The 576,716-nt window shown below is 41.8% G+C and overlaps 9 protein-coding genes and 2 long non-coding RNA genes across 28 annotated transcripts; 4 read left to right on the top strand and 7 right to left on the bottom strand.

The window, feature by feature from the left end:
* The first annotated feature begins 2,970 nt into the window (after positions 1–2,970).
* On the top strand, positions 2,971–38,701 carry TRABD (TraB domain containing). Of its 2 annotated transcripts, none has more exons than XM_080393971.1 (10): positions 2,971–3,110; positions 14,483–14,545; positions 16,833–16,911; positions 19,550–19,716; positions 20,677–20,817; positions 25,353–25,463; positions 26,875–27,014; positions 29,140–29,312; positions 31,142–31,253; positions 34,166–38,701. In XM_080393971.1, exons 2-10 carry the CDS (start codon positions 14,522–14,524, stop codon positions 34,341–34,343), a joined length of 1,125 nt encoding a protein of 374 aa, XP_080250097.1. In that variant the 5' UTR covers positions 2,971–3,110; positions 14,483–14,521; the 3' UTR covers positions 34,344–38,701. The 2 variants fall into 2 exon arrangements, with proteins under 2 accessions (XP_080250097.1, XP_080250098.1); XM_080393972.1 differs by having other exon boundaries at positions 2,978–3,114.
* A 1,109-nt stretch (positions 38,702–39,810) lies between these two features.
* Positions 39,811–46,872, bottom strand: LOC308066529 (uncharacterized protein). Of its 3 annotated transcripts, none has more exons than XM_080393958.1 (2): positions 43,409–46,872; positions 39,811–43,019 (listed from the first exon to the last, which is right to left on the bottom strand). In XM_080393958.1, exon 1 carries the CDS (start codon positions 46,718–46,720, stop codon positions 45,293–45,295), a length of 1,428 nt encoding a protein of 475 aa, XP_080250084.1. In that variant the 5' UTR covers positions 46,721–46,872; the 3' UTR covers positions 39,811–43,019; positions 43,409–45,292. The 3 variants fall into 3 exon arrangements, with proteins under 3 accessions (XP_080250084.1, XP_080250083.1, XP_080250085.1); XM_080393957.1 differs by having other exon boundaries at positions 40,535–40,919; positions 41,605–46,872; XM_080393959.1 differs by having other exon boundaries at positions 40,535–40,919; positions 41,655–46,872.
* Positions 46,873–47,137: 265 nt separating this feature from the next.
* On the top strand, positions 47,138–63,392 carry SELENOO (selenoprotein O). The gene is made up of 9 exons (XM_080393938.1): positions 47,138–47,764; positions 49,203–49,406; positions 50,378–50,558; positions 54,317–54,447; positions 54,855–55,135; positions 55,467–55,617; positions 57,771–57,956; positions 59,042–59,198; positions 59,861–63,392. Exons 1-9 carry the CDS (start codon positions 47,187–47,189, stop codon positions 60,044–60,046), a joined length of 2,055 nt encoding a protein of 684 aa, XP_080250064.1. The 5' UTR covers positions 47,138–47,186; the 3' UTR covers positions 60,047–63,392.
* Positions 63,393–70,163: 6,771 nt separating this feature from the next.
* Positions 70,164–94,130, bottom strand: TUBGCP6 (tubulin gamma complex component 6). 4 transcript variants are annotated; one of them, XM_080393898.1, is made up of 26 exons: positions 94,018–94,130; positions 92,516–93,323; positions 90,867–91,030; positions 89,209–89,419; positions 88,532–88,705; positions 87,381–87,502; positions 86,974–87,049; positions 86,380–86,489; positions 84,500–84,591; positions 84,263–84,402; positions 82,419–82,568; positions 81,687–81,768; positions 81,520–81,608; positions 81,231–81,346; positions 80,424–80,562; positions 80,218–80,334; positions 78,657–79,971; positions 78,186–78,247; positions 77,745–77,937; positions 77,305–77,473; positions 75,819–75,960; positions 74,505–74,699; positions 74,098–74,230; positions 73,655–73,868; positions 72,439–72,638; positions 70,164–70,644 (listed from the first exon to the last, which is right to left on the bottom strand). In XM_080393898.1, the coding sequence occupies exons 2-26, from the start codon at positions 93,260–93,262 to the stop codon at positions 70,553–70,555; spliced, it is 5,244 nt and encodes a 1,747-aa protein (XP_080250024.1). In that variant the 5' UTR covers positions 93,263–93,323; positions 94,018–94,130; the 3' UTR covers positions 70,164–70,552. The 4 variants fall into 4 exon arrangements, with proteins under 4 accessions (XP_080250024.1, XP_080250025.1, XP_080250026.1 ...); XM_080393899.1 differs by having other exon boundaries at positions 78,186–78,241; XM_080393900.1 differs by lacking the exons at positions 92,516–93,323; positions 94,018–94,130 and having other exon boundaries at positions 90,819–90,951.
* A 281-nt stretch (positions 94,131–94,411) lies between these two features.
* On the top strand, positions 94,412–94,721 carry LOC308066548. Its single transcript, XR_013929191.1, has 2 exons — positions 94,412–94,549; positions 94,641–94,721. It is a non-coding gene; the product is annotated as an uncharacterized lncRNA (long non-coding RNA).
* On the bottom strand, positions 94,512–116,999 carry HDAC10 (histone deacetylase 10). Of its 6 annotated transcripts, none has more exons than XM_080393932.1 (21): positions 116,897–116,999; positions 115,577–115,643; positions 114,783–114,917; positions 109,442–109,538; positions 108,663–108,760; positions 108,480–108,584; positions 108,201–108,269; positions 107,411–107,537; positions 106,857–106,922; positions 106,408–106,467; positions 105,950–106,039; positions 104,558–104,664; positions 102,870–102,937; positions 102,110–102,380; positions 101,398–101,488; positions 99,691–99,776; positions 99,142–99,195; positions 98,434–98,518; positions 97,814–97,999; positions 95,836–95,995; positions 94,512–95,133 (listed from the first exon to the last, which is right to left on the bottom strand). In XM_080393932.1, the coding sequence occupies exons 2-21, from the start codon at positions 115,639–115,641 to the stop codon at positions 95,108–95,110; spliced, it is 2,046 nt and encodes a 681-aa protein (XP_080250058.1). In that variant the 5' UTR covers positions 115,642–115,643; positions 116,897–116,999; the 3' UTR covers positions 94,512–95,107. The 6 variants fall into 6 exon arrangements, with proteins under 6 accessions (XP_080250058.1, XP_080250059.1, XP_080250055.1 ...); XM_080393933.1 differs by lacking the exon at positions 116,897–116,999 and adding an exon at positions 116,062–116,521 and having other exon boundaries at positions 114,783–114,897; XM_080393929.1 differs by lacking the exon at positions 116,897–116,999 and adding an exon at positions 115,744–116,034.
* Positions 117,000–117,132: 133 nt separating this feature from the next.
* LOC308066539 (secreted frizzled-related protein 2-like) lies at positions 117,133–122,987 on the bottom strand. Its single transcript, XM_080393976.1, has 4 exons — positions 120,921–122,987; positions 120,452–120,621; positions 119,450–119,542; positions 117,133–118,352 (listed from the first exon to the last, which is right to left on the bottom strand). The coding sequence occupies exons 1-4, from the start codon at positions 121,205–121,207 to the stop codon at positions 118,042–118,044; spliced, it is 861 nt and encodes a 286-aa protein (XP_080250102.1). The 5' UTR covers positions 121,208–122,987; the 3' UTR covers positions 117,133–118,041.
* Positions 122,988–122,997: 10 nt separating this feature from the next.
* Positions 122,998–183,838, bottom strand: MAPK12 (mitogen-activated protein kinase 12). Of its 3 annotated transcripts, XR_013929182.1 has the most exons (14): positions 178,567–183,838; positions 177,597–177,726; positions 167,903–167,961; positions 163,008–163,119; positions 151,930–151,959; positions 150,216–150,263; positions 145,385–145,499; positions 144,651–144,722; positions 142,423–142,502; positions 141,560–141,638; positions 139,854–140,027; positions 133,013–139,074; positions 128,416–128,482; positions 122,998–124,907 (listed from the first exon to the last, which is right to left on the bottom strand). XR_013929182.1 is itself a non-coding variant. In XM_080393973.1 (12 exons), exons 1-12 carry the CDS (start codon positions 178,680–178,682, stop codon positions 139,004–139,006), a joined length of 1,086 nt encoding a protein of 361 aa, XP_080250099.1. In that variant the 5' UTR covers positions 178,683–183,838; the 3' UTR covers positions 122,998–139,003. The 3 variants fall into 3 exon arrangements, 1 of the variants encoding a protein (XP_080250099.1); XR_013929181.1 differs by having other exon boundaries at positions 128,416–139,074; XM_080393973.1 differs by having other exon boundaries at positions 122,998–139,074.
* Positions 183,839–186,910: 3,072 nt separating this feature from the next.
* On the bottom strand, positions 186,911–243,668 carry MAPK11 (mitogen-activated protein kinase 11). Of its 2 annotated transcripts, XM_080393963.1 has the most exons (12): positions 219,986–220,120; positions 206,255–206,384; positions 205,259–205,317; positions 204,050–204,161; positions 201,579–201,608; positions 201,406–201,453; positions 198,890–199,004; positions 198,701–198,772; positions 195,985–196,064; positions 192,365–192,443; positions 190,833–191,006; positions 186,911–187,586 (listed from the first exon to the last, which is right to left on the bottom strand). In XM_080393963.1, the coding sequence occupies exons 1-12, from the start codon at positions 220,096–220,098 to the stop codon at positions 187,513–187,515; spliced, it is 1,086 nt and encodes a 361-aa protein (XP_080250089.1). In that variant the 5' UTR covers positions 220,099–220,120; the 3' UTR covers positions 186,911–187,512. The 2 variants fall into 2 exon arrangements, with proteins under 2 accessions (XP_080250089.1, XP_080250088.1); XM_080393962.1 differs by lacking the exons at positions 204,050–204,161; positions 205,259–205,317; positions 206,255–206,384 and having other exon boundaries at positions 219,986–243,668.
* Positions 243,669–277,857: 34,189 nt separating this feature from the next.
* On the bottom strand, positions 277,858–545,716 carry PLXNB2 (plexin B2). Of its 4 annotated transcripts, none has more exons than XM_080393894.1 (38): positions 545,589–545,716; positions 535,237–535,339; positions 463,284–463,470; positions 359,334–360,444; positions 357,410–357,592; positions 354,650–354,772; positions 350,800–350,900; positions 348,490–348,616; positions 346,573–346,723; positions 344,174–344,288; positions 343,326–343,428; positions 342,753–342,854; positions 336,785–336,877; positions 335,516–335,597; positions 330,195–330,367; positions 327,771–327,919; positions 324,723–324,831; positions 312,020–312,156; positions 311,212–311,379; positions 309,479–309,587; positions 308,035–308,262; positions 307,344–307,520; positions 306,752–306,891; positions 305,645–305,745; positions 302,230–302,459; positions 301,058–301,239; positions 300,233–300,299; positions 299,981–300,127; positions 296,545–296,701; positions 295,374–295,474; positions 294,391–294,475; positions 288,655–288,809; positions 286,841–287,001; positions 286,091–286,238; positions 285,523–285,587; positions 284,722–284,797; positions 282,662–282,736; positions 277,858–279,731 (listed from the first exon to the last, which is right to left on the bottom strand). In XM_080393894.1, the coding sequence occupies exons 4-38, from the start codon at positions 360,429–360,431 to the stop codon at positions 279,627–279,629; spliced, it is 5,523 nt and encodes a 1,840-aa protein (XP_080250020.1). In that variant the 5' UTR covers positions 360,432–360,444; positions 463,284–463,470; positions 535,237–535,339; positions 545,589–545,716; the 3' UTR covers positions 277,858–279,626. The 4 variants fall into 4 exon arrangements, with proteins under 4 accessions (XP_080250020.1, XP_080250022.1, XP_080250021.1 ...); XM_080393896.1 differs by having other exon boundaries at positions 535,237–535,336; positions 545,589–545,709; XM_080393895.1 differs by lacking the exon at positions 545,589–545,716 and adding an exon at positions 545,196–545,557.
* Positions 545,717–545,771: 55 nt separating this feature from the next.
* Positions 545,772–576,389, top strand: LOC308066551. The gene is made up of 2 exons (XR_013929194.1): positions 545,772–546,466; positions 546,539–576,389. It is a non-coding gene; the product is annotated as an uncharacterized lncRNA (long non-coding RNA).
* Positions 576,390–576,716: the final 327 nt, after the last annotated feature.

Raw genomic sequence — 576,716 nt, 5'->3', positions numbered from 1 at the left:
AGCATTTTAAATAGAGTTGAAATGCTGAAGGAATCTGTGAACCACCTGCCAAGCCCTCTCTTCACTACTGGCATCTGGCATCTACCGTTGACCTGAAAACAATCCCATGTCAGTGGTGACATTTAAAGAAGAAGATACACAAAGTATTAAAGAAAAATGTTAAGAACTGGATTTATGTTACACTAGACCACTTAGCAGACACCAGTGACCCATCTTGCAATTGCTAATTAATAGGGCACTCAATTACCACAACCCTCTCCAAACACTGGAACACAATTTGCAGTTACACGCACTCCTGCAGTGAACCACAGCTGTCAGTAGGATCACTGGCACAGTCCTGGCAAGAGAGCACCTCTAGTGATACCAGCATATCTGCCCCCAGCAGAGCTGCAGAGCCCTGCGCCCCTGGGATCACCGGACACGGAAATGCCAAGGTCTTTGCAGTTTGATAAATTTCCTCCCATTTCAGTGCTTTCTCTCCGCTTTCAGAAGCATTGTGCACCACAGACCAGGCTGAAACAGTGCAGGCAGAACCTGCAGCCACACTGTTTCATGTCAGTAGAGTACCTGCATCTTACTTTGGTCCTTGTAAAGGTATGTTCAATCACTGCAGCTCTCGCTAAGCCAGCAAAGGAAACACTGCCTGAAGGTAACCATACACGAAAGCATCAACACTATTGACATAATCAGGGTGCAGCATCATGAGCTAAAGGAAAAACAGGCTAGCAAGATTCACAGTATTCCCGTAAGCAGAGCAGTGGGCTTGCCAATCTGATCAGGTCAGGTGAGCTTTCCTGCAAGCTAAGGCAGTGCTTCCCAGTTCTAACCCAAAACTATTGCACCATTGCAGCTGCAGCAGTGGGAAGCTTGGGGCCACGTCTGTAGTCTATCAAGGAGCTTACAAAGTTTGCACAAAGCACCAGCACTGGTGTAGCAGGAGATGCTGCAGCTCAAAAAATTCTGGACTGTCACTCAGGATCTACAGCTTGAACCCAGTGCATTACACTGCACGTAACAGGTGCTTGAGTGTGAGCCTGGCACATGCTGGTAGTCGAGCAAATCTGAGTAAGAGAAGATAAAATGTATGAGACTGGCTGTGTAAGGAACACTACTGTGGCTTAAGATTCAGGTTGCTGAGCAGTGGGACCTTTGTCACATGCTGCTTAGCCAATGCTACACAGTGTTACATTCGCTACCTGCCACGCTACAGCCCCATGGTGGATCCAGTGCCATGGAAAGCTCGTGGCTGGGCAAGGCCAATCCCTAGAAGAGGTGGGATTAGAAACAGACTCAGAAGCAAGCAGGTGTGGTCAACAAGGAGCGGCTGCATCTGGAAACAGCAGTACTCAGAAGGGGGATGTCCTTGGATGCCAAGAAAACCATATGGTGCAATCCCCAAAAGCAGCAATCAATTTGCTCTTGCCCACTACAGTGTCCCATCTCTCTCAGTGACCTTCACCCACCAGTTGTGGGAAAAAAAAGGCAGGGGGGGGAAGGTACTTGAAATCAGTGTACAGTACTAGATAAAAATGCCCAAAGTGGATTTTTCTTCTGTATCTGTCAGACCCTGGATGGTTTGGTTTTTTTTTTCCCAGAAGTGAAGGTCTGTATAGCTTATACCTTTACTTGATTACATGTATTTTCAATGTTCACGTACGAAATGCCTGCTCTGTGCTTTTATAGAAAGTTGAAGCTATTATGGCATGAAACGGGAAGTGAGATTCCCAACTGTCTCAACATGCCTGTACTTGATTTCTACATACCACGTACTTCCAAAGCTCAGCCCAATCCTAAACTAATCCTGGCCATGGCATAAAATATTTAAGAAAAGATCAGAAAATGTACCCTCAAGTCAGTTCTAATGAAACTGTATTTATATAATAAATGTGCTCAGACTAAACAGATGTTTTAGCCTTACTATTGCTGAATCTATTGGAAACAGAACAGAGAAGCAGGAAAAGGGACAGAGAAGCAGGAAAAGGGACAGAGATGGTTTCAAAAAATAATCGGTAGCTATAATTGATTCTTGACACATTTTCTTGAAACAAAGTTTTCTTGACCAATAAAATACTTGTATGTGTCAGCTGAGTAATCTAAAGCATCATTGAATGCCGCTTCTGCTTGAGCAGGTTGTACGGATTTTTCAGGTTTCGTTGGTAAAACATTAACTATTCTCCAGTAGAAGAGGAAATGTCCACGGAAAGAGAGAAAGCAAATGCCGGAACAGCAGTGGTGAGCAGCAGGGCTGCACAGAGAGCAAGTACGTTCACAAGCAGGTTTGGAGATGGCGGAGCTTGATCTCCCTGCGTCTTCCATCTCCACTAGACCCACGACCCACACCCCGTGCAGTCCCAGGCCCGAGGGTGCTCTCCTGCCCCCGAAGCCTCTACACACGCCCACCGCGCCTGCGGCGGCCACCACCCAAAGTAGCCGCCCGGGCCGCGCTTGGGAGGTCGGTACCGAACCGTCCCCCCGGCGCCGAGCTCGGCGGGCCCGGCTCGGGTGCGAGAGGCTCCGCAGCGCGGCTACAGCTGCCCTGGCAGCCGCCGCCTCAAAGCGGCCGCAGTTCAGTTCCCCGCCCGAAGGCCGCCAGCTCCCCAGGGCGGCTGAAGGAACTCGGGCACCCGCTGCCGGCGCCGCCGCACGCTCCCCGCTCCGCCGAGCCTTTCCCCGCGCCGGGGATCCCGCAGAGACGCCAGTACCCCCGGGCGGCCCCTTCACCGGCACAGACCCAAGCGGCCTCTACGAGCCGGCACACAAACCGGGCCGCAGAGCCGCCGGCCCGGGACGCGGCGCGGCCAGGAGGCGGGCGAGCGCCCGCGGCTGCCGGGCCCCGCGGCCCGTGCGCCCGCCCGTGCCCCTGGGAGCTGTAGTCCGCTGCCGCCCGCCGCCGCCCGCCGCCCCTCGCCGCCGCGGGGCCCGGAAGCAGCGGCGGACTACAAGGCCCAGGCTGCCCAGCGGCGCCGGGCCCGCCTCCCTTTATGAATGACTAATGCAGCATGTTGTCCGGCTGGCGTGCCCCTGGCGCCGGAGCTCCGCGGCGCCGCTGACGCCTCCTCCCGCAGCGTCCCGGCCAGCGGCGGGACCCGCCGACCCCGCCGCCGAGCACGGCAAGTGAGCGAGGCGAGGGCGGGGGGCGGCCGCGGTGCCCCGCTTCCCGCCGGGCCGGGGGGCGGCGGCGGGGCCATGTTGGGGCCGAGCCCCGGGGCGGCCGTGTGTGAGGGGGAGCGGCGGCGGCGGCGGAGGGGGGGGGTTGGGGTGTTGTCGCGTTTCTCCCCGAGCCCGGGGCCCCGCGGGAGGGGGAGGCGGCTGTGAGCGGCGGGGCCGCCTGCCCTCGCCGCCCGTCCCCTCACGTACGCCCGGCCCGGCCCTGCCCTTCCCGGTGGCCGGCGCGGAGGCGCCGTCGGGCAGCGCCCCGTGCGGGCGGGCAGGCGGCCGCTCGCGCCGCTGGGAGCGGTCCCCGGGCCTCGCGCCCGCGGCGGGCGGGACCCCAGCGCTGCCGGCGGCGGGGAAGGGCGGCCGCGGGGAAGGGCGGCCGGGGCCGGCTCGGTGCTGCCCCGCCGGTGACCCTGCGGGCTGCGGGGGGCCTCTCCGGGCGGGGGCGGCTTCCCGCCGGGCGGGACCGCCGCTCCTCAGCCGCGCAGCGGGGAGGCTCGTGTAAATCCCCGCTGAGGGGGAGGCTGGGAGACCGCTGCCCGCCCCCTCCCCGCCGGAGCCCTCCGAGGAGGCCCGGGGCAAGCGGGCACGGAAGCGGGGGAAACGCTTTTTTTGGGGGCCGTGTTTAAGGTCGCGGACCCGTGCGTGGATTCCCCAGCGGCCGCACCTTTCCGCTCGCCTCGTTGTGGCCGTGTCCTGGTGCGGGGCTGCGCGGGGGTGGCAGCGCGCCGCCGGCCGTGTGCGCCCGCGGGGGCCTCCGTGGTGAGGGCGTGGGGTCGGCGGTGGGCTTGGTTGTGAGGGTGAGCTGGAGAAGAGAAAAGCGAAGACCTGCAGTTTTTGTCTTCTTTCTTTTTCTGGTCTCTCTGAACAGTTGTGACTTTTTCAGACTGTCCATATTAGGCATCACACGCAGTAAACTGAAATAAGGATTTTGAATTCACCTCTAAAAATAGTTCCCGTTAACCAAGCTCTCGAAAATAACTCGTGACCCAGGTGTAGCCTGAGCTTTCCTCTTGAGGAAGATACACGTACTGATGATCCTGTGCTCGGGTATCCATACAACAAAGGTTTATTTTTTGCTGGCTTTCAGAAGAAAGTGTTTTTGTTTGCTAAAACTTTGCAGAAAGTTGCGACAGCAACAGAGTGGTTGCTGCTGAGTTGTAAAAGCAAGGAGATGTGCTTTAGATGCTGCCTTGCATGTGTGGTGGTGTCAGTAGTAGTCCCAAAAAATACCAAAGGTGCCTGGAATGGCTTCACTTCTCCATTTTGTAGAGATGTGTATCAGCGCACCTACTGTTGAGCTCGTTAATGCACATATTCCTTCTTGGAAGGGTAACAGAGTAAAGCAAAAAAAAAAAAATATTAAAAATACCAACCCAAAACAAAAAGCCACAAAACCAAACAGATTTCAGGTGTTTTCCTGCTGTACTTTAGCAGGGAGTAGACCTTAGAGTAGGGGAAAAACACATGTATCTCTAATTATCCTAAGCTATATGAGTTTATTAATTGAAAATACTGGGTTATGGCTGTGGTATTGGTTTGTGCCCTGCTGTTTGTGGCTTTCAGTAGACTTTCAAGTTTCAGTGACTTGAGTTGCTGATTATAAATTTGTCAGCTGTCGCAGTGTCTGGCACTCTTTGTTTTCTTAGCTGTAGACTCAGATATTCTTTAATTCAGTGTTAGGAGAGTTAGATTTATTTTTCAGTGCATTCTTTCTTCCATATGGTGAATATGATGCAACATTGCTGCTGCCAGCACCACAGCTGTGAATAAAACAGTGGTATTGGCATCTTATTTGTGGAAGAGTCATGTGATTTTTATTTTTTTTTTTTTTTAAATAGTACTTCCCTGAAAGCATCTTCTTTTTCCTATTTGCTACTTGGGAAAAGGGAAGAAAGAGATTTGGGGTGGTCTTAGAAAATGAAAAAATGAGAGCAGGCCAGAGATAAGTGTGCTCCAGATTTAATGGGAGTGGTGTGTAGCTACAGCTGTCTGAAATAATATCGCAGCATGTGCTTTGCCAGCCAGTGCCAGTAGGTAGGAAGGATTCTGCAGCTCTCCTTGTCCTGTCAGGGACAGTCCATGCTGGTTAGCGGCACCAGTTGTCTGTCATAAGACGATTTAGTACAAGATCTCACCAATATGTTCTGTCAGTCATGGTTCTTGTTAGATGGGTTTTTGCAAATAGGTTTCCCATGTGAATAATTCCTGAGGTCACACCTTCGGTTATGAAGGTTTTTGTAAAGGGCCACTCAAATGTGAAATGCTAATACTAAACACAGCTAATGCTGTGCTTCTGCATTTGAACTTTTAAACTCTGTAAGTGGGACTGAGTTTTTTCTGCCTGCGAAGTGACTCGGGGGCATATAACTTCAATAATAACTGCAGTTTATAGATTTGTATGAAAACATGCATGCGCTTGGTGACAAGCTGTCTTCCTTTCCACTTCTTTTTCTCCTTCTGTCTCCTTCCTTTCCCCCTCTCACGTCTAGTTGACATGCTGTGCAGTTTGATTGAAATCACTGAGGAATGCAGGGACTTAGCATGTCCACATACAAGAGTTTAAGTGTCCTGATGACACCACATATCAGGCTGCAGAAGAGACTACACTGGCGCTCCAGGAGTTCATATTTTCCAGTGGTTAAGCCCTGCAGGCTGTCTGCAAAATAACCTTGTCTGTACGGACAGTGCAAAGTCACGCACATGTGTAGAGAGGTGCGTCTGTGCAGGAAGGGTGTGCATGCTTGTGAGAGGGAGCAAGAGCACAGCAACATGAATGCTGATGAAGTTGAAAACTCTAGTTACCTGTTCGGTACATCTGGAGATCCTGATCTTACCTTGGTAGGCTGTGTTATCCTATCAAGTGTTGTGCAACTGGGAGCCGTTTTTTCAAAAGGACGGGTAAGGCAGCTAGTTACAGGGTAACCAGTGAAGAAGGCCTGTGTGTGAGGAACCAGGATCAGGAGTTGCCGAGGGCTTTTCTCATTTCTTTGGAGGGTAGCGGATAGCAATGGAAACAGAGATAATCTTTTGAGGGAAGATCTGGTTTTAACTACTGAGCTGCTCAGGTGCTTTACGCATTAAATGAGTGGTGCAGCAGCTGGATGGAGTTGCAGGCAAGTTGACTTTCCTGGTTAGTGTGAATGTGTCTGTAGACTGAACAGTTAGTGCTAAATAGGGTTCCTGTGTCTGCAGCCCTCCAGGCTGGAATCAGCTTGCTTTCCTGCAGCTTTGTCTCTCAGGTCTGTCTCGAAACCTGACCCTCTTTCTTCAGTTCCCTGCTACAGTAGAGCTGTGTGTCTTTGCTTGTGGCCAGCACGTAGGCCCGTGTCATGTAACAAATGTTTTCAGCTTTTTGATCAGGTAATGATTTAGATCGTTATAGGTAATGATCATCATAGGTAATGAAGTAGATCATCTTGCTCCCAGCTACTGTTTGGAGTCTAGGATGGAAGGGGCAGGCAGAAGAGCACTGATAAATAATGTGTTTGGCAGTTGATCAAAATTATCATGTCCTGCAAAGTCCCAATTCTATCATCGTAAGGACTGCATCTGAAAGTGTTCATAATGAGTGAAGGTGAGTGTTTGCCAGTACTCAACACCCAGCTTCTGCGTATCTCAGCAGACAGCCATTGACATATGAAATAAACGTGGGGTTTAAGAAGAGTTCTGCCACAGTCAGGTATCTTCCAAGCCACTAGTTAGTTGTCCATGACAAAACTTCTGTACGCATCTCATTTGCTGGCTGCTTGTAGGTTATGAACAGAGAGTGGAGAATGTGCTTCTGGTAGGACTCCATAGACACTTTGTGTGCAGCAGCTATGCTCTTTTACTGTTACTCTGCTTTGCAGAAGGGTTCCCCAGAATCAGAACTATGACTTGGTTCATAGTTTTGAATGGCCTGGAGGGAGATGTGTGGAGTGGATATCTCACCCCAATCTGCTGATTGCAGGAGAGTCTAATAAAATTATTTCGGTTCCTAATCACCACTAAATTCCCGTGACTCTTGTTAGAATAAAATAGGAAGATGACTTGGACAGGTGTGTAGGTTGTAAACCAGCATGAGTTTCTGAGTGGCTGGCCAGACTTGGGGCCCATGTCTCTTTGGTCTTTCTGCCCCGTGTTCTAAATTTAGCAACCACTTCACAGTCTCAAAACAGTAGGGATTTGACCAATTGTAAAACAGTAGGGATTTGACCTATCGTTTGTTTCCAGTTGTGCTCTGCATTAGCATCCTGATTCACCTGTACTTACTCATTTCATCTAGTAGCCCTAGTCAATGTAATAGCAATGATTTCTAAAAACACAAAACATGTATAAGAATACCCTTTTTTCTTTCACTGATAAACATATTTGCAGTGCATCAGTGTCCCAGGCCAGATATTCTAGTGTTCCAACACTTCCTTTCAAATAAAGTTAATTTAGTTGCCTGTGACTTTTAGCTTTCAAAGTATGCAAATGGATGTTGGCTCCAATGTGAAGGTACCTGTATTTAGGCTGCATATATCAGCACAGTTTGTATTGCAGGAACACCTCATTGATGCTCAGAGGGTAAAAATGTGTTTTGAAATTTATGAACTTCTGAGTCATGAGAAACCAGAGCCATGATCTACAACCATCTGTGATCACAGAACCAGTTACTCAGTTAAGTTTCAAAGGCGTGGGTTGTGTCAAAGAGATACATGCAATACGTGCAGTAGGCCACCTTGGTGATGGTTTTGAAATACATTCCAATTTCTGAATTTTGCATTAATTGGCAGTCAGGTTTCAGCTGATGCATCCTTCTGAGTATGAACTGTCTATAAACAGAGAAGAGACACTATTTGGAGCTGATGATTGTTTGTGAATGTTTATAAGATTCCTGTGCATAAGTGTGGAAGAAGCCCAGTCAATGTTAAAATACTCTGCTTCCATTGCAGAGGATGGTGCTGAGACATAAATGAATATCCGTTGGTTTGGTTTTGCCTTCTTAGTAGGTTAAACATTAGGCATGGAAGATACTTTAAGTATTCCAGATAGTGAGTAATGAGTGCAGTGGTCAGTGGGAGAAAAGATGTGTGTGTATTTTCTGAAGTATTGATGTGCCTCTTCTGCTTACATAAAATAAGTGGTCCTGTTAATTGGTAGCAGCATTCAAATGACATGAGCTTATGTAGCGCATAAGATGAATCTGAAGCGCACAGGCTGTACCAGCTAAACCAAATACCCATTGCTGGTGAAACTGCAGGTTTAGAGGATAAAAGGAACACAGCACGCTTAGTGCATGTAGATGTAAGTAAACTTTTATTGCTGCATCTCCTGCTGGAGAGGCTAGAGGCTGTGTTATAGCTAGGGATACTGGTATTAGAGAGCTGGGTCAGGAGGCTGTTGATGAAATAGTCACTTGCATGTGCCTTGGCTTACGCCCAAGTGCAGGTCAGTTCTGGCTCAGTCACAGCATTACCTTTGTGAGGTGTGCTGTATTCTCACTGGAGAACACTCACTTGATTGTTTGACAGCTTGCTCTTGAATCAAATCTAGTCCTTAGCCTACCTCTTCTCTTTCCCACAGTGACTCTAGGGTAACAAGGATGATGTGACTGAGGAAGTGCTGTCTTGGGGAGATACAGGGAGATCTTCTGAAGGGCCAGTGATTAAAAACAAAAGGAAGATTCACATTGCAGAACTGAAATGCTTTGAAAGGTCCAGCAGCCTCCAAACCACTTTGTTTAGATACCAAACAACAGGTTCATACACGTTAGTTCCTTATTTGTAAAAAGGGAAGTACATACAATCCCATCTCGGAGGCTTAGTACTCCCAAGTACTGAGAGATGATACCTTCTGCAATGGTAGTGAGTATTGTAACTGTTGAAAGCAGTAATACATGCATTTTGATTTGGGGGGGGGTGGGGGGGTGTCAAACATAAAAATCATACACTTTCCATTTCAATAAAAGGTGAAAGAAGTTGTGGTAGTTTTGGTGGCTCCTAATTTCCTACTAGTTATTCTGATGTGCATGCTGCAGCGTGTAAAAAATACAGAGCAATTATAAGACTATAGAGAACTTTTTTTTTCCTCTTGCGATGTCAGTGTGTTGAGGAAAGCAAATGCTGCTTCTGAGTTTCTGTATAGCTCAGACAGAAGAAAACAACAAAAGTATTTTTAAAGAGTAGCTGACTAGGTTGTTTTGTAGGTAGGAGCAATGAGAGTTTTTAAAAAAGCTTTTTTATTGATTCAGTTAAATCACTGTCTGAAGGAAGCAAATTTAGATAAGACAATAAAGGAAGAAATTCAGCCTTACCATAGGAGGACACTTTAATGAACTGCCCATCCATCCATCCTCTGAGTTGTGGTTGAATTTACTCACTAACCTACCTAGTTGAAATAAAATGAGAAAGAGCATTTGTTCTTTAATGGTAGCTCATGTTTTAGTGCCTGTAACTTGCCTTATTAGAACACCTGACCTGTGATGTGAGTGTACCTCTTGTTGCCTTGAGACTGTGAGCTAAGGGAGTTTCAGATGCCTCGGTATGCAGCTAGGACCGAAACACTTTGGTCAGCTAAGATTACCCAGTGTTAAACGAGCCAGTAGTTCACAAGCAGATTTCACACAAAGAGGAAGCTCTGCTGAAGCTGTTGCACATCGGGAAAGCTGGAGGACTGATGCCAAAAGCACGGCAGGGAGGTCTTTCTCACTCTGCTTTTGTCAGCCACTGTGCAGGATAAGTATTGCTAAGATCATGTGCTTACCTGTGTGTTCCTTTCTGAAGTTGTGTTGCGGGGAAGAGAATAATCCCCAGAGTGTAGGTGAAAAGTATTGCCCCTGTTTCACTGCTGTTGTCGGTGTGGATGGCTGTCCGGCTGGTGCTGTCAGGACAAGATGACCTTGAAAGGAAATAAGTGCCTATCAGCGAGATGAGTAATGGCTTAATTTTAGGCTTGCAGTTCATTGCGTGGTCTCAAAAATTGCTGTTTGGTTGCCTACCGATCTTAAGAGTCCGGGAAAGGGCTTCACTTGTTCACGTGTGTACACATGAACAATTTTTAATCACCCAGTGAATGGCAGGCCCCCTAGGACTAGTGAAGATGAAAGAAGCGCAAGAATTGCACTTGCTGGGGAAAAAAGGTGATTGAATTGGGGCTTCAGTCATCAAGGAGTCCTTTCAAGAAAATTCCAGGGGAAAACCCCAGTCTTGGTGGATCATAAGGAGCCAGATCAGACCTCCTCCTTGTTTCTTCTGGCTCCCAGAAGTTTCTTGGTGGCACTCCTAGCAGGAAGAATGAATCCCAGATTAAGACAGTCTCCTGGCAGATAAGAGAACAGAAATACTTTATAGTCTCTCATCTTCTCATCTAGAAGCTGTATCCCCCAGTTTGTCTGAAAGAAATGCACTGTCATATCTGAGACTTTCATTATGTGACTTATCTCATGAGGGCCTCTTAACAGGCCTTTGAAGTAGCTGGGAGAGGGATCTGATTGGTTTCACATGTTTGTGCCAGATCCCATGGTAAGTAGAACTTGAGGTTATGAGATGTTGTGGTGTACGTATTATGGAACACAGTAATTGTCTGAACAGCTTCTTTTGCCTGTGGCTTTACAACTTGGGGTTTAATTTCCTTCTGTTCCCTGTCAGGTTCTGCCAACATCCTCTTTCACACACACCACCCCCTGTAATCTTCAGTAGTCTTTTTTTTTTTTTTTTTTTTTTTTTCCTGGAGGAGCAGTGCTGTGCTTTGCACCTCTGGATGACTGTGAGACTCACCTCCCTGCCAGGTTTGTTTAAAATTCATTATGGGTTAGCAAGCACAGACAAATAAGCTCTGCCTTGTTACCTTGTCTCACTTCTTTAGGAAGTTTACCTTTATTTAAAAAAAAAAAAAAAAAGAACAACAAAAAAACCCCAACCAACAACCCAAACCCATAAGATTGAAAAATCAAGCTCTAAGAAATCTGCAAACGCTTGGATTTAAGTTGCCCAGGTGCTTGCCAGGATTTGTTCCGAATTAGCACCTCTTCTGGCTGTTGGATGCGGTGGGAGGAGGTGCGTACAGATTCATGTGCTTCAGTTCCTTGTCTGTGTGACAGCAAGGTATGCTCAGTCCTCTCTCAGAGGATTCAGGATTGGTGTTACAAGTATTGTGGGATGTCGATGTCTGCTGTGAATACACTGATGTACAGGGACGGCAGCTTTTCCATGTGGATGAGCTAGGTCAGGCCTTGAGTCCAAGGTATTTGACTAGTTCTCAGAATATGTATACTTTCTCCACTGTTGTCGATGAGGATGCTGAGTAGCCAGTCTCGTCTGTACTCTGGTGTTGACGTGCTTTGTGCCTATTGTTACTCACACTAAGCAAGGACTTGAACACATGGATTTTCATGGCAGTTGTTTGTTGACAAGCAGTTTAAGAACATTCTTAATATTGATTGAACAATTAGAATTCCCAGTCATGTTCTAAGTTAAAAATAAAATCCAGGTCTTCTGCATGGAACATTTCACCTTCAGTGGATCTGGAGCAGATCTCAGCATCTGAGAGCAAGATCTCCTAGAAGAGAAAGCACTGGCAGACTTGCCTATTAATGTGCTGTGCAGTCTCTCATCTGACCATTGTGGTATTGTGCTGTGGGTTCCCTGAAGAGGCTGGAACCCCGATACAGTGAATCTGGGAACCACACTGAACAAACAGCTTTACTTTCTCCAAAGGTGTTGTAGAGGTCAGATAAAAAGCAGTGCTAGTTCATGTGAATAAACATTTCTCTCCGATGTCAGACACAACATTTGCCCCGTAGTGAGAACGGGATGAGGTTTTCTAAAATGTCATTTGGTGGAAAAATCACTCTGTGCTTCTGTAGAAGTCTATTCTTTAACTGAAACTTGCAGTTTACTATTTTTAAGAGCACTCCCATAGATAAAGAGACATGTTTTCAAACACTGGCAGGCTTAACCAAGCTTAGAACTTTAGTTTGCATTTAGGGCAAGATGATTCACTGGCAGAAAAACACCAGTATTTTGCACATGAACCAATTGAGAGCCAAGCCCAGAGCTGAGCATCAGAATATTGGCGCACCCCTGACTGATGCTGGAGTTGGACAAATATTTTCTCAGAGGGCAGTGTTGGTTTCAGCATCTCCACTTTATATAGTCTCTTCAGTTTTGCCACCACAGTTGTTCCTGCAGCTGTTTGGTCATCTGAGCTTAAAATGCCTTGGTAGGGTGGGGAGAAAAAAGGTTGTTTTTTAACCTGAATCTGCTCTCTAGTCTGGTTTATTGCACAAGTCAACAAATAGTTAAACCAGTCTATCAGAGACACAGGACTGGATAAAAACAGGCGCTGGGTTCACTTAAGCCCACAAGGCCACCAGATAGCTCTGGCCAGGCTGTCTGGGATGAGGTGTCAGTGGGCTGCTCTGTCCCCACTGAGGTCGCAGGTCTTGGGGCTGTGCTTCTGCTGTGCTTATTTAGAGCTGTCCACACCACATGTAAATTGGGGAAACAGTGAAGCAGAAAAGAGAAGTTCGGTTCGCCTGCTCTTTCAGTTTACCCTGACATCCAAGTTTCTTTGACTTCTTGGAAGGAGGGAAGGCATGGTCCTGGTTTTAAATGTATATTATGCATTGTAGCAAAAACAACGGAGTACTTACGTTGCCTGTGCAGACTTCTTGCACGTTTTTGAATAAACAGTTTGTTACTGAACCTCTTGGACTGTTCGAAGTGTGTAATTTCTGTTTTAACGAGGTATTTACCTCGCAGCTCAGGAGCTGTGTCTGTAGCTGGTGCCTGCTCGAGGCATGGGGCTCCTGGGCTTTGTGGGAATTTTGCTCCAAGGAGCACAGAGAAGCCGGGCTCTCGGCCACTCTGCATTTTGCTTGCCCAGCCTGCAGTTGTGATCTCTGGTTCGCTGGCCAACCACTAGCAGCGGACAACGCGAAGGCATGAATTGCTGAAATCCTGCTGTATCTGTGCAGGGGGAGGTATGCCAACTGTCTGAATTACACTTGCATGCTTCACGCTGCTCAGGCAAATGCTTTTTATAGAAAAGTATTTTAAGCAAAGCTAGAAAGCAGAACAACTAACTTGAAAACAAAGAAACCAGGATGCAGAGTACTAATCAGACTCGAGGAGATTGTTGCATTTGGGGAAGTGGAGGAGGGGAGCCTTTTTTTCATGACATTCATGTGCTGGAATATGCTGTCACCTAGGCACCAGCCAGCTTGCTTTCCTTCAGCCTCACCTGGGTGGAGGGCAGGAGCTGAACCTGTCCCTCTGTTCTTCAGAGCAAGGCTGCAAACTTGGACGAATACATTTGTCAGGACTGCTCTCCAGCCTAATAAAATACAACAGTGTTCACACGTACTGTGAAACGGGTCAGTGGGAGGCAACCTAAAATGCCGTGGTGAAAGAGCAGCGCTTTCAAGTGCTTCAGTTTTAGTGGGATAGCAGTAAGAATAAGCAGAATGTGCACAAGTCACGTGCTCGGTGTCTTGTGCAAGCCTCTTAGCATCAAACTCGAGTCATAGCATGCTGTCAGCTTCAGGGAGGAGTTTTGGACTTGGAAAATACGGATGGAAGAAGGAATCTTAAAACTAGACAGGAAACCATTTATTAAGGGTTTGAAAACCCAGTTCCCAGGGTTTTTCACACAGGCACGATCTTACTGATGTTCTGACCCTGACATATTTGAAAACATACGTGCATGATAACATGGTGCAGATCAGATAATAATGTGTGTGGTGCTCTAGTTGGATATTAAGACCACAACTGCTTTCCCGTTCTTTGTAGCAGTGAAGTCCTAGAAATACAGATAATCTCTAAAATTCACCTAAAAATTGTCTTGATGTAGTTTGTTCGGACAAAACAGAACTACTGATCTAGTCGAGCAAGATTTTTGCTATTGCTGAAACCATTTTGACAGCGATCCTGTATCAGTTACTTACAAGTGATCTGGAGGAAAAAGGCATTTTGCAGAATCTAAGACAGCAAAAGAGGAAAAAAAACATTTCTGAGTTCCTGTGAAGTCCACCCTTGTTTACCAAGATATTCTCAGTGTGTGCGAAAACAGGACTATGCTCTGTACTTAGAGCCAAGCAAAGAACCGGATTAAAACAGGGTAGTTCTACCCTACTGATGCGGGGGGTGGGGGTTGTTTGGTTTGGTTTGTTCTTTTTTTTTTAACAGAAGCAGAGTTGAAAAGGTGGCAATTGTGCATCTTTAGTTTGCCACTTTTATTCAGTTTTTATTAGAGATTGTAGAGACACGTGATTTCTGCTCGCCTCCCCCAGTTCCTGAACAAATATCCTGGGTTATGCCGTTAATTTTTAATTCTCTTCCATTCCTTTTACTTCTTGCAGTTCTTGTGTGGTTGGTGAAAATAAGCCTACACTGCAGGGATGCAAGAGGAGCAACAGCCTGAGGTAGGGCTTGGATCTGAAGTTTGTTTCTCAGTAGAATTGCAGGGAAGGTCAAGACTGAATCAGCCATGTACTTCCACTCATCCTCAGGGAAGATCTACTGAATCAGAGGGTTGAGACTACCAGTGTGGGACCCCTTTTAAAACTTGGGGTGGGCGGGCTGAATGCTTTTTTTTTTTTTTTTTTTTTTTTTTTGCCACATTTAGGTTCTTCTTTTCAGGGTCCTTTCCCTCCAATTACAAAAGCTAAAAAAGGTCTTTTGTGTTAACCTACTTGCCAGTGAGGAATTATAGAAAATAATCTAACCTATGAACTTAAACCTTTAGGAGGAAAAACTGTTTTGTGAGTAAATGACACAAATTGATTGTATACAAATGATCTCACAGTACACAGGTTTCCTTGCCAAATTAAGCTGAGGTGCATTTTTCTGCATTTGCTGTTCCTTTTCTTCTCCTTTCATATCCATGTATCTCAAAACTTTTTTCTGGTGTAGTAAGTGAAGAAGCTCAGGAGATTTTTTTTCATCTGAGATAGAAGAATGTAGGTTTGTGTGTCCTGTTAGTTAATTTGAGGCGGGGGCGGGGTGCAGAAGAGGAATGGCAGATACTTGATGCGGTGCTTAGTGCTTTTCCCACTGCAATGTTGTAATGTTACGGTGACAAAGCCAGCATAAGTGACAGGATTAATTCCATATGTTACAGATGGATACATTTTTCCAAAATATTTTTGTGACTAGAGTTATGTGTGCAAGCAGTAGAGTCAAGCCATATGTTGTGATCAAAAGCTGCGCTGGTGCTAAATTAGATTTGTGAATGTAATTGCAATTTGCGGTGTAATTGCAGTTTGCAGTTGTCAATGAACAGACTTTTGCTTTGTAGTGAAAGGATGATATGTTGCTGTGAATGTTTTAAACTGCACTGTAAAGCTGGTGTACTTTTTGGTCTTACTCCCATGAAATGTATTCCAAATTTTGCCTTACTTTCAGTGGGGCCAAGGTAAGACACCCAGGATTTACTATCTGAAAATTGCAGCTTGGAACGCAAGAAAAAATTAATTAATCTTGAAATCTCTTAACGATTAGATGGGCTTTGTACAGTCCTGTTTTAAATCTTACCAGGTAAAGTACAAAGTAAACCAGTCATTCCAGCTAAAAAGCTGACATCCTTCAGGAGAGCTCGGCTGTCTGCTCTGCTTGCTGACTCACTAATACTTTTGTTTGGATTTACAAAAATTTAGTTTGAAGGTACTTGAATGTAGTACCTACATTCAGAATGTACTTGAATTACAGAAGGTAAAACAAGAATTTAGTTTGGAAAGTACTTGAATGGTGATAGATTCACTTGTCTCTAACTTTTTGACTTAACGTTGTTCAAGAATTCCGAATTCTCCCGGTAATAATCCTGATTCAACTTGGAATTACTGTAGTTGCCTGAAAATAGGTTATAGTTGAGCTTTCCCTGGTTCTTAAGTCTTTCTTTTCTGCACTAACTCTGTCTCTCCAGCTTGGATGACACAGGCTGGATGACAGGGATTGTTTGAATTCTATGCACAGGTTTTAAAACTTGCCTGCTAGTTAAAAATAAGGTTTTGTTAGCCAAAGACCTGCCTCATATACTTCTAGTGACAATATTTAAAAGTCAGTCTTTGGGAATCTTTTCAATTACCTTCAGATATTTTAGAGAAAAAAAACTATGCAGATGCTATGCATCCTTTTGATTTTGATTTGATGTATATGAAGTCAACATACACATAAACTTTATAAGATTGGATGTCCATATTGTGTAATTCCCTTACACTTATTCCGACAGAATAATCCTCTTGAGCAGACTGTTCTAGAATGGATGTGTGTATTCTTGTGAGTGCTGATTAATTTTTTCAGACTAATGGTGACTGCTAGTTGAGGCAAATTTGTCACCTTATAAATGGCAATGGTATAATAATCAGTGCACATTCTAGTTTCAACACAGAAAATGCTATGGTAGCATTAGAGGTAAATTTTTTTCTTTTTATTCCAAAATCAGACAATTTTTTTAAAACTCCATGTCAGGTATATATATTGCCTTTTAAAATAGGCATGAAATAGTTTTTAATGTGCACTTTCTCGTACTTATCCAGCTAGGAGAAAAACAGTTGTAAAACTGCAGATGTTTTGAACTGTTGACACTTGCTTAAATTATTTACTTGCTTGAATATTTTATGTAGGTTCAAATCGAGCAAACTCACAAGGGGAAAGATGTATTAAAGCATTTCATTGTAATTTCCAGCCTCTTTTTGAATTTGTTTCATACAGGCTGCTGCAGATCCAATGTCCTCCTCTGATGCACCAGAAGATGGCCCAAAGGAAACGTCAAGTGTATCGCAGAATATCTGTATGTTTCTGGTTTGACTGGGGAGGGTGTATCACATTGGAAGTGTGTTAAGCTAAACAACCATGCCTTTTCCTTACCTAATGAGGATGTGGGTGTTAGCACAGAAGGGAGATGCAAGTGAGGTCGTATCTGACTTCAGCTGTTCATGATTTGTAGAAAGGCCCAGTTGTGTAAACCAAATTTGGAAGGAGCAATGACATATCGATTGTCAATTTGTTGCTCCCACACTTTCAGAAGAAAGTAAATGTTTTTTTGATTTAATAGATATACTCAGCTATTGTCTTAAGCTTAGTCATGCTCTCTAAGCCAGAGATGCATGAATACATGTTTGCTTCAGCATCTGGCATGTAGCATTATGATGTTGAATCAGCTGTCCCAAGTGGAATACTTTGCCCATGCTAGCGTGATAGTGTTTTGATATGAAGGCCAAGACTGCAGGATGTTAGAATAGAAATGTACCAGGCAAAACTGTCTTACTGAAGCCCAGGAAGAGTATCAGTCCTTACCTTTTAGTGGTAAGGATCCGATAATGACAGACATTTCTTTCTCTGGAGGAGAAAACAAAGGCTTCTTAGGATTTGCTTTGTGTTTGTCTTATACCATTGTAATGTTAATATATACAATGCTCATTTTGAATAACAGGAACGTTCAGATTGTGTTTTCTGGCAAATGATAGGTTCTGAACCACCTTTGGGCAAATTAGCTCTTAACAACATTACTATAATGCTGGAGTTGCTGAATAATCCCTAGGGATAGCAACTTTCAGAACTAACAGTCATGGGAGCAAACAGAGCCTTGACCAAAGCTATGGGAAAAGCATTCAGACCTAAAGAAGCAGATTAATTTTTTATGTTGCTTTTTTCCTCTGGATATAGAAGTTGGTTTAATAAAAACCATAACTGCTCCTGAGAATGTTTTCCTTGATTATGTCCCTAAATTATAACATCTGGTACTGCACTGTTAGCAGTTTTTCTTCATGTGATACAACATTCAGTCCAGTTCTGAATATACATATGAGGTGAAAGCTTGATAAATTGAAACCTTTTAAGGGTTACTGAATATGTGGAAACCACTTTCAACTGGGGGAAATCTGAGCCATAAATGGTGGTATAGCTTTAGGCTAGGAGAGTATTTGGGGAAGGTATCATGCACGCTTCCCCTTTTCTGATATTATTCCTTAGATATCCACATTTGACCATTGTGGGAGGCAGGATATTTGCTGTTTTGCAAGTAGATTTTGGTTGATCTACTATGGCTACTTTTACGATTATGTGACTGAGAGTGCTACAAATGCAATAGCCCTACCTCTTCTTCCTTTTACAGTCATGTTTTCCCCACCCCCTCGTTAGCATCACCATCTGTTTTGGAAGACACATGGTCTTAGATCAGACTGTACTGATGGCAACACACCATGTTCTTGGGTATTAACTGTGAAGTTAAGCTGCTAAAATGCTGAGAAGGATGTTGGAGGGTGGCTTTTGGTTTGGGTTTTGTTTTTTTTTTGACAAAATTCTTGTGAGATAAGTATTTGTGGGACAGATCTGGGGCCAGAGCCACACAGTCAAACCAGATTAATGGAACGAATGAATGAATGTATGGTAGGAGGCTGTAATTTATCTGCATCTTTGACATCCTGCCTGAAAACTGTTCACTAACCTTTTTTTTTTCCCCTGGGATTATGATCCTATTCCAGGCTTCTGGACCACTTGAGACCTCTGCTAACTTGTGCAGCAGCTTGCCAGAGAAAGAGAGTTGGTTGGAAACAAAACTCTGCTTTCCTACTTGATGCCATTTTTTTTTCTCCCCCCCCCGCCCCCCCCCCCCCGCCCTAAGATGCATTGCAGCTTAAAGATGAGTCATTTAAAGTTACTATTATTTCCCATTGATGTAAAACTGAAGCTTCTCTATCTCAGTTAATGAGGCTTTCTGGCATTTAACAAGCAGCTGCGATGGAACTGATAGATCTTCCTATTTTCCATGGCAAGCTGGACATAGATGGGCTGAACTCATGTTGTACCATTTTGGTCTTAAATGTTTGTTATTGAAACTAGGAAAGAATGGTTGGTTTCCTGACCTGAATACCTCTTAAAGTTTAATTTTCAGTTATATCTTGATCCTTGGTGTGTTAATCACAGAAAAGGCTAAGATTGGTACTGTAGGTATCCTATATGTGCCAGTATGTGCAAGTGACTTTACCAGCATACACCGGTGTACATGTGTTGCTATCATTAATACAGATAAAATCCCAAGAGGGAACACTTTGATTCTAGAACTAAAGAAATGCTCTTTTTTTTTTTTTTTAAAATATATTTAGTGTATACTTTTTCTAAGTATTCTTTGCTTCTCTATCCACCTCACCTGCCACACAGCTTCTCTCTTTCCCTTACTGAACTGCGTGGACAACCTGTCCCAGTGTCCACAGGGTAGGAAACCTGGACTGAGACCCATGCTTGGAGGCAGCCTCTCCAGTGGTGGCACTCTCAATGATGTAGCCTCAGAACTGAATGTAAGATTACAGTGGTAAATCAATGGCCTTTTAGCTCTGCTCTGCTGTTTAGTGGTGACATTTTTATTTTCTGTTTTACATATCTGCACTTTATAGTCACATGTACTTTTCTGTTTTTATTTATATTTATAGCTGATGCAGATGCATTTAAAATTCTCCTGGAGATGAAGATGAAGAAGAGGCAGAAAAAACCTACTTTACCAAGCACTGTGACTGAGCTTGACACAGAGGATGGTTCTAAAGTATATGTGGTTGGAACAGCCCACTTCAGTGACAGCAGCAAAAAAGATGTAGTGAAGGTAAATAGTAAGTGGGAACCCTTCAGCAGCATGTTTATAATGTTGTCAACTTTGCAGGATGAAGTCCAGCTCTCAGACTTGGTTCTGTGCTGTAACCTCCAGACTTTGATATTTTTTTTTTGTGTGTTAGTTGTTGAAGGGCCAGCAGTGCTGTGGGGAGAAATAAGAGGCAGATACATTATCTCAATTTTTTGAGCAATACATTGCTTTCCCATCTTATTTTTATTTGTCCTTAAAGAAAAACACAGATACAGTGCCAGCGTTAAAAGTGGAAGTCTCACTAGTGAAGCTTACCTTGCCTGTCATGGTACAGCATCACATCACACTGACAGTGTGTACTTGTGGTTCTTGCATACTCACTGTGATGGGGATGTGCTGGGAAGATGCAAAGCCTAGAGCCGAAACTGCAGTTTACAGGTTTCCTGTGCCCTGGCTGTATAATACTGAGCTGTAAAACCATGCCACCCCAAACTTGGGTTCCGTTTCCAAGATGCAAATAGGTCTGAACATCTAGTGAAAGCAGGAACTATTTCATACTTTGCCTCATGCAAAGCATTCAGTTTGGAGCGGCTTTATTCTCCAGGCATTAGAGGGGGAGGAATCTTGTGCCAGAATCATCAACCCTGGTTCTTACAAAGCTTATTCTAACTCATATTGGAAATAATCGGAGTACGGTCAAATAAACTTTGTGAATCTGAGAAGTGTAACATTAAGTTTTTATTCCCCCCCTCCCCAGCACAATGTGTTCTCCACCTTCCCATCCCAAAGCATCCAGTAACTAAAGCATTTAGCTGTCATGTTCCTTCCTGTTTTTCTCAATATGTAGCTATTTAGAGCAGTCTTTTTCACTGGAGGATGATTGCTGGAATGTACTTTTATTAAGTCCCTTTTCTGATAAAAGTATTGATACTGGTTGTTGATTGCTTCCTAAACTGGTGTAAATAAAATCATCTTTTTCAGACAATACAAGAAGTGCAGCCTGATGTAGTTGTAGTGGAACTATGCCAGTACAGAGTTTCTATGTTAAAGATGGATGAAAAGACATTACTAAAAGAAGCCAAAGAAATAAATCTGGAAAAACTTCAACAAGCTATAAAGCAGGTATGATTTCCACAGTCAGAATTAAAGGTTTACGTTAAGAGCAATTTGTCAAGTTGCAGCCAAACCCAGTGTTCTCACCAGCTGGGAACCTCATACTGTTGATCTAGGTGAGAGTACTATTAGGCAGTTAGGTTTGGGGTTTTTTTGTCAGCTGGAGTATTGAGGGCTTCAGTTCCACAATGTTTGGGCAGTTGTTGACATCATCAGGAATCCTTCTGGTTTAACAGTTGCTGCATTTGCAGGACACAAGTCTAACTTCGTAATGCTGTGCTAATATATTTAAATAATAATATTATTATTGTTACTGTTGTTGTTTTTATTATTATTCTTCCTGTGATCTGCATCTGTATCACAGCTATTTAGGGAGCACTCGTTTTTGATATTGACTGTGTGATCTGTTTAGCTGCATTCCTTCATCCTAGTGTGTTGGTCTTTCTTTTTAGTTCTCATCCACTTTTCTTTTGAGTAGTTTCTAACTGACAGGCCTTGAGGGAGGTTTTTGAAAAATCTGGGCTGAAAAGTTTCATCTTTTCCTGTTTGATGCAGCAGTCTGGGATGCGTGTGCAAAACAAGTGTTGTCCTGGATTTTTTCAGTTTCACCCAGTTAAGTAATTTTAAGCTAGGCACAGTGAAACAGCACAAAAATGACTTTAAAATGGCAGGACATTTAACTAGAATGGCAGTATGTTGTCAATAGTAAAAAGTGTTTCCAGTGTCCAGTTGAATGAACAAATCCATAGACTGTTATCTTGGTTGTGTGGTAATTGTGTATTGGAATTGTTTTATTGATGTCATGGGGAATTTGTGGGCTTGCACCCCCTGTAAGAATACAATCTGCATCCATGCAGGGACACATGCAGTGGCTAGGGGCTAGTCTGCTTGTGTGTGTGTGCACAGTGTCTTAGTGCAGGCTTCCTGACTCCTAGAGTTGGGCAATAATGTGTCTTTCCTGTTTTCTCTATGTCCTATCAAAGGAAAGAACGTTGCAAAACACTTGCATATTGCATGAGTTACTGCATCTATCTATTTATGTTAGGTACTGTGGATTGTTCCAATGCGTGTAGCCAAAAAAATACATGTTCACAACAACCAGAGCAGCACAGCTGGGGGTCTTCTGACCTCATAAACAAGCACAGAAGCCTTTTTTTAATATCAGAGCTAAACGCAACAGCTGTTGCTGTGCTTCTCTGTTAAAAGGAAAAGGACAACGAAAATAAAAGAGCACTTTTTTTTTTTATCTGTGATGTAAATTCATGTTGGCAGCTTTGTAATTAGCACTTCCTACCAGGGCTTGAAGTGATCTTGTATGCAGACAGTAGGAAACATAAACTCTGTAGGCTCCAAAGCCAGAGTATAATATAAAGATCCTTCGCATTGTTACAGTCCAGTCTTAGTCTCCTTTGGCACCGGGGATAATGCAAATAATGAAATTTGGACGTTGTGCCTTTTAAATAATGTGTTTCTCCATCTATAGTCTCAACCAAAAAAACACCCCAGCCTTTCCTCTTTGATTCAGTAGCAGCATGGGTTATATAGGGAAGATCAGGGAAAACAGTCCAACTGTCTCATGCTCCTTTATAGTGCGTTTTTCTCTGGTAAAAGTCAAACCAGCTGGTAAGTTGCTCAGTTATACTTCAGTTGTCCTCTCGCACTGAAATGTGCATTTGGGCTCAAAAGTTAAACCAAAAGTCAAAACTGCCTGCAACTTTCATCCTTGAATATCAAATGAGGAAAAGAAAACTGTGTCTTCATGTAATTACTTGTGTAAATCTTAAATGTAAAATTGCATTTCATTGCTCTTAATTAAAGTTGGACTGAGCAATGTTAACATGAAACTTACACAGTTGCAAGGGGTGACTGGTATTCAGAGCTTATCAAGCAGTTGTTGCAGGTTAAAAACAAGCCTTCCTCCAGCCCCTCCTTGAGTTTCAAAACCCTTGCAATTGTTTGCAGAGACCTGTTTACTTTCCATTAAGCAAAGCAACACAGTGCAGACTGATACCTGGCTCAAACACGGATTACCTGAAGATGCACAGCAACAACTGGCTTAAACCAAACTAGTAACAATAGTTTTGTTTAGCTTCTCCCCCAGCTTCCTGTTTCTGCTGTCCCTTCTGTGTCCATACCATGGCCCCGTGCTAGTCTGAGCAGGGCTTGCTTTTTAGCTGCATCGTGTCCCTACGCAGATGTATGATTGCTAGTCCTGCCACAGGAAAAGTTGACAAACATTGTTACGGGGCAGAAGAGAAGGTGGGTTGGTGGCAGCGAAATCTTAGCTCAACCTCATGTTTTTCACCTACCTCTTTAGGCTGAAGTTACCTGTGCAGGAATATTGTGTAATGTTGGGGTTTTTAACGTTTCTGAGAGTGAAAAAGCTCTTGTTTTGCACTGCGTAATACAGCCTTTCATGTTTTGGTTACCTACAGGATTGTCCTGTCAAATAAAATGGATATAATGTGAATTGGTAGGTGATCCCTATGGACAGGAACAGCCTGCTGTCAGTTGCTGCCTTCACCTGTGCTTTAAAGTCTAACCTCCAGTGTGCTTGGAGCAGTAGTAAAACCAGTTCCAGGCTCCAGCTGGGCAAGGCTGTGTTTGCACAGGGTTGTGTCCGTGGGAATTAGGGGTTTTAAAAGAAGAAATCCAGAGGACTAAAATACAAATGGTTTGTTTCTGCCTGCAGTTCAGCAGTTAGTGCTGGATCTGTATACCGTTGGAGAGTAGCCCCCAGGCTGCCTCCTTAGGCTGTGTTCTGACTGCTGTTGAATGTTGGGCTGATAAAATTAGTATTTTGCTTTCTCCTGTGTGCTAATAGCTCTGCATCCCTCTGCCTGTGCAGTTAAGTTTCTTTCTACTTGTGCATTGCTTTGTGTTTATGGCTGTTGCATCTAACCTGTGAAACTATTGCCAGCCACTCGGGATTTAATGTTCTTTTGTGGTCAGCTTTCCTTTATCTAACATTGAATAATCTGGTACTGATAATAAAACTCGTATTGTTTTGCTCCCATCGTTTTATGTACATTTTGCTCTTTATCCCCTGACAGTATTTGGCTGGCCAGTTGTTGCTGGTTGCTGCTACGTATGGCTGCGGGCCACCTTTGATCTCCTTGATGCTGAGCAAACAGAGCAGGCACGGAGTTTCGTGCAGGTTAAGAGCACAGATGACTCGGGCACACTTGAAAGATGCATCCCTCTCTTAGCCAGCAGGATGAATCTTTCTATCACAGTGTAGAAATGCAACTTCAGACACATCAGTCCTGAAGGGGAGATCAGCCAGCAGATAACCTCAGGCAGCATTATCCTAGTTTTCTTTTCTTTATGGGCATCCTTTCTGAACTTCTGGAAAGCCTCGTCCCCCAGGCTTTTGAACTGATTCCCAAGGATGCTGAATTTTCTTTCTCTCGCAGCCCTCTTTCTTCCTCATCTCCCTCCAGGAGCCCAGCCCCCTGTCTTTCTGCCATGCTTGCTAGTTTGTAGCATGGTAAAGCAGATAATCAGCTGGCTTTGAAAATAGTGCCTCTCTTTTGTCAGCTCTGGGCCTCAGTGACTCTTCAGTCCACTTAACTGCAGAAACGGTCTGCAGCCCTTGGAGAGGTCACACAAGCGTCAGATCTGGCACAGGATGGGTCACTTGAGCATGACCCTGGGAGCAAGGAATGGAGGCCAGGACCTGTGGTAACTTCAGTCCGTTGCATTAACTCAAGCTATGCTGTGTCACCTCATCTTCATCCTTTTTGTAAAAGGATAGGGAAGGAAAAATTTTTACAAGTAATATAGAGGAGATTTTTTTTTTTTTCTTCTTAAAAAATCTTGATTTTAGGTTTCTGTTCAAAAAATAATAGGCTGTGTGAGGAAGGGCATTCCATCTGCTTGTGGGAGTGAGCCATACTCAGGACTGAGGTCTTTTCTGAGGTCTTAGGTGCTGAAGTCACGCCCTGCAATTTCTTGCACAGCACTAGATTCTCTGTGGTATTTTTCTGCATCTGTTAACCTAACCAGTCCTCAGCTTAGTGTTTCCCAGGATCGTGGAAGTGTGGATGATTATACCGCTAGCCGTTTCCCTTTCAGTATCTCTGTAACGTGGTGTTGATCGTACATTCAATGCAATATATTCTTGTGGTGCCTTATTTTCTTGTAACCGGATAGGCCAAGAAAAATCAAATGCACAATATGAGCTGTTTCGCCATTCGGCTATTCAGACACTCTTCAAGCTTCAAGGTGAAGTAAATACAGACTGAAGTGAGTCTGGCTGCCCGCCGTTCTTTTCTTACCTCTGCCATACATTTTTGTTCAAAGGGAGAATACTTTGGCCGCACACTGAAGTGAAAAGCTACTTCACAACTGATAGAAACTGAAATAAAAGATCTATATTGATCAGCGAATTGGCTCCATAAAGTAGCTTCAGTGCTGCTTCTTCACTAAGATAATTAATGTTTTTTTCATGAATGTGAACAGTGCATTCTTCTTAGAAATCCACACAGTTTGTTGATGTTTTGAGTTGTTTTTTTTTAATGTTTTTCTCCCTCTTCCACCAGAATGGAGTCATGTCTGGATTGATGCAAATGCTGCTTCTGAAGGTTTCTGCTCACATCACAGAACAGCTGGGAATGGCCCCAGGAGGAGAATTCAGGGAGGCTTTCAAAGAGGTGTGAACTTGAAATCATTTTTCTGAGGTCAAATTACTGGCCTTCTGCTTCTAGAGTCAAATTAAATAAAACTGTTTGCTAGTGACTAGAAGAGAGCACTCTGGCCATACTTGTGCTGAAGCCTGTGAAGTAGTAAGAATAACCTTCAGCTTCAAAGTACAGAGGTTTGTAGCCCTAAGTGGCATGTAAGCAATTCCAAAAAGGCTTCAAATTATAAGGGTTTCTCCTGATGGTATTTCTGATGGCATATGTTTTCATTCCATTAATAATTTATTTATCTTGTTCCTGTTAAATAATTGGGTTGGTTTGAATTCTGGATGTGGATCCTGGTCCCACTGTTAGCGGTTTCAGGCTGTGGAAACCAACTGCAAAGCATTAGTAAGATCTAACACATTCATCTAGAAGGATTGGTTGGGGAAGTGAAATATCTGGTTGGTTTGTAAGTCATATCTGGTCTTTTGACATTCCCTTTTGTACTACTGCCAGTTGTGATACTGGGAAGTAATAGCTGGACTTGTACTGTGTATCCAAACTAGTTTTTTTTTTTTTTTTTTGGTCTGGGAATACTGAGACACTATTTTCACTGTTATGTATCCACCTTGCAGAATATATCTTGCTATTTTTATGTAAATTAGGCACTAGTAAGGACATCAGAGATAACAAAACTGTTAAAGAATCTGGCATAATTTTGTGTATTTATCCTTAAGCCTTGAAACAGTTTTCTCTTTAATGTTTTTCTGAGCATTCCAGACCAGAGTGAAACACAATTTTAAGTGTTTCCCATTTTGAAAGAAAAAAAATAAATAGCTCTGTCCTGTTTTAAAGTGATTGTTTGAAATTTTTAAGCAAGTATGCATAGGAAAGAGTTTTCTAGAAATTCTGTACTGTGCTAAGATTTGTCAGTCTGAGCTACAACAAAGTCTCACTTTGCCTTATCATGTGGTATCTGGCATCGGTTCTTGTTTCATAAGCTCCTTCTTGAATGTATTTTGCCATGACAAATGGATAGGTTAGTGATCCTGACAAAACCTAGGTAAAAGCAAAATGACCACAGTTGTTTCACCTTAGACTTTATTGAGACCCACATAGATACTGAGCGCCCCATCTCTTCACCTTAGGTAATCTTAAGCAGAAGCTTTCTGTTTAGGTAAAAGTAGCCTGAAGAGCGTGGCATTACAACTTAATTTTTTTACTGTAATACTTACTGCATCTTGTAGCTGATGTATTCCTTTATGAAGCAGTATTTTGGAAATTGTATTTACTGCCAAGCCAAAATATTTTTTGATATATGTCAGTATGTTGTGATGTATGACACTACTTGCTCTTTTGTAAGATACCTTGTATAACAGTAAAAAAAAAATGTTCTCTTAATAAGGATGAAATGTTGACTAGTGATTTCTATCTTCTTCAGGCCAGTAAAGTACCTTTCTGTAAATTCCATCTTGGAGACCGGCCCATCCCTGTTACGTTTAAGAGAGCAATTGCTGCGCTTTCTTTCTGGCAAAAAGTCAAGCTTGCCTGGGGCCTTTGCTTCTTATCTGACCCAATCAGGTATGAATAAGCATCCCATGCCTTATCAGAGTGAATTGTTCAGTTCTTCAGTGTGACTTTAGTACTAGCTGGAAGTCCTTGGTACCCAGCCTGATGCAGTGAAACTTGAAGTTAGTGAGATGGATAAATACGCAAACTACCCTGCAATAATCCATATTTTTTAAAAGAAAGCTGGCTTTCTCATCTTGCTCCAGTTCTTTTTTTAATTACCTTTTGAATCATTACTTCCAGATGAAGCAAAAGATTTGGTGCTGGAGAATTCCTAGGGTACTTAAGAATAAACTTTTTTAAATTACTTTTTTATTTTTACGCTGAAAATAAAATATTCCCCACTACTCTGTGTGGATATCGTTAAGTAGAGGAGACTAGGGCCTCAGTATACTAATTCATTCCTCCTTAGGATTTCCAGAGGACTTGGGCCTGCTGTGCTAATTCACATCTGGATCAGGGCAGCTCGAGAACTGAATCTGCTGTCTGAGCAGATTTTTGGAACAGGAAAAAATGTTTATAAAGTCTGTGGACAACATGTAGACTCTTAATGATTATTGCCTTTATAAAGGCATGTTGTTCAGAAGTTTTGCCTTGGGCTAATACTTCTCAGACAGCTATTCTCTAGCTCACTGTGGCTTCCCCTGCCCTTTGGAGACATCCCTGTGCCAGGTTTACTTTCACAAGCAGGTGTGTGATAACTTGCTTGAATTGGGCGAGAACACATGCTCAGCTGTACTCCTGAATTCAGTCTGCTTCTAGACTCGTGTTCTTGGGAGGCTGGGCAGAAACGGATTCGCTGTACGTGGTCCCTGAATCTCAGTGCCTCTTTCATACCCTGTGGCCAGACCTCTGCACAGCTCATGGAGTGATCTATGGTGGTTTTTACAAGGTTTTGAAATTGGGTCAGGTTTCAAACTGTAGTTTTGTCAATCAAACTTCCTGTTTTCAAGTCTTAGCATTTACTTAATTGTTATTTCTTGTATAAATACTTGCTGTTACATTAATTTGTAAAATGAGTTTGACCTTCTTTCAAGCCATTAACTGCAGTTTATGCACAAAGTAAGTTTTCTTACTTGCTATTCTAATACCAGCATAAAAATATTTGCAGGCTTTGGGGGGGGGCAGTTGTTCAATTGACTAATCTGCTATATTGATTTTTAAAAATAATACGTGGTAGAGGTTGAAAAGGATTTATAATTGGGAAGTTGGGGGCTGGGGGAAGGGTATTGTGCACCCAGCCATCACATGAGATTCTGTGGAAAATGGAGTAATAATTCAACATCAAATTCTTGTCAGTCTGATGTTTCTATGATCTGTTGAAAGCTAGCAATACATTTCTCCTTTTCGTTGCTCTGTTAACATTTGTAGTGTCCTTTTGATCTTAGAAACTAAAGAAAGCATGTTTGGCATCATTCTCCAGTAGACAGTGATGCAAAACCAGATGGTTCTGTTGCCACAAACTGACTGTTCCACAGTTGTGGGTGTAAACAGAAGGTTAGCGGCACCTGTGAAAAATACAAAAGCTCATGACATTTACTCCTGCGGTTTTTATTTGTTTACTTCCTATTCATTTCCTATTCTTCTGCTCAGGGAATTGATTTATAATTTTGACTTCCCAGCTGAAAACCTGTGGTTGACACTGGGAACCTGCAGAATTCTTCCCATCCCCTCAGACTGTGCCTTATGATGGGCTTTTTTTTTGTTCCTTAAGCAGAGCCTCTGTGTGCTCAGAGATCAGCTCTGCTTCCTCGGGAGTGCCCCGTGTTGGTTCTTCTAAGCTTATTCATACACACTGAAAGTGGGGCACCATAACTATTTCCTTTGAAGCCCTAGTGCTTTTGCTCAGTTTGAGTTGTCAGCTTTTAAACTGGGAAGGGTAAAAATCCAGTTGAACTGCCTAAGGCAAGTGACCTCTCTTCTTCCCCTCACGGTAGAGGCGCATTGTTAGGTATCCAGTTTTACAGGTTTACAGAGGTGGTTTTGCTTTTGGAGAGGAGGACTAGGGGAAGAGAAATGCAGAGCATGGGTTTAGGTGAATAACGTGTGTAATACCCAATTGTTTTTATTCGTTGGTTTGCCTGTGTTGGGCTTTAAAAGCATAACACATACTGAGAAAACTTAACCTTTCTTTCAGTAAAGATGATGTGGAGAAGTGCAAACAGAAGGATTTACTGGAGCAGATGATGGCAGAAATGATTGGAGAATTCCCTGATCTTCATCGAACGATTGTCTCTGAACGAGATATTTACTTGACCTACATGCTGAAGCAAGCAGCAAAGCAGATAGAACTACCTCGAGCTTCAGAAGGTGATTGTTTTAAAGCAGATACCATAACCAGCAAGGTGGTATTTGTGTATTAGTCCAAAGTTCGGTTCTCAGGAAATCTGGCATGTTCTGTTCATGTGTGCCACATGTCACCTAAGTTTACAGTGCTTAAAAACCTAAAAAGGGCTATTACTTTTATGTTGCAACCACCTAGAGCGGTAGACTCCCAAGTTATGATTCCTTTCTCATTGTGCTATTTAAAACTGGAAAATACTAATTAGCCTGACAACTTTTTCAAGAGGCAGGCATCTGATATTACAGCACAGCATGGGGCAGTCTAGGCTTTTGTTGTCTTATCTCACTTCCACTCTGTTACCTCACCAAATCCGTTGCCATCACTAGCTGCTCAGGAACATGTTTCTTGCTAAGTTAATTACCTCTAATTTTAGTGTTCTTCATAGTTTGCTTATTATAAATCGGGCTGCTGGAAGCCCTGGTGATGTGGCAATGATAATGGAACGTGTGACGCTGCATATTTCAGCAAGGTATAGGCATACAGCATAATTGCGTTTCTCTAGCCCTTGGAAGTATTTTTCTGCCATATGTGATCTGCGTGCCCTTCCTATATATAAGCATACTGAGGTATGGTTTACATCTTGTTTAATATCTTAAGAAGATACTGGTTGTAATCACTTCGTTGCAGACCTCTGGCACTGTCTTTGGAAAAAATAGCAAGAGGATTACACTTGTGTTCTCGCATCTCACTTGCTTAATGTGCCTCAATGCTGCCTTCATAGAGCTTGTCCAAACACAGTTATTTCCTGTTAGCTCAGTCGATCAGGCTGAAAGAGGTACAGATGCATTCAGATACTTGCTCCAAACAGCATCTGGAAAATGTGTAATTTTTCAAAGAACTTCTTGAAAACGTGTGTAATAGTTCTAGTGTTTTCATTTTTCATTTTATTTTGAGGGGGGCTACTTTTCAGGGTTTTTTTCATTTCTATTTTTTACTTTTTCCTGGAAAAACCAAGGGTGGGTATTTAAAGCAAGACAGTAAAACTTACTCACATTTTATATTTATGTATAATATTCCCCATAGGAAAGCAGCCTGATTGCTATTACTTAAATTTTTTTCTGTGAGTTATTTTTATTGTGGTGTGGACCATTTTTTCATTGGGGGAGAGGTAATCCCAAAACTTTCAGGAACATTTTAACTTCCACTGGGTGTTGTAGAATTTGGATGGTAGGTAGGAGGTGAGGTGAGAGCTGGCATGTGTTGCAGTGGTCTTAATGGTGACTGGCCAGCTGCTGCACATGAATGGTGTGGGATTTGCTTTTACTTGCTGAGGCCCGGTCTGTAGCAGTAAATTTAACAGGGGCAGGTGTGGTCTCAAGTGCTGTTCTCCAGTTTTTCATTTTGCTTGTTAGCTCAGGTCTTGTGTGCCAGCTGCTGCTGTCCAAAGTGGTGGAGAATGCTCTCTGTTCAGGAGACAGCAAAACCAGGGCTGTTCCTGATAAGCAGTACGGAGGCATGACTCACACAGAGAAGGAAAAAAATTAATTTAGCTTGCATCTGCTGAGCCTCTCACCCAGAGCATGGAGTATGAGCCGTGGCCAGGCCTATTTACTGAAACAAACAATCCAGAAACGGTGCTGGCTTTTTTTGGGTTTTTTTTCAGACTTGCAGTGTAAGAGGCAGTAGGTGACATGAGTATTAATTTTTAGTACATAGCAAAGTTTTATTATCTAGTAGTAAGAGTCCCTGCCTCTTGGAAAATTCAGTTTTATAATCTCACACATTACCTATTTTATTTATAGCCTGAAATTAATTCTTATACTGATGTGTTCCTTTCTCTCCATCTCTTTCTCAGCTGAACCTAGAAAATACATCCCAGCTGTTGTAGTTGGTGTTGTTGGGATGGGCCATGTACCTGGAATTGAAAAGAACTGGAACTCTGACTTAAACATCCAGGAAATAATGAGGTAACAGTTATCCTTTCCTATGCATTGACATAATGGTTTCTCTTGCTAAAAGACACCAGTAATTGGTTGGTTTGGGGTTTTTTTCGTTGTTTGTCACAGCTTGAGGAAACATCACTGCTGTCATCCCTGCCCTGTCAGCTCACTGACTTGCTGTGCTGTGCTGTGCTTGCAATTTGTGCTTACAGCAAAGGAAAAGAAAATATCAAAGGAAAAAATAAATAGTTCAATATCAAGGGAAGTAGACATGAGAAGATGCCCTTGTCTAGAAAGAAAATTCATTGATCCACATTTGAGGCTTTTAAAATGAGAATTCAAATGAGGGCTGTAGAAGATGGTGAAAACAAAAGCAGGGTTCCAGTCTAGCTTAGGTAAATATAAACTGCTGGATTCAAAGATTTTGTTGCGTCAGGACAGTGCTGGCTTTGGCAAGCTTAGTATCACAGTTGCTCATAGCCTGTTTTTAACTGTATATATAAGCAGGAACATTTTTGAATGTATATACCTGAATATAGGCTGATGTAAGCCACCTATCTGGTGAAGTCTCGCTCCAAAGTACCTATTAAAATCGATGCGCTATGTGAAAGAAGGAATTGAACCAAAATGTTCAGACTATGTGTAACCTATAAAGCCAGAAAGGTCAGGACTTCAGAAATGTAGGAGGGGTTCTGGTAGTACTGGTTCTACAGTGGTTTAGGATAATAGAGCCTTTCAACTATTGGCAGTGTAGTTCACTGTGTTTGTGTAAGCACCTCACCCATCTGTTCAGAGGCTCTGAAAAACAGAAAAGACTGTGACCCACCTAAGTGGTGTATTTAGGCATCTAAAATATGATTTAGAGAGACTTTTGGTGTCTGGATCCGGGAATGCAATGTAGAGAAGCCCTGCCTAGCCATTTGTAAGTCTTTTTCAAGGCTAAGCCTCTCCTAGATTCAACTCTAGTCACAAACTAGATGTCCATATTCCTCTGCACCCTCGCAAATAACATGTAAAATGAGGTTGCCCAAATCCATATAATTGTGTGGTTAATGTTGGTTGCATTATGGACATCACAGAACTGAATAGCCCAAAGCCTGATTGTGTGCCTTCAAGTTTACATGAAGGGTCTTTTTCATAAAAGTTCAGGCTGTCTTGATTGCCTTTACTGTGCTAGTGCCGGAACTAAGTGGAAGAGTTACCTTTCATAAGAGTTATCTTTCGTAAGACATTAATATTGCATTAACTTGACTTTCTAAAATAGTATGAAGCAAATTACATTCGTAAGATTAACTATATCTCAGACTCATTTCTCTTTAAACTTTTCTACACATCCTGCTGTTGCACTGCAGTTGTGGAGCAGATACGTGGGGTTTTGTGTGTTAGTGGTTGCTGCCTCTCAAGTGAAAAGTTTTTAAGACTTCTACAGGTATTTAGTTAGGTTTTACAAGTTGCAAAGTGATCTTGGAAATTGTCTGGATAGAAACATACGTTTTTCAGACGTTCAGGTTTTATGTTCGTGCATTGAGCCTGACTGAGCGGGCCTTACTGTTTGCTTCAGCTTCTTGTGAATTGATTTATTTTTTTTTTAAATTGCCCTGAGAGGCTGGAATTGCAAAAGAATAGCGTGTAAGAGGGTATAAAGGGATGCCTTTACCCCATCTTTTTTTCAGTGTGTTTGCTTTTTTAAAACACTTTCTGTATATTCCTTTAATATGCAAAATGTTACCAGTAATAACCTTGCCCTAGTTTGAGCACGTGGGTATACTCGGTTTAGTTGTACCCTAATGTCAGCACATCTGACCCGGTTTGAGTGTTTTTGCACTACTGTAGCTGATTGCTTCTGAATACCTTGGGAACGTTTTCTAGATAGAAATAAATGAGAACTTGTGGCTTCTTTGAAATGGCATGTAGAGACCTCTGCCACCTGTGAGAGAATTATCTGAGTTGCAGTGTGGGTGCAGGGCCAGCTGAGCTACTACAGAGCCTGTTAGTCAAGGTGCAGGGCTACGTGTGCACGTAGCATTATTTTGAAGGTAATACTAACTGTTTGCTTCGTACACCAAGTTAGTAAGACTGCTCGAAGGCAGGGGTGACCTGGTGTGCCTGTGCCCGTTGTCCTCTGCCCTCCTGGTTCCCGGTGGCTCTCTGCAGAGACTTCCAGATGGCTCTCTGAAGATCTTAAAGCCCAGCGATACCTGCCATACTAGAGACGGCTTCATGCCAAGTCTCTCTGATTTGTCCACGCTGTCCTCTGCAGAGCTCCGGGGGCCGAGGGCACTACAGGGGCTTGGCCGCCACACACTTAACCCTGGGAGCTGTAGCCTAGGCTGGTAAGGCTGTCTGGCATCCAGGGGTACACCTTGCTGAAACACCCCTCCGAATCTGTGCAGGGGCCAGCCTGGCTTCAGGCTTACCCCTTCTGGCCGCACAAACCTGACCGGGTCCTGACACATGTTATGGAGAATATCCGAGCTCTGTTTTCCTCCACTACCCTGAATGACAGTGAGTTGACTGTACAGCTGTTGGACTTAAGCTGTGTCCTGTGTTTCTTCTGACTTCTGTCTTTGTGCAGAGATAGGCATAGTAATATTAGAAACAGTTTGACAAACAGTATTAACTGCCAGTGTTCTTCAGGAAGTCTTGATGATGTTTAGTTATTTTGATGGAGTGATGAGCAAGTTAAGGTCCACAGCTGTTAAGAGTGGCATTGTACATAGGTGGAGAAGGCTTTATTATTATTTTTGTGGTTGTTACTTAATTTAGATGTAGCCCTTGAACATAAAAAAGAATGTGTTGCTCATTCATGACACGTCTGTTACCTGAAAGTTCCCTGCACTGTAAGGGGGAAAGGGAGAAAAGATCCTCATTTTGATTGGAAAATATCTGTTGTTTCAGCTCTGTGGATATTAACATTGTTTCATATTTTTTTGCTTCAGCGTGCCTCCTCCATCAGCTTCAAGTAAGATTTTCAAATTTGTCATAAAAGCAACGGTTTTTGGACTGATGGGATATGGCTGCTACCGAATAGGTCAAAGGACAGTTCAGTTTATTCTCTCGATGCCAGCAGCACAGAGCTATCTTCAGAAGCTGACAGAAATAAGGTCTCAGCATTGAACATCAAGTGGAGGCACTATGTGAACAAGGTGGCTGAAAAAGGGTGACGGAGGCAACAAATGTGAACTGGACTGAAAGAAGAGTGAGATGAGGATTCTAGTCTGAGATGATTGATGCTGAGCAATGCTGAATTGCTGTATAATAAAAATTTGATACTAAAGTTACACCAGCTATGATCTAATGAATAGATTTGATTCCTGGTAAGCGTGTTGCATGAAACCACATGATTCCAGATTGAGGTAAAAGAAATATGTCCACAAGTGTATATATATTATATATATGCATACTGTATATATAATATATATTACTGATGATGTAGTACAGACAGCTTGAAGAGTGTATGTTCATGACTTCTTTTCCAGAGGAACAGAAGAACACAAAGTAACCTAATTGGCTGCCTCTGCTCCGAAGTTCAGGGACACTTGTCTTGAATGATTCTTTGTGGTTTTTTTCCTTGGGTATAATGATACCTAGTGGTCGTTTCTGGTGCCAGACACTTTTACACATAATTTAAAGGACATCTTCTCAATGTGTGTTTTATACTCAAAACATCTAGGCTTTTTTTAAACTTAAGAGCTTTCCAGAAATTTCAGAATTGTACAGGCTGTCATACATACACTGCTCAAATTTTTTACAAGCCTTACTGAAGAACAGGAACGTTGCCTTTAGAATGCATCCCTTGTTACCACCACCAGTTGAATTGTCTTTCTCCTGCATAGAGAAGGTATAGCCACGCCATCAGAATGCGATGTGATTTGTGTCAGATGTTTACAGGACACTCTGTTCCTTTAGATTAGCTTATTTAAACTGTATTATTTAGCCAAATCCTGCTGGATTCAGTATTGTAAATTTAAGAGACTAGAACTACTGTACAACTGACTTTTGTTTCTCGGACCTTTCATTATTGGGACAAGAAGTCTGGAATTGATAGTACCTGCCCCTCATTTTTGATACATGAAAATATTTTATTTATCAATGTAATTTCTGAGTGGATGAATATTTTAATGTATTTAATAGAAAAGCAATGTTCAATTTAGTTTTTCAAACTAGCTGTAGCATTTTATTTGGATTACCTGCTATTTATACCTGGAATTGTGGGTACTTCAGACTGCTGTGATTTTCTTTCTTAATTATCCAGGACAGCCATCCATCATCAATCTATTTCTTTAGTATTATTTTTTAATCTGATGTTCATATTTGATAGGAATTTTTTGGTACCATTTATATAGGATTGTCAATGATTTTAAAGTGCCCTCTGCAATCAGCTAGTCCCAGTTCAACAATACAAATAACTGTAATTGTCATATCAACGTTTTAACCTGATGTATTAGAATGGAAGAGTCCCATTTGCTCCTCAGGCTTATATGCAGTTGCTCATTGTTTGAAGTGAGGTTTGTGTCTGTATTAATTTCTTTTAAGGAACCAGTGTGTGAGGCAGGAGGAGGAAAAGGTGATGTTAGCTTTGTGTTTCTTTGGGTTTTTTCAGTTGGTTCAATAAAATCAACCAGCCGCTTTTTAGTACGGTGTATTTCCAAAACCTTGTGTTGGAAATCATCCCGTACAGTCTGTTTGCTGAAAGTATGTATATGTATCTTCTGTGCAGTGTTGTCTTTTTCAATCTTTTTAAATGAAATTAAGGGTCTGATGCTCCTCTGTGGGATTGCATTGACTTTGCTGGGAGCTGGTCTGTCCATGCAACCTCATGCTTTTCTGCCTTGCACTTTGAAAATTTTATGAGTTCCGGTGCAGCAAATCATTTAAGTGCATGTTTATCTTTAAACTTGTTAGATCTAACCCGATCCTGCAGAGCTCTTAAGACGATGCTAGGTGCTTTTCTGGATCTGGGCCTTACACTTGTGCAGGAAAAAAACCTTAGCGAATGAGAATGGCAGCAATTCACGCTTCTTGGATACAAAGTGTAAATGATAATAGAGAATACAGTGGAGGTGGATCCTTTTTATTTTCCATCTATCAGTGCTTAAGAAACCACCAGCCATCTCTAGAAAGAGAAAAAGCAGCATTTGTAAACAATTTCTAGAAGACCAGAGTGACTGCCTGAATTTTGATTCCTGATTTTTTTTAAAAAAGGTTTAATGTATTGTTTACACTTCAGCAGTCCTATTTGCATAATTCTATTACATTGTATGTACATTTTTAAAAGATGAAAGGAAAAGCTTAAGCTCATTCTTCTCCTGGCTTTACTGATGTACCAAAATACTGTTTTGTTGGTTGTTTTTTTGAGAATTCTTAGCTGGTAGAATTCAATATATTGATGTTTTGCTTTAAGTTATCTACAGATTTTTAAGGTATCTGCAGATATTTTAAAAGCTCTGTAGATCTTTGATATCTGTGCTCAGGTAATTTTACACAGAGGAAAACAAATCTAAGGTAAATTTTAGATATGAGCCTTAAACTTGGGTGGGACTAATGCTAAATGATTGTCATGGAGCATTCTTGCAGAATTAATGTTTTATGCTTTTTAGCCACAATTTATTCCAGTGTAAGTCACCCATTCATTAAATTTTTCTCTCCAGTTAATACCGTAAGTCTGTTGTTTCACTCCTTTTTACAAAGCATATTAGCAGATTCTTCAAGGAGCCTGTTTGTGGATGGAGAATTTGCAATTTATCTTCCCACTGTTGCAAACTGGCAGATCATATACATGCACTGTTTGCTCAGTGGCACTGGAAAGCCTGATGAATTTGCAGAACTAATAATCCTATAAATCCATACATGAATGCTCAATGTTGTATATTCAATGTGTTGTACTGTTTATGTAACATAATCAGTGTTTTAGGTCCATTCTTTTCTGTTCTAGTCAGTCCTTTCAGTGTTAACGGCATCCTGTAAAATTTAAATATTTGTGGAATTGTCCCAGCCCCACCTCAACCTTATGAAGCCATATTGTATTTTTTTGGTGACATGTACATCTGTTTTATGCATTTGTACATGTGATGTAAAATTGAAGTATTTTTAACAATGTGTGCCTTTACTCTAAAGTGATTTAAAGTAAACAGCAGTATGTTCTATGATAAAAAAAATAAAATATTTTAACCACCACTTCTGTTGAAGGCATTTATTTTCCTTATCAGTATTTTTACTGAGAACAAACGCTGGTTAGCTAGATCTAGTACATGATAATTTCACCATCTAACACATCTTTCTGAACAAGACGATCAGTTGGAGTAAATACCTCCCACTGAGGGGCATGTGAGTGTAATGCTGAAGTAGGGAAACTGGTTTCTCTACCTATCATATGTAATGGGTTACGAGAGGAACGGATGAGTTTCCGTGCCCTAATGAACGTGCAGGGAGACTGACTACCTAACGCCAGTACCTAAATTCAGAGTCCAGTTAGACATGATGAGTTGACACTTTTTGTTGTTGCTTTTCTTTTGTCTCTCCAGTGCTCAGTCATGCAAGGAGCTGATGGCCTTAGTCCCAGTCCAGCAAAGTGCTCAAACACTGGCCTAACAGTGAGCACAGTCACTTGTGCTTAAAGTGCTGTCCTCTGCATGGGAATTAAAGACCCTTTAAGTGGAAAAAGTGTTGAATTAGTGGCAAAAAGAGTTTATCTTTCAAATTGAGCCAGGTAAATCAGCATGACCATTACTTTTTTTTTAAAAAAAAAAGGCAAGCTAGCTATTAATAAAAAAAAACCTGTATTCGTACCAAGAGTAAGTATATCTAGCAAACTGTATTCTGTACAGATAAGGTACCAGCTGAATAGCCTGCTGATTGTACACTTGGTCAATCATTGGTCCATGCTTCTTGATTATACCTATGTGAAGCGAAGTGCAGTCCTGTCTTCCTTGATTGGGCAGAGTTCCCTTCGGTTGCGCTTGGAGCTAAGTCTGCAAAGAAGTGCTGGGCAAGCCATTTAGGTGGAAGAAAAAAAAAATATTTTAAATGTAGTCGAGTACTGTCCGTGGGACAGGCAGTTGACATGCTGCACAGTACATGAGCTATCAAGCCCTGCTCCGTCGGGCAGCCTCAGCTGGCTCCTGCACACGTGGGAGGCAGCTGCCTGCTTTCACCAGCATTGTGCACGTACTGCTGGCCCAGGTCAAGGTTATGATGTGTCTTTTCTATACCAAATACTGAATCAAAGTAAGAAAAAATATTTTTGAGGTGGATTAGTACTGCCCAGATTTCCACTGGGAGCTGTTTCTCTCTGTGTGTGTATTGTAAAACATCTAAAAGGCACTGAGAAATATATCCAGTTATCTCAAAGTGCCAGGCAGTAGTGGGAACTACACGTGGAAAAGAAACAACATGCTGTTGCTTCTGTAACTGAGATACTTATGTACATATTTTCCTGTTCCTTTCTAAAACTGAAATAAACTTTAATTTTTAGACTTGAGTGTTTTGAGACCAATTTTATTGCAAGATTTGTTTTTTTTTGTTTACGTATTTGCAGAAGGGTCGCTTTTCCAGCTCTGACTGATGGACAGACTTCAGTGTGATGCGTTCAGCTGGCTGTGGAAATGTGCGTGAAAGACATTGACTCACAGGACACAAGTAGCTCCAAAGATACAAAGTTGAAATCAGTCTGCTGACCTTTCAGGTGAAAAAAATACAGCTGCTGTGCACGTCACCCCCTCAGCAGCGGGCCTTTCACGTCCATTTGTGTGTGAAGGAGGACAGGTTCTGCAGGTCCGAGCTGAAGAGGCTGGCCCAGGGGTTGCCTAATTATCCCCCCCATGCTGTTTACCTCTGCCTTACCAACAGGTAGCAAATGAAGCTTTCTGTACTCCAGGGAGGTGACGGCAGCAAGGATGGGGCTAGCCTTAGCCTCGCTCCCAGTGGGGAGGAGGGGGGCAGCTGGGGGTGCATGTGCTTTTTCCTGCTGCAACACCTTGCCCTGGGTCCTGCCACCTGGGTCCTGCCACCTGGCTCCGCAGGTAGCTCATGCTGGGGGTGGCTGTTGTCCCAACGTGAGGAAATGCTTCTGCTTCTTTGACGGTTTATCTGTTGGTTCATTTAGTACTGTACCAGAATTCACCTCAAAAAAATCTAGTGGCCTTAGTTTGAGCGGGGCAGGGGGGGGAAAGATGCACACTACCACTTTCACATTTGCTTCTCTAAGAGAATTGGTTTTCCCTTCTGACTCAGATGGAAAATAGCATTAATAGCAATATTTTAGTGCCATCCACCGCCCGCAGGTAGTTTACCAGGTACAGCTGTTCTCAAGTGAAGGTGTCTACCAGCCCCTAAGGCTACTCTTCAAAGAAGGTACGTGTGCATACCCGAGAGGTTTGGGCTTTACTCACCAATGTGGTACTTGGTACTAACTGAAATGACAAAACGGGAGCATGCTGAATAATTACTGACTTGTAGTACACACCCGTTTATCTTTCTTCTTGTGGTTGTACTGATAGTTGAGAGGCAGATGCCTGATGAATCAGCAAGAACATATTAACATTCACTAAAAAAAAAAAAAAAAAATCATCGCTAAAAAGCACAATTATGTTACTTCTAGGGTACTTTATGGAAAATACAGAATTACGTTGCTAGGGAAAAATGTCCTTATTACACCTTAATTTTACTTTTTTGTAAGAATCATCATTTCAAAACAATTGAAATTATCATGGATCACTTCATTTGTAACATTTTGAGGACAGACTTAATTGGCCCATCATACAATACCCAGTCCCAGCACACCTTTACTCTCCTAAAAGTTAAAATTTTTGTTTGTTGTGTTGAGGGACCGCTGCTCTTCTAAGGCAGCTGGAGCCTCTGTGGGCTTCTCACTCAAAACCACATTTATCATGAATGCATCGGCAGGCTCTTGGTGCCGCTCTAACGTGAGGGAGAGCAGGAGGGCTTGTGGAACCTGCAGTAGCCTTGATGGCTCATTGCCGTTATCAGCAATTTCTGCCTGGCCGCTGCGTACGTGGATTTCTCCCTCTCCAACCATGCATAAGCAGGCCAATAACGGCATTCCAGGGCACACGGCGGTCAGGCTTGTCCTAAGCTTGCTCTCCGTGATACCCAGGCCTGTCAGAGGAAGGCTTATGGCAGGCAGCACTCCCATGGTACGAGCCACAGCCCTGCGGCTGTGCCAGGGTATGGCTCCCCTCCTCAGACCAGCTACCCAAGACAGAACTGAGGCACACTATTGCCTGGTGAACAGACTATATGGAAATGAGCAAAACAAAAAAATAATAACTTAAGTACCATACCACTGATCAAGCTACATATTTATGGAATCTATAAGTCACAGCTATGAAGTTACAAACTTATTCATTAGATTAGAGAGATTAGATCTCTGGTCCAAGATCTAACAGATCTCACACACAGCCAACCCTCAATGACAGTTTTGTAAGTCCCGAGGTGCATGTTTGTTCCCCCACGCCGTAACATACAGCCAGAGACCTGATGGAACAAGTCCAACGGGTTATCCCAGGCGACACCTTCCAGCCTCCCAGGGCTTGAGTCTGCAGGTCAGTGTTGCTACCAGCCGTCAGCATCCACACTCCTACCATCAAGCAGAGCCATCTGGTCTTCAGCAGACTTCATACCTCATCCTTCACTCTTCAGCATCAGGGCCCACTGTTTTTGCCACCTCCTCTCCTGTAACCAAACGCCTCCCAAATAAACAACCTGCCCCTGATGAATTAGTCTCCATTGGCCCCACAGCCATTTTGCTACAGCCATACCCAGCTGTGACAGTTCTGATGCCATTACACTGGCACTCGCAGCCTGACACTGTGTTACTGGCAGGGATACCCACTGCGGGCAGCCTGGCTCCCCACGACTCCCCCATAGCTGTCCCATTAGGTTTAGTTTACCTGCTGCAATACGCAACTATTCCACCTTAGCCTTGATTCCCATGCAAGCTAAGTGGTAGCAGGACCTTATCTGCCAGTTCACATACAGGAGAGCATCAGCAGAGGCATCTGTCACCCATCTGCCAGCACTGCTGGGGCCTCAGCTCTGTGGGGTTGCATGGTCCAGTGGGACCTCTTGCTCACAAGCCACCCCCTGGTCTGCCTGACCTCCTCCAAGGATGTTCAGACCACTCCAGGTGCTCATAAGCTCAACCCTTTCCAGCTGGAAGCCACCGCAACTGTTAGGCTAGCAACGCGTGCAAGATGTTCAGGTAGGCACATGAGCACATCCTTTCCTTTTGAAACAAGCAAAGCATATACAGAAAAATAAAGAACATGACTTCTATTAAAACCAGCAACAAGTACAGGATTAACTGCATTAAGTGCTGCATAGCAGTACTTTTGGAAACAAACCCACAGACACATACCAACAATGTACAGTTCACAATTTCAGTCTCTGGTTCTGACAGGTCCTTACTTGCCTGAGGTGGTCCTCAGGCTTGCAACTTGTTGTCTGCTCTCCGATTTCACGGCTCCCTTCTGTATGCTGTCATGCCAGCTGAACACCTCATCCCAGCGAGGCCTCTCAGCTCCCAGACAGACGTCCTTAGTCCCTCGATCTGGAACAAAACCCTGTTTTGAGAACAGGCAAATAAATGTACACCACTGACAGATGTAGTGCCACATCTTTGGTCTTCTCCTGGAGCCACAGAGGTCATGTTATCCTCCTGCTCTCCCGTTACAGGTGAGGTGACGCATACGCAGCCTGCACTGTTACCAAACACCACCAGCGTTCCCACACTGACTTCTCCACTGACATGTGACAATATCCTCCGGTGGTCCACAACCAACAGTACAGAACTAGTATGTACATTTCTTTTAGTTGTCCATTTGCAACAGCAGTTGGTGAAACTTCCCTTGTAATAAGGGATCTCGTTGTAATAACCATGAGAACAGAGCTAACCCATCTGAAAAAATTGTTTTAACAGCTAACAACTGAGCATGAGTACAATAGAGATATTATTGAATTTAATCGCTTCTAGTTTGTTGGTTTGTCTTTTTAATTTGGCAGTTGCTTTTACCATGTGCCATATTTGGTTATCCCAGGTAGTTATCATTGCTGTTGCATCAAACAAACAACAGTCTGAAGTTTGTTATCCATTTACCTTGTATACGATCCAAAATTGCTGCCATTTTCATAAAATGAATTGCAGAATGGCCAAGGTTAGAAGGGACCTCTTCAAGCTGTTTGGTCCAACCCCCTGCTCAAGCAGGGTCACCTAGAGCCAGCTGCCCAGGATAGTCTCCAGATAGCTTTTTAGTACCTCCAAGGTTGCAGACTTTGCAATCATAGGAGAGGCACAACCCACATACGTACAGGTCACACTCTGGATGCGTTCTGGAATAGTTCATGCCTCACACTTCAATTCCCCATTTCTTTCCCCATCTTACAGAATTAACATTGATACTGTCCTACAGGGTTTGTAGATACTTGCAGATGGTGTGATTTTAGTTTTGGATAGGCTCAGTGGCCAAAACTAAATCTGCATCATTTGAACAATTTTGAGCGTATCAGGTGATGCAACTGCATCCCCTTATTGTTACACTGCTTGCAGAGGTACCAATTGTATCCCATGCAACTTCTGTGGCTGACCCGTGTGGGGACCCAAGCTGAATATCTAATTTATTAGTTCCATCTTTTTGTCCAGTCTTCGCTCTCTTACAGGTAAAGACACTTAATTGTGGAAGCACTATTAACAAACGCTTATTACTGGGAAACCAAACAGCTGAGGTCATCCCCATCATCTCCAGGTCTTGTATTAAAATTCCTTTGACATCTTTCCTGAAAGAAATAAAGTTATTAACAGCAGTGGTAATGTTTCACATCCAAACTATTGCTCTTACACCTAGAAGCCAGCAGAACACACTGAAACAGGGCCTGCAATGCTTTAACAATATTCCTGATGCTGACTTAACACAACACTAAGCACTTTGAAGAACATAGTTTTCAGTGAGGGTCTCTGTGGTCCACACCTGTGATAGGTCCCACAGCCACATTTGATCCCAAAGAGCAATCTCACTTACACGTTAGAAACATTCTCTCCGATTTCCTGGCAGCGAGCCCCATCTACCAATGAAAACCCCCCTTCTCCGTTTCCATTTAGGTCTCTTGTTTCCCAACCAACAAGCCACAATCACGCCTAAATTTTCTCTGGGCCTTCCTCTTCGTACCTGGGATGTGCATAGGACCACATTTCCCACCAGGGGTTGATTTCCATGTTGCTTTATACTGGCATGCCAGTCCTCAGCTGTGAGACACCGGAGTGCGGCATGGGCCTGTGCTCCCTGCTCCAGGATCAAATCAGCATCGTGGGCACACAGCCGCTTACTGGCATCACCACAGAGGATGTCTGTCTGTGGGGCAGGGCCACAGACCAGCTCTTAAGGGCTGCAGCAGTACCTGGTGAGCACTTTGTTCCCATGGCCCAGCACACAGACAGAACTGCTCCAGCTTAGTCTTCTTTCTTCATCAATCAGCTTCCGTCTCTCCTTGATGGACCTATTAGCTCTTTCCATCACTCTGAAGGACTGTGCATGGTAGGAAATGTGAGTTAACTGACATACCTCTACTCATTCCAGCAACTTCTGGACTGCTGCATCTGGTAAGTGGTTTCCTTTCTCTCAATCAGTTATGACTGCAGGACATTCGCTCAATACTTCATATACACACCAAACCACGGTGTTAGCAGCGGCCTCACCCACTGCTGTTGCCTCTGTCCATCTTGCTGTTCCATCAACAGCACATAATACAAACCCTCCTTCAACCTCTTGAATGGGTCCACATAATCAATTTGTCACTTGTCCTGGTTTTGGCTGGGACAGAGTTAATTTTCTTATTGGTGGCTAGTGCAGTACCATGTTTTGCATTTGGTGTGGGAACGGTTTGGTCAGAGACTTCTTGGTTTTTCAGGCAATGCCAGAAGGCTGGAGTGGCACAGGCACTGGGAAATTGGGAGGGGACACAGCCAGGACAGCTGACCTGAACTAGCCAAAGAGGTATTCCATACCATGGGACATCATGCTCAGTATATAAACTTGTGGGGGGGGATGCCCAGGCCTGCTTATCATCGCTCAGGGACTGGCTGGGCATCAGTCAGCAAAAGGTAAGCAGTTGTGCATTACCAGTTTTCTTTTCTCCCTTCCCTTTGAATTTCATTCCTTTCCCAGTCTCAGTCCTTTTCATTATAACTGTCATTATTATTATTGTTCTTTTGGTTCTATTTTATCTCAATTGTTAAACTGTTCTCATCTCAACCCTTGAGTTTTACATTCTTTTCTGATTCTCCTCTCCACCTCCCTGGGTGAGGAGGGAGTGAGCCAACGGCTGCGCGGCACCCGGTTACCAGCTGGTGTTAAACCACACCACTGTTCAAGTGCTGCCCACTCCCAGGGGCCAAAGGCATAATCCAGTGTGGATTTACAATTCACAGAATGGTTTGGGTTGGAAGGGACCTTTAAAAATCAGCCAGGTCCAACCCCCAAGCTTACAAGGGGTTTCCACCGACCACATATTGCACATCCACAGGCTTCCACAGTAATTGTGAAAAAAGGGATTTTAAATCCCAGTCTATTCAGCCTTCATTGCACCCCTCAGCCTCCTCACAACCCTTCTGTGCTTTACTACCACATATATATATATATATATATATATATATGGGTACTAGGAGGGGAAGAAGCCTCCAGCACAATTTTCCTCTGGGCAGATCTACCTTGAACCGAGACAGGAAACTCTTTCTGAAAATGTTTCCCCTCTCCCTTTTACCAGAATTATCTACCTATCCAGTTTATCCTCCTCTCCCCACAACTGGGCTTCTACTTCTTTCCCCCTTCCTTTTTCGCCTCCCACTCCCAATATCCAGATGGATTTAGCCAGAAGTGGAGGACCCCGATTATCAAATAACATAGTCTTTGATCCCATAGCAATTAAGAAACTTCCCACCACCTCCCTTCAACAGCTGTCGTACCTCCACGCAGCCTCTCCTCCTGCACACCAGGTCAGTGCGGTGGAGGATAACTAGTGGAGGTTAATCGCACTGACAACAGGGGTTGGGGCTGCTAATTGTGAAGGTCCCCTGAGGGTGGGTGTAGCTTTTTCTTCGGGATAGGGGGAGGAGCTGAAGAATTCATCCGAGTCAGTTTTTCCCAAATCTCCTCTTGCTTCATCCCCTTTTCCTGAAGGATTTTCTTCATTTTGGCAATTAAAAGGCCTGTGGGCTGACTATCCAGCTCTCTTTCACTCACCCCCTGGCTTATCAAGTACCTCCAAATTGTCCCTCTGGGAATGTATTTCCTCCCCTTCTCCTCCGTGCCATGCTTCTCTGCCATCCCTTTCCCCCCTCCCTCGGCTCCCATCAGGGTCCCCATGTTCTCCAAGGTAGCCATGCATTCACTAAGGGGGCGGCCGATTAAAGTAGACCCCAGGCTGATGAAAAGCTCCTTCTGCGGCTCGGGAGCGCGGCAGGCCAGCACCCCCACGTCCCCCTGCTCCACGTTCACCCCAAAGACGTCAAAGTCGGGGGTCACCGGTTTCTTCCTTTGCTTCAACACCCGGAGTAAGACGTTCCCACACACGTGGGCTGATGCCTCCTGGCCATCTCTCCAGGGCTCCCCCGCCGTATTGTCTTTGAGGGGCTCGTACTCGCCCAGGTTTCTGATCACCAGCCTCAAGACCTCCCCGCCCAGCGTCTCGGCGGCCGGCAGGGCCCTGGTGATGGCCCTCACCTTGGGCCACGGCAGCCCGATGGCGGCCACCACCCGCCTGGCCGCCTCGCGTGTGAAGGGCGCGCAGTGCTCCGAGGCCCACAGCCGGCTCACCCACACGGGCCACCCCTCCTCCTGCTTCCTCCACGCCTTCTCCTTCCCGGCCACATCCTCCGCTCCGCGCCCTCTCCCCGCCTCCGCCGGCTGCGCTTCCCCGGCACCCGCGGCGCCCGCTGCCGGCGCCGCCGCGCTCCAGCCGTCCCCACCCAGCGCCTCGGGCTCCCCGTCCGCCTTGCCGAGCGCCGCCGCCTTCCCGTGATCCACGCCCTGCCCCAGCGACAGCAGCGTGCCCAGGCACTGCACCTTCCTCCTCAGCCGGGCGTTCTCGGCCGCCTCGGCCCCCAGCGCCTCCCTCAGCTGCCGCAGCTGCTCGGCCTGCCGGCTCAGCGCCAGGGCGTCCCCGCGAGCCGCCCGCAGGTCGCCCCGCAGGCCCTGGATGCAGCGCTCCTTCTCCTCCACCGCCGCCTGCAGCACCCGGGCCAGGTCGAACAGCAGCCACTGCAGGGCCGCGCACTTCTTCTCCCCCTTGGGGTGGCTGGCGGCCACGTAATTCAGCCACAGCCTCTCCGCCGCTTTCAGGGTGGGCTCCTGCCCGACCTCCTTATAGTCCCACGGGTCTCCCCCGTGCTCCAGCATGGCCTCAACCAGCAGGCCCCCCTCCTCCGGGCTCAGGGAGCTTTCCGCCTCCTCCTTCTCCTTCCCTCCTCTCGTTAGCCAGGACATGCTAACCCCGCCGGGCTAGCCCCGGGCGAGCCCACGGCCGCCGCCACCCCTCCCCCGCGGCTACCCCCTTCCGAGCCGGCGCCCGAGGCGCAGCGGAGGCGGACCGGCTGCCCGAGGCACCAGGGCGCAGGCAGGGCGCAGGCAGAGCGGCAGCACTGACCCAGCAGCGCTGCCCCCGCCGCGCTCCCTCCCCCGCGCCACCCACCCCGCAACCTGCTGGTAGCTCCTGGCGGTCTCTCCGGCCGGGTTAAGGCCGCCGTTCCGCAGGGCCGGCATTTATAGCCGCCGCCCCCGCCCCGCTCCGGTGCCCACCCCGCCGTGAGCCACCCCCTCCCGCCTGCCCCGCCTCCCGCCCAGCCCCGCGGGCGCGGCCCCGCTGCCTCTCGGCCCCGCTGGCGGCCGTCCCCCCGTGGGCGGGGCTCCCCGCGCCACTGCCCGCCCCCGGGCCCACCCCGCCGGCAGCCGGATGGCCGCGGCGCTGCGCGGCTGCCGCCGTTTTCCCCGGGCGCTGCTGCTGCCGCCGGCGGGCGCGGGCCGGCCGGGCTCCCCGGGCGCCGCCATGCAGCAGCCCGCCGCTCTCCCGGCGCGGCCGGGCGGCCCCGAGGGCGGCGCGCAGGCGGGCGGCGGGGGCTGGCTGGGCGCCCTGCGCTTCGACAACCTGGCGCTGCGCTCGCTGCCGGTGGACGCCTCGGAGGACGGCGGGCCGCGGGCCGTCCCCGGCGCCTGCTTCTCCCGGGTGCGGCCCAGCCCGCTGGAGAACCCGCGGCTGGTGGCCATGTCGCTGCCGGCGCTGGCGCTGCTGGGGCTGGAGGCGCCGGCGGCCGACCGGGAGGCGGCGGAGGCCGAGGCGGCGCTGTACTTCAGCGGGAACCGGCTGCTGGCGGGCTCGGAGCCGGCGGCGCACTGCTACTGCGGCCACCAGTTCGGCAGCTTCGCGGGGCAGCTGGGCGACGGCGCCGCCATGTACCTGGGCGAGGTGCTGGGCCCGCGGGGCGAGCGCTGGGAGATCCAGCTCAAGGGCGCCGGCCTCACCCCCTTCTCCCGGTAAGGCCCCGCGGGGCAGCCCGGCGTGGGGGGGAGCGGGGCGGCGGCGGCCCGGCCCGGTGAGGGAGGGAGCGGCACCCCGGTGCCCCCCGCGAAGCCCCGGCGTGGCGTGGCGAGCTGGCGGTGCGGGGGGGGCCGGGGACCGGCTTCCCAATGGCCTTAGCCAGGTGCTTTTCCAGCTGGCTCAGTGCTGAGGGTCGTTGCCCGAGGCAGAGGTCGTCTCTTAGGCCCTCCTGGGTTTTGTTCGGTTTTCTTGCGGTTTTTTCTTGTTGGTTTTTTTGTAATCTTGGCTGCAGCAAGTGCAATGCTTAAATGCCAAAGCAGAAGGTGGCAAAATTTTCCTCTGGAAAATAAGACTGTAATTGCATCTCCTTCAGGTCTGTGCCTGGTTATCCCCAGCTGAGGCTGTGCCGCCTTCGGGAGGGCGCAGGCTGCGATGAATGCGGGGACAGCGGTGTGTAACAGCCACCTGACAGCTTGCTGCCGTGTGGTCCTGTGGCCCACGCAAACGGTATTTAAAATGCAGGTGTTTGGTTTGTTTGTGCTGCTGGCCCCGCTGCCAGCAGCGCGTTTGCTCCATCCTTCCTGGCTCTGGGAGGGATGGGTGGAAGAGCCCCCAAGATGGCATACTGACCAAATCCCTGCAGAGGATGGATGTCTTCGTTAGCTGGTTTAGCCTGCACGGCTTTAAATCTCTCAGGTCGTTTGTCCCACTTGCAGTTCCTGTACTTTTTGTTCCAGCTGTGCAGGCTCAGTGACACCTTATTTCAGACATGTGGTGCTCTGAGGGCCACCTTCAGGGCTGTGAAAGTTCAGGAAATCACTGAAAATCCCAGACACGGTGGTAGCCTTGCAGGTCTGCCTGGGGCTGCTCTCCTGTGGCTCCTGAAGTGCTGGGAGTGTGACCTGAGAACCACCTGCACCTGTTCTGTTTGCTTGAGGTCTGTTAAATAAGCTACTTTGCTGTCTGTTCAGGTTGGTGTTTTTTTTTTTTTTTTTTTTTTTCTTAAATAGGACTGCTATGCAGATTACTTACCCGGGAAGATCCAAAATGATACAGGTTTTCAAGAGGTGTAACAGTAGCCATTTTATTAAGAGGAAGCCAGTGACTTATATAATAAAATAGCTATACTTGTTGAAATTTTTTTTAATTCTTTTGAAATACTATTGCATGACTAAAACAAAATTTATGGTTAGAAGGTATATGTGTAACTGGAAAGTTTGTTTTCTTCTGTTCTGTGTGGTCTTCGTTGCAAGTGTGTTAAGTCTGTCTAACTGAAATTGAGCTTTAACAGAAGTTTGAAGGTCCAGATTTTGTTCTCAGATCTGCCATTACTTTATCGTGTGACTGTGGGCAGAGCATGGCACTTCTAGTCTTTTGTTTCTCTACTGCTAAGGTACCTGCCTTTATAGCCTGACAACTGTCCATGTCTTGCAGGCAAGCTGATGGTCGGAAAGTCCTGCGGTCAAGCATACGGGAATTCCTGTGCAGCGAGGCTATGTTTCACCTAGGAATACCGACAACAAGGGCTGGAACGTGTGTGACATCTGACTCGAAAGTTGTCCGTGATATATTTTATGATGGGAATCCAAAAAGTGAAAGGTGTACAGTTGTTCTGAGAATAGCTTCTACATTTATAAGGTAGGAGCCAATTTTGTTGGGTTTTTTTTACTCTTTAGAACCAAGCACAGCAGTCTTTAAAATACCACTTTAAGTGTATTTCTATAACAGCACCATTTGCATGTTTCTAGTTCTGGAGGTTTGGAACTCATTATGCCGGGCTGTAGGAAGCTGCTGCTCTTGTCCAGTGGGTGGGATGAGCTGGTGTCTGCACAGAGACAGATCAAACTAAGGTTGCTAACCTGGTAGAAAGAACAGCCAAGTTCTGCAGACCTCTGAAGAGATTTTTCATGTTTATGCCTGCATGGAATACATGGGGGTTTTGGTGTTGATAGTAGTGACGGATTAGCTCCACCCTGAACTCCAAAGCTATTCTGATGTAGTACTGTCAAAGTGCGGGTGCACTTTCTCTGCCTGAGAAGTGTATGAGGTTCCTGCTCCAACACAAAACGTTAGGAGTTTCAGGAAGTTGCATTGCTTCTTGTAAGGTAACAGAATATTAGAGGAAGGCGAGGCATAAGGAATATATGCATGTGTATATATTGTATGTGTGCGCGTATATACATATGTGGAAAAATCTATCTTGTATGCTTGATGTATGGTCCAGTAATTTAAATGTCCTATTCCTGTATATTTACTCAGGATAAATTACTCAGAATTTTGCTGTAGAAGTCGTTGTAGAAGCATTGTACATCGTAATGTAGAAGCATTTAACAAGCTGGTTTTTGGTACCAGGTAGGGTCTCGCTTGATCTGTCAGTTTGGCTACAGGTGGATGTAAGTGCTTCCTTGTGTTGAGTCGCTGAGCCTCGCTAGGTTCAGCGTAGGGATCTTGCAGGTTTTTTCTCTCAGTTGAAGGATTGGTGTTAAACTCAAGAGATAATGGGGTGTTGTTGCAACAACCGTAGGTGTTACAAGTTACTTACATGTACCGTCGGATTAAGTTAATAGTATCAGATAATAGGAAAACATGTTTTTATTATTTTAAAACAGATTTGGTTCTTTCGAAATTTTTAAACCTACTGATGAATACACAGGACGCAAGGGTCCCAGTGTTAACCGAAATGATATTCGAATACAGATGCTTGATTATGTGATCAGCACTTTCTATCCAGAAATCCAGGAGGCTTATTCAGACAACAGTATTCAGAGGAATGCTGCTTTCTTCAAAGAGGTAAGAAAGATCAGATTCTCTTCACAAATCCATAGTCATCTTTAGGAACTCCATCGGCAAGTATAGATGACTGGAATCTGTTAATACCTTGTATCATTCACTTATTTGAACTATTCTTTTCTTTGTTTTCACTGACAAGTAGTTCTATTAAGAGTCTTCTTCAATGTTGCTATTGATCAAACCAATGAAAGTGGTTTAATGTTTTTAATAGTGGTTCATGGTTTTTCTGCTCTGGGGGAGCTTCCCAAGAATTGTCTCCGTTTGTTGAGAGTGTTTCAGGCTGTGAGGGGAAGTTCTGACCCTGACTATCCAATGATGAGTTGACAGGTACCTAAGACTTGCAAGACATGGTCTTGTAAAATACTGATAACGTGGAGTCATTTCCTGTCTCTCATTTTCCAAATTACAAACAAGAACGTTCGTTGACTGCAAATCACTAAACATTTCAATTCTAAAGATCAAAAGGCAATCAAGGGCTTGCCTGAGGAAATTGCAAAACCTCCTGTTTTGGTAATGGTAAGATCAGGTGAGATTAATTGTGTAGTGTCAGGTCATCCTGCAGTGGTGCAGAGGAGAGGCTGGGTGATTTCTGAGACACCTATTTCAACCTGTTTTCAATTACTGTACAAATTTATATCTTAACAATGACTGGAGATCCGTAGTAAAATCTGAACCGTAACATTAATGAATGTAGAATTGCTGTATTTCTCTCTAAAGTAAAACATAGCTAAATTAATTGTTATCTATGCTTTATCCTCCGAGTATAACTTTTTTTTCTCACTGTTGGTACTGTATTGCTGTTCTTGACATTGAAGTTCTGTTACTATATTCCTGTGTCTCAGTGAGCAAAGAAGGGATTTGGGATAAGAGAGTAAGATGCTTCTCTTTGCGTTGTAGCGATTAGTATATAGTAATGCTACCCTTGCAGAAGGGATTCAGTTTGAAATTGCTGGAGAACTGTAATAAAGGCTCTGACTTGGATCACCTGAAGTTCAAGTAATATTACAAACCAAATAGGAATGCTGTAACTAGACAGTAAACGGAATAATTAAAAAAATACCAGTCTAATACAATTGACTAGTCTACATAAAAGCAGTTGTGGTGCTTTGAAATCTGAAGTGATCTGGTAGGGACTAAGGGGATGTCTGCAACATGATGCATGTTTGTAACAGACCAATAAGAGGTCAAAAGGCAGGCTTGGAATCTGATATTCTCTAAATTTTATGGGCTTTGAATTTGTGGGTGTTCTGTTTCTGTTTTGGAGGTGGGGTTTTGGACGTATTTTGGTTTTGTGGGGTTTTTGTTTATTTTTTTGCTTTAACACAACCTGTGCATACTAGCATTAGTTCTTCAGAAGCAAGCTGTGGCTTGGCCTACCACTGGGTGCCGAAGAGTTTAACTTCACTGGCCAGGCATTTTGTGTTTGATTGGAGTTGATGAGACCTGTGGCTTGTCACCCACTATGTGCATGTCCAGCACTGTAGTTGATGGCACGTTTACTTTCTGATGCCGGAAAAGTCATGGGAATTGGGGTTCTTTGCAAACATGTGTGCCCAGTCCTGCTTCTTCCTGCTTTTGGCTGCTTTTCTTGGCCCAGTTACTACTGGTCTCTTCCCCACCACCCTGGCATTCTTTCCTTATTGCCCCCATCTCAACATTTTTTGGTTTGTTTCCATGTTCCACACCTGTGTGCACATTGCCTCTTCATGATTTCTCTCCTCCTTGGTGAAGACTTCCCATATATTCTCCACATGAAAAAAAGCACCCCAGTCCCTCACCTAACCTGACAAACACATCCATCTTTTTTTTTTTTTTTTTTTTTTTTAAAAATAATGGGAAAGTGCTGTCAGCTCAACTCCAACATGCTTTTTCTTTCTTTTTGCACTGTGTAAGAAATGGAAGGAAAAAAAAGTACAAGTGATTGCATTTGACACCACTGTCTAGGAAGCAAACACCGTTATCGGTACTTATTCGAAAAATTTGTGGGTGTTGTTTAAATTTAAATGAGCATGTCCTTGGGATAGTGCTCTTATTTATATATATGCCATACTTGTTTTTTGGTATGGCTAGCAGTAGAAAAATGTGATCAAAAAGAATAGAGGTAAAAGTCGGTGCAAAGCTGTCTTTCTAATCAATATATCCATCTTTGAGTGGCACCCAGGCTTTCAGGTGCTCTCATTAGAGGGATTCCTTTTTTTACCAGAACACTGACAGCACGTGATGCTTCCCTACAAAGACATCCAGCAGTGATGAATTGCCTTACTGCTGGAGCGCTTTCATCCCAACCCTGGTGGTCAGTGGTTTTTTTATTTTGAAGTTTTACCATCTTTCTGGCACAGAGCCATCTGCAGGGTGTGTCTCCCTTACTGGTTTATGGCATACCAGTAATCACTTTGGGACACACGCAGCTGATTGCCAACTGCCCTGTGAGGCAGCATTTAGAAAAAATGGATGGGGAACCTAACACAAGAATATTGTAAAAAGTGAGATCTTGTGGATGAACGGAAAGCTTCTGTTCCAAGCATCATTTGTGGGTTTTACTACTTGTCAGATTATCGCTGGGCAAGCTTTTTTTTTTAATTTTTCTTTCCTATCTAACTGCACATGTTTAAAAAAAAAAGAAAAATGGAAAAATTCTGGGTTTGAGGACTGAGGCATAAAACTAATATTTCCTCTGTTAACTAGATTGTTTTTTAAACCTCAGTAAAGTACACTTACACTGCAGCCTGGAGAGAATAGTTGCTTTAAACTTCTGTACATTGATAGCTGTTTGGGAAGATAGGTGATCTTTAGCTATGAAAACAGTTTGATTTAAAAATTTTAGCTAATGGTTACATACAATTTTTATTTACAGCAATTCAGTGAAGTATTCGGAAATACTTAGGTTTATTTAAAAGCCAGGTTAGCTTCCTGAATTTTAGATTTTGTAAGGCATATCTAGTTGGTAGTTGACAGGTGGGCTAATTTAATTAAATAACTAGAACTATTTTAAAATGTTACATTATTTGAAGAATGGGGCAAATGCAGTGATTGCAGTCAAGGATTCCATAACAATAACTCTTAGTTAAGCGATGGAAAAACTCTGGTGAAGCATGCGTTCAGTGAAGAATTGCCTTTAAATAAAATTGTCATTCTTGGAATAGTTTTACTTAACCTTGTAGGTTTTTTTCCACTCTCATCAAATTGGGAGAAGCGCTTATCAGTGCTAGAACTTGTTAGCAGGGAATAATCTTTTGTGTAAACCACTTGCCTTCCTGTAAATCACTCCTATGTACCAGGTAAACCAAAAGACTAATTTTACATTGAGCTTTGTTGCATATAGTTAATTTTATTTCTTAGTCTTTGCTTGTGTTTTCTTCTGCCTGTAGTTAAAGGGTCTTTAAAATGAGTAGTAAGCCAAAGATTGTATTTATATAGTGACTGAAATAGTATACAAGTCTGGTGTCAAACGGTTTACCTTCCTTCAGCGTTCTGTCTCCAGTATGATTTACAGCTGTCCAATTGACTTGCAAGTCAGGCATGGAAGGAAAGAAGGCAAACAGAAATGGGAGACTGAGAAAATGGGCAGTTACTAACAGGAGGAGAGAAGCAAGGTGTCCTTGGGACACATATGTATATTTGTGTGTATGGTATACTGTCAGAGTCTGCTTCCATCGGAGCTGTAGAAACATCAGTTCAGACTAGGAAATGCTTGGAAATACATAAATGTATTTGAAATACGTTGTGTTGAAAAATGAAAAAAATAAATTCTCTTTTAGATAACAAAACGGACAGCAAGATTGGTTGCTGAATGGCAATGTGTTGGGTTTTGCCATGGTGTGCTGAATACAGATAATATGAGCATAGTTGGACTAACCATTGACTATGGCCCTTTTGGATTTATGGACAGGTCAGTGTGGCATAATTGTTGTAAGTGTGGGTATGTATTTACTATGTGTAACAATCCTAATGTTCGTGATTGCTTTAACATTTTGACTCTAAAGTAGGTTTATGAGCCCTCTTTATAGCAAAGGCGATTAAGTTAGTTCTAGTTGTCCTGTAATTCTTATTTTCCACTTCTTTTTAACTGTATTCACAGCATCTCTACCTGTTAGACTGTTCTTATGGCCTGTGGGGTTTCTCAGTGTTTGAAAGGTCAGGAAAGTATCTAATGAGGTAACTTTGGGTAAAGAATCAAGAAGGAGTGTTCCCTTTTGAATTTTTTAGTTTCCTAGAGAAGGCTGAAATACTAAAAATAGTACTTATTGCAGTATTTGTGTCCAGATAATTAGAAGAATGCTGTTTCTTCATTTGCAGATATGACCCTGAGCACATCTGCAATGGTTCTGATAATACAGGGCGCTATGCTTACAACAAGCAGCCAGAGATTTGCAAGTGGAACCTGGGGAAGCTTGCTGAAGCTCTAGTTCCAGAGCTGCCCTTGGAAATAAGTGAACTCATCCTGGAAGAGGAATATGACGCAGAATTTGAGAAACATTATTTGCAGAAGATGAGGAAGAAACTAGGTCTAATCCAGCTGGAATTAGAAGAAGATGGTAAATTGGTGTCTGAGCTCCTTGAAACTATGCATCTCACAGGTTGGTGAAGAGCACAGAAGATTATTATTTAATTAGTCATCAGTGTCTGTAATCAAATCAAAATGTAGTTTAGAAAGCAGCCTCATGCAACTGCATTGTTATCTGAGAAAAGAACAAAAGACTGAAAAATAATTAACTTCTTGCGATGTGTGGGGCAGTTGTTGCCTTGTACAGGGCTCGTGCTGTCTCACGTTTGCACCCTCACTAAGGGAGCAGTTTGCCTCTTCAGGGTGGTGACCTGTGCTGCGGTGGGGGGAGTTCGGAAGGAGATATGGGACCTGTTTTCCTGCCGATTTATTAGTTGCATTACTCACAAAATTAACTTTTTCAGGTGGGGACTTCACAAATATTTTCTACTTGCTGAGTTCATTCTCAGTAGACTCTGATTCTTCAGAATTGGAAAATTTCATAGAAGAGCTTACGAATCAGTGTGCTTCTGTGGAAGAACTGAAAGTTGTTTTCAAGCCACAGATGGATCCAAGGTAATATTCATGCTTTTAATTTCATTATAACTGTAATGAATTCTGCATGCTATGTAATATTTCTCAGTTAAGTAGATGCATCATAATCTACAGCAGTGCGAATTCTTGTGTGCTTTGTGACTGGTGAATGCTCAGCAGTGGCTTCCAGCAGCTGGCTCATGGGCTAAAGTTGTCCGAGCTTTCATATGGCATTTTTTTTTTTTTCCCCTCTACTGTCTCTGCTGGCTAAGGCAGTGAGCGTGCCAGATAGTGAAGTGATACAGAAATGTTTTGTAGAAGGAATGGATTTGAACAATAATGCTACTGTGTTCTGCCAGTGTATTGTCAGCGAACAATCACTCTCAGCCACCAATGGTCTGGCCTAAATATAACCTACGTGCACACTTCAGGCTCTGAAAATTGTGTGGGTGCTCTCCATGTCCCGTTTGATGGGCCGCATTCTGTAGTCTAGTTACTCTGTGGAAAGTTAGTAAGTTTTGTTCAACTGCTGCTTATAATGGTGATTGTAGCAGCAGTTTTTCACTTTTTTTGGAGCAGTGGATAACAAGGAATGAGTGTGACCCATTAATCTGTCATTTTTTTTCTAGCATCTTCTCGGGGCGGGGGTGGGGGGAATTAAAGTGGGGATATTTTGGGTGCTGTTTTCCTCCCCCCCCCCCCCCCCCGCCCCGGTTAATACGTGTTACGTGAAGGTAGTGAACCCACCAAATTCTTCAGCTTTTTCTGTGTGTTGATATCACGGTTAACAACTTGCAGAAAGCAGGGAGTTGAGAAAATGGACTGGGGTGAGACTTGTTCATACAAGTTTGGTGCTGTGCCAAGATAGCTGGCTGTAGCCATTTATAATTTTGGAGGTATTGCTGGTTATTTAAGTTTTTTGTGATGATACGCTAAAATGAAAGGGACGTAAATTAAAGTGGAGGATACTGCTTAATTATGTTCCGGGTTTCAGCTGCTTTGAAATTGCAAGCAGCTTATCGTACAATATGAAGATAGCTGGTGTGATAGAGGTGAGACAATATTTTTTTTTTAAACGCTGCATTCAGGCTTAGAGGAACATGAAAAGTAGCTATAAATCATCATGATATATATGTAAGACTTTAGAGGGGAATAGTACTGTGTTAAAGTAAGTGCATAAGTGATTTTTTTAATCATAGCACTTGGATATTGTAGAGATGGGCATGTCAGATGGTAAATCGTATTTGGATAGTACTTTATATAAACTCAGAAATCAAAGCACATAGCTTATCTCTGCTTACTACAAGTAGGAAAATACAATCTGATATAATGAGTTGTCTGTTTTGAGGCCAGGGAATAACATTTCTCCTTTGTTTATAAATGCATTCATAGAAGGAAATAAAAAACTTAATTTATCTTGATAAGCTGCAGCTTATACTATTATTTTTTTTTCCCCCCACTTTATGCTGTAGTGCAGTTATTAATCCAGGAAAAAAACTGTTAGCTAGCATGGTATTGAAAAATAAGGTGAAGCTATGGTACAGCACCAGCTAACACAGTCGAATGTAAAATGATAGAATCCTAGTCAAACCTGCAGCAAAATAGCCTGGATATTATTAAGAATTTATTACCACAAAGTAGTTCTCGTTCTGTGATTTAGACTGGCTAATTAAAAAAATTAAATAAACTGTTGTCTCATACGACTTAAATGAGGTACCTTTCCCCTTACTATTTGGGGTTTTATTAGTACTGGTAAAATCAGTAGGTGTTAAATCTTTATTCACGTGCTGTTACAGTATTAATGTTAGGAAAAGAAATTTTCAGGAGCACAAACCCTATGGATTCTGTATTATCTTTGCACCTAAGTAAGATCAAATTCCTTATTCCAAATTTCTGTCAGAGTTACAAGGGTATTTTGATAAGAATTGTACATTTAAACCCAACTGGTAATTCTGAAAATGCACCTTATGCGCCACAGGAGTGTGAATTAAACACACTGAAGAGGGGGAAGGAACAGTAAAAGTAGCATTATTTGTGATAAAAAAAATTGTTCTATTAATTATGAAGTACTGTTACTTAACCTCTCTAGTGAAATCATGGGTTATTGTGAATGTTTTTGTATCTACTTTATGGTTGCAAAAAGATGGTTCTTGATGAGCAGCTCAACTTTATGTGTTTGTTCCTTTTGTTCCCAGACAACTGTCAATGATGCTAATGTTGGCACAGTCTAATCCTCAGCTGTTTGCATTAATTGGAACAAAAGCTAATATAAATAAAGAATTAGAACGCATTGAACAATTCTCTAAACTGCAGCAGTTAACAGCAGCTGATTTACTCAGCAGAAATAAAAGACACTGGAAAGAGTGGTTGGAGAAATACAGGTAAGGTTTCTCGTTATTCACAGCAGTGTATTTTAGTAGTTCATTTTATTTGAGAACAGTGTGTCTGTCTCATGAAGCACACACCCTGCCTTGACATATATAGATTGGGAGGGATGTGGAGGGCATGCGACTCAGAATATTAAGTACTTCCAAGATCGGTGTCTGTGTTGCTGTGAAAGTTCAAGGGTATCTCTGTATTTAGTCTGCTAGATTTTGGGGAGGAACAGGGGCACAGAAATCACTTAGCATCAAATCTAGCATTAAAAGTGCTTCAAGAGTGTAGGTGTCGGTTCTGGCAGAGGTTACTTTTGAGTTGTGAGCTTTCGAGTGCTCAGTAACTACAATTAACTGGCCTCCAAGAATTTTATCCTTTTAAAATGTTTTTCTGAAAGAAAAATCTATGTATTAATGTAGAAAGCAAGTGGAGGTATTTTTAATCAGAGTAACTGTAAAAGAAATCATGGCCAGGAAAAAAATGTCCAGAGTATTCCAATAGGATAACTTAAAAGCCTAAAAACTTAGTGTTAGCAGAAAAACTTTGAATAAAGATAACATCTTACTAGAGCATTAGTTGTTTCTGCTGTGTGGATTGGGTCAGGACTCCTTTTGTCACCTGGCTGCCTGTGATCTTGTTCTCCAGTGAGGCTGAGAGTTCTGGCAAGCATTGCTGCTAAAAGGTAGAACAAACTGCCTCAGCTGTATGCATCCCTGTACTTTTATCAGAACATCAAAAACTTTAACTAATAAACAAGCATAGAAGTACTTAAAAGACGATCTGAATGTGGTGGGGTTTGTGGAGCAGTGCAGAACAGACCATGCGCCAGTGTCTCAATCTGACTTTTTCAGAGAATATGCACCATGTGCCCACTTTCTTGAGCCCTGTCAGGAGCTCCTGATGGTTTATAATGCTGCTTTTAAATGAAGTGATGTTTTGTATTCTAATGTCGCGCTGCATTTTATAAACTGAGGGGATTATAGGTGATGTACTAAGAACTGCAAACTAAGGATCTCAAGGCAAGGGAATGTGTCAACTTTTACATATGATTCTTGATCCAAACCAGTTGTTTTCACTCGCTTGATTTCAGAGTCCGTTTGCAAAAAGAAGTAGAAAATGTTAGTGATGCTGATGCCTGGAACGCTGATCGTGTGAAGGTTATGAATTCAAACAATCCAAAATATATCTTGAGAAATTATATTGCCCAGAATGCCATAGAAGCAGCAGAAAATGGGGATTTCTCAGAGGTAACATTTCTCTAGGCTTGTATGGATGTGTAGTGGTGCTGTTGATGACTGACATTATGCTGGCTGAGATTCATTCTGGCATCTTGGGCAGCAAGGGGATTCGGAGTGGGAATTTACTGTTTGGAAGGTCTTTATTATTTTTGAGGGAGCTGTAACTTTAATGACTGCAGAACAAAGAAAGGAATTGAAAATCTAAATCTGAACTTGACCAGCTTTTGTAGCACAAGACACTTAACCCTGCTTTTACAGTCTTCAGGATGGTGTTTACCTTGGGAGGCAGCTGGGGATTAATTTATACTTGTTCCTTGCTGTGCTGTTATCTTTCAAAACTTACGGCTTTCACCTGTGGAGTCCAGCACCTGGATTGTTACCTGCAGCATATGGGAAAATTAATTTGTTTTGAGAAATGAATGACACGAACTTGTATTCAATACTTGAATTTCAAGTTATTTGAGCTTGAGTTCCATACAGATACAAACTCAGCCAGTTACAATCTTAGTTTCAGCTTATTTGATATGTGTAGTGTTCATCTATTTAATATTTGGCTTGTCTGGAGTTGGTGCATTAAATACAATATACCGGATCATTATTTGGTGTGAGGTTCTTCTCTACATAGTTTTGCCTTTCTAAATTCTCATACCTATGCTGTGTTTTCTCTCTAGGTAAGAAATGTGCTGAAACTCTTGGAGAATCCGTTCCAAGAAGCAGAAGGTTTCAGGGAGGTAAAGGAAGAGGCAGAAGAGGAGGGAGCAACTGCTACAGCAGCTGCTTGTGCTCAAGAGACCAGAAGCAGGCTACCATATTGCAGTAAACCTCCGCTGTGGGCTTCAGAGCTCTGTGTTACATGATCTTCCTAACTGCCTTGTTTGGTTTTTTGCTGTAAACTGAAGACTCTGATTCTCCTTCAGCAGTGAAGAATTCAGCAAGGCAAACATCAAAGTGCTATTAAGTTATTGAAACAACCCTACATTTGGATGCATCTGCAACAGTCTCCAACTGTGCTTAATCTGAAGCAATCATGGATCATTGGAACAAACCAATAACAAACGACAGTCCATATACATCAGTAATGTAAACATTTTGGGACTGAAAGTCTTTCCTTTATTCATGCCGCATTGCAAGTAGAAAGCAGTATTTTATGTTGAGGCAAACTGAATTTCAAACATCCAAATGGAGTTGTTATGTGAAGACAAAAATAGCAAGTCAGGAATCTGATCTGTTTTTGTCTGATGTCTTAACTAATAGTACTTCTAACATTTATTTGCTGCTTTCTCTATGCAGGGACTTTTAGTCCTCTTTTAATGGAGAAATAGATTGTGTTGCTTGTTTGAAGCTATGTTTCATTTAAGTAGTTCATTTCTTGTGAACCTTCAGACTGATATTTAAACATTATCTATTATCAGAGAATTTGTGCAGGCTAGGGTTTGGGGGGAGCAATTGAATTTTTTAAAAAATACCTTAAGAGCAGGATTAAGGGAGACTATACATTTGCACTTGAAAATCTTGGTGGTAAAGTTTATTCAGGTTCAGTATGTTTGCATACAACACATGTAAATATTTACTAAAATCACGAGTGCAGTTTGTAAGCCAGTTGACTCGGGCAAGGTCAGTTAGCCAGATCAGCGTGAACTTTAAACTATTCCAGTCCTCAGATCCAGGTTCATTGTCTGTTTATTTGCGTGCTCTTACAGAGTCTCCTTGTATGAGAAGCATGCAGGCGGGGTACCTGTTCGTTCACCCTGGTCAGTGGGATTCTTCTGGTCTTGCACCATTTAGTTTGTTTCCACGATCTTTGAAAATCTCTATGCTGAAAGTTTTCATTCAGGAACGTGCTGTTTGAGCCTGTATAAAAGATTATAGAGGATATGGGAAGAGGATGGGAGTTGACTTACTTGCAAGTTACTTGTCAATAGTGTTTCAGTTGAGATTTCAGGAGAAAGTTGGTTGCCATTATTGCCACATCATCAAAAAAATGTTGTTCCATAGTTAGTTATACTTAGCTTTTTGAACTTCTTTCTAAAGAACTCTATTACTGGTTCAGATACCTGAAATCTTCGAAAAATTTTAGTTTAATGCAAAGGTTTCTCTTTTCCAAAGAGACCACTGTCTTACACTGTGAGTTTAATGTACTCTAGTAAATTCTTCCTCCACCCCTGTGCAAGCTTGGTGTTAGCTCAGGTTGAATTGTGCTCTTAAGTCTTCCTCAAAATACAAGCTATTGAAGAACAGAGAACAGTTGGGCTGCTGCTTATCCACCTGTACTAATAATCAGTTTGTCCTCCTTGCTGCCACAGTAAATAGGTGATGCTTTGAATGTAAACATTCATTCTGTCTTGCCTTTGACCCGGAGAAGCTGATGCCGAGTGATGATTTGTGACAAACTAGAATCTCTGACAAACACGGTGCTTACTGTGACATTTTGGAGTCCATACAAAGAAGGACAAACCTGAAGGTGTATTTACCTTTCCATGATGTACTTTAAAGAGGAAGTACCTTGATGAAGTGGACAACAAGTAATGCTAGCTGGTGCGGCTGGCCAGCTTTTAGAAATAATCCATTTGGAGGAGTTTGAGACTTTCCTCAGGGGTTATCCTTCCTCTGAACTTGGGGGTACTGGAACCAAGCCATTTAACGGAAACTTTTAACAGAAAGTCAGTGCCTGGTAAAAAGGACTGCACTGGGGAAGTGTGCTGGCAGTTTGAAAGATGCTTCAGACATACCCCTGACACGTTTGCAGAACCAGTGGTCCCTCGTGGTGTGCCTGGTCCAGAAGGGAGCGATGGGGGCAAAGTTGCTGCAAGTGAATCAACGTAACTCTGTGCTGATTTTGTTCCTCAATTTATGTCTTTCCTTTTGGGAGGCAGAGGAGAACAGTATTTTGGAGGAGCTCTGCCCAAGCTTTTGGCTTAACAGAATGGTCTAAAAATTAATAATTTTACACCGTGCCCAAGGGATCAAGTCTTCCTAATGACATTCTGATAATAATTTGGGGGTTTTGAGTAGATCTCTATTAATAATGGTACAGAGAAGGAGGATGATATTATAACTCTGTGTTTGTACACAGGAGAATTTGAATTAACTACCAAATTGTTTTCTACGTAAAGATACAAATTATTGCACATCTATAATGCCAAAATCATGGAGAGAGATGCTTTGAAATAATTTGCTAGCAGTTTTATCCTTAGGAAAATCGAATGTAACGGTGGAGAATGAAAGTGTGGTGGTGCTTCCTGCTAAATCCATTCATTGCTTACATATAGATCAAGTGCAAGAGGTCTTGAAGCGATGAATGCAGACACTTGATGTGGCTGCTTTGGCATGCCACTCGGTATTTGTAATTGACGCCATATGTTCACTGATGGGTGGAAATGCCAAGAAGGTGTTCGCACAGTCTAACTGCACTGACATTCAACTGCTTGGCTTCTCAATGCATGCAATAATATCGATGCTTTGTATCCGAAGAAGTGTGATAATCTGGAGCCAAGTGGAATGCTTGTGCTCTTCCAGCACACTCATATCAAAAGGCAGGTAGCAATTTCAGCTCTGATAGTGAGTTTCTTCTGTTCTTGTTTCTGGAGCAGCGTGGAAGCAGGAGGTTGTTTAGGACAGTTAGACCATATTTTGTCCAGGGAAGAACCTTATCTCTTAGCTCAGTTCTTCAGAGAGAAGGGAATACAGCTTATAACATTTCTGAGTCTAAATACTTGAACCATAAATTGCTTCGTGATTTTTACAGCTTGTATTCGCAATAGGTAAACCTGAAAATAATATTTCTTATTGGTCAGATATTCTGCTTGTATAAAAGCCATGGACATGTGCTCAAAATGAATTGGTGACTCTTCACATCAACAGCTTTTCAGTGGAAACACTTGTTTACACTTAGTCTGTGTCTGTACAGCCTGAACTACCCTTGCATGAAAGCAAGTGGTACCCAAAATACGAAACGGAAATGAGAAGCTCTTGGAGAGATGTCTCTGGATAGTCTCACGTGGTAGTGGGACTCCTCTCATGACTTCGTAAGATTTCACCCTAATTCTGCTTCATGAGCTTGTAGATCTACACTTGCCCAATGTTTTACTGTCAGCTCTCACTTTGAAATGTGTTGTGGGTGGGATTTTTCTTTTCTCCAATAAGTGCTATGGCTTTCTTTGATTCTTTTATTTAAAAAAAAAATTAAAAAACATTCAGTTTTAATATTCTTGTTCATGCCTGTTTTCTGAAAGAGTTTTGTTGTTAACTATACTGTTTGCAGACTTAATTTCTTTAGAAGTATTCACTTTGTGTTATCAGATGGCCAGGTTGTATCACAGAAACCTCACTTTGTATTTTTGCGGTGTTTTCTGAGAGTGGATTATCACAGGGATGGTTTCCTGACCTGTCAGCGAACTTGGTGGTATGTCTGGAGCAAGGTAAGAACCCTCACCGCTTTCAAAGAGAAACCTCCCTCCAAGTTACTTGGCCATGAGACCTGCGCTGCCGCCTTTTTTATTCTTCCTTGCATCACTGGAATTAAACTCACTACCTGATGTCAGCAGGTACAGGATGTGATTTTAAACTCTGCTCACAGAAATAGGTCTTTGGGTAGAAAATGACGCATTTTTGTTGTGGTTTAACCACAGCCAGCAGCTAAGTACCATGCAGCTGCTTGCTCACCGCTCCTCTGCCCGGCCCTCAGCAGGATGGGGAGGAGAATCAGGAAAAAGGTGAAACTCGGGGGTTGAGGTAAGAACAATTCAATAGTTGAAATAAAATAAAAATAATAACAGTTGTGATGTGAAGGAGAGAGAAAGGGGAGAGGAATAAAATCCAAAGGGAAGAAGGGGATAAAACCCCCACCAAGTGATGCACGATACGGTTGCTTACCACCCACTGACCAGTGCCCAGCCAGTCCCCCAGCAGTGATCGGCTCACCCTGGCCAACCCCTCGAGTTTATACACTCAGCGTGATGCCGTACGGTATGGAATATCTTTGGGCAGTTCAGGCCAGCTGTCCTGGCTCTGTCCCCTCCCAATGTCCCGTGCCCCTCCACCCCTCTCGCCGGCAGGGCCTGAGAAACTGAGAAGTTCTTGACTTAGTACAAACATCACCCAGCAACAATCAAAGCCATCAGAGTGCTGTCAGCACCGCTCTCACACCGGAGCCAAAACACAGCCCTGCACCAGCTACTAAGAGGAAAATTAACTCAATCCCAGCGGAAACCAGGGAAATTTTGTTTTAAGTTTATTTAAACTAGGTTGAGTAGTTTATGCAGATATTTTTGTTTTTCAAAGATGTTCTCTGTGATACCACGACTCTTCAGAGCGGAGAGCATCTAGTACAGAGCGTGTTGGATGAGACGGATGCCCTGGCATGTGGCCCTGTTACCGTTTCCTCACGTGGATCAGGATCTCGCAATCTGTAAACCGTTCTGCTGCATTCGGAGCCTCTTACTCCTTCAGTCTGAGTACAGGGGACCTCCCGGTGAGCTGTGGGGCCCAGAGGCTCAGGAAGCAATTCGATGGTGAGGATCACTTTCTACTTACTCCAAAGCTAGTTATTAGCAGAGCCAAGGGTTTTACATAGTCCACCATGTGGCTTTACACCAAAACCTCATTAATGTTACATTCGCGTTTTAACAGATTACTTCGGTTGTTCATGGCTTTCTTGAGCAAAGCATATGCCTCTTCCGTGGTGGTGAGGGGTGGGGAGGGGGCAGAGAAAGGGAAAATGTGGGTTTGAAGGGGAGAAATATTTGCACTGGCAGCCAGACGAGCGGTGGCATGTGCTTGTTCTGAGCCGTGACGGTGGTGTAGTCAAAAACTGGCTCTGGGCAGAGTAGCACAGACTCTGTGGTGTGCATAGGACAGACGGAGAGGACTGGGTTTCTTCAGCCTCAGGAGAAGGCTAAGGAGAAATGCTGTGCTGGGGGAGTGCAGAGAAGGTAGAGCAGACTCTTCTCAAGGGAGCACAGTAATAGGATGAGAGACGATGAACAGAGTTGCAAGATGGGAAATTGAGTAGATATAATTATTTTTTTTTTTCTACCATAAGGGCAGTGAAACTTGAAACAAGCTGCCCAGAGGTGGTAGGATCTCAATCCTTGGTGATTCTCAGAATGTCACTAGAACAGGCTGCTCAGGGCCTTGGCCAGGTGGACCTGTGCTAAGCAGGGATAGAACTAGATGACTTCCCGAGATCCTGGCCAGCCTGTGTTGCTCTGGGAACGTTCTGGGGCTGACTAGCCTAGTGCAGTTCAGTGCAGGGTTTCTTACCTTTGGGAAGATCTCATCTGGGGACACTGGCAGCAGCTAGTTGCTGTCTGGGGCCTCTAATGATACAGCAGGTTCAGAGGGGTTTTAACTGGAGTTCTGCATGGCTCTTCGTCTGTACTGTGCTTGGCCACCCAGATCCTCACGCAGTGGGATCCGCTTGCTCGCAGGCTAGGCCTGCTCAGGAAGGGGAGAGTGAGCAGTCTTTGCAAGTGAATTGGAGAAGGGGATAGAAAAGTCGTTTTTAGGTGTTAGTAAAAGTATCGAGTAACTTGTTCTGCTGATCAGTTGGGAATGTGGAGAACCATCTTGAGGTAGTGCTGGGCCATCACCCAGCTCTGACACAGCTTGCTTTCCCACCTGAATATACGTGTGGCTCCTCAGCGTGCTTCAGCTGGGGTAAATCTCTGCACTTCAAAGTACGCGTTGAACAGGGTCATTTCTGGTATTCTGCATTTCGGTTTGCCTGTGATGGAAATGGGTTTAGGCCAAACCTGCTGCTTCTCCCTTTGCATGGAGTGCATCCAAGCAAAGGGTTGAAAATTTAGGCCTTGATTATCCTGGATTTACTTGGACAGATCCATGCTTCACACACTTGGGTGTGTATTTCCACACAGCACCCTTCGTTGGATCACGTACCACCACACACAGTCTGCTGGGTTACACTAGATCGTGCCCAAGCAGCCACGATGCCCTTCCTTAGCCGACCCTTCAGCTCTGTTACACGGGTGGACGGGACGCAGGCAGCCTGACTTCTGACCAGAGCCAGTATGAGATGGGCAGAGGCAACAAACTGCACTTACCCCTCCAGAGCCAGGTGATACGTGAAGGTAATGGGTGTAAACCCAGCAGGAGGGTTTCACCGTGCTGTCACATCCAGTGTAAGGTCACACAGCTGAGGCTATATTTTAAATAATGCATCCAATATATATGTTACATCTTCTTTTCATTTGGCTTTATGCTTCATGCATTTAGAGTGGGAGGTTTTTCTGCGTGCAGTGGCAGTTCTCGGTTGCTCTCAACTGTATAAAAATGTTGCGTTTGGTCCCTCTGCCCTGCCTCTTAGCACCCCGATTCTCTCCCACCCCAAATCAGCCTTGCAACTGATGGGTGCAGCTACCCTGCGATGTGGGACAGGTGCCGTGGGTATAAATCAAAGGACATGAGGGATAGCGAGAAACTTTCAGACAGACCTGAGTATTGATTGCCTCTTCTTCTGTGCATAATAAATAAGCAGTCATGCAGGTTTTACAGCTACTGCTTAATTAACAGGGGAATAGAAACCCAAGGGAAAAAGTCGTGCTTATCTGTTTCTGTAGCCAAGGCATGCAAAAAATCTGAAGGTCTGTACTGTTCCTTTCCTCCCCTGCTGCTGTTTTGGTTTTGCAAGGACAGTGCCGCAGCACTGCAGAGCTCTTGCTAAGCTTGTGTTAGGCAGGTAAACTCAGCGGTGAGATTTAATGACACTTTGTGCAAGCATAAGGAGAAACATTTTTGGTAGGGTAAGCTGACCTACAAAGCTTATTTCATGTGTTTTCTATTCTGGAGTTGATTTTTTTTTTAAAAAAAAGTCATTGTAATACTGTAGAACAATAGATACATTGATATATAAATAACTTTTGCTTCCATTTTTCTTTGGGGGGAAAAAAAAAGGTTGCACAAATACAAAACTATTGCCACTTTTAAGGTAGAGAATCTAAATCACTAAGCAATTAAGTGCTTTGCTGGCGATGGCAAAGCTCTGCTGGCTCCCAGGCCCGGCTGGTGACTGAGGTTTTCCATCCCCTAAGCAGCAACCCGTTGTGGTGCGTGAGCTGAGCACAGAAATGGAAAGGACCCCCGAGCTGACGCTGTGGGCAGCGGGTGGGGGTCAGTCACAGGCAGCTTCTACCTCTTCCGTCAGGGTCGTCCAAGCAGCAGTGCAGGGACACTTGCTGGCTGCATGGGGGCTTCTGCCTGGCCTCTGCCTTTCCATGGTTGCTGTCGGACAGGAAACTCTTCCCTGAAATACTCCGTTTGTGAATTAATGAACTTGGCACCAGCACTGGCATTACCACACCCCTGTTCTGTAAACTGGCTTCTGCCCTCTGTTCTTTCCAGTCACAGGGAAAAAACAAAAGGTGATCCATCCACGTGCAGCTCTTCCCCAGAAGTGGAGATGGCAAATCCACCTTCAATGGCTATGAAGCCAGGGCAAAAGGAGGCCAAGGAGGGAGCGCCCTTCGGCTGCCTCTGACAGCCCCGTACACTGGGAGCTGAGCTGGCTGCGCGTCCTTCACCTTTCCACCTCTAATTAGGAGGTACTAGTGCCAAGGTGTGGATCAAAGCTGTGACTTGTAGATGCTTCTGGATGACTTTCAGTCCACTGCGCTTAGAAGTTCTATTGTGCAGAAAAGCACAGAGCTACTGCAACCATTTCTATACTGAAGTGTTCAGGTAACACCACAAAGTTGAAAATACACTTTAGTTTTTCTAGTCTGAGGTGGGGTTTGGTATTTCCTAACTGTCCTTTCTAAGCAAGCAATTATTTCCTGCACCAAATTGATTTTACTTTGTGCAGTGTCTGGACAGGATGGAGTTAACTTTCTTCATACCCACCTGTATGGGCCTGTGTTTTACATTCGCAGCTACACCAGGGCTGGTAACAGGGCAGTGTCTTGGCTGCTGCTGGTGCTTGCACAAGGTCAAGGCTGTGTCTTGCTCTGCTCTGCCGCTGCCCGGGAGGTAGGTGAGAAGTTGGAAGGGGATGGAGCTAACCTGAACTGCCCGAAGGGCTATTCCCTGCCCTATAGTGTCTTGCTTATCAATAAAAAGGGGGGAGTGGGAGGGTGATGTTTCTTACTTTCCATATTTTCTGCCTTTTTTTTTTTTTTTCTAAAAGCTTGGCTGTGAAGGAAGCAGGTCATCACTGTAGGACTGCACCTAACACTAGGTGCATCAAAGTGGGTGGATTTGGTAAAATGATCAGCATTACAGAGCTCAGCGTGAGGACAGGGAGGGTGATGCAAACAAATTCACGTAGCAGCATTTAAGCTGAATCAAAAATATCACAGAATAGTTTAGGTTGGAACAGGTCTCTGGAGATAGCCTAATACAACTCCCCCCCTGCAAAAATCACTATCTCTATGCATGTCTGAAAATTGGAAGTAGGAAGATGGCAAGAGTATAGGGGATTAAGATAAAGCACTTCAAATGGTTAAAGAGAAACTATTTGTTATCTTTGACTAAGGGGATGGTGGTGGCGTGTGCAGGCTCCTTGCACAGCACCTTGGAGGGGAATCTTGCATCAGTGTGCAGTGGGGTGATGATGAGCAGTACTCACGGCTTGCATTTGAGAAGTCTCTTGCTTTTTACCTGTTGCTAATCCTGCTTTCCTTCACCATAGAGGACTCCTTTAGGAGGCAACAGAGAGAAGGCTGCTCCTCATGTGTAATGTACCCAGAGGTTAATTTAGGTACTCTGAATCACTTTTTCTCACTTCCCTCTTTCTGCTCCCTCTTTGCTGCCTGTCAATGGCCAGCTAAGGCACTGAGTGCATTTCAGAGAGCTGACTGCAGGTAGGCAGCGTGGTCTTCCTCCAGGAGCTACACTGGGTTCGTGGGAAAGGTAAAACTTTGTCTTTCTACAGTTACACAGTCGCGTCAAGCTCCAAGGTCCCAAACATCTGCTATTTGCTTGCTGCAGAAGCTGTGTGGCTGCTCTCTAGTGGGGAGTCGGGCATCAGGACAAGGCACCAGTCTGCAACGGAAGGCAAGCTTGCGCGTACACACCTGGCCATGTAAGTTCCTGAAGAGCAAGTCAGGTAGACAAACAGCTCTGTGCCTGCCCAGGCGACAAAAATAGCTCACCTGCAAGCCACTTGCTCTTTCAGACTCCTGCTCTTTAGAACAGAAGGAAGCTAGTTAATTAAATACAGCACAGATAAAGAAACAGCATAAAGATGTATGTTATAGCTATGCATTACCACATTTTTATACCACCTTTGGTACGAGAGCAGGAGCAGTTGGTTTACAGTTGGTATATTGACTCTAATGCTAACTTTATTTTCTGATTATGTGTAAGGAGTTTTATGATTTTTTTCTTCTGAAATAGAATCTGATGATTATTTTTTATGATGATTATTATATATATTATATTCTAGAGTACTGGCAATGTGCTAACTGTGCCTGTACTTATTTAAATAAGTGGCCACTAATCAGACAATAAGCTCTTGATGAATATATCCACATTTTAAGCAGCAACTGTAATTGCAGAATCTCAGTATCGACATATTTCAAAGCAGACTGCCTCTCAAAGAAATAAGGAAAATTATTAGCAAATTGAAAATGTGACCCTGCAGTTGAAAGCATTAGTTGGAATACATTTGGAATTAGAGCTTTGTTTTACTTTAGTGATGCCGAATTTCTGGTTTAGGTGTTTTTAAATAATCTCCACAAAAATAAGATGTGTAGCTTAAATCAGGGAAGGATAAGGAAACGAAGTTTCGCACAAGCGATCCAACAATTACCAAGTGCTTGAATAGTCAAATACTGTATCTCCTAGCAGGTCACCTTAGCACAGGGTGGTTTTTATGATGCCCTCTTCCACAGCGACTAACAGCCTTGCAGAAATTAGTTATCGTGTTTAGATTGAGAATTAATACAAATTTGAAAACAAACCACAGACAGGTACTTATGTCTGTCTGAACATTTGTACCTCATACTCGTCTCTCAACAGTTTTAGAAAGTATCTGTTAATTTATTTAACATACATGTATTTACATTGGAGGAAATTCACATCACTGAAAATACAACATTTACACATTCACAGATATACAGTTTTGCACTCGCCCTCCCCTGCGAAGACCAGGCACTCAGCTCTTCTATCTTTGCAATAATGACAACATCAACGCTCAACAGATCAAGCAACTGGTAGCTGTGGTGGATTTTAGGAAGTGTCATTTTCTGTATGTGGTGGTTATATTCTTCAAGCTATTAGATGGCAGGTTATTTCACTGAAGAAAAATGCCTCTTGCATGGCATTTGCATAAGCTGCTATAAATCATAAGCATATAGTTTTATCTGTTTCCGTTTTATCATGCTATCAGTGGTCCCTATCTATAGAGATCAGTTATCCTTGTAGTAAATATTAAAGTTGATTCGCAGCAGAAAGTCCTCCAAATGTGGTTGGTATCCTCTATTTACAAGCTTTGTTACCACTGGAAGAAAAACAAAAAATAAGTTTTAACTAAGATTAATATTCTAAAGTCAGCCTTGAAAATATCTGTGCGTTTTAATTTTTTTTTAAAAAAGCCTAACGCAGAAATCTGAAGACCAATAGAAACAAATGTATATTTTTGCATAAGAAAGGTCCAGTATCTCTTTCTGGAATTACAAAGTATTTCAAATAAGATGCAAACAAAAGATCACATGTCAGCTCTAGAGTGAAACTGTATTATTCTAATAATGAAAAGCTTTCTCAAGTTGCTTTCACAGTAAGACAGTGTGTTCTTATCATAATTTCTATTGACCAGGAAGTATGTTTAGATCCTCTAGTGACCTCTGTGAAAGAAGCAGCTCCGCAGTTTTCTTGAGCAAAGTCCGTTGTGAGAGAGAAAACCAAAGAGAAATTCCTGGGCCAAACCCCTCAAGCTCTACAAATGAACAAACTGACTGCTCTAACCATCCTTAGTAACAAAGGTAAAAAGGCAACGGAAACTCCCTAAGCTCAGGAACATCCCATGCACTAATATAAAGGCAATCAGCAAGCAGCAGTAACATGCAAGGAAGAAGGGAAAGTGTATAGTTAGAAGTTCGGGCCTGAGCCAAAGCCATTGAAGTCCAGACTGCTTTGTATTGGCTTTCAATGGATTCTGGATCAACCCATTGTGAAAGAGAGCATTTTACAATACACGGTGACTGAAGTGTAGATGAACAAGCACACATTTGTTTTGTAGTGCTTAATAAAGAGGGTGTAAAGAGCTAGGTCACTCATCAGATTTCCTTACAGAGTGGTCTATTAATCTCTGTCCATGAAGCAACCACAGATCTCGTAGTATGGGCTTAGGTGGCTCCCAGAGGTGTTCTGACTTCCTGTAGAATTTGGAAGCAGCCATTCTAACTCATCCTGAAATAGCTGGGTTTGGTCCTTTGACACCATTTTTGGATATCCTTAAAGAATAAAAAGGGCAGCTCATTTCCTGAAGAATATAGGCTGGCTAGGAAATAGTTTAGAAAAATAGATCTAAGGATGACAGTCACACTTCCTTCAGGAATTAAGGGTTTTCTAAAAAAAAAAAACAACCCAACAACCCAACCCAAATCCCGTGAACCATCTTTGTACTGGGGGGAAGTGTAAGTAACTTGTACTAAAAACACAAGCAAGATCTGAAAGAGAAATGGAGAGGAAAGAGAGATGACCATTTCTTCACGTTGTAGGCTAAGATGTCAGCGAGAAGAAATTTTACCATGTTAAAGGGAAGAACATTTGGTAAATGGATCTGTGCAGTTGAAAAACACTTGCCTGGAGCACTGGATATAAGCTCCAACTAGTGCTAGGAGGTTCTCTGAGCCTTAGTGCAACATGGGAATCAGAATTTTCCAATCTCCTGACAACAGTAACGCTCGACTAATGCAGATATATCTAAAATTACTTCTAAGCGGTATTGATCTCTTATTGCTGCCAATAAAAAGTTTCAGAACTCAATTCCAGAGGAAAGAAAAAAGTAAGCACATACATAAAGCTAAATACCAAATACTTATTTTGCAAATTAGCAAAAACTTACACTCAGTTTTGGGATACCTGTTAGATTTGTGTGGACATTTTCCAACTGATGGATATGCAGATCTTTGCAAACGACAATAATGCCGTTTTCATTTGGGAACCGCATTTTCTAACACATGCTAAGTATAATATCAAAGTAGGAAGACGTGTATACTTCAAAAATGTCTTTGTAATTTTTTCAGTTGTCAGTTGACTTTTTCTCCTATCTGGAACTTACACAGTTTCTTACCTTTGAATAAGAAGTGGGAGTAATACTTGAAGGTGTTATATGACTGCTGCATCAGACCAAAGTTGGGATGAACAGCCATTTGCTTCCCTGCATCAAAGCTCCACGACTGAGAGATCAGCTGACTGCGGAACTTCAAAATCAGGCTGAAGATGCTATGTATAACATTCATCACGGGGGCTGCCTTCTCTGTCAAGAGACCCCTAACAGAACAAAACCAGCTTTAGAAATGCAGTTGACATAATCTGTTGGTTGTAGGACTAAAAATACAAAGGGGTGACCAATCCTTTAGGTCCCCTCTTTAATTGCTTTAAAAAAAATAATCCACAAGACTGTAGCTAACAGTAATGGTGACTTTAAAAAAGGTACCTAAACCTAACAGAGTTTGCTTGCTCTTCCAAGAAACTGGTATTTGTGCTGCTGTATCTGATTTCTAGAATGACATCTGCATTTGCAAAAGAGATGACATTTAAAAACATTATCGTGCTCTGGGTCTCCTTAAACTTTAATCCCATCTCAACCTAGCACCTGGTATCCAAACAGCAGCTTTAGGCAAATATTTTCTAATTAAAACTTAAAGACAGACATAAAAGGATAGGGTTTTGTTTATAATTTGTGTTATCATCTCCCTCCGTCTCCCCTCTTTATCGTACCAGTGTATACTCTTTAAGAAGAAACCAAACAAATCCTAGCTCCTCTCCTCTTTATTCACACCACGCTTCTGCTTCACAGTAAACCGAAGGGCTAAAAGCCTGTGATGCCTAGAAGACAGATGTCTCTTGCACCGCTCATAAAGCTGGACAGAGGCATCACATCACATTTATGCCTTCAAAGTCCAGTCCTGGTCACTGCACACACATTTAAGGCATATATAACATAGAGAAGCATTTTACAATCGTTCAGCTACTACGTTCATTTACAAAGGAAAACAGAACTGTGGCAAGTCTGTCCTTAGTCTTCAGGCTAGAGCTGTCCTGAGTAGATTTAAAGCTTGCAGAGGCAGAGTGAACAGGAGCTGGGGAAATGAAGAGGATGGGTAGCTGAGGAAAAGCATCAAAGTACGACCTCATAATGCACCATGAAGTTGGATTCCATTACGTAAGGACACTTCTGTATAAAGACTGCTTGGGCAGAAGTCAGTTTTGCACAAATGCCTTAGGCTAGACTGGCCGCTCCAATAACTTAAATATATAAAGTAAAAGTAAGTATGGTAGCTTGCCTGAAGACTGCTTTGTTGAGGTATTCAGCATGTGTTCTGTGAATTTCTTCCAGGTTGCCTACAGAAGACAGTTTGTTTCCAAATTCACACCACGTAACATGTAGAATCTGATTAGCAATGTAACCTTGAATTACTTTCACAAAATGCTGCATTTCATGTTTATACAGCTGGAGCTGTCGAAACTGAACGGAATTTGAGGCACCACTCACTAAAGCTGAAAATAAACACAGAAATGTATCATCACCCCACAGAGACCATCTAAAATCAGAATTTTTCAGGGAATGAAGGTTTCTGTTAGTAGAGCCTATTTAAAATGTCAAGCAAGTTTCTTAAAAAAATTGTGGGTTTTGAAGCTTGACGTGACTGTTTGTAAGCAACTGCCTAGAGCAGGGTGCTAAAAGAATTTTAAACAGTACAGTCTCTAGTTCACTCAGTATACTTACCAGTGCGTTTTAAGTGAAACCAAACATCCTTGAGAGTCCACACCATGTGCTTCAGCTGAAGCAAAAAGGAGAAGATCTTGTTGTATTTACTCATGCAGCTCTCAGTAATAACGATGTTCAGAGGCCAGTCAACCTAAAAGAAGCAACAGTGCTGATCACGCTACATTTTTGTGTTGTTAGAAATTATAAGAGTATTTCAGACACAAGTATTTCAGGGACATAGAAATTAATGTATGTATTTTAATAATGCAATGCCCAGGCTAAGTAAATCCTGTAATTTCCATTACACAATTTTTTACTCCATTCTTAAAAACATATTAACTTTACGTATTCTTACATAATCTATTCACGGTTCTTACGTACCATGGTATAATTGCAGCATTCTACCTTTCTCCATGCTTTCTTACCTTGTACCTTAGCTCTAAGCAACTCAGAGCATCAGGTGCATTGGGCTTGAACACTTCTGGAAGATACTTGAGGGCAAAAGAAAGATTGGAAGCAAGCTGGGTGTCACCATGAAGACTGTACTGTAATGCTTTATTTAGGATAGAATTAAGAACCAGTGGATTCAGCAATTCACCAGGTGTTTGTCCTGATCCAAGCTAGGGACAAAAAAATAAAATAAAATAAAATCCTAATTACGTTGTATTAATAAACAGTAACATGGCTCCTGAACGCAGGTGAATTAAAGCAGCATGGTAAAGTGGTGACTATCCTGTCCTGCTCCACCATTGTGACTAGAAGTTTCTACTTCTGCTGTAGGGATGCATAAACAGCATAAGAAGCAACTTCTGAACTATTTTCTGTTCACAGCACGAAGGTAGTTTCATACCTGTGCTGGTTTATTTTGGTATATTGGACTGCAGTTTGCTGCAGTTCAGGAGCTGCTACACTTTCCTGCTGCAGGGAATACAGCCTTCAGGCTTCAGTGGGGCAGAAAGCCAGCGAGGTAACTCCAATCTGCCTATCTCACCAACTCTGCGCTCCCACAGGTTTACAAATAAAGCTATTCATCAAGTCTGCATCCCCAAATGCTTTCCCTGCTTGGGTCTAAAGCATTCTTAGGATTTAGAGAAATGCATTAACCATCCCACAGCTACACATCTCCCCTGGCAACCAGTTATATTAACCCAGGCTGCCCCTCCGACCTTGCACAGGGGTAAGTCGCAAAAATACTGTCTCATCAGAGGGGCCAGCACTCTCTTCAGGTGCCCCCCCCTCTGCTTTATAGGATATTTGAGATAAAAGTAGGAATTCTCCAACACAGGCCTTTCCACTGGGCTTTAGCAAATGGCAACATGCTCTTCCAGCATTGCTGCCAGCAGATGGGAGGGGACAGAGCAGCAGTGCAGCTTTTTTTGCAGGAAAGAGTGAAATACCCTTCCATGACTGCTTATCTGTCAAAGTTTGAAATTATTATTCTCGATATGCCAAATCCTTGTACTCTGTTGCTGGGATTAGCAGTAGGAAATTTTACTCTCTTCCTTGGGACTTCCTTGGATATGGGCATTACTTCCAAGCAAAGACCTTCCTTTGCCTCAGTCCTTACAACGTTAACAGAGTTCCTTGCTACAAGACTTCTCAACACAGCACAAAGCGGAAAATGGCACAAACCAGGGTTCTAATTCACACCATTCCCTCATTCCCATCCAAACTAATCCAGAGGTGTCACACTAAAGCAGACAACCCAAACCCAAGGGTTAAGACAATAAAACAAATACCTTCTCAAACAACAGGTCACTGAGTGACTGAGCAAACTCCCCGTCTTCCATTAACAAGAAGTGTCTCAGTGCTTCAAAATGCTTCTCTACATTCAGTTCCACAAAGTAGTAATCAACTATTGCTTTGTTCACAAGAGAAACACTAAGAATAAAAACACAGAAAAGGTATTATTCTTACAAGTAACTCCTTCCTTACTGTTAACATTCAGCTGTGGCTACATCAGATTAATGCTCCAGTACTTAACTCTGATGTCCAAGACAGGATGATATTCACATAAGCCAAAGAAATGAGACCAAAAAAAAAACAACCTTCATCCAAAATACACCAGAATTAAAACCTACCACTTCAGATAACTGGGTTTTGAACAGTACCGGGGAAGCATTTTAAGACTGGCTACATTAATGATCTTTAGAAAATGCTGCTGGGTGTGGAGCAACACTTTATCAATAGCTTTCTGTTTTATTTCTGTCATCTACACAAACAGATTAAGAAAGATTACTAAATCCCTGAGAAGAATACCCTAATTGGTAGAGATCTGACACTAGATACTGAGGGCAGGTCTATGCTACAGTTGTCAGTACAGTGTAGGTATTCAAGCTAGCTTTAAATAATTTAACTTGCATATCAGGGATAGGCTAATTCTGCCAGCACACAACTCAGGCTCACTTACTTTGCTTTCCTGAATACATGAATCTGTACATAGATCATTCTGGTAGCCAATCCAGATGTTTAAAACCAAGGTAGATAACGATGTCTTTCTACACTGCACCAAACTTTGAGCACAGCATACTCTGAGCTAGCAAATGGGAAGCCAAACATACAAGAGGTTCCAAAATGGGAAGCATTTCAACACATTTGTAAGTAACTGTGTTCATGACAGAAGCTAATCTTGTATACAGTAACAAAAACTTTTGTTTAAAATACCATTAGATATACTAATGAAATGGTCCAACATGGAACATGTAGGGAAACCTCATACAATAGTAACAATAACAGCTTCCATTGAACTTCAGGACAGCCTTGAAGCTGGAGTTCCCACAGAAACATAAAATATATCTTGATCAATATGCATGAGCTTTAATACAATCAAAAGATTTTTCTTTTTTTCCCCCTCATCTTTCATTTGCCAAATAAAAAACTAGCACAAACATTAAATAAATCTTGTTAAAACAACGAGGAAGCCAATGGTGTGGAAACCTCACAGACTTGCATAATCCACAAGTCTGAGACCAAAAACTTCCCTCCAAGCCCTTGTATTTCAAATAGATGTTCAAATTTTTAATTAACACATTAAAATATAAGTTTATGTTAGTATTTATAATGTAAATCTGAACTTTTTGGGTAGTAACGAACCATCCACTGGACCACTTCTGGGGGCAAAGTGAAAATTTAAGAGAACAGATCTATGTGAAACTCGTCTCAAAAAAGAACTAAGAAACACGACATTGCTAAATTATCGATTCACTATTTCTAACAAATACTCACTGAGATACAAGTGGAGCAGTAATAGAACGCTTCATCAGCACTGGCAGAGATAAGAGCTCACTCAGCTGTACAGCTGTTTCATCTGTTGCTGACTGTACCATAGGATCCACAGGAAAAGTGTACGATCTTGGTATCACATGATGCAAGAGATGAGAAACTGGCAGTTCTGCTAAATTCAAAAATACATAAACATCTTAAGTTACTACATTTAAGCAATTTGATATTCTGTTCCTATTAAACTCTACAAACTTCTCTAGGTTATATCATCATAATGCGTCAAAATTTATTTCTCATCTTTGTGCCTAGAAGAACTGCCTGGCTACTGGAGGTCATAATACTGGCAATCTACTAGTAATTCAATTATTTTGTTCGGCACTCAGCTTTCTTGCTGAAGTTTACCACATCTTCTATTGATCTAATGTTCCAACAGTTCTACTCACACATCAAATCATAACTATCCTGATATTTTTCAATACAATACTGATCCGATAAGGCTTTCAAATAAGCTTGTTCTTTCTTCCACGTATCTTCCTCTCCCCCTTCCTCCTCCTCAGTCTTTGGAGTATTAGCTTCAGAAAACAAAGTTTCCTGAGGCGCAGCATCTTGTGGAATTGCTTTTTCAGGTTCTTCTGCCTAAAACAAAAAAAAGGACAAGTTGTATGAGAAATGCTGGCTTTGTCTACTCACACTTAATGTGTTCTTACAGGTAATTGACTAGTTGCTCCAACCGAAAATAAAAGAGCTTACTCACCTGTACTTTTCTGACATACAACACGGTATTACAGTGATTACCAGATTAGGACAGAAATGCATTACCTTAACTACCAGGGTGTTTAATCCGTCGAAAGGAAAGGAAGTCTTCTCGACAATTAGTTTCTTACCTGTAAGCTCTGTGAGGAATCTGGAGAAGGGTCCTTGTTGATCACATTTGCAATTACTGTAATTACAAGTAAATTAAAGACAACATTTACTCAGACTTGCTTGCTTGCTTCTAATACTTAGTTCATACCTCAGATCTGCTCACAAAGTTTGTCAGAATTTCTCTATAGGACATCACGGACCCCCTCCTGGAACAGGCCCTCCCCGCAGTCCCACCCAGGCAGTTTCATGTCTATTCTCTACTCCAGATCCCACAAGGTCCTGTTCCACGAAGTTTCAGACTAGAGTTTTTTTAATACTCTGTTTCATTTATGTAAGAGGCAAGACTAAGCTCAAATTCTTTCCTCTAAATTCTGTGTCTGAAAAGCTATGCAAGGAATTAAGTAATAAGTACCCATTTTGAACACAAACATTTACAGTTATTTTCAAGACCCCTTAAACAAATACTGACTGAATAAACAATGCTACTTTACCTTCTTGTTTCTCTCCTGTTGTATTTTCATTTTTGTCATCTTTAATATTAGCATGAAGAAAGACTGGAACACTATCAGATGACTGTGACTGCGGTAAAGTCTTTTCCTTAACTTCTGACGTTTTTGCTTCCTTTCTGCTGCCTTCAGCAGGAGACCGCTCTTCACTATACAGAAGCGTCTGAACTGTGGAGTCAGATGAAGGACCCAAAATGGTGTTACGATGAGGTATTGGATCGTTTTCTGTAGACGGGGCCCACTTCCCTACTTGGATGCTTGACTGGGATGCGTGACCAAATGGGCTCCAACGAGATTTCAAAGGCTCTGTGTCTGAAACCAGTTCTCCAATTTTGATGTGCGACTGTGAAGCATGGCCATGGATGTTCCAACGAGGTCTAGCCGAGACCACCTCTGACACATTTTCACCAATCTTGATATTGGCATCAGATGCATGACCATGGATGTTCCATCGAGGCCTTGTAGGAGCTACATTTGACACATACTCTCCAATCTTAATATTGGCTTCTGAAGCATGTCCATGAATGTTCCACCTTGGCCTTGAGGGCTCTACCTCTGAAGCATATTCCCCAATTTTAATATGAGCTTCAGAAACATGCCCATGAATATTCCATCGGGGTTGGCTAGATTCAACTTCAGCAATATAGCCGCTGATTTGTATATGGGAGTCTGAAGAATGCCCATAAGGACTTGAATGTGGCTGGTAAGTGTCCACATGAGGTACGTATTCTCCAACTCTGATGTTGGCATCAGATGTATGTCCACGAATATTCCACCTAGGCCTTCTGTACTCCCCATCAAATACATTTTCTCCAACTCTAACATGTCCCTGCCAAGCTGCAAATGGTCTGAGAACTGTATTAAAATCATACTCATTTTGCTGATGCAGTGGTGTATTGTCTTCTCCTTCCAGTGCTCCTCCCAAGACAGGCTGATTTGTACTTACTTGAGAAGTCCCAGAAAGATCCGAGTTAATATTTTGGAATGCTTCATCCAGCAAAGATCCTTGTATGCTAATGGCAGCAGGTTGTTCATCCTGTGGCTTTGATAAGAAATCTTCTATATTCACACTGGCTTCAGGCAAGGAATCAGCACTGTGTGGAGGACTGCATGCTTTCTCCGAACTCTGGAGACTGCTTTCAGACCCTGCTGCTTTAGGCTGAAAATGCTGATCAGCGTTATTATCTGTCAGCTCTGGCATGGGCAGTGCTTTGTCAGCAGAAGCAGCATATTCCAGCCCAGGCTCGGATTCTTTTCTGCCAACATTCTCATTAGAATTCAGAGGTTTCACAGAAGACACCTAAAAAAGAAATAATTATTACGCTGTATGGCTAGTTACATAATCAAGCTACTTATCAGGATGCCACTTTATTAGAAGATGTAAAATCTTCCAATTTTTCAGAGGTACTACAAATAACATGACAACTGCTCACCCTGCTGTTATAGTGAACCTTGTGTTTACTGAACTGCAATGGACCATGAGAAGGATTCCCTTGAGGGAAACTTGGAACAACAACCTGGAGTTTATGTAAGAAAGTAAACTCACCTGTGAATGTGGATCTTTCACAAGAGGGTTTTTATCTAAGGCCAGCTGGCACTGTTTATAAGGAATAACATCCAATTTTCTCCTGTAGTTTCCATCTGGAAGTTTTTCAAGCATTTCCTGTAAGTAAAAAAGACAAAACCAAAAGTCTTTGAGCACCAAGTACCAAATTTTCTTTTTTACTTATCTTATATCTTTTCAGAAGATACCTCAATGCGTTTTTGATCTTCTAATAGAAACTTCAGACGGGCTGTTTCCAATTTGTGTCGCTGGATTTTCCATAACGCTCTTTGTTCCCTACGGGCTGCATCGTCAGAGAGTTTGCTATAATGGTCAATTAATTCCTGCCTAAACGAAGGTAAAAATAAAGCTAAGTTACAGATTTTCACATAGTCATTTTCATTTTCCCTTCTAAAGAACAAGACCTTTTAGCACTTCAGAAACGAGAAGCAATTTTTAAAAAGTAGAAAACAGAGGCTTCAATCACAAACAATAAACAGGTGAAGAAAACAGGACTGTGTTCTCAGTCTGTATTTCTGTAACTATTCTTAGCAGGTCACTCATCTCAAGTATTTTTAGATGTAACAGAAGAAAGTAAAATACAACTAGATGCATAACAAGAGAAATTCAAATAATTATCAATCTAATTCCTCCCTCCGATTTTTTGTTTCTGCTTTGAAATACACATGACCATTTTTGCTGTGGGCTCAGCTTTTAATTGTAAGATGCATTTAATTTTTTTACTGGAATTATGATCACAACAAAAACCAATCTGGATAGGGTTGGTATAAATCAGCAGGTTCCAGATTTTTGGGTCACTAACCACTCCTAAATCACAAAATTGCTTATAAATTACCAAAAATCCTTACATTCATCTTTTAACTGCAAACATTACCCTTGGAGAGCAATGTCTGGGAACTGCTAGTGCCGTAGATTTAATATACAATAGTTTTTCCTGAGGTCTTTAGGAGGTTTTGGATTATCTAAGCTTTGGGAGACTACTCTGATACATTTACCTTGCCTTTTTTTCCAGTTCTTCTTCTAAAGCTTTCAGTCTTTTTTCTCTCTCTCTGAGCTCTCGGGCATAGCTGAAATCATCATCAATTTCTTCTTGCTTTATTGCAAGGCGACGCTGCATAATATTTAACACTATTAAAAGCCACTCTCAATACCAGCTGTAACACACACTTCTGCAAGAAAAGTTCTTATTTGTACCCCATGAGCTATTCATTCAATAAATCAATATGCCCTTTCAATTATTTGTCTAAGAAATACAGTTGGCCTCTAGAACACACAGAGAAATACCTCTTGGTCTTTTGCAAATTGCTCTTTCAGCTTCTGAAACTGTTCCCGCTTCTTTGCATCCAAAGCCATGCGTTCCGATATTTGTCGATCTGTATTAAAAATAAAGGTACCGATAGTTTACATTAACAAACCCACTAGAAAACACATGAAGCACTACTGCAACTTACCATTAATGGCTTTTAATACTTTGCTAGCAGTTTCTCGAGCATGAACAATTAATTCTTGTTTGGCTATTTCCATTCGTAAATCCTAAAAAAAAACCCAAACCAAAATACAGGTAGGCATTTTTTCTATTATTTTAGACTTGACAATACACTGTTGCAAAGACAGGTGCACACTTTATAATGGTCATTAATCTATGATTACAGTACAGAAATATGAATAAAACAATTAATTAAATGTAAAGTCTATAAACTAATATTGAAAGTTAATACTCTAGACCTTAAAACAAATCCATCTGATACATGCACTATAGTGATGGCACCTGAATGGCAGAAGTCTCTTTATAACTAAAAGAGTTCTGAAAAAACAATTAGCTATGCAAATCACAAAAAGAGTCTTATCTGGTTACTAATCAGCTTGTCACATTTATTAAATTAGAACCTCACAATCTTTTCAGAACTTTTCAGTAGGAGAGCAAATCTGCTGCTGCATAGAACTAAGATGGAACTCTAAAACCCATTTAATATATGAAAATGCCAACAAATGACAACACACCAGCTATACTTTTAAAAGCTATATTAAGTAAGTTTATATGCTGTGATAACAATTCAAACAGCAATTGACCAATGAAAAAATACTAACCACAAATACAAATTCTTTCAGGAATAACAAAAATGAGAAATTAGTATTAAAAAAAATATCTTAACGATAAGGTCTTTATTCTTTTATTCATTTACCTTTTCCTCCTTGCTTATAGAACTGTATCGGGCAATTCTTTCCATTCGACCTACATACACTGCACAATCTCTCTCTATTTCTTTCAGCTCCTCAAGCGAAAAAATAACTGAAATCCGGGGAACAGGTATATCTGACCAACATATATAATGCTGAAAAATGAGAAATTTCTTTTTAAATACATCTTTTAAATTGTAAAATGTTCCATTATAAACTCACATTATGTTTGTTTTTTTAACTTAGAAATGCTTCAAAATACTCAAAAAAGCCTCCACACAGGATATAATTTTTTTATTAAAATAATTTGCTTTAATATTTATATCATTTGAGGCAGGAGACAGAAGTATAATGTTCCAGAACTTGGATCACAGGTCAAATTCTCAGTCCCCTCTTTCCCACTGAATCAGATAGGAATCTAAAATCTGATACAGAATTTTATACTAGTCATTCTAAATGCCTAACATCTTGCTTTTCTGAACACCCAAATTAACTGCACCTGAGTAACTCAGCACTGAATGCATCTCTCCTATCAGAAGTTAGGTTTTGTTCACTTACATCCCCCACAGATCCCCACTTAATAGGAACTGTCTGGAACATAACTAACATACACCAACAGGACAGAGCTCTGCACCAGACATAACTATCAAAAATACGGCCAGTGCACCCCACAGAGTACCTGTTCTCTAGGATAAGTATCTTGGGTTTTTCTGGTCCACCTCAATATCCCTAAATCTCTGAAGCTGTACTACTCAGTGCAGAAAACAGGTAAGTGAGCTTTATGGGGGTGGGGGAGGGGAAAAAAAGAGCGCACAAGCATGCTCACAGTGGATTCCTCAGTCTACTGGTAAGAGCCACAAGATGGGATCCCTAGAGCTGTGTTCCTGGGACTGTGTCAGCCTAAGCAAAAATGAAGAGCCGCTGTTGAGGGCGTTATCACTGAAAGGGATGAAACACGACTGGCACTCTCAGACACGAAAGATGATTGAACCTGGTGCCAGACATCCTGGGGGAATGTTCTGTCTATTAAGATACTGTGTTAGTGTTTGAAAAAGCTGTAGTTTAGTTTATAATGGAAACGATGGCGGACACTGCTTTATAAAAAGCCCAGTACTACTGGCACACCTAAGTCAGTTTTAGAATAGTAGGAGGAACTAGCAGAGGGTCATCTCACTTGAGATATTAGGTTTATGCCTGGTATCTGATATCAAACAGCTGATACTGGGCTGCTCAGCTCTGTCAAGACTGGGGAGCTCTGATCTTAAAAAAAACCCCACAAACTAGTTACTTGGGAAATAGTGCATATAGACTTCTGACACCTCTGTGGTTGTTTCATTGTTAAACATATATAGAGAAGAGGGAAGATGCAAGGTAGTTTAACATGTTTTTCTTATTAAGGACAAAACTTGTTCTCCAAAACATGAACAAACAGAACTATTTAAGCACTTATGGAATTGTAGCAATAGAGATGAAATAAAAGAGCTACGCAGAACTGAGTCAAGGCATCTTGAAATCAAAAAATAGCAGTGTGAGTGTGAAAAATGGAAGGCACTTGCTTGGAAGCCCAAAACATTTGCTTTCAATATAAAGAAGACATAATAGCACATGCATTGGATATGATAAATTTGATGCTGTTAAAAATTTGTATTTCTGCAGTGAGGTGTTAGCAAGTAGAGTGGACAGTCAGCTCACAAGTACCTGAGAGCAAGTAATCGCCTTTCATGAACGCACATCCTACTCAGCAATACCAGTTTTCAATAAAGGGGCAAACTTGCTAAAAAACTAGAAACTTGCTCTAAAGAGACATGGTTTTCTCAATGTAACAGGAAGGAAACAACCCAAAACTTACCCTAGGACAGCACAGTTTCAGCAAGTTTATGGTTTTCCCACATATGTATACATCATTAGCAATATGTTTAAGAAATACAGGGACACAATCTTCCACTTCTTTTGAAATCAAAACATAACCATGAGTCCAGTAATGTTTATCTACATATCAAACAAAAAGATGAGAGTATATATTTTTAATTATTTCATTAACAGCACATACTACATAAATTAGAATTTAATCATATACATACAGTACCTCTGAAACAAAGATAATCCTCATTCACTTGGATCATAAATTCTCCATAAACATCTCTGAATACACCACTGTATACCCAATCATAGATAAATCTAAAAAATATAATTGTACAATATTGAAAATCAATCCTCTTGCCTTTTCAACTTTATTATAACCAAACAGTAGGTGTACTCTTTAAAACATCAAAACACACAAGATATAGGCAAGATAAAAACCAGCAATTATGTGCTGTCACACTGATATTTAAAGATACACACAGAATTGTGTGTATAAGAACACTGTCTTAATTAAAACAACCTTTTTATTTCTCTGTATTAATTTACTATATCTATCAAAAATTTCTAGAAATCTTTGCAGCACATCAGAAGCATAGGGAGAGATAAGCAGAAAGGGTTTATTTTAAAGAGAGGTAACTCTTTAAAAACAGCATGGAGAAACTGAAAGGGTATAAAACAAAGATGCAATACTTTTCCTCCGGACCTAATACACATGCAATAATGAGAACTACTATGTTGGAATATCTATTTATGTTTTTTCGTATTTCCTCTGTGTGAAACCAGACTTGAAGAAATAAAAACATAGTTATCTGGAGATATAGATAAGAAGGCTTAGAGCACTTTGAAGATAATCTTTTCTTTTCTTAGGAGTTGCAATACTAACATTGTTTCTAGAGGTTGGTTCAGTGTAACAAACAGGAAGCATGTAGCACAGGAACCACCATTCAACTTTAAGGTTGTAAGTAAAAAGTTAGTAACTTTTAAAGTGTTAAAAATCTCATGTTTCTATGATTTATTTGACCAACGACTTCTATTATTTAATTTTTTTTCAGGGTAATGAATGATTAGGGTAACACTTTGTGCAGATCATGGAGGTCTCCTTCCACAGCAGCCCTGACTGTATATCATTCATGCTTCAGTAGAAATCTGCAACAAATTTAGGAGTCAATGCAGTTAAGTATCACCTACTAGTAAGCATATTTTCATATTTTTACGTTCCTTGTGATGCCATGATATCCTACCCTTGGTATTTCAGAAATCTGACTATCTTCTATAAATTGCAGAGCAGGAGCTGTGAAGATATTTCTAAGAGTCTTCTGGTAAATCTGAAATTAAATTTCTCTGAAGGACATTCAATGTAGAAGGAATTAAAAACAAGATGGGTGGCCATGGGAGGAGTCTTAGATTTAGAGCATTTTGCCAGACTTTTATTTTATATTTCTAGTATCATTACACCTACTAAGTATCACTGTAAACTGATAATGGACCACAGCTATAATCCATATAAATAGCTATTAAAAAAAAAGTAGTATCTCTTCAGAAAGTCTATAAACTAACAATTTCTAAATTGATGTGCACTGCTTAACAAAACTGTTGCAATCCAAGGAACTCTACTTCCTATTGTTAATTACATCTACTGAATGAACAACAGCTTTTTATTTTTTTTTATCTCTGCTTACTGAAAAGCCCACAAAACAGTGGAAATAAGCATGAAGTTTCCCAGTTTGTGCAACTCCAAGAGAAACCTGTTAGTTGCCAGTTTCAGGATATTACTACAGGTATGAAAAGAAAAAAGTTTATCTGAAATTTATATTCCAGTATGAAATTCCAGGACCAGCAACAAGAAAAAAAGTCTTATTTACATGTATTTATTTACTAATCTAGTCACATACAAACCCCTTATATTATAACTGAGCAGGAAAAGAGAGAGAAAGAAGGATTCAGAAAAATGAATTAATTTCAGTAGGTACTTTGCAGATACAGCCACATCTTATATTTTCTCTGAAAATGTTAACAGCCATTGTTAAATTAGCAATTACCCTCCAGATTGCTAATTCAGAATTGCTCTTAAACACAATTATGTAGAGAATGGTATGGACGCACCTTGTGTACGGTTCACAGCTTGTCTTCAACAAAGACAGAAGAACTGGATAATGCTCATTGCTACAGTTGTTGAGAGCCTCTTTGTACAGATATGAAAGCAATTTAACACCCTAAACAACCGAAAAATATTAGAATATTAGGCAACAAACTTCAATACAACTTTAATAATAGAAGACTCAGAAATACACAGCTTTACATGTTTCACTAGACACAGAAGGCAGGATCCACCTCAATTCCTCTAGCTATCTATAATTAAGATCTGAGCTAGTTACCTCAAGCTCACTTTATAGTCACTGGAGAGAAACAGATATGTTTAGAGAGTGAGATTCACTCACCTTGCTACAAATACCTCCTTTTGAATGAATTTTAATGTGCTCTGAGGCTTATTTTGGGTCTTTTGTTTACTTCAGGTATTGAATACACAACACAAAATTCCAAATTTTAAAGTATCTGGAGAAAGGATCATGGCATTCTAACTAGAGGTCCAAGGTCATACCTTTGGTAGCAGAAACACCACTAAATATTTTATGTAAAATTCTACCCAATTTTCAAGAATCTTAACTCAAATCAAACATAAAAACATCAAATTATCACCGTAGGAAACGAAGCACCAGGTCCACCACTGATTGCCAGCGCAGTTGTTCCTATGCCACAAAGTTCAGCTAAATACCTAAAAAACAGTATTAAAACAATGTAACAATTTCTGCCAGAAGTCTCCGAGATCACAGTGATGCACCTTGCTAAAGCTGAATATCATACAACACCCCTACTGTATCAGTTGAATGGTAACAGAGACAACAAAGAAACTGAATATAAAGACCTTACACATTTTTCCCTACAATCTTCTGTATTTATGGAAATCCTTCTGTTACAATAACAGGAAAAATACTGAAAGACTATGTAAAAATGCACATGTAATATTGTCTCTTTTAGTGTATATGAAGAAATAGATTGCATATTTTATGCTATGAAAACCTTAAATATTAATGTTATTCTCTTACCTCAACTGACGACCTAATTTTCTGAAGAGAAAGCTGATTGTTAGAAGACTTAAAGTAGGAGGTGTTGACAAAACACAGGCTCGGTAATATTGAAGATACTTTCTCAGCCCACTTGTGAATGCCTAGTATCAACAGAAAATATTTAAAGTCTTACTGTTACAGCTGTTTATAGTCTATCTATGTCTCACATCAATTGTATCAGCATGAAAACAAACGTTTCACTAAAATAATTTGTATATGCGGAGACTTGTATACCAAAGTAAGGGGAAAGTAAGGGTACACGCAACTTCAGACATTCAAATTAGCCAGATGACTCCTCTATACACTTTATACATCAGTGCACAGAGCCTGTACTCACACACAGTGTAATAAAGCATCTTGGTTCAGCTTCTTTGAATTCCCCCTAGAGGAGCTCCTTGTCCTCTTAACAGCCATAACATAAACCTAGGGAAACCTGTTTCCTTACTTTCATCCTAAATTGGATACTGCAAAAAACTTGTCTAGAACTTTTTCTAACAAGACAAGGAGAGACATTCTTATTCAATTTCCATTAACATTGCTGTAAATAAAATATCCAGAAAGAATACATTTTCATAACGAATTCTAATTCTACACATTAGAAAGAGATTAAATCACCTGCTATTACACGGTCTACATACAGTTCAGCATAATACAGAGGAATGACAGGCAAAATATGCACTTAATAGAAAATAACTAAAGGTATTAAATATCATATTTCTCTACTTCCATTTTTATTTTTTTAGAGATCTATACTATATATATACACATACCGTATTAAGAAAGTTCTTGTATTTTAATTTTATAGATCTTAATGTATAAATATACAATGTTTTTAAAACATCTAACAATTATATTCCTTTAGTCCTCAACAGAACAATATGACTAAACAAATCACACTTCAGGTAATGAAAACCTTTTATCATGCATTTTGGTGCAAGCAAGCCCTAAGCAGACAGAGCTGTGATTTAAACACAGTGGCACTGTTCATTGCCAACCTGGGATGAGCAGTACCCTTAAAATGCTTTGCAGAATGCAGAAATTCCAGCTTTACACGAAATCAAAGTTACCTTCTCTACCTAATTAGGACAACTAGCCCATTAAATCTCGATGACTTAACACAACTATTTTACCTGAAACACAAGTCCTTTGCTGTATGAAGAGTCTAAAACTGGCTGAAGAGAAAAATGACTTAGTCGTGTGTAATAGGTTCCATACTCTGCAACTTCTGAGAGTAGGTTGTGCATTGTCTCTGGTGAAGTTCCAGATACATATACTCCCTCCTTTATCACAAATGTCTGAGCCGCCTAAAAGGATATAGGGAGGGGGAAAAAAAGTCAGATTCAATTGTCACATAGCTGTATTTTGATTTAAAATTGCAAACATTTACACATAAAAATAAAGCAGACATTTTCAGTTTAGATAATCTGGTGACTGATACTATATAGCTAGAACAGTGTGATAAACATTAAATTGTAGCAAAATTTCAAGAGTATGAACGGTATTTTTCAAATAGAGTAAGACTCATATCTAATTCTTTAAAGAAAATCCTATCTACAACTATTTACACCTCTATTTTCAAGTGTTCATAAACCTATTTTCACTTAGAGGACTACAAATACTCTTAGCCTATTGCAGGAACACCATTATTGCAATAAATAAATACTGCCTTATTTGCCATTAGGTCGCATTCATCATTTTAACAGTATCCACAGCTGCAAGATCTCAGAAGAAATAAATGTGCTGCAGAGGAAACCTCTACAAACAAGAAAAGTTGTGACTAAGAAGCACAGTTAAAAATCTTCCACACCTGATTGAGTGAAAACGTAGTGGATACCACACCAATGAGGACATTCAAGACATCCTTAACCAGTTCAGGTTCTTTCATTAGCACAAGCTGTGGAAGCTGAAGTACAGTATTACTAAACAGTTGCAATTCCCCTTCTCGAAGTTTGTAAAATTTGTCAAAAGCTTCTCTCCCAGCTTCAGTAAGATATGGTTCCTCTTTTTTACCAGGCGGGCTGCGTCAGAGTAAACACAACATTACAAGGTAATGATATGAAAAGAAGGAAATACATCTCCTAAAGAAAAGAAGGCATTTCAGAATTTTACACAGCCAGTATTGACCACAGAAAAAGCTACTAGAAATATAGTACATTTTCAAGGGAATGCACATTCAAGTCAATGAAACTGTAGCCCACATCAGTACAGTGAAGAAAGAGGTAATTTGAACACGAGTTCAGAGACGGAAACCTTGGAAGAGAAATACTAGCTTCTTTTGCAGCCTTCCCCGATTGCAGTCTTCACATTAGGAAAATGAGGTCTATAGTACACCAGGTTTCCAGGGTCCATGTAATACTAATATTCAAATACAGAGCAAGATGCTCAAAATGCTATAACTACTTGTATTAACTCATTTTAGCTCTTCCCAGCGAGGATTACTATCCCCTCAAAAACAGCTTCTCCTTCTGATTCTTCCAAGAATTCTGAATTCTAGTACCACGTATTACATGAAAGCTGTCAGGCTATATATATATAAATATATAGTCTATATTTGACTCTAAGGTCCTTACAGTCTAAACGTTAGCAAGAAAAACTGCCTTGTACTAGGAACAAAGCTAGTGTGCTACAGCAGCTTTTAAAAATCACATCAGGGAACTTTTAAGTTTCTGAGCATCTCAGGATCAGGAGTTGAAAAAACACACTGTGTAATACTGCAACAGACACATGACTAGCTTATTCCCTAAAATTACAGAAAACACACAGAGCAAAGTTTCTCCAGGAATCTCTGGATTTCTGTCCAAGAATTTGGACACAGCACCGTCCATCAGGAATGAAAGGAAGATACCCGTTATACCTGCTTTTTTTTCTGTCCTTCTATTTTAGGGAAGCCAGGAAGCTTTAACAGGGCTATACAGAGCCTTGTCTCAGAAGATGCATCTTCTGCTCAACAGCCAACAGAACTACAAGTCTAACTACACCATCAAGAAACCTGTTAATTTCTGTTTTGGTTACAGACAGGGAAAAGGAATACAATATCTTACAATACTGGGAGATGTGTGTTTAATTATTCTAGTGCTCTGTAACTACCACTTTCTCTTTTGAAACTGAAAATATGGAATCATTTTAGACTGAGATAAATTGCATAGTGCACAAGAAGTCAGATTAGTTAGAAAAATGTTACATTTCACACAAATAGAAAGTGTTTCCATAATGTCTTCAGTGTTTTTGACAAAGAAGATTTTGTTTTATCTCTTCCTATGGAACAGCTGCAACCTAAGAACTAGTTTGTTGAAACTGCATGATCTTTAATCCTTTCTCAATCATGAAGGCAGTATACTGAATTATGTGAATTAAATATGCTCGTTTCACTATTTATACTGAGGTAATTTGTAACTAAGATGAAATGCACCTTCATACATTTTCATACGATGCATAGTAAGTTTGCCAGTAACATCAGACACGTACTATCCAATTCTTTCCCAACATCTTCGTTTGCTGGGTCCGTATGTAAGCACTGCATCCCACAAGTCTATGTCTGGAGTCATGCTCGGCTCTGACTGAGAATCAGGAGTCAGATTGGATGCTGACTGGAATCCCTCATCTTCTGACTGGTCTATACTTTGGGGAACCTGTCAGGGAGAGTTCAAATGTTACACATAAAAACATTTTACTGAAGAAACATATGCTAACACAGAAGATGCTCTGCTGTCATTCATGATCAAGTGCCTCTATATGACAACCTGTCACCCGACCTCCCTTTGTATCTATTTTAGGTTTTTCCTGTAAGCACTCTTTTCACTTGATAAGTCTCTATAAGTATTAATGCCTACATAAAAACCAACAATCACCATCAAAACAATATACTGTTTGTCAGTATATTATTGACACTTATTCCTTCGGTAAGCATATAGTTCTACAAACTGAGAATCCAAGGTCTACACATTCAACAATATGTAACACTAATAAAACCATACTGCTCAGTATTTCAGTAAAAATCCCAGACCCTAATTCTTCAAATTTGTAAACATTTCATTAACTATGATAAACATAGTTTGCTCCCTTATGCTTATTCATATGCAGAAAATCTGCAGGCATCTAAACAATGTATATGCCACATCCTCAACTCCCACTCAACAGAACTTGTATATCAGAATAGTACTAATTTTAGAAAAAGACAATCACGCCCACATAAAAAGCAGCGTGCTGCTCTTCAATAAATCACAAATTTTCCAGTCTGATGGAAAGAATACAGTACTTACGCAAAAAGGTTCTGCCTCTCCCAAGTTAGAACTTACATCCATATGTGCACATTGAAAAGCAGGGGTTTTCTTTTTCAATGTGTCTGCCTTTTAAGTTTCAATAAAGACCCTGAGTTAAGGGAACTACAAGAGCTATCCACATGTTAAGCAGTGGGAACAAATTAACGATTAAAAGTACAGAAGTACAAAAAACGTACCTACACAAGTAAAAATTGAAAGAATGAAAAAACCCTGACAAGTACCTCTATGAGAATAAAACATAACAAAAATAAACAGAACGGACAACAAAAGGGGGAAAAAATACAGTAGAAACTGTACACACAGAAGAGTTAAAAGGACAGTGGGAATGAGGAGGTTCAATGAAATATAATAACCAAAACAAATGTTTTAAGATACAATAAGCCAAGAAGAAAATACAAGTTAGTTAACATACTCTGAAGAGCAAAACACGTACATTCAGACAGAAATGCTTACGCAGGCAAGCTGAACAGTAACATGTAAGCAACAACGCAAAAGAGTTCAATATACAAGGCAGGCAAAAATGCAACCAAAAGACTACTAGGGTGGGGAAGGCACAGATATAGCTGATGGCTTAACTTCATAAAGCCTATGGCCAAATCATGGGGTTTTTACACAGCTACAGGACAAGACCGAGGTTTTTGTTATCATACATCTCTGAATGCAAAAAGCTTATCTGGTTGTCAGCAAAGAAAAGGATCCCTGCCCCATCTTACGTTCCAACACTGTATGCTTCTATTACAAATGTAACCACTAATTGTATCTTAAATTACAGTATCCAAGTGGCATATTGAAAGCATGCATACACTCTTAAGTCCAAAACAAATGATACCATACTTTAATTGCAAGTCCAGACAAATCTGCATTGTCAGGCACTGGTGGTAAATCCAACTTGATGTCCATATCATACGTACGGCTGTGGACAAGAGCACCGAAGAGCGAGACCCGCGTTTCTTTCTCAAACTTGTCACCAGCAGGATAGTTCTGTGAGAACAACCCTATGGCAGGGAGTCCAGTGCCAGGTGCAGCCTCCATTATCTGAAGCGTCTTTTGAATTGTGTCATTGAACTGACATTCTTCATTTGTTATTAGAGATTGTATATCAGCTTCAAATACACTTACATCGTAATAATCGTAACCCTGATATTTGACATTTCTCCCAACGTATTTGTTGTTCAAAAAATAGTCCTTTTTTTGGGGTACAAGCTGAGGAGGACCTGTTCCAGCAAGCTGTACTAAGAGATCCAAGACAGAATTAACTTCAGTAAATGGTAAGCATTCAGCTGTTTCCAGTTCCTCCACAAGATTCTCCAGTCTATCCGCTTGAGCGCCTAGGCCACCAACTCTCAAGTTGAAAGACAGCATCAAAATTTTGTTTTTCACAGGAAGCCTGGAAACATTTGATTGCAGCTTACGAGCCTCATCTTGAAAAAGGTTTATGAACAGGGCATTATAAGCAACCCTTTTCAGATTTTGCTTAGCCCTTCTCTTGCTGATCTTGAGTCTGCCCAGGTGGACCTTCCACGGCAAACCTGTCAAGTGTGCTTCACACAAATCATTGAACAACTGTGTAATGCTCTCCATTTCAAATCAAGTCGTCAAGTTACAGCAGTTACAGTCTGGGTCTCTGTTTTCATGTGAAGACCTGAAAAATATCAGGAAAAGGAAGAAACGCTCGTAATGTGTATGAGAAATTGATGAATATGCTTTAACTTAAACTGAAACTGCCCAAAACGAGAGAGAAGAAAACCAACCTAGCACATATTTAGGACACAAGCTATAAAAATAACACCGTGACTCTGATCACAAGCTAGGTGCTGCTGCTGCAAGCTTAATTCCAGACACCTCATTTTGCTCAACAGACTGAGACAGAAGATTGTCCCGATCTAATACAGGATTCACGTGGGAACACCTCCAAAAGCTCTACCGCTCCAGCTTTCCCCTGGAGACACCCGCCACCTGCCCCCCCCCCAAGCAGTGCCCTCAGCAGAAGCCACGCACAGAGCGGCGAGAAGCGGCGGGCTGCTGCCGGTGACCGCGGCGCGGGGCTGGCCTGCGCGGCGCCCTCCGTCCCTGCGGCGGCTCCGGAGCACCCATCGGAAAGGTGCGGGGGGTGCCGGTGCCAGCACCACCCCGGAGGAGCTCCCGGCGGCGGGGGCGCATCCTACGGATCAAGCTGGGCCCAGCTCCTCCACCCCCGAGAGCCGCCTGCCGGCCCTCGCCCTCAGCATCAGCACCGTGCCCGCAGAGCCGCGCACCGCGCGGGGCCGCCCCGCCACCGCCTTCCACCTCTCCCCCGCCCGGGGGACCCCGCGGCCGCGCTCCCCACCCCGCCGTACCTGGGGCGGCCTCCCCGGCACGGGCGGCAGCTGGACGCCACGGCCGCCTCCTCCCCCGGCGCGGGCTGCCGCGCACGGCGGCGCTGACGTCACGGGAGCGCGACGGGGCGGGGCCCGGCCCCAGGCGGGGCGTCAGGCGGCGCGGGCCCGCGCGTCGGCAGCGGCGGGAGGCGGGGAGGCCCCCGCAGCCCCGCTGAGGTAACGGCGCCTGCCGGGCCCCCGGTACCACAGCGCGGGTTAAAGGCCGACGCGTAAGCCCCGGTTCAGGCAGTGCACCATTCGTAACCGTCGCTGCGATACTCGCCGTTAGCGTCGTTACTCCATCCGCAAGGAACAACGCGCTACTGCCAGAGCGCCATAAACCACGCGTGTGCTGCAAAACCTCACTGTAGCCTTCTGACGGTATTTGCAAACTCTCTACCAAGAGCACATTTTTTTCCTCTTAATTCATTTTTTAATACATTTTTGATCAAGATCTTAGAAAAATACATATCAAAATACAACATTTGTATCATTCAATGTGGAAATTCAGGTGAACAAAGGCAGGCAAAAGGGAACGAGATACTTCTGAGTAAATGTTTTTTCCTTGAAAATGCTGAATTGTCAAAAAAATTTTTTCTCAGGGCAGAGTCTGGGGGAGAGAAGAAGAAACCAACAAATCCCCCATCCTGAAGAGTTCTGAAGCCAAAATCTGGCCGCTGCCCAGTTTCCAACCTGAAGTAATACTTCCTGGGAATATTAAGTTTAAAGAAATTCTGAACTGCAACAGAACATGTCCGTGTTCCTCCGCTTTTGTCTGTGAAAATGTTAGACATTGGGTTTGGTTTCTTTTAAAATAAATTTTCATTTCAAAATGTTCCAAGGATTGGGTATCATTTCCCATCCAGCCAAAAACCAGCATGAACAAGAAGCAGCACAATTCTCTAGCTGAAAATACTGATTTTGAGTTTTTTAAAAACAGGAGACAATTGTGAATGGCTCTTACTCTGTTTAGAGATTGATGATCTCTTGTTCTGATGATTTAAAAGGCAACATGCACGGCAACACATTGTCTTTTGCTTCTGCTATGTAAAATGATTCCGAAGTGAATTCAATTTCTTGAAATCCCATCCTTCACTGAAAAGAAAAGCAATAAGAAAAAGTTATTAATCAAGCTCATACTACAATTCCCAACCTCATAAGAACACTTTTCTTGGAGTGAGACCACTGCTCTTGGCAATTTCTTCTGAAAGAGAGCAGGGCATTTTCAGAGAGAAATGCCCACCTTTATCATTCATTGCTTTTTCTGTTGAAAAACTGAAGTTACTCAGTACAGAAATGTTTCTAGACAAGCATGCTTGAAAACAGACATACCTGCCTAATCTGATGTACCCAATCCTCAGCTATTTGTGAATGTACTTGAAGCATGACTAATCACTATCGAGTTAAGCCAAGTTCTTTGTGGACAATTTAAAGGGATAAAAATGTCACCTGTTTTGGCACTATATTCAGAAAACACATTAGCCATCACAGCCAGTGCACATCTTATTAACCATTTTTTAAGCACATAATATTTTGGCAGTTTCAGTTCAAGCTTCTGGAGTAAGAGTATTCAAAGTTCTCAAGGATAGATACAGTTGTTAATGCTGTGAAATTCAGTGCTTTCTGCTTCAAGTGGTAGAACTAAAAGCATTCAGAATTTCATCCTTTTGACATCAGATCAATGTGTTCCCACTGACTTTAATATCCCACTGACTTACAGGATCCAGCTGTATTTTATTATCTTTTCAGAAATTGAAATATATTAATAAGATCTAAAGATAAAAATAGACAACTTACCTGAACACTGAAGCATTTTCCATTCCTCCTGAAACTGGTCTCTCAATAATTTTATTTTATTTACTTTTTCTTGGGTAGGAGGTACATAAACTCCAAAGTGAGGTGTAGAAGCACCCACTAACACTTTGGCTACACTTTGCATTAAAGTTATCTCTGTGTCCTATTTAAGAAGAAGGAAAAAAAATGCTCCTGGGTACCAAACTTTCTTTGTTTCAGTAATACATGAAATATTGTAAAACAAGCTTTAGTAATTAAGTCGCTAGCATTAGTAGCAAGAATGAGCAACTTTCCATTTTCAAATAAAAATGTGTCAAAATGGAGAAGCTTTTTCTGACAAAGGTTAATTTTTATCTCCTCTAAAACTTGTTTCTTTCAAATAGAGAAAGAATCTCGGTTTTCCTTTTGTGATTTAAAAGAAATAATGCTGGGTCAAAGGTAGAAAATGTTAGCATGGAGCTTGTTTACTTCATGCATCATTTACTTTATTGGTAGAAAATAGTTATCTATTTTGCTTCAGCAAGAAGTGACTTTTTTGACTCATAACAGTCTAAATATCATTTGCTTGCAGAAACTGTATTATGAAATCTCAATTGTATATGAAGAATATTAACATTTATTTGGAAGACTTTAACCTTATTTTTTTTAAGAGAGAGAAATATTTATTCAGTTGTTCTAAAAAGCCAAGCACATGCAATACAAAATCCTCACATGTTACATAATCCCATTACGGAGCTACCTGCAGAGTACCAATATAAATGTATCAGTAATTTGTTGAAGATGTATGCCTAGCTTCCTTTTTATCCTTGAGTTTACCCTCCCGAATGTCAATAATTCTTTCAATTCCATACTCCTAATTAGTAATGTGCAAATACACTCTTTATGTATACTGCGTATCAAAGTAAAAATTATTTTAGTTTAGACAATTTTAGAATCAGCACTATAAATTAAAGCAAATGACATTTGAGAAGACTACAGAATAAAGTATGTCGAAATCCACTTAATTGGCAGCTTAATGAATAGCGTAACTTTAATTGGATGCTTGCTGGGGAACAGATTAGAATAAGCGTATGTGAACAATTATTCATTGTTTCTCATTAAAGAAGAACTAGAAGGCACAAAAGCAAACAGAAGTTAACTGTTTCACAGAACACACAGAATTGTGTTACAGCCACAGGATACTGCAGAGGCAAAGAGTGTAAGTTGAGTTCTTTAAGAGATTAAACAATTCATGGAAGATAACGCTCACTGGTACTTAGCACACACAGGTCTGGATACAGCCTCTGACTTCCTAAATCTAGAAATCCTTAATGTGGTAGTGCATGGAAAAACTAGACTAGGGAAAGATCCATATATTTTTTATCTCCTTTCCCATGCTCTCTACCAGAAACAGAAAGGTGGGGCAAATTAGTCCCCAGTTATGTATTATGGCAATTAAGTTCACTTAAAGGATATATGCCATTCTGATTTGTCTTCTGTATGATTGAAGTCATGTGTGATAAAGTACAGCCCGGGGGAAAGAAGGGAGAGGATATTTAGTGTTTTCTGATAAACAGAACAATGCGCTGCTTTCAATCACATTTGATGGAAAGAGGACATACAATTAACAGACAAGTGTCTCTTTTGAGGTGACAACTCTGAGCTGTGAATCCCAGGTGGAAAGGGAAGTTGTAGCAAATTGTCAGAACATCTGCTGTCTTTAGACATAACCATGGGCTTGCATTCATGCCTCAGTTTCTCAATCATGCAGGCTGCCTACAGCTCAGTATGCATCTGTGTCTTGCTCAGGACAGAAAGAAGCTTGAGCTATTTGCTTCACAAACGTGGGGCAGGGCGGGGCTGGGTACCAAAGACAGTATAGATACAGCCAATATTTTCTACTGGGCAGCTTGGAGCAGTTCATACCTAGCATGCTGCTGCTGCTTGATGTGAGTTCTGTTCTGGGCACTTTGAAATACCACGGCTTAGCACCACTTCTTACCTCAATCACAGCAAAAATTCGAGATTCAGCTAATCCTTGTAGTAAAGCAAAAAGCAGAGAAATCCCACTGATTCCAAGGCTCCTATTTGGTCCAACAGCGATTACTGTCAAGTCAGGCTGATAACTATATGCTATAGGAAGAATGAATCCAAGTACAGCAGCAAAGAAGTCATTTCCTTCAGCATCCTTTAACAACGAGAAACTGTTTAGCACAAATGTAAAGCTCCAAATCCCAAGATATAAAACAAAACACTAAGGTGAATCTCAAAAAGCTTTTGATTGACCTAGGAAACAGGATACTGTTTTCACAGCAATTTTTATATTAAACATGCAGTTTATTAATCTTTTCCTTAGTGTCTTCACACTGTAACTCTGCCCTCTTGAAGATGAACTACAATAGCTACTGAAGGTTTCCTCAGACCTATGCATTCTAATATACTTTAAAGATATGTGAAGGAGTAGTACCCTGGCAAGGGCAAGAAAAGGAAATACTTTCAAAGGTTCCAATTGCAGTGAGGTGTGTAATTCTCTGTGTCATTTTATGAGTTTGTAAATACATTCTGTTATTTCTGTTCAAAACGTTTTTTCTCTTAACATTGTTTCCAGAAAGTGAATCTCACCTCTTTCCAGTTTAGAGAAATATAGTGTTTGGAGCTGGTCTTTTCAGACTGTTCTTTCTCACAAATATGTATCATGAGTATTTTTCTGTAAATAAAAAGCACATCTGAGTATCTAACCAACAACTTCCAATGAGATAAAAAGATCTTTTCTTTCATCATTCTTTAGAACTAATTCATAACACAGGAACAAATAAATATTTGCATTACTACATGCCATAACATAAACACCAATTAAAACTTAAATCCTTTTAAAGGTATTTTTAAAAAGAGTATTAAAGACCACGACCAAATTACTTCTAAGAAAAAGGGGAAGTGGCAAAAAAAGTTACAGATAAGTAAAGATGACTTTCAATAAGGATCTCAGCATCAGCAGTATATGCCCCCTGCAGTTATAGGGGGTACACCCTATATAATTAATAATTGCCTTCTTTATTACTTTACATTTTCAATGTTCTATTTTCAATAACAATCTAAATTTCAGTTAATATAGCACTATTATACTTTAAACCTACCACTAAACTCATAAAGTGACATTTAGAGATAGCAGTTTGTCTTTAGAGGTGTATTTGGGGATATTTTGTATTTTGTCTCAAATTAAACATAGCTCATGACCGATTCCTTAGCGCAGATTTCATCACGCATATGGACACTTATGAACACTTATAAAGCCTTTGGGATTTGACTCCCTGAAGTAAAGAGAAACCTCACCCATCTTCTGTGTTCGGTATGATTTGCATGTCTCCCACAAATATACAAAGCACTCTGCAGAAAACAAAGAAAAATATATACACACTTACATCTACAAGTCATTTTTTTCAGTTAATGCAATTTGTTTAAACGAGTTTGCATGTAGATTAGATGCATAAAGAAGAATGTATATTGTTTCTGAATCTGGCCCATTAAAAGTATAAAGAAAACACATTGATGACAGCTCAAGGAAACTCCTTTTCTCCAACCAGGTACTGGGGAGAAAAAACCAAGAAAATGTCCTCAGACCAAAACCAACTGAAATCTGGCAAAGAAAATGTAGGCTAGCACAGCACTCATCCTAACAAATGTTTTGCCTTCAGTAAGGCAAAAGGTTTTTGCTGGCATATATAGTATTTGTCTGTACTACATATTGAAAATGCTATGCATATGTAGGTGCTTTTTTTTTTTAAATCAAGGTTCCAAAGACAATTTGCCATATTTCACATACTTAGTATCTTATTTTTACATTTTGTCCAAGGGCCCCAAAAGCCAAAGATACAAATTCACCTTTGAAATCCAAAACGAACAGAATGTCTTAATGCAACAGCAACAGAAACAGCAGCTGTGGGTGATGCTGCAATTCCATTGCATACCTGCAAAATATATTTTTCATTCAGAAGCAATTAAAGCTGCACAAGATCATGTCATTTTTTATTTGTAACAACTGTATTTTTACTTATTTATATGCATCATTCAAACAAAGCTACAGCTGTATGAAAGGGATCTTAATGATCTGTCATAACAGGGTTAAGAAAATGTTACTAATTCATTTTCTACAGAAAGGCCATATTCGATTATTATGCCAAGAGCTGTTCTATTACTTCAAAAGTATGTTGCTATGCTGAAAGGCAACTGTAAAAATAGCTTTTGCAGGGGAAGGTCATCTTCACTGTTTCTCTAGATAGTCTGCAGATTGGATATGCTCAGTGTGCCAGTAGGCAAATTGTACCAGAAAAAATACACCCTATGAAAAGGAAGTCATCCCTGAATTCTAATTCTGACTCTTCCTTTAACCTAGGCGAGCTATTCCTTTCTGGAAAACACAATTACAGTATTATTCAGTCAGCCTTTCAGTGTTCATTTGTATTGTGTAGTGCTTTGAACTGTATGTGAAAGCTAAGCAAAAATATAATGCATGCTCCCCCTCCTCAATCCTCTTGGCATTTGTCAACACAAAAAGCTCAGCTTAGCATCTGCAACTCATGAAAAGTTCAATTCCTTTTTGCCAGTTACTATTTCTTTTGTTCTATTTAGAGGCTCTCCTAGAGGTACGTGCAGTCTATAATGTTAGAAATTTGTCCCCGAGATCTACATATGTGACCTCCAACAGCAGGAAGATGGCTTACAAGAAAGAGGTCCTTCTGGCAGTTACTCTTCCTTGCAGGCCTGGTACTTTAAGGAGAGATTTTTATTCAAAGAGAGAGACTGATTTATTACGATATAATATTCTTAACTTGTTTGCAGTTCTTCCTCTTTCCTTCTCCAGGCTTTTATAGAGAAATACAAATGTGCATCCTCTAAGCCTGCCTTCTTTTCATTCCTGACCTTGCAAGAATCAAAATGCTAAACTAGAATTACTCTGCTCAGAATCACAGTATGCAGCAGCGTTTTCAACAGCTCCACTAAAGGAGGGGTTTGTGTGTGGTGTGCATGTGTGCGTTCATGTGTAAATCAGAATTTACTCTGAGTAAAGTGTTGCACCAAAAATGGAAAATGGGTACAGCTGCACATAGCATGGCATCTTGTAATGTAAGGTAATGCAGAAGTAAACTCTCTCCTAGACAGAAGGCAAAATTCCGTGCACTGAGACAGGAAAATTTTGGATATTTCCTGTTCAGATTTCGTGCTGCGGCTCACTGGTGCTTGCTATACCAACTTCTGCCCCCCTCAACTGCAAGAGTGAATGCCTGGCTCACCTGTATGTCTGAGAGTGATGAGAAGGTTCCTACTGACTCACATGCTATGACTGCAGAAAAGCTGGACAACATCTCGCCCAAAGATCATTAGAAAAATGTCTTGGGGTTAACAACTATCCCCAACTAGTTATTTTCTCATCTTGCATACTCACTCTCATAGCTAAACACATTCTAGCTGAGATTAGTGGGGTTGTGAACTACACAGTAACTAACATCTGGACAACAATATAGTAGAAACAAAAATCAGAGGAATCCAGCTCTCACCCCACCCTCCAAGATCAAAGCAGTTTATTGTTACCTCCTTTTTAAGTATTTTATCTAGGATGACCAACATATTGCCAAGAGACAGCAAACTTTTGTCCTCTTCCACAAGGTCTGCATAAAAGCCACTGTAAAATAAATTATATGAAGAAAAAACTAGGTTAGAGGCAATAATGCTCCTGAAGAGGACACTGATATGGTACTTTGCAGTCAGCGTTGACGGGGTACGTATTGGATAGATGCTACACATTGATTCTCAAAAACCTAGCTCTAGCAGGAAGATGAAAACACTGTTGCCTGACAGTCTTGAGCTCTCTAAGTGGGTGTCTGTTTTGCACTGGAGAGAAAACAAAAATATTTGATGATATTCAGGAAATAGAGTTCTGTCAAAATTAGACAAAAAGCTGAGCTTCTTAAATCAGACCAGATTGGTATTTTTTTCAGCTAAAAGTGAACACAGAGCTTTAAGGCACCTTCCTAGCAAAATCTCTTTCTAAATGAACACGCTTGTACTCTTCTATCTCCATTGAAACAGTTTTTTTCTAAAAGTATTCTGATTAGTTCTTTAAAGGACTTCAAGGCTGTAAGTGATAACCAACACCAAAGTCTTAATTTTTCAAAGGAAGAAACTCTGGCTATCATTGATTAGACTAAGGCCAAAAACATGACCATGGCAGAGACAGAGCTAGATGACAGTCTGTACAGAGACCTCTCATACTCATGTTGAAAATTAAACAGATAGGACCAACCTGAGAAGAGCTTTTATTTCAGATTTGTCCATTTCCTTCACCAAATGAACAGGTACAGGGAGTAAATGTGCCGAACCTTTAGAGTCAGTTGTTGCTGTTTTGATGGGAGGCACTGGAAACAGAATATTTTTCATGTGCAGTTCCAAAAACCTTTCTACTTTGACAATTTCATTGACATTAATTATCTTAGATTCATATTCTGTGGAGGGATCTAGATCAGGCTTCTTTAGTACATGTGATTTGGTGCTCAAATTTTGTAAAAATGATGTATCTGTAGAAGAAAAAAAAAAAAAAAAAGAAGGGTTTCACATGTATTATCCCGAGCAGTGTGTTAATATTTGGTTACATTTATTTACAAAACAGATTACATCTGTATTCATAGTAGCATATTTATTTCCATGCACTAGCTACAATGTTTCTTGCCACAGATGTTACTTTTCAGTGCTGCTACATTTGTTTTAATCTAGTGAAAGGTCATATATGATAACAAAACTTAAGCCCATAGTTTTGCCACTGAAAACAGCACCCTAAACCAAAGGTATCAAAGTGCTACTTTTTGGTGTGATGTTGGCCAGCTTCAGAAGTTCTGTTCAGACCAGCTGAAGATGTAACCTTGAATGAAGCCTCACACCACTTCATCAGTCACTTGATGAATAACTGGTAGTTCAATTACTTTAATCCACTGGTATTAATAATTTTGAATGTCTACATGAATCCATCTGCCAATTGCATTTGCTTGAAGAAATCAAATAGTAATTACCTTCATACATCAACCATTTCCAGTAGGGTTTATGTGCTGCTCTCACATTTTGAATAGATTCAACAGCACTACAAAAGAAACAGGATTAACAATATCAGCATTAACGAAAATACAGGAAACATGACTTACCTCAACAAAAAACCAAAACTTAAAAAACACAACTGAAAATGAGCAAGTTCTGGTCTTTTGCAAGAATGCAGAACAGAAAGATAAAGAGAATGAGAGTCAACGGGCAGACTGCTCGGAAAGATTAGATTCAAGAGTCAAAAGTGAAGAACACATGCAGTATGTACACGTTTATACACACTGAGTGAAATCCTGACCCTGCTGTTGGAGGAAGCATACATGTCCCCAACTCCAGGAAAGGCAAGATTTTACCTTTCTGTCTTTGCTCTGTCTGAAATTTTATCTCTGAAATTATATCAATGTAGATATAATTAGATTCACACAAAAGTAAGGCTATCTGTTCAGGAACCAAGTAAATCACATTGCCTGCTATTCTTTGTGATGAAATCTCTTTTTCGTTATCACTGGTATTTGCAGCACTACAGGCAAATGGTCCTATTACATTAGATATCATAGAAACATACATGTTAAAATCAGAAGAAATTCTGTGTACTTGGAGATTATTTGTAAGGTGTTCAGGAGCTGGACTGATATAATGGATAAATATGTAATCAGCCCTCCATATACCTAGGATGATAGCAACCTGAGATACTACATTTTGTAGAGAAGAAAAAGAGGTGATATAGGGGCTACAGGATGTGTCGCAAGCAAAATAACCAGCTTTGCTCCATCAGAGCCTACCAAATCCAACTCTGCCCATAGCCTGCATACATCAACACTGCCTGACTGATCTGAGCTCTGAGTTTTAACTAACATAGCCAACTGGTAGGTGCTGCCACCAAAATGCATGAGGAGCATTACTGCTGAAAAAACTACAGAACAACTACTGAGGTGGGAGAGAGACTGAGGAAGGAACAGAGATGTGGAAGAGATGGTACAGATAGGTAGAGAGAAAGATGCTGTTTAGATGCGGAGCTGATTCAAGCCCAAGTTCCAGAATGCTTTGCTAGGTCAGATTCACCACTGTGCACACACAATCTTACTGTCTCCAAAAAGAAGCTAGACTTGGAAGTTTAATTATCTTGGTACAGCTCCACACAGTCGAGTGCTTCAGCACCCCTGGCCTTGACTATCCAAATTCCAGAAACACAAGGAGTCATCAAGACAGCTCTGCACAGCCTTAGCTCTCACTGATGAGAGGAAGGTTAGCTCCAGCTATTGCTGTACTACAGCAACTGAAGTTACTCTGGAGTCTGAATAACTGATCCTTGCAATTACATACTTCCTCAGATACTGGCTGTTATTAACTGGCATTGCCTTGATTACAGTATGGTTGTCTCAGCCTTGAGTGAGATGGATCTCTACAGGATAAAAAGGCCCAAGGATAAACAGCATAAAATTATAAGCTATTAAGTTCTCACAACTTGAAATAATTTCAGAAACAAAAGTATACAAAACTCTACCGTGGATAACTTTTTTGGAAAGCAAGTTATCCAAAGCAGAAAATAATATATTACAAAACATCATATTAAAACCTTGCTTCTGCAAAATGTTCAAAGCATGCGTGTCTTCAGCCTCTTTGATAAATACATGGGTTGTTCTAAAATTCTTCATGTGCTTACCTCAGGCAAGGTGCCATTTCTCCAGTTATTTGAGGTACAGGATCTCCAAGCAAAGTTTTTACAGTCATGCAGACTGATTCAGACAATGATTTTAAGTGGTACCCACCCTAGAAAAAAATATTTTGTTTCACCTAAGGAACAAGTACTTGTAACATCTATCTGTATATCATCATGGAAATTAAACTTTTGAAATAGATCTGAATTTATAGAAACAGAAGATGGTATGATGTACATCTAAGTCAATGATTTTCAATATGAAAGCACAAGTTAGAGGCTACTTGCTGAACTTCACTGGCATCCCACGATTCAACTCATTTTATTGGCTATCAGTCATGACTTTGCCATGAAAACTTTGGAAATATACACTTTCTCCGTTCCTATCCATAACACGCCATCTTCAACAGTTCTTGTGAAGATTTCTTAGAAGGCAAATACTATCACCGTCTTCTAAAATGCATGTACAAAGGAGATCTCCCACAGGCTGACACTTTTAAGATATGGTTGCGCTAATGGTTTAGCAGAATTTGGAGAACTGAAGACAGCTTTAAGACTGCTAGATTGCAGATGGTAGATGGCTTCCTGCTTACCACCTGTGGAGCAGCCACATTGTCTGTATTAGGAGGGGATGCTTATTTGCACTTCAGCTAGTAGACAAAAAATTCTATAATATTATAGAGAAGAGGAGGACGGAAGAAGGGTTACACAAAAGAGGTCAAGTAAATAAATTAATAAACAGTTCACTCTCTGATACCTTGTTGGCAGTAGTATTTCCACACACATTTATCTGAAAAGCCACTGTTTTTCTAACGTGCAGCAGAAATAGGTAATTGAAAACTAGATTTCAAAAGGAGGAAACATTTTAAATTGTTTAAAAACAGAAAAAATAGCCCAAAAGAAGAGCTTGCATAGATGCTTTTAATCAAAAACAAGGCAATTTTGTAAGGGCTCTGTTACTAAGCAAGAGTGTATTTAGGTTAAAGGTTCTTTAAACTCTCCTGGAGTAAGACACACTTGTGAAAACACTGGTAATGCAGCTCACTCACTAAATAAGTTTTCATGAGTTTGGGACCGTCCAGAGCAGCAGACTAGTCACTGTCCACAAGAACTGAAAATACCTATGGAGGATGTTTTTTTGAACATATCCTCTACAGACAAAAGATGCTTCTCTGTTGCAAAATTTTAAGTCAAACCCCCCAGTTTTTAAGACACACATTTCTTTTCATGTATAAAAGCACTGTCAAATCTTACCCATTTTTGCGCTCCTGATTCTCAAAATAAAGATATAAAGAATAAATTATTTTGTTAAGAAGCTTCACTTCCTAGCTTCTAGTTTGCCCTACATGGCTCTATACAAAGACCCTGCCCCTGGGAGTACATTTCAAAAGTCTTTACCTCTAGGATGACACACAGCCTTCCATTAGCCAACTGCATCAGGAAATGAGTAAGGTGGGCAAAAACTTCAGGAGTGGCATTCATCTGACCCTAAATAAAAAAAAAAAAGTATAATTTTAAGAGATGAAACACAATCAAAAACATTGGTACAAAAACCCACACACAATCTGAAATACACAAGTCTGAGTTGGAATACTGGAACCCTTGCCTCTCATATCTAACAAAATGCTGAACTAACTGCTTTAAAGGAAGCTACAAAAAACAACACAGTCATTACGAGATAATCTGTCTTTACATGTCTCATAGTATTTAATGAGCTGGGGTCAGCTTAAACACTAGACATGTATTTTTACCTTGGTCAAAGTGAATTTCACCTAGCAATCACAGGACATTCAAGAGGTAGGAATATTTTGTGAACAGATTCATGACTGACAACACAAAGGCCGCAAGTTACTTACTTCAGGGTCTCCAATTCCAGAATCATATCCAGAAGAGACAATAACCAGTTCAGGATCAAACTGTTATAAAACAGAGAGAGTTGTAACACATTTTTGTGTCCTATTTTCTATTTTGTACTGGTTTTCAACTACACAATGTTCAGCTGTTATTTCAGCTAGACTATCAACACAAATAAAGACTCTTCTTGAATAAAAACTAAGATTACCCTTTCACACTGTTTTCATTCCTGGTGGAGAAGTTGCATATCATTATATTTATTATTTACAAGCTAACACTCCATAAATACTACTCAATTGATCAGGACATCAGTCATATCAGCAAAAATAATGTGTTAACTATGCTACTGGCAACTGCTGCATTTCTACAAAATATTCAATGGTACCTGCTTAAGTACTTAGGAAGCAGTGTCTGGTTTTGCTATTCAAATAGCACAGCAGTAAAAAATTACCTCAAAAGCCATTGGAAGCAACACATGGAAAAATGCAGCAAGATAATCTGAATTTTCCATCCCGACCTGCAAAATACAAGAAATATAAATCATATTTTACTATTGGAATTACAAATTTTCTACAGTTCTTCAAGACTTTAGGGAATGATAGTAGCAAAAGTTAAAGATAAGGGAACCTTAGGAGCTCAAACTTCAAGTACACTCTAAGTAAAGTGCATAAATATCCACCATTTTTAGTCTTAAGAATGAGCTTCAGTTCCCTGCTGAACAAGGATGGATGTAATCATCTCCTGAAACAGGTTCTGATTTGATGGCTGGGCAAGACATTAAAGAAAAAAAGAGTATGTGTATGTTTTTCTCTCCCTCTTCTTTTTTTAACCATTATCACATTCTGAGCCATATTTTTCAGCTGACATTCCACTGACAGAAAGGATGTGCACTGTGCTAAGACACCTGCCAATCAAGTGAAGCAGTGCACTTCTCAGAAAGCATTACATAAAGCATGACATACAAAGCTACTGCACTTGCTTTGTTGTACTGTAAACAACACTTACCTTATTCCAAGGCAAATTTACATTAAAACCTTTCCCTCTTCCCAGTCCCACAGCATCATAATCAGATTCTTTGAGTGAAGGCCAGAATTCCTGATGTTCATAGCGATGCCAGGAAAAATACAGAACACTGAAAGATACAAAGAACAAAATGAACTTGACGAAAAGATTCTGGAACTGACTTTACATCCTGCATTGGGTGACTGTACTGACTGAAAGCAAGAAAATAGAATTGTCCTTTCTCCTTAGTTCTCTTAAAGGCCTTGGACTGTGAAACTTGGTACAGTATGTCCTATGCCAAAATTAACCTAAAAATTAACCTACTAAAAATTACTTGTATGTACGCACTCTGTTCAGATCAAAGACAGGGCATTTTCAGAACAGCAGACTTGTTTCTATAACATACTTCTGTGGCTTTTCCAAAAACAATATAAAACTCATGTATTTTATCCAAATACTACTCAAATACTTTAACTGATAGATTTGTGAATACAGAGAATAGATGCATTACCTGAATACAGCCATGAAGAGATCTTAGTACTGGCAAACCAAGGTAACCATATTGCTTATTTGTTATTCTTCAGAGTAGAACAGATTTACATATTTCTTTTTTTTTGTTAGATTTTTGCCCTCTATTTTATAGCAAGCAAAAAACAACAGAGCGACTAAAATAGCAAGGAGAGTGTTTTGTAAGATTCTAGTTTTAGAAATTTTAGAAACCTTATCTTCTGCAGAGGCAAGCAATCTTTAACCAGCTAACATTAAAATAAAAAAAAAATACAATCCTTCAAACCTTGGATCCTCTTCAAATATATATTGAGTTCCTTGCCCGTGGTGCACATCCCAGTCAACAATCAGGATTCTGTACAGATCAGTAAAAGAAAACATTCAGCAGAAGAACCACAGCATCTTGATCTAAAGGAGGTACAGATAAATAATGTTTTTCTGACCCAAAAGATACAGAACACCCAAAAAGCTTTAGACATTAATCTAAACCAGTACAAAGTCAAACTGTTACCTAAATACCATACCTGGGCATGAAAAGTTTCTCTAAAGTCAACCATGCACTCACCTCTGCAGACTGTATTTCAGTTTTGCATATTCTGCTGCAATAGCAACATTGTTGAACAAACAGAACCCATTAGCTGCATTTTTCTGGCTGTGGTGACCTGGAGGTCTAAGACAGTTTTATATGGTTACTCACAACAAAATAAATTTTGGTAAGAAGTGAAAACTTTCTTACATATTTTCTTACCTTACTAATGCCATTCCGTTGCACACTTTTCCCAACATCACAGCATCCACCAGCTGCAAAGTTGCTCCTACTGCTAGTCTGGCACAGCAGTAAGTGTTCTGAAAAAGAGAAACTCAGCTGTCATCAATCACTCATCAGCTTGTTTTAAACTGGTCACACATGAACATGCTTTTGCACTCCAACAGTAAATTGCCTTGACATAATTCTACTCAACTGAGATTGTATGCAGATAGTTGAAAGCTGAATTTTACAACACAGACTCCAATATGCTTTCTACTAGGTTTACCTGTTATCATCATATCCTTTATACGGATGTTCTCCATGGAGCAGTTAAGAAACATGAGATGGACATACTGAACTGACTAATGGAGTAACATGGCATCTTTGAAAATAAGGAATAAACCTTACAGAAACAAAACACAGAAGACTTCACCTCCATTATGCTGTGACATGTAAGAGCAACTGTTACCAAAATGTGATTTGCAGTCACTAATGGTCTATTATACATTAAACGACAAAAATAGAGATAAATTTGAGTAGTGCACTATACTTGTAACTGCATGATACAGTTACAGAATAGATGACAGGACACTTAACCAATTTAAATGACAGCATTATACTAAACTTGAACCAGATAATAGTATCATAAGTAAATGCAAATTTACTTAAAATAGCAGAAGATGTATTGCCAATTTTTGCCTACTTAGAAAAGTGCCACTCAGATGCAGTAACACAAATATTTCTAAAACCCAGTAGAGGAAGCAGCTTAACTCACACACCGGATGAAAGAAAAAAGCATCATAATTTCCAGAGACTCTTTTCAGTTCCTCTTCATTCATTGTCTGGGTGCTTTTCGCCATTTCCAAGTGTTCTGAACTGCAGAGGAGAAAGAGATTAACACAACATTTAATACATCTTGGTTTTGGCTGGGATAGAGCTAATTTTCTCCCTAGTAGCTGATACAGTGCTGCGTTTTTGGATTTAGTATCACAATAGTGTTGGTAACACACTGATATTTTAGTTGTTGCTAAGCAGTGCTTACTTTAAGTCACACACTTTTCAGTTTCCCATGCTCTGCCAATGAGGAGGTCCACAAGCAGCTGGGAGAAAGCAGAGACAGGACAGCTGAGCCAAACTAGCTAAAGGGATATTCCATACCATAGAACGTCATGCTTGGTATATAAACTGGGGGGGAGTTGGTAGCTCAGGGACTGGCTGGGCATCGGTCAGTGGGTGGTCAACAACTGTACTGTGCACTTGTCTTTCTTGTGTTTTACTTGTATTGTTTTTTTTGTTGTCACCCTTTTCACTACAATTATTATTATTCTATGATATTTTATGTCAATTATTAAATTGTTCTTATCTCAGCCCATGCGTTTTACATTTTTTCTGATTCTCCTCCCTATCCCACCAGGATAAATGAGCAGCTACATGGTACTTAGTGGATGGTTGGTGTTACATCATGACAGTCCTTTTGAGGAACCCAGCAAGTTGAGATAACAACAAATCTGACTAGAATGTGTTAGAACAAATGTTTTATAAGTATTCATTATATTAATTTAATAGTCACTGGGCACAATGTTGATTTCTTTGCTCTCAGAGTTGGTACACTTGTTCTCAGAGTTGTGGTATATGACACCTTAATTACTGTATGTGTTCCCTGTTGTGCTGTTTATCCCCTCTGGGGGCTGGGTTATGGTTATATTTTTTTGTACTTTGTAACAACACTTGTTGTACTTTAACACTGGCTTATGCTACGATAAAATTGCTGGTCATGAGACTAATCTGGCCTGTGTACTCAGCATTGCCATCACTCTCTGTACTCTGAGAGCCATCTGTTAGAAGCTATCAATAATTACACCTTTTAACTTTTCTCAGGAGAGCCAACCTACGGAGGAGACATCTTCCCACACCTTCCCCTTCCTTGCCAGGCTAATCAAAGAGGCATTGGAGAATTCTGAAAATTTTTAATATCCTCAGAACGTTGAAACTGGTAAGGTGTGTGAAGATAATATGGGCAAGTAGCTAGGACAGTGGACACCTCCAGTGTTTTGGAACTTCACCCCTGAACAAGTGCAGAATCTGGAAAAACCAGTAAAATAGTTGGAAAAAGTATGCTGTAATCACTGTGACACACTGGGGCCTGGCCCATGCCCTGCTCAAGACTATTCAGTACCCTCCAGGGGAAAAGGCTACTCCAACACTGGTGACAGGCACTGCGGCTGCTCCAACGCCTGTGACAGGCACCGCAGCTGAACCAGAAAACCAAGCCCTGTTGGTATCAGTTGCCCCTATGCACAAGAAGAAATGGACACGAAAGTCAGCTTGTTTAGTAAAGGATGACAAAGCAGGGCCATCACACGAACAGGAGGAAGAGGCAGAACAAAAGGGAACCATTGCCATATACCAACTCATTGCCCATAATGACTCAGAGAGACAAAGAGGCACTGACAGTGGATGAAGTGGCTTGGCAGCTCTGGCAATGTGAAGAAAATCTTTCTTCCTCCCTACAGACTAGCATCTCAGCTGTGGAAAAAAACTGTCCAAAAAGTGGGAAAAAACTGTCCCACGAGTACCAGCAAGCAGGACAGCATAGGTCCTACTCCCCACCTCTACAGACCAGTTTCTCAGCTATTAACAGTAAGCATTCTTTTGCTGGAGAGAGAGAATATAGAGGGTACGCACCATGGGGTACCCTGTGGTTTTGCCTGTGGGACCACGGAGAAGACAAGAGGCAGTAGGATGGAGAAGTCTGTCTTGACCCAAGTGACACAAGTTGCAAGGGAAAACAATCACAAATGGGGGTTCTTCCAGGAAAACTGCTGCTCCAGTCTCCAGCAGGCTGTTCTTCAGACAGCATGGAAGAGCTGATCTTACTTTTGATCCTATGGAAAGGAATTCTAATCTGTTTTTACAAAAAGTTGTTACTGAAAGATTGGTCACAGAAACTTTCTAAGACTTGTTTTGAAGTTTAGAAAGCAGGCATTCTTTATTACAGCGCACAGGGCTATCTCCTCCTAATGTGCTTTCTAAAACTGCAAAACAAGTCTTAGAAAGTTTCTTCAACCGATCTTTAGGTAACAAAGTGAGCAGAGACTTCTATGACCAGTACTAGAGGGGCCCCGCCTCCAGCCAGGTGGAGGAGAGGGACAACTTGGTTTACTGGGCTGTGTGGATCTGATGGCCTGGCACGTCAGACCCACAGGAGTATAAGGCCCTAGCAGACATCGACACGCAGCGTACCCTAATGCCATCAAACTACTCATAGGCAGAACCCATTTGTATTTCTGGAGTGACAGGGGGATCCCAGCAGCTACCTGTATCGGAGGCTGAATAAGCCTGACTGGGAACGAGTGGCAAAAGCACCCCATTGTGACTGGCCCAGAGGCTCTGTGCATCCTTGGCAGAGACGATCTCAGGAGAGGGTATTTCAAGGATTTCAAGGACCCAAAAGGGTACCGGAGGGCTTTCAGCATAGCTGCCTTGGAGACGGAAGAAATTAAGCAGCTGTCTAGAGGACGGACAATTCAGTTGTGGGGTGGCTGAAGGTTGAAGAACAGGCTCTGATTGCTACCACAAGGGTGCACTGGTTATCACACCAACCGAGACTCCCTCATAACCATCCACAAGCTGCCTCATCAACTGGAGAGCCAAGGAGTGATCAGCAGGATCCGCTCACACTTTAACAGCCCCACACGGCCAGTGTGAAAGTCTAACAGAGAATGGAGACTAACAGTAGATTACCATGGCCTGAATGAAGCCACGCCTCTGCTGAGTACTGCTGTACTGGACACGCTAGAACTTTAATACGAACTGGAGTCAAAGGCAGCCAAGTGGTACACCACACCTGAGATCAGTAATGCATTTTTCTCAATCCCTTTGGCAGCAGAGTGCAGGCTACAGTTTGCTTTCACTTGGAGGGGCATCCAGTACACCTGGAATCAACTGCCCCAGGGGCGGAAACACAGCCCTACTGTTTGCCATGGACTGATCCAGGCTGTGCTGAACAGGGTGAGGCTCCGAAACACCTGCAATACATTGATGGTATCAGCATAAGCAGAAGGTGTTTTTGAGAAAGGGAAGAAAATAGTCCAAATCCTTCTGAAAGCTGGTTTTTCTGTAAACAAAGTAAGGTCAAACGACCTGCACAAGAAATCCAGTTTTTAGGAATACAATGGAAAGATAGACATGGTCAGATCCCAGCAGATGTGATCAACTAATAACAGCTATGTCTCCACCAGCTACTAAAAAGGAAACACAAGCTTTTTTAGGTGTTGTAAGGTTTTGGAGAATGCACATTCCGACTTACAATCTGATCGTAAGCTCTGTCTACCAAGTGACCCAGAAGAAGGATGATTTCCAATGGGGCCCTGAGCAATGACAAACCTTTGAACAAATCAAGCAGGAGGTAGCTCATGCAGTAGCCCCTGGGCCAATCTGGGCACAAGATGTAAAAGATGTGCTTTACACTGCAGCCAGGGAGAATGGCCCTGCCTGGAGCCTCTGGCAGAAAGCACCAGGGGAGACTCAAGGTCAGCCCCTAGGATTTTAGAGTCAGGAATACAGAGGACCTGAGGCCTGCTGTACTCTGACTAAAAAAAAGAGATTCTGGCAGCTTATGAAGGGGTTTGAGCTGCTTCAGAAGTGACTGGTACTGAGAAACAGCCCTTCACTGCACCCTGGTTTCTGGTGCTGGGCTGGACGTTCAAAGGGAGAGTCTCCTCTACACATCATGCAACATGCTACATGGAGTAAGTGGGTCGCACTGATCACACAACAAGCTTGAACAGGAAGTCCCAGTCATCTGAGGATCTTGGAAGTGATCATGGATTGGCTAGAAGGCAAAGATTTCAGGATGTCACCAGAGGAGGAGGTGGCATGTGCTGAAGAAGCCCCACTATACAACAAATTACCGAAAAGTGAGAAGCAACATGCCTTGTTTACCGATACGTCCTGCCATATTGTAGGAAAGCATCAGAGGTGGAAGGCAGCTCTATGGAGTCCCCTATGACAAGTCACAGAAACTGTGATGGAGAAGTTGAATTGACTCAGCAGAGGTGAAAGCCATCCAGCTGGCTTTAGACATGATGAACAAGAAAAATGGCCAATACTTTATACTGACCCACGGACGGTCGTAAATGTCCTGTGCAGGTGCTTGCAGCAATGGAAGCAGAGCAACTAGCAGTGCAGAAGTAAACCCATCTGGGCTGCTGTATCATGGCAAGGTATCGCTGCTCAGGTGGAGAACCTGGTTGTGAAGGCACATCACACAGATGCTCACATACCCAACAGTCAGGCCACTGAAGAACATCAAAACAACAGGTGGATCAGGCTGCTAAGACTGAAGTGGCTCAGGTGGATCTGGACTGGCAACTTATGGGTGAATCATTTTTATCACCTGGGCCCATGACACCTCAGTACTTCAAGGAAGAGATGCAACCTCAGACCTACCATGTCACTATGGCCTTGTCAGGCAGTCTAAACTCATGGCTGAATCCAATTGCGATCGCTGGACCCGTGCTGCTCACCTCACTTGGGTATTGTGGGATTGAGCCCTTGCCCATGAAGTCACTGCTTTGCCATCAAGCTCTCCCGACTACCCTTGCCTTTCAGAGAAGGCTGCCCTTGCCACTCCCTGACAAAGGCAAATGAGTGCACAAGCAACATCCAGAACCATCTGCAGTTTGCTGCAAAATCATCACACCGAGGTGACAAATGCCAGAGCAGATTCCGTTGCCATAACTTCAGAATGGGCAGGCTGCTGTTCCTTTGAACTCCCCCCTCCCCAGAACTAGCTGCAAAGTTTTTCTGTTTGGTTCATTATCTCAAAGATGCTTGGAGGTTTACTTCTAATCCTATGTGTAAATCAGCATTCATTGCTTAAGAACCCAAAGAGTGAGAATGGGGATTTAGCATAACAGCAGATTCATACTTCAGCACCTACACCATACTCAACATTATTCATCTAACTTTTAAGTGTGACACATTTTCCATTGAAATTACTGGAAGCCATTGAGTTTTGGAGCAGACATTTTCAAATGGAGGAAAATATGACTTGGGGGTATAAGATCTGTTATTTCATTGACTTAATCTGAAAGGTGATGGAAGTAAGTTTCAGACCTGTGAACCAACAGGATCTCCTCTTCGCTTCCTTCTCTGGCAGGCACCTGGACGCATCTTTCCACAAGATGGTAACATTTAAGCTGCTCATAGGAGGATGACAGTCTTTCTGGCACTTCAATATCACAAATAGGACTAAAATTAAGCAATAATCATATTACTGTAACACCATATCAGCACAGGTAACATAGACTTCATAATGCCCAGCTTTTAACTTCCTATCATAAGATTCACTACCCTCACAGAGCACTTGTGAGAGTAAAAGAAACAGAAAATCTTTTAAATACTTTTTGTTTTGTAATGGAACCAAAAATTTGTTCTAAAATATGTAAGCAGAAAAATATATACCGTTCTTAAATAAAAAAGAAACACAATAGCATCACTTTTTGTTTCCTCTCTCACCACTGAAAGTAGCCATGCTTAACTACAGACACAGAAATGCTGAAATGAAAAGCTGTAGACTACAGCCAAGGTGAACAGAAAAGTGAGTTTGGGAGAGAAGACAATAGTGGACTGTTGCTCTGAGCACTGCAAAAGTACTGGTCTTGTTAAGGCCTACCCACAGTGGAGGCCTATAGGTTCTCAAATCCAGCTTCAGATTATCATTACAACATCTGGATACAAACTGGGAATAACATAGAAAATTTCCTCCAAAAGGAATGACTTCCTATTTACTAGGAAAATGACAAGGTATATACTGCTAGGTATTTCGCATTACATTTACTAAAATTACATTTACTTCTCTCAGAAATCCTAAAAATAATCTATTCATAAAAATGATGGCAGTGACTTACTCGCTCCAAAGCAGTTTGTGAGTGGTCATTTCCTCATCATAAATCAGCGCTGTTCCCGAAGCCATTGCTACAGACAGAACAAAACAAAGATCCCAAGACACCTATTTCAGGCAAGAGGTAAACGTCTCTTAAAATAAACTTAGTATTGCATTAGCGAGTGACTACACATGTACACAGCATATCTGCTTGCATGGCGGTTTTGCACTTTAGGCTTTGTGCTTACAGAATGAAATCACAGATCATTCAGCACTCCCGAGGGGCAGGGCAGCAGTGTGAAGCCAACGGCACGGATCTTCAAACCGGGCCCACGCCAGCGGGATTCACAATTGCCTGAAGTTTCAAAACCTGGGTGCAGGTATTTCTGGTGCAGGTGAAGGGGCTGCACCGCCTCTCCACACCCCTCTAGCCCATGCTCAGGGCCTTACAAAGACTGTTGAGGCCTGAGCACAGGCCTCCTTACCCCACCAGAACACACTGGCACGTACCTGTCATGGCCGACGTGAGAGGGATCAGCTACTTGTGAAAAGTCATAAAGCCACAAAGTACGAAAAATAAGATTATACGCACGACGGACAGAGCAGTTACAGGGATCCCTTGTGTTTTAAACTTTACCGGCCTTTGAAAAACCCAAGAGAGACAGTTAAGAGAACGAAGCCAGAGCGAAGAAAGGGGATGGACGCGCGCAGCTGGCCGCCAGCCCGCCTCACGGCCTCACCGAGGGCCCGGCGCCGCCCTCAGGGCGCGGTAACGCGCCGCGCCCTCGCCTCCCGCCGGCCGGGGAAGCTGGCAGCCCCGGCGCCCTCACACAGCGCCGCCCAGGCTCCGGTTCCGGCTCCCGCAGGCGGCGAGGGCGGGGGCCCGGCCCCAGCTCCGGCCCAGCCGCCGGGACCGCCTCAGCCCGGCCGCGGCGGCGGCTCTGTGCGCGCCGAGCGGGGCCCCCGCCCCCGGCGGCCCCGGTGAGCGCTCGCCCCCGCGCGGCTGGCGGGTGTGCGGCCTGTCCCGGCAGCGCGCCCCGGGAACGGCCGCGCCCGCGGCCCCGGGCCTGGCGGCCCGAGCTGTGTTTCCATGCCCAGGGCAGCTCAGCCACAGGTGGTGGTCAGTTTTCACTATGTAACAAATCCAACAGAACCCCCCACCACCACCACCAAGAAACAAAACCCACCCGACCCCGGCCTGTACGGTATCTACTAAAAGAAAGGGAAATAAAATAAAAACTAGAACTGAAGCAGCGACAGGCTTCCTTAAATATTCACCGCTTCTCCTGCAGGAGCCAGCACAGACTCAGCAGGACCAAATGGGCCAAGCTTTTGAACAACCTACTTTTTCCTAAGCAGTAACTTCATTATACAACATAAACGGAATATAGGTTGATTCAACTTTTTGCCCTCGGTTTCTGCTCGTTTTCTCCTTCAGAGCAGGAAGCAATGGCACAGGCGTCACCGTGAGCGTGCGTACAGACCTGCGCTGATGGGGCGCGTCGTGGGAACCCAGGTCATTACAGATGGGACTTTTAGAAAGCTACAGACCATTATTTCCCCCCATATTTATTTCAAGATAATATGACCATAATAGACACTGTATTACTGAAACAGCTCTAATTTATGTATTATTAATTACCCGTTCTTGTGTCTATTACACATATTTATAAAACCAAACTTAAGTTCTGCCCATCTTCATGTAGTCTTTAACATCAGTGTATTGCACGGACAGTGAGGATGCTAATCATGCGGCCACTCTAATATTTCATATTTACTGAATGTTACCACTCCATTAGTTCCTGGCACACAACTTAGCTGGTAAAGTTTATGCAGTGACTTCTGCAATGTGTCTGAAAATGAAAAGGGATCTTTCAGTAGTGGGGACCTGGTTTATATTTCAGTTGAACCATGTTACGTTCAAGGTGGTCACACAAGAATAAAGTTTCAAAAACTGTGTTTAGCCTGTGTTCTCAGGCATTATCACTGAGATGCTGTCAGCTCTCTCATTGCAAAAATACACCCAGTAACCAAATCTCCTTGCATCTGGGATCAGCCATATCATGTTTGCAGTTACTCCTTTGTATTTATTCCGCTTTGATTCCAGCAAAAGCGACCAGCAGAGGGCTGCCTGCTTTTAAAATACTCTAATGGGAGAAAACGAGGTGGATTAATGAAACATTAAGCAAGGGAAAGTTTAGGTAACTGGAGAAAATGGCAGACTGGATGATATAGAAAAATACATTAGTCAGCTGGATTAAAACGCTTTTATGCCATTTTTTGCACATATTACATTTTTTTTTTTTGCAGTAACTCAAACGTTTATATATTGTTGGTCAAGTTCAAATGATGTGGATAGCTGTAACACTACAGGAAGGAGGCCTGATAACACTGAGGTTTAAGTTCAATTTATAATATAATTTAAAAGGAAATTAAAACTTTACATTCCGCTTATAATACATTTCTATTTACAAATAATATGATAAATATTTAGAAGCATTTATGGTATCTCCACTTCTGAGTGGCCAAAGTCAGCTGGGAGTCCCTTCTCTGCCAACGATAAACCTGGTTTACTAAAATGATGCCCTCTTCAATATTCCCCACAAGGAGATACACCATGGGATGATGGGTCGGAGTCATCCTCTGTGTACAGTTTTCATTGATAAGCAGCCACTGTTGTATCATGCTCTGAGTTTCATAAGGCAAGAGTGAGCCCTGGGTAATGAATTCCACTTGGCATTCAATGTTGTACTCTTGGTCACCAAATACTGTTCTCTTCTTGGACAGCTTTACTTTCACTGCTAAGGAAAAGAAAAGGAAATACGTAAGTTACTCCATTTACTCAAATGCAGAAAGAAACACTACCAATGAAAGCAAGATGATTCCTTAAAAATACTACCATAATTTATGCTGATAAGAGTATGGTGAGGCCTTCTCCAGCAGCAGTATAGATTTTAAGATATTTTTAAAAAATAAAAGTTATATAGTCAATAATTTTTTTCATGGAATTAGGCGACTAGGAAAAAAACACTTTCACAAGAAAGAGTACTGTATTTTTACCATCACCACATATGTCAGACTTTTTGGATAATTAGATATCATAAACTGTTGGAGGTGTTCTGGTACCATGAGGCTGCCCAGATTGCCCAGGCAATTCTGAAATTCACTTTGTCCACGTTAGGAACGCTGCAGCAAAAATAGCTGGTCATGCTTGCTGATACCACCCTTTCAGATATTCCCTTTTCATTATAGGCATCTACCTAGCCCACTTGACTACACCAACACTTTCTAGTGTGAAACTTCTCTGTACTGCTTGATCTAAAGTCAGCCAAAGCTGCTGAGTCTCTGCACTGACGTCAAAGGGCTTTGCAGAAGTTTCTAGGGCAAATTCAAAAGTATTGCATGTCATTCCAATAACATGACATAAGGTAAGAATTTCTTTTACTGATATGATTTTCTGAGTCTTCTTTTCAGCAAGCTAAATACCATGAAAAACTCATGCACACAAGTAACAAAGACATGCCGTTCACCGGTCAACCACCAAAGCTTCACTTTGGATTTAATCACTAATAAAAGGCAAACTTGCTTATTTGGCTGCTTTTGCCAGAAATATTTTCCATAAATCATGTTGTACTACTATGTAGCCAGCTAGACAAGAACAGAAGAGCTTTTTGTTTGTAAACTAGATCATTAATAAATCCTTCATGCAAAATAAATCCTCTTTATATTTTGATTAGAATAATATATTCTGAAAAACAACCTAGTTAAATCAGCAGCCAAACTCTTAATCCTTTGAAATCCCAGAAGAAACTGTCACCTATTGTAATCCTAATTTTAAAGCATTTTAGAAGGAAGGTTGTTAGTCTCTTTAATAGCAGCTGTATTAACAAGGACTTACCAAAGTTACTGTCACAGAAAACTTCGAGAACTCTTTTGTGCGTAAAGAATTCCTCCACTGCTGGGCAGGTCTGACAGGTAGGCTTTGGTAGGACTGGTAAGAAATTACAAAGTCTCATAATTATCTTTTAGAATATTTTACCTTAATTTCCTGCTGTCAAAGCTGAGAGCTCACTGTTTAACCACAGGGATTACACAGAAAATACACAATTGGTCAGTGATAATGTAGAAAGTCTACACGCTCCTTTGAAAACACAGCTAGGGATGAAAAGGAGTTTTATTTTCCATGCGCAGTCAGTCCTTGTTCAGACTGACAAGCTCAATTATCAGCATCAAATATAGTAACAAATACGGTATTATTTTTAGTACAGCTACAGTGGGTGGGAAAGAGGTTAGGTGGCTGATTCTATCAATAAGTCTAGGCGCAGCTCCGCGAGGATTGTGAATATAAGAATTTGGGTGTGCTAGCAGCAACTGATGCCTACTGTTTTCTGCAGAAATTAATAAACATGAGTGCATTTGAAGATTTGAACATTAATGTCGCGATAAATCAGGTTTCCATAAGGAAAATCAGATAATAAGTCATCCCAACTTTTCTAAGCTGATCAGAGAGTTCATTGTATATATAAATTTATCTGTGATAAGGGCCATTGATAAGTCTATAAAGAGACCTCAAAATAAACGACAGTGTGCCTGTCATAGGTATGATACTGCCCATAGCTGTGCAAGGTGATAATTGCCTTCCTCCACTATCTAAGCGTAGATGATATATGCTTTATTTTTTTGAAACCATGCTGATTTACACCATCTGAGGTCTGCTGCAGCTTACACTGCAAATACTAACACTTCCCCCTGCCATGTGCATGAACAGGGTGAGGCAATACAGATAGACATGATGCCATTTACAAAATCACAGACTGTCTGGGAATGGTGTTCCTTGCACCTCCTTGATTCCCAGGAGCACAGAGTACCGCCACCCTCCCCTCTGCCATCTTCCAGCTACCTTTGTGCAAGTATTTATATTCCTTTGAAAGAGATGCCAGGCACATGTCCTCGTCCGCAGGGAATCGATTGCAGTCCAGATTGTCTGGCCAGGGGTGTCCGTGGCAGGCAAGCACAGGGGTGCAGCTGTCACGGACAGCAACACACATACTCCTACAAGGATGGATAAACCTGTCGCCAGAGGAAACACCAGGCTGAATCAGTTAAACTCCCTCAGTGATAACAGAAACTATCGCAACAGTGATTTCTGTGCACAGTACATCATTGTCACTGGTATTTATAGCATCATTTAATTATACAAGTAAAGTTGTAGTAGTTAAGTTTTCAGTGCTTTTCTTTCTGGTGAGTACAAAAAAGGTAACAATTATTTCAGAAAAAGTGAAGATCGCCTTTAGATTATGATAAACATGCATTTCATTTGATCCCTGATCTGGCAAATAAAGGCTGGAGTTTTGTGGTGTGGTACTTACGTATCTAAACAGATGGGTGCAAACAGGGAGCACAGGAATGTCCTCACGTGAGGGTGACAGTCCGTGTGCACAAGGTGTTGCCAGGTGGTGGACTTTAGGATAACCTCTGCCATGCTTGTGTGTCCCATCAGGTTGGGAAGCCTCATTTCAGAGTATCCAATCTTGTGGCACATGTCCATCTCCTTGGGTATCACTACACATTTTGTGGATAATCCAATGTCAAAGCCTGTTGCCACTCTTAGGAAACTGCTCACAGCAAAAACAAGTATTTTTGCAGTCGAGAACATCTTCCAGTGACTCCTCAGCTGCTGAGCAGGGAGATGTCAAACCCCCCAAGTGCAGGGCACACTGAAAACCTTGTGGTTTATATGCCAAGAGCTTAGCGAACTGTTGTTTATCAACTGTTTATCAAATCACTCGAGACAAGACAGGTCTTATTGCCTATTCAAGGGATTGCTGTGATAACCGGGGAGGTGGAGACAAAGTATAGAAGTGTGTTCCCTAAAGACACTTTTATTTGGTATAGCCTTTCATTATCCCAGAGCGTCAGTCGCTGCAGCATTCGTTCTATGTGGCATATTAAATTTTGACACCTAGAAGGTTTGCTATGTGCTTGCTAAAACAAATTAAGAGATCCCCCAGAAAAACGGTGGGGCAGACAAGCTGTCTCCTGGGGCTGCTGTGTCTCCTTTGTTTTCAGACACTGCTGATGTGGGCAGAAAGAACAGCCCAGATTGACTTATCAAGTGAAAATGTTTTGCTTGTGCTAATTGCCCATGTCTCTTCCACTGTTTTACAATGTAGAAGAGGTACTTTCTTTGGTCAAGTGCTGTAAAAGAGACAGCCTCCTGCTATTAACCAAGGATTTTGTCTGGAAATTTGGATCCCTATCCTGTCCCATGCTAAAGGTGCCAACTTCTGTTAATTTTAACAGACACCTGAAAATACAGTATTGTTTCACTGATTGGAGTATGTGCCTATCAGATGGTTACAGAACTCGCATTTTTCATTTATAAGTTCAGTGGTGGATCTAACATTGCAGGACTGTTGCAGCTATCAGTATTTATACAGAGTGAAAAGGCAGTTACACATATGGAGAAACATTATTATTATTTCAAACAAACCTGGCTACATTTAAAATTGCTCAGATAATGTAGTGTTTCTCTTATTTATTAATAAATTGTAATTACATTAAGCTGTATGAAAGCAAATGATACCAGATGCATACTTTTTCTGTTTGTAGCACAAAAATAGTATTAAATTTCTTAAGTTAAAAGTTCACAAAATTACTGAGTACTTCATTACTGTTTTTAGTATAATACTGATAAGCAGCTCTTTGCTACAGAGAAGCTGGGGAATCAGTTAAGATGACAGAGGGTCTGGAGTAATGTGTGTCTTACCTATTATGAATAGAAAAGTCAGATTCTTAGTTAAAAGAGTTGAAGTTCTAAACAAAACATTTTGTGGAAATTTTTAACTTGACAAAAAGATTTTTACGATTGGTTACGGGTGTTAATTTTTATTTGCATTTCTTATTACATGTTTTATTAGCTGAAATGTTTAGATATTAATACATAGGTGGAAATACTGTAAAATATCTGGTCTGATTATTCGGCTAAAATAAGTACATTCATGATAGCGTATCATCTAGTATTACTGATGCTTGATTGAAATACAGTTTTCAGAAACAGCAGCTCTTTGTGCTTATACCTCGATGATGCACATTTAGACAATGTGCTACATATCATTTACATGTTTATACCTAAATGTTAGATTATTAATCCTAGCATCTTTGAAACAAATGACAACCCCCTGCTGATTCTTCCTTAGCTGTCTTCTTTAAGCTACTGGGGAATTTACAGTATCTGTTTAAGTCAGAAAAAAATGACAGCATGCAAGGTTCCAGGAACTAAAGATGTATTTAAAGGAATTGTCAGATTTTCTTCTTATGTTTTGTTGCCAGCTCTGTGGCTTTTCCGGTAAATACAGTTTCTCTGTATCCGTTATCTCACTCTGAAGCAGAGGAACTGAATACCTAACCGGACTGATTTAGGCCTGACAGTAGCATCCCTTCCATAGGAAGCTGAGGACCCTTACTAAAACTCAGTATCAGTCCCGTTCTTGCTAGATCTGCACGGAGCACAGCTCACGCAGGCTCCAGAGGTCTTGCAGGCGCCGTGATGCCCCTTGTCTGGGCCTCCCTCTGGCATTCAGCAGCTGGACTGAAACTGGGCTCCATATATGAACGTCTCCCTTATTCAGCAGGTTCCTGCATCCGTCCATGTTGCTAACAGCTTTACCAAGTCACGCTGTAATTTTATGAAATTTATCAAATTCCCCTCTGGCCCTTACAGCATTTTTCTGTAATACTTCCCTCATCTGATTGCTCTCTGAAAGTAGGTGGCAAGGTCTGCGGTGAAGGAAGCCCTGCCACTGCATGTGGGGCATGCCATTACATGCACGTTTCTAAGCAATATAAAATATATATTAAGAAAGAGTATTTGGTCTCTTGATTATTTAGATGCTTTTCTCTGTGACTGTCTCACAACACAGAAGAAAACGTGATTGATCCTAAAACTGGAGTCGACCCTGTTACTGCAGACAGCGAGGGGCTGTTGAGTTGCATACTGGAGTTGCATACGCCTGTTGAGACAGGCATAACGAGACTGTGAGGTGAAGATGCTCTAATGAGAGCTAATACCTCTCCTAACAAACTTAGCGTCCATAGGAACTGTCTTAGAAATCAATAATTGTGTATCTCTGTGTCTGCCGGGGCTTTGCAGGGGGTGGGTCATTTATGAGCCACCACCACCACCTTAGAGTTTCTTTCAGCCTCAGCTGTATCTCGAAGGAGGCCAGCTATATTTTGGTGCTTTGCTTTTGGCCAGCTGCCTTTCACTGGGCCATCGTTCTGTAACGCTGAAGAGAAGAGTTTTTCTCTGTGTGGGTACAGCGGCACCTCTGGAGGTGGTGGAGGCCTCAGCGGGCCAGGAAGGAGCTGCGTGCTCCCGCTGCGCCACGTCTGGCACCGTGCTTCGGCGGGGAGCCTGGAGCATTCCAGGGTGTGGAAGAAACTCCGTGGTCTTGCCATCAGAAGAATGGCAAGCAATCTGCTTCGCTCCCGTTTCTCCTTGTTTTCTTGCTGTTCTGACCAAAGTAGCCATTCACACAGGGAACAGCAAGTCCTTACGCGTTTGTCAGGAATGACGCAGCTCACCTGAGGGCTGGAGAATTGCCACCAGCTCTGAGAGCAAAATATGCACAGACGCCTTTGCTGAACACCTGTGACTGTGTTGGGTTTAAGGCTGGATCTGCAGCCAGAGCGTTACCCGTAATTCAGTCATTTTTGTTAGCTGTCTTCTGTCAGGAAAGAGCGTCATTTATGGGAACTTCCGATTCCTCTCTCTTCTGACAGTCACTGGGTTCAAGATGTCAGCTGGGTCAAATTCCTTACCCTGTGCTGTTTTTAGTGTCATCATTTACTAAGGAATTTACCAATCTGATACTTATTTTTGCTATGCTCACAAACCGCTTTTAAGCAAGGCAATTTGGCTGTGCTTCTGTTTAGGCTTAATTATTTTAGTATTCTCCATGAGCAGATGCTACCTTGAAACTTGGTTTGACAGCAAGTCATTACAATTTATCATTTTTAGCAGGAGTCTTGCAGAACAGTTATTAAAAATGAACATGCAAATTAGATGGCCATTGCTTGGAGAGTGCTTCAGGTCAGTCACATGTTGGCTCCTTGGCAGACGCGTGAGCTGCAGCACCCACGTTGCTCTGCCATAGATCCTCCATTTCTGCAAATGCTCAGCTGCTCCTTGACGTAGCGTGGAAGAAAACACAGCTTGCTTTTGGGTACACGGTGAACTGTGATTTACTGTTGCCACACCAGCTAAACATTCAAATTGCAGAAAAGCTGGTGGGGGCACGCAATTTCTAATCATAGTGATATATGTGTGTACAGGTTGCTTGAATAAAGACTGCCTAAAATGAAAAAAAAAAATTATTAGTTTAACAAGCTATCATGAGAATTACAATTTCTGCATATAATTTGAGAGAGCAGCATAAAATACAAGACCTGAAGATTCAGAGAAACTTCTGCCTTGAAATCTGGAGTCCAGCTAATGTTCTTTGAGACTTCTGAAGAAAGCTGTGTGGTTATTCCCTTAGCAAAGGGTCGCATTTATCATTCCTGGATGGTTACCTGCTGATGGACCCTGATAACAGGAACAGCAGCTGGAGGCTCACTCCCTGCCCACCTCTGTGTTGACTGCTTTGACTGTTACCAGGGAGGCAGACAGAGATTAACCAGGTGCCACCCATCAGACCCCACTAAGAAATGGGACTGAATTTTTCTTCAAAGAACATAGGGGGCTGAGAGCAAACTAGTGGATGTAGGGATTTTTGGTTTTAATCTAAACATTTGCTGTAATATTTGGCTGGAGTCCTTTTTATCTGGAGTCTAATGGCAGAGATGCAAGGCTCTGAGACAAGGATCAAAACTTGTAACTGTCCACCCCAAGTCGCAAAAGGAGGCTGCAGAGAGGCAATCCTCTGATGTCAGCTTTGCTGGACCAACATCCTTACTCTGTGGGGCAGGATTTACTACATAACATTACCTTTGCTTAGGAAAAAATCAATTAGGCCACATAAGGTATCTGTAAAACAAGGGAGGAAGAGTCACAGGTGGTTTTGAAAAGCCCTTGTTAATGTATTTGTCACAATGGCTTTAGCATTGCTTTAATTTTTCAAGGTCAGAAATACTGTATTTCCTTATAAATCTGTAATGCAAACTGTTAAAGGCTGACTGCTCTGGCACACTGAGCTTTGTCCTTATTACTGTCAATTGATTATCTCGGAGGAAAGCTTATTTTAACAGTGAAAGTCAATGCTTTGGGTGACCCAGACTTAGTTTCTGGCTCTGACGCAAGATTCCTGCTGAAGCTTTAACCCCACTGTGTTGACTCCGCACATAGACTGTCCTGCTTAACAGTGCTGGGGATGTTGGAAGTTAAATGCATTCAAATATGCAGCATTCAGATGCTACAAGAGTGAAGAAAAGGCATGTAAATACCCACAGAGATTCCAACAGTATCGCCGAAAGGCACAAGGGTGCTGAATACTATACAAAAATGGGGTAAATAGCATTTCCTAAGTAGGCCAAGTAAATTGGGATGGAAAAGGCATAGGAAGACGAGATGACTTGCTAATCAGCTAGCAGCTAAAGCAGGCACACAGCTCTGAGCTTTGCCATCGCAATGTTCATTGACGCATTCAGCTTTCGGATCTCCTGCTCAGCAACATTTTCATCACTCCAGAGCAGGACAAATCGTGTAATGTGATTTAGGGGAAAACCTGAAATCCCATACTGAGTTACTAGGGACACACTCATGAAACTGCATTCAGGCCCTATCCTGTGTGCTGCACAGCAAGGCCTTTACAGTGAACACTGTATTGGTTAAATGCTGTGTGAAGCTGTTTGCTTTCAAGGTGGCTGAAAAGAGGAGAGAAGCGCCAACATGATTATCGTTAAGTGGAATTTTGCTCTTCAATCATAAGCAGTGGGGCAGGCTCAGTAGTTGGTTTTGCTCCCCGGGGTAAGCAATTTCCAAATGATGACTTTCAGGTGGGAGCAAAACACAGTCTGTCTGAATGTAGGGGTTTACATTATTGATCATGTACCAGATGAGCACCTTTGACAGAGAGACAGTAGTAACAGCCACTGTTCTCTGTTTCCCTCCAGGTAAAAAACTTAGGTGTTGTTTTGTGGCTTGTTTTGTTTTGGGTTTTTTTTGGTGAGTTTGGTGGTGGGTTTTTTTGTATTGGTTTGCTGGTTTGGCTAATACTGTCTATTTTTCCTTTTAGTTTTAGGCCCATTTTACTGGGTTTCAACTTAGTTTTGATCTGATTTAATTTTGTGGAAGAAGGACCAATTTAACAAATGGAGTCTCATGTATTTCAGCACAATTCCTGTTCTGCAGAAAACCTCCCGTTTCTTTCAGACCTGATCAGTTTTTGCAGTCTTTCAGCGACTGGCGTGATGCTGGCTTTCCCTTTATCAAATTTCGATCGTAACTGAGTCCCTTCTCATGCGCTGTCCATCACAAGCAGCTCCAAATGAAATAAAAAGCAAGGGTAAGCAGAGAACACTCTGAATCATTTCCAAACCTCTGTTCACAAAAGGGGGTACAAGTAGACTCAGGACTGTTTCATAAGGAGGCAGGGCAGCAGCTGTTTGGGCTACAAGTAAACAGCAAGTACATACCAACTGTTTGTAGTACATTGAGAAAGTAAACAGGGTCATCTTGTCTAGCCCCCCCCCCCGCCCCCCCCTTGTCTGTGGCCTGTAGCCAGCTACTGATCATCAAGATAAAATGGAAACACATTAAGTCTTGAAAATTATGTCTGGCTTCTGGCTGCCACTGGAGATAGCTCTATCAGTTAAACAAGTAAAACTGTGGGTGAGTGCTCCGCTGACTCCAGCATGCCTGGAGCCCGTCCCTTTTAAGTCACTTGGTATTTTGCACCTAACTTCTGTGCATCCCAGCCGCCCGAGGAAAGGCTCTCAGCATCTGGCATTGTAACAGTACATGGCAGGCCAGGCTCACTTTGGTTTAACGTCGTGGGAACCTGTGGACTGGAAGCCTCTGTTTAAAAGTCAAACTCCAGCCTAAATACTTTGCTGAATAAGCAAAATTAAATAATGTCTATTTCACAAGTAAATAAACATGCTTCAAATATTTGAATTAGATATTATGGCCAAATCTCTAAGCAAAATTCCCTCTGGCATTAGCATGATTTTTTTCTTGAATAATGACGGCAAAATGTAATCTCTTTCCGGGCACTGAAAATGTATGTAAATCTAAATAACCAAAACAAATGTTCCTGTTGCAAATGTTTTTGGTGAACTGAGATTAAAACAAAGATTTGTCAGGAAAGAGTCAAGAGTTACACCCTCAGCATGAATTTCAGATTCTGGTCATTAGAATCCTGGCAGATTTTTTTTTTGTTATAAATTTCTCTCCATGCCAAGACCCATATCATTTTTCAGGGTGTAGATTTTAAACTGTCAAAAAGAAAAGATATTTTCTGGATAAATCCTAGCCTTTATTTATAAGTTTCTGTGTCAGTGTAGTTTTGCAAAGAGGTGTGGGTTTTTTTAAAGCTTTTACAAACTTTTTCATTCAGGTACACATGCACATACTAAACTTTGGGTGGCTTAATTAAAACAAACACCTGTGTCCTGAACTCAAGTGTGTGTATAGTCAATATTCAAAAACTATTTTGGGATTCACAGAAAAGAAAAAATATTTCTAATTGTTGCAATTACTAACTAATTACTTATGAAAGTAACTGCTTCACAAATGAGTGTGCCCATTCATAGGCACATGGTATATAATTTTTACTTGACTGCTATGCAAATATTTGATGGGAATAGTTTTTTTCTGTTCTGTTACGTGAGCTCTGTACCTGAAGGGTAAAGGATACTCACCGAAGGTGTGAATATTCTTTATTTATTTTCACTCTCCCTATTTTGGATATGGCCTTACACACACCTTCTGGAAAAAGATGACCACAAAAGTCAGCCTCTTGGAGCCTTTAATGCTCCTTCTTACCCCACCAAAAGACACTTTGTATTGCAGCTGTCACTAATTTACTTTTATTCAGTATTTCTCGTATATTAAGGAACTCAAAACATTTTTCCAGGTTTAGTGAATGAAGCCACCAGCCTTTTGTGTAACCCACTTCAATTACAAATGCATAGCCAAATCACACCTCTGTGTGAGGAGTGAAGAAGGCAAGAGACAGCAGGAGCCCAGCACTGCGGCAGGTGATCAGCAGGACCATGCCAGGCATTAGCTGGATCATCGTGGGCAGCTCTAGACATCAAATGTGATAATGGCGCTTTTTTTTTTTTTTTTTAATCAAATGTTTTTGATTTTCTCTGTGTTGTCATACAGGGATGGTATCCCTGCAGATAATCTGTGAGGCTTCTTGTCCATCCAAGAAGACATCTAGTAGAACAATTATTTAAAAGTGAGTAGATTTTGCATCTTGTATACTTACTAAATCTTTCTAAATACACCCTAATGGGGTCACATAGTGCCGCCTCATAACCCTGCGATGCTGGGCCCTCAAAGTCTGCAAAACCTCAGCAACTGTTTCTATAGAGAGCATTTATGTTGCCATAATCACCCCCACAGCAGGCCTGAGAGTCACATCAACCGCTTCACCCCCACCCCTCCAGTTTGTGGGACAGCCCCGCTGGTGTTCATGACAGACTTTAAATACTCTGCAAAGGGGGAGAATTCAACTTAAAAAAACAACAACACAGTGTTCAAACAGAAAGCACCGGCACAGTATGCTTTAAAAAAGATTAAGAAGAACATAAGTTTTCTATTTATTTGGGCCTTCTGTCCCTTAGCGTTCAGAGGGCAGATGGCAGCTTCTTCCCTTTCACCATGGCTTGTGTTGCATACATCACCTCTGTTGACATCAAAGACATTTGGTTTCTATTACCCTATCTTGAAGAGAAGTTCACCGATAAAGAAGTCTCCACCCTAATGATTAAACTCTATTTGGACTGAAATATCTGGGCGAGAGTCCTTCAGCCCACAGGCCAGGATTAGAGGGTCTGTGACTCCAGCGCCCACTTGCTAATCTGGGTGCAGACCATGCCTCGTGGCCTTCCTGTGAAACGTTACGTCATTTGGCTTTCACAGCCCTTTACCATCACCCCAGGGCAATCATTTTCTTCCACTGATACTACCAGGAAATGGAACGGAGATGAATCCATCCTAATTAGCTACTCAACAGCAAGAGCTGAATAAATAAGGAAAAATTATAGAGCTATCATTTAGAAATGGCTCAAAATCCAACAGTACTTACATGATCTTTAAAACTGTGGTTTGCTCCTAATTAGTTTACGAAGATCAGTGAGGGAGGGAGAACCAGAGAAATAATTGAGTTTAAGGTTAATCAGGAGACGCTGATTTTTTTTGGTCTTAAGAACCATTTTCATTCTCTAAATAGCATTAAGGGTTTCATGCTGGTTGCAGTGACCCAAGATTGATAACTGTATCCACAGGAGGCTCTTTTCATTATGGAAACCACAGAGAAGCAAATAGTTTAGAAGGGAAGGTATTTTGAAATTAGACTCAGGAGCATCAAGACAAAAGATTTGTGATTGCAGCTCTAGTTTCAGACCTTACAAGAAGCATGTTTGCCTGACAGCTTCTTTAGCTTTTTTCCCCTGCTTATGTCTGATGAATGTTATTACCACCCCCCTATGGGAGCCTTGCCTTGTTATATCTACATCTCTACTACAGCATTACTACTGTTAAATGTACTAGGGCAGAAGAGCTTTTTTTGTTTTGTGAGAGAGAGAAAAATATTTTTAGAAAACACATCCAAAGAGTGTAACCGGAGCAGTTGGTTGTGTGGGTAAAAGCTCTCTTCTCCCCACCCCCACCCCTTTTTTTTTTTAATAATTGGATCAAATTTTGATATCCTTGCTTATGCTAAGTAGTATTTTTCTTCCTGATACCCAATGGAAATTAAACAGAAGTACGGGAGTTATTGACAGGCTGACCCTGTACCCCAGGAAGGCAATGACAGTTTCCATAACCCATGATTGCATACTGAAAACCAAGTATTCTGCCTGTTTTGCTTATGCTGCCTGTTACAACGCATCCTATTAATGTCAGTGAAGTTCTCGTGGCATCCCTTGATGTGAGCAAGATTGACAAAGGTGGCAAATATAAACAGGCCACCCATTCCACTCTTTTTGGTGACTTACGTTTCAGGAGGTTATATAAAAATGTTTTGCTAGGGAACATGGTATTAAACAAAGATCCAGTATGGAAGGCACTTTGCCCCACCATATGGTTGATGGAGTAAAACATCCTAATATCTTGGCTCCAGCAAGGGATGCTGCAGGTTCATATGCCAAGCTTTAAAGGGAATAAACAACTTTTCTCCCTGTGCTTACTGGAGTCCTTACACAGTCGTTCCCTCCCTGCATGCCAGTGGGAGAAGCCACCTTGGGGCCATGCCCACACATGTGAGAACATTCACTTGGCTATTTCTTTTTTTGAGGATTAGTGGCATTTGACCTACTCAGTAAGAACACTGCTTGAGTAGATAAAGCTTACACAGAAAAATGAGGGGAAACAGTGCTTCAAATTCTGCCTACTTCCAAGTTTTAATCTTTCTCCTTTCCAAGAGGAAAGGACTATTTGTGGCACAGGCTCTTCCTAACCAGCCTACTGACACACCCATGTTTTTCAAGGCCCAGCATGCCTGGATGAGAAGACATTTAGTCTTCTTGAAACCTACTAATTGATCACAAAGGATGCATGAACCAGCTCATGATGGTTCACATCCCCATATTAGAGAAGATTTTATTAACCCTAAGGGAGCCCTCAGGCATCCTCTGGTATGAATTTGGCACATTAAGACAAGATCTTTGGGGCACAGCAACGCTCTCTGCTTGCTCAGCTCAGCTCTTCAGCTTTTCCTGAGCAGTTTCACATGGGTGGTCATGCTTACCCCACTGCTAGAGATCTGAGACTACAGCACAAAGTGAATTTTCCCTTTACATAAATAATTTATACTTCAAAGTATGTTAACAGTGCCAAACATCAGCTATGGAAAGCAATTCAAAAGTTGGAAGATACAGCAAGTTCATAACATTAATCATATCAAATCCAGGTGATCAAAACCACTAATCCAGCCATAAAGCATAAAAGGTTATAAAATCCATTGGGAAACCTAAGGAAAAGTAGTTCATGTTCTGCTTTAGAGACTTCAAATGGCAACACTGAGTAGCTATAGAAATTGTAGTTATAGTGAGGTGTTTGTGAAGAGAACCCCACTCATTTTACAGAGTCTCCAAATACTCACTTGTTAATGTATGGCCATAGTTTCACACCTGTTCTGATAATTCAGCAGCCTTAATGTAAAACATTACCAGAGCATTTGGAAGCCATAAGGGAAATCATGTTTAAAGCCTGTAACATGGCATGGAACCTGGAGTTTATTTTTATCTCTGGTGACAGCCCTCCTGCTCTGCTAGCAGGTAGGACTTGATCTCAGCATTCACAGCATTCTCACTGCTTGTGGTTTCACCTCTCTGGCAAGTCCAACTGCTTATTTAAGATACTAGCAATGCCTTCAAAAAAATCCTCCTGCACTGTTTTTTCTTTGTTTAAAGGAAATCTGTACTCTCTTGCAGTTATTTTGCTTCCTACCTCATCATTAACTTTTGCACAAATTTGTCAGGTATGAAAAACTTTATTAGGGCAAATGATGTCGTCATGACACTTACTTAGTCCAAATTGTGTTAACAACAAATGAGACACTCTCAGTGACTTACAGTAGATTTGCCAAATGGCAGGGAAAATATGTATTATTTTCATTTTGTTTTGGAGCACAGCCAATAAATCTCTTCAACTGGACCGAACTGAATGCAAACCACCATATCTAGTCAGGGCAGAAGGCGAGGGCAGCCCCAGGTTGGAGCACCTCCCTGGGGATGGGGACAGGCCAGGCTGGGACATCAGCCTGTGGGTGGTAGTGGCTCGCTGGGACCCATGGCCAGGCACATGGCCGCAGGGTGGTGGGGAGCTGCAGTTCAGGCAGGGCCAAGGCCAGAGCCTCAGCTGGAAGCAGCTCCCCTGGCCAGGGTTTGGCTTCGCAGCGTCTGGGAGCCTGTCCCCAGGGTCACCGTGGCGAAGGGGCTGCCCTCGGCTGCACTGGCTTTGAGCTGGCCCCCAGCCCTGGCAGCCAAACCTCTAGAAGCCCCCAGGGATGTCCTCACAACCTTACAACAGAGCTCACCATCACTCTTTCCTAAACGACTACTTTGCCCAGGCTGCATTTTTATTATTTTATGGCTAGAGGACAACAGCACAAAGAGATTACAGCCATAGGCACCCATTATTTTGGGGTAAGCACAATTTTCCTGGCACCCTTGCTCTGTGATCATGTCTGTGCTAGTAAATTAACCACGTCTGGAATAGTTTGCTGGATCTAAGAAGTCCAACTGGCAAGACACTGCCCAACTCCATGCTCTGAAATCCTCTTACCTTCCAAAGCTGGCTGATGGCATTCCACTGCCTGTTAGGAGCACCACCTGGCCACCACCGGCTCCTCAGCTGTGCTGGGGGAGTCACAGCAAGACCGCAGCTGCCCCAGGCCAAAACTGTGTTAGTGATTTAACAGAGCATGCAGCTAAAGGTCAGCACCTAGAAAACACTCCCAGCCCTGGTGAGTTTGTTAGTGCAGAGCCCACGTGTCCAACACACAGCCCACCAGCTTGCACGTGCAAGCCCAGGGACCTCCCTGCTGCAGCAGGTGCTGAGGTCTCCAGCCAGCCAAAACACAAGGCAGAGTCAAAGGCAGCTTTAGCGGACATGGGGAGAGGAATCTATATATTCTACAGGCAATCGTTTCTGATAGCCCAACCCTGAGAGAATGCTTTCATGTCCTGCATTCTGCCTTGTCTTAAGTTATCACATAGTCGCCACCTTTTGCAAGAGCTAGGGGGCAGGAGCTATAAATTCCTCCGGTAAAAACTTCCTAACACTTTCCTGGAGAAGACTTAGTCATTGCCTTCAATGAAAGAGATACCACATGAAGAAAAATAATATAAATCTGTGTGATAAAACACATAGACAAGGAACTCACCATCACTGAGGTAAACTGTGTTGATGGTAGTAATGATATGGACAGATTGAGACTGCTGGAACTATGAAGAACCCCTGAGATGAATCTCCCTGTGGCTACATTTTAGTCTGGAAATCCAAAATTAAGAACCCTAGCAAACAACTGGAGATGCCTTACATTAAATGTAATCATTTAAATGGAATCAAACATTTGCCTGATTTGATCATCTCGTTCCAGCTAGATGAACCTACACTTCTGAAGGATGCTTTCTGGGAAGCGCCTTGCAGTGTTGTGCTTCCCTCATCAAGATGCAAAGCTGTTCTTAAAAAGGTGCCCTGCTTCAGGGCCAGCAGATACTTCACGTGCACCAGTCATGCTTCCTTGTTATTCAAAGTTTATACTATGCTAATTTTGTGCATTATATAAAAAGTATTCTTGGGATTCTTTTAAGAGTTCACACTCCAACCAAATATACTTGGTTACTCCAGTCATGGCTCAGGATTCTTCCCAAGCAGCAATTTTGTTTCCTTATAACTGACCTTTAATTTATAATGTATCCTAGACCTTGAGAGGGGTTTGCTTTAGAAAACTTTATCTAGTGTTTTTCTGATTACACTTCTCAGCCATATTTTCTCTCCTCACAGTAGCACACTATCATTTCTATGAGAAGTAAATTCAAAATTGACTCAAACCCAAAAATGTCAGGAGTTTTCTAGGAACAGCAAAATGGCTGGACACATGCCAAAGTCGTACTACTTGGCAGCAGGAACTCTGTCATGTACAAATGGGGCTTTTAAAATGCCTCAAAAAAAGCCGCCTTGGCCTAGACCCCCAGTAGATTCAATGCCTGTGTTTTTCTGAGCAATATAATTTTACTGTTACAACCTGCGATAATATTACTGCAGTAATAATAATAATAATAATGATAATGATGAATTTCCTATTAATATCAGACTGAATTGGATTAGGGGGCAGCCTTTGGTTGTGCTGGCACCACGAGTGTCACTCGGATGACAGCCTTTGGCTGCAGGCACCACGGAAACACAGCAAGAGGCATGTCCTGCTCCCTGTGAGGATGAGCCCCCAGGACATGGCAAGGCAAAACTGCAAACACTCTCAAATGGGACCCAAGCAATTTCTTTCACTAGATTTCATTTGGTTGCTTCACCAGTTGCCTCATTTTGCCTCTTAAAGATAACAGCACATTCAAAATACTTCAATAAAAGGGGTAAGAGTTGCACGTCTGGATTACTCAAACTTAGCTGGGAAATGCACCTCGTCATTTATTGATGAGGCAGACCTTGGAGTCAACTAGAAAACTCCAGCATGGAAATGAAACAAAGCTAAGCATAAAGGAGCTCTGTTTGCAGAGCAGGATAGCAGCAGATAAAAATAATGAATCCTTCAATTACTTTCCTTGTCCCCACTTACCTCCTTGCAGAGGGATGCTGTTCCTGGTAGCTAAAAACCATTCATCATTCACATGCCTGAGAGCAGCATGTGGTTGCTAGGTGGCAATGGAGTTTCTACATCATTATGTTACTCTCCCAGAGGTCTGCAAGTCATCTGTGCACAACAGCTGCTTATTAACTGGTAGTCCATGAAGATTCAAGATTGTCTGTATGGTGGAAGTCTTCCTCGCTTGATCTTTCTTCAGCTCATGCTTTTGAATTCTTAAAAATACTTGGGAGAGGTGTTTAAGTACTGTAGTTCAGGAATTGCTTCTGGTACAACCAGTCGCCCTACAGTGTATTCAGGAGATGGAGAATTAATTAGCAGAGACAGCAGGTGTTATGAGCCTCTAATTCTGTCCCTGATACCTGCCCAGACCATCTAAAGCTCTACAGCATTTCATACCAAGATCCAGTGAATGACAGCACCTACTAGCACGCTTCATTCTCTGACAACCTTATCTGAAGCAGACCAGAAGCATCTGATGTTTGTACTTGAACAGCAGGTCAGAGAGTAGGAAGCTCAAACAATCCCACCCAGCTCATATGCCTGGCAGTTCCGAATCAAGAACAAAGTCGACCTTCTGAACACAGTCTGCAGGGCACATATTAGCACTCATGTCAGTGTTATCCTGTAAAAAACCCAGAAAATAATCAAGAAGTGAAATTGTGAGCCACATCTGGCCCACAACACCACATTATTAAAATTCAGCATGAGTGATGTGTGTTCCATGCAACGAAGGTTAATACTTAAAGGGACAATCTTGCTCTAAAACAGTCAGAAGGCATGTGGGTTTTCAGGGCAAAGGTCCCATATATCCTACTAGAACTCTGTTAACTCAAAGATGTATATGCTTGATGACAGTCAATCTGACTTGCGCTTTTACAGTCAGGCTGAGGAATGCAACCACATTTAAGGACTGAAACCATGTCTGGTAAAATCCAAGATGCTGTAAGAAATAATTAAGTGGCAGTAGTACAATCAGATCAGCTCTGTGGCTGATTCAAAGTTTGGAAAATGGGAGAAAGGTTAGCATCTCTGGTCTGACTGACTTCCAGAATAAACTACATCAGCAGCTCATATTACATTAAATGTACCTACAATATTAGGTTTCATACAGTTCCCTTACACTGAAAAAAATATTTTTCAGGAGTTGATTATACACTTGGGAACACATTTGGGGAAAATAAGACAATTTTTGTGTAAAAAACAAAGTCGCAACCTTTATTTGTCACCACACATTTCAAGTACATGCAGAACATATTTACATTTCTTTTTAAGGCAAACAGAAATTGGGTTCTTATTCCTGAGTTGCTTAGCACCAGTAGAAATAGCAAATAAAAACTTACGAAACATTGTCTCTCCCTTTGAAGCAGCAGCTGCCTACCATGCAAAATATTTCTGCTTTCACATTGCATTTCTTTTAATGAGCTACTTATACTAATAATCTCTATTGCTGTTTGGAACCATTTCTGTAGATTTCAATCTCTTCGCAGGAACATCTTGCCAAGATGTGACAAACTTTGCACGTTTGCTATTTTACCTTACAGACTGTTTGCTGGCTAGGTAGCACAGCAGTACTTCAGCCTTTGCTGGCACATGCATCAAGGTGTTCTCTTCAGAGTATTTTAAGAGTTCTGTATTCCTCCAGTATCTAGAAACACTAACGTTACCTTCTTACGTCTTTCTCACGTGGGCTATCTGCTTCTCCAATACTAAGTTAAGAGAGGGAAAAGTTCACCTCGGCCAATGGAGGGTTTTAGGGCTTGACTTCACTAAAGCTAACGGGGGGGGGGGGGTGGGGGGGTGGGGGGGGGGGGTGGGGGGGGAAGTGAAAATGCCCATTGAAGTGTTGGCATTTACAAAGAAAATGCAAAGTAGTATTATTTCAATGGAAAAAAAAAGCTCCCTCAAAGTCTGACTAACATTTGAGCCATCCACATTGTCTCAAGACTTTAGATTCTTGTTTAAATTTAGGATGTTGTAATTCCATTTAAATTACAGTGGGAGCATTTACAAGGTTTTTGACACTTTCTATTTCCCACTGACTGGCTCTATTGAGCCCACTAATTCCAATAGACACTTTTCTCCCATGACTTTTAAGACTATCACAGAACACGATCCTATAAGAAAATGCCTATTCTGTAAAAATTAAAGTTCCTATTTAATGTAAAAGTTTAGTCCAAGCAGAAAGTCAATAGTGCAAAATGGGGTATGACTCTTAAGTGTGCCTTCCTCAGTGACCTGTAGTGTGGAAAAAGCTTTTGTTTTAAATTACATTCTCTGCTCTTTTTGTGCATTCCTGAAACTGTAGTTTTTGATGACTTGTCAAATACATCAATAACTCAAGGTTTCTATCACCATTTAGTCTCTCTAGGTGTCCGTCTCAAGCTAATCAACGCTTATCACAATTTTTAAACAAATGCTAATATTTACAGGTGTTTAATTTAAAAACTCATTGAAAGAAATAGACAACCGTGCCTTGATTAAAACTTTTGGTTTAAATTAGTAAAGCAAAAAACTCCAACTAATTTCTTACTACTTAAGTTATTAGCTGCTGAGATCAAATGCCTTCCTTCACAACTCTTTCACCTAGTAGCAACACACAACAGCATATTGCACTGGGAATAATCCACATCTGAACATCAAATGTGAAGACATTATCTTTAACAAGGACAAGCAATCTCACAAAGAAACTCTTCACCAAAGGTTTGCCTTTCTCCTACCTCTGAGTGATTATTATGAACTAAGCACCTACGAAAACACAGTAAGAGGGCAGTAAGAGGAACTTGTGAAGCGTGTAACCAATCTATCCCATCAGAAAGCTGACTCCTGGTAAGGCACCTCTGAACAGAAAGTCTGAGGGCTTTTTGAAGTGAGATAAGTTCAAAAGACTAAAAAAAGGCATGGGGGCTGTTCTGCACCTGGCAACGCCTCTGTACACCATGAACAAAACAGCTTGCTGCAGGTATTCCCAATGAGCAGCTGCAGCATAGCCTTTTTATCCTCATTTTGTTTTCTATCATGTGACCTACGTGCAGCTTTATTTCTAAAATCAGCCCTGCTGATTCTATAACCAGTACATCATTTGAGAAGTACTTTCTCAGTGATCATTTCAATACTAAGATGCTAGAGAGCTTACGAAATTTTAGAAAGTCTTAAGAATTTCTCCCTTGAAATCCTTGATCTCTAGTCTATTATGCAAAGAGACTGCACCGTATTCAGAGTAAAATATTGTACCCCTTGACAGTGATTGTTTATCCAGTGACTGTTCACCTAGTGCGTTTGTGAAATCTTGTCCTGCCATGCTGGTTACTTTGAAAAAAAAAAAATCTAGGACATCAACACTTCTCTACTTCTTGCCTCTTGTCCAGATGTGTCAGAACTGGCTGGAGCTCAGGTTCTCCTCCACTCAGGTAGGACAGGGGACACATTGGCATTCGTTCAGGCTGTGTCTCCACTACCCATTCTACTAGCAGTGGTAGCAGAAGCTGATTAGCCTCCCCAGGCACCTTACCAAGGTGTAATATTCCAGAGGAAGTTGCATGAATACTTCTTGCATTCAAGACAGTTCAGTGGCCTTGGAGAGTCACGGTACATTTCTGACATACTCTGTGTGTCTCAGCTTGCTTGGGGTGGTACATCACACTCTTGTGATCTCCGAGTTGAAGAATTGGTCCTGCTGCCTCTTTTGAGGATGTCACCACGTTAGCACAGTCTGAATCCTTTCATGCAGAAGGAAGAATTTGTAGGCAGGAGTAAGTTTCTGGATAGTTTTGGAATGCTACTCCCAAAGGCACCAACTTCCACACGCAGAGTAAAAGACACTGCTCTTTCTTACAGTGCAGATGAAACAATTACATCCAGTTTATTTATAAAAGTTGTATACACCTGAAATGTCACAAACATTTACAACTTTCCTGCTTTCTTCCGAGTTCTAAAAAGGCCGAGTCATACAATTACACTGCTGTCTCCTTTGACTCCAATGCCTGTGGTGGTTTGAAGTTCAGTATCTCTTTATATGTAATGCCTGGAAAACAACAGAATAAACACAGCACTGCTGGTCTAATCAGAAAAGGAACCAGACAGACACAGCAAGGTGCAACCCCCAGCACGGTTAGGCTCTGATCTAGTCAGGGAGAGACCTCTTCAGGTAAAAGAGAGAAAGAGTACAAAAAGTAAGGGAATTAAGGATCATTTTTTCACCATGTCAGATCTGAAGAAGCAGCCCAATACTGAAATACTGTATAGGTGCTTTCAAAGGGATGCGAGCATTAACTTTACAGTACAGTGGACAATGTCCTCAGAAAGAGTTACTGAGCAGATCAGCTTTAAAAGTCACATCCTCACTTATAAGCCAAAATACAAACCTCTGATGTTAGATGAAAAATAGATTCAGATTTAAATCTCTGCTGAGATAGGTACATTTTCTCTCCCTGAGAGAATCTTACCTAAAATTAAGGCTAGCAAATGTTGCACAGCCAACAGTTGAGGAATCCATTTGCCTGTTCTATCCAGTGGAAGAAACATGTTACAGAAACGGTTTCTTTCCTACATTGCAGAAGATGGGAGGACAGACACTTGAAGAAGGACCTCCATTACAACACAAAGAAGAAACCTTTAGGCACCATTCCAGGAGGACTTAATAAGAGGAACATTGGCTTATCAGTAGCATTTCTCTATCTTAATGCTGTCTATTTACTCTGTTCAATCAAAAACAGGGAAAGTAATTTGTGAAGGAGAACATTCCTATTTCTGGATGACCTTTGTATCTAGTTATTTTTTAAAAGATCACAAAACTGAACTCACGCTTCCATTCATCTAGTGGAAGATCCATATTATCAAATGTGTCATCATATTTCTCAGCTTCAATTTCTTCCTCAGGATCATGAATTGGTTCAAAGTACGGATGCATCAAAGCCTCAGCTGCTGTGACTCGCTTCTCTGCATCCAGCACCAGCATCTTCTCCAAAAGGTTTACAGCTATTGCACAGAAAACACAGTGTATTCAAATCAAGCCATTGATTCCAGCTTGTACACAATAATGTTGCCCTGGAGATATTTCAAATAAATACACAGTTAAAAAGCAGAATCGTTGGGTGTTCATTCTATAGCCAGTGGGGCCCATGTGTGTGACAAAACAGGGCTGTGAGCAAGCAGATATGCTCCCTTGCTTCTGGATGCAATTACAGCCACATCACCTCAGCTAATGACTTCTCATCTTCTGGCTCCAGGACCACTGAGCTTGGGGCTTTCCCAGGTGTCTTTCATCATTGCCACTGTGTTGTGGTTCTAAGGTGCATCATAACCTGACAGCAGCAGAGTGAACAGGTGGGCATAGAGCTAATCAGAATTGCTCTGTATGTGATCAAATCCAAGCCCAAGTACACTTTGAAGCTCACTAAGAGAAGTTAGTTGTTCACGCGCAGAATCCCAGCACTGACTTTATCTGCTGTGTGCTTTCAACCTTAGCCAAAACAATCCATGAAAATCTTGTATGTTCCTCTCCAGTGGATTTTGGATCAGGTCCACTGTTAGACTGTCAAAATGGGCTAGTGTAAACAGATATGAAGAAAGAACGTTCCTGGATTGGGTGGAGCAGCTGAAAAGAAGGGGCAGCAGTGTGGACAGGATACTGCAACCCCTGCTTGCCATGTCATGGGTTCTCTCCAGCCTTCTCTCCCAGACCATGAGCAGTTGTTCTCTATGTAAGGAGTAGCCAGATGGCCACAGAGGTGACAGGAAGAAATGTCCTAAAAACTAAATGGAAATCTGTAGTTTGCTGTAGCCAAGAAGGTCAATGAGCTAACCATGCAGTCAGGGTGCTTATTAATCATGTTTATTTCTTCTGCATCTGAACATACAATTTTAACTTCTTAAACTGAGAAACTTCAATTATCCTTATTTATATTCTAATAAAACTGGCTTTGTGAGTGTTCAGGTCATTGGGGAACGGATAAGGTTTGGGCAAAGCCATCTCAGAGCTCTGGCTGCTTTGGGTCATGTCACAGTTATGCACACTTGGTATGCTCTTTTGGCTGTTTATATCTGTCAAATCCAAGCCAGTGCTTCTCAGGAATGCACAGATGTTTCTCAGGATGTATTAAGTCCATGACTAAAATGTCCGCTTTCTATTTGCTTGCATTTCAACTGTAGATCAGACTGAGCTTTCAGAATTATATTTCAGATAGAATACAGAGAAAAAAAATATTACATATATTTAATCTCCCAGGGCTCTTGAGAAAGCTGCTCCAGTAAAACCATTAAGCAGATGCTGGATCAAAGCCTAAAATGCAAAATACTTTTTTTGATGCTTCTAAGAAACATCTGATTTCTGGCAGTGTCTAAACTTGGCAAAGTTCAGCCACTACAATCAAAATTACGAATTATGGAAAGCAAGAGATAGAAAAGCACAAGAACTATCACATAACCTATCACATGACCGATACTGCTGCTGCTTCCAATGCAAACACAAGAACAAGACAAATTGTACACATCCACAGAAACTGTCTTACCCAAAGGATTCGCATACTTCAAGATGGATGCAAAATCTTTTTTCTGGACTTTTGGAAGGCTTTTGATATAGTTTTTTGCCTTAAAAGAAACATGGATATTAAATTAGATCTTTGCCACCTTTGTACTGTGACATTAACAATATGCTGAATAGGCAATTCAACAACGCTCTGATAGCACATTGTACAAATTAATTTTTGGGGGGGGTCATAAACCCTGATTATATTTCACCTTCTTGTTGAAAGAAACTTTTTTTTTAAACCAAGCCTTAAAAGTGTGGTTGAGAAATAACAATGTAAAGCTTTAATTATTAGTGCTCCATATTTAATATATTAATTAGAATAAATATGTATGCATCATTTGAAAGAATGTCATGATGAGTTTACAGGAATCTCTAGAAATGAACCTTATACAGTAATTCATTAATATTTAAATTATATAGTTAGTGTAATGAATAATTTTAGGTTCTTTATAGCAGGGGCTTATGGATTCTAGAAGGACATCCACGTAAGAATAGGAAGAAAGTCAAGAGACATCTGCAAACAGCTGCATTTCTGAACACGTTCATGTTTTCAGTACATTTCCAATAAAAGCAGTATTGCACCAGATCAACTGTTTGTATGGTACATACTGGAAACTTTGAAGTATTTAAACATATGGATTTTTCAAGTGTTCTGATCCTTTTCTGCCCCCTCCCCCCCAATCTCCAGTAGGATTCTGGGTGTGTAAAGCACTTCAAGGCAGATATGTACCACCAGGGGCCATTTCAGTAGTCAACCCATATTACCTCAGCCAGTCTAAGAACTGAGCATGGCTTAAGTAAAATTAAGACATGTAAAACCAATTGACAAAGCAGAATACTCACATCTTGACTGTGCAGTTTTTGAACAAAATCTTGAGTAGGTGTACCCGTTATTTTCATTATTTCTGTGAGTTGGTCCAGATCTGAATACCAGAAATAAGGAACGAAGTCTGTCACCACAAGAAAACTAAGCACCCTGCAAAACCCGTGCATTTCTTTGCTATGGGAGAAAAAAAGCAAAAATCACAGTGCAATGACTGAACGGAAGATTTATAAAAGGTGAGATTAAAGTTCTCCATTTTTCTTGCAAAAGGCAAAGATACTGAAAGCACCTGAAATAAAAGATCCTATTTCTGATATCCTATAACTTGTGAACACATAATCGAATCATTTGCAAACTCCTTTAATATATATCATCAGGCCTCCTCCATATTTTTGGTCAAAATCAGTCCAAAAGTATTGAAGTATCTGAACAATCAACACACGTATTGCATGCATTGCCCTGGTCTATCCAATACTTAGGTGACATAGAGGCAGAAGTCACAGGGAACATCAGGTGGTATGATAACCAGAACAAAAATCAGAGGAAACCAGTCTGTGTTAGTTCTTCTCCACACTGAGAAACTTCAAGAGGAATAAAATTAATCCTTCTCCTCCTCATTTCCTGCATGCTTAGCTTGATTCCAGATGCCGAGATGCTAAGAGTGGGTGAGACATCAAAACACTCCCTAACCTCCTGTGTCCTAAACCAGCACAGATTAATCAGGAACAATGTTAGCTGTTTCAGAGAAGAAACACCATATTTACAGGAGGCTAATGCTGCAGAGAACAGCTTATGACTCGTTTGCTTCTCTGGCAAGAGCAGCAGATGAGAAGCTAGAGCAGAGCTTAGGGCACACAAGAATTCCACCAGCCTCTGCAGAAAAAGGCAATGGTGGGTAATGCTGATGAAATAAATAAACAAAATCCCATACCAAGTTTGCGGGATAACCTATTCATAACAGCAAACGAAAAACCCCTTAAATTAGTTATTTTCTTATTTACCTACCCACAGCTGAACCCACAGCTGCATTTCCCTGACAATAGATAATACTGGCTCATATGCTCAAAGGCCAGCAAGAAGTAGCATGCTGGGGTAATTTCCTTTGTAACACATGGTTGTAGAACTTCAGCCAATAGTTCTGAAAACTCTGAAACTCCAATTAACTAGTTTTTCCACTCTTACGTTTACAGTGCAACTTGAAAATGATGACTCATTCATTTTCTTATTTATGTACCAGAATGCTCAAGGTTAGCATTGGTTGAGAAATGCTACGTGTTAATCAACGGCTGTTCTTTGGCAGATATTTTAGTATTTTCTTGTTAAGAACTAATGTGCACTTAAAATCTGTACAGCTGAAGTAATTTGATGTATTCTACTTTTTCATAGTCCCTGGCATTTTTTTGGTGAATGCCATCTTCCCCTTTTATGTTTTTCCTCACAAAACAAGACTAATATGATTCTGTGCAATGAGGTCCTAGTCCGACATGTAAGTACTTAAATACAAATATAACTAAAATTAAACAACTGTGATTCTGTGACTCTGTAAACAAGTACTTGCAGGTAAGTGATTTATTGACTGGAACTCCACAAGGGGAAAAGCAGTGCAAAATGATTAGGCTGAGCTGTCAGACATGCAAAGCTGGAAAACTAAAAAAAAAAGATAAAATCTTGCTGTCTTCTGTTAACACCATCCTCTATTAACTAGCACAACTACTACTGCCAATGAAGTATCACTTGGGGCTGACTTATGGCTTAATCTGAACTATTTTCTTAATTCTTCAGCAAAGAAATGATAAGCCTAGATGTTTTCTGTAAATGTAAAACATTTCACTAGATGTTACTTACACAGCATGTTTTGGTACAAGTATCAAAAAGCATAAAATGGACTAGCATGTGCACATAAGTCCATATACTACAACAGAATCTTCTGTACATGTTCTGGAATTGTGAAATCTATTACTAAAAAAATAAAAATATGCCTTTTCTATCATCACAGAATCTTTTACCTGATGATCTAAGATGTGATTCGAAGATCACCTCTTTTTCTTTATTGAAAAAAATCAGTAATACAAGTTTTAATTTGCAGATGTGCAAAAGTGGTACAGATAATAACCAATTAATGAGAAAGGTGCAAGCATTTTACTTTCATTTCAATTTATGCTCATCAGTTTTTGAACAGACCTACTGTGTCACATAAGAACCTCTCATCATTTTCTTACATGATTGTCATAAATTCACTGAAGGATACGATCATTTCCTTTGAACAGAGGCCTCCCTGTTATCATCTCAGCCATTATACAGCCCACAGACCAGATGTCAACTGAAAAAAAGACCAACAGTCACATTAAATTGCTGAATACTTGTCCTTTTAAATGTACATAAAGTTTAATTTAAAACATACTTTAAATAAGTGTAGAATTTACATTTATGGCCTGTTACAAAATAAATTAGAGCCTTGACATGTATGATGACAGTTTAGGTAAAACTACCAGCCCTTCTAATTAACAAACTGGCTGATAATAAGCAGTATCAGTTTCTCAGTAACAGGCAGATACATGTGGGAAGTAAATTTTCAGTTCTTCCAAAAACCTCTGTAGTTATCCTAGTGTTACTTGAATTCCCTCCTTCTGCCATTTTCCCCTGCCTGTTCTGAGTTACAATCAGCACATCTTTGCAGGAAGATGACAGTCAGTGCAGAACACAAGAACATGGACCAGACTGTCACATCCATATACATTTATATCACTTTTTTCCAACCACGTTAGTACTTTCTGCTACTCAGAAAATATACCAAAAAAAAATATCCAAACTCACAACCAGCAAGCGATTACCTGCAGTTTATCTACAAGGAAGCTTTGCATAATTATACTGTCATTTCCACCTCTGATTTCTCATTCACTTCAGAAACAAATACTTGCTTACAGGTTGCCTGATTCAGTGAATGCTTTAGCTCTATTAAGACGTTTCTGAAGAGATGCTGACCTGTTTGTGTGTAATGCATCCAGTTAAGTATGACTTCTGGGGCTCTGTACCACCTTGTAACCACATAACCGGTCATCTCACTGTCTGTATGTCTTGCCAATCCGAAATCCAGAATCTGTAGTGGAAGCACAAAAAACATCCTGGTCAGACAGCTAGTTATTTATTTCATACAGACTTTACAAATGTGAAAAATAAAAGAACTGGAGAAATCTGCAGATACTGGTTTATTTTTGCATCTTTTTCTCACTGAAGTGTCTTGTTCTCAATTTAAAAATCAAGACAGAAGCAGCAAGGAGCTTTACAAATATTTTTTTCTCCAAGTTAGATACTCCTATAGCAACATTAAAACCTGTAAAACCAGCAAAGAAATTAATAAATTATTCAATTATTAATTAAAAATATACTGGACACACTCAATGCAAAAAAATCCCTGGCCATGTAACCACTATCATATCATCTTAGGGCTAAAAGAACAGCACGTGTCTTAGTGTTCATTGCTCTCATATCCCAGGTGGCACAATCAAGAGTGTGTTCCAATAATATTCTTGAGTAAGGAGCTATCTATCTATCTATAGTATATATAGAGTGACAGGGCAGAAGTTTTTAGTAGGAGCACCTGCACATTACTATACCAACAGTGATGTTTTTGTAATACTCTCTGTAATTAAACATTTTTAAATATTTCAGGATAGTTTCATCACTCCCTGGCAAACATTTCAAAATATTGCCAGACAGAGTCACCTTTCCCTGGCACTCACAGAAAGGAAAATTATATTTTCATTCATAGATCAAGTGTATAAAATGTTATGGCCTATCTTTATTGCCACACTTCAAACATAATTTCCTTGTTTTCCCTATAACTGCTGATTACCTACCAATTTAAAAACAGGAATAGGCTGCAGAGATTTTTATTCTTACGAATAAAATGCACTTGATTACAGCCGATCCTTTAGGTACCGAAAATTTACTGGACTCAAAATATTTGCAATAGCAAAATACCCTTTTATATGCAGCTTTCACATTTATTCTAGGTATACAGTACACATTATGTTTTCTCAGTAACACCAGAGACAGGGTGGAGGAAAAAAAGGGTGTTTTACTTAACAGGTCAAAAGCCACATGTGGTACCATCTATTCTGTCACAGCTTTTTAGGCATTTTCCATACTAAGGCTTGTGACACTTGGAGCTGGAAACAGCTAAAATATAAATTGGGTTTGTATTTTTGTAAAAGCAGAAAATGACAGCAAGAATTTTTGTGCATTACGTATTAACTTCAGGATTGCTTTTCATTTACGTATTCATTAGGCTCAGGAACAAGTGTATCCTGTTAGTACTTAGTATTAACATGGTACCGCTTCAACAACAGTCTTTGCATGAAACTGTTATTCTTATACTGCCATCTTCAACTTTTCAGCTGGAACTTTCAAAGACATTTTCAGAGCAAGTTTGAAAATCCTTTTTATAATGCAGGAATTATAATAGAGAGAGCAAATTTTCCTCAGCTCCTCAAGGATAAGCTCCCTTCTCTTCAGCAAACTTAATTTTCCTCACTTGCTTCAGTAACAAAAATAACTTGAAACATTGAGACTGGAGGAAGGGCAGTGATTTCCCCTCATGCATCCTTTACTGTCACTTTTCTGATTCCTATAATAGCAGTTGAGAACATCAGATAAGGGAGCCAGAAAGCTCATTGTGAAAAATAAAACTGATTACTTATTAATCGCCAATTCAAGGAACTGTTCCAGCTTGCCTACAGTCTCATCGCCATTGGAGCTGATGCAAGGGAAGCTGCTGAATGCACAGACATGGGGGAAGAGGGTTGGACTATCTCTGGCAGCATTGTCCTGTGCCTGCATAAACTGGCTTGGAAAGCACACCGAGAGCAGGGTCACATCCTGCTCGCTGCACCCAAATGCATGCACACAGGGGAAGTCAGTTCAACTCCTTCAGTGTAAAAGGGATCCCAGTTAAATCCTCACCTTGGTATTTTTTATGCACACTTCTCAACATACTATAGTTTGGGTTTTTTTATAGACCAGAGTTGCCTTTTGACAATCAGTATCTCCTAACTGCAAATTTGCTCTTTCCTTCTGCACATGGTATCACAGTTTATTGTAAAACCAGGGACACAGTAATTTTGCTCTGAGAGTCAAGAAACGGAAACTAAAGGTTAATGCTGTATTTTCTCCTTGTCATTTCAGAAAACTGTATTCTGATATAGAATTGTTTGACTCAGTATCTAAAAGCTCAAAAATGTCCAATGTAACACAAAAATAATTTGTGCTAAGTAAGGAGATACAGTGACCATATCATGAAGAATGTCTTAGACCTGGGCTGCACCTCAAAATGTGATTGCACAGCTTGAGGTGGTGGTGGCGGTGGCAAGAGACAGACAACTGTTTTTTCTAGATTCTCTTTTTTCCCTATCACCCTGGGACCCACTCACCATTTGACCACCTATGAGCCAGTAGAAGACATTGGCTTTTTGTCTTAGGGAAATTCTGAAATTACAGGACCGTCAACATTCAGGTCAGTCTCCAAAGAGAGAAAAATTGTATTACAACAGCTACATGCAAGTATATAGTTTGTATATATGTATGCTAAAAAACTTCTTTGCAGTGTTGCATCAACTTTCATTTTATGCTTCATCACCTTCGATCATCTTCTGTATCTTCTCCCAGCCTGCAGAGTTACATTTTTTTAATATTTAATCAAACCTGGAATTACCACATATCTGAACTACTCCCAGAAAGTCTTACACCTCTTTTAGGGAGGAAACCTTGGCCACTAGATCTAAATGTAGTTACATATCAGGACACTGAAGCCCCCATTCAAATTTACTGTTGCTTTTTGAGGCTGTATAGGCCAGTCATGATTCAAGCACAGGACAGGAGATGAGGCTTGATTTTGTATTTAACTATAAAACCCTGACTAGCCTTTCAGATTGCTAGAGCTAAGAGAGGATAGGTGACAAAAACAATTCTAAAAATTAATAAAAAAATTTAAACACAAGAATAAACTGGGGATGGGAAGCAGTCTGGGGCTACCATCTCCACATTCAAGAGAATAAACTATATTCCTAAAAGAAGCAGTGTTGAGTACTACATAATTCTACTTCATAATAAATAATGGCTTTCTTTATAAGGTCATTCTGCACAACTACATAGATGCATTTTTGCTAGGTCAGGGTACATTGCACAATTATTTCTGAAGTACAAATGTTATCCGCTAACAGGAACAGGCTTCAGGAGATTTCCAATACATGTAAGAAACTGCAGTCAAAACTGGTCAGATTCAGTATTTCAGTTCAATGATTTAGAAGGAGGCTTGAGGTGCTAAATGTGCAGGAGAGAAGAATTACTACTCAGATGGACTCTACTGAGAACATTTCCAAGGAAGTGGCAATACCTACACTTCAGAACAGACAACTTTCCACAGTGGGTGTTACAGCCGTGGTCTCCAAGGGTGCATGCCACCTAAGCTGTCTGCATACTGGGAAGGGGTGGGAGTATGCACCGTCCTCCTCCCATCTTTGGAGGGAAGCCCCAGTGGGTAGGGCAAAGGAAGTCATGGTACACATCAGTACTCACCCCACTCCACATAAGTAACAACCAGATAATACAAAAAATGCCATCAAATGCACCTGTCCTGCAGTGTAGTTGTAGAAATGGCTAACAGCTGAACTATAGGAGGCTGAATTAGGAATTGTCTCCCCTTTAATGAATTTGGTTTTCTTACTACTTCAACTGAGAAAAAATGTGAAGCAGAACTAATATACTCCTGCTACGAAAAACACTGCAATCTACATGCAACTGATACTACTGATAGTTGTAACAGTGCAGAAGGTATCACTTTCAAAGAAATAATATGTTCTTGTTTGTGGTGAGCAGTACATGGTTCTTCTGTTGCTTCTCTGAAGTGATTAACTGCAACATACCATGATAGCAGTTCTACGTTACAGCTCTTACCCGACTGTAACCATGACACGTTTTTTTTCTTGAAAAGTATTTTCAGTTGAGTGACTATATATATAAGTGTACCAGTATTAATTACAACATCCACATCACACAGGAAAAGGGTGAGTTACTGTCATGCACACGTCTTTGCTATGGGCACACAGCTGTAGCGTGGACTGCTCCATCAATGCCAGACCCACAGAAGCAGTTTCAGTTCCTGTACTGCCCTGCACCCAGCTGGAAGGACCAAGTCAGCAACCACTCCAATGATGCCATGAATGTAATAACCTGTGGCACTGATGTCCTCACCAGAAATCCTCCTCTACATCTTGGCATCAACACCCATCTCTCTGCTGTTCACTCTGGGTACCAGCTTCCTGGAGTGTTCTGTGCTGACTGGATGTTTTCAGCTGGGACATCCTGGGCAGCATTTCTAGCTTGAGGCACAGCCATTTCTTGTGCTTGGCTCCAGAATGATCTCTGAAATCAATCACTGCCTCTGCCATTCTTATGTAATGCACGTTTATGTCAGTCAAGGACATAAAAATAGGAGGTGAGTAGATTCTCAGTATCCAGGGCTTTATTTCTTACATAAATATTTAATTATTCTTGTGGTGACTGAAGTGTGGTGACGGGAAAATATTTATAAGGAGCAGTCTCTCTTAACTTTTTTCAAGCTTGTTACCACTGCCCATCTGATCCTTTTCCCTTTCATTTTCCACCATTCTCCTGTTTCTCCATGACCCCTCAAAGCCCATGGGCTGAAAGCCTGGCCCATCACTGAAACCAGCCAGCATGTTTACAGCTGTTGCACCTGTTGCCTACTGTGGTGTATTTCTAATACCTCTGTTTTTTTCAAATAAACACATCTTACCTTCAATTCACAGTCTTCATTTACTGCCAAGTTTCCAGGCTTTAGATCCTGTAATCAGATTTGAAACGGATGTTATTTACTTATTTTACAGCAAGCACAATGAAGCACACTTTCTTTCTTTCAGGTTTAATGGTTTTCATACAACTACTTAGAACAGCAACAGGTAAAATGATGTAATAAATCTAAATTAGAAAATATAACAAATAACAGAAACAAAAGATAGAAACTTCCATATATTTGGGTTTTTTTCCAGTACATTTTCCACCCAGACAAATCATCTTTTCTTCTGCTACAAGTCAGGAAAATACTTGCCAGCGAAGGAACTCACTCATCTTACTGTTGGTGGGGTTTGGACAAAAATTTGTTGCATTTAATACTAACGCCACAAAGTTAAGGATTCACATATGTATTTCTGGACTGTACCTACTGCATATCAAAACATACTTTAAAAAGGTTCCACACCCTAGTAGACTTAGAAAGAGTACTGAAGTAATCAAACAAGATTTTACATAAAAGCCTATGTTCTCTTCTGTGGGAAAATCAATTTCCTAATGAAATCAATTGAATGGAGACTGCAACATGAAGAAAAATATTCCCTTAAGCCTCCTTAGCTGCTGTAGAGACTTCTAATGATCTTCAAAAGTTGCACTTCTAAGTTTAGCAGCAAAGGGAAGAGTACTGGCAATGACTAAGAAGATTCTGCAACATCAGTGATCTTAGACATTCACAGTTAAAAAGAGAAAGAAAAAATCAGAAATAAATTTTTCTTCAGCTTTGTCAAACCTTTGTTTGACACACTTTAGCACATTAGGTTTAATCTTCTCTTTGAACTTTTTCACAGGCATCCACCTGTTATATGCAAAGATGTTTTAAGATCAGAGGGGCTCTGAAGAGAAACAAATTGGTGCAAAGAACTGTAATGAAACCAAAAAAGCTCAAGAGCCATGAAGAGGGAGCTTAGAAAAAGTCTAAGAAACTGTAAATTTAGACTATGATCACAGCAGTTGTAGAAATAAAAATATCAGTTTGTTACATGATTTTGGTAGTTTGCATAGTTTCGATGTCCAGCTTAAAGCTACTACACAATGTGCACTTTCTCTGGTGCTCCTGATATTTTACTACAAATTGCCAATTTCTACTGTCTGATGCAATTTTGGGGGAAATTATACTGCTTGGTACCATGAAGGCATCATTCAGAACTCCTCCTTCATAGTGCAAAAGCAATTTTAAGTAGACTTTAGATACAGCAGAGATCCGAAAAGAATCAGGTCTTAATTTCTCTCAGAAAAAAATGAGGTTTTGAAGGCTCTAAATTTTCAGATTATTATTTCAGTTTCTATGTTCTCACTCCTCCAGCTTTGAACATTAACATGATGTTTAAACAACTTAAACACTGTTTTTAAAAATAAGCCAGAAAAACAACATTTATCTATCTCAATTTAGACACTATTTGCTCTTTTGGGAACCTACAACTCAACTTCACATAGTAATTTAAGAAATCTAAGTAATTAAGAAATTTAAGCTGTATTCAGTGCAATCTGAGCACCCAACTTACACTGATGTATCGATACCACCTTTTGTTCCTAGTTGAAAAAGAAACCAAAGGCATCATCAAACTGAGATGCTACAATTTCAGGCATTTATGAGCATACTTATACATAAACATTACTCACATTATCAAAATATAAACACTTTTTATATTGTCTCCACTTACCCTGTGAATTATGCCTGATGAGTGAATATACTGTAAAAAGAGAAAGTAAGTTTTCATTAATGAGGTTCTGACTTTAAGAAGTTGCCTAAGGTGAGGGAGAAAGTGCTTTTTCATGGTGCTAAAGTAATCAAAATTGGATATTGTTTATTTATTGCATAGAAGATCATCTTAGCTATGTTTTTAACATGCATATAATTAAATTAACATTTTGCCCTTCCCCTCCCCCAATAATGAGAAACCACCAAATCAGTTTGAGTACTGCAACAGATCATACATTTTTTTTCTAAATCTTGCCATACATAAAATCCCATTTCCAGTTAGTTTTTGGCATTGCTAGTTACACTTATACTAAAATAAATGTTGTTATTTTATATATCAGAAATGCTTTCTTGCAATAGACGTCTGTGGTGTGCTGCCATGACAGTTTAGGTTCCTATGCTCCAGCAACACTCAGTTTTAAGAGAACATTTAAGACCAGGATGCAGGCCAGTCAAGGTCCTAGCTGAGAAGCCTCACTACATGCTGCAGTACTCAGTGCAGCATGGACAGGTCATGTTAAAAGACGTTCTCCTTTACCTGAACATTTTCACCACCCTTCCAGGGACCTATTTAAAGGTTCACAAAAGTCCAACCAACCAACTGCACACCTAGCACTAGCTCTTTTGTGAAGACACTTGACCAAATACATATAAATGTATGTCTGCAAATAGATGCCTGCACCTATGACTGCCACCATGGACAACAAAAAGAGCCTCTAGTAACTAGTTCAGACATAGGCATCTATTTTGCAAGGACTGAAATGCAGAAAGTTGTCCTGAACTAAAGACATGCTTTCCAAGAGCAGCCAGGGATGTGCTGGTACTGTTCACTTCACTACTGATGCTAAACCACACAAGAACAACAAAGACTTTTTTAAAAAGTCCCCAGAAAAGGTGGATGAGATGCAAATCTTCACCAGCTTCATCTGGTGAGTTTTCATTTTATTTTACCCTAAAGAATGGAACAGTAACTGGGAAAACACTTACTGGGAACCAGATGTCAGAGCCAGGAAAGACCAACCGGGGACAGTCAGCATGGCATCACAGAGATGCACAGAAGCACTGATCTTTGCAGGGTAACTGCCAACCAGCCCCAGCCCCAGCAACCATTGTCTTCTTCCCAGCAGCCATGAAGATGAAGAATGAACCTTGTAAATGCAACAGTCCCTCTGCAAAGGGATCCTCATAGTCCACCTGATGAGGGCACCAGGGAAAAGAGCGCAAATCTACAGACCAAAGCCAACTTCCTCATACAGATCCAATGTGCTTCAGACTTAGGCTTCCGAACTTAAAAAAATCCACACAACCTAAGCAGCGCAAGATCTGGATTTAAGGCACTGAGTTTTTAACGCAGCGACTGAACAAAAATAAAATCTCTGAGATGTACTTTTTCCTCTCTTAGACCTGACACATCGCTCCAGATGTGGTCTTGAAGGTTCTGAAAAGAAGGAAAAATATCATTTCCCTTGACCCTGTGCCTACAGTTTCCCCAATCCAGCCCAGACTGCGGCACGGCTCCTCTGCCACACGGGCACACTGCTGACTGCTGTGCCCAAGTCCATGCAGGTCTTGGCATTTGTGGTAGGACCAGTTCCCGCTACACATTACTGCAGGAGAGGCCAGGTGTAACATCACCTGTAGGAAATGCCAAAGCACTTCACAGGATTTTCCTGGGGCAGACACAAGGGGCCGAGGGTGCAGGGCTGTTTCCCAGAATGTAGGCTGTAAAAGCACTACAGCAAATGAAGAACTACAAATGTTGTCTCCGTCATGGATGTGCATGAAGTGGATTGGGATGGGAGGAACCAGACAAAGAAAAAGGAAGTTTGTCATTTGTATGAGAAGACCAGAGAGGATACAGAGGCTTTTTTTTTTTATTTATTGTTAAAGAAATGCATCTGTTAGACTCCCAATAAATGAAGAAAAAGATGATGTCTTCTGCCAATAGCCATCTTGATCAAGGGTGACACAGTGACTACTTGCACTCTAAACCATTTCAGTGTCTTCTTACTGAAGGCTCTTGATTTTCCAGAGCAGATGCTTAAAATACTCTAGAGGATATTTTTGCTGGTATGACTGTACACAGTAAGGAAATAACTGGCAGACCCCAGAATTTCTGCACCTAAGAATGTGGCATGTAGAAACTGGAATTAAAAGGACTGCACCCTTAAGAGTGTTAGTTAAACTCACCATCTCGGGGGAAAGAGGGTGGTTTTGCTGGTGTTCTCACCCCACTGGAGGTTTCCTGACTGTTCACAGCATCAAAATAATGTTAACAGTTTGGGGAGAACTAAATTTTCTAAACACTCCTCTTAATACAACACTACTGAGATCACATGAAATAGCACTTATTCCTGGTGCTAATGTACACATCAGTCTTTCTGTAAGCTGAAATACTGGTGCTGTGCTGCAGTGTTTCTTTAACACTAGCAGTATTTTTTTAACTCCATTTTATTATCTCCTGGCAGGTAGCGGCACTGGAGCAACACCAAACCTTGTTCAGAATTTTCCATTTCAGTTCAAAAACCTTCTGAAACTGGATCCTATTCTTACTGATTTTCCTCATTAAATTATTCATTTATTGACAGACTTTTCACTCTTAACATAGCAAAAACATCTAGATCAGAGCAAACTTATCCTTCACAATGTTATTACCACTTCACCTGAAAAATACTTGATTCAAGAAGCCAGTTAACATGAGCAAAATGCTTTGGAGCACAGGAGGAGCTCTTTGCATTACCCTAAAGACAATTTCTGGTAGCATGCATAAGTCCTTGAATGCAAGCTTCAGATTGTGCTAGGAAGTTATCCAGCAGTTGTCTAAATTCTAAGCATTCTTGTCTGTATATGCAATCTCTACACAAAATAAAAAGCTAATCAAAAGGGAATTAGAAAAGACTCAGGAAAAAGTACTCTAGGCAGCATGCAAAATGAAAATGAGCGATTTGGCACGAAAAGAAATACTGAAGAGGAAATGGGTAAGAGGGGGAAGGGAAAGCAAAGCAGAAAATACAATATAAATGTGAACAAAAGACAGTAAATAGAGATGACAACAGGAGAGAACTACAGCAGGTAAATACTACCATAAGGATGGTAAACGAAGCTTGAACAGGTGTTTGTATGGCCCAAGAGCTATCCACCCATTCCCAAATACAGCCACCCATCTCCCCAGACCTCTATATGAACAGGAACCCAACTGGCACTCCTGCAGAAGAGGGACCCAAGGCTGAAAGTGCTGGAAACTCCAGCCCCCTTCCACCTACACAAAGACATTTATGTTCAGCTTGTCTTCTGTACTCTTTGACAATACACAGCTTTCCTGTCAAATAAAAAAATGATGAAAGCCCTTCCAAGTTGCAAGTTCATACTTAAATAAAATGTAATGCCAGGCTAAGGCCCAACTAAGAAACAGACAAAGGGGAGGCAGGTCAGTCAAACTGCATTTTTTTTTTCCTACTGCAGATGAAGTTAAATTCTGATAAATTCAAGGCTCCTGAAAGAAAGGAAATGAGTATTTCATTCTCTACAGAAAGACAACAGTAAAATGATAAGAACAGAAAATAATGACAAACAAGGACTGTTTAGACTTAAAGAGCAAAGACCTGCGGGCTTGATACAAATCTTCCTGAACTCAGTATGAACTTTCTATTGACCTGAATTTATATACAAAAAAATCAAGCCTGTTGAGCATTTCAGTATACAACCAATCCAGAACCAGTCTACAGCTAGAATGTAGAAACGATGCCTCTAAGGAACTGACCTGGGGGCTTTGCAAAAATATCTCTTACCCCTTCACAATGCATTAATCATGCAGTTTTTTCCACATGCATTTAACTGCCACATGTAAACAGGTTGTTACAACAGACGTATGCAATGTGACAAAAATGATGAACAGCTTTCTTGCTTTTGACCAGATGTAAATACAGATACCATAAAGCACTTACGTACTTTACAAAAAGGACAAAAGCATATTGCAGGTAACATCTTTAACACCAACCCCCATCCCAGAAACAGAGTCTATCAAAGTTAAAAGATGGAAAAAAATATGTAATATGCATTATAAAAATGAGGGCCTAAGCTTGGGAAGTTGAAAGTGTTTTACAACTAAGATCTACAGAGTGGCATATTCCTCCTTCCCAGGTGTTGCAAGTATTTTTTGCTTATAATGACTCAACTGAGCACTAGCTAAGTGTATGCTTCCCCCCCCGCCCCCCAACAACAACAACAAAAAAAAGCAATCTAAGTAAACACAGATGGGCTGTCTTTAATCCAGATACAGCAGACCTTACAAAGCACAAGATTTTCACAAAAAACTTGGCAGACCCTTTCTTAAACAGCTAACTTACTGATATCTGTAAAAGACGACACAAATTACTGACCTATTTTTTTTTTCTCTGCATGCTAGAAATACTGGTTTCAGTTTAACTCACTTCCTACCACAGAGAGTACTGCAAGAATGTCCCTCAAGCACTGGACAACTACTATTTCTTAAAGATATATCCAACTAGGTGTATTATTGTGCCTGGATGAATTGGTTATAAAGAAGAAACCAAAATTAAATGGAACAGATACAGTAAAGTCTGTTCTCAAATGTCCACTATGCAATAGGAAATGACAAAACATCAGAGTCTAGCAGCTGAATAATGTCTCATTTCTTGCTGGTGATTTTGAGGTAAGTACAGTTGTGCTCTCAAGAATGTGGGAGAAGAGACAAAACATTCAGCTGAAACAGGTGGTCTTTAATTCTTACAGAAGGTCTAACACAGTTACAGAAACCAGAGACGTCAGTTTAGTAAGACTACCTCAGCATCCCTGCCGGTTGCCTTGTAACTGGAATGAGAACTGCTCTCATTTTAATAAAATCCTGGGAATAGCAGGGAACATCAAAACCTTCCTGCTCTCTTCCTCTGTGGTGGGATGACCTTGGCTGCCACCAGGTGCCCACTAAGCCACTCTCTCATTCTCCCTCCTCATTAGGGCAGGGGGAGAAGATAAAATGGAAAAGCTCATGGGTCGAGACAAGCACAGGGAATTCACTTACCAACTACCATCACAGGCAAAACAGACTGGACTTGGGGAAGACTAATTTAATTTATTGCCAATTTAATAGCAGATAGTTTGAAACAGACCCCAAAACTAAAACCACCTTCCCCTCATGCCTCCCTTCCTCGCAGGCTCAGCTTCACTCCTGACTCTTCTACATCCTCCCCCTGAGCTGCGCAGAGGGATGAAGAGAATGGGGATTTCAATCACTTCATTACATGTTGTCTCTGCTGTTCTTTCCTTCTAACGCTCTTCCCAGCTCCAGCATGGGGTTTCTCCCATGAGACACAATCCTTCATGAACTGCTCCAGCATGGGTCCTTTCCACAGGGTGCAGTCCTTCAGGAGCAGACTGCTCCAGTGTGGGTCCCCTGTGAGCCACAGGTTTTGCCACAAAACCTGCCAGGAGCCTGCTCCAGCACAGGCTCTCTGTGGGCTACAGCTTCATTCAGGGCACATCCATGTGCTCCAGCATGTGGTCCTCCATGGACTGCAGTGTGGGTATCTGCTCTGATGTGGTCCTCCATGGGTTGCAGGGTGGCTACCTGTGCCATGGTCTTCTCCATGGGCTGCAGAGGAATCTTTGCTCTGGCAGCTGGAGCACCTCCTCCTTGTCCTTCCTCACTGAACTTGGCCTCTGCAGGGCTGTTTCTCTTGCATTTTCCACTCCTCTCTCACAGCTGCTGCACAGTGTTTTTTATCCCTCCTTAAATCTGTTATCACAGAGGTGCCACGAACATTGCTGACGGGCTTGTGTTTAGCCAGCAGCGGGTCCATCTTGGCGCCAGCTGGAACTGGCTCTGTCTGACATGCAGGCAGCTCTCCGTGTCTTCTCCCGCAGCCCCCCACTACTAAACCCTGCCATACAAGCCCAATACATCCTCTTTAATTCCTGCTCTGTTTTCTTCAGCTGCATGTCAACGACGCGCAGTTGCTCCACTTGCCTTCCACATTTACTGATGCAGCAGACTTCAGTGTCAACCTTTGGGGTTCACAAACTCCACTCTTGGTCTTTGTGAGATAATCTAGTCCACTAGGACCAAAATACATTTCTAAGCCACTTCACTGGAATTAAATTCATTATTCATCCTTTCCACTATACTCAAGCTAATTTTTTACAGTTCATATATTGCTTGCCTGTAAAATTAGCCCAAATGATGTTGTTCATCTCTGGTGAATAGCATGCCTCTACTGGAAACCTGTTTCCCAGACAGTTGCCTGCAACTAAACAGACCACTCCACTGCTACGGTCCTTGAGGAAACACTTAATAGGACATGGCTTTGTAATTAGGGAACTAACTACAAAACTGAAATCATAACTCCACATTCAAAGCCCGGATCAGAGGTCAATTCCCAGTAGTTTAAATAAAGCCAGTTCCCCAAAACTGGCTTTAGTTTCTGCATTTGTAAAATAAGAATTACAGCATTTAAATGCACAACTGCAGAATAAAAAGGATAATTACTTAGCATATGTAAAAGGCTATGTGAGTGAAAATCTGCTAAATGAAGAACACAAAATCCAAGGTAGGGTCAAAGATAAATTAATAATGCAGGAGTCCACAACAAAGTACATTTACTAAGTTTTGTGATTGAAGTAAAACAATTTACTTGCCCTTCTGTACCTGTTAAGTATTGAGAGACAAAGGAATCTTGGCTATGCTGTTCCTGATGTTCCTGTCCAGGAACAGCATGCTATCCCACGATATTATTTATTTTTAATAGTTTTTGGCAATGCAAATATAGATCTGGAAGAATCAGCATCCTGATGGATGTACCAGACCTTCCTGTATCAAAACCAGTTCTATACTAGCCCTGCACAGGCACATCCCTGTACAACATACCTTCTAGTACACTGACTCCACTTATCTCTGTATGAGTGCAGCAGAAAGCCTGCTCATATGTCGTATGTTGCAGGCACAGGACTGTAAAACCAAAATTGTACAGTGCAAGCAGCAGCCAAGGAATGACATTCAATTCCAGACAGTGCAGTTCCACAGCCTCATTGCAGCATGCGTCTCCAGAGCAGCAAAAGGAATTAAATGGCCATCACTGGCAGGAGAGCCTGGCTGAAGCCTGCAGAGCTAGGTCAAGGTCTTTATTCTCTTGGAATTGTGTCACCAAAAGAAAAAAATAATAAAAAAGTAGTAGCCTTTTTAAGATGAACAGTTGTGTACACCCAAAAAGCAAACATCGTAATTTAATAACTGTAGTACTAAACTAGACCAAGAAGCATCACATCACTAATATAGGTTATAGACAGACACAGAGCTTAAAGAGTATCTTCTTTCTGTGTTGTAAGATACAAAATTCAATAACCACAGTCCATTTTTAAAAAGCCAAATAAAGGAAAAAAGTAGTAGCAATAATAAACAGTATTTAGCATAAAAATGAAGAAGAAAAACATACAAAGCATAGGACAGCTAATAAATTATTTTAGAATCATCTTTATGAGAGTCAGTAAAATTCAAAGATATGTTGTTCTGCTACAGCTGTTGGCTCTGCATTCCACAAAGTATAAGATCCAAGAGATAAAATATAGATGAATATAATCATTATTTTTGAGAAAAAGTGGGGGGATTAACAGTCAGGCTTAACTTGGGCTTACAGTTAGGGTTATCTCTGGAGGAAGAAAAAAAAAAAAAAAAAGAATGAAGAAGCCCAACAACTAACTTAAGGATGGAGTCTGGTTATACTTTCTGTTCAAGTATAAGAATATTTCACATTATTATTCTTCCCAGACACCATGCTCCAGCTAAGTCGCCAGTTACTAGAACAGCTGCAAGAAGAAGCTTTCCTACACAGATCAAAACTAGACAAATCTGAATGGTCCCTTCTAGCCTTTATGAATCCTTTCATAATTTCACAGTGTAAAATGCCAGCACGTTACAAAAACAGGTAGTAGAAGACAAAATCAAGCAAAGGTGGCAGGAGGCTGGCATGATGACCAAAGAGCTCCTAGGGAAACCAAACCATAAAAAAGACATATACTTGAGGCAGAAGCAGAGCCAGGTCACCCAGCAGGAATGTAGAGACACTGTCCAAGTGTGCAGAGATGGAGTTAGAAAAGATGAAACCTACCTGGTGCTGAACCTGGTGAGGAACATGAAGGGAATATGAAGGGCTTCTACATGCACATCAAGAGCAAGAAGAAACTAGGGAAAACACAAGCCCACTGCTGAACAGGGCAGAGCATCAGGTGACAGCAGCTTGGAAAAGGCCAAGCTACTCAATGCCTTCTTTCCCCTCAGTCTTTACTAGTAACATCTGCCAAATCATAGATCCTTGAGACCATTGGGAAAGTCTGCAGCAAGGAAGACTTACCCTTGGTGGAGGAGGATCAGATTAGGGAACATTTAAACAAACACAAGTCCCTGGACCCGAATGGAATGGATGCACTCATGAATGCTAAGGAAAGTTGGCCAGTGTCATTGTGAGGCCATGTGAAAGGTCATGGTGATCTGGAGATGTTCCTTACGATGGGAAAGCAAATTTTGTGTTGTTAAAAAGGGCAAGGAGGAAGAGGAAGACCAGTCAGTCACACCTCATGCCCTGGGAAGGTAATGGGCAAATAATTCTGGAAACCATTTCCAAATGTAACAAGGACAGGGAGGTGATGACAGTAGTCAACATGGATTTACAAAGGGGAAAAATCACGCCTTATTAACCTGTTAGCTTTCTATGATAAGACAACTGACTTGGCAGATGGTGGGAGGGCAGTCAAGGTTTGTTTACCTTGATTCTAGCAAGGCTTTTGAAACTTTCTCCAACGACACCCTCATAGACAGAGGAAGTACGAGTTAGATTAATGGCCAGTGAGGCAGACTGAACTGCCTGGACCAAAGGGTTGTGATCAGTGGCAGGAAGTCCAGCTGGAGGCGCATCACTAGCAGTATCCCCCCTAGGGTCAGTACTGAGGCCAGTCCTGTTTAACATCTTCCTTACTGACCTGGATGACAGGACAGAGTGCACCCTCAGCAAGCGATACAAAACTGAGAGGAATGTTCATACACCAGATGGTTGTGCTGCCATTTAGTGAGACCTCCACAGGCTGAAGAGATGAGCTGACAGGAACCCATGGAAGTTCAACAAAATCCTGCACCTGGGAAGGAATAACCCCATGCACCAGTACAAGCTGGGCAGAAAAGAACCTGGAGGTCCTGGTGGACAAATTTAATGTGAGCAATATGCCCTTGCAGCAAAGACAACCAAAAACCTCCTGCATCAGGCAGAGGACTGCCAGCAACTTGAGGGAGGTGACCCTTCCCCTCTTCTCAGCTCCGGTGAAACACACGTGTGTACAGCACTGGGCTTCCCAGTTAAAGACAGACACTGAAGCAAATCCAGTGAAGCTCCATAAAGAAGATTATGGGATTGGAGCATCTGATCTGAGAGGAGAACCTGCAACAGCCAGGATTGTTTAGCTGGCTCATGGTCCATCTTATCAATGTGCATCAATACTTGATGGAGGCAAGTAAAGAAGACAGAAACAGATACTTTTAAGTAGTGCCCAGTGAAAGGACAAGAGGCAGTGGGCAAAACCTGAAACACAGGAATTTACATTTAAACATAAGAAAAACTTATTTTGCTGTAAGGGACATTGAACCCTGGAACAAGTTGCCTAGAAAGGCTGTGGAATCTCTAACCTTGAAGATACCGAAAACCCAACTGTACAAACTCTTGAGCTGCCTGCTCAGTTTGACCCTGCTTTGTGCAGGCGTGTTGGATTACACAGTCTCCAGAGGTCCCTTTCAATCTCCGCAAGTCTGTTAAAAGGCATTAAAAAGTTATTTTCTTTCAGTGGAGTCCATTCTGACATCTTTCACAGCTGTTTAATTCAGGTGCCTATTAGTTTGGACTCGTGAGTGATTTATTTGTGCTCCTCTCAGCCACCCTACACTCAGATTTGTCACTAAAAATCCACAGTCCTTCCTCTTTATCAAAGCTGGCCAAGACTTGGGAGACTTCAGAGACTCTTTACATGAACGTCATGCAAAGGACACATACTTTTCAATTTCACAGGAAACATTCAGACATCTGGCTCAGAAAGGATTTCAATACAGAAATAATCCCAATGACTTATCTATTTAAATTTAGCAATGAGCTTTAGTACTTCACAGAACTCACTTTTAACACACACGGACCAAACCAACACTTGTTGTGGTCCTTGAACACTTCCCAAAACCAGCAAGAGCACTAGGAGTCAAATAGGGCTCACAGTTCCTTTCAGCATCAGACTTTCACCCCAAAATACCACACCTGCAGGTTGATAGATATGTATGGTACATACATACATATGGTATATATACATATAAGTATGGTATAAATATACATATCCACACATGTATCCACATACGCACCCAATCCCACATATATACACACACATATATATATGCTCCTTAGAAGAGCACAGAAAGATACTCCACTTAGAACAAGTTAGGTGCAGAGTGCCTTAGCAACAGTATGTCAGACCAGTATTGGCAAGCCACGGAATCATTTTCAGTTAGAGAAATTTGAAGCTGATGACATAGCTGAGGGCTCAAGTCAAGGGAAGTCCTGCCTCTGAACTCAGCAGTGGTTTCATTCTTAGCCCCTATGCTTTCCAACTAGTCACAGTAAGAGGTAAAGCAAAGCAGCAGCAAAATCAACTACTAGGGAAGAATGCAACTAAAAATCACAGCAGGGACTTTCTGGTGTACTTAAATATGGAAATCAAGGCCATCCTGGAACAACGTACTACATAGATCTTGAATGATTAACTTTTCTTTTTGCTTGAAAAAAGCCACAGACGAAACAATCATACAAAAAAAAAAAAACCCAGATAACATTTATCATCACAGAACAACTGCTTTAACAACAACAATGTAGAATGTCATTACTTTCACTAGACAAGGCAAGATAAATTTTATCCTGCTGTCAAATGATAAGTATTTGTAGCTCCCCATAATGGTTTACTAGGAAAAAATATTGTGAAATCAGAATAATAGTAAAAGTGGCAAACCTTTAAGCCTTTCAACATCTGATATACTAGGAACTGGATTCGGTCTTCGGTTAGTTTCTCATGCTTCATGATCTTACTCAAGTCTGTTCCCATAAATGGCATGACAAGGTAGCTTGAAAAAAAAGGAAAGAAAAAAGGACAGAGTAACTTTAAATTGTCAAATAAATTGAAAAATAATTGTATGTTATATTTCAGTGACAATATTAAATTATATATCATTCCGTTTACGAAATAGTTCCATCATCATCCCCATACCCTCGACGTTTCTATGGTTTTATCTATTTTGATTGTCATAAAGAGGTATTGCCCATCCCTGCCATTGACTATGGAAAGCTGCTAGGTATCAGAAGAGTGTAGATTCTGATCTAGTTAGAAAGAAACTGACCAAGAGCCCTGTGATAATTCAGAGACACCTACACAGGAAACCAATGCTACATATCTCACAATCATGATCATAGCGTTGAACTAGCAGCAACCAAACCATCTAGATGGTTCATTCAAATAGGCAAGGTCAGACATAACAGAAATAGAGTTTATCAAACTAGGAGCCAACAATAACTTCCATTAATTTTCACCTGGGATCACAACATGGGATCTTCAGTACTTAGTACTGGTAAGACATACCAGTGGCAGAAAGCTTGGGAATACCAAGCTGGCATTTCAAGGCTAATCTTCACTTAAGATCCAGAACTGTTCTTTGCATTGCTTGTAGTTAAACTCATCCTTCAGAGTCTATCCTTAAAGTCAGCTCTGAACACAGACACAGCCAGTCGCATCTGGCACCTGAGGATAAAATCATCAGTTTTCCTCTTCTTATGAAGGCAAGCAGATGCATTCCCATAAAAGGAAGAATTATATATCATCACGGTTTCATAGCTACGCGTTTTACTATTTAGACTAAAATGGGTTTCCTCTGGTCAAAATATGCAAATTATAATTCTGCTGATTTCTACTGTTAAACCTGCATTAAAACTTCATTTATTCTATTAGAATTGTAACTATAAACAAAATAGAAATTGAATATAAAGTTATAAGGGAGATGGGACACTGATTGGGAGTTACAGGCAGTATTTCCAACACGTCATAGGTACCAAACGTTTTTTCCCCATGACTTTGGGCATCAGGACTCAGGCTTCCAGTCCCAGCATTCACTAACATATGTGCTATTCTTCGGATAAAAGAGATGGGCAATTCAGTTCTGTAACTGTAGAAGGACAGAGCAAATACGGAGAAGAGAATGACATTTCTTATCTTTCCCCCAGCATAACACACAAAATATTTTCCATCAACAGACCAAGTGACTTAGAAAACGGAGTTTAACTTTGTTGATGTTCCTGACTGTTGAAAGCATATTAAGTTCTCCCCGGACTCAGACTTATTAAATACTTTTTCCCAGAAGTCATGAATATTTGGAATGAGCCATAAAAAAAACCAACAAAAAACTTTAGTGACGGTTCTAGAGAAAACAGAGGTAGGAAGAGGTGGGGCACTAGAAATAAGAGAAATATCTCCACATTTTTACTACTGGTAGAGACCTTCAAGCATTCATCAGGATTTTGCTTGCCTGCCATCATCTGTGCAAGTCCCAGGGATCTGGATGGATAGTGATTTATGTGAATAGACAGAGTTCAAAACAATATATAACCATTAAGAACTGTAAAAAACAGGATGAGAAGGACAAGTAAGACTTTTTACATACATACAATTTGCTAAGTTTACAAATTGAAGGCTTCAGATCTCTTCCAGTCAAATATAGTTCTAGGTGGGTGGTGAAATAAAAAATGTAAGAGAGGGAAAACCCACTCCTATCTGAGTCTGAAAATCCAAACTGTTGTAATAATTTATGAGCAACGTATTAGAACAGGACAACAATGGGATCAAACAGTATGGTCTCACTTTTAACACTTTACCTACTACTTAAAACTTTGCAAACTTATGTTTATTATTAAAAAAGTATTTAAAACCCACAGCTGGAGTCCTTAAATAATCTGAGGAGGTTAAGCACCCAATTAATAATTCACTTCAATGGGAACTTGATGTTAATGCATTTAAGTTCTTTGCAAGTTTCAGTTAAACCCCAAGGTTTTACAAAATGAGGAGCAACAACCCATTCTGGCACGTTGTGTATGATATAAGCACGGACAATGCAAGGAACAGAGATGAAAGGGGTGAAAAGCAGCTGGTAGAGTAGGACTTAAAATTCATAAAGACTTATGCATTCCTGATTTTGTACACCATTTCAATCAGCTGAACTTCTAAAACAGAAGGAAGTTCAACACAAGCATGAGCAGAGAAAGGACTGTTCTTTCATAAAGTAGATGGGACTTTGTCTTCAATCTTCATTAATACATTGACTGGTAGATTAAATGAGCATGACAGCAAAGCGGCAGGTTGAGTAGGAGCATGTTCCCCTCTAGACAGGAGAGCTACAAGTCAGCTAAGAAACCCCAGGTGTCAGACAAGACCAGCCTTAGTGACTGGCTCTGGTGAAACCACCCACCTTGCTTCTGCTGCTTCTAGGCACAAATCCACTCAAATTTGATCTTTATACAATATGCCACAGACAACATCTCATGACTAGTCAGCAAAAAGAAAGTCTCCCTCAAATGACCCATCTGACTTAAATTCACAAAAGCTGTTTCTTCACTTCCATTGCAAATGTTCACATCTGCCTCTGCTCATCTCTAACAGCTTGCCCAAAGTCTTGAAAGCAAATTTTGCCACCTGTCACCACCACAAAAGCAAAATCGCCACCTGTTGCAGTTTCAACTATAATAATATACCTCCTACTTGACATGCACCTTTAAAACTTGGAAGGATGATTTTAGGCTCCCACTTAAAACACACTGGGCTTGAATGCTAATCATATACATGTGCATTCTATTACATACGCTATATCAAATGCTAGTACAATAGGCAATGTGGACATTTTGACCATCTCCATAACCTCCTCACAGGTAAGCTCAGGCAGCGTGGGTTAGATGAGTGGGCAGCGCGGTGGGCTGAGAACTGGCTGAACGGCAGAGCTCAGAGGTTGTGACCAGCAGCCCAGGGACCAGCTGGAGGCCTGGAGATGGTGTTCCCCAGGGGTCAGTGCTGGGTCCAGTCCTGCCCAACCTTTCCCTCGGTGCCCTGGATGAGGGGACAGAGGCACCCTCAGCAGTTTGCTGGTGATACAGAACCGGGAGGAGCGGCTGATCCCCCAGGAGGCCGCGCTGCCCTTCAGCCAGGCCTGGACAGGCCGGAGAGCTGGGTGGAGAGGGACCTGATGGAGTTCAACAAAGGCCCGTGTGGGGTCCTGCACCTGTAACCCCAGCACCAGCACAGGCCAGGGGTGACCTGCTGGGGGGCAGCTCTGTGGGGAAGGGACTGGGAGTGCTGGTGGGCGGCCAGTTGCCCATGGGCCAGCGGTGTGCCCTGGTGGCCAGGAAGGCCAGTGGGATCCCGGGGGCATTAGGAGGATCGTGGCCAGCAGGTCGAGGGAGGTGATCCTGCCCCTCTGCCCTGCCCTGGTGAGGCCACATCTGGAGCGCTGTGTCCAGTGCTGGGCTCCCCAGTTCAAGGGAGACAGGGAACTGCTGGAGAGGGCCCAGCGGAGGCTACAGGGATGGTGGGGGGACTGGAGCATCTCCCCTGTGAGGGAAGGCTGAGGGAGCTGGGCCTGTGTAGCCTGGGGAAGAGACGGCTGAGGGGGGATCTTGTCAATGACTGTAAATATCTCAGGGTTGAGTGTCAGGAGGATGGGGCCAGGCTCTTTTCAGTGCTGCCCAGTGACAGGACAAGGGGCACCGGGCACAAACTGCCACACAAGAAGTTCCACCTGAATGTGAGGAAAAAGTTCTTTACCTTGAGGGTGACACAGCACTGGGACAGGCTGCCAGAGAGGCTGTGGAGTCTCCTTCTCTGGAGACATTCAAAGCCTACCTGGACGTGTCCCTGTGCAACCTGCTCTGGGTGAAGCTGCTTTAGCAGAAGGTTGGACTGGATGATCACCAGAGGTCCCTTCCAGCCCCAGCCATTCCGTCATTCTGTGACAACATCCTTTTTGGCTCAATTATTGTATTGATTATTTGGGCCAAAATAAACACATGGTCTATGTTTTCTGTACTTAGTTTTCTACATTTTCCTGTCAGATAGCTTTTGTTGTTAAGATATAAATATGCTAGGGTCTTTTTGAAACACAGCTACACCAGATGAAACCCAGAACACTTCTATGAATGTAACATGAAATCTACATTAAGCACAACAGGACTTCTCACCACTGTTTAGTAGCTCTAATTCACAAGAACTGCAGCAGGACCCACAAGCAAGACAGCAGACATGCTAAGTATCTTGTGTCAGAGGTGCTGCCAAAATGTCAGGGAGATGTACCTGCCCGGTGCTAGAAATGATCTATACCATGTGCTGTTTGGACCACTGGACTGGGAAACCAGTCAGGGAGTACAAGAGAACACAGCACATATAATCACTAAAAAACACAGCACCATCAGCAGTTTCTAACTAATCCTTGAATTAAGATGGATCACACAGAGATGTGTCATGGAGCAGGATCATTTTCAGCCTACTTGTTTGGGTTAAAAATTGTCCATTTGGGCAACCTAGGCCTTAGAGCAAGAAATCATACTTGAAAGGTGGATTAGGGAATCCACCAAACTGCCAGTTACTAAAGGCTGAAAGAAGTACACACTTCATAACATAATTGGTTCTAATGACAATCTGAAATTGTCAGCCTACCAAATCTGAAGTTGCACATAAGAGCTCTATTAAGATGAAATCAAGAAAAAAAAAATCCATGACGCAACAATTTTGGAATTCTCCATTTAAAAAAGCAACAACCCTTTCTCCCACACAAGCAACAATGCCCTGCTCTCAAACACAAGCAACTCAGAACTTACAAGTCATTAAACTTCTCCAGTGTTACATCTGGTGTGAACACATCCAATATTCCAATGACCTAAAATAAGGGGGGAGGGGGAGAGAAAGAAAAAGAAAAAAAGCATTAATACTGATTTAACAGAAAAAAATCCCAAACTGCATGGTAAGTGAAAAAAAATAATCAAAAACATTTCCATAGTGAGACATTAGCTACAGGCATAAAGATGGCAGAAAAAATACCTGAAGTAGTGCCTAGCAACACCAGGGTTTGTCACGTGTTAAATTTTATAACTGAGGGCTGCTTGACTCTGTGTTAAAAACAACAACAAACCTGCATCTCCTTGAACAAAAAGTTCAGAGGCTAACAGTTTTATGTAAGAGGAGAGAGCCTCTTTTAACTTTAACCACTGAAGCATTGAAAATAAACCACACAAATCGGTTTATAACCTGAAGCAGTCATAAGTGCTATTTACCTAGTTGGGCCTGTTCCTTATCAATGAAGAACACTTTAAACATCTTCTAATTTCAGTAACAGGGTAATTTAGGTATATAAACTACAGTTATCTAATTGGGAGTGTGGAGAAGAAACTAGGAAAAAACTGTTTTCATAGAGATTAAATTATCAAGAGTTTAATATTATTTACTATGGCTTACACCTTACGTTCTCCTTAAGAGTATTTTTCATGAAACAAAAGCACTCTATCACTCAAAAGAGAAGTAACAATCTAGTAAAAGAGATTTCCCACCACATTTTTCCTACTAGTATAGTTTTCAGCAGAACTATACCAGCTGACTAGATGCATTATGGTAACTGCAAATGCTTCTCTTAAACCCATTAAACTTCAGCAAATTAAATATAGAGAACTTAAAGCTCCAAAAGATGTAGCTGGGATTGCCTAAAGCCAGATCTCTGCTTGGATGCTGCTTAATCCAGGCAGTGCCTAAACAGCACAGGCTTTTAGAGTTGCTTCTTTTCTACTCCTACTGCTAATTCATGACCATTTTTGTCTGCTCAGAGGAAGCCTCTCAAGCCCTGGACTGCTCGTTGTGTTTCCCAGGTGCAGGCTGCCATGTCGACCCCGGTTTGCAGGGGTTTGCTGGAAAGCAAGCTAAGAGACTCATAACCTTTATAACCTTGTTCAGACATACCTCTATGACCATATAGTTTAAGAACATCAGATTATATATCGGACTAAAACTGCATAAAAATAGAAACTCAAGAAAGAAAACAGGGCTAATGGCATATATATGTTGGCTGATGTTCTCATCTAACTAAAAGATCTAACTAAAAGAAGGACTGCAAAGTCTACTTTGATAACAATCAAGATGGACTTTCAACATTACTACTGTTTCTTAATGGTTCCCCAAAAGAACTATCTTTCAAAAAACTACATGAAACAAAGTAGAAGGAGAGCAGAAATGGAGGAAAAAAATGCAAGAAAGACAACTTCCTTTATTTAAACATTTAAATAAAGATCCCAAACTGTGATGAAATCCTTACTGCATGTATTTTTAGTCTTTCCACATTCAGTGTATAATACTACAGTTAGCCTAGATATTGTCAAAATGTCCTGATGGTGAACTAGACAGAAAAACTAATAAAAGTGAAGACAGAAAATTACAACTCTTTCTTTGTAGCCACATTTGAGAAAAATCGCTAATATTTTCCTGAGGACTGTTATATGAAACTAATTAAATAAGAGTAATATAACTACCACAGAACAGTAATTAAACTCACAGAGGATGCAGTTATTATTTGAAGTAATACCTTCAGTGCTATCATTACAGCAAGAAATTATTTTTTTAGGTTTCTGCATGGAAGTTTTACATAAGGTTTTCCATTTCTATGTGGAGGCAGGGAGTGAAAGGGAGGAGAGCAGGATTAAGACTATGTACATGACAACAGCGAAGCACAATGCAACTCTACAGACATTTCCTAAGGCAGCATGTTCATATACATACAGAGAGCCAGAAATGTTGTATGCTCTCCACAAATTTCAGTATTAAAAAGAAGGAAGTCAATGTTTTAGCAGTGATCTTATCCCATATGCACTTCTTTCCCTATCAAGTCCCACTTTTTCAGAAGTCCTGCTTGTCCTCTTCAAGGAGGTATTTCCATGCCTTCATTTACCTAAGCAAGAAATGTAAGAAAATAAACCCCATCGCACATCTGACTGTAGCCATGAAAGACATAGGGACATCACAACAACAAAATAAAGACACCTGAGAGGACAAAATTGTGTGGCTGCTGTACCACATCCGCCTGTGCACCAAAGCATTATCAGGCACCCGCTGTGAAACACAGGAGCATGAAGAACACGTGCCCATAAAGAACATACCAGCCCCAGAACACACTTAATGAAGTTCACCAACATTTCACTGCTGCTCCATTCAAGAAAACAGAGTTCCCAGTAGTTACTTAATACTATCTTATATACAATATACATTACTTCTGAGGTAAGGTTGCAAACTCATGGAGACAAGCTTATTATTGCTACAAATCCTCTGCAGCGAAGGATACCATCGAGACCAACACTCAGTCTCGGCTGAAGGGAATTTGAAATAACAAACCAGAAAACTTTTAACGTCAAGGATCTCACAATACTTCTTTTCTTGCTTTACAAAGCAAGCTTTCTAAAAATCCCCAAATCCATTTTAACAAACCAGAAAACTTTTAACGTCAAGGATCTCACAATACTTCTTTTTTTGCTTTACAAAGCAAGCTTTCTAAAAATCCCCAAATCCATTTTAATTTCCAAAACTGTAAGACATACTAATAGTTAATCAATTTAAAAATAAAAGTGAGGGACCCATTTCCTTTTGCTCAGTGATCTTTATTTAATAGCTGCGCTTTGGGATGATTTTCCTTGGAACAGAGTCATTAGTATTTCCATTTAGGTCACAGCTTTCTGCAGATATATTAAGCACAAGGAGGTACAGGATAAAATAAATCCTCCAAGGAAGATATAACTCCAGCTACTTCTTCAGGAAAAGAAAAAGAACTGGACAAAGTGTAGGAAACTCCCTTCTCCATAATATCATGGAAAATCCCGTGTCTGTCTAAAACGCTCCCAATTAAATACAGCATCTGTAAAAAAACTTCACAATAATTAAAGACAATGGCAAAGCACAAAAGTAAGACACCATGAAACAACTGCAAAAATCATTTATTTTTCATAGTGTGGCCTATACGAATGTAACCTTCTGTAGGTCTACTTTTGGTGTCAATTCAGCACAATTCCGATACTATCAGAGATGGAAGCACAGCTGAGGAATGAACCCAGTATACTCTGCAATGGCAATTTCAGCAGCAGTACTACCCCTACAGGGTCTCATTTTTCCCCCCCATTAACTCTGCCAAAAGGTAATTTCTCAAATGAATTAGCCCACAAAGGATGCATCTTGTTTCCTACTGCCCCATTTGACTGATTTTCTGGAGCTTCCCCTTAGGTACCTTCTTTGGTATCTCTAGGAGAGAGTGTAATACTGTGCCTCTCCCATCCTCCTGCAAAGCAAAACCACAGTAACAGCAAAACTATCGTCTAGTGGCGTAACTTGTTTTCCACAGGTATGCTTTTACTCAATATATTTACGTGGTTGATTACATTTCTTCCCTATGAAGCCAGTGGGCAGTGGGTGGCAGTGTCTCCAGCCTTTCTTACCTCTATTGTCTGTTATCCCTGACAATACATTTATAATGATCACCCTGACCAACTTTAACTACTGTCAACAAATAATGTCAACAAATAAATAACAGCTTTGCATTGATTTGGTGGTTTCTGCCCTTCCCTGCTCAGCTGCCTCATTTTCAAAACGTTATTCCAGCAGCAGAGCACAACCATGAAGAGCTCATCTCTATCCTCCCCTGCACTTTCATTTATTGGACTACTTCTGTTCAAGGACTGTTACATTGCATTTCTCTAAAGGAGTTTCTGATGTAACCAGCAGCACATCAATGAAAGACTCAGATCTTGTATAAATTAATAAGTAATGTAGGTTATGTCTCATACAGTAAGTGCTGCTTTCTCTTGCAGATGTTATGCATGAAAACACAGTGAAGTCGAGTGGCTTTGGCACTCTGGCTACAAACACAAGTACATGTTTTAAGAGAGATCGCTGCTGGGGTCCACTGAACTACATATTATGCTGCCTTAAATTTTCTGCATGAAGTTAGCTTCAGCTTCACGTTCCTGCACTGTTTCACATCACAGGGCACCTGCATCCTTTTACTATACTAAGAAGTCTCAATCTTTTTAAAATTTTAACTATCCACGCACAGGGCTTGCATTTTTCTTCCTCACTAATTACTACTACATGACACAAGAGATGCCTGCTGATGCACTGAGAGCTCCTTTCCTTTTCTCCTGCCAGTCAGCACAAGCCATACCCATGAGCATCACTATGATCTTCTTTCAAAGGACCCATATGTAACACTGGACACACCCAAATCCTACAGACAGACACATCTTCATCTCTGGTTTGGATGGCAATCCAAAGAGAAGGTTTGGGTTTCAGTGCTGTCTTCCTTATTTTCATTTACTGGACTAAGCTAGTCAGTCTGCTTTCTTAGTAGCCAAGGCTGGGGTGTGAATAAATGGCTATCAGCTGAAGTCCAGCCTAGGTGAAACACCTATTAGGCAGGTTTGTGAAAATAAGCAGAAATGGCAACCAGTACCACTATATTGATTTACTGGCTTTTAAGTACCACAATAAGTGACTCTGGTGTCCTGTTAGCTCCTTACTAGCTGTGCTAAGATTTCAGCCCCCATAAAAGCAGCCAGGAGTGTTTCTGCCCTACAAACTTTTGACAGCAATAAACTATCCAGTTACAACTGTATTTTTGCTTTCATAAAGACTCACAAGATTTGCCCTCTTCAGCCAGGATTACTGAATAGCACTTTACTGGTACTTGTGTTCCCAAAGGATGTGAAATTTTAGCTGGTTCAGTCCTGCAGGACTTGCTGTGGGAAACCTCTTCTAACACAGTGAGCGCACTTTCATCTGTAAAGGCATTGCTCATCTACTGCTCCTTTGTTGTTCTGATTTTGTACACTGCAGAGGCTGTTGCTCTTCCAATGCTCACATCAGGCTAGTGAACTGCAAAAGGTCAGTATTAAGATCTTCCTAAGGCAGGAACATAGAGTGCCCCACTATTTTCTCTGGAACAAACTCCTCCCTTGGTTGACACTGCGTAGGCATAAATAAAAAGCCCAACATTTTTTCAAAATACGGAAGTCAACAGAATTAAATATTAGCCAACATAAAAGTAAAGGCCTGCATCATCCTCAGAAATGTAATTGTAGAGAGACAGACAGTTTGGTGTCTGTTGAATACCTGAGTTCCTTCCAAAAGGGGAAAAAAACCCCCAACCCTACATGGTTCTTATAATGCAAAACACACACTGGTCTTCTGATGTGGGAATACAGCAGAGAACAGTTTCCACTCAGAGCAGTGAGCGAGAGCATGGACATGGTGATCTTAAAGGTCTTCTCCAACCTAAATAATTCTATGACTCTATAACATAGAGTACCTTTAAACAAATATTGCAGTTGCCTCTTACATACGGGATTTCCAGAAAGAGAAAACATCTGTAGAATATACTGACCCAAGAAACGTTTAATGGGCATTTGTCAAAATTTTTACACCAGAAACACATTCAGAATTTACGTTGGTAGAACTGCTTCAGAATTCCTGTGGGTGCTTATACATATACAGATATATACACATGTATACACACATGTATGCACCACACTTTGATAAAATCCCCACTCTGACGTAACTAAAGACATCAGCACGAGCTGCTTTTCTCTCCCTCTCTCCAGTGCCACCTCCCCTTGCCAGCTATTTTGCACTCCTGCTGGCAACTTCAAAACTTCTGTTAGCAAACGTGAAGGTGAGAAGGGCATGAGCCACTGTGCAGTTGTTTCAACAAAAGTGGGTATCACGGTATCACTTCCAGTCCAAGTACATAAGAAAATCCAAGTTATTTGCCAAATGAAACTAAAGGTTCTGCACCTCCGCTTACTTGTCTGGGTTTAGCTTTGCATACACAGACATCTCCATTAACTTCAGAAGAATACACAAATGAAGAGCTATGCAAATGTTTGAGAGCCAAGGCCAGGGCCAAAATTAGCACTGACCATATTTTCACTATTTTTGGTTTTAAGACAGAGCCATAATATATAGTTTTAAGGGTCCTCACTTTAACTGAGCACAGCATGGAAAGAAACAGGGAACAAAAACAGCACTACTGAAAAAAAAACCACCTTCCTAAAGGTAAACAGTCTGTTCTTTTATGCAAGATGCAGCAGATGTCGAAGAAATAATCAAGAGCAGCTAAGGCTGTAACTGGATGAGTACCTGAAGCTAGCATGAATAAATGAAGAAAGAAACCACCCCAAAAACAGTGCTTTCTTCATACTGTCTTAGCTGATTTTATTCCTCATTTTCACACCATTCCCTCTCTTGTGCCAAAATATATGTTTATGCAGCTACAGAGTGATCCGACAGCTTATTCCACTGGAAACTAACTTTTCTTTTTGGCAATGTCTGAGGAATTGATCTGCATTACACTGCCTCTAAGGCAGTAGAAGTAGCTTTGTGAAACATCTGAGATCCTCTCAAAGGCCTACCAAAAAAACCCAAATACATGGATACCAGTGCCATTAAGGGCTGTGATTTATCTCCTAACAGCCAAGGCCTCATCCTCTTCACACACAGCCTCTGCCCCCTAGTCCTCAACACCATTCCTCCTCTGGATTTGCTTGCAAAGAGTTGATGAGAAGTCCAATGCTACCAAGTTTGCATGGTTTATATAGAAATATTCCTCACTACATTTAAGTAACATCACACTTGAGAGCCATTAGGGAGAACAAATGTCTACTATATATGCTACAAAGGCAAGTCATGCCAGCAATCAGAGCTGTCTCCTCCTGAAAACACCTAAATAGACAAGCAAATTAACCTGTGAGTTAGCTTCCCTTCCAAGGTAAAATACAGTTCCAGTAAAATTCAGGAGAATGACTCATTTTTTACAGCACTCCTGGTTGTGCTGCACCCGCCCCACATTAAGCAGATGAGCGTATTCCTCAGAGGGTCTGTAATGGAGGTCATCTAGGGTATTAAGCAGTTTTCCTCCATTTTCTTCACTGAAGCATGACGTGCTGATAATTATATATCACTGTGGTATGAGTTTAATGGTATCTTCTGTTACCTTAATGGAGGATCACAGATACTATTTTTAACAAAATGTGTCAGATCATTACAATTTCTTCCATCATTCTGAATACAGCATAGGGTTAAATAAACTATGATAACATATTGCTACATGTTTAACACAACACTTCCCCAAAAGCTATGAATGGCAGAGATGGTCCATCGGGAGGTAATGACAGTGAAACAAACGAATCACCACACTCTTCATGTAATCCAACATCAAATGCTTCATGATTACAGAAGCAATTTTGAAAGAAAAAGACATCAGAAGAGCAAACTGGATGTAATTTTAACCATCAAATAAACAACACTGAAGTAGTTTATATCCTGAAGTCGGAAAAAAGCAGGATGAAGATTTGTACTGGCAGATTAGTGCAACATTGCAACAATATCCCAAGCCTAATGCATAGTATCAATACCCTTAAGAGTTGCTACCACATACCACATCCTCTACACACTTAGATTACCAATGCCCAAGACAAGAGAAGACAGTGGCATTGCTATTTCATTGTGGCCTCTGAAACAATTACTTCAGGAATTGTACATTGAACAATGACTTCATTCTTTGGTGGAAATACGCAAAGAAAAAAAAAAAAAGCCTCTGATAGAATGGTGGTGGGTCAAAGCGGAGGGCTGAAAATCCTGACAAGGAGTGACAGTGCCATTCTGGTTTAATTTTGCATTGGTGGAGAGGCTAAAGGAGTATCCCGAGATCAGCACAGGGACCGGAAAACCTAGAAGGCATTGTTGCTATTCCTAATTCACCCTGAGTGAAACAACTGACATAAGGGTGTGAGGCTAGGATGGCAGACGGAAATTCTCCTGATGGGCTGTACTGCCATGTCAGCCTTATCACAGATGGGTGGAGTAGTCAGCTTCTGCTTCCACGGTGCCCGCAAATCCCTGCAGGATCATTATTCAGTCTTTGTTCTCTAATGAGTAGATGTCATAATTCATAGTAAAACTTTTCCTTAGTACGCAGACCAGATTCCTCTTTCTGTAGCCTGAACTGTTTCCTAGGACTGTGAATTATTCCCTTCCTTCACATATATTGATTTGTAACTTTCACAGATTGTGCTCACGTTCCCCAGTGAGCATTTTCTTCTAGACTCTTTAAATTATCAAACGAGTCTATGGAGGGGTTCCAGAGTTTACCCTGAAGGGCATACACTGCATGAAAACTGCCAGGAGTGGAAAATGCTACCCAACAGATTATTTTTCTTCCGTTTCCCAGAATAATCTCAAAATTCTGGACACAGTTAGGAGCTTGGCAACTGCACGAGCTGCTCTGCTCCCAAATGTTCAGTAAAGAAAATGCTGAGAGTATGAAAGCCCACATGCATGACACAGAAGTTCCCTGCAAACATTAACTCTTTAACACATACAGCAGTGGTTTATGAAGAAGTTGCCTCAAAGGAATCAAGCAAAATAATCAAATGGATTAAAAGATTCAGACTAAAACATTTACAGGCACACAGGTTCTTAAGTCTATGAAAAAGTCTCTTTTTTTCTGGACAGTCAGGATAGCCCACAGATTATTCTTCAGAACAAACCTAGATATTGTTGCTACTCACAATATTAATGCTACAACATGAACGGCAATAACCGGCTATTGTTATTATCAGTTTCTCTCATCCTTGCTTTTGATCTCTTAGCTTTCCTTGAAGACCATCTTAATGGAGCTATGCTCTAATCTCCCACATTATAAAGCATAATTTTAGCAACTCCCCCCAAACTCTCTCTCTCCCCTCCCACCCCCCATGCATTCTCCAAGTCCACCCTGGGACCCTTCTCACCTAGAGTCCATACTTTTTTAAACCACTAAGCACTATCGGGACCAAGTATCTTTATCTCAATGAGACTTTCTACACTTCCTTCTACGGTTGTTCTTCCTTCACATTACATGGGAATCTTTGCAAAGCTCTGTATCCTATTCTACACTTCCCAGTAAAACAATTTATTTAGTCATTCACGAACTTTTCCTGTTTCACATTAGTACAATCTCAAAACGTTCGTATGTTTCATGAACAATGAAAACCAAGGAAAAGCCTACTCTCTCCCCAAAGATATGCATGTGTACCACAGGCATCTTCATACAAGTTTAGGAAAAGAAAGAAAACATAAGAGATGTTGGCACCCCAGATCCACAGACACAGACCCATGCTCTACATTCTCTGGCAGTTCACAGGAATATAGTGAGGGAAATTGTAAATTTTGTTCCTTAATCTCTCTCACTAGCTCTGAGCACAAATTCCACTGTGGTCCTAACCTTCCCCAACCAACCTTTCTGACACGGACATGAAGTGGTGTTTCCCACAAAATATTCTCGTTTGTGTGAGATGTTTGTCGATAAAGGATACACAAACCAAACACAGGCTGAAATATTCCTGAATTCCATTCAGCTACACATCTGCTTTGCCCAAATCTATGTAACTTCTTTGGTTTTAGGGTGTGCAAACCACGGCCTTGGGGGCGGCATCTGCTCCTGACCCAACTCACGTTTTCGTGCTTCATGTGTTTCAGGAGGCGCAGCTCTCGGTAGGCTCGTTTGGCAAAGAGCTCGGACTGAAACGGGCGGTACAGTTTCTTAATGGCCACTTTGGTACCGCTCCTTCCATCGACGGCTGAGCTGCGAGGGAAAGGGAAGCGCCCGGTGAGGGGGAGGCCCGGCCGCCCGGTGAGGGGGAGGCCCGGCCGCCCGGTGAGGGGGAGGCCCGGCCGCCCGGTGAGGGGGAGGCCCGGCCGCCCGGTGAGGGGGAGGCCCGGCCGCCCGGTGAGGGGGAGGCCCGGCCGCCCGGTGAGGGGGAGGCCCGGCCGCCCGCCAGGTGCCGGGCCCCGCCACCCCTCCCCAGGGCGCCGGGCCGGCAGCGCCCACCTCCGGCCTCTCCCTTTCAACGGGCTGCCGGGCCCCGTGGTGAAAAGTAGTCAGTTTTCAAGAACTTTAAAGAGGTACGTCTGAGGAGAAAGGGGGAAAAAAAAAAAAAAAAAAAAAAAAGCGAAAAAACAAGAGCAAAAAATCCCACAAAACCACCACAAAGCCAAACCAGGCGACCCGCCCCAAGGGCCACCACCCCGCTTTCGGGGGCGCGGCCGCGCCGGGGAAGCCGCGGGCAGCGCTCCCGGGCAGGGCTGGGGCGGCGCCCCGGGCTGGAAAGCACGCTGGGGCGGCAGGGCGGGCGGCACGCCCGCGGGCTCCGCTGCCGAGAGCGGGGCTCCCCAGGCGGCACCGCCCGGCGCCCGGCTCGGGGGCGGCCAGGTGGGCAGCGGGGCCGCCCCCCTCAGCCCCCGCGGGGCTCGGCGCCACCGGGCGGGGCCAGGCACAATAACCGGAAAAAGTTGGCAGGGAGCAAGGCGGGAGAGGGCCGGCCGGAGCGGGCCGAGCCGCGTCCCCCGGCCCCGGGCAGAGGCCACCGCGGCGCCCCGCCACCGCCCCCTCCCGGGCTGCCCCGCCCCGCCGCGCCCCGCTCACCAGACGGCTCCGTAGGCGCCGGACCCCACCGGCTGCAGGTCCCGGTAGCGGTCCCGCACTTCCCAGAGGGTCTTGGTGATCTCCTGCCGGTAGAAGCCGTTCTTGGGGGAGGACATGGCGCTGCGGTCCCCCGCCGGCACCCGCCGACAAAGAGCCCGGGCTGGGGGGTGGCGGGGAGCGGGAGCGGCCAGCGCCGCCGAGCCGGGCTGCGGCGAGGGGCTGGGCCTGGGCGAGCGGCGCCTCCCGCCCCGCGCACCCCCCGCCGGGAGGCCCGCCCGCCTCGCCTGTCCCCCGCCGGGGCCGCGCCCGCCCCTCCGCTCCCGGGCACCTGGGGCTGCGCTCCGCCGGGCTGGCGAGAGGCGTCGGGGGCGCGCACGGGCGGGGAAGCAGGTGCCGAGGCTCCCGCTGCCCGCCCCGGTCCTTGCCGCGGGGCTGAGGACGAAGCCGGCCCGGCCCGCTCGGCGCGGCGCGACACTTCTCGGGGGGCTCGCCGAGCCGTCGCGTTCGGGATCTGCCGGGATGCGGCTGGCTCTTAGGTGGAAGCGTTAAGGAATCGGAGGGGCTGTTGCGGGCGAGCGCGGGGAGCAGGGAGGCGAGCCGCTGCGGGCTCCCCGGCGCGCCGCGGGGCCGGACACCGCGCTCCGCGCCGCGGTTTGTGCCGTTAACTGGCGGCTGGCACACGCGGCTCAGCCGCTCTGAGCAAGTGGTGCCGCATGGAGCAGTTGAAGCGGCAGCTTGAAACAGTTGCAGGGCTGGAGCAGGGAGGAGGGCGACCTTCTCCCTATCCCTGTGATTAAATAGGCCTGGACTGACGTGTGTAAGGCAAAGACCTGCTTTAAAAAATGTTTTACGTATCCTCTGTGTGAATATCATTAAAATTCTTGTCCTTCGGGATCTGGTAAAGCCTTTGTTTTGTCTGACTTCACCCCTGAGCAATGTTGCTGAGGTTAGATAATTCAGACTTGCTGTCACTAGAGTTCAATTTGTGGCTTAGCTCAAAAGGGGCAACCTGGCCAAGTGTTGTTGTTCCTGATGCCTTTTCCGTAGTTGCCATGGGCCCAGAACTTTCCATGTGGAAGAGCAGCCCTGCTTTCCCTCCTCCCAATATTTAAGCATTGGCTTGGGAGGAAAGCATCCCTCCCCAGCAGCTGTGCATCCCAGCGCTGCGCTCTGCTGACTGGCAACCTGTTCGACTCCCTGGGATAGTGAAATTGGAAAGCAAGCTTCTGGCATTTGGCAGGTAATGTGAGGCTCATGGCAAGTGTTAGATTAACGATACGCGTCTGCTTTTAAATCCACTGTCCCAACAGATTTTTTTTTTTAATTTGTTTTTTTAAATTTCTGACATCACTTTCATGCCATTTTGCTATTCAGGTGATGGCTGTGAAGGGTAGAGCAGCTTCCACTCAGTTGTAAGCCAGTCAATCAGTTAATTACTTTTAACAAGGAATATATATGTTTCTAATACAGTAAGGATTAGTTCTGCTTTTGACCCGTCACCTACCTTTCCTTTATTCAGTTGTGGCAAAATGATGCTTTCTTATTGCTTGCTTTTTATCGAGGTGGAAAGGAGATGATTTTGATACAGTAGATGAAAGTACTAACCCAGCACCAAGACAACGTTACTCTAATGCAGAAGATGAGAATATTAAAGAGAAACTTTTGTAAGATATTTTTATTTCATTGACAAAGTTGGCCAATGCTGGTTTTCCCATGTTTTTCCTTCATTTAAGTATTTAGGTATACTTTGCTACAGATGGATGAGGTAGCAGCGTAGGTCGTACAAGACCACCTTTCCCCATCAGGTCACACACACAGCAGCAGAGAAACTGATAAACTTACTGAAGAGACTGGGAAATCAGCCTGTTGCAACAAGGGAAGCTTTGTCCAGTAAAACCATTAAAAGTGTCCGTGTGAGGAGTGAGATGAGAAACTTGGATCCATCCACAGTTGATAGATCTTACAGCAGCATCACAAAATGTGTGAGCCTCAGCTTTCTGCTAGGCTCAGCTGGATACATGGTAATGTGTTTTTCCCAAAGACAATCTGTTGCAATGGGACTAACAGGATACTGCGGCTGTATCTTATCCCAGGCATTGTGTGCTTGCCAGGGTAAATTATAAAAGGGATGCTATCAGATGTTTCTGCTTTTGGCATATGTTTATTGTAAAGTTTATAGAACAAAATGGGACCTTCTTCAAACATCATGAATAAAAGATAAATGCATGAATGATGGAAAAATCCCACTTTTCTAATGCCCATCCCATAAAGGGGAGCATGGCAAGGTCGTTACTGGGAGGAAACATTTATTTTGATACCTTTGTTGTTGTTTTTTAAAGAGCCAACTTTCAGTGTTTTGGCAGGTTGCCATCAGCTGCAAAGCACATGAAGTAGATGGGATACTTACAGTAGTCTTTCTAATCCCTCCGGGGACTGAGAGCTCAATTTACACTCCAGCCTGGATGTGAGGCTTCAGTGCTGGAGCTCTGCAAGAGAGCGCTGAAAAGGCTCACCATGTTTTCCTGAGAAATTCTGCATATATGGAGTCTGGTGAGAGGGTTTGATGGCAATGCTGCTCGCAACAAAGTGTTAATTAGCAGTGATACAATGGCACCACTTAGTTTGTCAGGAGCTGAACTGCAGGCTGGCTACCTGGCTCTGAGCAAAGGTGGCGTCACTCTGAGGGAGAGGGACTGGGACCTTGGTCCCCAGTCCAAGTACTGGCAACGCGGCTTCAACAGGAAGAAGCAGGAAATCATACAAAGTCCATTGAAAAATCAAACATGTTCCCAACGTTCTGTCTATGTCTGTAAGATGTCTTCCATATGGTCATTGTATTCTTGAATCACTAGTTCACATACGAATAATTCAGTTCTGTTAAATATACCTTAAATGTCAATGAACAAAACATCTTGCTGAATTGTCAAAAGCTGATTCCTAGAATATTATTTTTTTAACCAGCTGTCTATATCCCCACCATGAAAAAAGCACCCTGGTTTTGTCTACTTAGATAAGTTGCCATGAAGGAAGGAAGTCCATTTTATTTATTACAACAATAAGTAAAGCTTAAATAACGATAATAATAAAAAAAATCTCAGTTTTCATCTGAAAATATTCCCATGTTGTTGTGTCCCCACCCTTCCCCACTGGAGCTGCTGCCAACTATTTTGCAATATTTCTGGTTTTGTGTCTCTGCCCCTTGAGCAGGGTGCTTCGGTTCCAGTTTCTGGGATGCGGAGCACCCCTGGGGGCCTCGCCAGAGCACATAGCCATCAGCAGAAAGGAATAAATATGCACCATCTAAATGCTTTTTTTTTAAAAAAAAGATTTTATTTTTTACACTATCCCTTTAATTTGTTCAAGAGGTTGAGTGAGAACTTACTAAGTAGCTATTTACTACCCCATTATTCATGCTTGCTGGAGGGGGTGGAGGAAGCCAGGCTGAGTGTGGAGTGTAGCAGACAGCTATGTATAAACCAACTGCTTTTAACCCTCTCCTAACTCTTTCTCCTCAGAGCCTGCCTAAAGATCCTTTTCGCACTCATTCCTACAATAAACTGTAGGAGTTTAGTTTTTAAACTGTCACAGATTGTTGCAGTCTGAGATGCTATTCTGCACAGAGGAAAAAATAGTCTTGTGTTGAAGAGTATCCCAACTTTAGTGCAAAAATCATATGAGCAGTGTTAATGGCTATCACAGTTTGATAGCTTTGCTTGTCACTACACAGTTGTGCACATCACCCGTTTAAAGCACCAAAACCCTGGTGGTACTCTTACCCCACCCATCTTTCCCATCCTCCTTAACATTGCATTAATTTGTTGTGTTTCCATCTCAACCCAGTGAGAGAGCTGGACAGGGCAGGAGTATGGTGTGTTATTTTTGCATGCAACGTAATGTAACTAGGGTTTATTCTTGATTTGAGCCTCCAGACACTATTATAAAATGAGTATGAAATAGGAATATATTACCTTTGTGCTAATCTACAGAACATTTTATAAGGAGCAAAGTATGGCTCAGTGGAGGCTGCCAGTTATGGCAAATCTAATGTTTGTCTCAGGGCTACCACTGTGATTCAGTATTTCTCCTGTGTTCAGTGTTATTTGTGATTAAATTGGAACCTAAAAGGACTAGCTAAAATCTCTGTGCTACAGTACATATCTTAATTAGTGACAATAATTGAAGCTGGGAGACTATGTGAGTGCAAAATGAACCATTTGTATGCACGCAAGATTGAAGCCTAATTGAACAGTTTTGCTCATTATGTAGAAATTTCCCATCTAATGGACTGAGTGTTGGCTTGGTTGGAAGACCAGTGTTTGCATAGGAAACTCACAATATATTCCCTCCTTGTAGTGAAAACCTAGACCATTTTAAGCATGTCAGTTCAATATTTTATCTTACAGCAGAAAGAAGGTCAGTGACAGCGACACTAATGCAGCTTTCTGAGTCTCTTGGTACTTGTCCCTTAAAAACCCTTAGGCTTTTTGCCTGTACTCATAAATTAATGACACTTGGTACTCTCACTTGTGCGAGTTTGCTGATTTTCTAAAGACTGGCTTTAGAGAATTCTGCTGCATCCATAAACACTAGCAGCACAGTTCACATGTAAGAGAAACAAGCAGCTGCCTTGAAAGCAATCAGAGGTGTTGCTATTAATTCCTTCCTAAGGAGGCTGCTCTTACTGAGGCTGAATTCCTTTCTGCTACTACCAAAGGACATAATTTGCCCAATTTATAGGGCAATTCTCTTTTAGCAAGAGCTAAATCTTTACCACCGCTCATCTGTCAGGGATTCCTGGGCCAAGTCAGCAATTTATAGACATAGCAAAGGATACTTAAGTAATTTATGCCTGCAGCTGAATCCAGTGCTTTTTGAACAGATTCATCTTTGACCAGGTCCCGAGAGTCAGTAAGGTAGAGGTCTGTTTTCTTGTTATGATCCAGGAGCACACGACAGGAAGAAAGGAAGGAAATGGCTTTTGTATTGGCTCTTCCCCACCTCTATCAAAGGTGCTTTTGCTGCCAGCATTTTGTCCTGTAAAGGGCTGTCCTCCTCCTGTCCTAGGGTGAGCTCGCTGTGCTGGGTTCTGCAACATCCTGGTCCTTCTTCCCTCTTGTTTTCATCTTTTGCACCACATCAAAAACACACCAAAGGCACTAATGGGATTTCTGCAACAAAACTGTCTTATTAATGCTCTTGACCTACTAGTGAATGATATATTTTTTCATACATCAGTGTTGATTACCTATTTTCCTATTATTCCCCCCCCCCCCCCCCCCAAATTCTTAAAGTTATTAGTAACCCTGCTGTTTCATACTTGTGTAGCTATGTTCTGGGAGGAGGAAATTCTGTGTATTATGGCACGTGATACCCTCTATTACTGTGCTTTTCCGCTAAACTATCCTTGTTTTTTCTTTCCATTAGCACATTGTAAATTAGAGATTTCTTTAGTCTTGCTTTTATTTCTTGCTTTGGCTGTAACACATCGATTTCCTGCTGCTGGGCTTCAGTGCTGATGAGGTAGAGAGCTTAAAAAATAAAAGATGCAGATTTTAAAAGAAGTGTAGTGTATACTTACATATGTCAAAAGATTGAGATGTATGCAAAAGACTTGTTTTTCCTTTTGCAAGACCTTTTGCTTCCAGGGATGATAAAATTACTAGACTTGGGGTTGCACTTAACACTCATTATAAGGTGACATGGATACATACTAGAGGTGATTTCAATTCAGTAGGTGGAGCGATAACAAGCTCTTGTGACTAAAAGCTGAAATTAGGTAAATTCAGATTGGAAGGAAATTGTTAACAATTACAGTAATTAACCAGAGAAAGCCCTCAGAGAGTTGTGTTCTCCCCCAGTGGAAGCCTGAGGTGCCTTCTCTGCTAGCATGGCCCAGCCCAGCCCCCGAGCATCCCTTCTGTGCTTCGCAGGTGCTCGAAGATGATGAGCACCCTAATTTAGTGGCCTAAAATTTACTGAGCTCTCCTCAAACGTACATGCGGGGTGTAGAGGACCTATGAAAGCATGACTGTAATAATAAGGGTAGGAGTTGTGCCAGGAGATTAAAACCTCACAGTTTAAGCAAGCTCCACTACAATTTTTGCAAGTAAAATCTGGGCCATGTAAACAATGCCTTCATTCAAGAGATTTTTAACAATTAGATTTTTATAAAATAAAATCCTTACTTTTATTTATCTTTAAAATGTATGTTTAAGTGATCTGCCTTACAGGTTCACCAAGCCTGACAAAGCCCTTACTCCTAGATGTTAACCTCTATTCGCTTGTTCCTTGGTTGACAAATGGTTTTTCCTGTCTGTGTCCAAATGATAAGCATTGTTAGCACTAAGCCTTCCACCTTTATCTCCCAGTGGGGTACTGGCTTTCCAATTACCCCGTCCTGCTGTTGCAAACTGATAAATTTACCACATTGCAGTCCCGCATCGGATTACCGTGAGGGAATCGGTTACCTGCTCTAGAAAACTACATTAATTAGTGGCTTTTGAGGCCTAGGAAATCACTTTCATTTTGCAAATCTAGGAAAAAGACGTCTCTCTCCCTACTGTTTTTCTTGATGTTAAAATGAGATGATCTATGGGTTTTGATGGTATTTCATTAAAAATAGCTGAGCTCTTGTTACCCATTGCGGTCACCTTTGATTAGTTTAAATGTGGCTATGATTGTATTCTTCCTACATAATTCATCTCCTAGAAAAAATTACATCTTTGGATGTAAAAGGAGTTATTCAGAGGAAGTTTTAGAGTTGCCAGAAGAACAAATTTTGCAAGTGATATGAAATTTTTTTTCTACCTCACAGCAGAGCTATGGCAAGAGCAGAACGTCTGGTCCTTGCCTACCAGAGTTTTGCACATCCTTTTAAACATTTGGTGATGGCCACCCTCACAGCCAGGAAACCAGATTAAACAAATGATGGGACAAATTCCACATGAAATTAATTATTGCTGGATGCAGGAGGTTCTTGTGAAACCTCTTTCCTTCATCCTTGCCCCTACAGCTGGAATAGAGCTGCAAAACAGGCTAGCAAGCTCAGTATCAGATTTCAGAGAAAATAAAGCACAGAGCTACTCTTCTGCTAACTGGTAAACAAACAAATAGGAATATTTAAGACATGACTAAGTGATTATTTTCATTATGTAGTCAGACAAATAATTTAAGGATTTACAACCTTTTCACCTATTCTAGTCAGCATGAAATTCAGTCGTTGCATGACCATTACAGGCCTCATCCAGCTTCGTAGGAAGCCGAAGTAATGACAGCCAGATAACACTTCAAAGGACTCGCAAGAAACCCACACAGGCATTTACTTTCAGATTAATACGCCTTGCAAAAGGTTGAATACAAGTGGCTCTATTCCACTGGATGCAAGTATCAGGTAACTGGCCAACACAATCAACAGTGGTCCACCACAATTAGGTATACATTTTCTAGATTGAATGCTTACTTCTATTTCTCAACAAACAATACTGTATCCAGTATCTGAAAAATCAAAGTTCTTGGACTTGATTTTTTTTAAAATCTGTTTATTAAGAAAAAGCTTTCCTTTTTACATAGAAAAGATAGAGGAAGGTAAATAAATGCAGTAGAACTCATCAACTCATGTAATAGCTGTACAACTGAATCTTAATGACAGACGTTGCAGAAAACCTAAATATTATAAAAATCCACCTGAAAATGAGACTCTGACAGAGCCAGAACAAGACACAAAAATTAACAACATTGGACAACTGTGAATCACAAGTATGTAGAAAGATACAGCCAGTACACCACAAGAGGCCACATGCCAAAGGACGTTCCTGTTTCAGTATTGTGTCTTCTATGGGGAAATGAGATAAATTTGGTTCTTAAAGAAATCTTGGTATCTGGTGTATCCTGCAATTTCTAATTTATTTTTCCAACTTCTCTGAGCTGGAAAGCCTTTAAAGTTTTGCTTAAAAAAGAAACTCTGATGAGATGGATATTTTGTTTTTTCAGAAATAAATTCTTAAATCTTGTTTTGTCATGTCTTCCAATGGCAATTACTAGCTTATTTTCCCAAAGATTACATGAAGGAAAATAAGACAGTGACGTATATTGAATTCAAAGCTGTGAACTGAACTGAGTACTCTTGCACTGCCATCTGTGACAGTCTTTGCTGAAGCTTGCAGAAGACTACAGAGATCTGCCACAGTGTCTTCAGGGCACCTTCCCATGAACTCGGGCAAATTCACCAGCAGTCCACCGATGGCAGCTTAGGAGTACCATTGGGAAGTAAAATCATCTCGCAAATGGGTATTTTGTAGATTAAAAAAAATATACATGGGGAAAATAATGAGAACAGACACCTGAATGGCAACAGAAGACAAAGATTTATTTTTACTGACTTTCATCTGGTGTTAAAATCGCTTGAGAGACATCCAGTAAATTTGTAAGACCATCACAGATATGACTACATATGCATATTCTGTCTATCTCACTACCATGCCCTCTCTTCATAAAGGCACTAACTATAAATAATTCGAAAATGGACAGATAAAATGCTAGAAAAAAAAATGGACTGCTTGTATGGACTTCTATGTTTATGTTTGTATACATTCATGCTTTAAATGTACAATTTTAAAATTAATTTAAAAAGTCACTTTTATTTTGGTAATACAACCGATAAAATGAAACATGCAGAACACACAGCTTGACAGAACTCAGTGCATAATTTTGTCAGAATGAAGCAGTTCTTTATCACCCTTTGTGAGTTGGGTATACATTCATATTACAAGGCAAAAACCACCCCCACCCAAAACAGACAACATCTGGCTTCTGTATAATGCCTCTGCTTTTCCACATCTTCTCCAACATCTTTGGATAGTAAGATCTACATCTGACCACAGGTTAAATTGTATGGTTATATTTTAACAGTCTTCTTAGTGCAGCAAGGCAAGACAGAGCTGCCTGTATTCACTGTTCTATCTCCAGACTATCCATTTTTAAGTCGGGGGGTTTAAAGCTAATCACTTCTTCATAGGTAAGTTCTGTAGAGAGGGTGTAAGGCAGAAAGAAGAATTAGGTGATATTCTCTTCAAAAGACAAATATTCCAGACAAACCAGTTCTATGGGTGCATGCAACTTGTAGTTTCTATTTCCAGCCTTTTTAGAGTCCCGATCCAAACCCAGACTGAATTCACTAGGAATCTTTCTGTTAACCTCAGATTACAAATTAGACTCCCAAATACTGTTATTGTACAACATGTCTGCCCCCTTCAGCTAATTACTAAAACACACAGGCCCTGAAATGGAAACGTCAATTATGCTGTCAGATGACCTGCCAAAATGATGTAATAAAAGACAAAATGCAATGGAAAATGGAACCTTTAAAAGCACCCAAACAGGTTTTAAAATGTATACTTCTAATTGTGGAGCATATTCATCATCTCGCAGTCAACTGCCTGCCACAGAAATCCTTTGCAATTCTATGCTATTGCCTTGGGATCTAGGTTTTGGGTTTTTTTTTTAATGTTTTATTGTTAACTAATTTAACTTTAAGGTCCTTTGAAAAAATGTTCTTTTCTTAGAAGCCTGTAACAGTTCTATTTTCATCAAGAAAGGCTTAGCTAGAAACATGGATTCCCTGCTATTTTACCTTGCTTTAGGAATAGCCCCTATAGGAATAGTATCTTTTCATGCCGACAGTCATGCCCTGTTTTGTGCCTTGCACAGTAATAGAACACATCGTCAGTGGCTACCTCCTATGTACTTTCTCAAGTCAGATATTGCATTTTAAGGACCAGATCCTGCTCACACATAAATACCTGGCTAATAATGCATTACTTCAGGTTCTGTTTTCCAAACAGTGATGTTTAAATCATATCAAACTTGTGCTGCCTATTAGCTTGTTTATTAAACAGATCTGCGACAGCTGCTACACCTGCATGTGGACCTAGCACTCCTCTAAAAAGTATGTAAAAATCTTTGGGCTGAACCTTGCTTGTGCTCTGGTTGTGTTATGCTGTAGCATGGTATACAGTGACCTGCATGCCAGCTTTGGTGAAAGATTTCTCTGAAAGAAATTCTGTGTGCAGAACCTCTGAGGCAGAAGGATTCGTTAGGTGGCTCTTTCAGTGATTGACCTGTGGCTATTAAGTAGCATCCTGACTGAAGTCAGAGGAAGCCAGCATCCTCACAAATTGGACACCTGGAACTGTATTAGAAATTATTCCTGCTGGCTGTGCATCATATGTTTATGATGCTTTTTACCTGGTTCTTGTGACACCTACTCAGCAGAGAGTACAGGTGTTACGCTGAGATATGTGCAACTGGAGCAACAGCTAAGGAGAGACAGTGCATAGCATTCAACTCTGAATAGCATAATCTTGGCCTTTAAAATTTTGAAATATTTCCTAACTGATTAAACGTGTCACAAAGAAATCAATGAGCTTGGGCTGCAAGCCTCAGCAGTGTGCAATGGAGGCCAAGGAAACAAGTGCATAATATGTAAGACAAAGTGTCTGAAATCTCATTTCACTTTGCTGCCCCAGTTGCTCTTGGGATCAAGCGCCACTTATTTTTAATTTGAAAAATCTAAATTTTTTTCCTCTGAGAAAAAGAGGAGAAATATGCCATTGACATCTTGAGAAACAGAGTCAATATTTCACCAACAATTAAAACATTTTATGCAAATGGTCACCTTTCATGTCATCTTATTTACATGTGGCACATACTGTACTAGAACATAAAATGTTTAAGCCCCAAGACAAAAATACCGCCAGGAGGAAGAGCTGCACGTCCTGCACCAGTTTTGAGATTTTTGTCTCAGGCCTTTTTTTCCCCCTGTATAAAGAAGGAATTTGACTTGTAGTCCCAGCAAGGACAGTGATGTAGAAAAATATGGTACTGTCTTTCCTAAAGAATTCACCTCCACATCCTCATTTCTGTTCAGAAAGCGTTAAGCCAAGATTGTTCCTGAAATAATTTCAACGGAGTTTCATCACAAACAGAAATGAGCTTCGTAACTCGGAAATTGTTAAATTTTCCTGTTAAAGACTCAGTCAACTGAAAAAGCAGCAGAAAACAAATCATCCACTCCTAAGTACAGCAACAAATTCAACAGGCCTCTCAATAAACAAGATGTATGGGCAGTGCTGTATGCTGCCAGGTTTTGCACAGGACAGCACGTGTAAGGAGTAAGCGACACCAGTCAATCCTCCTTGCTTATACCGATGCAGTAGGCTTCTAGAAAACCCTTTTCAGCGCTCTAGCAGGTTGCTTTATTGTAGAGAGACCTGTGACCCTGCTCCTATCTTTCTTTAAGATGTATTTGCTGTAGACAGTCTGCTCATCTCCCCTGTAATGCCCAGAATAAAACATGGCACAAGTGGAAGGGCATGAGTAAGACATGGGAGGTCAGTGTTTTTCATCATAAATCTACCCACTAAGCTAATAAATTTTTATCAAACCTTTCTGGAGTAAAAGTTACAGAAGATAGACATAGAAAAAGAAGAACATTTACTTTATAGAATACGTATTTCATCTTAAGCCAAGGAAGGGATTTTGTTAATGAACAGGAACAATTAGTTTTCTAAAACATTACCCTCAAAATGTCTAGTAAGGAGTTTTGAGCATAATATGTCCTCACTAGACAATGATGAAATTGGACTGCACTCTTCAGTGTACTTGTTTACTTAATGTTTAGCCACCTTATGTCCGTGATACTGTAGTGCAATACGGTTATGATGCAAGCATAGAATTAACTAACAAAAACCCTGTTGTTGCAGTATTTCTCAAGGATGGGTTTTGGGACATCACTCCCAAGTAAAATCACCAACTCCCATCTCAAACAGGAAGACACACCATAGCATGGTTTATCTATTAATTCCAATTACTTGGCTATCTAAAGAATTGTTAACAAAATAACACATATATGTGGAAAATATTAATTTCTCGTTCTGAACAAAGCTAGACCAGAATCCTAAATAGTGTCACTTTCCCTAGGACAGTTATTTCAGTGGAGGGTCTGACCTAGAAGACTAAAAGCTAGACAGAACGTGTGGTTACCTGGTAACTAGCATCAGCTTGCTATAGGGAATCTAGTGAGGAGATGACAGAATGGGGGAAGGGAGCAAAATCCAGAGAAGAAACAAGTGTTTCCACCTCTCCGCTCCCACAAGTACACACATGGACTTAAGAGTTCAAATTGCTCTGGCTAGAAACAAAGGAAAACTGTTATTTAGGTAAGGTTTTGTTCTGCTGCATGTATTAACTACTGTGTGCAAATCTGTTACCTTTCCATTCATCTATGGTTCGCTCCTTATTCTCTATTGTCTCATCGTACAGCTCGGCTTCAGGTTCATCATCTGGATCGTGATACTGTACAAAGTATGGATGTGCAAGTGCTTCTGAGGCAGTAATTCTTTTATCGCTGTCTAATATAAGCATCTTCTCAAGAAGATCTACAGCTAAGGGAAAAACAGAAATGCAGTTCAAAGCCGGAAGAGACCATCTAGAAATAAAAGAGAAGGCAACTGTTTACACACAATCTACTCTCACTCACCGTAAACACAGTTAACATTATTGGCAAACCCACAAAATTTAAGCAATATAACGAATAAGTTTTGAAGATTTTATACTGTGAATACAATTTTCAGAGCTGAAGGAAGCTTCTGGTTTGCTTGCGGTATGCACAAAAGTTCATTATAGTCAGACATCCAAGGCCTGACTTCATTCTGAAAAGACCTCTGTGTGCTTAGAAGTTAAATATTCTGTGTTGAGCATCATCTGCTTAACTTGGTCCCAATCAGTGCAAACTTAAGTAACTTAAAATGTGAATGTGAGATTACACTTTTAATTAGCTGCAACAATGAAATCATCAGATGAAAACCCCAAAGTAACTTTACAGAATCCAGCATAAAGAAAGTATGTTTGAAGTTGACAGTTGCAGAGTATTAGAAATGAGAGAGATCTGTAAGGCTGAAATTGATTTTATATGGAATGTTTATCACAACTGTTTAAAAGACTAGATAAAAATTATTTTTAGCGCTTTCATATAAGCACTATCATTAATTTGCCTCTTTGATTTTTACAGTTTGCACTTCATGCAAATAAATCCCATTTTTTATAAGAAAGCATTCACAGCTACTTGTATTTGTAAAAAATAAAGTTGTCTTTTAATACACAGAATGAATTAAAAACATTTTAACTCATAGTACTGCCCTATATACAATGTTTTAATGCGTGCTTGATGGAGCTGACCAGGCAGAGTAAGATGACTGATGACTCAAACATCTCCTTTGCCATGTCACAAGGAATGGTTCACAAAACCATCTCTTTTGCACAGGCAGAACCAATTGGTTAGACATAAAAACAACAGTGCTGTATCAGACCAAAGGTCTAGCCTGGTATCCTGTGTCCAACAATGGCTAATATATTCCTAGGAAATAATACTCAAAAGGGTCATTCAAACAAACAGCTATACTTCCTGGTATATTCTTCTGCTTGCCAGCAATTTACAGCTCATGGCCTTCCTGAGCCAGAAGTGATGCCTCTAGTCTAGATCATGTGACATTTTTATTTACTCCTGCTAAATATAGCCGACTTTTGCTTTTCATCCACAGACCATTTTCCTTTAGGAGGTTCCTGTAATCTCCATCAGAAACAAAAGACACAGACATCATGGAGGGATAAGTCTCAGGATGAAAGGTTAAGCAATGCTCTTCTCACTGGTCTGATCATTATTATATGGGATTATCTAGCAAAGGAAGCCTTGAGTTCCTAAGTTAGTAAAAAGATTTAATCTTTATCAGTCTGACTTTCTTACCTAATGGATTGGCACCACGAAATACTGCTTTCAAATCCTGTTGAGGCATTTGTGGAAGAGATTCAATGTATTTTCTTGCCTAGGAATAAATCAATACACATACCACATGCACAGAGGTTAAATTTTGCCCAACAGTAAACACATCAACTTTAAAAGTAGTATTTTTTATGTTTCTTATACATGGGAAAAGGTTTCCCATGTATAAATAAAACTACAATGTACAACTTTGTTTTAAACAGTCACTCCTGTATATCGCACAACAAGGAAGAGAGTTTTAAACAGGCATATTTTCCTCTAAGGATTATGTGTTAGCACTTGCATTTTCACCTATGCTTACTGGTTCATTGCAGTATATTCCCAGGGAACACACACATGTAATGTTCAACCAGAAACTGCAATCTAAATTGTCTTTCAGTTACTCTCAGTGAAGTCTGAGTCCTTCCCTCCTCTCTCTGCTGTCAAACAGCAGCTTCACTAACCAAAGTACAAATCCTGATACTCCCAGGGCGCAGATCTTCTGATGTTTAATATAATTTATAGCCTGCCTTGTCACTGTGGCTGTGAAAACCTCAGCTAGGAAAAGCCTATCCACATATTGGACCCACAAATGCCAGCATGGAACCTGCCACTACATAAGCTATGGATTTCTGGGCTGAGGTAGATAGGTTGGCAAGAGAGGAGGTTGAATGCTAAGGGCTGGGATCAGACAGAACAGGGAATTCAGAAAAGGAGCAGTTAAAGAAGAGGCAAATGGCTGTCCCCAAATCCATAAAAGAACCCAGGTGGTCTTCAAACAAACCTTAATTCCTTTAAAACATGTTTGTGTTACAGGGCTGTCTCCCTGCATGCTTAGCAACCCTGTAAGACTATCTGCAGGAGGCTAACTAAGCATCCTTGGCCTACTGAAGACAACAAAGGAAATAAAGTTTTTCATACCAAGCAGCTCCATGACTTCAAGTGAGATAGCAGACTGAGAACTATTGAACTATCTTCCAGACTATCATGAAGCAACTATAAAATACTGTGACATATCATCTGTGCGATCCTACAACCACACTTGGGAAACAGATCCTGTTCCCTACACTGTTCTGTCTGCCGTCATGTTAATTTCTGCCGCTACGATGAACTGATATAAAAATATTTTAAGTCACTATATAGCACAGTCTCTTTTCAAACTGTGTTCTAATTTAACAAGGCAGACAGATATTTTTTTTCTGTTTCTTGTAAGATGCAAGCATATTCTAGCAAAACTCTAGACCACCTACCATTAGTGACACGTTTCAGTGTCTTATTAAAATAAGCAAGCCTTCAAGCGATATTTCCCAACCTGTTAAAACTAGGTTAGTATTTTCCTTTTTTATTATGGGGGCAGATAGCAAGGCTTTCTAAAACTTTTTAGGAGCTGTAGCCAGTCATGCAGAGAACAATGTTTACAGATTAGTCAAACACCTATTTTATGCTGCTGCCTTTATGAACTTTAGGAAACACCTGCTAGAAGGTCAGGGTGTGCAGATCCTATCAGAGTTAAGTCTTCCAGGGCATCAGTTTATACACATGTATGAACAGCAGAGCAAAAGAGAACTGTCACACATTCTTGCATGGAATCTACAGACTAGGGTAGAAACAAGAGGTGAATTTATCTTATGACAAACATCTGTGGATTTGTGGATTATTTGTTTCTTTATGGACATCAATTAACATTGCTAATCCAAACGTGACTGAACAAGACACGGTCAAAATTCTCTCCAGCCTTGCCCAGAAGTCCTTTGAAAACAGACATATCAAAGTATACTTAACCAACCTGTTCCCTCTGCTTACATATTCACCACAGAAACCCAACCAACAGAATCCAGACATTTATTCTGCAAATAATGAAATGCAATCACCATTTAAAAGCATATTAACATGAAAAACTGGCACAACAGCTCACTAACTTGTGCTGAAACATCCCATGAGGTTAATCTTTTGGTTTCCAATTCTTTAATCCTCCACTTATAACTGAAAATAGGCTTATCATTTCAGAAAACCTCTGAATGTGCTGTTAGAGCAATGGAAGAAAACTTGTCCAGGACTGCAAGCTACGTTAAGAAATATCTAAACAATAAGGCCAAACTACTAGGTAAAGAAGAACTAGAATGAAGGAACAGGACACTCCCTTGCAAGAGGCAAGTACCTCCAAGCAAGGTACATACCTCCTTTAACATTGCTCCTCTAACTAGGCAGCAGCAGCACAGAGGTGACCTAGCAGCACTGCCATTCATTAACTTGGTTTTTGTGTTCTCCGTATGATCTAAAGGTATAATTAACCCCAGCGAACCAGTTCCAGGATTCTTGTAGCTCACTGAGGTATGCTCCAAAACACAAGAAATTAAAGACAAAAGCAGATACTATCTCCAGTAAATATTTAAGGTGTCTAATCTCATAATCAAAAAGCTCACAAACTGACTAGTTGTGGGTAAATCATACATTTGCATACACTACTTTGAATGTGTTACTGCAAAAACCCACAGGATCTTAATAACACATAAAAGCTATACAAGGACCTACGCCTAGGACGGCACAGTCTGAGATTTGCTGGTTGATCCAAGCCCTGGCACAAGGATGGATCCTCCTCCTCCTGCACTGGCCATTCCCAGGTGCTGGGTACCCACAAACTCGGTGCTGTGCACTGACCTGTGTTGATGAGGTTTTGTTATGCTTGGACCTGCCAGAAGTACAGTGTTGTTCCAGCTCTCCTACTGCTTTTGCTTACTTAACCCACAAGCGTATTCATTAGTAAGTTCAAACAAAACCTACTGACATACACACAAGCTGAAAAGTAGCCATTAGTATTAGTCTGAGGCATATACAGAAAAGGTTTAAGAAAACATCTTCAGCTCAGGAGGCCTCTGTGTGCTGTTGTTTATCTGACCTTTTACACTGTGCTCATCACCTGCCTTTATCAATCAATACCACATCTCATTCCACAGCTGGATATCGATGGTTATTGCTTAAAGTAAATCCTTTAAGTGTAGCTTGAGCAGAGAAACAAAGTGGAAATTGTTCATTTACTAGATTATTATTTTAAAGAAGTCATACGGAGAGCTAAAAGTTACACTTAACTACAGATATTACCATCAAAGTGGACCTCACACAAGCATTCAGACAGATTAATAAATACAAATTTCAAATTAGGGATCCAAATAAGAGCATTCATGCAGAACACATGATCTAATTCTGATATCTCTGTTTAGATCCTTTACAACAATGGAAAGCATAAAAATTACAGAGACATCAGATTTTATAGCAACAATATAGTGCTCTGAGCTGAGCACCAGTGTGAATTTTTTTTTATTGTAAGTATAGCAGCAAAGTAAAAGATCATCAGGACGAATTACAAAGCTCCCATCAAAAACTGAGTACATAAGAACAAGTACCAAAATTAATCCAGCTGACAGTCAAAGCATTTGGATACTTCTAAAAGGAGGTTTTTTTGAATAGTAGCATTCCAGCAGCAAAAAACAGAGATCACTATGAAGTGTTTGCTCATTTCCAGATCAGAGTATCTGTGTAACACAACCACGACAATTAGAGCAAAGAATGACAGAAAGTCAGTTAACTGGAAAAAGCTGTGAACTCACATGTTCTGATGATATCTTCTTCAGAAGCTCAGAACTGGGTGTGCCCACAACTTCCATTATTCTCTTTAGTTGATCGATATCTGCATTATTTCAGGGAAATAAACAGCACATGGTCCTTCTGGATTTAAACAAGTAATGAGCTTTCACGCAGATAGTTAAGATGTTTAGAACTCTTCAGCAAGACAACTCCATTGTAGTTCATAGGATACTCATTCATGTCTGGTTAGGCCTAGTCCTGGAGCATTAAATTCTCCATGGTACAATATGAATCTGTCAGGTTTGCCTGTACGTGAGAAAACAGCATGCAAAATAGTGCTTCCTGTCCCAGTTCCCAATTTCACATATTCTTAAACAATTTTAAAAGCACATTTATGTTTCAGTGATCTGAGGGCTTTCTGAAGAACAGTCTAATACGATACAGAACGGCAGAGCTCAGAGGTTGTGATCAGCAGCCCAGGGACCAGCTGGAGGCCTGGAGATGGTGTTCCCCAGGGGTCAGTGCTGGGTCCAGTCCTGCCCAACCTTTCCCTCGGTGCCCTGGATGAGGGGACAGAGGCACCCTCAGCAGTTTGCTGGTGATACAGAACCGGGAGGAGCGGCTGATCCCCCAGGAGGCCGCGCTGCCCTTCAGCCAGGCCTGGACAGGCCGGAGAGCTGGGTGGAGAGGGACCTGATGGAGTTCAACAAAGGCCCGTGTGGGGTCCTGCACCTGTAACCCCAGCACCAGCACAGGCCAGGGGTGACCTGCTGGGGGGCAGCTCTGCGGGGAAGGGACTGGGAGTGCTGGTGGGCGGCCAGTTGCCCATGGGCCAGCGGTGTGCCCTGGTGGCCAGGAAGGCCAGTGGGATCCTGGGGGCATTAGGAGGATCGTGGCCAGCAGGTCGAGGGAGGTGATCCTGCCCCTCTGCCCTGCCCTGGTGAGGCCACATCTGGAGCGCCGTGTCCAGTGCTGGGCTCCCCAGTTCAAGGGAGACAGGGAACTACTGGAGAGGGCCCAGCAGAGGGCTACAGGGATGGTGGGGGGACTGGAGCATCTCCCCTGTGAGGGAAGGCTGAGGGAGCTGGGCCTGTGTAGCCTGGGGAAGAGACGGCTGAGGGGGGATCTTGTCAATGACTGTAAATATCTCAGGGTTGAGTGTCAGGAGGATGGGGCCAGGCTCTTTTCAGTGCTGCCCAGTGACAGGACAAGGGGCACCGGGCACAAACTGCCACACAAGAAGTTCCACCTGAATGTGAGGAAAAAGTTCTTTACCTTGAGGGTGACAGAGCACTGGGACAGGCTGCCAGAGAGGCTGTGGAGTCTCCCTTCTCTGGGGACATTCAAAGCCCGCCTGGACGTGTCCCTGTGCAACCTGCTCTGGATGAAGATGGGGAGTGAACCAGTTGATCTCCAGCGGTCCCTTCCAACCCCGACCGTTCTGTGATCCTGTGAGTACATAGGGCTAGATTGCTAATCTGAGGGCTGGTAAATAGAAAGTTCTCATTTGGTAGCTTTAAAAATCTGTTTTATATCAGTCTCAAGATTAAAAACTTTGAAAATATTTATTTTTCATTGTCATGTATGATCTGTGAAGTATACTTCATCTTCCCTAGAGACTCAAGTTTATTTTAAAACTTTATTTAAATTGATGTAATCATATAATTGTGGAAAATATTTTATAACAGCAAAAATTATCTCAAGTCTTGAAAACTATAGCTATTCATTTTTCCAAATAATACATATCATGTAATCAGTCTGAAGCACAGTCACCATCCAGATGATGAACATCTGGACAATGCCTGTGGTTACAATAGAGCCCAACGACGCTGAGCACAAAGAAAAAGTCAGCAGGGAGACTTGGTGTCTCAGCTCTCCCTGCACAGTTTTTCAGGCAATTCTAATGTCATGTTGTTTTGCACCTGGCAACAGCTTAGTTTTAGCAGAAGTGTTTGCTTTTTGAGGGGTTTCAGAGTAGCGAGAAAAGTCAATATTCAGTACAGAAGAATGTGCCTTTGTTTCTCATATTAAAAGCTTTCCTCCTCCGATGCAGTTCTTTCCTTATTCCTCATTATGTGTTTTTCTTCAGCTTTCTTTTATTATTTTACTGCTCTCCTCAGCAACGGCTCTTTTTTTTTTTTTCCTCCTGCCAGCACAGGAAACGCCAATGGAAATCCCTGACGCTCCAGCAGGGACCACAGCACAGCACTGAGGAAAAAAGAGGGTTTTGTTGCTCCTGTAGCATTTCTGGAACTGCTGGCTTTTTTAATAACAGGACACAATGTGCCTATTAACTCATTTATTATTTAAAAGTTAATTTCTTTGCACTTTGGGAACTTCCAGTCTAAAAGCAGTTCTATTTTTTAAAATTATATTAGTTAATCATAAACTTTTGCCTTTACTCAGCTTCAGTTTTAAATTATGTTATTTCAGTAAGACACACACATGGAAGAAATCTGCTCTGTTGTAACTAGGCTATTATTTAAATTCAGATAAACAACAAAGAACAAATGTCACTTATTTTGTTTAGGAACATCTGTTACTGGTTTTTTTTTCCTACCAGTGGGTCCCTCATTCAGCTCTCATATACACTAAACTGAAAGATTAGCAAAAATTTGTTTACTGTTTTAAAAGCTTGTTACCTCAAAACCATTTCCATAGAAACACTGAGATCTTAGAACAAAAGGAAGAATTAGAGACATTTTTATATCTGCATTTTAAGTTTTATCTTAAGGATACAATCATTTCCTGGAAATAGGGCCTTCCCTTTCAATAGCTCTGCCATGATGCATCCAACCGACCAGATGTCAACTGCCAAAAGATGGAGACAGAAATGTGTGTGATGAATTGAAAAAATTCTTAAACAGAGTTTCTTCTTGGTTTATCACTATATCCAGCTGTAGCAAAATGCAAGTCCTCACAGTTTACCTGTTTGATTGTAGTGCATCCAGTTTAACATAATTTCTGGAGCTCTGTACCATCTTGTTGCAACATATCCGGTCATTTCATCATCAGTTTGTCGAGCTAAACCAAAGTCTAAAATCTACAGAATTAAAATAAAATAAAATAAATAATAATTTTTAAAAATCCCTTTTCACTTTTGTTATAGGTACTGATTTTCCACATTGCTTATTTCTGAGTTTATCCATAGTCCCTCACTACTGATGGAGTAAAACAGCAACACTGCAGATGAGCTCATCTGCTCTTCCTGCTGTATCACAGCACCCTACAAGTCTGCATAAAGGTGCTGCCACTGCGATGAGCCTGGCCCTTTGTCCTCTAAAGGCAAACTTTACTTTTTGCCTCAAGTTTAATAAACTCACATTTATTTGCTAAAAATAAGCATTGCTGCTATAAAAAAATGAAACAATATCAACGGGGAATGTTTGTGTAAAATGCCAATGGTAAGTGCCACTGGCCATTTAAACAGCTAAAGACCACGAGCTGATCAAAAATCAGCAGAATTTCTGTTGTTTCCCTCTCATGTCTGTCTAAGCATTTAACCCAAATCACACAACATTCTGATGCCACTAGGAGAGAAACATATATCCTGTGTAACAGGTAGATTTAAACCATATACTACCTGTTTTCAGTGGAACTCTTCCACAGAAACAACAGAGGAGCTCTGTTTAGGTACACATATTACTCATAGGCTTGATAGCAAGAGAGAGCATGTAGAGGGGAATGTTTTGCTAAGTTTACATTGATGGGAAGTTATTTAAATTAGATTTCTCCTGTTCATTTCTTTGCTTTCTATTTTTTGATTTGTCTGTGTCCCACTAATGGTGGAGATAAAAGGTATCCCTAACTCTGAGACTGTTGTGAAAGGGTACCATCTGAGCCTCAGTGCTGTTCGTGAAGTCAGTCATCGGAGCTAGTTAGCATCTCTTCAAATAGAAATATGAACTAAGATCAGTGGCAACCTCCTGTGATGAGGCCCAGGATTATTTATTAAGCTGATAGCTAATCCTTTTCATTAGGAGTAAAGAAATTTTAAGAGTATAATCCAATTTAGAGATATAAAAAGCCTAAAGAAAAATATTAAGATATAAGTAACATGTTAATATCTTTACTTCTAATATATTTCAGAAGTATTATGTATTTCTTAAATAAGCAAAAATAAAAGCATGAGGCAAACAAGGCATGAATAATGGCATGAAACTCTAGCACTAATGCCCTTACTTTTATAAGGGTTTCAGCAGTATTTTTCTTTAATAGCTGATCCCTTCTATCAAATGTGTACACACACACACACACACACGTTTTCCTTCTTTTTGCTTCTATTCCCTTTTTGTTTGTACTTGGAAATATCCACTAGTTTGTTCTATCTGAAAATAACTTGGTAACAGAGGAAGTAAAGCTATAAATATAAACAAAGCAAAGAACAGCATAACAAATGCTAAGCAGGGATGTGCACAGATACCACATAGTAGAAAAAAAGATTAAAAGTCTCCTTTACTTACAGTACAAAAATACAGCACACATTTTAGAGTGCACGATCAGACCCAGATGACCCATAAAATTTCACAGATGCTGAACATACATGCATGAAAACATTAGAGGGATAATCATGAAGCTTGCTGAGCATCTGCAAGTGTCACTAAACCAAACAGGAACTACAGTTTCTTACCACAGATCTGGATTAGCGCGAGAACCTAACTGCATTGCTCTTATTCACTATTGTGATTTTTTGCTGATCTTGGAAGTATTTGGAATCTTTTCTTAAATCCCTCGCAGCTGGAATAAAGTGATTACATCAGTCTCAGTCACAGGGAGAACGATGTTTCTGGCTGTCATGGAGAAATGCTAAACTTCTCATTCTTAGGCTTAAAGGCTTAGAAAGATAGAAGACATCTCCATGCTTATTTTGTAATATCGCATCACACAGATACACAAAAGATACATATTTATATAGATGTGTACATTAAAATAGCATTTGAGAAGTGTGGATTACTGGGTTCTTTTTGGAGGGGTTTGGGTTTGATGGGTTTTTTGTGTGGTGGTTTTTTTTTTTAGTGCCTATAACTGGTGATACTGATATTAAAATCATTATTTAATTTAGCTTGTAAATTCTATAGATATAAAAAATGTTAAGTTGTTACAAGGCTTCATCTAAACATGGCAGATGCAGATACATATCACAGGTCAAACTTTCAAGACATACTCAGTTAAGTACTCACTCATGGGCCAAATTATTAGCCTATGTACCATCTGCAAGGAACTAGGGATGAACATCTGGCAAAGATACTTGTGTTCATACTAAATTAACATTTGGGAGAAAACAGATATTCATGGAAATGTGTTTTCTATACCAGGAGAGCAACAGTAGCAAGCAGTTGAAATTAATGGAATCAGAAATAAAAACCAGAACCTAATATCTTCTCAGAAAACTGTCATCTTGAGGGCTTTTAGAACATCCTTCATTACAACAGCATGATACCTACCCTCAATTCACAGTCTTCATTTACGGCTAGGTTACTGGGCTTCAGGTCCTGTAGCAAAACAGAGAGTTAGTCAAGTACAATTTTAACCTTTTAAAGTATAACTATGTCTTAATAACACATTTGATGCACAGAGGGACACACTCCATTTTTATTATTGCAATGAGTGAACTCACCCGGTGGATGATTCCAGCTGAGTGAATATACTGTGAAACAAAAAGGAAAAGAAAAGGTAAGACTTGAAGTTAGAGGTGAAGGAAGGTACGAGTCACTTGTCTTATCTTTTAGCTTCTGAGACCGATGGTTTTATAAATAGAAAAGACTTACGTCACACTACATTTTCAGATCAAACGGAGTTATGATGAACTTCAAAACCTCCTTGTTTTGTATTACCCAGAGCTAGGTATTTCAAGAAAGGTAATAACCATGAAGACTAGATTCTACTACAAAAGAACTTGCAGTGATTCTTCTGTTGAAAGTTTCTTACCAATTTGGAATTTGTTCCAGTCTCATCTGGATGTCCATGTTGCTCAGCTAGCGGCTCAGTGAAGTCAGTGGCCTAGCGAGCAGTATGGTTGACTCCTCGAGTCACCTTCCCATACTGTGAATGCTGATGTGGTGAGAGAGACTCACACCTTGGGACAGGTTAGCAACCAAAATACCCACCTAAACCACAGCACTACCTCAGGTCTACTTTTAAAGCAGGGGCCCAAAGCAGTGTATCAGTGTCTGCTATTTTACATAAAACATTAAAACTCAAAGACTGAGAAAAGCTTACTCTGTAATTGCCTACAGTTTACTTGTTAGGATTAACAACCGATTTATCTATGATCTAACTGACCAGGATCAGCAAGACCCTGAAAATCTGTTCTATTCTCTAGAGGTGAATTCACCTGCTTTTTCATAAGCAGAGATTACATGCAAAACCTGTATATCAGCTGAGAAAACCCTAAGAAAACACAAGGGCATTCTTCTTGTTGCAGACCTATGCACCATTTATTGGAAGGGCAGGGCCACCCCCGGGCTCCAACAGCTGCGAGCAGCTGAATGAAGAGGAAACCAAACCACTGCTTGCGACAGAAGGAGCTGTGTCCCTGCTTTGCTGAGACAATGACAACATCTCCTCCTGGTGCCACCAAGCAGTCCTCTACCAGCCAGCTCAGGAGTCTGTTGAACTATGCAGTTCCATGCCAATGCTTCGTCTGCTTCTGCAGACAGCTTCTGCAGGGCACAAAGCCTGTGCTCCATACTGCTGAACACACCTACCAGCGAGCCCAAAGCTTACTCAGGTATGCAAATACACGTTGTAATGACTCCAGCAGAGATGTAAGTGAGGAGGTGCATATGATCAAATGTTCAACTAATGAGACATGAGAATTTCAATTCCAGAACAGATGAGAGCCACCATCGACCCCTCCCCTTTGAAACAGAGCCAGAAATGCACCTGAGTACATTTCTGAAATTCATATTCACTTTAGAGCAAAACTCTTACTATTATTTAGCTTTAACACAACATAGCCTTATATTCAAAACCGCAAGCTGGATAATTAACTCCAGAATCCATCTTCCTAATTAAGCTATTAACTTAAGTAAATGAGACAAAGCAATTAAGGCCTCAGTTCTGCAATTTTTATTCACTGAAATCTGCACTTAAACTGACAGAACCCTCGCATGCATGAATAAAAATTAGTCTCAGGCACAAGGTGACCTGCTGAAAATCAGGCAACTAGTATATTTCAGAGCCAGTATTTACCAAGTCTTGCTTTCAAACACACAGTTATTTTCCATGTCTAAAATATTAATTACTGTTATGTTAACTACTAAAGCAGCTGACCTTTCTCTTTTCTTTTTGCTTATACCCCGGAAAATCAATGCTGGTCAGAGAAAATGCTTATCACCTAGTAACTGGAAGTATTTTCTACATCTTCTCCTGTTTATAGACACTTCCATGTTTAATGTCAGCAAAGTGGTATCTATTTTAATTCTTTTGGAAGAAAATTTTGCTACAGTTTAATCGCCAATTGCCTGTATTATCTAAATGTATAAATTTTAACTGATACAATTAAAGGGAAACAATGACTTTACAAGCAGAGTAAATCCTAGGTGATTGTGTGCAACATCACACATCACTTGAATAAACCACTTCCAGACATTTCCCAAAGAACCCAGTTAACTTGGTTATCTCTTCACCCATGGGATGCTCTCCATAAAAATCAGGGCTGTAGTTTTCCAAAGCACAAATGTGAGTTACTTGCCATATCATTCTTTATCAATTCCACATTCTTCAGAAGTTTTTTCATTACTATCTTGTGACAGGTGAAGTATTTAAAGCACACAATGTGCCCTACAGAACATGTCCACTCGAGACACTACATAGCAAGTGATTCTCCCTCAGTAATAACTTAAATAGACACTGATCTAAAGTTAATGTTCAAGGGGAGTATTCACATGTATTGCACATGTAAACATTAGCAGGCTTGAGGTCTCATTTCTGGTTAGAAAAATGATCTGATAATTTCTGAAATAAAAGTGCACAGATAGCCACAATCAAGACAAATTAAAAAAAAGTGTTTAAGTACTGGAGACTGAACCAGTCATTACTACAACATTTTGGTTGCTGACTCAAACTCCTGCACTCAGCCAGTACCTTAAGACCTCGAAGTAACTGATAGATGAGAAACTGTATATGGTCATCTGTTAATTTCTGACACTTCACAATGTTATTCAGGTCAGCACCCATTAAATTTGTCACAAGATACCTGTGAGAATAAAACAGAGAACAAATAACATGCTTCATTTAAGAATGGCAGAACATAAAAGCCTCCAAAAGCATCACATCTAAAGAGTAACTACACACTCCCACATAGGTTTCTTTTCCATTTTCCACTAATACACAGTTTATGCCCTTTAAATCAGCTATAAGATTTAATAATGGAATCACAGCTATGAGGTTTAATATTATCATGAAAAAGAAAAATCCTTACAGTACATTAAAAGCTTATATCTCTTTTCTCCATGACACACTGCAGCAGTTTAGTGAGGGGAGAATGCATCAAGTTTTGGGATGAATAGGAAGCCTCACCCAGCATCAAAGTGGAAGCCTGAAGCACTGAAACTATGGTACCTGCAAGGCCCCAGAATATCTGATGACAGAGATTAACATTGGATTGGCTGAAATAAGAGTGTTTTGTGTAACTTCCCTCCCTGCCCCCACTGGAAGTTTTATTTTTTGACAAATTTTGCAGAAACGTTGATTCTTTTCCAAAAAACCCAGTGCTGGGACAAAAGTATGCATCTATCATACCCAGTTCTCATTTATGTAATTCTTCCCCAGAGTCAAAGGGGTTTGGCCACTAATTTCCATTAAGACAAAAATATATTCATTACTATTTCTTCCGCTAAATTGTTTACCTAGTGCTTATACATGATGAAACCAAGAGTAACTCTGCATAGATCATATGTCCGAGTAACACCAAAATACACCTAGTCCTAAGTTAGTCAGGAACGTAGCCTAAATTTATTTTGTCTCTAACCAACAGAATACTTTCCTGCATTCCTCAACTATCCCATCTAGCTGTGAAAAAAAATAATCTACAGCTAACACATAACTGAACTGAAAAAGTTTCACAATTATTGGCATTTATGCAGCATCAAATCATTTACCATATACCTATAATTTCAAAAAAGTACTAAAATGAGGCCCATCGTCCTGCCTCCTTTTTTGTGGAAAAGTTGCAAGAAGATTTGTTGGGGTTCTTCACACAAAGCCAACTGTGGCTGCAAATGTACATGCTTCCTTTTAAAAACCAAAGTGGTACTTACTAACTAGTCAGAATGATTTTAAAATTTTACTTACACTTCATTAAAATTTTCTATTGACGTTGCAGGTGTAAAAACGTCTAGCAATCCTATAACCTGAAAGATGAGGGAATAGACATTTTATTTTTAGAAATCTGTAAAGCGACATTTAATTAGTGTTGACAGTGCTTAGCATTTTGGGGATGAAACTTAACAAAAATATGACACATGGTCGTTTTTTAAAAGTACAACTGGCACAATAGGTGGTCTATACAGGTATAGCGACAGCTATCTTCATGACCAACAGAAAATTACATTAATTACAAAAAGTAATTACAAGACTTTGGACAATGAGAAATAAAGGCAGGAAAAGCAATGTCTCATTACAGAAAAGGTGACACATGGCTTGTTAAATTATGCACAATTTTGTCGGTTTTCTTGTTCTGTTGTCATTTAATTTTCTTAGCACCCCTTCTCCAGGATACTTTTCACTGCACTATATTTTATTCAGGCTTCAATTCATCAATTTACTTTTAAGCAGGTAGATACTCCCAATGAAACTAATTGCCACATAAACTTAGAATAGTACTCAATTATTTGGGGCCTGGAGTTCTACTATCTTTCATCTAGATACTAAACTGTTGTTAATTTCAATGACGGTACCTGCTCTTAATTTCTCAACAGAATCCAAATTCAGCAAAAGCAGGTTTGAGGTGTGGGGTTTTTTTCCTGGACTGATATTCAAGAGCAGTCAACAGCAGCGAGCAGAATACTCTCACTGCTTTAGTCAGAGTAAGACCACTTGTTTTGGATTTCACTAGCTGCATCTTCAAGATGAAATTAGATCACTTTTATTTAAAAAGGCAGCCTTTTACTGAAAGTCTCTACTTCAAAGGCCAGTACTTCACTACACGTAAGATGGCTAGGTCTAGGTATCTTGGGTAGCTTAGAGTTGCATATACTTTTCGAAAAAGATTGTACCTAACTGAAATTAAGCTATATTTCAAACTTTTCTCATGAAAATCCGAAGGGAAAGAACTTTCTCTCCACTTACATTCTCATGCTTCATGTGCTTAAGCAACCTAAGCTCCCGGTAGGTCCTCCTCGCATGAATAAGTGATTGGAAAGGTCTCGAAAGCTTTTTTACTGCCACCTTCTGTCTTGTTTTGGTATCATAAGCTGAACTGGAAGAGAAAAAGGAAAAGTCCACGTTGATGGCATGCTCAAAGCTCTCAGCTAGTTCACTGGAGAAACCTGTACTCCCCTGGGGACTCTCACTCCTCCTTTTGCCCTCTTTCACCTTCTATCCAGGGACTGCAGCCAGGGAAGCCAGTCAGCAGTAACTCCCGAGTATTCAAAGACAGTTCCCTTGTTTTCCATCTTGCACATTGCTAACGCTTCTGGTAATGTTCAAAACTCATCCCCAGGTAACCCTCTCCCAGATGGCGCGAAAAGTAACCAGAGAATTTAGCTCCTTTAGTGCAGCTCTAGCCTCCAGCTCCAAGGCAAGGCTTGTAGGGTAACATGGGGGTTCATGCTCTGGGTCTTACTGAACAAATTGGAGTCTTTACTAATTAGAGGAATGTTGCCGTTGTGTCTAACAATATTAATTACCTATGTGACCATTAGCTTGCTAGACTGTTAGGGCACAAAACTGGTATCAAATTAGGATGTTGACATAGCCAAGGCCATAGTGTTTCCTTGGGAAATGCTGGTAACAAGCGAACAATGGGTACACGTCTTACACTCCAGCCCACAGATCCTGCTGACAACACAGCGTGTGCTTCATACAGATGGAGATACCCTGCTGAAGAGGACACTAAATACGCACGTCACCATTTGCACAGAAGTGAGACACACTGGGTTTTGTGTGTTAGAAAGACATGACAAGCACAAGAAGCCACAATAAAACGATGTCCGTCACATAGCACAGGAATAAAAAATGATCCCTAAATGTATTACTTCATGACACTACACATGAAAATTATAAAATGATTCAGTTTGCTACCTTCTTTTATGAAGAAAATAATTTTCTTGCAGTTGTTACTCTTATCCATTAAGTTAAAAATGTGATCAATTAAACTACCTTGCAATTCTCTGTTGGAAGTGCGCATAACACTATCTATGCTTGCCAGAGAGCATTAGCAAGACAAGAACCTTCACACGTTTATCTTGGAGAACTCTGAGTTACACACATGAAAATTAGATAACATGAAAAATGCACAAGAGCAAGATGACAACAGTCAACATCACACCAAATGCTATTAGCTCCTTATGAACAGTGTTGCAGACACTCCTGCAAATTGTAGTCGGAGACGCCTGCTGGAGACAAAAACATCACTCGTGCCTGGAGTAGCTCCTAAACTTGATACACCAAGCCTATCATCAGCTCCAAATAGGTGGTCTTCTACACATATTTGGTACTAAGTCATGAAGAGCCGACTGAAGAGCAAAGCCTCTTTATCTGCAGGCAGCTGGAGGACAAGGTGGTGTTTCTAATGAGAAGCAAGAAAGTACACAAGCAACAAATGGGCAGGAAGAAGAGTGGCATCCAAAAGGTGGCTGTGATCCAGTTATCCTAGAATTGTGTCAACCTCCCTGAAGGCCAATGCAGGGCACAATCCAGCAACATTTTATTAGATAAAAACAGAGTAAGAGGAAGTAGATTTAATCATGAATTTCTTGCAGGCACCATTGAAAGAGTGAGTCACTCATGAGATAAATGAAAGAGATAAGCCAATTACTTAGCTAGTTTCTTGCAAGCATCACAGAAGTGGATCTTCAGGGAAGTTTTAAAGGTGTACAGGGTTGCGGCTTTGCTGAGCACCTTGGGAAGGGCATTCCCTGAGCAGAAGAAAGAAAGCATAGGAAGAAGGAGATACAACAGAGATAATTGTTCCAACAGTAGAGCAGGGATGACAGAATTCAGGATATGAGGATGCTGCATTGCTCAAATACATGGAGCAGCTGAAGAATGAACAGTGTGAGAAGAACTGACAACAGAGGTATCTTAAATTCCACATCACTGGCCACAGGGACAACATGAAGGTTGCACAAGTAAATCTGAAGAATTAAGAAGGGGCAATGCTTAGCCGTTAATATAACAAAGATTAGATATAATTGCCCTGCCTGGCCAATTAAGCCCCTGGAGAACACCACCCAGTCTCACAAATACTCTCTCTATCCTTTCCAACTTTTTTTTTCAGTGGAAAAGGAAATGTTTATCCAGATAAATAAATAGCATTGCCCAAAACAGCAGTCTGTACTTAACATCTCAGGTTTTCTGGTAATTCACAAGCCTTCCACTCATGCTTGTACCGGCTTGTGAAATACTGCATACATTATACAAGGCTAGGAGGAATTCTGTTTTAAATCCTATTACCATGATAAACATCCCTCTCCTCCCAATTCTAAGGTCAAATGTGGGTTTCAGTGATTTAAAAAACACTGATCTTTAAGACAGATTTATTTTTATACTCCATATGACTCAAGGCTGCACAGCTTTCAGATGGTATGCAGCACTAGGGTTTTTTAGCTTCAGTAATTCTTATGACAGCAGCTTTTTAGACCCAGGATGGAAGCACGGGGGGGGGGGGGGAAGGGGAGAAAAAACCAAACCCAAACAAATGGCAACTTGAGTCCTGGGACCTCCAATGGGAAATCATGAACTGGCGGTGCACCGGCCAGGGACTGACTTGGTTTACATGAGTTCCTTTGCAGTCAAGAAACTGTATCAAGTGATAGTCAGAGCTAATGCCTTCAGGGTCTTTCCTTGCCTGGTTTACCATCATCATAATTCAAGTTATTAACAGTGAAGCATTCAAAATTTTAGATTTCTTGCTGTTTGAACTCTCTTGTTTGTCAGATGCAAGGACGACGTACAGCTGTGATCTCTGCTACTGCCTGTGATCACATTTTGCAAGCAGCAGGCCGCCGCCTGCGTTCCTCCCTGTGTGCACTCACACCTCCATGTTGGACTCTGTCTCCCCCTCTTGCTATTCTATCATCCTAGCTGCAAGCTGGGCTGTCCCTTGAATCCCCCAGCACCCCCAGCCAACAGTTAGGTGGCAGGATGAGCTGCTTCCCCTTCTGTGTGAATTCCCCAAGAACCTTCAGCGTTCAGGCCAGTCCCTGGGTAGGACATCTCTGGTCTCAGTCACAGTGACAATATGGGCCCACCTCTGCTCGGCACCTCACGGGCCTGTGACCAGCCTCACTAAACTGATTCAAAACAGCTTCTTAAAAAAACCACAGAAAAACTCACAAACAAACCGTGCTGTTAACAAGTTTGACTTAACAGGGAAGGAAAGGGTTAGAAGCCCTCACCTTCCCTCTCCCTTTGTGACACCCAGCTCACCCCACCCCCACTTCTTCTTGGGACTGGAGAGGGCCTCTTGGTGTTTGCAACCCCTGACAAACAAGTTGCTGTGGCAACTTACGGTGCCTTTTTCTTCGGCACAGGTGCTTTGCACGGGCTCCAGCTTTGGCCAGCCACTTGTGTATATACCCGGTTTATACTGACACCTGGAAACAAACAATCCTTCCACTGGTTCAGCTGCTGCTCCCTGAGTTTCTTTGAAACTACTTATTCTGAGGTGTCTTACCTCTGCTTACGATGTTACCTCATGTACCTGGACAGAATGGATATAAACTTTGACACTTGCAAAGGGATATCATCTCCCATCTCCAAGGTATTCTTTACTGTTAGCACTTCAATTGTTGTAAGCAGTGAAAATAAGTGACTTTTTAATTGTGCATCATCAGTGACTATTTCTGGCATCATCATTAAGCAGTATGCTCACATGCCTCAATAGCATATGGGAACACCACTTTAGACGGACAATTGTAATATAAAAAGAAACAATTATTACTGTTTTTTTAATTTACAAGAAAAAAAACCTTGTAACAATCTTAGCCATAGCTTTTGCAGATACAATTATTCTTGACCCAGAATGCTTTACAGTTATGACACAGTTTCTGCTGTCTGTCCTTTCCAAGATCAAGGATAAAACCCCCATTATTCTGCTTACAGGGATGGCACCACTTTCACGCAGATTAGAGACTTCTGCTTCGTGTGATTTTCAATCATTGCTTAAATTAGACCTACCTTTTCAGTGTTGTCAACGCCTATATTTAATAATTCTACTGAAGTTCCACTAGATGAAATATGATTCTCTATTTATATGCACATTTTCCCAGTCCTTAAGTTTTCCAAGGAAAGTTTGAACATAGGAAGCTAAGGTAGTCTAAAAAGTCAGGAGGCAGAGAGCACGGGATTTTAACAGCTTCATACTATCTTCATGACTTTTGATGGGGCGTGGATTTCTACAGCTGATGTTTATAAACATGGCCTTACATACAGTCATTTCCCCAGTATCCACAGCCAGTTCATCCTCTGTGGTTGCAGAGCAGCAATACAGGACAGGCAAGCCGTTCACGTGCACAGCCTGCTCAGACCCTTCAGGGCTCCGGGGATTAGAAGCACCCTATTCAGCTATGGCTACGTAGCCTTCAGGATCAAATTTGCTTCAACAGCTGGAGGGCAGCTTGTGGGAGCCCAGTCTAACAAGCCACGCACGGAGCCAACTCGTACCCTATTTAGGGAACTCCAGTATCCGATGCAGGAAGGACACTTCCTGGGATCAACTGGTCCCTTTGGACCACAGCCAGTCCCTGAACTTCCTAATGCTTTGGGCTTGGAAAGGGCTTATGAGCTGGGCACTGTACTACCCACCGTGCCAGGAAAAAGTTCAGCTTGAGTGAGTTCTCCTCATTCCCAGAGCCAGCTCAGGTCTAGCTGGTGCAGAACGAAGGCACGACCCAAGGTGGCTGCATGTGGTGCCAGTCTTGTGTCTGCAGCAAACTCCCCATCTGCTGTAGGCTACCTGTGTCAGCCCATATTCCATCCCCATCACCCCAGATAACCACGAGGTTTTGGTTGTCTACAAAGCGTGATGTTATGCTTGTGGAAGCATTGCATCTGTACAAATAATTTGGTATACTTATTCTCAGTGATTCATTTGGGGTTAAGTGCAAATAAATACAGAGAAGAGTTAACTTTTCCAATGTTTTTATATATAATTTAGTGTCCCAGCTTGTCAGGCTGATATCTCTACATCATCAGAAGTTTGACAACTGGTTGGACACACTATAACAAACTTGGAGAGAATGCTGTACAGAAGCAGATCCTTAAATTTGCTCCATGTGACAAGGACACTGGGTCTGGGTTTTCCCCATATTGTTCTAGGCTTCTGGTTTTATTTCTTCCACTGCAGTACAAGACAAGCTTCTTTCCTTCACAGGGTCACATTCCTTCAGAACACAGGAAGATTCCCCTTTACATGTAAGTGTTAGGAGAAAAAAAAACGAATTAAAAATGCAATTTATGCTCAAAACACAGATTTACAACTTTGTGCTCTTATCCACAGACCTCAGCATCCTTTCATGTACCCACTGACTCCTTCCATTACAGGAGACAGGAACCTCCTTGTGGACAAACGTCCCCTTAATTTGTAAGATCCTGAATTCCTGAGAAAAACAAGTAACAGCAGCAGAAGGGTGTCTGTGAGCAAGCACTGAGGGGAAGGAACAGAAGAGGGGTCAACACACAGAGAACCTAGTCATTGAGGTAGGCAGCCCTTACTGCACCATGCATTGGCAAGTAAGGTAGAAAGGGGGACACACAGGAACACTGCTCCCGGACGTCTTCTAGTGCCTAATTATATAATGCAGGTTTCTCACAATTCCAGTGAATGACAACCTTTTTTTGTGCATTTCTCATAAATGTCACATAAGCGAATGAAAGTCATCACATGAGTAACATGGATTTTGGTTTTTGTTTGCAAGGTTTAGTTTGTGATCTTTGTCTGCTGGGTTTTCTCCCGGATCTTGTTCTTGTTTTTTAATAAATAGAGCTACTTCTTATTGAAATATTGTCTTGAAAAAAGCACAAACAGCACCTATCCAATACCAGAAAATGGACCATAATAGCTATTGGCAGTACAGCAAGAGAACAACAGAAAAAGGCCACCTGCAGTAAGCCTAAGTTAAGCAGCAAAGTAAACCCAGGAAACGGCTCATTTGTTCCATCTTTATAAATGTTTTGTTACTTTATGCAAGTTCAAGTTGGTGATTTCCACTCTTTAAGAGCTAGATTTAAGGTACAGAGTGTGTTTGTTTACTAAACCACAAAAATCGGCATATATGTGCCTCAAAAGGAAACCATAAAGAAAAATGAGATGGTAGCAACACAAGAGGTGGGAGGATGAGTAATGGACAGCTCTGAAACGACATGTTAATCTCCTCGTTAGAGGAAAAAAACCCCTTGCTTGATGATGATAGGTTATTGTATTGTAAAATTACATCCCATCACTTGGATATTATTCCAACACACCATGCTGAGCACTACTATCAATTGTTTTGGCTTTAGTACAATCACTGTCAATTATCTCAGATTAATTTACCACTAAATCTAAATATAAATCCACAAAATGTTACACATGCAGCATAATTGTTCCATAACCAACATAAAAATATGTACATACTTTTAAGCAGACACTGAAAAATACTAAAAAATAATTGCTATCCATGTGAATATGTTTGTGAATATATCACCAATCTTCTTTCAATGTAACAACATGACCATAAAATGCTGTATCAGCCTCTGAATCCACAAGCTATTTTTAATCTTCTGATCTGTCTCTTCTGTCTCCACAGTGACTTAAATATTCAAATAACTTTACAGAGAGGCAGTCAGTCACACTCTTCTAGGTGAAGTTACAGACAGTACAGCTTACATCAGTGGGAGTGATGCATTTAAAATCATACTTGTGAGAAAAAACATACAGAAGGTTGGGGCTGTAAGCTGTTAGCTTCCTCAGCAGTGTAACCAGCTCATGGGCACTAAAATAATAAAGTATTTTAGATAGCCTATAAGCCCAATGTCAGTGTGTAAACAAAATCTGTCAGCTGCCACTAAGCCAGTACACTGCTAATAACAAATGTATTCTATTCAGCATTTCATTAAAAAAAGTCTGCCAGGTAGTTACGAATTGTGGGCTTTAAACCTAGAGCTAGATATGCTCATGGATACAAACTTCAATAAAGCCACCAGTGCTTTCAAGTACTTGGATAAACCTAAACAGACGAAAACTCATTTACATTCTTGTCCTTCTTTTTCCTATTCCTCCCCCACTTCTCTTTCAAATTTCCTGTTTTCTCTCTCCACAACAGTCAAAAAATGAAACGGTAGCAATTTTTTCCCAGGTCACGTAGGGGTTTTGAAATACCCTCTCCCTCCCTGACTGTAGACACAGAACTAAGAACTAAGATACTGGATTTGTGGTACCAACAGGCTAATAAGTTCTGAAACTGGAAACAGCTCCTTGGGAAACCCTGCTGAAGGAACCAGGACCCTAGACTTTAAGGGCTCTGGAACAGGAACTGTATCCCCTAGCCAAGTGCAATCGCAATCACAACTGACAGCAGGAAAGGAAAGCAGTTATGCCACTGCTGCATCATGTGGCCAGGAAGATGCATATTACAACAAATTATATTGAAGTAGGGACGGAGGAGACCCTTTGCAGAGAATTTTTATTCTGCTAATGTATTCCTGCAGCCACGCAGAAGGCTGTAATTCGATGATCCTTGTGGCCTTTCTGCCACAACTGGCTCATCTCATGCCTCTCATTTGTCTTCCATCCCATACTCCTCCTCTCTCTAAAAAAGACTCACTGATTCCTCCTGAATGAAAACCTGCATCATACAAATTACGATCCTCCCCACTTCTTGAGCTTGCCTGTTCTTCACCCTTCCTACAATTCCCTCTACCACCCCTCCTCACGCACACATACAGACGTTTGTCATCTGCTCTCAAACTACTCCAGTCTTAGTGACAGCATCCTACATAGAGATCTCCATCACAGCCATTCCCAGCCCTTCTCATTCTTCTCCACAAACACTTCCTTCCTGATTCAGCCTCCTTCATTAAAAGCATTCTTAGACATGCTCATTTAAAGTAAGAACCTTGACTCCACTAATCACCATCCTACTTCCCTTTCCTTTCCGAAGTCAGTAACTACACTGTTCCAACAGCTGGGAAATACGCAGGATGAAACTGGACAAAAGAATAACAAGCAACCTACATTCCATCCTAGTACTCCAACAAAACCACTTTCAATAAACTCTTCAGTGATGTCTCCCTGGCCAGTGCTCAAAAACACTATTCCATCTTCCTTCACACATCTTTCATAAAATTTAGCGAATTCTTGACCTCCCTTGGCTTTGTAGTTGCAAACCCCACTGTGTCTTCACTCCTAATAGCTATTTCATCACGTTCCTCTAAGGGTCTATCCCACTCTGCAACATTTTTTGTTGCTTCACTTATATTCATCCATTCATTCTACCAATGCTGCTGCACGATCCTCCTCCTAACCTGTAACGCTGATCATGCAACTCCTTTTATTTAGTTCTCCTCCCTATGGCAACCTCACTTTCAAGGCTGCATTTCTGAGTATCATTATTACATATATACACTTTTAAGAGGTGTTCTGGCTCTGACTGGACTCTCGTATCAGCCTCTTTACTGAAGTTTTCAAGTGTTTGAATAAGCTTAGAAGGGCTCATTGTAAGTATCTGCAAAACTAATGAAAGGCTTCAAAACTTTCCTTCTGTATGACGCATACCAAAAATAGACAACTGCTAGCAGATCTTGGACAGCAGTATTTTAACAATATTGTTTGAAATGTTTCTAATAAAATATGAACATACGTAGATGAAGTTCAGTCCCTGTATTTGCAGTGGAAACAAAAGACCTGATCCAAAAGAGGAACAGACCAAAGGGAGTCAACTGGCTTTACATGTGCTTAGGATTCTGCCTTTAGCCTGCAGAGATCTATAGTCTTCGGTTTCCAGCTGTATTTACATACAGCAGGTATGTGTTACTACTACTCTAAAAGTTTATTTCAGCATTTACTGTTTAAACTAGCATGTACTATTACAGTGACATCTAAGTCCAGTAACCTGATCCCATAGTTGCAATCATGTACTTGCTATCACTACAGCTAAGTAAAAGGTCCCTTGAAAAAAACATCCAAAAGTCATCCAGTACAATCTTGGTTGAGGGAACTTTTCTTTGTCAGTCAAACACAGTTTATATCAGCCTTCAAAAACCCTCATACGCTACTGAGGTGTCTCAGCATCTCCTTAGAGATCCTCAGTGTGAAAAGGCCAGAATCAGCAATGTTATGTTCGTCTTGCAAGCTACTGCCCCCAAAACACTTGTGAGTGACAATCTAACCAGAAGCACAGAATAGAGTGGATGAGGGAAAGAAGGGGTTAAACTTAGGAATTAAAGCCTTCCGCTTCTATTTTTCCATTTGTACTTACTCAAAGCAAAATCAAAACCTAAACACCATCCTCCCTTTTCCCCATTTTACCCAAAATCAGCCAGGACAAAAACTTAATGGATCTTAAGCTTGCACTTACGGTAGCAAGATAGAGGGACCCACTGAACTGCTGCATTGTGTAAATGACATAAGGTAGGCTTCGCTTTCCTGCTTTTCTTGAACCGAGGCCTGTGCCGTTACACTCTGACTTAGCAAGCCTCTTTTTTAAAACGTGTTACGTCACCCAAGTTGGTGTCAGGCATTGCATACGTTTAAAATTAAAAGAGCCTGAGCGCGTGATGTAAGCACTGTTGATGCCAACTGCCTCTGAGGAAACAGTGCAGGAGTTTCTGGTTGGGAAGAAGCTCTGGACTCACTCTGGTTCATCTGCCCTTTCCAACGAAGGCAGAACACAGAGCTTCCAACACGCTAATGGGAAACAACGTGTTTAGAGATCAGAGATGGCACACCGCAGAAGGCCGTCTCATACCTCCCAGGCAAAAATAAGACTAAGTAGTCCTTGGAAGACAGTTTACAAAAGCTGGCATGAGAAGAGGCATACAGGGTTTAAAAAAAAAAAAAAAAAAGCCTCAAAATCTATTCACATTACATAATTTGTGCTACAATAAAAAGTCTTAAAAAAAAAAAAGATGAAGAAGCTCTCTCTCAAGTAGGTGGAACGCCAGCTCCCAGAGGAAAAGGTGGACAGGCAGCAAACTGTAGTGGTCCCACCAGGGTAATACAGCAGGGAGGCAGAGGTGCTGCAGGCCAGAGGTCCAGTTTATAACCACTATCACTGGGACAGCTGAAAGACTCAAACACAGCCAGAATTTTTATTTAAAAGGCAGAGTCACAAGGGTCAAGAGTTTAAAATGCAGTTTGTCCCAAGACATTAACTGTCTCTTCTCTCTAGATCTAAACCGAAACGGCTGTAGATGAAGATTACCTTGTGAAAGTACACTTGCTTGCTTCCCACCTAAATGCCTATCAGCTTAAATACTGCACTTCAAATCAGAAATGTTTTTAACACTCACATTCAGCAGGGACAGTGCCTGGTCTGTAATAGTCAATCAGCCCTTCGACTTCTATGAGAGATAAATCCAGCTTTGGGGGTGGACACTGTGAAAATGTATTTTTCAGGAAAACCTTAAGTTTAACTGAGTTTTGACTAGCAGAAAAGTTAAATTAATTGTCCGATATAAAAAAATCCTCAACTTGATAAGCAAAGCTATAGCACACAAGGAAAACAACTCCAAAAGAAACAGTTTTGCATGTAAATTTGGTATTTGCTAATATGCAGACATCACCTGAAAAATTAACCAAAATGTCCTGTTGAAGACTCCATTGATCATTTTCGATGCAATTAAACTACCATACACACCACGCTTCCACTGGGCTTTGATATTTTTCCTAAATTAACAAAAAAAATTAAAATAATCAGATTTGGCAGCAGCAAATGACAGAATATCCACCAGCTTGAACAGCCATAGGAATAGAGCCCAGAAAAAGGGAAGCCCTTGGCAGAGTTAACATGCAGGAGTAACACAGAATGTACTGCAAGAGCGAAGTGCTTGGGGGAAAGACCTCACGGTTCTCTCTGTGGTTCACACAGATGCTGAAGTGCAATGCCACTTGGCAGTGTGACTGAGTTCTGAGGATCTCCAGGAAGGATTGTTCTTTATGATGTGTCATTAAAGAAGCGAGAAATGCAGCAGAGCTTTTTTTATGCTACGGAAGGTTTGCTTTTTATACATATTCCACATCTAAACAAAAACCAAGGAAAACATACTGGAAAGCACTGTGTTTGATATAGATACCTCTCTAAAAGTGAATCTGTTTTAAAATGTTATCTATCTCCATAGCACATTTGATGCATCTGCATATAAAAACTAACCCAAACACAAATTCTGTTAGAGACTTATGAAATGTCAATAAACTGGGCCAAAACACAGCCTCCTCACGCAAACTCTTCTACTGATTTTGAGCTGCAAGCAAAAAAGGGCAACCAGAAGTTAGTTTAAATGTAAATATTTACAATATGTTTCTTATTACCCGTTATCACTTCAGTTGCACAAGTCTATCAGATGCGACTGATAATTTACGGTAGAAAAGGAAAGGGCAGGGACTAAAGAGTTTCACTGAGGTAGAAAAAGATTTGTTACAACAACTTTGTTCCTGTTTTAAAGCCAGTGTTTGGAGTTCAGGACCTTGGCTTCTGTTCAGCAAAGCACTTAAGAATTTGTTTGATTCCAGTGGTTTCTGTAAGGCTTAAATATGTTTTTAGATGTTTTACTGAATAGGAGTACAATTATTCACAAAAGCAATATAGCATATTACTCAAGGGAATGATTGTGTCTCGTAGGTCTCCTGGGTAAAGCACATGCACATAAAGGGGAAAAAAAAATCAATTTCAATAGGCACTAAAAATAGATAACTTTTCTGAGAGAGACTTTTCCTCACATTCAAGCTTCTGTTTGGGTTTACAGTTCATCGATGTTAACAAGGCTATTAATATAGAGCAACATTTTATTGCTGTATTCTGTTCTTAAATGTATATTTTAGAGTAAACCTTTCCCATAGCATCTTCCAGTCTCCATTTTACATCTCAGTTCCTAGGCTTCTCCATTGATAAAATACTAGGATTCCCTTGGCTTCACAGACAAATAAAAAGTAAGTACAATGAATTAACTATAAAGACAAAGCACCAGCTGTGCTGCATGCAAACCATGTTTGGATTTTCTTCACAATTTCTCAAAAGTCTGGACATCTCATTACAAAATTCAGCAGAGTGGGTCTTCCCCTTAAAACTACATCAGCATAAATTGGGAAAGTAATCAGAAACGTAGGTTCAGCTGAAACATAACAGTAGTTACTCTCCTAACCGTATATACAGCTCCTAGTTTGTAAAATAAAAAAGGAGACAGTAAACTAAGACTTTATAGCCTAAATGAACTAGGTCGTTGTAAAACTATTCATATCAGTTGTCACAGGACTGTATGGTTAACTAGAACGGCAGGTACCAACAGTCACACAGTATTTGCCTAGATTTCCCTGGTGCAACTATAAGCCTGAAATAATAAAAGAGAAGAATTCAGAGATGCTTCGCACTAGTCCCAAGTGTTTCTGCTGATTGTTGGAGGCTTTTAAAACGCATATTCCTAGTTTACATGTAATCGGGGCATTTCACAGAGCTAGAGAAGGAAGCAACAAACACGAAACTCCATAAACGTTTGTTCTCTGCTATCTGCCTGTGAGCGACTGTTGCGCAAGTTTAGTCCATGACAAAAAGTTAAGTATGAAAGAAATCTTTTTTTTGTGAGTATGCATGTTTAAAGGCCCATTATGGATTGTTTTTATGTAATTCTACTTACCCGGCTTACAAAAGAAACACGATTCTTTTTCTGAAACCCCTTAAACATCACTATTATTTCCAAAAATTGATTCAAAGCTTTTATAAGCATAGTCAAGCGTGCATCAAAGATGAAAATGATAGCCCAACCTGCACTGGGACTTCCCAAAAGCGCAAGCCTGAGATAGCGATTACCAGAAAAAAACAAGGGAAACGTTTCGCGGTAAGATGTGACAAACCCTCAGGCTGCCCTAAGCAGCCGAAGCCCCTGGGCGGCAACCCGCGCTCACCTGCGGCTCCCCTGACATCGGCGGGGAAACCCCCTCCGCCCGCTGCCCCCCGCCCGCCCCCGGCTTCCCCCCCGCCTCCGCGGGCAGAGCTGCCCGGGCCGTGCCCGCCCCGTAACCGCGGCCGGGAGCCCGCCGGGCCGCAGCGGGGACAGCTCCGGGCCGTGCCCCGCGCCCCGCCGCTGACCCCCCCCGCCCGCTCGGGCGCGCCGTGACTGTGCAAGATTCTCGGGTTCGGGGCAGCTCCCACCCCGGTGCGAGCGGCACCGGCCGGCGAGCGGCCCCGCGGCGGCCGGTCGGTTTAACAGGCGCTGGGCCGGCGGGCGGCCCCGCGACACCCCCGTGAGGCGGCGGGCGGCCGGCGCGGCGGGCGGAGGGGGGTTAGCGGCGGGCGGGCCAGCAGGAGCCGCCCTCCGGCGGCAGCGGCGGGCCCGGTTGCCCGGGTGACGGCGAGGCATGCCCCGGCCCCGCGGGGCCGCCGGCCGCGGCTCCGGAGCGCCCCGGCGCCGCACGCCCCGGCTGCCCGCCGGACACGCCCCCGCCGCCGCACGCCCGAGGCCGGCCCGCCGCCGCGCGGGCACGGCACCCCCCTCCCGCACCGCCCCGCTCCGCTCGGCGCGCACCGGCCCCGGCGCTCGGCGCGGGTCCCTCCCGCCGCCCCAGCTCCGTCTGCCCCCGCGGGGCGGCACCCGGGCTGCCCCCCACCGACGCCGGCCGGCAGCACCTGCCGGCTCCCGGCCCCTCGCCCGCCGCCCCGCACCTACCAGACGGAGCCGTAGGCGCCGGAGCCGACGGGGGTGAGGTTCTGGTAGCGCTGCGGCACCTCCCACACCGTCTTGTTCAGCTCCTGCCGGTAGAAGCCGCCGCGCTCGGACATTTTCCCGGAGCCGCCGCCGGCAGCCAGCAGCGGCAGCCGCCCCTCGGCCGGGGCGGGGAGCGAGGCGGGCACGGCCGGCGCCGGCGGGGAGGAGGGACCGGCAGGGGAAGGGGAGGGGAAGGCCGAGGGGGTGGGGGCAGCGGCCGGGGCCGGGGAGAGCCCGGGCGGGGGCGAGGGGCGCACAGGCCCAGGAGCCCCAGGGCCGCCCCCGGTGTCCTCCCGCGGGGGGAGTGCGCGGGGTGTGGCGAGGCGCCGGCCCCGCCCCGGAGCGGCCGGCATCGCTGCGGGGCGCCGTGTGGCACCGCACCGGCCGCACCGCGCGGGCAGCGCGGGGCCCCGCCGGGGAGGAGCGCGGGCGGGCCCGGTCACCCAGCCCGTCCCCTGGCACCGGCAGGTGGCCTGGAGCCTTGCTGACACCTCTCGTGTTCTGCCACGGCCACCTGAAGCTGCCCCGCGGCCCGCCGGACCCCCTCGCCCGGGCTGCAGCGACAGCGGCCCCGCACCGGGGTCTGAGTCGGGGCATGGCCCGCGGGGCCGGCCGTGGCTCTGGCCGGAGCTCGGGTTTACTGGACATCCCCTGGTACCCGGAGTTTCCCCTTAAAGCTCTGGCTCCCACATGCAATCTTCCAAACACTTCCGCTTTTCATCAAGGAAGGCTCAAGCCCTCGGGATAACAGTGGAAAAATCTTGAAAACTTGAAATCTTCAAAATTCATGCACCAATTAAAGTAAAAGGTTCTCTGAGTTGTTTACTGCTGTTTTTCTCTTTTCTCCAAAATACGCTTTATACACAATGATTTCTGGAATCATTGCAGCGCTACTGCAATGTTACCGGTGTATTTTCCTATGTATTATTTCCTTCCATAACTTCTTACGCTTCCTTGAGCACCTCTAAACTACTGGCATGTGGCCTGCTTGCACAGATTCGGAGGAAAGAGGTCGCTCCGCACCTGCCTTCAAATCAGTGTTGGGATGTAAATCTTCTCTTTTCAGAACGCTCATGTAAGTCCACTGTGTTCCTCTACCATGAGTTGCAGTTCACTTTGGCAAATGCATGCTCAGCTTGTGCTAGGACATCACTGTGAGCGTGCAGAACGCGTACACCTGAAAAATTGTGAGCATAATGAGCCAGAAGGCACATTTTATGTATGCCCCAAACACTGGAGGGTTCAAGTTCCAGCTCCAAAACCCCAGCCCGTGTTGCATGACAGGACTTCCATACTAGGACTAACTGAGTGAACACTGCCAGCAACTTTGGCATTTGCTCAGTGCATTTCAAATTAAAAAAATACACGACTGATGCCACTACAGCCATTTATCTGCAGCCCTCCGCTTAAGGGGCACGAAGTACTCCTAAAGCCATAGCCTAGTTCTCACTTCTATGCTGCTCTAGTGCAACAGGCTCCCCAGTCCTCTCCAGACCGCTCCTTGGTCCCACTTGAATTTCTGTGCTGAAGGCACAGTACTTGAAGAAAGTGGTAAATGTGAAAAATCCAACAACACATTCGTTGATCTTATTTTTCGCAGCACCACCATTTTGAGTTTTAAAATCAGAGTAACAGTGCAGTCGCTCTACACCAAGCCAAGAAGAGATATTTCTGCCTGCACCCCGCTGTCCCTAGAGTAAGCAGGCCCAAATGTTTTCCAGTGCCAAAATGAAGAAAATAATCCTGCTTGCTGATTTTTATTCTGCTTGGTCTCTGCAGCTGTTTTGGCCTCTGGCCCTCACCAAGTATTAATTTCTCGCTAACTGCAGCCATGACTTTTGGAAATTGAGTCTATTCATATATGCCCAGGCTTCTAACCGTGCAATTGCCACAGGAGTTAATTTTCTGTCTTGTTGATACGTACAGTAGTTCTCAATTTCCTGTCTTCTGTGAGCTTCTGTCAGTTATTTGTATTGCGATCGTGACTCTGAGATTGTGCTTGATTATCTTGCTGTGTTGGTTACTACATATATGATGTTCTACTCCGTGTAATGAGGGAGATGTTGGAAAATCTAGAGGTTGGAGGACAGCGCATTTGAGTTGTCTCAGAGCTAGCTAGGCAGGTTACAGGTCTCCAGAGGCTTCCCATAATGCAAGCCCTGACAGCTGCTCCTCCCACGGCAGAAGCAGCTCATCCATCTTTCCCAGCTCATCCATCTTTCCCAGCTCATCCATCTTTCCCGGCCCTGTGGAGGTGCATGAGGAAGAGGCAGCTCCCCCAGTCAACCACATTCTTGTCTTTTAGCTCCTGTGCGTGTACAAGGGAGGGGAAAGTGAGTACACTCCGAAAAGGTGTGAAAGCATAAGGAAGAGATAAAGTCACAGCTTCCTCTGTGCACACAGTGCCTTAGAAGGAACTTTCATTTCCTATACATGAAATGCTGCTACATTTTGAACTGTGCTTGAGGCTGTGCCCATGGACAGGGGGAGGCCATAAAGCTGACGCGGATGCTGCACACCCGTTCCCCTCCTGCCCCGACGGCTGTGTAGCTCTCTGTGACAATTCCCTGCCATGCCAAGTGCTGATGGCTGGAGGGCAACAGGTCAGCAGGACTGGCCGCGTTTCACATGCAGCATAGGAGTGGGGGGGAGGCCCACGAGCTGCAGTGGGGCAGGGTGAGACACCAGGCAGCCTGTGAGGCAGGATCCAGCTGTGCCCCTGGGAGGAAGGGGGTGTGTGGTCCCTCTGATGCACAGCAGTTCCAGCAGGTACCAAAGGAAGAAAACCTGCTGTTGTAGCAGGATGCTGTTTTTCTGTTGTGGCTGTACTTGCACTGCATAGTCAAATCCTACATTATTCTTGCTAGAACAAACCCCAGTGAAAACAAAGGAATTTATTATTTCAGCCAGTTGTGAGTTACTAATTATATCCAGTTATTCCTCATTCCTCTTTCACTTCCTTTTTTTTTTTTTTTTTTTTTTTTTTACAGAAAGCTTACACATCTTTGCTAACCTCCTTCTGGCTCCCTTTGATTCTCATGTATTTTCTCTCTCTAGTTCTTTGATTTTCAGTTTAGGAATCACAAATTTAATATGTAACACAGTTTAAAGATTGCAACTTTCATACTAATAATAAACATGCAAACCTGAAGAAAGCAAATGCCACCTTGGTGCTAAAAACATAATTTCCTGGTTGGAAACATAATCATATTATTACAAACCCAGCACTGATTTGAAACAGGCTTTGGAAAATATAAGACAGGCTGTCAGCAGATCAGAGTTCAGACTGTTCTCAATATAATTGCTGTAAATGGAGGGTAGCTCTAACTAAAGATTTACCAAGTATCAGTGAGGGTTTAGGATGAACCACCTTGATTCTGTCACTAGACCTGTTACACACTTAATTTTGAACTTGGAGATACCCATTAACAGATTTCACCATGTCCACCTGAAAATAATGACAGTAAAATAAATCTGAGAATGCCATGAATATGCTTCCTGTGATGCTTTCTTTTGAAAATGTTGTAAGGAATACTTAACATCTTGATAAAAGAAAAAAATATATTGGAATGTAATATACATTACTATTAATAATAAAACATTATAGTAATTAGCTATAGTCTGGTTTTATTTGCAGGTTCTTGCAAATTTCTGAAACCAGGTCTATGAATATATGTAATCATAACATAGGAAAGCTGTCACTGTTTGTAACTACAGAAAAGACGAAGTACAGGCAGCAGGAAAGGCTTAATGAAGCCTTCCGTAAACAGGGAGTCAATCATTAGCTAGTTTTAATACATCAGTTTCCATGAGGTTGCTTTGTGAGAGACTGTGTATCTTTGTTACTGAACTACAAGACGCTTGTTGCTTATGCCTGCAAGGTAGTATCACTCTCATTTTCGCTATTAACACTGCTGCTGAATACCTATTTGGAAGCCCTATACAGCACCCAAGTTGATTCAGATGACCAGCTCCAGACTCAGACTGTTATGTCCTACTATGGCTTAGATATTTAAACCAGATAAACTTTTCTGATGTTGTGAGAAAATGGTGGGTCTTGCTTTGGAGAAAACTGTTACAATTTAACTACTCATTTTTGAACCTCAGGTTTGATCATGAAAAATCCAAGGTATTTCATACCTTTTATTAGGTATGAAATCCACTGAGGAATCCTGCTATTGGCTGAGGACTTTTAAAATCTGGCTTACATCATAATAATTTCAAGGCAAGAACAGGTTTTTGTTTTTTCTGACAAGACAGATTGTAATATATTTTGAGTGCAGAGGCTTTGTTTCCTTCTCTCCTCCATTCCCTTTGTGTGGATTTGGGATAGTCACTGGATATCTCTGTGCCACCTTTCCACATTTATGAACTGAGACTAGGATTGTTTCCCTGTTTTAAGGATAAATATATACAATTGATATTGCCTCAGATAGTAATCGCACTTGTATTAGTTATGATTGTTGTTTGAGGACATTGATAACAACATTTTTCAAATATTCCTTTCATACTGCTGTGGATGCAGGGTGGGAAATATTTTCTAATATCCTGTTAAATTAATGTAATTCCTGGGGGAAAAAAATATAAAAATCAGTCTCCTTTACCTGAAGTTATAGCGAAGTGTTTCTGGGCCTCCTGTAGTCTACCAGTACCAGGTAGCAGTGTTTTCTTCATCCAGGAACAACATATGGGTATTATTCTAAGCTCATGTTAATTGGGATTGCAAACATGATAGCAATTGGCGTCAGAAGTCTTCAAAGTAAATTTAATTAAATAGAATATCCTGCTAAGTCATGTCAACAAGGCAGTGTATGCACATTCGGAACAACACCATCATCAGAAAAATAAATACAGATTTAACTTTAAAATAATTCCTAATAAAGAAAGGTGCAGATATAACGGGGAATGGCTGAGATGGGCTATTAATATATAGTACTATATTTTGCTTTGTATTTCTTTTGCAATCCATGTAATTATGTTGCCTGGTGTCTCACAACAACTCCATGATGTTTTATTCTTATGCATAATGCAGCATCATTCAAACACAGCCTAATATTGACATGTATAATCAGTAGCTGCAGCGAGCCCAGCACTGTTCCCATTCAAGTCAAAGGCAAATTTCGTTACGTGAATGGGAGCAAGAACACATTGTTCCAAATGCATTAATTTGGGTTTATGTCCTGAATAAACATCAGTTATACATTTCTCCTGGTTGACTCTGAAGACACTCCAAAGATAAAAGCAGATGTGGATATAAGAGCCCGTGTACACCGAACTTTATACTTTTCTGATGCTTATAAGGAATCACACTTAAGGAAGGCTGTTTGACTAATGCGTTGCCTCTTTCGGCTCCGAAGAAAACATTGTGGGATCTTTAAAATGACTGTGCATTCCTAATCATGAATTCTTCTAATCACAATCCAAAATATTTATGTATTGGAACAATTATATTAACCAGTTGTCAATTTGGCTGACATTGTTTATTCTACAGACTAAGTCAATATGAAAGGAACATGTTACCTGCAGGGCTTCGAAATAGCCAAGGTTGTAGGTGTGTACAAACTTGCACCTACACCTGTAGGGCTGCTCTGCCCGATTCCTGTGAGCTTCAAAACATGGTAAGCACTAATGGAGTGCTTTAAAACTATGCAAATAATTACGGTGAAGGAAGAACAATATATGAGTTCTGATTCAGCTTTAACTCTTCATGAACACCTAGAGGAAATGGTTACCAATGCTAAAACTTGTAAAAGCAGAACACAGATTTCAGCCTGGCTTAGTATGGGATGCATGTATTCACATGCCTTCATTTGCCATCTGCTACTCATCTACAGAATTTCATACTTCAATCTGGTGCTGTTCATTTCCCATAGAGCAGTTACACTCAGCCTTATCATGCTGAAAATACCGTATCCTCCATCACTGTGTTTTTCAGTCCTTATTTGATATGTTGTGAGGATACAACTCAGGCTATTTGAGAAAAACGGTACAAATCCAGTTGTTCCGTTGTACAGGGATGTCTCCAGTGTATCTGCAGGTTTTTTTCCACCAGCATGACTTCAGTGCCCAGTGGACTATTCCACAAAGGTAATAAATGAATTTCTACTTTAATGCTATTTTCCTCTCATTGATATCATAATGTCACCTTCTTGCTTTTGACTTTATATCCTGTCTTTGGACTCCACTGAACAGACTTTCAGTTCCTCAAAAGCGTGTCAGCAAGGCTCCAAATAATAGTTGTAATGTGACTGTAACGTGACAAATTATACGGCAGATGTTGAGCAGTGTGGACAATAATGGACGTGGTTGGAGGTGTGCCCTTTACTGAGGCTCCAGAGCGGCTTGATAAGCTTGGTGAAACGGTTGTTGCATGGCTTGGCATGCTGTTCATTTATTGGGCACATTTGGAACCACAACATACTTTGCTTGCTAAATATCTGGATCAAACTTTCTGCTATTATTGTTATGGCAGGATGGCAAGACAATAATGTGATGTGTTTCAAATAATTCCAAACAGCCATTTGGATAAAAACTGTGATCTACATGATCCACATTCTGTTCAAGAGCTGCCACCTATAAAGGGGACAATTTTTCACAGTTTCATCATAATTCAGGATGTGTTTGATACACATGGGATCTTTTAGGCTATTTAGATCATGCATCTACTGAAATCTAATCATATTTCTGTTAATGAACCTATGTAGTCTGTATGAAACCACTGTGAAAGAGTAGCTTATTACTGCTCGGTTTTTCTTGTACTTATGGCAGTTCTTAGAAACTGAGCTGCATAAGCTGTACCCACAGATTAAGCAACCTTCTTATATACGTATTGCCCTCTTAAAACAAATAAAGCCATAAACCTTTGTATATAGAGGTGTGTAAACATATAGATCTACTAATATTTCAGAAATAAGTATCAGGTGGCACGTCAGCTTACCTGTTTTATATTAATGCACCTGACTGTCTACAGTTAAATCGATGAATAAAGCAGTGGCAGAGATAAGGCTCTTTTGGGAAACATTTAGCTGAGGGCCCTGAACCCGAGGATTTAAGCCCTTTAATGTCCCTTTTATAAACTGGAAGGGGAATACTTATAAACAAAGGGAATACTAAGTCACTGTAAGATCAGAGGCCCCGGAAAGGAATGGGATTATCAGCAGCTGCAAGAAATAAGTGAGACATAACCTGACGGCAGCAAGTATACTGCCACACAAAAAGGTGAACCACGTTGGAAAGAGCTTTCACGGGAAGGCTGCTGTGCTGATAACGAGTATAAGACTGGAGGCAACTTCCCAGATAGGTCATTGAGTTACGGCTGCTACGTTCACCATCACAAAGTTACTATCTGCCAATTTAAAAGTAATTCATTCCCACTGGCCTTATCAGAAAATTTGTACTAGTCTCTAAACCACCAATATATATTTGTGCTTGTGCCAATGCTGCTCTGTGGCCTCTCCTTAGCATTTCTGTTTCCTCCAGTGTATTTCTAGACGCCAAGCATGGCTGTGACAGCATTCAGATTAAATATGCTGAGCTCTTTACGTCTCCTGCATTAAGACAGGCTCACCCTTCCCTGTATGATTCTGAGGAGAAGGGTGAGCAAACACTGTAACAGCTCCTCCTGTGGAGTTGATTATTTTATGAAAAATGCTGTGTGACAGTTTTCTGTGGCCACTGGGAAGTTATGAAGTAGTCCTTTTTTGTACTATAGTCTATTGTTTAAGCCAGAATTAGTTATTCCCAATTTCCTTAAGGTTTTACTCAGCCAGTAGCAAAACATACAGGCTGTCCTTTTTGCTGCCTGCTTACTGTTATCTCTTGCTTCTAATGGTAAAATAAGAAATGGGCTGCATTTTCGTATTGACTGAGACTCTAGGGCTGAATGGCCTAACAGTGGGCTTTCAAAAGTAATGGTCATGCCCATTGCCTTCTTTGTGTGAATATTTAAATGACAGGAGAGTGACCTGCGGCAAAACCTTTTCCATCCCCAGAGTGCATTTGGGGGCTTCTCTCTCAATATGAGCATAATTAAGCTTGGCAGAGGTAAGAGACCTACAAGCAAAGGCAAGAGACATTCCAATAGAATTTTTTAATGCGTGCAAAGTTATTGTTTCTGTCACGCTAAGGGGAACCAAGGCAAGATGTCTTTACCGGCAAAGGCAACACACTTGTTCTAAACACCAGCCTGTTTTACAGCAAAATACCTTGGTAAGCTAATGTTTCTTAACACCACTTCTTACCATCTTCAATCTCCATTTTATATCGATTCAGACTGAGTATACCTTAAGGTAATTCTTACCACCAAATATGTCCCTAATTGCAGATAACAGTGATTTTTATGCCATGCTACAGGTGTTCTTGCAATCACCGCAGAGGTGGGTGTGAGCCCATCTTTTATTACTGCCACAATAACACACTCCGGTTTACCCCAGTTAGCCTTCTTCATACATCTAGTGGTCTGCCTCTCTTTTGCAGTAGTATGAAAACAGTTGGACGAGCTTTTAGGCAGCCTCTTCTTCAAGTATAATTTTTGGTTTCATCTGTTCCAGTTTCCTCCTGAAAGACATCAGCCAACTGCCTTGTGCAGCAGTTTCAACAATTTTCGCTTTGGGATAGAGCCCAATATTTTCTTTAAAACCTTGGGCTGATTGTAATCAGGCCATTGAAATGAATTCTTTCTGCCAGTCTTACCTCTCCATTTCATAACATAGAGGTTTAGCGGATATTGTATCATTTTAGCTAATTCTCCTTCTAGAAAGCTCCACAGGTTTTTCCCAGGATGGGTTTTAGAAGCACCAGGTTTTCTGTAACTTTTTTACTGGTTTTTACAACTGTTATTATTTTGAAATATAGAAGCAGAAAACCTTGAATCAAGCTTCATGTGAAAGTGTTTTTTGTTATGTACTGTAAAATTCAAGTTGTTTACTGTCTCCTGAACTTAATGGATGCCCTTGCAGAGTGTCCATTTACTCTTTCTGCCTGATCTGTATCTTTTTTTTCTTTGTGATGCTGTTGCACCTACCCAGCAGCTTTATCGGGTCTCTCTCCCCTGACTCAGCAATTATTAATGTATTTTTGAGGCTTAAATCAATGTGTGGAGTTGCTTCAGTTTGTGTATCCTACACTAACACATATTTTGAAACAAGGGTTAGCAACATTTCAAGGGCCCTGTGCTAGACTGGTTTTCCCTCCAATTTAGCCAACAAGTGTGTTACCAGGAACTTAGTGGAGTGCTGATATCTTGCCTTTATACAAATACAGGCTGCTGGGTTTTGAATTCAATGAGATCCAAGTACCTGTGAATGTTGTTGATATCTCTCCCGAGATATGCCATGGTGCCCAGGGCCTGGTTCTGTACCAGTTTTGCTCTGTGCCACTCAAAAGAGGCCATGTCACTTCTGTAGTTTCAGGCCCTTTGCTTTGGTGTGATGAAGTGCTAAATTCAAAATGTTCCATCAAACTCTTAATCCAGCCACATACCAGGAAAATATGGTACTTTCTATCTGACTCTGCAATGGCAGCAGAAGAGCTTTGCAATCACCAGTGGCTTTGTGGACAGTTGATCCTGCAAAGTCATCCAATCTCAGCACTATTTTGTGTGCTGACTTACAGAAATTGCTAGCTATAGAGTAGCTCCTTTATTCTCAGAAAATCAATAAATTATGTCAGTAGCTATTAGAAACCCACACTCCCCATGCAGGTGGAACTGTAGATCTTTTTGCAAGCATCCAGCCTTTTGAAACTTCTTTATCTCCTAGATAAGTGATTTTCTCACATTGCAACAGCTGCAAGGTGATGAGGTCTTTTTAGTTTCATTCAGCTGGCTTTGTCCTTTTCCTCATTTCCTGTTGAGGATTCCAGCATCATTCTAAACTGGCAGGACTCTCACTCTGCAAATAACAACCATTTGTTAAGATTAGACACCATCAAGGCATTCATACTGCACAGTTTTGCATTGGTTGTGATCACTGTAGCAATGTTTGATGACAATGGGAGCCTGAACTTGAACTGCGAGATTCTTCCCAGTATGTTCCTATTACGAATCACACAAGCAAAAGACCAAAGGGAAATGAGAAGGGAAAGCTAAATCACAACATATAGGTAAGAAACAGCACAAGAAAGAGTCCTCTGGGAGGGCACAGTCCCCTACCTCAGCCCCCCCTGTCCAGTGTGACTCATTATACCTCAACCCACACTGCACTACAAAACTTAATGGCAACAGAGCTCAGATCTTCACAACTACATAAACAGCTGTGTAGACCAGAAAACAACTTTTTTTGTTTAAAATTACAGTGAGATAAGGCGGCTGGATTCTCCTTCAAGTATACCCCATTTTCAGTTATTTCCTTCTGTAGTCATGTACGCATAGTTATCAGCAGTTCTTTGACAGGAAGAAGAACTTTTTCTAAATATTCCTGGACATTCCTTTCGTCAATATTCACACCAGTAGTGTGAACATTGTCTTTCATTGTTTCTTTTCTTTCTTTACTACGTGTCTTAGACCAAAACAAGTCCTGAAAATGTTTCCCACAGTCCCACATAGCAGAGAAGACAACAAAAATAAACTGTGGGCAGCTGGGCAGGCTAGCAGTAGCCCCCACTGCTGTGTTGGTCATGAATTCTCTCTCATTAGCTTACCTACCACAAGGTTCTGCATACTCTCTTTCTTCCCTTATGTCTACTTTTCACCATTCTGCTCATAGATCTAGGCTATATGGCTAGAGGGATCTGCCTAGCAGGGAATTTCCCCTCTGTAGTGCCAGCTGCAGATAGTATGAATGTGTGAATAGCCATGAAGGATCATTCTTAAGAGGGCATGAGGAACAAAATTACTGAACTTGGGCTCAGTGACCTACTGACAATAGCTACGTAGCATTTGTTCAATGAGCAAACAAAAAGAACAATAGCAAAAGCTTAACCAAGGTTTGCATTTCCTTTCTGAGGTACAAATTGATAGAAGTCTAGCTTAGACATAAATATCAGTTTCATTTGATCTTTTGGTTAAGGTGATGGCCCTTAGCGTAAGGAATATGACAGATGATGCTTTGAGAGGAAATGGCAATGGATGAGGGTGCTTAGATTGCAAATGTTGTAGCTTTCCCTTTTTATTTAATGAAATAACTGTAATCATAGAAAGGAAAGCAGACAAATGTTTCACACATATGGCAAGCTTCAGCAGTAATCAAACAATTCCCCCAACACAATGAACACAATCTTTCCAGCTCTAGGCCTTTGCCACAAAGCTAATAGCTCTACTGTTCCGGAAAGCAATCACATGCCCCATGCCTCTCCCTGCAGGTGCAGCTTTCCTGGTCAATCCAAACATAAACACTGTATTTTTGCACTCCCTTGTACAGGAGTAAGTTGCAATCCTGCAATCAGAAAATGCTGTGATCAGAAGTCATTATGGTGAATTCTCTGAAGTAATGCCAAGGCACACAGGGAATAGTTCTCCATGATTCTAAAGCCTTTGCACAGGGGCTGCTAGATTGTCAGAAACAGTAAGTAGTCACTGGTCAAATGATAGGTTATCTCCCCTCCACTTTTTTCCTATCAAAGCAGGAAAGGAAATTAAAGTTAGATTTGTTTTTATGAGATTGAAATAATTGTTATCATAAATAAATCTTGGACAAAAATAGAGCAAGCAAGAGCACTGCTGTTTCTCTTTCTGGCAGGTAACTTGCTAAAGTATGGGACAGGTGGCTTCAGGAAGTAAAATACACCATACTGCTGCAAGTGCTTGGCGATCTGTTAAAATAGCAGCTGTTCCACTCTCAACCATAAGGAGAAGGCAATTATTATAGCTTCAGTTATAACTATAGGTAAGCTGACAGGCTTCAGCACAACTTGAATCCAGGCTCTTTTTCTCTTGTTTACCAGAAGCCACAAATGCCCTAGGCATTTCACACAGCAAGCAGACATGTCCATTATCAGCCAGAGAGAAGAAGGGTGTTAACTAGTGTCGGCAGTTGCTAGTGTCGGCAGTTGCCCAGACCTTAAGAAATGTGTGTGTTCAGTTCTTGTATTTGCACAGACATTCTATGGGATTTTATACAAATCATTTAGTCTGTCTGGTCCAGATACTTAAAAATACATCCTTTTTTTCTAATGCCTAAAACAGGTATGTACTCATCCTTTGAAAAATATGCTATGAAGAGCTAGGTACCAAATTTCCATAGGTATTAAGCATCTAGCAAGCGTTAGTGAAAGAGTCACTCCTTTCTTCTTACACTAGAAGAAACATACTTTTCTATACAAGACTTCAGTGTTTGGAGAGCTCATCTAGGAATGAGAAGTATGACTTAAATTCTTCCTTCAAACTTACTGTCTTGAGCCCTAGATTTCTGCCTACTGCCTAAGGCTGTCACAGTCCCCAGGTTCCAAGGTATGGAGGAGGAGGAAGGGAAGTATAAACAGGTCGAGTTGGTATGGGAAGGAGAAACTATTCCTCCTCCAGAATACGTAGTCTTCTGTAATGACAGAATTTAAAGGCCAAACAGGTTGGAGGGCAAGCTTCTACTCAGTTGTGTAGCATACCTGGATTCCAGCTGGCTTTTTTAATTGCTTTAATCTTATTAAAATTAATCTTTAATCTTATTAAAATTAAAAGCTTTAATGGCTTTAATCAAGTCATTAAGGACAATTTTTATTAGTTAAATTGGTTTTATCTCTTTTTCTTAGTATTTGATTCTTGTTTGCAAAATGGAAGCTGCTTCAAACAAGGAAGGTAAGAGCACTGGCCCACCTGCGTAACCCAAGTCCTTAAGGTCCTAATGCATGGGGGAAGGACAGGGCGAAGAGAGGAAAGGAGAACTTTGATTCTGCATAAGCAGAGAGAAGTACACAATCCAGCCACTCATTTAAGTACCATAGCCATCTGGAGCATGTCTTGCAGAAACAGAGTTCAGTGGCTACACTTCAGGAAAGCCTAATTTTTAGATCCTAGTCAGCTCAGGCATGAGCGGTATGAGGTGCTAGGCCTGAAGAGATGGAGGCAGTTTGATTTATTCACAGAAGTAGAACTGTAGGCAAGGGACCTTCACTATTAAAACTCTGATAACTATGGAATTGGGCAGCTGGATACAAACCAGAGTGTTGAAGGTCACGGTATTAGACCTCTGTATCTAATTGCTGCCACCAAACTGCAATAGACACAGAAGCTGACCTCCTGAGTCTGACCCTCTATATTTCTTCTCCTCCTTTTACAGCAATAATAGTTTTTACATTTTCCCAAGGCTTTGTATGAGGGTAGAAACCTAAAAAACGCTAAGTGGTCAGCTTGCATGGTAATGAAGTTCTGTATGAATATCTAAAAGGTTACATAGCCAGTGGAGGGAATGTGTGACTGGAGGATATGCAGGCACACAAATTTTATTCTGGGTGACAGTAACAGTCAAGCATCAAAGGAGCATCTGTGGATTCGGTGGATTACTAAGAACAAAAGGATATTAACTATGGGGGTGGCAGCAGCAGCACAGACCAAACCCCAGAAAACAGATCTAAAGAGATCTAATTTTCTTCCAGTGCCAGAGCAGACACCCCACTAACGTAAGCACATAAGGGTGAGAAATGAACCCCGCTCCTGTATCAGCTCATGCCTAGGGGCATTCTCCCCCACCTTATGCTGTATAAAGGGGTGCAAACTTCATCCCATGCCATTTATGTCCTCCTGATGTCGAGTCACTCCCTGGCTCCTGCACAGTGATGCAGCCTGGCTTCAGGTCCTCACAGACTGGGAAGGTGCAAGTCCTTGCTGTCATGGAAGGGAAGAATAAGACAGGTTTGTAAGGTAGGACCAAACAATTAAGAGTGTAAAACTAAGTCAGTTTTTATTGCTTTGGTATATCTGGTTGTGCCTGCTTTGGTTGTTAGCATGTGCTGAGGACCGTGATGCATTGCAGCTGTTGTTACCAACCCATGATAAAATCACACCTTCAGTTTGCTGTGTGAACTTATCCCGAGGGGTGTATCTGTACTGCACACTGTGCATGGAGTAAAGGCTGATGAGCCAACATTACAGAAAAGGTGGGGCTAGTTATCAGATGTGGAACTCCGCGCTACTGTGGCTTATTTAGAAGAAGCCCAGATACTCACAGGTTAATACAGAGTTGCTCTGAGCAGACACATGAGTACTGGAATGGGTAATATTTTTCAATTAAATATACTTGGCAAAAGATGCTAACAAAAATAATCAGTTTTCTAATTAGTCAGAACGGATGCCAGTGACTCCCTGTGCCTTGATGATATTTAAAATATTACTGATTGCAGTAGTGTTGATACAAGTAATGCAAATCCACACACTTTCTGAGAGTGAAAAACACAGGAAAACAGAGGCTCCAGGGCCAAACAGTCTATTGTAGCAGCAAATGTTTTCACAACAAAAAGTGACTGGGTCATGCATAAGCTTTGCAATAGCAGTTATTTTGGCAGCTGAATAGTCTGTCGGGGTAGGCAAGTGAGTTCATCTCCCTTGACCTAGAGTACTGCTTTCCTTTATTAATTGGCTGCTTTGACTTGCTGGTTTTGGTCCCTAGGTTTTGTTTACTTTTTTTTTTTTTCCTCCCCCCATAAGAAAAGAAAGACATATGGCAGAAGAGGCCACAGAAATCTGTGAAAAGAAGTGCATCTCCATTGGCAATGTCTAATTTTTCAGTAACCTTGGCATACGACATATAAATGGGTTAGGAGATAAACCCCAGTTCAGGCATAGGTCACTGTTATTGCAACAAACCATCTACCTTTACAGTGACTTTCAATATACAGGAAATCTTTAAGCAAGCAAAGATCCCGTGGGAGGTGGGGGTACATCAAAGCATGGAATCCAACTTCCCTATAATTTTCAGGGACTTTCCCTTCTGAAGCCTAAATCATCAAAATTGGAACATTCCTGAGTTAACAAGAACACGTCTCACTCTGAGCTACCCACCAAAAGTCTTTAAACAAAACATAACAAGTGATTCATGGTGATATGAACTCCCCTGACACATGCACAGCCAAGACTAATATTATGGTACAGTATGTTATGCTTGATTAAACAAAATGTTTTGGTACTCACATTTGACAAGCTTTTGCATAAAGCAATTCTGTCAAGCTACGCATCTGAGTCAGGAAACTTTAATTTGTTCCAAGGCTGTGTTCATGTTTGGTTGTTGGGTTTTTTTTCCCTTTCACTTCCTTGTTTCTCTGGCAAGAAGAAGCTCACGCCATCGTTGTAACACCTGAATGTACCTGACACGTCCAGACTGTCTTGCTGAACCTGAAAGGGGATGCAACAAGTAAGGAAGACCTCACTGGAGAGGTGCAAGGACTGCTGTGGCACAACAGAGAGCTTGAAGGTGACTGGACTGTTTTTGCAGTGCCTCAGGGGCTTGGAGCATGAGGGAGAGCACTGAAATGACTGAGATGTTCTGAACTGGATTAGACAGGTTCAGGTAGACTCACTAGCCTGGCTTTAGTGCTCTTCTGTGGGAACTAGGTTCAGAGTGAGCAGGAGGAAGAAGAATAAGCATGGGTAAGGAGTAAACCCCGAGCCAGAAGTGACAGTCCTGGTACTGCAGGAGGAGATGGCTGAGCATAGGGAGGCAGTAGCAAAGATCTGGCTCAGACAGGGGCAGAGCACCACTGGTCTTTTTCACGCAAGCCTCATCTAGAGGAAGGCTGATAACCACTGAAGCAAACCAGATGATCAGCTCCCCTCACTCCCCCTACACAATTATCTAGCAGACAAAAAATAGTGGACAGTGGCTATTTGAAGGGACAGGGCAGCTGGGTGTTGCAATTTTTAGATGCAGAACTGCCCAAAGAGATGGATTTTGTAGCAAGTCAGTAGGTGTGTCTTGATAGGACGCCCCATGTATGACTGGCTGAAGTGAGCATGATCTTATGAGCACGACCATTAACTGAGAAACCGGCTGTCACAGGAGTTTACCATGAAATAACTGCTGATGATTTCAGCTTCCCAGGAGGGGTGTGAAGCCTGCTTAGCATAAGTAAGGATCAAGACTTTCATTGGATTGTGTCACCAATGTTTTCATAGGCTTTACATTTTCTTAATTTTTTTGAGATCTGCATCCTGAAGTACATAAATCATTGACAAAATATTGCATAAGTTCAACCTGCTTATAAACCATCTTTAAACTATGTCACATGCTATTGCCTGTACACCTTGATCAAACTGTGAGAAAGGCAGGGAGTGCAAGATCAAAGCAAGCAGGAAACTTCTAGTGCAGCTGGACTGGTAAAAACACCTGCTTATTGCCATCTTTGTATAATCGCTCAGACAACAACTACTACTTGGGTCATTCTGCACACTGCATTTCACCAGTAGGGTGCTGTGGTTTCAAGAAAACATGCACAGGTACTACAGGGCAGTTAGCCACAAGTGAGAGCCAAGCCCCTCTTCATACTGCTCTTCAAATGTATTTTTTAAAGTGATTCCTGCCATATCTTAGCCAAGATAAGGTTTACTGTAACTAATGTCTTCTGTAGCCGTAATTTATTACTTTGGGCTTTTATTACCAAGATGTTCAAAACTACCTTTCCTTTGCGTCTTGAAAAAGCACCACATTATGATTTGTGTTTTAATGCTTCTGTCAATGTGAACTCCTGATGCACTGAGATCTGTGCAGCATTTACAAGACAGACACTTTATTGAAAAGTTTACAGGCATGTAGAATTAGATCAGTGTCTTGAAAAGAAAAAGCTTGTCTCATTTGTGAGAGAGGGAAAGGAAGGATAAAATAGTTAAACTTCCCACTGAGTTGTTTCTATTGCTGGAAATATACTTGCTGTCCTTGAATAACAATTTGAGCAGTGCAGAAAAATTAAGTATTTAAGAGCAATCTTGCTTTTTGAAACAGACATTCACTCAGCAGGAGCAACCTATGAAGTTTGCATGGGCAACATGAGCAGTTATTCAGATATACAATAAAAGATCTCCGAAGAAAGAGCATTCCCTTGCAGCACTTACAATGAGGCATTTTCTACTTCAACCTGGCAGGTCCTTGGGTAGCCAAAATCCATGCTGAGGTCTCACACCTCAGCTGCTCTGTGTCATTATCAAAGCCCATCAAAACTATGCTGCACCTTGGCCACAGCTTTCTGAGAAGAGTGCATAGTGCAAGCTTTGTGAAAAGGGTAATCCATGTGATTGTCTTAGTTTTCACTGCTGCTGGGGGTGAAAGGGACTCATTACTGTGCTTCTTTCCCTCCCTAAAAGTTGAGCTAGTTTAGATCACTGAAATAAAAGCAGTGTTCCTACAGAAACTGCGTGAATTTGAAGAGTAGAAGAAATAAGTTTACAATCATAGCTAGATATCGCCACAGCCTCAAGCAAAGATGACTCACAATTAGACTGTTTTTGGGTATTATATATACCTGTGTAACTCTTCTTTCCACCACTGCTTCTTCTGTCTATGTTCTCTGTTCTCCATGTGGCTGAAGCAATAGTAATGCAGCAGCTGTGATGCTGTAAGCTTGTAAGAGTTGAAGTTTGTGGGGAGAGGAATTAACCTATGTTAGATTTGTTGAGGAGAAGAATTAGCCTGTATTAGGTCTCTTGATATAATTGGAAAAAAAAACAAAAAAGAAAGATATGCTTTCAGCTTCATAAATTCTTGACTTTCACATAGTTGGGCATTTGAAATGAAGAGTTAATGTTAAATACCAACTTATTATGGACCCAAAAATTCCTCTTACATAAGCAGTGCAAATTCACTTACCTTCAATAATATCAACAGCCAATGGTCAACAGCTTGTGACACAGGAGCATATTTTGAATGGCCCATGGTGCAGTTTGGGACAGTGCTGGGAAATCCAGCAGCTTGAAAATTAATCTGTGGAAGGCAAAAGTTTCTGGTTCCTTTGAATTCAGTGGAATCCTTTAAATGTAGAGGACACAGACCGTCCCTGCTCTTCAGAGGTAAGGTGCTGCCAATTGGTGGATTGGTATCACCTTGCCTCTCTCTGAGACAGCATCCCTCAGCTCCCACTGAACTTCGACCAGAGCTTCTCTTAACCTGTAAATTGAGAAAGAAAATACAGCTTGTCATGTGCTCTTAAAAAAGCTGCTTCTCCAGCTTTAGAGCTCAATCATCTTTGAGGATGATCCATTTATTTGGGCTCAAACACAGTTTTTAATTGAAGCTGTTAAAGCTCCAGACTGAAAAGTGCTTTTAAAATTTGGTATATCTCCTGTGAATCACATCATATCCTGGGATCTGCATTGTATCAAGTTGCCTTTTTACAGCTCTAGGCTAAAAACTTAAAAGCAAAGCATTTTTGAAAGGCTGAATGAAACAAAGGAAACACAAAGAGGTTTGTCTGGCTCATGGCCAGGCCAAGGTTGCTATCTGGAGAATATTCTGAAACACAAATCACAAAATATGGAGAATTGCCATGTCATCAGTTTTTTTTAGCAGAGCGAAGAAGAATGCACTTAGTTTTAAGAAACATGTAAAATTAAAGATGCAACCTTAAATTAACTTTGTTTTAGGTTTGTTCCTTGAACTATTGGTATTGAACACTGTGATGTGCATTTTACATATCCCTCGTCTGCTGTTCTGTGTACAAACTCAATGTCCTTATAAAGTAAAAGCAGTAAGATTGAATAAACAACTATGTAGTTAAAATGCAGTATGAAAAACAAGAGAATAATTCATAAAAAACGCCAGTTCTACACGTTTTTAAAGGCCTTGCATTTCTATAGCTCAGGTATCAGCTTGCAGGATACTTTCATAAAATTTTGAGGAGTGATATCCAAAGATTGACTCATTCAACTTACACCTTGGTAAGGTTTTTCTACATAATGTATTTCTGGCCTCTGGCCCTAATTCAGAAGATATCTTTATAACTTTTCAGGTGTTATAGTTCTTAAATCTTGTACATACTTTAGACTTTAATGGATCTCAAGTTGTGATGGCATTCATGCAGATATTGATATGCTTATGTGAAGAACCATGTGAAGTAACATTCTAGAAACCAATTTTGCTGTGAGACACAGAATCAGACCTACTGATGTGTGAAGCAAATAGTGATGGCAGTGGTAGCCACTCAGTTATGCCAGCTCATGGTGACAGGGCAGTCTGTTAAATTGGTTCTAGAGCTGTAGCCCACAACATTTCCTTTGCCTCCTCACACTGTAGCCAACGTCCAATGTTAAATAGTTATTCCCAACTTTGATTGAATTTCGTGTAGTCAGTTTGCTGACTAAAAAAATCCCTGCTGCTACACCATCCCTGCAAGTGGTTAGCTTCTGATAAGTCATACCACACTGTTCAGCATGTTGCCTTTTATCAAAATAGACTTTTATCCTTTGAAACAAAGTAAATGAAAACTGATGACGGGTCAAAATTCACCTTGGGCAGTATAACTTCTCTGTAAAAGCAAGGAAATATTTCTGACACAAACAGTGACTCCTCATTGCTTAAGTTCTTCTTATGGCTGAGTGTGGCCACCATGTTAATGGAAGAACTGGGCAGCTGCTCCTGCACTCATGACTGGATGCATTTGTTAGTGAGTACCAATAGGGAAAGAGAAGGGAAAGGAACAGGGATGTATAGTTTTCTCAGTTCTTTGGAAATTCAAACTACTTACTACTGCAGTGCTCCACAAGTGCATCCCGGTGTGTGTGTGTGTGATCTACAGGCTCTACTAGCACCTTGAGGACCATATCCAGCTCTCTTTCCCTCATGCAAACCTCAGAATGATTCAACTGAAATTCATGTTGCTGAAGTAGGGAGGAGGGTCAGATATGAGGTTTTCTCTCTCTCTCTCTCTTTTTTTTTTTTTTTTTTTAATTAAGCATTGCTAGCAGGTTATCACTTGCATGTGATGCAAGATGTCCCCTTGCAGAAACCTTATATGCTGTTGGCAGAAATGTTCCAGTTTAATTAAGCCGTTAAAAGAGACTTCTACTTGTAATGGAAGAGGGCTTCTTTCAGGGATAGCTACAGCAGAAACAGCTTCCTCCAGCAGAAATGAAATAGCTGGGGGAAAAGAAGCCAGCAGCTGGACACAGTGCAAATAAGGATTAAATAGCAATGCAAAGGAAGAATAAGGAATAGATGAGTGAGGAGGGAGATGAAGACCAAGAAAACAGAATATGAATAACAGTTTCAAAGAAACTTACTTCTCATGCAAGAGTTGTGAAAATGCTAGACTATCTCTTTGACAATACTGTGTAAGGAAGTAGTGATCACTGTGTGAAATTATGATTTGGAAACTGGAAGGTGAATAGTGCTAACTTAAAATGCAGCCCACCTCATTAAAAAAATTGAGAGCTCAAAAAGAAGCTGTTTTTAAAGATTACACTGTAGATGTACAGGGTGAAGGAACTATGTATGAAGAAAAGTTCAGAAGACATGAGAAAAATGAAATGTTAACATCCAAAGCATTTCTTTATGATTCTGAAAGCAGTTCTTCAGACTGAATACATGAGAAAACTCAGAGAAATTGGTGAAAGACTTCCAGTGCTAAACATTAGATTTCTGCAATTTGCAGTGAATGACCATGTGTGTATAATAAAAGCCATTGAATGAGAGAAAGAAGGTCAAACTGAAAACGGAAAAAAAATATTGAAAAGGTAAAGATAAAAAAGCAGCTCTGCAAATTAATATAAGAAAGGATGCATGAAAAGAAGCTTATCAGAGGGGAAAGGGACTGAAAAGCATTATGGAGAAAAGCGACAGTTCAGATATACAGCTGGTAATGAGGCAGGTCCTGGGTGTCTTTGCCCTGCTCCGGGGATGCAGGGAGGTCAGAACCCTACTCAGATTAGTCGAGGATCAAAGACTTCCAAAAGCTGCACAAAGCAAATTTTTCTTTCTAACCGGGTTTGGAACCCCTCTCAGCTACTCCCATGTATATGACTGGAGTTTAAAGAGGAGAAATGGAATGAAAAGACTGAGAAAGAGTATGAACATTAACAGGGGAAATAGAGCTATTTTTAGGTGTTTTCCCCCCAGTACAATGCCGAAGCGATGAAATGTAATTAATACTGATCCTCTGTGATTCAGAAACTGCCTGTAGCAGCTTCTTTGAATCCATATGTCACTTGCACAGCTGCTGTTGGTTTTCTAGAGGAGGCACAGAACTTCACTGAGCACCACAAACCATGCGGAAGAAAAAAGGTACCACTAGGCATTACTCTGATGGGGGAGCTGAACAGAGGCGATAGTTTTAGCAAGTGCATTTAAATAGGTGCCTATCACAGCATTGCTTTAAATTGTTAGGAATTGAGGAAGGCATTCATTAAGTTGGTACAACAGTTGCTAATACATATGGCCATGTTTAGGAGCACTCTTGCAGACAGAATGTATCATAACTACTCCAAGTTGTGACAGTTCATCATGAAGTTCATCATCTGTGTCACCTGTGTGTGCCCTCATACAAAACCTCCTGGAAAACCTGTGTCCTGGAAAGCTGTAGGCAAGAAGAGCAGATCCTGTGGGCTGCCAAAGTGCTGTTGCTGATGTATTTCTGCCAATCCATTTTCATGACAAAGTTGCCACTCTTCTTCCCAGGCACTGTAAGGCACAGCATGTCAGCATCTCCCAGCCCATCTGTCCTATCAATTGGCTTTTCTCCCTCTGGCTGTTTTGTGTTTCGCTGGAGTATGCAGGTTTTAAACCCTCTATCTGATTACTTAGGAGAAAAAACAGTCTTAATCTGATAACAGCAGGATAATGCAGCACCGAAAAGACAGGATGATTTAATTATTGAATAATTTTTATTTATTTACTTAGTTATTTATGTGTTTTCCAGCTGAATGCAATGGTTTTTGTTTCAAGAAACTAAAAAGTTGCCCTAAAAGAACCCTGGATTTAAAAGCACTTTACGAACATTATGAACTTCAGGGCAATGAAGCTGGTGAAGGGTCTGGAGCACAAGTCTTATGAGGAGCAGCCGAGGGAAGGGGGTTGTTTAGCCTGTAGAGGAGGAGCCTCAAGGGGGACCTTATCACTTTTTAAAACTACCTGAAAAGAGGTTATAGGCAGGTGGGAGTAGGTCTCTTCTCCCAGGTAACAGGCAACAGGACAAGAGGAAACGGCTTCAAGTCACACCAGGGGAGTTTAGATTGGATATTAGGAAGAATCTCTTCACTGAAACGGTGGTCAAGCATTGGAACAGAATGCCCAGGGAGGTGGTGGAATCACCATTCCAGAAAGTGTTTTAAAAACACGTAGACATGGTGCTTAGGGACGTGGTTTAGTGGTGTACTTGGGCAGTTAACGGTTAACAGTTGGACTTGATGATCTTAAAGGTCTTTTCCAACTTAAGCAACTCTGTGATTCCATGAAATACTGATATTGTCTAGCAAGACAAGATTTCTCAGAGTTCACTTCAGCAGCATGTTTTTATGCTGCTGTTTCTGATAGACTTAACAAGTCCTTGGATTGTCTCTTCTCGGCTCAATTGGCCCAGCCTGGGAAATTTTGTGCATTCAGAAAAATAAAACCCAGGCAAATGTTCCCTTATGAGAAAAAGTAGCTGCCCTCCGAAGAAATTTCCTTGTTAATTATTTGCACAATGACTTGGATGAAATAACTCCCAGAACTTAAAGCTTAAATTGACAACAAATCAAATATTTGTGTTTAACAGAAGTGATTTATGCAGGACTCAGCATTTTAGCTATTGGTCCCTGTCTCAGACAGATAAGCTGGGAATTTGTGTCACAGCACTCTCCAAAGTATCAAGCTGCAACAACGTCTTTTACCATCTCATACCAACAAACTCTTCATGCCAGTGCCTTGCCCTTGCCTTGCCTTTTGTACTGATCTGTGAACCCTATGTGTTCATATCAGGAGGCACACATCTGGCACAGTCAGGGAAAAGAAAGGCACATCTCGGTTACATGACGGCGGTGATCCTCCAGCCTCCCTCCCAAGCACACAGAAAACCTTTAGAGGTCTGGCTGGGACCTTCTCTCCTGATATCCTTTCTGGTCAGTGTTTGCAGGTGACCACCCACAGATGTCTGGCTGCTCTAATTGCAGAAGGTCCCACAGGGTGAGGAGGCTGTGGAGGGCACAGGCACAGAAAGGCAGCTTGTCCAGAGCACAGCATGCCTGAGGCAGAACTCAGAGCATGCAGTCAGCAGCTGGACTAACTCAGGTGCAGATCAAGGCCACTGCCACTGCCCTTAGTCAGACTGGAATTAAAACCACAGTGGGAATCTTCACGAAGAAGTAAAACTGTGTCTGAAAACACACAGGCAGACGCACACCGAATTATAAAAGGACAGCATCTACAGAAATCAGGCAGAGTAAAACTGACCCTTCCCCATAATAAGCCGTGGTATCATAGAATAGTTTGAGTTGGAAGGGACCCTCAAAGATTATCTAGTCCACCCCCCCTGCCATGGGTAGGGATATCTTTCGCTAGACCAGGTTGCTCAAAGTGCCATCCAACCTGACCTTGAACACTTCCAATTAGTTAAGCTGCATCACCTTGTAGGTGGATGGAGACTTCACGCAGGGCCTGAGGGCTGACTTCTGGTCAAACCAGCCCATGGCATCTCTTCCAGGCTTATGCTCTCTGTGTTAAGATGTTTTGATTTTAATACACTGGACCCATCTGAAGATCACCTGCTCTATTCTCGACTGGCTCCCATGCATCCATGCCAGGCAGTCCATTCTGCATGATGAAAGCTTGACTCAGAGCACTGAATATAATACAAGAAAGTCTGCTGAAGTTGGGTAAATAGATAAATAGACTGATTAATTTTAGAAAAGTCCACTGCTGGCTGACATTATTATTTTGCCATTTTGGGACACTGATATGTGCATCCTGTGAATGCTGAAAGGGGAATTAATCCAGTCTGTTTTCTGAGGAAGAAGAGTTTCCTTTGAAAACAATTAACATAATATTTATAATGAGTAAGAAACTCAGGACTTTTTTTTTTTTTACTCAGAAAAAACTAAACAGGAAATATGATTCAGGTCTGTTACTAACGGAAACTTCTGGCAGTATAAAATAGGGAGAACGATTTTTATCACAGGCATTGGGATTTTAGCTATAGTGAATTATTATCAATATCTGAAAGAACAGAAGATCTTAAAAGCTGAAGTTTCAAAACGAGCAATGTAAAAGTCTACATCTATCACGGATGAAAACAACAGGGCAGGAGAGGTGAATAGTTATTGAATTTACACAGGAGGATTGTAAATGCACTGTTCTTTTTGGGAAGTTTCTAATACTTGATTCTATTGTAACCTTTTCTTAACAAGAATTCAAGTCATTGCGCACCTCCCCCCCCCCCGCCCCCCATCTCCCCCTGCCCTGGCCCTGCATAAATGAGATTATTTTCTGTAGAATATACAAGCAGTGCAGCCTATTATTAATATGGTCTCATACACTTCATCATACTTATAATATCACCAAATGTTAATGGTTTTGTTGAAGTTTCCTTGTTGAATGCACTGCCATTTTAGTTAGAAAATTTTATACAACACAACTGGCTCATTTCTTGCAGTTGTGCCTTACTTCGCCATGGAGCTGTGCTGGTTTTCCAGGTGGGCTCTGTCCTAGGGCTATGAGCTAGTCCAGCCGAGTCCTGCAGCTCTGTCAACATCGTTTGTGGCTCTGGGTGAACCTGTGTAATGCCAAGAACTACTCACAGCCTCACTGGAGTGTTTTAAGCACAGTTTATGCTTTCTGAGCTCAGGAGAGATATTTAAGCAGCCTTTCATGTCTCTTACACCTGGCAGAAGGTTCCTTCAGAAGGTCTTCTGCCATCCTGGTCTTTTCTCTCCAGGTTCTTGCCTTTGCATAGTGGTGCTGACACTTTGTGTGATGATCACTCAGGTGTGGGAAGACGTTAACACATCTGTCCACTACTACATTTACAGATGTTCTCTACCTCAATAGAGAACTCCCAACAGCAATACCTCTTAAGCATAACACCACCATGTATTCAAAGCAACCTTCTTCCCCAGGTTCCCTTTCCACACATCACCTCTTTGTCCCACCAGATGTTCACAGGATGTCCTCTCCTTGTCTGAGTAACATGGAGGGGTTTTTGCTTTAGGCTTATGCTGAGATGCTGAGAGGGCTGGACAAAGAGTGACTCCTGGACCAGGTAAGGCACGCAGGCAACTAAAGCGTGGTTCCTGAAGAAGGGTCATGTCATGTGGCTGGCATCAGGGTTGTGCTGGTTGGGAGGCTGAACCCCTGTGACAGGAGAGAGAGAGTCCAAAGGGGCTGCTGAGGCTGGCTGTTAAACCACCTGGGACCCTGCCTGGCACTGTGACAGAGCGCTGGGACCTTTATATCTAAAGGTCAGGTCGCCGCCTTCCTCCTCTCAGCTCCCTGATGTCAACCATGGGAAGATTTGTACTGGCTTCTACACAGCCTGCTGGTGTGAGCGTTGGTAGGTAGCAGCAGGCCGTTACTACTGAATCACAAGCTTTTCTTGCTGCATCTGCGCAAGCTGGCAGTTTCAATGTTTGGACAAGCTGCAGCAATGTTTTTCAGCAGGTTTCAGTGTGTCTCTTTCCAAACATTAATGTGCAAAGCTCATACCTGCCCCAGATAGACTTAGAATGATGGAGAAAACACCTGCTCCCTGAGTAGATCATTCCAGGAGTTAATTATGCTTATTGTAAAAAATGTGGTCCTTATTTCTTTTCTGGTTTTATTTGGCATAGCATCCAACTAGAGAATCTTCCTTTTCTTTCAGCTTTGACTATTAGAAATCTTGTCCTAAACAGATACTTTGATCACCTCAACTCCGAGCTTTTTCTTTAACAAACTAAATATTTGAGGTTCTTCCGTTATTAGGTTCCCTGGGCTTCAAATAATTCTTCTAAATCCTTTTGGAAGTCCTTTCACATTTTTCAGAGTTCTTCAAAGAAAGCAGTAGTTAATGCTAGGCAGTATTCCAGGTATGGCCAGAGTCTTCACCTCAACTGTGGTGCCCGAGTGCTCTGGGGCGTGTTCTGCATTCTTGGTCTTCTAACCATGCATTAAATTAAAGCCACACTAGCTCTGAGTTTGTGGTTGCATAAACCATCGAATAACAGAAATTGTATCATCACTGCTTCTTCAGACTTCAGTGCTCTACAAGCCTCCCCACATCTCCCTGAAAGGCAACATGCATCTTTACTATTTTAATTAAAAAGCCTTAAAGGTTCAGTTCATCCCTGAAAAAAAGTTACTAGAAATCTACCTTTCATAATTTATTTCCAAGGCCAGATGACTATATTAGTTACAATGTTAATTCTGCTTTGTATTTGTTAAAGCAACTTGGGCTTGGCTGAGAACTGGTTTCATTGGTCTCTGGCCACGTTGCTGTATTTTAACACACAGTATATTCTGCAAGGCTGATGCATTAATCTGGTTAAGAAACCAAAACAGGTATTTCTGGCCTGAGAGGTTTCACTCATTGAAATCCCAAAGGCATTTTACTCTGTTACTGTGGACTTTTGACTGTTTTTATTTCAGTTGAATCAGAATTGTTATGTCAGGGATAAATTCGTCCTGGCTTGTTTACCGGCTTATTTGAATGATTACACAATTGTCACACTCTCTTGGAGATAATTCTGCTATTCAAAGCATAAGGCTCATCAGAATTTTCTCCTTGGAAAGAAAAGATGGGTAAATAACATAGAGTAGAATAAGGCTATATTATCTCATGAAAGCAATCAACAAACTAATCCCTTTAAGTGCTCAGTTTTGAAGTGGAATAGCACTGTGCATGCTATAGAATTAGAAATCAAATGTACAGAACACAAAGGGATCAGTCTGTACTACTAAAGAGGTGGACAAAGTAATTAGAAAAATCACGTCAATCTCCAGTTTGCATGTTTCTGTAAGAAATGCTTTCCTCCTGTTATTCACATGCTGGATTGCTGTTTGCACAGCTCTTGTGATTTTCAGTTAATACTGCAAGAGACAGAGTAATGGTGTTTGTTTTAGAAGTACTGTTATTATGTCAACACTAGTATTTCTGTTACCTAATTATCACTTTGAATTACCCTATGTGAACCTTGCCATTTTTCATTTTTTTTTTTTTAGTTTGGGCTGGTGGTTTAGCTGATTACCATAGGCGTTTGTTTCACTTAAAAAATGGGCAAGAAAGGACATCAGGCTGTACTTGGCCACATTAGATTGCCTTCAAGAACATGAAGGAGAGCTGGTTGGAGACCTTTAGACCTCATCATTCATACAAAGTTTGCTGACCTTTCTCATAGTTGCCCAGCAACAAAGTGTCCAAGCCAGTCTGTTTTAATGAATCACTTGGGAAGCAATGGATTAATAAATAATGCAAAGATACTGGACTTCAAAAGTAAGGTCTTGACAGCTCACGTCTTCACACACTGAGCTGAATTTCAACATATGAAAATACTTTCTCTTGTAATATTTAAATAAATGTCTTGTAAGTCTATTAAAATTTAAACTGTGAATTAAATGCCTCTACACAGAGTAACTTCAAGATCATAATCAATCTCTAGATGATGTATGCTCTACCTGAATAAGTTGAAGAAAAATTGTTTTTGCCAGGGTCATGTTCTCACCTTAAAAAGCATATGGACAAAATACTTTTAACACATGGGTTTCTGTATAAGGCGGGATTGCCAACATGTTAACACCACCTTCATTTTGTTGCTCCTTTGCCGCGTTGGATTTATGCATCCTAATTGCTCCCCAGCCCTACAGTGTTTTAGTGAAATGTTCACAATTACTCAGGTCTGTTATTCAGCGTATAGCTCTTAATAGAGTTATAAAATAGCTTCTAGGGAAGTGTTGCTTTCTGAAACTAGGCCGTGACAATGAGGTTGCAATTGTGTTTGAAAAATTTTGGCAGAAATGTTTATAAGCTCCGGTACAGCCCTAGGTGAGGGCTGGGGGTTTATCAGCACTTGACGCACAACAGCCATATCATTTCGGTGAAGACAAAAGTGAGTAGAAATATTTCATTGTGTTACCAAGAAACGAGCTTCCTTGTGAAATTTATTGCCCGTGAGAATAATGCATTGTAGAATTAACCTGTCACACAGAGAAACAGGTAACGTGGCCTCGCCGCCTCAGCTCAATGGCTGTGGTCAGACTGGAGGTTACTGGCAGCACGGAAGACGCTGAGGTATACGCAGTTTCGTGAAATAATGGCAGCAGAAATCTCCCAGTTCATTTTTTTTCCCCATACAGTGCAAAACCACATGATTAATGGCGCCCAAGCCTCTGATGGCCATTCCAGGGGGGTTTCCGAGAGCCACAGCCCCGGATGGGCTGACTGGCAGGCGGATGGACATGTAGATGTATTTCAGGTGGAGAAATGGGGAACGTGAAAGTCCAAGCAGCCTTTTCTGAGAGGCTCCAGCGAATTAGAGGCGTTGTGGAAATTGGAAATCCTGGCCTTTAAAGTGCTTTAAAAATAAATGTTTTATAGCTGCTACCCAATCGTCTGGTTCGGAGTCAGACAGTGCCAGTCAGGCCGCTCTGCCTGAGGGCGAGCACCGGGAAATCTCCTCATGTGTCCTCCTCAGCCCAGGCGCAGGGAGCGGGAGCGAGGCTCCGGGCCCGTCGGGAGCAGCCCCCCTGCGGGCACGGCGGCGGCGCTGGGGCCGCCGGAGACTGCCGCTTTCCCGCCGCTAGATGGCGCTCGCCGCCAGCCGGAGCTACCGCCGCCGCCGCCCCGAGGGCGCCCGGCTGCCGGGCGGGGGAGCGAGGCTGGGCGCCCTGTAACCGCCCCTTTAAACTCGACCAAGGGCTCTCTGCTTATTTGTGGGTTTTTGTTTTTGGGTTTTTTTTTGTTTTTTTTTTTTTTTTAGTTAAACAAGTATTAAGGCTTTTGACAAATGCAGGTGAACGGCCGGAGATGTTCAGTTGGGGAGAGGCGCAAGGGCCCACGTTCCCGCCTCTTCCCTCAGCCCTCGGCGCAGCCCCGCGCCCCGCTCCCGACAGACCCGCTGGCGTCTGCGCTCACCCCGCGCTGCGGTGCGGGCCGCCTCACCGGGGGCCGCCTCACCGGGGGTCCGTCTCACCGGGGTCCGCCTCACCGGGGGTCCGCCTCACCGGGGGTCCGCCTCACCGGGGGTCCGCCTCACCGGGGGCCGTCTCACCGGGGGTCCGCCTCACCGGGGGCCGCCGCCACACCAGGGGCCGCAGGCCCTTGCTGACAGGATGTGTTTGTAGTAATTACACAGCTGAACGACGAGCACAGCGTACCACTGGCTTGGTCTCCACCGCTAAACTGCATTTTTTAGTACATTTGCGATACAAAAGGTGGTAAATCGCAGTAATACGACAGCATTTTTAAACCACTTTAAACAAACTTGTCTAAGTGTGACATTTTACACTGCATCAATTTTTAAATAATTTGTTAGGGTTTTTTTCTTCCACTTGAGCAGTACACTCTTAGCAGTGTCTCTTTTCCAGTTTGCCAGGAGAGACAGAGAGAGAGGAATTTCCTAGGAATGCGAGAAGCTATTCGGTCTGCCGGTTTGTAAGGATGTCCACTGGAAATACTTATCAGCTTGCAGTGTTTTTGCTGTCGTGTCCAGGGGGGAATTCTAGCCAGGGAGTTTGGGAAGTTTGCTCAGTTTATTTTAGTGTTTGCAATATTTTTGCAAGCTGTGTGCTACTCATTAGAGAAAACAGCAGAACCAAAACGAGCCCTAAAGCAGTTGGAATGAATGCAATAGGAGAGAAAACAGTACCAGCTTGCTTTTGTGACCAAGGTCAAAAAAGAGAAATTGAAGGAAAATAACAGTGTAGAAATGTTCCAGAATGTAGTAGTTTTAATTTTCTTAGCATTAAGCAAAGGCTTCAGGGAACTGATGCAGCCTTTCTAATAGAAGTGATTTAGTGTCAGAAATCTGAGATAAAACTGAGTTTGCGTGGGAGGGACGTAGATGGAGGTTTAACTGAAGAACACTTCTTATAAATTAGGACAACTGAGCAGAACAGCAGCAAGGACCTACTTCTGGTGGTTATGGTTCTGCTGAAACACCGTGTTTTTCCTGTAAAGGCAAAGGAAAAACTTTCTAATTAATTAGATTTATTTACAGCAGCCGGGCTTGGGATCAAAATAATTGCCTTGAGACTGAAGCGCAGCTGCAACACACATTCCAGATGTGAAATGTAATACTGTGTTGTGGCCGACCTTATTCTCTGATTTTAAACCCTGAATTGGTCAGGACTGGTAAGTGAATAAATTCATACCGTCTGCTGAATTAATCCAATGCAGAGGTGCTGCCACATTCCCCAAATAATCAGATGTGTTTTGGGGACAGGTGGGGAAGTAGTTTCCTGCCAGATGAAACATCACCCAGGGAAAGGTCATCCACTTGGGTCTGGGAAGTAGGAAACTGCCACCCCCTGGGGCACGTATGCTCACAAGATCTTGATTTGCGTTGCAGTTTGAAGCTCGACTCAGCAACGAGTTACCACCCCACTCTTCATGTGGATCATGCTGCGATCTTTGGGCAAGGGAGTCGGCCAGGCATCCCCCCTGCTCCTAGGGAAAGCATCCAGGTGTGCGCTGCCTCCTGCCACGCTTCCCCAGCAGAGAGTGTGTGCTTCCCACTTGCCCTTTTTTTTATGCTTCCATAGTTCAGACCATTTTTATATTAGGCCACTGAGAAATATCATGTGAGGAGCTTATCCTTATTATCATGTGAGGAAACAAAACCCGATAAAACAAAAGAACCTGTAGAAAAGCTAAGCTTTGCCACTTTCTTCAAGTACCTAATGGGACCTAATGTTTGCAAGAGCATCGAACAAGACTTCCCATGACTCTTCTAGCTCCTTTTCCAGCAGATCGTGATGACAAATATCTATTTTTCTCAGTAATTTTTAAAGGAAAATGGACATGCTGTCCCATGCTTACTGCTTATTTCAAACTGAGACAATTTGTCAATCTAATTAAACCGATAGGTGTATTTTTTTTCATTCCTTTGTTACTCTTTCCTCAGCATAGATGAAAAGAAGAATCACAAGCATGTGATGTACATCCCTGGTCTATGATCTTTTTACCTATCAGAAATAGTTTTCTTTGAAACTCCAGCTGGCTTAATTCTCCTGAAGCATCTTTTTATGTCCGTTTTAGATGTCTGATTGGAATATACTGAATAAGCCCAAGTGTCTGAGTCCTCAGGAAAAATAAGCAGGCCCCTTTGAGAAACCTTTGTTTTGGAAGAAAAATCCAGTGTGTTTTCCATAGGACGCAGCCTGGGCTTAACTTAGAGCACAGAACCTCCCACAGTTCATTAGGTTAGGGAGAACAGTACACAAAACTCTAAATTTAACTGAAATGCACTTTGTTTCCTCCTAACTTGTGCTATCAGATGCTGAACTTGCTTATAACAGGAAAGGATTTCTTTTGGCATGGGCCACCATACTGGATCTCCCTTCCATAAAAATTTCAGTGCTGCCTCAGCATCACCGAGGGTTCGGAGTTTGAGCATGGACTTTCAGCAATGGGCTCAACAGAGGGGAACCTGGGAGGGTATAATGTCCGGGGGGGTAAGTAGAGCCATTTTGAACACTAACTAATCAATGGCCCTTCTTAAAGCGGAAAATTAATTCCTACAAGACCTAGTCCAGGTCCTGAAATTACCTATCCCAGCTTATGATTTCTCCATTAGTAGAAATGTCAAACAAGTCTGAGATACTCCCTTAGGTAGTTTTTAAACATCAGCTTTCTGGCAGAAGCTCAGGCTGGGTTGTAAAGTATTGTATAGTGCTAGGTGGAGGACCTAATTTCACCCCAAGACAGGCAAAGGTGTTATGGAAAGGAACGGCAGCACTTATCCTTGAATAAACAAGCTTTTTAATTTGCTCCTTAATGAGTCAGAAACAGCTGTTTTACCTTTCTGTGAGTCTGAACTCTCCAGCAAGGACATATCTGGGACAATACAGGAGATGGCATAGAAAAAAGTAGCCCAGTGGTAAAAAGCTAAATATAGTTGTCATGGTTTAACCCCAGCTAGCAACCAAGTATCACAGGAGGACCACTAGCTGGAAAAAGCATGGAGCGCTATTATTCTGCTTGAGATATGGTAATTGTCTTTATGTATTCATTTTTCAGCTATAAATACTCATATCACGGTACCTTTAGAGATAGAATTGCTTTTCCTTATATATATTCTTATATCTAGAGATCTAATGCTCTTCATGTAATGCTTTTGAATCTATAGGTATAGTTTTAGGGCATGTGTGTTCAAAACATCAGAATCAGAGAGTTTACCTAGCCATGACATCAGAGTTGGGGTAGTTCCTGTGTCTTCTGTGTCTCCATCTATCCTATGTTGGTGCTGTGAGTTGTGAGCCCCTTATTTTCTCAGCCAAAAAATAAAATAAAATTAACATCAGACTCAGAGAACTGAGCCCAGTAGCCTGTCTGTCACAGCGGCTATGGCACTTCAGCAGTAATGCTCAGAGAAAGCACAAGGGAGAGTATGTGAACAGCGATCTATCCTCTCCTGCTTTCCTGAGTCAGAGGTTGAATTAAGACTACTGTTTTTTTTTAAAAAATAATTAATTTTTACCAGTGGACCAGCCCTCCCTGAATTTCTCTAATGACTTTTTGACTTTATCTATACTTTTGGCCTGCACAGCAGCCTGTGACAATATAATTATGGGCTATACAAAGAAATACCTGCTCTCTCCTCCTAATCTGACACCTGATAATTTCCATGGGTGCCCTGTAGTTTTTGTATGGTGCGACACAGTGAATAATCATTACCTCGTCACCTCTTCAGCACCATTCATTGTTTGTAGCCTTCCTCATTTGTCTTTTTCCAACTTGAAGACTCCCCGTCTGTTTGGTGTTCTCTTATACAGAAACTGTTCGCTGCCTTGGACCATCATGCTCACTTCATCTCTGCTTTTCAACTTCTACCTGCCCTGCTGTAGAAGAACCAGACTGCATGCAAAGGCTTATCCACCACAGACAGGTTTTTGTCAAAATAAAACATGATAATAGATTATAACCTTGTTTTGATTTGTTTCTGAACAGGTCTGATAAAATCAAAGGCTTTTAGTCACAAAATGGGAGAAGTGGTAACGATGTCCCTTAGATACGCATCTTAGGTTGTCATGATATGATGGCATAAGTCATGAAAGGAATGAAATCTGAGTTCAGATCCTTCCTGCCTACCTTTCAGAAGGGAACTGAGCTGCTCTGGTTTTGCTCAGAGCTCTTTGAAAGCTACTGGAGTAGGCACCGAACTCCAATCATTTCACTTCCCAGGTATGTGCCTTTAGCACTTGGTTAGGCAAATAGCCCCTTGCTCATGGTCTTCTCCACATGCCTTTGCTATGAACATCAAACTATCAAATGCCTTTAATAGCTATCATTTTATTTCCCTGAATAAGTTTGGGCTACTGTCCTCCAGGACACAAGTTCAGAATCCTAATGACTCAGAGCTATTTTATTAAACAACTACAGTTGCTGAGAGTGCAGGTGCTAATTACTGAGCTAGTACTACAACCACCTAAGCAGTGCTAGAAGCAACTGTTGAGGAACAGCATATCTTTGTGGCAAAACAGTTGGGGCACTGGCTTTGCTTTGACTGCTCAGAAAATGTCTCTGGAAGTTGAGAAGGAGGCATTGCTGGAGCTCAGCCCAGCTGCCCACACACTCCTACCAGCAAAGGTGCTTTCATTGATCAAAGAAACGACAAATGTTTCTTAGACAACACTTAGGCAGCAGAAAGACTGTCAGCTTGGAACTTTCTCTTCAGCTTGAAAACTAAAGATAGAATTTCTACTGGGTGTGGAGTCCAGCAACTTCTGGTCCAAGCAACACACGGCCTCTGTGATATGTATGGCTTCAGTGCCAAGATCTCCCCATCCTTCTTCCTGCTCTTGGCTCCCTCCCTCCAGGCTTTTGGAAACACAGCCTCAGAGGTCCCTTACAACAAAGAAGAAAAAAGACCTTTTAACCTATTGCCAAGACATAAAAAGGGCATGTGGCCTATTCTGACTGTACAAGCCTTTTAGGTAGGTGTAATTAGAGACAGTGTTGTTGGCTTCCATTGGTCTTAATTAGATGCAGATTGGTAGGCAGCTCTCACTCTGTCCAGTACCTCTTCCACGTGGCTCTTCCTGCCCTGGAAGTATTCAGCAGCAACACTCAGTGCTGCCTTTTGGCCTCTTTTAGGCCTGGAGGTTTTCACAAAATGCACGTGGCTTGATCACAGTTCACCTCATTAACAAGGACCTGTTTCCGTACTAGCACACCTGGGTGATCTCTGGTCACTCTAGCCAGCGCAGGAGATGCTAGATCTTCCAGTTCCAGTTCTACATGGTCTTTAAAAACAAACACACACTAATCAGTATTCACAGAATGAAAAATGGAAGAAAAAGTAACTTGTTGGCAGTTGCCTTTCTGCTTCAGGAAAAGGTTTGCATTTGCATTTAAAAGCGCAACCTTGTCTGCAAGCCCAGTCACCAATGCAATGTCACAGGTTGTTTGGGGATACAACATTTGACCCGTATGTGACTCAGTGTTCATCTGCAGAGCAAGAAGGGCTAGCTGAGGTTTGCACATCCCCCTGACACAATACCTTCTGGACATAGTGATTCATATCTCTGCATCTGCTCTATCATCCCTAACTTGGCAGATGAATCTAAACAATGTTGCAAGGGGCATGTTAGTTTTTTCCTCTCCTAAGAAAATCCTTGGCAAAACACAGGGATCTAGATGGGATATAGTGAGCAGAGCGAGATGGTCTGAAATCACTGCTCCATAGAAACACCTGAAAGGCAGTATGCTGAGGTTATGACAATTGCTTCCTATATCCTCTTCCATTATTAATGAAAGCCCAGGCTCTGCTGATCTGGACATTTAAAACATATTCCTTCCCACCTAATCTGTTTCAAAAAGTTGTTGAGAAACTGAAATGGGCACTTTAGGAATAAGATCGATAGCCCAGCCATAGCAGTGGCAAAATCAGGTTGCCAGCTACTGTGCGCTGTTGTTTCAGCCTCCAAATGTATTTCCTCTCATGCAGGTACATGCTTAGGTTTATCCTGGTGAACTTTGGAGCTTGATGTAGATGTCTCACAGGAGTACAGCTGGTGTGGGTTCCTGCTGTGACAAAAGGGGAAGAGCTGTATTTGCAGGAGAAGTCAGATAGTACATGGGTTGAATCACTCTGGATATGCTTGGCTTTCCCCATTTTATTATATTTTTAGCAAAGGAAGCCATGTTCCTGATTTAGTTGTCCTGGCAAAGTGATCATGGCCCTGCTGTTGCAGTGAGCCCTGCACTGAAGCATGCACTGAAAGCACCCAGAGCAATGTGACATTTAAACAGAAAGAAAAGGAAATAAAACAGTAACCATTTTAAGATGACAGATTGATTTGCCTACCTAACGTGCCAGCATTGAGCGCTGTGTAACAGATAAAGTATTGCCCAATGTGGAATAAAAATACTCTTTGATAATAGCTTATCTCCCAGTTGATACAGTAACATGGAAACAAGCCATGAACATCTGGCACTCAGATGAACCTCGGAGCTGGAGCAAGGAGGGAGGCAGGGAAGGGGGGGAAGGAACAAAGAAGAAGGTAAGGCACATGTCAAGTAGAGGGAAAAGAAAGCTTTCTACCTTTCCAGTGGTGAGACTTTGAATTAGGTTGTTCATATTACAAAAGCATCCCCCCAAAAGCCCTACCTGAGATGTCTCTACTTTTTGTCTGTTTGAGCTCATGATAAACAATTTACATGAGATTTCCTGCCCCGCCCCAGCCCCCCCCAACCAGAATAGAGAGCAGAATGATTTTTGTTGATCCAGAAAGACAAACTACAGAGGACATTAAAAAGCATAGTAGAAAAAGTTTTAGATCTCTGCTAAAAGTATCTTACTCTGCATTTTTTTTTTTATCTGGACAGATATGATAGCTCTTTTCTGGTATTTTTTGTGAATTTTGCCACTCAGAAAATAAAATACAGCAGCTTGGAGAAACTCAGGAGAGTGCAATGCATGGACAGGAGCTTACCAGATGGAAAAAACCCAGATATACTATCCCTTTTTTCCCCAATATTTCCTGGTCTATGTTATTTTGTTTTTACCAAGGGTATTTTCCCATAGCTATAACCCCCCAAAATAATAAATTTAGTAGTAGTAGTAGAAGAAATAATTATCAGCTTCTGCGAACACATTACAGAAGAAAGTAGGTGCTATTTGTTTACCTGACAGTTGTGCATCCAAGACTGGAAATGCTACACCAGAGAGATGTCAGGAACATTGCTACTGTGAAACTTTCAGTTGTGCACTAAAGCAAATTATGCTTAAGGTTGGGAAAGATCTCACAATATCACTTTAACTTACAACTTTAAATAAAATTTAATTGTGGGGAGGGGAGAAGTGTTCTGCATCACAAGGTTGGGGCAGCTGTGCTCTAGAAAGTCACTTTCTCCATCCCTTCACCTTGGGACATGCATTTAGGCTTGCAGATGATTCATTTCTGAAGTGACTAAGAATCCTGATGTAAATAAGTCAGTGAAAACAGGAACACAGGAAGACTATTTATATTAAAGGAGAATGCAGTAGGCCTGGAGAGCAACAACATCTGTATCACATATAGCCTGATAATAACGTTATCTTTGGGATAGTTACATGTACAAATACTCCTTTACACCAGTAATTCAACTACTGCCTTGTAGCAATGTAATTACCCTGCTTTCTCTTTGAAGGCTGGCTGTGGTTTCAATTCATTTACATTCTAAAGAAATCTAATTTTTTAATAATAATAAAAAAAAAAACCTTTCCGGGTCTTAGCAGGCCTGGAGATCTCTGCTAGGCCATTGCTGGCTTGAGAATTATGGACAAATGCGATGCTCCTCAAAAGAGACAAAGAAGTGGTTGAAGTCCTCTGTCTGATCCACAGAACCGGAGCAAACTGCTACAGGTGGCTGCACACCCGCACACCCATCCACCCTTTTGTGGGAGAGCAAAGCATTCCTACCTGCTAGCCTCTCTTCAGCCTTTCTCAGGGGTGTGTGTGGGAACAGCTGGTAACAAACCGTGATGGCCACTGTATGTTGGAGACAAGGACTCCGCCTTCCATTAGCAGGATGCTGAACACCTGACATGTGAGTTACTGGCTTCTCCCCTCACAAATGCCAACAGTTGCAGTAATGAGAACCTGAGCGACCTAGCTCACTGTGCGTTTGGGTGGTGTGCAACCAAGGCGGCCTGGGCAAGAAATGTGTTTTCTGCATGGATTAGGGAAATACAGTGGGCAGGTGTGCCTCTTCAGCCTGTGCATTCTGGAAGCAGGAGGGTCTGTGGAAAAAATGCAAATGTAAAATATATGGACTGTGAATGTCAAGAATGCAAAATGGCTGTATACAGAAGTTGCAAATCTTTTTACCTAACTTGAGCTGTACAGAAACTGGTGCCTGGTCTAATCTAGTTCCTTCTCATCCCAGCGTGGATCTCTCTGTCACCCTATCTGGACATGCCCATTCTTCCCCTCCAGTGGTAGAAGGACTGTAGAAGAGTACGTAAGACAGGAGAGAAACTTTAGATAGCTCAAGTTAGGTGATAACGAATTAGAACTACATCCCAGGAGTCAAATTAATGCTGTTACGGATAGCTTGAATTCTGCTGTTTCCCAAGACTGCTGTAGCTCTTTCAAGAGATTTCTTGGATGCATATGGAAGGGGTCCATCAATTCCCAGATTGCATCAAAATAATTTACGCACAGGCTGTACAGAAAGCTGAACTCTCTAGAGATCAGAGAAGTGCTAAAATGCTCTATTTCTTCTAATTTAACATTTCCAGGTGAAAAAATAAGGCATGTCCACTGAGACTTGATAACCTCAATGACCCAACAGTTTGAGCTATTCTCACTGCAATCTGTTCTCTTAACAAAGATTTTTCACAGTTGTGAAGGTGTCACAAGCATGATGCGGGATGAGCTTGTAATATGACTTTGAATGGTGTCTTTCATTGCCTAGGGACCTTCGAAACAGACCCTCCGTGTCCGCTTACAGCATTTGTAGTGAAGTGGAGATAATTTTACCTAAGCAAAATAAGAAAGTAAAATCTAGGTAAGAATGCTGTTCCTGAGTCTGAATTATATCTAGTGCTAACTTTTTTCAGGCTCTATTTTCACTCTGTCAATAACAGATGTGCTGTTTACAGCATATGGCTGAACAAATCTATTTTCAAACGTTTCCTTGACTCCTTCACAATCTGTTGCATTCCATTGATAGTACAATAAGCTGTTCAGTTGGGAGAAGAAATATGGAAGATGGGAACAAACTTGACTTTATTAATTTTGAGGGGGAAGAAAAAGGGAAAGAAATAAAAAAGAGGCTTGGGTTTTTTTTACATATTCATGAATAAATCAAATTAGGAAATCTAGTATTGTAACTTCTGGCTCTAGGAATAGCGATAGGAATAATAATAATCTTAGGTCTTATTAGTGGAGAAGTCTTTTTTGATCACTTACAACTACTTATTTGCATACACTGTTTAAATTGTACCCACGCCAGAAGTGCCTTTTTAAGCAAGCACATGTGGTCTTTCTCAAGGTCTCAAGGCACTGCAACGTTTAAAACTTTATACCACAAATACATGCATTAATTCTCACTCAGCATAATTATAATAAATCAAACCTTTACCTTCAAAATAAACAGATTTTAAATTGATAATTAAATGACTTATTGAGATTGACAAGAATAGTATGCAGTGCTTAGAAAAATGGAAATTATTTTTTGCTCAAGAACATTAAAATTTAAGAGACACGATTAGTTCCAAGGAATAGCTGTACCTTATCTTACTGGGGTTTAATGATTGTCCTTTCAATGCTACCTTACGTCAGGGTGAAGACCTTCTGAAAGAGCTTTTAGAAAGTGATGAAAACTTCTGAAGCACAGTACCGAAAGCCAATTCCCAGGGCCTTCCAGGTGGGTGCTTCAATAATTTGGTTAAGACAAAAGAAATTATGAAACAGGTTGAAGTTATGATACTTATCCAAAAATAAAACATGAAGGTTTTCCTTTTATTAAACTTACGAATTTAAAACCTTACAATTAGTGCTTCACCACTGGCACTGATTTGTGGGGCTGGAGCTTAGAAAGGGGTGCGGTGTTTCCACAAGAGCCCAAAATAAACTGGTGTAAATCAAATTTGCTCCATTGCCTTCAGCTAAATATGTTGGTTAATGACAGGGAAGGGTGTAGCTAACTTTATTAACCCTATAAAGGCAAATACATGTTTGTTCACCTGGAGTGATTCCTGAGGATGACGTGGGTGTGTCGTTGATAGCAAACTCAGTATGCCCAGGGCTGGTCTCCGACACTGAGATCAACTGGTATGAAACAGGCTATGTCCATACCATTAAACCCTCTTATCTGCCAAAACTGGGTCAGCTCACATAGTTTGCCTCTTGGGAGTGGTATGTTAGTGTCTGAATTATGGCCAAGCATTATGTGGAGGAGTATTTCTCAGCCCTGGCCAGCAGTATGCCGGTGCTGGTCCGAGAATTCAGTTTGTGTTGACCTTGCCCATGTTCCCTCAACTGCATGCTGAGAGAGACCGTACACGCACATTCTGCTGCACCTCTCAGGAAGGAATGAGGAAAAGGATGGGGATTGACCTTGCCTGGTTCCCTCCAAACATGCAGAGATGCTCCTCAGGCTCCCTTCTGACACTTGATACCATAATGGTCAAAATGTGTGTGGTGGGTTGGTCCTGGCTAGCAGCTGCTCATCCCCCACCCTCAGCGGGACAGGCCACGGAGAAAATATGAGTAACAGGAGCGAGTAAGCTCATGGGTCAAGATAAAGACATTTGGTCTCCCCTCAGCTATTTCTACATGCTTTTTGTTCCCACCTCCTCCTCTGCCTGTGGCATTTCCTCCCCTTTCTTCAACACGTTATCACCGAGGAGGCAGCGGGCTGGCTGAGGGACTCAGCTGTGCCCTGCCGTGGGTCCGTATGGGCTGGCTGTGTCTGGCACGGGGCAGCCCCTGGAGTCTCCTCACAGGGGCTGCCCCACAGCCCCCTCCTGCCAAAATGTTGCTGTGGACACCCAACACAGTGTCCTGGAAGGACAGTGGCAGAACAGCCTGGTCTGAAGCATACCGTCCAAGCTCTGAACGTGCCTGAGGAGGTTGTGCTCAACAGTCCATGAGATGAAACTAAGAAAAGAGAAGGATCATTAATAGGATTAAATTTTCCTTTTCTGTTGGAAATTACTTTTCCTGTCTGCCATGTTAACAATAGGCAAATGGTGGTTCTCAAAAGTACACAATTTGGTCAAACACGGAGGTTTTGCGGCCAGCAGAAGACAGTTTTCCTGTTCCATATTTCAAACTCCTGCTCTAGACTATAAAGGGAACAGGCTTCCTCAGCATGTCAGCTCAAAGAAAACACTAGATCATTTTTGCTATGCATGAAGTGACTGTAAAGAAAGGAGCCATGAAACACATAGTTCTTTTTATTTTCAACTTATGTATGGAAAAATTCTAACTAGGAGGAAATAATGCCTAATACAAGGTTCTGAGCAAGCTGCTAACTAACTAAATACCACTACCAAGTATTTGCAAATACCTTATAGGACAGGAGAAGCCCTTAGATCATTTGATGTGGCTTCCCATGTGTCACAGACAATTAAGGATAATCAATATTGAAGTGATAATTTTCTTTATGCACATATATTCAGTTTTTCACTAAAAGCCATGTTTGAGAAAGCATGCAGACTTAATTTGGAAACCCCAGATGATGAAAAGTAAACCTTTTCATTTGGTAGTTTGTTTCAATGGTTAATGACCTGCTTTTTCAAATATATTTCTGTGGCTGATTTGCCTGCCTCCCTCCCTTTATCCCTCCTTTCACCTTCCTCTTCCTCTTCTTTACTTTTCTTTCTTTCACCACTGATTCTTGATAGATTTTCACTGCTGGAATTACACACATACACACAGCACACACACACACACACACCCCACCCCCACCCCCCCCAATCAGAGGGGTTTGTTTGCTCTGTTCTCCATTACTGTTTACCACTTTTTCAGTCTTTGTCCCTAGAATTACAATTTACTCCTTGATTGCTTGAGAAAACAGTCAAAGTCCTGATTAGTGAAACTTTCCCACGGTCACTGATGGTACTTTACTGGCAATGATGTTTTCTACAAATAGAGTTAACTTTCTACCTTATTGCATTTATGTTATATAGTATCAATTTTTAGATCAGTGTAATGTTGTATTAATTCAACAGGCCTATAAAAGTCAAAGATAATTGTGGAGCTATGACATAATCAAAGTTGTAATATCATTTTAGAAGTAATTCAGGTTTATTTGACAAGAGCTATTTCCCTAAACCCGTGTTGACGAGGGTTTATTACATTCCTATCCTCTAAATCTTTTTAAAGTTGAACCAGTGAAAAATGGTATTTACTGATTTCAGAAGGAAGGTGAAAGAAAGAAGTTCACAGAAGGAGATGTATGGGTACTCATGGTACAGGAATGAGGGCAAGATGTCACTGATGGTTTAGTATAGGGAAACATAGCAATACTTCAGCAAGTCCTGTTCTGGTTCTTCTTGCTAACTGCAAGAAGGACTTCAGTCTCCAGATCATTTAAAGAAGGTGAGAGCATAGTGACGAGAGGTTCCTATGCCAAGTCTCGAAAATAATAATAAAAAAAAGTCAAGCCATTATCTAACATTGTTCATACAAGCGAACGGGTTAAAGAGAAAAAGATGAGATTCACAAAACCCAGAATTGTCACTGCTATCCCCCAAAGGCTGTGTTTGGGAAATAAGACAAATGTGAAATTGGAAATTAGCAAACAAAATTTTATTTGCTGCATGCTGGGTCTAATAACGAAAGCATGGACGGCTGGGCCTATCCACATTTGTGGGGCTGTAAATATCAATGACAAGAGAGCAGATGACTGAAAGGAGCAAGCTTTACTGTGGTGGCTGCCACCTTTAGGGTGGTGAGACCCACAGTGATGACCCTGCACTTCAGAAGCCCAGAGGTGTCACCCGCTCAGACAATCAGAACCTGGCTAGATCACATCCCCTATGTCTTTCCTGAATATCACTTTTTCAAACTTCCTAGCCTTCTTTCTTCTCTTTTCTTATCTGGTTGTTTATGCCTTCTCTTTAATAGAAGTCTGGTTCAGTTGTCTAAGCTTGAATCCTTTGCAATGTTATTCTAAGCCTACGGCCAAAAAGGCAACTAAAAGAAAGAGTTTAAACAACCCGATGCTTGTATACATCTGTGACTGATAAGGCTATGCATGCGCCTGTCATTCTTCACCAAAGAGTTACACCAGAAACAGAGGCTGCATTTGTTATCTCTTGATTTTATGTGACTTTCTTTAATTTCTGTTCAGGAAAGCCAGATCAGACTCCAGCAGAAAAAAAGCAAAATGCCTTTCAGCTGACCTCTAAGTTTTTGTCCCCTGTACCCTTTCCCCTTCCCCTTCCCTTTCTCCACTCTCTCCCCACCTCCTGACAATGGCTCTTACCTTTATCACCATCTCAAGTGCTGCCACATGGAGAAAGAGTTAGTCCTTTATAAAATTTTTCCAAAGTCTAAGGAAAGGGTAAATGGGATAATTCTCAAATGAAAGCCTCTGTTGATGCTTTTAAGTGCTCAACTGGGTGTTTGGTTTTGGTTTTTTTTTTTTTTTTTTTTTTTTTTTATCCTTAGTTTAAAAGTGTTAATGGTGCTGTTCTGCCATAGGAGAAAGTCCTGCTGAACTCTCTACACTGCAAACTTCAAACATCGTCTCTTTGTTCATCTCTGTACAGAGACAGGTCCATTCAGTACATTTGTATTCTGGACCAGTTAATACTCAGGGAATGAGCATGGCTTATTTTTATTGAGGGCTCTGTGGCTGAGAAAAGGAAATACTTTTCCAGAAATCGCAGAATCATAGAATGGTTTGGATTGGAAGGGACCTTCAAAGGTCATCTAGTCCAAGCCCCTTGCCACGGGCAGGGACACCTTTCACTAGACCAGGTTGCTCAAAGCCCCATCCAACCTGACTTTGAACACTACCAATGATGGGACATCCACAATCTCTCTGGGCAGCCTGTTCTGGTGTCTCACCACACTCACCATAAAAGAATCAGTTTTGTTCAGAAGTTTAGTAAGTTGTCTTCTCCTTCACAACAGACCTGTGTCATGTAGGACTTTGTGGCCTTCAAAATACCACAGTTAGCCCGCCTGCTAACTACTGTAGAATTCAGCTCTCTCAGGGCCAGACATCTTTTCTCTTTCACGTGCACTGCGCTGGAGAATTTGGGAGGAGAAAAAGACAACTGCACAAAACAAAGTAGAAAACCTTGGAAGCATGAGAAAGTTCCTTTCTGAGTGGGATGTTTGTGATGGGCCCCTGGTTCTGTGTAAGGTTAAAGGCAAGGAAAAAGTGCCATTCTAAAGACTTTACACTCCTCCTCCAATCAGTCAGCAAGGCTTAAAAGGATCTACTAGGGAGGCCTCTTCTTCTCCACCCTGGTCTGGTCACATTGCTCTCTGAAGGAGGATGGCAGACAACCCACTGTAAGAAGCACCCATTGGGATCAACAGGGATCATCACACAGCTCCTTCATGGGTACCACTGTGGTTCACTGGTATCATTACATGAACACACAGCAAAGATCTGATTCTCAATCCAGCTGTTTTGTACAGTCGGGCAATTTTCTTTCTCTTTGACTGTTCTCTAATGTAAAACATTTAAACCACAATTGCCTGCCAGCCTCTAAGGTACCACAGTCTGGAGGCAAACACTGAAAGTGCTTCTGGGCATATCCACATTGCACACACGGCTTTGGCTAGACTGTATTTTACTGTCTATTGGCGTAGCAAGCCCGGCACTGAAAGCAGTACAACTAGGTTGGAGCTGTAATGAGAAAGAGTGAGTAGTGCTGAGAAGTAGGACGGGGTGGGCTGGGCATGGTACCGTGCCGTATGCAGGTCCGAAGTACTGCCGCCTAACGAGTTGCCTCTGTAGGGACGTCTGGCTCTACTCAAAAACCTGTCTGCAGATCCTAGACCACACAGGTGTTCATCCAAGGGGTCCTTTGTAACAATTCAGAGTAGCAGATAATTGAAAAACTATTTTACCAGGCCTCAGAGAAAGGAGAAGCTGTCATAAATACTTGCAGCATAACTTAATATCAGTTTGTTGGAGAAGACCCTGCACCTGCCACGTGCCTTCAGTTTAAATTTCTGCTAGAGGAATACAGAAGCAAAGTGTTTCTTAGAGGAACTTACCACTGGCTATGTCTCAAACCCCCTGAGCTTCAAAGGCCCTGAAAGGAGCCTGAATATCGCAGCCACAGTGTTTCCTCCTATGCGTATCTCCCAAGCGGGCTGTTCTTCATGGGCATTCCTGAGGTTGTCATTCTGGATCCCTCTAACTTGTTTCTCCTGGCTTACCATGGGGCTGAAGGTTGCCCAGTGCTGGAGAGTAACTTTGTGAGTTAGGAGGTTCTTGTAAACGCTCTGCTCTTGCCTTGTTCTGGCTAGGGAAAAAGACTTTTTAGAACTTTATTTTCATTGACGTTGGCATACAGAACATATTACAAAAGTGAATCATTTCGCTTGATGTGTTCTTTATTATTTCATTACAGTCTTCATTTTATCTCTTTATTTGTTATATTCTTTCTTTTCTATCATCCACTTGCAGCTGTCTGTGGATGATTGCCATTCAAGGTGGGCTTTTTACTCTTTAAATGACATCAGAAACCCACTAGAGCCAAACAACGCTGCACCTGCTCTGTGCAGGGCATGAAATTAGGGACTATATGGAATCTAACTCCAAGTTCAGGTTCCTGCTAAAACTTGTTCTTTAATTTTAATTGGTGCCCTAGAGGAACATGAAGGCCAGAGTCAGCTCTGAGGACTGAAGTAACCAGCCTTTGGAGTTAACCTCTCTAACCATGTGTGAAACCACTGTTGTGATTTCAAAGTCTCATTAAGTATTAAATATAGAACATGCCAGAAGTGATTCTGCAGTTAATAAAAATGTTCATCCATTTAAATAATCAGACTGTAGTCTCATTACAGCTGTATTGCATGAAACAGTATTTGTAGAGAAGAGTTCTTAATCATCCACTTCAGTAAAATTTATAGGGAAACCAGCTTTAGTGAGTTAATTTCAAAGAATAACATGTTTGGTCTTGGATTATTCTTTCACAGCTGAAAAGAAAATCAAAGTGTTTTGAAAGTTGTTCTGAAAGAACAAAAAATTATAAACAACTTAGAGTGTATGACTTGTAACTGCCCCTTTGCAAAAGACAGGAAAACAGAGAATTCAAAGCAGATCCTGCCTTCAGTAAGAGACAACCCCCCACCCCCACCCCACCCCCCAACATAGGAATCAGACACCAAAAACTTTAGGAAACAAAAATGCACAGAGACTTTCAAACCTTCCAGATGGATGATTTTACCCTTTTACCCAAAGATCCTTTTACCCGAGAGACAGTGTTGACATTGCTAATGAGAGATGGCAAATACCTTTTTAACTCTCTCTGTGGTCTTCTGTGCTGTTGTAAACAATATATCTAATAATAGCAGAAATAAAGTCTTTGATGCTGTTACTGGCTGGGGGGGGTGGGGTGGCTGATGTAACATGTTAGTAACAGATATTTTTACATTCATATATACAGATTTGTAGACTTAAAAAGAAATCTTTTGATTTTTTAAACAGTGCAGGCCAGGGTGTGCCATCCAAACAAAATTACGTGTGTTCTTCTGGCCACAGGGTCATCCTGGGAGCTCATGAAAGGGGTGTTTGCTCATGCCTGTTGCCTGTTGTCCTCCTGCCATGTGCCGCTACGATGAGCCCGGCTCTGTGTTGCTGATGACCTGCCCCGTTAAGTAGCGGGGGACTGCTGCTGGGTCTGCCAGCACTTGGTAAGTGGCGAAATAAGATGCACACGTTGTGTCGTCGGTGTGGGTCCAAGGTATACCATCTGCAGAGATCTACCTGTGGGAAATGCGGTTACCCCGCTAAGCGTAAGAGAAAGGCTGGACAAGCCCATCTGCCTCAGCGTCCCTTCCCATGATGAGTGCTCCAGCACCCAAGCATTGCCATGGCCCTACACTGAACGTTGTTCAGTTGATGTCTTTCTGGTACGGATTGGGACAGACAGACCGAGCACAGTACTCTAGATGAACTCCAACAGCTTCTAAGTAGAGAGGGATAATCCCTTCCTGACGTCCTTTCCAGAGAGAACTGTCCCATGATCCTGTGAAATGGGTGGTGGCTAGCAGGTCCAAGAGGCATCAGGTGATGAGGGTGCAGGAGGTAAACAGACTTTGTGTGAGGGCAGGTGGGCTGTGTAGGGTGATTGGATGGCGGGGAAGAAAAGATGTGGGGTGTTGCAGGAGAGAAGCTATTGAGGCAACAAAGGGGCAGTTCCAATAAATAAAGTTAGAAAAACTCACGTCCAAAAGTTCGGTAAGAAGGTCTAAGGTTTAACTAGAAATCATGGTAATCTTCTGCAAATGGAACTGACGAAGTGTGATTAACCTCAGAAGAAAATTCCTGATACAGAACCTTGTGGTTCTAGGGTATAAGATAGTAGAGGAACTTGTGCTCACTTGAGGTCTCTCTTCTATTACTGCTTTCAAATGCAAACACTGAGGGGAAGAAATGGATACGAGAGTGCCTGCAGGTGTCTTGATTTCTGGGCTTGCTTGGTGTGGCAGTCCACGGCAAAAGCCCTCCTTCTCCCGGCTGAGAAGGGCAAATGAGAAGGCAAAGGCGAGGGCAATAAGCGAAACCATTCTGTTCCTCTGAGCTGGAGGCCAGCTTGTCACCACCTCGTCAGACTGCATCCTAAGCAGCAGGATATTTAGTGTTTTCTTAAAGCTCCAATTGCTAGAACTGAGAAGTGAGCCCTTATGGTTTTAGACAATACCTAGAAAAAACTGAGGACATTACAGAGTTTAGGGTCTAGCGAGTAAATAGTGCCAAGCCTCTGTTTCACACTTTGCTCTTTCCTTTTTTTCCTCTAGTCCCAAGAGGTGCTGGTGAAACTGGCTACCACAACAGCACCTCTGCCCCCTGGGAACTAACGGTTGAATATGCTGTTTGGGCAAACCTGTGGCGAACATGGGAGATGTTGTCTCTGGGTTTTAAACTCTCTTCTTACCTGCTGACAGTGAGAAGCTGTGGACATTGGTTGTGCTAGAGTAGGTGGTGGAGGAGGCAGGTGCTGGGCTGTTGGGGAGCAGTGGCAGTCCAGCCCCCAGCTGCCCATCTCCTGTTTGGTCTTCAGAGGCTCTATGCTGGAGAACGAGAAGGAGGAGGAGATTTTTGCTTTACCAAAACCATGAAACAGGACTGGTGGAAACACCTACTGGATTTGGAGTTGTTTTCTACCACAGGTGGTCTTTCTTCTCTCCTATCACTGGCTACATGGACCAGCATGGTGGCCTACAAAGACGGTACAAAGGAATGAGTGTGAGGTGAGGGATGGAGCATCTGAGATGTCCTGCAGAGCCACTGGCTTGGTAGGTATGTGACTGGACAAAATAATCCTCTTGTAGTAAATCATCCCTGAGGGGGGAAGATGAGAAACATGACATGCCCCAGATCTTCAGGGTCGTTAGTGCAGCAGACTCCTTGTACTGATCCCAATGACAAACGTGTTCGACTTGAGTCATACAAAATCTGCTGTAAAAATTCATGTTTCCCTTTTCCTCCTGCCCCTGGTAGCTCTGTGTACAGTGTGAAAAATGACTCACCTCCCTCTGAGACCACTTTATGTTCAAACAGCTAAACTACTGCTCTTAACCAATGTTTTGTTGAGAGATTCCTCCTGGATTTGCCAGCTCCTTTGGGCAAACGCCTTTTCTGCCTCATAGATACACTTAGGTGTCCTGTCAAAGATCCAAAAGGTTTTGAGATAACTCGTGTCAAAACAGAGGAGGCAAACTTTAGTTCAACTTGAAATCCAGGCCAGGAAGAGAAAGCCTGGGTGTGTGGAGTGACCCATCCTGGGTGAGCCCGAACGTGGGGCGGCTGCCCCTTCGCGCTGGGTGGGCAGCAGAAGTGACCAGCTGCCCAGAAGGTGGGCTGGCACAGTACAGCTCATGGCTCCAGAGGGGCTGGGGATTTTGGCTGGCTTGGGGGATACCATTGTTACTTGTAAATAGATGTTTAGGCTGTTTTGATATTATAAACAACGGTCGGAGATGGAAAGACTGTCATGCAAGTATGTCTGAGAGCTAGTGTAAAAAAGCTGTGATCACACAAAGGAAAAATTATACTTTCTTACTCTCCAGAACAGCTAGAAGTGGACAGGGTTTATGTTGATCACAAATATTCACAAATTTTACTATCTTTCCTGCAGTAACACTAAGTCTACATTTGCTTCTGGAAAATATTTTGGTGGCATGGAGGTTAAATTTTAACTAAGCTCTTTCTTTCATGATATAGCTGTTCTCATTTATGTCTTGAATAAGTGTTGATAAATGTTCACATTTGCAGTGAAATTCAGAGGCATTGAGGGTTTCATCTCGGTTTTGCAGTGACCATATCTGATCAGGGACTATTAATATTGATCATCACAATCTAATTCAAAGCAGAGAGAAAAACTCAGGGATGTTAAAGCCTTGGGCAAAATTGTCATAATTTACTGTTATGGGGAAAACTTTATGGTTAGCTGCTTGGATTTAAATATCTCTGAGAGTTTTCTACAGGAAAGCTTTTTTGAAGGCATGGCATGTTAAATAGAGTTACACAACACTCCCTGCTCACAGAAATTGTTACATATATATTTATGTATCTGTAAAATCAAAATTCCTTGCCCATGTTAAGTCACATTTTAGATTATTTAAAGGGGGATAAAAATTTTAAATACCATATAATTCTTTGTATCAGTCGTATTGCTTTTTTCTAACGTCTTAGATCTCATTCAGCTCAACCACGTACTTTCTCCTCCCAAAAAATCCCCAAAGCCAAACCCAGAAGGACCAGCCAGCTTCACTGGACAACTCATTCCTGTCATCGTGTCTGTGTGGAAACCTTTTGTCTGATCATAGCCAGTTCTGCACCATGGAAATGTTTAGCCCAGCTTGAGAAAACCAGTTTGGTGTTCTCATGCACCAGTTTGGTTCTGTGAGCTGGGGTAAGGCTGCCCTTGCTGCCTGGGTCTCTCTGTCTTGGTGCACTCAGTTGGCCGGTGGGACAGGGACTCTGGGAGAGGGAGCACAGGTTCCCCTGCCACCACGGCAGTGCTCAGGCTTGGCCGTGGTGTGTGATGATGAGTTTTGTCAGGGCAGTGCAAGCTGAAGTGGACACCAGCCCAGTATGCCTGAACCCTGTAAAGGGGACTGGCAGGGGCACAGTGCAGCTCCTTGCTCTCCTCCTGTGTCCTGCAGAGCTTTGCTGGTGGCTGGAGCACGGGCAGGACCCATGCTTGTAGGGACCCGCTCACGCACCGCTGTGCACTTACAAAGCAGGTAGAGCAAGCCGTACCATAAGAATCAGAGGTGTGACTGCCACGGTTCAGGCAGGGGTGCCCACTCCAGTTAAGCATCAGCCTAGTGAGGAGAACAGGGCAGCCATGGCCCTGGGGACCACAGTGGGGCTGCGGATACGGCCAGAGACGAGCTGCCCTCGTCCTCCTGCAGCACCGGGCTCTGTGCCACAGGTGATGGTGCCCAGCTGGCCGGCCCCTGGGAGTACACGCATCACCCACACATGTATATCCACATCTATGAGGGCATTTTAGGCAATTGTAGGTGGTGCCAAAGTTACATTCTCAAAGTTGTTACATGCCGGCAGAGTTATATTCTACCCACATTTATAGGCTGGGTCAGGCTACAGGCTGAGAAACACGAAAACCCCGGCCTTGCGTATCCCCTTAGAGATGTAGAATGTCCATAGCTTGTAGGCTGCAACTTGGGTGAACTTCTCAACAAACAGCTGTATATATTTAAGTGCAGGCAGGAGCTTTTCTTTGAACAACAGGTTTTAAACACAGGTGACCTTTGCCAGGTGGGTTTTTCTTGTCCCAGCCTTGTGTCTGAACTTTTTTCTCTACAAAGCCATAGAAGATTATCAGCTTGGAGACAGCGATTTAGCCGGATCAGTTTTCACTTTTCTGTATGTGGTGTGCCGGCAGTAGATACGAGTTGAGGGCCAAGGATCTGAAATCTTAATTTTTATTACCAGCTGTGCCATTAACTTGTTCTCTAACCTTAGGTGAGTGGGCTTGGTTGTTTTTTTTTTAAATTGTATCAACAGAAACAGGACGCCACCTCACAGGGCTTAATTAATGTTTGTAGAACATTTCCAGATTTTCAGATGAAGGCAAGAACGATTCCACACGGTAATCATAATGTCAAATGGCCAGGCCCAGGGCCTGCCAGCCCTCCGTTTGCAGAACAGGCACTAGGACAGTGGTGTCAACCTAACACATGAGCTGCTCGCTTCCCTTCTCTCCCTGCCTTAGCCACACACATCAACTTCCAGTTTCCTCTCTTGTGCTGATCATGTTAAAGCACGAATTGTATTGATTTCAGAGCAAATATAATTGATTTTAGAGCAAATCACCCATGAGAGATTGCAGCAGAGATCCGGACCCCATTTAAATCACTAGGGATCTCCCATATGGTACGGTGGATCCAGGGTGAGTAGAGGCAACATTTGCAGTGCAGTAATGGCCAAATCAATGCTCCAACTGTGTTAATACATAAGACCATGTTGAAAAGATAAGGGAATGCAGATGGGCCTGATTTGATCCATTCATCAGCTTCCTTATTGCTTAACAATATGAGCCCATTTATTTTCTTGTTACAGGCATGGGTGATACGGTTGACAGATAAACACAAGCCAGATCATTCTCAAATATTGCCGTGTCCACATTCACACAATGGAATTTGGCTTTTTCCCTGTTGTGAACAATATACGGAGATGAAAAAGATTGTGTTGCTAGTTATGTGAAATATTTTAGGTGAACTTTTAAAAAAAAAGAAGCCTAGTTTATCACCAAATCACATGGGCTTTTAGCCTAATGAACAGTGTCTAAAACTGCATTGTGTCACATTCTTGGACCTTAGATCCAAGCAGAACACCCGCTACTTCTAATAAGAACAGAGTTCAGCCCCATTTACAAAAATAAAATATGCAGGCTTGTAAGGCTGAGATTTCCTTAGTAAAGGGATTTCCTTTAGTAGAAAAAAATTTCCTCATTAAAACAAGCAAAAAACAAACAAAAAGGATCAGAGAGAAGTGCCACTGAGAATTTAAACTATCGGGGTTTGTTATCAAGAACTGTGTATGTAATTTTTTTTTAGCATATAGGTAGCCCGTAACAGAGCCCAAATATGCACTGCTAGAATAACAGATCTAAATACATAAGCTCTGTGGAGAAGCTTGTAAACAGAGAAGGAGAGTCACTGTGAGGTTTGGGAAAAAATAACTATTAAATTCTGCTCTTGTGGAGTTTAACATGGCTGTGAACATGCCTTACATCTGTGGTTCAGCCATTTGTCCGTGAAGCTAAACAGGTCTCATAGCTCTAAGGTAAAAAGAAAAAGGAGGCAGGAAACTTATACTTGAGTAGGTGTGAACTGGGTTATGTTTCTAAGATGCTTTTTAGATTAGGTTCTCTTTATACTTCCAGAGTTCAGAGTTAATTTTGACCTTTGAGGTTTCTTTATTCCTCTCAGCCTTTTTCTGACTTTCTACACTCTGAACCAGGACTTCAACAAGCTATGTTTCATTGGGGTACTCTTAACAATGAGCCCTGTAAGGCACTACTGTCTCAAGACCCATACCCAGGAGCTGAGAGCACCACGAGGGATGCCTGGACGTGGCAATGACTCTTGGTGCCAGCTCTGCTTCCACAGCACTGGACACAGATGGCTGGGCCACGTTTGACCGAAGTCTGCTTGTTATGCCACGCACACGGCCAGTCACACAGACGCAGTTTTGCTGTTTAAGTACTGGAACAGACTTGGTTGAGTAATGCTGCCCACACGACGCCCTGGTGCAGTTCGTGTCAGGCTCAGATCCTTGGCAATGGAAAGAGGATGGAGATCTTGGAAGCACGTTCCCCGTTTGCCGTCTGATGACTGTTCCACCTGAGAGTTACCCTGACTCTTGGCTCCTGCATGTCAGCAAGGCAGAAAATGGTGCATTCACCGTGGTCCCACCTGGGGAGAACGTTCCTGGGGGTTACGCTTGCAGCAGCCATTGCTCCGAGCAGCATTTTCTGGCTTTGAGGGCTACGTGCCTATGGAGGCAGCCACCTCCTCCCTCAAAGTCTGGCAAGGCTCAGCGATCTGATCCTCTCCTTTGCCCTGCACCTCAGGCCGTGCAGTGAACTCATCTGTCCTTGGGTTTGTCACCTGCTGGAGAGAGGCTAAAACCAGCATCTTTTCCCAGCAGGTGGTTAGCAGAAACTTTTGGCTGAGGACATGCCAGTTGGTCACCAACAGTAGTGGAACAAATCTTATGATCAGACTCTGAAATCACCCATCAGAGAGCAGTTTTGAGCTAAGGAGGAGCTAACCAAAGCCCAGGCTGGAACTTGTTAGGTTCAGTCAATTCCCCAGAAAACCACCTCAGCCATTAGGACAACCAACCAGCGAACCTGGGCCGGCCTGGCAAGCAGGGCATGGCCACGGCTGGCAGACCAGCGCCAGGGGACTGCACCCAGGGCAGAGCCTGGTGGCCCAGCGGCGACCCTGAAGCTTGCCCCAAGCAGCACATGGGTGTGGGGCCACACGGAGAAATCGCTTAAGAGTTTAAAATGAATAATTCAGCACTCCTTTGATTTGTGCGTTTTAACTACTGCAGAATGAGTGTCCTGCCACATGACTTCAACCTTGAAATGAAGTACAAATAGATGTGATTCAGATTCTAAATATTTAAAGCTGGAATCTAATCTTAGATACATTGTGTATGCTGTCATCTCAAAAACCCCTTAAAGAGAGACAATGATGGACAGCACAGATTGAAATGAAATTCCAGCTCTGTATTAAAAACCTGGCCCTGCTAATTCACATGAATGATTAACCACAAAGAAACTTAAGTAAGTCTGTGAGTTGCAGCAGTGCTGAAGTCGTCTTTCTCATCACTGTCTTGGTTAACTTCAGAAATGAATAGTCCAAAACCACCTCACAGGGAAAGGACGTCACCTCCCCTTTCCCCTCTTTTCTCTCAGAGATGCAGCTAAACTATTAACATTTTCCAGTTAAATGGCAAGCAAAATGTTTCTAATCTTCCTTTCACTGGAAAGAAAGATAAAATCACAACCGTAACCTAAATCAAAAGCTATAATAGCACTTGGGCAGTTACAGGCTCTCACTATAGATAGCCAGGTCAAAGCAATCAGCATATGAATCTTCACACAGAGTGAGCAAAAACAACTCAATACAGCTCTCTATCAAATATTATTGTAAGAGGAGTAAGTGCACCAGGGTATGACCCTATTAAATACCAAACCTGTAGCTTCAAAACAGCACAAAACCCAGATGGATGATCTCATCTCGAGCAGCAATGTGCCAGAATACAAATAGAGGGTTGCAAATGCTTCCAGTGCACAAAGAAAGCAAAATAAGACCGTGTTAAAAGAGAGGGTGGAATACATAGTGACGGCTGAGCAGAATGAAGGATGCTAGACCTGCTGCTGCTGAAACTGATGGTGGTCTTTCCGTTCCCTTAGCTGGACTTTAAGGCCTCATTATGGGACTTCTGGATATTGTAACCATATAGAAACCTCACAAGACAAACTTTAGTCCACTAAAAGCAGCAACAAGGCTGAACACCCACATCAAGCAAAGAAGATGTGGCTATTTAGCCTCATCTCAAGGCTAAATGATGTTACCGTCTGTGTTGCTTTCTAGTCTGGGGCTAACAGTGCAGCTACCAGTCCAGGGTGGAGCGTGCTGCAGACTTTAGGTGGAGCTTAGATCAACTCAGATGGGCCATTCATACGTTAGATATGAATAGTTTTGAGCATAACCAGTGGGTGTTCATTAACAAAGAAAACATGACTTATTTTAAACAGATGGAAATGTTTTGTATTTCAGTAAGGCTATCTGCTCTAGCATCAAAAAATCCACTTCTATCATTTTCCTGAGCTGAACCTGGGAGGGCCTGAGTGCTCATGGGCGTTTTGGGGATGAAAAGTGCATGACTAATCCAGACAGCGATTGTTTCCTTCCTTGGGCTTACAGAGGAATGTAGTGTTGTGGTCCAGCAACTGCTACCAAAGCACAAGGTGAAAACTCACACAAGAAGGATCACATGAAGGAGGACATGGAAACTGGCCAGATCCACAATAATAAATTTCCAAATAACATCCTGGAGGCAGTTTTACAATTGTGAGCATTGCCATGGACCCAGATGCAGCTGCAGGAAACATGGATTTTGGTTTGGTTTATATCCCATGGATTGGCATCCAGGCGCTGCAACTAGCAAGTATGATCTCTTACTGAATAGGAGCATAGCCACAGGAGAGGGAAGATTAAGGGTATCAAAGGAATACATTTTTCATTTCACTCCTTTCTTATTACAGTAGATTAAAAGAAAAAAAAGAGAGTTTTGTTCAACATTCAGTTTTGAGGAGAATTAAATAAGCCAAAAACATTGTTCAGAATTAGAGCACTGAATAAAGAATTTCAAAAACACAGTGTGTGGTTCATGGTGGGATTTTTATTTCCTTTTAAGACGAGCCATATACAGCTGTACAAGAGCTATTGTCCTCTGTCCCACTGAAGAAATAGTTTCTTTCTGAAGTGTTCAATCTGTTAAGATACATAGGTGCTTTAAAAGCTCAAAAAAAGAAGGAAAGCACTCAAACTCTTCTGGTTCAAATGGCAATTACCTGAAAAGCAGCAAAGAAACAGGAATATATGGGTAAATGAAATAGCTTTTGATTGCCTCGCTATGAACGATAGCAGGATTTGTCCTCTTTGGGAACAACATGCAGCAGCAAGCAGGATGCACCAGCAAGATGTAAGTCAGCCCTGAATGACGGGTACAACAGCAGTGATCTTCCATAGCATGGATAGTTATTACAAGCCTGCACAGGAGAAGCCACTTCCCTCTCTAATGGATGGACAAATGCTGCTCGTCACTGAGCCATAAGGGGACACAATTTGAAGAAAACAAAACTCTTAAAAACTTCCTGACAACTGTGGGTCTGCAGTGTCTCTTGTCCTTCTTTTCTGCAGGGACGGTCAAACACTAACACTTCCACCATCATTTCTAGGCCCCATCAAGACAAAGGCTAACAAAAGAGGAAAGCTGAAAGACCAACTCTCATTTACAATTCCACCTTTCAAATTCATCATTCAGCAACTGAAGGAGGTTTTCTCAAAGTAAAAAAGACAGAAACACAGATTTCATAAGCACAGAGCCTGAGAAAACAGAATTACCGATCATTTTAGCTTGTGTGCTGCTGTCGTTTGTTCTCCAGGGAATCTTGTGCTCCAGGCGATCTGGCAAAGAAGACGTTTGAGATGAGAGGAGCTTGTGTAATGGAGAACCTGGAAAGCTTCAGGCACTGAGCTTGACTGTTTTGAGCTGGGAATGAGGGATGAAAGCAAGTCACAAGGACCACGGTGCCGAGCTTTCCAGTGCAAAAACTCCAGGGACTCAGAGTGCCAGATTTCAACCCCTCCGAGTGTAAAGCAGAACGACACAGGACTGGAGCCAGTGGTTGGTAGAAAAGTGGCGGTCAGACATCCTCCTCTAAACTGCTGAAACTGACTGTCTCATTGCTCTGACGGGTTATCTCTAGACAGAGAAAGAAAAAACAAACAAACAAACAAACAACTTCCCCCATAAGCTTTTTCTAAGAGAAAAACAACAGACCTGGAAAAAGTCTTAAAAGAAGGCAATCTGTGCTCAAGATCAAATTCCTTAGAGTGGAAATCCTCAGAGAACTGTTACACCACGTGCTTAGGTGCAGACGGGAAACCTGACTAGAACCTTAATTTATCAGGGTGAACTGAGGCGCTGCAGCCATAGGAAGCGTGTGAGAAAGGGGGTTCCTCATCACATTCAAAGGGTTTTCTTAGGCCATGCAGGCACCTACTACCAGGGCACACTGTGCCTGAAAATTGTTCGCGTTACTAACAAGGCCTGAGAACTTGGAACACTAAAGGTCTGGCCACAAAATCTCATCAGTCCTGCTAAATCTAGGACGGCTGAATATCAGGCTTAGAGCCATTGCAAGTCTTTATGCAGCTGGCTAAAAATCCTCCCACATTATGACAGTCTGGGAATTTGTGAATTTATGAATTCCAGTTCGAGTTTCTGAATTCCCTGTATGTTTTTGTTTACAGTGATGGCTCTGCTGGTCTTCAAAAGGTTGCTAGAAAGGCCAGCTTTAGTGAGTGTGTGTAGACACAGCTCAGGCTGAGCAGGGTGAGAAACATGCCCAACACAGCAGCCTGCAGAAGGGGGAGGCTCAAGTATGGCTGTAACAGACTGATTGGAGAAACCGTCTTGAGGAAGCACGACGCCTGACATACGCACGCTAGCCGAGGTCCCCTCCACCCATAACCACTTGCTTATAAATCTATAGCATCTCTATAGAGAACGGCAAGAAGATCTAGTAAGGTGTCACAGGGAAACCTGGCACTAAGGAATAGAGAGCAAATCCCTGGCAAAACCCCCAATTTCTGTTCAGTTGGGTGAGTTACTCCGTATCAGGCAGGCAGGGGATGGCACCTTTCCCCATCATCTGAGATCTCCACTTGCTTTGTTTGCTGGTGAGGAGACAAGCAAACCCTTTGGAGAGGTTGAAATCAGCAATGGGATTCAGACCTGCTGGTGCTGGTCAACAGCCTGCACCCACCACTGACCCACAGCTGGGAGATGTCCAAGCAGGGGAGCTTTGTTCATGGCTGCTGCTACGGAGCAGAGCGGCTCCTATTATGCAGAGAGAAGATTCTCGCGCTCAAAGAAAGAAGTGCCCCTTAGAGGGGTTGGAGAGGAGATGAAAAGGAGGGAGACCCCCAGCGAGCTTTTTTCTTTTATCTTGCAGATGAACCAGCTGGCAGTAGCAGTAGAAACCAAAGGAGGAGCATGAAGCCTTTAAGAATCAGATTGCTAAATGTGGGGAAAACTGAAGCCAAAAACTAGGCCTGGACAAAACAGAGCACCAGAGTGGAAAAACAAGCACTGGAGGAGCTTAGCCAAAAGGGGAAAGAATAAAATAAACCAGCTCAGTTTGTCAATTCAAATCCCAACTCTGTGCTTTCAGGAGAGGAGACTTACAGAAGCTGAAGAACTGGCATTAAGTCTCCTTTGTAGCTGCAGCTGCTCACAGTTATCTGCCTCCGTGTTCCCTGGCAGACGGCACTGCAGCGCCGAAAGTTTGCAGATTTCCCAGGAAGGTAAGACAAGGCACCAAAGAGTGACCAGCGGATCCATTACGAACACGCACACGCCAGCAGACACACATGCTTGCCTAACAGGTAAGAAAGATCCTGCGGCAGCATTGCCACGGCCCGCGGCAGCTTACGGTTGCCTGCGGCTGCTCTGCATCAAGTCACTGATGGTGGGGGGCATGTAGCGCTCCCTCTGAAAGCCCTACTTGCTCAAGCAAGGCTTTCTCATCTCTCTGGAGAGATGCTGCTGAGCCGTACTTTAATTGGCTTTCTGGTCCCAAGATGGATTTTTATCGGGCAAGAAGACCCCGCTACGGGATGTTGCACTACATCCTCCCTTCTCAAGAGTACTCTCATTTTTCAGAGCAAATGCCCATAAAAAGGGCATGATGTCAGGCACAGCATCTGCAGGATGTGCTGTGCTCCTCCATTACCGACCGCAGACTGATGGATGCTGCTGCTGCGCTGTCACCCCTGGCGGAAGCAATGCAAACCCCTTTTAACATCCACCCCGCCCCCCAGTTTCAGTAAAGACCCCGTGACACTTGGTGGAAAAAAAACCAACATTGTATTTGATTTACAATTAACAGGATTTACAAATAATGACAAAGTAACAGATTAGCCATGAAATTAGGATGCTTTTGTTGACGAAGGAGTAGCTGGCAAAGCACCTTTATGTAGAAGTCGTGTACCTCAGTCCTAAACAGTGTAAAATAACTTATAGCCCGGGCAGGTTGAGGAATGATTATACACAAATGCAACAAGTTGAGTACAAAACAAACCGCAAAAACCCTCCAGCCTATTGGGTAGGAAACCGGTTCTGGTGAGGCTTTTGATTTTCAGAAACTGAAGGAAAGGCCCACTGACACATACTAGGAAATTTTCAAAAAGGGGGAAAAAAAATAACAATCAATAAACTGTGTGACAACCTACTGGGCAGGCAGCACGGGCGGCAGACATTGCATTAGCTTGCTGAGAATCAGCAGAGTCCGGGTGCTCGGCAGGACAATGCACGAAGGAGTACAGATGGCAGCGCTTCATTAAAATGCTACTTTACTGCCAAAGACTTGCAAGACAAAGAGGAATAAAGTTCTCTGATGTGCAATACAGCAATGTAAGAAGACGTACCTAACTTTTTGATTTGTACGGAGCTTACCTATATTGTAAACACACACTTTCTGACAAGATATTTCAATTTTCTTTGTTATGGGTTATGGTGTGTATTTAATCAAATGCAGCATTCCAAGGCTCAAAACTGACTGAGTGGTTTTCAATAGACGGGTATATGAATTTTCCAATATCATACTAGTATTTTACATCACAAATACAATAAAAACAAGTGATGGTATTTCTAGGACAGTTCCAAGATTCAAATAAAAAAATCATCAGAACCATTCTAAAATAAGATATTATACATAATCAAATCATGTTAAACAGCACACTCTCGGCAAGCAGCTAATTACAAGCATTCTGCTGGTCATGTTTTTCACACAAGTCATTCAATAGCACATAAATATTTCTTTTTCTGATCTGCTTCTTTTTACAAAACCATTCATCAGATTCACAGAATTAGTACAAGTAAGGCACATTAGCATATATCATAAAACTCACAATAATAACAAAGAGTTGTAAATTTTTAAGGACTAATTCCTTCTTTGCAGTGATTTCTGAAACGAATGAGACTTTATCAGTAGAACCCTCCTACACTGACATTACTCTTATTTCCATTGCAGCCAACTGTGGTGGGTGCAATACTGTGCATCACCATGGACATAAATAATTAAATTAAGAACCGTGTGTGGTAGCAAATCCCATTTTCAGATCTTCCAGAGAAATCAGACATGTTGTTCACAACGTTCCTTATGAGCATAGAATAAATTTTAGAGCTATATGGAAATCAATTTCCAGTTATCAAAATAAAAGGGGATATTGCATGTGTCTCTGAGTATGTTATTGTTTTCTTAGTACAAATATTGCTTAATGTAGAAAGGATGCTATAGTATAATGAATCCTAAATGCTGATGTCTCAGATTCTACTAAATTAAACGAACTATAGGTTTTCCTTCTTCCACCCCCCACCCTGCCCCCAACCAAAGGACTCTCCTTCCCACAGAAGATTCATTTACACACAACACAGCTTTTAATTAGAAGCATAATTTACAGTAAAAATTCTTTACATTACACCTCTGCTATCAAAAAAACATGAAATATTTCATTTAAAGTTGTAATTATACATTAAAAAATAGAACACTATTTCCTTAACAGGAAGAATGAATTTGAACATCTTCAGATCAGATTTCTTTATTGCGGCTTTTGAGTCAAAGGTCAGTCACTTTATTCTCTAACGCAGCTGCTATTTGCTGTAAACGGAAGGCAAGCTGCATTTTTTGTGCAGCTGGATCCTCTTCAAGTGCATTTATAATCTGAAGAAATAAACACAGAATGTTTAGAATCATTTAGCTTAAAATATATGACATAGTTCCCGGACCAAGTGTTTGATACTACTTCGGTTGTATAGAGTCTTCTGCATTCTCTCTGTATCAAAGATAAAGTCCATTTAGTAGGACACACATTCTATTTTTACACAAAGGCAATAAAAATGATCGTCTCCGTTACTTTATCTAAGTTGCTGTAATGTTTCCCATTATGCTGGGATTCAAGCAAATTAATAGGTAGCACTTTATCTTGTGAAATATTACATTCCGAGATGGAGCAGGCAGGGGAAAAAAGGTCTTTATAGCTATTTAAGAAACAGCACTTTCACTTGCGTTGCACCCTACAAGGCTTAAGGGTCATTTATCAGCAGTAGTTAAGCTGCATCCGCTTTGGTTATGAGAAGCTCCTGGGTGGTCCACGCACTGGCATAAGGTAGGGCAACGCAAGGTCTCTTGTGTCTATAGGCAATGCAGGGAAGAAAGTGGTCTGGCCACAGCGTCAGGGGGCTGCCGGCAGCTCCCCTTGGCTCTCGCCAAGAAATGCTGCGACTCTGGCCCAGTACCACGTAGCTCAGGAAGCAATGAGCTCATCAGAGGAGCCCCCCAGCGTCCTGCATGCAGCCTCAGCTGTACGGAATATATATAAGAAGGTATGACTCTATGACACAAGGGATTTGAAAACAAGAGCTAGAAAAGGTCAACTGTTATGAGAAGGCTTTTCTTCAAATAGAGTTTTTTAGGGCTTCTCAAGATCAAATTTCAAAGGTTTCAAAAGGTTTTAATTTCCATCATCCTTTAGGAAAACTTTTCCACCAACTATTAGATTTCACCATTAGAAGAATGTATTACAAGGCAAAACCGTTCCTTTTCTAGAACTGGCTTTATTAATTTAAGCCAGACACTGTAATCAAGCCGAAACCTTTAGCTCTGTTTAAATACCATATAAATGTGCAAGTACAAGAACCAGAGAAATAGAGTTTGCCTGTCACTACCTGTGAATCTTACTACTTCTTGCACATCATTGACAATGGAGATTAATGCAGTCAGTATCAATCAAACCAATAATTTAACTTTGAAGGGCTGGTATAGCATTTGAGTTTCAAACACAGGAGCAAATCTGTTTAGAAATAATTATTTTAATGGATTTGGTTTTAGAGCATGAAAACATTTTTACAAGACAGAGTTAATAAACACTTAGTAAAGTATTTAAGTTTGCGTTAATTTAATTTGATATTGTTCCCTTAATTTAAACAATTACATCTATCTGTAACTCCTCAAATCTAGACTAAATAATTCATGATTATCTCTGCTGGTGAATATATCCTTCATATAAATGTGGACAATTAGAATGTACCCACTTAGTCATTGTCAAGCCCTGCAGAGATGCAGAAGGTACAGCGCATGCCGGGAACCACTGCATCAGTAATAAGGACAAGGGCAGCTGCAAAATGTTCCAATTTATGCAAATTAAAACATTTTCATGGAAAATAAATAACCTTGATTAATTTTACTGAATGGTTCTTGACAGATTATCTCCATAACTCTGAATTAGCAGCCTTTTCATCAGATGCACCTTGTTGTTACACAGTGATGTACGTGAAAGGAAGAGCGGCAGCTATGCACTGGGTTTTGGTGGCCTGCCACTAATGAAGTCCCACAGACCGGTGACTCCACCTGTGCCTGTCACCAAACATGAAACCATGAGTGGAAGCAGGACACAGGAGTGTGGAAGAATCAGGGCTTTACGGTCCCTCTGTCAGCCAGGACCCCTGAGTGTTTCTGTAAGAGGGCAGGCCATGGATACATTGGGGAAGGTGCTGAAAGCAGCTTGGTTTGCACTGGGGACGAGGGGCGAGGAAACCGACGCCATTGGGTTGGCCTGCATTCCTCTGGCTGCTTCCCCTACTGACCCTCATTGCAAGACTTCTCAGGGTGGTTTGATTTTCCCTGCTTACATCTGTTTGAAAGCTGCGACAGGCTGGCTGCTCCTGTATAAAGCAGCTGCAGTGAAGCTGAGGATGAGACTCACTGCCTTAGCGCTAAATGTAAGTGAAAACACGAACTGTGCTGAGGTGCAAGACAAACCAAAGAGAGCTCACATGTGCTGCACTCCTTTTTGATTCAGCATCTGTTCTTACTTGCTTTGATTTAATTCTGAGAGTTTTCTGGAAGCATTCATTTCCATGGAAACCTTTGAATAAAAGTTTCCTTCTCTCTTTTTGTTTTCAGATTAAGTTTGGAGAGCCATAGCCACAGCCCAGCTACACTGGTATATTCTTTGTCCCTCTTTCCACAGGGCGTGAAAAACTTAAGAAACATTTTGGATGGCATCTGTAAGCCTGCTTTTGAATCAAGCTATATTCAACAGTTACTCTACTCCGCTTTACCTTGGGCAGGCACTTCATTTGGCATGGCAAAACAGGGACAGTAGCATGCATGGAAGTTTTGAGTGCATCTAACTAATAAAAAAGTCATGGCGGCCCCCATTCCTACAAGCAAAAAAAGTTTAATGGATTCTTCCTAATAAAAAACCCCCGCTGGCTTGAAACCTGATATAGCTCTGATGATTACTTTTTGCTTAGTGACATTCTTATGTCCTAATTCTTAGGAATTAGGGTGGTAGAACTGAAGAGAAACGATTTTTAAATCCATTTCTCTTCCAGATCTTGTTAAACTATCACTTTTAAACTGTCACAAAACCAGACAGCCCATAATGAAATTGTTCATTTACAACAACACACCCTTGACCAGTGTAATTGCCAAGCAAAGTGTGTAACTTCGAAATCTGAGCTTTCTGTTCAGCATTGCTTTTAGCTGGTTACCCAGGGAATTCCAGAAGTCATTCCCTTAGACTGATGTTAGCCTTCATAACCTTTTAGCATTGATATTAAAAAATGAAAACAACAGCCGCAACTTACCTCATCGTAGTATTTGTTAGTATACTGGTAGAGTTGGTGTAGAGCCACAAGTGTATTTAAGGAATCGGTATGTGCCTGTTAACACAAGCAGGCAGCAAACATGTCAAAATATGATCACAGACAGCTGAAAGTTATGCGCATGCACAACTGTTGGATACAATTTACAAAATTTCCAAATGCAAGGTCCGTATCCTGTAACTTTTGCTAAATGACAGTTGAGGCAGAAAAAAGGGGTGAGAAACTTTTGTTTGGTGATTTTTAGATCAAGGCTTTCCCACTGGTGTTTGTCCACCCTGCCTACAACTCTAACACTGGAGATGGAAAATATTTTGACCTCTGAACAATAAACCGTAGACTACAGAAGAAACATCTGTTAGCAACATGGGCACATATAACTAAAGCATTTACTTTGTTAAATCTACGTATTGCTGAGATATTAAAGCATTGATTCTGTCACTGTCGTGGTTGTTTGAAATCCTTTCTCCAGCTCTTTGAAATTATTCACACATCACTACAGCAAAGGTGTAACGCATCAGGATCGTGAGCACATATACGTTTGGAAAAAGCCATCTGAATCATGAAGATGGAAGGCAGGGTCGGGCGAGAGAGGGAGACAGACACAAAGGACTTTAAATGAAGCAGGAAATAATCCTTCCATCACCCCTTCCTCCCTCCCCCCAACATTTACCTTATTCAGTGAATGTTCTCTACCTGTCTAAACAGGTGTTTTTCATTCAAAGGTATAGGATTCAAACTTCTAGCTATGCCTTTAGTCTTTTAAGTCAGTTAAGAAAATTAAGAATTGCAAAATATTGATACCGGTGTAAATGATTACCCAAGGCCTAAAGCAGCAGAGAAACATCCATCTTTCCTTGCTCTATAAAAGTCACTTCTAGAGCTGATCAAAATTTGCTGTGTTCGATCACCCCTTCCATATTCATTTTTATCATAATTTATAATGTAAATAGAAAGGATCAACATATTCTGCTGATGTTAAAACATTCTACTGAATTTACTTCTAACCAGCAAATCTTTTAAACTTACATACATCTCAATTTGTGTAATAAATAAAGTGAACTGGAAAATTAAATGTCACTGCAGATGAGTTTTGTAGTGAATGACTGAAAATGGAAATACTCTCATGAGGATGTTGATCTGCAAGATGTTAGGTCTTAAGGGCACTGAAATAAACAAACTCCAAAAAATTCCCAAACATCCTCCTTACGCTACAGCACTTCAACTAAATTAAGCAAATGAGCAAACCAGCCAGTAAGTACACTGTCTTTTTGCTCAGGCTAAACATCTTTTAAGACTAGTGAGAGCCTCTCCTGGTTCTCCAAGTTAAATTGAGTGCTTCAAAGGCATAAGCCTCCTCTAGCTAAGCCGAGCTGCAGAGCAGACAGGCTTTTTCAAGGCTGAAGCAGATTTTGCAGTGTTTTTGCTCCACCTGTCTCCAGCCACAGTCCCCAGCTATCAACCACACCCCTCTGCTCTTCTCCATGACAGGTAACCCCCGATAACCTATAAATGCAAAAAGAAAAAGTGCCACTGAGCGAGCACACGGTGAGCTTCTGACATGCAGTGTAAAGCGGAAGTATTGCCTTTGTACAGACAGGGCTAAACCAGGCTATATTTGGTGTATATGCCTCCTCTTTCATTTCTGGAATCTAGTTTTTGCTGTGGTATCACTCTGAATTTAGTCATTACTTCTCATCAATATGATCAATGCTAAAAATCCTCTGTATGCTGTGGAGAGGAAAAACAATTAGAGTGCTATAATTTTTCTGCAATGGATGTGAAAAAATCTGAATATTTTGCTCTGGGACCTACATCATCACTCAGATAATTAGTGATGATGACCACTCTTGGTTCCAATCAGTAATCAATATTTCAAAGGGCTAAAAGGCACGACTACACTCAACAGGAATATTTCATAGATTTATGAATATCTCATTTGATGTTTGCACATACAAAACCCCCCTTGCTGAGTCAGAAAGAGAAGACAAAGAAACACAGTGCTAGTTCCAATTTCAGGACAAGAAAATGGAATTTATTCTTACCCTAGAAATCTCTGCTAGGTGGGTATTCATATCTTGGTCACTAACTGGCACCATCTGACGAATACCTTTGTAGTAACTGAAACAGATGAAGACAGACTTTCAATTAGGTGAATGAAATACAGTGTGTTTTTTCAGTAATTCTGTCTTTCAATTTTGCAATTACTTTAAATATGCCTCCTAATAATGCAGGAGATGCTCTACCACAACAGACCAATGATTCCTTTAGAAATCCTGCCTTCCAGTCATCAGTATGTTCACAACAAAGGCAAATCATACCTGACTGCACAGGGCCATACCACAGGAAAGAAATATATTTACAATCGCAGCTGATGATTACTTTAGGCCTTCAAACTTCTGAAGTCATCAGCTAGCAAGAGTTTTGTCCTGTGGCAGAACTTCTGCAGTATTCACAGAATTGCCAATTAAGTAAATGAATAAAGTTCAGAGATGGAAGAAAAAAATGTGTGTGTAAAAATGTTTCCAGGCTTTGATCTCTACTGAGTTATGGAAGTGCAGCGCTGGTTAGACATATTGTATGGGCAACAACAACCACTGCAGAAAACAGCATCATATTTTGTTCTGAATAAATCTATCCATCCATCTGCACAGATACAAACACGCACTGGGTCATAACGCTGCTCTGTTTCAACCTTGCCAACACTACCACCAAGGGAGTGTTGTAACATTCAGGTGTAAAATTTTTAACATTTGGCAGTTGACTATCTCAGCATTCGCTTTTCCTCTTACACAGGCTTAAAGCCCTAAAAACACTGAATAAGGATGAAAAGAGTCTATACTTACTCTTCCACCATTTTCTTATAATTAGAGATCTCTTTCGCATAAAGTAATTTATTACTTGGAGAATCCTGAAAAATATATCATAGAGAGAAACTTGGTTGATTTATGAACACCTCTAGGAAGCAAAAGAAAGTAAAAACCTCAAGATCAAGCCTTTATATTCATATGCGCTTGAGCTTTACAGATATTAACATCTGGATGCTTATTAACATTGGTGGGATTATTTGTCCTAAAAGGACAAAGTTTACACACAGCATTACTGTTGAGGTTTACAAATATATTAATGCAAGATGATACTAAATTATTGGTGGACATGAAATCATCAGTATTTGAATTTGCCTTTTATAAAAGCAGTTGCTGTTTTCTCCTTTTTGTAAATATTAATTGGCAGACTACATAGTAATGCTGACACGTTCACCAACCTGTTAAGTGGTGAAATGCTAACTTCATTATAAAACTAAAAAGAAACTATCAAGGCTGTATCCCCTCAGAGAATGGGTATTGTCTATGAGGATGCCCTTTGTCTTGTCAGGCATGAGCATAGTCAGAATGTAGAATGCAAATCACTTACTCTGCTTAATTTGTGCTCTGTTCTTGTGCAAGCATCCATGAAAGTCTGTGCAATGACTGACAAGGAAGCATCTACTACTTCATGAACGTGAACATCAAAGATGAAATGGGGATTTTTCAGTATGTTTACCCAGAATCTAAGAGGCAGGCTGCAAAGCAAGGAAAAAGATAAATAATCCTTTTTACACAATAAAAGTTGTACAACGAGCAAATCGCATGAAATTAAGAACGGGTTTTGAATTTTGATGTCCTCACAACAGTGAAGCTTCATTTTATATTTCAACATTTATACAAGCTATCTGTTGTCTGGTTTCCGTGACTGAAAACCAAGCCTTTACAAATCTCATGGAAAAACCCATAGGAGAAAAATCTTAAGTGCCCCAAAATAGCAAGAGATGTCTGAGTGGTTAGAGAAACTACCCGAGTAACATTTTATTAGATTTTGTGCTTTGACAGGTAAATCCAGTCCCATTTTTCTTTTGCTTTCCTCTTCTCTGAGGAAAGACAGATAGTGACGTGGTACATCTGCCAACGACAACCCCATAGGTAGGCTGGTTTCATTTTTGCAGCTCCTAGGCTTACAGGGAATCTTTTTGATCACATAAACATATTAAATCAATTAAAACGATTCTGAGAATTAGAAATATATATACGTATATACATTTACCTTGATTTGTGGTGAGTGCCAGTATATACCTGGGAATTACACTCATTTCTCTGCAATACAAGGATTACTCTGTTCATACTGTACCTGTTTGTTTTCCAGATGTGAATGGTATCTTCATCCTTGATGTCATGTTTTTCTGCTTGCTCATCAAGAAAGTCAAAGAAGTATTTCACAGCTGGTGGCACCACATGGTTCGAGTTGAGCACACTATGAAAGAAGTTATCTACAAACTGCTGAAGTGTCCCCTTAAAAGTAAAATTTAAAAAAATGCGTTATATTTGTGTTACAGGATGAACTCAGTGCCACCCAGGAATCTTTTATTCCTGTTGACATTAACAGCCCATAATCCAGTTGCGGTTACTGATGGCCTTTATCCTAAGTGCTAAGTGTACCAGGTGACAAAAACCAAGCAACTTGTTAGTGCAGCGACCTTGCAAAGTGCCAACACAGTAAAGACCTTCTAAAGAACAATTTTATGTTCTAGCCTGAAAGGTTGTGCCTTCACCAACTATTCTAAAGTTTGCACAGAAAGGCGTGCTTTCTGCTTGACAGAAGAAGCAGAAACTGGTTGCTAAGTATACAATACATTCAAACTTCAGGGTTGTTGTGCACGTTAAAATAATTGTTAGCCATTTTTTTAATGGTTTTGCAGCTTCCCACCTCCAGTTTCTCTGGCTCCATGAAATTTTTAGAAAGAGACAGAGGAAAAAGTACCAGTGAGCATTTGACTTTTTGTTTAAGGGCAAGCACTTGGGTCTCATCAGACACCCAGTTTGGCCCAGCTCCATGAGCTCCACTGAGCCCAAGGAGTGAAGCATCCCAGAAGGACTGTGTGCTTGGTTGGGTTCCTGCATCTGCCTGGACCTTAGAGATTGTGACCTCAGAGATTTCCCCCTTGGTTTAGAGATGACCCCATTGAGGCCACATGCAGTTCATCCCCACTCAGCTGGCTGGCCCTATGGATGCATTTGAAGGGCTACACCCTCTTTCACTGTCACTCCAGCTGCCAGCCTCAGAACAGGCAGGGACCAGGAAGGCAAGGAGCCCACAGCCACTCTGCTGTTAGCAAGGACACATCAACAGTCCGTGTGTTGGAGGGATAGCTGTGGTCCCAGCCATAACACCTCACCAGCTCTGCATGAGTTAGTAAAGCTCCAGACTGGTAATGTATAAACTAGCTATAGTGAACAGAAAAGCGGCAGCTGCAACGGAATTATGAACAGCACAGAGGGATGTAAGTATCTTGATGGCTCTTTGTCCTGAGTCTGTGTTGTCTATGTGCAGGCTTTCCTTCATGTCCACTTTCACACTTGGACAAATGGCCTTAGCTGGGGCCAGACCGCTCTCATTTTCATGAGGAGTCTGGCTTTAGGGTCATTAAACACATTATTTTAAATTCCTTCTGCAAGGAGGAATGCTTCACAAAGTTGTGATCCGTTCTGCAGCATAAGCACTAAAACTACTCTAAAAGGACTATTATTATAGGAAAACATTCTTATTTTTCTAGGTTATACTGCAGCACTGGTCACACACAAGAATAGGAAAATACAAGGCTCTGTAGCAGTTCATAAAGCATTTTGTTCAAAAGAAAACCTAACAAAATATTATCTAAACAGGTGGCACAGAGCAGAATACCCATCTTTGTCTTGCAAGAAAAATATCTTATTTAATGAACACATAATCATGGTTATCAGCTTTGATCGGGGAGTTATACTTTATCTCTTTCCCAGTAATGTTCCTCAGGGCATATTAATCATTGGAAGTTCTTAACACCAGCTTGTAAGTATGACACATTCAAAACTGCAGCCAAACACACGACTAATATTTGCATCATTTTCTTCAGTTGTACCTCAAAATCTACAGAAGTAAGGTGTAACCATGGCACATCTGAGACTTACCTTCACAGAAAGAAGTCTGGTCAGGTAGATTTCTGTAATAGCTTTGGTCCTCTCTTTTTCTTTCACACTGCCCCGCTTTGATTTACCTTCATCTATTTCATCTACTGGCCGGACTAGATGCCAGACCTTATTTTCATCTTCCAAGAGTGCATGTCCTAGAAACAGCAATCACAATAATTCAAAAAAATGCCTCATATCGAAAACAGCAACCCCAAACCCCCATATACATAAGTACATGTAAGATCTTCGTTCCCTATCCTGCACATACCCGTCCTCTTGCTAAAAGGATCTAGATTACTCTGTTCCTGTCCAACCCACACAACTCAAGCTAAGTGCTGAACCTAAGTTGAAAAAGCTTGCTTTTGCATAGGGAAAGGAAGGAATCACATAATAAGGAAACTCCTGTTTGGTCACATAAGCACAGTATGTGCATTTTTTGAGGTCCACACATTGACGTACTCTACCCCATTCTGAATTCTTGGAGACACGATCAAGTTACAGAAACTCAGCTAGTTCTGACCCAACAGCCACCACAGAAAGATCAATTTTGTCCTACTCCAGGTACAAGGAAAGATAGTGCTGTAGTAGTTGTGGTGAATTTTTCAGTGGTAATTAGAAAATTTATTATCTCAACCTTTTTTCTAGGTATCACCATTACAATTTATGTTTTCCCCTAACTTCTGAATTCAAAGTATGGTACCTCAGTTCAAACCTGCTTTTATCAGCATTTGACCAGTGCCACTTCACTTTGTAACTTAAAAGGAGGAAAAATGCATCCCTTTGTTGAGAGGATGTGAATTCCAGCAGACAGAGGTAATGACTGCAGCAAATTTTATAATCCATTATAAATCAGATTTTTTAAAATTTGTCAGCATTCATAGCTTAAACCAGAGAAAGAGACTTACATCAAGTCTGTTACCATATAGCAGAAACAGGAGTAAGAACCTGGATGCTAATGACAGCTCATCTGAATACAATGCCTTACTATGCTATCCATGGCTCGGTCACACACCTGGTCCCTGAGCTTAGTTCCATGATCACGCAGTGGAATAAAGGGAGTCTTGCATTTCAGCATCAACATGAATGTTCAGACAAACTCTACGCTTGAGAATCTTTTCTTACAAACAGTTTAAAAAGACAGGATACAATCATTTTAACTTGCAATTAATATCCCTTCAAAAAAGATTCTCTGACAAAAACTTAGTATAAAATCTCCTGGTTTTGCTTGTTCTTCCCTTAATTTCTGAATTTTTACATCTGCTTGGCATAGTCTCTAAAATCAATGGTGCTTTTCCAGTGGAAGTTATCAGTGCATTTAAAATCATTGACGACTTAAAAACGGGAAAGTTATTTTTCCTATAAAAATCGTGATACTGTCATATTGCACAAAGTATTTTGCATTACTGCTAAGTTTTATCCTTTAATATACATATCTAATATAACTAAACCCCAGTTACAGCAGAAAATATCACTTTCTAATTGCATGAGTTTTTTCTTCAAAATTTTGGCCGTAGTAATTTATTAAGTTACTCAACAGCTACTAAATTAAATTTACTAGCTTGAACCTATGTTAGTATTTTACATCTCAGGGGAAAATAATATTTAGGTGCAATGTGGCCAAGCCAACACTTCCACTTGAATCTACTTTATATATCCTCATGGGAAGCACTAGCTATGCAGTCTTCTGGGGCCTTTGCTTCTCTTTAACCAGGTAGGGAAAAAAATAAATCCCACATTAAATCACGTTGTCCTTTGAGAGTCCTTAATTTGACCTGGAAGTTCATGTGAATGAAGCAAGAACGAAATAAAAGCTATCACTTTATTTTGAAGCAGCTGCGATTCTGCAACAGATACCATTCACTGCAATCATCTGCCAGTACAGTAAGAACTGCTGCTGGGCCTGCAGCCTGGAATTTCTTTTGCAATGTCTGTTATTTACTTTTGTAAATTAATAGATCAAATCATGCATTTAGAGCAGAAACTATTTTCCAGCCTTATGTCAGTTGCTTGGTACGCTTCTGCTTCCTCCTTTGATTCAGAGGAATTTATCCTCTCTTTGCCCTCCTGATGGTATATGGCCCAGTTTAACTTTGCAGAGAAGAGAAACAACCCAAGGGGTTTCCACTGAGGTTAATGGCCCTTATGTGCAGCTTAATTTGGCCCGTGTTTGTTTAGCAACGACGGAATTGGCTACTAGTGAAATAGTAGTTGTTTCATAGGAAAGCAGGGATTAAGAGACTACAGCTCAAGCAGATGAACTTCTGCAACACAAAGATCCCACTTCATTGCTAAAAATAAGAAGAAAGAGGAAGAGAAATTCAAACATGGGGCCACAAAACATGTCAGCAGTATTGCTGCTCAGAGAAAAGAACATCTCTGTGAGATAATGTTTTTCCCAATGGAAAAGTAGGAGGTGAAGAAAATAAAAAGTAGGGCAAAACACCTCCTTTTTTATTGCAATAACCACATTAGATGTCAAGCCGTAAGCAGGGAGAAGACTGTGCCCACTGAGTCAAAAGCTTCCCCCCAAACTCTTAATCTTGGCCCTTGGACATTCTTTGGCCAATATAAAATAACGCTGGGAGGAGTTAATGCCAATCATTGACTGCAGTGACTAATTATAGTGGTATGAACCATGATGTAAACATGATGGAGGTAAGTGAGATGGTGAGAGACAAAACAGCTCCTTTCCCCTTGTGTGGCCTGCAGCTCATTAGCTTCCTTCCAGTCTCCTCCCCGCCTGTGAATAGACTGCTCCATGGGGGTGAAAAAAGGGCTGCCCTACACAGATCTGCTGATCAGTATTTCTGATCTGCAACACTGTCTATTTTTATTCAGAATGAAAACACAGAAACCAATCAACCAAACAAAAAACCCGGAGAAAAACCCCAGAATAACAGCGCATGTTCTTTTAGCTTACAGTACAGAAATACTAGCACAAAATCACTGAAACCATTCTCCATCTTGACACAAATTAGTAATTGCATTTATTATCTCCAGAAGCAAAAGATGCTGCATTTAATTTGTCACAACCTCCAGCTTCTAGTGTCTTCCTGTTAGAAGCTTTGAATCAAAAGCAGTATGGAAGCAATGCCAGGATTTAGAGCAACATCTCTGAACACGGTTTTACATTTTTGTTCTGTGCAAAGCCTAGTACTTTGGCAGACAGTCAACGGCTTCAGCTGACACTTCTCAATGCAAAAGGTGCAAGTTAATGAGAGACTCTGAATAAAAGGAAAACCACTTTGTCACAGGCCTCATTTCATAGAGCTGGGATAGGATTTCTGTTTATTCCAACCCTGTAAATCCCTGTGTCATATAAATGTGTATGTGTGGGAGGGGAAGCCTCTGATCCTCTTCTGTCCCTTTTATATGCATAGTGTCTCACAAATCACTCTTACTGCAAACTCTTGCTTTGTGCTACCTTTGTAGTATTTTATAGCTTTCCAAAAGAACAAGTTGGCACCAGATAGCTCAGAGGACCCTCTGGCACTAAAGAAAATGGGCTAGGCTGGCACAAAACATCGCCTTCCCAAATTTGTACTCTACCATGGTGCAAGACAGGGTTTGGAGAATAAACATGGCAGAAGTTGTCTTCACCCCATACTTTGGGATCAATTCTTTGCAGATTCTTCTCTGGTGTATGAGAGCCCTTGTGTGAGAGCACTGCCCCCAGAAGTCTGCTCTTCCTTTACAATTTAGTATGCCACACGTATAACTTAAGGAGTTCATCTTGGAATGCAGATCACGTATATTCAAAGAGCTTCACCATACTGAATCATAGCTAAAGATATAATTGTAGAGAAGGAGGAAAAATAAAAACCCCACAAACACAGCAAAAAAAGAAAACCACATGGTCCGGTCCTCTACTGCCTGCCACAAGGGTAGAGAGGTGGGGAGGATGAAGACTGACAGCCCAGAATGGGTGACTGAACACTGCTCTGTGTTAAGAAAGCAAAACAAGCTAAGGACACCATCAAGCTCCATTCATGGTCCACTCCACTTCTTTAGAGTGGAGGCAACTACCGTCTCACCAGTTATCTCCGCAATTCGTGCTACCGAACTGAACAGGGACTAGGAAACAGCTCACTGGCTGCACTTCACTGTTCTCTTTATTTAAATGGATGAGTTTTTAAGTTAACATGCTGGGTTGGCACCTGCTATGACAGAGTAGCCACCATTTGGCCCGCTATGGCAGGCACTTGCAGTAAAGGGGTGAGAGGATAGCAGTCAAGGTATAGCCACGACAATTAAAAGACCTTTCAAGGATGCTGGGAAGAGTCTCAACAGAAAGCATCCAGGAGGACAGAGTAAAAAGTAAACGGCAAGTAATTCTGTCTGTCCTAATTTCCTGTCCAACAGTCAATATAAATTAAATGGAAGTCTGTACATTTATGTTAAATAGCAATATATGTCCAGGCTATCAGCTGAGACCCATCTTCTTGAAAAATATACAATTCTGGCATACTATTTCCAATTTGTGTGACTGCCCAGGCCTTGAAACCTATTAAATCTGAGATCAGTAAATCTGTTTAAAGGAATGAAACTATTAGATGAAGCTTTTGCAATAAGTGCTAGACAGAAAAGCATATCAAATGAGTTCATAGAAGGAAGAACGATCTCAACAATTACTGTTCCATAAATCTAACTTCTACCTTTTGTAAAATAACTGAATATAAGGATAAAAAAACGTACAGAAACTGAACATCTTAAATGTAAAGGAAGCACATGTGACAAAGAACATAAATTTTCAAGTAAGTATTTCCATAATAATCTGAGTGCATTTTAGTCTGTAATGGATATTGTGTCTCAAGAGATTTTGAGATAAAGGAAATTGGTCTAGATAGAATACTAACATGTAGACATAAAAGCTTTAAAAGACAGGTTGCAAGCTAACAGGTTGTCTTCCGTGCTGAGAAGTCCAGCATACTGTAGTAAACAGCAATGCAAGAATTATGAAACAGCTGCGACAGTGATGTGAAAGAGAGGAAACATTATATGGGAATTCCTGACACTAATTTACAGTGGATTGCAAATCTCACAAAGAAGAAAGGATCTGTGGAAAACGCTGCATCTAAGGAGAAAACATGTATGGAATAAATGAAGCCAACTAACAAACCCTGGAAAAACCAAGCTAGCGTAGCTGGTGAAACATCACTCAAAGGGAGGGAGACACAAAATATGAATTTACAGAGATGAGCTTGCAAGGCAACATTAATTGTAAGAAATGCAATAATAAAAAGGCGTCGGACCCATTATGTCACAGAAAGGGGAGCTGGTCTCTGTTGTGGTTCATCTAGAACACTGCATTCAATTCTCAGTCTAATTAGTGGAAGAAATGTGGAGAGGAAAGTGAGTAAAGGAAGAAAGAAGAAGAAAAAGAAATCAAGCTTTGCACAGATGAAACATATGGTTTGACTGTAGATGTAGTGGGATTAGGAAACAAAATATGCAAGGAAATATTTGCTAAGAATGCCTTCTATTAAGCTGGGGTATGGATGCACAGCAATTAGGGTTAAAGCCCCATTATTTAAGGTTTTAATAATGAGGACAAAGAAAACCATTGCAAGTCTAGAGTGAGTAACACAAAACAAATAAGACCCATGTAGTCTGGTGGGGAATATCTAGCTCCACAGACGTGCTCGAAAAATAAGATCAAGAGAGCGGCATCATTCCTCTTGAGTGGGTTTTGACTTCTAGTCATCTTGGGAGGTAGGGAGGCCACAAGATACTTACTTTCCCCTGGGACATCTTGCTGATTATCCTCTGGTTGCTGGGAAATTCCCATTTTTGATAAGATGAGCGTGGCACCATCTCGGACCTTTGAAAATACAAACACAAGGATGTTATTTCAAAGAAGTACACACTACTGAACCTATTTCTCATAACCTAAACTGCAGTTTCTGTGATCTTTTTCAGGGAATCTAGACCTATGAATAATGCTGCCCTTCAAAGGCTTCTTCGGCAACTGGCTCTGCAATTCAGAACATACTCCCTCCCCTTCCCTTACTAAGACTTGCCATCAACATCTCCTCTAAGATTACTGAAAATGCTAGAAACATCTCCAAGACCTAAGGGGTTCATCAATCTGGTGCAGGCACCCTTTGTACAAAAATGGGGCTTATCATGAAGAATCAGACTCGTCTGTTTTTTGAAGGAAAACTAACTCACTCTATATTTCCTAATCAGAATATATGCTGTATGAAAGCAACAAATAGCATACAAAGAAAGATAAGTGCATTTCAAGTGCTTGGTAGAGTGCATAGTACGAAACCTAAAAGAGAATGTACAAAAGCATCAACATCTGCTCTCCTGACTGGGCTGTTGAACAAACCAGACCAACTCAAAATCTATTTAGCAGCAGAGCAAGGACAAAGACAATTCTCAGGGGTAGAAAGTGGCAGAAAACAGAAGAGATGAATACAAGACCTAACAAAAGGAGCTTTAGAATGTTCAAAGGGGAATTTGGATTTGGACACTGCACTGATGACGAAATCAAAGTACTGGCATTTAGGTGACGAGTTCTTGGTAAGACATTCAGGCAATATGTCTTGACCTAGACTTTCATATTTCCAAGCTTTTATTGCCTAGACCCAGAGCTAGGGTTTTTTTTGTTTCTTTATGTAGCACAGAAGTTTCTCTAAAAACAAATAAAGATTTTATTTATTACAAGAGAACAGTTAACAGATGCGAACAACTGCTCTGAAACACCTCCTTACATTATAATGCATTAGTGTGTTGATACGTTTCCATCTGCCATCTCTTTGGGATGTTAAATCCAAGTCTGAGAGGATCTGTGCAGTAGAACCTGGACGCCACTCTAAGGGGTAATTAAAATGAGAAAAAACCAGTTTTTAACAATGTGCAAAAATAACTACTCCAAGAATGTTTCCGTTTAGAGAACCAGTGAAGCATTGTGCAACATTAAAAGAAGTAATTTGGCACATGCCAAGATGTGTGTTTTTTATTGCTTAATAGGTTGGTCTTTATTACAGAAGTTTGCATGAGCTATTCCTAACCATGCACATGAGTTCTGATTATTTTCTATACAAAGTTACATTCTTTTGAATAGAATACTACAAAATTATATAATTTTAAGTATTATACATATAATACACTATCTATAACATAAATACTATAAATTATATATATATAAAAAAATAATACAAATTGCTATCAGTCCAAAATAGAGTAGGACTTCACACAGAATAGACAAGGCATTTTTAGGGAATTCAGTAGGATTTTCTAAGAGCAGGAATTGCATCCTGTACTTTCAGATTAAGACAGTAATGAAGATATTGCAAAACTATTAATTGGAACAATTATTATGAGAATATTAGGCATTTTATATTACATCAATTTTTTTTTTCTCGAGAACAGCAATTTTAAAAGCCTTCAAGGAGGATTAGCTGGGTGGCTCATCATCTCCTCAACATGCAGCTCCTGTAAGTTATAACTCTTGAATAACCATCATAAAGGCAAGTCAAAATCAGTACCAGTTTCTGAAACTGCATCATTACTTTTCCATCAGTTAATTGTCCATGCTGTCATTATCACATTAATTAGTACCTGAGATACTGACTCTGTCAAGACATGAATACATTTGTGCTAACAGTCATTAACAGGCTCTTTGCACACTAATGACAGTATATCAAAACTTTAAGAGTCAGGAAAAAGAACTCTGTAAGAAAGCAGTAATTTTTAATGCATATTAAGATTGCTGCAAAATGCTGTAATTTTGCATCCAGCTGAACATGAATTCAACTTTTTTTTTTTTTTAAAAAAACCAACCCCGCAACAAATTGCTTTTATATACTTTTTTTTGGGAAAATACAGAATCACAACATGCTTCAGAACCTGCTCAATATAATATCACAAGTAGCCACCTACCAAGAACTACACTCTCAGCTTTTGGCCACTGAGAACATGGCAGATTTCGATAGACTTGGTCTATTATCTTTTCCTTTACTTGTGATATAGTATCACAGTTCAGCACTTTCACAGGTATGGAATCGGTTCCTCCATCCTGTACATACACATTTACTGTCTGTAAAAAAGAGAATGTACATGGTTATTAAGACAAATCAGTGGTGAATTACCTCTGAACCTGTTTTTCTGGGCAATTTAAATGCAAACAATATCTAAAATTCACTGTGCAATGATTATTGCCTAGCAACACATATTTGCAATGGGAGTATGGATTATCTGAGGGATTCTTTGCTGTTATGCAGCCAACCAGCCATCATAAATTCCAACTAAACCCTCCCACTATAACAAAACAGAAAAGATGCACAACGGATTTACTCATGTCTAATATGCTACTATTATCGAGTCTTGGGAATTTATTAAAAAGGGACACACAAGAACAAAGCAGTTGGACTACTGACTAGTTACAGGCTTCTCATATAACCTGATAACCTGGAACATAGAAAAGCACAAGTAATGCAGTGCCCAAACTTAATAAGTTCCCAATACTCATTTGAGCTGCTCTTTGCTGAACTCCTTAGAATACTGTGTGCTTTTGCCTTCCTTTATGCTGTCTTTATGGTTGTGGTTTACTTCTCAGGTTAAGCAGACTAGGTCTGTACATATGATCCCTTAATATGGCTCAACTGATGAGCAGTGACTTGTTTAGCTCCCATTAACTACCTCCTGTGACCAGCTGTTCATTAGAGATATATAAATACATACATATATGTATATATAAAAGCCATTTTTATAATATTTGGTGTTTGAAGACTTAATTTACTGATTACTATTGTCACAATAACTCTAATAGCTCCAGGAAATACACCTAAGTAGTTTATGCAAGTTCCAAAATATTACTGATAATATTGACATGGTTTTTTTAACAGTAAAGAGAATATCTTGAAAGCCTGTAATCTGCTAAATCTAGAGTCATTTTTTTTTAAAGTAGCTTTACTATATAAGTGTCAGTTTTAATACAGACAAAAGCAAATGAGAAAACAATGGCCAGGAAACCTCCCCAGTAGGAAAAAACCACCAAAACCAAACAGATGTTATGAAAAGCCCCCTTCTTTCACTAGATGAATCAGTACAACAGCTCAGAGCCCTCGTGGATCTTTTGCTAGTCAGCTTTGGAGGCCAGGCACATCTGAGGCATCGCAGCTCTCAGATACATACAGTTCTGCTAACCATAATACCTGAATTTATAATCTCATACCTCATAAATAAATTTGTATGGCTGGTATTTTTAAATAGGAAGAAAAGTTAGGCCATACGGCAGTCAAATTAAACATGATTGCACTGTCCCCTGACAGAACTCTCAAACTAATCACAAGATTGCACCTTCCTTTTCCTATTAGCTTTATGGTAATTAGATGTGATTTTGCTGCTGCTTCAGTATGCAGCATGTCAGTGTAACCAGCAATGCGAAACAGATTCATCTTTTAAATAAGAACAATTAGAAAGCAGACAACTGCTCTATACCATACTTTCCCACCATGTCTCACTTTCAGGCAGAAGTGAACTAATTAACTCAAGCTTTTACCTGCCTTGGTGCACAAATGCTCTCTAACTGTTCAGTTACCACAACAATGTCATCATCATACTAAAGAGCCTAATAATTCATAGCAATAGTAATCCCTTTCATAATATTTCATCATATATATATATATATACACACACACACATATATCTCATCATCTTCTGGGCATGCACACAGATAAAATCTTTGTTTGATGGGAAATCTGTAAATCTGGACCAAATACTGCTACTGTACTATGCTATAATGTTTAATATCTAGCTACTATGCTTGTTGTGCCCACATTTGATTGCATACACAAATTTTCTGCTTTCACACTGCATTCATTTAGCTTAATTGCAGGCATTGGCTTTTTTTTTGTGAAAAGAAACAGACTGAATGAAGAATTATTGCCATTAAATCTTAAATGATGTACAGTGCAAGTAAATTTTGTTCTCTACACAGAACAGAAAATATAACCAGCATTGCCACTCAGTATGGCTTCTATGGGTGGCACTTTCAGCTCAGATATGAAGATGACAACTCAACTAATCCCCAAAATATCAATTGAACTTAAAATACTACTTCTTGCCCAGCATACCCTTTTTCTCCAGGCAGTCTAGGTCACAGTCTAGTGATTCTGTGAGTGAAAGTCCTACAGCAATCTCCTCACATCAGCCCTCCCATCAGCATTCCTTCAGAATACACAAAATGGTGATTTTTTTTTTTAACTGGGACTTAATAAGGCTTTTTATTGTTTCTCTTTCCACACTGCAGAGATGTCACTGCATCTTTCTCAGTTGGAGACAACCACAAATGGCTCCTAACACATCAATAAAAGAAAAATCAAGGGAAGGAAAAAAATTTCCTGTGTTGGTCTTTGAAGGACAGTCTGTGCATCTTTGATATGCTCTACACTGAAACCTGAAGAAAACCAGCAAGACTGTCAGAAAGAGTAAAACTAGAATTTACACTCCCTAAACAGCTAGAGTGGGCTACTTCAGTTTTTTAAAAAGACAGTGAATCCATCTACTGGAATCTGGCTGACAAAGTGCTGGAAATTTGTGGCAGGGAACACAATTAACTCAAAGCAGAATTCATAATAGAACTGGAGCATGGCACTGCTGATCAGATTGAGGGGATGGTGGAGCTCAGATGGGGAATTCCTGAGGCAAGGATGTCCACTTCATCCCACCTGAAGCATGCATCTAACACGGGTTTCCCGAACTTCCTGTAGAGGAGAGCTTCCCCTCATCACTGTAGGGAATTACTTCCTTAGGTGGAAATAAACCCCTTTCAGTACCAGTTGGGCTACCCATGTTCAGGAGAGTTTGACTTGCACAGGAACAAATGCAGAAATAGGTTCATAAAGTGTTATGGAGAATTACAGAGCCATCTCACAAGACTGTAGAGGATCTCATCCTGGTATACCAATAAAATAATCTGTAAAATGATGTTTGATATGCTGACGAGCAGCAATCACAAGGGAGAAAGACAACCGAAAGTTCAAGCATAATGTTAGTGCAAGAATTCTGCAAAAATCAATTGCCAGTTAATTCAGATGGGAAAAGGGAAGGAGCCAAACACTGACCATTGTCTGTTCAGACAGACTTCAAAAACTATGAAATGGATTTACTGAAATGGATTCCACAGTGGCAGGACTTGGATTTAATGCTTAGAAGATAGTTTGTAAGTTTTCCTGCTTGGAGACTCGCTTTGGTCAAACTATTGACAGTTCTGCCCATGACCCGAATTTCTGTGCAGATCACAGAAGTCCAGAAAAGTATGTACAGATGAAACGCTATAGGACTTAATTTTAAAAGAAAAAATGGCTCTGCTCACCAACTGTGTGTACTCTACATCATCTCCCAGTAAGCCTGTGTCATTCAATGTATACTTGGCTTTCTTCAGTACAGCATCCACTGGGCCTTTTTCCACCTGGTGTTTGATAGCTTTGAACAATTTATAAAGAGGCTCCCCGGCATTGTCCTGTTTAAAGGAAATGAAATGAAATAAAGCAAACCCAAAAGATATAATAAATGCAGCATGCTTAAATATTATCAGTAAAAAAACCCCACAGATTTCAACTCTTACCTTGAGGTACTGATATAAACAAATAGACATCCAGTTAGACAACATTCTTTCAACAACTGTTTCAGATCTGAAAAAAAACCAACAACCCTGTGTATGATAAGGGTACTTAATGACAAAGTTTTAAAGAAAAACATTGCTTGCTTGAAATATAATATTTTTACATGCTTAACTGCATGCACTCTCCTAATACAGTGATTTCCCTATACAGTCTTGAGAGCATGTACTTGCTTTAGGATAAGTGCTTTGTATTGCTCATCATTCCTAGGTACCTTCAGTTCATTACTGAAAAGCAGACATCCTTTATGCAAGATCTTAAACTGAGTCTACACTCTAAGAGCTGAAAAATTAACCCAGTTATGCTGTTACTGGGAAATAACCTACAGATTACAAAGCTACAACATACATGGAGCAAGGTCTTTTGTAATTTATTTAGGCTAGCAACATTAAAGCAAGCCCTCACTGAATGCACAATGCAAGCTGATAATGTGCGCTCAGCATGGAGATGATGTGTGGTATAAATGCTAGATCATTTGGAATAAAATTAGATCAAAAAGTAAATTAAATGTTCAGTATTGTATTTTGAAGGTAGATGTTTCACTATTCTGCACAGATTCTGCACTACAGTATTTGAATTAGGAAATCTGTTGCCAGCAGTCCTGCCTGTGCCTTCCACAGCTATTCCTGGTGAGCTTGTCTACCTAATCTGCTTGGGCCAGGTTATTTCTGACTTTCACGGATAGCTGGCATTCTAATACTGCCACATTGCAAAAAGAATACATTTACAGAAACCCAGAGAACTACAGAAAATATGACAATCATGCAAACCTTCTTAGCATCAGCTTTGGGTTTTTTGCCACAACATACTGCTCCATCAGTTCTAAGAACAGTGTCCTCATGATGTCAGTATAGTATTCTAGTTTTCCATGTAAAGCAACTGTCAGTAAAGATGCAAAATATACTTTAGCTCGAGCAGAGAACTCCCTTTGGTTTTCCAGCGTGTGAATGAACTGAAACAGAACACAAATGTAAAGTCAAGTTAGATGAAAGGTTTCTGAAGAACCTCAACTTGTCTGCACTAAGAAGACAAATGTTATTATTTTAATATTGATCTCCTAAGCACAGAATGGAAAAGTTTTCAGAAGTTTGAAAAAACTACTTTTAAGAAAATGCTGCCTGTAATTTGTTTTTAGATACACACACAATGTACTGGGCTAACACAAGGAATGCTTATAAACTTTAACTGAAGCCTTATCTAAAAAGCATGCTTTAATAAATGAAAAAAGATGTTCTGTGACAAGTCTTAAAAAGAGAAAACCAACTCCCCTCTCCCCCAGATTCCTAGTCCTTTCACATCAAATTACAAAGACACTAATCTAAGCACACCTGGGAATGTGCTCTCATCTGCTGTAAACTGTAATGCTACCATTAACTATCTCAGCAGTGGGGCCTCATTCAAAAAAGGAGAAAAATTTAGAAGCCTAAATCTATATTTAGGTGTCTGACAATCAGCCTCAGTTTTTGAGAGTGAGCAATTAGAAGTCTCTTCAGAGCTGCTGTGAGCACTCATCAGCCTTGATGAATAGGCCACTTGAGGAGCCTCTGCCTCTCTGGGCCAGAGTTCCAGCAGACGGCTACCTGCAGGTGACTCCTGTGATGAACCAGAATGGAATCAGCATTCTCTGCTCACATTTATTAAAAGGCTAAAACAAACTTGTAACAGCATTTTTTATGCCAGATTGGGTAATATCTGTTTCCCTACGGCCACTGCAATGTTGACTAACTCCATACTACATGACCTAGCACAGAAATATGATCATGTCTCTCCGTGCCACCAGGAAGCTCTGGCTGTGATGCCACATACCTTCAGTGGTTACTGTGGAATCAGAACTGTATAAAAATCACTAATTTTTAATGATTTTGGTTCAGTTGTGCTTGCAAGCCTTGCACACACAGGTATGCCTAGCTAAGAGACAAGGCGTATCTACTTCAATACTCACATTAATGAGAAATGATTTGCTGTTGAGGAGGTTGGAGAACTGGTTCAAAGTCTGCTCCACAGTCTGCCGCCTGGCCTCGGGAATATCCAGCCTCCCTGTAATCATCACATCTTTCTCTCCATCTTTGGAGGGCAAGAAGAAGACTCTGTCTGTGTAGGTTTTGTAGTCCAGTACTGGAATTCCAGCTTCATTGATATCATTTGTCTGATCCTCCATCTCTATCATTAGATCTGGAATATGCAATACAGTTTAAAGGTTCATATAAAAAAAGCCTGCTGCTTTTTTAGGCAACATGATCTCTTTGGGTACCTTCTAATGGAAAAAGCAACTCAACACCAAAACCTCCATTTCATTTCACATTTTCTATTGCTATTTTTACCAACTACCCCATTAACTATGACCACAGCTAATCCTATGGTGACATGAACGAATGTAGGATTGTAGCACAGAGCCAAAAAAAGACACTGCTACGTTGTTTTCTTGGTTGGCTTTTTTTTTTTTTTTTTCCCAGTGCACATTCTATTCCCTCTGAGTCTAGGTCATAATAAAAGTTATTTTAAAAAACACAAAGCAATCAAGGAAAGAAAGGTTTAAAATGTAAAAGCATGCTAATTTAATTGGAAGGAAGGGGATGGCAGGAAGGAAGAAGGTTAAATGGTTCACTGAAATAGATGGAAACAGTCTGTGGGACTCGAAAGCTCTGAAGTTCTTAAAAGGGACAACAATTAGGGAACCATCCTTTGGAGCAGCTATTCTAGCTGAAGGCTTTCCAATTACCCAATATTGCTGACTGACTAGAATATCATGTTAATTAATACAGTGACCTATTGTCTCAGCAATTTTATTGCAGATAATCATTCATTTACCTCTTTGTTTTATAGCATTCAGCACAGCTGAGGGAAAAGCATCCTGTAGTTTCCAGTTTTGTGGTATCTGTACTTCCTCCTTGATGTCCCTTTCCTTGGTTATCTTTGGTCCCATGTATTTCAGTTTGTCTGCACTTCATGCTATTGACATTACAGTTTTGCAATATGGACCCAGAATTTGTTTTGACTTCAGTGATTCATTTTACTGTTACAGAATCACAGAGCAGGTTGCACAGGGACACGTCCAGGTGGGCTTTGAAAGTCTCCAGAGAAGGAGACTCCACAGCCTCTCTGGGCAGCCTGTCCCAGTGCTCTGTCACTCTCAGAGTAAAGAACTTTTTCCTCACATTCAGGTGGAACTTCTTGTGTGGCAGTTTGTGCCCGGTGCCCCTTGTCCTGTCACTGGGCAGCACTGAAAAGAGCCTGGCCCCATCCTCCTGACACTCAACCCTGAGATATTTACATTCATTGACAAGATCCCCCCTCAGCCGTCTCTTCCCCAGGCTACACAGGCCCAGCTCCCTCAGCCTTCCCTCACAGGGGAGATGCTCCAGTCCCCCCACCATCCCTGTAGCCCTCCGCTGGGCCCTCTCCAGCAGTTCCCTGTCTCCCTTGAACTGGGGAGCCCAGCACTGGACACGGCGCTCCAGATGTGGCCTCACCAGGGCAGGGCAGAGGGGCAGGATCACCTCCCTCGACCTGCTGGCCACGGTCCTCCTAATGCCCCCGGGATCCCACTGGCCTTCCTGGCCACCAGGGCACACCGCTGGCCCATGGGCAACTGGCCGCCCACCAGCACTCCCAGTCCCTTCCCCGCAGAGCTGCCCCCCAGCAGGTCACCCCTGGCCTGTGCTGGTGCTGGGGTTACAGGTGCAGGACCCCACACGGGCCTTTGTTGAACTCCATCAGGTCCCTCTCCACCCAGCTCTCCGGCCTGTCCAGGCCTGGCTGAAGGGCAGCGCGGCCTCCTGGGGGATCAGCCGCTCCTCCCGGTTCTGTATCACCAGCAAACTGCTGAGGGTGCCTCTGTCCCCTCATCCAGGGCACCGAGGGAAAGGTTGGGCAGGACTGGACCCAGCACTGACCCCTGGGGAACACCATCTCCAGGCCTCCAGCTGGTCCCTGGGCTGCTGATCACAACCTCTGAGCTCTGCCGTTCAGCCAGTTCTCAGCCCACCGCACTGCCCACACTTCCTGAGTTTACATATGAGCGTGTTACGGGAGACATTGTAAAAAGCCTTGCTGAGGTCAGACAAGGTGGACGCAGTTTAGGAACTAGATAACTCCTTGGATGTGCATTCTACTTCCCCATTGATTGTGCTCGGTGGAGCAGAGAGGAAACCTTCAACCCAACATGCAGCAGGAGCCTGTAGCCTCCCGTTAGCAGTGTCAATAAGAGACACGCACCTTCTCCTTTCAGAAATGGAGAAGTTCCATGGGAGAGGTGGTGAGAGGGAGGGCTGTTAACCTTGATAGATCCTCTCACAGTTCAAAATGCAGTTTGAAATTTGGGAATAGTTCTTGATTTGCTTCTGGTTTGTGTCCTGAACCTGGAAGGAGTCAGTTTTCCACAGAAAGCAAGCTGGTACAAGAAAAGAACATCCTGTCCCATGAATGCCAGAAAAACAAGACTGGGAGAGGTTTCCAGTGTGGCCAAAATCTTTGAGATACCCTGAGATTCTTAAATTAATTTCAAACTCTAACCTGAAATTGCCGCTTAATGCAATCCTGCTTTTTAGCCACTGTCCATATGAAATAATCTATTTCTCCTTAGAAATAAAAAGTGGAGTTTTTTTTAGGAGAGATTATTTCAACATGACCCAACAGCAAGTATAATTCAGATAATGAGCTGACATTTCATGGTAATCATTTAGGCCAATATTTGCAATGTTTGCACTCAGTTGCCTAATTTAATCGTTGCAGTGAGTAGTTCAACATGTAGAAATGCTGAGCCTTCACACCTCCCGCTGCCTTCCCTGAGATGATGCCTCTACATTTACACAGAACAATTAGCTAGCTCCTCAAATCAAGCTTAAGGTTTTCCCATGATAAACAGGGCAAAATGCTATTTCTTTCCTGAGAGTGTGCAAAATTATCCCTTTGTATGCTGATTGCTGCAAATAAATTTTGCAGCTCTGAAAACAGTTTTAAATGTGAATACTTGGCACATACAGGCATTGTGCTAAATTGTAAGTGTATAGGCAGTCACTATAAAACATTCTTACCTCATTCTTATCAATGGCCATTCATATTCAGGGCTATAAGTAACCCCAATATCAATTAGTTTCTACTTCCCAGTTGCTAACTCTGCTTTCTTTAGACTAAAACTACCCATTTCCTTTAATAACTTCAGCTCCCTATTTTATTTTATTCATAGTTTTCATATATAATAGCAAAATATTGGCTGTATGTCAATGTCAGTAATCAAGACTACTAAGATTTGCTAATTATTTCTTCCCAGAAGATAGCTTTAGCAAGCTAGCACCGTTGCTCCAGCCCATCTTCCGATTTCTCAAGAGGACCCACAGGAGTGCAAATATCTGTCATACCTGTGAATTCCTTCTTGCACCGGTCTCTGACACTCTCCTCCAGGCCTTCAAGCTGTGATTTAATTTTTTCATACTCTCGTTCTGCTTGTTGGCTCTTGCGTCTTTATGGAATAGAGGTAAGATTTAAAAAAAGTTACAAACTGCAAAAGTAAATAATTTTCAACAGCTCTGAGTGGAAAGCCAAAGGACTGGAGGATGTTTTCCTGGTTTTGATTTATTTTTAAATAGTGGCAGCAGAAAGAGAATGGAGGAGGAGAACAGCAACAGTGGACCAAGTCTCCACTCTGTGTAAATCAACCTGGCACCATCACAGGCCTCCCACTTCAAAGCATACTTGGGACAGCAATTTAAAATCCAATAAGCAGTAGCTACAAATGCTTTCAATCACACATTAAGTACAGAAACTCAGTTTTATGTACTGAACAAAGATCGGTTGCAACATGTCCTGCACTGGCTCTGAGCCACCCAGGAGTGTCTGGGACTGAACAGAGAAGGTTGCAAGAGGTCCATGAGAACATTAGTGCTCAGTGAAGTACAGCCCATACTTCAGCACGAGGCCCTCATTACTAACCTTAAAATTGAGCTAAGTAGGTCTTAAGTGAAATACAGACATTGTCCTAGCCCTTTGTGAAGCATGAAATTCACTATTAATCACGAAATTTGTGTGTGGGTAACACTTATCTCAGCTGGAAAGGCCAAAACGACCCTTTAGCCAAATCCACCCAGCTCAGACCAACAGTGCTGACTTGAGGCAGCATAAACACTGATGGATATGTATACAGAATAAGTTATCTCCTTCACAAGAGGCACTTCAGCTGCCATTTCAAGAATGTGTGTGTGTAACTCAGTCTGCAATTGTGTGCTTGGCAAGCCTGGGACCAATTGTTGTACTTATGTATAAAGGACAGACTGGGCTGACTGACACCAAGGAATTTGGTGCGCGTGAGAGGAATAAATTGGTGTTCATGCATATTTCCAGCTGTAACTGCTTTCCTAAACTCTGCAGTTCATAAAAAAGATGATAATTTCTGCAGAGTGAGCTGAAAACAATCAGGGAGTACCTTGAAAACTTCAGGACAGCAAAACCACCTAATTAAATTAACTTACCTGTAACAGATGATAGAAACGCCGATGATCACTATCATAGGAATAAGTACCAGCGGCAAAATAAGATTCAGTGGGATGTCACTCACACGTGTATCATATTCTACCCTTCCAAGGATCCATTCCCGGAGTCCAAATTTCACCTAGTTAGACAAGCACAGATGTTTGTCTCAAAAAGTGCAAATGGACAGTGGTTCACCTCTCAGTCACATTCTAAATTCTTAGTAATTCTCACAAGTGAATTTCTAGCTCAAACTGCCAAATAAAGGAAAGAATACTGAATATTTTATACTGAATTTAGGTCACCCGCACTTTATTCCATGAAGCAATTTTATTTTGCTTAGCATAAGAAGAAAAATCCCCAGCCTGTCTAGCTACGATTTTACATTCCTATGCAATGAAGGTAGAAGGCATTTGGCAGCTTGGGAATGCTCTTTACGTGTGATGTCTTCTACAGTAGGCAGAAGCTGGAGTAAGAAAGAACTGCAAAGAGTTTCTTCACAGTGCTACAACTTTGGAGAATAAATTACTTCAATTAAGAAGCACTGTATCAGTGTCACACATGATATTAAATTCTATTGAAAAGGTAACTTACAATAAATTCAGGAAGGTTATTGATGGTATCTCTCTTCTGCCGTTTCTTTGGTTGAGGCTGTACTTCTGGTGGCTCACAATACAAGTCCGTTTCAGTTAGCGTTTTTATGTTGCAAGGCTCATCACCCACAAAAGCCTGGGCCTCGTCTATCGTCATGGCTTTGTTCAGGTTACTGCCCTAGACAGCAAATGTAAGGCTAAGTCATCATCACTAAGTCATCATCACTAAGCTTTGGGAGACAAGACATTCTGAGTTGCAACTTGCCATTTGGATCATTTTTGGCAGCAGATGTGATTTGCACTGCAGTGTACAGAAGAGCAGAGAGGTTGGGAATTACACAATTCCTCCTCTTTGTGGTGCGAGAAGAGATGTGCCCTCCAGAGGGATGGTGGGGTGTCCCCAGAGATGCCCTTGGGAGCTCTGTGGTAGAGGGTGTTTCCAAATGCCAGGCTCACCAGGAGGGGGAATCCCCAGGAAACCAAAAGTATAGCTAAAAAGATAGCAACTGTCTCTGAGAAGGGGAGGGAGGGAGTAAAGAGGAGCTGATAGTGTTCATCAGCAGTGGTAAGGGACTCTACCAAGCATTTTGGGTATGGTACCAAACTTCTGTTAAGCATTCGAGAAAGGAAAGAAAAGTTCCATACATGCTTCAAGGACAAAATGAGCAATCACCATCTCTTGACAAGTTTACCTTTGCATTAATAAGCTTGTTGACTTGTTTTTTGATGCCGTCTGTGAAGTTTTCAAAGGTTGGGTCTGCAACATAGGCAAAGGAGTGGCTCTCATTTTTTACAGCCAAATGATAATGGTCCATTAAAATAATAGTGGTAATGTTATAGTTTTCTGGGTCTTCCAGTATTGGTGGAGATGAAAAAACCACTGTGGTTTCATTGAGTCTTGTAACAACCTTTCCATCAAACTGTAAGAAATAAGACAAGAAGAACACGCACATTTTGGAGTTTGACTTGTTCTTGTACATAACTGTTGATAACTTTAGCTTAGAAATAAAACCACTGGCTTTATACCATCTCCATGCAGCAGAAATAACATAGTAGAAGGTATTTAAAAAAAAAAAAAGAAAGAAAGAAAGAAAAAGGAAACACATTTGTTAATTCATTATGTTCTAGCAGCTGCCTGCAGAGAAAGCTTAGGCTACAGATCAGTTTCCATTGCCTCCAAATTCTGTGGCTCTGTACCACACTGGGCTGATATCATTAAATTGCTCTAAGATTAAGAGGTTAACATAGCAGCTTTAATCCAGATCATCTTCTGTACCATTAAGCAGCTCAGGTAGATTCTTTCCTACAGACACTGTAAAATACCTCACTGAAATTCAATAAAATTACTAGGTGAAATTTTGGAATAAATTTCCATTTAAAAAAAAAAAACCCAACACAAAAAAAGCCCTGTTAAACAACTACTTAAGGTAACAACTTAGTTAACCTGCCCTCCACCCCCAATTACACAAATTTTTTTATCCTAGAAACTCATTTAGCCATCCAGCAACATCAACCACAGTGAACAACACTAACGGGTACCCTCAACATTTCTTCTATCACTGCCTCAGTTTCTCACTTTGAAAAATGCAATTTGACAGCTTGTCCCACATTTCTGATATTGATTTTTTTTAAAAATGCTATTTTTCACAACTTTTTGTGAAATTGCTATAGGTGGAATATGCATGAAGCAAGAAAGAAAAGAAGACCCAGTTCACTGAGGTGTGAGAAAATAGAAGGCACTGACTGTGCAAAGCTGAGTACTCAGTATTGTCTGGATTTGGGTTCTGTTTCAGGCAAATCTCTAAAGCTTGCAGAGGGAGAAGAAGGACAAAGATAAAGAAAATATAAACACTTTCAAATCCTGAAATACATCCACTTTACCACTCGAAGCTTCATTCTTCTATCCTTATACATACTGAATGAAAATAATTTTAAAGCAAGGTACAAGGGAATGTAAGTCAAGATGGTAGGAGCAGGCTCTTTCACAGAAACCCTGAACAGACCCAGAATTCTCTTCAAACCTTATTCCACTCCAAGCCCAATGAAGTCCAGTGGGCAAATTTAAATGCATTTTTTGAACAGCTTATATGTTATGCATCCAGTGTGAAGCGTTTGGGGTGAAAGAAAGAAAATTACCCTTTTGCGATTCATTTTCCCTGCTTCTGGACGCTCTGCATATACCACCAATGAGAAACTCTGGATGAGCTCAAAACCGGTTCCAGTAACTGTAATATTTCTCCCTCCACTGAAAGGCAGAATTAAAAAAGAAGTCAAGACATTGGCTGGCAAACTACCACAGACATAGACTGCTTTATCCTGTACTGCCACTACTTCCACTGAAAACAGCTATGTAATGCCTATGTGACAATTAGATATCCTACAAAAAGAACTTCTGTTAAAGCTATCGATGACCACCGCATTTAAAAGCAGCAATGGCAACTTCAAACTCATTTTAAAATAGCAGAATAAAAAAAGCAGAAATTCCTTTGTCAGTGTTTGTGGCTTTTTGCTGATGCCTATCTTTGTGTGTTTTATTTCTCTAATGTTTTTGTTAAAATCACTCCATGTACCACACACATACAGACACAGGTGAGACATTCCTGTGAAATTTTTCACAGGTCTGCAGGGACCTGGCTTCTCTATTGCCTTTCATTTGAACACATTGTTTAAAAAATAATGCATTACACAAGAAGAATGCAAGCAAGTTGCCAGTGGGAATTAAAGTAATCGAAGTAACATGGATTTAGAGGGATAGCAATCCTCAAAGCAATCCGAGAAAGTAAGCTTTGGTTTGTATATAGAAAGAAGTCTTTCAAATCCCCTGGGGCAAATCACTATTGATCTACCAAAAAAACCCTCCAGAACCCAAACCCACCCAAACAAAAAATCAAAACCAAATATTAAAAACAAACCATATGTTACATAAGTGACTACTCAATATTCAAGGAGATAGGTACCAATTTCTCCAAGAGAAGTCACAGCCAATTTTATTTTTAATGTCCTATTTATAAGCTCATGATGTTATACTTCTTTTTACTGAAAGAAAGTGGAAACATCGTGGTCTCTCTCTGCCAACTGTACCCCACTAAGCAGAAAGACCAGAATATTAGGGAACAGCAGAGACCAACATGAATCAAAGTCACAAGTTTGTCCCTGTATCAGTCACAGAATGACTTTCAACACCAGAGGTATGCTACGAGGACTTTTATATAGAAGATCTGCCATATTGCTACAAATGTAAGAACGACATACATTTCTTTGCTTCCACAATTAGTACTAGGTGAGCTTTTTTTCCAGAAGGAACAGCTACACCAGATGGGGTGTTAGTGATCACCACCACAGAAGAGCGTATACCTTTTAAAAGCACTACTGAGCACCCCGATCTAGATTTCCTAAAAAGATACTTCTATTTCCTCATAGAACAAAGAGACAACAAGCCATAACTTTCCTGTTTCCAGCATACTTATTAAAAGCTGCACAGAAGAACTGTTAGAAACTTTTTCATTAGAAACCTTTTATATAGGTTGTCCTTGTAGGATAAGGATTTGTAAGTAATGCAAAGATCAGGTGTCTGACATCATGCTGAAATGCTTCACAGCTCTTTCTTTGAGACATTTTCATTTAAAAGAAGCCCAATACCTTTTCTGGTTTCAAGATTTACCTTTGAAGTGCGGATTAAAGTTTGGAGGTAAACAGAATATTTTCAAACATCAGCTGCAGTTAAGATGACAAACTCTGTGTATCCAAATGCATGCGTGCCTAGAGTACAGGAGTTTTTATTTCAAATAGTCCTATATGCAATAGGTTTATTACATATGACGCATATATTAACCCAGTTGTACATGAAGTTATGACAAACATTTCATTACCTGCTAAAGCTGTTTACTGGCAGGAACTTGGTGACAGTAGGATTCTCACTGTATGAAAATAGCTGTGGTACACTAATTATTGTGTCCCCATAGACCATTGTGACTTGAACAGCTTCAACCTTGCTATTACGTCCTGTAATGCAAACAATCTCATCTCCAAATTCAGTGCTAGATTGGAGAAGAAAAAGAAGAGGAAACATCTTCAGTTACTAGCATTACGGTGATTTATACTCTTTACTGTAGGACCCCAGAAACAACAAAAACAAGGCTCTATTTTTGCTAGGCACTGAGTAGTTATAAGAGGAGACAACACTCTCTTCAGATAACTTAGATCTTTAAAAAAGATGTAGGATATGAAAAGGAGTAGTGTACAAACACAAGAACAATGCAATGTCAGCATACTTCATGTCATTCTTCTTTTGGGCAGAAGAGAAGGGTAGCAATTAATAAAAGGGAAAAGAAGTGAGAGGAACAAGTCAAGTGGCAGCAGAAGATAAGGATTTTATACAGAACCACTGAGATGCTGAGTGAAAGCACAGATGGGTTTGGAGCAGCCAGTCCAGCAGAGAAAGCTGAAACTGGAAAAATCTTTGGATATCTGCGCTCTCCCACTTTCGTTGTTTTCAGAGCTGCTTCTTCCAGCTGGATCCTCTGAGTAATTTCTGTTTGAATGTTACGTGCAGAACTCCATTGCATGGGTTGCATCATGAAGAGCTAGACAATGGATTTGTTTAATTTCTAAAGGCCAGAAAAGGTTGGTGCTTTGTTAGGATACAGCTCTCTATTGTTAGTTACTCAGGGTACGTACACATTGCAAGGCTGGCTACCGACTGAAACTTTAACATCCTTCTTGGAACCAGTGGCCAGGTTTGTACCAGTGATGGTAAGTGTGGTACCACCCGCTTGTGGCCCACTTTCAGGTCTTATTCGAGAAGGATGAGGTTCCTGCAAAGAGGAGATGGTCAAAATAATTAGGAAAATTAAAATGAAATTTACACCAGTATTAATTGATATAATAGCTAACAGAAGTTTAATATTACTACCTGAAAAATAAGAAAATGAAAATAATGTTGGACAATTCTAAACTAAAACAAAACCTTTCATTATTCACGCTGAAGGAAGAAGTAACAGATGATGTGAATGTAGTTCTATGTTTTGCATACTATATTTTATGAGGCTTTGCATGAATTTCAATTCCCTATTTTAAAAATGTAGACTTAGCTGCCATTAAGTTTGTGAGAGCTTCCTGTTGGATTTCCTGTTTTCATACTTATTTTAAGATTTCTCTCTTCCTTATGGCTGTCTTCACCCTTCCTTACCCTTTCCTACATTCTGTGTCAGCCACATGATAGGCAGAGCAAGGTTTTAAAAACTGATACCGAACAGAAAGAACGAGATTCCCTTTATCTTGTAAGGCTCTTAATTGTGGTAAAACTGTTATCCTATTATTGAGCAATGAGCTTGCAAAGAAAGAAAATCAGAAAACGCTAAGCTTTTCTTTATGCACCTAGAACCTTGGAGCAGATTTCTTAAAGCCGATCGCAGCAAGCAGACACACTTCAAATTGTTGTGAAATTTGTTAGATATTTAAATTTATCAAATAATTTCCCTCCTTTTGTTCTCAATTCAGTCTTTGTTTCCGTGATTGTATTCCAGGAGCTATGACAATTTGATTTGAATTACTTCATCACTAAGTAGTCCCTGCTTCTAATTGAGAAAAGTGTTGTTATTTAGGACAACACTGAAGCTGCTGAATCAAGACGATGACTGAAGCCGTGCAAGCTGCGTGAGATGGGTTAGCAGCCAGCTCCAGGTGAGCGCTGCCTGCCTGGCTGGGTCTGCAGGGGCGGCAGCTGCGGTGCACGCAGGCAGCGAGGTGGTCCCATGCAGCCAGCTGCCACGTGCACAGATAGGATGCCACGTCCAAGCTTGGCTACGAGGGACCCTGCGTTTGCTAAAGCATACCAGATGAACAGCTCAGGGAGGCTGTGAATAGGTAATGCCTTTTCTGATGTATAACTGTGCTTCTTCATCCATATTCAAACACAAGCCTTCCTTAAATGAGTCCAATAAGCCATAAGCTTATTTCCCAATCTCATGTATTTTTGTAAATGACATCTGCTGTCCTCCTCCTCTTGCATAATCTTGCTAAAATGGTTGACTGATAATAAAGTCGCGGCTTGCAGCTATTCTGTATGAAGCATATGCAAATAAGGAGAAGCAAAGAAGTTTGAAAACTTCCCTTGCTGTTGAGGGTTTCCCTGATCACCATCACACCGTGCTGATCTTCCATTCTAAGGAGGAAAAGCCCTGCTCAGAAACGGAGAGCTACAAGCCCACATCTTACTAGTCGTGCAACAAAAGCCTTTCCCCTGTGTTGTTTTGTTCAGGCACAGACTGCCATCTCTGACAGCTTACAGCTACAAAACCAAGGGCCCATGAATGGCAGAGAGGAGGGGGACCACAGTTTGGTTCAAAGCTCAGTAAGCCATCGACAGGTTTTTACAAAGCAGCAGGAATCTGTAAAAATGCATCCAATTGACCACATGGTTACTTTACAAATTTGTTTCATTGAAGCACAGATATTACAGAAACACGGAGAACTCGTACTTGCTGTGCTTGTCTTATACCTTCATGTCTGAGCAACTTCCCTTTGAAGGAATGCATCATGGTTCAGCTCACTTCACAAACCCACAATGACAACTGCAATTTGCTCTCAAGTCACTGAGCTTTAGGAATATGCTTTAACACTAATTGGGTGTCAATTGCTTTTCTTCCCTGAGAGAAATCTGTTTGTAAACCCTTCACTCCTCAAGATGTACGTCGCTGCAGCATATGACTGCTCTCATGTACTAACCTTTGATTTAATTTTAATTTAATACACCACTCAGGTTACAAGATTTTACGTAGGGAAGTGATTCAAAGTAATTTTACAGCATTATTTAAGCAAAAAAGAGCCTTGCTTCAATATAAAGAAGTTGACTAAAACTTGGTCGCGTAGGTCTATATAACCCTCTCTGTGCATACTCTTCTTTGGATTTAATTGCTTGCCAATTTAAGCTAAATTGAAGTAAGTCATGCCAGGGTAGGTAAAAAGTTGGAGGGGGTCAGTTTTAAAAATCACACTTGAAGTTTAAATTAACACAGGCCTAGACATGTACTCCACAGAAAAACTCATTTGTGCTTTTTTGTAACACAATTTTGTTGCTAAAAAAATTACAATCAAAATTATATATAAACCACACAGTCAATAAATAGTTTATACAAACATATCAAATATTTTAAGTGTAACTTTACCACACAGACAGAAAACAGTAATACCTTTTATTAAATTCAAATGAAATTTTAACTGCTATGAATTGTTAAGCATGCTGGGCCTCTGTGTCATCCACAGTAAAAATCCACAGCAATGATTAGCTGCGTAACATGTCTGGGACAGCTTTCAGACAAAAATATCTGCCAAGAACCACTAAAGAATCAGTATGGACAAATTAATTATCCCTGAACCTCAGAAAAACTATTTCAAACGTGTGGCCTTTTCCCTAAATACTACCTCCACTGAAAGCCTAGCCCCTAAGACAGACTTGGGAAGGAAAGGAACAAGAAAAGGTTTCTGAAACATCACACAGCACTGTTCTCTGTAACCTCAGCATAAAAAATGCAAGGAAGCTTGCTAGGAACTTCTGCTGGACAGCCGTATTCCTTTCTTCCTGCAAAAATGTGAAATAATTGTGCTGTTAAAGCTCTGCTGGGTTATCTGACAGGCAACTTTGGCTGGCAGGGTGTCACCTGGCTCTGTTCTTAGCAACCAGTAAATATCGAGTGAACCACGAACTTAAACCAGAACTGAGCAGCACCATTGTCTGTGGCAGACCTTTCGGTGGTGCCTACATTTGCCTCCCTAGGAAAAGGGATGTATAGGTACCCAAACAGCAAAGTTATCTCTCAATAACACAGCTGCAAGGGGGAAGTGAAACAAATATGTGTTCCATTTTCCTCAGAAACTGTTTTTTTTTTTTCTTAGAAGGACTTCAACTCTGCTGGAAGTTAAAGCCCAGCTACACCGGAGGGGAGAAAATGCCACCCACATCTCACCCTACCCACGGCACAGCTGCACCCGAGAGCAGGCACATCTCGGCTGCACTTCAGGCTGAATGGAAAACCAAGGCGAGAACCATCCTGGCAGCTAACCCAGGTAGCAGCCAAGGAGGAGATGGAATAGTTCTGTTTAACCTGTATTTTCTCTTTAATCGCTGATCTTGCAGCAGTTCCTCGAAGGGCTATTTTAAACAGCTTAAATCATAGTATTCATATTTAATGTATTTAAAGTAATTTTGCAAATACCAAGAGCTCTCCAGAGACCAAATAATGTGGACACCTCATAAGATGATCTAATAAGGAGAAGCTGAACCATGGTCTGTGTGCAGAGGAATTCTTCAGCACAACTGCTAAATCAGAGCATTGTATAGTAACACTTTGTTACCATAAACTTGTCAGGAAAAAGATTTGATTAGTTTTAACCTCCTATTTTCTGTTTCACATTCCCCCCTTTTCCCTTCCTCTTAACGACCTGCCAGAAAGAATAAGTAGTTGAAATAGATTACCAAGAATGTTAACAATTTTAATAACCATTTTATTGCAAAACCAATGTGCTATGAGCAAGTTTCAGGGATGTCCTAAAGTATTCATGGATGGCTCCAAGAGCAAAGCTACATTGCTCCACCTGGCAGTCTTCTTAAGAGTACCAATAAAGATAAAGATTTAGGTTATCCAAATGCTCATCCAGGAAGCATTTTTCAAAAACGCAGTTAGGTAGATAGAATCAGCAGGACAGTGGTATTTCGCTGAATGCCAAGATAATTTGAAAAAGTACGATCAGTGGTGGTACAAGCCTTCAATAAGAATTGTGTTACCTAAGGAGAAGGCAGCCACTTCACACGGTTGACATGTCACCCACCAGTGGGACAAAGAGGCTCAGATCCCGGGAAGCTGCCAGGCCTAGTCTTCTCTTACAGTCTTACCTTACACCGTCAAGCAAAGCTGCACCTAACCCACAGCTCTGCGTTGCTTACCACAGCCCTGCGTGAGATTCCTTCTCCTTGCAGAGGAAAACATGGGGCAAAGGGTAAAGCCTTCACTGCAACCCTTTTTTTGAGGGGTAATAAAAGTGGTGCTGTTACCAAGAGGCAACGCCCTTTAATTCAACCAATAACGAATGTTTAACCCTACAAACAGCACTGATAAACCTAGGACCTCCAGTGCTGCATGATCAGTGATGTCACCTTTTCCGAATCCCCTCAGGGATATTTCTTCTCTCCTTGTTTCTGCCCTTTTCTCATTTCAGTCTCTGAATCAGAAGTACGCCTGCTGTCATAATAAATACGCTGCTTTCATTTTCAGCCCTCTGCACCTTGGGATCTTTGTTGGTTCAGTCAGAAGGTGCCCAAGGGAAGTCACACTTTCTGTAACATCACAGCACAGCGCACCACTATAAAAGCGTGCTGCAGTGGCTCCGTGCAATTATGATGCTAAGCAGAACATTTGATTATGTGTCCTATATGAAATTTTTAGAAGTCTTGTAATAATTCTGGAAAACGTCAGCCTTTGTGAGGGCTTGGCAGTACTTCATTTCTCATGGACATAGTAAAATTTAAACAACCCTACAAATGTTAATTTAACCCTTGTTTCATAATTCCTTAAAGTGTACAAAATCACAATTCGTACATATTTCAATCTCTTCTTATTTTCCTTGAAATGAAGGAATGTTCTTTCAGGTCTATACTTCTCTTTTTGAACCAGGAAAATATTGTTCATGTCTTCCAGGTAGGTTAATGTTTGAGCATAAATATTTTCTGCAATAACAGGTTACCTCATTATGTGGGTTTTTTGATAGTCTAGTTTAAAAAAGCCTGGTAAATCATCTCCCAGCAGAGTGACTTCCCTCCACAGAGACCCCCTACCACCTTACGCCCTCATGATCATGCCCTGTGTTAGGAAGCGGATTTGCAGTTTTGGTGAAACACAAGCACACCCACGACTATGCTATTCAGAATAAAATACATTAGAATAGTTCAGTTGGAAGGGACCTACAACAACCACATAGTTCAACTCATCAATGGGTGTAACTTGCTCCCTACAGCGTGGTTTACCCTAAAGAAATAATTTGACCTCAACAGGATTTCTTGCCTGCAGGGCCAAACAGATTGTAGCCTGTCAGTCATGGGAAATTTGAGCATTTTACATATCTAACATAAAAACCTTCCTTAAATCCTACTTAGGTGTAATAACGTTGAGCTAAAGAACTCAAAGCCTACTTGCAGCCTTGCCTTCCCATGTTGTACCACGTTGCTGGGTTAGTACTCCTGAAGTGATAAGCAGCTTTCCCAGCACGTTGATAACCATGAGGCAGCTTTGCTGGAAAAATAATAATGCTACAGGTATGTTACCTCTTCTGCTTTTGTGGCTGTGATCCGTGCCCATCCCATTGATACCATTTACCTCAAAGCAGTGGCTATCTGCACCAATTTGAAGCAGTGAGTGAGACAATGACAGTTTCTAAGTCCTTGTACATTCCTTATGGTACATACCGTTCAAATAGCGCTAGTTTGTTTGGTAGCAAATTCATTTATTTTCTTTGTAATACCAATGAATTTCCTTACGTGGTGTTCGCATTCCTGTGTGCCACTGCCTTATCTTTGCATCAGGGACTAACCTGAGCTTCACAAACTATATTTTTTGGTTTTGCCTGACAGTAATGCCATAGTCTTGCAACAGTACGTCCTCTGAGGTGCTCTGTGCTTTGTCAGCACAGAGGTACTGGCAAAAAAAAAAAAAAAAATACTGGCAAAAAGCTATACACTGGCCCAAGTATGTATATGACTTCACACTCAGGCCATTTTCCAGTGTCCTGTTTTCTTCATCACAGCTAGAAATCTCTTCTTTGCTTGCTCTATTTGTATCCTTTGCCTCCTGCTTACAAATCTGTTCACAGAAATGCTGATATATTTTTCATTTTAGTCTCATGCTTTCTGCATGCTAGAGGGTAAATTATCTCCATGCCTTTTCGACTTACAATCACATTTAGACGCAAACTTACTTATTAGCAGTGTACATGACTGCTGCTCTTATACAGCTACTGCAGACCCTCTGAGCATTCACATTTCAGCTTACATTAATCATCCTGTTTATTAATCTAGAATGAACTTTTTAATCTTTAATATTTTATGACTTGCAGTTAGTCTTTTTGCACAGTTAGGAAGGTGACCTCTTATCTCTTCAGGTTTCTGATTACAATTTTAGTAAAAGATACCTTTTACAGGCTGAAAATGCTTTCAGAGAGCTCCCAACATTTTAGATCTCTCTGGTCTGCTCGTGCTGAATCAAAGCACAGCTTCTATCTGGCTAACAGTGGGGTTACTCCTATTCTCCCTTTCTTTTTTATCCAGCTTCTTTGTAATTTTACCGTTAAAGATATGCAGGTGCAAATGAAAACCATTTCCCCAGCCTCTTTTTCACTCACCTGACTTGCCTTTGAGATCTGATCTGCCAGGCCGATTCATGTCCTTTTTCACTCGATCTGTTTGCTTTGCAGCTTTCCTGGTTTACACTGTCATGTCCAGCTAACTCACTCATGGTCCCTTGCACAGTATTCAAGAACAAGAAGAGTGCACTCCTGTGGAGCACCACCTAGGTTCTGCATTTCTTCTTTTTCTGTTTTTCCACTCATCTGTCACCAAGCATATCCTCAGCTTTTTATATTCCTGGGCATGACTCTATAAATAGGGATACTATCTACTATAACATTCATCTGTGGTAGGCAGTTTCTAGCCCAAGAACTATACCACCAAGATAAAAGCAGTTACCCTTTATCCTTCAGTAATGCAGAAAATCAACAACAGAAACAACCAGCCACCAAGGATGATACTGGTGGATCACAAGAGGGGCCAGAAATTCAGGAACAGTTGGAAGGCAACAGAGAAGGGGAGCCTAACAGAGATGCAAAGAAACCTGGGCATGAATTCTATGCCTCAGAGTGGGATGCTGGAGAAAATGCAACTGTGCCAGACCACAAGCAGAGACACAACTGGGGAGGGAAAAGAGGATGGTGGCAGAGTACATCGCTGTGATGCCATGAGAGATGCCAGCTGCAGCACAAGGGGAAGCCAGCAACAGATGGATGTGTTCAAATGGACGTGATGGGCAGCAAATAGCAAAGCCACCTAAGCTCCCTTCTGCCAGCTCCGGTAAGCAGTGACCTCCAGTTGGGGGTTTGCCTTTGATGCTAATGCACATCTTCACAAGTAGGGCTGGGCTCTTGGCTTCCACACAAGCAGAGCACAGGGATGCTGTTTCAAGGACCTGGTGACAGTGCACAGACTTATGGATAAAGATTTTCACAAATGTACAGAGCACGTTATTGCTCTGCATTTATCTCATGTCCTTTCCTTCACGAGTAACATTTCCCTTTCCTCATCCTAGTTCCAGCTGCAATAAGTTCTGGCTCTTGATGCAGGTCTGTAAACGAACTAATTTGTTGCCAAAATTATCTGCCCTGCACTGAAAGCCAAATTATTCTGCCAACACTTGTATGTAACGCACACAAAAATTGAAACCATTAAAGGCATAGCCCATGAAGTGCTGTAGATGCTGGCCACCTTCATGGAGGTCAAAATGTCATTTCATGGACTATAAAGGTAGCCACAGGAGCTAAATTAAGCTTCTGAACAGGGCATGCAAATCATTAGGAACTGCTTTTCTCCCCCTTCCACTTCCCTCCTTTCTCAAATTCAAGGGAGCCTGCTTCTTGTTTCTTCAGACAAGCCACCCACTCACAGGATATTCAACCAGAGAATTTCCATTGCGCACTCTTGGCAGTCTGGTACTCACCGCAGCGGCTGACCTGACCCACCAGCTCGCCTCATCACAGTATCCACAACACAAGCCAGGCTCCAGTTCTGGGCTATTTCTGCAACAGCAGAGAAGCGAGTGGAGCCCTGCCTTTCTGGGGCTGCTTTATCCAAACCTCACACCGTGTGAGCTGATCAAATGCTTCCAGTCACTCCAAGGCAGAGCACTTGCCTGGCAAATACTCTTTGTGTGCTGTCTACTGTCTATGGGATACTGATGCAAAGGGTTGGTATTTTAAACAACTGATTTTTTGGACTGCAGGCAGCGTTTTTTATTGTGAGGCAGGCACCACATGATTTTCTGAAAAACCACAGAGCCTTGCTGACAAGTTTGATGGAGAAATGGAAGCATGCATGACTGGGAAGTCTGCATGATCATGCAGCCAGCGTTCACTGGCAGCTTTCAAGCAGAACCATGAGCACCGGATAGTGGGACATGTATTTAAGTGCATAGCTCAGATGATAATTAAGTCTAATAATGCCCACATGAGGAAAGGCCAACTTTGCTAAAACTCTTGGCTACCCAGGAGTTCTCCTGGCCCCTATGCAGGCTGAGAAACAAACAAGACATGCTCCAGGACTCAAGAATAAAATAAGATCCTCTGGAAGCAATTCCAGACTGCTGCAGATGTGTGGTTTATCAGCATCAATCGTAATGGCAACAAGCATGTAATACCTCCCCACAAAAACGCACTCAAAACCCCCAACTGCAGTGTAAAATGCATCTGTTGAGGTAAAGACTTAGGGTGAAAAATCAGTGAGTTAGCTAAAACCCTTCACAAAAGCCTTAGGGCACTAAATGGCACTGCATTGGTGAGAGGTCCCAAAGCAACTGCTTCAAAAACCAAGAAGGAAAGCAGAGGATGGATGGAGGTAAGAGGAAACTGCCAAGCTGGGAGCAGATCGAAGTAAAAGTGTGCACTTTGTTGAATGTAACCGTGCTGTTCAAGTTCACGTTCAAACCTTCAGTAAGGTGAATAGTCACGTTCATGACTGTTTTCAGATCAGACTCTAATTTATCCTCCTTCTTCCTCTTTTTGGTTATTCATCTCATCTTGTTTAGGTAAATAGACTTCCTGATGTACTAAAAAGTCGTTATTTCCAAGCCAGTCCCTTCCTGCACCTTCAGAACCTCAGAAACGTATTACACTTTTGCAAAGTTCTACCTCTAATTTCACCATCTTACATTTGTTTGAGCTATCTGACACCATATAGTCTTTTTAACATCCACAGTCTAAAACTCACAGAATTGCTCTTGCTAACAGATGCTGGAGATCCCAGAACCAGCTGCATGCTCTCCCTCCTGGTGGCTCAAGTCTGAAGATGAGGCATTCTGAGAAAGGAATCATGCTTGTGATTGCATGGGATCAGCAAATCGGGGCCATATACCTATGAAAAACCTAACTCTCTCCTTTGATCCTGCTTCTCACCATCATAGTAACAACCAAATCAGATGAAGTTAACAACAAATAAAAAAGCAGGACTGGCCTTTAGCCTGTGTTACTGCTCCACCTGCTTCGAGACCATCCAAGCTGTCAGCGCTCCAGATGTACCACAGGGCTGGATATTAAAATCTAGCATCACTTCATTTCTATTTTACTAAACAGGAGAATGGTTATTGCCTGATGCTGCTTGTACTGAAACAACAGAAATGTCAGTAAAGGAGAACTGGGTGACCAGAATTTAATTTCACTGGAATGGCTGGACTTGAACAGCACTCGGGTCAGACGGGGAAATTGTGATGGGTAGGGAGAAACAGAGCTTTCTTCCCCTGTTATGCAACAAATACAGATGAGATGTTTACTGCACAGTACAGACTCCTGTGGACCAGGGCATTCTAGTTCAGAAGTAATTTTAAATTGAAACCATGGCTTCCCTTTTAAGTGGATTTTTGACCCATTTAATGGAGGTCTCACACATTCTTCAGCTCAGAACTGTGCTGCAGACAGGGCAGATGCCCAAGGCTGAGCCCCAAGTTGTGCTGACTATTGATCCTCATCAGTCCAGCTTTAAAAATGTATTTCTTTGTTCAGACTGGGTATCAGCAAGAGCCAGATGTAGTAGTACTTATAGAATCACAGAATGGTTTGGGTTGGGAAGGACTCTCAAAGATCATGTAGTTCAACCCCCTTGCCACAGGCAGGGGCATCTTTCATTAGATCAAGTTGCTCAACATGACCATCTAACCTGACCTTGAACACTTCCAATGACGGAGCATCCACAACTTCTCTGGGCAGCCTGTTCCAGTGTCTCACCACCCTCACCATAAAAAACCCCTCTTCCTTATAGCCAATCTACTTGGTAACTGACACTGTGCTTTTGGTGGCAGGCACTAGACACATGCACAAGGCTGAAACTGCAGGGAGTATGGTGACACCTCTGGGGCACAGAGACACACTGGGCTGAGCAGCTGCAGTCTCCTTGTGCATTTCTGCCCCGTGCTGCCACACACTGCATTTAGAGTGGTCACTGCTAAAGTTGAAGCTATTTTGCTTCCAGTAATCAGAGCACACAGTTAAAACAGTGATAATTACCGGCAGGAGGGTAGCCAGACTACGTGCAAAGAAAAGGGGAGAGATAATAGAAAATTTATTTTAGGAAGGCTCTTGGGAAGAAGAATATTTTCTTTCCTTTGTATATATGGAACAGAAAAGGTTTTATACAAAGCACAGATTTCGCATGTCTGCTGAAAGAACTCACCAAAGAGCTGCCTGAAAACAGCAATGAAACAAGACTGTAGCTTTTAACAACATCAACTGACGTGATTTTCTGCTCTAATCATCTGTTCTCATGCCAAAAGCGCTTGTGTCGTACTTGTAGAGGTGTGCGTTGGTACGACACCCCTGTACTGACTTTAATCCTACTGCAGTTCATAGTTGGCTTCATTTTGTTGTGGAACAAAATGAAATGAAACTAGACACCAATTCCACCAGTTTTAAGGCACCAACCGTATTACTTGCCATTGCTTTGCGTTTTGTAAGCAGAGTCCCCACAGAAAGATTTTTGCAGTAAATAAAAATGCTCTTTATCAGCAGTTAGCCTCCATGTAACCTCCATGCAGGCAGAGATGGCACAGAGGGAGTCTTGGACTTGCAGGATGCCTGTGCTCAGCGCCTTCTCCAAGTGCCTCACGGATGGGCGATCAAGAATCTTCCCATTAAGCAGCCAAAAGTGGTGGTTGCTTATCTTGCCTCTCAGATGGGCTGAGCAGGGAATCACACCAGAACAAGTTTACAGACAGGCTCTGAAGCCTACATGGGGGCTTCAGATTCCGTTTCAACATACTCCATAACATCTTCATGTGGTTTTCATGCAAACCACAGTAGAATCTTTAAACACAGGAGATGCACAGGAGAACTGGTGTAAAACATACCCAACACAACGGTCTCATGTCAAAATCTCATCTTATGTAGGGTTTATTGTCATAGCCTCTGTCCTAGAGACCACAAACACATAAACATGGGAGATTATGTTGTTGTTCTCTGGTTACGATGAATGAGATTGATGACAAAAGACTTACTTATAACTTACATTTCCACAAAGGAACAGAGGACATTTTCAAGCAAAAAGGGTATTTTTTGCAGAGGTATCACCAGGAAGAGGAGGTATTTGCTGGGAAATTATGGAAAAAACACTTCTACCCTGTTTTGTAAAAACGAAAATATCCTCTTCTCAGTTGAATGTCATTCTTGACTTATTCTACTGCTTACTGCCAACTCTTTTCCTTTCCTTCTCACAAGATACCAAGAATTAATGAGACATAAGTTTAAACAAGGGAGAAGATAAAAGCCTAACCCACTCTTTATGTTTTATAGATTTACAGTTTGTAGGTGTAATTTTAAGTATCAATATAAGGACAGAGATTATTTAAACTTCTCAGCTATCAGGAGCTCTTATAAAAATTTTGAAGACCTCATAGATACAGATAAAGCCACTTGCTGCTAAAACCACAGGCTAGACCAGCTATAACCTACGGCCACATTTAGGGTAAAGCAATTAAGACACAAACTAAATTCTCCTTCATAGTGACACTGAAAACAAAGGATGTGTAGCATGAACACACATCATGCTGTCTGTGGCTCTGCATGTCATATTTTTAAATGAAATAAATATTAAAAAATTAATGTACCTTCATTATTTACTCTTCAGCTGTTCTGCATCCATTCTTGTAATTAAGAATGCTGGCTAGACTAAACACTGTGATTATAATAGTGCACCAACTGTGCATCTAAAGAATACCTAATTTTTTTGCAGTGCTGTTTTTTTTATTCAATATTTTTTTTATTCAATAGTGACACTTATAAGAAATGTCACTACTAAATAATTTTATTACAATTTCTTTTCTACCACATCTTTTTAACTTGAATTACAAACAATATCATCCTGTTTTGAGACTCCGGATCTATTGATCAGAATAGATTTCTGGTAAACCCTTTGTGTACAGAAATGCTCAAGTTTAGTGTTTTCTAACATACTTGAATGACAGTGCTATTGATGAATCAAAGTTTGTAAGGCAAACACAAGCAACTCTGTGCTTAACAGATGAACTTCTAACTTTAGTCACACACAACATATAAAACAGATGTCTCAAAAAAATGCACTTACCTGGTATGTAAACAGCACTTCACTTGGTGATTTGCCTAATTTTCCGTTGATGTTAACTTCAATTTGTCCTTGTTTTGGTTCATTCATTGGTCCAACTTGACATACAATCCTAGCAAGAAAGAATGTAAGTTTATTTGTTAGAAGTAACAGCTATAATACCAATGCAATTTATGTGAGCTACCACACACACTGACAGCAAAAGCGCTAACTTTGCTTTATCCTACACAAGGTACTTGAACGCTGTCTCAGATTCCCAGCAAAAACACCCAAGAATAATTTAATCTTCAATCTAAAGGTAGGTAAAACTGAAACCTGAGCACTGTACACAGCAGGTACCTCAGCAGTCCGTTAATAGAGATGCCTTCTACAGAAGACTCAAATTCAGACCAGAAGTCAGAGATGAACCTCCCTAACCCTACACAAGGTTTTCACTGGACCTTATAATGTTAAAAAAACCAAAGGATGCTCACCTCCCTTGTTGTAAGGATCAGAACGTCAGCTATCTTATAACTTTGTGTGTTTTAATTGCTGATACTTTTATGCATTCTGCTATCTTTCAGCTTTAAAATAGTGTATTTTTATACCTATGGTCAAAATCCCTTTAGATTTACTGTTCTCTGAAAATAAATCCTCAGATAAGCCATGCAAAATCAGAGGTCAAAGAAAACTGGCCGAGAAAAACACTGCCTTAACTAACACTGCTGCTGCGTGATGGCTAGGATGTTTAAATTTTTATTTCAAACAGGTGATCCACAGAACACGAGCATGAAAATGCAGTAAGGATTTGACACACTTGAAAACTGGGACAAATGCTTAATGGAGAGCTGATAATACGGTTAGATAAGGAGGTATATAATGTTTGCAGCCTGTGCAGGCAGACTGTTTCATATAGGACACACCCCGAGGATCACTGCTCATTTCCTTCACTCTTTCCCTCTGGAGTTATTGCCATTCTTCCTTAAGCAGTGCACAACTGCTTAAAAAAACCAACCAAAACCCCTCAAATAGAAAAAAACAAGCAACAATCTCAAATTACTGGGTATTATGTAGTTAAATTGGGATTTATAATAAAAGGATTGTGAAGTCCCCCTGCAGATCACTCCAGACTTTTCTGCCTGGGTACTGGCAAATGGACAAAATTCTCTAAATTCTTGCATGTCCTGGCATGTGTATGGCTGCCTGAGTCTGTTCCTCATCATCTCTTTACTGTATTCTTGGAAGTTGTATCTTCTTGTCAGGCAGAAACAGGAAACGGTGCCTTTGGAGGAATTTCTACCATATGTCAAGCTAGGGAAAGCAGTCGGGGGCCAGGGCCGGGGTGTGTGTGTGTGTGAAACGCCATGGCGTGGCTAACAGGGATTTTAATTGAGAAAAGTTCCCTCCCCTCCCCAGCGTAGGCATTGCCTCCCCTCCCCCATGTTACAAATGGAAAACTACAAAGAATGAGAACATGACTTCTCAAGGCCAACAATTAAATCACCACAGAGCCAGAAAGCAGCCCTAAGTGCCTTAAATCTCACTGCTTTCCTGCCCATGGGAGCAACTGTCTCCTAAAACTAGACACTTTTTTTATTTTATTATTAATTCAAATAAAAGAAGGTAATAATAAAACAAAAGAATGGAGGAAGGTAAAGACAGAAAATTACAGATATCTATTTGGAGATTTTGAGTAACTTCTTTTTCAAGGCTTCTCTAATGGAGAACATCCTTCAAACCCCTCTAATTTGTTGATAAATGACATTATGCAAGTTGCATTTGTTCTCACCCATTACCACACTGGCAGAGCTCAGGAAACCAGTAATGTTGCTATGATACAAGGAACCAGTTATCTCAATTCTGGCTCCTTTCCACGTATTTAAAAATATCAAAAAGCTTTAGGAAAAAGCCAAGAGGCTGGGGAAATTCTTGTAAGGTTATGCTGCAATTCAGTGCAGCTTTTGCAAACACTGAAAATAATAAGGATTGGGAAAAGATGACTGTAAAAGAGTTGTGAATTTTGTGGATGGTGATGCTATTCTTAAGTCCTAGGGGCCTGGGAAGCTACTAAATGTCTGATCCACAAACTGACTAAAGCTAAACATTTTTCATAAACTAAAAAAAAAAATAAAAAAAATAAATAACTTGGATATCTTCAAGATTCCTTTCAAAACACACCACAGAAATAGCAAAAAGTTACTGTACTTTACTAATAACTTCAGTTAAATTAACTGAAGAGAAAGAAAGCCAAGGTTTCCATTGCAGGTTTATATATCAAAAGTGAATGAAAGAAAAATCACACTGCTTAAAATATGTCATTACTCTTAATACTACTACTGAACCTTCATGCTATGTTTTTTATCAGCTAAGCCAAAAGGGTATTTCCTTCTTGAAATCAGACACCTGATATAATTTGCATTAAACACCTAGAAGAATTTAGGCACTTTGTTTTAATTTTTGGCATTGCTTAAGAGTGTGACAAGTAATCCACAAAACATCTACCAGCCTGCTTAGGCAATTCAACATCCATGGACTTGTTGGCTCTGTGATGAAACTTAGTCATCTGAAGCTAAACCAGAACTCCAGGCTCCCTCCCTGCCCCCAGGAAAGAAACTTTAGTCCATGCTGGACTAAACCAAAAAGATTTAAGCTTCCTCTTGCTTTGCCTACTTTCTACTAAATCTTATATGCTTGGCTGCACTGTGGTTCAGATTTAGCAAAGATTTTAATGACTAGATGCACACCTATAATGCCTTTAATTTAAAAACAAAGAAACAGTCCTGAGATATCTGCAGTAACAGTTTATGAAAGCTTTTCAAACAAAAAAGGAAAATAATCTATCAATCAGAAGCAGGATGTTAGTATGCTATTGTAAATGTATTGCTGTATTAGCATCTAAAACAATTTTAAATAAAGATTAAAACATGTTACTATGAAATATTGCTGGTATGTTGCACTAGTTATTTTTTTAATTGATAACCTTTTATAACCACAGGAAGCTCATCTTCTCCTGAAAATGCACAGAAGTTCCTTTTTTCTTTTAAAATCTTGTGAAAAATATCTAGCAATTACCTTGTGGAAACAGAGTAGAATTCCTCTTTGAAAAGACATTCCTTGTCTGCCACCATTATATTTTTCACATCTTCTGCTTTTATTCCCAAATTAGATCCCATTATGGTCAAAAGAATTCCACCACTTAGTGGTCCAGTTTTTGGCTCAATCTGTGTTTGCATGAGGGAAAGCAAAAAAAAAAAAACAAAACAAAACCAAAATTAAATAATGCAGTGACCATTTTGATCTTGTACACTATTTATTTAAAGCTACTTCAAGTTACAGGCACTTGAAATGCAAAAAATGTTTCTTGCAGGACGCACATAAAAACACTCCATGTAACTTTTTAAGGTTAATTAATCATGTTAGCTCAAACCAGTATTCATCAGCTGCAGATTTCGTGTCTTCCGTGGCACTGTTATGTACAAAACTCTTGCCTGGAGTTTATTCTGTTTTGAGTTTGCTTCCTCCACTAAAGCACTGATTTTGAAAAGTGAATGGATTGGGCTCCTCTCACAATCATTCCACAGAGCTTTTCCAGCATTTTTTTTGCCATGATTTTCACCCTTTAGGTTCACATCAGAACAGTGCCTTCCTAACACACAGTGCTGCCCCACATGGTGTCTTCAAAAACTTTTCTAGTCCCCTGACCTTCCTTACTGCATCAAATGGTAGGATGCTGCAGTACATGGGCTGATGCTAATTAAATAATTTGCAATTAAAACGAGGACTGAGAAAATCCTGCAGTCATAGTGGATTTCTCAGGTTGAAACATGGTCTGAACGGGCACTTGAAGTCTGAGTATTTGTTGGGAGACTAACCTGCTTTCCTATGTAATATTTGGAGCACCTCCAGCAAGACCTTTTCAGGTCTTCAGCTTTGGAGGGCTGCAAGTTTGCCATCAAGAAGGGGGAGGCTGCACAGACCCAAATGCAGTAATTGGAAGCCAAAAAAATACAGCTTCCGAAAGTCGGCTTTAATGTCTGTGCCATCTAAACCAGTTTCTCAGATCTACGCAAGTCTGAGCACAGAGACGTGGCTGCTGCTGCCAGCCCAGCTCCAGAATCACTTGCCCTCTTTTCCCACTGGTTCAACTTACTACAACTTCTGCCTGCTGGCCATCCATCCCTTTACACTCAACCCATAAATAAATGAGCTGAAAAATGACTCAATGGTTTGTGTAGGCATTTTCAAGTATTTTGTTCAAATCTGAAGCTAACAAAAGCTTTGAAAAAGCTAGTATTTTAGTATTTAGCATTTAATCCACAATCATGTACAATGAGTATCCCAGGTGAAAACACTTATTTTTCTTAATTTTCCTTCTCCTTCCCACTCAAATCATCTTTATCTTGGCACAGCTATCACACAAGTGTTCTTCACACTTTCTGTTGAGATTTCATGGTATTTGCCTTCCTTGGCAGACTTCAGCTATTTACCTGCCATTTCTTCTTAGACACACCATCACGGCCAACACCGCCCAGCGTGCTGCTAGTCTGCCTGCGCCCACACTGCACCTCTAACTGTGCAGCCTCGGGAGATTCAGTGTCTCCACGAGTCTGACCCACAGGTTTCAGAATTAAACAGTTCCTATTGAGTGAAACATCCCGGTTACAACTCTCACCCTTTGTCATACAGTTACTGCATTTTGTGATAGCTTGTTTTCATTAAAGGGTGCGTCTGAGTTTCAAAGTACTGATACCACTGTTGCAGCAAATTAGATTTGCCCAGTGGAAGTTCTATCACTCTTTCCTTGACAATTATGCCCAGAAAACCAGCATTTGGCTTGCTGAAAAGGGCAAGGATTTATCACTTCTTGCTTTGGCTACTGGTCCATCAGGATGGACAACACTCTTCTCTCATCCCCGGTGAATGCTCCAACCACAGAGCAAGTCAGGGGTGCACATCCGGCCTCTCTGACTTCTTAGATTTAACTTCCACAACCTTGGGTTTCATTCCAGTGCAGACTGGAAAACATCACTGTCAGCTGGAAAACACATTGTGATGCAGAAACAACCTGCTCCCTTATTAAACACTACTTAAAATTCTAGTTTAAAGCCTGTTAATGAGCCTGCTAAGTGCTTGTAGTTTCAGGAGCAGTGAACCTCTCATATAGACTTATTTCAGGTAGAAAGGACTTTAGGACAGAAAAAAATCCATGCTAATTCCCAAGAATCAAGTGCCATGTTTAAGCGTACACTGCTAGCCTGGCTTCTGGCACAGTGAGGACAAGGCTTGAAAAACAAGGAGTCTCAAAGACTCCATTCAGTCTCTTATTTTGAGTCTTTACAAATCTCTCACACATATCAATACTGGCATTTTTTCCTTGCAGCTATTTCAGAGGCTTACTTAACACCCTAGGAAAAAAACTGCCTTTCAGTATAAGCTTGCTTGGATGCTTTCTCTTGAAAAATAATAGGGAGTAGGGAGAGAAAAAAGCAATCTTACGCGAGTGATTTCTGGATGAGGACACGTGTTGGTGGGAGGAGCGTGACAGAGTTTTTCATAAACGCACTTGCTGGGCTTGCCATCTTCTTCACACCAGACACACTTATAGTCCTGATGGGCTGCGAGGCATAAGCTGCAGTCACTTCGTCCGTAAGAGCAGTTGTATAGAGTCACTGAAATACGAATGGTAAATGCACTTAGAATTTTTCCTCTGTTTTAAGGGTATTCAGTGTGTACTAGGAAGTAAAATTAATCCTATATACAAAGCTCAGTGGAGTTGTGGGAAGAATATGCACACTTTGTACTTAACCTTTGAATGATGCTGAAAGAAAACTGTTTTTTTTTCCCTGTATGGAAAAACCTGAAATCTATCCATGTGCAAAGTATAAATAAACTATCAAGTAGAACCCAAACACATTTTTGTCACTCAGGCACTGCCCAAATGTTTAAGTACAAAGTCCTTTCTTTGACTATCCTCAATGAACCTGCCTATACAACTGTTCAAAGACTAGTTCAAACAAACAGGTCCTCCTGGTGTACCAGGAGTCAGATGTGGAAGGGTGTGAACTCTGCATGGGTGTTGGTAGGAACAGACATCAGCTGGCACGGGACCTCTGCCAGCTGCATATTTAAAGGAAGAGAGCTGCCTTTGTAGGCTGTTTCCAGGATATTTTGGCCTTTCCAAAATCATTGCTAAAGCCTGAACTGAATAGAAAGTTAACACTTAATGAAGTGTTATCCTTTGTTCAAGTTAATACCTCTTCATTCCTCCGTTCCTCTCTGTTTACTTGCTTTTGTTTTCCTTTTTGTCCTGATGTATGCCTTATTCCTTCTATAGTGGTGTTTAATTATAGTTTTTCTGAGCCAAGAAATCAGGTGAGACAGTCATGCCTCTCTTTCTGATGAACCATGCACTAATTGTCCCAGACACTAAGCTTGTTTTGGCACTCATCAATCTCTAGCATGATGAACAGTCACTGAACAAAATTAATTTTCCCAAATAGATGCAAAGCCTTGAGACATAGCTAGTTGGTTCAGCACCATACGGAAAGCCTGGAGATGCACTTGAGAATCAGCCCACAAGAAAACAGACAGAAAAGTTGACAACAGTTTCTCTAAGGGATGCATGCAAGTTGCGCGGATTACCCACTGTGTGAGTGCTGTGCTTCCCTGGGAAGGTGAGCTGATTACTGTAAAGAGGCAAGCTTGCTCCCTCCTTTTCTGTTCCTTCCTTTCTTCCCTGCTTCTCTCTACTCTTTGCTGCTCTTTTTTTCCAGCCACACAGCCTCTCACCCTCTGCCACCAAGGCTCTGGCAACTTGTTGAGTCTTCTTGTAAATCAGCTTAACTCATCAGAACAGCAGAAAACTATCCAGATTTCCCCCTGTGCTCTTTCAAGAGTTAAATGTGCTCACAGATGGGAGTGGGGAGTACAAGACAGAGACTCAATGTCTCCCCTCTCCACTAGTGATAAACTGTTTTATGTGCTCATTAAGTCTCAAGAAACAGTACCCTTGGTGACACTGGGTTTTTTTAAAGAAGGTTCATCCTTAAAGATGCAGGAAGCAAAGCAAAGCAAAGCAGAGGTGATCAGATGTGGGCAAGTGAGACTAGGATAAATCCCTTTGAGACTGCATATAGTAAAGACCATCAAAACCAGCTTATTTAAAGAAAGCTTTTATTCTCAGATGAGCTGGACTCTAGGAAGGACACCTGTGAAACCACCCTCCATTCACTAACATATCAATGCACTTGATATCTTCCTAGATAATAGCTGTAGCGGTAGCTTTTTGAATCTAATTCCAAGAGGCTACCATGTTCGATTTCTACTGAAAGAGTAAAATGAGAATGCTGGTTTTCCATTATTTTTCAGCAGTGTCCTTATTCCCCTGCTAGGCATGAACAGTATTACAGATGCCCAAACCCTGGCTACAGTCTCTCTGCCACTTGCATGACCGCATATAACCTCAGACAGGCAGTTTTTCTCTAAATGCTGCATATTTAAAACCTTCAGCATTCAGTTTCACAGCCAGTCTTTAACAGAATAACACATTTTTAATTCCTTACCTTACACTGAAGAGTTAATGTACTGATGAGGCCCGGTTTCAACCCTTCTTACATCTAATCAGCACAGTAAAGCTACTTGATTTCAAGTAGCTTTACCAGCACAAACTCAGCTGAGACATTGTTGGAGGTGTAGGCAAAGTGGAGGGACTGACATTTGTAACAATGAATCAATGAGAAAGAGCATCCATTTAATTCAACCCCTATCTTGAATTCTCAGGGAAGCTATGAGCACAAAGTAGGAGCAGCTTCATTTGCTTCATACGCCGAGCACATCAATACGGAAGTCACTGAGCAACAAACATAACCCAAGCAATATTTTCAACACTTTGTGTGTCAGCTGTTCATCTGTACATTCAATGAGAATGCAGTGCTGAGGAAAAGCACCAGACTGACAGCCCTGGTACTGTCGCTGTTTGCTTTTATAAGCAGAAGATGTGGGCAGCAGCAAGGAGAAGTTTCCTTGCATCTATGCTGTGAATTGCTTTTGCAAGAACTAGATTGCTTTCTTAATCCAGCACACTGAAAGGTTGCTACCGCACAGGGACTTCGGCAGGTAATAGTTAAGCAAATCTTCCCCTTGCCTTCCTAAACCCTGCATTTCCCACCCACACTGCCACATGGCCACCTGGTATGGCACAGGAATACGCTTACTGAATTATTTTGTTATCCTTCATCATCTGGATAGGGATTTTCATCCCATCCCTCAGTAAACAATGTCAGTGCTGCAACGTCTTGATGTGACGTCACTCCCCTCCAGTTGCATAAATGCCACAGAGAAAGCTACAGCCTTAAAGCACTAAACACTCCCCCTGTTCACTGATCAGCTCATTAAATGTACCAGCAGCAAGCCACTCATTAGATTCCAACTCTTATCCATCACCTTGAGATACCAGCTGTGAAATCATTGATAAAAAGGACAAAGGATAAAAGGGATATATTGGATTTCATACTGTTCAGAACCCCTGATGACTTGAGATGTAAAAACACTATTGTAACTTAGTATTCACTAAGTGTTATACAAAGAAAGGGTTCTTTCAATGGCAGGTTCAAAGGTGCTTCTCAGCAGCAACCGTATACCTAAAGCCAATTCTTTTCAAGATGCGGAAAAACACACTATGCTCTGGATTTCATATGGCAAGGAAATTTAAAAGCAGGAAAGAATTTGGATTAAAACAAAATCCCTTTTATTAAAAAAAGGGAGACATTTGCTGGTAAGTTTTCAATTCCCCTCTTGCAAGGGTTCTATATTTCAATTTGAATGATAACATTTCTTTAATAATTTAGCTTTTTTTTTTTTTTTCAATGGTTTTCACAGACTTGGAGAAAAGATGTTGGGAGTATTTGGTCAAAATTCTGCAGTTTTAAATACTGCCTTTGGAATGGAAATAAGACAGTACAAGATTGTAATATGACCTCCCCATAGCATCCATGCCAGGTCCTCTTTTAAGTGCTGCACACATAGGGAAAATCTTCTAAACACGTACTTCAATGCTGCCAATAAGAAAGGGAACAAATTTAAATATTGTACAGATGGAAAATATGGTCTGAAGATTTAATCTGCAGGGGAAATTACTTGGGGCAGTATTAGTTTTCCTGATGTTGATTCCTCACACAAGTAACAAGTGTGCTGCCTCACAGTTTTCACAATATTATGCTTTAAACTTCAGTCCAAAGGAGCATAAGGCAGGTCCCATCTCCCAGATACGGCTCCACTGATTTTGACAGAGCTTCCTCGCCTCAGCTCAGGACTAGGCTCACAGACATAACTGCTTCATTGCCGTATGTTGGAAGTAATAGAAGAATTTATATCAGAGACCAAGTCTCTGTCTATAAAACACTTAATATACTTTTTTTTTTGCCACAGAAATGAATGAATAAAGTAATGAGCTGAAAGCACACTGAATGTTCCTGTGTATTGCTGATCGCCAGCAGATGTAAAGACTCCAAAACCTGTCTGAGCTGAGACACAAATGAAAGTTGAGATTTCAGGTGAACTCCATACAAGTGGCAGTGGGAAGGATCCCTTTTCTGCTGTTGGAGAGGAAAAGTTAATTGGGGAAGGGAAATGGCCATTGAAGAAAAAAAAAAAAGCAAACTACTAACTACATTTGAACTGTGAAGCTATTAGGATTGTGCTTCAGAGCAAACCCAAACTTGCAAATCATCGAATAGTTTGGGTTGGAAGGGACCTCTAAAGGTCATCTAGTTCAACCCCCCTCGCCTCGTGAGCAGGGACATCTTCAACTAGATCAGGTTTCTCAGAGCCCCCTCCAACGTGACCTTGAATGTTTCCAGGGATGGGACATCTACCACCTCTATGGGCAACCTCTTCCAGAGTTTCATCACCATCACAGAAGTTTTCTTCCTTCTATCTAGTCTAAATCTACACTGCTTTAGTTTTAAACTCTTTTAGTTTAAAGCTAGTTTAGTTTAAAACCATTACCCCTTGTCCTATTGCAACAGGCCCTGCTAAAAAGTTTGTCCCCATCTTTCTTATAAGCCCCCTTTATATATTGAAAGGCCACAAAAAGGTCTTCCCAGAGCCTTCTCTTCTCCAGGCTGAACAACCCAGCCTGTCTTCATAGGAGAGGTGCTCCAGCCCTCTAATTGTTTTTGTTGGCCCCCTCTGGAACTGCTCCAACAGGTCCATGTCCTTCCTGTGCCGAGGGCTCCAGAGCTGGATGCAGCACTCCAGGTGGGGTCTCACAAGAATGGAGTAGAGGGGGAGAACTGCCTCCCCTCGACCTGCTGGCCACAGTTCTTTCAATGCAGCCCAGGATATGGTTGGTTTTCTGGGCTGTAAGAGCATATCGCCAGGCCATGTTGAGCTTCTCATCCACCAGTACCCCCAGGTCCTTCTCCTTAGGGCTGCTCCTAATCCATTTTCCACCGAGCCTTTATCTGTCTTGGGATTGCCCTGACCCATGCGCAGGACTTTGCACTTGGCCTTGTTGGACTTCATGAGGTTCGTATGGGCCCACCTCTCAAGCCTGTAAAGGTCCCTCTGGACAGCATCACTTCCCTCCAGCATGTTGACTGCACCACACAGCTTGGCATCATCAGCAAACTTGCTGACAACACTGATGTTTAATTCTTGAGTTTCGTATTAATAACTTTTGATCTGTCAGATTTAATTATTTCACCCAAACCAGTAAACCTACAACGGTAACATTCTTATTCACATGACTCCAAATTATGAAGGAATAGTATTTCTGTTTATGTAATTAACCTGTTAAACCCGTATTTCATACTTACCCATCAGTTTGCTGTCAATCTTGACCTTATCGGTTCTTATGGATAAGTTAAGTTGTAGGGTCTCATTTGCACTATAAGAGAACTGGAAAAGATGACACAATACAGATATTTATACCTTCATTTGGCAAGGTTAATTTCATGTGTTTTCTATGATTCTTAATAATCAGAGCTGTGAAGGTTTTAGAAGCTATCCCAAACCTCACGGTCGTCTTTTCATCTTGGCCAAACAAACTTACAGAAAAATGTTTTAATGATCATAATCCTTCACAATCAGAATTTTCAAGCACCAAGGGACAACAATGTCTGAATACTCCCTTTTCATTAATTTAATTTACATTTGGTTACAAGCATCCAAGTAGCAAAGGTACTGTTCAGATTCAGTAAGTACAGCTGCTGACCCTGCTGAGTTCTCCCTTCCCACACCATCTGGCCCCATTACTTCTGTGGACATGCCAGACTTGCACCACATGGAGGGGAAATCTCTTGCATCTTTTGCAGTGCAACCCCCTCGTTATAGTCAAAGCACAAGGTTCACATGCTCCAAGACATAAGCTTCTGCTCTTGTTGAAAGACAGGAGCAATAAAACCCAGTAGGAAGGAAAACGAGCAAAAAAAAAAATGTAATGGCTTTATAAAGCAAATACTTTGTGTCTGGCTCAAATGCTGCATAAAACCTAATTAGTTCTTAGAACTACTCTGTTAGTAAGCATATAAGACATAAAGGTTAAAGTCAGCATAACATTTGTGAGTCCAACTTTGAGCTTTGTAAATAGACTATTTGTAAAAAATATTATTTCCTTTCTCTTTAAAATAAACCAGAGTGAAAGAAGCATAGCTAGTAAGTAGCCAAACAACAACATATTGTTACCATTCCCATTTTTACAGATGTAAAATGGGAAAGATAATGAATTGGAGTGTGGAGAGGGAGAGCTCTGAAATTCTTATCTTTTATCCCCAATGATTTCACCAGATTTCATAAAAAGGGAAGAATAGAAGAATAATGGTCCCGAATTTCTCCAGGCACAGTTCAATGAACACATGGATTACATAGAGAAATAAAGGAGAAAGATCGAAGGCTTTGAAGGGAGACCCCAGGAGCTCTGAGCCAAAGTTGCTGCCTTTGCTGCTGCCAAAGAAGAATCTCTATCAGAGGTCACTTTCTTCTCTAAGGGAAACTATTACCTGTATATTTCTGGACACACACAGACACTGGAACAGGAGTATAAGAACTGAATATATTTGGTAGGTGAATTGTAATTTTGCATTTACCTCTTTACTCATGAATGAAAATTTTCCTTCAAGCGATTCATCAACAGGAGCTTCAAATTCAAACTGGCTGTTTGCAACCACAAATTTTTTCTCCTATGGAAGAGAAACATTCAGCTTAGAATTTGTATAGCATCATCAAGCATTATAAAATATCACCAGGCAATATTCTGTTCAGCACTGGAAGTAATAAGACCAAATGGAGAAGACTAACCAGTTAAAGTCATCTTCTAAAACAAAGCTAGTGAAACACCAAGCCAGCGCAATCTGCTACTTTCCTGCACCCCTCCAACATTCATTAGCAGTGGAAGCACCAAACAGTACTAATAAGACAAGAACATGTCTAGAACTCCATTTCAGGGAGAAATAAGAAAAAGCCAAGAGATGTGAATACTGGATGGCTTCACACATCAGATGTGTTATTAACGGAGCTGTGTGAGCTCTCTGTAGGGATCCTGGGCAGAGCAGGAATGCAAGATTTGGATGGGAAATGGAACTGAATATCTCTCAGAGCTTGCTAGCTTTGTTTCTCCTGTCTCACCATGAGCCCAGCTGTGTTTTCACAGGACAGTCTTTGATGGCAGCCTGAGCATAAGGGTGTTCCTGCCTCCTACACACCTTCTTACCCCTCTCTTCTCCCTAGGCCCTAAACCCACTCATTCCTGCCTGTAGGCTGCAGCACGTACCAGCCTGCACTGCACTGGCAAAACTCTCAGCTCATCTGTTCTGTGATTAAGTCAAGGAACTGAGTTGGCTAAAAACCAAACACGTCACCCCATGATGCTGCTTCTGCACTGGGTGATTCTTCTGCTGTGGCCCACAGGTCAGCTATGCTAACATCTTTGACAGAAGAACCAGAGAAAGAAACAAGTAGCAAGGATATTTTCAGATAGTATTGTTGATAGACTTATGAAACCAGAACGCACTGGGGGATAAGACCACTCTCACCTTGATAAAATCATGGAATGCTTGGGGTTGGAAGGGACCTTCAACTCCTTAGTCCAACACCCCTGCCATGGGTGAGGACATCTTGCTCAAAGCCCCATCTAACATGACCTTGAACACTTCCAGGGATGGGGCATCCAGAACTTCTCTGGGAAACCTGTTGCAGCATCTCACCACCCTCTCCATAAAAGATTACTTCCTTATATCCTATCTAAACCTACCCTCTTTCAGTTTGAAACTGTTGTCTCTTGTCCTTGTCACTAAAAACCCTGGTGAAGTCTCTCTTTCTTATAAGCCCCTTCATATATTGAAAGGCTGCAAGAAGGTCTCCCTGGAGCCTTCTCTTCTCCAGGCTGAACTACGCCAGCTCTCTCAGCCTGTCTTCACAGGAGAGGTGCTCCAGCCCTCTGATAGTTTTCATGTCCCTACTCTAGAACTGCTCAAACAGGTTCTTGTCTTTCTTGTTCTGGGGACCCCAGAGCTAGATGCAGTACTCCAGGTGGGGGCTCATGAGAGCAGAACGAAGGAAAATCAGCTCGCTTGACCTGCTGGCCATGCTTCTTTTGACACAGCCCAGAATACGGTTGGCTTTCTGGGCTGCAAGAACACATTGCTGCCTCCTATCTAATTTGCCATCCACCAGTATCCATACAAGTCCTTCTCCTCAGGGCTGCTCCTAATCCATTCATCCCCCAACCCATATTGATATTGGGCGTTTCCCCCAACTGAGGTGCAGGACTTTGCCAGTGACCTTGTTGAACTTCATGAGAACTTCACTTTGATGCCTTCTGTGGATGTAAAGAACTAGTTTCTGCTTTTGTCCAGAGCTCCTTGAGTCTTGAAGAACGTGGCAAAAACCCCCAATGGTTACTTGATTACTCTTTCCTGCTCCAAGGGTAAGCTATCTTCTGCTGTAATCCAAGCCTTATATATGAGTGTTGCAGTTCAAGTCCAAATCAGTTTCCCTCAGATGGGGCACCAATTGTCACAGCACTAACAAAACTAGCAAGCTGCAAAAAGGCTTTATCAGGAGTCAGATTCTACTACCCAAGCTGTTTCTCCATCCTCCCGAGATGAGATCAGACCACACTCCTGCTACTGGATTCTTTCTTCTGCAGGCTGCTCCTCCATCCAGCCTCCTCTTTCATGCTCCACAGGGCTATTTAACCACTTAGTGGGAACGAGCTACAGCTGCACATTGTCCATATCAATCAACCCACTGCCATTGAAGCAAGGCCACAGCTGCATGTTATCAATGTCAATCAACCCACTGCCTTCAGTCCTCTACATATGAGCATCTTATACTGTTTACTTGTAGCTACTTCTTCAATGCTGGAATCGCTGGTAACTTACGGGCCACTAGGTTTACCCAATTGGTGCCGTGGAAACCTTTCCTATTGCACCTTCACTGTAACAGGTTGGCAGCAGACCCAAGAGCCCCCCAAGGCTGGGGCTGAGGAGAAGCATGTGCTTTAACCAGGTAAAGGCCTACTAGTCTCTGGGAGGTTTATGTCAGAGGGGAACAGATTTTTTACTTCTTCCTTCTCAGAAGCTGAATAAAAAAATATAAGCTACTGACTGAGCTCTGAAAAGCCTTTTCTGAAAGTTTTACAGCCTGTTCTGCTGTACAGAAAACATCTACATACTGCAAGTTTTAAAGCACCTTATGAATCTCTATTTTGAGGAACATTACCTCGCTTTCCCTACTCTGTATATCTCAATACATCATGTATTTTTCAAAAGTGTTCAAATTCTGCTGCTGCTGCTGCATGAAGTCTTTCCCACATGCTTAACAGGAGGGAGGGAAAGGGAACTTTGGTGTAATGCAACATCTGCTACCTGGAGTGAACTGAAATCAGGAGTTGCTATGCCAGTCTCTTGAGCAGAAGACCACAGAGCTCACGTTCAGCAGTCTGGGTGCAAGCAGAGACACGTAGCAAACACTGGGAAGTGGGTTACACGTCAGATACACGTGACAAAGACAAATCCAAATGGGAAATTACTCTTAATAAAAATCTTTGGAGGGCTAAAAAGATTATCTTGATGCTGGTACACCTGTGTCTTCTACTGTGCCAATCTTTCAAGGACTCAGAGAATGCCTCTCAGAAGTTGCATGCAATATGACTGATCAGTACTAAACTTTCTTCTCAACCGCTTGTCCTGGTTAAGGCTATTCCCAAGAAAACTACAATGGCTTGGATTTACTTCTCCTTTCTACTGAAAGAATTTCAGTAGGAAGGAGGGGCAGAAAACCAGTCAACAGCTGCTCCTCTTTTAGTCTATTCCCCCCCAGTGGAAGCCCTCATGAGGAGGTTTATACATTGTACTGTAAGGGTTCACAGGTTAAGAGGTGCATGCTAAATGTGTGAGCTTATTCTTCCACCTTCTGTTCTGCAACAGCAGTTTTAGAACCCATCCACCTCTCCTACTCACTGAGTAAACCCAAACCTTCACTGCTAATCTCCACCTAGAAACAGTGATGCTACACACACAATGTTGGCTACTGTACTTAGTCACCCATGACAAAGCAGGTTGTGTGTTGCTCTTTTAAGCAAAGCACGGATTAAGCCAAGATAATAGAGTTAGTAGTTCAAAGTGTAACAGAACATTCATTTTTGCTTTTTCTAAGCAAGAATTTAGGCAAGGAAAATAGGAGAAAAATAGATATATACCAACGTCTTAATCAAGAAAGACTTCAAACGTGCTCATAGCTGCATGGCTGCTAGCTCCAAACACGCTGTAATGCCCAGCATATCCTGTGGCAAAATCGTTCCACATGAGAAGCCTTGTGCTGTTTTGCTTTTAGGCTGCAGGCCAACCCATACAAAATATCCGTCCATGGCTTCTCCTGAGCCACCTTGCCCTCCATGAGATGTTTACCAAAGGCTGAATGTAGGTTATGTCCTTACTCAAATGAACTTTCAGGAAACAAAGTAACTGCTTCAGGTAGCATTGACCCCACAGGCATAAGTGCCTGTAAGATTACAACTATTTCATGCCTTATTTATCGCTTTTGCATATACTTAGAGGTCTGTATCTACAGCTGTAGTCACTGTGTGTGCCTGTTCAAGTCCTGGCACTGAAAGCATTATTATTTTGGCCTAAAAATGCATCTCTGTATCAGGATGTATGGAGCTGCTCCCATGACAGAGACGGTGTCCCCTCATTGTTCTCACCTAAGAAAAATTATTCTGAAATCATGTGACACTTATTGCTTTCCAGCATAACTCCAGCCTAGGGCCTATGCATTCATCTTGCTTCTTACAGAGACCTGAATTCCATGTCAGCCTTCCCGGTTCCAAGTTAAATAAATGCATACTAAGTCTGGTCTGTAGGCAAACCATTAAACGCTGCTGCCCATGACAAGGCATTCAATCCACACGATACGTCTTTGTTTAATGTAATTGATACCTTACAGAGAAAAAAAAAAAAAAAAAAAAAGGACAGAAGCTTTTTCACTCCCTTTCCTCTACTAGTAGTTCAGAAAGATTAAAGTGCTTATTCACAGAATGATAAACTAGATGAAGGAGGTTTTGGGTTCCTGCTGCTGTTTCTCCTTGGAGGAAAAACGTCCTCTGGAAGTCAAATCCAGCAGATCTAGGTTATGCATCTGCCCTGAATTTGTTCTTGACAGAGAAGGGGTTCTTCCACTTATATCAAGTGAGCAGGGAAAGATTTTCCTCTTGTGCAGAAAAACAGCTCTTCACAATGTTAAACAACAGAAACGTGAGTAAATTCTCTGGAATACTTGTCCATTTTTAGCAGAGCTAGCTGTGGCCTTTAAGACAAGTTTTGTGAGCCACATCTTGCATACAGCCAGATATCCTACCAAGGACTGGTCCCGGCATCTCAGAGAACAGACCAAATTCACCAAATTGCTTTTCTTTGCTTACATATATTTTAAGGTCTTCAAGCAAAAATGTTTATTTTTGAACATATGTTTGTATAGCATGGTCTTGCTATATGTATTGTGTAGTGATACACTTCATATGATTGCAGTGCTTGCAGGTTGCTTTTTACCCTTCTCTGAATCTCTCTCTTACATTACTCCCCAGACCTGTTCACCCTTTTTCACCCCTTGGCAGGCACAGCAGAGGTGATAGAAGGATGTCATAAGCTGTACGGTACTTCAATTTGAGAAAGGGAAAAAAACCCATCCCACCCTCAAAACCCAAGAGCCTTCTTTCCCTGGATAGATGGCTGGTAGTTAAAGCAATCGATGCAATCTCCAGTGTATCTTATCATCAATTCACATTTACACAAAGACAACACAGAAACAAACAATAGTAATAGAACAATACTTGAGCTATCACCTAAAGAAGTGAGGTTTAAGCTTTATTTTTATCAAAGTAACAATAAAATTGTATGCATTGTCTGGGTTATAAAACAATTAAAAGCTTGAGGACAAAGTCTGGCTTCTTAGAAGCTTTGTAATTTACTTTCTGGAAGCAAGTACTGAGAAACCCTTGCTACATCTAAGAAAATACCTGATCTCTGGTTTGATGGTCGCACACACACAAAAAGAAAAGTAAAAGATTGTTTTATTCACACTAAGAAACATTTAATTTCTGAGTGCATTTCACACTAAGAAACATCTAATTTCTGAGTGCATTTTTTTGTTAGAAAAATTAGAACTGAACTAAGCACAAAAGTGATGTCATTCTAGAACAAAAAAACCCCAGTATTTAATTAGAAAAAAGAAAAGACACATTCACAATTCCTAAATCTTCTCTGATTTCATTAGATGAAAAATAATTGTCAAGTGTTTCAGTAGGTTCAACTTACACTCTTTAAACTCCCCCCACCCCCCCAACACCTAATAGTTAAAATATTTTGTCGAGCTCTGGTTCTGTCTTGGTGATGACTCTACTACAGTAACCAATATTATATCAAACTTGAGCATGTAGCTCTCTTCCTTTAAAAACAGTTATGAGCAGGATCTCCAAGGAACACAAACTAATGCTCTAGTTTAGGGGTGTGGGCTGCAGTTTAAGTGGAATTCAAATGACTGAATTAATCTTCTTACCCGATAATAAGCTAGATGTCTTCCCTCAAAATACACCGTCGTTCGGTACTCCATAGGTATTATTGGAGGGTTAGGATTTAGAAACTGTGGGCATTCTTCTTCCTGGTGAGAGAAACATTTTATATGTTATTCCAAATAAAAAGTCTTATCACAACAAGCTCCGATGGCCTTCAGACAATGGAATGATTGTTCTGAAGAACTTCATGCTTAAAATACAGTGACAGATTTGATTACACCCTTTCAAATTAGACATGCTAAAAATGACTGCAGCATATGTCAAAGCTGTGGGTGATTATCTTTCTCAGCCTTGAAATCTTGTTCCTCCCATTGAAGCAAAATAGTAAAAGGAACAAAAATATCCTTTCAGGAGTTATTCAGTCTCACTGCCCCTCCTCAATCACACCCTTAAATTCCCACCCCCGCACTGTCACTAAAAAAACCCACCTTACACTCTGAAGTTAACTTTAGAATAATTTTAAAATCCCTAATTCAACCAACTGATACGAGAGAGAAAGTAACGAAAATATAGAAGTGTTCTAATAAAAACCTAATAATCTTATTTTTAAACATTACCATATTTTGTTTAATCACATCCTGTACTGAAGAGGACTCTTCACAGATATGTCTCTTCCAGTCCCACTGGCAATTCCATCTATTGCTTGCACAGGAATAGCATCTACAAATATAACATGATAGTCATGACAAACTGTCAGGCTTTTTCCCCGGTTGACAAAAAAAGTAAATTAAATTCCATCTTTATTCATGGAGGCTAGATCAATCTGTTATAGTGTCCTTACTATTTTAAGCTGAAAAATTCATAGTAAGAACAGTTCGAGAACCCCCAAAAGCTAATTTCTCCCTTAAATATTTGAGCAAGGATCAGAAAACTACAGCATCTCACACAAACTTTGAGATTGAGTCTGAGATGACTGGAAATGATCTTGATCAACCTTCATACACAAGGATGAACAAAGCGGGCTGTGGGCTGGCTGCGCCTGCCCTGGGGCAGCATCACCTCAGCAGGGCAGATGATGGGGGCAGAGCCAGCTTTGACTGTCCTATTTGAATGCACCACAACCCAAAGCTCCAATTCATCATTTGAGGGAACAAGTAGGTAAGCAGATGTCCGCAGAGCTCACCTGCAGATACATTAGCAGCTACAGAAATGGCAACCCAATAAACTAGCCTTTAATTATATGTGCCATGAACAGTTCTTTTCCACGTGCTTTACGTTACCGGCTCACCTGCTGCTCTTCAACCATTTAAAAACTCCATTAAAATGTAAGAAAAAGGATTTGGACATTAGATTTTGAGAGGGCTAAAACCTTAATTATGAAATGGTTGAGCAACTCAGCTGCCAGTTAACTGAAACACCATGCTACAGGATCTAAACACCTAAGTTAAGAAGCTGAAGTACTTACGGTTGATTTTCAAAAAGATTCATTGCTTCTTCACAGTCATAAAAAGGGTAAGTATGTGACGCAAAAAATACCTTGTTCTCTTCAAAAGTTAACTGAAGTGGAACTGAAACATGATCTATCACAAAAGAAAAAGAATTATCTAAGTGGTGGTGGAATTCTTTAGCTCTTGAGCTGAATAATACAATGATAATACTTCTGTTATTTTACAGCACATAAGCAAATATTTAACAATACTGTTGACGCTCCAGATCTCATGACCTGTTAAGACTTTATATCTATAAGCTCTGTTTTGTCTTTTTAAGCTTTACAAAATTTTCAGCACGTGGCTGTCAGAAGAAAAGCTGAGATGAGATAAAGAGAAGAAGCAAAATCACAGAATAGCTTAGTTTTATGGAAGTGTTTCTCAGTGGTGCTATCATCATGCTAGAATTTTAAAAAGTCTAGAAGAACAAGGAAAACTGAGAAAGGAGATAATTGAATACAGATGAAAACTGGCATGAGAACAGTCATTTTAAATAAAACATTTTCTTAAATATGAATATGTCTGCACGTAAAATTACTTCTTTCATTCGTGGATTAAAACTGTCATCATCATGTGAATTAAAGCAAGTGATCATTGTGGTTAATGCCTAACGGGGCCTGCAAAGCTAAGTTACCACAGGCACTTGTGATCTTCAGTTCACTGTACATGGTTTCTCCACAAATGTACTTCTCATCTGGATTATTACTGAACTAAGAATGGAAAATTTATCATCAGAAACTGGTGCTTTCCTCAGCAAAGCTGTTTGAAATACCTTTTGCAGAAATCATTGAGCCCTTGTGACAAGCTGTTTCACAAGATATTGAGCAATTTCAAACTCTGCTTTCCTTCAACAGGTTCTTGGAAGACCATCAGCTTCTTGGCCGGAAGTCACCTTTGCTTGCACTGGGTCCCCTTGAATATTTCAGACCGGTAGGAACGCCAGGGGATTTCCTAACAACAGGACTGCAAAAAAGCATCCTTTCTCTCTAGATAGGTCCTAGTCCCTTTGGAACCAACCACAACTGAAGTAACCCAGACTTTTCCAAACTCAATAGGATTACTTAACAGTAAGTGGATGGCTCAGGACTTTTTTGTCACATGCTGCCAGGAACCACTGCCTGTGTTCATAACCATCTGCCTTCTTCTGAAGTGTCTGCCAAGCTTCTGAGCATATTTATATTACTTTTGGCCACCCTTTCAGATGGGTCCCTGTTCAACGAACTCAGAGAGATGTATTATTTCTAGGTGACTTGGTTACTCTAATGCCATCCCTAACAGGCTTCTAGTTGCATATTTTATGCTAGAAGATATCAAGATGTCATGTTTATCAACGTGGTTGCTTTATGTCCTGCTTTACAAAATGCTTAGGGAATGTGATTTGGCCTTAAATAACAGAGTGCTGCTTTAACGATTAGCATAATCTGATACTGTGAAACACCCCAGCTAGTTTAAGAGTGAGATTTTACCTTCATTACTTTTCCTGCAAATAAAACTAGATTTTAACCAGTTTCAGTCTTAAGAAAATTGAAACTTATCTTAAAAAGTACTTCTAAGTATTGCTTTGAGAGTTCATGGCTGTTGTTATACATATAAAAGGGATATCCTCACAGGTACCCCTGCAAGCTCCAAGACCACTTGTTTTTTTGGGTTTTTCTTTTTGTTTTTTTTAAACTTGATACATAATAAACAGTGCTGTGTTAACAGTTTTATTCCATGTGTTTATGCATCATGATGTATGAACTTAAAGAACTGTCTAGGAAATAGCACAAGAATTATGGTTGGCAACAGACCTTAAGCGTATAATCAGTGGTTCAGAACAATGATACAGCCTTTAATTATACGATCACATCTTTTTCCACTGGTCTTACTTTTGCAGAAGCTGGAGGGCACATAGAAGAGGCCAGAAGGCTTTATGAGAGAAAGGACAGCCTTTGACATGGACCAGAAAACAAGTCACTGAACTACAGCTGACTAGGGCAAAACTAAGACATCAAGAGAAAAACTTCGTATCTTCCACAACTCAAGAATGATAAGGGTAAGATTAGAGTAGCTGGGTTTTGTTTGTTTGGAACACAGAATAGCACCACTCTGGCTCTGTGCATACACCTCTGCCAATCTCCTGTTTCAGGTTCCTGGTAGAAACACTGTGAATGCTACAGCTTGTAAATATAGCAATGGGAAAAGTTTGAACAAATCTTTTTTTTTTTTTTTTAATTTTTCAATGGACAGTTCAGCAACAGACTATCTGGGGAAGGGGACTGGAAGAGGAAAAAATCACCTGTATGCAGCTCATATGAGAGCACCACATTAGAACCAGCAGGCTACATTCTTTCCTTTTATTATACATAGATATATAAATAAAGTAATACTTCTTTACCTTGATATTTTGGTGTTGGAGGAATTATATCGGGTGGATCACAGACAATAACCCCTTCTTTTACTTGAGCGTAATGGGTTGTTTCACCAAATGTACACAAAACCTGGTCGCTCTGAGTCAAAGTTGGCAATGGACTTACAGTCAGTTCCACCTAGAAACAAAATTTAAAAAAAGGTAAAATATTTGAAAGAAATTAACCAAGACCCAGTAGGATTTATTGTCAGAGAATGTCAACTGCTCTTCTTTTTTGGTCAGTGGTGATATTTTGGCTAGTATCACAGCAGATGGTTCTCCTTTTCATTTTTTCTTTCTTCCCATCTGTTAATCTTTTTTTCTTGTACCTCTACTAGTTTTTCCAGGCTGGGTCTATGTTGAATTAGACTGGTACAAAACCCTCTTGTCCTGTCAATGCATTAGATCAGAACAAAAATGTCTGTACAGACACACCCAAAGCCTTTTATTCTTGTCCTCAGCATCCAGTTTAGCAACAGTAAACACAGTAGTTAACACTGAAATCCTGACAAACTTAATTAAAATTACATTAACCTTAGGTGTTACTAGTGCATAATGAAACCAAGGCTGGATGGGCTGGAAAAGCTGGAGTTTGAAAGGGCTGACAGAAAAATTGGCTTCCTCAAGACTCAATGTACATTCAATAAACCCACTGAGATCTATCTTTACTGCTGAAAAAGGATTCCTGAGTGATGGTGAGGTCTTAACGTCCTTGAGAAAATTACCAATACAGAATGTATGTGTGAAACTAAAAGCAAAATGAAATGGGAAAACTTAGCAAGGAAAGTATGAATTTTGGATTAAATTAATGGATTTCTTGCAATTTTGGATGCTGTCTATTTAATGCTTCAGATGTGTTAATTATACAGGTTAACTTTTTCCATTTTGCATTGCCAGTAGAAATAACAATCATCCCTTTCTCATTGAAACTGTTCCACTGTTATGAGCTGCAACATTTTCTGGTGAGTAAAGGAATCGTGAGGAAACAGTGGCATTAGTGATGTTGCAGGCAGCATGTAAACGCTCATTTGAAGTTGAGTCTGGTTTTGGGTTTTAGGTGTTTTGGCCTCAGATGCTCATATGAGACACCAGAGACTTGTCAACACAAGTTGACAAGATCTGAGCTACGAGAAGGTATGGATTTTAAGTGGACTAGTTACACTCTAGTCATGTTTTCATTCAACATAAAAATGTCTTTAATATAATGCTGTTTACAACATTTAGGAATGGAATTACAGTGACTTGAATGAAAGTCCCTTCATTTCTGATTAAGAGGGCTTAAAAGCCATTTTACTGATTTTACTTGCTGAGCACCCCCAGGAAGCCCTCAGTCTGCACTGGCATGCTTCATCTGGAGTTCAAGCAAGTTATGACACCCTGACCCTGGTCACACCCTGAACACTCAGTTTTGTGGCCACAGAGTCATTTTGCATGCTGAATTTACCTTCCTCATGTACCCAGACAGACTTTGCTGTGTAGGCAAAACTACCACTGATTTTAAAGCAACAGCTTATAGCTTCACTGCTTACTTAAGTTTATGCTCAAGTAAGCTGAAAGGGCAGCATGAAATCTCCCCTATCAATTACTTTTTATGGGTTATACAACATTGTGCAAGACTTCAATAATATTCAGATAAGTGTAAGTGCTTTATCATCCATACTAGTGCATCATTTTGGTTTACACAGAAGGTCAAAAAGAGCATTTCTTCGAAGAAAACATGAACTACCAGCCTGCAAAAACAGCAGGCAAGAAAGAGCATTGTGAGATATGCCAGAGACTGAGATATCCAAAACATGATCCTATTCTTAGTCTCCTCTGTGCATAAAGAAATGCAAATATTAAGCTTCCTGGTAGTCACATCAATGTGCTTCAAGAACATGTAGGGAAAGCATTTTCTTGCCATACCTTAGCAGGGGCTCTGCGACTCATATTTAGAGGGTCTGCACTAATGATAGTCATGCATGTGCCGCTTGGACTCCACAGCCAGTGGTTCTCCTTATCGGCTGTTCCACAGTCTGCCTTCTTTGTGCACCTGACAAAACAGGAACAAAACCCAAAGCAAAGCAATATTATAGCTGGACTCTGCTTTCTCTGAACTACGCAACAATTTCAGGATTAGAGCCTAAAATTACAACACAAGATGACTGGGAATTTGCTTTTATAATGACTATTCAGGTTGCTATTAGAGAATTTTTAATAGAATACATGATGGAATAAGTATTTATGGTTTAAGATATCAAAAGCAAGTGGGGAAACACGCCCATACTATTTTGAACACCACATTGGATTAGACAACCCAATTCCGTACAGAGGCAGTAATATTTAGCGCAGGAGCCATCAGGCAATGGAGCCATTGTCTGATCATCTGAAACCAGGCTGATTAATCTTCATTGTAATATACAACAAAGTCCTGAATGAGTGGGCACAGTTTGTTTTTTCTGCAAGTCCAGTGGCAGACACCTATGTGTTGCCAGTAATAAGACACCCCTCTTGTGAGAGCAAAATGCAACAGAGAATTATTGCTGGGGACACCGGGCTTGTGGAAAGCTCCTGTGAAGCTGTAGCACTAGGAATGTTACTTTTGTAGTGAATGTTTTCATTCATTTCACTCCTGTAAGTACTTTAAGACCTCTCTCTGCCAGGGCACTGTTACTGCTACGGGAAGACAACCAGTGGTTGTGCAGCCTCACCGAAACCCCTGAGAGCTTTTCCCAGCTCAAGTACAGGAAGGACAGAAAGAAGAGCAGTGCAGAAGCTGTGTATGTGGCTACAAAAGCTTGCTGAAGTGTGTGTGTGGGGACAGTCTCATGCATATTCCTTCCACTCTGTGCAAAGTTTAGGAGAAAATGCAGTGGGATCTCTGGCTGCTGTAGCAGAAGACTATTAACTCATCAGGGGCTTTACACAGTGCAGTTACTGCACAGTTCTGTTAAAACTGCCCTTAAATATATAATTTACATACAGAGTCTACATTCATATAGCATATCCCTAAACACACTATTAAGTGCTGTGTGTGACCATGAGACGGAACTTGCTGCAGATAAGAAAAGCATTAGAAATTAAACACTTTTTTTTCTCCCCATTGGAAATAAATACTAGCAAATGCAAAAAATCCCATTTGCCTGTTCTCAGAGGCCATTAATATTTTGAGATATTGAGGTCAATGATCATATCAGAAACCTGAAGGGAAATCTAGGGAAAATTGCCTTTTGTACGACATATGACACAGCTTTCAACTCCCAGCAGCCCAGGAGGAGTTTGAGGTGTATATTCCAAATCCTCAGGTTCCATCCACAGCAAACAGGCTGGACGAGTTACAGCGTATTACATAAACCTGCAAGTGCTGCGTAAGTTTCTCTGCAGTGCTCCATATTATGCTACACATCAGGCTGATAGGTAACTTAATGTGATAGTTCACATTTTCAGACAGGAAGCTAGAAGCCTGAAATTCATCTGCATACTATAATTAAATAGCCCCTTTGTTCCAACAGCAAGTACTTAGAATCACTAATTCCCAACACCCATGCCAAGGGGTTAATTAACTTAGTAGTCAAAAAGAGAGCTGCAGGACCACTCTTCCCTCATGCCACTCCAATCAATGCAGAGTGCAAAGAAGAGACATACCAGAGCTGTTCAGTGCTGTCCTAGTTTACATGTGTTTGAATATTAATTCAGTTAACCTCTGCAGATAGTTAACCAAATGCCACTTTCTGCTCTCCTACAGTTAGGTAAGGGTTCTATGTAGCTCCATGTCTTGATAGATGATGTTTATATAAAACATCATTTGAGCTATATACTTAAGAAATTAACAGGTTTTTCTTTCATGTTCTTTTTTACACTTTTCTGCTGTACTTAAAATATATGCTGCATTTTCTGGATTTTAAATAGGGAGCACTCATAATTTCTGGGAAAACATTTTACTCTACAGTTCAGAGAGTGATAGAACATGCAGTCAGAAGATGTATACTGATTTTCAGTAGCAGCACAGAAGTATGTATTTTCCCAAACTAATCAAAACTGCAGAAGTCAATGGGGACTTATTTGTGTGCACACAAGATTGATATCAATGTCTGTGTGATAAGATTAAATCACTATCAGGAGCATAAGGCCGAGTACAAAGAGCTGGGATCACTATGCCAAGCAGAAGCCCACAGCACGTGTCGAAATTTACACTATTCCACTGCCTGCACCTGAGAAAACACCAGCAGCACTCACCTGCCTTCTCTCACACACCAGCCACAGTACGGATCCCTTGCTTGAGCACACTTCTCACAGTCTGAATATTTGTGGCAGTCCTGCACAGGTAGCCGATGCACCTGGAGAACCAAAAGTAAGGCAAACCATAACGAATCTGAAGAAAACACAAGGAGACACCAACATTTGTGGACAGGGTTGTACAGACTTGACTCTGTATTACTGCGACCAGAACTCAGCTTGATTTTAAGGAAATACATACAAAACCAGAGCCTGGTTATTTCCCCCTTAATAAAGTCCAAATTCACACACTTTTCCTGCTTTTTTTCACTCCAATATTCTCTAATCTTTCTTTAAAGTAACATAGGACATTGTTATAATCAAGAATCATAAGCAAGTCTTACAAAAATCGAGCTTTTCAGTTCCTCCAGTTATGCTACGTCTGGAAATCTGCGTTACAGAAATTGCGTCAACAATGCTCTGTTTTCAAGAAATAGCTGCTGTAGGATGGATACTTTCAAAAGGCTAGATCCCCTCATATCACTGCATGAAGATGAAATTGTTTGGAAATGCAACCATCAGTGACACTTTTAGCCAGAAAAGGCATTTCAGAAAGTCGGCAAGTATGAGACAGCCAGGGTGCTTCGGGTTACTGCACTTCTCCATGCGTAACTCTCCACCATGCAATACATTAATGAAATAAAATGGAAATAATTATGACAGGAATCAGCAGTGAAAAAAGCATCGTCACTTCTCATGTCTCTGTCTCCCAGTAAATATACAGCCTCTGGTTTTGATTTCCTTTGGTGCCGAGAATAAACAATTTTGTCTTTCTTTAATGCTCAGAAAAAGGAGCCAGCACACAACCATCTCTTTCAGTTACGCTGCTGAAATGGTGCAAGAGGAGAATGGGATATATATCTTTCAGTCGATGACTGTGTTTTACTTTTAAAGAGAGCAAGAACTCTAGCAAAAGTAACATTGAGATGTGAGCTTTCTTTTTTCTACCTTATAATCTCAATTAAAACGACTGGCAATTACAAAGCTACTTTGAAAGTCTGAACTTGGCTTTTTCTTTCACATTCAGAGAGTTCAGTCTGACTCAGTTAAGGAAAACGTCAATATTGGGTAGTGCTCTTGCATTCATTAATACAGAGGCTTACCTTTTCTCCCTTCTCTTGTTCCAAAGATTCTTGCCTAACTGGAGATGGGCTACTAGCACTCTGTTTCACCAAGTGGTACCCATGAGTAATTTAATATCCAGTGAATGGCTTTTTTATGACAAAGTATTTATTTCATAATTTGGGCAGGCAGAAACAAGCCCTAGAGATTGCTGTCTCTGCAAGTTTTATGTAAACTTAACAGATTATTTTTTTTAAAAAAAGCAGCTCCATTTACAGCCAGCTTCAAAATGCAGAGAAACTAATTTTAGAGATTTTCTAATTGGCACTCTTAATCAAAGAGAGTGGTAGAAGCTAAAACAAGCACATAAGCTAGTGATCATGGTAGGTGACTGCTACAGGCTTCTGCTTTCCTCCCAGTATGGTACGTACCATAAGGAATTTGGGATCCTACCAGTGTTGTTCACTTGTAATGAACCAGTGTGAGCACAGCAGGGGTGCTATGCTCCTTTCCAAGCCCCCCAAGAAGCTGCAAGGGGCTTCTCCTGGTCTCTGCCCAAGCTCTGGGAGACGAATGGGGAGGAGGGAGCCGACTTTTGAAAGCATTTGCTCAAAAAACCACCCACTGCTATTGATACAGCAGCAGAAACTGGGAGGAAAAGACGGAGAAGTGAAACAGGAAAGCAAGGGCTTATTTCTCACTATGGCTCTTACCCCCTGTATTGTTCTTCCCTGTAGTTCTCTCAGACTGATTTCTTTTTAAAGGCTGCTTGAAGTTATCACCCACCACATCATCACTTTCACTTTGCTCAAACGCTTACAGAGCCCAAGCAGTTCATTTCCAAATGCTGAGGCAGGCTGCATCTGCCAGGTAGCTTAGTAGTAAGTATGCCTGTCAGTACAGCTAGCCTGCCCTTTATTGTTTACCTTATTTTAAATAACTCTAAACCGCTTTAACTCCCAGGGCAGGTTTCTGATAACTCTATTCCCACAACTCCTAGCTGTGCTTAACCCAGAAGTGCATGTTTCAGTATTCATTCTCCCCTCGCTTACGTCGCTTCCTTTCCCCCAGCTCCCAAAGCCTCCACTCTCCTCTCTATCTGCTTCTAAAGTGGGTGCGGCTGCTCATTGTAATTAACTCCTGGAGATGACAGTAATGTAATGCCATTACAGAGCTCCCAACTGTAGTTATTCATATTTAAGCTGAACAGGTTTTGTAAAAGAAAACTATTATTCACATTATTCAGAAACTACAGTGTCTATGAGAGCTACTTGGAAAAAAAATTAAATTGAAATCTTTTCTTTGGAAGAAATTGGCAGCTTTCTGAATTCAAACACTTTGTAGAGATGCAATTATATTTCTCTGAAAAAATTTTCTGTGGCCTTTCTAAATTCTACCAGTTCAAGAAGAGTGTCACCAGAAAGCTTATCTTCCTTCAAGGTTGCTGCCATCTCTTACACTGTTCAGCAGCTCATGCCACAGCCTGGCTGGGACCTCATGGGCTTTTAAGCAATGTGCCAGCTTGTCAAATGGGGTGCCAGGCCACCCAGGCTTTTGTGGACAACATTGAAGGTTGGAGTTCTGTTCAAAATCTGAACAGAAGCCAAATGAGAAAAGTATCAACTACTCAAAAAAAACCCACCAAACCCGAGGAAACCTCTCTCACACAGCCATATTAAATGCTTTATCAGTCGTTTATCTGGCACTTTTTCCAATGTGGCTTCTAGCCTGAAAACCTTCAGCTAGAATATAACATTCCCGTGGCAGGAATTCATATTAATCCTTTTACAAAACAGAGAACATTCTTCTACTGTTTTCCCCAAATACCCTCCTTTCACAGCCCCCCATTCTCCCTGTGTTACTGCTGCCACAGCGTTTCCCACGTCCCATTCCGTGTCACTGTCAGAGCTGGAGATAGTTGCAGCCTGTCACCCATCCTGTCCTGGAGAGCTGCTGAACCATGCGTCTGAGGCTGGCAGCTCCAGCCACCACAAAAAGAAGTGTCAGAAGAGGGTTACAGCTGGAGGTGAAGGAGAAATCTGGTACCCCTCTCATCTCCTACTTGCTTTTTTTTTCTTCCTTTCTTTACAAAAATCCATTGTGCCTCATCAGTACAGAGAAGGGGAACCTAGAAAAGACTGGCTGTGCCTTTTGTAGCAAAGTCCACCAAACCTTTCCTGCTGCACTTGCTCAGTTATAGCAGCAGCTTGAAAAAAAGTGTTTTCCAAAGTCGTAATGCTCTGCATTGCTTCTTAGTTTTTGACAGCAAGACCCATGAAAACTCCTGGTGGTTTTACAGATGTTTAAATGCTATTATGTCAGGCCCCAGCATCCCAAATCCTGAAGTATTCTTGAAAAGGACTGATGGCAGCTGAAGCATCCACTGGCACTCCATAGACACCACGACACTAAGTGCTAGGGCTGCCTGACCCTGCAGCATGCTGGTGCCAAACATCTGAACTTCTCCCTTCTCACACACCCCAGAAGAGAGCTTCAGAGGTGAACTCACTTCCCATTTCCAATTACTAAGAATCACAGATATTAAGAATCACGGATGTAAGTTCTCCAAGTCATAACAATCTAGTCCATGAGCTTAGACTTGAGAAAGTTCTTCATACACACAGAGCAGGGGGAGCCCCACCAAACAGGGCAATTTCCAGGAACAACTGGGAAATTTACAAATTACAAAGCTACAGTTGCAGAGAAAGTGAAAGCAGACCTGGTCCTTAATGCAAGCAGGACACATTACCTTGTCTGTAGTCATCACATACAGATTTTCTTGGGTTTGGTCAAGGACCAGGTCGTTCTTTATGGGTTTGTTTAGCTCAATAGTAAGAGAGCTGTACTCAGTTGCAGTGGATGACAGAAACACCTGTTTCATGGAAGAAAGAAAGGTGATTAATTTTCCTTTTCTTCCCCAAATATCATTGTATCTGGCTACTGCTGTAAAAGACAATAAAAAGTGTTTTTATAAATACATTAACAACAAAAGGAGGGCTAAAGAGACCCTCCATCTGTGGTTTACTGCATGTTGGGGGAAACACAGTGACAAAGGATGAGGAAAAGGCTGAGGTACTTAATGCCTTCTTTGCCTCAGTCTTTAATAGCAAGACCAGTTGTCCTCTGGGTACCCAGCCCCCTGAGCTGGTGAACAGGGATGAGGAGCAGAATGAAACCCTCCTAATCCACGGGGAAATGGTTAAAGACCTGCTACACCACTTAGACACACACAAGTCTATGGGCCCATAAGGGACCCACCCAAGCGTACTGAGGGAGCTCACGGATGCATTCCCCAGGCTACTTTCAATCATTTATCAGCGGTCATGGCTAACCAGGGAGGTCCCAGGAGCGGTTAGCAAATGTGACGCCCATCTACGAGAAGGGCCAGCAGGAGGATCCAGGGAAGAACAGGCCTGTCAGCCTGACCTTGGTGCTGGGGAAGTTTATGGAGCCAATCACCCTGAGTGCCATCACGTGGCATGTACAGGACAACCAGCCGATGAGGCCCAGTCAGCAGGGGTTCACGAAAGGCGGCCCTCCTTACTGAACCTCATCTCCTTCTAGGACAAGGTGACCCACTCGGTGGATGAGGGAAAGGCAGTGGATGTTGTCTACCTGGACTCTAGTAAAGTCTTTGACACCATTTCCCACAGCATTCTCCTGGAGAAACTGGCCGTTATGGCTTGAAGAGGCATGTCCTCCCCTGGGTGAAAAACTGGCTGGCTGGCCGAGCCCGGAGAGTGGTGGTGAATGGAGTTACATCTGGCTGGTGGCCGGTCACAAGTGCCGTTCCCCAGGGCTCAGTGCTGGGGCCAGCCCTGTTTAATGCCTTTATCAAGGATCTGGATGAGGGGACCGAGGGCACCCTCAGTAAGTTTGCAGATGACACCAAGCTGGGCAGGGGCGTGTTGATGTGCTTGAGGGCAGGCAGGCTCTGCAGAGGGGTCTGGGCAGGCTGGGCCGATGGGCTGAGGCCAATTGTATGAGGCTCAACAAGGCTCAGTGCCGGGTCCTGCCCTTGGGTCACACCAGCCCCACGCAGCGCTACAGGCTGGGGCAGAGTGGCTGGAAAAAGGGAAAGGTGGCCTAGTGGAAAAGGTCCTGGAGGTGCTGGTTGACAGCCAGCTGAACATGAGCCAGCAGTGTGCCCAGGTGGCCAAGGCAGCCAACAGCATCCGGGCTTGTATCAGAAACAGCGTGGCCAGCAGGACCAGGGAAGTGATTGTCCCCCTGTACTGGGCACTGGTGAGGCTGCTCCTCGAATACTGTGTTCAGTTCTGGGCCTGTCAGTACAAGGAAGACGTTAAAGTGCTGCAGCGTGTCCAGAGAAGGGCGGCGAAGCTGGTCAGGGGTACAGACAGCAAGTCTTATAAGGAGCAGCTGAGGGAACTGGGGTTGTTTACCCTTGAAAAATGGGACTCGGGGGGACCTTACTACTCTGTACTGATACCTGAAAGGAGGCTGTAGCAAGGTGAGTGTCAGTTTCTTTTGCCAGGTAAGAAGCAATGAGACGAGAGGAAACAGCCTCAGGTTGTGCCAGGGGAAGTTTAGGTTGGATATTAGAAAAATTTTTTCACTGAAAGGGTTCTCAAGCATTGGAACAGGCTGCCCAGGGAAGTGATTGGGTCACCATCCCTGGAGGTATTTAAATGACATATAGATGTGGCACTTGGGTTCATCCTTTGGTGGGACTGGGTAGTGTGAAGTTAATGGTTCGACTCAATGGTCTTAAGGGTGTTTTCCAACCTAAGTGATTCTATGATTCTATGGTTAATGAAAATCCTGTGTTTACTCAAATTCACAAATTCACATTAGCGAAAACATTTCAGTTTGAAGTACATTGCATCAAAAGCAGAAAGCAAAGCATAAAAATCATGAAAAGAAACTGCTCACTGCTTACAACAGCTATTATTTATATCTTTTTTGTAAATAATGGTTTATTTTAGCACTGTAAAATTTAAATCCTCATTTTGGAGCCTTTCCACTTGAAGGTATTCAAATTTATTGTCTTCCCTTATGGTAACCAACAGTTTTAGCTTCCAATTTCAAACCATGTAGTGGCACATGGCCATCATTCCCCTTTAAGCAAAAGAAGGTGTTTGGCGTTTCAGTCTTGACATTTTAACACCACGAACATGTGAACCCTTGAGCCCCACACCACACAGTCAGAATTTAGCAGAACTCCAGCTTGGGTATTGCCATCACTATCCACTGAATGGCCAGAATGATTACAAAATGAAAACTTGCTCTTAAACTAGTATGGGCTTGAATAGATGTCCTCTGGGAAAAGTGTCATTCAGGTGATGCTAATTCAATCCGTGAAATGGATAGCTGAGGTACATCAGAAATAATGTGTTTTTTCTTTGAAATTAAATATACCAAGCTCCAAGAGAATTTGCTCCTGGTATGCCATCTTATAAATCCCATTTACTTTTAGAGCAGAAGTATGCTACCACTACGGTTCACGACCTTTTAAACACCTTCCAGTCTTTTAAGTCTAGTTTGTTACCTTAAGAATTTTACCATCCGACGTTCCCAGAAAGGCCACGGTATGCCCATTTTCCACAGCCACAGTGACAGCCGTAAGATTCATCCCTTCTTTTTGCAGTACCGGCTTCTCTATAACACCATTCTTACTTCCCAAAAGGTACGGCAAGTGTTCGGAGCCACAGGGGAAATTTTTGCTTGCATTCTAATAAGGAACAGGAATACAGAGCGGTGTTAAACATTCAGATCACTAATTCCTAGCTAAGAATGAAGTGCAACCCTATTACCAGACAGTATAATACCCTTCAGACATAGAGGAGTAGAAAGAGAAATGGATTGTCTGGCCATTTTCCCCCAGCCAGAAGGCAGCAATCAGAAAGCAGCCTGCTAATTTCAAACTGCTTCAATGCTTTCGCTTTCCAGGAGACATGGGGAGAGCATTTTTTTTTGTTTTGTTTTTATTTCATTATAGCAGCACGGTTTAAAAAGTAACCAGTTTGTTTAATTAAAATGAACATGTCATATAGATTAGATTGACCAATTTTATGTTGAAGACTTTTTTTTTTAATGCTATTTTGTTTCTTAATTCGCTGTTATCCATAAAAAAGCAACCCACTGGCAACTGTCTTGAGAACTTCAACACATTCACTCTTCACTATGCTTTAATCCTGAGCTGCAGGGAGTGCCACCAGAAGGAAGTTCATTCACACCTTGCCTTTCCTGCTATATTTGGTAACAAGACTGTGTTTCTGATCTGAAATCCACACCTCCTTTTTGCCGGAAGCCACAGCTACTCCACTTGTCACATTCAGGATTTCTAAATTTGATGCTCATCTCAGATGCAGGGTACTGCAATGAGCTGGTGTCTGGAACAGAAAAGTGTTCTTTTGGCTTCTTATCAGTGCTAGTGACCTACCGTGTGGGAGAGGGCTGTGGTTTTGTGAGATGAAGGATTATGGGTCAATACCAACATGAGGTATTCCCATGCCCCATCTCTTCAGCTGTTCACTCCTACCCCTGGACTGTAGCACACCACTTCTCAAGCTGTGATCAAACAACTGCTTATGCAAGTGCGTAGCTTGCTCAGGTTGGGGAATTAAGACATCCTCCTTAAAAGCTGGCTGAGTTATTTTAAAGATGATTCAATTTCTCAAGCCAGTTTAGGGTTGGCTGCAGTAATGAATGGCATGCCCAAGTAGGGCTTGGGAATAGGGTCGTGTGGGGAAGAACATCATAAATTCAACAGAGATGCTGGAAACTGCCTCTCAGAGACATAGTCATAAGTTGAAGAACAGTATCTGGAGGGGTGTAACAGTGGCCTCCAAAAACCTTATAGCCGAGGTAGCAAGGTAATGACAAGCCATAAAAAGAAGATGGCCATCATGCTCTGGAATTATTTTGAACCAGAGCAAAATATGAACACCAATATAAGAAACGTGTATTTCCAACTATCTGAAAATTCAAATCCAGGTGAGAAACAACACTGAACTGCAGATATCACCTACAAGATTCTTAATCTTAATACCATTTAGAAACACTATAAGTATGGTGGCTGAAACCAGAATTGTCTGTAGTGACCATCTGGAAGATGATCGTGGGCACAACAAATCACTGCATTTGATTTAGTAACTTCCATACCAGAAGGAACCCTTTACATGAAATGCATTTATGAACGAATATTCATCTTTCAGAAAATGAATCTTTTTTTAAGAAGACTTTAAGAAAACATCAAATCTTTTTTAAAGGACTCAAAATTATGACTGTCATTTCTTGCTTGACCTGTTCTGCAATCCCCCCCAACCACATTCCATTTCTATAGTGAATCCAGCTATTCAGTTCTCAGTCATCTGATCTCACTATAGTTTAGCTCAAAGCCACCCCAAAATATGCAGTTGTATATTTTCCACTGATTCTAACACAGATTCTAAAACTGATACTGATATTACCAGTCCATGTGATGCACACGGGTTTTCTGCTGAAAAAAGTTTGTAAAATGAGCTGGTATTCTTTTTAGTGTAGCAATCGTTTCGGTTTTTTTCCATCTTTTCGTTGATGTGCCGCAAGGAAAACACACACATGGCAGATTTTAGAGAGCCGTTATCTTTGTTTACTTTGCTGAAGAGTGCAAGAAGAACTTTGTCATCTGAGAAAGTATCCGTAGTTTGTCTCTGCTGAGCCATGCTTTCAGCCAGCTCTTCTCCTGGAGTAGTGACGTAAGCAGAATGACAGTGGTCATAGGCACCATCATCATCTTTGCAACCCAAGTCCATTTCAAAGTAGGAATAATAATGGGCATCATCTTTGCACAGACGTGCAATCAGTGTCCTGTTATTGACAGGCTGTTTCTCTTGCTGATTAAAAATAAAATAAACGTAATTTTTATCCTCAAAGACTGCCACAAATTGTTGTGTGCTTGATGAGTGATAAGCTGACTTAACAGCTGCTGAGTCTGTATACATTTCAAAAATGTCTTTCCCGTCCCTGTCGTAGAGCTGCCGAGTGCTGATTATTATCCCATTATCATTTGGTCCATTCCCTTTCCCAACAAACAGCACTCGGTCGTTATTCAAGGAAGTGATTAATCCCACAGTTGATACATTCTCGTCGTTGCTTGCTACAAAAGATTTTTCTCCGCTACTGTCTACATAATGCTTCACATTGCTAATGTCTTCTAGATCTCTGATGGCACAGATTCCCTTAAAAAGGCTTCCACACACCACAATTGTTTTATCCGCCTTGTTCAGCAACAACAGTTTGTTATAATTATCAGTCAGTACTGCCTCTTTGCACTGATTTTCATCAATGGGAGGTGTGCACTTTTTGTTGTCCTTTCTTGGACCTGTTTCTACAGACCTTATTACATCCAGGTTTTCTGTAAGCTGATACAGAGCATTTACCACTCCCAAATAGATTATCCCAGTGTCATTATCCACTGTTAGATGATTTAGCTCTGTAGAACTCTGAAAAAAATTCAGTTCCTCATTTCTGGATAAGGTGACACAAAACCAGCTCAAAATGCTCAGTGTCCAGATCCATAAAGCCATTTCTATGTAATACCTAAAAAGGGAAAGAAAAGAATAACATGAACCATACTGAAAAATAAAATCCACACAAAATTCAGCAACATGAATGTTTTTTCCTTTCATGATTTCAGACACAAATACACTTATCCTTATGCCTGTGTAGGCATCATGAAGATTATGGAAAGCCTCAGATCCTGTTAATTATCTAGCAATTTAATATGTTGGGGAAGGATTAAACAAGGTCATATGTCTAAATGATTATCACATAACCAATTAGGCAATCAATCCTGTGCTAAAGCACAGTGAGAATAACAGATAATTTGAAACAACACAGACTGCCAAGAAGTGGTAGTGCTTCTCCAGACATCTTCATACCACGTGAATTATTTATTGTTGAGACTTTAAAAATAAGCTGGAGGATCCCAGTGTTTTGGGTGGCTCCTCCTTAATAGAAGTTACTCAAATGTTTGAGACATTTGGTGTTGCAGGACTTTCCTCAGAAAGCAAAAAAACTTTCAATTGACTACAAGTAAGTGTGGATCTGGCTGCTGATGCTCTTTGAGAAGGTGTTATGCTAATTCTTCATCAGTGTAAAGCTGGAAGACAGCAGAGACCCTAATACACAACATTGTCTTTGCTGGTATGCATTACAGTCCAACACTTCAATTCACTAGAGCACTGCAACTTAATAGTTCCAAATCCACCTTAAGAACACCACTTAGAATTTTATGAGATTAAGATTCTGTTACTACTGGTCATTTTTTGTTTTTTTCTCCCAAATTTATACTTTCCATGCAGATCACCTGGCTGTTTGGAATTGGACAAAGAACTGAAACTTGTAAGAAGAGGTCTAATTTTAACCTGAAGAGTTAAATGAGGAGGCAAGTCCCAACTGGCTTCCTAAGCACATAACATTTTGTCAATGTTTTCTAAAAGTGTTTAGTTCTGAGTGCAGAAAACAGAAGGTGCCATGCTTGGACACACCAATATTAGGGGGAAAAGGTAAATACTGTTTGGAGGAAGTACTGAAAAACAAGTATGATCCACAGTATTTTTGTTTTCAAAGTTAGCCATTTGACTCTGTAGTCTGATGAGAAAGGAACCTGTAAACTTTCAGGGAACCTCAAGTTAAATTTGAAAATGTCTGGAACTGCGAATCAAACCCCAGAGAAGACAAGAGGAACATTTAACAAAATAATCTAATAGGTGAAAGCCTTGTAGGAGGGGGAAAACAGCACAGAATGCCAAAATGAAGAATTGAGAAAATAGAAGAAAAATAATTAAAATAATAATAAAGGAACCATGCTGTTGTGTCAGCTATAACTCCTGTTTTGGCAGCAGCAATAAACTCTGGGGGGATGTGAAAGAGAATTGCCTGAATCATCATTTATACTGGATAAATAAGGTTAAACATCAAAAACAGAACTACAAAAGTCTGAGCAGGGAGGGAAGGACTCTGGTGAGCACAAGCCATCTGCCAGCTCCCCAAACCACCCTGGCATCACCAGCAATGCAGAAAGACAGCTCCTGCCCTCAGTGTTGACTGCATTTTGCTCCTCTGTGGAGATAATGTGTGCGATGGTGAGAACAATTCTTATAAGAACAGAGTGATTCTAACATAAAAAAACAAAAACCTGCTAAACGTAATTCAGGATAGTAATAAAGACAAAATAAAAGGCTAACTTCAATCGTGTTTTGCTAAAGCTCTTACCATGTACCAAACTGAGCAGCTAACTGTAAGAAGAGGTCAAAGAAGAGGCAGTACATTACTAAAAGCACAAGCCTGACTGTCTAATGAGAGGCTGACCTCATATGACCCATCCCTGGAAGTGTTCAAGGCCAGCCTGGATGAAGCTTTGAGCAACCTCGTCCAGTGGAAGGTGACGCTGCCTATGGTGGGGAGTTGGAACTAGATGATCTTTAAGATCCCTTCCAGCCCAAACCATTCTATAATGATCCTATTATATGACAGTGACCAAAGAAAGGCTAAGAATTACAATACATTTTTCAGACACATGGATTTCAGCACATGCTTTGCAGTGTAATGAAGTGCTAGACCTCTCTACAACAACCTTAGACCTGTTCTGAGGAACCGAGAAGAATTCTGATATTATTTGTTAGAAACTCCTCTTTTCTTCCTCTTCCCAAGGACCCCAGTTTCCCAAACAAGCTTTGATGCCAGCTTACATCTCCGTGGCTAAACGGTATGTCATAATACATGTCATCTAGTTTCCCTTACAGTTATCTGCCATGAAATAAAAAACCCAGCTTGACTACTACAGTGTTGTTGCGTAACAGTTTTATCTTTCTACTATCTATTGCACAAGGATCAAATGCTGAAGAATTCAGATTAATTTGTTCCTGTTTTTCCCACAAGGCAATTATTGTTAGATTATTACAATCTCTGTCACAAAAAGCCATAAATAGCTCTACTTATAAAATATGCCTCAAATGAATGGAAAGTAATTTATTTTACCTTAATTTCTGTACTCAGTTCACCTCCATGTCCATTTACTTCAGTGGATTAAAAAATAATTTTGTCCATTTGTGGCACTCAGGACACAGAGGCTGCAATTGCAACATACTTGTGCCTTTGTCCCATGGGCAGAACGAGGAGTCTTGCTGGTTTGTGCCAGAGCCAGGATTTAAGGAAAAGTACACTTTGCACCTCTTAAGCAGACCGTTACAGAGTAATTAATCTCTCTGTACAAAAATGCGTGATGTATCCTCCCTAGTATTTTCTGCCTTGTTTACTTATCAATTTTTTTACTCAAATTATTCAGAACTACATGCATTGTCCAGTAATTCTGGAGAGTTTGGGATGTGTGTGTGTGGTTTTTTTGTTTGGCTTTTTTTTGGTGAGCTTTTTTGGTGTTTGTTTTGGGTTTTTTTGGCATTTATTTCCTGTCACCCTGGTCTCATGCCAAAAACTGTCAGATTATTTCAGACCTCCATCCAAGGTGACAGTTCTTCATTCTCCATACCTATCAGTTTAATTTCCCACCCTCTCTTCAAAGCAAACAGTAAACAAAAATTAAATATGCTATGGAAAAGATCCAGAACTAAATGCCCATGCACCTCTCAAATACCAGGCTTAAGGAAAGAAAAAAGCAAACAAAAATGAAATTTGATGCACTACAACCACAGCTCATTCTCACCTGATCTTAACTTTATTGGGAAGTAGCAGCTGGAAGAATCCTGCTACGACCAGCTGATGTAGTAGGAACGACAGGGCTGCTGCTGAGTTAGGTGCTAGGAAAATGTATCAAGAAACAGTTTCTTGCTATGAAAAACCTCTATTCCAAATGAACTAGTCACAGAAACACAAGAGAAAATGAGTAAGTAGCCCAGGCTGGAGCATGGAATACAAGATGTTCAGTGTGACGAATGTATTTCCAATGGCTTAATCGCATATGTTAAATACACATGAGCCTGTGTGGCTTACTCAGAGTCATGCCCTGGTCCTGAGAGCTGACATACACTCTTTGACCTCAGTTTGCACTTAGTTTTAAGTCCCTGGCAGACTCAGGATGGAAAGCTCAATAGAGCAGTTGACCACATTGGTTTTTTTCTCTCTCATAAGTCTTGTCTCCATCCTGCCTCTTGCTCTCCACCCCCATGATATCATCAGAATCACCTCTTGCTCTCCCATCACGGTTATCTGAATTGCAAAATAATTTCCTTTTTGGATTCCTCCTTTTTTCATCATTGCCTTCCCTATCCTTTCCCCCATCTCAAAACATACACCTCTTCTAATTCATCTACCTTACAGACAACTGAACATGGTTTTGATGAGTATCCTAGTAGGATGGCAGTAATAATAAACAGAATCCCAAAGCAGAAAAGAAATTATTATAAGAAAGGTGCATGATAATTAAAAAGAAAGTGTGGATAACATATAGTCCCTCCCCAGTCTCTCAGATGTGACAGGTGACAAGGAAAGTGGGATGGCAGCAACAAAGCACTTTAAAAGAAACCCACCGGAAAAAAAGCATCTTGCTGCTTACAAGAAATATGAAACTCCACAAGTTATGTGCAGGAAATGCAGAGCACCCAGGAGAACACTTCACACAGGGAAACTGCCATTAAGTGACACCACGCTGGAATGACACAGCTACTAGAGCTCTGCCCCACTGCTAGATAAATTTTAATTGAAGTACCATAACTTTATGTCTTTCTACTCAAGCAAGACCAATAACCTTAAGTAACAGTCAATTCTTCAAAAGGCATTCAGAAAAAAAGAGCATCTATAATCTGCAAGCACAAAGTGAGTTTCAAATTGACTTCACGCTGTTATATAAATACCCTCAAGCATTAGCACCAGCAACATGCTGACATGGATGTGGCAGGTGTTTTCCTCCTCCACCGCACAATCTTCTGCTGTACCTGTATATGGGAACTTTCAACTTTTCAGCCACCCCCAGTCACTTTTCTTTAGCCTTCAATACAGCTCTAGCTTTTTGTTACCTAATGTCCTACCTTCATTTCAGCTGAAGTGAAAGAATACCAAATTTTGCCTGAAATAGGAATAACTGAAAAGTAAACCAAGTGTTCTTCCCAAAAATGACAGACAAGGAAGTCTTCAGTGAAGGAATAATCTCACCAGTTAAGCTTCTGTGGCATTTTTGCAGAGCTGTTCTTCAACCATATATATATATATGTACTGAATTAAACTCTGTAATCTCATCTCATCCAAAGTTTTGTGACTTGAAATACTGGGTCTAGAGACAAAGGCTTCTGCCAAGGAGGCAGATACTGATACACTTTAACAGTAAGTGATGAGAGGACTGCCATTCTCCCTGCAAAATCCCCTATCAGGGAGACCCAAAAGATCCAAAAGACCCTTACACTGGAAAAAAAATCGCAGAGACCCAAAAGTTACAACATGAAAAAGGTAAAAATCCAAAGGATGCACCCAAATGACATTAATATTTACATAAAGAGGAATGAAAAAAAATTTCTCTTCTCCCTCATTTGAAGTAACTTTGCTTTTAGCTTCCAGCAGGTTTTCCATGAGTCAAAAAGAACTCAGCTTTCATTTTTAAGCTCAAAGGAATTCAGAACAGAAACCAGAGAATGCGTGTGAGGCAGGGGATGAGCAGATTTTGTTTGGATTTCAAAGCTTCTACTTCTGTGAGAACTGTAGGTAAACAGGAGCACTCTCCTCCTCAGCTACAACTTTTATTACTATTTCCTCAAACCAATGAATGATGGAGCTTGCTGGTTCACAGAAGAAATTACCTGGAAAAACACTGCAGGATTCAATCCCATTTCCTAAGAGCATGGCAAGACGCTGGAAAGGCTTTGGAGAGAGAAGAACGACTTCTTTTGTAGACTATGCTAGACATCCCAAACTGGTTTAGTAGAACCACTGAGAATAGCAATCACTGTGATGGGCGTCCATCCCTTTAATTGTAATGGTCTGCTGTTAGCACATGGGACCTCTGGGTCAGTGAGCTGCAGGAGGTCACTTTGCAGTGAATGAAAAACCAATATCCATTTCATTAGAAGCCGTGATAGCCTGTACTGCTCAAACATAGAAGGAGTCATTTTCCTTCTCTTTCACTGCTCCTTAAAAAACAATTTGCTAAGATATAGGGCATCTTCATATAGAACAACCCATCCCACCTGGTAAAACTGCTGGAAAAGTGGCAAAAAATGGACAAATATTTGTAACACTCCTTCTGCTCCTGATGTGGAAGACGAAAGTTTTGCTTGCACTCACAAGGCAAACTCTCATTTTTCTTAAGTTTTTTAAGTAATATTCAATAAGATAAGGGTTGGTTTTTTTAAACATGTGCAATACATATATTGAGATAGATCTTTTTTTACGAAGACTGGTTAGAAATTATAGATTTGCCAAGGAAATAATGAATGTTACACCCTCAGTCCCAGTGCATTCTGCAGGTGTTTTTCTGCAATCCTCAAGTAAAATAAATGGAAAACATACAGAACCACAAACTCAGGTTACTGAAAACCAGGGTTTCCTGCACCATGGCTTCATCTGGCAAGAACAAGCTGTGGTGGGTTGACCTTGGCTGGATGGCAGGTGCCCACCAAGCTGCTTTAGCACTTTCCCCTCCTCAGCTGGACAGGGAAGAAAAATACAACAAAAGGCTCATGGGTTGAGATAAGGACAGGGAGATTACTCACCAATTACCATCGTGGGCAAAACAGACCCAACACAGGGAAATGAATTTAACTTACTGCCAATCAGACCTGAGTAGGGTAATGAGAAATAAACCCAAAACTTAAAACACCTTCCCCCCCACGCCTCCCTTCTTCCCTGCCCAGCTTCACTGCCAAACCCTTTACCTCCTCCCCTCAAGCTGCACAGGGGGACAGGGAATGCGGGTTTGGTCAGTACATCACAATTCTGCCACTCACTCCTCCCCCGCTCCAGCATGGGGGCACTCCCATAAGAGACAGTTCTCTACAAACTTCTCCGATGTGAGTCCTTCCTGGGGGCTGCATTTCTTCACAAACTGCCCCAGTGTGGGTCCTCTCCATGTGGTGCAGTCCTTCAGGAATAGACTACTCCAGTGTAGGTCCCCCATGGGATCACAAGTCCTGCCAGCAAATCTGCTCCAGCCTGGGCTTCCCATGGGGTCACAGCCTCCTTCAGGCACGTCTACCTGCTCCAGTGTAGGATCCTTCGTGGCGTGCAGGTGGATATCTGCTCCACCATTAACCTCCATGGGATGCTCAGGGACAGCCTGCCTCACCATGGGCTGCATGGGGACAGTCTTCACCACGGGCTGCAGGGGAATCTCTGCTCCGGTACCTGGAGCACCTCCTCCCCTCACTCTGCACTGACCTTGGCATCTGCAGGGCTGTTTCTCTCACATATTCTCATTCTTCTCTCCTAGCTGGTGTTGTGCAGCAGTCTTCCCCCCTTCTTAAATAGGCCATCACAGTGGTGCTAGCACTATTGCTGATGGGCTTGGCCTTGGGCAGTGGTGGGTCTGTCTTGGAGCCAGCTGCCACGGGCTCCATTGGACGTGGGGGAAGCTTCTACCAGCTTCTCACAAACACCATCCCTATAGCTCCCTCACTACCAGAATCTTGTTATGCAAACCCAAGACACCTATACCACGGTTTTATCTGGCGAGAATGAGCTGCCAGGGCCCAAAGAGGAGTAAATCTCTCTCTCATGCCTGCAGCATCAGCAGAGGCCAGAGGTGGCTGGCAGAGGAGGAGAGTGTGCACTGGATGGTTCCCTTGGGAAAGGAGCGTGGGCAAGAAGATCCCTACATCACTTGAGACTCTCACCTTTCAGAAGATCTGAGATATCAGCAGCAAAAAGAGCTCAGATAACTCACTCCCTGAGAGAGCCCATTAACCCAAGTGGACACTGAGGCATCTCACAGCCTGGCTAGCTCAAGGGCAAAGGGATGCATTTGAAAGGATGAAGGAGTGTTGCATGAGCAAGGCCACCCAAAGAGAATTTTAAAAGACTTTTCTTGACCTTTACTTACAAGGTCATCTCCATCAAGCTTCCCACAAAGGCAGATGAGTTTTGAGAATCTGTACCAGCAGTCATTTACCTAAACCTTCCTTGTGTGTCACAGTCTCCGAGGGAGTAGGGAGGGGATTAAACAGGGGATCTCATCTAGCTCTAATATCTCTGGCAACTACAGCAAAACGGTACTGCCACATACAAACGGGCCAGCAACCAAACAGAAATGTTTTCCCGTCCCAACAAGGAAAAGGTTTCTCCAGGCATTGCAACTGAATTAACAACTGAGGAGCACAACTGCTCTTCACAGTAGGTCCTATATCCACCAGCACGTCCACGCCAAGGACGCTCATAAACTTGGTGCAAAATCGGCAGGGTTGAGTCAAAAGCTTAAGTGAGGCAAACAGCTAGCAAATTCACAGTTCACATTAATAATTATTTCATTAGCTTCAAGCTAAATTAATAATACTATTAGTAGTCTGAATCAAAACCTTTCATCCGTGCACATCTGAATTCCAAAATATTTAATATTCTGATCCAGATCCAAATTCAGAGCAAGAGGGAGCAACGTGAGTCTTAATTTTTCAACTAGGAGTTGCTCAAAAGAGCATTAGCAACAGGTAATGAGACTCAGAAAATTCATACTTACGTATTTTGTGACAGCACTCAAGAATTTCCAATAATGTGCTGTCTCTGCAACATCAGCAGGTAAACAAAAAAGAAGAGTAGCACTTTGCAGATTTATATGCACTCTTAGAAGCAGAGCCTGCTACACAAAGCTGAACTCTAATGAATTCCCTGGTTTATTACAGCCAGTCCTGGCAGCATTTTGGTTTTGAAAATCTTTTACACCATGGATTCTGCCATAGTTCAAGGGTGGTTTTTTGCTGCTCTTAGGAATCAAAACAAAAATTCTGCTAAGTGAAAGTATCTTCAAGAGTTCACAGTGCCAAGTAGCTTAAAGAAAAGTCAACAAAAATAGCTGCTGTGGAAAAACCTCATTCCACAACATTAGCTACCAGCTATTACAGAGTATAAACCACTCCGATACACAGGTAGTTTATGCCAGAAAGGTCTCTTCAAGTCCTAAATTTTATTATTACAATTTTTATTCTGAAGACAAGCTTTCATATTATCACTTCAAATAAGAGGGTTGCATATACACAATTCATCCCCACTGATGCAGGCAGGAGCACACATAGGGAAGAGAAACACTGCAGAAGCACACCTGCCCGCCTGCCTTCCTGGAGCACACCTCCCTTTCAGTTTTGGCTTCTATATTCATCCCTTCATCTTTTTTGCACTCTCTCGGTAGAAATGAAGCACTCCTTTTAATGAGGCCTCGCTTTCTCAGTGTTACAAAGATGTAGTTGATCTGCAAGAAAAGCAGCTGAGTGACGTGTTTAATAGCAAGCAGCTGACTCGGCAGGAATCTGAACCCACAGAATCCCCTCTTTGACCCGCTTCATGGTTTTGTTAAAACCATGAGGTCTCCTAACTAACAAAAATCTAAGTTTGGGGTTTTTCTCCCCAACCTCATTGAGCACTAAGCCCAGTGATGCCTTATGGACCAACATCCAGCTGCATCATTGTGCAGTCAGCACAGGACCGCAGGCCCCTCCAAAGTCACTTACAGGCACTTTTATGCTACCTGATCCTGCAAATGGCCTAATCTATTTTGGCTCCAAGTGTAAAAAGCACCTGCAGCATCTGAGCTGCCCAATCTTCACTGGGGGTGGGGGTGGGGTGGGGGTTGTGTCCCTGCAGCAACCACTGCATAAGGTGGCTACAGAAGCCTGGCAGAAAGTGGGGATGTCCCACGCATGCCCACCAGCTCCATACAAGCACCGGGTTATTTTAACCCTTCTGTAACTCAGGAAAAGTCTTCTGTTTTCTTTTAGCTGGGGGACCAGCAGAAAATGAGAGAAAGCCTGGAGCACAGGAAGGAAAGCCCAGGGAGTTAGGATAGCTTTTATTCGCTGGTCTTCCCTGCACTAATAAGGGTATTACAGCACAAAGAAAAAAATGCATTTATACTGATAGTAAAAGGACTCTGTGTCACCAGCTCCATGCTACAACAACGAATTGCTTGTTTTCAGTCCTAAGGTCATCTTCAAGGACTGGTTTTGGACTTCCCCTGGAAGAAACAAGAAAGGAGGCGGATTTTTTTCCAGTGTGGGGGAATCTGAGCATGACCATGTGGAAACAAACAAAAACTATTCTGGCTCCTTCCTTGCCAGAACCAGTTCTCCCTCTTAATTAACCATTAATCACATGCACAAAAAATAATCAAATCAAAAAGGACATTTCTAGCATGTGTGAATCTTTACTTGCCCTACAAATGGCACAAACGAGACTCAAGAGGTCACAGGCAGGCGATCCATCTGGCCCTCCTCCTCAAAACAGAAGCATCAAATCACACTCTGGACGTCAAATGCAGCCACAGCCTTGTGTGGCAGCACCAGCCCGCTTCAGCAGCAGCTCAAAGAGCACAGCGAGAGGAGATCTGGAGACAGCCAGGGATTTCTTTGCTGTGATATGGCTGTACAGGACAGGACACAAGACTTTCAAAGCTAATTGGCATTTTGGCACAAGGCACAGCCATAATTTTTTTCTTCCTGTTACATTATAATATTTTAGGACTTAATACAAGAATCATGTATAAGCCACAATGGTAAGGCTGTATGAAATTTATCATATAAATCAGAGGGATAAATACATTTTAACCCATAAATCAATGAAATGCAAAGATGGCAAGTAATTCATAAAGCCCCATGCAACAAAATCCTTTCCCTCTAATTTTACCCCTCACTTGGTGGTGTTTGCTGTGTGAGTTCTTGTCTCATCATCATTCTACCTTCTTATTTTTCCGTTTCTCCTGATTTTGTTTTCCCATTTGGGTTTAATGGATTCCTCCATTCTTCATTTTAATGTAGTTATCTGGCTATGCCAGTGATTTATCCAGAACTTCTGAGAGGTGGGACAGAAGCTCTATAAACTGTCAACTGCACTATACAAAGTACTACAACATATATTGTACTTAGGTAGCTGATAATGCAAGCCACAGAGAGAGGCAGAGGAGGATGGGGAAAATTCTTGAAACGGAAAGTTTATTGAATATCGAGAGCCAAGAAACACATAGCTGAGGAATGGAGAATTTTCCTGGCTTCTGCTGCTGGAGATAAATTGCAGGGATTTGTCTGGTTCATCCTTCTTGAAATTCTTTAAACTTTCATTCGGACCATTTCTATATCCATGCTGGTGTTGCTCATTTTGATTGCTCTAAGATTAAAGTGTGAGGGTTTTTTCTCTCTGCCTTTCAAATTAATGTTCATGACAGTTTTTAAAAAGCCCTTTTATTTTGTCTGCCTTACACATCTTTTCACATCTTCTTACAGCTCCTCCTCCCCCCACCTTCTTTTCTTTTCTTCCCAGGAACAGCCTCCAAGTTTTACCTCTCCTATGGCTGTTGCTACTACAGCTTGAATACTCCTGTGGAAAATCTTTGATGACAAAGCAGGAGGTAGAAGAAAAAAAAAGAACAAGAACCTCAGGTGAATTTTAGACCTCCATGGGGAGCTCAGACATACTGCCTCATTGACTTCCTATCTCTTTTCAAACCTTATCTGGAAACACCTCTTTTGTTTCTTCACTGCTTTTCCCTGCTCTTTTGTTTCCCCCTGCTTTTTCAGAGAAACGATAAATACAGTGAGACATACTTAGTCTCATGGCACTGCCGGTTTTACATACTCAATGTTCAATCCAGTTTGGGGAGGAGGAGGGAACATATGTGCAGAAGAGATGGTGCTGGGTGAACTGGTGTCCTGCTGCAGGGAGCCAAGAAGAGGTAGTGGTACATGGTGCAGGTGAAGCAGCACAGCAGAAACAACAAACTGGGGGGGGCTGCTTCTACTCATCGACAGGTAACTAATACAGCTGAGAAGGGAGCTGGGAGAAGATGGGGAGATGCATGATAATATGCCAGAAACAGCTTCGTGCAGCAGAAGAGCATAGCAAGAAAGGGCACATGGTAAACATTTGGAGAGGCTTTTTAAGGTAGTGGGGAGAGGAGTGAAATAGAAGTCAAAAGAAAGAGGGTGTGCAGGAAATTAAACGTGCTAAACTAAATACCATATACAGTATAAAGGGTTAAGCACCAGAGATGCAAACAAATATAGAACAGACTGTGTGTTACCAAGTAACATTTGATTGCACTTACTCATTTATCCATTGTGGCTTTCAGCTGCAGCAGACACGAAAAGATGAAACAGAATTGCAGCATTTTGACCTGTTTACCTTTTCCCGTTTGGTTTTTTTTTGGTTGATTTATTTATTTATTTATTTAATAAACACATGCGCCTCATCTAAATGAATGGAGTGTCCCTGGCTCTAAAAGAGCAGCACCGGCTTCTACTGAACCAATCTGCCCAGACAGACACTGTGTGCACTTCTTCTACCTTTCTAATAATTGTATCTCACTCCAAATTTATACGGCCAGTTAACCAGTAATTTGCACAGCCCTGACAGCAGCACCTATCTATGCCTGTCTATTTAAGGGCCTGTCAGCAAAAGCATTATAAAACCCCCTTTTTATGGATGCATAACACAGTCATAAAATGTATTTTCCTACATAAAATGTAGCTTCGGAACTGCCCAACACAATTTAATCTCCAAGAACACTTTATTTCAGAAAAGGAGCATGATACAATGCACGATGAAAATATATTACTAGCCATTTCACACCAGTCCATGCCTAACCCCTTCAAAACAGAGGTCCTTCCTTTAAAATTACAAGTCCTCAGCCATGCTGAACACAACACTACAATCTCCGCAGAGTGGCTCTAATGTACATGGGACAGATGTGAACAAAACCAGCCAATTTGCATAGGTGGGCTCGGGACCTGCTCCAGCTGAACCTGCCAACCAGTCCACAAACTGTTTAAGGCCTGTGTTGAGGGCTCTAACAGGAGCATCAGGTGATACATAAACTTGCAGAGAATTGTAGAATGGTTTGGGTTGGAAAGAACCTTTGAAGATCATCTAGTCCAATGCCCCCTGCCATAGGAAGGTTCATCTTTCACTAGACTAGGTTGCTTAAAGCCATGTCCAACCTGACTTTGAACACTTCCAGAGACGGGGCCGCCAGAGCTGCTCTGGACCACCTCTTCCAGCATCTCACCACCCTCATCATAAAACATTTATTTCTTGTGCCTGATCTAAAGCTACTCTCTTTCAGTTTAAAACTGTAGAGGAATGAAGGCAGTGGGTTGATCAGCATTGATAATGTGCAGCTGTGGCCTTGCCTCAGAGGCAGTGGGTTGGTTGACATGGACGATGTGCAGCTGTAGCTTATTCCAGCTAAGTGGTTAAACAGCCCTGAGGATGGTGGGAGAGAGGGTTGGGTAGAGGAGGAGTGGTGTGGTCTGACCTCTGGAGGAAGGAGAAACAGCATGGACAGTAGACTCTGACCTATGATAAAAGCCTTGTGGCTGCCTACTGGTTTGTGCTGCAACAATTGGTGCTCTGTGTGAGGATACCTGAGTTGGGCTCAGAGTACAACAACTGGTGCCCAATGTAGCTGAGACAAGCAGGAGAATCTGTGACCCATAACAGGCACAGTGAGAGGTGAGCCATTGACAACTAATCAATATGGGTGTATTGCAATAATTGTCGTCCATCTTAACTCAAACTGCAGCTTAAAACCACTGCCCCTTGTCCTGTTACTACAGGCCTTAGTAAAAAGTGTCTCTCCATCTTTCTTATAAGCCCCCTTAAAAAATGCAGGGTGAATTTTTTACTTGGAAATGCTGCTGTTCAGTAAGTGCACACACATGTATGGTCTCTTCCTCTCTGCCTTGGAAAAAAAACCCCATAGGTCTAAGTCCCAGAACTTGTCCCTGTAATTACTGGTCCCAGACTTAAAATTTTCTCCTGTCTCCTCAAAGGCTTTCAAGAACCACAAGTTGTGCTCCTCAAGATCAGAGGATGCAATCTGAGATGCACAGAAATAGCGATGGACAAGCTGACCAGCTCTTCCACTCTTACCAATAACAACTCATGGTTTAGGGGATTTATTTATCTGCCTGCTGATTTTGCAATCAAACCATTCTCAAACAGTATTTTAACCTGAAACAACTGCAAGACTCAAACATATCTTTACAGTTAAAAAAAAAAAAAAAAAAGGTGTGTGTGGGAAGTACTGTTTGTGCTGTAAATAGAGCATCTAGTTTTGGTTTCCTAACACTCAGAGTTGACTCTTCTTAAGAGCTGGTAACTCTAAACCCTCTCTGTCCTTGATTGATGAGATGGGCTAACCACGCTCAAGTACAGGAACGGCATTTTTCATGCTTCTGGCAGCACAGTGCGTCTTTAACCTATTGCTTAAGTGCTGCCAAGGCATCTGCATGAAAAAACATACAAGAAAAGATGCAAACCCATGAGTAAAGCCATGCAAACTCCTACTACTTTCTTACCAGAGGAACCGCAGGATAAGCTGGGCACAGCATTTGCCTCACACAAACTCCTGCCTATGGCAACTCCATTTCCTGACCCTGTTTCATTTTGATGTTTGAATAAAAGCAAGAGTATGCTCTGTGAAACAGCCAATGCTAACAAATGGAAAAGCGATCTCCACTGAAACTACTGGCTTCTCACAGACCTGACATAAAATGCCAGTTATGGACCCAGTGACCAGACCTAGGCCACCTGCTGCCCAGTGTTGAAGCCTCTGCTGCTGCAGAGCATGGTTGAATTCTGGCTGTAACATGACAAGTTTCTTCTGTGTGTATGCAGCAGGATGGAGAGGCCACTGCAAGGCTGCTCAGCAGCTGGTGGGAATATTTTTCTTCTCACTGGTAAGCACATTTAGACACATGAGTTAGTAGAGCCAATAAAGGCCAGCTACATTATAGAAGGCAACTAGAGAACAGTGTAAATCCTCCTCCTCGCAAGACCAGTTTCATTCCAGAATCCTAATTATTCAGGCTGCCTCCACAGACTTCTGTTGGGCAGCTTTCATCATGCATCTTCTGAGCTCTTAGGCTAAATGTTTCTTTTATGGCACCCACTGATGTGGTTAAAAGGTCTAATCCAAGTATATTTTACAATGTTTGCTTTGTACATAGGGTACTTCAGTATATGTATATTTCAAATTTGAATTTACAGTAGCCGCTCAATGTATTTAGAAATTTTGTACATTAGATAAACCCTAAATTCAAACACAGATTGCATACTTTCTACAGGAGAATTTATAGCTAGGAAAGTCTTCAAACATGATCACCATGCATAAACACTTTTAACTGACTGAAAGCAAATAAGCTGAAAATTTATAGGGGTACATTAAGACATGAAGTTTATAATGCTGATGTGTACAGATAACAGGAAATACGCCTCAAAGCATGACATCATTGAAAACAGAACCTGAATTCCCCTGCAAACAACTTAAGAACAGTCAGAATTACAGTTTTTAATATATATATTCTGAAGCATTTTATTTGGATAGTCTTATTTCCAAGTAACTGAAACGCATAGCCCAGTTGTTTCAGGAGCACTTCTGATTTTACATATAGCACATGACAAAAGAGCAAACTATTATTGCAGTAGCCAAAGACTGCAAGATTTTGTTCAGGCTGCGTATTTCATGAGAAGTCCTTCTATAGATTCAAGTGAAAAGGAACAGTTTTATGGGCTAGTTTGTCCTGTAAAATATTCTCCCTAATCCTTGTAAAAATATAATTCATGCTAATCCTTCTGCCTGAAAGCATTTTTGCAGACAACTTTGAACATTTCTGTCACAGTTTATTAGCTTTAAGCTGATCTAATTTCTCTAATTGTCATCAGGTTTATTAGGATCTGTCTAGATATCAGATTTGTATAGTTGATCTGGTTTTACATAAACCCCTCAAACTGGTACATTTTAATTTCCCAAGCAGACATCTGTCTTCATCTGTATCTTGTAAAGTACCAAGTACATTCTTGCCCCTTAATTAATTAGGAGCAATGACCTACGCATCAGGTAGTAATAGCATCCAATTAGCTGAAATGTACGGCGCTTGCAAAGTATTATCAGTCACATCACAGTAAAGAGATATTTGCCCGTTCATGCTGCATGCCCTGGATGTGATGTACCAGCAATCTGTAGCCATGACAAAGCACTAGCACAAGACTAAAAATTCCTACCCCTTGGCCTGGTCTTTTCGATTTCTAAAGACATTCAGATGCTAATATTTTTTGCATTTATGACTGCCATCAGAAACATTGTATCTCCAAGCTTTAAATATGCCTACCATCAAGCTCATGACAGTAGGATAACGACGGAAGTTTGTCAAACATGCAAGGTTAGAACCCGCTGGGCACAGGAAGGCTTTGAAGCATTGAAAAATCCACTGTGGAAGAGTCTGACGTTCCAAAACAGAGCTGGAAACCAGTCCCAGAGGCTAGAAATCCTATTTCAACACCTGGAAACTACAGTATGACCAAGCCTTCAACAAGACACAAATTTCCAACAGGTTTTTGCTGTATGTGTACAGAGCCTGTGGAGTCACATCAGAGGAAGCTTCACTCCGAGACATAAATGACTTGTATATCCTATGATGCTATGCAAATTATTTTGTTAATGCAATCACCAAAAAACTATGTATTGTCTCACACAGAGAACAGCAGGAGTTGTACATGCGTATCTGAGCACAGATTTCTCTCACTAGCTTTCTATAGGACTTAAACAGTGACATAAAGAAAAGCCAGTAGGAAAATCAAACTTACTACTCTGACGGGAGAAGAGCAGGCATGAGTTGTAACTGACAATGTTATTCAGAAATTAGTTACTAAAGTACTGAAATGTGAGGATGTCTGAGATGATGAAGATAATTTAGTATCTCTCCAATCCATGCTTGCTTGCTGTAAGAATTCAAGTAACAGCAACTCACCAAGGCTTTGTCTCTGGACTAGTTCTGTATCAGCAATTGTAAAAAGCTGGAGTCCATTCAGGCTGAGTACACAGCAATTTGATATAGTTAATGTGACTAGCAAGTGAACTACTAATACTGAAATTCAAAGAAAGATGGCATGGAAAACGGTTGGTGCCAAAAGATGGAACCATGCTGCACAAGGGGCTCAGACAAGGAGGCTATGCCACCAGGAAGCTGAGCAAGTTGAAGCCTCGATGCTTCAGTCTCCAGGCTGCAAAACTGGAGTACAGTGTTTTTATTCCTTTGCAAAGGATATGTGCCACATGAGTGAAAAACATTATATAAAATGAGAACTTATCTCATGGAAAGATTAAAAAAAAAACCAAAACAAGCACCCAGACAGCTCCAGTACGTTGCTAAATTTAGCCACAGTATTAAAGTTTTGGGTAAACTTCAGGCAGAAAATTCAGATGCATGTGGGACAGAAATGCGTCTTTCCACTTAGTTTTCAAATTGGAGCGTCTATAAAGGAGAGCCATTGTCCTTTGGCTGGTCCCTGCTCACAGCAACTAAGGGAAGTCCATCACTGTGTCTCCAGCTCTGCTACCTCACGAGGAGGAAGATGGAGCCAGGACTCTGCTGCTTGCTCTGGTCTTCATCACCACCACATTTGCTTCACAGTAACAGGGTGGGCAGGATTCCAGTACAGGCAAAACAATTGTTTTTAAAAATGGCCTCTTGGCCTCAGGTCTGATCGTACATGGTGGTCATTTGAAAAATGGTAAGCAAGAGCACTACTTCCTTGCATTTAGAAAGAACTACAGTTGTGCAGTAGGGTAACTATTGTGCAATTAGTCCATGGTGCCCAGTATATGCCCAGCCACCCCTACTCTCCCTGCTAACTTCATGTTAAAAAGCACCCTCTGTCACCAAAATGCCAAGAAATTCTGGTATAGTCTCACCCACTGATTTTTGTGAAAGTACTACACTGCCTTTAGAGAAAAAAAAGGCAACACATATTTAGCCTGAGCATTCATAGATTTGCACTGCTTTTCCTATGGTGTGATGCCTGGCAGGTTGTAATAGTACAGTAACATGAGCATGCTTGTTTAGGTTTCAACTTTACCTATACTTGTCTCATTTGTTTTTTAAATAAGGTTTTGAAATAAAGCACTTAAATACTTTCAAGTCAATACTTAACATTTAGATTTGTTTAGACTGAGTATAAATATTTATTTAGACATAGGCTTATGTCAAATAAAGAGTATTCAGCTAAATTGATATAATCATTCAGCAACATTAAACCAACTTGGGAATTCAGACACTTGAAAAGTAAAAGCACTAATAGTGCACAAAGATTTGCAGAAAAGAACGAAACAAGAACATGGTGAGAAGTAATCATTTACTTTTTAACCCTCCTGAGAAACCAGTCAACCTCTGGGACATCCCTCTGCCCAGTACAACCACTCAGAAGACACAGATACAGGGAAACTGCCTATGAAGTGGAATGGGGATAAGAACTGCATGTGTTGGGTGCGTTTGTTATTTCATTGAAATAATTGATCCCTGATGCTAAAGATGGTAACACTGGTGGGATTCAAATACTGCAGACACTAATGAAATCTCTCTTACTTTCTGGCAATGGATTTAAAATGTCTCTACTCCCACTGCACAGTGCCCTCAGCAAGACAGGCAGTGGTTTAACAATAAAGCACTGCAAGCGTTCAAACTGAGGAGGTTGTAATCCAAAAAGTAAAGTCACCTTGCTCAGTCTCACCAGTATGTAAAGCATGCTCGCTGCCTCAGGAAGAGCTAGGGGAAGGGGACAGATCCCTGCCTCCATACACGAAAGAAAAAAATAATCAACAAGACACCGATTTCAGAGGCCACTGCTTGATCTGAGCACATTTGGAAAAAATGCACCAGCTCCATTAGGTGATTAAATAAATATCTCCCCCCTCAAAAATAGCTCTGCTCAGCAGGATCATTGTTTGCTTATTTTAAAAAGTTCCTCAGCTTGTAATGTCTTTCTCATATCCTTCCAGTCTAGGATGTCTAAGAACCGCTGACAAAGCAGTCTGCCATACTTGGTGTTAGATGGCTGATTGCACTGTACCAGGCACCTGAGACACCAGGGTCTCAGTCTGATGGACGCATCCTCGGTCCCTCCCACAGGGCACACAGAGCTAACAAAGCCTGAGGAAATAAGTATCTTACTGATGACACAAATGTAACATTTTATTAAGTTTTGTATTAGCCTTTAAGCACCAGCGTGACAGGAAAAAAACAACGTACTTGGAAGAGACAATCATCTTTGTTTAGAAGAATCAATGGTCCCTATCCCCTCCAGCACTGCATCAGTACGGCCATAAACCTATGGTAGATGCGCATGGAGAAACTTCTAGTACAAGTCAGGCCTCTCTCTAGACTATAACTATAGTCACACACACCTCCCACAGTGGTCTATGTAGCTTGACAGGGACCAGCACCTTTATTAATAATGCTTTGTTTAAATTTACTGGAACTGCTATTTGATTTATGGAGTCCTTTGCAAGCTTCAGAGTGATTTGCACAAAATCACTACGATCTGCACATAGGAATTGCTTCACCCAGCCCTGAATGAGTTGGGTGACACAGTACCTATTGTCGTAGCATCACCAACCTTATCCAACAACATCTTTTGACATATGATCTTGTCCAATTAAATAAACAGAGCAATTTAGATAGGCAGAAGGTAATTATTGCAGCTGGATAGCGGCCAGCTCACTGAAGTAGGAATACCATTCTTTGAAAGAAGCTTTATGTAGTTTAGCAAAGTTTAATGACTGGAAGCTTTCAAGAGCTTTGCACTGTACTGCATCCAGCGATGAAAGATCCAAGCATATGGCACTCCCTTCATACCACAGCGAGCAACAGTCGTGACATCTTCTGTTAAGACTGTTTCTTTTAAAAAGATGTTTGGAAATAAATGGCTTTCCAACCTCTCCTTTTTAGCCCTAATTGCCTATATCTTAACTGGACCCTATTTATTTGAACCAAGAATAGGTAAATAAAGAACCAGGACTGGGCTGCTACTTTCACATCATCTTTTCTCCTTTCTTCCTGGGGAACTGTCAAATCCCATTTCTTATCGAAGGATTTCAATTGTTTTTCACTATCCCTGCTTTATTTGCCAGCGGCTCTTTTTTAAATGGAAGACAGAGTAGAAAGAAAGAGGATGGTGAATAATAGCAGGAGAGAACTCAGAGATCACTGACTTCCTAATGGCTCCATAACAATTACTACAAAAACTACTTTCCTGTATGGTAAAGCCTTGATGCTGGAGCCCAGTGACAGCAGAGGGAAGAAAAAAGTCTTAGCTCCTCTGTGTGGAGCTGGATACTCAAAAATATTTCTTTTTCATGTATTCAAACTCATCTTTTTTCTGTATAAACGTGAGCTCTATCACATGGTCAATTCCCACTAAGACAGGTTCTCAAGCAAGCTCCCTCATCCCACCCACCCAAAGGACTTCACCGTAAAAATCCCTGACCTCTCGCAGGAACAGGATGCAGCAAGCATGAATGAAATATTTGTAAGGGCCTCATCCTCTCTGAGCGTCCTTTCAAATCCCAGCCACCAGTTGGCCCTACACTGAGCTTTTTGTTCTTGGCATGTCTGAAGGAGGTCTGAGTATTAGTTTAGCCTGCTCTGGTAAGCCATTCTTCAAAAGCCTTTTTTAGCCTGCCTCATTGCATTGAAACTTTTATATTCAACCCACTGGAGTTAAAAACCTCTTCTGATTTTCCTTATTTGGACAGGATGCTAGCTTTATAGAATCATAGAATGGTTTGGGTTGGAAGGGACCTTCAAGGATCATCTAGTCCAACCCCTCTACCACAGGCAGGCCCATCTTTCACTAGACCAGGTTCCTCAAAGCCCCATCCAACCTGGCCTAGGACACTTCCAGGGATGGGGCAGCCACAATCTCTCTGGGCAACCTGTTCCAGTGTTTCATCAATCTCACAGAAAAATAATTTCTTCATATGTCCAATCTAAATCTGCCTTCTTGCAGTTTAAAGTGGTTGCCCCTTGTCCTGTCACTACATGCCTTGGTAAAAAGTCTTTCTCTGTCTTTCTTATAACCCCTCTTTATATACTGATAGGCCACAATAAGGTCTCCCCAGAGCTTTCTCAAGGTTGAACAACCCCAGTTTTCTCAGGCTTTCTCCATAGGAGAGGTGTTCCAGTCCTCTGACCATTTTCACGGCTCTCCTCTGGACCTACTTGAACAGGTCCATGCCTTTCTGTACTGGAGACCCCAGCGCTGGCCACAGGACTCCAGGTGGGCTGCATTTTGTATGATGCTTCCTTGTTTCCAGCAGCATCCCTGACCCACAGCGCAGATACTCCACCTGACTTTCGCACCCTGGCCATTCAAAAAATCACTCACTGACCCTGTGCTTCCAGTCTCCCAGTTGCCTCCAAGGGTTTAACTTTCCCTTACCCCTCTAACAACCTTCCTCCTTGTGCACTGAACACAAACATGTAAGATTTTTAAATTTTGTATCTCATGCTGGGGGGCGGGGGGGGGGAAGGCAAAGAAAAGATGGAAGCTGCTGCAAGTATGCCGTGCCTGTCCTGCAGCCCTGGCTTCAGCCAGCTGCTGGCCTTTGCTCCAGCCGTGGGCTATGCAGCTTCAGACAACCACTGTTTTTATACTGTGGGAAGAGCCAGGGGCCCCAGTGGGATTCAGAGCACGGACAGACACAGCCTGATGCTGAGGTGTGCAGTCTAACCCAGACTGCTCACGACCGACCAGCAACAGCCATGTCCCTCACTCCTGCTGAAATGCCCCTTGGCGCAAGCCCTCCCCAAACACATGTTCAGTTTAGATGTTATTTAATAACACCCCAGTATAAATGAACAGCTGCCACAAGAAAGTATCCACTTCTGACTCCTGAAACAATTTTGGAAAACTTCTTTTTCCTCCACTCGTATGGTTTTGAATAATTAGAGAGAAGCTTCCTGTTCAAACGAGCAGCCCTTCCCCATCCATTGTCACACCTCAATGAGAGCAGTATTTAAGCGATGTAGGTACTATTAAGATTTGAGATTCCATCCAATTAAACACCGATACAAGAGGAAAATTATCCTTTTAACAGATTACTAACAGCACAATGGTTTCTGTTGTCCACATGGGATCTTGCAAATTGACTGGCTGTGTGGAGCTCAACATTTTATACTACTCCAGTGCAGAAACACAGCAGAATTAGGAAACAATTATTGGTAAGTATGCAACTGTGGCACCATAAAAACCCCATGGGTAAGCCCAGTCTAAGGAGAAAAAAATGAAAAAACCCAGCTTTCACATTTTTCCTTTTTTTTTCTCTTTGCACAGTTGGACATTCATTCCCTGCTGTTTCGTATTTCCTATACTGATTAAAAGTGTTACCTACTGCATTATTCTCTTCAAGGCCTGAATTTTCTAGGTGAAAGCATCATTAGAAACAACAGGGCTGAGGTAGGGAAACGGGGCTGAATTGAAGAGTTCTTTCACTATATGAGCAGCAAAATGTATTTTTCCCAATAACATTTTATACACAGCAGAAATTGCTTTTCGACATCAAAGTCAAGACACATTCAAATAATGAGTTAGTGCAAGAACCTCAAGGATAAGACATTTACATTTTCAGGAACAAATGCACTTGTGACAAACAATACCGGGTATTAATCCTGGTCAGCACTAAAACCTGATTTTCTGGGAAAGCTTCTGAAGATCTTTTTGCCCTCCTTTCTCTGCAGAGCCCTCAGGAACTGGCAGAATTGAGTATTGCATACCTCAAGAGAGCTACACATCTCAGCACAGGAAAGGAATCAGAAGCCTCTTTGAGCTAAACCTCTCCCTGTCATTTAGGAGAAACTTTTCTATAAAGCATCAATAATCTCACCATTATTCTAGTAACTGTTTTTTAGAGGTGAAAAGAGCAGGCTGGTTCTCTACTCAGTTTTTTTCTGCCTAGGCGAGGTAAGCAGTAAATAACCATGCCATTAGCTTGCTCCGAAATGTAAACCATTTAATTTTAGTGAGAATGGCAAAGGAAGGTAAATACACGGAATTCGATTACTGCTGATGCTAGAAGTTGTAGTAGGAAGTCAGCACTTCTTAAAACTTTGTTCATGCTGAGATTCCATGAGCTCCCACTTGTTTTATCCTGTTTACATTATGCATTCTGGCAGGGTGGTGACCCACATAACCTCCACATTTTTCTCCTGGAGTTACAGTTAAAAAATAGGGCTCAGGTACAACATGTGTTGACTTATGGAGTCCCTGTCAACCGCATTTGAAGTTCAGGGGTCGCTCAGAATCACATCACCACCAGTAAGTACTTTTTTAAACATTGTTTAAAAAAGTCTTAGCTCAATGAAATCCTGGGAATGAGATTCTTCCAAAGTACATGAATATGCTTTTCCAGTCCTGTTTTTAAAATACAAACTTTAAATAGACAAACAGGAAATTAAAATAACCCCTGAACTTTGTTTCTCTTCAGCCGGTCTTAAAGAACGTCAAGACTCTGGCCATCGTTTATAGGAATGTTTCAACAGTTCTTGATCTGCTGAAGTTCTGTTTTCTTTAAATGGGTTAAAATAGATGGCATCATATATAATTTTACTGCTTTGTTCAAAGAGGCATGTGTTGAGTTTGTTTAATTAACTGGCCTTAAAAGGAAATTGGCAATTTATTTCACGTTAACAGTTACATGTTGAAATAAGCCATTCTTAGCCTATAATGACACAAAATGAAGGCAGCATTCCTAAGGTTTATTCGTCATACCAGAATGCCATTCTTATAACTTTTGACTATGTATACTGAATCACAGAATCACAGACTGGTCGGGGTTGGAAGGGACCTCTGGAGATCATCTAGCCCAACCCCCTGCTAAAGCAGCTTCACCTACAGCAGGTTGCACAGGACTGTGTCCCGATGGGGTTTGAGTATCTCCAAAGAAGGAGACTCCACATCCTCCAGGCAGCCTGCTCCAGTGCTCTGTCACCCTCAAAGTAAAGAAGTTCTTCTTCATATTCAGATGGAACTTCCTGTGTGGCAGTTTGTGCCCGTTGCCCCTTGCCCTGTCACTGGGCAGCACTGAAAAGAGCCTGGCCCCATCCTCCTGACACTCAACCCTGAGATATTTACATTCATTGACAAGATCCCCCCTCAGCCGTCTCTTCCCCAGGCTACACAGGCCCAGCTCCCTCAGCCTTCCCTCACAGGGGAGATGCTCCAGTCCCCCCACCATCCCTGTAGCCCTCTGCTGGGCTCTCTCCAGTAGTTCCCTGTCTCCCTTGAACTGGGGAGCGCTAGCTCCCTGTTCCTGTCTGTTGTGAACTGGGGACCGCAGAACTGGACATAGTACTCCAGATGCATCCTCACCAGGGCAGAATTCCTCCCTTGCCCCTCCCCGCCCACGCCCCCAATCAAATGCCCCAAAATTCTGGATTCTACAGAAGTTGAACTACCTTCACCTTGTCAACATTCACTGGTTCTGCTCTTTTTGTCATGCTCAAGCCTGTCTGGGAACCTCAGACTAAACATTATTATGCTTACCTCCAGTAGAAGCTGAATCAAGATACTGAGTACTTACACACAGCAGTGGGGATTCTCTGCACTTGGCTGCCAGAGCCACCTACATTCAAGAAGAAACATACACCCTTGGCTGCAGGGAGTGGAGGATGGCAGCATGCAGATAATGCTGTGGTGTTTGTACCGTACCTCTGCAGCAAGAATGCTTTTTTTAGGAATTGGGAAATTTCAGTTCAGGCTGTTGAGTGCATGCACACCCGTCTCTCTGATGCTTTGCTACCAGATGCCTTTGCCCGAAGCAGGATTCTTTGATCCAGTGCTATACAAGAGATGCTTTAAGTTTATAGGAACAGATTGAGGGAAACCTGACTTTCTAGGGCACTGAGCTGCGTGGGTGATCTGGGCTCCTGGTGCAGGACCAGCTTGCACATTTTACCCCGTGATGAATGTGAAATATGTAACCCATTTTCAGAGTGGGAATCTGAGCTCCTCTCAGTTTAACATGGATAATGACCTCTATGCATCCACAAATGGGACTGGGAAAATCCCTGGAAAGGAAGGCTTCAAATACATTTTTCTTCTAAGCATTCATTGCCAACTATTTTAGGCATTCCTGCTCTGCATCCTGCTTGTTCACAAATTTTGCTTTCATGGTCTTAGTGCTCCCCATGCAATAACTGGAAGTGAAGGCACCTGATTCAAGGCTGCTGATTACACTTGAATTATTCACTGCTCTGAGCACTACCAGCCTACATCCTTCTGGTGGTCTACTCTTATAGCTGGTGGGCTGAGATAGTACTTAAAGAAAACCCCAAAACAACCTCACAAAACATACCCTCTCTGTACTGGGATACGATGTATTTCTTATTTCAGTAATATAAAACAAAACTCCAACTCCACACTTCCCCTGTCAGAACACAACCTAGAGTGCCTAATTCTTGTCTCAGAAGGTAATACACTTTTATTCAGTTTCTGTTATTTCCTGCCACTGGAGAGAACCCATTCTCTCCCAACCACTGATGTTAAATACTCATCAATAAAATAACTCTCCCTTGAATGTTTTCTTTCTCTTCTGGAAAAGGATTTTGGAACAACAAGGATACAAGTACTCACCTCTTTTAAACTCTGCATCATAATCTTTATGATATGTTTTATCATCAACTGTCTTTAAGCTTTTACCAGGATAACAACTTTGCCTTTGCACAGGCTCCCACAGTAGTCTTGAGTGAAAATGGGGAGAGCTAAGATGTAAGAGACTAATATTAGAATTATATGGAATAAAAAAAGAAAATTTATGGTCTGCTAAGGGAAATCTCAGTGGTAAGCTATGAAAACGCTGGAGGCTTGTGCTGTACATCAGTGAACAATATCCAAAGTTCATGAATTTACATAGGAAATGTTTTTGATAGGCATGGTACCCCCAGCTCTCAGCCACCGACTCCGTCCCTCTCTCAGTTCATGAGTAAGTCTGCAAGTCCACAGATCATCAGAGATCTGGCAGGATAACGGCAGCGAAGCCTGGCGCCTGCAGTGTGCATTTTTCGGAGTGTTGCCATGGTGATCTCCAGCACGCTCATCCCCTGAGAGCTCAGCTCAAAATTCAGAGGGAACCAAAGCAGGACAAAGAAATGACACCCAAACAAAAGCAACAGGGGAAATTATGTGTAATAAGCACATATACACACTTTCATATAGAAGGTTTCAGAAAACAGTTATTTTTAGAACTGAGTGGTCAGTAGGAAAGAAGCGCAGTCTTCATAGTCCCAACTCTAAACCAGGATGGTCTATGAAATAAAAGCAAGAATTTATCACCCTGTCTCAGACTAGATCACTATTTTGCAGAAGGTAAATCTTCAGCCTCTGTACTGCCAAAATCCTGATTTGTGCAGTAAAGACTGAAGACAAGGGATAACTAAGCAGATAAAGAGATGCCTTTAATAATGTAAGACTACAGAACAGCAATAGATCACTAGAAAACCAAAACCTGACGTTTACTTTTTAGAACATTTCATTATTCCATGAAAACAGGTAATACAACAACTCTTAACTATCCGAGCAATTTAAATTTCCACCAAATACTTTACATCATCTGTTGGTCCTTATGGCAGTTATACTCTCTTATTGCATTCTCAACAAAACAGAATTATATTTGTGTGAACATGAAAGCAACACTCTGTCAAGCGATGTACAATCTCAACGTACAGTTGAGAAACCTGTTGTATGGTACTTTCAATTCTACCCTACAAAAGCACTGTGTTATAGTGGCCATACACACAGAAATAACCCAGCAAGAAGAGAAACCGAAATTCAAAATCTGAGCCATGCCAGGTACACCACAGTCCAGAAATAATACTAAATGAGAGCCAATCAATGTTTTGCCATTAGGCAACGTGTTTCAGTCAGAACTTATTATCAGACACTGTCAGGCCCTTTTGTGCCTAAAAAAGCTCTGAGATCAGTTAATCCCACATAGCTTGATGCTCAGCCACTTGTGTATTGTAGCTTCTTTTCCCAAAATACATAATAATATTTTTGTTCCTACCTGAGCTACTTACTACTGTTACAATGGACTTTGATAGTCCTTTCCACGTCATCATTTTTAAGATCTTCACGTACGAAAAGCTGCCTCCTCCTGAACGAGCATGGAGCTTTTCAGTCAGATCTGTTTTAACTTCCATCAAACCCATCTGGGTTGGTACAGCACTAATCACTTCAGAGCCTTGTTCCATCCCTGCTCACAAAATTTGGTGTGCAGTCTGTTGCTTATGACCGTGGGCAGCACTTTACCTGCTGCCTTTGACTAGTTCGTGATGCTCATCACCGTGGAATGCCACCAGCCTGAGAGGATGTTCACAGAGGTTTTGTTTCTTCAGCATATTCGCATTCTCACAGTTTGGTTGAAAATGGACATGGAAAGGGTTGGAGTAAATTGCCCGAGTACCCATTTGTATGATGCACAAGAGTTTATTCAGTACATGTCCCTCTCCTCACTCGGGTCCCTCACTTAGCTTTCTTTGCTATCCACCCACCAAGTGAACTCTCTGTGCTTCCCCAGGCTATCACTTCTCTGGCTTTCAAACTAGCACAGGATCAAAAGCTGATGGCTGGAGCAACAGCAGAGGGAGAGACCCAACTACAGTCTTTGGTATCTACCATTTCATCTTTAGCTCCTTCTCTTCCAAAGGGTGCTGACAGCTGCCTTGAGTAGCCTCCCTGTTTTTTAAGCTTTCTTGATCCCCTATAACAGTGACTGATTTATTTCCAGCATATACTGATATTCCTGCCCAATTGCAGGGAAAGAACTTGAACTTTAACAAGATCCCTACAAAATCACTGATTGCAGTAGGCATAATATTATGGTTCTTATGTGCTCATATCTTGATCCCTTCAGGGAAGAAGTTTTATTTGCCTTGAATAAAGATGAAGGCTGACAGACAGCCTTCAAATCAAAGCACAAGCCAGAAAATGTCTGATTACTCACAGAACCAGCATTTAACAGCTTAACTTAGTCTTTATTTAGATATTATTTTGCATATTTCACCCATAATGAAAGTAAACTTGGTGTGAACAAAAACGTTTGGTAATCTAATTTATCAAGATCACTCACACACTGGCAGATACGAATTTTAATAAAATTTGCTTTTATGAGATCAATTTGTACTACTTTCTGTCTCTTAGATGCTTATACTTTTCCAGGGCTGGTAAACAGAAAATTGAGGCTCCAGCACAATTCCAACCGCTTCCAGAAAATGCAGTTGTATGCTGTAATCTATGGGAATTTACTTAAAAGGCTCTACTTTCCTTACTGTAACAGCATGCACTTTACCACCCACTCCTTGTATGACAATATTTTACAAGGATACCACAAATTTTTAAAGCATGGGGATGCATTTTCTACACAGGGGCTGTCAGATATTTACCTTGCCCAAGAATGTTAAACGTATTAGATTAATGACAAAGACAATGAATGTAGCTCAACTTCAGTAAAGGGGTTGGCAGAACAAGACAAGAAGCATCACTGCAGAGATTGTTGCCTCAAAATAATGTGATGCAAAATATCAAATGTGGCCCCTCCTGGCCCTTCTCTTTCCTCTTTCCAGTTATTCAGCAATTGGAGTCACAGGCAAGGCTCCTGTCAGCTGCTTAACAGACACAAGAAAGATCACAGAACACCTAATACTCTACTTGTGACTCCTTCTTTTTCCTCTACTGTCCCACAAGGTCAGAGTTCCAATTTTACCTAGTGAATCTGACAGCAAGCAGCTTGCTCCCCTCTCTCCATAGGTTGTCCTGCCATTCATTTCAAAGAAAGATTTCAGCTAAATGTTATACTTTGCCTAACATCTGGGCAGAACAGTTGATATCTAGTTCATCATTAGAGAGAATCTATGTTGCCTCTAAGTGCAGTAATCCCTTGCTCTGAAAGGAAAGTCTCTGCTCTGGGCTTGTACTAGCATACAGGTGGTGAGAAGACACTCATGGAGCTGCTCCAGCAGGAACTACCTATTTTTCAGCTCCTGGCCAGGTTAGTTTTCAGCTCTTGCTTAGGCTTGGCTGCACCCGTACTTAAGCCATCCGTGGAAGTGGCAGAAACAAAGAGCTAGGGGAGACGGGAGAACCAACTTGCTACTTTGTTTGCCAGCAGCAAGGACTGGTACTCAGTAAAGTGTATAAACTGTCCTGACACAAGTTACGTAAAACACCCTCAGTAGGTTTCCTACAACTGGACAATGAAATGTTGTCTCTCACTTTGACAAAGACAACAGACAGACAGTCTTGCTGGGAGAGGATGTTATCTCCGCTCATTCTATTTTCATTAGAATAAATGTCTGCTTTTGTGTAAGACAGCTATTTTCTGGGTACCACATTTGCTTACAGTAATGTTAGCATATTCGGTTTCACTCAAGTTTTGCAAAATAGATGTATTTGGAATATTTTCCTTTCTTTAGCTTTTTGTTTTCATTCCCCATCTACGTCATTTAGTTGTTCTTTTCCTCTTGGTCCTATATATACTTCAAAGACATATTTTCAAAGAACAATTTCTCTCAGCATAGCTTGCCCCCCAGCTGTAAAAGCTTTGCTCACATATACCTCCCTTAGGAGAGATAACTTCTTTGCACAGAGCTCCTTTAGGCAACATTTGTAATCATGCAAACAGGTAGAACATTCCCACGTGGCGCAGCTCAAGAAGGAAGCACAGACATCCTGCAAAGCAAACCCAGTGTAGCACCACGTATATTTATATGCCAGATAAAATCCACATCTTGCAGCTTGGACTGCTATAAACAAACACTATCCAATGTATCGTTCAAGTCAATCAACCAAAGGATTCACATACGGATGGACGGCCTGATTTGAGTTCACCCACGGGTATGAAAAACCTGGGAATGCAACAAATCGGCTCATCCCTGGGTTACTGACCACACACACACCCCTTCCTTTCCTAGCACCATCCTGGTCTTTGAACAGGATCTCCTTAGCTTTGTGACCAAGCAGACCTCTCTGCAGTCATTCCATTTCTGGATACTTCTGGCGAAGCACTGGCAATCAATACCACTGCAGAGCAGAGCCCAAACTAGTTCAGTTTCTTCTGTACAGAATGATACAGCTCATGCTTTCTAAAGGTGCTGGCTGTAAGAAGTGCTAAAGGACTTCAGGTATCTGTTCCACCAGCCCTGATGTCAGCTGTACTGTATGGTTCTGCTCATTACAATGGAAATGGTATCGTGACCCTTTCTTTCCCCTCTATGAGTACCCTGAAGACCCAAATGGTCGGTAGCCTATGGTGGTGACTTTTGGATGTGGAACTGATGTAGAGGATGCCAAAGTCAAAACTGTGACCCAGCTTTCTGTTCTTAGTGAGAGTCCCCTGGCATCCCCTGTGGTGTCCTCAGGACTTCTCTGATATGCAGTAAGAGGATTGCAGCAGAAAACACCTCAGGAAAGGAAGGTCAGAAGAGGGTGTCAAGAGTATAAATCCCCATAACATTGCCCATAACAGGTACCATGATTTGTGTGAAGTCATCATTTCTTGAAGGAAAAAGAATTTTTTTTTTTTTTTTTTTTTTTAGAAATAAAGTTAAACACAGCTCTGTGTTTATATATGAAAAATAACCAGCCAGAGCTCTCAAAGCAATGCACACTTCTGCCTCTTCAGTGCAACCAGCACCATCATTCTTCACCCAGGATAAAAAAAAAGAAAAAATGAAGCAGCTCTAAAACCCATGCTGCTTGAAAACATAGGCCTAGCTTTGAAGAAAGCCACGGCAGGCCTCTTCAGTTGTCTGGAAATTTCCAGACACATTTTAAATACTAGCTGTGTGTAAAACACAAAGAGTTGCAACCTTTCGCAAACTCAGAAGTTCCCAGGAACTGTAATTTAATACGATTCATTTAACTAGTCACAAATTAAACTGATGCAATTTTAAGGGAAACTAGCAAGGATAAACAAGACTGTATTTTGTGTATCCCTGGAAGCCTTCTGTTTATGAAGTCATTGGCTTACTGACTGACAATGAGAAATTTCCTACCTAAACCCAGATATTTTTATGTCTTGACATTACTTCATGACATTGTGCTTGATCAAAACGAGTGCCGCAGTAACAGGACACTAGAATATTGTCTAGCTGTCCAAAGGAACAGCTATTTTTAAATATAATGTCTTTCGCAAATACTGCATTAACTGAAACAAATAAAGTTGAGTCTTGCCTTGAATATAGCCCTAAAAAATTATTAAGCAGACAAGTATTTAATTCTTCCTTTTATCCTTGTTAAATCCTTTAATTAAATATAACATTAATTGAACTAAAGATTATTATAGAGATTTCTCTCAATTAATACATTTACATGCATTAAAGCAGTGAAAAAACAAACAAGAACACAAGCCAGGCTTACGAACAGATTCATATAAACAGCATTACACCATTAGAGCACAGGGCATTTTTTCATGTTTGCTAGCACAAAAGTAACAGCAAAGGTTAAGGGCAGTAGAGGTGGCATATTCCATACAAATCAACACATTAATGCAAACCGTTTCCATTTAGCCAAGAGATGTACCAGTTCACCTAAGACAATTGCTTAAACATCACTGCTGTCATAATGCAAGAGGATGCAGAGCAGGAACGGAGCAGAAGTTCTCAGACTGTAATGCCCCTGCAGCCAGGCTGTTCCAGCACCAAACCAGGGGCATCAGCAACATGAAGGCTTCAAACAGGTTTTTGCAGAAGCCCTGGTCTGAAAGCCATAGAGTGAAAGCCCCGTGCAGAGGGCTGGGAGCAGCAGTGGCAACTGCTACAGCCTGTGGGGCAGAAGGGAGCTGTGGGGCAGCTGAGCGGAGGAGGGTGGCACTCCCCTGCCTCCCCCAAGGAGGCTCCCTCAAAGCACTACTCCCTGGGTTCTTGTAGGCTCCAAGTGTGTGTCAAAAATTAATTAGACCTGAAATGAATGGGGCCTCCCAAAATCGTTTGTTTATTAGTAATTACACAGTTGCTACAGGCATAGCATTCAGAGGCTTCCCCTGTACCCACAAGCAGACACCAGCAAGACCATGAGCAAGAAAAGCAGCAGAACAGTGCCCTTATTTGTGCCTGTTCACACTGCTTATTGTTCACACTGGTATCATTCACTCGCCCAAGATCAAAAAGGAGGCTGATTTCAATAACTGCAACATCAGTAGTCCCATGAAAGAGCTCACTTTGGCCAGGAATCACACGTTTATGCAGACAAAGCTAATGCAGCATTTGAGAATGACACTAAAAATGAAATCCAAACTCCAGAATCAATGTTAGAGTCAATGCTGACAACTGATTTACAACAGTTCCCTCTAAGTCTGTAATGCATTTCTTTTTCTAAGCAGGGACAATTCTCAATTTTCTTTGCCAGACACAACAAGGAACTTGGTGCCAATATTCTCACTTCTGTGACAATACAGAATAATGCCCCAATCAGGCATCACAACCTGCTTGCTCTGTAAAAGGCTGACACACTGAGTTGAGAGTGTTAGAGGCGTCCATCCACCCCTCAGTCCCACTGTGGCTTAGGGGAAGGAAGAAACCTGTTACAATGTGGGTGATAACTAAGCAGTTGTATCCACCGGCCTTTCCAGGAGGAAAAGGAGGACAGTTTAGGCTGGTAGGTTTGACAGAAGTTTCTCAGTGAATCTCCTCCCTGCATCCCCCAAAACTGAAATAACCCCAAAACTCCAAATTCAGTTTTAGTAGGACAAAGAAATGATGTGGAGCCCTATTTTACTGCACCCAGCTTTTCTACTTGGTTTCGTCAGCCTTGGGTAAACTGCTTTTTGCTGTCTCTTGATCTCCCCGGGATGCAGCAGCTCTTGCCAAAAATAACTACGCTTTAATTTTCCTTCACAATTCTCTTGCAGAGGTCTGCACTGTTTTAATGCTGTAGCATCACATATCCTTTTAATCCCTGCCTACACATTTTAACATTTGAAACACATGATTATTTATAAACGAAAAGCCACCAGGGCTTTGGTGAGGTAAAGTGGTTTAGTGGGGACTGAAACTGGGGAGGGGGGAGAGGGGAGGATGAGTCATCATTTTCTGGTTTTAATCCTCCACTCCTCCTCTGTTTTGTGCTTTGTTATTAGCAGTAGCGCTTATTCACTTTGAGCGGGGCCAAGACAGCAAACACGTCCTCTGAATTTGAAAGCCAAACAATCCCAACTCCTAATTCAGCCATGCACGCCTGCTCCAGGCTGTTCAGTCCCTTGAGACCCCTTTTTGTAGCCTAGGCTTTTCCCTCCTTTAAGTGCCAGCCCATCGATGGCCTTTGGCTGGGGTTTTGTCTGTTCCCACCTGCTCCTGCAAGAGGGAGAACAGACTGGGATGGAGTGACGCCATCCTTTAGTTTTGTGCTGCATTCAGGGCTGGGCATTGCCACACCGAATGGAGCAAACAGGTTACAAAAACTGTTTGCACAGACAAAGCAAGGCCCTTGAACATCACCACCACTCCAACTATACACCACTTGGAAACAAGTTGCACTGCACACTGAAAAGGAGACAGCACTTGTTCAAAATCTCCGCTCCCTTTTGGTCATTGCTCAACAGGGCAGCAAAAATTTTGTCCTCCAGCCCAATTATACCACTCTGCTGATGCTGTAACAAAAGAGGAACAAGCCGCGACAGAAATAACAAGGTAACCTGCATTTCTGATGGAAGCAATGGCAGGAGGTAGAAAAATTAACTGCCATCACACACTGTTTTTCTTCCCACTTCAAGCACCCTCTCCCTCTCTAAACATTCCTTCTATACACACCTTCCTGCAACAACAACAACAACAAAAAAAAATCTCTAAAGATTGACCCTCCCAAGCCCATCTATACCTCATGCCTCTTGTAGTTCCACTGAAAAACAACCCATTGCCTTAAGCTATGAGAGCTGGGCAGTGCAGGAGCCCGAGTCCAGCCTGGAAACTGACTGCATGCAAGTTCCAGCTCTGGACTTTTTAGGGATGCTTAAGTTTGGAAAAAGCCTTAAGTGTGGATGCCTCAGGTTCAGCTGCTGTACCCATGTTTCCATTCCAAAATACTTGCACTTTTCAAAAATGTGAATACTCTTGAGCTCCAAGTATAATTTAGGACAACTGAGAATATGCAGAACCTCTGAGAATTAGACTAGTTATTTCAGTAAATTAACTAGGTAGCAACTGTGAAAATGCTGATGTTAGACAGTATTTCAGCTTCCTGGGCTATAAATGGATATAATTTTTACTTACCTGACAGGTGTGTCATGAGAATTAGGTAATATTGACACTTTGATCTTTAAAATGCTTTGCCAAGTATTAATTAAGGAAGGATCACTTTGCATTTAAAATAGCTAGTATTTTGAAGTTGAATTTGTCTCCATCCCACTCCTAAAATGGTAAAGAATCCACAGTTTGTTTTTCTGCCTATTCCCCAGGATATTATTTTTGAGAAATATGAGAAAGACAGACTGACATGCAGAGCTATGTTTCATGGAAGATTAATGGATACCTCTAAGTAAAAAGCTATGTTTTGTTGCAAAATCTCCTCTCTTGTGGGTCTTGCAGCCAGACCTGTAGACTCAGGTCAAATGTTACTGAATGTAGGGAGAAAGGACATCCCCACCCTGCAATAAACCACCTTTAACTAACCTGCTAGTGTTTTTTACAAGGCAGATCTCAAAGTGAAGTGTAAGAAGTTCAGAACACATTGCAGATATTCAAGTACTGCATCTACTGGTGAAGTGTGGCCTCATTTCTCCATAAAGGGAAAGGTGCCAACATATGGGCAAAACTATTAGTTTCATCTGTAGCCAGTGCTATGAAATACATCCCAAACTGTGTGATGCTTTTGTTAGATGGGTCACCCATGTAGGCTGCTGCCAGGGAAAGATGGAGAGCCAACGCTTCCTTGCAGAGTCAGCTGTCTCCAAGCCACTCCACACTCAATAATAAGGGCAGGACTTTCACTATGGGCACTCTTGTTGCAAAGATTTAGCAGCAAAGGCATGACATTTGGCCTTTACGTGGCCCAGTGAATATCAACCCAAATTAGAGGGAAATAAAAGATTGTACTTGATAGCATATGGGAAAACAGCAGCGTAAGTCTCCAAATAAGCTGCTCTGCACACCCCAGAGAGATCATTATGCAAGGCTTTCCTGTGGTTGCTACTGCTGGTGGTTCCAGCCTGACCTGGTGTCACAGGATACTCAGGCTGGTAGTGCAGATACATCATCTCTCCTGGAGCTGCAGTATTTTCCTTACTGTCAGCCAGGCAACACAGGGAAGACAGAGCCGAAGGGAAAGAAAAAAAGATGGGACACAGGTACTGGAAGAGATGCCAGAAAGCACATGCATGAAAATAGATGCAACCCCTGTGTAGTCCCCCGAAATGCTCTTTAGGGTCTCAGGGCGACGACAGCGGTAATTCTGTGAGAACAGTTTGCAAAGCCCACATCTTGCCTCTCACCTGCTGCCTAAGACACACAGAAGATGCTGAACAAATGTTACCCGATGTTTCGGTGACTCTAAAGGTGAGTCTTAGAGGTCATTCTGGGGACTCAATCAGATTGTCATGTCTAGAAAATACTAGAACTAAAGTTCCTTATGGGAATCCTTCACGATAAGTCTCTATGATGGGAGACTTTTTCCTCTGTTCCCCTGCCTCATTTCATGCACAGCATAGACATTACCTAATGAACTAGCAACTCTTCAATATTTATTTTTCTCCTCATTATCCAGTGTGGCTCTATGCTTTATTTACCATGCTATCCAAATGCTGCTGAGAATTATTTATAGCATTCACAATATAGGAGCCAAGTTCTTACAATTAACTTTACAATACTCAGCTGGATCCTGAAACTAAGGTGAACATTTTGGTATGGGAACTGTTTTTGAGCAACTACTTTATAATCCTAGAAGTTTAAAAAGCATCTCCATACTTGCCAGAAAGAATCTGCCTACCAGCAAGCAGAGCTTAGTGACAGCATATGACATGACATGGTCCTTATCCTTCAAAGAGTATTTGAACCAGGCTATTTATGGTGCCAATGTATGCATTTTACATAAGAAATACCGTTGAGAACAGTGAACAAACAATGCTACATTAAGAACTTGTTCCAGGGATCCCGGATTACAAAATGTGCAGCGAGAACTTTTGTATCTAATGTGTGCTAGGTGTTCTCCCTTCCCCCCCACCCCCACCATCCCTACCCCCGTGCTCTACTTGATAGTGCCTGCTCCTGATTCCCTAAGGTACACACTCCCCTTCCTTCTCCTTGTAGTCACTGCCTCAAGATTATTTTGATGTATTATCAGTATAACACAATACAGTTAGCACCTTATCATCCCCTCCAGTCCATTTTACATTTTTCCTGACCTTTCCCTATTTTTTTAGGGGGAAAAATGCCTTCATTCTCCCCATCTCCTCTCTCCTTTTCACCAGATGAAGCACCACAGCAAACCAACATTTCACTGGATCTCTCCAGCATCCCAGTTTTGGCTTTCAGCTCTATGAAAGGTCAGTCCAGAAGTTTGTTGGAAGAGAATGAGGAAGTTTTTGCAAGTTTATTTCACCTTCTGGCTTTATGGATAACCAAAGCCAAAATTCTACCAACTGCCCTACCAAACGATTATAATGGATTCAAACCCAAATTTCAGGTTTAATTTCCAATCTTGACTAATATTTCTTTTTAAAAATAAATATCTCTGGATGCACGACACATCAAAATAGATGATTGTAAGAGGAGGTGCTGCATTTCATAGTTTCAGGGCTCTACCTCCAGTTTGCGAGTGACTGCAGTTAAAGCCACTGCTCCTCTCAGTTCCTGTTAAGTGCTTTATCCCCTCTCTTGGGCTCTGCTCACTTTTTACATGAGAATGTGTGCATTGCCACTTCTGTGATACAAAACCAAAAGTAGATATGAAAAGGTATTTTTTCCTCTCCGCATAAACTTGTTAATTTGGTGTTACTGCAAAATTCCCAGCCAACGTGAGGCCAATTTATATTTGAAAATTATTCCAGTTTAGAAGGATAAATCTATACTTTCAGTATCAAATAGCTGCAAGAGCCAAATCAAGAAGAGGGTCTCCATTTAGGAGCTCATTCTACACATGCACAAAATTAAAATATCAGAAAAATAACATCTACTGGAGATCATATTTATTTTTACATCAAGGACAAATGCTAGTAACCATCTCTCCACAAGGATGTGTTTATTCCTCTGCCAGTTTCATGACCAGCTAATAAACACATTGTCAACGGTCTATCACTCAGCTACCTGAAATACTGAAGCTCTACTTCACGTCTTTTATTTGTTTTCACATACATACAGAATATGAAATGACATTTTAACTGGACAGGTATCTTTTACAATTCAATCCATACTCAAATAGTGCTCTCCTGAAAAACAGGCACTTAAAAAAATACAAACAAACCCCAGATATTCTGCTTATTTCACAAGAAACAGGAACTGAAGATAACAGAAACTCTTCCCAAGTTTCCCAGGAGAGATAGTTGAAGATTGAGTTGGTGAGAATAATGTAAAAGTAACTTAAGAAAAACTTATATGTACAAACAGGTCACACACATGTGGAATTGTTCAAGAAGTGCCACTGGCCTGAACAAGAACACTTGAGGTGGTTTTAGGATCCTGAAGCAACTAAAGTGACTGGTCCCAGTAAATGCCTTCAAACTTTATGTTGTTCCATACACACCAGAAGGTTTTAAAAGGATTTGCTTTTATATCTTATAAACCTATAAAGGTTTCAGACTAGGCCAGATATGGCTAACATAGAGAGTCAATGCACAGCCTTGTCTGTAAATGCTTAGCTCAAGTACAATGTTGTCAACTCTGAGGATCTTCGTTTTAAGCAACCCCGTATCAGTAGACAACTCTGTATAAACCAGACAGCATTTTGCAACGTTCCTGCAATATCTCACTGTTTCAGTACTATTGGTCAGTTAGTAATTTTAGAAGACAAGTTTATAAAAGCCCAAAGGCTAAAATTAAAAGTGTTCCAGCTGATTAGACATTTAAGACGTGATCACTGTCAAATTTGACATCTAAAGTCATGAATTCTGTACTTTATCCAGCATTTGGAAAGACTTCGCTGACTGCTTCCAAACTCATCAGGCAGGCTCTGGGAAATGGAAGGTGAGATCGTGGGAAAAATGTAATACGAAAAAATACTGGAACAAATCCATGGCAGCTAGAAGTTCATGACTATCACTACCCTGCACACCAGAGTCAGTCAAAGCTTCCTGGGGTATGACTTGCAGAGATAGGGCTTTGCTTCACACACAGATACCTACATACATATATATATGTGCATGCACACAATTAGAGAGTTCACATTATTATGAAATACAGCTAGAGAAAGCAATTACTTTAAGAAAAATAATGGGGTATTCACCAGCAAAGTAACCGTTTCAAAAGGTCTAGAAAATGAACTAAAGCTCTTATTGTTAGAGAACTATTGACTCCAGGTTTGAAAAAGTGACCTCAAGTGAGCAATGATGCACTTAGCCTGGAACCTGTAGCCGCTGTATTTCACTCTAAATTGATTTGCCAATTCACAGTGCAATCTTCTTCTACTATAAACTCACATCTTTGAGGCAAGTATACAGAAAAATACTACATGCTGGCTGCATTATTCTGGTTAGACTAAATTCCTCTAGAAATGGAAAATATGTCCACATTACAGAATTTAAGGATCCCTGTGGGTATTTATACTGGGGTAGTGTTTTTTGGTTTTTTTCTCCTTTTAAGGGCACTTAGTGATAACTTCATGATGGTTTGCCTGCCAACAGTTCATAAGCATGCAAACAGCTAATAGCACGTGGCCCTGTTAAAAACATTTAGGTATGTATAGCCTACAGACCCATACTGAAAACCATGTAATAGAGGCTTCATACCTCACACACATATGCACAGTGATAAGATCTAGCACTCTTGCCATACTAAAAGTAACCTTGGTAAATTAGGCTCCCAATTGTTCATGATTTACAGTATCACTGATGTTAATGGTTTGCAAAAGTTAAGTAATTAACACATGTTGTGCAATACTTCCATTCACTTTTCCACTGTCTTTTTCACTACAATCAAGTTGTTTTCCAGGATAGTGTTTAATCTTACCAAATTAAAGAAGGCAGCAATAAAAAATATATTCATATGCATTAAGCTATGCTCAATCACCTTAAAGTTATGAACTTTAAAATATTGATTTAAGATCGTCTATTATGTCCCATAAACTTTTAATTTGTTTATATATAGTCAATTTTATTACATTTTAAACACAACTTTAGCACACCATAATTTCAAAACCTGAGGCTAAATGGGACAATGTTCTGTATTTCAATAGCTGCTCAGATAGTAAATCAGATGGACAGTCGCTCACAGATGTACAACTAATTACTGAAGAACTGAGAGCCCAACTGATACATTACCAGAAAGAACGCCTGGCATTACAGATGGGGTATTGTATGATTTGGCACTCCTCTAGCTAGAGCTTGAACACACTCTTATCAATGGCAGTACTCAGCACCTCCCATGATCAAACATTTAAGAATGGAAGAGAAACAGTGTCTGTCTCTCTAGGGAAGGATAAAATACCATCTGATATTCTTTAACATCACTGTATATGCCAAAAAGTGATAAAAAAGCGATAAAAATTGAGTAGATTGTTCAACACGAATGTGAAGATGACAACTGTTCACAAAAAATATCCTAGTCAATAAATATAGTGAGTCCTGAATGCCCCAACCTGTTTCCTACGCAGTTATTTCAGTTACTTTTTAGCCCACTCAAGTATGTGATGCCCACTCAGTTTGCAGCGAATGCTGCTGCATGCACTGAAAGATCACCACACAGCAGTTCCCAGGGGAGACCCAAACACTTTGCAAAATCCACCACCTTTTCTCCAAAGCCATCTCATCTCAGCTGAACCTGACTTTGAGACTTCCGTAACACTGGCTCCCCAGGGAGGTAAGACACCAACATCAGCAGGACTTTTATTTTCCCTTTGTGTTCCTTGAGGCTGCCCAGTACTAAACCAAGTTTATTTTGTTACTGTTCAGTGGGTTTTAATTTCTTGTTTATGTTCTCCATACCTAGCTGCTGTGCTAACACATTCTTTAAGACTACATACATTCATCTCTTCCCAGGGAAAAGCTGTTTGAAGGAACCTACACCCTCACTGGGTAAAGAATGAACATGGGATACTCAGCAAAATCGTGAGATGAGGGATGTGGGAGAAGAGCTGGGTGAGATACTTACACTACAGCTGCATACGGCCTAACTGGAGAGTGTAGGCTTGGATTGGGACTGGGATAAGTCATAGCGGGGGAGTGTTAAGTAAAGCAACAAACCCAAGAGACAGACATTTTTTTAAAACTTTAGGACCAAGGGAAAGGGCACATTTCTTTCTATGTCTTACTGACAAAAGGAAAAAACAGATTTGGTGCAACTTAAGGATATAAAGGAAAAGGAAATACAGAAGTAAAAGGAAGTGCAAAGGGATGTGAAAGATCACGATACTGTCAACAACAGTCAAGAAGGAAGGAGGTGGAGGTAGTCGGCAAGGAAACAAGACTCCATCCTGCTGAGGACTTGCCTTTATACACCCATGTTGCCCCTCTCCTTTAGAGTGTTTTTGCAAGCATTGCTGAACAGCGATTTAGGGACATCTTGCACAGTTGGTTCACATCTCAACTTTGCAGACACAGCAATGGAAGCATGTGGAAATTAGTATTTGGCTGAGCCTGGAAAAGGAATTGAATGCTGTCGGCCCTGGCTCTTGTGTCCAGCCAGTTACACCCCCAGTAATAAAGGTATGTCCCCTGCTAACAACATAATTATTTTTTTTTTAATTGGGAAAACAGGTTCAACCATAACCCAGGAAGTGGCAGAGAGTCATTGGACTACTTATGTGTCAGTTCTCACATGGGTACACCAGGCATTTTAGTCTTTAGTCATACCAGGTAATCAGCTGTGCCAGAGAACGATGCTACCAAACTGTACTCAATTTTCTGTGTTACAAAATAGGAAGCCTTTTTCGTAAGAGGCCTGGGACATGAGCCAGAAATCTCACTTACTGTCTCCCTATTTATTCAGACTGAGTCATCAGATTTTCCCGGTTTCTCCACTCAAAGGGCACGCTGCTTTTGGCTAGGTTTAGATGGACACAGGTGGTACCATCTGCTGCAAGCTTCCTGGTTTGGTTTGGTTTTGTTTTTTTCCTTTTATCTCCTGCTCAGAGCACAACAGATCTTTTTCAATATCTTATACACACTGGAACCACTGGAACACCACAAGGAACTGGTCTTTCATGGTGTGGGCTTGGCCAGCTGGCCAGTCAAAATGGACTGCTTGAACTAAGGGAACTAAAATACACATCACTATCACAGGTCTTTTGACAGCTGAAGGCTCTTGCAGACTGACCTGAAGTTAAAAGTACTTAGATGACATAAGGGAGTTGTTTAAACATGTCAGAAAACATGAGCACAAACAGAGGAAGTGTGTAGGGAGATGCTCACAAAAACTAACTTCAGTCTAACAAGGTTCATCTTCCCATTTCTTTTCTCTCCACTGGCTTGACAGAGGGGGTCCTGACATGGATCACCTTCTGGAGGAGGATTCAATCTCCCCTGCATTACTTTTCAGAGGAGATTCCTTCTCCCCTCCATAATCCGCATAAAAGAGCAGAGAGATTACTGCCGTTAGACTACATTTAGTTCTTACCCTTTCTCAGCCCAATCTGAATACACTTAACTGGTCCCACCTTTCATATGACACAATTTCTGCCTTTCAAACCAAACTACTCCTTTAGGATGACAGCATGAAGACCATCATGGATATGTCATGCAGTTAAGACCATAAGGACAGGTCAATAACCCAGCAGAGACAGGACAACCATAAACAACCTCCCCACCCTGCAAGTGTCCTCTCCCTCATCAGGCAGCTGCACCTCTGTATTTGGGGTGAATGTGTCAGATACCATAATTTCAAAAAGATTATAAACTCAAGCTGATCAGTTGTGTCCAAGTGCAAAATTTAGCAAGTGGATAATGCACTGACCTGGCACTGCAGCTGCCAGGAGGATCATGGCTTTCGAAAGTGACAACGAACAAAGCACAGCACTTGTCCTGCGGCACCTAAAGCCAACGCTGTCACAAGTACGAGTAAGAACATATTGCGTGCTTTTTTTTCTGTTTGCTTCAAGAGCTGAAAACAGATCACAGACCACATTTCTTTGAGGGAGGCTTTTGTTTGTTTGTTAGAAAGGGCAGGCACTGGGTCAGGGATAGAAAGTTGTACTATCCGGTTCCCAGACACAGACCTTATTCCCCCGAGCCTTCAGCTATATGTAACATATGGAGTAGATACTTTTTATATAGGCTTTTATATGTCCGTGGAACCTTTATCTGGCTGTTGAGCTAACAAGCATGGTACACTCAATAGGACGGGGCACGTAGGATAACACTACATACTGCTTTTTTGAGCTGCATTTTGAAAACGGATCTTCACATTTCAGTGGTGCGAAGGCTACGTTACAACACTGAGATCATGTCCATATGGAAACAGGATACAGAATTTACTATTAAAAACTTTAGGGTGATATCAAATGTCAGCTGAAGACTAAACACTGGAGTGTATTTACATCTATAATTAACTCTGTATCACACTCCAATATCTGGCCAATGCTGGATCTTCTCTCACCTTCAGCTCTCCAGCTTACATCACTCTTGGTTACCTCCATTCTGCCCTCTCCACCTCCTTGACCTCAGAGACACCTGCTCCACTTCTAGCACCTGAACTCCAGTTTTATTACTGACTTTCCTTTCTATCTCCTCCACCTAGATACCTCAGGCTTAGTATCCTTGTCTTGAAGCTGCTCAACATAGCTTTACCTTCAATACACAAATCTGACACTGCTTAAACTCTGTCTTTTTTTTTTAAACTTTAATTTCCAATCAATCCCACAATCCTTTTGACCTCAGTTTTAGGCACTATGAGAAGACCTTGACCAACCCTGTGCAAAAATTAACAGAATATTAAAATAATAATAATGGAAGTGTTTAAAATTGCCACGTGCACCTCAAAAGAACAACTGCTTTCACTCAGCCTTTTCATTTTGCTATTCCTGTAGTTCGTGGGGCAGAAATAATAATAAAAAAAAGAAAAAGAAAAGGAAAAAACCACGCATGCTGAAGTTTTCTGTTCTTACATTTTAAGTCTTAGACCAAAATCTGAGTTTTAGAAATACACTGTAAGAAAAAAGACCTGCATAACCCTAAACTGAAACCAAATAATTTGTGCTCCATTACCCTTTCTGAATATCCTTCACTTTAGTCTACTTATTAGAGATAAATATCTTATCTCTAGACTTTTCCAGAGAGATTTCTTAACTACAGAATTAAACCCACTAGCCACAAAATATTTCTTCCTCTGCTGTCCCTTCTGACCAGTCTAGAAATTCTGTCTGCTCTTTCAACAGTATTTCATCACGAACATCAAACAGCAAGAGCACTATCCTGTGAACAGCCAAAAGGTTGAGATCCAGCATCTTGCATATTGGGGCAAGAAACAAATCAAGCATCAGCAGAGGAGTGGTGAGTAGCACTTTTTCCAGCCTCTTCAGACCACCATTTACCAGATGTTATGATTGATACTGGACAAAATTGTTCCCTTCCTTGTCACTCACATAAGGCAACAAGGCTCATCTCTGACTAGCAAGGTGCTGAGCCAGCACCAAATGCTGATCCATACTTGTCAAGCTGTTTGGCCACTTGGCATATGGATTTAATTCAATGCAAAGCAACAGAGAAGCAACCCCAATTTCTCAAAAACTATTTGAGAAACACTTAAACCTCACTTCCTTGTCTTCCAACACCTTATTTAGTTTGGTAACTTTACAAGAGTAAGGATAAAGAAATCATATCCACAAGCTTTAAGCCTTTGCAGAAAAAGCTATTTTAGAAAGATCCTCAACTATGAGGCATAAACATGATGCCTGACAGTGACCTGCAGTACAAAGAATTTACTGCATTACACTTGGAATACCCTGTGTAACTCACATTTTATTTGATTGCAAATTAACGCCATTGTCCTAAACTCATACCATAAAAGCAATGCTGCATAGTACTTTTGACTATATTTATTACCTGTGAATATAACAGCACTACCTGTGAATATATTAGCAACCTTTTGGCACAGTAACGATTGTACATTTTTTTTTATCATGAAAATGAAACTTTACAAATCAGATGTAAAAATGAATTCTAGGTTGTCTTTTATTTTAGCACACATGAAACGACCCTGGCTTGTCTATGCAACAAGCTCAAGATCACATGCAAGTCAGAGAAGATCAGAATTTTTCTACATGTTACGTGAACCAATACACATTAGAGGTATCTCCATACATTTATCTTTCATCTCCAACTTGAGTTCCAGGGAGTTAAGGTGATAAATTCAAAACCAAAGACAGCGCAGCCTATGCCCATGACTTTTCAAATGCCATTTGGCAAATTGTTTCGAAATTAATCCTGTGAGAAGTAACTTATATCACAGTCCAGGGGGTTTACACATGCCGCTGTAGGCGTCTTATCCAACCTGGTAAGTCTCTCTGTACACAGTACAGCCACAGGAAGAAGGTAGGTTCTTCCAGGAGGCAATGGAAACTGGGTTTCTTTCTCTTACTGCTGACTAGAGAGGCACCCCAGTTGCTCACACTAGGAGTCTGATTTGTTAAAGTGAATACCCTCATTTTGTAATGGAATAACATCTTAATTTCATGCCCTCTGGCTAAAAAAAAGGTGCAGAAGTTAGTGAAAAACTTGTCAGTGTCTTTACTCTGATATACTCTGCATAAACATAGAGAGACAGTAAAGAACCGCTTAGCTTAGCAGGGTCTTTTCTGTCCTTAAGAAAACTACATGCAGATTTTCAACATCTGTCTTATTATCCTTTTCATCAAGCACTATATTTTCTCCACATCTGCCAGGAGACCAGAGTGGACTTCTCGGAAATTTGCCGAAGCAGATCTTTCATTTCCAACTCACACACATTCTCAAGTAATAAAGGCTGCCTGCAGGCAGGAACCCAATCTCTGAATGCTAAGTAAACACTTGCCACTTATATACTAGCTGTAGGTTAATCATCAAGTAGTTTAGAAAACATGTGCTATTTTGCAGACCAAAGGTGAAACGCTACAGTCAATGAAGTGAGACTTTCCATAACGCCAGAATTGCTGTCCTGAACGTGCATGTGTGTGTTAAGGCATTCACATAGGAAAACGCTGCAGGAGCAACCAACATGCTCTTATGCATAGCCAGAAACCATTCACACTTCCACTTTGATGAGCACATGTATTTAACTAGCCTTGCTCAGTTAAAATACGTTTATATGTATCTACCTTTGAAGAGCACACCACGCTCAAGGTCCCAGACAAGCCTTCATTGTCCAAGGGGCAGTGTAAGATAAATTCAAATGCTCTTTGTGCTTAATGTTACTTTCTTGCCTGGCTTTAGGTAGCACTTTTTCAGCACATGAGGACACTGAATTTTTCTGTGAAGACTCCCCCCTTGCTCTGACAGCAAAGGCAGCCAAGGCCAGCTGCTGTGACATGCTGCCTCCATGCAAGGGGCATAACTGGGCAACCCAATGGTCTCCCAGCAATGCAGGATGCTCCCTATGCCACGAGCATCACCCAGCGCAGGTGACAGGATAGAGACCACTGCTACCACAGCAGAACAAAGTTTACTCTTAGTTTTGCGTGTAATACTGCATTAATGTGCAGTAATAATGTAAACATAATACTGGTAAAGCCAGATTTTTTAATTATCCAAAATTCCAAATGACACAAAGCTCACAAGTTCAGTTTTCCCTTCACTCTGCTATTCCCTCAAAGTTCTAAAATGATATTGCTGTTTCCCTCTGTTCTCAGTTCCCAAATAATCATCATCTTTTTTTTCCCTCCCTTCCTTTGACTTCTCTTGAGGGCCAAGGAACAGGCGTAGAGAGAGGAGTATGGGAAAATGAAGCAGACTGTCATCTATGTCTGTGCTGACTGTAAAAACCAGTATAAACATAGATCAGTAGACTAGTTTGGTTTCATCACCAATTTTCAAAGTACTGAAATAGTTCAATCATTTCAAAATACCAGTAAGTATTTCACTGACAAGAATTATTAGTAATCTCATGTTATTCCGGTGATGTGCAGACTCACAGGTAGCTCTGTGCTTGCCACAGAATATTCTAAAGCTGCTGCTTTGGCATAAAACAACCCCAGCAACACCAGCCAACCCCCCTTCACAAAACACAGCTGTTAACTACTAACTGAAGAACACAAAAATTCACCAAAATTGTCCTACGACCGTTACCGTTCAATCAAGGTAAATTGTGCAGCATCCAAGGACACTGCTTCAGAGCCTCCCACCTCAAAAAAGAAAACCAGTATCTGCTATATAACATTCCCCCTTTCATCTTCATGTCATTGAAGGCATTCCACAGGCAGTTTTATTTCTGAGAGCACTGATTTTCGATCGATCTGCTCTGGCCTGGATTTGAAATAGGATACTACATGAAATTGGATCCTGGGAGCCTCAAACAAGCCCAGGCTTGCACAGGAGGTTAAACAAAACGAAGATTTTTTTAAACACAGGGTACTAGTAAAACTGATTTTAAAGTGCCCTCCATTTCTCTCCATTTGAAGCAATATATTATCTTTATAAAGTCTTTTATATCAGGCTCTTGAAACACTTTATTATTTATACGAAGCCACTGGTGCACACCTCGCCTAAGAAATATGCACTTTAATAGCCAACCAAAGCAATCCAAACCACCAAGGTAATTAAGACTGCTTTAAAATTGGCTTCACTACCTTTCCCCATACAGGCACTAAGCTACGGTCCAGTCCTGCAGTCTCTTCATCACGTAGTCAGTGGGAGTATTTGCACAAGAATTTGAAGGTTTACTCCCTAAATTACAAAATGCAGCCTGCCTTGTTGGAAAAAGGAGCAGGCATGACAGTGGGAGTGTGAAAAAGGAAAGGAAAAAATGCTAAGTGTAGGAAGGTAAAATGGAAAAAAGATTGTTAAATAGGGAATCCAGCACAGATGAGAAAGAATAAGTGACAGAAGGAGATAACAGCAAAGGATGGTGTAGAAAGCAAGAAGAAAAGCACAAACGGATGGAGAGTTTATCCTGAACAATTCTGGGCTTTAAATGCATTTGCAAGACATTGATCAGAGAAGAAAGTGCAGGAGGAACAATTAGAGATAGCAAATTGGAGTGGAGAGCTGAGAGCTTTATTTTTAATGTTTAAACAGTAAAAATCACCCCAGGTTCACTTCCTACTCCTTTTTTTTGTCCTGCACTGGGACACCAATTCCTCTGGAGCGGTGTGTGAGACGCTGTGAGGACTCCTGGCATGGGGAGCCAGCCATGCCTTGCCAACGCCCTGACAGAAGGATCGGTGAAATTTTGAATGTCTTCTTAGATTGTGACTGATTTTTCCCTGGATAGCCCATTGCACTGTAAATTTTATTTCCTTTGTTTCTAAAAGTGCAAAAACAAAACAATGCAAAGCCCAGTTTGAAGCTTGAGTGAAATTTCATCTTCCCCACTAAGAAACGTGTAAAAATCAGACCCTTTTCATTAATACAACAGTAGCCTGGCTGTGCCTCTTGCTGGCCAGATCAGAAAGCATCACAGCAATCTGAGTTTAAGTACCAGGGATATCTCATTTGTTCATCAAAACTAAAGAACAAGGCAACTCTTCCTAGTTATCAGCAATATAAGAACACTGCCCTCCTTCAAATCAGGCAGAAGGGCTCTTCTCCTCTTCAGTGCCTCTCAGAGAATCAGCCTGATTCCACCCCCCCCCACCCCCCACCCCCTTGCTTCCTCCGTGAGCTGTCTTCCTAATCTGGAATCCTTCAGAGCTGGGAACTGGACCCCCTGCCTTGATTCCCATCATCTGCACCGATTTATGTTAGCAAGCCAGGCCAGCTGGTTGTCTGCACACCCAAGGAGCCCGTACACTCTGATACTGTGCCCTTTTTTTAAAAAACAAAACAAAACAAAACAAAAAACCAAAACCAAACCCAAAAAAGCACAGCAGTCCAGCAGAACTTTGCCTGTCAGGTTAAAACTTGCTCCCTGCCCTGTGAGCTTAACCTACCTGCTGCTGCTGAGCACAGGTACTTCCCTGGGTGTAGCTGTTCTCCTGGTGGGTGAACCCCTCTTCTGCAAATAATGCAAAGGTATTTCTAGGCTGGGGGAAGGGTGCAGGTTCAGTTTCTACTTCACTAGGAAAGATACATATTAAAAAAAGAAAAATAGAAAAACCATTTTAAAGTGTGATAGGAGCTGGGCTGATACTGCCCTATCTTGCAGGGCAAGTCACAGCAGGTTCTGTAACTGTGGGCTCTGTAAACATTGATTTTACCCCCCCTCCACATGACCTTAACTCGCCTGGTAATGCGCAGCAAAGGATGCCTGTCTTTGCAGCTGCTGGCATCCACAGGGAATGGCTGGGCAAAAAGCCGGCTGATCCGATGGTCCAACCAACTTCAGTCCTTCCATGGCTCTTCCCCCTGCCTCCCCATGAAACCTCTCTCTTTCATCTTTACACAGGGTAAGAGCGAGCTACGGGAAAAAGTGCTTGTTGTTCAGTTCAAGCACTTTCTTCTTTTTGCCAGAGGAAGAAACCATGTTTGGATCCACACGAAGGGAAAGGCAATATTTATAAAGGAAGTTCCCGCACTTCCTCTTCAAACAAATCACTCCTGGCTGGTTTCACAATTACAGCCCTACCATAAGGAGGCGGTGGGGGTGTAAAAAAGCATCGAACATATTATTTCCTTTTAAAGTCACTTGCCTCTGAAAAGGCAGCTTTCCAGGAGAGAGGAAAGAGTTAAGCACTCCGGACAAACTGACAAGTTTTCAGTAACTAATTTACTCTTCCTGTAGGCCTGGAGGAAATCCACAGCCGCCACAAATATTCCTTGCTTGTTTCAATACTACTCTTTGTGAAATGGATTTTAATGGCCAAGCAAAGCGATCCAAACCGCAGATGTAATTAAAGCTGCTGAAACTGGCTCCACGAAAGGCTGGGAAGCGCCCTGTGCCCCATCTGGGGCAGCTGCCACGGTGCAGGCTGGGCAGGGCGGCGGTGACACCGCGGGCCTTGGCCTCGGCCTCCACCTCATCCTTCACCTCATCCTCGGCGCGGCAGGCCGTGCCGCTGCTGGCAGGATGGGCCCCGCTCACTGGGAGGGCAGCAGGGGTTTTGAAGGACAGAGGTGTGTGGCCAGAGATGGACAGAGAGCCACCAGCTCCCTGCAGCCCTGGCAGCTGCCTGTGCTGCCAGCGCTGCTCCAGCCTGGAGGAGCACTCGCTCGCACCCTGCTTCCATCCCATGACCTGCTCCCTGCCACCGCAAGCCCACTTGTTTGGTACACCGCAGTGTTAAAAACCTCTCTCATCCATGGGAAAACTGTATTTGACAAGCAGTATTTCCCTCCACACACAGTGGTTAAAGTCTGCAGCACTAGGGTAGGAAGCAGAGAGTTTTTTCTGAGAAGTCACAGTAAAACAGCTTCCTGTTAGAACTGATATACCTCAGTTTCTTCTGCGATGAGTCAAACCACTAGTCTACCTGAAAGGTTGGTAGTATCCTGATAGTGAAACCTCTATTAGATCCATACTCAGCAAAGGAAGAACAAAGTTTTCCTGAAACTCCTATCCAAAGCGTGGGAGGACTGAAAATAAGACCAGCATACCTTGCTGAAAATAGTTCTTGAGATAAAAGATATGACTGTGTTGGCACTAACTTTTCCCTCCTCCTTCCCTCCCTCCCCTCCTCAGCCATGCTGAGGTGTGAAATGCTTAGGAAACTCCCTGTCCCCAGTCTGCACTTTTTTTCATGTTTAATTTTAGATTAGAACACAATTGGATTTGGACTTAATTAACCTTTCATCCAAAGAAAACCCCGCACCTTTGAGTTACTAATTTCATTTGATAACAGCTGCAGAATACTAACTCCATATTTTTGAAGTTAAATCATTGCCAGATTCTGCTTTCAAGCACCAGTTGCCCAGAATAAGGCTAAAGAACTTCCTGAAACAACTATATTTAAATTATCGATTAAGCCCACTTGGAATATTATGATTAAAATCAATTAGTTAATGCAAACAGATCTACAAACCCGAAACACAGTTACAGCAAAAGAAATTTATTGGCTGATGAATAATTAATACAGCTCTTGATTTGTTTCACCTCCTGTGCCAAGTAGCACAAAAGTCATTAATACGAGTGGATTGCAGAGCTAACAGAGATCATTACACATTTATAATCACTAAACTGTTTAAGTGGAAAGTTTGCAGGGCAAAAAAAACCCCCTGCAATATCAGGTTCAGAAAAACTAAACCCCAGAATTTTGCCCGTCTCCACGAAACAACAGCGGAAAGAAAAGGAGAGCTGCATCTTAGGCTTCTTTGCTGTAGGTAAGCCGCAAGATCTGTCGTCAGCTCTAATAAGTGAGGTACTTCTCTGAAACCTCTTTCTTCAGACCTGTGAGTAAGATTCACGAATGTAGCTGGCCTGACTGCCCTCCTGTTTCTGGAGGCAAAACCACCACAGCTTGGCCAGTTACCTCCGTGTGCTTACCATGAAGGCACTGTGCTTTTGTATCTACACATGCACTTTTTCCTCTCAGCCACCGAAAGAAGCATGCTATAGGTCCCTTGGCAAAATACCATTCTTTAAAAAACAGTAGCTTTTGGTAAATAACACACAGATTTCCTGATCCCGAATCCCCTAGTGCGGGAATTACCAGAACAACATACCTCATTAAACAGTGCTCCAGTGACGTAAGATGATGTCAATGAAAGAACAGTGTAAATGACTAATTGCCGCAAAACTAAAAACTTTGTATGTTTAATTTATAACATTCCTTAAATCAATTACTTGGGTTGGAGTGGGTGGGAATCAGTGGGGTGAAACACAAGCAAACAGTCGCTGTCATGTTGCTGGACTGCGGCTACTCCACTTCCTACTTAAACACTTCTTTCCAGCTAAACCTTTACACCATTTCAGAGAAAAAGTGGTATTCGTACATGTTTGTTTTTATTTTCAAAAGGACTCAGACTATCTCTCCAAAGAAACGTCAGAGATTAAAAAAGTAACCATGGTGGGAGAACATTAATTTCCTTTTAAATGTTGAATTACACAGAGAAGTTAAGAAATGAGGTAGGTGTTTTATCAAAGAGCTTCCTGCATGCTCTGTTACCAGCTCCTCAGCGTAAGGCAACAATGGGGATATTTTCACACTGTGAAAACACTGAGTCGCAACATATTTCTGCTCCAAATGCGAGGTGCGCTTGCCTCCCCCCATACACAACATACCTTCTCCTTCCCTCATTGAAATACTCTCGTTGCTCTTTTTTTTTTGGAGCTTTTCCCCCATAGCCTTCTCTGTGTCCTGTCTGGTGAAAACATAGAGTGCAACCTGTAACATTAGACTTGAACTTTCTACATCCTGACATCAGCAAACTCAAAAACCTAGACAAAACAAGCTGTCCCATTTCTAGACATTGTCTGTGCACTGATCTCAGAATTGAAACCCTTTCTGGTAACAAATGATAAATCACAGAATCATAGAATCATTTAGGTTGGAAAAGACCTTTGAGACCAAGTCCAGCCATTAACCCAGGACTGGACTGCCAAGTCCATCACTAAATCATACCACTAAGCACTACATCTACGCATATTACAAGTATCTCCAGGGATGGTGATTCCACCATCTCCCTGGCAGCCTGTTCTAGTGCTTCAACACCCTTTCAGGGAAGATTTTTTTTCCGAATATCTAATCTACACCTCCCCTGCCATAACTTGAGGCTGTTTCCTCTCATCCTGTCACAAGTTATACAGGAGAAGAGACCTACCTCCACCTGCCTGCAACCTCCTTTTGGGTAGCTGTACAGAGTAGTGAGGTCCCCCAGTATAAGAGTCGGTCTAAAGAGAACAATATTGTCTCATCATTGCCAACAGAGACCTGGAGATGGAATGTGGTCCTCATGGACACCAAGACACAAAGACCCTGGGAAGGAGAACTGCATGGTACGAGGAGTACTATGCCGCTCCCTGCAACCTGGGACTGAAAGGAACAACTACACCCTGGGAAGGAGAACTGCATGGTACGAGGAGTACTATGCCGCTCCCTGCAACCTGGGATTGAAAGGAACAACTACAATAAGGCTGCATAACAGCTGTCCAGAAGATGGATCACAACCGTGGTCATAACAACGAACCAGAAAACATAAACTTCAGGTGAACTTCCTTCATTATAATATCATTATAATACAAAACCACACCTCCTGGTCTGAAGCTACCTGCCTCTGAGGCAAACCATGCCTCGGGCACTCCTCTTTGGACACAAATGATAACCTGGCTCGAGAAGGCAGAGACTGGTAACAATCCACGGACCAGAGGAGGAGCAAGGTGTGTTGCTTGGCATAAAAAGATGCCTTCTTGGCAACTGAACTTTGGAGATCTTCCCCACCAAGGATGATGATGATCAGAAGGACTGGCAGGATGCTGCCTGGACCTGGGACCATAGAGAAGCCTTGGACCCGTGATGGTAGCTATAATCCTCCTTCCTTTTCTTTTTACTTTACCTTTTATTCACTTTCTGTCTTTCCACATATCGCAAGCCGCTTTATGGGCAAACAATAAAATTGTGCTGTTTAATTGAAGCGTAACCCCTTGGCGTGGTCACCTTGATTTTTGCACTTCGAGATCATAGTTAACGAACCATCACAAGTCCACTGAGTGGACCGTAACACCCGAGTCTCCCTTTCTACATGCTAAACAACCCCAGTTCCCTCAGCCGCTCCTTATAAGACTTGTGCTCCAGACGTCTGACCAGCTTCGCCGCCCTTCTCTGGACACGCTGCAGCACTTTAACGTCTTCCTTGTACTGACAGGCCCAGAACTGAACACAGTATTCGAGGAGCAGCCTCACCAGTGACCAGTACAGGGGGATAATCGCTTCCCTGGTCCTGCTGGCCACGCTGTTTCTGATACAAGCCCGGATGCTGTTGGCTGCCTTGGCCACCTGGGCACACTGCTGGCTCATGTTCAGCTGGCTGTCAACCAGCACCTCCAGGACCTTTTCCACTAGGCCACCTTTCCCTTTTTCCAGCCACTCTGCCCCAGCCTGTAGCGCTGCGTGGGGTTGGTGTGACCCAAGGGCAGGACCCGGCACTGAGCCTTGTTGAGCCTCATACAATTGGCCTCAGCCCATCGGCCCAGCCTGCCCAGACCCCTCTGCAGAGCCTGCCTGCCCTCAAGCACATCAACACGCCCCTGCCCAGCTTGGTGTCATCTGCAAACTTACTGAGGGTGCCCTCGGTCCCCTCATCCAGATCCTTGATAAAGGCATTAAACAGGGCTGGCCCCAGCACTGAGCCCTGGGGAACGGCACTTGTGACCGGCCACCAGCCAGATGTAACTCCATTCACCACCACTCTCCGGGCTCGGCCAGCCAGCCAGTTTTTCACCCAGGGGAGGACATGCCTCTTCAAGCCATAACGGCCAGTTTCTCCAGGAGAATGCTGTGGGAAATGGTGTCAAAGACTTTACTAGAGTCCAGGTAGACAACATCCACTGCCTTTCCCTCATCCACCGAGTGGGTCACCTTGTCCTAGAAGGAGATGAGGTTCAGTAAGGAGGGCCGCCTTTCGTGAACCCCTGCTGACTGGGCCTCATCGGCTGGTTGTCCTGTACATGCCACGTGATGGCACTCAGGGTGATTGGCTCCATAAACTTCCCCAGCACCAAGGTCAGGCTGACAGGCCTGTTCTTCCCTGGATCCTCCTGCTGGCCCTTCTCGTAGATGGGCGTCACATTTGCTAACCGCTCCTGGGACCTCCCTGGTTAGCCATGACCGCTGATAAATGATTGAAAGTAGCCTGGGGAATGCATCCGTGAGCTCCCTCAGTACGCTTGGGTGGGTCCCTTATGGGCCCATAGACTTGTGCACGTCCAAGTGGAGCAGCAGGTTACTAACTGTTTCTTCCTGGACTGTGGGGACTTTGTTCTGCCCCTCCTCATCCCTGTTTACCTGGGGCTGAGTACCCAGAATAAGGCTGGTCTTGCTATTGAAGACTGAGGCAAGGAAAGCATTGAGTACCTCAGCCTTTTCCTCATCTGCAGCAGTGTTCCCTGCCACACCCAATAAAGGATTAAGATTAATTTTGGCACTCCTTTTGTTTCTAAAGTAGTTGTAAAAACATTTTTTGTTATCTTTTATGGCAGTGGCCAGCCTGAGTTCTAGCTGGGCTTTCACCTCTCTAATCTTCACCCTGCATAACTTCAAGACATCCTTATAGCCCTCCAGAGCTGCCTGCCCCTTCTTCCAAAGGTCATAAACTCTCATTTTTTACCTGAGTTCCAGCCAAAGCTGTCTGTTGAGCCAGGCTGGTCTTCTCCCATGTTGGCTCATCTTTGGCACATGGAGACGGCCTGCTCTTGTGCCTTTAAGACTACCTTCTTGAAGAATTTCAAGCCTTCCTGGACCCCTTGGCCCTTTAGAACCATCTCCCAAGGGAATAATGCAACTTCCTCTATGATAAACGACGTAACTTTATGAAAACTATGTGTTAACACATCGGTGGCAGTGCATGCTGGTGGAAGGCATACAGTTGGGAAAAGCGCAAAAGTCTGTTTTGACCCAGCAAGCAGAGGTTAGTTAGCCCACTGTGTCATGCAAAGCCTGTTTTGCCTTGCCTGGGACTGTTTCATACATGGATAAAGCACAGCCAGAAAACTCATCTTCAATCCCGAGGGCAACCGTGGCTTTGCACAGAGCATCCCAGAAGAAGAGTACCATTTGCCTACTAGTGGTTTATGGCTAATGGCTAATCACCCCTGCCTCTCAGCTGATACTAAAGCAGTTACGTGGCTTACAGAATTGGTTTGTCACTGCTAACCTGGGGGTATGTCCCATGCCGCAGGGCACAGTGTGGACAGCCTTAGAGAAACAGGGCTCCAGTTCTCACCCGGTGAGCAGCCAGACCCATCCTGCCCTGATGTACCCTGATGTACCCATCCTTCTGAGTATGACAGCAAGGCAGGGTGGCTGGTTCTTGAGACCAGCCACTCACCAACAGCTGAGAACAGGCTTATCTTTCACACCATTTAAAACTGGGAAATCACATTTATACAGGTCCAGCCTCTCAGGTTAGCTTCATTTGTTTTGTTGAGAACGTGAAATACATACAGTCTTGCCAGACATGCCACTTGCAGGGCAGGGATAAAATCCTGATTTCTTTGCAAATAAATGGTAAAATCCTGAGCCTGAGATGCACATGGTTTCACCCCCTGGATCTTCACACTGGTTTCTCTCCTTACATAAAGGGAGTGTCATCTCATAGGAATTCACTTTGTGGGGTGGGAAGTACCTCTTAGGGTACTGGAAATGAAGGATTTTCCATCCTGGGAATGACCTGCCTTCCTTAGAGCACCTCTGCTTGCTGGGTCAAAACAGACATTTGCGCTTTTTCCAACTGTATGCCTTCCACCAGCATGCACTGCCACCGATGTGTTAGCACATAGTTTTCATATCTTTCGAACAGATGGAAGTTTTGGGATGAATTACACTTGGTTTCACAGTCAGCTTAATCCCAGGCACAGTGTTATCACCACAGACAAAAAAGCCCACAGATCTGCTTCATATGCCCGTAAGGTTTGCTCTGCCTTTGCACTGTTGAAGTACTCAGTGGACAAGACGGTGGCTTAAATATTCCCCAAACAAGGCAGACTTTTTAAAAAGCAGCACTAGTTCACTCTAAGGCAAAAATGATCCTTTGACTGAGAAATGCTCTTTACTTCACTGCATTTGGGCCTCAGTGGCTGAAGAGTTGCATGTAGGAAGTGTGACCTGAAAGTAATGCCAGGAAGGCAATGCCATGGTTTTACTGGCATGAAACCTACTACTTTTGTAGTCTATGGCGAAAAAAATGCTTGACATATTATGGTGTGGAACATGCCTGTATAGCCTATGGTCATAAACTGGCCGGTTTTGATAGCTGGGTGTAAGCAGTAACCAAGTTAACTAGAAACAAGTAGTTTTGCCTCTAATTACAAAGCGTTATAGTGCAGTGATATCCTGGGTGAATGTGACAGTTTTTCCCCCTCTGTAAAGAAGTTGCAGATTTTCTCAATAGTTCCTCTTGTTAGCAATAGCGTGCTAAGACACTCCTCGTGATACAGCCTTGTGCCATAGGACACGCAGCTCCCCATGGCAAAGTCACCTTTAATTGGCATGCCTATCTATTGATCTCACCTCTGAACTCACCAAACAAAAGAAAGCATTAATCCAGATCTTCAAGAATTCAATAGTCATTTAAGCAGAAGGTCAGGTACCTAATGGGCTGTCAAGTTCAGGCTGTCAATCTGCCCATCTTCCCAGTTGCCCTAGTTCCCAGGTCTTGACTGATGGTCCTTGGCACCTGGGTACTTTATTTTCTTGCCAAAGTGCTATGAAAGCCTGAGCACAGGCAACTACTTTGCAAATTTAAGTTGGGATGACAAATTCTGCCTTCCTTGAAGGAGAGAGGTAAAAGAACCCAAACAACAGCCATGAAAAGGTACACAGCAAGGCCTGAGAAATACATTAAGGATGCTATTTGTCCTGTGTCACTGGCACAGTTTAATAAAACATAAATATGCTTTCAGATGTCTGCATCGTGCTTTTTGATCTGAACTTTACTATGATTGCAATAGTTTTAGAATACCTCATAGCAAGGATAATTGTGTGTAAACGCTGGGTAACACTGATAAAGGTAGCATGCATGGTTGGACACATTTCCCAGATCTTTTTCAGTGCCACAGGTTAGCAGTGATTTTGAAAACTACAGCCTGCAATGCAGGAACGTTGCTACAGCTCCCAGAATTTTCCAGGAGGTACACAAAGAGGAGGGAGTCCTTTCCAGATTCGTTGGGACACGGCCTGCTGTGCATACTTGCTTTTGAACAGTCTCGTAAAACCGAAACATTTTTTTCCAAACAGATCACAGGTCACGTAAGCTTCCCAAGGGATATATTGGTTACAGATGTTTTCATGTAATAAAATATTCCACTCAACTGCAGTATTTCTAACTGATAATGCTAAAACTAAATTACCCTTGTCTAATGGTTATGTCCCCAATGCACTCCTTACCACGGTAAACACTGGCTCATTTGTTACCATTTAGCCAACATAATATTTAAATTTTTTATAACAACATGCCACAAAGACAATGTATTTCAAATAAGCAAGACCTGCAATGTAAGTTTGAACTTAAAAAAATATATATTTAAAATTAATTCTTTTCATATTTGTAGAATAAATTATACCTTTCAGTTTCAGTATTATCATATCAATTTGCATTTAAAAGTTATCTCATTTTTTAAACATGAGTAATTTTAATAATTTTCCAAGATTTCACTCTTGAAATTGGAATTATTAGGAAAAAAAAAAGCACTCCTTGATTGTCTGAATGGTATGGGGCTAATAATGAAACATTCAATTAGATTTCCTCCTGGCAGAGGCATTAGGAAAGGAAAGGTCATTGTGATGGTATCTCTAAAATGATTGAGTAGTTAAAAAAAAAAAACCAACAAAAAAAAAGAAAAGAGGGAGAAGGCGATGACTGTCTTTTCAAAATATGCTTACAATATAGCACTAACAAATATGGCTATGAAAAAGAAAAAAAATGAAAAAGGGAACTTAATTAGTCTGCTACGGTAACAAGGAGCCTCCCTCACACCAGGGAAGCTTGTGCTGTTGTACTGTACTACTTCATTAAGAACAATGGAACAAAGTGACTGTTGATGTGATATCACTGTTTCTATGTTGCTGCTTCAAGGATAAAGTCAACCTGTTCTGATCACGTTTTACAAAGACTGGAAACATAGCAGGGACAGAGCTGTTTTCTGAGGAGGGAGATATAAGCTACCTTAGCACAACTGGTGTTACGTGAAAAGTAGAACCTGGCCATTTTTAGGAAAATGTGGAAGTTAGTAAAACTTGGAAGTAGGATGTTTAGACTGGATCAAAAAAACCCATTCTTTTCCAAACTCTACAATTCCATGAGTCAGGTATTCACTGCTCCAATGGTGATGTTCAACGTTTAGTAAAATATTGTATCCTTTCTGAGCTAACTGTAGTCACCAACCTCGATAAGCAATTTTTGCAGCTACCAAATTCAAATGTATGCTTGTGCTTGGTAAAGTAAGACAACATTACTTCGTGTTGCTGCAATGGTCAGAAGCATGTTTTAAAGACTTGCTAGGGGCCGGGGGAAATGGGAGAATTTCCCTCCACTCCCCAGTCCCAACTGAAAGGACAATTTAATCTCCACCAAATCACTCAGGGGAAAAAATGTCATCCAGATCTATGGAGACGCTTCCTAAACACAATAGGGCTGAATCTGACCTAAAGGGTTATACAGCATTTAGAAGAGTTGGACTTTGCTTGGTTCAAAGCAATGAGCCAGGAAAACTTTACCCAGCAGACATTTCTACCATAGTCCTGCTAGTCTGCCTATCATTCTACTTCTCATTGTCATATTTGATTAGCTGTATATTTATTCTTAGGCTGCTGTGGTAATTAAGATTGCTAGCATGTAAGGGAGGCAATAATGGTTCTCTGATGGCTCCGGTATTTGGGAGGGAGGTCATGCAGCATGTGAAACATGAAGCAACAGCCCTGCCCTCCTGGCTCAAGATAACATCCAGGACAGGAACAAAGCACAGCATTGTGACTTTCTGAAAAAAAGTACAATCCAGTTTTTCTAAGCAGATGCTCTCACACAGAAAACAGAAGCCCAATCTGCTGATATCTGAATTTTTTTAAATTGCTTTAGCAGTTTTTAGGGTAGCATGACTAAGCAGCAGTAAGAGCAGTGGTTGCTGTGCATCAGTGACTTGAAAACACATGAGTCTTGCAAACTTGAATGCTCCTTTCCTCTTCCCTTAAACTGCCTCTAGCACGGTAACACCCAGCAATGTGCAGATGTAAACCCTTTGAGATCTGGCATACTGGGAAAAGGACTAGTTTTTTTGGAATCAAAATCCCCTGGACTCAGCAGCAGACCTGATCTCCCAGTGCTGTGCCTAGGAGCTGTGTTCCTGCTGGTCAGCAGGACACTGCCCATCAAGGACCAGCTAACACAAAGCCTTCCATGACTTCCCCTTTTCCCTTGTTATTTTTGCTGTCTGCCACAAAAAAACCCCCTCAGCTAGCTGACAGTACTCCTCGGGCAGCAAATCCCTATTTATTTTAGTGCACGCATAACGTTGGTAGCAGCAAAAAGCACAAATACAAGAACCTTGAAGCACATCCATGGGAGGGGGCATAAGGATAGCAAAACTCTTGAGAGATTCTGCAACTCCTGACACACATATGAATGTGCAGCTTGCAGGGTGAAAAAATGTTATTTTGAATTCACTTTTGGTATGTTTTGTGGTATCTTTGTCTTGCCCTGGTTGCTTAAGGGTATCACCCAGAAAACACAGCTAACTAAGATGCTCAACAGTGTATTTGTCTGTTGCTCATCTGCCTCCTTTTCCTGGCCCCTTTATCTACACAGTCAGTATCATATCCAAAACCGCACACTGGCTTCCCTGAATGTTTTACTTTTCAAATTAAAGCCTAATTAACTCACCCTTTATTTTAAACCATCATAGGCAGCAAAAAGCTCCAATTAAAAATGGAATGTCTACTAATTTAAGCCCAAAGGTCTGTTAAGGCAACTTTCATGAATCCTAAAAATAGAAATGCATTCATAATTTTTTTCCTCACTTTAATTAGGCTTTTTTTTTTTTTTTTGGCTCAAATTTAAATATCCCTCTGCAGTATCTTCAACTGCATTGCAGCAGTAGGAACCCCACGCACAACACAAGAATCGTAAGATGAAAGATGACTTGCCTTTTTAATTCTTCCACTCAAGAGAGGAGTGTAAAGTGGAGGCATGCATCCCACAAAATAGAAGTGTTGCAATTAAATAGGAGAGACTTCAGAAAGAGCAGACTCCCAGAACCAATCGAAACTTCTGGCTGATTTGTCCTTCTCTAATCTATAGTCTTAAGGGATGTGGAAGAAAATAGCATTGTGGCAGTCAAGGTGAAGGTGATATAACTAATGTTATAGCAGCCAGACTAAGGGCAAGTCAGTTCGGAGTGAACTGAAAAATATGCTCTATGGGGCTCTTTGAATGACATTACTTATAGCAGTCACAGAATGCAAGGTCACGCTGCTTCAAATACAGGTTAAACTTGTAAGGTGGTGAACTAATCTGGAAAGCAGCAACTTGAAGAATGACTTCAGGGCCACGGTGAGCTGCAACTAAAACTCTGGCAGGGATGCAGTGGCTAAGACGATTAATGAGATCTTTCAGTACATGAGCTAGGGGAAGACACAAAGCAGAAAACATTATTGTAGCACTTCAGAGGAGCATTATTAGGAGCAGATGAAGTTGAGGTTATCCAGGGCAACAGAGTAGTAAGCAGAACAATGTTAAGTGCTCGTTATGGACGTGCTGCCTGCTTTGCCTATGCCAGAGCCAAGTTTCCTCCTGTTACTGCTGGCAGAAGTGGTGATGGGAAGCGATGTAGGAACCAGCTCCTCCCAGCCCTGGCCACACTCTCTTCCTTCCCTCTTCCATAGCTGGGATAACAAGCCCAGATCTCCAGGGTCAACTGATTCTACCCTTATCCTGAAGCAAAAAAAAATCAGTTTCTTTTACATTGCTGAGATGCCTGGGACTGGTTCTGTCACTTCATACAGCATTACTGAAATGATTACAAGCATACATGTCCATGTCCAGCATCCATACTGCACAAAAGATGTTGACAAATTGGGAAGGATTCAGGATGCAGCTGCAAGAAGGATTCAGACTCAGGGAAAGATGCCCTAAAGCAAGAGCCAGAAGTAATTCAGTCTATTTATTTCCACAAAGAGAAAGTTCAGAATGGCTTGATCACAGTCCATAAATACTTAGATCAGTGAAAGACATTTAATAAAGGGCAGAACAACATACAGAGCTGAAAAATGGAACTCTGAGGCAAAATTCAAGCTAAAAATGAGGGGGAAGTGTTAGAAATGAATGCAATTAAGTCACTGGAACCTTTTACATTTGCACGCAGTAAATTTGCCATCACCTAAAGTCTTTTAAGAAAAATTGAGATTGGATGTCATTTTAAAACGATATTATCTAGCTCAAGCAGAACTTGCAGGCTGAGTGAAGTGGTGAATTTGTACAAGCATATAATACTATAGCTGAGCAACCTAGATGATCATAACATTACAAAACCCGTGAGCGTATATTTATTTCTTGAGTGGGACTACAATATTCAATTTTTCCTGTGTCTGCTTGAAATGAATACATTAGCTTTGCTGAACCCAAAACTTGAGCCTTCTGCTGTAGAAGTGGTACATGTCCAGTTTCCTTCTCTTTAGACACTGCGAAGAAGCAACCCAAATACCCATGACTAACTGTAAGTGAACACAGTGAATTTGAAGACAAGAAGATGATTATAAGGCTTTCAAGAAGCTCCCCTAATCCAGGAGCCTGAAAGCACTGGCATGCTTTCCAGGGGCATTTCCAAATAACCTTGGATCGTTCCAGCATATGGGATTAGATGGAGGGCAGGAGCTTACCAGCTAGAGCACCCTGATAAGCAGGACAGTACAGGAGATATCTTAGTCTTTAAACACTTGTTGGCCACCGAACAGGCAAACAGTTTCACCAGGAGTGCGACATGGAAGAACTGGGCAAAGCAGGATAGCCTGGATATATCCAGGTTTAAGATAGTTAAATCCCATACCTTTGAAATGCACTGTAAAATTACCACACACTTCAGTTTAATAGAGGTATTAACATCTCAGAGTGATATTATGTGATGGCAGCATTTCCTAGCAGTACATGAGCTTTAGGAATGATGCCTTGATGTGGACAGGAGACAGATTCAAAAAAGGCACATTCTCCTCTCCGGTTCACCTCCTCTGCTGAATTGTTTGCAAACCCATAGTCCTTTCTTCTCTCTACCAGCATAAGGGGAATTTACTGTCTTTATGATCTCAGGATGGAAAAATATTAATCAGAAACAGCAGCAACAATTTCTTTTTCTTCTCGAATCTGTGTGGCATTAAGTATAATTACATAAATAACTGGAATGGCAGAAACAGACAATTGCTGGCTTTGTATGGGTATTGGAAAAGATTATACTGTTTTTATCATGTCTCTCAAATAATGGGTATCTTCCAAGTCTACTGTCAAGGAGACTGCTTGCTGCTTTAATACTGATGTGAAAATAATCTTGTAAAAATACTGAGAGAGGGTCTTTCCACATACTTTCCGCCAGGAAAGATTACTTAAATAAACCGTTTAACCTGCTATTGACCTAAAACCTAGTTACATAAATGTTTTAAAAATTACTTATCCATCTTGAGCAGATAAAAGTAATCTAGTGAAGTCAAGGATAATGTAGGAAGTCCCTTAATGATGGCTGCATTCTCTGTAGCCACTATTAGCATATGATTTTTCTGCTGGCAAAGCAGATATAAACGAGCTGCAAGCACACAGGCGCGGGACAGATCTTCCACTTTGTAAAGGACTGGAAAGAGACAGATACACATAAAGAAAGAGTGAAAACTTTCAAAGAGTTCTTACAAGGAGAACCTCAACTATTTTCCCCCCAGGTTTTCCATTATAAACATTGCTATATTTTTTTTTTTAAACCAATAGTAAAAAAGAGGCCATATGGAAGCTGAATATGGAGGATGTGTCTACCAATACCTCAGCTAACATCATCCCAAAGTCATTAAAACCAAGTTCATAAAACACTTCCTCCAGATTGCGGGACAAATGTTCAAAACTGACTGAGACAAATCATACCCAGTTCAGCATGGATGTGCTAGAGAAACGAAGTGTTACAGGTATTTATCAGTGTTTATCAATATATATATATAATGTATATATACAGTGTTTATCAATCCTAATGAAGGCCATCCCAGGAAGGCAGACACCAGCTTGCTTCATCTACCAAAAGTCCGTGATCTTTAGCATGCTGGGTTTGCTGGCGGTGCGAGTGACCACCCCACTCAGTAGTATGTAGTGAGAACAGCCTCCTGGGTGTCTCAGCTCTCTGCCCCTGCAATCAGGGCCATGATGCCAGATGTAAGTTTGGAAGTCTTCGTTATTTTGTCTGACAGCATAAATGTTAACGTTTTTTCATGAACTGAACCAGTCATTTGCTCTGCTGCACACTTTCACCACCTGCCTGCATCAGGCATGTAGGATGGGATGCTTGTGTTTCAGTGACTGGAGCCAGCATGTATGTAAAGCTTTAGCTGCTATAGTATTATCCAAACCTTTGGACTGTGTGCCTTTTTTTTTTTTTTTTTTTTTTTTTTTTTTTTGCCATCCCCTTCGCCACTTTAAGGAAACAGCACCTTTTTCTACAGGGCCAAACACAGCTACATGGTCCACAGCAGCACGCTGGAAATGGTTAGAATGCTGTTAACATTGCCCATGCAACCCAAAGGGCTGCAGCTGCCCCAGGAGGTATTTTCTGGCCGTACACCTGCCCAAACGCTGCAGCGATAAAGACTGAGACCCAATACCATTTTTTCCAAACATGTAGATCATTTTCCCTTCTAATTCCTTCGAGAGGGTTGTATTTTTTAAAAAAAACCTCATTAATAAATTTGTAATCTCACCAGCCACATATATTTCCACCTCCTGAAGTGTTAAAAGAAAAAATACACCAGCTCTTGATACTTCTGTCAATAAAGAGCACACTCAGGATCAAAGGAATAAAAATGCTAATTATGGTGCACTCTGTAACACCTCTCTCCCGAGCCAAGTGCCCTGATTAAGTTAACCATCGTGCTAATTATAATAGTGTTTAGCACAGCTGGGCCCAAAGAAAAGCCACCCTCTACCAGAGCATGGCTACCAGCCTTACAATGAGATCAAGCATATTTATGCTGTAATAGAAACTTGCCTATGATCCACAGAATAGCCATTGCTAATTTTAAATATTCAAAACCTTGTTCAGTTTCTTTTAACATTAAAAAAAATAATAATTGTGGACATTAAGAAAAATATTGGGTGGGTTGCTGTGTTGGGGGTTTTTTTGTTGTTGTTTGTTTGGGGTTTTTTTTGTCATGAAAAAAATGCTGGGGTCAGAAGCTTATTGCTCAGAAATTAAGTTACTGGCTCCTAAGGGAATACACAGCAAGATAACACATCTTTGCAATTTAAAGGGGAGCCCCACGCTTCTGCCTTTTCTCCGTCAATACCACATGGCTGTGAAGTATGCTGGTGATGAGAGAGGAAGGCCACTGTACTCTATACTTTCATTTAAAATGGAATGAAGTAGCATGCAATTACTGACAAAACCACCTGCCACATTTCAGCAGCACATTTGGATGGAGAATGGGGCAATAGTACTGGTGAAAAATGATGGCTGAGTCTAAGTGAAAGTTAATCCTCCCCATTGATTCCATGGAGGGGAGAAAAGTATAATAAATCAATAAATCACTGCAGCTCAAAAAATTGTGTCTTCAGTGGATGCTTACAATCCTTGTTGCACATAGCGTAATTGGAAGAAAGAGATTTTTAAATGCTTATGTAGTTATAACCATATCTTCCATTCATCACTTCCCTCCTTGAAGAATTCATCAGCGTTTACTGGCAGTACCTTCCAGTGCACCTGATTGCAGGATAAGCACTACTTACCACAAAGCAGCTAAAAGGTAAGAAAATTACCTTCACTTCAGTATCACTCCTCAAAATGGCTGTTTTGTACTTACTCAGCCTCCCTGAGACTTTGAGTAGCAGCAGATGAGCAGACTGTTTCTCAACATGAATTCAATAATTAACTCTGAATTAAACAAGTCATCTAAACACAATGATGCAACTAATACTCCTGAGTGGATACATACTTTTCAAATTCCAGGTGTATTCAAAGTACTCCTGGTTTCACTGCACAGATTCAGCAGTCATCAACACTCTTGTTATGAGGCACTTTCCCATTCACTATTCATGTACTGCATCGGCTCACTTAATTATACACAAACACACACATATATATTAATAAATACAGCACTGGTTTAGGTAAATTGATAATCTTCACCTAAATTCTGTACTGCTTTGATAGGGTGGTAAAAGTTTAAGGGCCTTTAATCTACTGTCTGGGCAAAGAGGCTTATTTCTGCTCTGGTTTAGAAGGGAGAGAGGAGAGGTTCTTCAGGGGGAAACCCCAGTATATCGGCTGAACTGTTAGAGAAGGTCGAAACCTGGGAACAGTACCCCTTAAAAGGGTGAAGACTACAGATATCCTGTTGCCAGTATCATTATCGAGAAAACAAGTATCACGACACTATGTAGCACTAAACCTCTAGGACAGAAGTCAATGCTATTTCGGGGGCCTGTGGATGGGGCTTCGAGCTGCTCATGAGGGATTTCAGTCTGTCACACTCATAATAGATATATAGCAATACAGTGAAAATCAGGGCATTTGAATCCTCTACTTTTTCACTGATGTCCTCGGATACGTGACCATGTAAACAAGTAGAATCCGATGTGCTTCCCACATTCCTGGAGTCACAGAACCTTCTAGATGTGGCTGTTTCACTCCAGCACCTTATCTGCATGCCTTCGTATGGGTGGGGGAGATGGGTATGGGAGGAAATACAGGGAGGGAAAAGCAATGTCTCACCATCTCCCAGTCCCTCCCTGTCTCAGCTGGTAACTGGCAATAGCCAAGCCCTATGGAAAGAATCACAGTATTATAGGGTGTAAGCCGAGACTACAGCTGGCTGGTGAAGAGTAAAGCACAAGACTGGTTATTTGGCTGTTAGGGTATTACTCACTGCATACAGTTAGGGTGACAATACTATTGTATATTGTATATATCTTCCACTGCTTAGGTAAGCTCTAACATTAATTCTTATTTACTGTTTGCATTTCACGCCAAATTAATTTCCACTCTATGCATGCATACTTCCAGGGCAGGTGGAGAAAAGATTATGCAGTAGATACTCAGGTAATAGGGTGATGTGCATAACACGGAAAAAATGGTGAAATAATAGAGGAAGTAGAAGACTAAATTGCATACTATAACATTAATAAAGATAGTTTCCTATATGGGTGTTTGCATTGCCTACACCCAAAACATTCAGGAATTATAGGTCACATCCTGCTGTTACCTCTCCTATAACCCATTCCAAAGTACTAAGAACCTGTCAGTAGAAAATGCAAAGCAAACGAAACAGATCTGCCTAGTTTCTTTTTCCTGAGTTTTATTACAACAGCGCCTTTTGACAGAGAAAGAAGTGCTGCAGTAAAAATCAACACTGTTATATACTTCCTAATTATCTCTCTTTATGGTAAAGTCATCAGAGAAGCTATTAAATCATGGTCACCAAAATATTTGGATTTGGCTGTTTTATAATATTAGTTGCACAAACTTTAACTCTTGAAATAATATCAGCTAATGATATGTGCTTCACTTGGGAGTCAAACACTTAAAGTAGAAAGCTGGTGTCTGACAAATTGAAAGCAATTTCACATTGAAGTAAATTAAACAAAATTTCCCAGATGTTGCTATAAGAGACTCAAGGAGGTGAAATGAAAGTCACTGCTGATGCATTCAGACACTTACCATACAGTTCCCAGGAAGGAAGCATTTTAAAAGGAAACTGCGAGAAAAGGAGAAATCAGAGGTGAGAAGTTTATAATCTCACTGACAGGCTTAATCAGAGCATCTTGTGGCTCTGTGTCATTTCACATGTCCAAATTTGTGTATGGGAAACGCTACATAATCACTAGAGTGAAATCAGTCTTGTTCAAAAGGTGTTGGGTAGTCAGAAGGAGCTGCTCCTCACTTCCAGGTCAGGTGAAAGAAGATGAAAAGCAGGATTTGCAGCCCTACCTTTAATACTAGTTAGTTTTCAGTACTTCGCTGTGGCAGATCTCAAAACACACCTAGGATCCAGAAAACTCAACCTCTCCGGAAAACCCAACCTCTCCTCTCCCTTAAAAGCAGGTTTTCCGGTACATAGAAATATATATAATTGACTTAAGCAAATGTCAAGAGCTATCAGCATCCTTGCATGAAAACCCTCAGGAATACTTTTCTGTTCCTACTTACCCAATTATTGCAACTCTACTTGAATAACATGTCCTTCTACCACACCTCAAATTGAGTAAAGAGCCCACAAGTTTAGGAAAATAGGGAGGAAAAGAAGTTTACAATCACTCCTTTATTACTAGATCTGAGAGAAGCCTATATGCTCACCTCTCATCTATCAGTTGCAGAGGAAAGCCCATGCACGGGGTGCACAAACACAGCAGTGCCTACAGACCAGCAGACAGTGTTTTTCCTCTCAGGGTGATCACGTAGTTTCCATATTCTCTGCACTTTTGGTTTCCTCATCCAGCTCTCCATCTAGATCCCTGGAGTTATTTGAGTTACTATTCCTTCTAAATGTTAGCAACGTGGAAGAAAGAAAACTTGCTCCGTGTTTGACTCGTCTTCAGTATCACTCACAGATCAGGGTTTTACCCTATGGATTTGCAAGACCTGTTTGTATTGAACAATGAAGCTGACTATGCACACCTGTTTTGTTAACGTAGCCATTATATTTTCCTTAGCCCCCCCTTTTATTTTGCATGTTCCACTAAATTATCATCCAATAAATTAGAAAAATTGCTTTATTAAAAGTAGTGATTATGTAAAGTTTATCCTCTTATTGATTAGAGATTTTCTACAGTTTACTTGGAAATCCACTGTAAAGCCCAACAGATACCAACTCTTTATGCTAGACTAACAAAAGCATCTGTTCCGTTGTCATCTGGTGACCAAGGCAATATATATCAGAGGAAAAATACAAGAAAAATAATTGAAAAGTACCAGGGGGTCCATTTTTCAGGGGAAAAAAAAACCCCAACAAAAACCCAACACTTCAAACTCTATAATGGAATACCATGGAAGAAGAAATAAAGAGTTATAAAATCCCAAACCAAAAAATCTTTGATAGTCATGTAAAAAGCTAAATATTTTGGCTAGACTGCTAGCGCTGCAACACTATGTTCAGATTCTTGGGACATACAAATATTACTCTCTTAACTTTTGAAAGACTGATAACTTTCTAAATTTGGTAGCTACAGACAAAGCATAATAAAACATTATAAACTTCAGGTGTGGATTTCAAAAGCTTTTGGTAGGCAGGTTGACCAACTGCTCTATAAATACCTTTATTTATGCTCTATAAATATCTTTATTTATGCTCTATAAATACCTTGAGTTTCACACTGTCTTTGGCTATATTTAGTGGTATAACAGTAACAGCTAAACCACAATGCTGGAATATTAGACTAGCCCCTTCCTTTAACTGCAAGAAAAAAAGAATTCTGACACCCACCCACCCACCTTCCTTGTTTTTTTTAAATCTATAAGACAGTAAGAGAAAACTATTCCAAACGAAGCCCTCACCAACAGCTCCAACTCCATAAATATCAGCAATCCTGGATGCTATTGCAGGCCCCTCCTGTGAGACCCAACTCCAGGCCGATACTCATTCGTTTCACATTGCTCAAGCACAAATATGAATTACTGGGGTTTGCAACTAACTGTATCACACAGGAGTGGGTCACTTAGTGTTCCACAAAGGGACGGAGGGAAGCAGCCACAACCCTATTCTGCCACCCCCCTTTCCCTTTTTAAGATTTCAGAAACAAGCCTCATACCGAAGGATCCAAAATTTATCCAAATTGAAAATGACTGCTTTGGCCCACTTTGTAAGAAAGAAAAGCTAACCATGTAACAGTGGATACACCAGCTCTTTCTCCACAATTATCTCTTAATGTGTTTTGTCAATGAAAGAAACCATGTTGTTTCCAAATATTTCATTCCAGTACAGCAGTTCAGTACAACAGACACAAGCCATTTTCTCTAACACAACCTGAAACTGAGAAAGAAGTGTTTTTGAACAGGAGGAACACACACAAACATGCAGAAAAGAAGTAAGACAGAAGGCAAGACCCCTAAAACTTTTCACAGTGCTATGAATCATTGTTTTCAAAGTGTGCAACACTGGTTATAAGGGTGATTCACACTTAGTGATAGTTTGAAGTGCCAATAGTGAACAAATTTAAGCCATATAACAAAATACTAATTTTTGACATTTTAAAGCTCTTAAAAACAGAAGACCCCACATTTATGTATTTAGGATAATTATGTTTTTACACAGTCTCCTCCTCACTGTCGTTATTTATTAAGGAAGGAAAAATATCACAGAGGATGGCACTGAGCAAAACTGAAACCTACAAGTATGTTTCCTTTTGATGGCAACTTTTTTTTGGCTTGGGTGCATTCCCTTTAACATTATGCTCTGAAAGCTGCCATGAATACACCACCATAATGGATGAAAAGGTGACCTTGGTGAAACGAAACAAGAAAATTTTGGTCTCTGGTACTAAGACCTATAAATTCATTTCTGTGCTTTAGCTAGGCTATACAAAGTTCATACACATAGAGGAAGGGCATTACTCTCAGATAACAGAAAAAGGAATGAAAGCAAGAACAAAAATTGAAGACTTCAGTGAAAACTTTAGTCTGGACAAACAAGTAGCTCATTTTACCTCCGAAAAGGTTAAGGTCACCAGACTAGCGCTCACAAATTCTTACCACAGCGACAAAAGAATACACCACAAAGCCTGTAGCGCACGTATCACAATTGGCAGCTGGCTTGAAAATGCTCGAGTTCAATTGACGATGAAGAATGAATTACCCTTATGTTTGAACAAAAAAAACCCACCCTAACCTGATCTCACCAGGCCAGAAGCACAACCACATTCCAGGCGCGATGTGTGACAGCACACAGAAAGCAAGTTTCAATTTATTCTGCGCATTTGAGCACACACAAAAGCCTATATGGTTCTCATTAAAATAAAAGATATCTCCAGACTTCTGAAAGAGCAGAGTGATTTAGGTTCCTACTCTCATGTAGTTGAAATAACTTTCCCATTTGTTGTGCTCCCTCCTGGATCTAGGATTTAAGTCCCCTATACTATTTTCATACTATAAACAACCACCAGTAGATAAATATCTTCCCTTATTCCTTCCACTCACTTTCCCGCCCCCTCCCCTCCCCCCAATGGACATTTCTTTGAGAAAGACCAACAAAGCATTCTCTCTGAAAGAAAGAGCACTGCAGATACACACCATTTTCAGCAACGACATTCAGATCTAACTCCACAGAGTTTACTTAGATTAGCTTAACAATGTTCTCAAAAAGGAGTTATAAACCTTTCATGAAGGGTAGCTTTAGTGGTGGAAGAAGTTTAGCAAGTGCATTCATAGGGACCGGTGTCTTTGGGGTGCTCCTTTGGTGGGCCTTGAAGGAGCAGGTGTTTCTGCTGCAGCTTTTCTCCCTGCTTTACATAGTGTCTGACACCTTCGCCTTGCGTGCCAGCCCAGCCAGCGAGCTGAGTTCATCCACCAGACCGTGGCAAAAGTACAATTATGCACTACGAGACAGAAGGAACAGAGTATCTGACAAAAACAATTTTCAGGATTTTATTTTTCTGCATTCACAAGCTTGCTTTTATCTATATCCATATGAAAAAGTGATTGCAGTGTAAGTACATGCAAGGCAAATGCAGTGTGTGATGTTTCATCTGGACCTTATGTAGGACCAATTCAGACAAACAGTGAAGAAGGACAAGTGAGGAGAATAGGTATCTATTTAATACTGATTAAGTAGAGACACTGAGGAATTAGAGGAGGGCTATAATTAAGAAGATCTAATGTGACCACTTTATTTTGGTGCTTAGATCCCTACCTATGAAAGGTTTTCCTAGGTGGAACACCACCACACCTCACAGAAGCTGCTGCCTGCGTTTGAGAAAGACTATCAAATACATTTTGAAATATTGTGCAAATGAGTCGGAAGGGGCTGAGAGACAGCAGAAATCTAAAAATACAATGAATTAAACATAACTCGAATGCACACAACAGAAATTAAGGAACAGTCCATTTGCACCAGCTATAGGTGTTTATGGAAGAAAATTATGTTGGTGTTCGTCATGTTACAGGAAGCGTTCTGGACTGATTCGTAATTAAAAGGGAAGCTTAATGCATATAGCTATTTTACAATTATGTAGTTACAATTTAGGCAAAGTATTGTTTAAATTTAATTAAAAGCTAGTGATTTTATTACTTGCACCTAATATGAATCTTCAAAAAAACCCTATGAAATGAAATGAAAATTTTGCTTTCTCATTCTACTCCCTTCCAGCAAGCTTAATTCAAATGCTGTTACTAGGTTTTTGCTGACGTATCATCTAAAGGCAGGACAGAAAGGACTGAAAAAAAGTGTTTGGCAAGAAGGATAATTAGCCCTAGTTAAGTCAGAAGCTACCAAGAATTACACTCCTAAATATTAAAGAGAACATTAACTTTGTAACAAATTTCAGCAGGAAGTATTTTAGTGTTTGCAGCCTGCAACAAAATAAGAACAAAACATGCTATAATAATATCAGTTCTCACTGGAACTGCTTTAATAGGTGCTTTATGTTTGTTTCTCTAACAGAAGGATAAATAACTTAAATCTGCAATAACACGTGATTTTTAAGACTCTGAAGAAAAAAATACGTAAATGACAGTGAAAGGAAATGCTTAGCTAGAATTTGTCTCACCACTTAAACCATCCATTTTTTATTAGCAGAGCCGACAGCAGTGCCAGTGGCCACATCACCTCTCATTAACTCCAGAAAATTATTTTGCAAAGTAAGAATGCCCTTACAAGTGACAAAGATGCATTAAGTCTCTCCTGAGGAGTTATATATGAGCTATATATTCCAGTGATACTATAGAATATATATACTCTAAAAGAGAGTCCACCAAAGCCAAAGGCATGCTTTGCAGCAAAAAAACCCCCAACCCAACAAACTAAAACCAGAAAACAGTGCAGCAAGCATTAACTAGCAAACAAACTACCTTGGAAGATATAAGAGAAATATGAAGATACTGTGCTGACCACAGCAACAGTTATTCCACCCTGGAGGCTGAGCCCCTGGCTCTGTCGCCTTTACAGCCTTCACCTTCATGTGGGTTAATACAAAAGGCAAGTTGCATTCCAAAAGGTAGTCTTTTTTTGTCTTCCCTTTTTTTCTTTTTTTTGTTGTTGTTGGTTTGGGGGTTTTTTAGGTGGTTTGTGGGTTGTTTTTTTTTTTAAGGAAAGACACGGCATTGCTTTCCCTTCCCCTAGCAAATAGCTCTGAGCTGGAATGCAGAATAAATGTCTCAAAGACTTCTCTGTGCTGGAGGGCTTAGCAGAAACTCAGCAGTCTCAATATAAACCAGATGTGTCACAACAAGTTTTGGGTGGAGAAATGTGTTCGCTTAGGGTATGAGCGTGCTCAGGAGGGACTGCCTCTTACAATACAGACACAGTAACAATTAAGGAAGGTGGGAGTAGGCTCAGCAAAAACTTGCCAACAGAAGGACTGATGCTGACTTTCTTTAAAGCACCACCATCATTCATTCTTCTGTACTTCAGCTGGGCCCCAATGAGATATGCACACCATTTAGTTTGCATTAAATACATACACTTTTAGAACAGTGCAGAGCCAAGAGCCCCAGAGACCTTGAAGCTGTTCCATGAGGGCAAGCATGATAGAGTAAGTGATGACTTTGCTAGGAAAATCTGGAGTATCCTCAGGTGGACTATGATCTTAAAGCTGTTGTGGCCTCCCCAAAAGTAGAACACAGAAGCCAAATTTAATCCTGAGTACATGCATCTCACTAGCTACACATAATTCAGAATTATTCTCTTATGATGCAGATGTGCAAGGCACTTAAAGAATATATGCCTGCCCCAAGCAATCCAAGAATCTCATCTAGACGTAATTAGGAGTAGGCAAGTACTTAGGGAAATTAGTCATTAGTTTGCAAATTCAGACTCTGGTCTCTCAGCTACAAACCTCCCTTTGGTTTAGTTAACTTTTTTTTTCTGCCTTTTGTGGTGAAAAAGCATAGGGATAATGCTGTACAGTAACAACTAGTTTTGTTAGGTGATGTAGAAGGAAGAAAATGGGAAAAAACTATTTCTGAAATGAAACAGAAGCAAACTAAAGAAAAGCAGAATAGCAGGAGCCCTCAAAACCAAAAAAGCTGGAAATCCAGGGTGTAGATAGATGTTAGGAAAGAGGGAGGAATGGAGCAGGGAGAAAGAAACAAATTTTTCTCCTCCCCCCACCCACCAGTTTTGAATTTCAAAATAATATCCAAATGAGCTCCCTTCCAGACAGTGTAATAAACACATGGACCCACCTGTAGTAAGCAACCTCTCCTTCCAAAAATTCTTTGCACACATTTCAGGCCCAAAATATGGAGAGCAGACAATTAGCAAATCAGAACCTCTGAAGGCAAGCATATTCAAAAGCCCGCTGTTATATGATGTGAATGCACAACTATAATAATGCCAATCAAGATGCTAAGTGAAAACCACTGCTCTGCTGATCTGCAGACTGAACTCGACCTTCTTGTCTCAGATGCGTCTATCAGTTCAGCATTACTGCATCTTCCTACTTCTTTTTTGCATATGGTGGAAGATTGTAAAAATGCTAGAGGGGTGCCAGACATTTCTAGGAGAGACCTGTGGTTTCCCATGAAGACCTGAGCCCACCTATGGAGTTCCTATGTGCTGCAGTAATGGCAGATGTAGCATCAGCTGGAGCAATGCTCTGCTGCTGGCTGGGATCCCTTGGCTGACTCAGTCTGCAGCAGGTAATAAAATGTAAAGGAGTCCACATGGTGACAGCTGGAGCTTAAAAAAAGGCAGGTATAGCTGTGCTGGGTAATGGGTAGGCAAGTGGCAAACAGTGAGGAGCCCATGCCTGCCAGGAGAAACTCAAGTGCATGTAACATTCCTCACGTATTACATCACCAAGGAGCTGAGACCAGCCCAGTGCGATCCAGGCTGGAAAGGGGCCCGGGGAACAGCTAAGTGGATATGGTGGACAGAGGAGAAATTACAGGTCTGAAAACAGCAGCCAAGGAGCTCGTGTCAGGGCACTGACAGTGGTGCTGCCACTCTCCAGGCTGTAGGTTTTGGGCATCAGTTGAGCGGTAACTGACGTGCCCCACCAATACCAGACCCAGAACGGTATGTATACTTTGACTCCAAGTCAGGCTTCAAGCTAACTTCATCCTTTTTTGTGTCAAGCAAGCTATTTATTTGGAAGGATGATGTGGAGGGAAAACGGAGACAGACACTGAAGTGTTTGGCACTGTCAAGTGCATGAGGATATTTCATGCATTTCTTAAGGGGCATGCTCACTCCCTGGCATGCATGCCGGGCAGCCCACAGCGCTCACTCAGCAAAGATTGATTTTTAGTCCTTATGGCTTCAATTTACTTGAAAAAACTGATCCCGACGCACAGTGAAGGATCAGTGAACAAAAATGCAGGCCAAGCAAGCAGAAGCACACCAAGCACTTTTGGAAAGGTTGCAGCACTAAGAGCTGTAAAAGGTCCCCCCCCCAGCAGGTCAGGCACCACAGCTGGGACATGTGCACTCCCTCCCCGTGCTGGGGGCATGTTGGCGAAGGGAGTGTGGTGAGGGTCCTGGGTGCTCCCAAGAATCGGGAGTCACTAATGCAACCCAAACAGGAGGGAGAGCTGGGGTGAGTGAAAATGCCAGACAAGTCACCTCTCTGCCCCTGTTCTCCCACAATCACATGTTTTGAGCAGCTCAGAAGTCATTTATGGATGATTTGGCTGTTCAGACAGATATATTGTAGGTTCCCTGTCGGCGGCCCAAGAAGATTGCCTGCTGTTATTCCTGTCTGCAGGCAGATGATGATGACATTGTTCAGGAGACCCACTTCTGAGGTCAACTCTGGGAAATGTATTCCTAAAGGATCGGTTTATCTAGGCAAAATACACTCTTAGCTGCTGGCTATTTGGGAGGATAACAAACTTCCAAACTAACTTACAAGTGCACATATTCAAAATTTCTTATCAACAAGGCTTGAAGTAAAACTAAAGCTCAAACAACATGAATAATGAATGAAAATGACTTGTACTCCTACACTCAGCAGGGCCCAGGGCTTTGACTGAAACTCCCTTGCTTCCCAATACTGTCTTGCTCTTCCTCCTGCTCTGTATCCCAGTATGGGTTGGAAGGTTTTGCTATGCCAGAGTAAAAAACCTGTCCTGACAGCTTGTGCTGCTGTACAGAGGAGGAGGTGGGACTATTTTGCAGAGTTTGGAAAGATGAGTGCCAAGGGACTGCATTAAAGAAATACTGCAGCAAGCCTAAAGAAATACTAGCAATTATAGGATCTTGATGCTGGAAACCTGAAACGCGCATATACACATGGACAGATAGACACATGGACACACTCTCCAAAAAGCCCATTCTAAAATGTCCATCTTTATGATTTGAACCCCTCCAGCCGGGGAGTCTGAAAGACCAATAAAGAGAAAAAACAAACAAGTGACACAGATGTCAAGAATGCCCATCTGAACATCCTAGAGAGCTACAGTTTTCCAGTCGATTTGAACTATTGTGGGAATTCGGTGTCTGATGGCAACATTTTGAATGTAGCTTAAAGTATAAACACAGCTCGAACTGCGTAGACTACTACAGCAGACTGTAACCACCAGAAGCTCAGGACAATAAATTTGTGCTAAAAGCAACAACTATAAATCATGTGCACTAGTTTTTTTGCTAAGGGGATTTATTTGCTTATGTACTATCCTGTTCTGAACAGGAGTAAAACATGCATGAAAAAAAGATTATGAGCAAAAGAAGAGTGAAATAGGAAGTTGAAGAACAGGTAAAACAGGATCCAAACAGTTTCACTTCATTACAAAGGAATTCAGCCCATGGCTGGAGGATAAATGCATGCAGCATAGTTCTTTTACAAAGAAAAAAAAACACCCAAACCTGTCTTACTTAAGGAATTAACTTGTTGACTTTTCACTCAGCCACAGGGGGACTCGACATTTTCTGTCTGACAAATGAGTTTGCTCAGGGTGTTTGGAAAAATGGCAGATTCACATATTTTCGCCTCTGCTCAAAGGAAATTATTATTATTGCAGACATTCAGACAGACTTTCGAAAGTCCCTGCATTTTTGTTAAATTTTCCTAATACATTTGGGTGGCAGGGGAGCAGAGGGAAGGAGGCCAGGGGAAGGGTTTGCTCCATAATACCACATAAGGCTACACAGAACTTTAAAAATAATAATAAATTAAACTGTCATGACAGAAGAACCAATTCCTTTCCGCTATCACTATGGATCAAAGAGCTCCAAAATTCTGCTCTGAATTGTAAAATAATCAAAATGCAGTGCTGCTACCGGTCTGCCATTCAGAATTCCAATGCAACACACATGAGAAAATCCAGCCTACCTAAATGCATTTTGAGGTGATTATTTTGGAGCTCTAAGAGCATCAGCCACAGAAAAAGCATCGCATGTGCTCGGTTCCTGCAGCTTCGGGCTTTCTGCACTGCTGCAGCTGCCACTTGCTCTGCTCTGTTGCTCTCATTCCTTGGGGTGAGCCTGCTCATGTGAGTGTAAGCTCTCAGTGGGGTGAATAAAAACTGCACAAACTCATGCCCCAGCCTGCCACGCTGAGAGGGCAGTTCTGAGATGGCCAGATGCTCTTCTCAAGTCAATTTAATCCCTAAAGATCTCCAAAACTACATCAGAGAAAGATTGTGTAGCTGGTTGAAGTAACGATTATCCCCCTCCATCCTGACTATACCACAACATTTCAAAGCTTCGCCTGGAAGACCTTTTGCTAACCCAAGCGTTTTTTAAACAGGAAATGATGAGCTTTCCCAGTGTGAGTTTTCATCCCCAGAATGAATCAAAACAATCGAGTTTCTGACCAAGTGGAATCTGAACATTTATTGCTCGAGTTGAAAAGGGAGGCAGATTTATTTTTTAACATCTGCAGTGACCACAGCAAACTTCCAAAAACACCCACCCCACCCCCCAGCAAGAATCCCTGGTTTTAAAAAATGTCATTTCCATCTTGTGTTTTGTGTAAGTGATAAACAATATTACTCAAGCTCTTAACAGATCAAGTGAGAGGGTTCTCAAAAGAAGCTCTTTTTGTGCTTATTACTTGCCACAGTATTTTTAAGGGGAGAAAAGCCAAAAATGAGAACAAGGAACTTCCAAATGAAGCTGCATCAGAAAGAAATCAGGAAAACTGTCAGAAAAGACATAACAAACACAAATATCTTCCAAAATAGGAGTGTCTACAAAACCACCGCAGTCAAGTTATTCAAGTCCAAATTATGCATCCCAAACACCAGTGCCTGCTACTGTTGGGCAAGAAATTAGAAAACTGCATTTTAAAGCACCTTCTCTCTGTTTTTCTCATCCTTGTCTCTCCTACTCTCTAACCAAGTGAAAAAAGCATTAAATTATCTAGCTCCAAATCAACCCATCCATGCAATTACTTCACATTGCTCTGCAAAGTTTTATTGCCTAGCAGGTGTAAAAAATAAAAGCTTTACTTAGAAAGTGTGGAAGTTACCAAAAGCCTATTTTACAGACTGAGACAAAACGGTATTGTTCAAATGCACAAAGATTCCATCAGTGATCGAAGTCTCTCAGTATTGTTGAAAGGGAATAAATCAAACTCACAAAGTTATTCTGTGAGCAGAAATGTTTTAACCTTAATTAGATATAGAACAATGAGGACTTCCCATGAAATAAGGCTCCTTTTCTACCTATTGTGCACAATACAAACAAAACTCTTGCAGATTACATTAGACCATCAGTAAATACAATTTGCAAATGAAGAAAAGCTTGCCATGGTGAGAGACACCTATGGACCTGAAAAGTATGTGATATGTAGCATCCTTCAGCCCTTTTCTTTTCTAAATAAAAAGTATTATCACAGTGCTAAATCAGATGTGACCAGACAGTTGAATTGAGAAGGTAGTGTGCTAACAAGGATGTGACCAAGAGTGACTTCCCTCAGCATATTGGTGTCCTCCAGTAAGGAGGACAAGACTAACCCCTCCCCACCCCCCACCCCAGAGAGACCTTGCATGCTGTAGGCACAGCCAGGCACTGAGACAAGTAGCAGCTACACAGAGGCAAGGTCACAAGTTGATTCAAGAGGTGGAATGAGGAAATGCAGGGTGCAGCCAGAGGTTTTGTGATTTCACAGGTGGCTGAGATTTCCCACCGGATTGCAGCCTCTTCTTGCATTGAGGAGAAGACATGGATCCCCCACCCATTATTGCACAGCTGCTCTGATAAGAGGGTAGTTCTTTACCCCACGTTCTTTATTCTCTATGCTGCTCCGGCAGGAACTTTGTTTAACTGTGGATTTGTAGAAACAGAATATACTGCTTTTGTTACAGAGAAGGGGAAAAAACCCCCAGCAACCCTTAAAAAACCCACACAACAATACACTCAATGTCATTTTAAGATACAAGACATAAGATCTAACATATATAAGAGAATCATCTATCAGGAGACATTCTTGATTCACTCTACCTTTTAAAAAAACCAAAAGCAACTCTTTTGTCCTCAAGCAGAACCAGCCCCCTGTGAGATGCAGACACTGCAGTACATAGCCTTTTCCTCTTAAAAACTGTCTGGGAAACAAGTTTTCAGTAGCTACAGAAGCTCTCAACAAAAATGCAGATCAGTTTGTGTTCTGGAGTCAGTGAATGTTTAATTTAATTTGAAATCTGATCATAAACCCATTGACCATTTAAACATTTTAATGGAGCTGACAAGTAGAACATATGCTTTCAGCTAAAGAACTCCAACGCAGCACCTTTCTGCCGAGAAAGTCTTGGTTTTCACACAGAAAAGCTAATACCTACAAAGAAGAGAAGACTGGGAAGAAAGTAAAACCATTTAAGATGAATGACTGCAGTGTTTCATGCATCTTAAAGTAATGAAAATTTAATGCTTATTTAAAAAGAGATTGTTCAATTGACCAAAACGAGATGCAGTTCATTTTAAATACCATGGTATATTTTGCTTCTCAATCTATAGCTGAAATGTATCCTACGTTCTCTGCTACTATGTGATTATGATTAGATAGTTGGTATGGTTTTGTCTACCAGAGGTTCCCATCCACCACACCCTTTGAGAAACTGGTAGCCAGAACTGGTTATGAGAGGATAGGGGAATGGGGATCCTGTTGCTAAGGGACAGGGAAAATACTGATAAGGTGTTTGCCTACTGGCTTTATGTCTAACAGGTGACAAAATTACTCTTGGAGCTGCAGTTCTTGTGTGCTCACCAGGAGAAGGGGCAAAAGCCACAGCAGCATGGCACAAGTGCACCAAGCAAGGTGAGGAGAATGCAGCTGGTTGTGCACTTTTCCAGTGGAAGATGTAGAAATGTGGAGGAATTCTTGCTAACTACAAAATAAGGAGGCAAACAGATAGAGGAATGTGAAGGCCACCCTCGCAACAGGGTGCTCCAGTGGAGACAGAGGTTTCAAAGACATCCAACAAGTGAAAGCAGTATATAAAACTACAAAGAAACTTGACATATGGTACAGTATATGGTTACCACATACCCATGTATCATGTCAGCTGTGGAGATGCCTAGCGATCTGAATTAGAAATCTGGGCAGGTAGTGTGTATTTTATGCCGATGTGAACTGCCCTCCCTTCCTTCCTGCCCCATGAGGTCCTTCATCCCAGAAACCAGGCAGTCTTGACCTCAGTCATACCCAAGGCTGGCCGTGGTCCTGGACAACCTACTGTGTCTGACCATTTAATGATCTACAGCATCATTAAAGCAGTAGCCTGTTCAGCACAATTCAGGAGAGCAGCATTGCCTCATATGAAAAAATATGCTGGTAAGGCATTTTACATTGTTCAGTATTAAACATTAAAGGTACTTAAACTGACTTGGAGTATACCCATTTCAACATTAGCGATCAATAATACTATGTCGACTGAGAAAGTATGGTCACAATCCAGCAAAGGCAGCTGCCAAACAGGGGATTGATTAACGATTGCAAGGCCCTTCCTGGGTGACTCGAGAGCACCGAGTGGCTGTGCACTTCACCCGGCGTCTGAAGAGGCACCGACAAGCAGGGCTGGTACTGCCGCTTTGACCCGGTACCTCCACATTCTCGTTCTGGAACCAACCTGCACCTGTATGAGTTGTATTTTTCTTGCTACAGGAAAACAAAAGAGAGAGTCTCTGTCTGGAGCACTGTGACATCGTCCCTCTGAAAGGAATGGGGACTGTGGCCCTGGTTTATAACAACATGCTATCTGGCAGGATATGTCAGTTGAAAGAAAAGAGCATAAAGATAGAAAATAGGCAGAAGAGGGGTGCAGGATGATCTAGAAGAAGAGGTATTTTAATAGTACAATGACGAGGAGCATATGAACATAAAAATACCCCACAAACTAATAAATCAGTACATATGGGAATGAAAAAAGATATGGAAAGACACTTTAAGTCAGAAAGGACAAACTTAACTTGCTTAATTACATTAATGCCTACATTTTCTCCCCCCTTTCCTTCCCAGTCAGACCTGCTATGCTGTATCTACTTTAGATGGAAATGGAACAAAATTATCTATTTAGAGTATTGTCTACTTACTAGTTTATTTCCAGCTTCCTTGAAATATGAGGGATCTAGCTAAGAAACTCAGGGCAAGGGAAGAGGATAGGAGACATGTGGCTTGGCATTCTCCATAATTTGCTCCACCCTTCTGGCAGCCTCTCGTCCCTACTCACTCCCTGCCCCCCACCATATATTTCATTGGAAATGGTCCTTCTAAAGCGCTAGTTGGCATCTACAAATCTAACCATTACACATCACTCCAAGTAAGTGAGGCTCATTTCTCCTGCAGGCAAAAGATTTCCCATTTTTCCCTGGCATACCATACACCAACAGAAAGGCAGCAGACAGAATGCTTTTGCTTGTTTTCTACCTATAAACTTTCATGGACAGACTGCTCCACAGATGATGTGCCTGGAGTTAACAAATAAGCTTTTGGTCGCAATTGGCAATGGTAGCTCTAACCTGGATAAAACAATTCACAACTCTTCGGCGTAATATAATATAATGTCCCGAAGTGATATAGTGAGGATTGTAGACATAAAATTATTTAAGTGAAATGTTTACACTTGACTAACTTATATCCCTGGATGGCTACATTTTTTCCTTGCTGTGTGTAAAATTAAAAATTCATACCTTGATGGAGAAAGCATACTTTGAAAAAAGCTGTTCATCTAGGCAAGAACATTATAACATATAATCTTACCATATTTTGATATTACATCCTCATAAAGAACTTCTAAATATTTCTGGACTCTCACCTAGTACAATAGACTTCCCTAATTCCACAGAGGTGAATCTGGAAGATCAATAAGGTTTATGCTGCTTACTTTAATGAATGCCCATAAATAACGAAGGCAGCTTATCTGTATATGCTCTGAAGGGACTGTCATCCATCAAGCCAATAATACCTGGTCAAGCAACTTTCAGTCATTAAGTTAGATTCTCTTTAGAGAGGATTCATCAGCTTTTGTATCTCCTGTCCTGTATGAAACATGGCATCTCCTCTGCCGATCAGCCAAGGAGTTGGAAGGGAAATATTCTCTGAACCATTCAGTATTTTTGTTAGTAGAGCAGTGGGGAGGGGAATTATGGTTTTGCATAGGCAAAAAACTAGCCAGAAATCCCCTGGTAGCACCAAGATGCCAGGCAGCTGTGAAAAACAGAGATTGATACTGAGAGCTTACAGTTAGTGAGTTTTAGGGAAAAAGCCCCTTGTTCCCCAAAGGCATTAATAAGAGACTAAAATGGAATAAGTAATGCATTGAGATGCTGCATAAAATCATAATATTTCTGAAAAGCAGAAAGGTGTCTTCCCTCAAGAGGTACTTTAATAAAGATATTGTACATTTCATTTCAGAAATACGCGAAATGCAGGCACTGTTAAAATACATAGTTGACTATCAAGATTAGTTTACTAGCCTTGGACAAAATGTTAATTTCTTGTCCTTCACTTTCCAAAATCTTTACTTTTCCAATTGCCCAATTAAGGAAAAAAAAACCCAACCCAATAAAACCCAATAAATACACCCCTCCCCATTTCATTTCTCAGTCTTGCAAACTGTCCAATGAAGAAGCAATTTACAGCTTTCTTCTCCGATTACTCACTTAAGAGTCAGAAGTTTAATTGCAGGGTAATCTTCACTTAAAATGGACCTGCTCACAGGCTGCACGTACTAGAAGAGACTGACAGGTATTTTGATATACTTCTTTAAAAATCATAAGAATTAGTTTAAACCCACCAGTTTTTTTTATTAGTGTTTATAAAGTTAAATGACAGCACTTATGTTTTAACAATATGTAATAAAGAGAACATAATTTTCCAATGACTGCTCTAAATTAGCAAGTGCTGAACACTAAATGCATAAATATTTTATTCCAAAACACTTAAAGAGTGCCTGTAGTTTACAGCTCAAGAAAGCTGCACATTTATAGTTGACCTGTGATGATAAAACCTCAGTATGTTAATGTTGATATATATTTAATACTATTTCTCCTAGCAGAAATATGATAACATTTTGTAACACACACAAAAGAAAAAAAGTTCCATCTTAATCATACACCTATTATTATGAGGCTGGCTTTGAAGTCCACCATTACACATTTCTCTTTCACGTACTGTTACAGATAATCTGTTCTTACTTTTTATATCTTAATTTATAAATTGCAGTGGGTTTCTATCAGTCCTTGGAAGACAAACTGTAACTTAGAATTAGGACACATAAAAGCAGGGTTAGGCCACCGAACTGCAGCATGCTATTTTAGAGTATTCTGTTTCCCCAGTAAAGCAAACCTGACTATAAAAAAGTGCTAACTTTCATGCTATGCATTCAGTTTGAGTTGAACATGAATTCAGATTACTGATCTAAATCCAAATCCACTTGGAACAACCGTTCTGCTTTCCTAGTTTCCACTAATGTGTTGCAAATTCCCAGCTCCAGAAGTAGTGGGATCACAGAAGCGTCAAGCATTTCTCCTACCTTCTGAAAGTCTCCTCCTTTTCTACTGGAGGAACTTATGTGGTTTTCAGAAGAGGTGGTAGATGATCCTCAAAGGCGCCAAAACAGAAATAAAGTTACACTAATTCAGGGTAGTTTCTTTCCAGGAGGGTGGCCCTGAATTATTACTTAGCGCTCAGTCTTATGAATGCTTACCGGAGTCCCAGATCTTTTCCCTCTCACATGGTGACAGTCTCATTACCAAAATGCCGAAAGATGCCCCTCTTTCCTGTATAGGAGCGTATATTCAAAGGTGCCCTTTCTGTTTCGAGCATTTTTGAGTACTCCTTTTTACCATGAGCATCTGGACTCTTCCTGCATAAATTTTAGCCATTTAATAGAAGATATAAAAATGTATAAACACTTGCATACATCTAAGGACTGCTCATAATGCTTTTACACGAGTTTTTTTTCATATCCAAAAAAGTGTTTTAAAGCATGATGTTTAATCTCTAATGTGGAGGGGCAGGGAGACAGAAGGAACCTCATTTCATGGCATAAGATTTAACCCCAGCATGCAGTTAAAAACATATAGAAGATGATAATTTATCTGAACACTTGCCTCCATTCCGAGGCTGTCTTCCAAAGCATCATTTCATTAATAGCTTATTCTGGAAAAAAATCACTGTTAAGTCTTAAAATAAAGCTGCAGGTTTTTTTGACATTAGCTTGCTCAGCTAACGAGCTAACATTCTCTTTCAATTAGTTCTCTAATTTGCCCAGGCAGTTAGCAGATATACACATCTTCATATTACCTGAGACGCCTTTCAAATTATTCCTGTGTATTTACACTATTTAAGCCCTTGCAAGCCAGTGACCTGAAGGTGTTTTCAACCACTTGTTGCCTTTTCATCTAGTTTAAATATAACCAGCTTTAAAAAAAAATACCCAACATACCCAACCTCCCACTTTAATAGATGCAGTTCTGAAGCTATCAAGGGCCATGATGAATTGTTATCAACAACAGGCTGATCTCTTCATATAAAAAAACAATGTAAGGTTGCTTTTACATCCATTACAGATGTGGCTACCGAACTGCAAAGAGAAAGGGACTGAAGTACAAGGAGAGCAAATATGACGTGAGAGCAGCAAACCCCTTAACCCCATGGGTGGCAGATAGACCAGGATCAGATAGAGAGGAAAATAAAAACAGAGAGAAAAGGGTGAGGGAGCAGGGCTGGGATGCAGAAGGGAGCCAGGGTAATGAGATCCTGCAGGAGGAGATTGCAATGAAGAGCCAGGCAAGGGGAAAGCCCCATCCCAGCAGCACCTGATGGTGCCATGCAGGCGCTCCTCCATGCCCAGTCACGGCTGGGCTCCTCTCCCCGTGTCTCCCTCTGTGTCCCCCCAGAGTGCAGAGGGTCCGTGGACAGTTGGGATTGTCCCTGGTCTGGCTCTTGTTCTGGTGGGTGGCTGGCACAGAGACCCCACCGGACCTGCTTTGCCCACACTGCATTCCCCACAGTGCCCCTTTCTCACCAGCCAGCTGCCTCCTCTGTGTATATATATATATATTTATTTTTTTTTACACCTGTGCAGTTGACTCAAAATACATTAATTTGGTGTTGAAGCAGGTTTCCCCTCCTCCAAAAGGGCTGTCCCACCCCAGGCCTGAGCATCCCCCCAGCTCCCTTGCTGTGCACAGACTGTTGACTCTACACTGACATTGTATCACACCTAGCAAGTTTAAAAAAAACCCATCTGTCCCTGAAGGGCTAGGTGATTTATGTGCATCAACAACCTTGGAAATACATTTTAAAAGCAAGCAAGATCCCACAGATGCCTAGAAGTCCTCGTGCCTCTCAGCCGTGCTCCAATTTTGGAGCTATGGAGCAAGTGTTCAGAGTTGCAGTCACCCACAGGAAACTTCACCCACATGCTCTCCCTGACAGACAAAACTGTAAAACTGACACCCCTATGCCAGTTGCATTTATCATCCACAACTGTGATGCCACAGCCTAAACTAATCATGCAGGAAGGCACTTACTCTGTAGCTTCAAAAGTCAGAGCAGGCTCCAATTTTAAAGAAAGCATTTTGATCATCATCACTTCCCTCTCCATCTAAGGCATCCTGAATGCACTTTAAAAACATCATCTCATTTAGCCCAGATCCCTTTGTACCTAACTTCTTAATAAATGTAAACCACACAGAACAAAGTCCCTGGTCTGTGCCCTAACTTTTCCGGCTGCTCCGGGTGCTCGGAGAGAAGCAGCAGATTTAAGGAGGTAGGAAACCAGAGCATGCTATTATGAGCAGGAACATACTGCACAACCTTATCAACTCCCATCTTCTAGGGATGGCTGCATAATATATTGCAGTTTAGGTTTTACTACTGGCAAACTAATGCACCTCAACCTGAAAACAGTTTCTCTCATTTGTACAGTACATTTACTTCATTATGTCAATTAAAATAATCCAGGTCTGTCAAGAACCTCACTCCAGTTGCTCATAAGCACAGTAAACCCACCGGTTTGGTACAGTTTTGGGAATGCCATTGTTAAGCTACTGACTGCTAACAGAAGCAACATAAAAAAAAGTATATCCCTTGCTAGTGGTAAAGGAGCAATATGAACACACCACCTTAAAGCAAAGCTTAAAATGTTAAATATATTCAGACTATCTATTGGGATCCAAAGATTTACTGGGGTTTTAAGAACCTTCTCCTGAGTAATCGCCTTTTCGGGCTGGAAAAGAGAGAGTCCTCTCGAAACAGAGATAACTTCTCTCAGTCACTTGTAACAAAGACATATGATTTGAAATGCTGAGCACCACCAGAAAGAAAAACAAGCCCAAGAAGAATAGCATCCGCTTATCATCAGAGGCCTAAAGATTTTCTGGGGCTTCACACTAACTCAGGCACAGTTTTATCCTTCTGCCTTTTGTTTGCTTCCCTGAGTTTCATTTTCCCTTTTCTCCTCCTGAACCATATTTCACCCTTTTATAACCATGCACAAGGTTGGCATCCTTTCTGCTCCTTGCTGGCTGAAGCAAACTGAGCAGCTGCCTCTGGGTAAAGATGAAAAGTAGCCCCAGCTTCTCCCACAACCATCCCCATTTTCTTTTCCTGTGCATGGAAACCCATTCATCAGCTCATGATAATGTGGTTTTACTTCTGTGGTGTGCAGTTGCTTCAGGGTTTGGGGTACAGTCCGTCAAGGGAGTTTATGCAGTAGTGTTTTCCATAAGCCTTGTTAACCTTTTTTTTTTTCTCTCCCTAAGCTTTCTTACCTTTTGCTGTGTAAGTAAATTCATAAACACATCAAAGATAAACAGACACTGCAGATACAAAAGTTGGTGTACCAGTAGCTATGCAGGAGAATATTACCCTCAGATGATTACTCTGATAAAACCGAATTGGTCTGCCCATTACAAGGATACATGTTTTGAATTACAAATTAAAAGACACAGAAAATGATTGATTTCTTGATATATGGAGGAGATATGAACAAGATGGTCTGCAGCTCCATGAAGAATTACTTTTCATGTAATTCTATATATTCTCCCTTGCTCTCATTTTCCAAACCCAAGCAAACAAAACAACAAGGACAGCTGAACTGAATTAGTGAGCATCCAAAAATATCCAGCCCATCTTTCTTAAACACACACAAGAATGTTTCTTGTTTGCCAAAAAAGCAGCAATATTTTTAATACTGCTACCCTCAAAGAAGCTGCCTCTTGGTTATCTGAATTACAAACTACTGTCTTAGGCAGATAAAACAAAGAAAATGTGAAAATACAACCGTGTATAGAAAGAGCAACATGGGGAATCGGTTAACCGCCATCTCTATGCTGTCCCACATCATGTTTTTACTAATTTTTATTCAAACCAATAGCCAACAGGATTTTGCCAAAGTAAAATCTCAGTGCTTAGCCTGGGGATTTTTATGTTTGTTTTACCTAAAATTTGATCTCTTATTTGCCAATCTGGAGTCACCTGCAAGATATTTTTACCTTCCAAGACTGAGCAGAAATTCTTCCATGGGATTAATGGCAGAGGAGACAACAATGGAAATTTTTTATTAACAGCACAAATGACAGGGGAAGCGTTGGGGGAAGCTATTCAGCTGACAGCTTGGAAGTGATATACCGTTTATATACTTTCCTTAGCACCCATTCCAGGTTTCACTGAAGCATAGCTTTTCTTCATTGTGGTAAAATTCATGCTGAGGAATGCAAGGGAAACAAAAAATCTGGAAGCATAGTCATGTTGGAATCCAGATGTTAACATCAGAAGAAATGATCTCGTGTGGTGTCAGGGTCTAGTGAAGACATATTTAAAACACTGGGCCTAGCCACTTCTGTACAACAAAAATGTAGCCAAGTCCCAGAAAACCTGCAGGAATCCTAACCACTGCAAACGATTCTTAGAGCCAGGACAGTGCGTGTTTAGGCCATATACTAAGTATTTACCGAGCAAAAAAACCACCTTTTCCATCAACGTCAAAGGGAGTTAGACATCATGTACGGGTGGTTTAAACTGGATGAAGTCCATGCATAAAGAAGGGAGAATTTTTTGGTTGGCCATGATCATGATACTTCCCTCTTGCAGGAGATTAAAATAGAACCTTCTAGACAAGTAAATACAACATGTTGCATTCAGAAATACCTTCTCATGGATAATACACACACACATGCAAATGAATTAAGCAAGAGACTTTGTTGTTTCTACACTGTGATCATTTCTGTTTTTAAATGCCTGGGCGGTGTTTGGAAACTATGGGCAAAAGGTAACTTGGTAGAGTGACAAATAGATTTGGACTTTGAGGTAGGGCAGGGCAGGGCATTAAAATCCGAGTAGTATCTTCTTATCATATAAATGTAGATAGGTTTTGAGAGGGAAGAAAACAACTACATTGGTGTGGGCTGAATTAAGGAAACATTTGTGTCTCTTTCAAAAATTCTTTTTAAACAAACAAAAAACCTCCAACTGTTGCATCTTCTTGTTATGTTCTGTTTCATTGCCCACCCAAACACACAGTTAAAAAACACACAGAAGCCATACAAAGCTCATTGGGTAAAGAGGCAGGAAAGGTGAAACAACATCTGGTGGTCAGAAGTCTCCCTTCCAACAAATTAGGCATTTTTATAGCTTTGAAGGACTCCTCACACTGATCCTGATGGCAGGGCTATTTGCCAAGCTTGAGGAAGGAAGACCACTGGACACCAGCACTTCAAGAGAACGGGACCATTGAGCAAGTTCAGAAACACTGCCCTGCACCTCCAGAGAAACAAGCTGGCTGGCTGGCTGGGAGCACCAGTATAGGAAAAGCTTCACAGTCTGATAAAAAGGCCGCAAGCAAGACAGACTAGTCTCAAATACAGGTACATAGCTCCCTTTTTGCTCTGCTTAAGTGCAAAATACAAATTTGTGAGTGAATTAGTGACAGCCTTTGGAAAGACTTTTCCATTCGCTCCAGCCAGCTGCTAAATGAGACTCTCAAGGGGAAAGTTGTACAGGTACAGACCCCATCAGACCTGTCGCCCCCTTCCAGGGCAGAGCCCTGTGGCTGTCACCCCACAACGTCCTGCCTTCAGGGATGCTGCATTGCAGGATGCAGAGGTGCCAAAACTTCTCACCTTATCCAGCATCCAGCAAGAGCCTGAGAGAAGGAAGGGATCCAGATGGTCCAGGAAACAGTTTCCTTTCAGAAGTGAAAAGCAACAGATCAAAGTTCACTTCTTCTGCTACTCTCTCCCCTGTATCAAAAAAATCTGCCTGCCATCATGAGTCAGAGCCCTTTAAATAATGTATTATAGGCCTATCACTTCGGAAAAGTGCATTCCAGTGCTAAATGAGTAAAGATATTAGCTTTATTTATTTTTATATATATAGTTGATGCATAATTAATTAAAATCAAACACATGCAATGCAGGTCTGGAAAGCTTCCATATGAAACAAAATTGAAAAGGCTAAGAGTATTTAGTTACGAAAGAAAATTAATGAAGTTCAATCATAAACAATATAAAGCCAAGCACATCAATTCACTTTGTGAAAATCCACAAACTAATAAAAGAAAATACATTTTGAAAAGAAAACACTGCACAAGGGACTGACTTTGTCATAAAGGCCAGTGAATCAACGTGATGGAGACAAAAACTGGACACTTAGTGGCTAGAAGAAAATCCCATACAATGATAGCAGGAATTAAACCACAAGCACCAACCTGGTTAGTGGGCTGAAACTCAGATGTCACTGGGGCTTTGGACAAGCTCTTTCTTCAAGGAGTAGCTGGAGTGGTACCATACTACCACTGCTCCCTGGCAGTTGCCACCCTGACCCAGTACAGCTGGGGTGGGAGCCACACAGAAGCCCTACACGTTACTTTTCCATGAGGTCATTTCTTTGCTCCATCAAAGTATCTCTTTTTACTGTAATTCTCCTTGAGCACTGTGGTTGGTAAGAGTTATCCAGGTCAGCTCACATCACTCTGGGTGGCAGCAGACCTGGCATTGAAGGGATGAGGATGGCTCAGCTATTCTGCCCAGCCAGCTCTGCCTGCCCATGCTGATGTCCCACAGCAGCTCAGGTTCATGGAGAGGACATGGGGGTTTAGCCTAACGCCTACATCACTCCCTAGCGCATTCTGCAGAATAGCATGTACTTTCATATAAAAAAAAAAAGTATGCAGTGCTGTGTGAGACTAAGCATAGGTGGACAACTGCACTGATATTGAGGGAAAAATCCTTTGTAATATATTACGGATACAGAAATTGTTACTGTCCTATACAGTTTCCATCCTTGCCTTCTGTGCAAAGCTTGAGAGCACCTCTAGGACAAACAACTTTTCAGAAGGCCACCCACAGACCTAAATACAACTCACAGAAGGCAGAAATCAAAATAATTTTGACCTTAAGTAGCACATCCTATTTTCTGCTTTATCACAAGTACAAAAATGTGAAATATAACATAGTCTCAAAAAGTCAGTCTAGACTGAGCTCCCCAAGCATAGCAGAGAAAAAGCTAATGTTAGAGAAGAATAACCTGTTTAATGTATGAATTTGGTAAAGCTTTCCCAGCACTACTGTGCAATACTTCTAAGGGAAGAGATACAAACAGGCTATTTTTGAAGTGCTTCACTAGATTCTGCTTCAGTCTGAGTCTTTAAACTTTAAAGCAGTTTTTTGTAGCCAAGCCTGCCCCCAAGAAAAAAAAAAACAAACCAGATGTGGGGGAAAGGGAGGGCTGGAGAGAGGACCTCACAGATCAACTTTGCCATGTGAACTGGAGGCACAAGCAAAATACTTTTTGGACCCTTTTTATTTATTTTTAAATGGCAACACAGTAGAAGAGATACAGGTCCTTGCTGAAACAGAAATGCTGAAGCCTATCTTTCCTAAAGTTCTGTAGCAACAGTGTGGAAATAGCTTTCGCAGTGAGCCAACTCTTTATCAGCCAAGAAAACCAGGCACTGGGAGAATGCAATTAATCTTTTCCAAGGTGAAGAGCTCAAGGGCTGTGGTGGATAACAGTCCAAAAGTGCCCATTTTTCCACTACCAATTACGAAGGAAGCCTAAATTTTTCAGTTTATGCTGCATTTGCATTTTCACCAAGAAACATTTCATTCCATTCATGAAGAAAAACAAGCAAAGCTCTTAGTGCTCCAAAACTGGAACATTCTTGTCAAAGAATTTAACACATTAGACTGGTAAGATTTAGGAGACTTGATGCAAACGAACGCAACTAGGCAGTGATGATGACAAAAGGGTAGCTTGACAGCTTATTGACTGAGAATGGCTTTCACATCAGGAAGAAAAGAATAAACATCATTTTTTGAGTGCCAGACATGAAACATGCAGTAATATAAGTAACTATACAGATGGCTGACTCTAGAGCAGACCTTATGGATAACTGCAGGGTAAGAAATATATTTTAAACAATATAATGCCTTTTAAACAATTTGCAGGCTAGTACTGCCGCATTCCGTATACCATACATAGAAAGAATTCAATTAGTCTTCTCCCAAACTGCGTATATTCCAAAGCCTAAAGTCAAAATTCAGCATGCTTGTCACCGGGAAGATGTAGGAACATAAACAATGAGCAGGGACATCAACAGAAGAATTAGGTTTATATTCTTATATTAAAAAACTATTTCCATTTTTTCATAGATATTCTGGCAAAAAAAGGATGGGGCTAACGATCCCTGGCACATGAAAATAGCCAATACTGTTACATTCTTAAAAGCCTGTAGGTCTGGAGTAACAGATTGAATACTGAGACTGTACCTGAGCTGCTATCAGGATACACAACTGCAACACAGGTGAGTACCCAACTCCAAGCAGTCTCGTTTAAAGCTCAGCTGAAGACTGGCTGCAGGGGAGCCAGAGCAGTGCAGCTGCAAAGCTTGCCCAACATTTACACTTACCCTAACAGCTTAGTTACTCCCACCCCGTGTTTCGGGGTACAGGTCCTTCTCTGGTGCTAGTGGGATCTCAACAGGTCCCCCAACTTTTTGAAGCGGCAGGCAGCATCCAGCTCCTCAGATCAATTAGCACACCATTTGTAAATCTTGTAATTTAAGTTCTTTATGGACTAGCAGGCTTGAGGTGGTGTTCTCAAAATCTCTCTTGGCGCAGTCCTATCCATCCCATACCTTATGGCAACATTTCCATTTCATATGAACACACATAGCCAGAGGTTTCTAAGGAAAAGGGAATGAGGGAATTTCACTCACCACTAAGAGTAACACAAATGCTATGGCAATGCTCAAAAATAGCAGGAGAATATGTAGAAGGGTGACAGAGGAACTGGTTACAGCTGGACAGGAGAGTTAAGAAAAGCAAACTGGCTTTCTGCATGATACATACTCAATCAGTCTGACACATCAGAAGACAACACTGTAACAGAAAGGCAGGAACAGTAAGAAGGTAGGAACAGGATAGATAAGAATTTAATAGAGCACTTCAGTAACATTTCTGCTGGGTAGGGCTTGACTGCATAAAACTTTCTGGAAACTATATTGTCTTAACACAAAACTGTTTTTTGTTTTTTAGGACAGAAAAGAGAATTATTTGAATTCCATTTGAAGATGCTGTGTGTCATACCATGTAATATGCTATAAGAGAAGCAGGGCTTACAAGAAGACAGAATCAATTCTGTCAAGCCAAATTACATCCTTAGGGAGGTAAGAAGCAGCTGGGCTCCAAGCCTTTTCAGAGGGACACGAATTTCTGCACTCTGAACTCAAAATCTTATCCTCGGTCTCTAAGCAGTTCCATCTGCCTCATGATCCTTAGATGATGGCCACTACCAGCACTATAACTTCTACAGACACTAGTCTCTGTTCAGGGCACTGAGGTATTCTTTGTCAATGTAGCATACCATGGGGAAAAAGTAAAATAATACTAATACTAGTAATAATAATAACACTCCAACTTAATTTCCACAAGGCCTCACCTTTCTTTGTATCACTGCAAAAATTATCTTTTCAAGGTGTTACAAAGGGATGCAAGGGATGCATAGTCCATTTAAAGGAGAACAAAACACACTGGAGGCCCGTGACCGAGGCTAAAATTAAACTAAGCGAAATCTAGAAGTGAATTAATATAAGCAGTTTTGACTCAAGACTCAAGGGACTGGAATAGCAAAGAAGGGAATTTTTCCTTTTATAGTTTGCTGCTACTTTTTGGCAATTATGAACAAAGAGCCATCCTTAAACAGAGCACTTGGAGAGCATCTTTAAGCAGGCTCTTTCATTCCTGTTTGGGAATCTGAACAATAGCAACCACAATAAAAGAAACTTCAAGTCACAATAAATACATTGTTCCCATTTAATTAATGTTTTCCCAATACAACTGGCGTGTAAGAGGTCAGAGAAAAAGAAAATTGTATACTATAGAGATCATGCTGTCAGGTAGCACATTAAAAATATTAAAAATGTTTTCTATGACTGTTCTGCAACAATAAAAAGTGTTTCTATAAATACATTAACAACAAAAGGAGGGCTAAGGAGAATCTTCAACCTTTACTGTATGTTGGGGGAAACACAGTGACAAAGGATGAGGAAAAGGCTGAGGTACTTAATGCCTTCCTTGCCTCAGTCTTTAATAGCAAGACCAGTTGTCCTCTGGGTACCCAGCCCCCTGAGCTGGTGAACAGGGATGAGGAGCAGAATGAAACCCTCCTAATCCACGGGGAAATGGTTAAAGACCTGCTACACCACTTAGACACACACAAGTCTATGGGCCCATAAGGGACCCACCCAAGGGTACTGAGGGAGCTCACGGATGCATTCCCCAGGCTACTTTCAATCATTTATCAGCGGTCATGGCTAACCAGGGAGGTCCCAGGAGCGGTTAGCAAATGTGACGCCCATCTACGAGAAGGGCCAGCAGGAGGATCCAGGGAAGAACAGGCCTGTCAGCCTGACCTTGGTGCTGGGGAAGTTTATGGAGCCAATCACCCTGAGTGCCATCACGTGGCATGTACAGGACAACCAGCCGATGAGGCCCAGTCAGCAGGGGTTCACGAAAGGCGGCCCTCCTTACTGAACCTCATCTCCTTCTAGGACAAGGTGACCCACTCGGTGGATGAGGGAAAGGCAGTGGATGTTGTCTACCTGGACTCTAGTAAAGTCTTTGACACCATTTCCCACAGCATTCTCCTGGAGAAGCTGGCCGTTATGGCTTGAAGAGGCATGTCCTCCCCTGGGTGAAAAACTGGCTGGCTGGCCGAGCCCGGAGAGTGGTGGTGAATGGAGTTACATCTGGCTGGTGGCCGGTCACAAGTGCCGTTCCCCAGGGCTCAGTGCTGGGGCCAGCCCTGTTTAATGCCTTTATCAAGGATCTGGATGAGGGGACCGAGGGCACCCTCAGTAAGTTTGCAGATGACACCAAGCTGGGCAGGGGCGTGTTGATGTGCTTGAGGGCAGGCAGGCTCTGCAGAGGGGTCTGGGCAGGCTGGGCCGATGGGCTGAGGCCAATTGTATGAGGCTCAACAAGGCTCAGTGCCGGGTCCTGCCCTTGGGTCACACCAGCCCCACGCAGCGCTACAGGCTGGGGCAGAGTGGCTGGAAAAAGGGAAAGGTGGCCTAGTGGAAAAGGTCCTGGAGGTGCTGGTTGACAGCCAGCTGAACATGAGCCAGCAGTGTGCCCAGGTGGCCAAGGCAGCCAACAGCATCCGGGCTTGTATCAGAAACAGCGTGGCCAGCAGGACCAGGGAAGTGATTGTCCCCCTGTACTGGTCACTGGTGAGGCTGCTCCTCGAATACTGTGTTCAGTTCTGGGCCTGTCAGTACAAGGAAGACGTTAAAGTGCTGCAGCGTGTCCAGAGAAGGGCAGCGAAGCTGGTGAAGACTCCAAAGTAGCCTGGAGAAAAGGAGAGTCAGGGGAGGCCTTACCACTTTCTACAACTACCTAAAAGGAGGCTGTAGCAGGGTAGGTGTCAGTCTCTTCACCCAAGTAACAAGTGATGGGACAAGAGGAAATGGCCTTGAGTTGTGCCAGGGAGGTTTAGATTGGATATTAGGAAAGATTTCTTCCCTGAAAGGGTTGTCAAGCATTGGAACAGGCTGCCCAGGGAACTGGTTTAGTCACCGTCCTTGGAGGTATTTAAGACATGTAGGCGTGGCACTAGGGACGTGGTTTAGTGGTGGACTTGGCAGTGCTGGGTTAACAGCTGGACTGGATGATCTTAAAGGTCTTTTTCAGCCTAAATGATTCCATGATTCTATACATCGAGATGGGACTAGCAGAACAGCACATGCACCAACCAGCTATTTGTAAGTGGGAAGCTGAACCCTGTAATCTCTTTATCATCATGTCAGTGAGTTAACGGTCACTACCATGAACAGATTCTTAATTCACCAAGCAAGTCAAGATGTCACTGATTCTCTTCATATGGTAATACTGATGCTTTACACCACAATTAAAATGAGTACAGATTTTTTAGCTTTACCTGAGCTTTGCTGCAACCTTTCAAATTGCAACCACCCTGAAGCCTTATTAGAGATACTCCTGTAAGACACTATTCTCCTTATGACCAAACATCTCTTTCTCTCACTCCCTCTCATCTAAATACAGGATAAAAGGCTTAGAGGAGGAACCTGTTAGCCGAGAAAACCCTTTCCTACATAGTGTAATGCTACTGTCCAGAGCAGAGCAACTGGAGCTTAACATGTGTTTTTGTTCAAGATTACCAAAACTCCAATGAATGTTGCTTTCCTTTTTCAGCACTAAAAATATTCTAACAAACATCCTCATGCCAGCAGTTACATACTTTCAAAAGAGCAAGCTCCCATTGGGCTTTGTTTGTTATCAGCAAAAAGTTATTTTGCAATCATTTGCCTTCCAGCTCCCCTCCCCCAAAGAGTAACCACCACCACTGACTTCTTCAGTTTTTGGAAATAATTTACTTTGTCCAAACAAACATAGAAATCAGTTTTCATTCAAATATGTGATGAACTCTAAAGCTGGACTTACAAAGCATTTTCTTTTTCAGGTTAAAGATATTCTTGTGTATTTAAATTGGATGGTAGTGGTGGTTTGGCTTGGTTTTCAAAGGATGCTTCTAATCCTACCACTAAATAAAAAAATAAAAAATAATCAAGAACTGGACTGCAGCTAAGTGTGAGAACATGTAAAACAGAACTGAGACCATGCAGGGCATTGTTGATTTTGGATCCTAAAAGGAATTTTATTAAAAGTTCAATGATCTTCAGAGGCTACTCCCTCAACCTCATGATTTTCTGTGTTATCTCAGGACACCTCACGTACAGCAAAATGAAAAAAAGAAATAACTAAGTCTCAAGTCAACTTCTGCAATAATCCCCATATAAGTGTTCCTATTTCTTCTTTTAAACTGACAAAATCCAGTGAACTGGGGAAGGGAGAGTGAGCACAGGGAAGGAACAGCTTCACCTCAGAGAAGTACTCCAAGCTCATATACACTTCACTGTAGTCCTTTCTTGGGACAGAAAACCCATTCACCAGTAAGTTTATTAAATATGGGTGTTGATGAAAGACTGTGAGAACACTGGAAAAAAAATGAAGTAGGCTGTGAGTGCTGCCAGCAGTCCCTGTTTGCACTGTTTTCTCCTCCTGAAGGAGTAGCCACTGAAGAGCAAAGTCACATACCGTAGGCTGTCCTTTATCAATATACATGAACATCTGTGTTGCATCTATCTGGGGCCAAAACAAACCTGTGACCAGCGGAGGAAGGCTCTTCACTACAGCACCATTTTCCACAGCCCTTCTTCTTTATGAAACCATATTTATTGGTATGAACCAAGGTACTGCCAGCTGGCAAGACACAAACATTAACAACCCATATGGTAATCTCCTACGCATAAAAGGGGAACTTGAAGCCAAGATTTTACAGTATGATTAATGATTTCTGGGTGCACAGTTCAAGTTACTCTGAAGAAATGCTGAGTTTGGCTTCTGGAAGAAAAAAATAATTAATAAAAAAAAATTATCAGGCTCCTTTAACAACTCTTAAGCTAAACCAGCTTTGGGTTGAGGTACCCAAATCACTGGTGGTTTTGGGATGGTTGCCACGAGGCCTTTGAGAAAGCTACCTTGGGAAATGAATGAAGCTGCAATACATCACATTTAAAACCTGGCGTTCTCACTTCACATTGCTCTTTGGTCTTTGCCCAGCCAGCCTTTGGGAGTGGGTTAAAGGTGCCTGTAGAGATAGAAAAATACAAAGGTCTTTCCAAGGGCCCAGGCAGGCAAGTGAGTTTCCATGAGGTAGGCAAGGGTATGAGCCCACAGGTGTACTACAACAGCCCCAGAGCATGCTCTTACCCTATGGTACACATGAGGTATCCTACCGGGAGCACACACATGGTGGGTGCCATCGCCATCCCTGCCGTAGCTCACCCCACAGCCCGCAGCCTGTGCTTGCACCCTCAGCACCCATGCAGCCATTGTCATGTGCTCTGGCATGTCCTTCTTTGGGGCTGAGAGGCTGACTGCCTGCCCTGCTGGTGCTCCATGCCCCATGGCAGGGCTGCCACAGTCACCTCACCCGAGAGGAGAGCTCGCCCCCTTGAAGGAGCGGGGTGGGCTTGGACTGTCTGTGCTGTGTGACATAAGACAGACATGGGCAGCTTAGTGCAGCTAATTTGTCATCAGTGACTGTGAGGATTGGGGTCCAAACCCACCCAACAGTGTTTGGTTTTGGCTAGGCCACTGCGTGGTTCTCATGCACCACTGATCATTTAAACATCAATCATTGTTCACTCCGTGCCACGACAGCTACAGCTTGGTCTTCACACAGGTCTTCTCTCCCTCTGCTCTCCATCTTTGCTCCCCAAACCCAAGACTGTGCTTTGGCCTCCTGCTTACCTTCAGAGCAGCTGCTCCTCTCTGAGCCATCAACCAGTGTGGATGGCCACCAGATGCATTATCTAAGCCAGCAGCCACCCTGGCTGGACTCATCGAATATGACAGCTGCCCTTCAGCAACAGTTCAGTGGTAGCCAAGTGCCCACTTGGCCACTGGGTTGACCTCCACTACCTTTGCTTCCCTGATGGACTGGGGCCCCTGAGAGAGCTGGTAAGCCCACCTTAGCTGTGCCTCTGGAATGGACAGGGATAAAGACCAGGTCCTTTTTCATACAACCCAACAGATAAATTGGCATAAAGGACAGAGGGAAAATCTAAACAGTGTTAAGAGTCTCTGTGCAAAGGCTGCTGAATCCCACTGAAAGATGATTTAAGGGAGCATATGACAGCTAGGAATAGTTGTCTCAGCCCACTGAACTTCAAGTCTCCCCCTCTTCTGACATCTAATACGCCACCCCCCAAATTGAGCTCTGTGTGTAGGGGCCATATGTGATAGCTATGCTGGTTAACCACTCCAGGGATATACCTGCACCAAAAAGATGCTGACAAGAAGCATGCAGGCCACCTGCTCTATCCTGGCACTGACTGAGTATCAGAAGGCAACAGAATAACATCTTTTTTTGTCTTAATATTTAACTGGTTTTAGACCTTTGACATGTTTACAGCTCAGCCTAAAACGCCTGATAGGCATCAGTTTGTGTACTAGGCACACTGGACCCATTCAGCAGAACCTAGTTTTACAAGTGAGATGAAGCTCAGCCTTCTTTCCACACTCACACAAGATATACATTCAGACTAAAAAAAAAAAAAAAAGAAGCAATGCTTCACATCATTTTGCTAACCAAAGATGCAAATCAAATGGCACTGGCAGGCTGTTCTCCTGCACTGGCAGGCTGTTCTTCCTCGGTTCTGTAAAGAGTTTCCATGCAGAAAACCTCTCATGTGCCTGCTGAATTCTTTCTTCCACAGCATTCTGTTAAAAGTTTCAATTTGGAAACAAAAGAAAAAAATGTAGTACTATTGTACTAGCTGTTTCCATGTTCTGGTCAAGCCCATCATAGCCACAATACCTGTAGTGCAACTATCCACCAAAGAGAAACCTAAACTCCATGGAACTACTGCTGCAGCGTTGAAGTGTGTAAGCTGCCAATGCATTCAGAAAGTTAATAGATTTGTTTATGGACTAGACAAGGCTTAATTAAACCAGGCAGCTCTGAAGAATAGTAAATCCTCTCTCCTCCTATCTTTCCCTCCCCCTCCTTTTTTTCCCCCTAAAGTATCTTTCTCCTAGTGGCTTTCCTCTTCCTAATAATCCCATCACAAATGACAGATATGTTATCAGTCATCACTGGGATTTGACACGTTCTTAATACCTGTCATGACAGCTCTGAAGTCTGCATGCTACCCCATTGTATTCCAAAGCATTTGCAGGAGGTAATGGACACATCAAATAGCAGTCAATGGCTCTGCTTTATTGGACTGCTGAAGGCTTGCAATATAGAAGTAGATGCTTAAAAAACCCTAATCCATAATTATTTGAAGGTACGCACAGAATAACTAAATATAAAACAGCACAAATGACTTTTGCACTCCTATGCCTGTGATCATCTTGGCCACATTTGTAGACTTTATTATTATATATTTATTGCTAAGAATGCTTTAATATTTAAGAAAAGGTACCAGTACTGGTAATAGTGAAGATCACCTTAATAATCCAAGGTCTTCATTGAAAGGTTCAAAGTATTATACCCAGGCTGGTAACACGGTATTGCTATGCCCATGCAGGGTCTCTGCTGGTTCCTTAGGTCTCTGCTTTACCTTAATAAAGAACCTGATGCAGAAGTGAGGTACAATTCAAGGCTAGAACCAGAGCTGAAATCAGAGGTGAACACCTGAATTGATATGAAGACAATGGGATTGTGAAGTGTGTCATTCACAGTAACTGTCAATACTTTAAAAGCAAAGACCAAATATGAGTGCAGTAGAACATGAGTTTGAAAAAAGAGTGTCTCCTTGACGGGGACACAAGGAAAAGACAGCAATAAGGACAAGGAACAGAAAGGTTTTGTATGAGTCCATTCCTAACTCCTGCTGATTTCTGTCGACTTCTTAATGCCGCTAGTTTTGTTTTCCTTTGTTTGGGCCCTGAAAAGAGCTGGGACAGATACAGCACTCCACAGAACAAATTCAGTACAGAACTCTCTAAACAGATGTATATTCTTTTAGTCAAATGCTAGTATTACTTCAGATTACTCTGGTCACCTGTGCGCATTAGTTTTCAGGCACAAAAATAAAATGATTTCTTACTGTAACATTTCTTTGGAGCCTTAAACTTGCAGAAGACTTCCAGCTTCGCTGAGCTATTGCAAAGCATTGTATAGCCAGTTTCTGTCAATGGCATATAAGCTGCATGACATATTAGTAAATGCAATAGCTTGTTGTTCTCAATGCATTGACAGTTTTGCACAAAAGGAGAAAAAACACCCCCAACAAAAACAAAAAACCCACACAGATTAGAGACAATGCAGCCCTGTGCATGCAAGTAACTTAAGGCCCTTTCAGCAAGGCAATAAAGCTAAGGCAGAATTGTGAGCTGGAGTCAAAAGGAAGTGTCCCATTGACATAATGAGCTTCAGAGAAGGTCTGGAGTGAAGATGACAGGCAAAACACATTCAGCCACCTAAGTGACTGCATGTCCTTTGGTTAAAATTTTTAACCAGTACTAAGGGTCTCAAGGGATTGTTTTAATCCACATGAAATTGATGAGAAAACAGGGCTCTTTTACAGTGCAGTTTTATTTAGGAGAAACGCAAGAGTAAGTCTTGCACTTGTAAAGCACTCAGGAACAAACTGATGGCATTTTTAGAGGGGGGGGATGTTGCTCTCAGAATGCAGCTTGATAATGCAGCAAGCTCTCTTCCAGGGATCTAAACCACTGCAATAACAGCACTGGTCAAGTATAAACTCACCCTGCTCGCTGAAGCACTTTCAGAAAAGCTAAAAGGCTACGTTTGTATCAGTAAGCTTCATACCACATCAGCTACTGCCTGTTCTTGAGCAGCCAACATAAAAACATACCACAAACGAACTTGGTATCGTATTTTCTGATCATGATCTTACGCCAGGGCCTGTACTGGATCAAACCTGTACTGCTGGCTGAACCTGGGTTGCACAGAGGCAAGATCATGGCAGCACAGCCTCACTGAGAAGTCTTCCCAGCAAGTATTCCCTCCTGGCTGCACTCCAAGGAGCATTACTGCTTCTCCTGCTGTCTACATTCCCAGTTATTCCTTTCATATACCCTCTCAGCTGTAAGTAAATCAACATGCCAATCCCTTGGGACACATGGCTTAGTTTATACTTAAGACTTGCCATTCTGGTTTGTGCTTTGGACATTGATTTCCATTGTCTCAGCTATCACTCAACAAAAGGGCATTTAATTGCTGTCTCATTTAGTCTGGGGGAGAGGGGGAGAACAACTTTTACCAGCCCTCTGATTGATGGCAGCCATTACACCTTCTAGCACAATACGGACTTATTAGAAGGGCGATTTACATGTGCAGAGTTCATTGCCACACAAGTGAATCAGACTTGCAGCTACGCTTACTTGAACAACTTTAGAAACAAAATCTTCACGTGAAATTAATTCGCAGAAATGCCACACTAGCCACCCATTTAAAAGGAAAACTTGGAAGATTAATGAAGTTTGAGCAAAGCTCCTAGAAAGAAAAGAAAGTTTAGTGGAGATCTTAGTTTTTGTTTCTCTTTTTGAACACTACCATGTAGGTGTTTTAATGGTTGTAAAAAAAAAAAAAACAACACACACATACAAAAAACCCCCTCAAACAACCAAAAAACCAACCCTGATTTATACTTATTTACACATATCTAACACCAGGAAACACTTCATATCTACTATGCATCGAAGTTCATAAATACATACTACAAAAGGTAATGCTGAAAATTCCATAAACTATTTTCCTCTCTTGTATGAGCATTTCTACTTTCTTTGTGATAGAGGAACAAACAAAATTAATACCCACAGTTAATATCCTCCAAGTTCTGCGCATCAATGAGCCACATACTCCAGTGTTCAAGCCAAACTGCTGACAGTGGATTTTTAGTACTTGGCTCATTTTATTAAAAAGCACAAGCACGCTAATCTTCCTTTCAAAGGAACAGAGCTCAAGAAACAACTACATCAGTGAAGGCTTCTTGATATATTACCTTTAATCAGTCCAGTTACGTGAAACTTGCATTAATTTCAGTAAAAGTTTGATGTAGCTTGATTCAACTTATCAAAACGTTTAATCATTGCAAAATCTAAGAACAGGCACCTCTTAAACATCAGACTTTCCAGACAGACACAGAAACAAGCTGAGGTACTGGGTATTATCAGACACACCTTTGTGCATTTTTTGGAAGATTCACCATGGGAGAGGCAGATCAAGGAAAGCCAACTTTCAGTGAGGCAACAATGTACAGTCAAACACGCAAGCACTCACGCTGCCTCAGGTGCGAAGTGCTAATCCTCGACGGGCAGAGGCTTTCTGAAACCATGTTAGCTATATCCACAAAAAAAGTGGTTCTAGCTATTTTCAGAACATATCCTGTGTTACTCACATAACTGGTTTAAAATTCCACAGCAGAATTACTCTGCTATTACTTGCTTTCAATGAGTCCACCTTTACTTTCACATCCCCCATAGGACCCACCTTTGCTCCTTAGTGATACTCATTTTCCCTGATGAGTATATCTGAATAAGCTTAAATAGTGGCTATTTTCATGCTTTTTCCTAATTTCAAAAAAATCTTGATTTTAGATACGTAAATGAATGTATGAAGGCAGAATGTGCTGTTTTGTTTTAGAACAGCTGTCTTCACTTTTATTCATTCTGCAGCTCACATGCATATAAAAATGTATTTTGACCCCTCCTTTTCCCATTAGTTTTTAAGGGGAATTAAAATGTAACACACAGAGGCATCCAAAAAAACCTCCCCAAAACCAACACCTAAACAAAAACGCTCCCAAACTGGCATGCAGCCAGATACTAGCTAAACGCTAGAATACACCTGTTTCCTTAACTTGCCTCTGTATATTTTATTTTCCTTTCCCACTGTTTAATTTCTCTTTGGTGTTGGACTGGAGACATATTTCTCTTGCTGGAAAGGCTAAGTGCTATCTTCCAAAAAGGACAGTCTATGGACAATTATTACCGATAGCTGAGATAAAGACAGCACAGGCAATCCCAGCGAAACGCCTTGCCTTCCCCTCCAGGCTCACGCCAGGCTGGAACCTGGCAGCTCCCAACAGCAGCACTTCCAGGAGCGTCGCCAGCACCAAGCAAGCTGCCAAAACAGTCTTAAACCACTTTGCAGCTAAAGAACAGACTCAGAGCCATGTCTGTGCCACCCTGTCAATCTTTGCTTCAGGACTCTTTGGCCACTTGAGGATAACGAAAATTCTTAGTTTGAAGGAGGTTTTACAAGCTGGTTTCGGAGAAGCCTGTCAAGTCAACATGTGCTAATCAATGTGAACAGGTCCTGATAAAGAAGTTGATCGAATCTCTCCGATCATCCTCAGAGACGCAGTCAAACACGTGCACCTTCAAGATACAGGTCAATCACACATCTGCTCAGCATTCCCCTGGGAGACTCAGAATGTAAGTGCAAAATTAGGGCAAGCACTAGCACAGCAGTAGGCTGGAGCATCTTGCTGGCAGAGACGCAAACCTGCTCTTCTACCCAGCACACCATCTATAAATAGGTTTATGAATACAAAACCTCTGCCAAGCTGTTCAGGTTTTTTTTTTTTTTATTTATTTATTTGCTAATTTTTAATGCCTCTTGAAAGACTGGCTCCTAGAAGTTTTGTCTCCATTAGTAGTAATAAACATTTATTATATGCTCCAGCAACATCTCAAAGTCTTGATGAATAGCAACAAATTTGTCTAGAAAAACAGAATATAATTTCCCATTTAAAAAACTCCAATGCATTATATAAAGGTAAAAGCGAGCTTACCTGAAAACAAAAATTTCACATGAGAAGTCTGCGTGCACACTGCGGCTTGGGAGAGAGAAACCAACTTCTGCTGGGACTTCAGGAGGAGATGAGGCAGTGTCAGTGTTTAGTCTTGTTCAGCTGTGCTCCAGCGGGTACCAGGCAAGCCCCAGAATGGAGCCCTGGGCTGTTCCCTTGCTCTTCTCACCTGGAACAACAGGACAGGCTCTCAGCATCCTCAGCACAGGACTGATGCAACATTTCACATTCGAGACCCAGCGATGGATGTTTACACTGTCTGACTGCTGGAGATTCAACACAGCCTTATAAAAGGGGAAACTAATTACAGCTGTCATTATCAATAAGCATGGTTCTCTGTTTTTCTTTACTACAGGTGCCCTCTCAACTTAAAAGGTCTTGCGGACACGCAAAACACTAGAAAGCTATTTACAAAGCATCCTAACTCTGCCTTGGAGGGACCACTTTTCTAGAAGATAATAGTAGACTCATAACAAGCTTACTCAAGCTCCATCTGTGGCAAGAGCACTTTATAGTAAGAATTGACTTTGAGCTGCCAGTGGTTGGGTGACCAAATCAACCAGTGCTAATTTCAAATAGAGGCATTAACCAAGGTCTTAAATTACCTTGTACTTTCACCTAGTACCATTCTCTTGCATCTCCTTTTTTCCCCTTTTCCTCCCAACCCTTACATAGTTCACCATCCATTTTCAAGGATGGATGCCTAAATGAAGCCATTTATTAAGGCTCAATTTTCAAAAGCAATGTCACCTTGCAGTTTCCCTTCAGAACTTTACTTCTAGGGGCATATTCTTAAAAAGCCTACATCTATACTTATTTCAACTTTCTGGGGGATAATTGAGTATGGCAAGTATGGTTTAGCCTGATAAAATTTTTATTTCCATCTAAAAATAAAAGGAAATGCATAGTAAAGAACTTCTTTCCTCAGCCTCCCTCTTCCCCCCCCCCCCCCCCCCCCCTTCTGAAAGGTGAAGACAAAGGAGACATATTACAATTCAATTTTTTCCCTTTCAAAAATCCCAGGAAACTCACCATCATACATTTAAGTTTTGAGCTATGTGGACTACTAAATACTTCATATGTTCCCAGCAACCTGATCTCACTGGCCCTGATCTGAGCAAGGTGTTGGGCTATATGACCTCCAGTGGTCCCTTCCAATGTAAGTTATCCTATGATTTATTCCAAAGGGAACAAAGACTTGTTTGTACCTCTCAGTAATACAACCCAACCCTTTTTTCATGTTTACCACCATTTTTACTGTATGCATGTTTTCCAACATGAAGTCTTTCAGTAGTTCAAATCTATAAGCATTTTACATATGAAAACTCTTTAACAGGTACTTTTAACCTTAAATTAACAGAAGCATCTTTTCACATGTCACAGATTGAAAGGATTTAACACAATTAGGTAAAATACCCTGGAAAGAAAACTAAGAGAATGCATCTTAAGTCCTCTGTTAGGTAATGCTAAGGAAGGGCTTGGCAGAAAAAAAGACCCTAAGCTGTTGGTATTTACTGTAGAGGAACCACCAGCTTTACAGTAATACATTTTCTACCTGTGATTCTGAAGTCAGGACACTATTTTTAAAATCAGCCTGAGCTTTTGTGTCACATGCAGCTGTCAGATCCATCTGCAGCAAAAGCAGTGGGACCCCTTGCATGCACACCTCTCCCTGCCACCACAGCCCTCCCAGTAATGCCTCCTTTCTCCACTAAGGGAAAAGGTCACACACAAGCCTCCATCTCTCTTGAAGCATCCCGCAGCCAGCTCCCAGCCCTGAGCTCTGGCTGCCTCCATCATGTCCATGAGCCGAAACTTTTAGCTGGCTGGCTGGCAGGTTTACTGACTTTTCAAAGAGTCTCTCTCAGAAGACAGACTTTCTTAGGATTTTTTCCCTCCAAAATCATTAAGCATATCTGTGTTTCTTGATTAATACTAAACCCAAGAAAAACTTCTGTAATGCAGAAAGATCTCTTTCTGTTTCTCTGTGTACTTCCTCTCATTAGAGAGAAATAGAGACATTATTTAATACATGAGATATCCAGGAATAAAGTGCAAGAATTCCAGTCCTAAAGCATCATAAAGACAGGATACTGAAAAAAAAAGTAAACATAGTTTTTAATCATTAAGGCGAAGGAACGCCATGTAAGGTTGGAAAGTTCTCCTCAAGTCCAAAATTTCTCTTGGTCTTCAAAGTCTAACACTCCCATCATCTCTGTCCTCCTCTGCCTTCTCTCTTCTCCAAGAACTGCAGATACCCTCTCTCCAAATCCCAACCAGCACATCGGCCATCACTCTATCACTGCTACTGCTGCAAGGGAACACAGAGGCAAGAAAGCGGTAATCCCCTCAGAAAACCACTCACATAGGTCTACGAAGCAAGGGGATACACACGTTCTTTCTTCCTTTGTTTTTCAAGAATCACAGGTACTGCTTTATTCTAATAAAACTATTTCAAATAAAGAGACAGTATCAGTTTTAGAGCTGAGCCTTAGCCTCAAACAGTCTAAAGAGACTGTTAGACACAGAGGACTTTTTTTTCCAATACCCCCATAGTTTACCTCAAAGCTTATTGTATTAAGTGGGAATAGTTGAGATGCAAAGTCAAATTTAAACACCCTGGGAATAGCTGTACTGATGCGCAGCTGGCAAGCAGGTCTGCTGCAAGGATGCGGTTCTGCACATGAAGTCCCACGAGAGTGGGATTCCTAATAATGTGTAGTAACCAAGGCATGGAATTGAAATTCGTTCACGAGTTAGCTTCCAGCAGCAGAGAGAGGAAGTTTTGTTCACTCCTCTAGAAGGAGGACAACCAACACGGTTCAAATCAAAGCCTGGATCCACAATCCTCTGTGCTTAATTAGGGGATCATGAAGAGCACAAAATGGCATTGGACACAAAAACCCGATCATTTTTCAAGTAAATTTAGTGAAGTGAGCACTGTTACATTTACAAGCTACTCTCCTCCATCCACCCTTTTTTCCTTGTTAATGATACAGAGTTGGCTGCAGATGCAACAAAACCTGTCAGCCAAATGCAGCGTGTCTTAAAGCAAATCTTGCCCATTATTCCAGCTGGCTAGATGAAGGTCGCTGACACTGCTAACACCTCTGACATTGTATAATCAATTGCCAGCATTTACAGAGGAGAAAATACTACTAGCTCTTTTCAATTAATTTTAAGCTAGCTCTCTCTGATAGCCAAAATGTGAAACATGAGGCAACCTAGCAAGCCAAATATTAGCAAGATTAGTTTCTGGCAGCCAATGCCATATTCTGTTTGTATATAAACAATTGTAGTTTATCCGCCTCTTTAAACTAACTGCAATATGAATCATCATAAGGACAGCAGCAGACAAAACAGCCGAATATTTGTAGCTGAAGAAAAAACTCATTTAATTCTCAAAGCAACTACGCACATCAGACTATCAGCAGGTTGCTAACACCAAAGAGCTATTTGAGAAATCTAGTATTTTGTGGAAGAGACTCTTAGAAGAGAGGCTGGCCTTTACCTGTCCCTTCAGTGCTGGTAAAGGATGACAAAGCTTTTCCCGTACGCTGCACGTTCATCCTGTGCCTGCTTTCATTTTCAGGACAGAAACAGTGAGTGCTGCCTTTTAAACTATCCTTGCATTGATTTTTAGCAAGCTGTTATATTCCACTGCTATGAGTGAGGATGGAGAGCTAAGGAAGAGATTTTCAAACAATACTTTGTAAACAGTCCACAAGTCCTGTCTGATTTATAAACTGCCAATGCACTGGATGAGTTCATGAGCTAGGAAGCCCTGGCTTTGACAGCACTGAGCGCTTACCTTATGGTTCAAAGCAATAATTTTGAATTAATACGGCGCCTCAGAGAACATGGGGATCTCCAACTGAAGGCCTCCTAAAGACCTGTATTTCTGTCAAAATTCTTGTTCTTGACAGTTCTTCTCATCCTCCAGCTCCTAATTCAAACAATCACTCAGTTCTTGCTTTTCATAGGAGCTGGTTGCTGTACAGTGTAATGTTTGTGTCAAAGAGAAATTTCAAAGGCATTCCAATTTCCACAAATAATTGTCATTAGGAGAACAAAAGAAAAAAAAGGATGTATTTTTGTAAGAAAAGAACCATTTCCTGATGTTTAGCATAGGCTGGATAACGGTCACGGGCAGCATCTTGGCTCAGCAGGCAAAACTAGTAGGTGGTAAATGAGAGTGCTGTGGAGGGGACAAATCTTCTTCCAGGGGGGAGAGGGGGCAGTGCCTGCTACAGGAGGCACCCTGACGGCAGGAGATTTATGCATCCACTCTTGTGTCAGTCTAGGAGGAGGGAATCATGCAGGGCCAGCTGCAGGGGTGTGCGCTGCTGTCGGGAAAAATTAGAAGTCTAGCAACGAACTATAAAGAAGGGAGAAATGACAGGGTGAATGAAAACCCCATGATAAACCCATTTAGGCTCTCTTCTCCCCAGGATGAAAGATGCAGTTTAATCTCTTTGGCATCCATCCTGACAGAGTACTGAAACAAATATGCCTAGATATGCACAGGCGCACGCCCCTAGAATGTGCAATGACAACGTCCACCAAAAGGTTCCCTAACTGCAAAGGATACTGAGCAAGAGTCCTTTTTCTGCACATTTAGCTAAGTTCTGGGGAAAGATCAGAGCACACCAAGATGCTTTTGATCAGAAGAAATCTCACCTTCTGCCAAATGCCGTCTTTGTGTAAATACCTTTGAAAGAAAGTTTTTCCCATTTGAATACCTCAGAGGAGTGGTGGGTGAAAGGGAGAGGAGTGAAGAGATGACCAGACTGTAAGACAGTGAAAAGCAACCGAACTAAGGCTCTAGTATTTCACTTATTTGACCAAAGAAGAACTTTCCAATTTCATGTGGCATTCCTTTGCCCAAGAGAATTTCTGGCTGTGTCAGGCAGGTCTGCATAACTTCTTGTCCTGTTTAAGGTAGAGGTATTTTTTTTTCTCCTTCATTAATACACTCACAGAAATGAAATATTCCAAATATTTTTTCATTGTGTTTGGTAATAAAAACAGAGTCAGGCTTTTGGGTCATACTGGTATTGGCTAGCAAGGGAATAGGGAAAGAGAGGGCAAGGAGTGCAGTGGTCTTTAATACACTCCCCAAAGCCCCTAGTTACAATTCTAGTCCTAAGCCTATGAGGGGAAATGTTTGGTAATTTTTCCTTTTGCTGGACCTGACCACTGTTAAAGTCTGGTGGAAACCCCTCCTGGAATGCTAACGCCTTGCAGAAAGCCAGATGGTATAAAATGGGAGCTGTTTGGAGGACACCTTCCTGGTGGAGAAGGGAGGGAGGAATGTACTCTGATACCTTATTACAAGTTACACATAAGGACCCATGGCAGTAGCCACATTTTTTACTCAGACAGAAGAAATACATTTTGCCCAGAATGCCAACATGGTAAATTATGCCACTGTATGTCCTTCAGCATAAGCTCTTCCAGATACAGTTTTATGAGAAAGTTTTGTTCATTTATGAGTGTGAGAATTAGCAAAAAAAAAACCCCAACAACAAACCACCACAAGACAATTCAATTGTAAAATTCTTCCTTTCCACTATACATACACATTCAGAAACATAGGAATTTATTTACTTTTCTTTAAAAATACTTAGGTATAATTTTATTATTTTTTGGCAGCCCTTTTATAAGTTTTCCTAGTGTCATCATCTATCAAGTGTAAAAAAGATGCTATCAGGTATCAGATTAAGACACCACTGACCATATTCATAAATACTTGATGTTATACAAGTGCTTACACCTGTACAGCGTGGCTTTAACAGCTTTAAAAAACCACAAACACTCAAAAATATAAAAAAACCACCCCAAACTGATAGTCTGGGAGCTTGAGACAGTGATTCACTAACACTGTGAAGGTGTAAATATGGTACTGAAGAATGTGGCCCTGTGATGAACTAAATTGGAAGTTACCTACATGCATGGTAGCTCAAAGAATGTAACTCTGAAGGCCACTGTTTGATCAAAGTTATGTGAAAAACCACAGAAATAAACCACAAGTTTTTACAGTGAGAAACAGAAATAAAACTGGAAAATTCCAAAACTACAAAACCATGTAATTGTCAAAGTGCGAACAATACTTCTTACAGCTACACAACTATGTTTCACTTTTTTTTTTTTCCTTAAAGAAAAAAGGACAGGTAAATGTGTAATATTAATATCAATTCAGGAAATACTTTCATAGTAAGATATCAAATATATTATGAACGGACCGAAAAGGAACACAGTTATTTATCTGACTTGAAAACAGCACAGTGTCAAGTTAATTTAAAATTCAATTTCAGTTTAAAGCATTGCAAGGAAGAAAGAACCCTGTGTATCATAAGTTGTAAATTGAAATCCTGGCTAGGTTTTTGTCTGCCAGCTAGTTGTGTATCAGCTATAAAGCCAGATTGCAAGTGCTTCTTTTAGGAGATTGGGCTGCAAGTCTCTCATAAAGTACGTTTGGAGAAGTTTGTCATTTAGTATGCCCAAAGGTATTTTATTTAAACTTTTCTCACAGTCCATTATTTAACAGAAAGCACAGGGGGTCTTACTCTGTGGAAGTCCCCAAGAAGGTCTATGCAGCATTCAAATAAACACATCTTTTACAAAATCAAATAAGCAAAAGTAGTTTGTCTGCAAAAACAGCTTTTAGGGTGACATGAATTTATTTAAAAAAAAAAAAAAAGGAAACAGGTTCCCCCCCCCCCCCCCCTTTCTAGAAAACACACCCACACAAAAATGCTTCATTAAAATTCCAATAAAACCTTGAATATGATGGTTTGAAGGAAAAAGCAGAATACTTCCCAATTTTCTGGGCTGAGGGATAAATAAATCTGATGGAAATGGCATTTAATATGCCTCACAACTACAAACTGAATGAAAGCCTCCTCAGATTTGGAACATACTATAAAAAAAAGTGACCCAAGGACAACAGCTGGACTTCCAATCTGCCCCTTTCCAGCTCCAGGAGGTTCCTGCAAGGTGCAGCAGCCAGTCTGATCAGAAAGGCAAATTCTGCTCCTCAGCCATCAGCCACTAATGACCCAGCTGGCCCACGGACAGAAACAGGACTGAAAGGGCACTGAAAACCTGCACAGATTAAGAAAATAAATGTATATCCCTGACCTCTGCTCCTCCAAAAGGAAAGCAAACTGCCATTTAACAGCTGGGGCTATTTTTATTTAGTCACACGGGCCCTTAAACCTCCTTGTACAAACACTTTGCAAAACCTCAAAACCTCACTGAAGGAGAAGATAAACACCTTGGAAAGCTTTGTTTCTGGCAAAGCAGAACTTAAGGTGTGAGCAAATTTGTACTCAAGAATGGGTAATATTCAAGGACATGAAATTTATCCCCACTGACACATCCACAGCTGGGAACCAGTATGAACAGCTTCCTTGTGCTGATCCCAATCACTTCTGTTTTGAAATGGAGGGATGTGGAAAACATTATTAGAGGTGACAGAAAAGTGTTTTCTTGTTTCAGTAATGCCTTTTATCCCATCTTTGAAAACTACATAATTATGTGTAAGTTTATAATAAATACCCATTATATATAATTACATTTACATTTTTCATAAAGCAATAATTTCTAAAAATGCTGGAGGATTAAAAGAAGCTAAGGAGGGAGGAATTTGATACAGCACGAGATGGAAAAGAGCCTGTTTCCCCCTCACTTATGCTTTTTTTACATACATCTGGGCTTCCTCCTGCTCCCACAGCAGAGCACGAGACTGTAGTTATGGCCCGTCTCCACTTCCCACTGAAACCCTCCCCATTTAAATGATGACCTTTTTGCCTTACCATACGTTTTTGGACCTCCAGCTCTGAGGTGGATTTTTAAAAACTTTTGCTGGCACGTAATACGGATACTACCACCACTGCACCAATATTTATACACGTGGTGTTACAACAATATACCATCTGCTTTGATGTACTGCTCTTTCCTTGCCTCCCACTCCATCAGAAATCACAATGGATGTTCAGCAGTGATAAAGAACCCTACTGACATCATCAGTATGCAGTGGCATCGTCAAAAGGTTTCAGTCTGAATTACTCAGTGTCCTTTGCAGAATGGCGAAAACAAGCCTCAGTGTTGCTTAAATTTCTGTGGAAACTAGGAAAAATTGTTTAATTAATTTTTTTCCCACTGAAATAACCGAAATTTAAAAACAGGCTGCATCTGTTACCAGGAAAACCAGGCCGCAGCATGCGGATGTTGCATACAAGAGGATACAATACTTGCTTTCTTTCCAAGATATCCCTTATGCAGCATGTGACTCTCTATACTAATGCTACTCTTTATTAAAACTTTTTTGGTTGCCAGATGTTGTGCAACACAAATAAGGAGGACTCGAAGCTGGAAATGCCAGCTGCTCCTAGGTATAATCTGCCATGGGACTAAAGCAGCCTGAGACTGGAATGCTCCTCATGTGATGGAGGGAGCCTTCTGTGCGGAACTTGAGGCTTCTGTTTCTTGCCAGTTTGATGGAGGTTGGGAATTCAAGGTTTACTGAACACTGTAGCACTGTTTGATGGGCCCAACCAGCTTGCAAAAGTGAGAAGAGATGATCAGACGCAGACACAAAACGTGATGTTTTCAGACTAAGGCTTGCCATAATAAAAGGTTTGGGTAACGTGATGAAATGCTGCATCAAACATCGGCCCACAGCGCACATAAAAGAAAACAGCGGTGCAGCAGACGAGCACAAGCAGGCTAAGAGTTTGCATTTCATTTTCGATCCCTTCATCTTTAAAAACTAAACAGATCGTTTTAAAATATTTTCAAATGTTTCAAATGTTCCCCTTACATTCGGTTTGCACACAAATAATAAAGGAACTGCAAGTGTTCCAATATTACACTAAAAGAATTTTAAAAGTTATCTCCAAATTGGAAGTACTTCAGAAAAAAAAGAAAAGATATATATCAAAAACCCCAAATATATAATCAACTTCTTTGAAGTCACTTTCCACTCCACTAAGGCATTTATACTAATTGGCAAGTTTCTCATTTCATCTTTTCAGGCATAGATCATTTCTGAATGACTGAGATTTAGGATACACTATTTTAATACTGATGGTGTACTTAATGAGATCAGATTTTAATAAGATTCTAGGCATTTATGCTCCAGAAAGTCTTTGACTTAGGGGTATATTTTTACAAAAAAAGGAAGGTGGGTATCATAGAGTTTGCTGTGTATCACAGAGTGAGCCTGTTTAGATCATTATAATCACCATTTGTAATCCTATTTTATGTATCATATGGTACAAGCAAAAACCTCAAAAATATGTCAATCCTTTATACTAACACAAAAAGCCTGCAGGTCCATTTTTTTCCCCTGTTCTCAGCATATACAGAAAACTCTCAGTAAACAGATGTGCTGTGGAGGATAATAACAAGTAACTTGTGATTAACTTAACCAGATCTAATTTGACCAGCAAAAAGCTTAGCTATTTCCTAACTTATTTATTGACCACTAACAGAGAAACAGTTCAGCATCTGTGTCAGGACTGATATTCTAATTTTACTACTAACACTCCTTTAATCTGTATCCTGCCTTCAAAATACATAATGATGAAAAATAACTTGTGATTGCATATGTAGAGGTGCCAATAACTGCACAAATGAAGCAGCAGAATTCTTATAGCCAATAAGCATATGTAGAGCTACTGCAGGTTGCAAGTAAGACTGCAATGTGTCCAGATGTTAGACTATATACAGCTAAGCATGAAGGCACATAATCTTTTAGTAGTATAGCAATTTCAGCCTTGTGGTGATTTTCCTCCAGAAATACAACTGATTAGTATTCAATTTTGAGCCATACCAGAAATGGTCCTTCAATAGTTGCAAGCACCTTGATCATTTACAGCAGCTTTTTTTAAGCAGCTAAAATGAAAAATTTAAACAGACAAGAATGCTTTATTCCTGCACCATTCCCGCGTTTATTCCGGCTCCTGTTTCTGTGCACTTCTCTCCTTCACTTGGGCCCCATCCAGGCCACCCTCTCTGGCAAGAATCCCTGACCCACATTTGGAGGACAACTTGGTGGTGGGCTTCTGCAGTTTAGAGCAGCCAGCCTACGATCACCTGCACCACTGCTCTCTCCAGGCTAACGGCACCGAGGTCTGTATAAAGCACCGCTTGCTCAGAAGGACAACACAAAGAAAAGTGTGGCTGTAACAAGGAGTTAATATATTAGCATTGCTCACAAGGAGTCATGTGCCTCCTGCATGAAAAACCCTGGAAGGGTTTCCCTGCCTGCTCAGCTGTGAATTGAGACTGTGTCTGGGAGCTGTCATTTGCTACAGTTTGAAGTTCTCTTTCTGCAACTTCAATGAAGGTAGAAAATATTTGTGGTTCCTCTCTAGGAAAAACTGTCTTCAGAACCTACAGAAGGTATTTTATCACTTCACCTACTCAGCCTGGAGCACAAAGCCACAGACAGCTCAAAGAAAGAGATGCACATGCAATCTGCCAACACTACAGTCACTGAAGGTGCTGTATATCTCCAAAGCATCTGATGTTGTCCATACTGATTTTACCTGCTACTCTGATTGAGGGAACTCATATTCTACAGCTATAACCCAGCTGTTCCCTGCAGAGAGAACTGAAACATAAGCGTAACTGAGTTTCTGTACGTTCCCAGCAGAGTCTTCCAAGTATTTTCCATAGGTTTATCTGATTGAGAAATTAGTTAACTATCTCCATCTTAACTTTTCTTTAAGATGCCAAGGATAAAAGGAGACTTTGCTCCCACCAGAAAACCTTGTGTGTGCGCAGAGCTTGTGTCAGTGCTAGTTGCTATTAAATCCTCAGAACTACACTGCGAGTCAGCCTGAAGAGGTATCCTCCTATCGCCAGGTATTAATCAGTTCACAAACACTGTGTACCCAGGAAAAGGAAAGAAACTGTTGCTTAAGATACAGAATTAGTGCCAGCATATAAAAGTATTATGCCTGCACATTATTATTCCAGTTCAAACACACCCTCACCTAATCTAATTCTGAAAAATAGTAGCTTCAGTTACAGAGTAAATACTATTGAAATGAATACTAATAAATAGCCTCCAAATAAATAAGAGCGAGATGTTTTTGTCTTTGCCAGGGAACTATTACAGGGGACTTACATGCAGACAGGATGGCATACCACGATACAGAATCCATCACTGCCACTTAACATACAACTCTCTTGTAATGCTGTGTTAGGAGACAGAAAGTCAAATAATCTCTTTTGCTCTGATGAAAGCATGAGGAAGTTGACTCGGATAAAAGCAGGGAGCAATCTGTTTAAACAGCTTGGGTCCGAAGTTGAAAATTAAACAAAATCAATAACAAATACAGACTTGCTGCTGGAGAATCTGCCTTGAGCATGACGTAAAAAAAGAGGATGAAATATACTACAAAGATATTTCATGCCAGAATATCCTATATGTGAAGTTCATGTAGACCTTCAGCTGTTTTAATTTACATTTGTTTATTCATATATAAATCTATACAATGCCCGTTGTTTGCTAGATATGATGGCGTTAAAGAAGCTTTTGGCTAATGTAGATGTGAAGAAGAACAGAGTAAACTGGTAGTTATTAGAAAAACAAAGAAATAAAACAGATAGCGAAAGCCCTCAATATGTTCCCACTATTTAGGCTCCAGTCTTTGGTGACACAATACTGGCACGTACCTATTCAGGTCACGACTTTATCTGAACTAGTGATGCATGCAGAGGGAACACAAATACGCCTGCATCTTGCTGTCACAAACCAATTTTTCAAGGACTGGCCATTCACACCTTTGGGAAGACACATTCAACAAGTCCTCTCTGCCTTTTTAAGGAAAAAAATAAAAAATATGCAATTTATGTTAGCAAGGTAGGAGAAATAATATCTTCCCACTCCATACATGGAAGATTCAGCATTAATACCTGTACAGAAGTGAACAGAAATGTTGACAAAATAGGTTAACACTGAATCTGGATTTGGATCACTGCAACACAACCTTTCAATGCCTCAATAGTTAAAGGCATGAAAGGAGCTGCAAAGAAAGTAAACATGGTCTTTAGCTGATAAACGTACTCAGAAAAGAAAGCAAATCCCAAAATAATCACTGCAGGCTTCTGAGAAAAGATATTAAATGTTCATGGACATCTACACGGACAAACTGCAAAAACTCCCCCATTAACCTGCCTGAGCTCTTCTGAAGTAAAAACAATCCAAAACATGCCAAAGTACCTTTCAATTTCCAAAAATGTTTTCTATATTAGTCAGAGAGAAAGACCAACAACAGCTCACGATACCTTATAGTGAGGGCAGGCAAATGTTTAGAAGCAAAACATCCAAGTTTGAAGTCTGTCTGTGAACACAGGTTTTACTAAATTCTTTAAAAATGCAAAATTATTGTCATCCTAACGACAAGAAACACACAGCACAAATCACCGATTTTATAACTGACTTCTTGCTAAAATTCAAGTGAAGATAGCTTTGCAGATTTTTATGCTCCTCATGGAAAGGCCAAAATTTTCCAGAAGGAAGAGGGAGGCTGACAACATATTAAAAGCTAGCCAAAATAAATAGTTTCAGATTCTGATTCAGCAAGCAGAATACTGTGAATGGTATTTATATCCTTCTGTAGCAAAAAACCAAAACCAGAACAAAAATCACATTCCTTGAACGGTCTTTGCTCTTCCTAAAGATTCAGAGGGGCTTATGTTGATCTGCAGTCCTGTGAGCAGAGTGACTTGGGGTCTTGTGATTCCATTTGTCATGGAGCTCAAAGCATTTGAACAAAACTCATGACACCCACCTGGCCAAGACTTAAAGCAACCCTTAAAACGGAATGAACCTTCAGGGTTCTTGGGATGGCTACAGGCCCATAAAAAACCAATTGCATCATGCCCTAATTACTCCAGCTGACTCGATGCATGAACTGGGATCCCTCTGCAAGCATTTCAGCACATTCTGTAATATGGAAAATTAAGGTGTTGTATTATCTTTTCCAGATTTGACAGCAAATTGTTCTACATAGCTCATTTAAAATAGAGCCACTATAAAGAGAAAAGAACAAATTATAGAGGACAGGACATACGGAGAGCAACTTTCAGGTATAACATTGGACTGTCATATATGGCTCTCAAAAATGGTAGCACTATATTCCTGCTGCACTATTCCCCGCACCCCCGAAATTAATCTAAGTTAATTTCAGTGAAAATAAGATTTGTTATTTTCCCTCAGTAAGTAACACCACAGTTATTCTTGCCTCCTTGTAAAAATGAGCAATCTCTGCAGCAGATGATCTATAAAGTTTCCAACTTTCCTGGGAGGAATAGTATTTTATTGTTCAATTTGGTTTCTCTATAATATGTATCTCAGTCTTCAGTAGTGATGTATAAAAGGTTTTGATCAAGCAGTTTAATATTGGGGAAAGCAAACTTGTATTTTATAGGGAAAACATACATACAAGGACACAAACATCAACACAGATTTTTAAGAAGAAGCTGCAGTTTCCTATATTCATATGTATCTCTTTATATGTACCTTTATTGTGTGTGTACATACGCATTATAGATATGCTAGGAATGGCAACAGTAACTCTACAGGGTTGTCTCTTTCTCACTGTAGACTTTCCTGGAATTCAATCAGTTACAAGGACAGGCAAACATCTAAGACACTGGCCGGTAGCTGCTCATCGTTTAGGCGAAGCACATACTGCTGGCTAATTTCATGCCAAAACATAATCATAAAGACTATATATTAATTCAATATAAACTGAGGTTGGCAAGCACTTATGATAAAGTGCCACACTGTAACATAAAACACAATAGGTGGTTGTTTACATTTCCACACCAGCCTGTAAAGAGAAGCTGCTGAGGATCAGAGATGTCCCCTCAGCAGCCCTGGCTAGTGGGCTGCCATTTCCAACACAAGGGCAAATCTGCTGTCAGGGAGGAAATGCTGCAGCTTGCCCAGCTGCATCTGCTCAGATTTGGGAGTCAAAGCCTCACACCAGAAGACTGGAATCAGAACTTTAGTGAAAAGCAAAGACAAAAAGCACTAAAGCATGTTTGCAACCTTGACTGCTAGTCCTGCATCTGCAATAACATCATCCCTTCTCCCCATTCCTGGGCCACTGTCTGGGAGACTTTTCTATTCTATGGCATTCCTTGCAAGGGTTTCATTCCACTTCTGTACACAAAGACCTTCCCAGGATGTATTTGCTTTCTTAACTCCCTAAAAAGATATTGCATGTCTACTTTGCACTTTTCAAACTACCTTCCCCTCATTTACAGCCCAATTCCACAGCAAGCTCTGGGAGAGTGCACTGTGCTTGTGCCCTAGAGATGTCTCACATGGGCTAGCACATTTATTTATGGATTGCAATGCAATCCTGTAGCACAGAGGTAAACAAATTAACAACCCAGTCCCTCCAAAGACACCTGAAGACCTAAAATTAGTTTCTTGTCATGAGAGCCTGCCAGCAGTTAAACTATCCAGCTTTATCACCATAATTCAACAGCAGACTTCTTTTTATACAACAGGATGAAAATAAATCCACTAGTAACGAACATTCTGGGATGCATCTGAACACAGGAACTGGCAGATAAGAGCATAGCACATCTATTCAGCCAGTGCACTGAACTCAGCATTCCTGTGGTCAGAAGCACTTTGACTCCTCAACCTCTACCCCAGTTAAATTTCTCTTTTGGCTTCTCTGTCATGACTGTGGGGCAGGCAGCAAATGCATTGGCTTCCCCAGGGATGGTACAAAGCGCAGCTGCTCCCTGGTGACACGCAAGAGGAAACTTGGGCATTTTTTTTTCCTTTGAATCTCAGGTCAGATCTACAGGTCACCCTACGTACACAGGACTTCAAGTGGAGGTCAGCAACTTGTCTGTTGCACGTAATGAAACTTGTTTTACAAGCTTGTCTAGGCAGTAAATAACTAAATATCACTTCTCAGACTGAGATTTTCATTGTCCTGAGTTGCCTGACAATAGGATTTTTCTCAGTCTGGTTTGTTCCCAAGCAAATGTGAAATTTGAAAAAAGCTACCACTGATAATTCTACAAGAACAACAAAGCAACAAGAAGGGTTCAACTACCAATAGCTTTTATGACAATAATAACAATTTCTAACACAAGTTCCAAAAGTATACCCAGGTTTCCATCAGCTTGTTGGCAATGGTAATGTTAACACACAAACACAAAGCATTCTGCCTTTGTTTTTATGATAGCCAAGATAAATCCAGAGGCAGGTCTGAACAACAGTTTTAAATTCAAATCAATTTTTTTTCTAGTCAGAAATACATGCAAGTTACCATAAGAGTATCTGTAGATACTTTCCTAATCTGGAAAACTCATTAACCAAATACAAGTATTATGCGGCTGTAATTCCATTATTTTAAATTATTTTATTTTATTTTTTATTTTAAATTATTCCTACTGTTTCACAATATATTAAGAAGCACCTTGAGCTCACAAAAAGTTACAAACTCCCTGAACGAGCCAGTACCATGCGAACTTTTCAGATGTGGGACAAACCTATTTCGAAATCCAGCATACAAACTAGCAAAGTATGTGCCTGCCTCCACTGTTAACAGCACTTAATATAGCAGCCGCCTTGCAATGTCCAGTTGAAGAACATATCCATGTTTTCAAAACCATAAAATGTAGTGTATCTTACTCTGCCCCATACTATAGTTTTTCCATAAATAGCAGACACCCCACATTAGGTTTTGAAGAAAAGAGCAGAGATACCTGAAAGCTTGCTTTTGTGCAGCCAGGTACAGGACAGAGATATGGATATGGCTTCCCACTGATAAATAGGGTCAGGGTTGTAATCTAAGCAAGTGGATTCTCTTACTCACTTGTACAACTGTCCCAAATTCCTTTCAGGCTGTGGTAACTGTTCCCAAACTCCGCAAACCAAAGGGAGAGGAGGAAAGGAAAAAATCTGGCTCTCGGTACAGTTACTCTGTTAACTGAGTGTGGACATAAACAGACATCACCTTTTAGGGTCATTCCTTCAAGGTATGTTGGGAAGAACATTTCTTGCCTTCTGGCTTGGGAATCAGTTAGAAACAGTACTGGGATACAATGAAAGGAGTGCTTGCTCACACAGATTTACACCAGAACAGCTAGGCCAGTGCAAATTTGCAGAAGACAAAGGCAGGATTTCAGCAGTGCCTCAGGATCTACTGATAAGACAGAAACTAACTAGATACTGCATAATTACCTTGCTCCTTCTCAAATCATCAAGCTAGATTTAACTACCCAAAATATTCTACATGCCCTGAAAAAGGCCACAGAACTAAAAAAAATGTACATTGGCAACTAGGGCAGAAAGATTTGTTATCAACGAACCTTTAGACATGAGACTAAACAACCTAGCATTTGCATCTGCAGAAGAGATGCAGAAAGATACGATCAGGGCCAAACAAAAAAAGTAGCTGAGAGAAAGTGAACAGAAAACTAATTTCACCTGTATCTCACAATATTAAAAATTACAAGGTATTCAACTGCTCACCAGAAAACAATGTGCAAAAGGTGGTTCTCCACGCAGCCATGTTCTGTGCCACAAGTCAAAAGCAGAAAGGGATCACTAGGAGAACATACAACCAGGTCCATCAAGAGCTAAAAACCAAAACAATCCCAGTGCAACCTCTGATCCACTAAATTCTTAAATTGTCCATTGTCAGAAGCTGGTGGGGGCAATGTATGCAGTGTACAGAGGGATCATTTGTACAATACTTGGTTCCTGTGCTTGCCCTCGTAGTTAGTTAATCCATGTAGATACTTTACTATGTAGATCTTTGATACAACTGTTCTTACCTTTGTCTAATGTTTCTTTGCTTTTATTTCTAGTATCTCTCATAATTTCCACACACAATATAATTTACTTAGAGCACCAGATATTCTTGCATGACAATTCCCAACATCATCCAAAAATGGCTTCATTATTTGTTCTCTTTTGTGTTTAAATCAGAGAAAGTTCTTGAAAGGAAAATGGATGCTCAAATACAGAGCAGGCACAGAGTGCCCAATTCAGATGTTTGGTTTGGGGAGAAATTTTATTAATTTATTTATTTCAATTAAAAAAAAATATTGAGTATATCCTTCACAACTACAGTATTTTCACAATGTCTCTTAAATATTTTTTATTTCCCTTGTGACATAAGAGGACGATATATAATTTAACTCACACCTGATGTGATGAAGGAGGGAGACGTTACGTGTTACTCTCTCCTTATTCTTCTCCACCTATTTTTGGATGATTCACTACTTGTGTGCTACCTTGCTTTTAGTCTCAACATTTGCACCATCCTGACCAAAAGATAATATTCATAGAAGGGAAATGTTAAGCTGCAGTGCTTTAAGACTACACTGGGGTGGGTGGGGGGTGGGTATGTGGGCAGGAAGATCTTAAATACTCTATGACACTCCCCTTAAAAAACCCACCCTCCTAGGACGGCATCACCAATGTCTCCCTAGCACCCATCACCTATTTAACACAGTTTACCTGATACCGATTACTCAAACTACCTTCTGTTTCTACAGCAGAGCTTAGCAATTGTGATTGGTGGCAGACTGAGAACCCCAAAATTAAGTTCCCTCAGAAAAAATCCCTCAGAAAGAAGTGACAAATCTGCATGTACGCTGTTAAGCTGCAACAAGTGATTCCAATAATGAGTGTATGTTTACCATGTAATTACTGTCTTTCTAAATCCCAAAGGAGCAGTATCTGAAGACTTATGTAAAGTATTAAAGCAGTTTAAAAAACTATCTGAATGCATACTGAGTTATGAGCCCCTAAAAAAATCCTACTTACATTTCAAATATGTGTATTTGAGCTAACCAGCTTATAATGCAGTACACCGAACGATTATGGACTGCTGACTACAAAAAAGCGATCTGTTAAATTATTTTTATGATTAAAATTATAATAATTTCTTTCTTAGGGCATGCTACCAGTTGTGCAGGCTACGATCTGAATAAGGAACAGCATCGGCCGATCCACTGATGCCGCAACATTCATATACAATTCCACACATGCACTCTGGGTTCAGGGTATGGTACAAGGTACCTTTAAAGCTGCAGCCCTGAAGATGGTTCAAGCTCACCATCAGCTTAAGTGATTTATTGATGATTATCAGTTATTCACTACGATAAATACATACACTTTTGCTAATGGCAAACCACACACATTGGATTCTGGTGTTTCTGTATTTATAACTTACTTTTCTTTGAAGACTGAATCAGCCTGAAGTCTCAGGTAAAACATTTGGAAATTAGAGAATCTCCTTATCCTTCAGCCCCTTTCCTGGATTTGTAATGATACTTAAGAGATTTCTAACCACTCTGCAAGACAGAACAGCCATGGTACCTCTTCTTCCTTTCCACTCATTGGAGAGAAAAAAATGTATGGAATGTATTTAAATAATGCAGTTGAACATTTTATAAGCAAAACCCCCTTCATCATCTTGAATTACTTATTTGTAATGAGTTACTTGTTCAACGCTGGCCAAAATAAAGTTTATCCACTTACAAAGAGCAAATCGAGTCAGAACTCTTCGAATTCTATCTCAACACTGTTAATCTCTTATTGTTCATTCAGCATGTTAAGAGAAAGGAAGCTGATTTTAATTCATTTATCAGAACCCCAAAGACTAGATTGTTCTGTTATGAACAAATGCTTCAAAGATTTTCTGCCAGTGCTGTTTCCTCTCCAGCTGGGAATAAAGTTTTCCCCCCTATTAATACAAGTCAATCATTCTCTGCCTCAAATTAATCTTTGAAGTTTCCAGTGATCTCAATGTTCCTTTTATGAACACAGATTTCTTTTAAGTACATAGGAATTCCTTTTTATTATAAGATATTTTAATTCATATTTGTTGATTAAGTTTAGAAAACTTGAACTGTAAGTTTCATATGACATGTACTAAAATGCTGGGAATGATTGATGATACCTATACACAAACGGTGGTCAAAAGCTCTTGTCCCAGTACTTTCAAGAAGATAACCATGTTCTGCAGTTGCAAAATACATATCTCTCTGGAGACCTGGGTAATGTACACTGTTCTGTGATATTCTGTATGATATTTTCATCAGAGTCCCATGAAACGTGACAGCTGCAAGGAAAGCTGTCTGACATCAGTAACACAATGAGGAACCCTGCAACTATGCCACACAACAGTCAGCTAACCTCACAAATTAGAGCAGCAAAGTAATTCATATCCATAAAGGAAAGCACTGCAGGCCCAACAGTAGTCTTGTCTCCGGAATTCAATTCTAACATGAGAAACTGGAAGAGTGATGGTATTTTTGAAGGTTTATACTACACCAAAAGGTGGTAACAGAGATACCTTTTGCCATAAACAACCAGTTTGATTAACAGTGTAACAGGGCAGAATGCTCCTCACTGTGTAACCTCATCGTCCTGAGACTTTATATACTCTCTCCAAATTCTGCTCCAGGAAGAGCAAGTTTGCCATATTTCAATCTGATATTAGTCTTCAAGCATAAATAATATATGGAGATGAGCTAAAATGTCTCATTGATTAAAATTCTACACTATGAGCTTGTCACATTTCAATGTGCAAATTGCTTCTGTCTGGCCTGCATTCAGAAGTCAGTCATCTAAATATATATACACACTTGCTTGATTTTAAGTTTGGTATCACAGCTGAACCACAGATCAGAATCAGAAGAGATTTTTCTCTACAATGAATTTTTAAGTAATGATGTACCTGGTCAACTAATCATCTAACAAGACAACTGTATTACATGATGTGGCTGCCTTCACACAGCTGTGAAGAACCCAGCCAACCTTGGGTTAAAAGATAACCCTTAGGTTTCTGCCCTGGTTTGCAGCACTTTAACTATCGGTATAGTCCTCAGAGAGCCCAAGAAATCAAGCAAAATGGAACGCCATGGATACCAAATCTGCATAGTAATAGCTTTTTACATGTCTACAAGCAATTTTTAAACACCAAATACATCTAGATAGCTTCCCTGGAAAGTGAACACAGAAATGAGCCCTAAGAAGAGTAAGGACTATCTGACCTCAAGTATTTATAGTCATACTGTAGAATAACTACACAAAACACAAAAGGTGGTCAGGGAATCATGATGTGTGTTAACCATCCCTGTCACAGGCCTGAAATATCTGTTTATAGGACTCTGAAGTCCAGTGTTCAAAGACTGAGATGTTCCACTTGAAAGCAGTGGTCAGACTTGCATAGTTAACATTAGTGAAAAGGGATGTCACGAAAATCCATACCTTTGTCCTGTCATGGCAACTTATTTCTTACAAGTACTTCAGACGAAATCATTTCAGCATGACTTCTGCTATTTGAAAGCAGTATGTTCATAAAAGCTCTTCTTGCAGGAGTTTGCTTTCAGGTTGCAGCTCAGATAACCAGCTTACTTCCTAGATTCAGGCAGCCACCAACAAACTCAGTATTTGGCATAACCTGAATGCCATAGGGTAGGCCAAAAGCTCAACAGAGAAAACCAACAGTCCTGCCTTGAGCAGAAGTATACATTCAAATATACTGCTTTGTGAAGAAGAAACTTTGCTCATGAAGGCACATTAATTCTAACATGATAATGGAAGTAATGGTGTTAATGGCCAACAGCAAGAGAAATGGGAGAAAAAAATGCATATAAGCCACTGTCATGCTTTCTGCCAAGAGCTGAAGAAAAAGAATGAAGAAAGATTCATCCTTCTCCAGAGTATTTTTCACTGTTTACTAGTTCTGGGACCAAGGCTTTTCATCCTTATTCTAAGTTAGGAGAAACTGGTGTTATTTTTAACTGGTGAATGTGAGGCGAAGATTGGTCAGGTCTCCATGCTTACCTCCTACAAACCCACCCCACCCCCACCCCCCAATCACACAGGAATGGCAAAGAACCATAGGATCCAATTCTTCTACAAATGAAGGTTATTAAAACAAAATTATTCCTGAATATATTTTGTGTATTTCAATCTCTTTCAAAAACGCATACTTTCACTTTTTTATTTTTACTTCAAGCTGCTGACAGTTTAAAATAAAAATATAGCACCTGCAGAGACCACTTTCTCAAATGAAAATTTTGAACAACACCTATTTGACTTGTTAGAAAATTTGTTATTTTGTTATTGTTACATGCTTATATAATGGAAGGAGGAGAAGCCACTCAAACAAAATTAATATATTGCATTAGACGTGTTTAGAAAAAAATTTAACACACATAATACCTGTAGCCCAAATACACATACACACAGCCAAGCCATCAACAAACAAACAGAAAAAGGGCAGATAAATGTCTACTAGAAATTTAAGATTACACACAACACATTCTGGCATGTGCATCGTACTGACACGCACAACAGTTTCACATTTGTCCATTTAGCTGTATGCAATGGGCGACAGTGCAGAAAGCAAGAGCAATTTCAGAGAGGCAAATTGCATGGAAATAAAGTAATTTTCAATTGCCCAGCATTTTCCAAGGGTGAAGGCCACACACACTCTGACAGAGAGCTGTGAGGAAGGTGGGACTGATCTGTAGCAGTGCACAAATGCTGCATTTGACCCAGGTTATTAAGATAATGATACAGTAGCTATATTGATGTTTTCAATGAATGAACAACCTAGATTTTCCACACTAGTAGAAAATACTAAGAAACTACCAGCGAACCAAAACAATACAACAGTAAGTAACCTCACAGTAAACTGACAAACCATATAGCTATTAAGCAGTTTTGGTAGGCAACTGTCATCTCCGTAACTTTGGCTACATTGCCAGCCATCAAGACACAAATAAAATACACTTAAAATGCATTAGAGTCATTTGCAGGTGATGACGACATGCAGAGCTCATAGGAATGACTCAAATCCATCCCACTTTACAGGAAATGGCAAATCTTGAGAAAAAGTATTAATTTGACTTTTATTTTTAAATTCTTCTCTTGCATGTTGCACAATTTCTGTTGAGATTAAACAACACTTTGTTTCACGAAAGCTTACACCTCTTCAAAATGCCAAATAATACCTAGCCTGCAAAATTATCATGGTTTGTTCCCTGGGACCAGATCCCAAAGAAGGCAAAAAACTTAATGAATGACAGCGTCGCATGCAGAGCTCCAGAGAAACTAGTCCTTTAACAGCAACATGTTCCTCTCATTTTCTAGAAACTTCAAAATCTGTCTGACTTGAATTTATTTTATGGATCTACAGAAAACCCTTCGCCTCCCTCCACTTCTGTGAATAAGCAGAAAAATACCTTCAATAATACAGGTATTTTAAACACTGACTTACATGTGAAGAAAGGTTAACATCACCAGAAAGACCAGTTTTGAACTCCTCGAAACAGGGAACACAGCACAGTACAATAAAAGGAAAGAAAACCACAATCTCACACGGGTTCTTTCAAATTAGATGAAGGTACTGCAGGAGCTCTTTCTAGAGGTGAAGCTAAAATATGCCCTTGCCCTTCTTAAAGTTGGGAGGGAAGCCCATGATGGTGTGGCCAGACACATGCACCTGTGAAACCCCGTAAGTTTGTCTCCCCAGGCAAGAGGCAATTGCATCTACTATAGGATGTAATTCCTGATAAGCGGCACGCTGTCTGTTGATGTGAGTGTATAATCTATATAATTTTGGTAAAGTTCTTGGCAAAGTATCACAAAGACCAGTCTCCTAACCCTAATGTAATGCAATGTGGGCATATGAGCCCAAGCAGCTCGTGCCTGGTGGCAGATGACACCTTAAACTGTCAATCCTGCCCTTTCTGCTGGAGACTGCCATCTCTGGAAAAGGATGGCCAGCGTATTTCAGCAAAAGTTGGCATACCAGGCTGTAAATGGTGATGAGGGGGAAGTCGGCTTTCATTTGCTTCAACCATCCTTGCTAAAGAAACGTTGCTGACAGCTGGAGCAGTAACTTCTTATAAATCAATTCAGTGTGAAATTCCAGAGCATTTCCGTCGGTGCTCTCTGAAACTAGATGACTTTAATCACCAGCTGGCTGAGTTACTGTAAGTAGATGGGCAAGGTGGCATGCCTGGTGTTCCCTCTTGTTATCTCTTTATACAGCAGTGTCCACAGGAGATAAAGTATTCATTAGTTCCTGCCGTGGTTAGTCAACAAATGCTTCCTGCAGCTTGCAAAGGCCTGGTTAGCTCAATCTTTGATAGTAAAAAAGGATGGTTAACAAAACATCCTGTAAATATGCACAGTTCAAGCCTGTTTGTCATTGCCAGGTGAAGACTACAAGTCCAGTCTTAACTGTTAAGCAGCATAAGGTTAACGCTGCCACAGAATTTTGCATCTTTCCCATGAAATGCTTGGAAAGGTTTTCAGGCATTCAGACCAAGTTGCTGTACAATGTTAGAATAACATGTAACCCTACTGGAGCCTAAAGTGCTGTTTCTTTGAAATAGTTTTCAGCACAAGAGGTTCTGCCTAAGAAACAAACTACCACATCCCCAAAGTGATACCCTTTCATTTTTTCTTCTCCCACAGAGATACAGCAGACATATTTTCCCTGAAATATTTTTTCCAGATTTTGTTGACTTTAATTAACGGACCAAATAAGGTAAAATAATTTTTTTAAAAATCCATTTTACTGCAAGACGTGGGCATTTACATTAGTCAGTGACTTGTGGAAGCTGTTGCTGTGAGATACAGAATTACTGAGCTAAGGAGTAATATTTGCCATAGCCCTGGCTTCAGTATTTTAGGGTGAGGTATCACCTGGGCTGACAGTAGCTATACTTTGCATGACTAGGAAATAGGAATAGCTTCTCTGACATCCATTAATTTTTACAGGTTATAACACAACCGGTTTTATGAGCACTGGGATGAATGAAATTTGTTTTCTAAACCGATTTGTCCTCTTGCGCTTGACTGGCTCTTTTAACAGAATTGCATGAAAGAATGTCCCCCACAGAAATATCAGAGAACCCACGCTGAAAAACAGATGAGAGAGGCAGAGAGATTAGCATGGTCTTTCTACAGGATAAGCTTCAGTGAGTTTGCATCTTGGTGGATACACAAAAAGGAACACTTTGGGCACGGCTCCGAGACAGTCAGTGCGGCTGTCCCACACCACCAGGCAGGCTGACCTGCCCACACGGAGCCTCCTCCTGTCCCTAACCTGCACCATGCAGTCCCAGCTCCTCCCTGCAGCTGGCCCTCAGGAATAAACCGATTTGACTCACTCATCTAGCAAAAAACTAATTTTCTTTGGTTTGGCAAGTTTGAGGGCACATGAGACAGCTGAGCTGCCTTGCTGTGAGGGACAGATGAGCTCCAGAGGCGACCCAGGGAAGAACAGGGGCCGGACCACGTCTTTGGGCAGCAGGACTCAGTAAGAGAAAGTGGCTGAGAGGATGCCAGAACATGGAGATCACCCAGCTTTCCTAACCATGAAAAAAACCTCTAAGAAAACATGCATGCGAGTACCTGAGGCAGATCTCTAATACCACTTTTAACTGCAACATCTGAATCAGGAAAACCTCAGCCCTTCAGCTGAGGTTGATATCCTTTCGTTTCTCTCCCATCTTCATCGCCCAGCGCAGCCAGAGAGGGGCCGGAGGACAGACAATACTGTGCAGCACAAAATGGCCGCTCCAGCTCTCCCTCCCTCTCTCAGCCCTGACAAACGAGCAAGCAACCCTGGGGACAGAGGCTCTCCAGACATCTTCTAGCAACATTTTCCTTTCAGACAGGCCCAACCTTCAGGCCAACAAACCCCTGGCAAATACGAAGACGGTTTTCTAATAGATTCTGCTGAATAACCTGTCTGGGGACAACACGCTGGGAGAGCCTTGCTCTGGAGCGGCTGACAGGGAGGGGCGGCCAGATCTGGTGAACAGCTGTAGGATCCAGTTCACTCACAGCTTATGGTTTTGTTTCCAGCTTAAGCTGGATCGAAACCAAGTCATTTGTCAGCAAACTGCTGACCACTGTCTCACCACCTTTGCAGACATGTGTTTTCACCAACAGCCACGCTGTTCCCGTGTCTCCCTCCACGATGCTGCACGGGGCTTTCTGACTTACACAGGGCCAAATAAGCAACAGATATCCCCCCTCTTCCCTCCTCTCCCCCCAGCTTCGCGGGAGCTAATGTGGGAGCACTGGCTCAAATGCAAAAACCGTGTGGTAAGGGCTGTAAAGCTTCACTTTCAGTTGGCAGTTGCTCCTTGTCATTTTGGGTAATGTCCTGCTGAAATTCCTCTCCCGTGCTAGAAGGATCACATCAACCCGCCTCGCTGAGGGACCGTAAGACTAAAATTAGTCACTGGCTTTTAAAACACCCTCCTAAATCTCCTCAAAGGTTTTTTTTAAACACAAGAACAGGCCTAAAGAATCATGTTAGTCTAGAGAGCGTAGCTTCCTTTTGTGAGTCTGAATTTGGCTGAAAAATAATTTCTTTTTGTTTTTTTCCAAATCATTACAGGGATAGAAGCCTCCTGTCACCTGGACTTTTAAATTAGAAGAACTGCAGATAAATTAAACAGGTATGAAGTTTTTAAAGTAATTTAAAAGAAAAGCAGATATTGACACATTAAAACTTAATAGCTCTTTTCGAGACACTGCATTTCATAATCAAAAGCTCCTTAGAATTTTCATTAAAAAATGAAATCGCTGATCCAACAAACCATAACTGCCACAAATTGGGTCTGGAAATAAATACTTATGCATAAAAACCTACTTATTAATATTTTGACGACGCTGAGGTATGTATTTGAATGAATAAAAGGCACTCAACAGTTTTAAAAACAACAACCACCACCACAACAAAAAGAACTACCGACTTTCATGGGAGAACTCTCAAGTGGCTTAGAAAGTTATCTCAAAGGTGGTTATTAATAGCAAAGGTGACTTACCAAAATTAGAGCACCTGTTTCTTTTTGGCACTGTGGGGAGAGGAATGAGAAAAAAAAAAAAAAAAAAAAAGAGTCCAGAAAAAGGTATCACCATACCCTGTAGGCAAAAGATACACAAAACAAAAAAAACAACCCTACAGGTTTTTTATACTCTTGAAATTGAGACCTTGACTGCAGCAAACCTGTTAATAGGATGCTTGGAGACAAGAAAGCAAGAAATATTTTCTCACCATTGTCAGGACCAGCCTTTTAAAACACTAACTATGAGAAGTCAACCTTTGCTACCCAGTGGGGTTTCTCCTCTCAGGATCCACCCAACCCAGTCCAGCCCCTTTTGCCAGAGAGCTACGCTGCATCCTCCTGTCCCAGTGAGACTTCGGTAAAACATTGTGCCATGGGGAATCCACAGCAACTCATTTCCTCTCCTTCCTCTACAAGGAACCCAGGGCGTTTATACACTTCACCATTCCCTCCTGAATGAGCAGGTTCTGGATCAGAAGCAGTGGCTGGAGATAGTGCCCTAGCAAATGAGCAGCCACAGCCCAGAGGGAGGAGGTGATCCCTGCCTCCTCCATGGCCCCCCGGAAAGTGCAGCACCATGGGGCACTGGGCAGCCACATAAGGGGGCTGTGGGAATAGGAGAGTAGAGGGTGAAGAGAGGGTAAACAGGGTCTTCATAATCTTGCAAAAGCAAGAACCCAAGCCACATAATGTGATGGAGGGATGTTGACAGGCTAAGTGTGAGGGAGACTCCTGAGCAGCTGGCAGCATGGGACTTCTGGGGCAGGACAGAGACTACTTCTCTGCCCTCAGGTCTGAATGGGCAGGACTGGTACTGCCATGATAGCCCAGGATGGGGAACAACTCCATCAAGTGGGTTTTCAAGGCCCACAAGGCCTGCACTGACCATGAGGACGGGCTGGGTGACAATGGCTGGAAATTCCCTTCTGCAGGGGTCAAAGGCACCGATTGACTGACCAAGGATGCTGTCACAGGAGATGTTTTACTTGTGGGATGCCAGATTTAGGGTGATATAGAAAAGCAACTGAAATCACCCCTTGTTGCTCATCCACTAGGCACCAATGGCATTGCCATGGGAGAGCTGGAATACATGAAGAATCACTACAGAACTCTATAGGCAACAGTGGGAGTCCAGATGATGCTCTCCTTGATCCTAAAGGCAAAAGTCTGGGTAGGAGTGGACAATTCCTGCAAAAAAATGCCTGGCTGCATGACTGGTATCTCAGGCAGCATCTTGGCTTTTATGACCATGGGACTGTCTTGAGCAATGAAGGCTACTAGAGAGATCCACCTAGCAAAATGGAACAATGGAGAATTGTAGAATTGTTGCGCTTTGCATGAAAGGGCTGCTCAAATGTGTGGAGTGCATTTATGGGATGGATGATAGGCTGGGTAAATGCTTGTGGGTTGGCATTAGAAGAAAGACCAATAAGGGTGGCATTGCGATGAGAGGTTATTGCAGACCACACAGTAAAGAAGTGGATGAGGTCTTCTGTAAACAGCTTAAGGAAGTCTCCAGCCCACAGACCCTAGTTCTCATGGGAGACTTGAACCTCTCTGAAGCTTGAGGAGGGAAACACAGCAGGAGCAGATTTCTGGAGGGTGCAGGGACAACTTCTTAACACAAATGCTAGATAATCCACAAGGGATGACACTCTCCTAGTAGCACTGTTTCTTAAGTCTTACTGAGATTAATTAGCATCCAGTAATATATACACACACATATAAATATGTAATACAGATACACATAGTTAAAACCATAACATGTTTCTTGCCTTCAAATATGTTCCATGTGTGTTCTAGAAATGTGGTTTAAATCGTATGCATGGGCACAGAGAACAAAAGATTCTCAAACTGACTGTAAAATCCAAACACCTTCCTTTCAAAAAAGCTGCCATCTTATCTTCCAATTATGTCTTCCAAAGCTAACGAATCAGACCATGTCACACAGCAAAAACAAAATGTCTATTCAATCTTCAGTCATGGAACTTCAGCTTGGAACACAATTAGCAAAACTATCCCCTCTTCAAGCCCTCAAAAACAGTCATTAGTGCGAGCGTTGCTTCAAAATGAGAGGTCACAAACAGCACACAAACTACATCTTCTGTAACATATTGAGCCCTTATTACTAGAAAACACAGCTGTCAAGCATTACCTGAAGTAATTTTGCTGTGGAGCTCAAGTACTTTAAATTAGCCAAGCCCTCAAATAGACTTTCACACCCTCTAATCATGACACTGAGTATCAGAGGTTCTCAGGGTTGGTAATCTACATAATTTCCCACTCATAGTCAAGAAACTCAGACCTTATTTGAAGTAGCTCTTATTATTATTGGCATTTCTTTAAAAGAACACCTTTTTGCCAACAGGCATAAAAAACCCCTAGCTAATGTTTTCATATGTTAAGCCAAATAACACATGCTCATTGGACAGCAACTGCCTCTATTTTGAGGTATCTTCACAAACTAGAGTGACTTGCCTCTGGAGAACACGGCATGAAACAGATCCAAAACACACAACCATGTGCTGCCTCAGCAGTTACCTGGTGGTAATGAGTGCAGACCCTGCAATGGCAGCCTTGTTAAACAGCTGTTCGGGCAATGCACCCGGAGCAGCTGTGCCACACTGCTCAAAACCATCCACTACGCTACCTGCAGGCCCCGTTACCTCCTGCTTTTAAGCAGTTCCTAAGAAAAGCAAGCATGTTTTCAGGAGATTTAATTTCACTATAGTGGCATCCAGGTTTGCATGAGAAACTGTGATGGTGTCGCAAGGCAATAGGAGATTCATGATCAGACAGACAACACTGGGACACACCAGGCCAATCCTCAGCCTGTTTTCTCAATCCAAATTTCAAATATTGGAATTTCATGGAGATTATTAAATGTACAGACTAACTATATTAGTGCCACTACCTAAAACTTCATCCAAAAGCAAGCCACTGGACAACACTAGTTCTCATTTCAAATACATTTTTGTAGAGGCCAGACCTATGCTGGTGGCAATGTCAAAGGCTATACATTACTTTGGCAGAAAATGAAGGTCCAGAGAAAATACCAAAATTCAGTCTTTTGAATTACTTCTCCAAAATTAAGGGATTTATTAGCCTGACCATAATGAAGGAGATGAAGCAGATTCGAGACTGCGTTTGGTCAGAAGAATGTACCAAAACTGAACTAATTATGGATTTACCTGGGAGAGAAATAAAAGACACAAGGAGCTTATTTTCCCATTAAGCTAATTAGGAGAAGAGCATATTTCAGCATGGATCTGTTTTTCTCCTGTTGAGAGACTGTCAGTCAAAGTCAGTCCTTGGTAAACACCACCACAAATCACAGAAAGAATAAGCCTGTAGTTTCACTTGCTCAATGGGGGTTTTGTTGTTGACTCTGGAGGCAGGCTCCAAGGAAAATGAAGACTTAAATGAAGATTTTCCAAAATAGACAGACACCTTTGAAACTAAACAAGGCAAATTACAGCTAGGGCCCACAGGGAAACTCAGCTCCTTCACCACAAAAGGGAATAACGCAGCTTTGTGCAACGGAAGCAGATTTTATCAGTCCAGCGAAGGAAAGCACTGTTATCTCTTCTAGCATGACACTGAGAGGACCTGCAGCAGAGCTTTAGGGTATTACTTCATGGAAGGGATCCTCTGAAGAGAGCGCTGACTGGTGGAGTTTCCAGTCCTTCCCCTTCTCCTATAGTGATTATTTCCTACAGCCCCCACACCCTCTGCTAGAGGTGACCGCTCCTTCCATGGAAGTGCTTTTTGCAGCACTCCACAGACCCGGTTTATAGCACAGGCACAGAGACAACTCAACAGACACGGATGAGGCTGAAGTTCACAACAAATCCTGGCAGCACTCTCTACTTACACCACCACTGACATGTCCTTGGCCCACTATTGGCTGTGCTGCCACACTGTGCTGTGTGGGAGCAACCCAACTCAGGAAAAGGCTGCCAAAAATATGGGGTTGGGAGGAAGCAGACAGAATCAATTCTGTGAAAAGCTATTAGGAGCACAAAGGAAAGGTGTGTATCTGTATGGTTTTGTCTCATACACACACACATACAGACACGGGTCAAAAAATTTGTCCCACAAAAGCACAGTTTGAGGTGGTGGTGAACTTCAGTGGGGACTGAGGAGAAGCCACAGATACTAGAAATTCTCCCTCTGGTTTTAGTGGTGAAGGATAGAGAAGGAGGCCTAATTCTTCCTTCTGCAGTATCACCAAGTAAGCGGCCTTCCAGCTTACAGTGCTTCACAAAGCATGTCCTTCTTCAAGTCCATATTCATGCATGCCTGTACCATGCTGGAAGAGCACCTAGTCTAGGCTATAAGAAGACCAACAGATCCTCTTCTGCCATCACCCTGACTTAATTCTCTGTTAATAACTGCATTTGTTGTATCTCAAAGTTCTCTAGGAAGCCCCAGCTGAACATTGTGTGGATTAACTTCTCATAGCACTGAGTTTTATTGTTAGGCCCAACCACAAGCTTGCTGTGCTCCACCCACCAAGGTCTAATGTGAGGTGAACTCAGTGATTATCTTCTCTAAAATAATCTGTTCCGTTAAGACTCAGAGAGCAAATTATGGCAACCAGCCATGACAAATCCTCTGGGATCCCATGAGAACATAACAAAGCTAAGCACACACATGACAACTAAGCTCTATGTTAGAAGCACACACTTCCTTGACTATGTTCTTATCCAGCTTCTTCAAGCCCAACCTAAGAGAAATGATTTGCCGTAAGGCAAGTCACAAGCACCAGTCATAGCTTCTGGCCAGACACCATCTCCCAGCTACACCAGGTGAAGAAGTAACTGCCCTCAGCCCAGTGCTTGTCCACACTCCTGTGGAGGTTACTAACTTTCAAAGCTTCCAGCAGGGTGATCTGGTTGATATTCCCTTGCCCATTTCTGTCAAAAAAAGCCAGATGTGTGAAGACCTGCTATTTAAACTGTTTAAGCTATCCCCTGCTAATTCTTACTATGGGAACAGCTGCTGGACTTGTGGTTGGAGGAGGAGCTGTGATCTGCCCACCAGCTCTTGATGTCAACACTCGTGGCTTGGAGCATGAGAGAAGAGTAAAAATGAAAGCAGACATTCTCCCACATGACCAAAGGGGAGTCTCTTTGACCATCAGCCAGGGAGTGCTGGCAGCACACGTGTTGTATCTTCAAGAAGTAATGGAAGGGAATGACTGCAAAAGCAATGAACTGATGTGCAGGGAAGTTGTGAATTGCCTGTGCTTTCAGACAGAGCAACTGAGGCACAACACCTTCCCTAGGGCTGCATGAGGAGACTGTGGAAGAACTTAACACCAACTTCCTCGGGTAGACCGCAAACAGATGGGTGGTTGTGGAACCCACCCCTTTTATAATGGAGGGTTGATGGGAGGGGGGGGAAACAAGCTGGGGAAAGCACAGGGTGGAGAAAAAAATAGAAGTTATTAATTGGAAAAACAGAGTAGATCCTGAGTAGCCCTGTATACTCGTAGTCTTGTCATAAACACCCACCCCACCCCAAATCTGCTTCCAGGTTAATTCTATTCTCTCTCCAAATACTTGTATTTCTTAAAGTAATGCACCTAGCCCCCTACAAGGGGAAAAACTGGTGGTGCCACAAAAAGTCACAGGATGGTGACGAAGTGGTTAAAAACATATCAAGCGTATGTACTGGGAGAGAAAGTGTTCACTGCTTGGAGGCTGGAGAAGGTCATGAAGGACAGTGGCACGTAACCAAAGAAATGATAAATGGATTTGGCATCTGCATTAGCTTCTTCTCAGTAAAATCCCAGGAAGACTTTTGCTGGCTTTTCTTGCCATGTGTGCACAAATCCAAAACACACATGCTGCGTTGATTCAATCCACCAGAGTTCTTTTAAGTGTCTGCTTTTGCTGGGATCTGAGGCCTCATTGCTTCTTTTTTTCTTTTTTCTTTTTTTCTGCAAAGGTAAAAAACTTCTCTGTTTCTTGCAAGCAAAACTCTTCCTGAAAAATAAATCTGTTTATCCAGAAATGCTTCCCAGCCCTTCTTCTTGGTGAGCAGAAAACAGTAAGTACTGCGAAGGAGCCAAACTGTGAAAAAAAAATTTGGAGAGAGAGCACTGCAAATACTTCTGGCTGGCTTCTTGCATCACATTACGACAGTCAGTCTGCACAGCATGCTGAGTAAATGCAGGGCTCCTCCACTTCCCTACTCAGCGATTTCATTTTTTTAAATGGATGTCCATAACTGTAAATATATAATGGGTTTGAAAAATAATCTTATCCTGGGCAAATGGAAAACCTAAATCATCAACTTTGGCAAATGAGGGGTTCTGCTAAAAATAATTGTGGTATTTCTGGTTTTGCAAAAACCCAGTATTTTCAAATAAGTTGGAGACTAACGTATCTCAGTGCTCTTCCTGAGCTTGAAGACAGACAGCAATAGTCTCCTGCTCCTTACAGTCAAGAACAGCAGAGTGAAATTAATAAGCACAGGCAACTTAACTGCTCCATGATGAGTTTACCAATGGCACTAATGAAAAAAGGCAAGAATCATGCCAAGTATAGACTCCTGCTCTTTGAAAGAGCCATAAGGAACTGCTGAGAAATTAAAAAGGAGGTGGCTGGTGAGGCAGGAGGACTGGAAAAGGCTGTGAAGGGGGACCAGAGTAGCAAAGAGTTCCCCTCCTGAAGCCTCAGGGGATATACTAGAGGGCTGGGGAACTTAAAGCTCTTAAACTGTTAGAACAGTGTAGCAACAGAAAAAATAATGGCTTTCCCCTCTGAGCACTTAAGAGTGAATACTAAAACTTTCAGCTCTACTAGCAAGACAAAAATGCACAGCGAATAGGCAGCATTTAGTCCTCAAATGTGGGCCAGGAATGACTGCACAGTGCTACTTCCTCTGAACATCTTCCTCCTGGGAGAGCCAATGCTGTGCCACCCAGGATCCACACTGGGGTGAACATCGCTGGGTTTGCTCCTTATCGTCTGTGTGTTTTTTTCTTTAGTCTATAGTTCTATCAAACTCAGAAGTTGCCAGAAACTTGGAACTTTCAAAATGGAACTGAGAACAAACTGAGATCAAATGGGAAAGGTTCGGTTTCTGCAGCACAACTGTTACACAAAATTGTATTTTGGGCAATTAAAACAAGTATGTGAGCTCCAGAGGAAAAATGAAACCTTGTAGCTTAACAGTTGAAGCATGATGGTTTGATGATTAATGCAATAGAAAAAAAGTTTTCTGGAAGTATTTGTTCTATGGGTCATATGAAGAGAAAGTTAAAGGGCTGTTTTTTGTAAGTAGCAAAATATTAACAAAAAAGACAAATACCTAATTTTTTTATTTGAAGAGAGGAACAGCTGGTATGTTTTAGTGAAGATGAACATCCAAATTCTATCCTTGCTGTTTGAGACTTGATCTTTTTTTAATAGGCTTTTCCGAGATTTTGTGATGCCTTATTCGGCAGCAGTTTGCAACAGAAGAGGAAGCTGCTGCTAATTCATCAACTAACGAATGCTGAAGCTCTAAGAAGTGATAATAACAAATATGCATATCTATATATTTTTGTGAATGACATACAGACAGGTTAGGAATTGTGATACAGCTGCTAAAAAAAACAAACAAAACAGACAAAAGAAGAACACTTCAAGGTTTCCTCTTAATTTTAGGGCTTTTATTTCAGAAAAGTCTTTGCCAATGCAAATTAAATAAAGCCCTGCTAATAAGCTGAGCTGTCACACCTTCTGGAGGGGAGTATAAAATGGGCATTTTAAAACAGAAGACTTTGTGGACACAGACTGTGTTTTCCACATCAACTGCAACTTTTTCTTTTGTAATTTATACTGTAGTTTGAAAATGCCATGAGTTGAAGGGTTACACAAGCTTCTGCTGTGAAACAGAAACTGGAAGGTGCTTCCACATTTCTCTCTAAATTAAGATGAAGCCAAGAGATCAAATGTGTTCTAATTAATGGAAATTTTAAAAAGCCTTCTTTTCAATGAGATTGTTGTACAGGGGCTTCCTTCTGTGATCATCTTTACATTTTTAATTTAATATCTCAGCTTGTTTTTATCTAATGATCAAACCACACTCACAAAGGTCCCCCATGTTCATGCACTAATCTTCAAGACACCAGTTTTCAGTGCCAATATCAAAGTTGGTAGCATGAGCAGTTTCTGTGCGCCACATGACTGGTGGCTTTTTGAAGATGGCTGAATGAATCTTACTCATTCACCACGATCCCCTTGGAGGTTAGACATATCTCTGTTCACAGGTGTGCTAGAATATGCTATGCGCCTTCTTGCAACGTCCACTCTAAGTAACTATTCATCCAGAGAGACCATCTTGACATGCAGCATCTGCCCAAGGTCCTTCCTTACCCCCTCACTCATGCAAGAAGCTCTGGTCTTGCACCTCTGCACACAGAGAGCTGAGCAGAGGTCCCTGCCTGCCTTGTGTCCCTCATTCTTTACATGGTGTTTCCTCTTTTCCGCAGAAGTCTGTCACAGTTTGGTTCAAATCCATGCTTTGTGGCTCCTGCTGGAAAGCATAGGGCCCAAATGAAGAGTGTAATGCAACTGATAGTGTCAGCAGCTGCTTCCTACCACGTGCTTGCCAGCAGATATAGGTGAGGAAGCCAAGAATGTGTGTATATAGAGGCACATATGTTACCACTTTCTCCTTTCTATTGTCCTCCTTGGCCAGCTAGGTCAGAAGTCGGCGGCAGGGGGTACCAGCAGGGTTTGAATGACATACAGCAGGATCAGGGCTTGGGGCCAAGGGATCTGCAAGAGGCAGCAGTTTCTGGCTCCCACGGGGTTTTGAAGTATCTTGCCTAGACACAAGCCATGATGGACTCCAACAGCATGTTGTCTCTTCAAGGGACAGGATTTCGCAACTCCGAGTTTACAGGCACAGCCTTTACGGGTCAGCCTCTCATTTGAGAAAGCAAAACCTGGCATGGCCCTCTGAAGAGATTGCCAACCTACAGCTGCTAATTTATGAATTAGTAATTCATAAATATAGAGCTTTGGGGAGGTCTCTGTCAGAAAAGCAGCGCAGACTTTCTCTTTCTGACAAGCAGAAGCAGTACAGCTGGGGATGGTGAGGTTACGAGATATACCCCCCTCCCTGGCGCTCATGCGCATGGTTTTTAAATCTCTTCCCTACAACAAGGATTCAGAGGCACCACTCGGCTGCCCGCCCTGCTAGCCTTAGGACTACAGCAGCTCTTCACGAACTTAATCCTCCCGCAGCCTATTCACCTTCATCAAATGAACATCAAAGCGTCCCCTGAAGTGTTTGGGAGGGAAAGTTAACATCTACTGTATATTAAATGTAAACTGGATACACCTCAGCTCACCTTTGCTTTCACATACAAGTCAGAAGGTTGAATCATACTAGGACAGGACTGACCTACTCAGGTTTTGCTCACGTTATTGAGGTTGTTCCTTTCAAGACAGATCCTTAATAGTATGGCACATAAGGCTTCAGGAGAGCCTCAGTGTTTCTGAAAATCTCATTAGGCATCTAGCTGTAATCCAAACCCACAGCCTTAACATACAGATAATTGACCTTTCATTAGTAGACCCACATTCTGCAGAGGAGATGCTTTCATGATAGCTCTGCCCTGCATCTTGTGGACCTTCTCAAATAGCTACATTAGGTATCCTGAGGTGCTGAGAAACCCCAGCACTGCAAAAGAGAGGGGACAACACATGACAAAGATATGTTAAAGCAGGCTTCTTTCAGCTTCTGGTACCTCAGATTAGATATGCAGTAATTCTGGGTTCAGGAAAAGATGGACACTTCCTGAAGCTTAAACCTCTTTATTCAGAATTAACTGCATGTCTGCATACAGAACTGAGGCACCTTCTTCACAGCCAGTCCCTCTGCCAGCAGCTCACTAAGCCTCAAGGATGGAAGGAAAGAAGGGAGAAAGCAGCAGGCTGGATTTTTGCCTTGTCTGCCAGATTTCTCCCTGCAATTGAAAACTTGACTTGTAAGGAATGAGTTTTCTTACAAATACATGTTGAAGGCTGAGTACAACAAATGCTAGCCCTTAGCTCTGCAGCAGCAGCATCTTCTTCTAGAGCAGATGTACGGATCATAAAACAAAGGAGGAGGGAAAAAATAATATCAATTCCTTCCATTCTTGATTCCTTACATAGCAGCTTAAGAAGGCACATCAGGATACTGAACCACACATTTACATTTTTCAAGCTAAAGGCAAATAAATCACATTAGACACTGACTCCTTAAACACCTAGGACAGTCTGTAAGCACAACCCCCCAACTTTTAACAGTCAGTTTATTTAAAACCTGCCTGCTAGATTCGAACCTTCTGCACAGTGAGCTCTAGGATGCCAAGTTGCAACCTATAGTGACTCTTACTATCGGACTATAAAGCCCAGAAAATAGGGCTAAGGGTTCATTATGAACCTGGTGACAGACTCCTAATTATAGTGGTGCTATCAAGCATGATAAAGGCTGGTTAGTTTTATTATAGTCTCATCCAAAGACTTGTTGGATGCTGGATTAGCTCATCTTTTCACTCCTGTTGTACTGCCATATGTTTCTTTTTCTCCTTTATGTAGCATTTGGCAGGAGTTATTTGTCAGCATTCAGAAAAAGAAAACATGTCTGCAGAAACTTCATTTCTAGTTCTTTCCATACAAAGTTTCTTGTTTTACCTGAAAAAGCCTCAGAAACTGCATTTTCATGTCTAAAGCAAAACTCGCTAAGAAAAGGCTGCTGTTGAAATATGGACACTGTTAGACTATCCTGATCACAATACTGCGGCATAACATTTCAGTTTACTTCAAAGAAAGATAACTCAGTAAAAGGCTGTCTCCTTCTCCCTCCCCTTCCACATCAATTCTGTCTGATTTCATATCCACTTCAAATATCTGCAAATAAACCAGAGCAAAATGTAGCAATTGACTAACAAATTTGATTATTTATTCATCACTATCATCTACCAGCATTGTTGCAATGATCCAAGTTGCATGAAACAAGTCACAAGAATAAAAATAATATTGATGCAAGGGCTTTTAAAAAAGCCTCTTGTTTGGCAGCTATAAAACCACCGAATGTCACAAGCTTAGCTAATGCACCATAGCAGAAAGGACTTAATTGCTTCCTCTAACCCAGAATTCAGAGAGCTGGGAAGAACTAGGCAGCACCCGTATGGGGACAAACCTGGAAAACAGTTAGCAGCACCTTTGCTATACAGAAAAAGAGCGCCCCGAACAGTTCTTTCTTGACTTCACATGTTTTAGAGAAAAAAATGAAGCAATGAAAGAGCTTCACAGAGGTAGCCAGAGGAGAAACAAATTATTTCAGCTGCTCTACAAAAGATGCCCAGGAGAGAGGGGGAAGGTGGCACCACCAGCCCCGATTATAGAGTAGAATTAGGCAAGGAATGAGCATTTTGCTGCCCCATGGGATTTGAATCACCTATGCTCAGGGTATCTCTTCCTGCTGCCCTTCCTCCCCTGCCTCAGCTTCCTCTTCAATGACAGCATTTCTGCCATGGCAAGCAAGGAGTTCTTTCACAGGAATCTCCCGTGAAGGACATACTCTCCCAACAAATGGCATGGACTCACCTCCAAACAGAAAGAAATACGGGTGATTTCAGAGGAGAAATAGAAAAAGCCTTTAAAGGCCCCCAAAAGTGACCTAGAGGCAAGATAATGAGAACTAATAGAGCACTTCTGAAAAGAGGAAGGTCACCTGTCACAGCTGCTATTCAGCTCTGCTAAGTGGTTTTATTGATGGGTCATTAAAGGATTCCCAACCACCTTCGGCCTGAGAATGGTTTTAAGAAGCAAATAATAGGGGGGGGGGGGGGAAGGGGAAAACATCTTGCACCATTTCTTTTAAACTACATTTGTTTGACAGCCTTCTGAGTTATGTTCTGTTTCACTTTTTTTCCGTAATTTTCTCTATCTGTATGGGTTTCTCATACCAACCAGGGAAGCAGGAGAAACACTGCCTCTTAAGAAGTTGTGACTATAAAAATACAGACTGTCTTAGGTTTAAAGTGTCTCAACCTGATATCATTATGTACTGAGAAGATGCATAATGAAAGTATGAGTTTTAATTAGATTTTCAAATGTTATGTTTAAATTTAAGTGTGGTCCTCCTGCAGCCATGCCTCACCTCCAACTGTAAGCTCATGTATTTGGATGGCTGAACTCCACCACAACTCCGTTTGCCTGGAAATAAGTAATATAATTGATTTCATGATTCTCTGAGCCCCTTGGGGTAGGCTTTCAGCTGCCCTACTATTTGCAGCTGTAGATATGCAGTAGATAAAGACTAATGCTGCTTGCATGCCAACACAGAGATACTGAGTCTGCAGATTTTAGGAGCTCTGCAATACAAGCCACAAGATGCTCCTGCAATTTCCATGTCAGTCGGCTAACAAAAAACCAAAAGGATAAGGCAATTTTGATGGCTAGACCATAGCTACTGAAGCTAGTCAACCAGTTGCATAACTAAAAGCAGATTTTCTTGTGGATTGCCTTGCTTGGCTAAAGGGGCTTAGGTGTTTTCTCTTCTCTACCCCCTCCAGCCACTGGCAGAGGCCAGGGGAAGACGGGACCAGGGTCTCTGTAGGGATGAATCAAAATTTCACCTGCACCTGCATTATATGCAGGCAGGAGTAGCACCCAACTTCAACACCGTCTTTATAGAAAAGCAACTAAAGAGCCACATGTTTCTGGGGAAAACCGACAGTGAACAAGAGCAAAAGTAATTCAGTTTTGATTGCCTGTACTGTTCTACGATAATAATCTGATTTCTACCATTATATCCAGGAAAAAAAAGAGACACCACGGACAAGCACTATTAAGAAATTTGATTTTGGGCTTGCATTTTGTAGCTTAACACACAACAGTTACAAGGAATGCATTATATATTACACTTGCCTATTACACACACCTTAAAGCTCTCCAAAGCATGCAAAAATTGCTCTTGCAGTTGTCACATTCTGCCCCATTTAAACCTTTCGGCCTCCTCCTCTGTATGGCCCAGGCTCAGCTGAGGGCCACAGGGAAGCCAGGCACCATGCGTCCCCAAGCATCCGTGTGTAGACCCAGGCTCCTGGGACTGGGTAGCAACCAGCTTCCCCGCTGCAAGGACCAGACTTGCACAGCCCACAGGCATCACCTCTTCAGGGAAATTAGCTACTACAAATTAAAGACCTGCTAGTTGATGTTAACTTAAATGTTTTGAGGACTTGCACTTCAGCCTACTTCGGTCAATATTCATAGAAAGAGCACAAATGTGTCTGACAGTGGTTCTCCTCTCTTGCCAAATCCTGCCTCCAAGCTGTTAAAAGGTCACCTAAATTTAACAGGACTAACAAGATATTTGCTCAGTCCTCTTTCTTAGAAACAGCTGAGCTGCTATAGCTAAATGCTGTTTTCTCTTTTAAAACAACAATAACAGATTATGCAGCAAAAGGCAGACACCAAGTTAAAGAAATCTCAGCGCAAGCTGTTAAAATCTGGCAAACTTGTAAGTGGCTGAAAATAGAGTCTTATAATGGGAAGCGTCAAACAACCTTGATAATAGGCAGCATTACCAGTCTGCTCTGTAATTCTAAATTGTTTTATTGCAGTGTTAAATACGCCTGAGCTCCATTTACCAGTTCCACCATTGCCAGCCCAAGAGCAGCTGCTGGCCGATGGCAAATTAACAAGTTGTAGTTTTCCTGGTGTAGACAAGAGAGTAGTTGTTTCTGGCTTTCAGCAGTCAGAGCAGGTTCATCTCAGTGGTTTTTATAGAGCTGAGCGTGTTGGCATATGGCCATTAACACATTTCTCAGGTGGCTCCCTGCAGTAATGAGGTGGCTTGAACATATGAGAAGTAAGCTCAAGTTAGATTTTTCCAGAAGCCAGTGTAGATGCAGTCAGCAGGTGATCTTGAAGAAAGTACTACAAAGTACATGCATTGCAGAACTTTTGCTATTATATTTATTTATATATATATAAAAGATTATATTTTATATATATATAAAATAAATTAAAAGTCATGTTGACACTCAGGAAGCCCAAGGCCTTTACTGTATCACAAGGTAACGTTTATGTGGCCAAGTCGAGACGGGGTCTAGGGACCTTTCTTCTGCTACAAGGTAAAAAGCTGTCTGCCTCTGTATTTCTTTCAGGAGAACCAATGCCTATTACAGAACCAAACCCTGAAGATCATCAATCTTTTTCATGAGAAAGATGAGCCGTATGATTTCCCAGCCTAAAAGACTGGCACTTTGTAAGAATTGAGGAGTTTCAGCCAGTCTCAAAAAAAGCTCTTCAGCTAAATAATGCGGAGGCAATTTTTTAGGGTGCCAGACTTGCATGGCATCAACCAACCTTTCACCACCCAGGACTACTCAGTCTGTAAGAAAGGCTGCCAGTTCTAGGACAGCCCAAAATTAAAGCTACAGTTCACATTGTTCCTATGTGACAAAAAAGGAGGGGATGGACATGACACCCTGCCCAGGCTACATACCCTGGGGAAGCCAGATTTTGGCCATCACAACTCTGGAAGCAAACCACCACCTTGGGCGTGCCAAAGAGCAGCTGCCCAGAGGATAATGCTTCACGTGAAGATGGATCAGGAGAACATGAAAGATAAGTAGCTGCCTGTCAGTGCTGGGCTGGGCACCCACTGGTGTCTCTCCTGGCTGAGTCACAGCAGGAACATGCTGGCACAGCATCATGGTGATACTAACATGGCCATATCCCCTTCTCCTTCTTATCCCCCAGTAAGTTCCTCAGCCACTTCCATATTTTATTCTCCCCTCTGCAAATCAGCCCCTTGGGACCAAGGCCAAGGCAGGGCGATGGTCTGGGGCTGTGACAAGTGCCTGGATGAACCAGGGCTGGGCCACATCATTGAACCTCCCATTTCTATGTCTCCAAAGTGGGACTAGCACTTCCCTCTGGCACGGAGTTACAAGGGTACGTTTTTGAGTGCTCAAAGCATCCCTATATAACAGTAAAGGATCCAGAGAAAGATTGTCCAAGCAATGTATAAAAGCAAGAAGAATGTGTTCAAGTCAACAGCACTGCTCAGCCTTTTGCCCTGGAGATCTCAGGAGGTGCACCATGAAGGACCAGGGTACAGGGGCAGAAATTACTACAAACACAGGCAGACGCTGCCCCAAAGGTGGCGAGTGTGTGTTTCGACATGCTGGCACACAGAACTGGGGGCCAGTTTCTAACTACTGGTAGTGCTGGCTCCTTTTTTGCTTGGTATGTTCCCCAGCTGAAATGCAAAATGGGCACTGGATGTTTTTCAGAGAGATTAAATAATCTTTTGATCTAAAGAACAGAGGGCAGCAGCTTCAGAGGATGCATGCTCATCCTTCTCTGATGATCAAGTCCCTTTGAGGTATCTCAGAGAGGACATGCTCAAAACACCTCAAGTCTCAGGCTGTTGACTAATCCAGTCTCCTGAAGTCTTGCCTATGTTCAGCGAGAATATTATTTTATTTTTTTTCATCATCTCTTACCACCTCTCAGCTTTGATCAACATTTCCCCCACCCAGGAGCAAAATTCCACTTCTCTCGTACTTTCTGTAAGTCTTCCAAAATGCAGCATCCTCCACTAACCAACTCATGCACCACCAGTGCCGAAGGACCAGCTCAACATCTCCTCACCTTCAGACACACTTCCTGCAGGACCTCCATTGCTCATGAACAAAGTGTTCTCTGAAAAGCATCAGGCCATCCAGAACAGATGAGATTTTAAATCCAAGCCCACCAGCACCAAGCTAAAAAGCTGCTGAACTCTCAAATGATGCAATATGGAAGAGTGAGAAGAAAGGGAGAAACAAATTGCTTTTTTATAGGACGTAATGGGGATAAAGAAATAGACACAACCTGGGCTAAAAACCAAGTCTCTCTTTACCACAAGAAGGAAGAAGTAGCAAATAACTTGGTATCTGCAAGTCGTATGTCCATGATAACAGGACTGAGACTCACTGGAGTACTTCTTCACAGGGACAGAGTTGCAGCGGGCTGGATTTCTCTTAGATTCCAGGTAACACTTCCATTTACAATAGCTGATGGTTACCATTTATTTCTTCTGCATTTCTCACCTCTACCCTTCAGAAGACAATCTTATTAGAAAAAAAGCCTTATGAGGCAAGGCAGCAAAAACCTGCGGTTCCTCTAAAGGCTCTAACAGGTATCAAGTGCTGTGACTGAAGGAGTAGTTTATACATTAAGTCTTTTTAGGCAGCAAACATGGCTTAAGAAATCCTCACCTATGCTACTGTATGCTTCCACCTCTGCTGTGCCAATCCTTGTACCCCCACATTGTTAACTGGCACCAGAGAACGTGGATTTAAAAAAAAAAAAAACAAACAAAAACAAAACAAAACTTCTTTGTATTTTAATGTAAAATAATAAACCAAGTTATTTCAGTTGTCTCTGGCCATGCAAGCACTCAGAGCAACAAGCAGGAGGCATTCTCCTTAGGATGACCAGGAGAAAGGCACTTAGGGGAAAGCTTAAGATACAGTCATATCTCAGGACCACAAAAAATCTGGAACATGTCTTGAACCTGGTACACCTGTGTCCCAGTTCTGCCTGTCTTCCTATAGCAAAGGTACAAAGCTGGCAGAGCAGTCATTTAAAAAACATCCTGCAGTGCTTCAATATGCAAGTATTCCTGCTAACTGTGTCAGCCAAAGCTAAAAATAATATGTAAGTATTAGTCACATGAGCGCTGTCCAAATGCCTGGACAACTCATTGCAGGAAGCTGCTCTGAGAAGAAAGGACAACGGTAATAATACCCAACCGCTCCTGAAGCTACAACTGCTGAGACGGTATTTCTTTCTTACATAACTTTCTCTCCTATAATAGGATATGTTACATATACATTTATATTTATATATATGTCGCGACGGAGGGAAGATGCAGTCACTCAATATGAGTGATCAGCGGACTTCATTTATTGTGCCTTACAGTCATCTTTTATACCTTGTTATAATTGGCTCATGCATATAACAAAAGTTAAACTCATTATTGGTTAGTTGCCTAAATATCAAGCCCGCCCCTAGTTTCTCTTCTGTAGTTTTCTGTTCCCACCTGTAACATTCTTTTCCCACCGAAATCTTCCTGTTATTGTGTAACAAGAACAGCCAAGGATAGTGTATTTTTGCTTTACTTCAGATAAGCTGAGAGCGATGTGCATTTTTGTCCAGCCAGCTGGACTATGTCTATGTGAACTTTTTCAGCTAGCCAGTTATCCACATATATATATATATATACACACACACACCTTGGCCTCTCAATATTGATAAAGATTTTTCCTTGCAAACTACTGTTTACTTCAAAGGAGCACCCTCATCAGTGGAGAAGCTCCTCATTCATGCAGGAAGGTGCAAGAGAAAACGATCACTCTGCACGCCAGCAGAAGAGTATCTACTCTGTCCCAGTTCTCTCACTAAAGAAGTGGGAGAGTTTGACAGAGAGAATTGAGAGAGCTCTTGTTTATAAGATGTCCACATGGATTTCTTCAAAATATGCATGTTGCTACAGAGTGCTTTTTATTTGAAATGTGGGAAGATTTGGGGGTCAAAGTGGGAGAGACAGCAACATATTCCGGTCCTCTGACTGTTTTAGGGAAGGGCCCAGCTACAGCTCCGTTAAGAAACTGGAGACACTGAACAAGGGAGTGAAATAAAGCATTGCAGCAAAACCTTGATGGAGCATACCAGGAAACCCCGGCAGTTTTGCTGCCTGAGAAGAGAAACAAGCAGAGGCAGCACACGCAGCAGCTCCTTCATCTCCTCTGTGCCGGAGAGAGCACAGGCACCTCCCAGGTCATTCTGTCCCTCCTCAGACCACAAACTCCCTTCCCAGCCTGCAACCTCCCTTCCCACTGCTCTGGTGAGGGCTTGTCTCATTCCCTTGCCCCTACTCCGAGTCGCCAAGCATGGAAACAAACAAGAAAAGAGCTGAATATGTCTGCAGCAGGGAGTCGGGGTCAGGGAGCTCCTGTACTCTGTTAACTGACCATGTATTTAATGCAAGAACCACCTTTCTGATACTGTTAGAAAAATAATTCTCATTTTTATACATATATATGGATACTTGGTTTCCTCAGTTAACTTTCTACTCTATTTCTCTCCCCTCTCCAGTATACGCACCCGTAAATGAAATGAATGGCCATTAGCAGTGCAAGAACATGAAGACTCGACTAGAATAGTCAGTGGAACTGTGAAGTTTATATGCAAGAGCAAAATATCACAGAGCCAACTGAAATAGCACCACTATTCAGCTTTCTTAATGGATAGCTGAAATCTATTTCAAGATTAAAGGCATCGACCAAGACTAAGTGATGCTAAGAGTAGGAGGAAAGAGCTTCAAAGAACTTGCTTCATAAATATCCCTCAACATTGTAGGCTATTACCCTCAAATTAAGTTAAATCAAACCACATCTGTGAGATTAGGCTATGGCTGAATTGCAGGTACCAATATCAATAGCACCAAAATATGCCACCCTCGCTGTGACTAGGTCACTGTTACATGCTCATCAGTCACCTGCCATTAGCACAGCACAGGCTGCTGGGCACACCTGGCTGAGGTGCCCTGACTTCTGTGGTGGCTTCCCACTCACCAGCCTTCTGCTGGAAAACCTGAGGCTTTTGAGTACACTGAGATTCAGACTCTGTCACCACCTCACTTTACCACAACTGTATTTTGCTTGAGCTTTGAAAGGTGGCAGGTAGCATTTTCTCAGCAAGTTACAGAAGATGTTACGCAGCGTTTGTTAAATTCAAAACAGTGAAGGTCTGTCAGACTGAATCAATTGCTCCCACAAATTTTAGAACTGTGGGCCAAGGAGCCAGAAGGGTTGAAGATTGGTTAAATATTACAGTTTAAGAACATTTTAGAGGACAAAGAATGAAGTAGTTCAGCAATATTTAGGAACTGCAAATGAGTTCCCTGTGGCAATCACAGGCTGTTTAAGTCAACATTCATCTCAAGCAACAGAACCTGAAAATCCATAGAAAATAAAGACCATGCAGAATTAAGGTACAGAATCCTCAGTGAAATAGTCAATATAGCTTTATGAAAATCAGACCTATAATCCTACCCAGAAAATATGCCCAGCCTGCTAAGTTTGGTTAATAAAGGCACACAGTGTCTTTCAGCAAACTAAACGTGTGTTAGGCTCTTATAACTAAACAGTTCTACTGAAGAACAGATTCTGGGTATATCAGCTCCCCCAGTCTTCATAGGAATCCAGACCTGAAGCAAAAGTCTTCCAGGAATGTGGAATTCCTATTTAAGAAAGTCAGTGCTGGCATAAAACCATCATTCCACCAGTTTTCACGTGACCTGCACAAAAGGACAAGTTGAGTTCAAAGGTGTGATGATGAGGATCACACAGTACAATAGACTCAGTTGAACAGCAACATTAATACTGTAATCAAGTAAGATCAGAGGAAAAGCAGACCCAAAATTTAGGACACAGCGTTAGAATGTAATTTGCAAGACAGTAATGTAAAAGAACATTAGGGTCACGGTGGTTTGCCTGCTAGCACAATTGCTCCAGGGAAGCGGAGAAAGAACAGATGCGATACTCCAGCACACATAGCATCAAAGTACCATGTTTAAATTGAGAGACATAATCACGTCATTTAGCATTGGTCTTCCTAAAAGGTATCTGCTCCTGACATCGACTGCTTGCATCTAATGTCATTAAATCAGTAAGAGCTCAGATGAAAAAGATAGGCTCTATTTAAGAGCTAGACTTATAGATACTATAGCCAATCCATTTAATTTAGCCAAGAGAAGGTAAAGAGAGGATGACAAAGAGGTGATGATCATTGCCTGTAAGTGTCAGCTTATAGGTAATAATTATTTTTCCTAGAGCTGATTTGATCAGAGAATGCCAAGCCACCATATCAAAGCTGTTCTCAGGAGCTTGGCAGGTTTAATAAGAATGATAAGAAGTTTCTCAGGTCCCTGATGCTTTGAGCTATTCTGGCAGCCATCAAACCAGGGGATCTCCATGTAAATCATCTTTGCTTTGCCTAAATTGCAACAGAATTTCCAAGTTCAGTCTTTCATCTCCCAAACAAGAAACTAAACCACCAGCTCCCCTGCTCTCTCCTACCCACCAGAGCTGTTTCTCTCTTCACATACAGAAATGCCTTTTGGGCCAGGGGAAGGAAGGAAGGAGAAAGGACAGATTGATGGGGTGGACTACTGTCCTGTGCGGTCAGATGCCCAGCTCAGGCTGAACGCACTCCCCAAGTCCAGGCACCCCCACATCTCCTAGGTGAAAGCCTTAAGAAAAGACCAGTGGCTGCTCCAGAGTCAGTTTTCTTCACAGAAAAAACAAGGCAAACCAACGTCTTGAGCTTGCCTGCATCTGAACTGAGAAAAGAATCCACAGTGCTTCATTCAACTCAAAATTAATCACTACAGACCATTTGATTTTTCCTGTGTTTTTCCAGTCAGCCTTTTGGTTCAGGGATCAACTGCTTCTGTAGGTCTCCTCTGACCTTCAAAGCAACAAATGCAGGAGCTCATTTCCATCGAGGTCTGACCCCAACCTCTTCCAGAGCCAACCCAAGAGTCCGATTTTTGGACGGACAGCTTTTGTTGCTCTGACCTTCCCTTTCTCATAATGTTTATTCATACTCAAGACACACTAGGAAAAATGAAAATGTTACTTTAGTTGAGGAATAACTGAGGAGCATTCAGAAACTTCTCGACAGTCGTAGTAGAGACCAAGTAATATACTGCAACTAACTTCTCTAAAGTCACATCTTTAGCTTTCAAGCTCGATCATTACTGGAATACGGCACAGAATTTTTAATTATACTGCTACTATGAAGTGGTAATGAGCATTAGCTGATGACTCAGAATAATAATTACTAGGTGGTGCTATCATGAAGGTACAATTTTAGAAGCTAAGCAGGTGTTACTTTCCTGAATGATTCAAAAATCACAAGCAGCCAATCCTCCAGCTAATTGCACACGGAAGCTATGTGCATCTGAATTGACTTTTTCAAATGTCCAAAAGGGGCAGAGAAGGAAGTTTTGCCTTAACGCTGCCAAGCTGATTGGTTGTCAGTATTTAGAAATAATTCCCTGAGTACCTGATTTGGCTTTTTTGTGATGTGTCAAGCATCTGTCTATTAAAAAGTTTAGATTGCCTTTTCTTGGAGAAAGAAACATTTCAGGTTTGCTTCCACATAAACCTCCCACAGCCCCTATCTATTTCAGTGTCAGTCATTTTGTATCGGTGGCAGCAGCAGCAATATATGCCTACTTGCAATTACAGCATAAAAGTTTTTACATTACCAGGGTTGTAATAAATAAATAAAAACACATAAAAATAAAAATATGTTAAAAAGGGGCTCTTTTTTCAGTAGGGGAGTATGTATTGAAAAACAGTAAGTGACTCTGGAAAATTGTAGCATTGAGTTTTGGTAACCTGTTGGAAAATACCTGTCATAAAAGGCTTCTCTTTCCTCCTGGATTGTTCTCCAGGTCACCCCACTGTACCACAAACTGAATCACAAGAAGGTTTCAATGTCTCTAATTTCTCATGAAAAGCCAGCAGACTGGGGATGTATCTATCACATTTGTACTACAGGGTATTGCAACATGAGATAGATTGTGACAACAAATCGAAAGTACTGAATCTCCCAACTCCCTTCTTTTTGGTGTGCTTCAGTAGTTCTTTTTCAATCACTCTTGATACAGCTGTACAACGGAGTTACATGGGCCTTGCTACGGGAATGAGAGCAGAATGAATGTGTTTTTTTTTTAAAAAAAACCAACTTTTCCTTTTGCATATCATATCTTAAATCCTCCTCCACATCACTGCTATTTATACAATTCAATTAAAATTTTGGCCGATAGCACGCTCTGAACTTCTTTCTTGATTAACTGGTGTACAAAACGAGGCTGAGTGAGACATCCTTCCCCCACGATATGGCCGCTTTTTTTTTTTTTTTTTTTTCTCCTAGGGGTTTGCAGGTAGTTAGTAATAGAGGCAAGAAACAACAAAACCCTGGGCATGTTGGGCTACTAGTCATGCCCTGGGCCAGCAGAGGAATCCTGCTTTCCACTGCAGGCATGCCTGCAGTGACTAATGCCTTCACACCCTGCAGCCTGGGATCACGGTCACCCCATGGTTATGTCATTTTTAAAGCATCTGGTGGCAATTTAGAATTCCAAACCTTAAAACCAGACAGGCGCGTGCTCTGCAGGTCTACTATACAGAAAAGCAGCAATGCAGTCAAAGGTAAAAAAAGTAAATATTGACATTCACCCTTTTTAAATTTGAGCTGGGGAGTTTACCTGTTTACTGCCTTGTCTATAACACCAAAAAAAGATTAATTATCCCACTGTTTCATCTGACAGAGCAACACAAAAGAGATATTTGCACCGATAGACAGATGAGCTTCATTACTTTGAAACTAGTTTCTTGTACAAAGATGCTGTATCAACTTAAGGCCCTTAATAAAGTGGACTACCTTATTTATTAGCACTGCTAGCAATCTCCACAATCAGACATATGATGAAATTATCGCGTCAGGTGAGCTGCTCTCATGCATGACACGTGCCCAACCAGCCTGCCCCAAGTGCAAGGCAAATTTTTCTCAGACCTCCTCCTCCTCCTCCCTCACATGCATGCTGGTTCAAAGCTCCTCAGTGGGCTCCTCATGCCATCAAGCCAATGTCTCAGCACTCGGCTTAGGAACCCTCAGCACAGACCTGCAGAGCTATTTATTAACGTGTCTAGTCTAAAGATAGCAACTTTTTATGAAATTAATCACATTTTATTCTCTTAGGCACCAGTGGAACATACTGAAGTGTACTCAACTCAATGTAGGGTGTAATTCAGGAAATGTAATCACATTAATTAAAGATGTTTAAATGTTTATATGTAACAATGTTTGTCCCTCATTCCTGCAGGATTTGTTTCCATTCCCTTGAGCTCCTGAGACCCTCACCAGAAAATGCCACTTCTGTTAGAAGGCTGGAAACAGAAGAAGGTGACATGACTACACCTGGGCACTTAGCCTGGAGCCCCTCTTCACACCCGTGACCACCCACAGCCACCCCTGCCACCCGTTGCTGCATGAGCAACTGAAACACACTTGAAAGCCAGCTCAGCGTACCCAGTCATTGCACTAAGCCATTCAGAATTAAGGCCTGTGATACTCACCTATTTCGATGCACAGCTTTTTTTATTGTTTAGGAACCTGACAGCAATTGTCATGAGACAGATGAAACATCCTCTAGCCCAACACCCTTCCCTGAGAACAGACTTCATCTCACTTTTTTGCTGCACAGCCCAAACTAATCATGTGGTTTTCAAGGAGACCAAGCCCTCCAGGGGCGATTCAGCTGCCTAGTTGAGGTGCTTATCTCAGGCTCACATGAATCACCTCAGCCTCTCCTTCTCTCTCTCCCCCGATGATAGATGTTGCCTTAAATAACCGTATAGAGCTAGAAGTTAGGTGACTTGTTGAAGACAGTCAGGGTAAATGAACCACATTTTAAGTGGCCAGCAGCACCACTGAAGATCATTCAGACTGCATCCCAAACACCCTCCCTCTTAGATTCCTAAGAAAACAGGTTTCAGGACTTTCTACATCGGAAGTTGCATCGAGGTTTAAAAGTTACCAAAGGCCTTATTTTCTATGCATATGCCTAATCTTCACATCACTGACATCCAAAAAGCTTCCTGCAGCAATTCCGTAAGTTAGCTCTGCCTTGATCAGGAGAAGGAGCAGAAGAGGGAGCTGGACTTACTTTTCATTTAAGCCTGCTGTCTGATAATTGTATTGCTCCTAGTCTGTAGTTTTAAATTACATCGTGCTTTCTCTCCCTTGCATTTTTTCCCCTCAGCTGAAGAGTCTTTCTTCTCAGGAAATTTGCCCCAACCTTTCCCCCGCCCAGGGTCTCCTATCCTCTATTTCTTCTCTAGTTCTATTGCTTTGAGGGATGTCTTTGGGAAGACTGCAACTCTCCACACTACCTAAGATGCAAATATTTACAGATTTGTAGCATCACAGGGATAATTCTGATTTTGTTCTCTGCTCCTCTCCCAGTATTTCTTATTGCTCTCTTTACTTCACCGAGTAGCACTGCACACTGAACTGACATTTACAAAGAGTTATCCACTGTACCTCCAATAAGGTGTTGGGGTTTTTTACCCCCTCAGCAAGAAGAGGATTATTTCCTTTCCCCCTCCATGCATTATTTTGCATTTGTTGACACTGAATTTCATTTGCCTGTGTTGCCAGTTCCATGTTGAAAGAGTCTCTGCAAGTCATTTCAGGCAGCTTCGGGTCAGATTACTGTAAATAATTTTGGTATCCTCTACAAGTTCCGTCATCTACTTAAAACCAAATCATAGATGAATATGTTGAACAGCTCTGACAACAGCATATGTCTTTGAAGGACTTCATCCCAGCAACAGCTGCTGTAGAACAGGGATACTTATCAGGTATTCCAGTTCGTTTCCTAGTTTTAAACACTTAGCAATTTGTGAGAAGACTCTTTTTCTTTCTTCCTCTGGTAACTGTGGTTCTAACATATTACTGTGAAATATAGCTTGTACTTTTATTTTCAAAGAGGTTTTGACAAGGCATCAGCTAGATCTGCTGTATCCCTATAATAGCTTCCTTCAAAAACTTCCACATATTCACGAGAAACAAATTCCTTTTTCAGAAGACATGCTGTCTCCTCCCTGGTGCATTGTATTTCTGTTACCTGCTACTTCTATTCCTATTCTGATTTCTACCAAACTACCTAATACAGGAGCCAGATTTACTGATAATCTCCCCACATGACCCCGGAAGCCCTTGCTAGATTGGTATATTATTGGTTTATTTAAGCAGACAGCAAACCAGGAGCAATTTCTTATTTCCATCCCTTCGGAGCTCTTGCATGAGCAGCATCCAGCTCCAGTGCCTTGTTACCAGAATATTTTATTATTTTTTATTGTGAAACTTCTTTTAGAACTGACATTTCAAACAAAGCCAGGCAACTATCAAAGAGACATGTCTAGTCCAGTGGAAGGCAAGTCCCTGCAATCCCGCTGCCTTGAAGATACCAATAGCGGTTTTAGCAAAGCTAATGATCTGTAGTCTAAGAAGAGCAAAGGCATGAGAAAAGAGGGAGCGAGTACAAGGTATGAGGATGAGTCATACTAGCTATTTAAAATAACTGACATCTATGCTTCTGTTCATTGTGGCACCTAATATCATGCATGTCCTCAGCCCATTCAAACTGGAGGATATAGGTGTAGGCAGGAGCTCTGTTATGAGCCTATTGCATAAAGTTGCCACCCTTAGTCCCTCAGGATGGGACACCCTTGTGCACAGTTAAGTTGCTCCACAGTAACACCTCGGTCAACCTGGATGATGCGTCACTCTCCAGACACAGCAGGGACTTCCAGTACTGCGGATCCTGCACCACTTAACAACAAAGCGGGCGAAAAACAAGCACTTCCACTAACTCCAGTAAACATGGAGCTGTCCTGCATTTAAGGTGGTGACAGCTGTAGCTTAGGCCCATGGGGAAAATGATTGATATAACTCTCTTGCCACGAAAAAAAAAGAAACACAAAGCCAAACATATATAGAGCGTTCCCCTGCCCCTCCCATATAGCTTGATTATCATCTCATTTTTGAGCAGCTATGCACTTTTATTGTTTTTATTTGTCTTTCACTACAGCTTTTGAAATGTAGGAATTTAACTGAAAGCTGGAATTCTTTCTAATTGACTCTGAGGAACTGTGCTTAAGCAAAAAATACCCCATGAAATACTGCAAAAATCATGAAAGAAGTTAGACTTTAGCCTGTGCTTAAATGATGTGGCAACACTGACAGTTTAGCATGTGCATCCGGAGGTATATAATTACATAGGTTTGCAGCTTTCAACCACGTCACTTCATAAAGGCACTTGCCCAAGCATTGCTCAACATTACATCAGTGCAAAGAGGCCAGGATTTCCAAGGTTGGATTGGTTTTATGGTCTCTCTCAGCAAACATGTAATTCAGGAAAGCCTAAGCACTTAGAAACTAATATTTTTTTTTTAACAAAAGGTCCAAGCAGAAAATAGCTTTGCAATTCCTTGCAATAATTTAAACATTATCAACATAACACTTAAGTACTGCAGTTACAACCCCATATTTAGAATAGCATCCAAAAAGCTAGAAAAACTGTTACTACACTCAGAGGATTGTTAATTCTTCCATCTTGAAGGAAAAAAAAAGTTTAAGAAGCTAAATCAGTAGCACATTAACACAAGTAAATAGATTTTTAAAGAAGCTGGTGGGAATTCTCCAAATTCATTTTTGCCAAGGACCCCTCTGGGACTGACTTCCACTGCTGCGCTATGAAAGCTTCATTAGAAAGGTGTTATAACAACATCCCAGAAACAGCGGCAGAACAGAGGTTTTTCTTCTCTCCCTTGAACACAGCTTGCAACTTCTCACACACTGAGATGAGCAGCACAGACTCCCTCTCCCTCCAAAAAGCCTACCTGCAATTTTCTTCTTCAGCTTCATATAGACACAGAAGACAAAACAGATTACCCCATGAATGAACAAGCCAACTAGCTGTCAGTCAGACCAGGCAATCTTGGTACAAATAGTGGAAGATTACTACAAAATACATAGTTTGACAAGCTGACAGAAATCACTCTTGTCAACTTGCAGGCCACTTCAGGTGCTGTACTTCCCCAAACTTTTTTTTTTTTTCTCACGACTGTAAATGCTGAACTACATTTTTCTTATGTCCCCAGCACAGGGTGGTTGGGTTTTTTTGGTATGATTCATAATCAGCTGCTTTGAAATCTTATTTTTTTCCCCCGTGACTTAAGTGAATGTGTCATTGTCACTTGGGAACAAGCAACAAAAAGCATGAACAGGAGCACGCTCAGCACAGTGAGCAAGGCCAAATATTTTTGGATCTCCATCCTCCAGCACTACTAGAATGATTTCAAAGTTTCTCCCCTAGACCTTGCTTTCTGCTGCAAACTGCTACCCCTCACTGAGAAGTCAGAAGTGGCTGTGCCAATTCAGTCTTTCATTTTAATTAAATCTAAAAATCAGGAGTTATTTAACATTATTTTATACTGCTTAGAGCCAGTAATTGGCCTCCATGTGCCTCCTCTCTTTGCAGCCAAGGGCATAATTTTGGCAGGTTCACATGGCTTTTGCTCACCAGCACCGAGTACACAGACCCTTTGAGCCAATTGGGACACAGCTAACAGATGCTCAGAGAGGATGTTATGGTAGTTTTTACAAGGACTAGGCTCTCTTTGCCTGTTAGACAGGATTTCTCACCGAGGTGAGCCAGGAAAAACTAATACCTAAGTAGAAGCTCCTTAGCAAGGCAAGAGCAATGCAGCTAACACCCATTTCTTTTAAGGGGTATGATAAACCCAGCTCCAGTGCAGGGAAAAATGAGGTTACTGGAGAAGAAGCTGGGCCCAGGCACTACAGGTCTCACTCAGAGTACAAGCACCTTCAGCACTGACCCCTCTCCAGCTTCACCATGGCACAACCATTTCCACTTGTACACGGCGCAAGAAGACTCACTGTATTTGCAGATATGGGCCGCTCTTGATCACTTGGTTTTGGACCAGCAACAAGGTTAGAGCGATTTAGCTACGACACTGTGAACAAGGTGGGCAAGGGACACCTGGCTCAGTGCCACTGTCACTGTGCAGCCTCATTCCATGGGGAAATGTCCCTGGCTCCCTGCCAGCCTGGTCAGGCTCTGTGGGTATGGCAGCCCCGCCACCAAGGAGTTAAAAGTCCCTTTGGCTCCCAGGGAGGTCCCTTGGACTCTGTTTTACCCACTTTTAGCAACTGGGGCAGTAACCTCAGGGAGGGGCGGGAGGTGCAGCAAACACCTGGGGAAGGATGCTGCTGCACCTTGCCAATCCTCCGGCTGCAAAGCTGGTTTGGGAGCTGCCTCCTTCCCCCTGCCACCACCCCCATGCCTCCCTGCCCGAACAGGAGGGCTACCACACCTTTCCCCTGTGCCAGTTCAGCTGCTTGCCTAACCACAGGCAAGCTGGGTGCGCGTTCACATGGAGTTTAAAAATAAAACCTCTAAAAGAGCACCATGTTCTTTTAAAAAACCCAAACAAATCGCCCCCAAATCAAATCATCTCACAGGTCCGGTGCAAAGCACAACCACGCCAGAAGCTGAATCAGCTCAGAGAGGAAGCAGCACCCGCCAGCTGCAGAGAAGGAGGGAGAGGGGCACAAGGAACTGGGGGCAGGATGGAAACCACTGAACTCCACCCCGCCCTGAGAAGAAAGGGGAACAGCACTCAGCCTGGCAGATACTTTTGCAGACAAAGGACGACTACAAGCATATTACAGTCTCTGGGAGGTAACCCCACTGGCTTGATGCATGCTTCAACATCATGCGCGTGCCCTGCCAGCAGCAAGCCTTCATCACCGCGTGCGTGCAGTCTCACAGCACCTGAGCCACGCAGACACTAGGCTACACGGGCTGCAAAGCAGTCCAGGCCCTAGCCATACTGAGAGTCCCAGCTTCACAAGTGTAAATAAGGCACGTATTTATTTACTTCCCATTTTTAAGCACTTAAGATTTAAATTGCTCTATCTTCTCAAATTAATCCCAGAAACAAGGACATTATTATTCTTTTAAGAAAATGCTGACATTGCCTCAATCATTTGACTCCAGAAGCTGGGGATAAACTGTTTTCAAGGCTAGTAATAAAAACGTACAAATCAGCAATAACCTACAAGACACACATACATCTTTCCCTCTGAAAACTCCCCTCCACAGCTGTCAAGCAAGATCTCTTGCAAACATTGCCACAGGTCTCCCTATGTCTCAGCACCACCAGCTCCCCAGCGGCAGCCAGTCAAGGTGCTTTTGAACCCCACTTCTCTGCTGCTCAAACCCTGCCACTAGAAAACTCATCCTCATGAAGTTCTACAAGGAGAAGTGCAAAGCCCTGCACATGAGGAGGAACAACCCCAGGCATCAGTATATGCTGAGGGCCACCCAGCTGGGAAGCAGCTTGGCAGAAAAGGAGCTGGGGGGTCCTGGTGGACACCAAGCTCAACACGAGCCAGCAATGTGCCTTTGATTAAAAGAAAGCCTATGGTGCCCTGGGCTGCATTAGAGGCTACACCTGGAGTACTGTGTCCCGTTCTGGGCTTCTCACTACAAAAGAGACATGGACATACTTGTGGGAGAGTTCAGTGAATGGCCACAAGTACAACTAAGGGATTGGAGTATCCCTCCTGTGAGGAATGGCTGAGAGCTGGCACTGTTCAGCCTGGAGAACAGAAGGCTCAGGGGCAATCTTGTCAATGTATGTAAACAGCTGAAGGGAGAATGCAAAAAGGCTGGAACCAGGCATTTTTCAGCGGTGCCCTGTGACGGGAACAGAGGCAACGGGCACAAACCAACACAGCAGGTTCCCTCTGACCATCATGAGACACTGCTTCACTGTGAGGATGACCAAGCACTAGCACAGGTTGCCCAGAAAAGTTGCAGAGTCTCCATTCTTGGAGATATCCAAAACTCATCTAGACTTGGTCCTGGACAACTGGCTTTAGAAGGCCCTACTTGATCAGGAGGGTTGGATCAGATGACCTCCAGAGGTCCATTCCAAACCTCTACCATTCTGTGATCTCAGGAAATGAAACCCACATCAGTCTGTCCCCTAACATTATTATCAATGATGGTTAGTATGAGTCAATACCCAGATTAGGTTTCCTAAGCACAGTTAAGACCTCATCTCGAAGGTGGGAAACCAGCAGCACACTCCACTAGTTGTGTAAGAGTGTGTAAGTCCAGAAGGACTAAGGCGGTACAAGCTCAAACTGTGGTCAGGTATCAGGTGCCATGGAAAGTGACACCCAGTTGATGGCAAAATAATAAAGTCATTGGCCATGCCTGGATAGTATTGCCAGCCAACTGCTTAACCATGCAGCAGTACAGCAGAGAAGTGAAAGATGTGAAGAGTTAACAATGTGCACTGGTTCAGAGAGCTTGGAGGCTGATGGGATAGGGAGGTGAGTTGGGGAAAGAAGAGCCAGCATCTTCTGCGACACAGCAGCGTATGCCCAGGGTTACAAACCCAAACTAGCCAGCACAACACATATTGGCCACCTTCTTAATTCTTTTCCTGAAACTTAATCTTTTTAGAATCTCTGATGAGCTGTTTTGCCTAGAAGAGTTTTAAAGGCCATAAATGTATTGCCTTTAAGTTCCATATTATCGGAAAAGGAACAGTAAGGATGTCCTCACTCAGCTTTCACTCCTATGTATCCATTCCTCTATCCCCTTTTACCACCTCTGCAGAAAAGCACCATTGCTTTGCTAGCTCGACAAAAGCTTGAGCTGGGGAAAGAGTTAAGTTGTTGTATAGACACTTACAGGTAGGGAAGTTGCAGGAGATCAAAACATATGGGAATACATACTATAGAGCACAGAATCAGCTTCCAAACACATCCCAAAGCCACGCGACGCCTGCCAGAGCATCTTGAAGCTGATCATTACTGGAGGTCCTAGGAGGCCCTTCCTCGTGGGAAGCTGAGCTGCTGAGCCCTGGCTCCCTGCCAGCCCTGTCACGTGACCACCCTCCCAGGGCCAAGGCTGCCAGCACTAAACGCTGAACTTGGTCCACCGGAATGAGCAGCTTTGCTTGTGCTGAGAAGGGAAGATGTGTTAGGTCAGACCCATCCACTGCTAGCCGTTCTTCTCCACCATCTTCTCATTTGCAGCTTGTCTGTGCCTAAAGGCAGAGCAACCCTCTGCCCTGACCAGAAAAGAAAGCCATGAATGCTATAAACTTCCTAAACATCCCTCCTGCCAACACCTGTCATTCGCTTCTACATTTCCTATTTGCTCTGTTTTCATTTAAGATATTATATGACTCAGATGAGGCCTCAACAGCTTCAAAAGAATTCCTGTGTCTGACTGCCTCAGCTTTATTAAAAGTAACTGAGCCATTGATCATCATCAGAAGGTGTAGTCTCAGGAGAAAAGATATAATTTGTAAACAGATGATCCTATGAACACAAACACTCCTCCAGCCGTGGATAACAGGGAAACAAGTACGTGGCTGGGGAGGCGAGAAGCCCCTCCAGCACATCGGCAGATCATCTTAGGGATAACAAGGAGAGTCACACTTTTACGAGCAGCCTGGCTAACAAGAACATGCTCTTCCAAAGGCAGGGCAAGGGGGAGAAGCAATTTTCTTTTGCTGTTGTCAAGTCTCTAAAGGCGATTTCATGGTGCTGTCTTAGGAGGCGAGCAAACAAGACTGCTCATCCCTAAAATGACCAGTTCCGTATGTTCAGAAAGGGTGGCTTTTTTAGCTGACAATTTGCATACACACCCTTGTATGCTGTATTTCATGGCTGACCAAAGTGTGAAGGCTGGAGAAGGGAATGCATGACTGCATGGCAACAACTGTGAAAACTCAAAGTAGTTCCCTTCCCTTACCTCTAGCTAGCTACAAACAGGATCAGCCTGTCAGGGCTATGAAACTTGTTTCTACAGAAACAAATTAACAAAGATCAGTACGAGGGATTAGAGCACATAAAGAGTGAAAGATGCTACATAAAAGCCTGTTGAAGCACCTGCCAGGTACAATCACTCGTTTTTCAAGAGTAGCAGACCAGATATCCATAAAAACATGTAGGAAGACTTTTTAAAATAAATGCCTTCATATGAAAGAACAGGACAACTCCTGGCAAACATTTAACTTTAATACGGTGCAGGCTCAACAGCTGGTGCTGCTGGAATGGAACTGCTATTGTGCAATACTGGTTTTTGGAAAGAAAAGGATGCCGAAATCTGCACCAGATGCACTGCATTCCCCAAAGAAGAGTATATTTAGCATATTCAGTTTAACACCACACAAATCATATGGAAGCCACCTAGGACCTGCAGAGGTTCATCAAACAGAAAGTAGGCATCTAACCAGGAATAGTCTCAAGCAGAGCAGACATGGCCAAGGTCCTTCTGGTCAGCAGCCAAAATCCTCATTACGTAGAAATAACAACTCGGTAAGTCAATGTCCCTGAATCAGCTGGGGCAAGTGCCTGCCGTTCCAGGAAAACCACTTGGGAAAGTCCTTTTTACAGAAATCATTGTGCATGGAGGGAAAAAAAAAAAAAAAAAAAAAAAAAAAAAAGAAACAGCCTAACAACCTCAAGTTATCCTTGCTGCTGGGCAAAGACATCATGTGAATCAAAACATGGCAGCTAGCCACTAAAAAGCCCAGGTGAGCTTAAGGTGAAATTCAGCTTGCTTAAGTTCATATAGAGTATGCATCAGCAGCTTACTTTGCTTTGGGGGCTACGAGCATCCATCAGTGTGTAAAGGTGCTTAAGAAAAGAAATGGCAGCACTGCCATGTAGTTCTTCAAAAGAAATGCTGTAGCACTCGGCAAATTCAGGGCTCATCTAAGCTCCAACAGCTTCTCTAGGCCGTCTAGAGTTTCCTTTGAAACATGTATCTATGAGCACATATGGTCTTGGAGCACATCCACACACATTCACCAGAACGGAATGAGAGTGGGTGTAATACATAAGACTACCCCTAAGAAAGGGAAGAGGAAGAAGAGAGCATAAAAATCCTGGCATAAACAAACAGCTGCCATTTCTAGCCCTTCTGGTTGAACCCCTCCTCCATCCCGATGCCACTCTGTAAGATGCCTTGTTCAACTTCAGAGACAACCAGAGAAATAAAAGCGCAAAAGCACACACTTTTACAACCCAATTATGACCACTTATAAACATGCTATAAATCTATTCACTGCTTAACACAACAGGTACATCCAGCAAATGCATTTGCTCAGTGTGTACCCAATGTAGCTTGATATTCTCCATGTAGCTTAAGTGTGCATGTTCACGCAATAAAAAAAAAAAAAAAAAAAAATAATTAAACAAATCAAGTCTGGATTAGACTCAGTCCACAACAGCAAGGAAAAAAAGAGTAATTATTGACAGTGGCTTGGTTAAGCTTAGAAAAGCTTAAAAGAAAAGGATTTTTCCATAATTGCCTTCTCTAACCTTTTCTCCAAGCTCAGTGGGTACATTACCTAAGTCAGCAGGAAGTTTAGCCACTCCACATGAAATTAATAACGTTTATGGGCCGACCCATTGCCCACAGCCTTCTCAAAGCTTTTTAGAACAAAAGCTATGAAGATGTTATTGTCCTTCCATCAGGAAACAGTCCATACCACACTTAGCTGCTTAAACCAAACCAAACCAACCCCTGGCTCCTTTAGCAGGCAGCAGTCCCTGAAGACTGAGCCTCCTCTTACATATTCTCAAGAGGAAATTAACCTTACACACAAATTACAGGAATAAAAACAAGCTTCTCAAGAGCAGTGCATCCCATCAGCTGACCTGCCAGCACCTAGCAGGGCAGCAGCTCCTGCACCATGAGGGCATCCCTCGCCCCAGATCGGGAGCTTTCCTGCTGGCCTTGGCACAGCTACCGCCTGTGCTCACCGACGCGAGTCAGCCCTTACGTGTCTGCCCCGTCTGTCCACAGAACAGAGCTCACCAACGTTGAAAGGATGCGTTTCAAGTTCGGGTGCCTATAAAATGGCTGTGGAGTGAACTTGCACACCAAGCGAGAGCTTTCAGCCTGACTTTGTATTCAGGTATACAGAGAACAAGATAAACTAGTTTAGCTAACGCTGACCCATTTTCACACTGGAAAGGACCAACAGACACGAGAAGTTAAAATATGTTTCTTAAGAGATGCTGCTCATCTGTTTTGAGATGGCAAGCATGAAATATTTGAGTTTGTGATAAAACTCCAGGCGAGGACCAAACAGAGCAAAACCAGGTCAGCATCCTGACTTAACAAAATTGTGTTGAAAACCATTAACAGGAATACAGCACACATGCTTTATAAGACTTTATAAGCTCTCTCTCTTCAGTGTCACAGACCAAGAAAAGAACAAGAAAAATCAAGAGAGGGATAAACGACACTGGCTGGGAATTGATTGCCACCTTTGAAATTTTAGTGGAACAGTTGGAGTAAGAAGCTGACTGCAGCCGAACTGAAAAATCACTATGTGTAGCTAGATGTGTAGCTAGATTACTCCTCTACTGTTGAACCCAAATTAAAGTGTTCTTCCCACAGGCAAGGCTGAAGATTGCAAAAAAGCTGTAATTTACAACTTAGGAAAGTTTAGAAGAAAGCCCTGCAAAACTTACATGACTCTTGTACTTAATGGGCAGAAAACCAAAGGACAGATGAAACTTCACGTTGGTTGATACAATGTAAATACTATGTGGCACGCAGGATGCGAATAAGCCAAGAAGCTGATGAACTGGGTTAAAGAAGAGTTCACCTCGTTCAGTTCCTAGCTACAGCCAACCTTCCTTCTCTGCAAGTCACTGTTCCAAGCTGTTACACAGTAGCACAAACAGAAACAGGTGGTAGACTTTCAGCAAACCAGACCCTTACTGCAGCCAACATCATGAAGCGCTATCAATACCAGTTTGAACAGGCGATTCTTCACGTTTTTTTGTAATTAGGTAGTGAACTCATCTACAGGAAGCATGAAAAGTGAGTGTGCAAGGCACAAGCCTTTTAGCAAAGTGCCGCAGCAAGTACTTTTGTCCCATTTATTTTCCAGGAGTGATCACGCCTTGGACACATGCCCATTTCTAACCATTTATTTTTCATGTCTGGACAAGGCAATATAACTTCTACACAATTTAATCTCTTTGCTAATAGACTTAGCTATTACAGCTGAAATACACAAGCTTAACAATAAGGCTAAAATACCTCAAAATACTTAAATCTGAGAAATGTGTTTCCTGGCTTTTGTTCAGGACAAGTAGAAGCAATCAGCTAAAATGCCGCAGCCGGGGAACTGCGGCGACTGCGGCCAGACCTGTGAAGAGGTTATGTTGGACTCTGCACAACTGCCTACAGAAGAACAACTCTCCAAGCAGGGCACAAAATTTAGCTTAAAAAAAAAAAAATCTTTAATTACCAGCGAAGCTCCTCCAAAGGGCCAGGAAGCACCTGGGTGCCCCAACAGCTCGCCTTGGCTCCCTGGGTCAGCGCTACCCTAAAATTACAGGGACGCTGGGCCCAAAACCCCCGAGGATCATTTTGCCCATCACGTTTCCCCACAGGGTTGTTTCGTTCTGCTTTCAGGCTGCAGTTCAGTGAACAGGCTGTAATTTACCTCTTCACCCTCACCCTCAAATTTGTTTGGATAAACAGGCTCTCCTTTGTTCCAGGCTGCTACTACATTTACACATTGTATTGTAAATCAGCCGGTACAAAGCAAGGCAGGCCCCTGAATGAAGACACTAGCATTTTTGTTCACAGCAAAATTAAACAAGTAAAAGGCACAGAACTCCATTTATAACCCCAGTCTGGAAACAATTGGTTTTTAAAAGGTGAGAGGTTTTAAAAAGTTTACTAAACAAACCTAGCCAGTTACAGAGTCTATCGTCAGTTCACAAACAAGTTCAAGGCTGTATAAATTGCCAAAGCAGTGTTATTTCTGAAGAGAACTTTAAACAGTTTAAGACCGTTTCAAGGGGCCAAGAATTATTGGCAACTGATTTATATTTTATTAAGTACACAAATAGAGAGGAAGGGAATGGACTATTGGCCGTGTCTATTAAAGACAAGAGACCTAAATAGCATCCAGGAGCTACAGGATAAACATCACAAAAACTTCACAGTAACAACAGTTGAGCAGAGGAACAGACGGCTATGAAGCCTTCCCCATCAGAGGTCTGGAGGAGACGTTCCACAAGCATCTGTAATGAACAACTTCACCACCACTGATTCTGCCTACAAGAGACAATGGACTCTGTACATGGTGTCTTCAGATCCCTCCCCAAACCCATTCTCCATTATTTTAAATGTTCTTTTAAATAAACCGAGTTTGCTGAGATCTCTCCCATAGGTTGGTAGTTCAGTACAGCTCAGCAGAAGAGAGATCAAAAGTAATCATTATTTGATAGGTGCCCAGGTTTTCTGGAATGCTATCAACTCAGTCCCATAACTGAGCATGTATTCACAGCAAGAAAAAAATAAAATTAAATTTACACTGGCTGATCCAAAGGCCAGGAATAATTGCATCTGATGTTGACCGCAGTCCAGAAGTGAGGCCTCCTGACGGGATGCTATGGAAAAACTTCAGCTGGACATCTGTAAGATGTCATTCACTGATGCAGACAGCCCTGCATACTTCATGAACATTAAGCTTAAAAAAATTAATCCCAAGTCTGAAACATAAATTTAAGCAGCAGAAATATTTTTATTCCTTTGATTAATTTAAGGGGGATGGGGACAGAAACGAGATGGATTTGGGTTTAAAAGCTTTTTTCCCCAATTACAATATGTTAAAATAAGAAGTCTTCTACAGGCTCCTTTTGGTACATCTACCATCTGTGATACAAAGAAATGCCACACTTCAGTAGCTTCAGATCAAAAAGAAAAAAAGAAGTCAGGAGAAAGAGGGCATGCCCCTGTTTCACGTTTCAGGAGCCAGGGCATCACGGTCCACATTGTAATTCTGACATGATCTGATTGTCCATGTTTACCCTCAGCAGCAAAAGCAGGAAAGAGAAGGCGGCTTACAAGCTCCCACTCACTCTGATCCCTTCAGAGGCCAGAAAGCATTTGCTGAACACGATAAAGGGAAGCTGAACCTCTGCTTCACCACCAGCCCCAGCAACACCGCAGCCAACTGCGGCCGTTTCTTCCCTCAGGCACCCCCTGAGCATGAGAACTGTGGCTGAGGTGCCTGACCAAGCCAACAGGCCCTCGTCCACAAAAAAATAAAAAATCTGGTATGGATGTGAGCATGGCAATTTCCCCCTAAGACCACTGGAGCAGTTGGCTCCTGCCGGCATGAGGGCTGCCACGTCCTCCGGCAGGGAAGGAGGCAGAGAGGTCCCGCTGTGTCTGCGGAGAGCGCTGGGGATGCCACGGCCAGAGCCTTCTCCCAAGCACCACGCATGTCCCTGCCTGGGGAGCACAGTGGGCTGGCACGATGCCTCCCACAAGCTGAGTTCAACCCGCGGGCCTGACCTACTCATATTGCCCCCTGTGCCCTGCCCTGCCCTTCCAATCCTGCCTCTTACTAAGTGATCTACCTTTTATCTCACTTCTTTCCACCTTCAAACACATCATTAGCAGACTAATCAGCACTGGAGTGCTTCCCCTGCCGCCAAGCATCACCTGGAGCATGACCAGGGCTTTGCCCTCTCTCCTTCCTCTTCCAAGGTGCCCTTCCTTCTTCAAGCGGTGTTTCATATGGGGACTCTTTGGTTTCATGCCTTTCACATGAAGACGACACAAACGTGGAGAGAGCACCTCACAGGATAGGTGATGCTCTCACCTGAAGCCAGATCTGTTTCTGCCCTGAGCTAACGCAGTCTGCACAGAAATGATGTTCGATGGAATGAAAAGAAGCCAACAACCCTTAAGCCTGTGAGGTTCTGGAAACCCTGTAATTTGTGCTGTGAAGAGAGATTACAGCCCATCTGTCCCAGCCGGAGTACAAAGGAATTCAGAGTGACTTGTGCTCCCCCTCCTCACCTCCCCCGGCCCCCTGCTTAGCTGAGTAACTAAAGCCAATATAACCGTGCCCCTAACTTGTTGACATCTGCCACTTTGCCTCTGCCGTGGCTGTCCTGGGGACCTAGGCACTGCACTTGGGAAACCATACGTTACCTGAAATCATCTCCTAAAATCTGGCATGACACAGGCTTTTCCTACGGTTTAGTCTGAACCTGCACTGATGGACTCTGAGTGCCCCACCACCAAGATTTATTTTTCTGCTTGGAGATAATGCTGCTGAAACATCTGTAAAAACAAATCCATATGCTTTAACTTTAAGCTCTTGCACCAAGTATTAAAGTGACACTGCCAGATTAAAGGGACTGCAATATATTTTTTTAATACCCTATTATGAACTCTCCCTCAGATTATTACCAGTAAAAGAGTTTTTAATATCTGTTCTTTAATTTAGGTGCCTGATACCTGCCTGTCCTCTATTTTTGCCCCATTTTTTGCTCCAGGTACATATTTACCGAGGCCCACCTGGCATTTTACTAAGCTCTGTTCCAGAAGCTGCAGTGGTGGAGGTCGGGGGAGCCCACGTGTCACCACACAACTGAGGGCTGGGACAACGTGCACCTGTGGCAATGCGGGCCTGTGCCTCCCCCAGACACGTGGTGGAGGAAAAGTGGGAGGCAGACATCCCACAGGGAAGGAACACGCTGCCATCCCAGTACAGCACCACCCCAAACCTCCCACTGCCAGAGCAGCCCTCGGTCATGGACAGCAGCTGCCCTTCTGGCAGCCACCTGAGCACTGCTGCTTATTGCCAGCACGGGATGGGAATAGGTATTGAAATTTTATAACAACAGGCAACTCACCCTGTCACTTCCCATTTTAGTAATTTTTTTATTTTGACAAGCAGGGGCGAATCTGACCAAAAGGCTCCTAATAGGAAGACCATACTGAGTTCTGAACAAAGAAAAATGTGCTTAAAAGCTCTCAACTACTGTCGCTGTGGTGCACGAAGACAGTAAGGAGCTGTAAGATGCTTTTCTGTCTTATGTGCCTTTGACTACAGGGTGACTAAAACCTGGAACAAAATCATTTAGCAAAAACAACTCAAAATCAAAACAAATAAACATCCCCCAACAATATTCCTCCAAAGACACAAAGAAATAACTCAGTGTCTTTTTATTCCTAAATAAAGGCAGGCAAGAAGAAAGCGCGGCTGTCCCTGGAAGTGCTGCAGGCAGGAACTCCCAGAGGACAGGACAATAGGGACCATCTCAGCCTTGTGCCCAACAAGTTCCTTCAACTACTCTGGGTCTTGGTTTCCACATCTGCAGAGTGGGGATAATAACAGGTCTTTACATCACAGGGGTGTTACAAAGATCAATTAGTTAATGTCTGAAAAGCGCTTTGAAGATATAGCAGGTGGTGAGTATTATTATGCAAATAACATGATTTAAGAAAATCACAAGTGCTGGATTAATACTAATCCCTTTGATATTTAAAAGACACCATTTTTTCATATTTTAAAGCAGTAATCGTTTATGCTATAGCTTTCCACGGCTGCTGCAACAACAATTTTTAACCTTTTCGTACAGCTCAATATGTAAAACTCCTCAGCAGACATCTTCACAAAATCCAACCTTGACTCAAAGCTAGGAGTAGTGGAAGAAATTATGCATGTTGATGAACTGGATAACTATATTCTATGCAGGAATATTTCTCAGAGGATAGAATGTCACAGGCCTAACTTACTGTAACAAACACTGCAGAGTCTTCTGGTTTTCGGGCTTTTTTTGGAAGCACACTAATTTCACGCATAGAGGCATTTGTAAAACAATAGAGCTGGTACCTAATTATGCCATTTTATGTGGTGGAAAGATTGGAGAAAGAGAGAATAACATGGTTCATTCACTTCTTCCAAGGCTGCCTATCTGAATTGTAAAAAAAAAATAAAAAAAAAAAAATTAAAAAATAATCTAATGTCATATGACCTCATTCAGTGGTCTTGCAGGAGATCAGGCCATTGCAATGTCTGCTCCAACCTCCAGCACATAGCCACACAACCGCTTCTGCTTTAGGTGGATGCAGGGAGTGGGGCAGATAGCCACAAGCCAGCCCAGAAACACAGCCTGGCTGAAAGCCTGCAAGCCACAATGGACACAAACAACACATGTCAACAAGAGAGTTGAGGTAGGATGGGGATGAAGAACCTGAGGTGAGCAGCAGCATCAGAAACCAAGAAGACCCACTGGTCTCCTGCCTCGCCTTTGCCAGACCTCTCTGTGAAAGCAAGGCATCCCACCCAGTGCCTAAACCCCCCTCCCCGTGCTTCCAGGACTTCCACTGCCACATTCCCTTTCTGTGAGGAAGCCTGTTTCTTGTCTCCTGCACCGTAAAATTTAGTGCAAAACAGCTGGTGCACTTGGTCTAGGAATCTGTACAATATTGCTGTGGTTAAAAACAGCTTAATATTAACCCCCTCTGGAATGCATGCCTGAAATTGATATTAACGAAACAAGATCAGATATTAATATTCTGTACAGCCGGTTCCTCAAGCTGTGCTGTAGCGTCAAATCAAATCTTTTCCCAAGTCAACATACAAAACACAAATAGAGGATGGCAGGTAGTATTGACATAGGAGGAAGCAGCAAAAGTGTTTTAAAACTTTAGAAGCTCTTAAGTGTGCAGCTACAGGGAGCTACGCTTCCCTTCCTACCACATCTCCCACAGCAGCCATTTTAATAGCTATGCAACACAGTAATAGGATCCAATCTGTACACTTAGTTGTTGGGGCTTTTTTAGTCTCTCAGTCAATATTAAAAGCATTTGCATGCTTTTTAGCAGGGAGGAATGATTTTGCACCCCAGGAACAGCGAGGCATTTGCAGTGCTCCCAAGGAACGCCGGCAAAGGATTTCCTTTGCATGCCTCTGCTGGTGATTGATGTTCTGATACTTCATTTTAACTGGACCCAGTTGTGCAGATTCACAATTTAATCTTCTCCTGTAAACATGCTCTCAGTGTAACCTTAGTGTGTTCTCGTTAGTTGAAGTTACACAATTCACATACAATATAGATCCAAAACACCACCTGAGGGTCTTTCTTCAGCCAGGAGGAGACCCTTGAGGGTCTCCAAGCACAAAGGCCTTTGGACACATGATTTCTGCTCCTGGATCTGCAAGGCCTGGGGAATAAATCCACAGTTTTGATCCTAGGTAAATAAGTACAGCCCCATCCTTCACTTTACTCTCCCATGAAATGGGAGCCACCTCCTCTCCGGAAAAAGTTCTAATGATAGACCATTCCACTGAAGAACAACTCCCAGGTGGAAGGATGAGGTGGCATCATGCTGCTTCCGTCTTCACTGGGAATTAAAACTCCCTTTATTTCTAATCCAAGGGAGAAATTTAATTTCTCCCTCAAGAGTACCCCTTGCCCACAGGTGGCTTGAGGTCTGGTGTACTCTTATCTCCACACTTTCAGTTAATTCACCTTTTCTGAATGTTTTGAGTTTGTGCAACTGCTCACTTGAGGAAAGCAATCTGATTTTCTTGTAATCAGCTATTCAGTTTGAGGTACACGCATCCATCTTATTTAAAGTAGGCCATAGATATTTACAGCTAAAACTAGTAATGGAAAAAATATTACAGCCTCCTCAAAACTTTAACATGTGCAGCCTCATCACACCAGAGTTAAAACCCAACTTAGATGTCACCTAGGTTTTTTTATCTCTTGCTTGAAACAGCCAAGTAATATGAAGTGGCTGCAAGGATTGCTCTCATTAGCTACCCTTCCCCAGCACTCAGATATCTGCTGCCAGGTTTCTCCAGACAAAAGGATGAAAAATAAACATACTGTCCCCGCTACACCCAAAATCATCTTTAAACTATGCACACACACACAAAAAAAAGGACCTATTTAACTGTGACAGAGAAGGAGGTAAGATGTTGCCTTCTGTCTGACCACAGAGCAAGAGGAAAGCCATTCAAACCGCCCCTCAGAGGACAAAAAATAATAATCTGGATTTCTACCTGGTTTGCTGATCTTTACACGAGATAAGCCAGGAAGGTACAGGTCCACTGACTACCACTGCCCACCCTTCCCCAGGAGACGGGCAGAGAACACGAACAGGTATGTACTGAAGAGGTGACTCTGATGACTTTTAGTTCAGCCACAAATCTTCCAGACTGTTGTTCTCCTGGCTTTGGTACAATCTTCATCACATTTGTAATTGCATTTACCTGGATGGCTTTAATCTTATTAAAGATTCACAGGTAAAAAGCAGAGGCTGAACCAAATCTCATAAAGCAGTGTCTGCTTCACAGGGGCTAGGCTAAGCAGAAGGCTAACTCAACTCCTAATTTCTCCTAGGTTTGTAAAGATTATATTTATAATTTCACTCAGGAACAAAATATATCAATTGAGCTGAGGTTTATTTGAACTAAAGAGCAAAAAATGTTACTGTGTCGTTTGGGGTGTTTGATCTTATGCTTTATTGAAGCACAGCTATTTAAAAATAAATTATTCCAGGAACACATTGTCCTTACCTTGTGGCTGATACATATATTTTTATATATTTAAAAGAGATTAAAAAAAATTAGTCATATTGTAGTATTTCCTCTCCCTTCAGGTAAACATAAAAGCTTAGAATTTAATCTGCCTTAAAAAAATATAATCAGCTCATGCATTTTAGGGACTACTAGTACAGCCAAATTAGGCTCTTGCAGCTGAGTTCACTGCTCTGCATTTGGCACAAGTATAACTGGTATAACTGAAATATTCCAGAAGACAGATATGTTACATTCTTTCAGGTGTTTTGACTTAACGTTTATGGTACTCAAGGAATTTCTATTAAAAAAAAACAACCCTACCTTCAGCAAATTTCAAAAACTTTACTTGGGAAACACGAAGAGAAAGTTTTCATATGACAGAGCATACTCTCCATTAAAAACACATCAATTGTAACTATAAAATCTATTATACATATTATATATAATACATATAATTTTATATACAGATATGAAATATATAACTTTTTTTTTAATAACAGAGATCCTATTTCTGAAAAGGAGAGCACTTCATGCATACAGCTACTTTTATGAAGTGGTTAGAAATGTGTGAAGGAGAACCTGTATGGGTTATTAAGATACTGCCCTTCGAGGCGTGTCAAGGGAGCAAAATTGCTAATGGCCTTTTGGGACAGGGGGGCTCCAGCTTTCTATTTGTGTTGCCACATGCGTGAGCTTTAAACTGAAGTTGTGTTTGTTCTCGTGGCCGCAGATTGCAACTCCACTGTTGATCTGAATTCCTGCAAGCCTCATACACTTGGGACCTGCCTTCCCTCATTTAGAGGAGATCACATAATGGTTTTTCCTCTTTACAGCCATACCATCCCCTTGTAGCCAAGCCTCAGGGTCAATAACCTTAGGTCTAGTTTTCACATTTAACAAATTCTCCTACTGCTCAATTGGCAAAGGCTGTTCAATGCCTAGGCTGGAGCTAGATATATTAAGTGTTAACCATTTCTTTGTCAGCTTTTTAAAGTCATATTTTGTAATAGTTACCTGCACTCACCTCCTTAAATTATACACCATTATGGCATCTGCATATCTTACTACAGGTATCGTACCCTGTGGCTGCTGTGTACCTGCCATTCCATCCAGACCCCAACCATAAATGTCATGGTAGCACCTGGAAATCCTTCCAAGCTTCCTTGAAGAGCCTAACAGAGGTAAGAATCTTCGTATTTAGGTGAAGTCTGTTTAAAAATTATTTTTTTTATATGTGAAGAAAATTATCTATAATTCTTTTACCCTATCCTTGATATTTTGATTTTCTTCCTCTGCTGCAAGCAATAAAACAGCTTTACATTCAGCACATGAATAGCAGAGATTTTTTAAAGCCTCACATTTTACAGGGTTTTCCTAAAGCTTCTTAAGAATTTGAATGATCTGTGCAATAGCTCCATACATAAAAACACAACTTGGGCATACCAATTTCAATCTCCCCCTTTATTCATTACTTAAAGAGCTATGAACCATCCTGGGATGCCTTGCGCTAGGAGGGAAGGTACATAACTAATTTCCTAACTACTCTGTTTACTTTGCATACCTTGTGGGCAAAAGTTGGCAAGAAAGGACTGGAAGCTGTTTGCTTTGAAATTATCACCCCATTTACAAGATTCAAGACCAAAGTCTTCTAAAACGAGGTAACAAGGAAAAGGAAGTGACTATATGCACGGTTAATGCTACAGAGTGGGCTAGCAGTGCACGGGAGGTCATCAGCTGAGAAAGAAAACAAACTGGTATCGAGAAAGCTCCCCCCGCGAAGTGCATTCGGACACAGTATTTAAAGCAGCCATAGAGAATAAAGGCATAGCCAGTTCTACGCAAAACGTCTGTATTCAGTTTAAAGTCACCTCTTATTATTCCCAATGGAAGTAAAGCTACACAGGGGCACGGCGGTTGTTGAAAGCACAAGCTTAACACCCTAACTCCATCTGCAAAGGCCTCCTTCTCCCTGACTAGTAGGGCCACCCAGGAGGGGATGGGCAGCCAACAAGATTGCTACAGACACAGGTGGGGCTTGATAACACAAAGAATTTGGCAACAAAATTAGTTTCAGTGGATCCTGAATCCTGGGTCTGGGTTTTTTTTGGCTTTCAGGCTTCTCAATTCAACGTTGCAAAATAATGTGTGTTTGCAGGGCCGTGCTGTGAAACACGTCAGTGATGCAATAAAACTTTAAAATACTTTTTTCAAAGCCATGTAACAGCTACACTATAATGCCAGAGCAGTTCTCCCGTCCAGTTCACAGCACAGCTCCACAAAACAGTCATGGTAGCACAACTAAGCAGCTACTGGCCAGCGATGGCAGGAACCACTTAAAGCAGAGCTGCCACCAAAGATTTCATATTATTGAATGATGGTCTGTGCACGCTGCTAACCCACTTGGAACAGAAATGCTCCTCCCTGTGCCAAGTCAGCTCGTGGGTACAGAAAGCCTGATGTGGAAGTGCCTCATGGAAGTGCCTCGCGGAAGGCTTTGCTCAAGCCAGGAAATCTGGGGATGCAGGTCTGCTTTTGCACAGAGGCTTTTGGGGAGAGGACATAGGATAGTTTACAGAATTGCCAGGTCACCAGCCTTCCTGGTCAAGAAGGAACGCTGTAGCATCCACTTGCCCTACTTATACATGACAAAACTACCGCTAACATTTATTTTTTGTCTACAGATTCCCCCCAAATTCCCCCAAAAGATGCAATGCCAAATTTTTTTTTAAAAACCCAATAAATCAGAGAAAAATGAAATTACTTGCTAAAGACGGAAAAAACAGAATGCATGAAGTCACCAGTCAAGAAACCTACAGGACCCTACTGCATACAAGGGACCGCACAGATGGCACTCTGGACACCAAACCTACAAACAAAGCAGCCTAGGCTCCTGGTATTCCAGTAGATACACCTGTTTTGGCTGAACAATGCCACTGAACTATTAGCACAGCGTAGCAGCATCACAGTTTGATCAGAGAAACACCAGCAAACAACCCAGCCATGCCAACTAACTGTACGTGAAAGGTGTGAGCAAAATAGGTGTCTGTGAGAGGGAAGGAAAGGAAGCAAATACGTAGCCATTTCTGGCCATGAATTTACCAGTCTCTTCTTTTCTCAAAAAGCTGAGTAATAACATATGCAAACTCTTCATTGCTGTCTCATTCAAAAGCTCCTAACTTCCAAGGCTGCTAAACCCTCTTCTGATACCACAGTTCCCATTCAAGTATAATTCAAGTAGATTAATTATGCCACAGACAACAGAAAACGCAGTCTGCTTCTTCAAATTATCAGTACAAGAAAACAGCATGAAGACTTCAGTTTCAAGGATGCTGTTTACATCTACTCACTTAGTTTACAGGCCTCGGGATCAAAATAAAAAGATAGTAACTAATTGCTACAACTGGGAAAAGTAAATTGGAAAGTTCTTACCAGGTACACCTGTACACAATAATTTGAAGAGCGGCAGTATAAGCAATGCACATTGCAAAAGTGCAATTAGAGAAGTGGAAAGGGTTACTCTGAGCAATTGAGATACTATGTTTTGATAACTAAGTTACCCTGGAGATGATTCACACACGTAAATTGCTTAATGTCATTTTGCACTACAGGTCCAGAAGGTACAAAAATATGCATAAAAGCCACTATTAAATCACACAGTATCCAGGACAATTGCAAAGTGAATACATTTTCATCCCAGATTATTGCACTAAGTTTGAGGCTGTAATATTTCAACCTATGTCCAAAGCACATAAACCTCACACAGCCATCTCTTGTCTTAATGCACCAAGCCAACCACACTGCAGCGCTCTACAAGAGGACCTCCTCCTCCTCAAGCAAGCAAGATGCTGCTTTGGAAGAAGAAAGGGAGGTTAAAAAACCCCAACCCTCTGTTCAAATGAGTTCTTAGCTCACCTGAGCAGCATGACAGCCACTAGCGAAAGGGACCTCTTGGGACTCAGGCTTCTGTGCAAATAGCTTCCAGGATGAAGTGCCTTTTGACGTGTACTTGTTCCTGCTGGGAGAGACACAGAAAAGATGCTTCAGAGAATACGTAAGACAAGGGACTGGGCAACATACACAAAGAGAAATAGCTTGCTCAAGGCGTTTATGGGCATCCTAAGCAAGGAATTATTTTGGAGCTGGCATCTCAATACATCATAGAAAATTCCTTGTTTTCATCTATATAAACGCAAAAGGAAGAAGAGTAAAGAAGGTGAAATCTATTGATTTTGCACTGAATACAGCAATTGAACACTTCAAGATACGTCATAACAGCCAACAAACATCAAATCAACAGAACTTTAAAATCAGGATATCAAAATATATAGGCAAAATAGGTCAAAAATTACTGAACTGAAAGATCTCCCAAAATTGTCATTACTGAGTAACATCAGTGTGCAACCACAAACCTCCTTTTTCAAGTTGCAATGACTGGAATTATGCTCTATATTACCTAAGTGTTTTATTAGCTACCTGGAAATAAGCATGTCCTAATGTAAAATTAACGGATTACATGGTTTAGTAGCATGATAAATAAAAATAGAAAAGAAATCACACAGTGTTAGCTCAATTCTTGTCAAGCTGGGCTCATTCCAACCAAAACAGTCTTAAGATATCTGAATGCAGATACACGTATCCAGTAACAAGGAATGCAGGTCAGGTTTGCAAATCAGAGGGCCATGACCTTACGAAGCAAGGAAACAAAAAGGGATGCGGAGGTCATCATAGTCTTGCAACTAAGCATTCAGAGCTTCTGATGTTATTAAAAGGGCTAATGTGTTTCATGGATGCAAGATATGAAAAAGATATGACAGTGAATGGAAATACTGAATGCGGGGGGGTGGGGTACGCAATGGTAAAGAGTGACACTGAAATACTGTGCCCAGTTCCATGGCTGATGCTCAAAAAAAGATGCTGAAAATTAGAGAACATGCAGAGCACAGCCACAAAAGCAATTAGCGTGTAGAGGGGAAAAAAAGCATTATGTATAATCAGATTTAAAGATTCAGTCCTTCTGATAAGCCACACAGACAACTGACAGCTTACTTGATCATCTTTAAGGAAAAAAAAAAAATATCAGCAATGAAAAAAACACTTTAATACAACCACGAGCAGACTTAAAAGGGACCAACAGATGCAAGTCAAAAGCATAGAAGGCTCCTGTTAAAAACAAGATATGAATTGCAACAGGGAGAAATGAACAGGAACAAAATTCTTGAAGACATAGTCTCTTTTTCTCGGTACTTTCAGGATAACATATGCTTTAGCCTAAGGATTTGTTCGGCCTATGAGCAATGCCAAGTGAGATGGTCTAACAACTGTAGGACTTGATGGCTCCACTGACCCTAAACTCTGAATGACAGTCTCAAAAAAAAAAAACCCAACCAATAACAACAAACCAACCCTCAAACAAAACCAAAACCAACTGAAAAACCCAAAAGCATATTGCCCCGCATTTTCAATAATGCTACTGAGCACTGAATTAAATGCACAATGGACTGTGAAATGCTTGCAGATCTTCCCCCAGCTAAATGTCAAATGAAGAGGCCATCTGTTAATAAACATAAACGTTACCTCTCTGGAGTTTTATCCAATGCACTAATAAGTAAACTCATACCACCATTTAGTGCTACAGGATTGCCAAAGCAAGTGAAGTCTTTCGGGTTTTCATTTCAACAGCTTGGGTGGGCAGAAGAAGAAAACACCTGGAGCATGTGGCAGACACATTCCCAGTCACGAAGACAGCTTCATGGCTGTAGAGTTACAGGCTCTTGAGAAACTTCTTCAAAGTACTCACAAAGACGCTTTCTGCCTGAGTAAAGGCCTTTCAGACAAAACCACCTCCACTTAGCATGTTTGAGAGGAAAAATATATATCCCCAAAGTTACCCATTTCAGTTGCTTTTCTAGGTTTGTAACTTATACCTCAAAGGGCGATGTGCATGCATCGCAATCCCAGCTAGAGTTTTCATGGGGTGTTAAGTCAGTTCATGACAGAAAAAGGCCCAGTTGCTGATGATGTTAATCAAAACTGCACAGAAAAATTTGTTAAAGCTTTTTAACTACTTACTAAACCCAGAAGACTGGAAATAGAAGAGGTTAAACTATTGCTTTCATTGCCTTACAATTCAACAGGCCCAACATCAAGTTAATACCAATTTGCCTCATACTGATTAAGTGAACATAGCACACAAGTTCAACACGCACTGTGGCAACATTAAGGAACAACAAATTAGCTGGTCTTCTGACGTATTTTAGAGAGAAGCTGCACATTTTGAACTTCTAATTGCAATGAGCATAATCAGATCCATTGAAGGGAAAGGACTAACTAGTACAAGCTGAAGGAAACCATAGCCTACTACTATTAGCCATTGCAAGCACCATGTATCTTTAGAAAAGAAGCTTTTATTTGCTGTGTATGCCTAGGCTAAGTACAAACAAAAGATTATTAAATTGTCCTTCTGATTCAGGACAAGAGAGATCACTTGCACCCTTTTTACCAAATCAATGTGGTGGGGATTTTTCTGCCCTCTGCTTTCTTCCTATGGTAGAATACATTTGACTAATCACTGTTTTCCCACTGGGAAACACTGGTTAAAGAGCTGGTCCTTCACAAATTCTAAATAGTGATGCAACTAGGAATGTAAGAGCTAGATCTTCTTTATATACAGCTCTTACATACATCTGTCAGAAAGAGATACTATCTCTTAAACTATCTAGAAGACAAACAAAAGCCCTGGGGAAAAAGACATGCGTTCACTCCTGAAATTTCTACATATTTAAAACACAGTCAATTAGTACAGACAGAAGGTTAAGCTTGAACTGTGAGAGACCTTGATTTCTGCATCACTTCGTCAAGAGACCAAGCTATCGCCCCAACAATCCCTCTAGACATAGCAAGGTTAATGTCAGGTTTATGTGAGCTTCCTTCACATCGACATGTCACCTTAATCCAGCTTAATTAGAAACGCTAGCCAGGTCTAGGTCTATTCAGCAATAAGCATGAATGTACCTTATTCTGAAAAGGTAAATCCTGTAACAATTCACTTGAAGTACTAAAAATCTCATGAATTTTTATTTAAAGCCATGCTGATCACAGGTGGTTCCTACGTACTTAATCTGGCAGAGTGCTCCCAACAGGTCTACCTGTGCAGGTCCAGCTAAGAAGTAGGGACAGGACAGCTCAGGGGTAGAGCTTGTCCACAGCTTCCTGGTTTGCTGTAGGCCCGAGACAGCTTTTGAACAACTTTAACAGAAAGAAGGATAGATAACATACCACAACATAAAGAAAACCGTGACTGTCAAGTAATACAAATTCCATTCACTGCAAATTGCCAAAATCACAGAATCACAGAATGGTTTGGGTTGGAAAGGACCTTAAAGATCATCTAGTTCCAACCCCCCTGCCATGGGCAGGGACACCTTCCACTAGACCAGGTTGCTCAAAGCCCCATCCAACCTGGCCCCGAACACTGTCAGGGATGGGGCAGCCACAACTTCTCCAGGCAACCTGCTTCAGAGCCTCACCACCCTCATAGTGAAGAATCCTTCCCAATATCTAAATCTAATCTCTTTCAGTTTTAAGCCATTCCCCCTTGCTCTATCACCACGTGCCCTTGTGAAAAGTCCCTCTCCAGCCTTCTCTAGGCCCCCGTTAGGTACTGGAAGGCTGCTATAAGGTCTGCCCAGAGCCTTCTCTTCTCCAGGCTGAACCCCCTCAACTGTCTCAGCCTGACGTCATAGGAAAGGGGCTCCAGCCCTCTGATCATCTTCATGGCCCTTCTCTGGACTTGCTCCAACAGATCCACATCCTTCTTATGCTGGTGGCCCCACAGCTGAACGCAGTACTCCAGGTAGGGTCTCACAAGAGTGGAGAAGAGGGGGAGAATCACCTCCCTCAACCTGCTGGTCATGTTTCTTTTGATGCAGGCCAGGATATGGTTGGCTTTCTGAGCTGCAAGCGCACATTGCTGGACCATACACCAACACCTCTAAGTCCTCCTCCTCAGGGCTGCTCTCGATCAGTTCTCCACCCAGCCTGTATCTGTGCTTGGGATTGCCCCAACCTATGTGCAGGACTTCGCACTTGGCCTTGTTGGACTTCATGAGGTTCGTGTGGGCCCACCTCTCAAGCCTGTAAAGGTCCCTCTGGACAGCATCACTTCCCTCCGGCATATTGACTGCACCACTGAGCTTGGTGTCATCAGCAAATTTGCTGAGGGTGCACTCAATCCCACTATCCTTGTGACTGACAAAGATACTGAACAGCACCGGTCCCAATACCAAACCCTGAGGAGCAGTGTTTGTCACTGATCTCCATTTGGACATCGACTGCAACCCTTTTGAGCACCATTTCCCTATCCACCAAATCCACATCTCTTCAGTTTAGAGACAAGGATGTCACATGGGAGTGTGTGTCAAATGCTTTGGACAAGTCCAGCTGCTCTGTCACTGAAGGCCACCAATTTTGTCAGGCATGATTTGCCCTTAATAAAGCCATGGTGGCTGTCACCACCTCATTTTGCAAGTGCCTTAGCATAGTTTCCAGGAGGATCTACTCCATGATTTTGCTGGGCACAGAGGTGAGACTGACTGCCTCCAATTTTTACCTGTGGCCTTAAATTAGTGATGCTAGTTAGCAAGAAAAGCGAAACGCTAGAATAAGGTTTTAATTAAAACTAAATAAGGTTTCAATTAGATAACTAACTTTTTGAAGACAACACACTTTGACCAAATAAATCAAAACTACTAATTTCACTGGTTTCCAGGATCACAAAACTGTTTGCCTGAGGGCAGGTGGTGGAAGAGGGCATGTCAAAAACCAACCCAGAAGGGCAGAAACATGGAAGCTAACCACAAAGGTGGAGCAAGACCAGAACCACTTCAGAAGGCACCAGGTGGACTCCGTTGATGAGTGGCTAGGCTCCTAAGCCCAGGGAGATCAGTGTGGAGCTAATCATCAACCTGTGCTAGCACTGGCTCCCAGAAGCCAAATTCCAAAGAGAAACAGAGCGTCTCACTGAGCACGTGGCTGGTGACCACAGTTCTGCTGACTCATTCCTGGGGACAAACTCTGCCCCATGTTACGGCAGTCTAAGGCTGAGGAATTGAGCAGGGGCCAATCATCAAGCTGGTTCTGAGATTTTTTTACATAATTGTTACTAACGTTTGTGAAGCACAGACGCTTTTGGACACTACGTCAACAAGTAGGTCTTCCCTCAACCATCTGAGATGGAAACCTAGAGATCCAAAAGCTACATATTTTCAGAAACTTAACTGCTGAGACAGAAACAGAAATACTTGATTTTAACAGATAACTAAATTACTATCTGCCTAAACCTGCTGGTTTTGTCTGGGGTAGAGTTGGTTTTCTTCATAGTATCTAGGCTGGGGCTGTGCTTTGGATTTGCGCTGGAAGCAGTGTCGATGACGCAGGGATGTTTTCGTTACCGCCGAGCAGCGCTTGCACAGAGCCAAGGCCCTTTCTGCCTCTCACCCCACCCCACCGGGAGCTGGCAGGGGACACAGCTGGCACAGCTGGCCCCAGCTGACCAAAGGGATATGCCAGACCATGGGATGTCATGCTCAGCATATAAAGCCGGGGGAAGAAGGAAGGGGGAGGCCATTCAGAGCGATGGCGTTTGTCTTCCCAAGCAACTGCTACACATGATGAAGCCACCATGTCCTGGGGATGGCTGAACACCTGCAGCCGAGGGGAAGTGGTGAATTAATTCCTTGTTTTGATTTGTGTGTGTGCACAGCTTTTGCTTTACCTATTCAACTGTCTATGTGAACCTACGAGTTTTCTCACTTTTACTCTTCCAATTCTCTCCCCTACCCCACTGGGAGGGAGGGAGCAAGCAGATGTGTGGTGCTTAGTTGCCGGCTGGGGTTAAACCGTGACACTACAGAAAGTAAGCCCCAACTCCACAAGGTCCACTGAACAACCCTCTAGCCTGCCCTATTGCTCCAGGGCTCGGGAAAGCAACTGCCCTCTCCCTCCTCCATCCACCCTCTGGAGCCTCCAGGGGCAAGCACTCCACAGCCTCTTTTTGTGGCCAGTTCTGAGCAGTTCTGTAGTCTGAGAAGCTTTTTGTACCACTAAGCCACTACTGGCTTAGACAAAATGGCTCTTTCCAGCTCCTTATTTCCACTTTGCCTACATATGTTTTGTCCAAGCAAAGATTAGGAGTTACTTACTACCTAAATCCATTATTTTTTTTAAACAGACACCCCCTCAATGACTTATGCAGGCTGTGCTGTTTTATTTTTTTTTAAACAAGAATTACCAGACCAATGTCAAATCCGAGTCAGTCTCACACTTAAACAAAACTCTTAAAGTAATACTCTACTAATTCTAGTTACCTCTGGCTTTATTATAGCTAATAATGGTCTTTTTTTTCATATTTATTTTTATTCTAATGGTAGCAGCCATTTAGAGAGGACATCATCCCCCTCCCCCCCACACACACACATAAGCTGAGCTTCATAACATCGTGTGGTGCATGAGAAAACCTGTCAAGAAAAGCCAAAGCAAACATCCACTACTGAGCTGAACTAAAAGATAAAGGTGAGTAAGGAGGAAGAAGATCACACTGGGGTCGTTTGTTTACTTAATTCCCTCTTAATTATTTAGACTCTCATCTCACTAACAGCTGTGCAGGTGCTAACTTTACTTCAAGAAGGACCTACATTTTTTGTTTGCATAAATCAAGTACATTTAATCAAGTGCACATTAACTCATCAACACATTGGATCTGATGAGGAATTGCGTAAGTGACAATGCCAAGCTATTTTGGTGAATATTCATTATATCTCTGTGGAACAGTCTGACTGGAGGAGAGTGAGAACAAAATGACAGTAAAAGAACGGTAGCAATTACTTTACTAGCAGTTAACATTGCCATTAACTGCTTGCTGGCAAGAGCTTAAAGTTGCAAATCCCAATTTAAGCTTGTTACCTTAATTTTACAATTGTAACTCAATATTCAGAATGTGACACTAGTGTAGTAAATACCTTCATTCCATGCTTCGTACAATAAGTAGTTTGAAAGTATATGAAAAGTTCCAAATTATAGCTGTTACAGAAATACAAAGTGCTTAGTACTAAGTCTTCATAAAAATAAATAAATGTACAAACTATTTTCTCAGAACCAAGACAGAATCCAAACCCATTAGCAACAAGTCACCGGAATATTTTTTTGTTCTTAACAGGCATTCATCAAGAGATCTCCCTTCAAGATGTAATTTGTTCTTAGGGAGCTTCTGCATGCAAGGCAAACAGTTCCCAGTTTTGTAAAGCTTTTATCCCACCTCCAACATCTGTAGGAAAATTCAGGCAAAAGAGGGCTGCGCTGTTAGCGAGGATATTTTACATAATAGATCTTTACGTTAGATGGACAAAGCAAGATTTGGCTAAAAGAAAAACCCCCTTCATTCACTTGCTAGTTCCCAGAATGGATGAAGGAGGAAGAGAGAAAGACTGTTCCGGTGCACCATCTACTATGTCCTTCTGAAACCCTGAACCCCACGTGCTGTGACTGACCTACTGAGAAGGTCACACAACCTCTTCTGGTGCAAAGCTGCCTCCCCACTACCACTGCCCACCCAGACATGGTACGAGGTAAGAAGCTGGCATCACGTTTGCCATCTAAGGAGAATGTAGGTGCTTATGGGCTGTGGTTCACAGCTGCAGCTCGATCTAGCCAACCCCCCCCCCCCCCACCCCGCTGTCTGCCTTGTCACCCGGCCAGGACAGGGACGAACAGGAGGCTCACACTACTGGACTTCACAACATTACACACTAATATGAGCAGCCATAAAATGTAGTTTACATTCACATGCCACGCTGCAGACTCTGGCAGATTCAAAATCCAATAGAAAAGAAGCCTGAATGGCAGAGTAACCTCTGGCAAACGGACAGGATGAACAGCTGGATGCCTCAGCTCCTGGAGCGTCAGTGTCACAACTGTATTTATTTTGCTATCCTTCCCATGTTGTCACCAATCCAGGAGTATCAAAGATGTCAAAGTATCAATGCTGTTGTAACAGACTACCACAAGCAACCAAAGCTTCAGGTGCATGCTTTTGGCATTGATTTTACTACAAAACACAGCATCACATCTTGGTGGGTTGGCTCCAGCTGCTTACAGTTATCAGACCATGTAAAAAGCTTTTGGTACCAGAAGCCACTATTCAAACTCCTTCCCCAAACATTGTCACCATCTACCTTCTGTATTGGTTTAAGTAATGTATTCTAAGAAAGATAATTTTCTTCACATGCAATCAGACTAGATTCCCACCAGGGCTTCGGACCCAGGAGTATTCAAGGCAAGGAGGACAAGCCATGCCAGGCTCGGCAGCAGACTTCCTCCCTTTTGTTTTGGCTGGAAGCATGCTCTGTTCTGGCTTTTCCATCGCAGGCGGCAGCCCCCGTACCCAACCACGCCGGATACATCTCGCACCGAAGAGGCAGGCTGGGCATTAAGCGCCAGCCCAACGTGCGTATGTAATCTCAGTCCCTAGCTTACAGCCAACAGGTCTCCCAGCTGATTTGCCTACAGCACCGTACACACAATCCTGGTCCTGCAAAGCCAGTTCTGTATTTCAAGCTTTAGAAGGAAGGAAAGAAAGAGATTATTTTTTTTCAGTCCAGCATTGGGGTTGACGCCTTCAGAAAAGAACCATAAAGCAAGCTGAAGCCGATCCTAGGTACATACCGGCAGCCTATTACTTACCAACCTTTGCTTCCTTCTAGATTCCATTGTAATGAGAACATAAACAGTAAAATAAGCATACATCTCCCTCGAACGAATTACCTATTCAGAGTTCCCTCTGGTGTTCAATAAGCTTATCATCACATTCAAGGTAACAGCGTTAGTCACAAAAGCATCAAGTTCCCTCACAAGCAAGTTATCATTGAAGAACGAGCTCGGCCAAAGGGACGGGACCGTAGTGTTATAACTCACGGACAACAAAGGCAATACCATTTTCCACGAGATTCCCGAGTCGCGATAAACTTATGCTTCCTTCTTTGTATTATTCACCTGAGCGCCTGGCTAACCCAGAAAGGACCCAAATCGTTATCTACCCCTCCTGCCTCCGGCTGCCACCGAGGCTGTCGCAGTCCCGGCGAAGGCAAAGTCACAGGTCACAGGTACGGCCCGGCTGAACAGGGACGGGAGAGGGACGGGAGAGCGACGGGAGAGGGGCGCCCGGCAGCGCCCGGTCGCAGCGCCGGGAGTCACAAGCCCTCCCAGCCCCGCGCGCCCATGCGCCTGCACGGAACGCGAGCGAGGCGCAGCACATCTAATTAACAGTTCGGAAAGAAAGTTTAGAACTGCCTCTGCGAAGAGACAAAACGCGTTTGCAGGAAATCCCAGGCGAGCCCCCGAGCCGGCAGGGCCAAGGCGAAGCGCGGGGCCGGGGCGAGCCTTGACCCCGGGGCTGCCGACCCCAGCCGCGCCGGGGGGGACTGCGAACCCCCCAGCAGCAGCAGCAGCAGCCGCCGCCGCCAGCCCCCACGCAGCGGAGCGGAGCGCAGGGAGCTCCGCGGGGCACCGGCGCTCGGCGGCGGCCGGGCGGGAGGAGCCGCCGCCCCGCGCCTCCCCCCGTCCCTGCGCGGCGGCTCGGGGAAGGCGCCCGAAGTCCGGAGCCGCCGCTGGGCTGGGCGCCCCTTAACCAGAACCATCTGGGGCGCGGGCAGCGCGGCGGCGGCCCCTGCCGCCCTGGCCCCGGGGGCCGCAGCCGAGGAGGGGGAAGTTGCCGTGCCCGCGGTTCGGCGGCCCCCGAGCGAGCGGGGGGCCCGGACCCCTCGCCGCGAAACCGCCGCCCCAGCCCCGACGCGCAGCGGCCGCGCTGGGGGCTGCGTTACCTTCAACAGGTGCAGGCGCCGGCGGGAGGCAGCCCGGCGGGCGCGGACCGTCCGAGTTGCCCGAGCGGGAGCGGCGGCTCCCGGCAGCCCGGGGCGGGCGGCGGCGGGCTGGGCAGAGGCGCTACGGCAGCCCCCGGCGGCCGCCCGTGCTCCCGGCGGGCCCCGCCGCCGCCACAGCAGCCGGAGTCGGCGCGAAGGCGGCAGCGGCTGCGGCCACCTCCGAGAGGAAGGAGAGCGGCGGGGAGCGAGGGAGGGGAAGGCAGAGGGAGAGAGGAGAGAGAAACCGCCCCGCGAGGAATTAATCATCACATGACGGTCGCGATCCGCCGCCGCCCCCCGACAGCCGGAGCCTACGCCGGGGAGCCGGGGAAAAGCTGCGAGGAGGGGACACACCTGTAGGCGCAGCACATATCCGCTGTGAGCACAATGCGAGACAGGAAACTGAAAAAACAGCCCAGGGAAGGAGAGAGGCTCCCGTTCGTCCCTCCTTCCCTTCCTCCCTCCCTCCGTCCTCCTCCTCCGCCTCTCTCCACCCCCTGCCCCCGGTCAGGATCCGCTTGCAGCGCTGTCTCACGCTGGGAGATCCAGGCGGAGGGCCGGGCGGAGGCAGGAGCCGCACTTTCTCTCCCTTTTCCTTTCCCCGTCTCCGCTTTGTGCTGCCCGCCAGCCAGGCAGAGCCGGCGCGGCGCCAGCCGCGGGGCCGAGCGCTCCCGGGGAGCCCCGAGTCGGGGACGCGCCGGGCCGGGGGCGGCTGCTGCAGCGCCGGTGGCGGCGCCCCCCCCCGCTCCCGCCAGCCTCCCGCGGGAGCGCCGGGGCGGGGAGCGCAGCCCCCGGGTGCGCGGTGCCGGGGGGCTCTGCCCGCCGCTGGGACGGGCGCTGGCCGCCGTCTCGCCCTCTGACCCGCGGGGGAAGAGGTCTCTTTGCTGAAGGCCGCGGGCTGCCCGGCGTGTCGGTGGTGTTTCGGGGGCAGTGTGATTTCCAGCCCGGAGCAGAGAGGCTCCTGGGCTCCCAGAGCTCGCCTTGTGCACCCAGCCCTGTCGTTGTGGGGCCACAATTGTGTCACTGGCAACGTTTTGCGTGGACTTGAAGTACCCCGGGGTTTATCCCTCCCAGGTAAACTCTGTAATCACAGTTTCTGAAGGTCTTTTCTCCTCTGTTCCCCCAGAAACATGCCAACGGGAGTTAATGAAGGGCGCTGCCTGCAAGCATAGCATTGCTTTGCTTTAGCACCGCAATCTTCCCCCGGTTCAGATCTCAAATTTGTCTCAACTGTAAGTGATGTAGGGATAATGTATTAAAAAGAGGGATGTCTTAGAAGAATGGCTCAGGTAAGCTTTGGGCAGGTTGTTTAAACTTTGTGGGTAGCTTTCCATCAGTCAAATGTGGACCGGCGATGTTGCGAGGAGTAATTAATTAGCTGCTGTTGGCACTTGGAGCACAGCTTCATTAAATGCTGTGTGCGTTGGGCTGAACGACACTGAAACAACAGGAGAGAGCTGGTGCGAAAACCATGCTTCTCAGGCGGCACCCTGGAAGTTGCTGGAAAATCATCGTTGTACCTCAGAATGGCAGCAAACACCAAATAAATAAATATCAGCTCCAAAACCTGGGCAAGAGTAAAAAGTGCAAGACTGTTGGAAAAGATGTTAAAACTGGTTTTCAGACCTTGGCCGTGCAAAGTGTCGCCGAAGTCATAATGGTGGGTTGGGACCGTTCCAAGGTAACGTGGTGTTTTGTGTGGTTTTCCCTCTGGGGTTGCTCTCAGGAGGCAGGCTGGGCTGGCTGGGTCTCACTGGGCTGGCCCAGTTTTTGTGCTAGCCTCCACCAGAAGGCCCTCATCCTTGTTTGTTTGTCTCCTTCCTGCTCTTCACCTGACCAGGCTGAATCACTGTAAGATAAGATGAGAAAGAATGGCTCGGGCGTAACTGTGCAGCATTTCTAAAGATCTGGATTCCCCTCTGTACCTCTTTGCTTGCTGGAAGAGAGGAAGGGGAATCTGAAGAAGACAGAGATGGGACTTCCCTAGGAAAATTGGGTTAGTCGTGTCCTGCAAGCCTGGGAGGGATCCAGGACAGAGAAACTCACAGGCTGCTAATGGGCTTGGTAAGACCTCACTTTCCAGGCTGCTTTTTCAACGTCTGGGCTTCTGGCCAGGTTGTGCCCAAACTTTTGGCAGAATGCCCTGGAATTACCGGCCAGGCAGCTCTCCCTGTGCCCTGGCCTGTGAATCCCTGCCTCCCAGCACGCTCTGCCCCAGGGGCTTTTGCTAGGGGCTCTGTCATGTGTGTGTGTCCCTGCTCCAAACCTAGTGATGCTGCCCTGCTGAGGGGCGGAAGCCCCAGGTGTGAGCCCACACCTGCTCCATCCCATGGCCACTGGCCAGGGCTCTACTTGCTGTACTTCTGCTGTCTCATAGTGGCTGTCCCCAGGCTAAATCTGAGCCTTAGCCCCCTGCCGGCACATCGCACAATTCCCTCTGGCTGGAACGGTTTCCTCTGACTCCTGTTGCTCCAGCCTCGCAACAGCCTGATTTATTTTTCTTTTGGAACCTGCCTGTGAACACGTACAAAGCCAGAGCAATGGTGACAGTATGTTTAACTCAAAAGAGGAGCTGGTGAAGTGAAGCTGTGCTGAATCTTCACCCAGTCTGTAGCAATTACTTGCTGTGCATTTGACCTTGCCGAGTGCGACAGGGATTACAAAGCTGAACTAGAGCTCGAGGTGGCCACACAGCATCCCATCCCAGGGCAGCTGTCTCCTCTGGTAACCCTCTGTAAGTTGCTGTTCTGCCAGGCACATGTGGATGTTCTAAACCAGGGGTCCTCAAACTACGGCCCGCGGGCTGGATATGGCCCTCCAGGGTCCCCAATCCGGCCCCCCGGTATTTACAGACCCCCCCGCCGGGGGTTGGGGGGGAACCAAGCAGCCGCAGATGGCTGCCTGCCGCTTCATCCGCGCGCCGGCCCCCTGGTTAAAGAGTTTGAGGACCCCTGTTCTAAAACGTGGCCTATCGGCCCGTGCTCCTTCCAGCTGGGGCACTTTTGTTACTGAACTCAGCCCTGAATTCAGCGCTCGGTCCACTTGTGAAGGTGCAAAGTGTTCACAAGGTGATCTTCTGCCTCCCAACGGCCCTTTCTTGTCTTGGAGCCAGCACATTGTCCTCCCCTGCGGAAAAGTATGGGATATGGGAGATACCTCCTCAGTGAACCCAGATAAACACCTGCAGATCAAAAACTGCTATTTGCAGCTGAAGGATTATTCCTCTCCCTTATCACCACCCACAGGAAAAGAAAAAAAAAAAAAGAGGCCAAATCAAATCCTAAACGCAGAAATGCTTAGAAAAGAGCAACAAGTAGAGGACTGAATGATTAACAGCTTCCCAAGCACCTGGGGATCTTCACTGCCAGTGAGTGCTTACACGTGCACAGTGTGCGGCTCGGGGAGGGCGAAAGCCTTGCTCTCTCCCTCTCCAGTGTAAGGACACGGATAATGGCACTGCATGTAAATAGGACTCTAGTCCGGACTTCAATTTCCTACTTATTTCCTCCCTCCACGCTCACTCTTTCTCTCCTCATCTTGTTATCACCCATTCATCATTACACACCTCCTTCTGCTTTTTTTATTTTTTTTTTCTCTGCCTGTTATTATCTTGTACACTGGATACCACGCCTGTGCCTCTCTCCTGCTTCCTTTTCCAGTGCCGTCAATTCTCAATTTTATCTAAGGCACAGCAATATACAGGATCCTTCCTACCGCCGAGACCTTCAAGGCCTGTAAAAAAGCTGGATTTCCAGCTGTCATTTTTAAAACCACCTTGTTCCACAAGCAATGGGATTAATGAAGGTGGGTTTCCTGTGGCTTCGTCTCTGACTCACTCATTGCTATAAGCTTGTCTCCTGTTCCTCTTTCATGTCTGATGTGACATCTGTTCTCGGTGGCGAGGGGCAGCAGCTGCTGTCGCCGGTCCGGAGCAGCACACGCGTGCTGCCTGCACGGCACGGCTGCCTGCACTGCCGGGGTGACTGGCTGCTGCCAAGTGCAGCCCTTAGCAGCAGAGTTCCTCCTGAACCTCTCCCTGTTGGAAAACTAATTTGAGTCTTTAGTCACTGATGCTCACAAACCCCTGGGAACTTAATTATCTTTGAGGCTTCTACCTCTTTTATTCATTTGTTTGCAACTAGCCAATGTGTTCTGACATTTTTATGAGGGGCTGATGGGCAGATGAACAGCCGGGTGATTGATTATCAGCCTTTAGGAAGGAAGGTTGTTGCCCTGTGGTCATGGAGATAACCTGCGAGCAACCTAAATGGCTAAAAAAGAACCTCAAATCCTTTCAGATAATTAAAATTGCACTTTCTGTGTGCAGAAAGTTTTGATTGTCTGCATGCCCACAAGAATGAGCAACTTCCTCACATCTTGCTTGAGGATATCCCGCATCCCAACTCTCTTCTGAAGGGTGGGGAGGGGGAAGAAAGTGGAAAGGATTCTTCCTTGTGTAAGCAGCAATGCATCTGCAGTACCAGGCAACAGCTGTAGTTGAGATTCAGTGTGCCCTAGCACCGCTGCTACCGCCATCCTTTGTAAGAAATTTGTGTCAGTGATGGGAATGCAGAGAGCACAAGCAGGACACTAGCTGAGTGGTTTTAGTCTCTTGGTGAAGATATAAACAAGGGCTCTACAAGACTTTCTCACCCTCCATCTGATGTCTTGGTTCTGATAGGGCACCACGTTATCTTCTGCTAGCGACTGAAATTATTCAAATATACATATTTATATTTTTTACAGTCCATAAATCACCCTGGGATCTACTTTTTCTGCATGAAAAGTGCCAGATAAATCTAAGGTGTTGTTATTAGATTTGTGAAATGTCACTGCACACATCCTGACTTTTATGCCCTTTGCACCAAACTTACATGGCAGATCAATTTATATGTATTTGGGTATTTTTCTGGTTGATGGATTTCTCAGTGTCTATTTTCCAACAGTCCAGAAAAAAAAAAAAGTTTAAGGATAAAATAATGTAAGGTTAATTGTATGATTCCCTTAATTTTTTTTCCTTTGATGCTGGGAAATATTTGAACCACTGGGAGCAGGTGGGTTTTGGTATTTTCTAACCAACCCTCACTTGATAGATTTCTTTACCCCCGTGCAGAATGTTACCCAGTCTGAATTTTGCTTTTGTTTAGTTTAGCAGACATTTTGCATATACTTTGCTACAAATATAAATTGCTGCACAACAGTGTGAGATAGAAAACCAGCAGGCCCTGGATACAATTTCCATGTGGAATCTGCAGAACGCCTAATATGGATGTGTGCAATGTCTACATACATACGTGTAACTATTACAAGTAGTAGCCCTCTCAGTCAAGGCTTGACCTTCTGATATTGCCCTGGTTGTACCCAACTGTGCGTGAGCCCGGTTAAGAGATCCTTAGGTAATGAAAAGGTTAATATGGGCAATGCTTGCATTTTTTAATGCTACCTTGATTTTTCTGAGTTTAATTTAAAAATATTATCAAAATATTATAAGAAATTTCAGTAGAAAGTTTAGTGTTGTTTCAAAATGTAGCTAAAATGAAAATGGATGTAAAATGTTGACAATATGTGGCCCTGCCCTTTTCCCTCCTCCTTTCTTTTTTGTTTAAATAGACCCTTCACAAACACCCACCCACACCTGTATATATATATTAAGTAGACAGACCAGCATTTCCAACTTTAAGGCAGCTGCCTAGCAAAGTTCCAAAGCCACTGCTCTCCTATGACAAAGTAACCTTTCATTTTAACTGCAGCCAATATACTTACACTCAATGGTATCACTAATTCTGCAACTGGTTGGAGAACTGGATATTGGAATTAGTTGACAGCCGTGTGTGCTGCTATATGTGTATCTATATTGTAGAAAAAATAATAGAATCTCATTATCTACTAATATTTGAACTAGTTTTTAATAAAGAGAGAGCTAGGAGAGCTAGGCGGTAGGAAGACAATTACAAGTGTGTGATTACAGTGTTCTGTTCAGAAGTGGAAAATCAGATTTAATTATTTTATGCTGGAAATAATGCATCTTTTTACATCAGTAGCCTCAGACAGTGTATAATTAATATTTTCCGAACATATATTGCAGAAATTTTGTGTTGATACTATTCAAGTTGAGCTGCTATTATAGTAGTTAAACATACAGCTAAAATAGTAGGAGTTTAATAAGGTACAACAGCATTAGAGAAGCATTTATCATTTCAGAAGTCTTAGACCAATCAGAATTTGTCAATGACACATCAGTTAACATAGGAAAATAAAGTATTGACTAATAACACAGAGGCTGTATTTTACCTTTTTATTCATAGGAAGATTTCCAAGATAATATGGGTATTTTAAATGACTAGCTGGGTTTCCGTCATGTGATGACAACTAATCAATAAATCATGTGTCATTGTTGTGGCTCGGCATGTCAAATAGCTGCCTTTCGGAGTCCATATTTACAGGTTTTGAGCAATTTTTTTGTTGTACATTTCCAGCTCATTAGCCCTGATTTTAAAAGTGGTTATTTTCACGTCAATGAAATTGGTAGAAAAATCAGGTCTTACCTGTTTCTGCCACAGGGAGGAGACGGAATGGGGCAATCCATGGGAAAATTCTGCTGCTGAACACTGCTTGCTACCCCATGTGGGTTTACTAAAGCAGCTTTTCCTTGTGAGCAAAGTGAAAAATAAATACATGGCATCCTGCTAGACACGCTGGATATTTTGATGCTCATGGGAGATGGTAAAAGGATGAGTGTTTTCAAAAGCAGGTTTTGGCATACATAAATCATGAGGTTTGTCCTGAGGCCTGGGACATCCGACTCAAATGATTTTGGTTAGACAACAGCACGAAGATGGACTAATAGAGTTTCAATTACCTTGCACATCTCTGTTGCCTTTGCATATCAGAACTCCAGCGCAATCTCAGTCTGCCACGTGAAAACTGCCCTGCATGAGTAGGTGAAATAGCTGTTCAGTGCACATCCAAATCTCTGGTTTAAGAACAGTGGCATATAGCTCAAAAACCATCAACTGTTGTTCTGATCTCCCATCGCCATTAATCACATTTTGAGCACCTTTGCCACTGTGTCACAGCACCTAAAGAAATGTTCTTGATGAAGGCATTGGTTTGCTTGGACCCAGGCCAGAATAAAGCGGTGTTTGTCCTTGGAGAGAGATGGTACAAAGAACTGGCCAAAATGTAATCATTGTCTTTTCTCCCTAGTGAACAGCCCTTGTTCATCAAGGTTTAAAGATCTCAATGTCCTGTACGCATCAGTCTCAAAAGTGCCTTTCCCCCCCATGTTTTAGTTTATTAGAAGATTACATTATTTTCTTCTGGACAATGATGCAGGACGTAAACACCTCATGTTTATCACAGGCACATCAGATAACTGGAACTCATGCAATCTGAAGTGAGTTGTGAGGGTTTGTATGGGTTTCTGCAAGTACAAAACACAGATACTTATTTTTCCAATGGCTCTGGTTTATGTGCGTATATATATGCATCGAAACTGCACTCATATTCTTTCCCTAGATGCAGTGTAAGAAAGCCTGGGTCTTCACTTCCGCAGCGATTAATAGTTGAGGCTGCAGCTATATTTTACTCTAATAATTCTTGCAGAAACTGTGCTCCTCTGAGACAAGGCAGAACACAAAGCCTGGTATAAAATTTGTGAGAGCTGAACAAAATTCGGTCACATCAACTACAGGACCGTCTTGCACGGTGGCTCAGGCAAATCAGGAATCTGGCCATCTTTTAGTTCTGAATGTTTCTTCCCTTCAAGAAAACTTTTACAGCACAAACACATTTTGGTTCACATTTCTTTTAGAAAGGAGAAAAGGTTGCGATAGCCAGCCACAGCCCAGGTGGTGCCTCCTCCAAAGGCTTGTCACACAAATAGGCACCACTGGGTGCAGAACCCAGTACCAACAGCCCTCTGTGACATGCGGTCTTTCTGCTGGGACCACATCTATTGTGCGACCTCATGCATGGAGGTTCGTAGATCCAGAGGGCTTGAAAGGACCTCTGAGGTACCTAGTACCCCTACCTTTGAGCAATATCACCTATACCTGCAGGTAAATTTTGATGAGTTTTCCCATCTTCTAAAAATCTCCATTGTTGGCGGTCTGAGCACTTTGCAGGCCTTTTATCTATTGCTTAAATGTTATTGTAATCCAAATATCCCATCTGAACCTTCCTTGCCGCAGATTAAATACTTTGCTCCTTGTGCTAACAAGGATGCTGAAAGGAGGTGGGTTGTTCTTGCCTCATCACAAAAACCCTTTATGTATTTGAAAACTGATTACACTTTATCTAAGCCTTCATTTCTTTACACTCCTCATCCGCCATTCATTCGAACTTCTCATGTAGGATGAATTTTATAGGTCTCTGATTATTTTCTGGACTTGTGCAAGTGCGTAACTTCATCCCTGAAATGCAGCTTTTAACAATGGTCATGATCCTTCAGCCGAGCCCCTGTTGACAGTGAATACGGTGGAAAGATCACCTCAGCTGCTCTGCAAGTTGTATGGCTCTTTTCTGGAACTTGGAAGTCTAGGCTAAAAGGGCTATGGGAAGTGGTGCACTGGAATGGAGGAGAATCGAGCCGTGCTGGTACGGGAAGAGTGGAGCCTTGCAGTAGGTGGTTTTGCTTCTTTAAGTATGGCAATGCTTCTAGTGAAGGTAAAGCCCACTATGATATAAATGACCAATGCCAATGTTATAGTACTCTGAAGATGTTACTTAGTCCTGCTGGAGTTGTTTTGTTTTGCATTTAGCCTCCTTTTTTTTCTGACTGAGGAAGAGAAGTATATAAAAATAATAAATTATAACTTAAATTAGCTAGCAAAGTAAGTGTCCAGGAGGATAAACTTCACTGCCGTTAGAGAAAATAGCCCAACATACATGTACAGGTGTAACCAGACACAGCTATACTCTCTTTACATGATGGAATTAAGCCAGGTCCTGCACAGGCTGCCCAGTGCCCAAACTAAAATACCTGTGGGTGCAACTCTGACCCAGCGCTGTGTCTCCTGGGGCAGCCTTCTCTCATCTAACAGCTCGAAGCCTGAGCAGGGGAGTTGAGTCTGAATTCGTGGTCATCCAGAGATAGACTAAAGCAGCGACTAGAGCCTGTAGCCGGCAACTCCCAGCTCCCAAATCTTCACTCTAACCACATTGCCGCTACCTTTGGCGCCTCTCCCAAGCAGTACTCTCAGCATGCTGCTACATGGAAGTGAGCAAATGAACACTGGGAGTAGCAAATGATGATTAATGAGCACCTTGTCCCTCTGTTACACTGTCCTTCCCCTCCCAGCATGTCCTTGATAATTAATTTCTTCAGGAGAGGTTTCACAGTATGGATAAGCTGGTCTAAGGTTCTCTTCCATGATTGATGGTCCCTATCCCCTTCTCTGCTTCTGGCTATGTAATCCCCCAGCATCACTTGGTCCAGCTCCAGTACGTATCTGTTCCCATAATGAGCCTCTTTTGGGAGCCAACCATCAGGAAACAACAAGAAAAAGTGATATACTTTTCAGAATACCTTCCAGAATACCTGATGATATTGCTCCCAGAGCTGGCTTGCCGCAAGATCAGTATGGAGCCAGCAGCGGCACACGGGTTGGAATGGGGTGAGGGAGTGGGACATGGCGGCAGCATTACTACTAGATCAGCCGCTGGGTCAGCCTCAGCATCCTTTCTTCCTTTTAGAGGGGAAAAGAAGTCACAGGAAGAAACTCGTCTGACATCTGTATTTTTAACAGCACCTGAGCTTCAGCTCCTACATTCCTCTGAATTCGCAGCTGTTTCTGCTTGAAGTAGGTGGGAGGCTTAAGAACGGGAATGTTACAAAAAGGCAACGCAGTTTCAATTCTTCTTTGATCATTTATTTTTCTATTTTTCTCCCCACCCCAGCCAGTCCCAGAGCTGAAGTCAGTAATGCAGTAGGAACATTCAAATATTAAGCTTTCTGGGGCATATCATGGGGCATAAGAGTGCTGTGCGTGCGAACTCCTGCTTCCATCTGTCTCTCCTGCCTCCATCACTTACAGAAGGATGGAGGCAGCAGGAGGGTCAGCAGAAGCCAGAAATCATGCAACATGAGAAACGGCTGGAGAATTGGGACTGACAAGCAGGGGACTTGTAAGAGGCAAATTTTTAAGCCTCATTTCAGTTTTCCTTGTTAGGATGCTCTTAGGCCTCCTACAACAATGACAAGCCTGATAGTATCTGAGCAATATTGTATGGCTCAGAGCTGAATGAGCCTCTATCGGACATTAGAATCTCTCCCTAATGTTTTACTTCTGATACGCAGGAAATTTTGTTCTGCACTTTGACCAGAAGAGAAATCATCGTTTGAATAAAATAAAGAAAAACAACCAAACATTTGGCAAATACATTATTTTAATTGTCAATGTGGTAACTATTTGGAAACGTTGATGTTTTCTGGCAAGCACAGTGCACACATGTATGTTGTTAGTCACCCAACACATTAGATTTGTGGTAAATATACTTCCTAAAATAGATTTACTCAGTGTTTAGAACTTTTGTCTTCTTTATTCAATAAATCTCCAAAACTGTAACAGATGGAGAGGGGAAACCCATTTTTGACCTCAGAATGGAACAGTATGATGAAATTTCAGCAGACAGACAATTTCTGTGTGTTAATAGCATCATATTCAAAATGGTTATTACCATGGATCACAGCACTGTATTACAAGCTTATGATAAGTATTGCTACAGATCACATTTAAATCTAGTTTGGGAAGAAAGGGTAGAAAGAAAAATAACTTTGTGTACTGCATCTGCTCCTGAATCCTTTAGCAGTTTTTGTGGTTTGATATACATTCTTATTTTTACCATGTTTTCCTAAGGAAATAAGTCTTACGCAGTGATGTTTTGGATTTTTACCTGTTCCTCTACAATAAACTTGGAACCAAGACTTAATTTCAGGTTTCGTATCTATTAAATTCCTGGAAATTTTGTAAAAATGGGTATAGAGGTAGAAGTAGCCAAATTGGTGTCCTCATAAAGGAAAAATGTGATGTCAGTGAGGTTGTTAAGCATGAAGGGATTGAAACAGGAGAGAGATGTAGGTGTTTCAGCCATGGGAAAAGGTTCAAATGGTTGCTGTCACAGTTTTAGACACTGAGAAAGAGCCATAGGATCAGCTACAGAGCTGACTGATCTTGATAATTTATTATCCTGCTTTCTGTGTGATATGTCCTATAAGCAAAAAAGTCACTGTGGCGTGCATGACACAAAATGAGGGAGATATTTTGCTTCCTTATTAGTTGCTTTGTGTATTAGTCACAACAGCAACAGCTTACAATCAGAATCTTGTTTCTCTCTGAATGTTTGAGATGAGCGACCCACTGAGAACCTCTGCAGGTTTTGTCTCTTGGGGTGGCTGGTAGAGGAGCGGACTCAGGTCTTGATCTCACCAACGTTTGCAGCCCGTTGTTAACTCCGTGCATATTGATAGCCCAAATGGGAGTATTTTTCTAGGTTTAAAACGAAGCACATGTGTAAGTGTTGGCAGGGTCAGTTCCCACGAGCTCGCTGTTTCTATCACCTCATGGAGCAGCCCTCTTAACTCAGGTGAGGCTGACACGGGTGCCTTGAAGAAGGTTTAATTCTCACTGACAGCTCATGTTAGCAGCTGAGTTTTCACATTTTTCCTTTGTTTTCACATGGTGCTTTGCCGGGTTCTGAATACCTTTAAACTGGTGCATGCCTGCAATTACATGTGAAAGGAATATTCATTGTCTTTCCAAATCATGTGCTGCAGAAGCCTGAGAGAGAAAACTAAATGGAAGGTCTTTTTGTGTGTGAAAAACATATCGATCTATGCTAACAGCTGATTTCTGCAGCCTCTTCTGTCACACTTCTGTGGGCAGCAAAAGGAAGGTTCTTTCTTTCCTCCAAGAAAATTGCCCCCCTAATGTAACTCTGAGGCAGGGTGAGGAGAGTGAAGAGGAAATTAGTGTTTCTTCTCTTTTCCTCATTTTGTTCCACTCAAAGGCTGTTAGCAGCCAATGAAAGCGGTTGTGCTCCTGTTGGCTGCCGCCTTTGTGTATTAGGCAGAGGGAAATGACAGCCTGCTGTAAAGGAAGGGCCCTTTTCACCAGAAATCATTGAAATTCCCTTATCCTGGCCCTGAACAAGCAAGCAAGGAAACAACAGCAGGAGATAGCATGATGTGTTGGCAATGGAGGGGAACAGCCACGGAACAATTGATGTGAAAGCCTTCAGCTGAAATCAGCATGTGGTCCATGCAGCCGGCCAGCCTGGCTGCCTGTAGCTGCAGTGAGGTATTTACACCTTGGACAAAGTAAGAGAAGTGCTAAAAAACCCGTGAGAGAATCATTAGACTGTGTTTATTAACAGCACAGTGCTTTATCTTCAGAGTGTTGCGCACAATTAATCAATACATTCGGCAAGAGCAGTAAATGGATAGCTTTCATTATCACCAACGGATCACAAAACGGATTTGAAGTGATGAGAAGAAGATACACTTGAAGCCTTAGGAAGGAAGATTTTTAACCTACTGTTTGAACCGATGCAACAACTTTTTGAACTATTTCATAACACCTTGTCTTTTCAGTCTCTGTTTCACCAGGCGGGAATTGCCCGCAGGGCTGAGAGGGCATTGCACCGTCCCTTTTTTATCACTTTGATATCTGCCCATTAGGAGCTACAATGAAATCAGTTCACTTCATAGGCAGGCGTGATTACTCTTGGAGGAAAGTCATCACTTTCAATCATTAGCAGAAGTGGTCCTAAACCAGTATTTGATGTAAACATTGTCACCAGCTGTGCACCTGGCCTCTGGATACAGGGGAAGCTGCACTGGAACCGCACTTGGTTTGAACCCAAAACATGATGCCTTCTCCAGGTTTGGAGAGGGTGGGTATTCAGCGGCATTAAGATCGGTCCCTAAATCCTGGGTTGAATTTAAGCCTCTGACAACAGCAAAAGAAATCTATAGCCAGTCCTCCAAGGCAGCCGGTTGATTTCTGATTAGCTGCAGAAATGGTACATAAAATCAGACATTCCTACATGCTCTCATACAATAATACATAGATTAGAAGGCAAAATCAATCCCAGAAAGAGAATTCAGATCATGTAGAGCTCTTCTAGCATAAGACAATATAGTGGTGCCGTTGTCTGACTATTGTCATTTAATGAATAACCAACCTTTTCAAAGTGCTGTTGTTCATAGGAGAAAGTCACTTCAATATGGATGCACAAGTACCAGTTTCGAGAAATACTGGCAATCTTTTCATTAAGGCTTTTTCTGTGTGTTTTGGTTTGGGGTTTTTTTCTTTCTTTCTCTCTCCCCCTCCTACCACCACTCTTTCTGCCCCACCCCCCCAAAGAAGGCATTGCACAATAGCAGCAAGAGGAAAAATCTGTGGAACTCCACGTGAACAAGAAGGTCTCATTTCCATTAGATTTGTTGGGAACACTCAGATATTTTTTTTTAAAGAGTGGACTTCTAGTTCTGCTTGCTTCTGTAGAGTCTTTGAAATTTTAGACCATTTGAAATGACTCTGAGCAATCCTTTGGACTTTTTTTAGTACTTCCTGAAGAAAATCTACTCATCATAAACGTCACTAGCTCCAGTAAAAATGGACCTTGTGCGCTAGTACCAATGTACTTCCTTCTGCTTCTGTTATGTCGAATGTGTGAGAGATTATTTGTTCAGCTAGGATTTTATTTGTGATAAATAAATAGTAAATAGAAAAAGGTAGTGATTAAATTATGTTGTTAATAAACTATCAAAGCTTCAAGTACCACAATATTACAAGTATTGTGAATCAAAATGGTAAGAACTGACGAAATACAAGAAATAATAAAAAGGTCTTTGATGGCACACACTTTTGTCCAGTTTGTACCAAACAGTAGTCTGGCCATACAGAGAGTTCGACAGGCTAAATTGCAGCTCCAGGCTGTGCCACTGATTCCTGTGCTGCCTTAGATCACCATTAGCACCTGCAATTTTAAAGCAGTTGCTGATGTTCAGTCTTTCTTTCTATCTTTGCATTCCCTAATGAGAAAGACCCTAATGCAGAGAGACCTTGATGCTTCAACTGTTTGGCTGTAATGGGCCAAACTAGGCATCCAGCCTGCTGGAAATGGAATGAAGGCTCCCTTTGTTGCACACATTCATGATGACAGGAGCTATATGTGTACAATGTAGCTGGGTGAACATGACTGTGGTAACTGCAACAATTTACATTTCCTTCCAATTGTAGCTAACTGTCCCAAAATGTTTTATGTTGCTAATGGCAACGCATTACTTTAGAAATTTAAAACACACATGGGTCAAAATACTTTGCCTCTTCAGGATTTTTCATTTTAGAGCTGTGATTTCACAAAAAATCCACTGCAGGTTTAGAAGTTTATGGTGACCTACAATATTTCAGGTATCCGGATTATCGGCCCTTTGCAGGCCAGGAGAAAAAATTCAAATAGCTGGATTTGCAGCTATTGATTCTAAATGGCATGACAGCAGGACCACATTTCTGTTCTTAAATTGTACTGCAGCCCATACGTGGATTAAGGGCCCAACTGCTGTGCCTAAACGGGCAAAACTCGAGCTATCAGCATTCAGCCTTACTTCATAGTTAAAACACAACTAAAAATCTTGGCAATTCAGAACAGATGTATGCTCGTTTCCCCCCCTGTATTCTTGCACGGTGTTATATGGCTGGAGGGGGCAGCTCAGACGGCGCTAGGGTGGAGGATGTGGTAGGAATCCTGCTCAGAGCCACTGTGGTAGGAAAGGGAAGGTGGTGCAGGCTGCCCGGCTGGGGTCCGGAGGAGAATGGCTGTTAATGTGAGACAGCCCTTTAGGCAAAGCGCTTAAGACCCAACACAGGAAAAAAAGGAAGTGTAAAGGACTCACAGTGTGAACTCCTTAGCAGGATTGTTGCCAGACTGCTTTGGCTCTTGCTTGTGGAATCATCTTAAATGTGCCGCTGAAGTGTAAAGGTGTTGAACCAAAATGCCACTTCTTCTCCATGGGTGCCTGGTGCCCCATAGTGCGACAGCAATTGCTCCTGGATGCCCCTTCTTTCCTGGTGGTGGCAAACTGTCTTTGTGCAAAGGGGAAGCCAAGATGCTCTGTGAGTAACACCCTCAGTACTGTGAAAAATTACAGAAAATATACTTGGAAAATATAATTGTAGAAAATTTAATCCGGCTAGAATTCAGTCAAGGCTGTTGCAGCAAGAAAGGATGGAAATGTTTTTGGCTTACTTGTCTTCAGTCATTGCCTTGCTCTGTTCTACATGTGTGCTCACCTGCATGGGCTGCTGGATGTCCACCATCGTGCGCTGCCGTAATGGCTTCTTCCCTAGAAACCTGGAAGATCCAATATCTTCACCTGCTTCCAAACTGGACTGTGATGGGCAGAAGCAGTACACAAATGGCAAGCTCGTAGCAGATAGCAGAGCAAAAGCCTATGGCTGTGACTACTGGTGCTTGGTTGTCCCGTCAGGTGCTGGCCTTTATAGCAATATCAACATCTGGAGGTGTGATGCGGTGCAAGGTATTTAAGATGAATGTTCCAGTTTTAGTAAATATCCAAAGAGACAGAGGAGACAGATCCTGAACTTGCATTCAAATGAAACAATATTCAGATGGGGAGAATGACTTTTTGCTGAAGTAAGAAGGAAGGGACAGGAGAATTGGAGAAAATGCCTGTGGGCAGCAAGTGGGAAAGCCAAAGACTGCAGTATGCACAGGTATCTGGCTGACAATATCTGTTTGTACAAAGCCACTGTCTTTTCCAAGTTGATTTGAGCCTGCTGAATAACTTTACTCTGATCCGGACATTTGCATTCTGTGGCTTCAGTGTGTTTGACCTAGCACTTAGGACGCCTGGAACAGGGTTTGTGTGTGAACAAGGGTCTCAAACAGGCAGTTAAACAGCACATTGTCGCAGCTCCAGATGTTGTGTAGTGTGACTTGCAATTGATTTTTCAGTTACTATTCCTTCTGGCAAACAGAGTTTCTAATTCCTGCGCATTTCACAGGAAGATTTGCAGATCTGTCCTTAATGTTTTACTTCATCTGATCATTGTTAAGAAATACCAGGGACTTGAACTTGAATTCTCTGTCTGGAGACATTTTTGTTTGCTTAACAGATGATCAGCCCATACAGTGAAATTTTGAACAAAATTTTCTTAAGCTTCAAACTATATTTCCTATGTTCCTTTATAGTTAGTTCGGTAGTGTACAGAGATCTGTGGATTACACAGGAAATTACTTATCCTGCTACAGTGTTCTTCATTAGTATAGAAAGAGTGAGATGAATTTCTTGGACACGACTCTTCTAGGGTTAAATTTTAGGCTTGGTTTTTAGAGAGCCACATCAGTCGTGATCTATTTGTGCTATTTCAGCAGAGCTGACATTTAAAGTATGTGATAATTCTACCACTTCAGACAACCACTATTTCAAGGACTATCTCCTAGAAACTAAATTAAGGATCATCTAGATTCAAGTAAGAAGTGTTGAAGCATTGTTGAATAAAAAAAAATAAAAATAAGTTAATCTACAGGGAAAATAATTGTGATTTGTTTATGCAGGAATTTGAGATACACTAGCACTGAAAATATGCAGGTGGCCAGTCAGCCAGAAAGTTTTCACTTATCAGAATTTTAAGTCATCTTTGTTCCATTGACATAAATTTATTGGTAACAAGACAGCTGCATTTGGTTTTGATGCTTAAAACTGCATATTGGGAGAAAATGTCCCATGGATTAATCTTTATAAATGTCACTCTCAAAAGACAACCAGCTTCAAAATCAGTCTGTCAATCCCAAGCACGTACTTATGGTTAATATGCTTTTTGTATTAAAAGGAACTTTACACAGTAAAATGTTGGAAGTGGAGGTTCTGTGGGGTCTCTCCCTGGAAGGCAAGCTACGAGGGGCTTGGCAAACGAAGCAGAGCAGGTAGCAACTGTACCCTTGCTCCTCCCAAGATTAGCATTGATAGCAATAAAGAGAAACAAAATACCATAATCCAAACCAGCACATTTCTCGGCTTGGTTTTCAGCCAAGTCATATGTCAGTGAGTGTAGATCTCTGCCTCCCAAAGGCATTGCCTTCACTCTGCCTCTCTGAAAAACAGTCCCCATGGCAGTTCACTGCCTGCTTGACTAGGGGAAGGAAAAGATGAACTAGTTAGGTGCTGGCACAGGGTCTTGCCCTAATATCCGTTTGTTTGTTTCTCTTTCATAGCAGCACAGTTAAGAAACGTGCTTATTTTCATTGTAAAAACAACCTTCTCTTCATATTTCTTTTTTTTTTTCTATGACATCATAGAATTATGATGCACTTTACGCATGCAGGCATTGTCTCTGCATGAAAATCTTGAAATGTAAAAAGAAAATAAGCCAAAGCAAATAAACACAAGGTAAAGCAGAAGGCAGCAGCACAGGAGAGAGGAGGAAAGAGAATTGGTTGTTTGGCAAGGTAAGATTTAGAGAGACTTTGAAGACAACCTGGAGGATGAAGAAAGGATAATTATTAAATTGCATGTACCCAAATGGACTGGGAAAATAGTGAAGCAAAACAATAAAGCAAAAAGAGTAAGAATAGTAAAGAAATCAGGAGGAATGGAAAATCAGAGGTAGGCAGTTTCAGATGTGTTTAGTTTTAAGTGCCATTTCACACAACAGAACTTGGTATTTAGGCTGGGGAGGAAAGATGTGAACACTGACCTGATGGAGTTAAGGAACCGGTCTCAGCATCAGTAACCTTTCAAACTTAACCACTGGACATGAATAACAGAAAGGAGCAAGTATGGAAACTGGGCGGTTTGGGAAATGCTGGCTGGCTGCACTGTAAGGCCAGACCGGGGTGCCTGCCCACTTGGCCCCAGCCGGCGGGGCCGTTGATACGCCGCCTTTTCCCCTTGTGCCTCGGTTCTCCAGCTGCTTCCTTAACCCATCGGCATTATGGAAGACACTGATGGAGTTCACTGTGTGAACAGATACACTGATGCCTGAGACTCACATAATCGGACGCCGTGCAAGAGCCAGATGAGATATATTCTGATGTTCAGCCCAATATCCTGCAATCCTGGTTCTGCAACGCAGGGTTGCTGGCGAGCAGGTTTATTGGCAGCCACAAGCACCAAGGTTGCAGCCTAGCTTTGCTATGCCTTTCTCTAATAGTCTGTCTTTAATTTGGTGGGAGCTACTTACCACTAATAACACCTAAAAGATAGAATTCTATTTGCATGAATTTTGAGCAATGCAAAGGCTCTGAGCACTTCTGTTGCACTTTGGGTAAGAGCTAGAAGCTATGGGACCCACTGTCCTTCAGGGGTCCTTGTAGGCCTGGTTGGGATCACTTTAAAAACACCGTCTTCTTTTGGGGCACTTAATTTTGGGTGTATACCAGCAATAGATCATTGTAGTTTTTCACTGTGTATGAGGATGGAAAAAAATTCTTTAAAGGAGGAGCAGCTGAAGCTGTACACTGTCTTGATTTTATTGTAGCTTTTCATACAGCCCCACATGACAGTCTCATAAGCAAACTCAAGAAATATGGTAAGTTCATCTGGACTACAAGGTGAATACACAATGGCTGAAAATTCTGCTTAGAATAGAATGTCGAGAAATAGAGAACATTTATTGTCATGAAAAGGTTGCTATGCAGCCACAGCTTTATTAATCAATAGCCTTGTGTTAGAAGTAAGGGAATGGTTAGAGAAGATGCAGTTCCATTATTTATGGGGAAGTAAGCAACTAATGGACAACACAGGAAGGAGACTGAAACATTCAGTGCTTTTCTGTCTCCACTGTTGAAAAAAAGCCTAGCTGTGACCACAAATTACTGACTATGCGAAAAAGAAAAGCTAGGGACAGTGAAGCAGAAAATAATAGATTAAAAATATATTTATAAAGTTAAAACAATGATATCACAGCAAATTGTTAATAATTTTAGGCCCCTAAATTCAAAACAAACATCCAACATGCATTTATCAACACTCACATAATATCAAATCAATCAGACTTCCTTTCTTGACAAGCTGACCAGCTTAGAGTATAAAGGGAAGCAGTAGAAATAATATATTTTAGAATGAATCTTGATACAGAATCATGTGATTGTCAATCCATAGAAACAGGATTAAGATGGACTTACACAGAAGGTTGAAAAGCTGCTTTTGGAGAAGTTATCAATGGTTTCTTCTCAAACTGGGATACAAGAATGCTTCTCATCCTCTGCTAACTTCATCAGCAGCAAATGATAAGGTAGAGAGGAGTTCTATATAGATGAAAACGTGGTGGGAAGGATTACATACCCTGTGGAAGGCAAGATCAAAATTCATGATTTTGGTAAACAGAAGAAATGGTTCAAAACAGTGAAAGGAAATTCAATGAAGAGAAGGACAAAGTGGTATGCTTAGGGAGCAAAAATTACTTGACAAACACATGACAGCAAGAGGCAGCAGAATTGACAAGGGGGTAATTGCAAGCAGATACTAATGCTGTTGTGTTTTACTTTGGACATTAGGAGGCCACGTCTGAGGGAATGCATGCAGCTTGGGTCCTACATTTTAAATGTGGACAACTGAAGGAAGTTCAGAGAGGAGCTACAGGAATGCTAAGGGTTTAGAAAAAAATGGTCTAGGCTGCAGCTCTGGGAGAACTACTTTCTGGTACTGACGAAAGTAGATTGTGAGGACGTGCTAAGAGCTTAATGATATATTGATACCTAGAGATCATTCTACAAAACAAAATAGGGATCAGAGGTTTTCCATTTTTGCTGGGCACAGGGCAAGCACTAGTACATTTCATTTGTGTCATAAAGATGCAGTTAGGCAGCAAGGACTATCTTTGCTGTTTGCTGTCTTGTTGTTAGTATAACGTAGACTAGAGCGGGCTGTGGGAAGGTTGTAGAGTTGCTATTGTTGAGGAATTAAAGAGGCACCTGTTAAAATTACTGTTAACCCTGTTTCATTGTAAGGGAATAGACGGAGGCAGGCATACGCAGGGTGTGATGAACATCTGCATCACCTGGACATGCCTCTTCACAGAAACTAGAGAGGCAGTACTATGCAGCATGTGGGCTTCAATGTAGCTTCTCCAGAGTTAACTGGGAAGACATTTTTAGGCATTTGGCTCTTATCTGTTGTCAAGATCTTTGCATTGCTACCGCTTTCTTAGTTTATCATTCCCCATTACTCATTTGCGAGGGCGGACCGGCACCTGCTCTGTCAGCCTTTGTGCAGATCCACTGAGGCCATGGTGCTGACTGCCATTGTCTCTAAAGCCAAGGCAGCTGAAGGAGGGATCGCTTTCATCCTGCCCTTCTCTGCATCTAGTATCACGCTCTCAGCTGTATCACCAGGGAAACTATCCCAGGTCAAAAGTAAGAAGCTTTTATTACTGGTGTTATTTGGAAAATTTTGCAGTTTACTTGCCTTTTGTATGTCTTTGGACAGCATAGGAAGAGCTCCTTGTATGTGGGAGTTTCTGACATAAGCACCGCTGCCGAGAAGCTTAACATGCAATCCTACTCTCTACTTGTCAGCTTGTGTCACTAAAACCCTTACAACAGCTTTTTCTTAGCAAAGATGACTTCTGACTGTATAGGAAGATGTCAGTACATTTCCAGTGTCTAGTAGGATGTAATAACGTTCTGTCCTTGCTGGTGTCTAGCGTAGCCTCGAGTTAACAGAATGTATTGAGTGTATGAGAAAGGAAGTAGTATAACAAAATGCGGTGAAAGATCCTCCAGTTGACTACTCTCCAGCGTGTTTATCCAGACATGGACGCTCAAGGTGCTTTGAGCCCTCCTTTCTGTGTGGGCCCAGATTTGGTTTCCAGTCTCAGGCTCCCTTAGAAGCCACCTTGGATGCTGCAGTGCTTCTGGGAATCCCGGCTTCCCCCTCAAACACTGACATGCCTACAGACCCAGGAGACCTGCAGAATGCATGAGCAAACAAGTCTTGCACAGTGTTTCTAGGCCTCCTGTTTTTACTCAAGGGGGAAGCCATGAGAGGTTCCCCTCCCCTACCAACAAGCCAGGAGGCTCCCTGATGCACCTGGGGAGGGCTCATTCACACCTGGTCACCAGGCAATGTGGCACCTCTCTAGTCCTCCCCAGTGAGGACCCCCACCAGGTGACTTCTGGCCAAAATCGCCTTCTCTTTGCTCTCTTGAGTAGGAGCTGGTTTATTGCAGAGGGTGATTACATTTCAGTGGGAGAGCACTTAATCTAATTGCTCGGTATTGTTAGTCCTGTGCCAACATTCCTCTGGAGTTTTAGTTCAAAGGCCTGTGTTGCAATCAAAATACTTTGCTGTTTGACATAGATATAGGTAGAGTTCATCAGCTGGGAGAGAATGACTGCATTATGTAGGCAGAGTGCACATTGTCAAAGGAGCAGGCAACCAAGAGTAAAATCCAAGGGTGAGATTTCCTGTTTGGGTCCCCGAGGATGAACAGTGCTGAGTAATTGTGAAGCCCTTTTCCTGCTGCTGGTGCTGTAGTGAAGGGCCATCAATGACGCACCTTCCCATCACCACAATTTACTTCATTGCTCAGTTTCTTGTCTTGATAAATGCAGTGGAGGTATTTCTATCCAGTTCACTTGCTTAGCTTGAGAAGCTATACAGAAGCAGTGAACTTCAGGCCATTTCATGATAGAATTCCCAGTCTAGTATAAAAAGAAAAATATTGGCAAAACCGAGTCTTATTGCTATTTACAACACATGCTGTGGTTTTTTTACTGTGAAATACTGTGACACCTATCAGCAAAGGTTAGTGCAGACAATTTCTTGGGAAAGCATGTGACAAGTATGAAATCCGCAGCCTGTGTGCAGATGGGCTATGGCTGGAATAGTGGCTTTCTAGAGAGACCATAGTCCATGAATCTTTCTTTGTAGGGAAAACAATGAGAAAATAATGAAAAGCATGTGTCTTCCTGATACTGCCTGCTCCCCGCGCCCCCCCCCCCCCCCCCCCGCCCCTTCAAATACAAGTAATTATTGTGGTGCGTTTTTCTAAAACATTGCTTTCATGTAGACCTTGCATTGTAAATGTATTTGGTAAGTTCAGTATATGTTTGTGCATGTATACACACATGCTTCAGTATACATCACATCTTTTGGTGACCCCCTCTTTCACTCAAGTCTGAAGTGCTTTCCAAACTTTAAAACAGATCAGGGGAGCTTTTTTTGCTGGCACGTGTGCTCGCTTTGCCCGTTTTTACAGGGAAGCTGCTTAGCATGCAGCTATTCTGCAGAGTAGTTTAGAGCAGTAGAGCCAAATGAAATTATGGTGGGAGTTTTCAGCAGACAGGCTGTAATTATTCAGTTTGGAATTTGACCAGAGTGAAATAGAAGCCTGCCTACCAATAAGCATATTTGAGGTAACATGTTTTTGAAGTTTTTAAACAAAGAAGCTTCTTTGGATGGTGAAAGTACAGGATGGGAGTCAGAAAATCCATGTTACTGTGGCATATATTAAGTAGTTATACTGTGAATTATTTAAGCTCTACTTCCCCTTTTTCTTTTAATCAAAAAGAAAAAAAATTGTGTGGGGCCTTACCACCACTTGCTTTCTTCATTTTAACCCTCTGTTACCTCGGGAATGATGACGGGGTTGGCAGGAGTATCTTGGACTCTTGGCTTCCATGCTCACTGGGTTCTCACCTGTGACTCCAGAATGGCCTTGCCTGTGCAGAGCCAAATTCATTACCATGGCAAGGACAACCCTGTGAGCATTTGTCTGGAGTGACTCCTCCCTGTGGAATTATTTATAATTTTAGCAATTATTTAGTTTTCAAAAAATGATTGCCATTATTTTTTTATTTTGACAGAGTATTTTCCCATGGTGAATTATTCTGTGATGGTTATGAGCTGCTCTATGTAGACAATCTCCTTGCTTAGGACTTTTGCATCACCCATCAGATCTGTGTGGAAACCACTAGGAAGAGTAAACTACCATAAAGGAGCTAACTGCAATGCAGCAATCCAAAGCAATGTTTCAGTTGTGAAACTGCCACGTGAAAGTAAGTTTTGTTTTCATGTTGAACATTTCCCCATAATTTTCACACCAGTATTCTTCACGTGATTTTTGGAACTTCTGAATGTTGTTGTCTGTTAATTTGTTCATTAGTTTTGGCTTATGGAAGAGAGGGAGAGAGCTTTAGCAATGTACAGGATGAATCAGCGTACATATGTATACTTGTAGTGAGGCAGGGCAGAAGTGACAAAAGATTGATTTGCTCAGAATTGACCTCAGTTACTGGTCTGCTGCAAAGGATATGCTAGGACTGATTTTGCTGTAAGTGTCATGACACGTGGAAGTGGCAATATGGGATGGATGAAGTGTCATCATGATTCCCAGACATGGGTAACTAATGGGAAAATACCAGAGAGTGAGGAGTGTGTGGAGGCAAACCCAGTAACCTCTCAGGCTCACCTTCTGGTTATGCTTCAAAAAACCTCTGAAACTCGGTAAAGCTGAAGCAATTGAAATTACACTCAGCATAATTAAGGTTTTGTGACGAAAATCAAATGCTTATCCAAACTATCAGTATTCATTGCAAACTTTACTAAGCTAGAAGGTTGTCTCTTCTTCAAAGACCAAGATCTTCACTGATGCTCTTCTGAGTCACAAATCTCTCAGGATACAGGCTCAGGAGATCTCAGAAGGCAGGCAGCAGCTTTCTGTCATGCATTGTGCTGCAGGGAGGAACAGCACAGAAGCTCTTTCTGATGTTACTTCCACAGTGATGGGATTTTTTTGAATGTCCTAGAGAAAAGTGTATATTCTAGCCACGGGCTCTATGTAAATGAGTCAAAACCATTCCTGAGTAGATGGAGCAGATTTATAACTTTTGTGAAGCAGAACAAGCTTGTGATGTTGGAGACACAAGCTAAAAATGCACTTAAATTCTTGTAGTCACCCTGAGAACATACCACACATACTTTCACATACAAAAACCTAGACATATAACCTTTCCCCCTTGCATTGCTTCATTTTTTCCTCCTATTTCACAAATCAGATGTGTTTTCATTAAGGACAAAATATGTTATGAATTTATCACTTAGCTCAGCACACTATCATTCTTCCTTGCATTGCTTCCAACCTAGTACTTCCACGTTTTTTATTTTAAGGGTATATTAAGTAAGGTTGGATTCTGGTCTTGGTTACAGTGGTAGACCTCTGGAGGCATGGCGCTGGCTGCAATCTGGCTTCACAGGTAATTAGGTAGCATTGTGCTTCTAAATTTTAAATTTGACTACCTAGATTCAGATGCCTGATTCTATTATTTAAAGAAATTACACTGTTCACATTCGCTGGTGACTGCAGTAGTTCACTGAAAGTGGCTAAGGGAAGACTGGGCTCCACACGGCTGAGCACTAATTTACATTGCTACATGTCCCACCATCTTCTTGGGATGGGTGACAATGGCTAACCGCCCTGCCTGGTTTTAAAGTGTTTCAAGATCTGTGTTGCTGGCAATAATTCTGTTTATATTTACAGCACAACTGAGTCTCTGATTTGCTTAACTCAGTAAGACAGCGATAGACTACCCGTTACAAAGGAACACACAGTACAAAGAGCTCAGCTGCTGGTTGAAATATTCCAACCATAAAAAGTGCAGATAATTTAGCTAGGCGATAAATACATTGATTGAGAATATTTATGAAGACTTGTTTGTGCAGATGGCCAAAGACAATAAGAATATGATATTTCCTTACTACATGAGAAGCTCATGTTTACCACATGCTAGTATGGCAGGTACTTACAATGTTTCCTTTCAGCATGTACGTTTAGATGTCTAAGTTAGGGCCTAGACCTGATTTTATCTCATCTGACTCGGACATTTAACCAAGCTGGGTAAATCAGAAACAAAGCTGTTCTATTCCCCTCAAGTAATCAAAGCAGGGGAGGAGGGGAGGGAGAGAGAAAGAGAGAGATGGGGGTGGGAGAGGGAGAAAAACACTTCTGAGGAAAAGCTTTTGTCCCTTGCAATCCAAGTTACCACCTGGAGATTAGATACCCAGTTCCCCATTGATCAAAGTGGCTAGTGAAGTGCCTGAAATCATGTGGGGTGTATCTACACCACCCCTTAGAGTAGCCCATCTCTGTCTACTGACAACATATGGAGAGAGGCCTCTTAACTTATCCATCCAAAGTCTGACAATCAAAGTAAGCTGCATGAATAGTCCTCCTCAGGTCAGAACTGATAAGAGGGGAATTGTTTTGAGGGTTATCCTTACCTCTAGGGTATTTGTTTCAAAGTAAGAAAAATGTAGTGGACTTTGGACTACCTCGTCCCAATCCTGTGCTTTTGCTAAAAGCAGCTTCATCTCACCAAGGAGCGTTGGTTGTGAAAAACGCACTCTTAAACCACACGTGTGTGATTCAGGTTCATCTTCTCAGGCTGGCTCTCCCACTGTCACCCAGTGCAGCCAGAGGGACATGTGGAGAGGTAGGAAACACCATTTTCTACTACTTCAGTTACCTACGTAGGAGGCCCTCTGGGACAAGACAGAAGTTTTGTGCTTTTGATCATCCTGCCATTAATTTTTTTCCCGAAGTATATCTAATTGTAAAAAATTATTTGGCACAGAAAACCTGAAACAGGCCACAGAGTTCTCAGCACTATATTATTCCTAGTAGATCAAATGCTCTTTTACAGGGGTTGGATGGCAAGAGCACTTTCAGGGTTTAAAATCCAACCATGTCTGTATTGTTGTGCAATTTCCTTATGTACTTAAGCGCGTGTACTGAATGTGACTATAGCAGCTCTATGCCTTCCATTGCCACATACTTTTGGACAAATCATCCATACTCTGCCTGTAATTGTTATTTTTTTTTTTTTTCTGGGCAAATCCTGTGTTGTACAACATTCCCATTCTTTGTTAACCACACTCCTAAAAGCTCAATCAACCAGCTGTGCATAGTATCTCCCCTATTCTAACCTCTGTTTTGGAAGCTTGCAGATAATTGGAGAGAGCGTAAATGCACTCTGAATCCCATTCTATCATTAAATGAATTCTATTGTTTTCTTAACTCATAGATTTTCTATGAGATAAAAATTGTTAAATTTCAAATAAAAGTCCATTTTCACTTAAAATGGGGAAACATCATGAGAAGATTATTTATAATGTAATTTACAGTTGTTTATGTAGTTGTTTCTTTAATGCTTATGGGAAAGATGCTTCTAATTTACTGTACTCTAGCTGATGGTCTACAGACCAAATCTGGTCTGTGGCATGCTTCCATCCGGGTAGAGAAGATGGAGATCAATTGTTCTTTTTAATGCCCAGTTGCATCTTTTCATTCCCATTTTTTTCAGAATTTGGTAAAAAACATCCCGTACTGCCTAGAGTGTACTCAAGTTATTCATAATATTTGTCCTGGATACAAAATAAACTACAATACAGCTAAAAGCTTTAAAACTCTGGGCATGTGATGTCACTGTCTTCCTCATTACTCATGTGATGGGCTGAAACTGAAGTTGGAGGAAATGAAAATTAGAACTATGCAAAAACTGAGTGCAGACAGTGACTCAAAAGAAAAAAGTGACTAGGCTGAGCATTTGTTTTGACAGCTTTTCAGGTAAAATTTGGGTCTAATAGGTAATGCAAGAACATTGAGTTTCTGTTCTTTGTGCTGTCTTGAAAAGAGTGTCAAAGAAAGCATTAGCATACAAAGCTTCCTCACAAACAAAGGCTGGCAAAAATTCAGAAGTTGTCATTTGTTCAAATTAAAGTTAATTCAGAAGCCATTTTTGATACTTTTACTTCTCTTCTGGATAGCAGTTAGCAACGTGTCAGGGATGGAGGAGGAAGCACTGTATAACCATGCTGAAGAGAGCCAACAACCACTGCTGTTCAAGGCAAACCATGTTTAGTGCCTTGCAGGCTGACATTGATTTAACCTCCTTTATTGTTCCTAATATTGTTCACAATCATATTAAAACATGATAGCATCAAGAATGCACAGACTTCTGGAACCTAATTTCTCTAAATCACTTTATAAATCTGTTCTTATTAGATATCTTTTTTTCAGTAGTAATTGGCTGGATATTTTAATCATTTCGATGTATTCTATGTCCCAGTTAATAAAAGCTTTGTAAGGGTATGTTGATCTCAGGGTGCTAGTGCTTATGAAAGACACAGGTCTGGTTGTTGTAAAAATGAAGCCTTTTATTATCTCTGAGCAAGAATAGCAGAAAAGTAGTGTTTTGATGTATTAAAGTACACAGACCCTGACCTAAAAGGAAGTTCAAATTCATTCTGCAATGAAGCTTTTATGACTGACCTCCAGGTGCCAAATATGTGGAGCTTTTTTTGTAATGTAGACACCTGTCAAGAGTAAACGGCTTGAGACTACTCCTTTACTTCACATAAGCTACTAAGAACCTCCTCAAATTCATGCAATAGATAACACAAGAATAACCTGGAAGAGAATAGCATACCCTCACATGTACTGCAAAACCCCACTGGAGGAAAAAGCGAGGAACTGACAGCAAGCAACTTTCAGGTGCTCACAAATCACACAAAAGTAAAAGAGAAAGTGTCAGGCACTGAACCACACAACCTTTTATACTGTAACTTCTTTTTGAGTAATAAAGAATATGAATAACGTTCTCGCTCTTTGGCTTTCCCTGCAATAAACAGGTTTGTGATTACAGAACAGGGGAATCAAAAACAAAACTACTAGACACTCACTTGAAGGAAATGGATCAGATTTGAACAACCTACAAAGTCTAGCAATTTTTCCCCACTTAAGATCTCAAAGAATTCCAGACCCTTACCAGGACTGTGCCTACATACATGCCTCCTAGAAAGACTGATCTCAAACTGGAGTAATGCCTAAACCAAAACACCACAGTGAGAATTGCCATTAAAATTAGTTGTCATCATTGGTATTATTTTCTACGTGAACCCTACAGTGCCAACCCACCCCTCAAAGAAAGAGTGCGGCTTATTATGGAAAGAAAAAAAGACAATGGAGTACTTGTACTGTTTTGAATCTCTCTGTTGAGCATGCAGTGTTTGATGTACTTAACTGGTTGTTTATTGTTTGTGGTTTCTAGATTGTATGGTACGCAGAGTACATGCAGCCGCCACGTTCTAGGCAGCACTCAGTACAGACAGTGAATAGTCATACCCAAGGCATGGGCAGTCTCTTCTTCAATCCCAGAGCGAGGAGTTTTCCCAGATAGCACATCCTTTGGCAAAGAACGGACTTCATCTTGAAGATATTTTCTAACCTAAATGGTTCTATGACTCTGTGCTGATCACCAGCAACAGTGGGAGGGAGGATTTGTAAGCAAAGGATATGGGAGCGAGACACCAGCAGTCATAGGCTGGTAATCTGGAGAGGCATGTGGATGCCTTGAACAAGCTGTAACGTCGCTGTCTTTCACTGTTTAGCACGGTTAGCTGCTCAGTTCTTCATCTCTTCAGTTCTCACCTTCCCCCAGTCCATTTTTCTTTCCTCGCTGCTCATTAATCCTATGCTGTCCTTCCCTTCCCAGTTTCATCTGAGGGGTGTCAAGCATATTCCCCATTTCTTTCCTGGTTCCCACTTTTGTTGGTTACTGACCACTCTGCTCAGCTTTTCCCTGGACTGCATATTATTTCAGATGCTCCTTGCAGGTCTCTGATCTGCCGTCATGCTTTTGCTAGTTTATGCACTCTTAGTTTTATTGCTTCTCTGCTCACACTGAAATAAAAAAATCCCATAGAGGAGCAAAGAAATTAACAATTACAGCGTCTTCTTATTTACTTCTGTTTGTGTTTCTGTACTTTTTATTTATGTCTTCTATATTTTAGCACAAAGGAAGAACTACATTGAAGACATATAAAATATTATGTTTTGGCTTTAAATCACAAAAGCTATTTGTTGCTCTATATAATCTTCTGACTTTCATAGAATACCTTAAACAAAACTTCTCGGTCCCTTCCATCTTACATTACATCTGCTTACTTCCCAAGAAAACAAGTTATATTTCCAATGGATGAAGGTCCTAAGTGAATAACTTTTTGGCAAGAACAAAGGGAAAATAAAAAGGCACAAAATTACAGGATGAGGCTTTAAGAAGAGGTAGTAATTCAGGGAAAGAAGGAAAGGTAGAAAAAGAAGGCAGAGATGCACTAGCAAGGTGAGCTGCATACTGTATTTGGACAAGCTCATCTAAATGTAGCAGGTCTTTCAAAGTCTTAAAAAGGAGTTTTCAGAGGTAAGATTTTTGCTTGGTTCTGACCAAAAAAATGTTGGGTTTTAGATATGTTACTTTCCCAATAAGACTAAAAATAGAAGAACAACCTATTTCAGAGAGTTTTCCACTGAATTATACCTTATACTTCTATTCACCCCAAGGAGAATTAGCAGTTTGAACTAAAGAGGAAGTTTATTTCCTACAAATATTTAGCTTATTAAATGCTCAATTTAAATTCTAACATTGCAAGCTTTTCACAAGAGCCAGACCTTGTCTTAAACTGACCTGTTTCTACATGTCTTTGAAGTTGCAACTACAAGAGGTGAGTGGAAGAAAGACCTCAGCAAAATACAGCGCAACCTTTGCTTTCCGGGCTTGAATTTTACTGCTAAGACCTCTGACTTCCATAGCTGTCACTTCCCACCTCAGCTGTGAACTTGAGTTTGGTTTTCACTCAAGAAAAAACCTCCACAGGTGCCAAGAAAGGCAGCAAAGTCAGAACGGTGAACTTAGTGATTTTGCAAGATTTTCTAGTTTTTGTGTTTATAGCAGTTTTTCTGCTCTGAAACAGGCTGGCAATTTCTACAAGAAATAAAAACCCCACACAAAACAGCAACCCCCTGTGCTTTTGAGGGTACAGAGAACCAAGTCTACTGTTTTGCTAAGAAGCATCATCTCCCACTGTACAATTTTCCTTTAGTAGACTTAGGTGATTAAGAAGGATTCAGCAAGAAATGAAATTAGATTGTCAATAACTGATTTCATAAACAGAAAATAAAATTGCAAATACATTAAGTGAGGTTATTTTTGCCTGCTTTCAGCAATCCATAGAAAAGCAATGTCTTATCGGTGATATGATTTATTGACCTACTTTGCCAGACTCTATAGAAAGCTGTCTGTAGATGTTGAATTAGATTCTTTCAGATGAAATGTTGCTTTTCTTGCTGTGTGCATAAACAGCTAAGTGTGATAATGATGTACAAACACAAAGGCTGATTCAACTCTAATTGATGGCAAAACTTCACTAATGCAAGATCTGGTCTTTGGCAATTGGTAGAGATGTCTGCAAACGGTGAAGGTGTTATAAGCAAAAGGGAGTAAAAGATTTGACAGTGGATAATACAACAGCTTTCTTTAGACTTGTCCTTTTAAAAGCTTACGTGGGCTCCTATCCTGTGATGGACACTGCTACCCCTTGCCTTACATCTACCTAACAAAGCAGGTAGTTGCATCCTCCAAGCCTAAAAGTCCTTTAACCTGTGATACGATTTCTCTAAGCTTACTTCTGAGGGACAGGGACTTACTGTCTTTTTACTGAAGGGAAAGTGAACTACAGAGAAACGGAGTAACTTTTCCATGGATCCACAGGGAGTTTACATTAGGGTAGGTATTTGAAGCTAGACTTGTGCTTTAAATACTAGGTCATGTTTTCTCCTGCTGGACTCCTGCTTGCCACATTTTCACAGTTGTGTGGGTTGAAGAAATCACTATTTTTCCCTGGAGCACTGCGTGACAGTAGTGTTCAGACTAACACTTGAAGCGGGAAGCAAAATTAAAATCTACAAAATGCGTAGCGTAACAGGCAAAAGTTTAAAAAAAGAGAACACCTTTTAAATTTGTGCCTATTAAAGTAGCTTAAGGTACTACTTAGAGCAACATTTAGCGCCAGATATGACAAGAACAAAAGCTTGCATTGGGAATGTGATTTGCAAGGAGATTGTGTACCCTTCAGCAGCCAGTACCCTTCAGTCTTTCCAGAAAGAAACCAGTGGTACTTTCTAGGAAGCATCTACCCAAATCAGTTCATCCACTCAGCAATCTGTTCAGGGAACCTTTCATAGGCTGTTTTTTCTTTTTGCCAGAATGAAGCACTGGAACAACTCCAATATAAGCACCTCTTAAATTTTTTTTTGTTTTTTTTTTGGTTTTGTTTTTTTTTTTTTGGTTTTTTTTTTTTTTTTTTTTTTACTTTCAAAAGAACAATAAACAAAGCTGTCTTTCACACAGCTCAGCTCTTCATTCTCAAGTCTTCATCCTTCCTTACAAAGTCAGAAGTTATCTCCCCTTCTTCTGACTTGGAAGCCTATTTATATTCAGAAGCTTGAACATGGGTGTCTGGGCTGTGCCCTAGTATCTGTGCACAGTTTCTTTATGAAGCAGGACCATGTGTTCCTCTAGACCTATGTAAGGTCGATAGACTCTCCTACATCACCTGGGTTATCATATAAACCTCTCTGCAAACACAGACTCTTGCATCTCGTTTGGAAGGCTCCATAG

Source organism: Falco punctatus (genome assembly GCF_963210335.1).
Source record: "Falco punctatus genome assembly, chromosome: 6".
NCBI classification, from domain to species: Eukaryota; Metazoa; Chordata; class Aves; order Falconiformes; family Falconidae; genus Falco; species Falco punctatus.
The sequence above is the reverse complement of the archived record's forward strand: the minus strand, read 5'-3'. Positions and strand labels throughout refer to the sequence as shown.

What these genes read in the sequence shown, in the direction of transcription:
- TRABD (XM_080393971.1), top strand. Translation starts at nt 14,522, where the DNA reads ATGCAAGAGGAGCAACAGCCTGAG. An exon ending in TTCAACAAGCTATAAAGCAG is followed by an intron (nt 20,818 to 25,352) that starts GTATGATTTCCA and finishes CTCTTCCACCAG; the next exon opens with AATGGAGTCATGTCTGGATT. An exon ending in ACTACCTCGAGCTTCAGAAG is followed by an intron (nt 29,313 to 31,141) that starts GTGATTGTTTTA and finishes TCTCTTTCTCAG; the next exon opens with CTGAACCTAGAAAATACATC.
- LOC308066529 (XM_080393958.1), bottom strand. Translation starts at nt 46,720, where the DNA reads ATGTCCTGGCTAACGAGAGGAGGGAAGGAGAAGGAGGAGGCGGAAAGC.
- SELENOO (XM_080393938.1), top strand. Translation starts at nt 47,187, where the DNA reads ATGGCCGCGGCGCTGCGCGGCTGCCGCCGTTTTCCCCGGGCGCTGCTG. An exon ending in GAGTGGTTGGAGAAATACAG is followed by an intron (nt 57,957 to 59,041) that starts GTAAGGTTTCTC and finishes GCTTGATTTCAG; the next exon opens with AGTCCGTTTGCAAAAAGAAG. An exon ending in AAAATGGGGATTTCTCAGAG is followed by an intron (nt 59,199 to 59,860) that starts GTAACATTTCTC and finishes TTTTCTCTCTAG; the next exon opens with GTAAGAAATGTGCTGAAACT.
- TUBGCP6 (XM_080393898.1), bottom strand. Translation starts at nt 93,262, where the DNA reads ATGGAGAGCATTACACAGTTGTTCAATGATTTGTGTGAAGCACACTTG. An exon ending in AATTTGCAAAAGACCAAGAG is followed by an intron (nt 81,347 to 81,519) that starts GTATTTCTCTGT and finishes AATATTATGCAG; the next exon opens with CGTCGCCTTGCAATAAAGCA. An exon ending in ATTCCTCACAGAGCTTACAG is followed by an intron (nt 77,938 to 78,185) that starts GTAAGAAACTAA and finishes TTTTTGTTTTAG; the next exon opens with GCAGAAGAACCTGAAAAAGC.
- HDAC10 (XM_080393929.1), bottom strand. Translation starts at nt 115,768, where the DNA reads ATGCAAGCAGATATGCTGTGTACAT. An exon ending in CTGAAATACAGTCTGCAGAG is followed by an intron (nt 108,270 to 108,479) that starts GTGAGTGCATGG and finishes TGATCTGTACAG; the next exon opens with AATCCTGATTGTTGACTGGG. An exon ending in TTTCTCTAAACTGGAAAGAG is followed by an intron (nt 98,000 to 98,433) that starts GTGAGATTCACT and finishes TCGTTGTTAAAG; the next exon opens with GATGCTGAAGGAAATGACTT.
- LOC308066539 (XM_080393976.1), bottom strand. Translation starts at nt 121,207, where the DNA reads ATGTTCTCGACTGCAAAAATACTTGTTTTTGCTGTGAGCAGTTTCCTA. An exon ending in ATATAAATACTTGCACAAAG is followed by an intron (nt 119,543 to 120,451) that starts GTAGCTGGAAGA and finishes ATTTCTTACCAG; the next exon opens with TCCTACCAAAGCCTACCTGT. An exon ending in TTTCTGTGACAGTAACTTTG is followed by an intron (nt 118,353 to 119,449) that starts GTAAGTCCTTGT and finishes TCTTTTCCTTAG; the next exon opens with CAGTGAAAGTAAAGCTGTCC.
- MAPK12 (XM_080393973.1), bottom strand. Translation starts at nt 178,682, where the DNA reads ATGTCCTCCCCCAAGAACGGCTTCTACCGGCAGGAGATCACCAAGACC. An exon ending in CATCAGGCATAATTCACAGG is followed by an intron (nt 150,264 to 151,929) that starts GTAAGTGGAGAC and finishes ATCTGATTACAG; the next exon opens with GATCTAAAGCCTGGAAACTT. An exon ending in TCTGTTCAAAGGAAATGATC is followed by an intron (nt 142,503 to 144,650) that starts GTATCCTTCAGT and finishes TCTGGTATTCAG; the next exon opens with ATCTGGACCAACTCACAGAA.
- MAPK11 (XM_080393962.1), bottom strand. Translation starts at nt 220,672, where the DNA reads ATGTCCAGTAAACCCGAGCTCCGGCCAGAGCCACGGCCGGCCCCGCGG. An exon ending in GGCGCCTACGGCTCCGTCTG is followed by an intron (nt 201,609 to 219,985) that starts GTAGGTGCGGGG and finishes TTTGTTTCACAG; the next exon opens with TATATTCACTCAGCTGGAAT. An exon ending in GATGCACTACAATCAAACAG is followed by an intron (nt 198,773 to 198,889) that starts GTAAACTGTGAG and finishes ATCTTTTGGCAG; the next exon opens with TTGACATCTGGTCGGTTGGA.
- PLXNB2 (XM_080393894.1), bottom strand. Translation starts at nt 360,431, where the DNA reads ATGGCTTTATGGATCTGGACACTGAGCATTTTGAGCTGGTTTTGTGTC. An exon ending in ATGTGATTAAACAAAATATG is followed by an intron (nt 342,855 to 343,325) that starts GTAATGTTTAAA and finishes TTCTCTCACCAG; the next exon opens with GAAGAAGAATGCCCACAGTT. An exon ending in GGAAAATGAATCGCAAAAGG is followed by an intron (nt 308,263 to 309,478) that starts GTAATTTTCTTT and finishes TATTTCTTACAG; the next exon opens with TTTGATGGAAAGGTTGTTAC.